The sequence below is a fragment of the Schistocerca americana genome, chromosome 2 (assembly GCF_021461395.2).
Source record: "Schistocerca americana isolate TAMUIC-IGC-003095 chromosome 2, iqSchAmer2.1, whole genome shotgun sequence".
Lineage (NCBI taxonomy): Eukaryota > Metazoa > Arthropoda > Insecta > Orthoptera > Acrididae > Schistocerca > Schistocerca americana.
Window position 1 is genome coordinate 409397428 of NC_060120.1, and position 508263 is coordinate 409905690.

Here is a 508263-nt window from a genome sequence, read left to right on the forward strand (position 1 = left end):
GACAGCAAAGGACTTGGAAGAGTAGTTGAACGGAATGGGAAGTGTCTTGAAAGGAGGGTATAAGATGAACATCAACAAAAGCAAAACGAGGGTAATGGAATTTAGTCGAATTAAGTAGGGTGATGCTGAGGGAATTAGATTAGGAAATGAAACACTTCAAGTAGTAAAGGAGTTTTGCTATTTGGGGAGCAAAATAACTGATGATGGTCGAAGTAGATAGGATATAAAATGTAGACTGGCAATGGAAAGGAAAGCGTTTCTGAAGAAGAGAAATTTGTTAACATCGAATATAGATTTAAGTGTCAGGAAGTCGTTTCTGAAAGTATTTGTATGGAGTGTAGCCACGTATGGAAGTGAAACGTGGACGCTAAATAAACTCCTGGAAATTGAAATAGGAACACCGTGAATTCATTGTCCCAGGAAGGGGAAACTTTATTGACACATTCCTGGAGTCAGATACATCACATGATCACACTGACAGAGCCACAGGCACATAGACACAGGCAACAGAGCATGCACAATGTCGGCACTAGTACAGTGTATATCCACCTTTCGCAGCAATGCAGGCTGCTATTCTCCCATGGAGACGATCGTAGAGATGCTGGATGTAGTCCTGTGGAACGGCTTGCCATGCCATTTCCACCTGGCGCCTCAGTTGGACCAGCGTTCGTGCTGGACGTGCAGACCGCGTGAGACGACGCTTCATTCAGTCCCAAACATGCTCAATGGGGGACAGATCCGGAGATCTTGCTGGCCAGGGTAGTTGACTTACACCTTCTAGAGCACGTTGGGTGGCACGGGATACATGGGGACGTGCATTGTCCTGTTGGAACAGCAAGTTCCCTTGCCGGTCTAGGAATGGTAGAACGATGGGTTCGATGACGGTTTGGATGTACCGTGCACTATTCAGTGTCCCCTCGACGATCACCAGTGGTGTACGGCCAGTGTAGGAGATCGCTCCCCACACCATGATGCCGGGTGTTGGCCCTGTGTGCCTCGGTCGTATGCAGTCCTGATTGTGGCGCTCACCTGCACGGCGCCAAACACGCATACGAACATCATTGGCACCAAGGCAGAAGCGACTCTCATCGCTGAAGACGACACGTCTCCATTCGTCCCTCCATTCACGCCTGTCGCGACACCACTGGAGGCGGGCTGCACGATGTTGGGGCGTGAGCGGAAGACGGCCTAACGGTGTGCGGGACCGTAGCCCAGCTTCATGGAGACGGTTGCGAATGGTCCTCTCCGATACCCCAGGAGCAACAGTGTCCCTAATTTGCTGGGAAGTGGCGGTGCGGTCCCCTACGGCACTGCGTAGGATCCTACGGTCTTGGCGTGCATGCGTGCGTCGCTGCGGTCCGGTCCCAGGTCGACGGGCACGTGCACCTTCCGCCGACCACTGGCGACAACATCGATGTACTGTGGAGACCTCACGACCCACGTGTTGAGCAATTCGGCGGTACGTCCACCCGGCCTCCCGCATGCCCACTATACGCCCTCGCTCAAAGTCCGTCAACTGCACATACGGTTCACGTCCACGCTGTTGCGGCATGCTACCAGTGTTAAAAGACTGCGATGGAGCTCCGTATGCCACGGCAAACTGGCTGACACTGACGGCGGCGGTGCACAAATGCTGCGCAGCTAGCGCCATTCGACGGCCAACACCGCGGTTCCTGGTGTGTCCGCTGTGCCGTGCGTGTGATCATTGCTTGTACAGCCCTCTCGCAGTGTCCGGAGCAAGTATGGTGGGTCTGACACACCGGTGTCAATGTGTTCTTTTTTCCATTTCCAGGAGTGTAGTTTAGACAAAAGGAGAATAGAAGCTTTCGAAATGTGGTGCTACAGAAGAATGCTGAAGATTAGATGGGTAGATCACATAACTAATGAGGAGGTATTGGATAGAATTGGAGAGAAGAGGAGCTTGTGGCACAGCTTGACTAGAAGAAGAGATCGGTTGGTAGGACATGTTCTGAGACATCGGGGGATCACCAATTTAGTATTGGAGTGCAAAAATCGTAGAGGGAGACCAAGAGATGAATACACTAACCAGATTCAGAAGGATGTAGGCTGCTGTAGGTACTGGGAGATGAAGGATCTTGCACAGGATAGAGTAGCATGGAGAGCTGCATCAAACCAGTCTCAGGACTGAAGACCACAACAACAGCAACAAGAAAAAGAACTGATGTGTTGAACAGACTTAAGCCATTTTCCATTAAAGAAATTACGCATTCATGTGCAATGAATGTGTTGTGTACACGAAAAATAAAACTGGAAACGGAAGAGATCAGAGTCAAAACCCGAAAACTGTCGGATATGGCGAAGAGAATCAAAAACGATGAAAGACAATTATTAAATAAAGCCTGACAAAGAATGGGAATCAAGCTGCACCATACTGATAGAAATTACAGTAAAATCCAGACCTTTGCAACTGCTTACAGGCGTTGATAAATATCAACGGGGACAGTTGAAAATGTGTGCCGCAACCCGGACTCGAAGCCGTGGTCTTCTGCTTACATGGCAGGTGCTCTAGCCGAAATTTTTTCTTTTTTAAATTATTATTATTATTTCTTTGTTAAAAGTATAGATCAGGGGGCAGAGTGGGCGGGGTCGTGCTTGGACGCCTGGCCATGGTGTCCCTATCTCGCGACAGGATAGGGGAGAGGCAGCGGGAAGGAAACATTGTACACATATGCAATTCTTTTTTGTTTTTATTATTGTTTTATTTATTTATTTAATTTTAATGTCCCAGAAAAAAATCAAACACGAAAAAGAAAGGAAAGAAATATAGGGCCGAAGTGACTTTCTCATCACTTCACTGGGAGTAATATCCTAATCCGTGAAACTACGTAAACCTGGGACTCCCCACCGCTTCGGGGGTCGTGAAACATGCTGCCTAGAAAGTTCACAAAGTGCGTTTTGTATTTAGATTGACGTCGGATGATCTCGTATTGCTCTAGTAGATAATGCGAATAGTCCATGCTCAATATCACGGTTCGCGAGAACACGTAGTGCGGTGCGGGTCCTGCAATCCAGTGGATTTCCGACGTTTTCTGTGAGGGGCAAAAGACAGCGTCTGGGAAAAATAAAGCGTCCGCTGTGATCGTGAAGTCGTCGGTGCGTCGGACGAGTGCCATGACGCATCACGTCAGCCTCCAAATATCCTTTGCCTCACCGTACTGCAGAGAATGTTCGTCGGTGTCCTGCATGCCACATATAGGGCAGAGCGGAGAATCTAACATGTGAATGTCGTACAATCGTTAGCGGTTGACTGTCTTGCGTTTGACTAATGTATACCAAGACGATCTCACTGCCGTGGTGAGGAGAGCCGTATGGATAGCTCCTCAAATCTGTCGCCAATTCCTCGCAGGGTATTTAAGTTCGATAACATTGCTGCCATGATGTCGCCTAAGGTATCGATATATCTCACGGGTAATGGGGATCCTTGTAGATGAATCGCGCGATGTGAGAAAAAGAAGAAGGCCATGTTGTGCCTACCGCCACCAGAGGTTCAAAGGACGGGGGAAAATGCACGTCCAGTATCGTCGACGTGATGGCGTGTTGCCGTTGGTTCCTAGTTCGTAGCGTCGCTCTGAGGTATAGAGCTAGAGCCTTGTTCCGCCCATTCGTGAGATTAAGTCCTGCAGAATGGTGTGGGAGAGTTAAAGTCTTGTATTTGGCCTTAAACAACGTCCCTTGGCTGACATCGTATCCAAAGGCCGCCATTAACCTGTAAGCAATTCCATGTGCCAGGTGCGGCAGATGAACATTAGTGTATTCCACCACTTGGAGCGGGTCGTGGGTTCAGAGTGAATTTTTGCGTATGTGCAGATGGACGTGCTGGAGCAGACGTCGGTAGCTCGCCGCCGCTGATTGTCGTAGCGATCGGGTCAACAATACTCCTAAGCATTGCAAGATGTCCACCGTCGTTAACGGTCTGTGCAGAGCGTCCAGACGTCTTCAGAAGTGCATAATCTTGGTTTATTCACGTTGACCCTGTTACCCGCCGCTACTCCGTACGTAGTAAGAAGGGTAACCACCTTACGTACTTCGTTCTTCGACAGGACGAGTATCATTAAGTCGTCGGCATACGCACGACACGTGAAGGAACTAACACGGAGTCGGGCGCCTTTTAACAAGATAATAATAAGTTGTCGTCTCTTCCTCTAAGAATAGATGATGAATGCAGCTAGCCGCTAACTTTGTGTAATGTCTTGTCTGTATAGACGTGTATCTGTTGCCTTTAAGATTCTTTCACCTTCACACATAAATCTATACAGTAATGCAAGGGGCTCCCATGTCTTTGCTGATCCGTGATAAGACAGGCGAAAAGTTAGACTAATGGAGGATTATTAGTATTATCTCTATTTTCATTCGCTCTCTCTATTTCTCTCCTTTATCTATGTACAGTTCTTAATATAATATTTCGTTGCGTGAAATCAGCCAAATAGAATCTTTGGTGGAGTCCTTCGTCTTGGTAATCTGCGGCTGGCTTGCTGTAAGAGATCTTTACATTTATTATTACTGTTAAACACTGTATTCAGTCGGGAGAATCAATCGTGTGGACAATTTGTTCCTTTTACGAATGATTGCGAATTCCAGATGTGTACGAAGCCTTTTTGGACGATTTAACACAGACCCAGTGATTGCAGGCTCTCTTCGACACAGCTGAAATTTCCCCACTAATTACAGGGCCAACGTGATCATCAAATGATTCAGAAAAACTCATTCGTTCATTCACTCCAGAACAAAAAGTCACAAACCTTATTTATGAAGGAAATTGTGTATTAAATCCATCTTCATTACATGTCCAGATCTCCGGTGATTCCACGTCTTAATTATTTTCCTTTTACTGTCTCTTTCTCTTCAAACAAACCGCTAGCGGCACAAATGTTCATTCGCTCGCTTTAGCGAGAAGAAAAAACAGAATATGTATCTCTCAGAAACTCGTCAATCCCTCAATCCATACTCCAGAAGCTGTCCTAGTTATCACTCTAACAACCATGGAGAATGCATATATGCATCTCTGTTATTTCAAAGAATAGACGTACTAGAAAATACTTTGGCGTCGACGAGTTGTCGCCACATATACTACGAGAAAATCAGATCAGATACTTTTCCAAAGTGAATGAATGTGGATGGTTTGATTGACAATGATTAATTGGTGCGTGGTAGAGGGTATTTTCTGTGGGGACATTACAGCCTGTAAAAGTCCGTCTAAGAGTCTGCATCAATGGTTCGAGCGCTATTACAAACAGTATCATAGACAAAAGTCATCCTTGTCTAACTGAGCTGCAAACAGGAATCGTTCCTATCTCTCTGCTGTTGACTCTCACCGTCGAAGGAGCGCCGCGAAGGAGGCACATGAGAACGGTAATAAAATTCTGAGGTATCGCCATGCGTCGCACGGTCGAGTCAAGGAAATCCTGTCAGAGTCACGCTCAAAATCCACTGCTACGAAAGCCAATGGCATGTGACAAACTTCCGTCAGGGAAATTACGTCACGGTATTTGCCTAGGATAGAATGGATGTTGCTCGGAACCCCTAGACAAGCCTGGTCTGGTGGTAATGTATTGGATATTACAATCTTGAGTCTTGCCGCCAAAATTCGTGCAGAGATCTTATAGTCAGTATTGAGCATTGTGAGTGGTGTAAATTAATGGACACTGACTCTCCCTGCAGATTTCGGTACTGGTATAAGCAGTCCCGCCATGAATTACAACGGAACGTCCGTGTCAGAGCTCAGTAACTGATTGTACATCAACAGCAATCGGGACATCATTAAATCATCAAATTCGAGTGTCAACCCGTCTGGCCCAGGGGATTTATTCACCGCACCCTTCGTGGGTGCCCTTTGTATGTCATCTTCCGTTAGAAATCATAAATGAATGAAAAAGATGAACGGTCGCCAGCGCAGTTAGGCACATTAATTTGGAAACATACAGGGTGTTACAAAAAGATACGGCCAAACTTTCAGGAAACATTCCTCACACACAAATAAAGAAAAGATGTTATGTGGACATGTGTCCGGAAACGCTTAATTTCCATGTTAGAGCTCATTTTAGTTTCGTCAGTATGTACTGTACTTCCTCGATTCAGCACCAGTTGGCCCAATTGAAGGAAGGTAATTTGACTTCGGTGCTTGTGTTGACATGCGCCTCATTGCTCTACAGTACTAGCATCAAGCACATCAGTACGTAGCATCAACAGGTTAGTGTTCATCACGAACGTGGTTTTGCAGTCAGTGCAATGTTTACAAATGCGGTGTTGGCAGGTGCCCATTTGATGTATGGATTAGCACGGGGCAATAGCCGTGGCGCGGTACGTTTGTATCGAGACAGATTTCCAGAACGAAGGTGTCCCGACAGGAAGACGTTCGAAGAAATTGATCGGCGTCTTAGGGTTCAAATGGTTCAAATGGCTCTGAGCACTATGGGACTTAACATCTATGGTCATCAGTCCCCTAGAACTTAGAACTACTTAAACCTAACTAACCTAAGGACAGCACACAACACCCAGTCATCACGAGGCAGAGAAGCGTCTTAGGGAGCACGGAACATTCCAGCCTATGACTCGCGACTGGGGAAGACCTAGAACGACGACACCTGCAATGGACGAGGCAATTCTTTGTGCAGTTGACGATAACCCTAATGTCAGCGTCAGAGAAGTTGCTGCTGTACAAGGTAACGTTGACCACGTCACTGTATGGAGAGTGCTACGGGAGAGCCGGTTGTTTCCGTACCATGTACAGCGTGTGCAGGCACTATCAGCAGCTGATTGGCCTCCACGGGTACACTTCTGCGAATGGTTCATCCAACAATGTGTCAATCCTCATTTCAGTGCAAGTGTTCTCTTTACGGATGAGGCTTCATTCCAACGTGATCAAATTGTAAATTTTCACAATCAACATGTGTGGGCTGACGAGAATCCGCGCACAACTGTGCAATCACGTCATGAACACAGATTTTCTGTGAACGTTTGGGCAGGCATCGTTGGTGATGTCTTGATTGGGCCCCATGATCTTCCACCTACGCTCAATGGAGCACGTTATCATGATTTCATACGGGACACTCTAACTGTGCTGCTAGAACACGTGCCTTTGCAAGTATGACACAACATGTGGTTCATGCACGATGGAGCTCCTGCACATTTCAGTCGAAGTGTTCGTACGCTTCTCAACAATAGATTCGGTGACCGATGGATTGATAGAGGCGGACCAATTCCATGGCTTCCACGCTCTCCTGACCTCAACCCTCTTGACTTTCATTTATGGGGGCACTTGAAAGCTCTTGTCTACGCAACCCCGGTACCAAATGTAGAGACTCTTCGTGCTCATATTGTGGACGGCTGTGATACAGTACGCCATTCTCCAGGGCTGCATCAGCGATTCCATGCGACGGAGGGTGGATGCATGTATCCTCACTAGCGGAGGACATTATGAATATTTTCTGTAACAAAGTGTTTGAAGTGACACTGGTACATTCTGTTGCTGTGTGTTTCCATTCCATGATTAATGTGATTTGAAGAGAAGTAATAAAATGAGCTCCAACATGGAAAGTAAGAGTTTCCGGACACATGTCCACATAACATAGTTTCATTCCTTGTGTGTTTCCTGAAAGTTTGGCCGTACCTTTTTGAACCACCCTATATATATATATATATATATATATATATATATATATATATATATATATATATAGGGTTGAATATATACATTACAAAACTCTAATTTTCTTGCCTTAGGTCGAGGAATTTAAACAACGAAGAATACATTGTTCAGAAATTGCAAATACACAGTTACATAAAATAAACCTACTCCTAATCGATATAAATGTTACAGCTGCTCGGGTGATGGGGCCCTGGGGGACAGGTCATGGAGCACCATGTAGTAATAATCAAGTGTATCTTGGAGCCATTTCGCTTTTTCCTTGCCATACGTTATGAGAGCTCTTCGTATCGCCGGTTTTGCACATTGCAGCCACCATGAAGCGCTAGACTCTTTCTCCCGTTTTTCGCGTTTATAAAAAATGAGCTGCCTTCTTTGAACTTTTTCGGTGTCCTCCGTCAATCCTATCTTGTAAGGATCCCATACAGCACAGCAATACTCTAGCAGACAACGAACATGCGTAGTGCAGGCAGTCTCTTTAGTAAACCTGTAGTCTGTGGTTTGCCTTCCCCACAATATCACCTATGAGCTCGTTCCAATTTGAGTTGTTCGTAATTGTAATTCCTAGATATTTAGTCGAACTGACAGCCTTTAAATTTGTGTAATATATCGTCTAACCGAAATTCAACGGATTTCTTTTTGAAATCGTGCGGGTGACCTCACACTTTTCCTTATTGAGAGACAATTGCCACTTTTCGCATCATACATGCAGCGCAGTTCGCGGCAGTACGATAATACTTTACAAATTTTAGGAGATGAGCTTATACATAACAACAACGAATCGAGAGGAATGAATATTGTACAGATAAAATCATAGTAAATATTGCCTTTGTTGAGGTTTCCATCCCACCGAAACTCTTCGATAACAAGTTCTATACGAGGCGTGATCTTGTCACTATGACTGTTATCAACGAAATGTGATCAGGACATAAATCTTGCGCTAAGGCTGGAAGAACGTCAATCTCATACGGATTAGTAGGATAAGATAACTCAGTGAATCTGTCTGACTCATTTCTAGATACTTCAGAGTCCACTAAGAATGTCGTGTACGTTGACCGAGAAACGTAACCGTACTAAGCCAGTAAGTAGAAGGACTGACCGATTTCAAACCATAGAGCGTTTATGAGTTATTCATGTCACACGTGTTCCACAAAACACGAACAAAATAAAGTACCTGACGTGAGTTATATGCAGAAATAAACAAGTCTTAAATGACGCGAAATTCTCAAATCATGTTGTTGTTGTTGCGGTCTTCATTCCAGAGACTGGTTTGATGCAGCTCTCCGTGCTACTCTATCCTGTACAAGCTTCTTCATCTCCCAGTACCTACTGCAACGTACAGCCTTCTGAATCTGTTTGTGTATTCATCTCTTAGTCTCCCTCTACGATTTTTACCCTCCACGCTTCCCTCCAATACTAAATTGGTGATCGCTTGATGTCTCAGAATATGCCCTACCAACCGATCCCTTCTGTTAGTCAAGTTGTGCCACAAACTCCTCTTCTCTCCAGTTCTGTTCTATACCTCCTCATTATTTATGTGATCTACCCATCTAATCTTCAGCATTCTTCTGTAACACCACATTTCAAAAGCTTCTATTTTCTTCTTGTCTAAACTATTTGTCGTCCACGTTTCACTTCCATACAAGGCTACACTCCACACAAATACTTTCAGAAACGACTTCCTGACACGTAAGTCTATTCTCGATGTTAACAAATTTCTCTTCTTCAGAAACGCTTTCCTTGCCATTGCCAGTCTACATTTTATATCCTCTCTATTTCGACCTTCATCAGTTATCTTGCTCCCCAAGTAGAAAAACTCATTTACTACTTTAAGCGTCTCATTTCCTAATCTACTTCCCGCATCATCACCCGATTTAATTCGACTACATTCTCTAATCATATTTAAAATGAAAAGTATGTGGAATAGTTACATCCATCTTCCACAGCTATTATTATGAAACTTAGGCAATGGGACGAGTGCAACAAAAGCTGTAGCTCTAGTACAGGCCGAGCAAAATAAAATTCGGTTGGAAAATATGTATAAGACTGACGCATAATCGACCCTTGTTAATAGAAGAATGGAACTGTTTTGTAGAAACGACCAGAAAGATCTGTAATGCAAAACACAGTGGTAAAGTGGTGCGAAACGGCCTCTGTAGCAAATAAAAACAGTAACTATCGTAAAAGAGTTCGAACACCTGCATACATTCCTGGAATATAATTGTAAATATATTAGGGGGCAGGTTTGTTTCTTCCGCCATATAGTAGTAGTAGTAGTAGTAGTAGTAGTATTAGTTGCAGAAGCCACCATTATTAAATGATATGTATGGCTCGAAGCTACCCATCAGTGCATATTGAACGGATTACTCTTTTAAGATACCGATTTGTTGTGGAAGATGTTGTCTAAGAAATTCTGCCTTTTGACGAAATAATTTATTAGAATTTTTTGTGTGTGTGAAATCTTATGGGACTTAACTGCTAAGGTCATCAGTCCCTAAGCTTACACACTACTTAACCTAAATTATCCTAAGGACAAACACACACACCCATGCCCGAGGGAGGACTCGAACCTCCGCCGGGACCAGCCGCACAATCCAGGACTGCAGCGCCTCAGACCGCTCGGCTAATCCCGCGCGGCTAATCCCGCGCGGCTAAGAATTTTGTCTTAGAGTATTACAATTACAAGCTGACTGTGAAACAGCATTGACATAAATTGTACTACTAGAAGATTAGCCAAAATTTATTGTCAAGTGGGAACCAATACACAAAAGGAAAATGAGAAATGAGAACAATGGACACTGGTGCTACACCATATGATAACCAGGACGAAAAATGCCTCTATCACAGTAGAATAAAGGCGAATAAGTCTTGGGCAGAGTTAAGGATGTAACATAAGGGAACGAGCTTTTCGGTATATCTGGCAGCTTCAAATATATTTCAAACAAACATTAAGATATATTTGCGCTTTTTTACCCTACTTCCCCGACGCAGTGACCTTTCATAGCAGCAAGGTGTTGGGACACATGCATCTTGCAATTTTTAGGCTAAAGCCGTCGATCCTGTGCCCAAGATCCTGAAGATTCGCCATCCATAGTAAACATCACATGATGGCATATGTTATGGTTCAAATGGCTCTGAGCACTATGGGACTCAACTGCTGAGGTCATTAGTCCCCTAGAACTTAGAACTAGTTAAACCTAACTAACCTAAGGACATCACAAACATCCATGCCCGAGGCAGGATTCGAACCTGCGACCGTAGCGGTCCTGCGGTTCCAGACTGCAGCGCCTTTAACCGCACGGCCACTTCGGCCGGCACATATGTTATGTTATACATGTCATCATGTATAATGTTCTTTTACTTGACACTATCCATAGTATTACATGACATGAGTACCAATACTAACAAGTAAATCCGAATGAACATAGATTTTTTCAAGTGAGTTTTCAGTTATATCTTAAGATTACATTTATTATTTGTTTGATTCCATTTCCATGCATTCACTTCACGTAAGAAAGAATTTTGCATACTACATTTAGCTCGACTTTAAACTACCGTATCTCGACAACGGCTGAAGATTATTGAATAAAAAATTTCGTTTTTACTTTATCCGTTTATCTATCTTCGTGCAAAGCTTCAACCGATTGGTACAATCTTAAAGTATAGAAGCGGAGTACTTTAAAAAGTTCCCAGAAAAATGTGTTTTTTGCACGTTAAATCCAACATTTTTTCAACTGGTTAAAATTTTCTTATATCAAGATCCCATACACCAGTGGATCAAATTTGAACCATCAGACTCGCTCGAGTCCGGTGTGATTTGAGAGTGAATGTATCTGCACATAAAATCCGAACGGTGCACATGCAAATGGTGCCATTAGCTGAGCATTAATTTGAACCCAATTAACATATTTTGCAAAGGAATTAATCAACTCGCACAATCTGCCTGGGCGCCAGCTCCGGATCGTCGTTCAAACCTTGCTCAGTATACTGTAACATAGCTACAGTACGGCAGATGTTGGAATAACTATACAAATGGCAGCTGGGCTGGGCTAAACCAAAAACTTTTTACCCTTTGTTCGTAGTTGACATAAGAACCGAGCAACAAGATGGCATACGATCAAAGAGCACATCATGTGGAATTTTAACAGAATGTACTGAGTTACCTTTCACCATACGTACGTATTTAACAGAATGTACCAAATGGCTGCCATACCTCCCATTACAACTATTACAGTATTGGCTCTCCTTTATTAGTATGTCTGGAAAAAGGAATATTTTTAAAATCATCTACAAGACAACACCATTAGGGGGACGGACTAGAGATCAAAGATATTGAATCACAACGCACAGCAATCTTCATTAACAACACTGCAAGACAACGGGCCAAGCATTACAAGAAATTTATTTGATAGCTTAGATCCCAATGACAGCATTCCATCAACGAACATCGGCCACATCAGCGTGCCATTGGAATACACTCGGCGATATTTCACGGAAATCAGTTACGTGCCAAACAGACCGCTAAAGATTAATACCAGCCAGATTTACAGCCTTATCGCCACTTCATGGACTGTCAGTCACGTCGCAGAGAAATAACCTCACCAGAAACTGGAAATAGGAAATACATATGGAATGATATTACCAATACTAGCGAGACTCTACTACGGTACGACGTAATAAATGAGGTAGTTCCCACATATGGAAATCTTTATAACATATACGTCAAGCCTGATCCCTAGTGTGAAAAGTGTCACCTCGTCGGCAGTCTGGCACACATATGCAGTGATCGCGATCACATATCGAAGTGTACTAGGAAAAAACTGGCAATCAGGCATCGGAGACACCGATCATAGTCGAAGACATTATGTTATAAAACCCGACTGGAAATTAAACGCTACTAAGAAGGATCACACTTACAGCTGGCTCGTTGGTGAATGCCTTTATTATTTGATGACGAGAGAAGACTAGTCACTACAAGAATATGTAATTTACATCTTGGATGGTCACCGTCCTATAGCTAAACAACCGAAATACCAAGAATGGGATGGGAGGTTTCTCTTTGTTGTGTTATCACAATAAGAAAAAAAATGGGTTTGGATTCTTTCCCTTCCATAGTAACTCAGTGAAGGACTTCGCTTCACAGGCTCACAAGAAACGTGTCAATTTTAGTTCTAATTTCTCTCCGTATCAAAACAGCAAGAAGCGTAATTTACGATATGCTTGGTTATGTAAATGCAGCTATATGGCCTTAAATAATGATACTAAAGGATAGGTTAGAAAGTACTCGTCGTTAATTCATTTAATATCCGTTTACAACAACGATATTTTAAATTGAAAAGGCACAATTAACTTATTTGATACAGAGAATGATGGCCAGCTTTAAGGAGGTGCCTTTGAAAAAAAATATATATATATATATACTTTTAATTTATTTTTGTTTATATATACTACTACGTGATCAGGCCCAGTGGACCGCACGTATATATATATATATATATATATATATATATATATATATATATATATATATATAGGGCGAGTCACCTAACGTTACCGCTGGATATATTTCGTAAACCACATCAAATACTGACGAACCGATTCCACAGACCGAACGTGAGGAGAGGGGCTAGTGTAATTGTTTAATACAAACCATACAAAAATGCTCAGAAGTATGTTTTTTGACACAAACCTACCTTTTTTTAAATGGAACCATGTTAGTTTTGTTAGCATATCTGAACATATAAACAAGTACGTAATCAGTGTCGTTTGTTGCATTGTAAAATGTTAATTACATCCGGAGATATTGTAACCTAAAGTTGACGCTTGAAACCTCCGACGTTAAGTTGCGTGTTGTAACAAACACGGGTCACGGTCGGCGAGCAGCATCTGCTGGGACATGTTTACGATGACGACCGTGTTTACGAGTGTGGCTGTAGTGCACTGTTGTGGTTTGGTCTAGCTGTCGCAGTGCCCGCATGTAGCGCTTGCTGCTATTGTTATTCTGCATTCGTCTCAGCACGCAGACCAACTGTAGTACACCGTGTTACCAGACGTCTGTGATAGTGTAGTGTTGTAGGAACTGTGACCATGGTGTATTCGAACTCTGAAAAGGCGGAGATAATACGCATCTATGGCGAGTGTCGACGAAATGCAGCTGAAGCCTGCAGGGTGTATGCAGAACGGTACCCGGACAGAGAGCATCCAACGTGCCGCACATTGCCAAACATCTACCGCCAACTGTATGCAACAGGTATGGTTGTAGCACGCAAACGGGTCCGTAACATGCCCGTCACAGGAGAAGCGGGTGCTGTTGGTGTGTTATATGCTGTTGCCATGAACCCACACAGTACACGGGACATTGCGAGAGCCGGTGGACTGAGTCATAGTAGTGTCATGCGCATGCTGCATCGTCACCGCCTTCACCCGTTTCATGTGTCGCTACATCAGCAATTACATGGTGATGACTTTAATCATCGAGTGCAATTCTGTCAATGGGCATTAACAGAGAACGCGTTGCAGTTCTACCTGTTTACCGATGAAGCGGGTTTCACAAACCAGGGGGCAGTGAATTTACGGAACATGCATTACTGGTCCGTGGACAATCCCCGCTGGCTCAGACAGGTAGAGCGACAGCGACCGTGGACTGTAAATGTATGGTGCGGAATCATTGGCGACCACCTCATTGGTCCTCACTTCATTGCAGGGGCCCAAACAGCTGCAACATACATCGCGTTTCTACAGAATGATCTGCCAACGTTGCTCGAAAATGTCCCACTGGAAACGCGTCGACGTATGTGGTATCAGCATGATGGCGCACCTGCACATTCCGCAATTAACACTAGGCTGACCCTTGACAGGATGTTCGACGGGCGTTTCATAGGACGTGGAGGACGCATAAATTTGGCCAGCCCGTTCTCCTGATCTTACACCTCTGGACTTCTTTCTGTGGAGTACGTTAAAGGAGAATGTGTACCGTGATGTGCCTACAACCCCAGAGGATATGAAACAACGTATTGTGGCAGCCTGCGGCGACATTACACCAGATGTACTGCGGCGTGTACGACATTCATTACGCCATAGATTGCAATTGTGTGCATCAAATGATGGCCACCACATTGAACATCTATTGGCCTGACATGTCAGGACACACTCTATTCCACTCCGTAATTGAAAACGGAAACCACGTGTGTACGTGTACCTCACCTCTCATGGTAATGTACATGAATGTTAGTGAAAAAGACCAATAAAAAGGTGTTAGCATGTGGACGTAATGTGCTGTTCCAGTCTCTTCTGTACCTAAGGTCCATCGCCGTTCCCTTTGGATCCCTACGTAATTCGGTGCTCTACGATACACTCGATTGAACAGCGGAGGAGTGGTACTCAAGCGTCAACTTTAGGTTACAATATCTCCGGATGTAATTAACATTTTACAATGCAACAAACGGCACTGATTACGTATTTGTTTATATGTTCAGATGTGCTAACAAAACTAACGGATCATGCTTCCGTGCATTTTTTTACGGTTTGTATTAAACAATTACACTAGCCCCTCTCCTCACGTTCGCTCTGTGGTATCGATTCGTCAGTATTTGATGTGGTTTACGAAATATATCCAGCGGTAATGTTAGTTGACACACCCTCTATATATATATACATATATATATATATAAATTAAAAGTAATCTTATAAATAGAAGATTAACAGTATCTTAAGAAGAAATAGTTTTGTTTTTAAAAAATAGCAAGGTTTAGTTAACTTTAAGAAAATGAATTTAGTTAATGAAGGAAAATACGAATTTGGCTGAAGGAAGATAGTCGATGAAGGGAATATCTGGCGAGCTTAAGGTCTGGATGTAGCGGTGGATGGAAAAAAATAAGAAAAAGAAAAAATAAAGAAAAAAAACAAGAAAAGTAGCTCACTGAGTAGACTGGTGGGACATCAAATCAACATCTACCATGGCGATATAGCTCGATTCCTCGGCAGTTTCATTTCTTTGTTTTTTAGAAGACCGTGGGAAAAAAAAGAAACAAAAAAGGAGTTGCATCTTTGATTAATAATCGAAACGTACTCCGTCCCGAGTTCCAAGCCCATTACGAATTCTTTCGACATAAAACTATCTCCGCCTAGGTTAGTGATTATCACTGCATCGGGGTCTTACAGCGATCATGACATCTTGCTTCCAGATACTTCAGTGGGAAATTCAGGTTATAGCTTCCATGATGAAAAAGTATTGATGTAACTGCTAAAGTAAGCAAATTTGTCTTCCAAGATTATTATTATTTTTTATTTTACTTACCCCCAATAAAGAATGGACCTTGCCGTTGATGGGGAGGCTTGCGCGCCTCAGACAAAAGTGTGGTTCCTGAAGAGGGGCAGCTGCCTTTTCAGTAGTTGCAGGAGCAACAGTCTGTATGATTGACTAATCTGGCCTTGTAACACAACCAAGACGGCCTTGCTGTGCTGGTATTGCGAACGGCTGAAATCAAGGGGAAACTACAGCCGTAATTTTTCTCGAGGGCATGCAGCTCTACTGTATGGTTTAATGTCGATGGTAAACTCTTGGGTAAAATATTACGGAGGTAAAATAGTCCCCCATTCGGATCTCCGGGCGGGAACTGCTCAGGAGGCCGTTATCAGGATAAACAAAACTGGCGTTCTACGGATCGGAGGGTGGAATGTCAGATCCATTAATCGGGCAGGTAGGTTGGAAAATTTAAAAAGGGAAATGGATAGGTTAAAGTTAGATATAGTGGGAATAAGTGAAGATCGGTAGCAGGAGGAACAGGACTCCTGGTCAGGTGAATACAGAGTTATAAATAAAAAATAAAATAGGGGTTATGCAGGAGTAGATTTAATAATAAGTAAAAAAATAGGAATGCGGATAAGCTATTATGAACAGCTTAGTGAACGCATTATTGTAACCAAGACAGACACGAAGCCCACACCCACCACAGTAGTACAAGCTTATATGACAACTAGTTCTGCAGAGGAGGAGGAGATTGAAGAAATGTATGATGAAATAAAAGAAATTATTCAGATAATTAAGGGAGCCGAAAATTTAATAGTCATGGGGGGTCGGAATTCGATAGTAGGAAAAGGAAGAGAAGGAAAGTTAGTAGGCGAATATGGACTGGGGGAAAGGAATGAAAGAGGAAGCCACCTGACAGAATTTTGCCCAGAGCATACTTTAATCATAGCTAACACTTAGTTTAAGAACCATGAGAGAAGGTTGTATACATGGAAGAGACTTGGAGACACCGGAATGTTACAGATTAATTATGTAATGATTAGACACATATTTAGGAACGTAATTTTAAATTGGAAGTCATTTCCAGCTGCAGACGTGGACTCTGACCACAATTTATTGGTTATGAACCGCAGATTAAAATTGAAGAAACTGTAAAAAACACAGGAATTTAAGGAGTTGGGACCTGGATAAACTGGATGAACCAGAGGTTGCAAAGGGTTTCAGAGGGAACATTAGGGGATAGTTGACAAGAACAGGGAAAAGGAATACAGTAGAAGAAGAATGGGTGGCTTTGTGGGAAGCAGTAGTGAAGGCATCATGCGATCAAGTAGGTAAAAACACCAGGGCTACTAAAAAACCTTGGGTAACACAAGAGATATTGAATTTCATCGATGAAAGGAGAAAATATTAAAAATGCAGTAAATAAAGCAGGAGAAAGGGTATACAAATATCGAAAAAATGAGACCGACAGGAAGCGCAAATTGGCTAAGCAGGAATGGTTAGAGGATGTAGCGGCATATATCACTAGGTCTAAGATAGATACTGCCTACAGGAAAATTAAAGAGACCTTTGCAAAAAAGAGAACCACCTGTATGAATATCAAGAGCTCAGATGGAAAACCAGTACTAAGCAAAGAAGGGAAAGCAGAAAGGTGGAAGGGGAGATTTATTTGAGGGCAATATTATGGAAAGGGCAGAAGACGTAGAGGAAAATGAGAAGGGAGATATTATACTAGGGGAAGAATTTGACAAATCACTGAAAGATCTAAGTCAAAAAAAGGCCCCGTGAGTAGACAACATTCCGTTAGAGCTACTGATAGCCTTGGGAGAACCAGCGAAGACAAAACTCTTCCGTCTGGTGAGCAAGATGTATGAGAAAGATGAAATACCCTCAGATTTCAAGAAGAACATAATAATCCAAATCCAAAGAAAGTAGCTGCTGACAGGTGTGAAAATTACCGAAGTATCAGTTTAGTAAGTCACGGCTGCAAAATACTAACACTAATCCTTCAATTAAGAATGGAGAAACTGTCAGAGGCCGACCTCGAGGAGGATCCGTCTGAGTTTCGGAGAAATGTAGGAACACCCGAGGTAATACTAACCCTACGACGTCTCATATAAGTTAGGTTGTGGAAAGACAAACCTACGTTTATAGCATTCGTAAACTTTAGAGAAAGCTTTTCACAAAGTTGACTGGAATACTCTCTTTCAAATTCTTAAGTTGGCAGGAATAAAATAAAGAGAGCGAAAGGCTATTTACAATTTTTACAGAAACCAGATGGCAGTTATATGGGTCGAAGAGTATGAAAGGGAAGCAGTGGTTGGGAAGGGAGTGAGACAGGGTTGTAGCCTATCTCCGATGTTATTCAATCCGTATATTGAGCAAGCAGTAAAGGAAACAAAAGAAAAGTTCGGAGTAGGTATTAAAATCCATGGAGAAGAAATAAAAACTTTGAGGTTCGCCGATGACATTGTAATTCTGTGAGAGACAGGAAAGGACTTGGAAGAGCAGTTGAACGGAATGGACAGTGTCTTGAAAGGAGGGTATACGATGATCATCAACCAAAGCAAAACGAAGATAATAGAATGTAGTTGAATTAAATCTGGTGATGCTGAGGGAATTAGATTAGAAAATGAGACACTTAAAGTAGTAAATGGGTTTTGCTATTTGGGAAGCAAAGTAACTGATGATGGTTGAAGTAGGGATGATATAAAACGCGGTCTGACAGTGGGAAGAAAAACATTTCTGAAGAACAGAAATTTGTTAACATCGAGTATAGATCTAAGTGTCAGGAAGTCCTTTCTGAAAGTATTTGTGTGCAATGTAGCCATGTATGGAAGTGAAGCATGGACAATAAACAGTTTAGACGAGAAGAGAATAGAAACTTTTGAAATGTGGTGCTACAGAAGAACGCTGAAGATTAGATGGATAGATCACGTAACTGAATAGAATTTCGGAGAAGAGAAATTTGTGGTGCAACGTGACTAAAAGAAGGGGTCGGTTGGTAGAACATATTCTGAGGTATCACCGGATCACCAATTTAGTACTGGTGGGAAGCGTAGGGGGTAAAAATTGTAGCGGGAGACCAAGAGATGAATATAGCAAGCAGATTCAGAGTGATGTAGGTTGCAGCAGTTACTCGAAGATGACGAGGCTAGGTTATAGGATAGAATAGCATGGAGGGCAGCATCAAACCAGTCTTTTGACTGAAGACCACAACGACAACTCCGAGTATTGTTTTCCGGACTTTTTTTTGCCATTGATTGACTGTCATACTATATACACTTAATGGACTATAATTTTTGGTGTTGTTCCGCAACCACTTAGCTTTTGGAGAAATCACCCATGACGGAGACGAACTGTGTGAGCCAGACACGGAATAAAAGTCGCTGAAACGATGGTACCGACTGCCCAATATCCCGAGAAGAGCCTGAATAATAAATTCCTTGTTTTATTTGCGCCATCTGCATGTTTGCTAGCTGTGTGGCCTTAGATTCAGTGTGAGTTGGGAATAAAGGAATAAGCTTAATGAACGAAAATAAAGGACCTGTTTTAAAGAAATGTAAAAACAAAACAATAACCAAAATAAAGACAATGTGTTCGAGACCACACATCTCTGTTATTGGATAACATTCAGTGTCGTTTTGCTCCACCCCACTCAGTTCATCGTATTTGGATTCTCGTTGGAATGCTGTCAATAAGGCGGTCGATACATTAAAGATCATCGGTGGCGGCCTTCTATCATTGTTTCAGATATCCTAAATGCAGCTGAAACCACTCACTGATGACCAGACCCCGTATAGCATCAGTTAACGGGGATGTTGACTGCTGCGTTTCACCAGCTGTTCCATATATTCTCAGAAATTTCCTGTGAGATTAAGGTCGGGTAATTTAGCGGACCAATTGTGGTGCATTAGGGTGCCTTAGTGTCCGTTAAACCGGTCTCGTTGCATGTACCATCGTGGTACCAAATCTCCGTAAGAGTTTCTTAGTTTAGCCTCGAGGCCATAGAAAGTGGTATACTTCATGTACGGTACAAACGGTCATTCCTTCTCACTTGACACTGAATAAATTAATGTGCGTAGTCTGCAATTTGCTGATGAAGGAACTGTGAAGCAGAGTAAACTAGAATCAGTGTTCCTTCATTTATTAACCTATTGTACGAGATTCGACGTTAGCCATCATTAGAGTCCTGGTTCAGATAAAACTCAGAGGATTACGTAGTTACATTGTTGACTTAGAACGAACGTGAGTCTGCAGAGTTTGCTCATGTTCGTTACAAATCAACCATGTAACTATGTAATTCTCTGCTTTGTTTCTGAACCAGGATTCTGATGAAGGCTAATGCAAAAATGCATAAAATGGATTAATACCTAAAGGAAAACTGGATTCTAGCTTTCTCTGCACTACAGGCCCTTCATGTGCGACCAGTTCAGCAAATTGCAGACTACGCAAATTATTCACCGTGGTCACCTCTCTCGTGGAGGCCTTTATGGCACACCTTTGTTGCGTAAGTTACGTTAACCGTTTCCTGGATTACCTTAATGAAGCGACGTTTGGGACTTTCTCCTATGTACGAATCTCTCACTGATGTTTTCTGTCAAACCAGTTTTTGTAACACATTGGGTTATTCAGAAAGTGCAAGCAAGTGACCTATGATTTGCGAAAGTATGGGTAGCTAATCTACTCGAAATAAGTGCCGGGGTGCAATTGCGGTGCAGTTCTTAGCGAACACCCTAAAACAGTTACAGTGAAATAGTCTGAAACAATCCATCTCAAAAAGTTAATGAAATTCGAGTACAAAGTGAAACCGTCTATCGCAGAAGAACAGACATGGTCGACCTGTCACCGAACGACTAGACTGGTGCACAGCCGAAATCTCTTTCATACTTCGTGAAACATCGTAGCTATCCATGCATCGTCGGGTGATTAACAACAGTCGTTTGGTTACTGTTATAAATGGTTTACTGCATAGTGATATTGTTGTATTAAATCTCTGATGACCTAGCGTCCTCTTAGTATTTGCTGTACCAAAAGTAGACTTTGGTAACCAATATTAAATAAAGAAAATCCGTGTCTAAATGCATGTGGTTGCTCTACATACAGATCGCCACACAAGATTCTTTCTCCCGACTCGTTTACTTCTCCTCGTTCCAAAAACCCTGCGCGTATGACCACTATTTTATCGATGCCCACGTCGAAAACAGTTTTTCACTCACTACTACTGTATTCTGGAGTGCCACTTAAGGGACCGAATTATTTCTGCTAGCTGCAGCATCCCAGTAAAATGTAAAATTGAGAAAATAAAGTACTGTCCAAAATAAGAGCAATCTCACACGGTGAATGCCGCTATTGGAAGGAGAGAGTGTCTACAGAAGAATCGTGAAGATGTAGAAGAAAGGCAACACTCGGTCATCGAGAATACTGAAGTAACATCCTGGTTCATATTCACGATAACGTGAATGGTACGAAAAACACAGAGAGGTCTCCGTTCCTCCACACACTGTCCCTTAAACGCGTTTGGTCGTCGGTGTACTGTAATTCCTGCATCATTTGAAAAGAGGCAAAATCTTGACTCACTGGTCCACTCTACACGCCTCCTGCTGACTACTGTCGAGTTTCTGTGTTGTTTGGCTCACTAAAGATGTGCAACTTTAAGTGTCTATGTGAACAGTGGCCTGTTGCGAGGTACTCGATAGAAAATTCCGTTGCGTGTTGTTGCTTTCGCAATCTTTGCTCGGAAATTGGATGAGATGGCCCTGTATTTCCTGACAGCATTATTTCCTACTGGTTTTGAAACCGACCGTCTTTGACAAGGCATGATAATCGTCTCGCGTCCCTGTCGGTTAGGAGTTTTTATGACTACTCTTCTTACGTCGTGTTATGTGGTTACGACTGGTACGGCATTCCTCGAAGACATGTCGAACAGTCTGCGCTGCTACACAAACGACTCCGGCGATTACATTCACAGTGAGATAATGGCCATGTTCAAACAAACACAGTAGCTTCTTCCTACCATTTGTCACGTCTCCAGGTCTATTCGCCTTACTGTGCTGTTTCGCTAGAAGCGACTGGCACACATACACCACTTCACTGCTATGACATACGTCAGCGGTGGAGGGTCAGATGATCGTTTGGTAGCATTTCTATACCACCTATAACGCTCCAAAGCGACCATTACGCTCTTTTAACTAGGTTCTTAATATTTTGTCCAGAGAGTTTGCATACAAGGTGACTGAAAATCCATTACGCACGGGACAAATAATGTGAACCAGAACACCACCGACGAACTGTGAGAGGTGGTAGTATGGATCAAAACTAGAAATAAACGTCCAGTAAACATGGGCTCTGAAGTTTATACCTTACGAGCTATGAGCATTTGTTCGTCGTTTCTACTGTGAAGGACATCTCATCTACTGAACAAGTGCTCATGGCTTTAAGGTATGCATTTTAGTTCCCATCTGTACTGGACCTTTTATCCTTGTTTTGACCCATACTACCACATCTAAAAATGTGAAAACCAAACAGACTGCAGCAGAAGAGATTTGTTTCACAGTGTCGAAGATGAAGTAGTGCTCACAGCTCTTAAGGTAGAATTACATTAATGATGATTAACAGCTGTGCCCAATTAGATCGAAATAAATTCGCTGAATGCGGAAACTTTGCGTCATCTGTGTTGGGTAGAGATGATGTACCTGTTTGTGACATACGAAAATTTGTGCGGGACAGGGACGCGAACCCGGGTTTCCCGCTTATCGCGAGCGGTCGCCTTACCATTTTTTTAATGACCCGAGAGAAGGGTCGAGGGCAAAGAGGGCAGTGGTCGTCTTCCGAGGCCTGGCCTCAATGTCCCGCTCTCCCAGAGCCAAGGATGGAAATGGGTCTGAGAGGATCACGAGAACTTTCTTTCATCAAATTTTATTTATTTATGAGTATATGGTGAGAAGATTGCAGCACTGCATTGATACCAATAGTCATCACTTCGAACACCTTCTGTAAATGGACGTTCACGCCACCTTTTTGACCTTCGTTGACCTTCAAAGACCCTACTGTTCGTCTCGATAGCCGCTACCAGAAATAAGTACCAAACTATAGCATCCCATTTAAAAAACAAAGCTAACCTTCACATCTCTGAAGCGACCAAACCTAGGTACAAAAAACTAGCGTCATATTATGGCCCCTTCTGTCCCATGCAACTTTTGTCCCACAAACTTTTCAGCTCCTATCATACTTTCGGAGCTATTCTTGGTGGCAATAGTTAGACTAACCCTATATATATATATATATATATATATATATATATATATATAGTGTGGTCCATTGATTGTGACCGGGCCAAGTGTCTCACGAAATAAGTGTCAAACGAAAAACCTACAAAGAACGAAACTTGTCTAGCTTGAAGGGGGAAACCAGATGGCGCTATGGTTGGCCCGCTAGATGGCTCTGCCATAGGTCAAACGGATATCAACTGCGTTTCTTTAAATAGGAACCTCCATTTTTTATTACATATTCGTGTAGTACGTAAAGAAATATGAATGTTTTATTTGGACGACTTTTTTCGCTTTGTGATAGATGGCACTGTAATAGTCGCAAACATATGGCTCACAATTTTAGACGAACAGTTGGTAACAGGTAGGTTTTTTTAAATTAAAATACAGAACGTAGGTACGCTTGAACATTTTATTTCGGAGGTTCCAATATGATACATGTACCTTTGTGAACTTATCATTTCTGAGAATGCATGCTATTACAGCGTGATAACCTGTAAATACCACATTAATGCAATAAATGATCAAAATGATGTCTGTCTACCTCAATGCATTTGGCAATACGTGTAACGACATTCCTCTAAACAGCGAGTAGTTCGCCTTCCGTAATGTTCGCACATGCATTGACAATGCGCTGGCGCATGTTGTCAGACGTTGTCGGCGGATCACGATAGGAAATATCCTTCAACTTTCCCCTTAGAAAGAAATCCGGGGACGTAAGATCCGGCGAATGTACGGGCCAATCCACCTGTCATGAAATATGCTATTCAATACCGCTTCAACCGCACGCGAGCTATGTGCCGGAGATCCATCACGCTGGAAGTACATCGCCATTCTGTCATGCAGTGAAACATTTTGTGGTAACATCGGTAGAAGATTACGTAGGAAATCAGCATACATTGCACCATTTAAATTGCCATCGATAAAATGGGGGCCAATTAGCCTTCCTCCCATAATGCCACACCATACATTAACCCCGCCAAGGGCACTGGTTCCAGTTGTCGCAGCCATCGTGGATTTTCCGTTACCCAATAGTGCATATTATGCCGGTTTATGTCACCGCTGTTGGTGAATGACGCTTCATCGCTAAATAGAACGAGTGCAAAAATCTGTCATCGTCCCGTAATTTCTCTTGTACCCAGTAGCAGAACTGTGCACGACGTTCAAAGTCGTCGCCAGGCAATTCCTGGTGCATAGAAACATGGTACGGGTGCAATCGATGTTGATGTAGCATTCTCAACACCGACGTTTTTGAGATTCCCGATTCTCGCCCAATTTGTCTGCTACTGATGTGCGGATTAGCCGCGACAGCAACTCAAACACGTACTTGGGCATCATCATCAGGTCGTGATTGACGTTTCACATGTGGCAGAACACTTCCTGTTTCCTTAAATAACGTAACTATCCGGTGAACAGGCCATACACTTGGATGATGTCATCCAGGATACCGAGCAGCATACATAGCACACACCCGTTGGGCATTTTGATCACAATAGCCATACGTAAATTCGATATCGACCTTTTCCGCAATTGGTAAACGGTCCATTTTAAGACGGGTAATGTATCACGAAGCAAATACCGTCCGCACTGGCGGAATGTTACGTGATACCACGTACTTATACGTTTGTGACTATTACAACGCCATCTATCACAAAGCGAAAAAAGTGGTCCAACTAAAACATTCATATTGCTTTACGTACTACATGAATATGTAATAAAAAATTGGGGTTCCTATTTTAAAAAAAAACGCAGTTGATACCCGTTTGACCTATGGCAGCGCCATCTAGCGGGCCAACCATAGCGCCATCTGGTTTCTCCCTTCAAGCTAGACGAGTTTCGTTCTTTGTAGTTTTTTCGTTTGATGCTTATTTCGTGAGATATTTGGTCCGATCACTATCAATGGACCATCCTGTATATTATTTAGGCGCATTATGCGAGGATCCTTCTGCCCATTGGGACGTTCCGAGTACTAGAATGCACTTGAAAATGATTCACGGCACACGATTGATCCTCTGGTAAAACGGTTTAGAGGGAGTCCTCCTTACGCGCGCGCGCGCACACACACACACACACGCACACACACACACACACACACACACACACACACACACACACACACACACACACATATATATATATATATATATATATATATATATATATATATATATATATTTTGTGTGTGTGCTTGCGTGTGTGTGTTTAAGGGCGACTCCCTCTAAACCGTTTTTCCAGAGGATGAATCGTGTGCCGTGAATCATTTTCAAGTGTGCCTTCTAGTACTCGGAGCGTCCCAATGGGCAGAAAGATCCTCGAATAATGCCCGTAAATAATTCGATAGTCGTATTCGGGACAATGCATGGTGGCGGAAAGCCTCATGAGTCGTCGTCAGGCTGACCCACAAGTCCAGAGCGCTTTCGGGCACGGTCTGCAAAATGTAACACAGCACCGAGCCCTTCAGCCAGTTGGCGGCGTCCGTTCTGTTAACGGGAAAGTAAACGGTATCTGGGTGTATGAGTTCGTCCGCCATAATAGACTCTGGCTGTCGTCAAAACAGGAGCGCCAGCATACGTTGTACAAGATCCCAGCAGCTGCCCGTCCCATCTCATGTCAAGCAGTGCCCGTCCGAATCGACAACTGCGCAGTGCGGGTACAAAGAGTCGTCAGTGAGATGGATGGAATGGAGGCGCCGGCGTGTGGCTAATTTTCCGTTCACCACCACATCACCACATACCACTAGGAAAGAGCGTACGTGGGCAGGTATGGGGTGTGGTTGGCTCGCCACATCCTGGTACAGAGGATGGTTGTGTGTTGTTGTTCGACGTTGTTACGGGGTTGTCGTGCCTGATAGATGCGGTAGTAGTCTACCGTGCTCGGCGCCCTCGTCGCCGGTAGATCCTCGGTCACGTAGCTCACTTCGACCAGGAAATCCTGCATGTTGGCAAGATGCGGAGCTATGTGGCCCACTTCGACCGGTGGACGAAGATCTCGCAGCGCGACGATCTGTAGTAGCGTCTCCGTCAAGCTGGTGTTGGCAGCGGTCCATGCGAGCCGCATCGTCCTGAGGTATGATGTCCTGACGCGTTTGTGGACGTGAGTCAACCACAGGCCCCCTGCCAGTAGAGGCCTTGTTAAAGTAGTGTAGCGAACTTCGAATATGTGACCTCCACTCAATAATTGTCCGTATGCCTCCTGGAAACTGTGGGCCATGGTGACTGTTAGCGGACTGTCTGATGGTAGTGACTGTTAGCGGAAGAATGTGCGCAAAATAATTAAGTTTGGGCGCTAGGTAAGTGTTGACGTAACGCGTTCAGAGAATCATATCCATATTGTGGAATCTGCTATCACAGAGCAGCACCCATGTCCTTTGTAGTAGCCGGCGATATGTGGCTGACGCAGTTCGGCGAACTGTACTGGAGAACTGCACCCCCAATGCGTTCAGTGTGGGAACCTTATGGTGGAGAAGGCCTCTACCAACATCCGCGTGCGGCGTCTGGCGCACGTTGACTACACTGCCTGATACCGCGCAGTAGCGACACAGCCACTGAAGCGTCGCTTGGAGTTCGTCGCCCGACCGCACCGAGAGCACCACGTCGTCGGCGAAGGCAGCACATCGGAAGGTGACGACTCGATTGTAGATATCTTCCAGTCGTTGGCGAAGGCCGTGCAGTGCAGGCTGAAGGGCCGCCGCGAATAAGGCTCATGATAAAGGACATCCCTGTCGCACCGACAGTCCAAGAGTGACGTGCTCAGTCTGGAGGCAGTTGACCATAATCCGGGAGAGCACCCCATGGATTAAACGTAAGATCACCCTTGCTGGAGCCTGGGAGAGGCGCATGTGTTCGAACCGTGGTCGATACGGTCAAAGGCTTGATCAACTTCGACGGCGGCAAGGGCGCCTCGGAGGCGGCAGGCCGCTGCCAGCGCCGTGACGTCGCGCTAAGCGCCAAGTGCCCTGTGGATGTTGTTGTCACGGCCTAAACATGTCTGGTCACGATGGCTCATGTGTCCGTTGGTGGTCTGAAGACGTGTGCGGAGGATACGGGAGAAAAGTTTATAATCCGCATTCAGGAGCGTAAGTGGACGATAGTCGTGACAACGGTGAGAACTGCTCGATTTGGGAACTGGTATCATGATGCCTTCGAGGAAATCTAAGGTGACGGTAAAATCGTTGCAGATGGGGTCCTGAAACATTTTAATCCACTGAGCGCTCATCAGGGGATAGAAGGCGCTGTAGAATTCGTTTGGTAAGTCATCTGGGCCCGGTGACTTGTTCGGAGCGCCGCGTGCCAAGGAAGCTGTTAAGTCTTCAGCAGCTGTAGGAGCCAGCAGGGCGTCGTCCTGGGCCACTACTCTGGGGTCAGACAAATCGCACAGAATGTCTTCATACTCGCTAACAGTCTGTGGGTCCTCGGCATAACACGTCCTGTAATGCTGGACAAATAAAAAACCGTGGAGATGGCACACTGCGAAACGACGCTTCCAAGCGTTGATGTTATAACGTGGCGCTTGCGATGGCATCTCTCTCTGATAAAGTGATATACGGAAGCCATTTCGGTGGGTATGGTATCCTGCACCCTCGCCCAGACTCGGGCTCCGTCAAGCTGTTCCGCGGTGAGACGGAGTGAGCGAGCTTTTAGACGATAGCATTAGGCTATCCGGGCACCCTTCCCGGACAGACCCAAATTTCCATGTATCATGCTTTCTACATCCCTATACTATAGTCTCTTACTTTCATTACTGAATATTCGGGTCCCTTCCGTCACAAGTTTTCACATGTCACCAACAGGTAGAACATCTGAACCTAATACAGCTGACTCAAAGTTAATTGCAGTCAGCGAATTTATTGCCATCAACTTAAGGTGTGCATTTTAGAGCCCATGTTTAATGGACATTTTTTTGTTATTTTCGTCCCACTATCATCTCTCAAAATTTTTCGATGAAGCTCTGGGTCACTCTGTTTATCCTATGGGACAATGATTTTTGAGTCACCCTGTGTATCAGAAGAATCGGATATATAGGACGAAAGTGGAACGTCGGTGCAATAAAAATTGCATTGAGTTAATCATTTATTTCTGGCAGACTAAACTGTATTAAAGTTCCTATGTTAAATAAAACACCCATTTGTAAAGAATGTTTACTCCATTTGTAGTACCTTATGCGCTGTTGTAATAAAGTAATACTTAATGAAATTTTTGTCATTTAATGATACCAGTGTCGTCACCCACAGTTTTCAGACAAACACTTATCAATGGACAGTAAACTTATATTTGGCTGCACTCTTGCATTTATTTACTAATTGCGAATGGCAACCGTAACGTCAGATGTGTAGCTTCTGCACGGCAGCTGCTACTGGGTAGACACCAGTGATAGTGATATAACTGGTAGTTGAAAGTTTCAAGCAAAAATATTTGTCCAGAAAGGCCGTCAAAGAAGTTAGCAATGTTCAACCGGAAGTCTACAGCATGCTTTCAACAGAACCTACTGGACGTGTGGTTTCAACCTCTCCAGACAAATTTCACTGCCTTACAGAACAAGTCAAGCACTCACAAAATATGTCAATGTAACTTCGTGCACGTGCATGCCATCATTGTGTATGTAAATGATTAGACTTCAATTCTCTGTGACAGGTAGAACAGCGCCCAGAGTGCATTAGTGTAGTTTATGTTTAGTGCTGTTACACAACGGGTAGATAATACACTGAAGAGCCAAAGAAACTGGTACACCTGCCTAATATCGTGTAGGGCCCCCGCGAGCATGCAGAAGTGTTTCAACACGACTTGGCGTGGACTCGACTAATGTTTGAAGTAGTGCTGGAGGGAACCGACACCATGAAACCTGCAGAGCTGTCCATAAATCCGTAAGAGTGCGAAGGGGCAGAGATCTCTTCTGAACAGCACGTTCAAGGTATCCCAGATATGCTCAATAATGTTCATGTCTGGGGAGTTTGGTGGCCAGCGGAAGTGTTTAAACTCATAAGAGTGTTTCTGGAGCCACTTGGTAGCAATTCTGGACGTGTGACGTGTCGCATTGTCCCGCTGGAATTGCCAAAGGTCGTCAGAATGCGCAGTGGACATGAATGGATATAGGTTATCAGACAGGATGCTTTTACGTATATGTCACCTGCCACAGTCGTATCTAGATGTATCAGGGGTCACATATCATTCCAGCTGCATACGGCCCATAACATTACAGAGCCTCCACTAGCTTGAACCGTCACCTGCTGACATGCGGCGTCCATGGATTCACGAGGTAGTCTCAATACCCGTGCACGTTTTTCCACTCGATAAAATTTGCAGCGAGGCTCGTCCGAGCAGGTAATACGTTTCCAGTCATCAACAGTCCAATGTCGCCGGCTGGTGTGGCCGAGCAGTTCTAAGCGCCTCAGTCCGGAACCGCGCGACCGCTACGGTCGCAGGTTCGAATCCTGCCTCGAGTGTGATGTCCTTAGGTTAGTTAGGTTTAAGTAGTTCTATGTTCTAGGGGACTGATGACCTCAGATGTTAAGTCCCATAGTGCTCGGAGCCATAAAAACATGTCCAATGTCGGTGTTGACGGGCCCAGGAGAGGCGTGAAACCTTGTGTCGTGCAGTTATCAATGGTACATTAGTGGGCCTTCGGCTCCGAAAGCCCATATCGATGACGTTTCTTTAAATGGTTCGCACGCAGACACTTGTTGATGGCCTGGCATTGAAATCTGCAGCAGTTTGCGGAAAATGCACTACTGTCACGTCGAACGATTCTCTTCAGTCGTCATTGGTCCTGTTCTTGCAGGATCTTTTTCCGGCAGCAGCGATGTTAAAGATTTGATGTTTTGCCGGATTCATGATATTCACGGTACACTCCTGAAATTGTCGTACGGGAAAATCCCCACTTCATCGCTACCTCGGATATGCTGTGTCCCATCACTCGTGCGCCGACTATAACAACACATTGAAACTCACTTAAATGTTGACAGCTTGCAATTGTAGCAGCAGTAACCGATCAAACAACTGCGCCAGACACTTGTTGTCTTACATAGGTGCTGCCGACCGCAGTGCCGTATTGTGCCTATTTACATATTTCTGTATTTGAATACGCATGCTTATACCAGTTTCTTTGGCTGTTCAGTGTATAAAGAGCTCGAACAGCGTCAGATCTTGAGAGATCATTCTTTCATTGTTTGAAGAGGCACAACGGTGTTACTCCTAGAGCCATGGTATGGGAGCCAATGACTACAGCTTGAGATCACGGATGGTAGTGCCTGCGGGAAGTCTGACGCCACAACGGCGCTTCACTGATACCCAAGTCCTCCTGTGTTACTCCGAGTGAGGTAGTGCAGTGGTTAGTACGACAGACTAGCAATCCTCGTCGGGCCAACCAGTTAGGCTTTCTCGCTGCCGGCGGGACGGTAGTCTTCCTATCTTTTCACGTGTTACCACTCATCCGACAGTACCGTAATACGATTTTCCAACAGTACAATACTCCTCATACACGGCAGGAGTCTCCCGAACTGTCAGCGTGGTGCTGAGGTACACCCGTTGCCAGCAAGATCCTCCGATCTGTCCACGATAGAACATGTGTGTGGGATCAGCTCGGACGTCAACGCCGTTCCAGTGCTGGTATGCAGGGCATCAAAGACCAGGTACAACAGCTGTGTTCCATATTGCCTCAGGAGAGGATACACTGACTTTATTACAACTTTCCCAACCGCATCGGTGCATATATCCAAGCCAGGGAGGGCGCAACATCGCGCTGATAAGTGGGCTCATATTGCCAAGTTCTATTAGAAACTGTGTGTGTTTGTTTTGAGGCGCGAAAATACCTGAATTTTATTCATCAAGCATTTGAAAATTAGAGAGCACTTGGCGGCTTACAACAAAACGAAATGAAATGAGCGTATGGCGTTGCTGGTCGGGAGGTCCCATCCGGGGAAGTTCGGCCACCGAGTGCAAGTCTTATTTCAGTGGACGCCACATTGGGCGACTTTCGTGCCGGTGATGAGGATGAAATGATAATGAGGACATCACAACACACAGGACACTAGAGGTGAAAATCTCCAACACGGCCGGGAATCGAACCCAGGCCCGCTTCACGGGAGGCAAGCACGTTACCGCCCAGCTAAGCAGGCGGACGACTTACAACACTTTCAGATATGTGTATGACATAACAAATTTTGCGCATACCTGAAACATCTAAGAAACTTTTTCTCTCCGAGACCGGCTGCAAAATAATGAAAGGGATACAGTTTATCGCTTACTGCATTTTCGCTGTCTGTGCAGTAAAACTTTAGCATCAGACAAGTCTTTTAATTCATTATTGCTTTACTCCCGATTCTATTCAAGACACAGTTTGCTGATACTATCCACATATACTAACGGATGTACATGCCAAATTATATCGTTTTACGATGCGTAGTTCAGGAGATATAACGTCATTGAAATTTAGATAAGTGAAAAACTAGCTTCTGCTCAAAATAGTGCGCGGAAAAACTTCAGATCAAGTATGACGTGGTAATTTATTGCTTCTGTACTACTTCTATTCGCAACACATTTTGCTGACACTGTCCGCATATACTACTGGAGGTATCTTCTAAATTACGTTAATATTCGACTATTAGTTCAGCAGAAATGTCACAAACACTGAGATGCTAGAAATACTTGTCCTCTGCTTAAAATGGATCGCAAATTATCCAGATTATATTCATCCAAAGTTTCATAACGAGAGCATCACTGACTTGCAACGAACCTTAAGCATAATTTCAATCCTTTTTTTAACCTTTTCCATGCTTACATGCGTAACGCCAAATAGTTGTTACACTAATTCACCTGTAAAGTAATCAGATGTCTGAAGCCTTTTTAAGCATGGCGATTCTTCAAAGAGTCGGGGGTTTATTGATGATTACTGATACGGTTGACGACAGTACATAGTATCAGTATGTTCTAAGCGCACGAAAACGTGATTTTTCAGGCAGTCTTCTCTCGGGATCTATTGATCACAGAGACAAAGGATCAAGTGTTTTGGATGTCCCTTGACCTGGCAACCATTTGTATATCTGTCGGAAGAATGGGCACTCTGTAGCTATTCTACAGTCAATATTTAAATATTACACCCACCTCCAGCCCAGGCGGATTGATCATATCGGTTGGTTCTTTTGCGTGTGGCCAAGGGTGGGACTTAGACGGTTAATATAAGCACCATTTGTTCATGGGCGGTTTCTGAGAAGACGCCGAACCATGATTTTTTTGGTGCCAAAAATACTGGTCATTTCATATAATTTCTATTCCTGGGAAGGCGTCGAAATTTTTAGCATATGTTCTTAAGACGATGTTCTCTTGGAACCTTGAAACCTTTTTTCGATATCATTAGCTGAGCTACAGAGATTCAAATTTCGTGTACTTACGCACATAAAATATGCTCATAACATCCGGTATGAGGCGTAAATGTAGTTTTGACTGACGTAGTAAACACATGGCAAGGGTACTGGGATCATCGCAAGGATTCTGAGGTCACCAAACTATGTTTTAGTTGCCAATTTTTCACGAATAAAAATTTACGGCGCACTGTCTCTACGTAAAGAGCAATTCCCGTCTATACAGTGTAAGAGATCCGAGTAGATGTAGTTTTGTGTAAGAGGTCCGAGCAGATGTAATACAGATGTAATTTGATGTAAGAGGTCCGAGCAGATGTAATTTCGATGTATTGCTCATGCGCTGCCTGCGATATGCAAGGTATAAGAGAATCGCTGACCAGAGAGCAGTGTTGACTGCAGTAGGTACTGTGTAGCTGTAGCAGTAAGTTGTTGCTAGTCTGCGCTAGTCTGGAGTCTGCTCTGGTCTGGTATGGTGTATCGTGTTTGCTGGGCCGGTCGCGGTGCAGCGATGCCGGAGCCTGAGTATTATTGTATAAGATAAAAAGCACCCTCGCGCATATCTAGTAATATTATCTGAACTCCGATGTAAATGTTTTAAAAATGTCCTAATAATAATCTTTGTCATATAAAGTAATTTTTTTACAAGCATTCATTTCAATTTAAAGAATTTACTAATTTCTCCAATCCATGATCATTCCGATTGTTGCAAAAGAAAAATCAGTTGCTTCTTTTCATAAATGACAAATCTATCTGCCAGCATTGCACAGAGCTGTGCCAGAAAAAGTTATTGTAAGAGCAGATATTTGGCGACTTTATTGAGGTAAGAATTTTTTGCTTTTTTACTCAGAATGATCTTACAGGGCCGGGACGCAGCACTGCTGTCGTCCAAAATTTACCAGGTTACTGAATTTATTTTTATTATGAGGTTTAAGAATTTTTCTGTTTCGAGCTTACATAAAATGAGAAAAGAATTTTGTGGGTACATTAAATGGGAAAGAAATTTTGTGTGGAGGTTAAATGTGAATGAATTTCTGTAGGGAGGTTACAAATGTGAAAGGAATGAATTTTGAGGGGACGTTACACTAAATTAGAATCATATTCATGTTATTTATTTATGTTAATTTTTGTGGGGAGGTAACACTTGGCGACAACCGGCCAGGATCGTATTTCTTTGTGAATCTCTGAGAAGTAGTCATATATCTGCTCTTATTTACTTAAATGTAGTTTGCATCTGGCGCAACGCATTTACTAATTTGTCACCTTTTCTTTCACAGATCATCGGCAATTTGTTGCTCTTTGTTGTAATTGTGTTTGTTCCATTTCGCTTTGTCTTTGTTTCATTTTATGGTTAATTTTGACTTGTGAAAAATGCCGCGAAAAACTGTTAATAGTACATCGCGATGTGCAATGAGTGAGAAAGCCGACTCGAATAATTTGACAGATAATACTTGCAACACTCAGTGTAATAGTGATAATCCTCTAATTACAGATAATCAGTACGTACTGACCACTAGTAATGATTTTAATGATCATGATGAGCAAACAAATTCAATTGCGTCCTTCGTCAATTTAACGACAATTGATGACGTGGCACGTTCCGTTACAATGAACGCTAATTTTGGCTGGGATCATGTTATGGCAGTATTGCTACAAATTAGTGAATCGCGTAAACAACTTAATGAAAATCTCAAACAACAAATTAATGAAAGTTTCAAACAGCAGAGTGAAATACTAGACAACTATTTCAAACAACGTAATGAAAATCTCAAACAGTGGAATGAAAAACTAAACAACAATTTCAAACAACTTAATGAAAAACACGACAACAATTTCAAACAACGTAATGAAAGTTTCAAACAGACGAATAAAAGACACGACAATCTTAATGAACAGAACAAACAACTTAGTGAACAGATCACAGCCGTTGCCGTGCAACGCCATGATACTAAAGAACAATTATGTGAGGAAATTAAGGCTTGTGCTAGTAACAGTAGTGAAGAAATTAGATCTGTTGCACAAGAATTAAGTAATACACATGCAGCCACAACAGAATCACTTAGAGATCAAAGTAGTGCAGTCACTGAACAATGTTCTGAAAAAGCAACACAGTTACGCGACGAGTTTAAATTAATGTCAGCAGAACTTTCACACACGCTGGATGCGGAAGTCGATAAGAGATTTGAACAACAGAACAGCCAAATTGACGAACGTTTTAAAGTGACAGAAATGAAAAATGTTTCAGCCTTTAACACGTCACAGCATACGCCGCTTTCCGAACATTTGTCAGACTCACACACCCAGTATAATTTAGGTAATTTACAGAGAGTACGTGACTTAGATTCCGAACAGTCACAGACAAACAGATTATCATACAATCCTGAAACTGTTCAGACATACAGAGACGATAATTTTGATTACAAGCACTTTCTATCCGCGAGAAAATTTAAAGTGGTTAATAATGACAGAACACAGAGTCACGTTTTTGACTGGATACGACAATTTATTTTTGTACTTTCACCAGCTTGGCCTGTAACGCAGAAACTAGAATTGGATTGGATACAACAACTTGCTTTTGAATTTTCACCGGCATTGCCTGTAATGCAGAAACTAGATTTGGATTGGATACCACAACTTGCTTTTGAATTTTCACAGGCATTGCCTGTAACGCAGAAACTAAAATTTATTTGCAGCGCGTAATTGACCTCATGGAATTCATTACATGCACTGCTGCCTTCTCTTCTACTATCCTTTATATCTATCAAAACAGCTCTTCAGCTATCGGTCTATCTAGGATTAAGAATGAGTAAAGAAATCTGATACGACAAGTTTTACCTGAAAGTGACAGTTATCATTATACGCTCCAGAAATGACAACCACCAGAACTTTAATAACAGACAAAATTTTAATTATCAGTATCGTCAAAATTATCAGCAACAGGAACCACATTTTGGTAACAATAGAAACTTTTTCCCAACAGCAGCAACAAAACCAACCGGTGCTAACCAACAATGCAGTCTGCAAGGCCAACCAAGCTTTAATGTTTCGCCGCCTACACGTATAGCGTCGGCTCCACCAAATAGTAACGCACAGCAACAAGGAAATGAGTACGTACAGAAAACACTCCATTTCAACTCATATCGCAATTCGCCGTATAGAAATGACTATTATGACAGACGTAAAAATAATGAGCACAATTTTCAGCGTACATTTAATAACAGATGGTCTTACCAGCGGCAGAATCATTCGCAACAGATTATCATGAATGAACCAGACAGTAGATATCATCCCGAACGTAATACGTCAGGAAGAAGTAACAGAACAGTACAAATAGTTGAAATGCCACAGTATCCTCCCGCAAATAATAGCACGTCAGATAGAATTTGACTAGATACAGTACAGGTTGCATCTTCCAGCAACGCAAGCAATACTTTTGACACAGAGAACCATGTTCACGAAAATGTTATTACTTTTGACGACATCCGAGACACTCTTTTGCAGGAAAAACCAGTTATTCAAAAAACCATTTCACACCCTGTCATAGAAGTAAAGATTGGATCATCCAAATTTTCAGCAGTAATCGATTCTGGATCACCTATGTCAGTTACAAATGAGGAAACTTTCAACGAATGTAACAAAGAGAATACCTATCCTACGTTACCATTAGGCAAAACTAAAGTAAAAGGAGCAGTATCTGGTAAAGGAGTAGATGTAAAATTACAGACACATTTATTATTTTGTATTGCAGATCATACATTTCACTCAAATTTTTGGATTGTTCCCTTATTGACAACAGACGTTATTTTAGGTACGAATTTTCTGGTACAACACGACGCAATTATTGACTTTCAAAACTCCTATTTAATGTTAAAGGATGAAAATGTACAACTGGCATTAGAATTTCAGCACTCTTTATCTGTTGAAGAACAAACAATTAATCATACAGAGGTCATTTACGCTTCACGTAACATAGACTGTCATTCCACATTGTTCACAGATACATACGTACACAACTATAATACTCCAGACGAAGCCGACTATGACGTTATACAGATGATTTCCGATAGAGTTAAACAGAGCAGTGCAAATACAGACGACGAACGCACGCAACTACGCAAAATTCTTTTACAGCAAGCTCCAGTTTTTGACAACATCCCTGGTGCTATGTCCAGTTTTATGTATGAATTTCAAGTTAAACAGCACGACACATTTAAAGCCAAACATTATCCCATTACGTATATTCACAGAGAACAAGTTAAGAAAGAATTGCAAGCTATGCTTGACCAAGGAATTATTGAACCGGCAGTTAGTCCGTACATAAACCCACTCCATATTGTTAAGAAAAAGGATGGTTCACTTCGCCTCGTACTTGATTCGCGCCACATCAATGACATTATTATTAATGAAACAGATCGCCCTCAAACACTAGAAGAACTTCTACAGAAATTTCATGGTACTGCTATTTATTCCACATTAGATTTGAAATCGGGATTTTGGCAAATTCAGCTCCATCCGAACTGCAGAAAGTACACAGCTTTTCTCTGTTTTGGTGACTGTTATCAATTTTGTAAATTACCGTTCGGTTTAACTATTTCTTCAGCAGCATTTATTCGCGGATTGAATACTATACTTCCGACAGAATTAAAAGACAGAATCACAACGTATGTAGACTACATTCTTATTGCAGAAGCTAATTGGTCTGAACACAATCTGATTCTTGAACAACTGTTACGAACTTTTCGTGCACAAGGACTCACAGTTAATCTCAGTAAATCGCACTTTGGCAAAACTTCTATAAAATTTCTTGGACATGTAATTTCAGCGGAAGGCATTGCGCCTGACCCGAAAAAACGTCAAGCTTTATGTGACATTACTGTTCCTACGACGAAGAAACAACTACGCAGCTTTTTGGGTTTAATTAACTTTTTTCGTAAATTTATTCATTACTCTGCTTTAGACACCCCTAGATTATGTCAATTGACGGGTAAAAACACTATTTGGTCCTGGGATAGCCAAGCACATTCTGAATTTGTCAATCTAAAACAAGCTTTGTTGAATGCACCACTTTTATCACATCCAGATCTTACTAGAAATTTTTCCGTTGCCACCGACAGTTCTAACACTGCTTTAGGCGCACACATTTTTCAGGAAATTGAAGAAGATGGTTCTACAGTAATTAAAAACATCGCCTTTGCGAGTCGCATTCTGTCACCTGCTGAACTCAATTATTCTGTCACAGAACTTGAAACATTATGTGTTGTATGGGCATTTACGAGATTTCGGCATTTTCTTTATGGAAGACATACGACCGTTTACACAGATCATAGAGCTATCCAGTTTTTACTTTCCACTAAATTTACACACGACAGATTAAGCAGATGGAAACTTTATTTACAGGAATTTAATTTTATAATTGTTCACATTCCCGGTACACAAAATATTGTAGCAGACGCATTATCCCGTTCTCTCAGCAAAAATCAGCAAGACATCGCAACCAACTTCTGCCAAGCAAATTTTAGCGTCATGTACATTCAACAAGTTGCATTTGAAAATTTCATTTCGGCGTCATTACGAGACATAGCACAAGAGCAGAGTAAAGACAACGTATGGAAAGAAATTAAACACCTTTGGCAAGATAGGAATAATGTTACCGTTAGAAACCATTACACTGTACGCAATAATATTCTGTTTCGCCGCTCTCACCCTGACAGCAACAATTGGTTATTATGCATTCCTGACGAACTGTTTAACAAATTAATTTGGTGTACTCATTTAAGTTACGCACATTACGTAGCCAGAAAATGTTTTCTTATACTGAGACAGAACTGTTAAATTGAGACACATGGCCGCTGTAGATATTTTTGGTCCGATTCCCAGAACTAATAGAGGTTCTTGCTACATCTTTGTCGCTGTTGAACTCACTTCAAAATTTGTTACCCTCTCTCCGTTACGCAAAGCTATTGCTAAATCTGTTTCGAATGCATTTGTAAAACATTTTCTATTTCATGTAGGACATGTATTGAAAGTAATTTCCGACAATGGACCACAGTTTAGATCTGCTATATGGACACGTATGTTACGAGCTAGAAACATTTCTCCGATCTATATATCCAAGTATCGTGCTTCTTCGAACCCTTGTGAACGACTAATGAAAGAAATTGGTAAACTATGTAGAATATACTGCCATAAAAAACATATTGATTGGGATACACACATACTGTCATTCAAGGATGTAATTCACTGGATACCAAATGAATCTACTATGCTATCTCCGACTGTTATAATGAAAAATGTTGAACCACCTAACACAATTAAAGAATTAGTATCCTTTGCTACATCTCGTCGACTACGACACCATGAAATAATTAACATTGCGCTGAACAACATCAAACGTGCCGCAGAGCGCCGGAGAAGACAGCAAAAACAGGTTTGTACACGCCGTGACTTTCACATTGGACAGAAGATATGAGTACGTAAACACTATTTATCCAACAGAGGAAAGAATAGATGCAGTAAATTTGACCTTCTATACGCAGGTCCATATCGAATTCGCAGCATTCCTCACCCCAATGTAGTACACGTCGAAACTCTGAGAACCAGAAAAAGTAAAGGCAATCACCATGTCTCCAATATTAAACCCTTTATTGAATGAACATATTTTATCATTTATCACACTGTAATGCCATTTCCTGATTTTTATACGACCAATGATGCAATTACATTTATGTGACCACTTACTGATGATTTTCATATTTTTTCTTGGCAAGTGCCCGGCAAGGTAAGGTTAGCTGGTCACTTTTCTTGTCGTTATATACTAGACCGTGCACATTTTCCATTTTTAGCGTATGTATGATTGTTTTCCCGTATGCACTATGAAATGTTTAAGATGTAACAAACACCAGTTGACTTTGACATTTTGCCTTATGATATCTCAACATCGTGACTATTTTACATTTTTTTTTTGCTACTACTTTATGATACTCTATATACATTTTTGCACTTGAACACTGTCTATGTTTTTGACATAATACGTTTTCTGTCATGCTATGCTGAATGCTTAATTATATCACTAGAAACCAGTTTTTATTTAATGGGTATATGATTTAAATGCAAGATATTAATCCTTATTCATCATTTTCAGAAAGCAATAACGTGTAAAAGAAATAAATTAAAGAAACCACAGTGGATTACTATGAAATGGGAATTTCAACTTCGGAATGAACGAAAGAAGATGCAATACCTCGTCACGAAGAGTAAAAGGATCAGAATTAACAAGCATTAACAAGAATATACTATACACATCATATGATAGCAGTCTTAACTAATTATTTTTCTTTCAGGATACGAGGCGATTGATGTAGGCTGTCAGACAGAACTACACATCTTAGTTTTAGTGATGAAATATGCTAGAAATAAGAAACTCTATACTATGAATAGTTGTATGAAGTAAATGGTAATATGAATACTGAAGTGTCTTTTTTGCAGATGATAATGAATGATGATGAATAGTGATGAAGAATATGGTAATATGAATAATGAAGTTTTTCTTTGCAGGTGATGATAGTAATGAAGTTATGGAAATATGAATAATGAAGTTTTTCTTTGCAGATGAGGATAATGATGAAGTTTATATATTTACTGTTAGTTAAGAAATGCTATGTAGTTATTTAAGTATTTGTTGCGGTTCGTTTTGACAGTATGTCTTATGTTGCATGGTATAATGACTGAATGTTTTGGAAAGGACAGCTAGAGTACATACATGTTAAGTACACGTTTCATTACCTGTTAATTCGAAGTTCACTACCTTTCAGCATAATATGCGTTTCTTCTTTCAGCTTAATAATCCATTTTGTATTTTTTCCAGGAGAAGCTATTCATGAAATTACTGTGGTATAAGCAGTTAGTCATTAAACCTGTTCTAATACTTGCATTTTTTGTACCCATTTGTGTGTGTCATTCATGAATGTGATCACATATACTCTACTTGTTTCATAACCTTGCTACAGCTGACTCATGACGAATGACGTTACTAATCGTCATTTATGGCAATAAGTCAAGAGCAAATATTTTTATGCCCCAGCAATTATCGATCCCAACGCAATGCATTGCTGGCACAAAAAAAAAAAATGTATTACCAGTCCCAAATAATGCTACCAGTTTAAGAGAGTTCTGAGTAATACTGAATGATGTTTTCTAACCACAGACCTTGAGTAATAGTTACAGTGTGTTACATTTTAAATATGTCCTATGTCACTTGAATGATGAGTTCTGAGTAATACTGAATGATGTTTTCTAACCACAGACCTTGAGTAATAGTTACAGTGTGTTACATTTTAAATATGTCCTATGTCACTTGAATGATGAGTTCTGAGTAATACTCAATGATGTTTTGTAACAATGTATAAATGCTATGCCAAAAATTTCTGTAAATAATATTTTTGTTATACTCTATAAATGCAATGCCAATAATTAACTCTCATTTTGAATGATGACTTCTGAATAATACTGAATGATGTTTTATAAAACTATATGAATACTTTGTAACTGGCCAATGAATGCCACTGTTTCTTATATTTTAAATTTGTCTTATGTCACGTACATGCTATTATATATGAATACCCATAGCTTGATGCTACACTCATTAGCTCCTGTTTTGAATGATGACTTCTGATGGTTTGTAACTGGCCAATGAGTGCCAATGATTACTACAACTAGATGAATTATGTTAATACTATGCCATTAATTAACTCTTGTTTTGAATGATGACTTCTGATGGTCTGTAACTGGCCAATGAGTGCCAATGATTACTATAACTAGATGAATTATGTTAATGCTATGCCATTAATTAACTCTTGTTTTGAATGATGACTTCTGAACAATGCATAAAAATGTTTAGTAACTCGCCAGTGAGTGCCAATGTTCACTGTAATCAGATGATTTATGAATAATATTCTGTAATACTTCATACATAGTACAGAAATGTTTAGTAACTAGATAATGAGTGCTAACAATTACTCAAATCGGTTGATAGACTAGTGTAATTCTCAATGATGACTAGCATAAGACTTAATGTCCTTCACATTCTGACCTAATTACCAGAAATTACTGCAATACCCGTTTGTCCTGTCCATCCTCATGATCATGAAGCACTATATTTGGATTTTGCACTAATTCTACGTTGGTGAAAAAGTATCAATTCTGCAGGAGTGTGGTGTTGACACATCATGCTGTCCACCACCTTGAACGATGGAGATGTTATTATGGTTCCACTGTTTGGTGTGCCTAATGTACTACCAAAATGATAACATTGAACATTAATACGACATTTCAGTGTCTTGGCTACACTGATTAATACTTCAGGGAAGAGAACTTCAGATAGTCTCACTGGGTGTTGTGCTTCTGTAAAAAGATATGGACTTTCAGTGCAGCTACGTGCAACCTACTGTGCTACAACCATGATGCAATCCTTCCCTTTCCTTTCCTAGTTCTTGTAAAATAGTAAAAAAAATACATACAGTGCGTGTGCACTTTATGTCATTTATTAATATGCTTTGTACTCATTGCGTATCCTAGTTCTTGTAAAATAATAAAAAATATATACAGTGTGTTTGCACTTTATGTCATTTATTAATATGTTTTGTACTCATGGTGTATACTAGTTCTTGTAAAATGGTAAAAATATATACAGTGCGTGTGCACTTTATGTCATTTGTTAATATGTTTTGTACTCATTGCGTATACATTTGGTCATTTCTTGATACGTTCTGTACTCAGTGCATGTGCACTCTATTTCATTTTATGTTCTGCACTTATGTGCAGAATGTGAATGTATATACTCTGTGACTGTAAACTTAGTTAATTAAGAAAAATTTGTTGCTCATGGCAAGTCCAATTGACTCACCATCGCTGCCAAATTTTTGCCCCCCCCCTCCCCCCCAATGGAGCGTTATTTAAGAGGTCCGAGCAGATGTAATTTTATGTAAGATGTCCGAGCAGATGTAATTTTATGTAAAAGGTCCGAGCAGATGTAATTTCGATGTATTGCTCATGCACTGCCTGCGATATGCAAGGTATAAGAGAATCGCTGACCAGAGAGCAGTGTTGACTGCAGTAGGTACTGTGTAGCTGTAGCAGTAAGTTGTTGCTAGTCTGCGCTAGACTGGAGTCTGCTCTGGTCTGGTATAGTGTACCGTGTTTGCTGGGCCGGTCGCGGTGCAGCGATGCCGGAGCCTGAGTATTATTGTATAAGGTAAAAAGCAGCCTCGCACATATCTAGTAATACTATCTGAACTCCGATGTAAATGTTTTAATAATGTCCTAATAATAATCTTTGTCATATAAAGTATTTTTTTTACAAGCATTCATTTCAATTTAAAGAATTTACTAAATTCTCCAATCCATGATCATTCCAATTGTTGCAAAAGAAAAATCGGTTGCTTCTTTTCATAAATGACAAATCTATCGGCCAGCATTGCACAGAGCTGTGCCAGAAAAAGTTATTGTAAGAGCAGATATTTGGCGACTTTATTGAGGTAAGAATTTTTTACTTTTCTATTCAGAATGATCTCACAGGGCCGAGACGCAGCACTGCTGTCGTCCAAAATTTACCAGGTTACTGAATTTATTTTTATTATGAGGTTTAAGAATTTTTCTGTTTCGAGCTTACATAAAATGAGAAAAGAATTTTGTGGGTACATTAAATGGGAAACAAATTTTGTATGGAGGTTATATGTGAATGAATTTGTGTAGGGAGGTTACAAATGTGAAAGGAATGAATTTTGAGCGGACGTTGCACTAACTTAAAATCACTATCCATATTCATATTATTTATTATTAATAAAATTTGTTTGTGGGGTTACAACAGGCTGTCTAGACCGGGAGATTATTCGGTAGCACCACCTACTGGCGTAACCACCTTACAAAATTTTTTTTGTCACACGAAATTCTTTGTACTTGCAAATCAGACATAGTATTTTTGGAGTACTGTAGGTTTGGCCTAAAAATGTTGTACATTGTTATGTGAAGTAATCTAAATTGAACTTGCGTTGAGTAGGAGGCGATTTGTGTTAACGATATGTTATGCATACTTTTTTGTTGTTTATGTTTGTTAATGTATGTAAATGCGCTGAAGTGCACTACTGGACATTAAAATTGCTACACCATGAAGAAGACGTGCTACAGACGCGAAATTTAACCGACAGGAAGAAGATGCTGTGATATGCAAATGATTCGCTTTTGAGAGCATTCACACAAGGCTGGCGCCTGTGACGACACCTACAACTTGGAGACATGAGGAAAGTTTCCAAGCGATTTCTCATACAAAAACAGCAGTTGACCGGCGTTACCTGGTGAAACGTAATTGTGATGCCTCGTGTAAGGAGGAGAAATTCTTACCATCATGTTTCCGACTTTGATAAAGGTCGGAATGTAGCCTATCGCGATTGCGGTTTGTCGTATCGTGACATTGCTGCTCGCGTTGGTCGAGATCCAATGACTGTTAGCAGAACATTGAATCGGTGGGTTCAGGAGGGTAATACGGAACGCCGTGCTGGATCCCAACGGTCTCGTATCACTAGCAGTCAAGATGACAGGCATCTTATCTGCACGGGTGTAATGGATCGTGCAGCCACGTCTCGATCCCTGAGTAAATAGATGGGGACGTTTGCAAGACAACAACCATCTGCACGAACAGTTCGACGACGTTTGCAGAAGCATGGGCTATCAGCTCGGAGACCATGGCTGCGGTTACCCTTGACGCTGCGTCACAGACAGGAGCGCCTGCGATGGTGTACTCAACGACGAATCTGGGTGCACGAATGGAAAAACGTCATTTTTTCGGATGAATCCAGGTTCTGTTTAGATCATCATGATGGTCGCATCCGTGTTTGACGACATCGAGGGGAACGCACATTGGAAGCGTGTATTTGTCATCGCCATACTGGCGTATCACCTGGCGTGATGGTATAGAGTGCCATTGGTTACTCGTCTCGGTCACCTCTTGTTCGCATTGACGGCACTTTGAACAGTGGACGTTACATTTCAGATGTGTTACGACATGTGGCTCTACCCTTCATTCGATCCCTGCGAAAGCCGACATTTCAGGTGGATAATGCACGACCGCATGTTGCAGGTCCTGTACGGGTCTTTCTGGATCCAGAAAATGTTCGACTGCTGCCCTGGCCAGCACATTCTCCAGATCTCTCACCAACTGAAAACGTCTGGTCAATGGTGGCCGAGCAACTGGCTCGTCACACTACACCAGTCACTACTCTTGATGAACTGTCGTATCGTGTTGAAGCTGCATGGGCAGCAGTACCTGTACACCCCATCCAAGCTCTGTTTGACTTAATGCCCATGCGTATCAAGGCCGTTATTACGGCCAGAGGTGGTTGTTCTGGGTACTGATTGCTCAGGATCTAGAAAACGAAATGTGGGTCAAGGTACGCAATTGTAAAAAAAAATCACCTAAGTGCTCCATTACATGCTCGATTGTTTGAGACTGGGTGGACTTCAGTGACAATGATCAGAAATCTGGAGTAGTTGAAAGTAAATGGCTTTCCGAAGGCGGAGAGAACATTAGAGTTTAACATCTCTTTGATACCGAAGTCATTCGAGCTGTGGTCCCAGATAGATAAGAATGAGCAAAGAAAAAAATCAACCTCACATTCAACTACAAAGGTCTGGAGAAACCTTGAAAAAGTTACAAGTCTTTATTGTACAAAAAATTTATTCACATCTTTCACACCGATGAGAATGCGAACAACAGTTGCAGCGCCGTACTGTGGGTAGCATTGCCAGATGACGCCTTTGTGCGGACAGTGGTTTATTAAAAATGGAGAACAGGGGCATCTTGACATAACTCTAGGGTTAAAACCGGTAGCAGTTGGATAAATGAAACACGATTGTGATTTAAGGTTATTAATTTAGCTGGTCCTGAATTTGGCTTCCACTTGTTTCGCATTCGGAACGGTAAGTGTCTTCCCATTGTCAGGCAGCTTGCCCCTGAGAGTTGTGAACATTCTGATACTGCGTCCAGACAAAGCTGAAGCTGTGCTCGGGTCATACAGGGTCATGCATTTGTCGCTATCAGCTCTGAGTTTTCATGTTTGTTGATTCTCTCGTCAACAATGAGGTCACTAAAGACGAAGAATTATCAATTCTTTTTGTAAACTCGAAGACAAGAGCTATTATGATCTACAATGGTTGTTCGAGAAATTTTAGTGACTATCACGGAAGACTTAGTAAGGCAATGGAAACAAAATTATAGTGCATCGTCTGACTACAGATGACATCAGGCTTCACTCAGGTATGACTATATGACCGTACCTGTTAACGAATAGAGCCACCTCGGCTGGTTCAGTGTCATCGGCGGCAACGATATTTCCGTCTGTATTTGCCATCCACAGATCAAAGAAATAATGTGCGGTCTCTGTGAAGGATGTAAGCTACACGAGCCAAGGACGAGACAAACAGTACACTCATGGTTATTTCTGGAAATCTCTGTGGTTAGACCGTGAGCACCATGTTGCACTACAGCGTTCACATGAGTGATGTGCTCGTAAAAAGGTAGAGGCGCGCGGCGGTAATAAACAGTGCATCGCTTGTCGGTCCAAACAGTGGCGTCATACTGCTGCTTTTGTTTGTGAATAGCGCTTCTGGGTGCGAGTACAACAATTAATGATCATTTCCACGTTTCAATAGGTATAGTGAGGCAGTTTAGCGTATGTAATGTCACTGTGTACAAGTACAGAATTAAGACATAATAGCGATGATTTTCCATGTACACAGTGCGCCCAGTTCCGTAGGGACTGTGGCTATGGAAAACAAAAGTCATGAATTATGTTCACAGACTCGCTGTATGTATTCAAAATAGTCTCAACCTGATTCAAAACACAGCTGAAATCGTTTTAAAAGTGTTTTGAAACGGTCACTGTAGTCCTTTTCTGGAGTTGCATTTAGTACTGCAGTACAGTTTTATTGGAAGCACTTAACTGCGCCACAGTGGTGTTATTCAATGGCAGCTTCAATTTTGGGAACAGCCAGAAGTCGACTGCCGCCAAATTTGGTCAATACGGTAAGTGGTCCAGGACTGTGATCCATCTGTCACCAAAAACTCATACGCAATCTCCCCTTTATGGGCTGGGGTGTCTTCATATACGAACAACCGTGAACCTGCTGCTCTGTATTCGAAATCGGAACGTTGGAAGACTCGAAATACTTGATGTTGTCCCGTTGCTCCACTGTCATTTTCCTCTGAGTGTCAGACACGTACTGTTACATTCGCGGCCAGGATGCCTGCTCATCAGTGCTAGTGCTTTGACTTTCTACACAGCTGTTTTTGAAACTTTAAGGATCGGAACGCTGCAACTGGTCACGAGACAGCATTGCAGTATGGAATTTCCAAGCAGTCCTAAATAGCACCACACTAACTTTTATCAACAAAAGTACGATTAAATTTGGCATAAAATTAAATTTATGACTAAATTGAGGACGCAGCATGTTACCTTCGCTGAAGAGACAGAATACTGGGGAGAAGTAGCTTTTCGTGTGCGGTACAGCAGTGTATTGGGACCCTTGTTGTTCATATCAGTTATTAAAGACCTGTCAGACAACATTAAAAGTAACTTATTTTAACTAAGTAAGACTGAAAAAAGCTGTACCAGTATTCAGTCAGACACTGATAAGATTTAAAAGTGGTTCAAAGGTTAGCAAATTGTTGGAAATTTTCATAAATGTAAAACTGTGTGCTTCACTAAAAGCAGAAAGGCAGTATCCTATGACAACAAAATTCATGAGTCACAGTTGATTTCAACGCAGTAAGGATATTGCTCAAGTGTGCGACCCCTGGACCAAACAGGACTAACAGTGGGTACTGAAAAAACAAAAAGAGTGACGTCATGAATGGTCAGAGTTTGCCCGAAATATTGGAAACCTTAATTGGCAGACCCATAATCAGTAGCCTCTGATACAGAGGACGAACGAACAATTGCATGCGTATCGATATTTACAACATAATAACATTTACTTATATACACATAACAGCAAACACGTAATACACTTACACATTATGTGCCTCTATGTCAAATGACGTGCATGTCTATTATAAATTCTCTATGATGTTGAAAAGGATGATGATCTATAAAATATAGAACTGCATGGATAATTAAGACCTAATTTTAACGATGTGTGTGTGATAGGTTCTAACCTGTCCTGTACACAGGCAGTCGTGCGTGTATACTACAGACGCCAAATGTTAAACGGCGATATTTCCTGGTCACATTGGCCAGTACTATCACAGAATATAAACATAGAACTGATAGTTAGGCCAAAGAGAATGTATTACAGATGTCTTTCTACTTCAATTTTGTTGGCTCTTAGAAGGAAACAATACAACCATTACAACCGCTTCACTTAGTGTCAACAACTAAAATTTAGGTACATAGCTAATATGTCCTTGTATTAAATTACAAATTCGTTGTTTGATACGTCAAGGCTTTGTATTGACTTCTTACAGATAACGTGCCATGAAACTGTTAATTTTTAGGTTGATCTCTGTTTTAATATTTGTTGGCAAGGGAATCTGCATTTTTTCGAAGTTTTCCCAGTTTATTTTGATGTGGAGCATATTTAGAACATACAAAATGGTATGGTTAAGATCTACGTCGTCTTCTGGATGTTCCTGTAGAAGTATGCAGGGAAATATGAGTACTCCAATCTTATTCTTGTAACAAACTTGACATACCTCCACGGAAGATTTTTCTGGCTGTATCACGGTCCAGTTGGTATAGTGCGCTGGACTGAAGCGTACGAAAAGTTCTTTTCCACTTTGATATTTACCACTGCTGTTCACACCGATGGAATGTCCCTTTTTCTTGATCCCTTCTTTGGTGCTGTCTTTTTCAAGACAACCAACTACTTCATTATGCCGAATACCTGAGTGCCTCTTTACCCACATTAAACGAACCGGCTAATTTTATTTGTTGGCTTTTATTATCAATTCCACCTCATCGGTCCGCAGCTCGTGGTCGTACGGTAGCGTTCTCGCTTCCCACGCCCGGGTTCCCGGGCTCGATTCCCGGCGGGGTCAGGGATTTTCTCTGCCTTGTGATGACTGGGTGTTGTGTGATGTCCTTAGCTTAGTTAGGTTTAGGTAGTTCTAAGTTCTAGGGGACTGATGACCATAGATGTTAAGTCCCATAGTGCTCAGAGCCATTTGAACCACCTCATCGTATACATATAGCTGTTATCAGACCTTCGATGCTCCAATTGCTTCAAAACACTTCTAGAGTCGATTAGAAACAATGTTTTGTTTCATTTTAGTTTCAAACATAATTGCTTCCTTAACTGAAATTACCACTTTCGGTGGTAACTGCTATGCCTGAAATAAAAGATACATCTGTGACGTGTACTCACATAAGTACTAAATACTGTGCTTGAACAATTAGTTTAAAATTGTAGAATATACAAAATATGTAAATGTAGCATGCATAAAAAGAGATAAAAACAGATGTTGAGTGTTACAAACAATAATCCAAAATTATTACATTATTAATATGTACTGCCTATAGAGCATGCATTCACACATAATGCAAAATCTGTTTCTACCATAAAACGAAGTTGCCATCTCGGGATTGGAGCTCATGGTGAATCAAAATATCACGTTAAATTCGTCATTTATTCATACATGAAATGGAGGGAAATCTGATCTAAACCTATTTGGTTAAAACATTGTTATCTTTCTGCATACACACCTTATTTTGCTCGTTAAGGATACTGTCAAGGTGACTCATCATGTGAGCTTAGATCTTAATTTCTTCTAGGATATGGAATAATCCAACTTTTTCTGCCTTGTGAAGAATTCAGTACCATGAAGTATTGTGTCCTAAAAGTATATCATCAAGTTAAGGCCTGTGTTCAATACCAGTATACTTCTCTTGGCCTGGAGTACCCTCTGTACCTCTGCTAGAGTGGTTTTTATGTCCTCCATGCTTCGTCCGTCATGGGTTATTTTGCTTCCAAAGTAGCAGAACTACCTAACTTCATCTACTTTGCGATCACCAGTTTTGGTGTTAAGCTTCTTGCTCTTATCGTTTCTGCTACTCCTTATAACTTTCATCTTCCTTCGGTATGCTCTCATTTCACATTCTGTCTCATTAGACCATTCGATTTAACACGTCGTGTAATTCCTCTTCACTTTCAGTGAGGATAGCAATATCATCAGCGCATCTTGTCACTGATATCCTTTCATCCTGAATTTTAACCCCACTCTTGAACCTTTCTTTTATTTCCTTCATTGCTTCTTCGATGTGTAGATTGAATAATAGGAGCGAGAGACGATATCCCTGTTTCACTCTCTTCTCCTGCTTCCAGTCTTATTGTTTCCTCCTGATTCTTGCACAGATTGTAATTATCCACCTTTCTATAAAGTTTACTCCTGTTTTTCTCGGAATTTCCAACATCTTGCAACATTTTACATTGTCGAACGCTTTTTCTAGGTTGACAAGTCCTATGAAATTTGTTTGGATTTTTCTGTAGTCTTGCTTCCATTATCAACCAAACTGTGAGAACTGCCTATCTGGGGTCTTTTCATTTCCTAAAGCCAAACTGATCGTCACCTAACATATTCTTAATTTTCTTTTTAATTCTTCTGTATATTATTCTCGTCAGAAATTTGGATACATGAGCTGTTATGCTGATTGTGCGATAATTCTTGCACTTGTCGGATCTTGCAATATGGGGAATTGTGTGGATGATGTTTTTCCGGAAGTCTTATGGTACTTCGCCAGTCTCATCGACTGTGCTCATCAATCTGAATATTCGTTTGGACGCCACTTCCCCCCAACGATTTTAGAAATCGTTTGGTGACCAGGGGAGTACGGTAAAATTATAATGATGTAAACTGCTGGCCATTAAAATTTCTACACCCAGAAGAAATGCACGTGATAAACGGGTATTCATTGGACAAATATATTATACTAGAACTGACATGTGATTACATTATCACGCAATTTGGGTGCATAGATCCTGAGAAATCAATACCCAGAACAACCACCTCTGGCCGTAATAACGGCCTTTATACACCTGGACATTGAGCAAAACAGAGCTTGGATGGCGTGTACACGTACAGCTTGGATGGCGTTTACACGTACAGCTGCCCATGCAGCTTCAACACGATACCACAGCTCATCAAGAGTGGTGACTGGGGTATTGTGACGAGCCAGCTGCTCGGCCACCATTGACCAGACGTTTTCAGTTTGTGAGAGATCTGGAGAATGTGCTGGCCAGGGCAGCAGTCGAACATTTTCTGTATCCAGAAAGGCCCGTACAGGACCTGTAACATGCGGTCGTGTATTATCCTGCTAAAATGTAGGATTTCGCAGGTATCGAATGAAGGATAGAGTAACACATCTGAAAGGTAACGTCCACTGTTCAAAGTACCGTCAATGCGAACAAGAGGTGACCGAGACGTGTAACCAATGGCACCCCATACAATCACGCCGGCTGATACGCCAGTATGGCGATGACGAATACACGCTTCCAATGTGCGTTCACCGCGATGTCGCCAAACACGGATGCGACCATCATGATGCTGTAAACAGAACCTGTATTCATCCGAAAAAAAATGACGTTTTGCCATTCGTGCACCCAGGCTCGTCGTTGAGTACACCATCGCAGGCGCTCCTGTCTGTGATGCAGCGTCAAGGGTAACCACAGCCATGGTCTCCGAGCAGATAATCCATGCTGCTGCAAACGTCGTTGAACTGTTCGTGCAGATGGTTGTTGTCTTGCAAACGTCCCCATCTGTTGACTCAGGGATCGAGACGTGGCTGCACGATCCGTTACAGCCATGCGGATAAGATGCCTGTCATCTCGACTGCTAGTGATACGAGGCCGTTGGGATCCAGCACGGCGTTCCGTATTACCCTCCTGAACCCAACGATTCCATATTCTACTAACAGTCATTGGATCTCGACCAACGCAAGCAGCAGTGTCGCGATAGACTACAATCCGACCTTTATCAAAGTCGGAAACGTGATGGTACGAATTTCTCCTCCTTACACGAGGCATCACAACAACGTTTCACCAGGCCACGCCGGTCAACTGCTGTTTGTGTATGAGAAATCGGTTGAAAACTTTCCTCATGTCAGCACGTTGTAGGTGTCGCCACCGGCGTCAGCCTTGTGTGACTGCTCTGAAAAGCGAATCATTTGCATATCACAGCATCTTCTTCCTGTCGGTTAAATTTCGCGTCTGTAGCACGTCATCTTCGTGGTGTAACAATTTTAATGGCCAGTAGTGTACTTCAAACCACGCACGTAGACTTCGAGTTGTGTTACATTGCATTGGTCTGCTGGTAGACGCTATCTTGGCCGACGAAGAAACAACAATATCTAGGGGTGGACATTGTGTCCGGAGATGTGGCAGCAGATGCATACTTGTGTTGATTCATTGTGGCTTCCAGAAAATGCCATGAGAACATTCTCCAGACCATAACGTTCCCTCCTACGGCCCGTCCATCCCGACGATTTGGAGGGGGGAGGGGGGCATTACACTAAAACTGCCATCTATCCGATGGAGCATAAAACGTGATTCTTCTGAAAAGACCATTTGTGGAATTACAGTCTCCAGACTGGCGTGTAAATTCCAGCTTTCGTCGCCTGTGAACCGTTGTCAACGCAGCAACTTTCGCTGAACCGTCGCTGAGAAGACACAGTTGATAGACCATTAGCTCATCTGGGCGGTCAGTTGCTCAACAGTTGCACGTCTATTCGCCCGTACACATCTGTGCAGCCGTCGTTAGCACATTTGCCTCGGTGTCGGCTTAGGATAGAACCATTTTGCCACGCGCGCTATACTTTAACCACTGCTGCACGCGAACAGTATGCAAACTTAGCGTTTGGGAAACGCTTCCACTCTTGGCTCGAAAGCCAGATCATGCCCTTTTCGACATCAGATAAATCGCTCCGTTTCCGAGTTACGACAATGATTGCACTGTTTTCCGCATCCCCCAACAGGCTTTAGAAACATCCACTGCTAGTGCTGAGACCTGCCATCTATGAGTAGTTAATGCACACTGATGTCGAAGACAGGTGTTGGTCACATCAATGTGACTGGACGGTGAATAAAGGAGTGGAATAAGAAGAGAGTAGTTTGATAAGGAAGCATTTCCATTTAATTCACTGAATGGTGATGACATCATCCGCAGAATATCGTGTCGTATCGCCTTGTGTCATCACTTGTGCCGGGAATGAAATTGGCATTTTTCGTGGCAAAGGATCTGGATATTTTTACCAACCAAATTCCCCTTGGTGGCTATTGTGTCAAGGAACAAGTGTTTCCTCAGCCTCGTACGATTGAAGATTATATACTTAGAAGTGGCATTCAGCATTCTTAGGCAGATGAATCATAAATTCTATTGTCTCTTGATTCCTTAGGTGGGGGGCATAAGCTAACTATCGGGTTTTCAATAATGACTTTGACTTTAAAGTGACTACCTATGTGCCGATCGCTATTCTGTTCTTGAAATTAGAATCCGTAACGTTTATTTGGACAGCTTGTTAACTGCATCACAGAATGAATGTAAGTAGACGGCACTGTCGTTCATAGTTTCAAATCAAAATATTTAATAAAGAAAGCACAAGTCTTTGTGTGACCAAAAATGGTTAATATATCAACTCAGTGTCGCAGCCAATGCACAATTCACTAATTTTGCCACAACACCTACTTTAAATTTCATAGTTCGCAACATACTGTGAAATGCTTAGTGATAACATCTAAATTTCACACTCGCTCAAAATGTATGAGTTCCTACTATGCGGCTGTACGCCGCCCAGAAATCATGAAGACAAACTCGTCTGATCTGTGTCTTAACAAGCAATCCTACTTCACGGTCTCCTGGCAATAAAGTCCACTTTTCCAGGGTCGAGCAATACTGCTGCCGTTGTTACTGTCTCCCTTTCACCATGTCGTCACTAATGACGTGTCTTAACATAAAACTCACCGCTTTCTAGCCTATTCGTCGGTTTATATAAATGACTTCATCCAAAGGGCGCTAAAAAGCACATTAATTCGATGTTGTACAGTGAATAAATAATCAGTTACATCTTATATATGTTAAAGTAATAGTTTAGAGCCGGCCAGTGTGGCCGAGCGGTTCTAGGCGCTTCAGTTTGGAACCGCGCGACTGCTACGGTCGCAGGTTCGAATCCTGCCTCGGGCATGGATGTGTGTGCTGTCCTTAGGTTAGTTATGTCTAAGTAGTTCTAAGTTCTAGTGGACTGATGACCTCAGATGTTGAGTCCCATAGTGCTCAGAGCCATTTGAACCAGCCAATAGTTTAGAACACCGCTGAGGTAGTCTTCTCTTAAATAGTAAGTAAATCACAAGAAATTAGATATGTAATTTATTACTAATATGAATTGTAGGTATAAAACTGTTTTATTTTCTTATTTTATACTCGAATTTATACAGCCTAAGCGCCTATCTACCATGGAACGCTACTCTCGTGAGCTTGAATGCCTCTAAAGAGCGACAAGTATTTACAATGCTACCATCAAACCCATTGCTATTTCGCTAAAATAATTCGCGTTAAACAAATGCTTCTACCTGCCTTATGGGTGACTACCTTCTCGTCTGCCTCTGCCTGTCACAGATGACTTAGTTTCGCACACTTATACACACATTCACATTTCATGAGACAGGTATATATATGAAATCACAATAATGTATATACAACTATTTGGATCGATATATTGCTCCTTGGAATTAGCTGAATGGTTGTTGTATTATAATAATAAAACATGGACAAATACACACATCAAAAACATTTTGCATCACTCCAGTTCCCAGAACTTCTGAAGATAGACGTTGACTGTGGATACTGTATCACAGACACAGTCGCTTTGACTGTTCAGAGATTTCGCTAAACCCGCCGAAAGATGTAAACAACCACGCATGAGCAGCGCATATTAGTCGGAGGAGGTCCGACAGCCGATCAGTTCCAGTCATTCCACCAGGAAGGAGGTACACAGCACATGTTTTCTGTAGTCTAACCATGCCTAGACGAAACTTCCTGGCAGATTAAAACTGTGTGCCGGACCGAGACTCGAACTCAGGACCTTTGTCTTTCGCGGGCAAGTGCTCTACCAACTGAGCTACCCAAGCAGGACTCACAACCCGTCCTCACTTCTGCCAGTATGTCGTCTTCTACCTTCCAAACTTCACAGAAGCTCTCCTGCGAACCTTGCAGAGCTAGCACTCCTAGAAGAAAAGATGTTGCCGAGACATGGCTTAGCCACAGCCTTGGGGATGTTTCCGGAAAGAGAATGTCTCGCAGGAGAGCTTCTGTGAAGTGCCAGGAAGGGCTCTCAACTAGGGAAGTGTCTAGGCGTCTCGGAGTGAACCAAGCCATGTTGTTCGGACATGGAGGAGATACAGAGAGACAGGAACTGTCGATGGCATGCCTCTCTCAGGCCGCCCAAGGGCTACTGCTGCAGTGGATGACCACTACCTACGGTTATGGCTCGGAGGAACCATGACAGAAAATCCACCATGTTGGTGGCTTTTCGTGCAGCCACAGGACGTCGTGTTACGACTCAAACTGTGCGCAGTAGGCTGCATGATAAGCAGCTTAAGTTCCGACGTCCATGGCGAGGTCCACCTTTGCAAGCACGACGCCATGCAGCGCGGTACAGATGGGCCCAACAACATGCCGATTGGACTGCTCAGGATTAGCATCACGTTCTCTTCACCTATGAGTGTCGCATATGCCTTCAACCAGACATTCGTCGGAGACGTGTTTGGAGGCAACCCGGTCAGGCTGAACGCCTTAGACATTCTGTCCAGCGTGTGCAGCAAGGGGGAGGTTCCCTGCTGTTTTAGAGTGGCATTATGTGGGGCCGACGTACGCCGCTGGTGATCATGGAAGGCGCCGTAACGGCTGTACGATACGTGAATGCCATCCTGAGACCGATAGTGTAACCATATCGGCAGCATATTGGCGAGGCATTCGTCTTCATGGCCGACAATTCGCCCCCCATCGTGCACATCTTATGAGTGACTTCCTTCAGGATAACGACATCGCTCTACTAGAGTGGCCAGTATGTTCTACAGACATGAGCCCTATCGAACATGTCTGGGGTAGATTGAAAAGGGCTGTTTATGGACGACGTGGCCCACCAACCACTTTGAGGGATCTACGCCGAATTGCCGTTGAGGAGTGGGACAATCTGGACTAACAGTGCCTTGATGAACTTGTAGATAGTATGCCACGACAAATACAGGCATGCATTAATGCAAGAGGACGTGCTACTATGCGTCAGAGGTACCGGTGTTTACAGCAATCTGGAACACCACCTCTGAAGGTCTCGCTGTATGGTGGTAAAACATGCGACGTGTGGTTTTTCATGAGCACTAGAAAGGGCGGAAACGATGTTTATGTTGATCTCTATTCCAGTTTTCTGTACAGGTTCCGGAACTCTCGGAATCGAGGTGATGCAAAACATTTTTATGTGTGTATATAATTAAAATGGAAAAGTGATAGGGTAGTACAATTGCATTATCATTAAATGTTCTGCGTGTACGAAATTGTGCTATTGCTCATTCACTTTACTTTGCGTTGTTTCTCTTTTTTTCTTCTTGTTGTAGGGAAGCAGTCTACTCACGCCAGATAAAATTCACATCAGTCTTTCCATTGTGTGCCAGCCTAGTTCGCTGCAACTAGCTCTGATATCAAAAGTGTTGCGCAATACTTTAAAAATCAAGTAAATAACCTGAAACGTTTCTAGCATGTCAGGAGTAATACTAAATCAATATGTGTTGAATGTCAGTTCAATAATTTTAACCATTTTCGAAATTTGGACGTTTTTCTGTAAAAATCATTGGCGCAACAGAAAAGAGCCAGAAACTTAAAAATTTGTATTTAGATTCCTTTTGCGTGATAATTTAGTAGAATCAGTATTCTGGATCTCAAAAATTTAAATTTTAGTTGAAATTCATGATTTTCTGGTTTTTGTCTTAGAAATTAAGGAAGCAAGATAGATTAAGGAGGCGAATAAATAAGGCTAGGATGTTTAAATTTAAGTAGAAGGGAGATCCGCTATAATCATAAAGATGTGAGAAGTTTCAACAGAACAACTATAAAACTATAGCTATAGCGTATCTCCAAAGGCCAAGTTCAGAGCTCATCTACTGCGTGTAGTGTAATTAAATTAATTCTCTCGCCCAAAACATCTGACTTAGCCACATCAGACTTTTATTATGATTACTTACCTGTGTGGTGAATGCACATTTAAATTGAGAGTTTCATCGGCCATCAGCAAAGGAAGCGATGATTTATTCAATAACTTAAAGTGGTGCATTACTAGCCCAGCGGCTAGTCGGGAGAGCCTAATTGATCAGGCGTTCCCTTAGCCGGCCGCACCGCGGCTTTATATATAAGAACGCTGCACGAGAGAAAAAGGCCCCAGTTTTCTCCAGACGCCGAATAGCACACCACCTGTGCCGGGAGTCACGTCGCGTCGATATCATTGCTATAAGCAGCCTCGGATGCCATAAGTTACTCGGGATACGCGTAACCATGAAATCGTTTTTGAGTGAAGTGTTAATTCTGGGATGACTTTAATGATCTATCTTCAGTTTGCGTATGTCGTATTTTCACGTGCCGTCGCGGAACAGACATTCTACCATTATTTAGCGTGGCGTTTGATGAACATTATCATCAAATTATGGTGAGCATTCACTTAAACATTTAATTTGAGCAGTTATAGTTGCATCAGCGCACTGGACTCTGAACTGCTCTGTTAGTTGGATTGTGTGGTTTCTTTTCGGTCTCTGAGTTTCAGAATACAGTGAACAATGGCTCTGAGCACTATGGGACTTAACATGTATGGTCATCAGTCCCCTAGAACTTAGAACTACTTAAACCTAACTAATCTAAGGACATCACACAACACCCAGTCATCATGAGGCAGAGAAAATCCCTGACCCCACCAGGAATCGAACCCGGGAACCCGGGCATGGGAAGCGAGAACGCTACCGCACGACCACGAGCTGCGGACTACAGTGAACATTTTTAAAGAATCGTTTTTTATTTTGAATCCCAGACAATCTCCTAATTCCTCAGAGCTATAAGCTGTAGCTATAAGTGTATTTCTGAGATTAGGAATTGTAATTACAGGCTTCACGTTTTGCTAATCATTTTCTGGTTGCCAAAATTGTAGTTAGTGAGCCAGTGTTGAGAACGGCAAAAGACTGCATAAATGATAGGAACATTTAAATAACAACATATATAATTCCACCTGCCGCCCCACATATGGTGAATCGGCCGGGAAATGCATCCTTTCTACATTACACTCTACATTTTAAATAACAATAAATTCCATGCGCTGCCCCACATTGTCCATCACTATATATATTTTAATTATATTTGTCACCTTCTGAAAGCTTCTCCTTCTTGTTAATCTTGCGAAAATATGACCATGGACTTCCTTTTCTACATTTCAATTGTAGATGCAGGCAGCTGACTCCAAGGAATACCAGGGACTCTCAAGATGATATGAAACATGAAGGAAATTCCTGCCAAATTGGCTCCACATCACTTCAATAAAAATACTTAATACTGTTATTAAGTCTTCTCTTATTCAGAATCAAGTATAATACAAAACACTCGTGGCACATCATTCTCCTAGCGATACACCTTAACCATCCTTCTACATGCCACACACTGAAACAAAAACTGTAGAAAAAACTGAATGATGTTTTTGTTCATTTATCTGCACCTTACTGCGTGTTCATAATTAGTATCTTTGCCAACCCCTTATGGTCGGCCTTTGATTCTGTCATTATCGCTGTTTCATTTTTTTTAGTAAATTTCAACTTTATCATACCGGGGGGGGGGTCTTTTACTATGAACCTACACATTGTCCACCTTTCTTGTGTAAAATTATAGATGCATAAATGGTTATGAATTATTAAGTTTATGGAGCAATCTGTATCGAAAAGAAAAGATCGGACTGAAAAGGTAACATTAACATTATTGCTGCAGTATAAGGAATCCTGTCGTTCAAATTCAGTTTCATTGACGTTTGTTGACATTGCCAATAACTACGATTTATGTAGTTTCATTACCTTTTTTTTATCTCCTCTGGTGAGGGTGGGCTGCATCTAAAGCGTAGTTCTTTTATTCTCTTGTGACTCCATTTATTTGGTTCTCCAATCTGGTAGCAGCAAATTCTTCATTAAATTCGTTAATACATATCTTCTGTTCCTGAAGAGAATGGTGTTTTATCCTGGTATTCGCCTTACGGGTAGAGTAAACCCCTCAAAAACCCCATCTGGGATAATCTGTCTTGTGCTCTGTTTTGATTAACATTATATTTATCTCGTGATATTTAGCTTAATTCTCTATTAGTGGATTATAGTACTTCGTATTTGTACTTTAGCTTTAAGTAAGTAAATGGCTGATGTTATTGGATGGTCCAAGTGGAATTGTTATTCCAATTTCTTCGTTAATTTCTCTGATGCATCGTGCTACGGTGTGTGACGGGTATTTATACTAATATCGTGGAAAGTTAGAGTGCGAAAATTTTTCTTTTAACATTTTGGTTATTACCGTGTCGGAGTGAAATCTATTGTATCGTTTATTGCTGACAGGCTCGGGGAGTCGACGCTGTTGTGGTAGTAGGTTAGCAGAGTCATAAATGTCGTGATTTGTAGTATATAGATTGATCTGGTGGCAATTCGGAGGATTCTCCTTTCTGTACTTAAAACTCTTTCTGTCTGATATTGACATGAGATCCAAACCGGTGCATTATATTCAAGGACTGGTCTTATAAACGTTTTATGCGTGTAGATTGGTGAGTTGTTGGGAGCTACTCTTATACGTCCCCTAATTAGCATTTGAAGGCTTAGTTTTCTCCTTACCTTTGCTGCGGTATTGTCTAGATGAGGCTTGGCTGTGGTAGAATTTATTCTCTCCAGAGTTTTAATTTTACATTGTCTGGTGTTTTTGATTCGTTGGTCACGAAATTTCTATTTCTGAATGTCAACAGTTTACTTTTCTGAGCATTGGTTTTAGTAGGCCAGGTGCTAAGCCATTCTTCTAATTTTGAAGGAAATTGTGCATTGGTATGATTCATGTTTTCTCTTGTTTTCTCATGACACCAATAAACTGTATCGTCTGCATAAAGGGCCAAGGCCTCGTTTCAGTGGGTGGGCCTTGAAATATCGGATGTATGTAAGCTATGTAGTAGAGGTGAAAGAACAGCACCCTACGGCACACCAGCTTCGGGAATGAAAGGGCTAGAAAATTTATCATTGACCGATATATACGTGAGTCTATTCTCAGTGATAGAGCTGAGAAGTGAAACGAAGTGAATTCGAACACCAATAGTAATAAGTTTGTAATATAATACTTGTCGCCACCCCCTATCGAACGCTCTTGCCATGTCCAGATAAAAGCTGACGCACAATTTGTATGATTTAATGCTTTGGTGATGCTACTACACATTCTTATGATAGGATCTATAGTTGAATGTTACTTTCTAAAGCCCGCTTGTATATCTGGTATTGGTTTTTGATCTTCTGCAAATTTATGCAGCTGTCTGTTTAATATGTACTCAAAGCACATTCCATTAGTTGATATTAATGTTATGGGTCGATAAGATATCGGATTATTTAAGGGTTTTAGTATCACGTTTAGTATCAAATGGATTGGTTCAAATGGCTCTTAGCACCATGGGACTTAACATCTTAGGTTATCAGTCCCCTAGAACTTAGAACTACTTAAACCTAACCAACCTAAGGACATCACACACATCCATGCCCGAGGGAGGATTCGAACCTGCGACCGTGGCAGTCCCGCGGTTCCGGACTGGAGCGCCTAGAACCGCACGGCCACCGCGGCCGACGCGTTTAGTATCGCTGTCTTCCGTTGTTGCGGTATTTGTTTTAATTTTAGTGTGTTGTTGTAGAGGAAATGTGATGCTCTAAGTATATCTTTCCTTGGAGCTGCTCTGGATATGATGTTCTAAGTATTTCTTTCCTTGGAGCTGCTCTGAGATGTAATCTACTAAGTCTATAAATTCCAAGTGTAGTGTTTTTACCAGTGTTGATTGCTGTTTCTATTTCGTCTTCTGAAATTCCTTGAAGAAGCGTTAACTGTCTTTCACTTAGTAAGTTTGGGACTGTTAGAGTCATTCACATCTCGTCTTCTGTATTTTGTTTATGTATGCTATTGTACAGGGGTTCCATAGATATTTTGTGGGTTTCTTCTTATACATCTCTGAAGATTTGCGTTTTTGTTTGACTTTCTGTTATTACATTCCCGTTACATTTCGCTAGAATATCTGCGGACTTACTCATTATTTCACTGTCAACTTTAAACTGTGAGAGAATAGATCTGACTACAAGCGAATTATTCAGCTGAATGCGAAGTTCAGTATTTTAGGATTTACCGCTATTATTATTCCGTATAGCTGCCTATATTTGTTACTGTTGTCCTTCTCTATTTAATATTTGTATGTCGTATTCTGTTTCGATGTAGAAAGGTACTGATACGACGAGAATACCGGCTCCCCTGAGAAGTACATTCTGCTGTGGCTGTCAATCACTAGAGGTTCAGATGTTCGGCGTCCAGGGGAAACGAGCTATCTTGTAATCGACAAATTAATTTACAAGATTTTATTAATTCCTACTGCTGCTCTGGTCTGTTGTCTTGCTAATTTCACTATCGTAACTTTTAAATTTTTTCAGCGACCACCCTTTGCTTTTATCTTCAGTTAAATTCTTGATATAATCGAAAGGAACACAGTAATTAGCTACATCATCACCAAAAGGCTCGTAAATTGGTTCGATATCAATAATTTCCACGGTAGATGTTTGGACCTGTTCTTCATTCTCCAGGATTTCAATGATAAAGGCATCTTCAAATTTCTTGAACAAACCAAAGATAGTGCTTGCAGTGTTTCTTTCCCCTTTATGTACTTCACGTGATGAAGATGATAAATCAGTCTGATGTAAAACCTCTAACACCTTGTTTTCGTCAATTTTCATTGAGCGCGGTATAAACACAAATACAAAATGTCCACTTATAGTTCACTCTGTCACTCACACTCATATACTATAGAGTCAGAATGTTCTTTACTTGCACTATCAAGGCACTATGCTGCTGCGCACGGGGCGTCTAGTAGATCGGTTATACCTACGCACGAAACATAAATTTAAGATAGCGAGAGACTTCGAAAAAGTAAGTTGTAAGTAAGTTCCATATTTGAACGTAAACATCATTGGCTACTCGTAACACACGGTGGCTGAACAAGGAAGTACGTGTGTCGTAACAAGTAGAAGATTGGAAAATGCTGTTTCAGGGCTTGCAAGGAAGTAAATGCCGCCAGAGGGCGTTGTTGATATGTACTGATCATAGTAGAAATCACTAAACGATTAACAAACTCTAGTCGTATAAGTAAGCTGGGTGCCTGGATAACATAAAACACCTCATGTTAAGTAAAAATTGTTTATGTTAGTATCAAGCAATGGCCTAAGTACATCGGAAGTGTTAGTATGGGTCGGCCGGTGTGGCCGAGCGGTTCTAGGCGCCTCAGTCTGGAACCGAGCGATCGCTACGGTCGCAGGCTCGAATCCTGCCTCGGGCATGGATGTGTGTGATGTCCTCAGGATAGTGAGGTTTAAGTAGTTCTAAGTTCTAGGGGACTGATGACCTCAGATGTTGATTCCCATAGTGCTCAGAGCCATTTCAAGCATTTTGTTAGTGACGTATAAAGTATGTACGTCATTGTTTGACAAACTATAGTAATAAACAACATTTCTTTAATAAATGGATTATGTTAAAAGGTATGTCCAATTAAAATCAGTTACAGTACATAAGTGCCACACTAGCGTATGAGTACATTAGAAGTGGCGTAATGTAGCTATTCGATGTTATCATTTGTCGAAATATAAATCACATCATCAAACTTACAGAAAATTACAGAAACATGTGAGTGTAAAAATCATCACTGTACCTATAGTAATTTGTTATATAGTAAGAGAATTCTAGAGGCCATTCGGAAACATTCTGTGGTTTTTACATCAGCAATCAAAGGAAGAGCGCGCAGAATAATCTGTACTAAGGAAAACTTTTATAATCACGAGAAAGTTACTGTTATTTAATAAGAAATAGAGACTGTAGGTAATGCGAGCCACACAGCAATCAGCTAGATACATATGCCTGTAGCATAGGATAAAAACGTATTTACGATGAAAAACATTTTTGTACATGACACATCTTAGAATACAAAAAAGTTAGAAGGTATTATATCACAGAGCCAATGCTCAAATAAGTAATAACTAGCCTCATGTTTCTTACATATAGTCTTTGTTAGGGAAAACACCGTATGCAAATCTCTAATTAGCAGGGAATAAAGCCATTACTGCACAAAGCAGTATGTATCACATCATGTGGCATGTAACATTACTGTATCATATCACTTTGTTAACAGAAGATAAAACTTATGATCTCATCCATGTTGCCAAGGCAAGAGGGAGGCCAGAGACGTGAGTAGTAGAGCAAGAGGAGTGCGGCTTCAATCTGAATTGTTGACAAATTTATTCAAGATAGCAACGCTGACGTCATCCAAGATGTCAGCATGTAGACTTGGCAACAGTGCATGACGTCATACAAGATGGCGGATTTTGGCGGAAAAATAGGCCAATTAGGCTACACCCACTAACCTAACCCTTCAAGAAAAACAGCGAGAAACAAGGCCAATTGCGCTACGTCCACTAACCTAACGTCCAGAAAAAATGGTGAGAATTTTGCATTTTGGCGGGAAAATAGATCAATTGGGCTATGTCCACTAACCTAACCTAACACCCGCCCCTCCATAAAATACGCACCAATTCCAGCAAAATAATGCATGCAACACCATACTTGTCTTTATTATCATTAATTATAATTTATTATCATTTATTATCATTTATCATTATTTATTATCATTTATTATTATTATTATTATTATTATTTATTATTTTTGCCCTATCTCCACTAGAAAATTCGCTCCGAATTCAAATTCCAGCAGGATAATGGCTGCAAAACCGTACTTCTCTTTATTATTATTGATTATTATTCATTATCATTCACCATTTATTGTTATTTATTATTATTACTGGCCTACCTCCACTAGAAAATTGCGCCAAATTCAAATTCCAATTCATCTGACACAGGCCAAAAACACGTAAACAACTCCTAATTTCACAATAGCAAACTGATCTTAAATAATGCAGTAAACAATATCCGCAGACGAGCTCTGTATGCTTAAACTCTCCAAATAAAGCACAGCACAGTGCACAGACATGCTCACAAAATAGTGCAACAGACGTGCCCAAACACCCCCAGCTGCCAAACCAACCAAAAGTCTCTGCTTGGCCTCCCCCAAACGTGACCTCAACACAGTCACATTCGCGCCTATAACCGGAGAAATTGATATTACCTACGCACCTTAGATTACACTTCAAGGCAGGCCACGTGCACTTATGGTCGGTGGGAGAGGGGGTTCCAGAGCCTCCAGCCAAGTTCAGCTTCAGCGTGCTCATGACAGCCGACCAGAAAGGGTGCTCTCCTCTGACACATGTGAAAGCTACAACCGGCCGTAATGTAGGGCGATGCGGCCGCGACCATACTTCTTGAAATAAAGACATAGGCTCTTTTTCCCCCACACAAAATCAAAGGATATGAATTAGGTTACTATAAGTGCACTTTATTATTTGACGCGTTTTTGATAGGTTACCAGTGAAAAAAGATTAGTGACGGTGATAGTTCGTACGTGCAATAGATTATGGTGTTGGAATTTGAACTTGTGACAGATTTTTTGCTATGGATGTAATGCAAATGGCTTTCTTCCCACCGAAATCAGACATCTTAAATAAATGATAAATGATAATAATAAATAGATGTACAGTTTTCCAGACATTATCGTGTTGGAATTTGAATTTGGCGCAATTTTCTAGTGGAGGTAGGCCAATAATAATAATAAATAATAATAGATGATGAATGCTAATGAATAATAATCAATAATAATACAGACAAGTAAGGTTTTGCACCCGTTATCCTGCTGGAATTTGAACTTGGAGCGAATTTTCTAGTGTAGGTAGGGAAATAATAATAATAATAATAAATAATAATAAATGATAATAAATAATAATAAATAATAATAAATCATAACAAATAACAATTAATGATATTAAATAACAATAAATGATAATAAATTATGTTAAATGATAATAAATTATAATAAATGATAATAAAGACAACTACAGTTTTGCGTACATTATCCTGTTGGAAGTTGAATTTGGCGCCTATTTTATGGAGGGACGGGGGTTAGGTTAGGTTAGTGGATGTAGCCCAATTGGTCTATTTTCCCACCAAAATTGAAAATTCCCGCCATTTTTTCTGGAGGTTACGTTAGTGGACGTAGCGCATTTGGCCTTGTTTCTTCGCCAAAAATCAAATTTCGTGCTTTTTTTCTGGACGGTTAGGTTAGTGGGCGTAGCCCAATTGGCCTATTTTTCCGCCAAAATCTGCCATCTTGGATGACGTCATGCACTGTTGCCAAATCTACATGCCGCCATCTTGGATGACGCCAGCGCCGCCACCTTGATTAAATTTGGCAGCAACACAGAGTGAAGCCACACCCCCTTGCTCTACTACTGATGTGTGCACTGGGTTGTCGGTTGGTGGCTGCTATTCCTGGCGTTTGACCCGCTGCATCCTGCTGCTGCAGTTGACAGTCAGGCCAGATGACCTGTGGCACCACCCATTCTGGGAGGGCGGGGGAGTGGGGTGGTGGTAGACTTAGCGCATTAAGCAGATACCCCACTGAGGACTCGAACCTCTATGTCGTCACCTCGTCTGGCGTAGCCACTGCTTATTGGTGGTAATGCTGGACTGTAAATGAATCTGCTAGAAAATCAATGGATGTTTATTCTAGATAGCAGCACACTTAAGGGCGGGACACATACGTCCGCGCCGTGTCAGGGCCAAGCGCCGGACGAGTGACGGCCGTGCTCCGGTCCGTTCCTGCAGGGGCCACACATGATCCAGTAACGTCTTTGTTGTTCCTTGTAGTGACTCGGACGCGGTGATCTGTGTTTCTGTTTGTGAAAGCTGTAAAACATGTTCACTAACTTTTGTAATAGTGAATTAGGACTTATAGCACTTCCTTTAGACGAAGAGGAAAAAGAACGGAGGCAAACAAGAAGAAGAAAATTATGGATCCACAGTGCCTGGAAAACCAGTACAGGGAGGGTTTCGAACATTATTTTCTCATCTCATAAATGATGAGACTAAGTTTTATGAATATTTTAGTCTGACGCAGTACACCTTCTGTGAACGTTTAAAGAAACTAGAACCAAGACTGAGAAAAAACGGCCGGCCGGTGAGGCCGAGCGGTTCTAGGCGCCACAGTCTGGAACCGCGCGAACGCTATGGTCGCAGGTTCGAATCCTGCCTGGGGTATGGATGTGTGTGATGTCCTTAGGTTAGTTAGGTTTAAGTAGTTCTAAGTTCTAGGGGACTGATGACCACAGCAGTTAAGTCCCATATTTCTCAAAGCCATTTTTTGAGAAAAAACGACACTTTCTGGAGAGTATCGGTTTCACCCAAAGAACGACTGGCTGTTTTTTAAGGTAGGTTAAAGAAAAGTACACAGAACACAAATTTAAGAAGTTTTAAGGACAGTATTTTTATTTTATTACTTTAGTAATTAAAAAATAAATACATAAGTTAGTAAATAATACAGTTAAATTTCTACTAACCTAAGAAAAACAAATGAGGACTATTCAGTGAATTAGTTTCTGAAGCTGATGAGGATGCAGGGGAACTTGGAGGATGATGGTTTTGGTTATTTATATACGAATTGTGGTAACCCCTTTGCAGATCCAAAAACTGCTATGTAGGTCCTGTTGACTCGTTTTCCACAGGTTAAGGATATGGTGTTGAAACAGATTTTGCTGAAGAATTGGAGGATGATGGGGTGAATTGATGGACTGATACGTCATTCATGAGTTGCTTCAGTTCAAAGTCTTGTACAATTGAAAAAATCCTACTTTTAGCTTGATGAAAAAGTAGTGGATGCAACGATTTTAGGGCTGGTGCTAACCAGCCAAAAAAGCATCAACTGGGTTCTGTACTTCTCTCTGTTTTTCAGATTTTTTTCTGCCAAAATGTAAGCCATGAGCTGGCTTGATGCAGATTCTTGTGGTTTAACCTCACGCTGAAATTTTCGTTTCAGTGGTGGTTTCATAAAAGTGTTCTTATTTGAAGTGACGGACGAATGAACTGAGGACGTCTGGGAATGCCGAGTGCGCTCTGTCAAATTCTCTGTTTCACTACCCTGGGTTTTAATGACCCCTTCTTCATCTGCAATGTCTTCTTGTGTAGACTCTTTTTCGTTTTCAACAATAGAGTGCTCCTCTTGGGAATCTGTATTTGATTCTTGATTATGCTCATTATTGTCTTGCGTGTAAGGAACATTGGAAAGTGTTTCTCGTTCTGCCATGTAAGGTAGCAGGAACTTTAAGAGATCTTCATACTTATATTTATGTTGATGAACAGCAGCTTGTCCTGAAACAGTTTTCCTTTTCTGCAGGGTCTTCCTTAGTTGGTCACGAACAGATGCCCATTTTTGTTTGCATTCCTCTATTCCACCTGTAGCAAAAATATTTAAATCGCGTATTGATATTACAAGGTTTAAAGCGCTACAAATATTTTATAGATTATACAGTATTTCTCATCGTATACAGTTCAATTTCTTTTTCAGGTTCCTTGCTACAGGAGATTCCTTTAAAACTATTTCCTTCAGCTACACGTTGGGAAAATCCACAGTTGGAGCTACTGTCCATGACACCTCTAGAGCAGTTATTGATTTATTGTTAGAAGAGGTGATGCCTGTGCCGAATGAAGAAAAATGGAATGCTATAGCTGAGGAGTTTGAGACAAAATGGCGGTTTCCAAACTGCACTGGATCTTTAGATGGAAAGCACGTTACAATACAGGCTCCAAACAACTGAGGAACTCTCTATTGGAATTACGAAAAAACATATTCCATTGTGCTTCTTGCTCTGGTTGACCCATGTTATAATTTTATTGCAATAGACGTGGGAGCGTACGGAAAAAACTCTGATATAGGCATTCTAGTAAATTCAAACCTTGGAAATTCATTGGGAAACAATACGCTTAGCGTCCCAAAGTGTAAAACTTTACCCGGAACTGATGTTGAACTTCCAATGGTAATTGTAGGCGATGAAGCTTTTCGTCTCAAAACATACTTGATGCGACCATATCCTGGCAGGAACTTAACAAATGACAAGGCTATATTTAATTATCGTTTGAGTCGGGCAAGAAGAATATCCGAAAATGCATTCGGTATATTGCAACAGAAATTTTAAATATTTAGAAGAATCCTTCAGGGAGATCCTAATAACCTTACAATGACTGTGACGGCTGCGTGTGTACTGTACAATTTTATTCGAAAAATGGAAGGTTATAGGGTGCCCGAACAGAGGATGGATCAAAAGGAAGCTGCAGAGGGATCCGGAAGATCATCAAATATTCGAAACCTACCTCAAATTCGTAGGAGATCAACAGATGCTGCATTTGCTGTACGAGAACAACTCAAAAAATTTCTGAACTCTCCGCAAAGTACTGTGGAATGGCAAGAACATGTCGCCTTGGCGATATAACGATGACATAAACCGAACATCTGTTTGTAAAATAAAAAATAGATAAATATATTTCGGGTATTAAAACTTGTATTGTTTTTATCTTACCTTTGGCTTGTAGATCTGTTGCAATTGTCTTCCAAACTCTATCTTTGTACTCGATATTCCTGTATTTTTCACTTCCCTGATCGTAAAGAACAGGAAACCTACGAACTTCTTCTATTAGTCGTTCCACATCCATGTTTTGTACACAGAACAGTCTTGCGGAGTTGCACAGCTCACAAGACAATTCTACCGTCAGGTCGTGTCCGTCACGTGAAAAATTAAACACGGCGAATCTCGCCCGGCCCGGCCTCGGCCCGTTGACGTTCCCCGTGCACGGCCCGGTCAAGTGGGGACCGCTACATTTGTTTTAATGATGTATTTCGTTCTCCGGGTGACGGCCGGTACTCGGACGTGTCTCGGCACGGACACGGTCCGGTCATGTGTGTCTCGACGTTTATTGTGATATATGCGCTACACCTGTTCACATACTCACCAACACAATCACAACTCCGATGATCCAGACGTTCCATTGCCTGTGCTGTGTATAGCTGGTGCACTGGCAAGTTACGCTGATTGAGGCTGGCCCATCTCACAATAATCTTATATGCTTCAATAAGCATTTTACCCAACCGTCGACCTGCCGCACTCACCGGTCACTTGTGGCTAATGCAATGTTCCACCTCCATCTCACAAATTTTGCTTTTAACCTTGTAGCGGCCCCACACGTTATATACTGAATGAGCCATTCGATATCCTCATACACTTTTGTATCTATTCATCGTTTGGTTGCCAATATAGTTGTCAACTTTGGTATGCTGTCGAGCCTGATCAGAATGACGTTATCACTGAACTGTTGACAGCAGTTTACTCTCTGCCCTACTTCCCTTTTCATAACGAGTCTTACTACAGTTATACCCTTTTCTCCTGTTGCTAATATTACTTTACATACGTCTGACCACACACCCTTATCTTCCTTCAATTTCACTTCAACGACCCCCATTATATTTAGAGTAAGCCTTTGCATCTCCATTTTCAGATTTTCAAGCATTCGTACTACGTTCAAACTTCTGACACTCCTTGCTCAGACTCGTAGAATCCATTGGTTGATTATTCCATCTTTTCCTTGTAGTCACCTCCTCCTTGACAGTCTCCTCTCAGAGATTCGAACGGGTGAATAATCCTAAGTCGTTTGACAGTACTGAGATCACCATAAAACATACACATTAAAAAAATGGCTCTGAGCACTATGGGACTCAACTGCTGAGGTCATTAGTCCCCTAGAACTTAAAACTAGTTAAACCTAACTAACCTAAGGACATCACAAACAGTCATGCCCGAGGCAGGATTCGAACCTGCGACCGTAGCGGTCTTGCGGTTCCAGACTGCAGCGCCTTTAACCGCACGGCCACTTCGGCCGGCCCATACACATTATGCGTCTTTTATGCAGTGATTTCCTTTTGGCCATTGATCACTGCTGATTCTTCAACCTCTTAGAGGCAGTTGCCCACAGCAATGGGAAGAGTCCGTCGTCCGCCTTCTTTAACAAGACAGTTGGTACAACGAGGGTGACGTGTTATGCCGGAAATCGTCGGCCACCATTGCTGCTAATTTTTATTCAAAATCTAAACACTGGCCGGGTTCGAACGTGGGAACCAGAATGTTCTGAATATTGGTCGAAGGCCCTACGCCTAGGCGTATCAGTTCAAATCGGGCTTACTAGCCTTGTAGCCAGCATGGGACATGTTGCAGAGCATATATTACCGTCTGTGGTGTTTGCACACCTTATTAAGAACCATATTGCACCTTTTATAATGTCCAGGGAACCATGACAAGTCGTGGTGACTTCAGTGTAATTGTAGTCTTTGAATAAAAATCTCATTTGTGTTCGTCTCATTGCGTTTTTCTTTCACTTATCTTCTGTCCTGTACTGTGTTATAGTAGTTATTTCTATGTACGGCCCAAGTTTCATCGACCTAGACTATGTGGCAGTGACACATCATGTGTTGATTACTTTCGACCCTACGTTTTGCACATCAATGTACACAGAGAAAAAATATATTTTATAAGATACAAGTTGCCATGAATTAACATGACATACAATTAGTGTTACTAAAATATCTGACGTTTATTGCCAGCGCACAATATCTTCGTTATAATCCCACTGACCATTTATTTCGTCTGTACCATTTCCTTAACCCAGAATTATGGTTAAACATTCCTGCAATAATTTTTTCCACATCTTACGTTTACTAATCGTAATGAGGTTCCTCATTTTGCGTGGCATGGCGAGTTTTCCTGTGTTATCCGGAGTATCTTGGCGGAATTTCCATCTCGTTGTCGGTAACTTGGAATCACAAATTTAGCTGTTTATGTAAATCCTCAATAAATGATTGTGTTGGTTTTTCATCTTCATTTTGGTCACGGTAACATACCTGAGGTGCCCTATGCTAAGTATTTTCTGCCTCAGCTCATTCCAATAGCCAGTTGCTGATAATTATTCTGGGATGTATGGCCGTGATACGCTCATACTACCCGCAACACTCATCAACAGCCATGACATCCGGTCGTGAAGGCCTTCATTGTACATTAGGCAGTGTTTTGTTGCCCGCTGCTGGATGTTCCTGTTTTGATTCAGACTCCAGTAACTTTTCCTAAGCATTTACTACATAGAAAGCGTTTTACTTAACACCATAAGCTGCTTATAGCTGGCTGAGCGTTCACAGCTGTCACTTGAGATAAAAATCTGTTTACAACCTGTCCTGCCGAAATTTTACAGGACGCTCAAACGACAACTCAGGTTTTCACTTTGGTAAATCCGCTCACAGGCCAAAATTTCAGAAGGCTACAACATTGTGCAGCACTAAAATTTCAAACTTTGAGAAATTTCATCTTACTTTACACAATGGCAGGCACAATACTGTTATGTCATAGTTATTACTCCAATGAAACGACAGTAGTATTATAAAAGTCTCCACCAGCTCGAAGCAGCTGTAAATGTAGATTACAGCAGATGGCGACTCATGAAATCAAGTCGTCGTTTTGTTTGTAATTAGTAGTATAACTCATTACGAAATGTTTGCTGCGTGCAGCACGAAGTATTATCCTCTGTATGAACTGTAAGGCTCAAAGCATGTGATGTTTTAGTATGATGGATGGAAATTTTACCTATTCCTTTCTTGTTAACAGTAAGAACGTACTGATGTACATTTTTTTTCTTTCTACTCTCTGCCCATATAAGGAATGGTTCGTCAGACCAAATAGTATAAAGAACTTCGTCGAGGTCCAGACTGTTAATGAAAGGTAACAAAAGAAAACGATACATTGAAAGCATTGCGCAATCGAATGTCGACAGCACACGCACTAAAAAATAGAGTATAATAGTGAACCGATATCACTCATTTGATTGTGATACCAGGAGAGTGGGCGTTACAATTGCCATCATTACTGCATCTGAAAGCAATGCTTACTTCAAAGTTTGCTAGCACCGATTCTATGAATTTCAAGCTGACGGTATCCTTACAGATTGGAAATGTAACTTCACATTTCAAACTGTGCTTTAGTTTGAAAACAGAAAATATTTTTCATTAAATAATAATGTGCTGGTTTTGCAAATCTTTGATGTAAATCAGAATTATCTTACTCTGTCACATACATTCTGTGCCTTCTGCCTCTCAGTACGGCACTGCTTTGACAAGTATGTTCTTTTTTACTCGCATCCATTTCCTCACATTGTCTTGTTGCGAATTTTTCACTATGGATTACTGCAAGAAAGACCTCAAATGACTTAATGAATTAGAGTATTGTTGAATCAAAGTTTATATTTGTGCGCTGTGTGCCATGCTATAAACCATTGCCCTAATTATTCACAACATCCAGATCCGTATTCCTATTTCCGTACCACAAGCTAACACTTGGCAGCGACAGTTGAGGGGCAGTCGCTGTAGTCAGCCGTCGACTACTGACACTATCTGCTCTCATTTAGCTCCCAGTACCCAAAAAAAGCGCGTCTAGTGCGAGATGGCTTCTCCTTTGGTTCCATGTGATAAATTTTAAACTTAACAGAGGAAACAGAACAAGTCCTGAGGTAGGAGTCGCGGAATTGCTCGTCAGCTTTGTTTTTCAGTTAGACAAGTTCCTGCGTCACGGCATGCAGCGACACGTGACTTCCCACTTCCTCATAACGCTTGTTAATAACCACAGTTAGATTTTTCCTTGTATCGGTCGTTTGATAGGTATGACCGTGGTTTTCCGTTGGTTGCGACATTGATGATCCACCCACTTGGCATCGGTAGACGTTGCTGTTAGATGAGAAGCAGAACCGTGACCTTACAGCTCTTAAAGTTCTGTGAATTAAATCCAATAGTCTTTTGGATTTATCAGTTTCTCGTTTGACGCTGTTTGCAACGTGCATATACACTGAAACGCCAAAGAAACTGGTATAGGCATGCGTATTCAAACACAGATGGTTCAAATGGCTCTGAGCACTATGGGACTTAACTTCTGAGGTCATCAGTCCCCTATAACTTAGAACTACTTAAACCTAACTAACCTAAGGACATCACACACATCCATACCCGAGGCAGGATTTGAACCTGCGACCGTAGCGGTCGCGCGGTTCCAGACTGTAGCGCCTAGAACCGCTCAGCCACTGCGGTCGGTTTGGACTGTTTTGATTGGACACATGTTGTCTGGTCCGACGAGTCTCGTTTCAAATTGTATCGAGCGGATGGACGTGTACGGGTACGGAGACCACCACACGAATTCATGGATCCTTCATGGCAGCAGGGGACTGTTCAAGCTGGAGGCCCTGTAATGGCGTGGAGCGTGTGCAGTTGGAGTGATATGGCACCCCTGTTACGTCTAGATACGACGTAAGCATCCAGTCCGATCACCTGCATCCATTCATGTCCATTGTGCATTCCGACGAACTGGGGCAATTCCAGCAGGACAATGCGACACCCCACACGTCCGCAGTTGCTACTGAGTGGCTCCAGGAGCACTCTTCTGAGTTTAAACACCTCCGCTGGCCACGAAACTGCCCAGAGATGAACATTATTGAGCATATCTGGGACGCCTTGCAACGTGCTGTTCAGAAGAGATCTCCACCGCCACGTACTCTTATGGATTTATGGACAGCCCTGCAGGATTCATGCTGTCAGTTTCCTCCAGTACTACTTCAGACATTAATCGAGTCCATGCCACGTCCTGTTGCGGCACTTCAGCGTGCTCACGGGGCACTAGACGATATTAGGCAGGTGTACCTAGCTTCTTTGCCTCTTAGTTGTATTTATTCTGATTTCAGACAGGGACGCGTATTGACTTTCTTACGTTACTGATCCATCTTGTAGTTTTCACACTACTATTATCAGTGCAAAGAGTTTCCTATTAGCCTAGTTTATAGAGTACATGGACCGAATAAGGAAAAAAAATACGTGTGACATTTGAAAGTATTTTCGACGGTTAGACGAATACTGTTACTGGTGATACGGCACACTATACAAAGAGAGCAGAAATTAGAAAAAATTATTAAAATTCGCACTGTCTCAGGTAAATTCAAGTCATGCCAGAGAGAGAGGTGGAAGCAGGAAGCGAGTCAGTATGTCGCAAGTGGGTCAGGTCGATGACACTGTCTGCTGAGTAAGGAATAAATATTCAGCAGAAAAGAGGACGGAAAACCAGAGGAAGCGAGACAAGAGTATTCGTTAGCTCGTATGGCAAGTCGCAAGAATCTGTATCTGTGTCATAAGAACACACTGTGAGGAACCGCCACAGCAGTTAACAGCCTAGTAAGTGAATGTAGCGAGATGAGAAGGGTGCACTGAATCATTAAGAACCAAGCTTTGCGTCATAACCTCAAGCTCGCTCCCTTTAAATACTCCAGCTCTCCATCTCTTGTCATGAGTTGATCATTGGGATCGATGGCATTCACAATAACAGCACTCGATTACATGATTACGATTCTGAGCTCCAGCACAGTCTGTGAAATACCCGAAGATGTACTCAAGGCGATGGCCTTCACCAGATGAACTTCATGCTGCTTGCCGCCTATCATCTACTGAAGGAGAAACTGATTGTCTCCCGACAGTACCACATCTCAAAGGGCTGCCAATACCGGATTTCCACGTGGAAGCCACGACAGGAGCTCTTGGGGCCCACTTTCATGTTCAACACTCAGGCGCCTTCGGCTGCTGAAACATATCAAGGGTAAGGAGGAGATCAACCGACAACACGACTACCGATACCAGGTACATCGCGGATGGGTCGTCAAAGGTCATCGTACAATTTGGAGTGGGACCGAGTACATCTCCCTGCCGGCGCGAGAACCAATTAGGCTACGGCCACACTTGAGTTTTTTGAAGCTGGACGATCAGCGTCTAAAGAAGCACCTTCAAAAGCCGCCTGGTGGTGGCCACATTCGACCGTATATATAGCTTCTTTCAGCGCAACGCGTTCTAGCGACCAAAGACGTGAATGTGGCCATATATGGCTCAGTAGCGCTTCAGACCTGCCTGTGTGACATTGCAGCATTGAGAAATGCAGTTTACAACCGATCCATTATGCAAATAGATTATTTTCAGCCACATTCCAGCAAGCTGGGAGTAGGGAAAAGGGATACCGAATCAAAATGTTTTGAAGCAGGTTTGACGTTCCGATATTTGTATTACAGTCAAGGGCAACCTCTCAGATACCTTGATCGGGACTGGAGGATTGTAGCTATTTATATTTGTTTCTGGGAGAATACGTCTACGTCAAAGTTAAGGAAATCTGATATATAGGGTGGTCTATTGATCGTGACCGGGCCAAATATCTCTCGAAATAAGCGTCAAACGAAAAAACTACAAAGAACGAAACTCGTCTAGCTTGAAGGGGGAAACCAGATGGCGCTATGGTTGGTCCGCTAGATGGTGCTGCCATAGGTCAAACGGATATCAACTGCGTTTTTTTAAATAGGAACCCCCATTTTTTATTACATATTCGTGCAGTTCGTAAAGAAATATGAATGTTTTAGTTGGACCACGTTTTTCGCTTTGTGATAGATGGCGCTGTAATAGTCACAAACATATGGCTCACAATTTTAGACAAACAGTAGGTAACAGGTAGGTTTTTTAAAGTAAAATACAGAACGTAGGTACGTTTGAACATTATATTTCGGTTGTTACAAGTTGATACGTGTACCTTTGTGAACTTATCATTTCTGAGAACACATGCTGTTACAGCGTGATTACATGTAAATACCACACTAATGCAATAAATGCTCAAAATGATGACCGTCAACCGCAATGCATTTGGCAATACGTGTAACGACATTCCTCTCAACAGCGAGTAGTTCGACTCCCGTAATGTTCGCACATGCAATGACAATGCGCTAACGCATGGTGTCAGGCGTTGTCGGTGGATCACGATAGCAAATATCCTTCAACTTTCCCCACAGAAAGAAATCCGGGGACGTCAGATCCGGTGAACGTGTTGGCCACGGTATGGTGCTTCGACGACCAATCGACCTGTCATGAAATATGGTATTCAATACCGCTTCAACCGCACGAGAGCTACGTGCCGGACATCCATCATGTTGGAAGTACATCGCCATTCTGTCATGCAGTGAAACATCGTGTAGTATCATCGTTAGAACATTACGTAGGAAATCAGCATACATTGCACCATTTAGATTGTCATAGATAAAATGGGGGCAAATTATCCTTCCTCCCATAGTGCCGCACCATACATTAAGCTGCCAAGGTCGATGATGTTCCACTTGTCGCAGCCATCGTGGATTTTCCGTTGCCCAAATAGTGCACAATATGCCGGTTTACGTTACCGCTGTTGATGAATGACACTTCGTCGCTAAATAGAACGCGTGCAAAAAATCTGTCATCGTCTCGTAATATATCTTGTGCCCAGTGGCAGAACTGTTCACGACGTTCAAAGTCGTCGCCATGCAATTCCTGGTGCATAGAAATATGATATGAGTTCAATCGATGTTGATGTAGCATTCTCAGCACCGACGTTTATGAGATTCCCGGTTCAAATGGCTCTGAGCACTACGGGACTTAACTACTGAGGTCATCAGTCCCCTAGAACTTAGAACTACTTAAACCTAACTAACCTAAGGACATCACACACATCCACGCCCGAGGCAGGAATCGAACCTGCGACCGTAGCGGTCACGCGGTTCCAAACTGACGTGCTTAGAACCGCACGGCCACACCGGCCGGCTTGAGATTCCCGATTCGCGCACAATTTGTCTGCTACTGATGTGTGGATTAACCGCGACAGCAGCTAAAACACCCACTTGGGCATCATCATTTTGTTGCAGGTCGTGGTTGACGTTTCACATGTGGCTGAACACGTCCTGTTTCCTTAAATAACGTAACTATCCGGCGAACGGTCTGGACACTTGGATGATGTCGTCCAGGATACCGATCAGCATACATAGCATACGCCCGCTGGGCATTTTGATCACAATAGCTATACATCAACACGATATCGACCTTTTCCGCAATTGGTGAACGGTCCATTTCAACACGGGTAATGTATCACGAAGCAAATACCGTCCGCGCTGGCGGAATGTTACGTGATACCACGTGCTTATGCGTTTGTGACTATTACAGCGCCATCTATCACAAAGCGAAAAAAGTGGTCCAACTAAAACATTCATATTTCTTTACGTACTACACGAATATGTAATAAAAAATGGGGGTTCCTATTTAAAAAACGCAGTTGATATCCGTTTGACCTATGGCAGCGCCATCTAGCGGGGCAACCACAGTTTTTTCGTTTGATGTTTATTTCGTGATATATTTGGCCCGGTCACTATCAATGGAGCACCCTTTATAGATGTTGGGGCCTTTGGACACGAGGGAGATTCAAACATCCTGAAAAGTACTAATTTTGGGAGAAACTCTATTCCAACAATTTACCATTACCACCACCAGTCACCTTACCAAACGATACATCTGGTCGATTACTGCCATATGTGTTTCTGGCAGATGAATCCTTTGCTCTGTGTGAAAACCTTCTGAGACCATACCCCGGTAAGGACATGACTAACATTAAAAGAATTTTTAACTACCGTTTATCGAGTGCCAGGCGGTGCGTGGAATGTGTATTCAATATTTTACACAATAAATGGCGTATATTTCACCGTCCGATTGACGTCAGTATCGATTTGGTTGACATCTTTGTTAAAGCCACTTGTGGACTGCAGAACTTTGTGAGGGAAAACGATGGGTACAACTTTGAAGATACGTCATTTGGACAGCATGCCGGCCCAGTGGACAAGAGGTACCGTGAAAGGAACACACACAATAAACCAGTTTGCAGAATATTTCTGTGCTAGCGCAGGTTCTGTACCCTGGCAAAACCGATACGCAAACATTGATGAGCGAAAAAGACTGCTGGCATAACAAGACACCTCTACAATAAAGCGCATATATTGTGACTTCTTGTATTTAATTAATTTAACAAATGTAATTCACCAGATGTCTTTCATAAAATTTAAATATTTTATTGTATTTTTGATCTTTTATACTTCCGAAATGTTTTTCCTACACTTACCTAAGGCTTCTTTTGTTTCTTTGTCCATGTTGTCTCAGCCTTCAACAACAACATTAGATGTCGCAGCTGGCCAACCGTCTCTTCTTTTTTGTCTGTTTTTATAATCCGCATTTTGAATGTCGTATACAAAAGGTCGAGCTTGAACTTCTAAAGTAATACCTTCGCTATCAAGTTCAATTTTTTCCATCTCACACATCGAAAAAAACTCGAATGAAACACTTGACTACACACACTACTTTGTGTTGACACCTGCAAAGTTACTACTGAGTTCACGTGAGAACGCAATGTGAGAAGCGTCTTTTGACGCAGGGAATGGGCCCCGACCCATCCGACTAGCGTCTCACCTTGAGGATGCGCCTTCCCGTCGGACCTTGGCAGAAAAAGACGCTGTGTGTGGCCACTACCGGCCTCCTCCAGCCTGGCTATAACTGTGGCGTCTTTTGACGCCGAGCGTCCAGCTTCAAAAAACCCAAGTGCGGCCGTAGCCTTAGCGCTGGGCAGCCGCCGTCCCGCTCGCAGCGGGCAGCCGCCGCGCCTCCAGGGTCGCTGACCGCCTACTGGGCGTACAGACGCTGAGCTGACTCGAAGGACGCCATCTAGAATTAGCAACAGTGGAACCTACTACAGAAGAACGACGACTTGTAAACATTGTGAACAAGTAACTGAACTCTAGTAATGATTTTGTCGTTGACACTTCATAGGTCCTCAACTGCTATCCAGACTACAGGCTGAGGTTGCAAGAACTCCACAAATGTCTCAGTTTAGCCGGTAAGTCCGTAGATGTTAGTATAAGGGCGTACAGTATAACGTGCTCGTTTTCCCATCCGAATTTTGCGATAGTTAAGCCAGTCAGTCCTTGAACAGACTTAGTGAGCCACCGCGTAGGGATTCTTCCTACCTGTTATGTGGAGAAGCTCTCCTAGTTTTGTGTGCCCTCGTAGAGCCGTACCAGCGCCGTCGGATTCTGAAAGTGGAACACTACGGTCTATGTTTTACGTAATGAAGTGGGAAGAAGATTTTTATGCAAATAATTTTACATGGCATGTCATTATGGTGCGTTTATCTAAGAAATACTATAAGATTAACTAGTTCACACTGATTATAAACCAATTATTTTCTACCGCATGACTAGATCGAAAGCCATACTATCGACGACTGCACGCTATGGCGCACAGTTTGTAACTTGAGCGTACAATCGGTACAGTTCGTATAAGATCGTACTTCTTTGGTTACGCCAAAGTTATTTATTTATCTATTAGTATCAACGTTTCCTGGCATTGTAAAATTACTGAAAGGTAGAATTTATGAGCCATAGACTCCTCCTAACGACTGAGTGGAAAAAGACAAGTTCTGTTGGCAAATATTTATTAATAACAATTACTTGATTCGCTCCTGAATAAATGTACTTCCCCTATGTATCTCTTTGCTGATGTCACGCGTGATTTTTGCATCGGCAACTCATCCCACTGGCTCTGAAAGCACGAGATGGCAAACAGCCTCTGCTAGCCAGCGAGGAAAAAGGTTAAAACACAAAAAGACGGAAAATGTAGTTTTTTTTGCCACTGACTTACACTTTTTCAGCTCTCCTATTTCGCACCATGCTGTAGCGTGATCACAGAGGGGTCGACGTTGATACAAGCGTGAATAAAACTACAAAGTGTCAGTGTGTCCGGGCCGTGTGTGTGTGTGTGTGTGTGTGTGATGTGTGTGTGTGTGTGTGTGTGTGTGTGTGTGTGTGTGTGTGTGTGTGCATGTAGGTACTCGATGTATGACTTTGTCCAGCTATGAAGGGCGACGTTGCTACACAGAAGAAGTATCCAACACTTTAGAAAGCAGATACCTAAAAAAACCCTCGGGCTGTATGGATGGGAGTTGGACTGTCAGTGGTACAAATATTCTGCTGTATAATGTACAACTATCGACACAATAGAATTAATACAATAGATTTCAAACTCTCAGCATCTGAGATTAGCCCTTCAGGATTGCTTTGTCTCCCTGTCGGGTGTACCATCTTTCCGAGTGGTGCCACTACCTTCATCAACTTCTTTGCTTTTTAAGAGAAGAATTTTCATCGTGAGAGATACCGCAACGTACATTTATAGAAATATTGATTTTCAGTTAGTATCAGCTGCATGTACACTTAATAATTGGCAAGCAATGCTGTACAATCGCAATAAAGTCATGAGATGCTCAACTGACTCTTTTATCCAATTGAACATCTCATGACTTTATTGCGACTGTACAGCATTGCTTGCCAATTATTAACATAAAAACGATCACAGGCCTCAGACAGGATTTTATGTCCTGTATATCATGCATGTACACTGTCTGATCAAAAGTATCTGGACACTTATTAGAGGGGATATTAATATGGAGTGTGTATACTTTCGCCTTTATGACTGCTTGAACTCTGCTAGGGACGCTTTCATTGCGACGCTTGAATATCTGTGGAGGAATCTCAGCTCATTTTTGCTCAGGAGCCGAAACTAGAGAAGGTAGTGATGCTGGACACGAATGTATGGAGTGCAACAGAGGTTCTAACTCATCCCAAAAGTCTTCGATTGGGTTTAGATCGAAACTCTGGGTGCGACAGGATGTTTCAGGAATATTATTGTCTGCAAAACCATTGCCTCACAGGTTCTGCGTTGTCATTCGGATACAAACTTTCATCATCTAAGAAGTGTTCCTTTACTTTGCCCTGTACACAATGTTGTAAAATCTGTTATTATGCTACCTCAGTTAGCGTTTTCTGTAGCACAATATGGGCAGCATACCCTAACCACGCCGTAAGCCATAATACCACGTTCTTCGCACTTGACTGTTAGACTTTACATGACGGTAGGTAATGTTCTCCAGGGTTTCGCCAAACCATTCCATCTCATTGCCACAGGGTATAGCACCATTCATCACTCCAAATGCACTCGCTGCCAGTCATCCGCAGTCCAGCGCCGTCGCGCTATGGATCACCTGTAGTATCGCGTAGCGCTGACTACAGACGGTGTGGTTTATGAGGAGCTGCTCGATCATTGCACCCCATTCAAAATGGTTCAAATGGCTCTGAGCACTATGGGACTTAACTACCGAGGTCATCAGTCCCCTAGAACTTAGAACTACTTAAACCTAACTAACCTAAGGACATCACACACATCCATGCCCGAGGCAGGATTCGAACCTGCGACCGTAGCGGTCACGCGGATCCAAACTGACGCGCTTAGAACCGCACGGCCACACCGGCCGGCGCACCCCATTCTTTTTAACTTCCTACACATAGTAATTGTGCTAGCTGGATTGCTGGTAGCATTTTGTAACTCGTGAATGATTTCCTCCTCTGATTTATCGTGATTTTTTATAATTCTTGACGGTACCTGTCCGTCGGTGCATGAGATCTGCTTGGTCTTGGTTTAACTATGGTTGTAGCTTCACGTTTGTCCTCCACAATCACATCGCCAACAGTCGACTCCTTTTACAATGGCGCATATGCCTCTCGTGACATCTAGTGGTCAATTCCAGGTTGCATAGGGGTGTCGAGATACCTTTGGTAAGATAGTGTGTTATAAAATGTGACTTGTCTCAGGCATTCATTAATCATCTTTAGTTCTGAAGACAGGCATACGATAAATATGTTTAACTACAAGGCGGGCAAAATAAAAATGGCCCAGACTAATTTCTGGGCCCAATCTTTCTATAAAGTACTTTTGTATTTATATATGCTGACCTGAAGCTGGTTATCGAATGTTAACAATTAGTCATTATTTACAGCATTTAAAACTGAGACTGATTCAGCATGGAACGTATTTCATGCACCTTAAGATAGGAAACCCATATTACATTGTCTACAGATGATGTAAGTTGGATTATCTGTCTTACGGTGCACACGTTTTTTTCCGGTCCAGTTTTACACTGCAAAACACAATCAAAGGAAAGCTTTTTCGAAACGCCGTAACTGTCTCCTATTGTGACGCAGAAGTTTGAAATTTGACTCAAAGGTGGCTACAACCTTCCTCTGTAATGGTGAAAAAGCGTGGCACATTGTGACGTCGCCCTTTGAATCGGCGACGCTTCAGACAGGAAGGTGTCGACACGTACGAAAAAATCGCCGTAGAAAACGACAGTTCGCAGTGTGTTGACAACTTTGTTGACAACCTCCGACACTGCTGACATACCCTGAATGGACGCTACAACCCGTATCTTAGGACGTTATGGGCTAGCAACCCTACAGAACGTGATGTTACTCCTTTGGAGTACAGTGCGACTGCAATTTTTGCTCTGCTGTACAGGTTGTAACTACTAGGGACCGTTTCGTGCTGTCCTGTGGCGTGATCACAGAGGGGTGCGACATTGATAGGTGCGTGAATAAAACCGCTAAGGGTTTTTCTGGGACCTCCCCCCCCCCCCCCCCTCCCACGTTTGGCATCACCTTTGGTGCCACCCTACTGCCTATGTTGACCACTTTAAAAATGTACCTGAAACCCCGTGTCCTAAGCCTCTGTAGAGAGGGGTAACATTTTCTACACTCCTCATATCCCGGATGGCGAACTAGTAGGCACAAGAGCATCATCTTAGCCTGCACACAGGTGCCTAGGACTCTCTTCATATGTTCTGTCCGCAACGGTAGATTTTTAAAATGATTAACAAAGGTGGGTGGTTGGCATCAGGAGCGTTACCGACTTGGGGGTTATTAAAACAATTCTTTGGCGTTTTATCACTCCCCTCTGTCAATATCACACCCCTCTACGATCACGCCATAGGAAAGAGCGAAACAGGAAATCTGAGAAAACATAAACACGCTTTGCTGCTTCGGATCACGTTCTAATTCCATAGAACGGTATTGAACGGTCACTAGTGGTTTGACGCTGTACAAAAGAGCAAAAATTGCGGCTTCACAGTGTTCCAAAGGGGTGCGATCAATTTCAGTAAGGGTGTTGGACCACAGTGTCCTTCGGCTACATCCCTGACTTACACCCTTCAATCCGAGCACTTCTTTCTTGGTCTTCCACTCTTATTGTCTTCCATTCTTATTCCGTCTTGGCTCTTGTGCGTGATGTATAGTACCCGTCTCTCCCTGTATCATACCCCTATTTTCCTCAGAATTTCGAACATTTTGCACCATTTGACACTGTCGAATGCTTTTTCCAGGTCGACAAATCCAATGAACTTGTCTTGATTTTTCTTTAGTCTTGCTTTCGTTATCAACGCAACGTCAGAACTACCTCTCTGGTGCCTTTACCTTTCCTAAAGCCAAACTGATCGTCAACTAACACATCCTCCATTTTCTTTTCCGTTCCTCTGCACATTATTCTTGTCAACCACTAAGACGTATGAGCTGTTACGCGTTAATTCTCGCATTTGTCAGCTCCTACAGCCTTCCGAATTGTGTGGATGATATTTTTCCGATAGTCAGATGGTATATCGTCAGACCCTTACATTCTACACACGAACGTTAATAGTCGTTTTGTTGCCATTTCCCCAAATATTTTAGAATTTCTGATGGACTGTTATATATCCTTTCTGCCTTATTTGATATTACGTCTTCCAAAGCTCTTTTCAGTTCTGATTCTAGTACTGAATCCCTTACTTCTTCTAAATCTACTCTTGTGTCTTCTTCTACCATATCAGACAAATATTCCCCTCAGAGCGGCCTTCAATGTACTGTTTCCACCTATCACCTCTCTCCTTTGCATTTAACACTGGAATTCACGTTGCACTCTTAATGTTACGCTTGCTTTTAGTTTCACCGAAGGATGTTTTGACTTTAGTATATGTTGAATCAATCTGACCGACCATCGTTTCTTTTCGATTTCTCCGCATTTTTCGTGCAACCATTTCGTCTTAACTTCCCTGTACTTTCTCTTCATTTATTCCTCTGCGACCTGTATTTCCGTATTCATGAACTTCCCCGAACATTTTTATGCTTCCTTCTTTCATCGATCAGCAAAAGTATTTCTTCTGATACCCATGGTTTCTTCGCAGTTACCTTCTTTGTACCTATGTTTTTCTGTCCCATTTCTGTGACTGCCCTTTTTAGAGATGTTCATTCGACTTCGGCTGTACTGCCTACTGAGCTATTTCTTATTGCTGCATATGTATAGCCTTACAGAACTTCAAGCGTGTCTCTTCATTCCTTAATATTTCCGTATTCCACTTTTTTTTGGGATTGATTCTTCCTGACTAAACTCTTAAACTTCAGCCCACTCTTCATCACTATTACATTGTGATCTGGGTATATATCTGTTCCTGGGTTCGCCTTACAACCCCGTATCTGATTTCGGAATCTCTGCCTGACCATGATGTAATCTAACTCCCTTTTCCAAGAATACTTCCCCTTCTTGTGATTCTTGAACGGAGTATTTGCTATTATTGCAGAACCCAATTAGTCTTTCTTCTCTCTCGTTTCTAATACCAAGTCCATGTTCTCCCGTAACCCTTTCTTCTACTCCTTTCCCTACAATGACATTCCAGTGTCCCATGATTATTAGATTTTCATCTCCCTCTATGCACTGAATTACCTGTCCAATATCCTCATACACTTTTTCTAGCTCTCCATGTTCAGCTTGGGACGTAGACGTGTATACCTGAACTATCCTTGTCGGTGTTGGTTTACTACTGATTCCGATGAAAACAACCCTGAACTGTTCACAGTAACTCACTCTCTGGCCTGCATTCCTGTTCATAAAGAATCTGTTTTCTGTTGCTAAGTCTTCTTTCCATTTCACTTCACTGTCCGCCACTATATCTAGATTGAGCTTTTGCATTTCCCTTTTCAGATTTTCTAGCTGTCCTACCACGTTCACACTTCTGAAATTCCACGCCCCGGCTCCTAGAGCGTTATCCTTTCGTTCGTTATTCAGACTTTCTCTCATGGTCACCTCCCCTTGGGAGTCCGTTCCCGAAGATCGGAATGGTGGACTATTCCAGAATATTTTGCGAATGGAGAGATCATCATGACACGGATGCACATTTTATGTCTTTAATGCAGTAGTTTCGCCGACCGCGGTGGTCGAGCGGTTCTAGGCGCTTCAGTCCGGAGCCACGCGGCTGCTACGGTCGCAGGTTCGAATCCTGCCTCGGGCATGGATTAGTGTGATGTTCTTAGGTTAGTTAGGTTTAGGTAGTTCTAAGTCTAGGGGACTGATGACCTCAGATGTTAAGTCCCATAGTGCTTAGAGCCATTTGAATTTGAATTTTGCAGTAGTTTCCATTGCCTTCTGCATCCTCATGGCGTTGGTCATTGCTGACTCTTCCGCCTTTAGGGATAGTGTCTCATTCCATGTACAAGAGTTTGCCCCGAACGTCTGTCCGCTTCTCCGCCCTCTTTGACAAAGGCGTTGGCAGAATTCGTGTGACTTCATGTGCCGGAAGTCTTCGGCCGCCAATGCTGATTTTTATTCAAAATTTAAGTGGCATCAGGGTTTGAATGCGGGACTGAGGACGTTTTCATTAGTAATAAAATACACTACCCCAAGACCACTATCCTGAATGTTTAAACTGCGTCCAAGCCTTAACAGTTTCTTGCGGCAGTACTGTATCCCTACTAATAACGGCAAATAATAGACAGTAATTAGTACCATACAGCAAAGAAATTCCCATACCTTTGCATCACTAATTCCACCTCGCCGATATACAGGGTGAGTCACCTAACGTTACCGCTGGATATATTTCGTAAACCACATCAAATACTGGCGAACCGATTCCACAGACCGAACGTGAGGAGAGGGGCTAGTGTAATTGTTTAATACAAACCATACAAAAATGCACGGAAGTATGTTTTTTAACACAAACCTACGTTTTTTTAAATGGAACCACGTTAGTTTTGTTAGCACACCTGAACATATAGACAAATACGTAATCAGTGCCTTTTGTTGCATTGTAAAATGTTAATTACATCCGGAGATATTGTAACCTAAAGTTGACGCTTGAAACCTCCGACGTTCAGTTGCGTGTTGTAACAAACACGGGCCACGGTCGGCGAGCAGCATCTGCAGGGACATGTTTACGATGACGACCGTATTTACGAGTGTGGCTGTAGTGCACTGTTGTGATTTGGTCTAGCTGTCGCAGTGTCCGCATGTAGCGCTGCTGCTATTGTTATTCTGCATTCGTCTCCGCACGCAGACCAACTGTAGTACACCGTGTTACCAGACGTCTGTGATAGTGTAGTGTTGTAGGAACTGTGACCATGGTGTATTCGAACTCTGAAAAGGCGGAGATAATACTCATCTATGGCGAGTGTCGACGAAATGCAGCTGAAGCCTGCAGGGTCTATGCAGAACGGTACCCGGACAGAGAGCATCCAACATGCCGCACATTGCAAAACATCTTCCGCCAAATGTATGCAACAGGTATGGTCGTAGCACGCAAACGGGTCCGTAACAGACCCGTCACAGGAGAAGTGTGTGCAGTTGGTGTGTTAGCTGCTGTTGTCATGAACCCACACATGAGTACATGGGACATTGCGAGAGCCGGTGGACTGAGTCAAAGTAGTGTCATGCGCATACTGCATCGTCACCGCTTTCACCCGTTTCATGTGTCGCTACATCAGCAATTACATGGTGATGACTTTAATCATCCAGTGCAATTCTGTCAACGGGCATTAACAGAGAATGCGTTGCAGTTCTACCTGTTTATCGATGAAGTGGGTTTCACAAACCACGGGGCAGTGAATCTACGGAACATGCATTACTGGTCCGTGGACAATCCTCGCTGGCTCAGACAGGTAGAGCGACAACGACCGTGGACTGTAAATGTATGGTGCGGAATCATTGGCGACCACCTCATTGGTCCTCACTTCATTGCAGGGGCCCAAACAACTGCAACATACATCGCGTTTCTACAGAATGATCTGCCAACGTTGCTCGAAAATGTCCCACTGGAAACGCGTCGACGCATGTGGTATCAGCATGATGGTGCACCTGCACATTCCCAATTAACACTAGGCTGACCCTTGACAGGATGTTCGACGGGCGTTTCATAGGGCGTGGAGGACACATAAATTGGCCAGCCCGTTCTCCTGATCTTACACCTCTGGACTTCTTTTTGTGGGGTACGTTAAAGGAGAATGTGTACCGTGATGTGCCTACAACCCCAGAGGATATGAAACAGCGTATTGTGGCAGCCTGCGGCGACATTACACCAGATGTACTGCGGCGTGTACAACATTCATTACGCCAGAGATTGCAATTGTGTACAGCAAATGATGGCCACCACATTGAACATCTATTGGCGTGACATTTCGGGACACACTCTATTCCACTCCGTAATTGAAAGCGGATACCACGTGTGTACGTGTACCTCACCCCTCATGGTAATGTACATGTGCGTCTGTGAAAAAGACCAATAAAAAGGTGTTAGCATGTGGACGTAATGTGGTGATCCAGTCTCTTCTGTGCCTAAGGTCCATCACCGTTCCCTTTGGATGCCTACGTAATTCGGTGCTCTCCGATACACACGATCGAACAGCGGAGGAGTGATACTCAAGCGTCAACTTTAGGTTACAATATCTCCGAATGTAATTAACATTTTACAATGCAACAAACGGCACTGATAACGTATATGTTTGTATGTTCAGATGTGCTAACAAAACTAACGGGGTTCCATTTAAAAAAAACGTAGGGTTGTGTTAAAAACATACTTCCGTGCATTTTTGTATGGTTTGTATTAAACAATTACACTAGCCCCTCTCCTCACGTTCGGTCTGTGGAATCGATTCGTCAGTATTTGATGTGGTTTACGAAATATATCCAGCGATAATGTTAGGTGACTCACGCTGTATACGGCATATATACTTTAAACAGGGTCGACGACATTCCGCAACTCTAAGTCCTTTCGATGTTTGGAATATCTTACTAGACTTGCTTCCTGCTTTAACTATAGCGTACGATTGGTGGTATATTGTCGAAATTAGAGATGACTGTTGTGCTTCGAACCTGTTTACTCCATCGCTTCCCATGTTGCATTGATGAGAACAGAATCGTACGCTCTTACAAAATCCCCAAATATCAGGTGTACCGTCTGACCCTTAGAGTATGCCTTGTCACTTATTCATCTAAGGCTAAAAGTATGATCCACGCTGTCGTATCGGCCGCCGCACAGCAGCCGTCAACTCGGCGCGGCGTGCTACAATACGCGCGGCACACAGCGAGTACCTCTGGCGTCCCACACGATGTCAACAACTGGCGCCAGTGAACGCGTCGTCGCGGTGTTAGCGGCAGCGTACACACCACTATCGATACGGATTACCCTGGCGGCGCTGACCTTGCCACCAGAGTGAGCAACCGTATAAGGGCGCCATCGACCAACACTCTGATTGGCCGTACCTGCGGATTTAAGCGAGCTCCCTGAGCCCGTTTAACCAGTTCATCTTCGCCGATGACTGTGTTACTACCCGGCTGCTGGATTCACGACGACCTAACCGTACTGTGGCCTCCCTCCCTGGAAACTTGAGACGCGTCGGTATCGACTGGTTCGCAGTGGTTTGGACTTGTATTTTCTACTAGTGACTCTGATTTCTCCTTGGCGCTACAGCCAGCGAAGTGTTATGTAGTCGAACTTAAGTTTCGTTTGAGTGACAGAAGGCCAAATAAATTTCGTTATCACGGAATATTTGTTGTGTCATAGTGCGGACATAACACAATACATACAGGATCGTCCAACCGTAAAACCTGCACATTCCTCTCGTGTCGTTCCTTCAATCTCATTCTCCAACCTGTTTTTCAGTATATCTCTAAAATGTCAGCTGATTGATGCCCTAACAATAATTCCCCTGTAATTATTTGGTTACTTTTTGTTTTCTTCTTATACATAGTAAATACGCGTGACACACACCATTCTCTTGATATTTCCTCTCCTTCCACAATCCAGGTGAACAATTTACATGTAAATCCCACCATTTAAGGAGGCATATATTTCCACACCTCCCCCCGTGAACAATGGACCTTGCCGTTGGTGGAGGGGCTTGCGTGCCTCAGCGATACAGATGGCAGTATCGTAGGTGCAACCACAACGGAGGGGTATCTGTTGAGAGTCCAGGCAAACGCGTGGTTCATGAAGAGGGCAGCAGCCTTTTCAGTAGTTGCAGGGGCAGCAGTCTGGATTATTGACTGATCTGGCCTTGTAACACTAACCAAAACGGCCTTGCTGTGCTGGTACTGCGAACGGCTGAAAGCAAGGGGAAACTACAGCCGTAATTTTTCCCGTGGTCATGCAGCTTTACTGTATGGTTAAATGATGATGACGTCCTCTTGGGTAAAATATTCCGGAGGTAAAATAGTCCCCCATTCGTATCTCCGGGAGGGGACTACTCAAGAGGACGTCGTTATCAGGAGAAAGTAAACTGGCGCTCTATGGATCGGAGCGTGGAATGTCAGATCCCTTAAACTGGCAGGTAGGTTAGAAAATTTAAAAAGGGAAATGGATAGGTTAAAGTTAGATATAGTGGGAATTAGTGAAGTTCGGTGGTCAGGCGAATACAGGATCATAAATACAAAATCAAATAGGGGTAATGCAGGAGTAGGTTTAATAATGAATAAGAAAATAGGAGTGCGGGTAAGCTACTACAAACAGCATAGTGAACGCATTATTGTGGCCAAGGTAGACACGAAGCCCACACCTACTACAGTAGTACAAGTTTATATGCCAACTAGCTCTGAGGATGACGAAGAAATTGAAGAAATGTATGATGAAATCAAAGAAATTATTCAAATAGCGAAGGGAGACGAAAATTTAATAGTGATGGGTGACTGGAATTCGGTAGTAGGAAAAGGGAGAGAAGGAAACGTAGTAGGTGAATATGGACTGGGGTTAAGAAATGAAAGAGGAAGCCGCTTGGTAGAATTTTACACAGAGCACAACTTAATCATAGCTAACACTTGGTTCAAGAATCATGAAAGAAGGTTGTATACATGGAAGAACCCTGGAGATACTGACAGGTTTCAGATAGATTATATAATGGTAAGACAGAGATTTAGGAACCAGGTATTAAATTGTAAGACATTTCCAGGGGCAGATGTGGACTCTGACCACAATCTATTGGTTATGAACTGTAGATTAAAACTGAAGAAACTGAGAAAAGGTGGGAATTTAAGGAAATGGGACCTGGATAAACTGACTAAACCAGAGGTTATACAGAGTTTCAGGGAGAGCATAAGGGAACAATTAACAGGAATGGGGGAAAAAATACAGTAGAAGAAGAATGGGTAGCTTTGAGGGATGAAATAGTGAAGGCAGCAGAGGATCAAGTAGGTAAAAAGACAAGGGCTAGTAGAACTCCTTGGGTAACACAAGAAATATTGAATTTAATTGAAGAAAGGAGAAAATATAAAAATGCAGTAAATTAACCAGGCAAAAAGGAATACAAACGTCTCATAAATGAGATCGACAGGCAGTGAAAAATGGCTAAGCAGGGATGGCTAGAGGACAAAAGTAAGGATGTAGAGGCTTATCTCACTAGGGGTAAGATAGATACTGCCTACAGGAAAATTAAAGAGACCTTTGGAGAAAAGAGAACCACTTGTATGAACATCAAGAGCTCAGATGGAAACCGTGGAAGGAGTATATAGAAGGGCGTTGTACTTGAGGACAATATTATGGAAATGGAAGAGGATGTAGATGAAGATGAAATGGGAGATACGATACTGCGTGAAGAGTTTGACAGAGCACTGAAATATCTGAGTCGAAACAAGGCCCCGGGAGTAGACAACATTCCATTAGAACTACTGACGGCCTTGGGAGAGCCAGTCCTGACGAAACTCTACCATCTGGTGAGGAAGATGTATGAGACAGGCGAAATACCCTCAGACTTCAAGAAGAATATAATGATCCCAATCCCAAAGAAAGCAGGTGTTGACAGATGTGAAAATTACCGAACAATCAATTTAATAAGCCACAGCTGCAAAATACTAACGCGAATTCTTTACAGACGAATGGAAAAACTAGTAGAATCCGACCTCGGGGAAGATAAGTTTGGATTCCGTAGAAATATTCGAACACGTGAGGCAATACTGACCCTACGACTTATCTTAGAAGCTAGATTAAGGAAAGGAAAATCTACGTTTCTAGCATTTGTAGACTTAGAGAAAGCTTTTGACAATGTTAACTGGAATACTCTCTTTCAAATTCTGAAGGTGGCAGGGGTAAAATACAGGGAGCGAAAGGCTATTTACAATTTGTATAGAAACCAGATGGCAGTTATAAGAGGCCGGCCGAAATGGCCGTGCGGTTAAAGGCGCTGCAGACTGGAACCGCAAGACCGCTCCGGTCGCAGGTTCGAATCCTACCTCGGGCATGGATGTTAGTGATGTCCTTAGGTTAGTTAGGTTTAACTAGTTCTAAGTTCTAGGGGACTAATGACCTCAGCAGTTGAGTCCCATAGTGCTCAGAGCCATTTGAACCATTTTTTTTTTTGCAGTTATAAGAGTCGAGGGACATGAAAGGGAAGCAGTGGTTGGGAAAGGAGTGAGACATGGTTGTAGCCTCTCCCCGATGTTATTCAATCTTTATATTGAGCAAGCAGTGAAGGAAACAAAAGAAAAATTCGGAGTAGGTATTAAAATCCATGGAGAAGTAATAAAAACTTTGAGGTTTGCCGATGACATTGTAATTCTGTCAGAGACAGCAAAGGACTTGGAAGAGTAGTTGAACGGAATGGATAGTGCTTTGAAAGGAGGATATAAGATGAACATCAACAAAAGCAAAACGGGAATAAAGGAATATAGTCGAATTAAGTCGTTGCGATGCTGAGGGAATTAGATTAGGAAATGAGACACTTAAAGTAGTAAAGGAGTTTTGCTATTTGGGGAGCAAAATAACTGAGGATTGTCGAAGTAGAGAGGATATAAGATGTAGACTGGCAATGGTAAGGAAAGCGTTTCTGAAGAAGAGAAATTCGTTAACATCGAATATAGATTTAAGTGTCAGTAAGTAATTTCTGAAAATATTTGTATGGAGTGTGGCCATGTATGGAAGTGAAACATGGACGATAAATAGTTTGGACAAGAAGAGAATAGAAGCTTTCGAAATGTGGTGCTACAGAAGAATGCTGAAGATTAGATGGGTAGATCACATAAGTGATGAGGAGGTATTAAATAGGATTGGGGAGAAGAGAAGTTTGTGGCACAACTTGACTAGAAGAAGGGATCGGTTGGTAGGACATGTTCTGAGGCATCAAGGGATCACCAATTTAGTATTGGAGGGCAGCGTGGAAGGTAAAAATCGTAGAGGGAGACCAAGAGATGAATTCACTAAGCAGATTCAAAAGGATGTAGGTTGCAGTAGGTACTGGAAGAAGAAGAAGCTTGCACAGGATAGAGTAGCATGGAGAGCTGCATCAAACCAGTCTCAGGACTGAAGACCACAACAAAATATTTCCACAGTAGAATTCTATTACGTGGTCTCCTCTTTTTTGTACCACAAATTCTTCAAAGAGCTCTTCCCACTGTCAGATCGATATAGGTCGCACTGTGGGTATGAGATTGCTTGCCATTTTTGTCCTTCACCTCTTTGCCGACCTCCTATGTCCAAACGATTGCTCTGTTTGCCTACATGCTTTTTCCCATGCCTGTTCCTAACAGTTTCTTGTTAATTTCTGAGCCCTCTTTTTATACACCTTGTATCTATCCCTATATTTTTCGCTCCCCGATCTTAAACATACGTAATATACGGTAGTTCCTTCTTTAGTTCGACCTCCTCCAATAACTCCGTGGTTATCCATTCAGTTCTTGCTCTTCTGTCTCCTTCCAAACGATTGCTCTGTTTGCCTACATGCTTTTTCCCATGCCTGTTCCTAACAGTTTCTTGTTAATTTCTGAGCCCTCTTTTTATATGCCTTGTATCTATCCCTATATTTTTCGCTGCCCGATCTTAAACATACGTAATATACGGTAGTTCCTTCTTTAGTTCGACCTCCTCCAATAACTCCGTGGTTATCCATTCAGTTCTTGCTCTTCTGTCTCCTTCCAAACTATTGCTCTGTTTGCCTACATGCTTTTTCCCATGCCTGTTCCTAACAGTTTCTTGTTAATTTCTGAGCCCTCTTTTTATATGCCTTGTATCTATCCCTATATTTTTCGCTCCCCGATCTTAAACATACGTAATATACGGTAGTTCCTTCTTTAGTTCGATCTCCTCCAATAACTCCGTGGTCATCCATTCAGTTCTTACTCTCCTGTCTCCTTCCCATCCTAAAACCTCCTCCACTGCTTCCTTAATTTCTTGTTTCAGGAAACGCTACAGCTCACTAGCACTCTAGTCCTCCTCCACTACACCCAATCTTAGGTTTAACCTTTGGTGATATAAAATTTTTACCTTTTCTTCTTCTAGCAGATGTATTCTATATTTTAGATCATCTATAATCCTACTTTCAGCATCGTCCTCTTTCTCCTCTGGCCTTACATTGATCTTAACCGGAAAACCAGTTTTTGAAGTAACTTTAAAATGACTGGAGTCACACTCTATTCCTCTATTTATCCTTACATAATACCTCTTAATTACCCGCTACCTGCGCACTACTACATAGTCTATAATTGATTTTAGGTTCCTTCACGGATTGGTCCAGGTGTACTTATGTATTTCCTTGGGGTGGAATTGGCTATTCACGACGGTACACTCCTGAACCCTAAGTTAATCAAAGGCCTTCCATTATCGTCTTATACATCCATTCCCCATGCTCCTACAACGTCATCATTTAATCTTTTTCAAGTTCGTCAAATTAAATCCCCCATTATTAACAATCCGCGTCCATCTGGACATTCATCAGCCACTTCTTGTAAGTGATCGAAGAAGCCCCTCTTCTTCTCGTCAGGTACATCTTAGTTAGGTTCATACACCTCAATTAATTCTAATTTTATTCCATGAATTTTTAATGTTACACTTATTATCCTTTCATTCTCTTCCTTCCAATTAATTAATCCTTGTTTCCATTTTCTTCTTCTAAGGACTGATACTCCTGGTTTTGCTCTTTCAGTATCTTCCACTCCATTCCAAAATAGAATATATTCTCCAATTACTTCTTGCCCACATCCTTTCTTTTTCGTTCTGTCATTATCAGGATATCCATTTTCAGTACTTCCATTTCTGTAATTATATTCTCAATTTTTACTGCTAACCCGTTTACATTCCATGTTCCCCAAATTAGAGTCCTTGTTCTTAACCGGACTCGCTGTCTTTTGATCCGTTCGGTTTTTTTATTTTATTTTGGAAAAGGCAGCAAAATCTATTTTTGCTGGGATGGGATGCCAAACTCCCACTGAACACACAGCCTGGTGGGCCGGGAATTTACCTCCGGGCTTAATTCCATAGGGAGGTTGTCTTCACCATGGCTAAGAGTTCAGCCAGCCTATGTGGTCCCATGTCAAGGAAGGAAAGCTCAGGATCGGATAAAGTAAAAGATGGGACGTTGTGAGACACAGTACGTCTGGCTCCTCTGCAAGAGGCATGATGAGAGATCCTGCCAGTAGCTTCACTACCGCAGGTGTAGCCCTCTGTTTCATCGAAACACGCAAACCCTCTCGCCCACACGGACAGCGCTACTTTTAGGGCGATGTCACTAGCAACTCTTTGTGCTGTTAGTTCCCTTGTCCTCTGTTGGGCGTATAACCTGTGTCAATCTGACAGATGTTTCTAGTTGAGATATATAACGGAATTTCTTGCTCTGTTGCTGCTATGGCGTTCGGACTAGTGATCAGCGATAGCGGTATGAAATTCGCCTGCAGTTTTAACAATTGTGTGTCTACATGTTTTTGCGTCACAATCAATAATCCATTAGATTTATGGCGTGCAATCTCAAATGGCACTGAGCACTATGGGACTTAACATCTTAGGTCATCAGCCCCCTAGAACTTAGAACTACTTAAACCTAACTAACCTAAGGACATCACACACATCCATGCCCGAGGCAGGATTTGAACCTGAGACCGTAGCAGTCCCGCGGTTCCGGACTGAAGCGCCTAGAACCGAACGGCCTAACGCGGCCGGCGTGCAATCTCAGAAACCTTGTTTTTTCCCCTGATGTTTCGACGGGTATCTTTGTCATCTTCCGAGTGAGCTGACGGATTAAAGCTGCAGCATTCGCACTGAAATCTAGTACATGTTTCAGAGATTGTTGACATTTCTGAATTACAGTACAGTCTCTAAATCATTACTAGTGGTGAAAAAATTTACAGACTCCAATATACAATCTCCATGCGCTGTAGAATGTGTCTGCTCTTACTGTACCTCACCTGGTGTATAAGGCTGCTGGTAGTTCGCAGCGTCATTTCTTAGACACTTCCAGATTCTTTACGAGCGGCTAATGCACTATCAATATTATTAAAGAAAAATAAACAGGCAACAAATCTGCCATTTGTATTTGCGACATAGAATCAATTTTTAACTGTTGTAATGAAGCTTTGCACAAAGAGAGTAGCTACTGTACGACGAGTGAAACTGTGATTTACGCTGTTGGTCAGTGTTCTTCTAGGCACAGGGAAAACGATAGTAACTAGGCTGGCTTCGACACTGAAAGGGCAGTGTAAGTGTAGGAGGAAACATCCTCACATCCTGCAGAGTCGCACCGGGAGCCTGCATGAATAAAGAGGCAGCAGCATTATTTCTCTCACAGTGCGTTCGTTTTGCTTTCGATATCATTATTTGTGGCGGTGCGAAACAAGGTAAAACTATACAAACTAAAATATAAGCCGATACGTTCATGATTTTAATAATAGTGTTGGCATTTACCTGATTTGCTTTGTGTCCTCGAAGGTTATTGTATCCTTTCTATAGACTTCAGGAGAATTTCAGGAAAAAAAGATTTACTAAAAAGAATGGGTATGACAGTGGAGCTCAAAATGAATTACAAAATGACTTGCAATAAGTGTGTTGAAGGAAGGCAGTGGAAATTAATTCTGATACTATTGCAGTAATGAATGAAGTCATTCAGCTATGATGAAAAGTACGAAATTGTTGGCACTGAAAGGAGTAAACAGTAGAATAAATATAGCTTCGAGTTCATTTGAGAAACTAAATACGTTTTATAAAATGCATTTTTAAATGCATGAACTTAAATCTGAAATATGAACTAAAAACTGTCCTAATCACATATATTTCCACCTGATTAATCAAGTAATCACGAGACCTTATTTTTCAGTACACGTTGTATTTGCTCCAAGTAGCATATCGCTGCAACTGTCGAAACTGATCTGCGATTTGTATTTTTCTTTAACGAAATATTGTTTTAGCATCAAATACTGTATGTTCCACAAATGCCTATGTCTAAAATCATAGCCGTGCGGTCTAGGGCGTCTTGTCATGGTCCGCGCGGCTCCCCCCGTCGGAGGTTCGAGTCCTTCCTCGGGCATGGGTGTCTGTGCCGTCCTTTGCGTAAGTTAGTTTAAGTTAGATTGTCCTTTGCGTAAGTTAGTTTAAGTTAGATTAAGTAGTGTGTAAGCTTAAGGACCGATGACATTAGCAGTTTGGTCCCATAGGAGCTTACCATAAGTTTCCAGAAATTTTCTAAAGTCATTTATTTGTTGATGGTGTTCATTGCTAGTTCTAACCTACGGATTAGAGTCACTTACGTTAAATGTACAGATCATACTAAAACTAATACTTCACATGCAATGGAATGAAGCAGTTTAGGAATGACGATAAGGGAAATGATGGAGAGTAAACTGGACCATTTGAAGAGGCAGTAAATAAATTCATTACTGGAATCACAACGATGTAAGAAGCTTGGAAAATGATGTATGGGGCATCTTGGCCATGACAGTAATTAACGTATATATACAGATACGTAAAGAGCAAAATGCTGATATGTGGTGAAGTCTATTACATGCCTTTATCTAAGAGAAGAAAAAGAAATGAAATCTAAAAAGAGAAAGAAAGTAATGAAAGTGACGATGACGAGTAGCAACACTTAGCATTCCTGTAAGCGTCATTGTTATCTTAATCACCACCATGGCATAAAGGCTTAACCCTTTAGCACGTTTCAAAGGTAATTCTTCGCCTGTAGAATGTCCCAAAAGAAATCTTCGAGAAAGGTTCGTTAAACTAATTGCTAAAACAACAGAATCCCGTTATATTATTTGTTTGCTAAAGAGCAGTGCTCGTTTCTCAGCGGACCTTGGCAAGCTGCTAGCGGTCGGCCTCGAATGTGAGACCAGACGTGATCAGCGAGGTGCTACCAAAGTCGCAAAAGAACAACTAAGTGCTTCCGTATTGCCAAGGGCTCCAAGACTACGTCTCGGCGCTGTCAGCATGCTGCGACAGCACGCTGCAAAGCGCAGTTACAGAACTAATAACAACTGTAGGAAGGTATATATATATATATATATATATATATGGGCATATTATCAGTACTCTGCCATTCACGAATACTTTATTGTGTTAGTGCGTTCTTCATGTCCACTGTGTGTCTAACCAAATTGTCGTAAGTGAACAATTGTGTCTGAATAATAGTTCAATAAACACCGTCTCTTGTCGATCAATCCAATATCGTCCTTGATTTAATAAAGATTACATATTTTGGAGCCATATTAGAACTGGGTTCCTCATCATACATATAAAAGAACGTGACACATCACTAATAACGAGAACAGCATCAGACCAGGTGTTTGAGAAAGTATTCGCTCAACACAATGCATGTTACTTTCTACTGGTATAACATTTCCTATCAAATTCATCTCATACTCGAAGTTCGTACACAGTGTGTGATTTTTGACAGCTAAAACTATAGGAACGTGTCAGGTGCTATCAATCAAAGATCTATAGTTCCAGCGATAACGTTTTACCTCAATTCTGTGATAATTCTTCTGGTAGAAGATTTTTCTAAAACTGTTAATATCTTAAAAATAGTCCAAATTGCTATTTATTTTAATTTTTGAACAGGTTTCAGCTATGCATCCTCAGACCAGTATCTACGATGAGATGGCAGTGCGGTCAGACCTTATAGTATGCATAATTCACTTGTGAAGAGCAACTAGTTTGCTGCATCACAACACTTGAACAGTTTACAGAAGAGAGACATAAAATTTGAGTGAAATAAGGGATGTCAAAATGACCGAAAAATGATCAGAAGACTGATCTTTCTGTGGTAAACTTTCACACCAGTAAGCAGCAGACAAAGGAACACAAGAACATAGGACACAAAGAGGACACATTTCCCTCTGCGGCACGTCGTTTTATCTCGTTTGGCCGAAGGAATGTTATCTATGCTTTCCTGCTTATTTGACCGCAAGTCTTTCAGAACTCTCTTAAACCCTGACTGCTTTTGCATCTCCTCCGTCTTCCGTATCAACCCTCCCGTATTCTTCTATCACATGAGACAGTTTCTCTCGATCATAGATGCCTTCAGTGTACTCTTTCCACCTATCTCCTGTATTCTCTGCATTTAATAGTAAAATTCCTGTTGCTCTCTTGATTCTGAGGATTTGCTTTTAAATTCACAGAAAAATGTTTTGACTTTTTTATATGTTGAATCTCTACTTTCGAAGACCAATCTTTTGTAATTTCTTCTCATTTTTCCTGCAGCCATTTCGCCTTAGCTCTCCTGTACTTTATGCTTATTTTATTCCTTAGTGACGTATTGCTGTGTTCCTGTCTTTTCGGCGAACATTTTTATACTACTTTCTTTCGACCATCAATATATTCCTTATATTACAACTTTAAACATAGCTGTGTGCAGCAACCGTGAAAATTTTTTTGTAGTAAAGACAGCCCACTGGTTGCATTGGATTTTATAGTCGAATTGACGATGTTTTCGACTCCTAAACTAAGGGAGTCTTCATCAGAATTTATATTACCTAAATAAGGGGGATACAAAGTTAGTCAGTAATAAGAAAAATAGAGGACAGTAATAATTAATATTCGTATATAAAGATGTACTTACATACGTAAAACGTTGAGCATTGCAGCTGTCGTCATACAATTTTAACACCAAAAAGGCCACGTCACATAATGAAACATCCTACGTAAAAGTTTTACTGTCATTTCTAGTTAAAAATTAAAGATTGCCGCTAACGGCTGCTTGTGTATACTGAAACAGGTGGCCTCAGACTGGGTGGCGCGTGCGCCGGCTATACTACGAAGTGGACATGAGGTGTCACGCCGTCTAGTGAAGAAAATTGGTAACATCTGCTTTACGTGATAGAGAGGTTACAGCAATTTGGATAGCAGATGTGTCTACAACTTTTAAACATTTTATAGTTTGAAGACATATTATAATTTAAAAGCAGTAAGAAATTAAGAAATTGTTTTTTCCAGTAATTTGTTACAGTAAAATACAGTAAGTGATTAAACTGCAGTAAGAGTATGGGGAGGAAAACAACATTTCAGAAAAAAAACATGAGGAAAAATTGATGTAGATGAAAAATATCTTTTAAGGAACCTTCAGTAAGGGTTTGAAGCCATTGAAAAAATTCTTGTTACTTAACTGTAACTGTTCGTTAAGAATAAGGTTATCATTGAGAGAGAAGTGTTTGAATATTTCCATTTCCTCAAGAACATCAAGTCTACGACCTTTTTTCTCTGTGTGCAGAATAATGATTTCATTAATTTCCTTATGTTTGTGACCTGTGATCAGCAAATGCTCAGCGAAAGAAGAATTATGAATGTTAGTGCCTTTTTTTCTCCAATAGATGCTCTTTATATCTGACTGAAACAGCTCGCCCTGTTTGTCGTGTATAATATGAAGGACATGTGTCGCAAATGATTTTATAGACGCCTGAATGTAACAAAGGGGAAACGTACTGATTTTAAATTATGAAGGAGACTGGTTTTCAGGTTATTGTTAGTGGAGAATGTAACATTGCAGTTATATCTGTTTTTAAGGAGGCGTTGGATTCTGTAAGAGATGGGACCTAAAAACAGAATGGAAAAATATTTCTTTTCTTGCTGTTCGGTATTGGAGGAACTGAGAGTAGTTGTCAGTTTTCTGCTTGAAGATATCATCTATTATAGTGGGTTCGTATCCATTATTAACTGCGATAGTTTTAATCAAATTTATCTCAGCATTGAGGTTTTAACAGATAAGGGCATAGAAACAGCTCTGTGTATGGAGGAATGAAAATTGTGAGATTGTGAGTGTGTAGAACTAGCTGGTACGATTTGATCTGTGCAAGTTTCTTTTTAGTAAATGTTGAAAGAAATTTTATTATCGAATAATGTTAGAGTTAAATCCAAATAATTTAACTGACGCTGATCATTTTATAGTTCAACCGTAAAACTGATTTTCTCTTGAAGTTCGTTGAAGATCTTAACTATATTTTCTTTACCGTTAATAGGTCCTTTGTAAAGAATCAAAATGTCATCGACGTATCGGGAACATGAAAGGATGCCTAAGGTTGCAGCTGAGAAATTTTTAAAAAAACATCTTCAATAACTCCTTAGAAGAATCCAAATTGATCTTCCCCGAGGTCGGTTTCTACGAGTTTTTCCATTCTTCTGTAAAGGATTCGTATTAGTATTTTGCAGCCATGACTTATTGAACAGATAGTTCGGTAATTTTCAGTCTGTCACCACCTGCTTTCTTAGGAATTGGGATTTTTATCTTCTTCTTGAAGTCTGAGGGAATTTCGGCTGTCTCATACATCTTGCTCACCAGATGGAAGAGTTTTGTCATGGCTGGCTCTCCTAACGGTATCAGCAGCTCTAACGGAATGTTGTCTACTCCCAGGGCATTGTTTCGACTTACGTCTTTCAGTGCTTTCTCCAATTCTTCACGCAGAATCATATCTCCCTTCTCATCTTCCCCTACACCCTCTTCCATTTCCATAATATTGCCCTCAAGTGCATCTCCATTCTATAGACCCTCTATATGCTCCTTCCACCTTTCTGCTTTCTCTTTTTTGCTTAGGACTGGTTTTCCAGCTGACCCCTTGATATTCATGCACATGGTTCTCTTTTGTCCAAAGGTCTCTTTAATTTTCCTGTAGGCATTATCTATCTTACCGCTAGTGATCTTCTGCGTCCTTACATTTGTCGTCTAGCTATTCCTGCTTAGCCATTTCGCACTTCTGGCGAATCTAATTTTTTAGACGTTTGTATTCCCTTTTGCCTGCTTTATTTATTGCATTTTTATATTTTCTCCTTTCATCGATTGGATTCAATATCTCTTATGTTACCAATAATTCCTATTAGCCCTCCTCTTTTTACCAACTTGATCCTCTGGTGTCTTCACTATTTCATCTCTCAAAGCTACTCATTCTTTTTCTATTGTATTCCTTTCCCCCGTTCTTGTTAACCGTACCATAATGCTCCATCTGAAACCCTCTTCATCCTCAGTTTATTCCGCTCCCATCTCCCTCTGCCTTTTTGCAGTTCCTTCAGTTTTACTCTGTAGTTCATAACCAATGAATAATTGTCAGAGTCCATATCTGCCTCTGGAAATGTCTTACAATTTAACGTTTGGTTCCTAAACCATTATACAGTCAATCTGAAATCTTCCGATGTCTATATGGCCTCTTCCACGTATACAACCTTCTCTTATGATTCTTAAACCGAGTTTTAGCTATGATTAAATTATGCTCTGTGCAATATTCTACTAAACAGCTTCCTCTTTCATTCCTTTCCCTCAGTCCATATTCATTTTCCGTCTCTTACTTTTCCTACTGTCGAATTCCAGTCCCCTATGACTATTAAATTTTCGTCTTCCTTAATTATCTGCATAATTTCCTTTATCTATCGTACATTTACTCAATCTCCTCCTTATCTGCAGAGCTAGTTGGCACATAAACTTGTACTACTGTGGTAGGTGTGCCCTTAGTGTCTATCTTGGCTACAATAATGCGTTCACCATGCTGTTCGTAGTAGCTCACCCGCATTCCACTTTTTTACTCATAATTAAACATACTCCTTCATTGCCCCTATTCGATTTTATGTTTATAGCCCTGTATTCACCTGACCAGATGTCCTGTTTCTCCTGCCACCGAACGTCACTTATTCCTACTATATCTAACTATAAGGTTTCCATTTACCTTTTAAAATTTTCTAACCTACCTGACCGATGAAGAGATCTGACCCACGATTCGGTTCGTAGAACGCGTTTTGTTTCTCCTGGTTACGACGTCCTCCTGAGTAGTCCCCGCACGGAGATCCGAATGGGTGACTATTTTACCTCCGGAATATTTTGTCAAAGCGGATACCATCATCACTTAACCACACAGTGGAGCTGCATGCCCTCGGGAAAAATTAAGGCAGTAATTTCCCCTTGCTTTCAGCGGTTCACAGTACCAGCACAGCAAGGCTGTTTTGTTTGATATCAGAAGGCCAGATCAGTCAATCATCCAGACTGCTGCCCCTGTAACTTCTGAAATGGCTGCTGCTACTCTTCAGGAACCCCAAGTTTGTCTGGTCTCTCAACAGATACCCCTCCGTTGTGGTTGCACCTATGGTACAGCTATCTGTATCGCCGAGGCACGCAAGTCTCTCCACCAACGGCAAGGTCCATGGTTAACGTAGGGGTTCATTTTTTTCTGTCTCACCATATTCTGCTTGTGAAGTCGGCAATGTTGACACGAATTATTGGTGTTGGCGTTGGCTTGCTGTCGTTTTCCATGAGAACAACTCTATCACGGTCCACAGCAATTCATTCTCTGTCCTACTTTCCAATTCATGTCGAATCCTGCTTCAGTTGAACCATTCTCATCTGCTGATGATGTCCCTCTGTATTAGTCTGAGCACACATCTTTACCTTCTTTCATTTCACTTTACTGAGCCCCACTATATCTAGACTGAGCCATTGCATGTACTTTTTCAGATTTTCAAGCTTACCTAGCACATTCAGACTTCTGACATTCCGCGCTCCGGCTCATACATTATTACTCTTCGTTGGTTATTCTTTTCCTCACGACCTCCCCCTTGGCAGTCCCCTACCTGAGATCCGAATGGAGACTGCTCTGAAATCTTTTGCCAATGAAGGGATGACCATGACACTTTTTCACTTACAGTCCACATGTTCCGTGGATAAATGTTACTTGTCTGTAATGGAGAGGTTTACACTGGCTTGTGCATCCTAATGCCGTTGATTATTGTGGATTCTTCTGACTTTTAGTAGCAGTTTCCCACCCCAAGGATAAGGAGGTGCCCAGAACATATGTCAGCACTTCGCGCTCCCTGGCCTTTAGAAGAATGTAGATAACTCCTTACACCGGAGGCGTTCGGCCCCCATCGGGATGACTTATTTTATAATTTATGCAGTGGCTGAGATCGAACCCGGGACCTACGTCGTTTTGGTTACTAGTTAAAGACGGCCTATTTCCTCCCTTTACAGCCCCTCATTATTCTCACCATTTGAGCTTTCATCGGTGCAGGCTAATACTGATTGTGTTAAGGTTTCCTCATGGAGTTGGTCCTACAACCACATCGGATTTCAGCAATGCTTAAGACAGGTCTTCCGGGAAATACTATCCTAAAGATAATAAGGGCAGATAAATAGGAGAACTATAATACAATCAATTTAAGGCTCATTAATGATGACCAGAATGATGTACCAGTACGTAGAGAGCCTCCAAATGAATAGATGGAACCTGACTGTTGTGCTTAGACAAAGATTAACGGGACTGTTACACTTTACTATTGACAATGGAATGTATTTAACTCTTGACGCATGCCGTAGGATGGTTTTTACGTCATATGACACTACAGTTTTAATAATGCTGTTATGAATAATATTAAGATACCTGAAGATTTATTTACCAGCAGCTCTTAGCAGCTGAAACTTGGCGTTTTTCAAAGCAAAGAAATTAAGGAGATGTAAGATGAGGAGTTGGCCGAAGGAAAGCTAAAGGCACCAGAAAGGCATTTCTGAAATTTCTATCTTCTGTAAAGGTGACCTGTGACCTGGGCAGAACAGTCTACCACCACGAAAAATGGACTGAGAGGAAACAAAAGGAAGGTGAAATTACACGCCACATTAATATCAAACATAACATTACATAGTAGACGTGTAGGAATTCCTCTACCTAGGGAGCAAGATAACGCTTGACAGTAGAAGCGTATAAGAAGCAGAAAGACATAACCAGAAAGATCATTCCTAGCCCAAATAAGTCTGTTGATATCAAACATGATTTTAGAGTTCTGAGAATGGTCGTCTGCGTTGTGTGGAACAAAATCATGGTGTGTGAGGAAACTGGAAAAAAGAGGGTCCAAGGATGTGGGATGTAGTGCTACAGATGGATGTTGAAGATTTAAGAGACTGATGAGATAACAAATGAGGTTCCCCACATAACTGAAGAGGAGTTCAGTATGTGTAAAATCGTAAATAAAAGAATGGACAAGATGACGGGACATGTCTTATGACATCAGAGAATAGCTTCTGCGATACTGCAGTGAATTTAGTGGGCAAAAATTGTTGGGAAAGACAGAGGTTAGGTTACGTACAACAAATCACTGACGACGTTTGTGTACGTACAGTTGAAGTTGACACAGCGTACGAAACCGTGGCGTGCTGTGTCAACTCAATCAAAAGACTGGTGAGTACATGTCTGGACATAAAATCACATTCCTCTACTTACTGCTAAACAATAAAATACAAATCATTTTAGTACATGCGGTCTTTTCTTTTTAGAATCTTACTTTAAATAGCACCGGGGAAGACGTCGCATTTCTGATCATCTCTAGTTATCAGCTGCTAGAGACTCTGGATGCTCATAAACAAGAAGACTTATTGAGTGACACTGTAGAGTCTGAAATCTTCATTCACTTCTACTTTCATTATGCCAGTGCTAAATTTCAACCACATAACCCCATTCGGATCTCCGGGCGGGGACTACTCAGGAGGACGTCGTTATCAGGAGAAAGAAAACTGGCGTTCTACGGATCGGAGCGTGGAATGTCAGATCTCTTAATCGGGCAGGTTGGTTAGAAATGGATAGGTTAAAGTTAGATATAGTGGGAATTAGTGAAGTTAGGTAGCAGGAGGAAAAAGACTTTTGGTCAGGCGAATACAGGGTTATAAATACGAAATCAAAACGGGGGAATGCAGGAGTAGGTTTAATAGTGAATAAAAAAATAGGAGTGCGGGTAAGCTACTACAAACAGCATAGTGAAAGCATTATTGTGGCCAAGATAGATACGAAGCCCACGCCTACCACAGTAGTACAAGTTTATATGCCAATTAGCTCTGCAGATGACGAAGAAATTGAAGAAATGTATGATGAAATAAAAGAAATTATTCAGATAGTGAAGGGAGACGAAAATTTAATAGTCATGGGTGACCGGAATTCGGTAGTAGGAAAAGGAAGAGAAGGAAACGTAGTAGGTGAATATGGATTGGGGGGAAGAAATGAAAGAGGAAGCCGTCTGGTAGAATTTTGCACAGAGCACAACTTAATGATAGCTAACACTTGGTTCAAGAATCATAAAAGAAGGTTGTATACATGGAAGAAGCCTGGAGATACTGACAGGTTTCAGATAGATTATATAATGGTAAGACAGAGATTTAGGAACCAGGTTTTAAATTGGAAGACGTTTCCAGGGGCAGATGTGGACTCTGACCACAATCTATTGGTTATGAACTGTATATTAAAACTGAAGAAATTGCAAAAAAGTGGGAATTTAAGGAGATGAGACCTGGAAAAACTGAAAGAACCAGAGGTTGTACAGAGTTTCAAGGAGAGCGTAAGGGAACAATTGACAGGAATGTGGGAAAGAAATACAGTAGAAGAAGAATGGGTAGCTTTGAGGGATGAAGTAGTGAAGGCAGCAGAGGATCAAGTAGGTAAAAAGACAAGGGCTAGTAGAAATCCTTGGGTAACAGAAGAAATATTGAACTTAATTGATCAAAGGAGAAAATATTAAAATGCAGTAAATGAAGCAGGCAAAAAGGAATACAAACGTCTCAAAAATGAGATCGATAGGAAGTGCAAAATGGCTAAGCGGGGATGGCTAGAGGACAAATGTAAGGATGTAGAGGCTTGTCTCACCAGGGGTAAGATAGATACTGCCTACAGGAAAATTAAAGAGACCTTTGGAGAAAAGAGAACCACTTGTATGGTTATCAAGAGCTCAAATGGAAACCCAGTTCTAAGCAAAGAAGGAAAGCAGAAAGGTGGAAGGACTATATAGAGGGTCTATACAAGGGCGATGTACTTGAGGACAATATTATGGAAAATGAAGAGGATGTAGATGAAGATGAAATGGGAGATATGATATTGCGTGAAGAGTTTGACAGAGCACTGAGAGACCTGAGTCGAAACAAGGCCCCGGGAGTAGACAACATTCCATTAGAACTACTGACAGCCTTGGGAGAGCCAGTCCTGACAAAACTCTACCATCTGGTGAGCAAGGTATATGAGACAGGCGAAATACCCTCAGACTTCAAGAAGAATATAATAATTCCAATCCCAAAGAAAGCAGGTGTTGACAGATGTGAAAATTACCCAACTATCAGTTTAATAAGTCACGGCTACAAAATACTAACACGAATTCTTTACAGACGAATGGAAAAACTAGTAGAAGCTGACCTCGGGGAAGATCAGTTTGGCTTCCGTAGAAATATAGGAACACGTGAGGCAATATTGACCCTACGACTTATCTTAGAAGCTAGATTAAGGAAAGGCAGACCTACGTTTCTAGCATTTGTGGACTTAGAGAAAGCTTTTGACAGTGTTGACTGGAATACTCTCTTTCAAATTCTAAAGGTGGCAGGGGTAAAACACAGGGATCGAAAGGCTATTTACAACTTGTACAGTAACCAGATGGCAGTTATAAGAGTCGAAGGACATGAAAGGGAAGCAGTGGTTGGGAAGGGAGTGAGACAGGGTTGTTGCCTGTCCCCGATGTTACTCAATCTGTATCTTGAGCAATCAGTAAAGGAAACAAAAGAAAAATTTAGATTAGGTATTAAAATCCAGGGAGAAGAAATAAAAACTTTGAGGTTCGCCGATGACATTAATTCTGTCAGAGACAGCAAAGGACTTGGAAGAGCAGTTGAACGGAATGGACAGTGTCTTGAAAGGAGGATATAAGATGAACATCAACAAAAGTAAAACGTGGATAATGGAATGTTAGTCGAATAAAGTCGGGTGATGCTGAGGGAATTAGATTAGGAAATGAGACACTTAAAGCAGTAAAGGGGTTTTGCTATTTGGGGAGCAAAATAACTGATGATGGTCGAAGTAAAGAGGATATAAAATGTAGACTGGCAATGGCAAGGAAAGCGTTTCTGAAGAAGAGAAATTTGTTAACATCGAGTATAGATTTAAATGTCAGGAAGTCGTTTCTGAAAGTATTTGTATGGAGTGTAGGCATGTATGGAAGTGAAACATGGACTATAAATAGTTTGGACAGGAAGTGAATAGAAGCTTTTGAAATGTGGTGCTACAGAAGAATGCTGAAGATTAGATGGGTAGATCACATAACTAATGAGGAGGTGTTGAATAGGATTGGGGAGAAGAGGAGTTTGTGGCACAACTTGACTAGCAGAAGGGATCGGTTGGTAGGACATGTTCTGAGGCATCAAGGGATCACCAATTTAGTATTGGAGGGCAGCGTGGAGGGTAAAAATCGTAGAGGGAGACCAAGAGATGAATACACTAAGCAGATTCAGAAGGATTTAAGTTGCAGTAGTTACTGGGAGATGAAGCAGCTTGCACAGGATAGAGTAGCATGGAGAGCTGCATCAAACCAGTCTCCGGACTGAAGACCACAACAACAACAACAGCAACACGTGAAAACATTTCAAAATGAACAAGATTTCCTCGATTCTCCGTTGTTAACGCCTGTTCCTGACACGCTCCTCACTTGACACACAAGTAATTAAGATGTGTGGGAGAGTCATTTGGTAGTTAGGCTCTCAGTTTCACTCTGTTACTAGTATCAGAGAAATGTGGACTTGGCCTAAACGGTTATACTACCCCAAGGACCACTCCAGCCTCTTTGATTCAATATCGAAGACACGACATGGAGTTCATCCTAGTTACGCAGAAATATATTTTTTAGCGGTATGTGTTGATTGTGTTGAACAGCTTCGATTCTCTTTTCAACACTAATAAATACCACATAAATATCACCTTCTTCCTGAGAAATCTTTCCATGTCACCAATATATTGACAATATCATTAGTTTCTCCAGGTACGTAGGTGATACTATTCCGCATATGTATTCAATTAATGAAAAGCCACTTGCGTCGTTAAAAGGCAGTTTATTAAATCCAGGGCCGCTTTCAGCCTCCAGAGTCGTGCCATTTGCAAGTAGATCTGAAGTTACCATTGTTAATACTTACTATGATGGTTATTTAAATATTTTACGTAACAGGAGTTGAAAAACGAAGTTCAAAGGTGTACAGTATAGGTACGTAAAGAGTGTATAACTTAAACTGTGCTTCTGACAAGCAAAGTCGAATGATTAAAATTTAAAACTCAGGCGGCTTTAGAAAGGCATGTGCGAATAATATGAGAAAAAGGGGCGTGTCATACAAAAACTGCACCATTCCATACCGGAAAAGTATTAACATACATTAGCATTAAAGGGAGTTATATTCTCACATGGTTGAACTTCCAGATAGTATGTTTGAGCAATAAAAAAGCTAAAAATAAACTTTTAGATACAATAAAAATCTAAAATAGCTGTAGTGTGAGTCGAGTACGCAGTTACGTCTTCTAGGCTGTGTGGGCCAAAGGTAAAGCACTTGGAACTCTACAGGGCGGTAGCATATTCTTTATGCAACTTCGATTGCTTACAAGGACATGTTTACGAACACTAGGTACAGCTACGATATTGCTGAGTATCCTTCGATAAAAATGACGAACAAACTGATGTGTAGTAGTGTGAAGTGTTCGTTGAGCGTGTAGTCCTTGCGTTCTTTCAGGTGAGTATAAATTTTTATTCCTTCATTTATGTCCATAAAGCATCTCTTCCTCATTGTATGAGATCTTAAGAACTTGTTGTCGATACTGTGCACCGTTTGACATCTCGTATAAGGTAACCTGCGAAGCTTACTTTGCTTGCTACGTTATTTTTCTTTTTAATTAGGTGTATTCTTTGTATCGCATTATTAAATTCCATCCAGTTTGACCGATGTAGCTAGTCTTGAAAGCAGAGCAGTAAATTTAGTATATGCCATCATTCTGGTGTAAAGCTTGCATTGTTTTAATATCGTGTAGCATGTAACGGAACTGTGAAGGTTGGGATTTACAAGCGACGTGTAAATTACGTTTTCAAAAAGATTACTGAGTGGCCATAGAAAGGAATCGATACAAACTTCTTTTTGTGTAGTTCCTCGTTTTGTGTCAGTTGATTCAGCAGGATGACAGCTGAGCTGTTTACCTTACTGCTAGGATGCTACAAGTCTGGTGACATACAGAGAAGGGAAGCTACTCATAACATCAAGCAAATATTACGGAAATGATAATGTAGCATCAACCGGAAACATCTTGTTGAATGATGAGCTACCCACTAAAGCATGAAAATGTGGGTACTACACCATACATGGATATACACTGAAGAGCCAAAGAAAGTGGTACATCTACCTAATATCGTACAAGGCTCCCGCGAGTACGCAGAAGTGCCGCAACACGAAGTGGCATGGACTCTACTAATCTCTGAAATAATGCTGGAGCGATCTGATATCACGAATCCTGCAGGGCTGTCCTTCTATCCTTAAGAGTACGAGGCTGTGGAGCTCTCTTATGAACAGCACGTTGAAAGGCATCCGAGATAGGCTCAATAACTTTCATGTCTGGGGAATTTGGTGGCCAGCGGAAATGTTTAAACACAGAAAAGTGTTCCTGCAGCCACTCTGCAGCAATTCTGGACGTGTGGGGTGGCGCATTGTGCTTCTGAAATTGTCCAAGCCCGTCGGAATGCACAATGGACATGAACGGATGCAGGTGATCAGACAGGATGTTTATGTACGTGTAAGAGTGGTATCTAGACGTATCAGGGGTCCCGTATCACTCCAACTGCACACCCCCCACACCATTACAGTGCCTCCACCAACTTGAACAGCTCCCTGCTGACATGCAGGGTCCATGGATTCCTGATGATGTCTCCATGCCCGTACACGCTCGATACAATTTTAAACGAGACTCGTCCGACCAGGCAACATGTTTCCAGTCATCAACAGTCCAGTGTCGGCGTTGACGGGTCCAGGCGAGTCGTAAAGCTTTGTGTCGTGCAGTCATCAAAGGTACGCGAGTCGGCCTTCGGCTCCCCGAAAGCCATGTCGATCATGTTTCGTTGAATGGTTCGCGCGCTGACACTTGCTGATGACCCAGCATTGAAATCTGCAGCAACTTGCAGTAGGGTTACACTTCTATCATGTTCAACGATTCTTTTCAGTCTTCGTTGGTCCCGTTCTTGCAAGATCTTTATCTAGCCGTAGCGATATCGGAGTTCTATGTTTTACCGGATACCTGATACTCGCGGTACTCTCGTGAAATAGTCGTACGGGAAAATCCCCACTTCATCACTAGCTCGGAGATTCTCTGCCCCATCTCTCGTGCACCGACTATAACACCAGGTTCAAACACACATAAATCTTGATAACCCGCTACTGTAGCAGCAGTAACCTTTATATACCTTTGTATTTGAAAACGCTTGACTATACGAGTTTCTTCGGCGCCTCAGCATATTAATGTGAGGTGGCATCATCTATGGTTAACCGAAACAAGAGGTCACAATAAGAATCGGGTTTATCGCTCTAAAGCATGAGTAGTTACTCCCTGAGATAAGCAAATGAACATTTATTAAATCGAAAAAGGGACTACACTTGTGAAACCTAATCTTGGCACATGTGGGTGAGCACAATAAAAGCATAATTATGGGAATAATTCGCAGACACTGCCAATGACACTAAGAGCGGTTACTGGACAAAAGAAGGAACACGGAAAAATAAGTATGAACACTAGTAAGACGACCAAAATGCGCGATGGAAGGAACCATCTGAGTGAAAAACGTTGAAGCTACGCAATTAGCTCCTCCTGGGAGATAACTAACATCGCACTCCTACCGAACTGGTGGTTGCAATGCCGGGCATTGTTACCACGCGCCGGCCGGAGTGGCCGTGCGGTTCTAGGCGCTGCAGTCTGGAGCCGGGCGACCGCTGCGGTCGCAGGTTCGAATCCTGCCTCGGGCATGGATGTGTGTGCTGTCCTTAGGTTAGTTAGGTTTAATTAGTTCTAAGTTCTAGGCGACTGATGACCTCAGAAGTTAAGTCGCATAGTGCTCAGAGCCATTTGAACCATTTTTTGTTACCATGCTCATACAGTGACAAGGTCGTAGTCACCAGCAATAACAGCTGGAGTTTCTGAGTCCAGCTCGACCTCTGTATTCAGTACTTAAATGGACATCGTTCTATAAGATCCCAAAATCTGTCTCATCCATCTCCCAGCATTAAGTTTTCACTATCTTAGTGCTCTGAAACTTGGTTGTTTCTGCGAGAGTAGGAATCACACTCACCTGCCAGTAGCAGCAGACATTGCGAGTTCCGTTCAGTAGTAATTCCGTAACGAGGTTAAACCTCAAATTTTGCTGTTATTAATCCGTGGTGCAGCGGTGTGAGGAGAAAGCCAAGAAACCTCTCCCACTCAATGGTAAGATTCTGAAGCTGACAAATAGCACGGCTTACACATAGATATGCATGAAAAAGCATGCATTCTAAAGTAACAAACACTATAAACCAATCGGAAGGCCTATTACAAACACTTGAAATGAACATTGTTCCGTCACGTGCCAGCAGAGGAAACGGCGGTACTCAGGCTTTTGTCTCTGATAGGCTGCATTGGGTTTGGATACTCTTCCCCATCTCTTGAACAATACTGCTTCTTGGCGGATGGCAGGCCCTCTGTATGCCTGGAGTGCGGGGGACGGCAAAGAAAATTCCAGTTTCGACTACCTGTACTGAAGTCAGCCCTTCGTCCTTCAGTGGCCCTTTTAAGCAATTTTCTATGTTGACCCAGCCAGCATGGAAGTTTCCAACTCCGTGGAAAAATAGTAACGCCCTCATAATAATGAAAGAAGGGAAGAGAAAAGCAGTTAGCTGGTCAGTCGCTGATAGTACTGAATACTGTCTTCAGTTATGATACAGCATAAGAAATCACCAACATTAACCAAAGGGTTAGCATACAATACCACAAAATGTGCTCTATGTCATAAAGTCATCTCCCAATTGCGAATAAATTGGATAATGATACAGTTGTGTTGAGATTTATCTGTAGCACAAGTTCATAATGGACATTCTAACTTGGTACAGATACTATTTTTGTTTTTTGTTTTTCGTGCAATGAGTCTTACCGATGGGTGAGATCGTTCAACCTGGAGCCAAGTTATACAAAATGAAAATACCCAAGGACTCTTATTTACGAGCTACCTCATATGCACTGGTGTAACAAGAGATTTATTTAAGGAAACACATAATACAGAAGGAAGAGAAACAACAGATGTTACAATATTACTCATACTAATTACTCCTACAAAGTTCACGAACGAAAGTAGTGCCTTGATAGACTCACACACACAAATATGGATTTTTGTCAAGATCCACACACACTCATATCAGTGTACAATTAATTAGTTCCTCCATTCACATTTCTTATATTACAACACTAAATCATTCACTCTGTTATAACCATTGTATTGTATGTTAACCGGGGACCTAGAAACGACGGAGAGGCTCCGTCCCCGACGCACTCGCAATGGTCCACAACCCCAAGACGACTACAGCAGTCCACTTCACCCATCCGCCGCCCCACACCGAACCCAGGGTTATTATGTGGTTCGGCCCCCCGCGGACCCCCCAGAGAACGTCTCACACCTGATCAGTATAACCCCTATGTTTGCGTGGTAGAGTAATGGTGGTGCACACGTACGTGGAGAACTTGTTTGCGCAGCAATCGCCGACATAGTGTAACTGAAGCGAAATAAGGGGAACCAGTCCGCATTCACCGAGGCGGATGGAAAACCGCCTAAAAACCATCCACAGACTGGCCGGTTCACCGGACCTCGACACAAATCCGACGGGCGGATTCGTGCCGGGGACCAGGCGCTCCTTCCCGCCCGGAAAGCCGTGCGTTAGACTGCACGGCCAACCGGGCGGGCTTGTTATAACCATAGTGTACTACATAGAATATTAGATCATAAAATAAGAATCACATAGAAGCACCTGTACAGCAAATCATATCAGACACCAAATACATAGAATATTGCAATGAACAGTGATAATGATATTTACAAAAAAACATGTACAGTGAATTATACTGAATAGCAAATGAATGGAAATTATAGAACAGCTTGTTCAAATCAAACAATACATAAGCAAAACAAAGCATATTTCACTCATGCAACTGTGTGGTTGTGGAGCAGCACAAAACTATAAATTCTCAGAGGCATGGATACAACCTGTTGAAAATACAAAAAACGAAGACAAAATCTATCGACGGCTTCTCATATGCAAACACTTGTACTGTTGTGTAAATAAGGTGATATCCCTATCGTTATATGAGCATTGTAATTTCAACTTCAGTTTAGACAGTAATAAACACTAAATGACAAATATCATAAGTTTTCATCATAAATACTATGCATTCAAAGTACTTGAAAACTGCGGCACAGTGATGCTATGAAGTAGAATTACTAGGTGAGTAGCAAATTGCAAACATCACGCAAAATTGCAAACAAATTAGGAGTACAGCTAATGGTATCCGTAAAAGTTAATGAATAAATGTTAGTCATGCCTACTGACCAGTCTTTATAATATGTCTCCTGAACGTAGAAAGAATATACTAAACGGAAAACAATAATCACTTTACTGTTCTTGGACTTTTTTTTACAAACGGTTGGACACTCGCGAACACAGGGAAATAAAAGACTTAGTGGTTGTATTTTCACTAGATCTCATAGAATCATGACATGACACACAAGTCCAAATTAGTAGCCTGTCCACGTGATACACCTTGATCATTATTAATGTGCTGACTTGCACAGAACTCATTTTTGTAGCCTGCTCCTTACAACTGTTAGTCCTTTCCCACATTCCAGCATAACAACGTTCGTCAGTTCCTTGCTGTAAGGTTTGACCAGTCTTCAGTTAGTTTGTGAGCAACAGTAAAAGTTTTCGTGACTAATAAATAATCTGATGATTTGGTGAGTGTCATTTCTTCCACACAGGTAAAGAGGAACTGCTGTACTCTGCATGTATATGGATTCCATGATCATGATTGACGTGGTTAATCAAGGCAAGGATTCATGTCCATTTACAGAGCATTGTATTTACAAGTTCACCATGACCCGGTGGGTGTCTCAATTTTCATGCGAAGTTCCTTACATAGATCTCCCACACAGGTTTATCATTGGTTCATGTTGACTAGTAGCCTGCCTGATAGTTTATGTTGTCGATGTGGGTTACATGATGTCAGCAGCGTCACCTCATGATCTGGAGGACATATGGTGTGTCATCTGCAGCAGTGACCCCATGGTACCTCTATTTCTTACATTATGATTTACCCCACCAAATCAAAGCAGCCATTGGTGGTATTTCTACTGCTGTAAGATCCCTTCAACAAAACAAGATTGACTTCCACTGGACAACAATCGCATCTCCTGCAAGTAGTACACACAAAATTCACAAATACATCCTGCATCATCGGCTGCTTAAACTCACATGCCTTTAAATGACGTGGTATGTTACTAAATTAACCTTCCCTGCCTAAACCAGTGCCTCTCTTCATCCCATTCCTAGTTTTTCTTCAGCTATTACCACCACTCAAAATGTCTCGTTTTGTAGTAATGTACTTCCTTCACTAGTCAAAATAATGCCTAGCATTTCAAAATTCTTTGTAACGAATCGCCCCGATTGCCCTTGAAATTTAATTTGAATTCTTTCCCATGTGAATCCTCTGGAGCATACCCCTGCTTTAAATACAACACCTTGTAAACCTCAAAAAAAGTCGAGGCCAAGAATTATCATTACAGTCAGGTTCCATACAATCATAAAGTTTGCACTAAGTGTGTGTGACTGACACAAAAAGTCGGTTCTACCTTGCTCCATAACTTCCGTGCATTTCTCGTGTATTGCGCCGCAACCCTCATCCCTTGCATCAATCATAGGTCACCTGTTTTTCTTATTGCTCCTATCATATACATTCTTTTCCAGTATAGAGACCTCACTGCCTGAATCTGAAATGCATGATAGTTACGTCTCCCTTTTTACATGCAATACCGGGTATGCGATGTCTTCTGTCCCGCTGCATAACTGGGTGACACCTTCTGTAGTTTTTTTACATCCTCATAATGGACAAGCAAGACTCTTAGTAGTTGAATTATGTCTAGTGGGGAAATTGGTGGCTCAGTCGCTAGTCAATCTCTCCTCATGCCCATTTCTTCTTCATTTCTTCACTGATTCCTCCGTAAATCTGGACTGTGTACTTCAACAATTTCTGCTCGGTCTCGTCTTTGATCGCCACGTCCTCTATGATCTCGCCAATAGTCTGCTCGATATGGCTGCACTCACGAACCACGATGATTCTCACTGTTCCACTGTTACCGTTTTTATGGGGTGGATGCCTCCGTCATCAATTCCCATTCAGTGGCCCATGCTGTGGCGATCTGTAGTGCGTTTATAGAAAGTGCACTGGTTCCCTTAATTTGGTTTCATGACTGTAACCAAGTTCGTCCAGCAAGTGCAAGAATGAGCTTCCTTCATACATACCACGAACTGCTAACGTAAAGCCCTTTTGAATTCGGTTAGGCAGTTTAGTTTGGCAAACTCATATGAGTTCCTTTACTTCAAAGGGTACGCCCACGAACTGGTTTCTCTTGACCATTTCTTTGAAGTATTGTCTCGGACTTCAAAACTGTGAAACCCCTTAAGGCTCCATCATTAAAATGCCTAGACTTACACGTTCCTGTTGTCCCTTCACCCAAAATTCGTGCAGAAACACCTCCTTAAACTCTTTCTCCTTTGGCACTTTGACGCGATCACGCGCATAGTTGCGGCTGTCACTTCTCGTAGATGTGCGCAATTAAAGTTGATTATGTAACCGGCGCACCAAGATCTCGGAACACTGTTCTGGAAATGTGCAGTCCAAATTTTGGGATGTAAACTGTTTGATCTGTCCGGAAACAGTGTGTAACTTTGAACGGAAAGAAAATGCTTTTTATTTCATTCTCGATACGTCCTGGTAGTTTATTGCTACTGACGCAGCTGACTGCACGTTCACAGGCGGGGATACGGGGCCATTAAGTACACGACAGAGTATACCTGTTAATTCATGTAACAGTCCCTTTTAGACTTCACAATATAATAGTGAAATTATCGATTTCATCTACTGAAATACTGTGAGAGCTTTTTCTACTTCATCAGCATGTAGTGGCATTTTAAGAGGCTGTTTGCTGCAGAAAAAAATGACATTTTATGTACCAAAAAACTAATTTGAAAGAGATATCAGGAAAGCTATAGAAAGTAGCTGCTTTTGTTCAGCGATTAAAAAGAAAAATGTAGCTATAAAATAGTGAATCCTAGAACACCATCTCTATGTCTACAGATTAAAATCACTAGAACAATACACCTACACCTGGGTGTTGTGTGCTGTCCTTAGGTTAGTTAGGTTTAAGTAGTTCTAAGTTCTAGGGGACTGATGACCATAGATGTTAAGTCCCATAGTGCTCAGAGGCATTTGAACCAATACACCTACACCAATAATTACCATTACAGATAAATCTAGCTATTTACTTTAGAAGAAAAATGAGGATAACCTCTAAGAAGTCGTTATACCTTTCAAACCAATTACCCTGTAAAAAAACAGATATGAACTTGCGAATGCTATTATACATATCCGGATCCCAGCTAATGAGAAGGTTACTTCTCTAGACACACAAACTAAACGAAAACACTGATTAAAAACAGTTTGCTAACCACAAGACATTTACCCCCCCCCCCCCCCCCCCCCAATGCAGTTATTGAAATTAAAATCAAATGTGTGTGAATTCCTAAGGGCCCAAAGTACTTAGGTCATCGGTCCCTAGACATACACACTACTTAAACTAACTTATGCTAAGAACAACACACACGCTCATGCCCGAGGGAGGACTCGAACCTCCGGCGGGAGGGGCCGCGCTTACTGAAATTATCGAGGTACTGGAAACAGTATTAAAGTACAATTGTTTTACTTTTAAAACATACTGTACCTTCAGGAAGATGGATTACCTATGGAATCTCCGTTGGTATGTACACTGGTAGATTTTTCGGTTCATTATTTGGAAAATAAACTCTTCAAAGACCACACTGAAATTAACATACGTGTAGTGTGAAACAAACGTTATATTGACGATGTTCTCGTTGTATTCAGTAGTTCACAACAGGATATGGACCAATTGCGAAATGTCTTAGTAAAATGCATCAGCAAGATAACAGTATTAATTTTTAGATGTTTCCATTGCCACTAATTAAAATAGAATATTCCGACCTCATTATTCCTGCCACATCATAGCATCCTGCCTTCTTTCGTTCTGCAAAAAATAGACTCTTAACCTGCCACTACATACTGATGGAGTAGAAAAGGCTATCACGCATGGTAGTTAGTGAAATATATAATTTCACGCCCGCATCTCGTGGTCGTGCGGTAGCGTTCTCGCTTCCCACGCCCGGGTTCCCGGGTTCGATTCCCGGCGGGGTCAGGGATTTTCTCTGCCTCGTGATGGCTGGGTGTTGTGTGCTGTCCTTAGGTTAGTTAGGTTTAAGTAGTTCTAAGTTCTAGGGGACTGATGGCCATAGATGTTAAGTCCCATAGTGCCCAGAGCCATTTGAACTATTTTTTATAATTTCACTAAGTTTAAAACGGATCAATGGGCACCAAACGTGTAACTACGTAGAAAACAGTATGTATCGATTGCTTTCTTTGGACGGGTCTCATATATATTCAGCAATCTTTAAAAAAAGATCACAATGTACACGTCACATATACAGGGTGATTCAAAAGTCAATGTACACACTTCATGGGTGCAATGTATGGGTCAAAATAAGAGCAAATTGTTCGGTAAAGTTTTATCTAAAACTACTTTGTTTGCGAGTTATGATGAGTAGTGCCATTTGTGGCAGGCATTACATCAGTGGCCAGTACAGGCTTTGGCGTGACGTGTTCGCCTGTATATCGACTGATGTTGCTTTGTCGGGCGTGGCGGCCGAGCGGTTCTAGGCGCTTCAGTCTGGAACAGCGCGACTCCTACAGTCGCAGGTTCGAATCCTGCCTCGGGTATGGATGTGAGTGATGTCCTTAGGTTAGTTAGGTTTAAGTAGTTCTAAGTTCTAGGGTACTGATGACCTCACATGTTAAGTCCCATAGTGCTCAGAGCCATTCGAACCAATTTGATTTTGCTTTGTCGATGGTGCCCCTGCGCATTTCACCCGGGAGGCAAGAGTGTGTCTCAGTGTTGCTTATCCCGATAAGTGGACAGGCAGCGCAGAACCAGCTGCTTGGTCCTCCAGATCCCCGTCTCTTAACCCCTGCACTTCTATCTTTGGGGCTGTCTCAATGAACTCGTGTACATTGTTGCAACTGGGAACGTAGCACAACTACAGTAGCGAACTGAAAATGGTTGTGCAGCTGTACAGAATGAAATGAACGGTGCCTGTGACATTTGGAGAGCTGCAATAAATCGAATACGTCACTGTCTTCGCCCACATGGGCATCTTTTTAACATTTCCTGGGGCAAAAGTACAATACGTAGCTGAGTTGAATTTTAGATCTCTTCGTGTCTATGGTCTCTGAGAAGAATTAATTTTGTGTCGTTTGTGTTGTATTTGTGACCCCTACCCTACTGCATAAGTCTGAAACATAGCAATGGCAGACAAAATTTTATTTAACATTTTATACTTATTTCGATACATACATTACACCCACGAAGTGTGTACAGTTACTTTTGAATCACCGCGTATAAGTTATCTAAACCTTGAGTGTTACATCCTTTGACATACGAAATGAACACAAGACTTATACCAAATTGTGGCATATACTAAATTTGGTGCTCTGATTATAAGGGTAGATACAGCGCACAATCGGAACAGAATTATGAAACAAAAACGTGGAAAGTAAAGCAACCTTCCCAGCGTATCTCGTACAAGGCAGTTACGCGGTACACAGTAACGAAAAAAAAAACTCATAATTATTCATACAATGAAGAAGGGACACTTTATGGATGTATGTCGAGAAACAGAAATTTACGCCCACCGGAATGAACCATAGAAGAGACGCACACTAAGAAACATGACACTAAGAAACTCCAGTTTCTTGTACATCTGACGCCCCGTTCTTGACTACTTCCGTTGAAGATACTCACCAAGTTCTTTTTAATCGACTACAATATTATTGCACTTGGGAATGAGGGCGTTCCGGTCGGCTTATCGTGAGATGTTTCACGAGGACACACTGAACCACTTGGTGGTATATACACAAGTGTCTTAACATCATTCACTGTGCCATGCGTTTTCCTTAGTCACCACTTTGACCGTACTGTAAAATCACCGCGTGGTTCCGACAACGACCGAGTGAGGCCAAGTGCAGTATTATCATGGTGGGGTAGTAGTTGTACGTTGTGTTAGTAAACATATTGTTGTAAGCAGTCCACGTTGCTTCCAAGACACGCTAGCGCTCCCTACAGTTCCCTGTGCTCTAACCTTTATCCGCCCTCGCCAATGGACGTAACTTTACACTCCACTCGGGACAGACGAACCGTCCATTATTTTGGATTTTAAGAACTAAAGCATGTTAATGCTTTTAACGTATTGGATTGCATAGTTTTTATAATTATGACACTCTCATTTTCTCACGATATCGCTGGGCACAGTACTTTTCAAATCCCCTGATTTTTGAGTTCTTTTTGTCATTTTACGTTGCTTCTCAACAGTACAACGCACTTATCCTGTACGTATGTAAGCTCCGTTTTTCATCTCCTGATGTATAAAATATTTATATAACCATTATGTTGTGCATTAACAATGGTAGTTTCGGATCCACTTGAACATGACATGGATGTGATGCCTGAAACAGATCGTGCTAAAGTGCTTATCAGCAACTGAAGTGACGTTTCAGTAATTTAGGGTAGTTGCACTTACCAGTTACATCGGAAGTATAATGTTCCACTTCTGTCGGCAAACCCGACATCTCGAGCGAGCCACAGTTTAAATGATGTGAGAGATAGTGGTCAAAGGATTATACGAACAGGAACTCCAAGAATTACCTCTTGTCCGCAGCTAGTGGTCGTGCGGTAGCGTTCTCGCTTCCCGCGCCCGGGTTCTCGGGTTCGATTCCCGGCGGGGTCAGGGATTTTCTCTGCCTCGTGATGACTTGGTGTTGTGTGATGTCGTTAGGTTTAAGTAGTTCTCAGTTCTAGGGGACTGATGACCATAGATGTTAAGTCCCATAGTGCTCAGAGCCATTTTTTTTAATTATTTCTTAGTATATCCAATTATTAAGACACTCCTATTACAGGCGGCTACCAAATAATGGAGATTTCTTTTTAATTCTTCTCGGTGCTGTAGAACATATAGTGAGAGAGACAGTAAACAGCTGACGTGCTTAGAGAGAATTTAGTAAGTACCTAAAGATTGTGGTTAATACCATTACCTCATAGTTGAAAAGGGGCACTTACATTTTATTATTGTGCTACATAGTTTTCGTAAACAACGACGCCGTTTCTCACTTCACATATGTGATTCAAAATTCTATTGAAACAAGACCTTATCTGAAATTGACATTGAGTCTAATGTCCTATCAAGTAAAGGACCGTTAATCTACTGGAGTACACAAAAGATTAGAATGTCGTTCGAAATGGCGGATGTTTCACAACAATCTTTCATTACAAAATTAAAAGAAAAGACTTTATTAATCATTCACATACGAGGCAATAATTTGTAGGGAACTCTCATTGTTCATTGTCCCTCGTAACTGGCTACCCACAGAGTTAATGGCTCTCATGCCCGGCTTGCCACAAACAATGAAATGCTTCCACGTAAGTTTCCGCAATTCTCAGTGAACTAAGCAAATCTCCTACGTGTGACCATCATTAGCATAGCTACAACGTTCTCATGCAAACTTTTGTCTTGTACCCTTCAGCTTGAGATTTAGCAACTATCGTCAAGGTGACGTCCTTCCTGGGATAAAAGGAAATATAATGATTTAATTTCCCAACGATCCAGTTGCATTATTGCTCCAATAGCAAAATGCTTTCGTTCGTAATCAGTGAGAACAGAAATATGACTTTTCTGCGGTGTGAAACAGAGTTCAAATGCCGATCCGGGAATTGATTTACTACTCTTCTATTGCCTCAGTCACTTCAAGCTGATTGCTGGATGATTCTTTTAACGACGTTAATTTTGAAGCATTGCGAAAAAAACGCTACAGCTACTTAAGATAAAACGTGTCTTTGTAGAACGAAGTGCTGTTGAGGACACAATTATTACAAAACATTAAAACAGGGTTTCAGGAAAAGTCTCCGCCACTAAAACTAGCGTTGAGAGAAGAAAGTGCTGAAGACTGAAAATAATTTACAAGAAGCGTCTGAACAAAAATTTAAATGAAGACTCAGAGGAAACAAAGAGAAGACAAATTCTAGAACGGTATTACTGTAACAGCCATAAGGGAAAACGAAGGGAAAATAGTGAAGCGCCTTGTCACGGTCAGCGAGGCTGCCTCCGTCGGAGGTTCGAGTGTGTGTTGTCCTTAGCGTAAGTTAGTTTAAGTTAGATTAAGTAGTGCGTAAGCGTAGGGACTGATGACCTCAGCAGTTTGGTCCCATAAGACCTTACCACAAAAAAAGAAAGAAAGATAGTGAATTACAGTCTCATTTTCAAAAGAAAAGAACGTTATTAGAGAGAATCACAAAACACTAATAGCGCTTAGTTTGTTGTGTGAACGACGAATTCGTAATTTTTCAACCGGAAACTCCTATTTTGACGGTAATAGTCTCAGCTCAGTGGGGTGTCGAAGTTTGAGAACGTAGTTGTGTCTGTGTTCGATAGCCTAACTACTTAGAGGTTAGCGCGTTTTTTGTGCTTGTAGCATTACATTGAACGCACAGTATACTGCATAGACCGGTTATTCGGTTTTCTAACTTTGTATTCCGTAAAGTTTGTGTAGAGGAACTGTATTTTATCCTTAGTCGTTTGCTTGGACAGAGTCCTATCCCAAGTGCTACGATAATTCCGAGTATCCAATTTTACTGAACTGAAAAGCAGATACCTTCTTTAAGAGAAGTTAATACACTTTATGGAGTTGTAAAGTACATATTTATTTAGTGAGCGTAAGTTCTGAAATACTCCACGTAATTTTCATAAAAGGATAGTTAAAGATCCGTCAGAGTACAATTACTAAGAGAAGATTTAAAGCACGCTGTTTAAAGATTCTTCTTACTGAAATAACAGTGTTTGTAATTTCATGTCTTATGTAGTTAAAAGTGTTTCTCAAATTATGTTGTGACTAAAGTGTTCAGTCTTGATCTCAGTCTACTGACAGATTAGATTCTGGGTCACGATGCCAATAGTTGAGCCAGATTTAAATTTCACGTAACAATAACAGTAACTAAGAAGAATAATTTTCACTCTGTAACATCTGCGTGCTATAATAAGCTGCTGAGTACAACTATTCAGACTATAACAGATTCAAGAACCACCTGCCCCATATGAGGCAGTGTATGTTCCTTGAGAATACAAATAATAATCGGTTCACAACATACAATTACTTGATAACTATTTAAAAAAAATGGTTCAAATGGCTCTGAGCACTATGCTTAACTGCTGTGGTCATCAGTCCCCTAGAACTTAGAACTACTTAAACCTAACTAACCTAAGGACATCACACACATCCATGCCCGAGGCAGGATTCGAACCTGCGGTTCCACACTGTAGCGCCTAGAACCGCTCTGCCACTCCGGCCGGCGATAACTATATCAGTGGTAGCGATTACCAATAATTAAATGACTAAAATACTCCTTGTCCAAGTTAGTGCTGCTCCACCATTAGTAATCATTCACCTATAATGATCATTAGCTTCCGTCCGCTCCGATAACTAGTGGTCAGCGTGACGGATTGCCGTCCTACGGGCCTGTGTTCGATTCCCGAATGGGTCGGGGATTTTCTCCGCTCATGGACTGGGTGTTGTGTTGTCTTCATCATCATTTCATCCCCATCCGGCGCGCAGGTCACCCAATGTGGCGTCGAATGTAATAAGACCTGCACCAAGACGGCCGAACTTACTTCGTAAAGGGCCTCCCGTCCAAAGACGCCAAACGCTCCTTTCCATTTCCATCATTAGCTTCCTACTATAATGTACATATATGTTATCGAGAGCCAGTTGTTGCCTAAACGTATCAATGCTCCTCCTGTGTAGTTCATGTCAAATCAATGGTACATTACTTTCTACATTGCGCTACTGTGTTGCATCTTACCGGAAAAAACAGAGTTTCAGTATCAAGTAAATTCAATCCCAATAGTTCCCCACACTAGTACTTGTTACAAATTTGCTTAACTGAGCAAATTTCCTTTCATGTAATTGCAGTTTACTTGATTACTAACAGAACCTTGGTTCGATTCAAGTTTGTTCTGCTGCTGCTTCATTTCTATAGCACTCGTTAAACAAACAAAAATAGTCCGATACCTTTCCTTTATTCACGATCACCGTCGAGTAAGTATCCTTTCACAGGAGTAACATTAGCGGTATATTGCTAACTCGATCGCAGCTGGTAGTGTTATAAGTAGACTAAATTTCACGAGAACTGTGCGGAAGAATAACTGTGGAATGAAGTCGAAGAGTGAAGTACAGAGGAATGACACGATGCGTTTGAAGTTTTCTAAGGTTACAGATACTGCGATAATGCGCAGCAGGCAGTTCAGTTGAAGTGGGACGAACGTCTGTTGATAGGGCAACTACAGGAGGTGACAGACAAATGTAGGTTCAGCGAAGCTAACTGTGAATAGAAATTGGGTAACAGAAGAAGTACTTCAATTGATTGACAGAAGAAGTAAGTATAGAATCTTCAGGAAAAGACAAAAATACCGTATTATACCCGTAAGTTACTTGGCAAATAAATAAAGGATAAATCTAAGAAATACAAGGCTACTTGCCCGCAAGAAAAAGGCGAAGAAATCGAAACAGAAATGGTAGTCAAAAGGGTTGAGTCAGCGTACAGAAAAGTCAAAACACCTTCCACGAAATTAAAAGCAAAGACGTGTGCGAGTGCGAGAGAAATTCGATTGTTACATGCAGGGGGGAGAGTTAATACGACCGATATATTTTTTTTCATGATCCGATATGTCTTGAAATGAAAAGGACAGAGAAAATAAAATATGTTTTATAAGGGGTGCTCAAAAAGAAACGAGTCGGAGGCATAATTACAGAAAGAAGTATTGACCCTGGCTGTTGAGACACTTGTCCGACTGTGTCACAAGGCGGTGAATCGCTGTCTCATAGAATTCCTGGGGCTGCGATGTGAACCAGTTCCGCATGCACATACAACTAAAAACAACAAGTGCACGTATAACATATTGACCTAGACTTAATCTATATTTTAATGATCAGTTTTAAGACTTACTACGAATTTTAATGAACTTCACGTATTATATCTAATAATCTTAGGCACGACTCATTTTGATAGCTCTCTGCCGTCTTCAGGTGTCGTTACATTATTGTTTCATTATTTTTCTGTAGGGTGTGGCAGTTAAGTGGTTAAATAACAAATGTAAAAAATAACTGTATCCCATGAGATAGATTATTTAATTTATGCTCTATAAAATACTTTATGAATGTGCAAACATATAACCCACTAACAACACACCAGTAAAGAACTAAAAAGGTCCTCTTAACAATGGCTTTTGGAAAAATGTTTGCACGGAATGGAGCATATAAAACAGTTAGATATTCTTTGTCATATTTTTCTTTGTAATGTACGGAGATAATATTATCGTAAAATACGACGTGTGTGAGGAAAGTAATAACGCTGACAACACTGTGAACGATCCGGCAATGCTGTGTTGTTTTACTCGCGCAGACCGGAATGTTCATCCCTTCCATATACTCAGTCCAAGTTTCAGCTCCGTGCAGGCATGACGTGATTTCTGAGAGCGCCACTGGGTTGCGAAAACGGAACAGGAGAATTTAGAGCAATGTCATGCCATCAGGTTTTCTGTTACACTTGGGGAATCCGCGAGTATGACCTTTGAAAAGTTGAAACAGGCCTATGGGGAACATTCCTCGTCAAGAGCATAAGTTTACAGCTGGCACGTATAATATTTGAAAGGCTGAGAACACGTTGAAAATGAACCTCGCTTAGGGAGATCTTCAACTTCAAAAACCGACGGAAATGTTGAACGCGTGCTTATTCTTGCGAGATCAGGCCGGTATTTAACAACAAGGATGAATTTAACTTAAACGCTTCCACTGTGCTTAAAATTTTGGCGAATTTTGCACGTGCGAAAGGTTTGTCACAAAATGGTGCCGAAAAAACGCACAGCAGAGCAGAAGGACAGTCGAAGAAACGTGTGCGTTGATTTTCTTGAGAGACTTGCCAGTGACCAAGAATGGTTTAGCCGTGTGAGCAAAGGTGATGAAAGCTGGATTTCTGAGTACGATCTTGAGACAAAGCGGTAGAGTGGCACACTGAGACATCTCCTCGACCGATAAAAAGCTCGAATGAGCAAATCAAAGATTGAAGCAATGGTAGCTTTTTTCTGACAGTATAAGTACTATGCATAAAAAAATAGTTCCTCCAGGACAAGCTGTCAACGAAATGTTTCACAAAGATTTCCTTGAGAGGCTCAGGAAAAGAATGAATCGAGTGAAACCGGACATTACAGACAAGTAGATACTGCACGGTGGCAAAGCCCTGTACCACACAGTCACATCCATCACGGAATTTTTGACCTCAAAAGATATTTCTCTTGTTCCATAGCCCCCCTTTTCAGCTAATCTGAGTCCCTGTGAAAATTATCTTAAAATGACATCGTTTTGAGACTCTGGAGAACATTCAAAACAATGTGTCCGAAATTTTAAAGGCCGTACCAGATGACACCTTTCAGACTTACTACCAAGATTTAGAACAACGAGTCCGCCGGTGCACAGTTACCGAAGAGAACCTCTTTGAAGGGAACATTAACGTTTTCTGAAAAAATAAAAACTTTGGTAGATAATAAAAATCAGTCTCATTACTTTTTCATACACCTCGTAGGAGATCAATTTGTCCCTGAATATAGTTCTGAATGTCTGTCACTAATGTTATTTGGAACACTGTCTTCTGATTCATCATCCGCACATTGCAGCATAATTTAAAGTTCAGACTGAGTGGTGCCTAGGTTTTCTGCTATCTTTCGCAACCGACCCAAAGCGCCTGAGTGTGGCGTCAGTGCTGCTGCAGTATGATCATTCGACAGCGTTTCCCTGCCCTTCTCTGTCTCCTGAGACATATACAGAGGTCCGAACATCGGAAGAGTTGCAAATGGTCTTCGAAATCTTGAATAATGGCAAAACAACTCGGGGTGTCGGTTTATTGCTCTTGCACACGCCAAAATTAAAATACAGACATAAAAAAATTTGCATCACTTTGGTTCCCAAAACTCCTGAAGATAGATGTTGACTGTGGATATTGTATCACAGACACAGTCCCTTTGAGTGTTCAGAGATGTCACTAAATCCGCCCAAAGATGTAAACAACCATGTATGAGCAGAGCCGATTAGACGGAGGGAGTCCGACAGCCGATCAGTTCCAGTCATTCACCCAGGAAGGAGGTACACGGCTCGTGTTGTCTGTAGTTCAACCATGCCTAGAAGTCAGTACCGCGGTTCGATCGCGTCCGCATTGTTACTTCGTGCCAGGAAGGGCTCTCAACAAGGGAAGTGTCCAGGCGTCTCAGAGCGAACCAAAGCGATGTTGTTCGGACATGCAGGAGATATAGAGAGACAGGAACAGTCGATGGCAGGCCTCGCTCAGGCCGCCCAAGGGCTACTATTGCAGTTGATGACCACTACCTACGATTTACGGCTCGGAGGAACCCTGCCAGCAACGCCACCATGTTGAATAATGCATTTCGTGCAGACATAGGACGTTGTGCTACGACTCAAACTGTGCGCAACAGGCTGCATGATGCACAACTTCACTCCCGACGTCCATGCCGAGGTAATTCGTTGCAACCACGACACCTTGCAGCGCGATACAGATAGCCCCAACATCATTCCCAATGGACCGCTCAGGACCTAAGCGGACCTAAGGACATCACGCACATCCATGCCCGAGACAGGATTCGAACCTGCGACCGTAGCAGCAACGCGGTTCCGGACTAAAGCGCCTAGAACCTCTCTGCCACATCGGCTGGCCAACCAGACAATCGTCGGAAGCGTGTTTGGAGACAACCTGGTCAGGCTGAACGCCTTAGACACACTGTCCAGCGAGTGCACCAAGGTGGAGGTTCTCTGCTACTTTGGGGTGGAATTATGTCAGGCCGACGTACGCCGCTGGTGGTCATGGAAGGCGCCGTAACGGCTGTACGATACGTGAATGCCATCCTCCGAGCGGTAGTGCAACCATATCCGCAGCATACTGGCGAGGAATTCGTCCTCATGGAAGACAAATCGCGCCCCCATCGTGCACATCTTATCTTCAGGATAACGTCATTGCTCGACTAGAGTGGCCAGCGTGTTCTCCAGACATGAATCCTATCGAACATGCCTAGAGTAGATGGCTGTTTATGGACGACGTGACCCACCAACCACTGTGAGGGATCCACGCAGAATCGCCATTGAGGAGTGGGACAATCTGGACTAAGTGCCTTGATGAACTTGTGGATGGTATGCCACGACGAATACAGGCAAGCATCAATGGAAGAGGACGTGCTACTGATTATCAGAGGTACCAGTGTGTACTGCAGTCTGGACCACCACCTCTGGAGATCTCGCTGTATGCTGGTACAACATGCAATGTATCGTTTCAAAGAGCAATAAAAAAGAGCGGAAATGATGTTTATGTTTATCTCAATTCCAATTTTCTGTACAGGTTCCGGAATTCTTGGGACCGAGGTGATGCAAAATTTTTTTTGATGTGTGTAAATTAACTAGTTAATTACTGTAATGTATCTCTAACTATGCACATAATCAAAAGACCTTCAAGTTTCGGAAAACTAACCTGTACTGCAGCTATAGACAATTCTAATGTCATAAATATAAGGTTGCATTTTACATTATGAAATTTGAAAACTGCTCCCAGAATGTTTATTTTAAGAGCATCACTTTTGAACGCTGTAGTATCGTGTCCATTAAGTTCTGATAAAAAATCAAAATTAAGAAAACAGACACAAAATTTCTGTTCCAGTGCTGCGGAATTCCTATGCAGAGTTATACTTCATTTACAGAGCAAAATGACGAAGTTGGGCCGTACTTTCTCTTGGTGTGCTTTTGCCTTTGCTAGGAAGATATTCGAAGAATAAACATAACACTCGTTATACAATGATATTTCGCTTGACTTTCAGTAGTTTCAATATTACAGAAGGTAATACACCTTGGAATAGCGCTCTTCTCTTACTCGGTAACTGCGCACCACCGGGAAAGAGCGTTTGTGCCGCAGTTCCTGCACTTCACGGTTTTTCTGCCCACACAGTCACACTAAGCCACGTAATTACACCGCTGTCAGCGAAAGAATTGTTAATCGTCGGATCCGAATAAACTCTCTGTACCGCTAAATTAGTGAAATAGTTTTTGATTGGAATCGTCAGTCTTTATTATCCCACATGATAAGCTAAATAAATGGCTGACTCAGCTCAGCACAGCCCTTTTGCATTTGGATTGCACTCAAGATAAATACAGAAGTCCAGTTACTGGACTGGAAACATGCAATGCTAACTATCTCGGTGAAACCTCAGTATCGCTCTTTGGGCTATCGGCCCTGCGGCCACAAAACAACGGACATTCTCGGCGATTCAGCGACATCCATAGCCACCTCAGTGGGATTAAGTATCTATATACCATCTGAAAGATGTAAAGTAAAAACAGAACTCTAGATTGAGTTCCACTTAACAAACCTTGACAAGTTTCTTTCTTCGACCAGCATTTCATAATCTATTACCTGCTTTATCCAACAAAAAACTGCCGCTGAATAACAACAACAGATTCACCTAAATCACAGCACAGGGCACACTGAAAATCATCACAAGTATAATCCTGTAGAAAAGTTTCTGATTTAAAATCACACTCGCCTGTCCTACAATGGTTAATTCAGGCTAAGTAACTCTGAACTACCGCTAACATTCTGCCTCCTGGCCTCTCTCACACCTGTCTGCATCTCTCCATCGTTGTTCACGACCGACTCCCAGATTTCATGATGTCCGAACAACTTCCCACATTTACTAAACATTTACACCTCTTACTTAATAAGGCCTGAGGCTTCAGAATGAAAAGATTGTTTCCCGACACGGGTATTCTCACTGATTCATCTTCCTCTACAGCTAAAAAAAAAGTCGTTGCAGATTGTAGCAGAAACACATACGTAACGGAATTTCGTATACGAACGACTGAAGAGTTTTACGTGTCGTCATCTGATTACTCTGTGTAGCGAAAACCATGAAACCTGTGCAGTGACAATACTGTTGAGTACAACATCGTGTTTGGATTTTTGGACTCTTTCTTTCCCCTTTCAAAATAGTAGTCGTATTAGCAGTATTACTATTAATAATAATAAATCCTACGATTGCCAACGAAGATAGTAATATTCTAGCTCATGCCCAGTCAAGAAGAGCTTTCGTAAATCCAGCCGACTCTCGCCTCATCTCGATTAAGCCAGCCAGCCCCGTCGCTATTAAAACATGTTGTAAGCGGGCTGCTTCTGTGTTGGCAGCGCTGTGTAGCGCTTTGCATTGGATCTCTGACTGCGCTTTCTTTGTAAGAGACTCTGGGGCTGGTTGGACTCATTGTTGTAAGGTAATCGCCAGTAGTGTTGGGCAGTTGGAAGTTAGTCGCCAGCAGTGATGGAACTACCGTTGGGCAGTTGGAGGTGAACGGCCAGCAGTGATGGATGTTAAATGTGAGGAGTTAGCGTTGTTGGAGGGTAGAGATCTGAAGTGTCAGCGTAGGCTAACGATCTGGAGATTGAAAATTATTCATGATTATATATCTTTGTACTGGATGTCAATGACGATTTATATTCGTGTCTGAACTGGATGTCACATTATGAAGGTAAAAAATACATTATTTGGTTTGCAACAAAATCTTTCCTTTGCGAACCACATGCCTATTAGTAGTTAGTAGCTTTAGTAGCTACAATCTTTTATTTAGCTGCCAGTATTGACGCTCGCTGTATTGCAGTAGTTCGCGTAATGAAGGTTTTTGTGAGTTACGTGCTTAATGAAATGTATTGGTTATTGTCAGGATTGCTTCTTATTCAGGGCCATTCTTTTGTATTAATCATCTGAAGTCAGGTTGTAATTTTTTTTGAGCAGTCAGATTGCGTTGCGCTAGAATATTGTGGGTCAGTGTTGACATGATAAGAAAAAATAAAGAGATCGCTCAGTACGTTCAGTTTTACTCAGCTGTTTCAGAATCAAATAACGTAGAAGTTTCATCTTCTCAGTCATTCAGCAATTTAAGTACAGGCATGCACATTTAAATAAAGAAGTTTCATCTGTCGACCCTTAGCCGAGGATGTTTCATGTGTCGACCCTTAGCCGGGGATACCACACTGGAATCTTCTGATTTTTCTGGTATTTTGAATAATTAGTGCATGATTAGAAATTATTGTTTCTGCTAGCGCGTAATTGTATAGAGAATTTCCTTTGTAGTTGTACGTCTTAATTGTTGTACAATATTGTAATGAGCAAAGCAGTTGTGGCATGCATGTGGATTTGTACTAAGTATATAGCAGTCGCTTTTGCAATTAATTAGATGTTTACTATTTTCGATGCTATTTGTGCTCTTCAGATTGTGTTTTTCTGTGTTATCGTGTGAAATTCTGTGATAATCATAGCGTGTGAAAAGCGCAACACTAGGCTACAAAGCAAACTGAGAAATGATAGTGACGATGAGCTTAGCGTGTCAGCACTACCTTCTAAGGGAATAACAAATGTCCAAAATAATTTGGCAATTGTGCATAGGGAAATGGACCACATAGTAAATAATGGTGTAGACAGTGAAGCAATTAGTGAACTGGGAAGTATTGTCGTGTCGATCGATCTGTCAGCAATAGCTCGCCTCAGGAATGCGAAATGACAGAACAAAATCTTGCAAATACGGTAGATTCAGGTTTTGCGTCCTTACCCTTTTCTCAATTAAATCAAGATTCACTCTCTGCATTTCAAAATGCAAATGTTGTCGGTGCAAATGCACTGTCGCAAAGCACAAAGGAACATGTTCCAGTCACTAATATATTGTTATTACAATTAATGCAACAAACAGAACAAAATCAGAAACAATCACAGCAACAAATGAAACAAAATCAGAAACAAATTAAAGAAAAACTTGAACAAACACGTGAAGGTTTAACCTCTGGGTTACTTAAAATCGAATCGAAATGTCCAAAAATTTCTGAACATGTAAAAACACAAATTTGTGAGCATTTTCTTTCCCGACATGAAAACGCGTTACAGTCATGAAGCAGCCATAAATGAATTGCAGACTACTGTTCACGAAAATCACGACACCTTGCAGGCTAAAATTGACTCAGATGCGTCTACCGATACGGTCACGCAACTTGTACAATATCAGAAAAACCTAAAGTGCACAGTAGATACGATTCCGACACAAATGGACATTTTGAAACTTGGTTCAGAAAAACACACGGAGGAAATCAGTACGTTATGGGAAAAAATAGTCGAACTTTCAGATCAGCTAACTAATTTATCTACGAAGGTAGAAGATGATCTGAATGACACAAGACCGGTAGCCTTTAATGACACAGAAGAGTACGAGCAAATTAGGGAATTCAAACAAAATATGAAACAAATCAATTCACAGTACAAAAGAGAAATGCGGGAAGAACAAGATCAGTTGGCTCACGTAATACAAGAATTACATATTTCAGAGGACACTCGCGCTCCGACACAGGAAGAGGGATTCAGAAATAAGGAAAAGTCACAAAGTAACAACACAGGGTATTTTGGAGTTTTTGAAATGAGTTGGCAACGTGCACCGAATCTTGAGACGGAACAGCCGACACGACGTAACAATGACCGATTTGCACCTGCCGACGCAATGATTTTCACTATAAGCTCTGCATCACTACATGTAAATTCAGAACATTCAAGAACTCTAGTAATGATACACATCCACAGTCTTGGCTTTGTCAATTTTCTTACTGCTTTCCTCATAACTGGCCATTAAAGTACAGACAAAAAAAAGAGAGGTTACACCACATTTCTAGTGTAAAACCCATTATTCAGAAACAATTTACTTTCTGACTTAGTCTTTGCCATTACACTTTTTCAATGCAGGTTACTATTACGCTATGTCACTTTTCACATGCAGCGATGTTTTGAAGATATCTATCTAATTAGGAACCTATGAAACATATTAATACAGTAATTTTACGAGTACACTTTTATAGGGAACAGACGACACAGTCTTATCGTGTGTACATCTTTGCTTGTTGATTGCACGATTACGTAACGACTACAAGGCTTACATACTTGGAGCATACACTGCTATCGAGATTTTACTGCAGTATATTGGTTTACTTGAAAAGGCACATTTTATTTAAAGTACTTTCTGAGAGATTACAGATGACAGAATACTGGGTTTGTTTGACAGCTACACGATTATGCTACGACGCTACTGATGAGTGACACAGTTTTTATTATTAGTTTTTCGCTGCATTTGTTTCATGTCTGCAAAGTTTTCTGCGTTCTTCTGGAAAGTAAAGCCGGCCGTTGTGGCCGAGCGGTTCTAGGCGCTTCAGTATGGAATCGCGCGACCGCTACGGTCGCAGGTTCGAATCCTGCCTCGGGCATGGATGTGTGTGATGTCCTTAGGTTAGTTAGGTTTAAGTAGCTCTAAGCTCTAGGGGACTGATGACTTCAGATGTTAAGTCCCATGGTGCTCAGAGCCATTTGAACCACTTTTTGGAAAGTTGGCTGGCTCTGAGCACTATGGGACTCAACTGCTGAGGTCATTAGTCCCCTAGAACTTAGAACTAGTTAAACCTAACTAACCTAAGGACATCACAAACATCCATGCCCGAGGCAGGATTCGAACCTGCGACCGTAGCGGTCTTGCAGTTCCAGACTGCAGCGCCTTTAACCGCACGGCCACTTCGGCCGGCTTTTGGAAAGTAAAATATATTTTGGTAATGAGCTTTGTGACAGCTACAATGAGATAGGTATTTTTCGTAACACAACAATACGTTACAGTACAGTACTTTCTTGGTCACATTGATGTACGTAATAACTACGACATCTATACGCATAGCATTTTTAATTTTGTATATGACATGGGCCATGAATCATGGACCTTGCCGTTGGTGGGGAGGCTTGCATGCCTCAGCGATACAGATAGCCGTACCGTAGGTGCAACCACAACGGAGGGGTATCTGTTGAGAGGCCAGACAAACGTGTGGTTCCTGAGGAGGGGCAGCAGCCTTTTCGTAGTTGCAGGGACAACAGTCTGGGTGATTGACTGATCTGGCCTTGTAACAATAACCAAAACGGCCTTGCTGTGCTGGTACTGCGAACGGTGGAAAGCAGGGGGAACCTACTGCCGTAATTTTTCCCAAGGGCATGCAGTTTTACTGTATGGTTAATGATGATGGCGTCCTCTTGGGTAAAATATTCCGGAGGTAAAATAGTCCTGTGGTGTCACCGCCAGACACCACACTTGCTAGGTGGTAGCTTTAAATCGGCCGCGGTCCATTAGTACATGTCGGACCCGCGTGTCGCCACTGTGTGATCGCAGACCGAGCGCCACCACAAGGCAGGTCTCGAGATACGGACTAGGACTCGCCCCAGTTGTACGGACGACTTTGCTAGCAACAACACGGACGGAGCATCGCTCATTAGCTGAGCAGATAGTTAGAATAGCCTTCAGGTAAGTCAAAGTCTACGACCTAGCAAGGCGCCATAGCAATTGATAGTTTGATAGTTGTCGTATGAAATGTCTCATCAAGAACGCTGTATACAAATGGTGGATTAAAGTTAAGTATTCCAGCAGCTACGTACTTTTCTTTATAGCATTTATGAAGTATCCTGTTTCAGACCATCAAGTCCGCCTGCTTGCTTAATGGCCGCCTCCCTTAAACAATGTGCGTAGTGTTGGCAATCTGTCAACACTACAAGTCCCCCATTCCGATCTCCGGGAGGGGATTACTCAAGAGGACGTCGTTATCCGGAGAAAGAAAACTGGCGTTCTACGGATCGGAGCGTGGAATGTCAGATCCCTTAATCGGGCAGGTAGGTTAGAAAATTTAAAAAGGGAAATGAATAGGTTAAAGTTAGATATAGTGGGAATTAGTGAAGTTAGGTGGCAGGAGGAACAAGACTTTTGGTCAGGCGAATACAGGGTTATAAATAAAAAGTCAAATAGGGGTAACTGCAGGAGTAGGTTTAATAATTAATAAAAAAATAGGAATGCGGGTAAGCTACTACAAACAGCATAGTGAACGCATTATTGTGGCCAAGGTAGACACGAAGCCCACGCCTACTACAGTAGTACAAGTTTATATGCCAATGACGAAGAAATTGAAGAAATGTATGATGAAATAAAAGAAATTATTCAGATAGTGAAGGGAGACGAAAATTTAATAGTGATGGGTGACTGGAATTCGGTAGTAGGAAAAGGGAGAGAAGGAAACGTAGTAGGTGAATATGGATTGGAGCTAAGAAACGAAAGAGGAAGCCGCCTGGTAGAATTTTGCACCATAGCTAACACTTGGTTCAAGAATCATAAAAGAAGGTTGTATACATGGAAGATGCCTGGAGATACTGACAGGTTTCAGATAGATTATATAATGGTAAGACAGAGATTTAGGAACCAGGTTTTAAATTGTAAGACATTTTCAGGGGCAGATGTGGACCTTGAGCACAATCTATTGGTTATGAACTGTAGATTAAAACGAAAGAAACTGCAAAAAGGTGGAAATTTAAGGAGATGGAACCTGGATAAACTGAAAGAACCAGAGGTTGTACAGAGTTTCAGGGAGAGCGTAAGGGAACAAATGGCAGGAATGGGGGAAAGAAATACAGTAGAAGAAGAATGAGTAGCTTTGAGGAATGAAGTAGTGAAGGCAACAGAGGATCAAGTAGGTAAAAAGACGATGGCTAGTAGAAATCCTTGATAACGGAAGAAATATTGAATTTAATTGATGAAAGGAGAAAATATAAAAATGCAGTAAATGAAGCAGGCAAAAAGGAATACAAACGTCTCAAAAATGAGATTGACAGGAAGTGCAAAATAGCTAAGCAGGCATGGCTAGAGGATAAAGGTAAGGATGTAGAGGCTTATCTCACTAGGGGTAAGATAGATACTGCCTACAGGAAAATTAAAGAGACTTTTGGAGAAAAGAGAACCACTTGTATGAATATCAAGAGCTCAGATGGAAACCCAGTTCTAAGCATAGATGGGAAAGCAGAAAGGTGGAAGGAGTATATGGAGGGTCTATACAAGGGCGATGTACTTGAGGACAATATTATGGAAATGGAAGAGGATGTAGATGAAGATGAAATGGGAGATATGATACTGCGTGAAGAGTTTGACAGAGCACTGACAGACCTGAGTCGAAACAAGGCCCCAGGAGTAGACAACATTCTATTAGAACTACTGACGGCCTTGGGAGAGCAGCCCTGACAAAACTCTACCATCTGGTGAGCAAGATGTATGAGACAGGCGAAATACCCTCAGACTTCAAGAAGAATATAATAATTCCAATCCCAAAGAAAGCAGGTGTTGACAGATGTGAAAATTACCGAACTATCAGTTTAATAAGTCACGGCTGCAAAATACTAACGCGAATTCTTTACAGACGAATGGAAAAACTAGTAGAAGCCGACCTGGCGAAGATCAGTTTGGATTCCGCAGAAATATTGGAACACGTGAAGCAATACTGACCCTACGACTTATCTTAGAAGAAAGATTAAGGAAAGGCAAACCTACGTTTCTAGCATTTGTAGACTTAGAGAAAGCTTTTGACAATGTTGACTGGAATACTCTCTTTCAAATTCTGAAGGTGGCAGCGGTAAAATATAGGGACCGAAAGGCTATTTTCATTTTGTATCGAAACCTAATGGCAGTTATAAGAGTTGAGGGGCATGAAAGGGAAGCAGTGGTTGAGAAGGGAGTGAGACAGGGTTGTAACCTCTCCCCAATGATATTCAATCTGTACATTGAGCAAGCAGTAAAGGAAACAAAGGAAAAATTTGGAGGAGGTGTTAAAATCCATGGAGAAGAAATAAAAACTTTGAGGTTTGCCGATGACATCGTAATTCTGTCAGAGACAGCAAAGGACTTGGAAGAGCAGTTGATCGGAATGGATAGTGTCTTGAAGGGAGGATATAAGATGAACATCAACAAAAGCAAAACGAGTCTAATGGAATGTAGTGGAATTAAGTCGGGTGATGTTGAGGGTATTAGATTAGGAAATGAGACACTTAAAGTAGTAAAGGAGTTTTGCTATTTGGGCAACAAAATAACTGATGATGGTCGAACTAGAGAGGATATAAAATGTAGACTGGCAATGGCGAGGAAAGCGTTTCTGAAGAAGGGAAATTTGTTAACATCGAGTATAGATTTAAGTGTCAGGGTTTCTGAAAGTATTTGTATGGAGTGTAGCCATGTATGGAAGTGAAACATGGACGATAAATAGTTTACACAAGAAGAGAATAGAAGCTTTCTAAATGTGGTGCTACAGAAGAATGCTGAAGATTAGATGGGTAGATCACATAACTAATGAGGAGGTGTTGAATAGGATTGGGGAGAAGAGGAGTTTGTGGAACAACTTGACTCGAAGAAGGGATCGATTGGTAGGACATGTTCTGAGGCATCAAGGCATCACCAATTTTGTATTGGAGGGCAGCGTGGAGGGTAAAAATCGTAGAGGGAGACCAAGAGATGAATACACTAAGCAGATTCAGAAGAATGTAGGTTGCAGTAGGTACTGGGAGATGAAGAAGCTTGCACAGGATAGAGTAGCGTGGAGAGCTGCATCAAACCAGTCTCAGGACTGAAGACCACAACAACAACTATGACAAGGTAAGTACATTGGCTATTGAGAACTTCGCTTATGAACGACGTTAACTACGACACTTGGCACATTTTTACCGTTAGCCAATGACAAAAGTTATCTTACAGCAAGGCGCACAGTTTAGCGCTAAATGACACGCATTTTAGTGATTATCTTTCGCACTTGGAATATTTTTAGAATTATTTTGGAACTGCTATGATACAGAGAAGATTTTCGTCGATACATTTCATTCAGTTGTTGTTATCTGTAACATCTGAGGGTATAATTACATTAAACCTCAGGAGGGGTACATGCTTTCTTTATGTACCATGCGTGTGGCAAGTGCAATGAGCCCTAGCTAATAAGGTATTTGCTTTTTTACACATCGGTACCATATTTCTCTAATACATAATTACACAGCTATCTGATCATTTAACTAAGAGAGACACAAACATTTTTTTTACTACGTCAGTGACATATTTATGTAATTACACAGTTAGATTACTTCACACTTATAAAACTGTACTTTGTCTGCATTTTGAGAACTTTTCACATTTACTTTAGGAACCACTGTGACACTACAAGAGATTTGAGTGACGTATCTTGTATGGGATCATCATTTTTGAAGTACCTTGCGATTTCGTTTCTATACACTTCCAACGTAAATTTTCAATCTGTGAAATTTTTTATTTTTATCAAACTCTCTTTGTAGCTCAAACTGCTGTCGTAAATATTTCGGTAAAGTATGTATCCAACCTTGAGATAATACTTTGCTGTGCGCAGGTGCGCGCTACCTGCTTTGAAAACGCCGCGCGGGATTAGCCGAGCGGTCTTAGGCGCTGCAGTCATGGACTGTGCGGCTGGTCCCGGCGGAGGTTCGAGTCCTCCCTCGGGCTTGAGTGTGTGTGTTTGTCCTTAGGATAATTTAGGTTAAGTAGCGTGTAAACTTAGGGACTGATGACATTAGCAGTTAAGTCCCATAAGATTTCACACACATTTGAACATTTTTTTGCTTTGAAATATACTAATTGTTGTGTGGACTTATAACTTTCCTTCTGCTGCTTTAGCCGCTTTGGAGCTACCCGCACTTTCTCAAGCGCTCGCATGGTTGTAGAAAAGAGAGGATGTTGACCTCGTTATTGACATTTCCTTGCTGAAAACATCAGAAACACGACACGCTATTGCTTGGAAACATGTGATTACGCTGTGGAGCTCGTGCTTTGTGCTATTTACTGAAATTATTATGAAGTGATGAGAAATATTTTTACGTCTACACACCTGATTATGACAAGTGTCTTTCTACGAGAAATGAGAGAACTTTTACTGACTTATGAAACGCTATATGGCTATTGAATGACATTTTCATGCTTTGCCTTGTACATATTTGTTTATTTTATTTCATATCTAGTTTCTAGTTGCGCTGTAGCATTGGTCTTATAAAATAAAATTGAATACATATACTAATGTACACACTTTCTGTCTACAGATCTATTAAATAATAATTTTATGATCTAATTCTTAAAAAAAGAAGCAGTAGGAAACGAAAGAAGCATATGAAGGAGGAATGATTGATAGTAGGAACTGTATACATGATTTCCTTTTCAAGGACTTGGTAACTTTTTGGTAGAATAGGTTGTTGTGGTGCATCACTTTAGTGTTAACGTGTGACATAGGCATTAAGATGTAAATAGACATTCCCTTACCTGCATTCCTATCTTTACTGTAATATTTTTTCTTCTTGTGCTTTGCCATGTTTAGGTATAAGTTATTGCATTTGCTGCTGCTCTTTGCCAGGCATTGTCCTACTCAATTTTACTTTGTACTACTCTTATAAGCCAGGTTTAAAACTGATTTATTTTTCTTGTTTGCTGCATATTGCCTTATATTAGTTATAATGTTGCATTTGATTTGCAAATTTAGATATACTGCTGCCTGCTTCGACAATTTGCATTTTTTTTTGTCATTGCTGTTAGTGTTAATTGTTTTGTGCTGCTGCGTTGCCTCGTTCTCCAGTTTATGTATCTGAGCTCAGAAGATTTATGTTAGTTTAAGAGGGGGTATGCTATAAAAGAAAATGAATTGCGATGAATTGCGAAAAAATGTATTGAGAAGCTATAAGAATAAAAAAGTTGGCCACAAGAGTATTGTATATTGAGGGATAGTTATTTTGAAAGAGGGAATGAACTGATAAGTAGAGTTTAGGGACAACAGGTTTAGATAGGATTTTCTTGGGAACAAATGGTGAGGTAAGATAATGGAAAAAAATGATGAGGTAAGAAATATGTGAAACTAAATACAGAAAGCATGCTTCGATAGGATTTTCCTTTCTAGGAACAAATGTTGAAATAAGAAGGAAAGATCTGTGGGAAAACGAAGTTTTGATTGGAAATGAAGTATCACAAGTACTGTAGTACCAAATGTTACACTGAAGACAAACCCTGTCCTTTCCTTTTGTGTTATTCTGCTAGGTGTTTATGTGTACCCTTGTGTATCTGTGTTCTTCCTGTCTCTGTGTGTTTACCTGATAAGATTAATCGAATTTTTCTCTTCTAGTGCTAGGCTGCGTTTACTATGGTGAGGAATACAGTTATCCTCAAATCTAAAATATTCTTTACTTTGGAAAGATGTTTAGACATTATTTATTCTGTTACGTTTTCTTTTAATGCTCATGTGTCTAGTTAATATTTCAGTGGATATTCTCATTTTTCATTTATTTTCTTATGTCCCAATTCCTGGAATGCTCATGTATCTGCTTATTTATATTCCTTTGTAAAGCCTGTATTACTACAAATGTTATCTATATTATCATGTTCTTTAATGATGTTTTCTGTACCTTTGTACTTGTATTCTTATGCGGTAAAAGTGTAAATTTTATAGACACAAGTTATTCAAATTAAATAAATAGTAGGGATTCATTTTACTGCACACATTTCTGTTGGTCATACTGTATGTGTAAAGTCTCAGAGGCTAAATGACTGTGTTAGTGTTTGGACGTGTGTTGATAATTCAGCAAGGGATTGGTTAACAGCATTGCTGGCTCTAAGGACATTGCAAAGAAAAAAAATTGTCACTGCACAAGTGGTGGTTTATGGACTTGCTTTATTATCCGCAAGACTCTTCAATTGTGATTGTGCACCCACACAGTCGCAATAGATGGCTGCTGGCCATCTGTACAAGGACTACAGTGGGTCTGCACCCTTGGTGGCCCACTACTACGATAATCTCTACGATAAATACTGTGGGTCTGCTCTGTGGTGACCTACTAATTCTACCAATATTCAAGACGTCAAATGACTCTGCTGTGCGTTTGCTCTGTTGCGGCCCATTACCAATATTCTTGTCAAGAGTCAGCACTGTGTTTCCCTTGGGAGGGCAAAACTTCTTCAAGACTGCATGGTGATCCACTACTTGCGTGTGCATTTTCTTGTACTGCTCAGACTTTGTGCATAAAACTGTCATAGACTACCACTCTGATAAATGATTAGGACTGTGTTTAGGGACTGTGAGGACAATATTTGCTTTTGACCAACAGTGCATTAATAATTGTGTGCATTTGATCTATCTGATATTTATAATATAGAAAATTTTAACAAATTGATCCTGGCCACTGCCCAAAATAACTAGTAAATTTTTTTTTGTGGGGAGCAGGGGGGCTATGTAAGTGGGCTGCTTCTTTATTGGCAGCGCTGTATAGCGCTTTGCATTGGATCTCTGACTGCGCATTCTTTGTAAGAGACCCTGGGGCTGGTTGGACTCGTTATTGGAAGTTAATTGTCAGTAGTGTTGGGCAGTTGGAAGTTAGTAGCCAGCAGTGATGAGAGTACTGTTTGGCAGATGGAGGTGAACAGCCAGCAGTGATGGATATTAAATGTGAGAAGTTAGCATTGATGGAGGGTAGAGATCTGAAGCGTTAGCGTAGGCTAACGATCTGGAAGTATCCGTCTTAGAGATAGAAAAATAATCCTGATTATATATCTTTGTACTGGATGTCAATGACGATTTATATGCGTGTTTGAACTGGATATCACATTATTAAGGTAAAAAATACACTATTTGGTTTGCAACAAAATCTTTCCTTTCCTAACCACATCAACAGCAACAGACTACATGTCTTAGGTTATTGTTAATGGCATTTTGAGAGAGGATCGACGAAAAACATGTCAGGAAGTTGTATGTGGATTCAGAATGTCGGCCACTTCAATTTGCAGATCCATAACTGGAAAGTTAAAGATGAAAAAAGTTGCTGCGAAATGGGTTTCGCAGAATGAGAGTGAAGAGCAGAAATCGGGCCGAAAAAGAATCGCCGAAGAACTGCTTCAACTTTTTCGAACAGAAGGCGAACAGTTTCTGAAAAGGATTGTTGCACTTGACGAAACTTGGATACGAGATTTCGAGCCAGAACTGAAGCCTCAGTCGTCATAGTTTTAAGTTCTGACTCTCCACGCCCGAATAAATTCCGCCGCCGAGAATCATAGGTGAAACTGATGATCTTTTTTCGTATGACGTAATGGATTCGTAGCTACAAATAGTGCTCTGGGTACGTCTATAACAGGCGTGTACTACAAAATGCTTTCGAAAAATGTTTTGCATCCGAGAATTCGTCAAACAAGGCCTGACATCCTCTTAGCTGGTGTTCTCATTTTGCAAGATGATACAAGACCGCATATTGCCGTAACAGTGAGAGACGCGCTCGGCAAATATGGATGGAAAATACTTTCCCACCCTCCATACAGTCCTCAATGAGCCCAGCAAAGTTCAGTTTGATTTCCACATTCAAGGAACAACTTCGTGAGAAACGTGTTGATACAACTGATGAAGCTTCCATTGAGATGAGCCGAGTAACCAGACATCTCAACAATGAAGGGTCCCTATCCGAAATACAGACACAGTATGCTGAACTTTGGAAATGATCACCGTATTTGTATTTCTATAGAAATTCTGTATACAGATATTCTCTTCTATGTAAGTTGTTCACCGGCAATATCTCTGAGAAGATCGTTCCAGTTCTCTCAGTGCTGCGCGTCAATGAATTGCACCATCACTTCAAATCTCTTCTCCAAGATCATAGCCCTTGCTTTCCCCTTGCCACCAGCAGAGCCGAGAACACCTGGAATACTTCGGAAAATTTTGATAAAAAGGAGAAAAGCATTTACCTATAGCTCTGTAACTACTAACAGGCGCTTATTCACGAGGAAATTTTCATTATCTGAGTTTTTCCCCATTGGCTGAGAACGGGATGAAGTTATAAAGTTATGGGATTATATATTTGTTTGTATACAGGTACCTTCTAATCCAGGTACATACTGAAATCATCGCGCCACAGTAACGTAGTAAACCGCCAATAAGTACCCAAAGCAAAATACCGCGCTTTTTACCAATCGGATTTGGGCTATGCAGTTTTGTATATTTATTACCTAATTTTTTTTACCTAAGCTTTTTTTATTAGTTAAAACTTTATGAGTACCTCACGTAAAGTTTCCATGCTAGTGTCATGGATTAAATCCGAAATCTCTCCTCAGTGCCTCGTAAAGTGAAGCCATGTGCCACTGTTTAAGATGATCCTTCTCTCAGGTTTGGAGAAGCCAACTGAATGCCATTGGGGCAGACTTTCTGTCTCCAGATCCATCTTCAAAACACTCACTATTGTCTACATGCAGCTCCTACGTTAAGAGGTATCAGAGGTATATTGACACACAACGCCGACTACCTGAAATGGAATGGTGCAGTCGATGTCGTGGAATACACCCTTTCTTCGTAGTTAGCCACCTGAATAACCTCTTGCCGGCCGAAGTGGCCGTGCGGTTCTAGGCGCTGCAGTCTGGAACCGCGAGACCGCTACGGTCGCAGGTTCGAATCCTGCCTCGGGCATGGATGTGTGTGATGTCCTTAGGTTAGTTAGGTTTAACTAGTTCTAAGTTCTAGGGGACTAATGACCTGAGAAGTTGAGTCCCATAGTGCTCAGAGCCAATAACCTCTTAGAGTCTCACAGCCAACAAAAACGTACCACGTTCTTTTTCCCATCAGGAACCCCAGCGACGATAAGCACAGTGTATGGTGACTGTGCATCACTACCATTGCAGACAGCGTGAATGTGAAAGATTAACGTATCGCCTTCGGGATTCATAACTTGAGTGACGTGGTTGTCAAACAGCTCTCACGAGGCCCCTTTCATTGCGTTAAACAGTGGATAAATTTTTATGACGGGCTTTTTAAGGATTTAGTGGACGATAAGTAACGTAAGATACTTCACGTGTTGCAGGGAATTCTTGCGCGTTCTGGAGGAAAGACATCGAAGTAGTGGATAATCCTGACGCCTCGTGCATTGTCACGCATGCCTGGCTTTCCTTGCGCTAATCTAATCTGAAGGTGTTTTCTTGGAAGTCTTTTGAAGACAAAAGCTTGCGTCAGCGTCGAGTTATCATTCCGCAGTTTAATTACAACTTCGTGCAACTTCATACGTCTACAGTCTTCACATGGAAGTTGTAAGAGGCTGAGATTGAATGTTTCGACGCTAGAGACGGTGTTCAAACTACTGTCTAATGTTTTAAATAAGTTTCTGGTTTTCTATGGACTTCTTTGTGTGTGTGTATGTATGTGTGTGTGTGTGTGTGTGTGTGTTGGCGGGAAGGGGGGGGGGGCGGTGCTGAAGCGTTTGATATTCGAGACACCGATACACATACACTTCCGAAGAGATGGTCGTCCGTTTGGCTGAAGCTGTAGCCATTATTCGCGAAACATCTGGTTGTGTTGAGTGTGTTAGCCTAGCATTAGCACGCAGGTTCCAGTTGTGCTTTAATATAACGAGACGACATTTCCAGGAACAGCTTTAAAATAATATTCATCACACGGACTGGAGACGAGTATCACAACTTCTAAATGACTTTCGATTTAGAGCTCGACAAGAAGTTGTAGCGCGTCTCAACCACTTTCAGAGCGAATATTGTGAGGGGACTGCCCACAATTTTTGGGTTTCTGTCTCAGAAAAGGCCACTGATCACAGCATCACATAGGTCTGCACTTTTAACTTTCACACCACACGGAAACTGGACGGTATCTGTCGGAAAGAGCGTAGTGTGGTCCGATGAACAGCGATTCCAGCCTTTCAAATGATGCAGAACGCCGATTGTACGGACGGACCAATGACGTGTTTAATGCGCAGTGTGTGGTCGACGCAGAGCTCAGTACGGAAAGGGTTCTGTAATTTTGGGGGAGATTGTGCTACCATGACTTGGGCCCATTCACTCAGTTTTATCATAAACGTGAACCAGGATCCACTCGCACATCAAGTGGCTCCATAAATCACTATCTCAGGCTCCTAGAAAATATCGAGGGCTATTTGAACAGCGTGCGAAATGCAGCAATTAGCATGCGCACAATTTGCTACCCTAAGTATCAATGAGGGGCTTCAGCTGGGTGTGCCATACGCGGACAAACTTGTAGCTCCTCTCCCTCACCTAAGTAAGATCATTATCAAGGCTAGATGCTGTTTTGTACGGACATTGCCTACCTGAGCGGCTAAACTTTTGCGCGGTGTGCCATCACAATGAGGATATTTATGTGAAAATTTATAATGTTCGAGAGAAATATACTAACAACATAGAACTAAGTTCTCATTCGCTTCTTTGCGTTGAGTTTTCAAATTCATTTTGACATCTGAAGCGTTGACAAATAAGTCTGCCTGGCGTAGTACTAACATAATACATTTTACGCGGCCGATGACGCACAACATTGAATTAGGTTCATTGTTAGAGGATACAAGATTATCAGAAGTGACGATAAAATTTTCTAGAATGTTAGGACGCGTCATGTTCATTTCCTTCTGCAGTATCGACGTTTCGACTCTTTTGCTGGGATGGTCTTCGGTATCCTCTGGTGTTCACGTTAGCTCACACTGTTTTAGTCACCTATAAAAAGGAGTTTTCCAGTGCTTATGTTGAAGTGGGGTTATTGCATGAAATTATTCTTGCTACTATTAGTGGGCCATCTTCATTAGATTCAAAACTAAATAGATAGAGCAACATAGGGAACAGTGAGGATGTTTATCAGAATACTATTTTCATGCCTAGAGTTGGCTTCCTGGTTGTTGTTTGTATTCCTCACGCACGGTCTCTGCGTATTTATTTGCTTGGTGGCTGGAAGTCTATACCCATCTTCTCTAATGAGGTTACATTCGTTCTTGGAAATCACAATCGCTTCTCGAACCGTCTTTCTATAAATGTTGGTTTTCTTGGTGAGCACAGGTACGTTACCGAAATAAATGACTTGGACGTAGCTCTTATAATGTTCCGCTACTACATGTTTCCAAGTTATTGTTGACACAATACGGAAGGCACGTGAAAGCAGAATGTTGAGTACTGCTTGCTTCTGTGTTGGATGGTTCGAAGTGGCACGCAAATACCTTTTTGCGCTTGTATGTTGTTCTAAATACACTAAATAGATTCAGAAGGATGTAGGTTGCAGTAGGTACTGGGAGATGAAGAAGCTTGCACAGGATAGAGTAGCATGGAGAGCTGCATCAAACCAGTCTCTGGACTGAAGACCACAACAACAACAACATGTTGTTCTATACTTCTGTGTCCCGTAGTGTTGTGCAGTCTACTATACACCATACAACCAGGAACGGTAGACCGTCCTGACCGTCTTTCTACACAGTGAACTTAATTTCGGGTTGTCTTGTGAATGTTGTAACTGAAAGCTACAACTAATTCAGCCCAAACATTCATGGTAGCAGGAAAGGGTTTCTGTACTATATTTCGTTGAAGGTGGCTGATTTGCACTCTTGCAGTTGAACACTTGTACGACAGAGTGGCACTGTAACAAAGATGTGGCAGCACAGTAAGAAATAAGAAGTAACGCTTATTAAGAATATGTTACAAAATGGTAATTAACTTTGGACGATGTGTAGCACTTTTTGTCCTAAACCTAAAAGAATGACATCTGAATGATTTTTGCTTCTTCTTGGCAGTGAATGATAATGTCATAATAACTGAATATGATGTTGCAGTGGTCCAAGTTCTTCGTAAAGCAACTGATAATTGGGAAGGTAGTGTGCAGAATATTGTACTCAGCTGGCTACAGACACTGAAGTGAAATGGCTAATTTTTGGTGCGGAACTGAGTGCTCATGGCGCATCGTGTTTTGTTCGTCGGTGGAAGGTATTCCAGGTCTGCCAGAAAACAGAAGCAGTGTATCTGCGGTTGACAACATTCCTTATTTGCTGCTGTCCACTCTATCGGCGGACGTTTACGAAGATTTGGAGGAGATGACCTGGAAGCAGCAAGAAGACTGGAGATGTGAATGTCAGCTGGACACAAACTGAGGGGTGCCAGGAGAGTGGTTGTGACCATGTGTTAATGACCCACACGGTATTTCTTGTGTACTTCTTGCTTGGTACACAACAGGATGAATCTCATTTAAGAAACTGTGAAATCTATGAAGTTCTTCTTTACTGTGGTAACCATTTGAGCCCCTGGAAGCACAAGAAGAGTACCTCATGTTATTTTAGTTTTGAGATATTTAATGTTTCATTGGAATTGTTATAGAGAAAACATTTGTGTACTTTTTGTGTTTTTTTACCTTATACGCCCTCCATAAACTTAAATGTAACTTAAAATAACATTTTTTTTGAAAATTTCCCAAGTTCTTGTCTTTGTACAAGTGTCTAAATGTAATTACACCACTTCTGTTGTAGCCAGGAAGACATTATTCATAACGAAAACATCCATGGCAGTACGACACACTGTATTGATAACATTACTTTCTACTCATAATCACTGCCTTCATTTGAGGTAGGTAGTGGGCCAAAGTCAACGGAATTCTCACTAGAAACAAGGTTCTCGTTTGTAGTGGCGATGAACTGGTTCAGATGTACAGCATAATGTCTGTCATGTCATTTTCCTTGTCCTTTGTGACGGGTCGCGGACCTGTGTAGAGTTTCTCTTGATCGATGTTACGAACGTTGACAGGTCGCCCTTTTCTAGATCCTGGCATTAAGTTTAACACACAAAAGGGAATTTCTGCTGTAAGAGTGTCCTTGAAAAGGACTGTGAATGGTTCACTCTTCTGGTACCGAATCCATTGTATCTTTAACCAGGACACAGGATATTCCTCACTGTCTTTGTTCCTCTTGGTGACTTTTTAGGAGCTTTTCAGCAGACAAAAACTCATTGTTGGACATAGCAGTGACATGAAAGGATTTTTTCCCTTGAGCTAGGAATGACCCTGTACCAGTCATTAGGAGTGAAAATCTGTGGCATTTTTTATTGAGGCAAAGTCACAGTCATTTGGAAGGTAGGAATGGTCACTTAGCATGAATGTTTGGTCAATGACATCAGTGTTGTTGTCTTCACTTTGAACAAGTCTCATTAATGGCAGCATTACAGTTCTCTTTCTGACTCATACACTATGCATCACCACATAGTTTACCGCTGAAGCTCTTGTTTCCATGCGTTTCATCAAATTGGCAGCAATTTCTTGTGAACCTCTAGATCCAGTCTCTTCGTCTCAACAATACATTGATCCTGTCTTTGGTGATAGCTCATGGCAAGTTAAACTGAATACGTAGAAATTACGTTTGTAGTAAGCTAGCTGACATACCAGTTTTGGAAGAGGTCCTCTTTAAGCATCCTTTTTTCTTCTTCTTCTGTTGTGTATTTGAGTGCATTGGCAAAAACATTACGATTGACACATCTTTGTCCAGAACATGGAAGTGCAAATGCAATTGGTGTTGAAAGCTCTACGACAAATTTGCTCTTGCGTGGGTCGATTTCCTTGTTTTACAACATGGTCTTTATAAGACTGTATAGCAGTCGTATCTTTAAATCTTCCGATAAGTACTTTGTGCTTGGATTATGGATTTTGTGCAGTGTGATTGCTAAGAGGGGAACAATGATCAGCGTTCCCTTACTGATACCATTGTTCCGTCACGGGTTTTACTTGCAGGAATTTCCTTGCATCGTATGTAGTCAGCTGGGACTTCCTTAGGGGCTCGGTTCATTCTAATGTCACATATTTTGTAAGTTTCTAAGAAGTACTTTCTACACACCAACAGTAAAATAAAATGTATTAGTAATACTTTTTTCCTTTTTGGGCGTTAGTTGTTGGTGGACGACATTGTGATGCATCTTGTTTTACCAGGTCATATATCAGTGCCTTTTGAGCAGAATAAGTCCCAGTTTTCCAAAAAAAAACTCAAGAACACTTCTTTGTGCTTGCTCTGAAATTGTTAAAAATATGTTTTTCTCCAGCAACAATCGAGATTACTGAATTCCTTTACCAGCAATAACTTCTTTTCTTGTAACGTAAGATTTCCCTGCGTTAAGTTTTCTCTTTCTTTCAACACATTTCCACAGATTTATTTTTCTTTTCCAATATCTCTTTCGCCGGCCCTCTACAGCCACTTTTCCTTCATGACATTCACTTTGATAGAATTTCTTATCCTCAGAAACAAAGAAACTGCCGTACGTCAATCTCGCAACATTACAGACCATTCAAATGGGTCATTGTAATGTTCATAAAGGTACACGCAATAGGCCTATAGGTTTTATTGTACGTTTTTGTTTACTTTTACTTAGTGTTATGGCCTCATAGGCATTCAGGTTTACAGTCTACGCTGCACACTCTAAGCGTAAATGTTGATAGGACTTGTAGCGTAACTCCATTTTTAGGTTCTGCACACATTTAATTTCTAACCATATAACACGTTTGGTTCTTAATTTATCTTAATATACAAAACCTTGATGTAATGAAAGATTGCAAACACATTAAACCTTTAATAGTTCAGAGTATTTAATAAAAAAAATAAAAGATATAAACAACTGTTACCTGCAGCACTGGATAGATCAAAGTCTGAAGGTACATATTCATCTTTGGTCTCATTATCTGCCAAAACACCAAAACAGTTGGCTCACCAATACTCTCTTTGTTATTCATGTCCATGGTAAACCAGACTGGACTTAATATAAACAATTAAACAAATGAAGTTCGTTAGTTTCACAAAAAAACGTAACAAATCTATTCAGTGAATCAACGCAACTGGTGTAGTTCCCAATTGCACCACCTCTACTGCCTGCTAAAAAATGCAGCTGTGACCATAAAGACTTGTGCTGCTACCTGTGCGGGTGGTAGATGAACGACAACTTACAACGTTTATGCAGTTAACAGAACGACTTTTTTCTTTACGCGTTACGTAACGCTTTTTGTTCAGAATGTTGCAGAAAACATCAGATGCTGCTGGTGACGAATGATAGCCCATTGCTACAACTTCAGATTATTCGTTCCCATCAGGGGGCAGACTGGAGGTTCTGTGATTGTTTCGTCCTGCTGTTGGGATCGCCTTCTTCTTGAGACAGGATCTGAAAGGAATCTGATGGAGCTACTGGCGTTTCTTCCTATGCGTTGGACATCTTTGTTAGTGTATATGGGTCTCAGTGTCTGAAGACACCTGAGGGTCCTGACTGTTTGGAACGAAATCTTCGGCTGGCACAAGAATGGAGGCGACTTCCATCCCTATCCCCTTCGTCACCCCACTGTCTTGGGATGGAGTAGCTGGGGTGGGGGAGCTCACTCGACTCTTCATTCCTTCTGCTTCTGTGTCGTCATGCTGCTGCTCCAGAGGCGATGATGATCCTGGTAAAGATGATGCTATGGTCGGTGGGTATTGGCCGACTTGAGGAACTGGGCATACGTCAATGGGAAAGTTGTTGGGGTAGACATCGCCAGTAGTTGGAAAAACCGATCCTACGCCACTTTTGAAATCAAACTGATGTGCAAAATAGTTAAATTGTGAAAGCTGATTGATTTATGTCCTTAATATATTGTTATGTTAAGTGGGTTATGAGCTCTGAGGGTTGATTTATGACTCCCTGGTGATAATCAGTCCTTCTGTGAATCCCCCCAGCCCTTCCTTCTATCCCTCTGAGAAAAGGAATGCCGATCCCAGCTCCTTTTGATATCAAATTAATTGAATAATTAATTCAGTTTATCAATTAATTAACCCATATCCCTCTGGGAAATCCCTAGCTCAACAGAGAGTCCCACTCTCCTCTCTACACCCCACCCCATTCTGGTGGGAAATTCACAAATCGGCGGGAAATTCAAAATATTGAGGTAAATTTGAATTTTGGTGGTAAATTCATGTGCTGATTACATTGTATTGAAGCGGTCATAATAACAATTAATAATAATGTCTTCTTTATTTATAGAAATTCCATTTTCATATCAGTGGTGCAGAAAGATGTAGAGTATTCCTTATTTTACCATCTTTGGAATAGTGACATCACAATCTAACATGCCCCACCGAAATACTGGTGGGGTTTATCTCCACTCCTCCTACTGGTGAGGAACTCAAAAATTGATGGGAAAGTACAACCATTTTCTCCTCTGGCTTTGAAGCATGGGAGTTGTGGAGGCCTAGTTGCTGTTGACAGTAGCTCTATCCTGTTTCATGAGTAGCTGCTGGATGTGGAGGGAATATTTTCCCTTTAGTCTAGCAATAGAAAGTTGCGCCATTCAGTCTAGCCAGTAGCTCTATTTGGGAAGGATGGTTAATGCAGGGGAGTAGCCTCCTGCCGATTTACAAGTAAACAGCTGCTGGGAAGGACATAAGGATGGGTAACAAGACTAGAACAGCTCACCACTGTTCCAGTGTGGCTTTTTTTGGTAGGTTTCTATACAGCATTACCAGTGTAGAGCGCTCTAACTGTCTTGATGTCGTAGTAATGTTTTTCAGTCTTACAGTGCCGGCATTGCAATAAGATCATTGTACTACACTCTGAAGGTGTGGCAGTGGGATTTGAAGTCCCATACCATTCCCCAACAGTGTAAGTTTAAGGCTGCTGATAAGATGTGATACATCTAGAGAGTTAGTTACACTGGTGGTCGCACCAAGGATAGTACAGAATGAGTGGCTGTATTGAAACATGTATTATTAGTGTCTGTACTACGTCTATCATTAGTCATAGTCTGAATCACAGTCCTCAAGGATGGTAAGAGGAACAGGGTGGTGGTGCCAGAGCCGGGGAGCTGTGGAGCCACTGTGTTGCAATCTATTGATCGTGTCGCTCAGGGTGTCCACTTTGTTGTAGAGACACCTTGCCTTCTCTCAAATGGACGTCTCCAGGGGGATCATAATTATCTCTTTGTGTAGGTTAACAATACTCATGATGGGAGGGGCATAAAGGCCTCACCAAAGCACCTTATTCTGCAGGTGCTGGGAGGTCTGCATCTGGGAGGTACTTATTGTCGCCCATGCAGAGGAGCCACAGTTGTGGGAAGGACAACCATCTGGTACAGTCAGAGCCCGGTGTCTAAATTCAGTTCCCTGCTGTTGCAGAGTGGATACAATGCTTTTATCAGTTTCTGCCCCTTTTGAGTGATGTATTCTGCTTGTCGATATCAGAGCAGTTCTTTATCCATCCAGACACCTAGGTATTTGGTATAAGGGGACCACTGGATATAGACACCTGCAATAGTGATGTTGTGGTGGAGGATGGGGCACCGATTAGTGAAACAGACTGCTGTAGTTTTGGCAGCTTTGTTGATAACCTTGTTTGAGCGACACCAGGTGACTGCTGCATCCACCTAACTCTGGAGACAAGCAGTGAGCTGGCCAGTGTTGTGGCCAGTCATATAGAGAGCCGTATCGTCGGTGTATTGCACCATGTGGCAGTGTAGAACGACTGGCATATTATTAACATAAATGTTAAGAAGGATGGGACACAATACAGAGCCCTGAGGGATACCAATCAATATTTGACGTATGCTCAAGTGTTTTCCTTGTCAACCAAGAAGGTTGTATCATGGGGTAAATCATCCATAATCCTATTATAAATTTCTGGGATGGTCGTCTGCATCAGCTCACGAGAATGTCCTGTCAGTTCCTGTTGTAAAACGTTTTGCAGGTCCAGCATAACCACTGGGATCGACATGACGGAGTTAAAGCACTTGCTGACATGTTCTGTGATCCTAAGAACTTGTAGTTCAGCTGAAAAGTGGGAAGCGAAATCGAACTGTTCGGGACAGATTGTCCCAGTCACTGCTAGAGCTGGGAAATGCTCTGCATGATTAAAGATTCTAGGACCTTTACTACAGCATTCAGAAGGCTATTGGGCCTGTTGTTCGTAGGGCACATGGTATCCTTTGAGATCTTGGGGCTGGCAATTAGTTTGGCCTGATTCCACTGTGTGTGTGTGTGTGTGTGTGTGTATGTGTGTGTGTGTGTGTGTGTGTATGTGTGTGTGTGTGGGAGGGGGGGGGGAAGCTATGAACATTGGAAGAAAGCTGGTGAACAGTAACTTTTATGGGAGCCCACTAAGGTGTTAACTTAAGATGGCATTTAATTTGGGAGCTGACTGCTAATGCGTCCACTGGACAATCTGTTGAACTTCTGTCAGGAACATACGCTGAGAGACAATAAGACAAGACCTGTTACAGAAAGCAGCAACAGCTGCCAGAACACATCACCCCAGTTCCAAGAACTCCTGAAGATAGAAGTCAGCTGTGGATATTGTATCATGGACACAGTCCCTTTGACTGTTCAGAGATGTCACCAAACCCGTCCAAAGGCGTAAACAACCATGCATGAACAGCGCCTATTAGACGGAGCGGGTCCGACAGAGGATCAGTTCCAGTCATTCCACCAGAAGGAGGTACACGTCTCGTGTTGTCCGTAGTTCAGCCATGCCTAGACGGTCAATACCGCGGTTCGATTGTGTCTGCATTGTTACTTTGTGCCAGGAAGTAATCTCAACAAGGGAAATGTCCAGGTCTCTTGGAGTGAACCAAAGCGATGTTGTTCGGACATCGACGAGATACAGAGAGGCAGGAACTGTCGATGACATGCCTCGCTCAGGACCTCAAAGGGCTACTAAAGCGGTGGATGACCGCTACCTACGGATTATGGCTCGGAGGAACCCTGCCAGCAACGCCACCATGTTGAATAACGCTCTTCGTGCAGCCGTAGGACGTCGTGTTGTAACTCAAACTGTGAGCAATAGGCTGCATGATGAGCTACTTCACTCCCTACGTCCGTGGCGAGGTTCATCTTTACAACCACGACACCATGCAGCGCGATACAGATAGGCCCAACAAAAAGCCGAATGGACTTCTCAGGATTGGCTTCACGTTCTCTTACTGATGAGTGTCGCATATGCCTTCAACCTGACAATTGTCGGAGACGTGTTTGGAGGCAACCCGGTCAGGCTGAACGCCTTAGACAAACTGTCCAGCGAGTGCAGCAAGTAGAGGTTCCGTGTTGTTTTGGGGTGGCATTATGTTGGGACGACATACGCTGCTGGTTGTCATGGAAGGCGCCGTAACGGTTGTATAATGCGTGAATGCCATCCTCCGACCGATAGTGCAACCACATAGGCAGAATATTGGCGAAGTATTCGTCTTCATGGAAAACAATTTGCGCCCCCATCGTGCACATCTTATGAATGAATTCCTTCAGGATAACGACATCTCTCGACAAGAGTGGCCAACATGTTCTCCAGACAAGAACCCTATCGAACATGCCTAGGGTAGGTGGCTGATTATGGACGACGTGATCCACCAACCATTCTGAGGGATCTACGCGGAATCGCCGTCGAGGAGTGGGACAATCGGGACCACAGTGCCTTGATGAACTTGTGGATAGTATGCCACGACGAATACAGGCATGCATCAGTGCGAGAGGATGTGATACTAGGTATTAGAGATACCGGTGTTTACAGCAGTCTGGACCAGCACCTCTGAAGGTCTCGCTGTATGGTGGTGCAACACGAACTGTGTGTTTTTCGTGAGCAATGAATAGGGCGGAAATGATGTTTATGTTGATCTCTGTTCCAGTTTTTTGTATAGGTTCCGGAACTCTCGGAGGTGATGCAAACTTTTTTTTATGTGTGAATTACGAGGTGCGACAATAAAGTAATGAGACTGATTTTCTTTGCAAGATGTGGCAACCCTCCAGGCTTGCGTAGGCACAATATCTTTGACCATGGTCTATAAGCTGCTTCTAGTCCAAGCGGCACATCGGTGCAACTGCTCAGTCGTGAGTTGTGCTGTAATAAGTTAACACATGTTTGTGTCTCTTGTCACGGAAATGGATCTGCATAATATTGCGCAACGGTATGCTATTTATTTTTGCGTTCAATTGGGTCAAAACGCGACAACAACTTACGGTAAGCTTCAGAAGGGTTTTGGAGAGGAGCTTATGTCAATGGTGCTCAAAGGGATCACCCAGACCAAAAAAAAGCTCGCATGTCAGTGTCAAAAGTGAATGCATGCTTGCGTGCTTCTTTGATTCCAAGGGAATTGTTCACAAAGAGAGGGTGCCTTCTGGACAAACAGTTAATCAATATTACTACAAAGAGATTTCAGGAAGACTTCATAAAAGAGTTCTTCGTGTCCGTGCCAACATTGCTGATAATTGGATTCTGTATCACGACAATGCGCCATCCCATACAGATCTGTCAGTATAACAATTTTTAACCTCAAAACAAATTTCAGTACTACTGCAGCCACCTTATTCACCAGATATCGCACCGTGCGACTTTTTTCTATTTCCAAGAGTCAAAACGGCAGTCAAGGGACACCATTTTAAAACAACACAAGATGTCCAAAAATCTGTGACGAGGGTCTTGGTGGATATTACAGAAAATTAGTTCCAGAAATGTTACCATCAATGGCAGAAGCGCAGTAGAAAGTGTGTGCAATCGGAAGGGACTACTTTGAAGGAGACAACACTAAACTTGACTAAAAGGGTAAACAACATTTTTTTCACATCAGTCTCATTACTTTACTGTCGCACCTCCTATGTAAGTTTAGCGCACGAAGACGGCTAAGGTACACAACAACACCGCTCGTAAACAAGGCGTCCGTGCCGCTTCCCTGCTGAAGGCAGACTGGCAATTAGGCTAACCGAGCATGACTCACGGGGGGACCCGAACTTCCATATGTCGTCTACCATACGTCTTCAACGTGCACTCGTACATTTATTATGTATATTTTCGTAAATGGGAGACATTTTAATTGAAAATCACTTGCCTAATGTTGCCGGATAAATACGATATTCCAGTGGCTGTATTGTTCAGAAGTACCACGCATTGTTCATTCGCATGTGCACGAGTATTCGAAGCAACATTGCATCGTACTTCCGAGCAACGCGGCGACTGCTGTATCGTGTCTAATATGCTGTCCAGCGTTTTCTGCTACAAACTGAAATCGAGATAAGGCATGTTCGACAAAAGATCAGAGTGTCTCCGGGATCTTTTCAGAATGCATTGGGCAACGCGTGCCTTCAGTTAAGCAATGTTCGTAATTGGAGCATTGAACACGACATCTTTCAGAGAGCCCTGCAACCAGAAATCACTCGGCCTAAGGTCAGGTGATCTTGCCGGCCAGGCTGTAGGGAAATTACGGCTAATAATTCTAACATTTCCGAAATGCCTCTCCAGCAGCCGCTTCACTGGCCGTGTTATGCGCGGAGAAGTGCCATCTTGCATGAAAGTGATCCTACGCACACATCAAATCTGTTGAACGGTTGGAATGACGTTGGTGCGCAAAAAACAGTTGCGCAGGGTGTCCGAAAAGTCTTTCCCTGATTACATAAATTGATAACTCAGGCTAGAAGTAAGATACAAATATGAAATTGGTGTCTAATTGTTTACAAACTATCAAAGTTTTTTCACACATCAGTAAACTTCCACATGAGAACCCTTGGTAGCACGTAGCACATCTAGGCGATATTTAGTTTCTGTCCACACATTAGCCAACATCACTGGAGGGATCGATTCAACGACTGTGGTTATCCGTTGTTGCAGGGTTCTAAGATCTGGTATATGTGTTCGGTAGACCTCGTCCTTGACATATCCCCACAAAAAGAAGTGTAATGGGGTATGTCAGGAGAGCGTGGAAGCCAAACCGTTGGCCCATCACGACTAATCCATCGCCCAGGAAAGGTCATATCGAGATAGGCACGCACGTCCAAACCCCAATAAGGCGGTGCACCGTCTTGCTGAAACAAGACATCGGGGTGATACTGAAGCAGCTGAGGAACAGCATACAGTTGCAACATGTCCAGATACACTGCAGATGTGATGGTAGCCTCAGCGAAGAAGAATGGCTCGATAATTCGATCGTGCATTAGCGCGCACCAAACATTCACCTTTGCACTGCCTCTGGTGCACTCCATGACCTCGTCAGGGGGTTGTGAACCCCAAATGCGCACATTGTGGCGATTCACTACTCCACTGACAAAAAAGGTCGCTTCGTCGGAAAAGGCAATTCGTCTGAGATAACCATCATCGTTCTCAATACGTGATTGCATTTCGACCGCAAAGTCATATCGACGTGTACTGTCATCCGGCAACAAGGCTGAACGATTAGCACTTTGTATGCACGAAACAATAAACGTTTGTGTAAAATGTCATGGAGAGAGCTTTTTGGCATCTCTAATTCACGTGAGGCCCTGCGCCCCGATTTCGTCGGACTTCGCAGAAAAGACTGCCTTACAGCTTCCACCCTGTCTACTGAGGTTCTTGGTCGACCAGACCTCGGAAGGTCAGCAAGCGATCCTGTGTTCTTGAACTTCTCATACCAGGCTTTAATGCTCTTGACATCAGGTGGATTCCTTCAAAATGTTGTCTGGAAGTGTCTCTGCACTGTGGTTGGTGATCGTGTCTCGTGGTACCACAGGACACACTGTGCCTTCTCCTTATTGGTTAACATGGCTTCTTGGACACTGCACCTCATCCACTACTTACGTACTGCGAACCTAAAACAGAAAAAAACTTTGATAGTTGTAAACAATTTGACACAAGTTTCATATTTGTGTCTTTCTTCTAGCCTGAGTTATCAATTTATGTAATCAGGGAAAGACTTTTCAGACACCCTGTAGTACCTACCAGTGGGGTGCAGGTAACGCGACCTCCAGGGCTCATCTCATCGAGGAAATACAGCTCAACGATAAACGATACTGCCAACGCACGCCGTACACCCACCTTTGCAGAATGAAATGGTACCGATTGATGTGAGTGTGGATTTTCCGTTACTCATACTCTGGATTTCTGCTAACTGACATGTCATTGGAGACTAAAATGGGCTTCATCTATCCTCAGAACTTTCCATGGCCATTCATTGTCCAGTTCCATGAGAGCAAGAAATTCTAGAGCTAACGTTTTTGTTGGTAGGTCAGTAGGAGGCACTCCTGAACATGAGTGATTTGGTAAGGACAGCAATGCAGGATGTTGCGCGGAATTTCATGCACTGTGCTCTCAGGCATGTCCAACGTTCGGATAGTTTCCCATGCACTGCGTGTTTGCACAATAACGCTTTACCCCTCCTACAGTGCTGTGGCCACATCTTCGAGAGACGTCGGATCAACTGGTTTCCTCCTTCTGCCACACTGCACTTCAAAATAACCTCTCTTTCCAAATTTCGTAATCATTCACTCTATACCCACAGGAGACAAATTCCTTTTTTCATGCCCTTCAATGATCAGATGATACGCAGAGCTACTGGCACACAGTCACCGTACTTGTAGAAGATCTTTTTCTCCATGCAGACAGCTGTGTAGGACGTCAGTGATGTAAACTGAGCAACAGTCGTGCGTTGCACGTCTGTTGGTGTGCATATTGGGTTTGGTTGTTTTGGGGGGAGGAGACCAGACAGCGAGGTCATCGGTCTCATCGGGTTCGGAAAGGACGGGGGAAGGAAGTCGGCCGTGGCCTTTCGAAGGAACCATCCCGGCATTTGCCTGGAGCGATTTAGGGAAATCACGGAAAACCTAAATCAGGATGGCCGGACACGGAATTGAACCGTCGTTCTCCCGAATGCGCCACCTCGCTCGGTGGTGTGCATATTTTGATGCTTACAGCGTTATCTAATGGTCAAATTTTCGTTAATTTTTTTTGTTACATGAAGTTTCACCTTGCGTCAATAACATGCTGTTCAGATTTGACGTCAGTGTAAGCAGTGGTTATGTTTGTATTGCGTTTTGAAACTGTAACTTTATACAGACCATGTTTTTCGGCCAGAAAAAAATAATAGATCTTCTCCGAAGCAAACGGACTCTCCTGATTGTCTGATTGTTTCAGCCCATCGGGAATCTATGAAATAACTTGTGGCTGTAGCAGAGTGTATACAGGCGAATGGGAAGGATCGTAAAATGAGGTGTTACAGAATACAGCGCTACACAGGACTGAAACAATCCGTAAAATCTGCGGTAGCGGAGAATCAGGAACAGTGCAGCCAAGTCACTGATTACAGCAATGCACTTGTGTTGGCCAAGGCAACCAACACCTCTTGAGGGAAAATACTTCAGTAAAAAAAGACGGGTATAAGCTTCCCGTTGTCAAGGATGTACGAATAAATATGCAGCCACGATGCTTGAGAAATACAGTCAACGGCCAGGTAGCCACCGCTCCTATATGACAATAATATTTTGGTAAACACTCCCCTTCTTGTACTCTGCCGGTTTAACTTTCTACCCAAGGACGATCGCCAACTGAAAGCGACCGTGATCCTTGTAGTGTTGAGGTAACAGTGAAACTCAGAAGATACTTAACAAGATCCTAGCAGAGGGGCGAAATATCGATCGTGTAGAAGAATTTTAAGAGAAACATGACGAGTCCTAACTGCCTAGAAGACTCTAGCTTAACTTCCACGAAAACCAGCAATCACTTAAGATCAGACGTGGCTGTCATTGTTTTCAAGTAGTGTACCTCATTATATAATCGAAGTCAATAATGAATTGTCGAACATTCCAGTCACATTCAGAAGAATGTAAAAGAATGGAGTGAGATAAAAATGCTTTTTTTCATATATGCCACTCGCTTTAGTTAGACAATATAGACAACTTGCTACATAACAAGAGCATGTGGTATCTAGTGTGTATCTCTTGTTTCGAGGTATCTGAAACCAACCACACCTGCTTTAAACAGACTACAGCTTTTTATAGCAGAATTTTACTTCGATGCTTCGTCTTTCCGTCAATACGTCACAATTTTAAAAAATATTAGCTACTTCAGCACGCACCAGTGAAGCTGAATACCAAGACGCGCCTTCCATTCAGCCAAGGTTCACTGAACGAGAAAGTTTTAACTGACAACCTAGCAGCAAGTCCATCGTCAAGGCAGATGTTCGCAGATGGGTCTAAAGAAAACGACGAGGCAGGAAGTGCATCCATAGATGGCAAGGCTAATCGAGGAGACAAATTCAAGCTCCCGGAAGTTGCGATCACACTCACTGCAAAACTCATAGCGACTGTAGAAGGTCTTAAATAAGCAAGAAGAAACAATCATAATTTTATCAGACACACGCTCACACTGATGCTGTTAATATGCCACAACGTCGAATGTACCAAAACTTATCTGGTATACCGCGTTATAGGGGCAGTTCGAGAGCTTTCCCATTTAAATAAGACGACCATCACGTTACGGGTGAAAGCAGACAGCTGAAAAAAGGAACTGAAAAGCTAGATACTCTGCCAAGGAAACTGGTTTACCGAAATACGATAAAGTGCCACGCGACGGTTCATACCGTAAGGACTACAGAATGGAAACCTACGGAGGTCTTCACCATGCTGCAGTGGTGCCTAATTCCCATTACGCCTTTGTACCAGAATTGCAGATACAGCAAGAACTTTATTGTGACAATGGCACAACTTCGCTTCAGTCACGGTTGATTCCGGCAACGTCTCTAGCGCCCCAACATGGTCACACCCTCTTCATGTGAATGCGGCAGTGAGGAAGACGTTAATCACACATTTCCTTCGGCTGCCACAGAAAATTTCAACAAACTGCGAAATTATTACTGCGCCTACAATTCTTTGCCTACAAACATTAAAACCATTTTAGCAACAGAAGACATAAAGGTGTGTAAGCTTCTATATAAGAATATAGAAGAGAGAACTTTCTTTTTATATTAGAATATTCTGTTTTAATAAGTTAATTTACTTAGATCGTTCACTTAAGTTCAGTTTAAGTGAATGTAAGAGATAATTGTTGGCTTTTACGATCTGAGACTGGCTGTTGGGCCGGCCGTGGTGGCCGAGCGGTTCTAGGCGCTACAGTCTGGAACCGCGTGACCGCTACGGTCGCAGGTTCGAATCCTGCCTCGGGCAAGGATGTGTGTGATGTCTTTAGGTTAGTTAGGTTTAAGTAGTTCTAAGTTCTAGGGGACTGATGACCTTAGAAGTTAAGTCCGACTGATGACCTTAGAAGTTAAGTCCCATAGTGCTCAGAGCCATTTCTGAACTGGCTGTCTGAATGATACCCAAAATCCATTATAAACTGCTTTGGTGCTGCCAACTACCTTTTGTTATTCTGTATTAACACGTAATATGCTCTGTAATCTGTTTTACACATTGCAATTTTTATTTGTGAGTACAACTTTTCCACTCTACTTTGCTTTGCAATTTTTCTTGCTGTCTTAATGTGTCCCACTATCCCTTCCTTCCTTTCATGAACAATTTTGCGTTGAAATATTTTCCAGTTTATTCTTTCTAGATTGCCGTAATTTACAACATTTCCTGACAGTTTATTTATTTCTTTTCAAGTACTGTATTTTAATTCCGAAAATTTCTTCTTTTTTTGACAATAATCTAAATTCTATTTCCATAATATACTATACGATCCACACTCGTAGTTTCAAATTATTTGTCACTAGTATAGCTCTCTTTTATGTCTTTCTCCGCCTGCCCCAAGCTGCTTCTAAATGCCTCGCTTCATTTAGCTACCTCGTGCAGTCATGCTTCAAAAATAACCGAACACGTTCTGAGGTTAATTTATTGTCGGCTTTCTAATCAATAAATCAACTATGTAACGGACTCTGTTTGGAAAAGGTACACTACCCTAATCCTTGTAATAATGAATGATGTCAGTAACAAAATTTACACACTGCGATTAAATTAACATTATTTGTAAAAGCACAAAAGTCTTACCTAGACCTTTGGGAATGCGATACACTTTCTAATGACTGTTAAACGATTCTTACAATATGTTAATGATGATTCAGCTGTGTCGAACAAAAAACTACACTGATAAACTGGGATCCTATAATGTTGATCATTGTTCGAATGGGTTTTAAGAATCTTCAGATTTGTACGTCGTAATAGCAGCTGGCTCGTTGGTGACCATGGAGCGTCACTTTTTCCACAACGAAGAGAGCGTGACGTAGCAAACCGTGCATGGCGATTTGTTCGTGTTCTAAAGCGTGTCTGAAGAATACGTACTGAGTGTGCCATACATTGTGTAGCTCTGAAATGTGTAAGTGACATCAACATATTAATACACTGTACAGAAAATATTTGCATGTTTCTTTACAATAATGCATCAAAAATATTAATTGCTCTTACAGAATATATAGAAGCTTTTGATAAGATATCTACATCTGCGTCGAGATGCTACCAACTGTGGAAATAGTAAAGGGTTCGACAATGAATAGGACAAGTTCTCAGAAATTCTGAGAAAAATGGTGGTAAAGTGCATAGGTAGACGAGTAATTGAAAAAAAAGCAGGTGTTTCAATAAAGTTAAAAGATAAAAGATGAAGAAAGGCATAATAAGAAGCATGCAAGATAGGTGATAACCTTCGCCACTCTTGTTTAGCTACGATGTCACAGAGGCAAAGAAGGAAAAGAAAATTTCATAAGAGTTATGGAACTAGGGGAAAATGGGGATTAGAGACGAGATGCTAGCGCTGAAATTAGAGCGACGCTATACTTGTCAAAGGAATACCAACTTAGAAAACATATTCAACTCAATATATGTAACACTTATCACATTGTACGACTACAAACAAAGCGAAAAAGGTAGTGAAGCAGAACGCACAGTTGGTCTTTAAGATTGTAACAATTAAGAAGGATAGTAGTTAAAGAAATGTCGCTTATTGTGCGTACTGTTTACTGATGAAATCGCACAAAATTTGAAATTTTATGGCACTGTAGACTATAGTAGGAGGAATACGTAATTAAATTTGTACGTGATTGGAGGTGCACAGGATGCAAAATTAAAAACACACAGCTACCACCGTTGAAACTTGGAAACAACTGGAGGCATTGAGTCAGAAACACTGACGGTGGGGAGACAGATGTAGATTTCCTACTGCAGCCACGAGTGCTTTAACACTGCTTTATAATGAGGCACTTTCCTAGTTGTGACAGATACTTATGAATGGAGACAAGGAGCTGTTCGTGGAAGGTTCTAAGCAGCCATCATACTGACTATATTTTCGCTCTGAAAGAATTAAGTCTTACACTAATTTTACTTGCAGAGTGTTATTTATGCGTGGCTTCATTCATGGAAGGATAGCTTACTTCAAGAGGTACATCGGAGTTTCTAATACGTTCAACTAAAATATGTCCACGCATTCATCGTTCGCTCAAGTAGATCTGTGAACTTTTTATGATCCAATCCACTTCTTTGGGGGTAACATTTGTTTGGAAAATGTGTCGGGAAGATCAAGCACCGTTGTATCATCACAAATAGTCCTACGTGAATGATTTTCGTGGCAGTGGAGACTTTCTAAAGTAGGGTGAAGGGATCTGTTTCGGAAGTAGATTACGTAGTCGGTGTAGGTGAAGAGATGCGAAATGTGCAAATGCAGTACTGCGATAAAGATGCAAATAACTCCCCGAAAGAATACTAGTGGCTACAGAACCTATTTCTAAAAAAGCTGTGGAACAGATGTATGAATAATTCATGCTTTTACACAATTTCTTAGAGGAGCTAGTAAGGCCCTCCCAACAAATCGTCTTTACGCACGAGACCGACATAACCGCTGTGCTCGTGCGGACACTGAAAGTCTGTCGTTAGTTGCAGAGGAAATGACGTCACGATTTACAGAAGATTAACGCCATTTTATACTGCGCACTTTATTTATTTCTTTATTTTGAACGCAACGAAAGCGGTATTTTACTACTATGTTCTACTTTTGGTAATGACATAATGCTAACAACAAAGTACGTTTCTCTATGGATTTAGTAATGAATCTATACAACTGTCACGATCTACAATAAAAATAATTTTTTTGGTAATGAACTCTTCCATCGCTCATTGATAGAATATTTGTTATTTCAAAAGGAAGCACACATCTGTGACTCTTCTAATTTTATTCCAGTACCATGAATTACTTCACCAGTTAGAAAGTCACTGGCACATAATGTCGGACGTCATCCAAGATGTAAAGTAGACATTAATGTAAAATTTCGTAATCAGGTGTGTCTTGTTTCAGAGTGCTTCCAAAAGAATCACCCAATTTTGCAAAACTATATCTTCTACATTAATGAATACAGAATTTCCGTAGAGCACTAAAAATTTTTTTGTTTTCAAGGAACCATTCCCTTTTACAAGGATGTATCTTTTACCTGCATGTATTTAAAAACCTCTCATACTTTCACAATTACATTAAGGATGAAATTTTCATTTGTCTTTCACATACGTTCACCGTTCCCTCTATCTGATGGGATGTTCGACAGACATCCAGACGATAATCATAACTTGCCCCATACTTTTTCTAGCATGTTTGCCCATCATACATGTAGGTGCAAGCGCGGTGATGCTAAATCCTGCTAAAATAAAATAGTTGCATGTTACGGAAATAGACAGATTTCAAACATATTCAGCTACAATGATTCCTTTCTGTAACCGAACGAGGGATATAGCTGCGTCACAGAGAACTCTGACGGAAAGGAGATGAACTAGCAAATAGTAGCTGCCACCAATCTACGTTTGATGCGTAAAACTTAAAATTCGTAATAAGTTTCCATCTCGATTCATGTAAAAGATATAGCATTTCACATTTGTATAAATCATTTCCAAACATATTTATTGATTGGTCTTAGAATAATCGTAATTTTTGTCGATGCATTACTTATCTGCACTAAAAAAATTATAGTTTATGAGATACATGTCCTTCACTTGTCTCAGGTAATATTTTCGGCCCTTGTGACTGTACTCTGTCCCAAGAGACTTAAGAAAAAAGTTAGTTGGATCACACTCTAGAACATGAGGAACGAGATTCTAATATGCCAATGGAAGCGCGTAAACGCAAATAATGTAATTTAATTAAGTGTCCATAAAGGAATTCTAGAGATTATAGCTATTTGCCATTGATAGGCATAACTAATTAGACAGTCGTTCATAAACAAATGACACTGTTAACATATTTCTAAGCTCCTTAATTTTTAGCTTGTTCCTCGTTCGTGTTATTTCAAGCATATATTTCAAAACGAGAACAGGTTTATTCCAAAAAAAAAATGCCATAATCTAACGCTCTGCTTCAAGTAAATAGGTAGTCGAAGAAACGTTCAGTTGTTATGTTCTCTCAGCATGTCTATAGAAATATGAGTGGCACTAGCTCTGAAACACAAAGGAAATAAGAAAAAAAAATTGTAGTGTAGTAAGCTTACAGAGCTTTGCTCGAATCTGAAACTCTAACTGAAATCAACAGGTCATATAAATATCCCATAACACTTACACTACTTACAGAGATATTCACTGAATACAAAGCTGAACCACACAAAGGGTATGAGGTAAATGATCTGTTATAACTGAAGAAATGTGAGCGCACAAGAGATACGAGGTAAATACTCTACTATATACAGAAGAAATGTTAAGTGATGTGTAAATGATTGTACATGATCGTGACAACATACTTGAGAATAGAAATATAAACCCAAAGTAATCTGATGGCACAAAATGAACAGGTGATTGTTTTCGCTATTATTTTCAAAATTGGTCCCCTTAGGAATCATTCGCCAAATGAAATTTCCATTTTTATAGTAATCTATAAACTTTTATATGTATATCTAATACAAATAAAAGTCTGTATTAGTTATAAATATAAGAATAAAATGATTACCCTGATAATATTTTGGTTAATTTTCTGTGTCAGCTGTCATATGTAAATATGAAACAATCAAATTTGAATAAGTGGCTTTTGCATTAGTTAAATAACCAAATTCATTGCTTATAAACTTGGTCAAAATGGTTATTACTAGCATTCCCATATTTGTTGCACGAAAATGATAAACATCACGAACAACATGTGAACTTTATTGAGAAACAAGATGTTTGTCCACACTGGTACACGAGACTTGTACCACAGAGCCGTATGGTCGGGATGCTACTTAATGTTGTTGAGGTTGACGCGATTTGATCAGCTTATCACAAACAGCTTGCACTTTACCATGTCATTTAGGCATCTACTTGTTTGCAAAACAGCCCGCTGCAGAGATAAAAACAGCGGCCTCTTAAGCATAGAGTTGAAAGAACATCTTAGGATACGTAAAATTATGAATAGCTTGGACTCTAGTGTGACGATAATCGCCAGCTGGAAATCTCTGTACACATCTGGGTGAGGGCTGTGAGTAAGCTGAAAACCATTGCTAGCAGCTTCGCCTGCTCAGTGATTGCAGAATTAGTGACTGATGGCACGATATCGAAAGTCATACTTTCATCAGCAGGCAAATCAGCTCAGGCAAACACTTCATCAGCTAACTGCTGTGCGATATACAGGATGATTCCGTGATGATGTTACAAACTTTCAGAGGTAATAGAGAAGGGTAAACGTATCAGTCTGAGGTAAGAGACCTAGATTCGGAAACGACCGAGTCTATCTCTGACAGCGGAATACTTGTACCGGTACTGTTGTTGCTATGACTGTAGGACAGGCACCTTTTAGCCGTGGTAGTACGGACCAATACAAGAAAAGCCTCTATAATATATACTTTAACAGCTACGAGCAATTCTACATCTTCGCTACTGTGAAACACATCTCTTCTGGACACTGAACAAGTGCTCATCTCTAAAGGTATGGATTTTAGAGCCCATGTTCAATGGACATTTTTTTCTTATTTTTGTCCATATTATCTCCTCCAAATTTACGGAGGCCAAAGAGTTTACAGTAGAAGAAATTTGTTTCACAGTATCGAAGATGAAGAAGTGCACATACCTCTCAAGGTATGCATTTTGGAGCCGATATTTACTTGAAATTTTTTTTCTTGTGTTAGTCCACTCTACCATACCGAAAGTTGCCTATACTAGAACGCTAGCATCAACAGTACCAATACATGTATTCTACTGTCAGAGGTATCAGAGCGTTTTTCGCTTATACGAGGGTTGGAACTTTAATAGTGGCAACTATTAATTTACAGCTCGTACAAAATAGATATGTGCTTCAAGTTTTACTGACCTTCAAAGTAGTCACCAGCATTGTGTATAACCCGTGGCCAGCGATGTGGAAGTTGTAGGATTCTCTTAGCAGTGCCAGTTGTGTTGACAGTTCGAGCGGCGCGGTCTATTGTCCGACGAATTGGTAGCAGTTCTGAAGCAAATGTCGTGAAGTTTTTCCCTTAGTTTAGAAACTTTGAATTTACGAGGGATTAAGTCAGGGGAGTGTAGTAGGTGGTATAGCACTTAGCAGCCCCATTAGTCAAACATATCAGTAACAGCTTGCACTGTACGTGCTTGAGCATTGTCCTGCAAAATGATGGTCAGGTCCTGCAGAAAGTGTCATCACTTCTGTCTCTATGCTGTTCATTTTTGAAACACAACCTACTACCAGCTTAGAGGTGATGACACTTTCTGCAGGACCTGACTATCATTTTGCAGGACAATGCTCAATCAAGTACAGTGCAAGCTGTTATTGATTTGTTCGGCTAATGGGGCTGCTAAGTGCTATACCAGCTGCTACACTCCCCTGACTTAAGCCCTCGTTAAGTTCAACTCTGTTTCTAAACTAAAGGAAACACTTCACGACATTCGCTTCAGAACTGCTACAAAATCGTCGGGTAATAGACCGCGCCGCTCGAACTGTTAACACAGCTGGCACTGCTAAGAGAATCTTCAAGTTCCACATCGCTGGCAACAGGTTATACACAATGCTGGTGACTACTTTGAAGGTCAGTAAAGATTTGAAACACGTGTCTATTTTGTACGAGCTGTAAACAAATAGTTGCCACTATTAAAGTTCCAACACTCGTAACTTTAGATTTCATCGTTTCTAGCTCGTGGTTCCTTGCCTTAAATTGATACATTTACCTACCTTTTGTTCATCACCCCCGAAAGTTAGTAACATTATCACACAATGACACTGAATAACCGAAGACAAAAGTAAGCAAGTCAATAAGGCCATTTCTGACGTGTAAATTCCTTTAAAACCTTATATTCCTTTCCTCCAATGCTTGCCTCAAACTTTTTTTGCCAGAGTTTACCGGATGCGTGGGCCTCTGGTGTGTTTTTCTCCACTTTCGGAGACGATATTTTTAAGAAGAAAGAACACTATAGATTATGTATATTGAGAAGCCAATTTCAAAATACCCAGTCTAATGAATAGGGGTCGAGCAGAGGTTCGCGAACTTACACCACTTATTGCCAGAACCGGCCACTTCTGAGCCAAAAATACCCTTTGAGAATGGGTAGAGTTGCCGCAAAACATAATATCATACATCAAAAGCAATGAAAACAAACAAATTAGATTACTTTTCATGTCGAACTACCATTTGCTTCCGATACTGCCCTAATGGCAGCATTAAGTCTCTGAACAAGATCCTGGGCATGGGCTTTCCACGACAGTTTATTATCTGCTTGAACACATAGACATGTGAACGGTTCAGTCTCACTAATCATATGCCCATTCTGTACAATTAAAATGTCAGCTTTTGTTGAAATGTGTGTTAGTAAACGTAAAAACTGAGTCTTACTGGGATTTAGCGTTAGTTTATTTCATACAGGCCGTGAACTTATGTCTTGAACTGCACTATTAGGAACAGTGCTAGTGTTGCACAGAACATCGTTTACTACCAAGCCAGTGTCATCAGCAGGCAGAAATATTTTAGAGTTGCTCGTAATACTAGAGGGCTTATCAATTACTTGCACATAAATAAGGGACACGAGTGGCCACAGCACCCCCATTTAACCGTGCCTCACTTGAACCGCACGTTATAACCATTGTCAGTACTGTCTGTTCTTAAGGAGGGAGATGAACCAGTTATGAGCTACTCTCCGTAGTCCATAACGGTCCAACTTTTGGAGATATATTTTGTGATCAACAAAATCAAACCACCTTAGTTAAAGCAAAAGCGATGTGTATCGTTCGAAACCTTTTGCTTACTCCATTCAGTACATCACATAGAAAATAGAATACATTATCCACATTATCCCTTTCTCCCATTTTGTAAAGTTTCTTGACTGCTGAGTATTTTAATCATTCAGAAAATGACCATTCCTAAAGGAAAAATTACAAATGTGGCTAAGTACAAGACTAACATGTGCAGCTTTAGTATGCTGCTAGATACTCCATCATATCCGTGACTGTCCTTAGCCTTCAGTGATTTAATTAGTGACTCAATCTGCCCCTTGTCAGAATCGCGGAGAAGTGTTTCAGATATCAGTCCCGGAAAGACATTTTCTAAAGCGTTAAATGATTCCCTGTAGAAATTAGGTTTTTATTTAATTCACTAGCTACGTTCAGAAGGTGGTTCTTAAATACTTAACATATATTTGAGGTACCACTGACAGAAACATTACTACTATGTGCTGACTCTATTTTCTTGACCTTGTGTTGCTGACCAGACACTTCCTTCACGACTGACCATATGGTTTTAATTTTGTGCTGTGAATTAGCTATTCTGTTTTCATACCACATACTCGTTGCCTTCCTAATAATATTTCTAAGCATCTTACAGTACTGTTTGTATTTGGCTACTGTAGCTCCACTGTGACTACTACTAACATTTTGATATAATTCCCACTTTACTGTACATAATTTCCGAATCCCACTAATCGGCCACCCAGCTTGCCTTTTGCTATTAGTACCCTGTTTAGAACGTTCTAACGGAAAGCAACTTTCAAAGAGCATGAAAAATATGTTAAGGAAAGCATTTTATTTGCCATCTGTGTTATCGGCGCTATTGACACCCTGCCTCTTTTGTTGCTTAATGAGGTTTAAAAAGTGTTTCTATTGCTTTTGGATTAGCTTTTCTAACATCTGCTTGAGTACAAATACCTTTAAGTGTCAAAATTTGTGTATCATAGTCTGAGAGGCCATTCACCATTTTACTAACAGAATGCGCATCTAGTAATGAAGAATGAATAAAAATACTATCTGTGGTTGTGCTTCTATTCCCCTGCACACTGGTCGGAAAAAATAGTCTACATCAGGTCTTATGAATTTAGGAGTTCTTCAAGTGTCTCTGCACAGAATTCAAATACCTGTTCAGTGCAATACTTTGACACATCTACCGGACTCAAATTGAGTTTCATTTACTACTTTGATTTTATGTAAGTGAGGGAGTAAAAATTTGTCAGTCTTCTACGTTTCTAAAGGAAATAATAGGAATAAGAAACAAAAAACCGGTTATTTCGAAAAAAGGTTAATTTGAGTGGTTTTAATACTCAGGTCAAACTGGCGTTGAAAGCAAACGGTGTAATCGAAAACTGGTTGTTTCACCGATAACCGCCACCCCTAGTGACATTGTGGTTTAGCCACGGGATCCTGTGTTGTGAATACGTCGATTCTGTGACTTTCTACATTTCTCGTAGTAGCCTGCTGAACTGTCAGATAAGGTATTCCAGCTACCTGATAGAGAGTTCTGATATTGCGAAATTCCGGGGTAAGTGGATAGCGAATTTAAGATCTAGATTTGGCTCCCTTTTGTAGGACAGATGTGTTGCTCACTTTTTCAAATACTGTTGCCGCATACTGCAGGCCTGCACACAGCAACATCTTGTACAGAAAGATTCCAAGGTCCGGTGCAGTTGATGTTGTTGGGTGTACCAGCGGGACGAGCTGTCACGGCCTGCTCGTTGTACTGGTCCTCAGATCATCAACTGTTAGCAAGAAGTTGGGCTCCTGTCATGAGTGACGCTTCGGTACTCGACCGTCCTTGACGATTTCACCGTTTGCAACGTGTTCCATACTCTAAGCCAGCATCCAGTACTCTACTGTCAAATGCCGTTCATTGATTGTATAAACACAAGTGAATAAGTTTCGAATACACATAAATCGTTGCAAGTGCTTTCTCCGATCATTCTTGATTAATAAAATTACGAATCATTGCAGATCCTATCAGAAAGATGTGAACAATTTCAGTCACTGAATTAACAGAAATCTTACTGTTTCACATGTATTTTGAGCGATTTTCCAGCAGATTTATCGTGTTGTACTCAGAGTTACGCTACATTTACTGGTTTCAATTAGTCGCTCCTTATCGGTTGTACTTAAGTTTTTGTAAAACTCAAACATACCTGGTCCTTGAATCAAATTAGTCTTTCATTTTAAAGCTTCAAAATTATGACACTTAACTGTCGACCCTGCTGGGTTATAGAATGTTTTAACTTCGCGATAACGGTGCTGATTTCATAGTATCAATAGTAAATTTATTAATTATGTGCGTGTTTTAAATGTGGAGATTCAGTTAATATCACGATGGCCATGTTGATTTCTTAGTATCACTCCTAAGGTTATTAATAATTGGCATTAAAATGAACTGTAATTAATTCTATAGTCATCGGCAGGAGGATGTCCTCCATAGCTTACAGTGGTAGATCACAATATGTGAAAAATAGATAACCAGATCTCTGAATACAGTTTCTGTTTCTATGGGCGTGTTCGTAGCGTACACACTATCGGAGCAAGGATCTAACAAATACAAAATCTAAAGAAGGCGCAGCACAACAACAAACCTATTTTGATGGAGTTCATATATTGTAGTTTTTGTGTCGCAGCATTATGCAAGCTTGGAGGAACAGTGCAGTGCACCAAACCTCAAAGCTTGTGGGAATAATTGTTGACGCTGTAACAGCAAATGTAGTAGAGGGTGAATGTTACGACTGCAAATACCAAAGAACAAAGCGAAAATCTTCGAAAACATATGAATACCAATTCCAATGAAGCGTCCAAGTTCAGAAGGTGTTGAGCCTGTAGTATATGAGGATTAGCATACAGGTGTTTCAACAACAAGGTTCAAACAGGCAATCCCACAGCCGGGCCAAATACTTAATGTATTTCCTATAGCGAGGAAATGGCCATCCCCATACGATGTGATTGCCATGAGCCCTTGACTCACAGCCACCCAAAGCAGAAATATGTCTACACCTCTCCATCAGCTACCTCTCTAGGTGTCAGTCTCTAAATCGCTGGAGTTACGGTGTTTTAGAAGAGCATGTTTTCATTATCCTTTGCAGCTATGTTACTGCTCGTAGTGTTGCATAAAAATATTCATTTCTAGTGTACCTTATGCTTGGATAGATGTTTCTCACACAACATTAGAGACGATAAACTTTTTGTCAAGTTCGCTAACAACAACCTTTATTCTCGATAACCGATTTCTGTAATCAGTTATCATATTCAGCTCAGGGAAGTATTTATAGTCTGCTCGTTGTACTGGTCCTCAGTTCATCAACTGTTAGCAAGAAGTTGGGCTCCTGTCATGAGTGACGCTTCGGTACTCGACCGTCCTTGACGATTTCACCGTTTGCAACGTTTTCCATACTCTAAGCCAGCATCCAGTACTCTACTGTCAAATGCCGTTCATTGATTGTATAAACACAAGCGAATAAGTTTCGAATACACATAAATCGTTGCAAGTGCTTTCTCCGATCATTCTTGATTAATAAAATTACGAATCATTGCAGATCCTATCAGAAAGATGTGAACAATTTCAGTCACTGAATTAACAGAAATCTTACTGTTTCACATGTATTTTGAGCGATTTTCCAGCAGATTTATCGTGTTGTACTCAGAGTTACGCTACATTTACTGGTTTCAATTAGTCGCTCCTTATCGGTTGTACTTAAGTTTTTGTAAAACTCAAACATACCTGGTCCTTGAATCAAATTAGTCTTTCATTTTAAAGCTTCAAAATTATGACACTTAACTGTCGACCCTGCTGGGTTATAGAATGTTTTAACTTCGCGATAACGGTGCTGATTTCATAGTATCAATAGTAAATTTATTAATTATGTGCGTGTTTTAAATGTGGAGATTCAGTTAATATCACGATGGCCATGTTGATTTCTTAGTATCACTCCTAAGGTTATTAATAATTGGCATTAAAATGAACTGTAATTAATTCTATAGTCATCGGCAGGAGGATGTCCTCCATAGCTTACAGTGGTAGATCACAATATGTGAAAAATAGATAACCAGATCTCTGAATACAGTTTCTGTTTCTATGGGCGTGTTCGTAGCGTACACACTATCGGAGCAAGGATCTAACAAATACAAAATCTAAAGAAGGCGCAGCACAACAACAAACCTATTTTGATGGAGTTCATATATTGTAGTTTTTGTGTCGCAGCATTATGCAAGCTTGGAGGAACAGTGCAGTGCACCAAACCTCAAAGCTTGTGGGAATAATTGTTGACGCTGTAACAGCAAATGTAGTAGAGGGTGAATGTTACGACTGCAAATACCAAAGAACAAAGCGAAAATCTTCGAAAACATATGAATCCCAATTCCAATGAAGCGTCCAAGTTCAGAAGGTGTTGAGCCTGTAGTATATGAGGATTAGCATACAGGTGTTTCAACAACAAGGTTCAAACAGGCAATCCCACAGCCGGGCCAAATACTTAATGTATTTCCTATAGCGAGGAAATGGCCATCCCCATACGATGTGATTGCCATGAGCCCTTGACTCACAGCCACCCAAAGCAGAAATATGTCTACACCTCTCCATCAGCTACCTCTCTAGGTGTCAGTCTCTAAATCGCTGGAGTTACGGTGTTTTAGAAGAGCATGTTTTCATTATCCTTTGCAGCTATGTTACTGCTCGTAGTGTTGCATAAAAATATTCATTTCTAGTGTACCTTATGCTTGGATAGATGTTTCTCACACAACATTAGAGACGATAAACTTTTTGTCAAGTTCGCTAACAACAACCTTTATTCTCGATAACCGATTTCTGTAATCAGTTATCATATTCAGCTCAGGGAAGTATTTATAGTCTGTAACTATATACAAAGCAATTGTAATATACAGTCTCAGGTACAGCATAAAAGAAAAACCAGAAATACAACACAGCTCGACCGGCAGGTTGTTCCACACTTTTTAAAATAGCTGTAGGAGTGCTCTTTATTATGAATTGGCAGGTATGTAACAGACTAGAAGACTGATGAATCGGAATGTCAGAATTAAAACAATCAATACATACAGTTTTTCAACACATACATCTGTCTTATGTCACTCACAACAGAGCACATCATTGCAGCCAGGGCGCCGCTAGACTGGCAGTAAAAGATAGGAGTTTACAGCTGGACGGACAGGTATCGCTATTGTAAGGACATTCGTGTGCACATCTGCATTCGTTTAAAGTTAAGGTTAGAGGAAGACCAGGAGTTTGTTTCAAATTTAATCACTACTGAAGAAACGTTGCTACACCATTTTCACCCGGAGGGCAAACAGCAAATCTCAGTGTGGGAATCTTCGTCACCAACCCCCAAAAAAGCTAAGTGGTAGCTTCTTCCGGGATTCATTTTTTAACTTCCTTGGATTGACTTATTGGTCTATTCTATCTGAATACGTATCCAATATCGCACAAAACTACAGGGATACACTGAAAACTCTGCTATTCCATATCAGCTGCAAAAGAGTTGACATCCCTGCATAGCAATGTGTGACACTGGGAATAGGAGACCGTCCTTGGTTCAGTTCTAAACTGCTAAAAGTTGATTTGAGAATGATTTCGAAAGTTTATGACGTTTATCTTGTCGAATGCTGGCCCTAGGTCACAATTTTTCCCGGAGAACCTCAAAAAACGAAAGTTTATGACGTTTATCTAGTTGAATGCTGGTCCTACGTCACAATTTTTCCCTGGAAACCTTAAAAAAATGTTGATTTTAGAACAAATTTTGTTCAGATTTCATAATGCCAGTAAACATTAAACAATATAAGGCATGAAATAAAGCCCCTAACAAGTTCCGATATGAAGCCTAATGTTGAATTACGGTGTATAAAAGAATCTTCACAATTTTTCTGATTTTTCTCTGAGTCAGATATTTCTTTTTTAGTATCAATGTATCTCTTATTGGTATATGAATAAAAATATTTTATTGTGAGTAACCTGTTGGGTTCTCTGGATTTAATGAAAGAAAGGACATAATTTCAGAACACTGAACGAAAAAGGTGCCATTCATACTCGTATTAATGGTACAGATTGATGTACTTTGTACAGACGAATGAAACTAATTGCAGTTTAAGTTTCGACGTAATCTAGATTAAACACATTGAGTAGATATCTGCCCAGGTTTTTGAGATACAAGGTGTTTTGTGTACTTACTAACAAGTTTAGTTCTTAGGACACGATACATTCTCGAACATAACTAATCAGTTACCTCAAAAATGGCAGTTTTAGAATCTTCCCCCTTCTGGCTAAATTTATTGGGACGCCGATGTCCCTTATCCTCCTTACACTCCGGATTTAGTTCCTTCTCACTTTTGCTATTCCTTAACGTCATGAAACACCTTTGTGGGAGGTGTTTTTTATTATCAGAAGCAACAGAGAAGGTTCTGAAGGTCCCTTTAAAAACTTATTTAAACCGTGCCTTGGCAGACTGGCAGAAACGCTGGGACAAGTGCATCGCACCCAAAAGAGATTATTTTGAGAAGGACCATCGAAATTATGAGGATGAGTAAAAGTATGATCTCAAAAGAAGTTATGATTATTCATTATTGAACAGACCTCATGGAGTAAGAATATTGACTTTGGGGTTACATGAAAAATAATTTGATGGTATTAGCTATACCTAAAACTTAGCTCAATTTCAGTGGTGATGACAAGCACGAATTATTTCTTGACTTACGGAGAAGATCAAAATTGAATTGTCATGCGCTGCTCTCACCGTGTGCGATTCTTAAAATTATTGGCTTCTGTATAATAACAGAAAACATAACTTACGAATTTTCACTTAAAATAATTATAAAGTTTCTAGAGTTACGTGATTCTTCGGATTCTGCCGGCGTATATGTTGATCGAACAGTCTGCGGGTTTATTGCCGTCTCGTAGTTTCCAACGGGCGCAATATTTCGGCTATCAAACATGTCGCCTCGTCAGGTGCGCACCGGCGTCGGCTATCACGGAGACGCTAGCTTCGGCGTCTGTGATGGCGTTAACGTAAGTTCTCGGTCCGCCCTGGTCTCCAGATCCTTTTGTTTGCTGAGAGTCTTCTTAATTAAACTCAGTGCTGGTTCCCAAGCCTTGCTAAGATTATAGCCGCAATCTCGGGTGATGAGATCGTCCCTGGTGAGAATTTCTATGGCCTCTCTAGCGATGTTGTTCCAGTGTTTGGAAGTCTGTGCAAGATCCTGGTACGTTGTCACTCCATAGCGTGATTCTCGGACAAACAGTGCTCTGCGACCGCTGGCTTGATGGGATGCATCAGTGGAATGTGGCTCTGGTGTTCTCGGCGGCGATCTTCAACGGTGCGCACTTCAAGGCTTTTAAAGCGAGTCAACAGCTGAGATCTAGCTCTGCAGTAAAGAAAGGAACGAACCGTGGGATGGTTACACCGAATAGAACGTGGAATATTTTCATTTCTACCCTAACCCTGTCCGAGCTTCTGCTCAAGATGTGAAAACGTAATTATTAGAGACTTATAAACATAAAGTCAGCGTATCGGTAAGGTACTAAATCCTCATTTTACAGAACGCAGAGTATGTTGTGTTGCTCTCTAAGCAAATAGAGGTGTATTATTTTGTTAGATCGTCGCATTTCGCCGTATTTTAATATGGTGGGAAGACCCGAGTTATTACGCCAAGGATCTGTGAACTGATGTTGTCTGTCGGCTTGAAGAATACCAGAAGCTCATGATATTCATAACTCATAGCTTGCTACAACATGCAAACGCATATGGGTTGTGAACAGCGGCTGTGTTTTACGGTCCACCCATATATCGATAGACTTCACCTATAACAGAAACGACTCTCATCACTGAATGCACTATCTTCCGACAGGTAAACTAGTTTTAAACTAGTTTCAAGGGTAAAGTTATATCAGTAGTGCCAGAATCTAGTCCCACTTACTGCAAATAATTGTTTAGTATTATTGTGGACACATAGGGCAAGTGGTTTCTATTTTCTCTGCGTCTTGTTTGTGAAGCCGTAAACAGGAACTTTGTTTACGCGTTGGTAAATATGTTTCGCATTATGACATGTTTATTGTTGGTGGACGAACGGTTTACAGGGTATGGTATGCCTGACGATTTTTAATTTGTGAAAAAATGGAACAATGAAATTTTAGCAAAAAGACCACAATGGAAGTGTTTAATTTCAGTTTTAGCAACTATATCATGAATGAAACATGCGCTTACAATTGGCACAAGTTTTACCTAGAGGACAATGAAAACGGTGAACATAATGAGCGCCCAAGATGCCGGAACACATCGACAACCGATGACAGTGCGGAAAAGTGAACTACATGAACACTGACAATCTTGGAATTTTTTCGAGATACGTTGCTGGTAATACCAACGTAGCGCAAGGATCGTGTAAAGCGCATTTTCGGATGTTTTGTGAACGAAACGTGTGGGCCGGCCGGAGTGGCTGAGCGGTTCTACGCGCTACAGTCTGGAACCGCGAGACCGCTACGGCCGCAGGTTCGAATCCTGCCTCGGGCATGGATGTGTTTGATGTCCTTAGGTTGGTTAGGTTTAAGTAGTTCTAATTTCTAGGGGACTGATGACCTCAGAAGTTGAGTCCCATAACGCACAGAGCCATTTGAGCCATTTGAAGCGTGTGGCACAGTTGCTACCTTTCGATCACAAGCACTAACTTTCGATCAAAAGCACTGCGTTTTGAAAGTTGATCGGTAGTTTCGTAACGAAGATCGCGGTGAACCGCTACTGCAATGGTTCGTAACTGTTGGTGAAACACGGGTGCGTTCTTAGACATACCAGAGCCTTCTGAAGATGCAGGAATGATAAAAGATCGTCATGTTACGCGGAACGCCTTATTCAACAGCGTAATGCACCGAGAGTGCTTTTCAGCAGACCTTACGGTCGATTCCAGGAAATTCTACGCTGTTTGCATGAAGCACGGAACACACTGACCATACGGGGACGCCTCGTGATGACTGGGTGTTGTGTGTGTGATGTCCTTAGGTTAGTTAGGTTTAAGTAGTTCTACGTTCTAGGGGACTGATGACCATAGAAGTTAAGTCCCATGGTGCTCAGAGCCATTTGAACCATACGGGGGCGCCCAGTCGCTCCAGGCAATGAGAGAGACGGACAGGCAGGCGCACCTGCCGCCCAGACGCACGTTACATGGGACGGCCGAAACTCAATCCTGAGTCGTGAACGAGACCATAAAAGCCGCTACATTTAGACCACCTAGTGTGACTGTCGGACCATAGCGGAAGGAGACGTGCTCCGTCCGTGTTTAGACTGGCTACAGCCATGCAGACATCAGCACAATAACAAAAGCCTCCCGAAGACAAAGCTGACTAAAGGACGCATCCGCAAGAAGTTTGCAGGTATTGGAGATAACGTATCCTCCATAACTAAGCAATTCCTACAGAGGAAATCTTTCTCATTAAGTGTGTGTGGTTTTCAACATGGAGAACGGGTAGCTTTACGCAGTGTAAAATGAGGTTAAGGGAGTGCAGTAGATGTGAGATAGGTAATGCAATGAGAATTAGAGCAGGAAATGAGACACTGAAAGTTGGAGAAGAGTTTAACTATTTGGTTAGCAACGTCACTTGGCTAAATTATAATTTCTTATGTAGACTGACAATGGCAAGAAAAGGGTTTCCACAAAAGAGGTATTCGTAACATCAAATATTAAGGTTTAGGCAATCTTTTCCGAAAGTATTTGTCTGGAATGTACCCCTGTACAAAAGTGAAATGTGGATGATAAACAACATAGACAAGAAGAGATTAAAAACTTGTAATGGTCAGTTTGGCATTTACTAATAATGTTTTAATTTCCAGTTGAGTGCAGTATTTGAATGCCAAGTAAAAATATTTTCAGAGTCATTACCACGTTTTTAATCGTGTTCGCTAAGAGACAAACGGCGCTGGCGGGTGGACTTTGATCGGAGTGAGTCATTTACCCAGTGATATTGGGACTGCTTGAGGCGCGACAGAATGGGCTCTGGAGTCGGGTGGCAGCATCCCTCGGTGGCGGCATGGAGGCGGCCGGCGATGTGTGTCCTTCGGTTGTGGCCAGAGATATGGTAGTCAGAAGCCAAGTCTCATGAAGGGCATCATCTATATCTGGAGTTTCCAGTTGGGGTCTCTAACACCGAGTCTCACCGGCATGTCAAGCGCCTCTTCGCGGTCTCGATGTCCGTCCGTGAGCGCGCAACGATCTCTCTCCTCGCGTTTTGCACATTTCTCTCCCTGCGAGGAGCCGTGCACCCGAGTGACCAGCTCGCATTCTTCTGACGAATAAGATTATTTTCTGGTATCTTCGTTAACTAATTTGCGCTACGCATGCACTGACGGCTCGAGGGGGGGGGGGGGCCATGAAAAGCTGACTAACGTTGGCAAAAAGGTCACTGATACCGAAGATAAAGCTACTAGTATCAAACACATACTTTAATTTGAACCAGGGTAGCGCAGCGATTAGCACAATGGACACGAATTCGGGAGGACGACGGTTCAAACCCCCGTCCGACCATCCCGATTCAAGTTTTCCGTGAATTCCCTAAATCGTTTAAGACAAATGCTGGAGTGGTTCCTTCGAAAGGGCACGGCCAAATTCCTTCTCCATCCTCCCACAATCAGAGCTTTCGCTCCAATGACTTCATTGATGACGGGGACGTTAAACACTAATCTCCTCCTCCAATAGACTTTAATTTGAGGAAGAAATTTCTGAGAATGTATGTTTGGCAGGACGGGTGGGAAAATCGGAACGGAAGGTAGTTCAAGCGTTTATGTTGTGGTGCTACCGAATAGTTTCAAAAATTATATGGACTACAAAGTAGGGAATAAGGAGGTTCTACGCAGACTCGGCGAGGAAAGAAGTATATGGAAAAAACTAACAAGAAGAAGGGATGGAATGAAACTTCCTGACAGATTAAAACTGTGCGCCAGAGATTAGAACTCGGAACATTTAACTTTCGTGGACAAGCGCCCTATTAACTTAGCTACGCTGCATAGTAGTAATTTCCTCCTGGAACGACGCCCAGGCTTTGGCTATGCCATGTCTCCGCAGTAAAATGGTTCAAACGGTTCTAAGCACTATGGGACTTAACATCTGAGGTCATCAGTCCCCTAGACTTAGAACTACTTAAACCTAACTAAGGACATCACACACATCCATGCCCGAGCAGGATTCGAACCTGTGACCGTAGCAGCCGCGTGGTTCCTGATTAAAGCGCCTAGAACCACTCGGCCACAGCAGCCGGCGCTCGGTAGTATCCTTCCTTACAGGAGTGCTAGTCTTACTTGTTTCGCGGGAGAGCTTCTGCGAAGTTTAGGAGGCTGGAGATGAGGTACTGGTGGAAGGAAGACTGTGAGGACGGGTCGTGAGTCGTGCTTCGGTAGCACAATTGGTAGAGCATTTGCCCGTGAAAGGCAAAGTTCCCGAGGTAGAAGCTCGGTCCGGCACACACTTCTAATATGCCAAGAAGTTTCATATTAACGTACACTTCGCTGGGGAGTCAAAATTTCACTAAGGAGCGTCTGTTAAGACATCAATGAATAATTTCCATGGTACTAGGGGGAGTTGTAGGTGATAGAAACTGTAGAGGGAGACAGTGATTGGAATACACCCAGCAAATAATTGAGGTCGTGCTACTCTGAGATGAGAAGACAACGGTTTTCGGCCCAGCTTGACAATATCCGTTTGACTCGGTGAACACTCCGATAACTGAAACTCGTGAAGAAGTCCTGAATCGAATCGGTGAGCGAAGAACGTCACGGCATAACTTGACTGAAGGAAGAAATTCTCTGATAGGACACATTGCGAGGCATCAGTGGTGGAGAAAGGGTAAAATTCATTCGTGTTGTGTCCAACTTCTTGGACACTGAGGTGGCTAGTAATACTACAGTTAATTAGAACATTCTGAATAAGTAATACTTTATCGATTACAAAGAAATTTATCTTTGCTCGCCAAGCTCGGCTGTAGCTGTGAAACTGCACACGAGGACTTGTGGTTCAGAACACACGAAATGAATCACGATTACTGAGTGGCGACTTGATACAAGTTCAAAATGCCCGTAATGTGGCTTTACGAAAGTCAGTAGCAAAAACGACACAGTTCTGATAGCGCTGGCGAGTAGGCACAATTCACAGGAGACGGAAGTCTCTTGACTCCCCGACGGCTGCCACGGGCTGTGCCATGGCGATTAGGCAGCAAAACGACGTTACTCCGGCAGGAACTTCCAGGAAGTGGGCGGGATCCGGCCCCGACCAGAACTACCCTCCTGGCCTCTAGCGACGCTCTTCCAGGGCAGAGGCGCGGCGAGAGGCGCCTCGGACCTACAGGAAGCACTACTTCTTCCTACGATCTCACTGGCGCCTCGTGATACCGCTTTGCTGGGCAGTATCTCTGCAGTTGTCGATGTTCATTGCACCGCTCTCGAAACTCGACGGCACAGCAAACCGGATGTAGGTTGCAGTATTAATGTAGATACGAAGAGCCTTGTATCGCTGCTACTATAAACCAGTCTTCTGAACAACAAAAGTATTGCTACTCAGGGCACATATTGGTTGAAAACACCGATGATGGCTGTTAATCAGTTGAAATCGATTTGCAAAAGTGAATAAATAAAACATGATTTTGCGACTGGTTGCTGCATATTTGGTAATTTGAAGTTAATAGTCACCTTTTACATACATCTTGAAAACAAAGGATTGTAACACAGTACATAGTATATTCAAATGCCTGTAGCTGGCGGATATAATTGCTTCATTTATTATTAATTTGCAAATGTTACACTTATATACAATTATTTTATGATTACTAAATGTAAGGTTAGCAAAAATTTCCAATTCTACAAGAAATTCAATGAAAACACGCGGATATTTGGTGAATAAAAACGTGGCAATTGTACCTGCCATACTTCACAATTTGTTCATGTATTCAGCCCCAAAACCAAACCGAGCGAGGTGGTGCATTGGTTAGCACACTGGACTCGCATTCGGGAGGACGACGGAACCCCGCATCCGGCCATCCTGATTTGGGTTTTCCGTGATTTTCCTAAATCGCTACAGGCAAATGCCGGTATGGTGCCTTTCAAAGAGCACGGCCGATTTCCTTCCTCTTCCTTCCCTAATTCGATGAGACCGATGACCTTGCTGTTTGGCCTCTTCCCCCAAACAATCCAATCCGTCCCAAAACCACCTCTCTCGTCTCCGAATTTTCCGGTTACGGCCCCCCCCTCCCCCCCCCCCCCCCCCTCCCTGACTTCTTTCTACTTCCAGTGTGTAATACTGCCGTGAAACGACAAAACGTGCGAGTACTGAAGAGATAAGGACATAACCGCTGTCAAACCTATATGGAATACCAAAAATTACCTCGGCCGATGTGGCCGAATGGTTCTAGGCGCTTCAGTCTGGAACCGCGCGACTGCTACGATCGCAGGTTCGAATCCTGCCTCGGGCATGGATGTGTGTGATGTCATTAGGTTAGTTAGGTTTAAGTAGTTCTAAGTGCTAGGGGACTGATGACCTCAGATGTTAAGTCCCATAGTGCTTAGAGCCATTAGAGCCATTTTTACCTCGTTAAGTGCGTATTACATGACGAACGAGCAAGTGAGCCATCACATACGTCACATATGCAGCAGTAAACCTCGTGTTTCATTCATCCGTACCTAAGTAACGATACCAACGCTTACCTGCATTTAGGAAAGCTCTGTAGCTTACTGGGCAAATGACCGATAGTGAATGCACAGTTCCGAGCAACTTGCTAACGAGCGGCTAATGAGCTGCCAGGGGAAAAGACTGCCAGGGGAAAAGAGCAATATTTCTCGTCAACGCGTACACATAAGAACGCAACAGTGCTACCTCTACTTAGCTTGAGCGTCTCAGTATGAGTGCCGGAAAAACCCCCGGCATATGGCTCGCGCCGAGCGGCTCACGAGGATATCGCAAGCAACGCACACACAAATTCTCATGAGCTGTTCGTATCGCCAATGTATACGCATCTTAAAATCCTACTAAAACTCGGTTACTCACTTGTAATGTTGGCGTAAGGTGAGGAGCAGCACCTCCAACAACACGACGCCTATAGTCGAGGCGGTGTGAGAAGATCGCTCATAGCTCGTACCGCTGTTGTCAGCTTTCAACTGCGAAGCGTTATCGGCTGCAGGAGAAAACAGTGGCCGTCCACAGAGCAGTGACTACACTGAAGTGTTTGCCATAGAGACGCTTACAAAATCGGGGTACGTTGTTGGTTGAGGTGGTCCGCTGAAGCTGCCGCGTGCAGCCCACTGCAACTGTCAGGGATTAACTTTATGCCGAGTCAACTACAGTGACGTTCGAACCAACCTTCCGACTGAGAAGAGTTCTACCGTAGGGAAGTAATGATGATCCATCATGAGTTGTCTATCTGCAACAAAAAACAGAAGTACTCACACAGTTTTAATTACCGCCTCGCAATGTGTACATTTAATTTTTTGTTTGTTTGCAGGTACATATGCAAACATGTATGCTGGTATACAAAGAAATCTCTGCGTCTCTGTATCGTAACATGCTACTACAGGAGCCAAAAGAAAATGGCTCAGTACACTGACAATTCTGAGTATCGTTCTGTAATTCGTTTTCTGCATTTAACACTGAACAACACTGCAACAGTCCATTCTTGAGTTGATGGAAGTATACGGCAACGATGCATCATCATACGACACAGTGATTATTTGGCACAGACGCTTCCAGTGCTGTTAAACAAGTCTGAATGGTGAAAGAACGAAGTGCCAGACCATCTGTAAATAACGGGAAATCGTAATAGAAAATAAATAGATAAATAAGAGAACTGGAGACCCTGGCGCCTGAAGATTCAAATAGTTCAAATGGCTCTAAGCACTATGGGACTTAACATCTGAGGCCATCAGTCCTCTAGACTTAGAACTATTTAAACTTAACTGACCTAAGGACATCACACACATCCATGCCTGAGGCAGGATTCGAACCTGCGACCGTAGCAGCCGCGTGGTTCCGGACTGAAGCGTCTAGAACCGCTCGATCACAGCGGCCGACCGGCGCCTGAAGATAGGCGTATCGTTATTGTGACAGTAATGGAAACAGTGAAAAATCAGTCATGGATCAGTGTGGGAGCATCTTCCACGACATTTTGATTATCACAAAGGTCGCTGTCCCCTAGGTTCCGCAATTACACGCATCCACCAAAAAAAAAAAAAAAAAGAAAAGTTCAAATGTGTGTGAAATCTTATGGGACTTAACTGCTAAGGTCATCAGTCCTTAAGCTTACACACTACTGAACGCCCGCATCTCGTGGTCGTGCGGTAGCGTTCTCGCTTCCCACGCCCGGGTTCCCGGGTTCGATTCCCGGCGGGGTCAGGCATTTTCTCTGCCTCGTGATGGCTGGGTGTTGTGTGCTGTCCTTAGGTTAGTTAGGTTTAAGTAGTTCTAAGTTCTAGGGGACTTATGACCACAGCAGTTGAGTCCCATAGTGCTCAGAGCCATTTGAACCATTTGAACACTACTGAACCTAAATTATTCTAAGGACAAACACACACACCCATGCCCGAGGGAGGAAGTGTGGACTCGAACCTCCGCCGGGACCAGCTGCACAGTCCATGGCTGCAGTGCCCTAGACCACTCGGCTAATCCCGCGCGGCCCACGAAGTTAGCAGCAGAAATTTTTCACTGTACAAGCTGAAATGCTCTTTTAGTCGCATTACCACCCTTGGTGCATCCTTGAGATCCCGGGATAAAAGAACAAAGCGATCAATTGGACCACGCGGCTTCACCACCGATGAGGAAAGTGAAGACCCATTTATCACCATGCAGGCGTTTTTTGGGACTGGCTTGATGTACTAACAGATTACGCTTTGTAAGAAGCAAACCGTCAAAGGAACATCCTAATGTAAACTTCTGGGGAATTATGGGAAGTATCGAGGGGAAGCTATCCAAGAGGGTGTTCTTGCTCCGCGAGAACGTCTCAGCCCATCCTCCATAGGACACATACAAACTGTTTCTTTTGGCTATCAAATTTTACCTCACCCCTGACATAGTACCCAGTGACTTCTTCTTCTTTCCTCAGATGCAGAAACCATTTTGTGGCTGGCGTTTTGAGAATGACGATATCCTGAGTTTCTTGGTGGAAAGTTTCTTGAACCTGTCGCTTTTCGATACTTTTCATGCGATACTTTTCATGCTATTAGGTTGGTATAGAAGTTCATAGCGTTTTTCCATAATTTTAATCAATATAACAGATGCGCATAAAAGAGACTTTAGTCATCGATAATATGTTCTCCGCCACTATTTAGATGGCGCAGTGGCTAGGACACTGGACTCGCATTCAGGAGGACGACGGTTCAATCCCGCGTCCGTGATTTCCCTAAATGGCTCCAGGCAAATGGCGGGATGGTTCCTTTGAAAGGGCACGGCCGACTTCCTTCCCCGTCTTTCCCTAATCCGATGAGACCTATGACCTTGCTGTCTGGTCTCCTCCCCCAACTAACCCAGTCCTCACTATTTAGAACAGCCTGCTAACGCTGTGGTAACTTTTCGATTCCGCGACTGTGGAAATCAAGTGGTTTCGAGGCGAAGAATCCGTCGAGCCATGTTCGGAGTGTATTTTCATCCGGAAAAAGAAGGTCCTTGAAGGTTCTTCGATAAGGAGCGAACAAGTTGAAAATCTGAGCACTGAATATTGGGTGAATAAGGGGGGTGCGATGTTACTTCTCAATCCAACTCCTATATAGCGTTTTTTGTCAGTGTACCAGAAAGCGGCCGTGCATTATTGTGCAGTAGCATCACTTCACGCAGCTTTTCTGGTCGTTGTTCTTGGTTTACGTCTGCAAGACGTCTCAGTTGTTGGCAATAAATGTCAGCGGTGATGGTTACACCTCGGGGAAGCAATTCGCAGTACACCACTTCGTCACTGTTCCACCAGATGCATAAGATTATCTTTTAAGGATTCATTCAAGTCTTTGTACGGGGAGTTACTGCTATGTTTGAGAACTGCTGTATTTGGGATCCACCATTCCTTTCTTTTCCTTAAGTTGTCATATAGACATCATTTATCGTCACCAGTAACGACAGAGAATAGCAATGGTCGATCTTGTTCACCAGCCAACTGATGATGGGGAAGATGTTACGAACGTATGGCCACCAGCTGACTTGTGTGATTTTGGGTTAGAGTATGCAGTACCCATAATCATGTTTTTTGAACATTCCCCATTGCATACAAATGTAGCAAGATGGTGGAATGATTACAGTTCATCACATTTGCCAGTTCTCGAGTACACTGACGTGGATGACTGTGGGTTGATGCGTTTAAAAGATCGTCATAATACCCTGAAGGTCTTCCTGAACGTGGAGAGTCACAAATGTTAAAACGATCCTCCTTAAAATGAGAAAATTATTTTCTTGCCGAGCACTGTCTAATAGCTTTATCCGTATACACGACGCAAATGCTTCTGGCTGCTCCTGCTGCTGTGAACCTCTCTATTGAACTTCGACAGGAGAATATGTCGGAAATGTTCCAATTTCTCCACTTGGCACTCCATTTACTAGTTTTCACAGCTCCACTCACTATCTCCAAATGACAAAATGACATATCTAAACTCAAACAGTAACAGTGAACCTCAAATAAAACGTGAGAATCGGTAGATAAACCCATAGTAACCGCAACAGCAACATACAATAAAAAATGTTAGTAACTTACACACCAACCTAATATTTTATTTTCCGAAAGTTAGCTGCGAAATTTGGACCTTGGTACACGTAAAAGTATAAACACTTACGCCAAAACGTTTTTTTCGGGAGGGTTGAGGGGGGGGGGGGCGGGGTGAGGGAGGAGGAGTATTTACGATTCGTACACCTACATCTACGTAGATACTCAGCAAGCACCTGTATGTTGGCAGCAGTAGAATCGTTCTCCAGTCAGCTTCAACTGCCGGTTCTCTAAATTTGCTCAATAGTGTTTCTCGAAAAGAACTTCGCCTTCCCTCCAAGGATTCCCTCTTGAGTTCCCGAAGCGTCTCCGTAACACATACGTGTTGTTCAGACCTACCGGTAACAAATCCAGCTGCCCGGCTCTGAATTACTTCGATGTCTTCCTACAATCCGATTTGGTACGGATCCCAAACTCTCGAGCAGTAGTCAAGTATAGGTCTCATACGCGATCTCCTTTACAGGTGAACCACTATTTCCTAAAATTTCTCCAGTAAACAGAAGTCGACCATTGGCCATCCCAAACACAGTTCTCACATGCTCGTTCGATCTTACATCGCTTTGCAGCGTTACGCCCAGATATTTAAACGACAAGACTGTGTGAAGCAGGACACTAATAATATTGTATCCGAACATTACATGTTTGATATTCCTAGTCATCCGCAAAACGCACATTTTTCCACATTTAGGACTAGCTGCCATTTCTCAGACCGAGTGAAAATTTTGTCTAAATCGTCCTGTATGTCCCTACGGTCACTCAATTTCGATGCAGTACCGTAAACCACAGCATCATCAGCAAAGAACCGCAAATTGCTTCCCGCTCTGCCCGCCACATCATTCATGTATATGGCGAATAATAGCGGCCCTGTCACACTTCCCTGGAACACCCCTGAGGATACTCTTGCCTCCCTCGCCCTCGAGGACAACATACTGGATTCTGCCACTTAATAAGTCTTCCATGCACACACAAATCTATGAAATTATTCGATATGCTCGTACCTCCGTTAACAGTCGGCAGTGCGGCATCGCGTCAAATACTTTCTGGAAATCTGAATTACTGGCCATTAAAATTGCTACACCAAGAAGAAATGCAGATGATAAACGGGTATTCTTTGGACAACTATACTATACCAGAACTGACATGTGATTACATTTTCACGCAATTTGGGTGCATAGATCCTGAGAAATCAGTACCCACAACAACATTCTCTGGCCGTAATAACGGCCTTGATACGCATGGGCATTGAGTCAAACAGAGCTTCGATGGTGTGTACAGGTACAGCTGCCCATGCAGCTTCAACACGATACCACAGTTCATCAAGAGTAGTGACTGGCGTATTGTGTCGAGCCAGTTGCTCAGCCACTATTGATCAGACGTTTTCAATTGGTGAGAGATCTGGAGAATGTGCTGGCCAGGGCAGCAGTCGAACATTTTCTGTATCCAGAAAGGCCCGTACAGGACCTGCAACATGCGGTCGTGCATTATCCTGCTGAAATGTAGGGTTTCGCAGGGATCGAATGAATGGTAGAGCCACGGGTCGTAACACATCTGAAATGTAATGTCCACTGTTCAAAGTGCCGTCAATGCTAACAAGAGGTGACCGAGACGTGTAAGCAATGGCACCCCACACCATCACGCCGGGTGATACGCCAGTATGGCGATGACGAATACACGCTTCCAATGTGCGTTCACTTCGATGTGGCCAAACACGGACGCGACCATTATGATGCTGTAAACAGAACCTGGATTCATCCGAAAAAATGACGTTTTGCCATTCGTGCACCCAGGTTCTTTGTTGAGTACACCATCGCTGGCGCTCCTGTCTGTGATGCAGCGTCAAGGGTTACCGCAGCCATGGTCTCCGAGGTGATAGTCCCTGCTGCTGTAAACGCCGTCGAACTGTTGGTGCAGATGGTTGTTGTCTTGCAAACGTCCCCATCTGTTGACTCAGGGATCGAGACGTGGCTGCATGATCCGTTACACAGATGCGGTTAAGATGCCTGTCATCTCGGCTGCTTGTGATACGAGGCCTTTGGGATCCAGCACGGCGTTCTGTATTACCCTCCTGAACCCACCGATTCCATATTCTGCTAACAGTTATTGGTTGTCGACCAACACGAGCAGCAATGTCGCGATACGATAAACCGCAATCGCGATAGGCTACAATCCGACCTTTATCAAAGTCGGAAACGTGATGGTACGCATTTCTCCTCCTTACAAGAGGCATCACAACAACGTTTCACCAGGCAATCGGTTGGAAACTTGCCTCATGTCAGCTCGTTGTAGGTGTCGCCACCGGCGCCTACCTTGTGTGAATTCTCTGGAAAGCTAATCATTTGCATCTCACAGAATCTTCTTTCTGTCGGTTAAATTTCGCGTCTGTAGCCAGTAGTGTAGGAGTATGGAAGTCGCATCAGCCCTATGCCCCCCAACCAACAACCCCAACGTACGCCACAGGATCCACTCCTGCACAGCTGCCCCTCATAGTGTTACTGTTTCTGAATCAAGTGCAGGAGCCACACGAAGTGGAACGGCCGTCTGTTGCGCCAGGGCCTCGGCGTGCTTGCGGCGAGTGCGCGTGCTTGCAGTTCCGGTGCGCGGCTCGCCCCACCCCGGCGCAGCGCAGACTTTCGCGCCGCCCTTGGTGGCCGGCGACGTCCGGCGCCGCACTGCGCCGCTCGGGTGGACTCAGTGGAGTGCCGCAGTCGCCCGCCGCCAGCCGCCCGGCCCACCGCTCTGACCACCGCAGCCGCACCGCCGCGGCACAGTACCCACGCAGGGACTGGCGCGCGACGCCGCGCCGCTACCCGGCCACGGTGAGTGCTCGTCCCTCGCGGGGCTCCTCACAGTCGCTGCTGGAGGCGGTAACGACAAAGCGCACTGGCACCCTAAAACACGTAGCGGTACAATGAAAATAAGTCCCAGCGAATGTACACCACCTTAAAATGGGAGAAACTGCTTTTAAATAGCCGGCCAGAGTGGCCTAGCGGTTCTAGGCGCTACAGTCTGGATCCGCGCGACTGCTACGGTCGCAGGTTCGAATCCTGCCTCGGGCATGGATGTGTGTGATGTCCTTAGGTTAGTTAGGTTTAAGTAGTTCTAAGTTCTAGGGCACTGATGACCTCAGAAATTAAGTCCCATAGTGTTCAGAGCCATTTTGCTTTTAAATAAACTTCACATACTAGAGAACGCTCCTTTTAAAAAACGTTTGAAATCATCACTCCTGCGAGTATTTGTAAAATCTGGCATCCTCAGTATTTTCGTTTCGTTCATCTCTTTTTACCCTTTCCTAATCTCTACACATCAACTGCAGGTAATGCCTTCGATAATCTATTTTGCATATTGTAATCTTTGTCCACTCTTGAATTATTTTATCTCCTCCTTCACGTCCTTTCATAGACTGCTTTAATTCACTATTACTTCCAGTACTTGGTTTCCTCAGGTTCTGAAACTTCCTGGCAGATTAAAACTGTGGCCCGGACCGAGACTGGAACTCGGGACATTTGCCTTTCGACAGCGAGTGCTCTACCAACTGAGCTACCCAAGCGCGACTCACGCCCCATCCTCACAGCCTTACTTCTGCCAGTATCTCGCCTCATACCTTCCAGACTTCACAGAAGCTCTCCTGCGAACCTTGCAGAACTAGCACTTCTGAAAGAAAGGATACTGCGGAGACATGGCTTAGCCACAGCCTGGGGGATGTTTCCAGAATGAGATTTCCACTCTGCAGCGGAGTGTGCGCTGATATGAAACTCAGGTTCTGGTTCTGCTTTTCGTCGTTTCGAATAGTTAACGAAAAGTAAGTGAAACTTCAGGTTGTTCTAGTGGTAAATCAGCTGATACGGAGATACTCTCTTTTGTGAGAGTTTCCTTAACGTTCCTTTAATTTATGACTGGCTGGCAGAATCAGTGCCATAGTACTTTCACTGTGTAAACAGCACCGTCAGGTACTGAAGACCTTCGCAGTAACGTTACCTGCTTTCCATCAGAGTCTGTAACGAATTTACTGCTAACTTGTGTTAACAGCCATATGTTAAACGTACCTATGCGTTGTAAATGGACATTCTTCTTCTTGTTTTACTTATCTTTAGTACCGTTTTAGTACCGCAGTCTGGCTTACCTGTCTCTCTCTCTCCCTCTCTCTCTCGTAAGCTACTGTGCTATGCGTTACGTTATACGAGCAATTCAATTCGTTGTAGATCGACATGTCATCAACATAACTCATCGATTCATTTGCATAAAGAATTGTTCGTAGGAAAGTGTATGGTGGAATGACGAGAAGGTCGGTACAAGGACTTACAGCAGTAGCATAAACAAATATAAAATGATAGGGGTAGAAAACAACTTTTTGTGGCAAACACAACGGTTTATTAGTGATGTTTGGTTTAATGTATGATACGTTGCATTGTATTGTATGGAACTGGGGACCGAGAACCGACGGAGAGGCTTCGTCCCCGCCGTAGTCCTCACTGGTACACAACCCCACAACAGGCTACAGCACTCCACTCACCGCATCCCCGCCCCACATCGAACCCAAGGTTATTTTGCAGTTCGGTCTCCAGTGGACGTATCACACCAGACCAGTGTATCGCCAACGTTCGCGAGGTAGAGTAATTATGGTGTACTCGTAGGCCTACGTGGAGAAAGTGTTCGCGCAGCAATCGCCGACACAGTGTAACTGAGGCAGAGTAAGGGGAACCAGCCCGCATTCGCCGAGGCAGATGGAAAAGCGCCGTACACCATCCACAGACGGACCGACACACTGGACCTCGACAGTAATCCGCCGGGCGAATACGTGTTAGGGACCGGCGCGCCTTCCCGCCCGAAAACAGTGTGTTAGACCGCACGGCTAACCGGGCGGGCTGTTTATACGTTACTTTATGACCAAGGACAAAGCGATAAGGGGAATACGACGGCAGAATTATGGGTTGTTTCCTTCCTGAAATAGTTGAATGTTTGACAGTACTGCAGTAGAAGCTGGCTTCTTAAGAACGTTTGTGAACGCTTGCATTGTGATAGTTCTAGCAGTATTGTATTCGAACATGTTGCTCTTCAGCAGTCTGTGACAAAAAATCGTTTATCGTTATTGGAGATACTGTATGTATCGGTATGCCAAAAAAGTTCGATGGATAGGCTTACAACAAAATCATTTTTGACCACATTTCTCGAGGAGAACAGCGTTTTGGCTAAAAATACTTTAAAAATGAACACACACAAAGTCTCGACTGCAGAAACATTTATTTTGATGTTAGCCAGTTTTAGTCAGTTTTTGACTTTTTGACCATCTTCAGACCCTCATACCACGATGGTAGACGGTGGCGATGAATGGAGCGGGTGTTGTAACTCCACGAATGTCAGCTGCTAAAGGTTCGTGGAGTTAAAATACCCGCTCCATTCACCGCCACCGTCTACCATCGTGGTATGAGGGTCTGAGGATGGTCAAAAACTGACCAAAACTCATGATATGAGTGTCTGAGAATGCCCAAAAAACGACCGAAACCGGTTACCATCAAAATAAATGTTTTTGCGGTCGAGGCTGTTTGTGTGTCCATTTTTAAAGTACTTTTATTCAAACCGCTGTTCTCCTCGAGAAATGTTGTCAAAAATTATTGTGAACTGCCTTATGTATGGTTTTCCATCTCTTCTAGTTGTACCCGTCGAACGTTTTTGGCGTACCGATACATACAGTATCTCCATTTTTAAAGCAGTTCACAATATTACCTACTTCCGACTGTTGAATGCACGAGGAAAACCTGTTTTGTATGCTTCAGGGTTCTGAAAATGATCTTCGGCGCGGGAAAACCTAGTGCCTACCGGAAAATTGCTCGAGGACATGCAAAATGTGAACGCGTTAAACTTTCATAACAGAACCACCAACAACCGCCGAAAGGAACGAAGGAAGGCAGTATGGTGTTAATTGTTCCATCTCTATGAGGTCATAAAGTCGGAAAACAGGATAGAAAAGGCAATCGGAGATGGACTCTCGAGGAGAAACGATCTGCCATTGCTCTTAGAAGAGTTAGGGTGATTTTAATTTAATTCCATCCGAATTCGAGATCATTTCGCTAACTAGTACGTCGCTCGGACATAAAAGAACCAAATGCGTTGGCTTATGGGAGGCAATGTAAGCGACTCTGTGAGAATTGTTCCTTTTTGTAAGGTGTCGTGGTAGTAAATGACTGACATATCACGTTTCTGCTACCGTACGATGATCTGGACGTAGGATGTGCTTTAGCGCCACTGATGACTTGTTTCCTCGAGTTTTTACAGAAGCTAGGCATTGTGACGATCCTGACCCGGGGTTGTTGGACCACCTGGTGCAGCTCAGTGCGTTTCGCGCCACTGCGGTGACCTGCGAGTCTGTGATGAAGATGAGATGAAATGAGTAGGCCAACACGAATACCTAAGCCCCAAGCGAAGAAATTCTCCGACGCGCCCGCGAATCGAATTCAGGACCGCGCCACATAAGGGCAGCAACGCTAGCCAACAGAACGTAACCTGTGGACATTAGACGTTGTAAAGCTTGCATGTTGAAGCGCACTCATATTACGTAGTCAGAATTGCCCAAGTGGCGATTAGCTAGTCGATATTATAGGCGTCTCTACGTCTGCATCTACTTCACAAGCCATTGTACATTGGGTGATGGAGTTTTGTCGCACGAATATTACCGATCTTCTGCCCTGTTTCATTCGCATTTGGAACATGGATAACTGACTATCTCTCGACGCACGCCATAATCTCTGTTTTACGATGGAAGCAATGTCGCACAGTACTCTTCGAATACCAATTACCGAAAATTATGCAGTAGGGTTTCATCAAAAAAACGCCGCCTCTTTTTAACGAAAATCCGAATTTTGTTCTGTTACTTTTCTATTGGCTATATCGAACTATAAACGTACTGTGAGTGTATGAATTCACTTGATGTTTGCTTTCGTGCATCCTTGATAAGATCTCTAAACGCTTGAACAATCGTCTAGAATTGGCCACAGTAGCTCCTTGTATACAGTTTTCTGTACAGATGCACTGTGACTAAGTGTTCCATTACTACTACGTACGACTGATTTGGCATGTTTGCGTCATTTGTGTCAGTGTACGTATTTACCACTAATCATATTTATAGACTATTCCTTCGGTACCTGGAGGAACATAGACATATTAAGTACTGAAATACACAGTATTCAAGTTCCACACGCTGGCCACTGTGGCCGAGAGGTTCTAGGCGCTTCAGTGCGGAACCGCGCCTCTGATGCGGTCGCAGGTTTGAATCCTGCTTCGGGCAGGGATGTGTGTGATGTCCTTAGGTTGGCTAGGTTTAAGTAGTTCTAAGTCTAGGGGACTGTATATGGCCTCAGCTGTTAAGTCTCATAGTGCTTAGACCCATCTGAACCATGTTCTACAAAAATATTTATTTTATAGTTCGGCTTTTTAAGGCACCCTCAGACAACTTAATAGTAAACAGATAGTTCACACAAAATAAGCGACATTTTATCCAGTAGTGGAAATCAGTATAAAGGCATGGACCCTGCGAAAGTAATATACAATGTCTGAAGCATACATGTATCGTATTTGTTATGAAAGTAGTAGATACGTATAAGACATCAACAATCACGACGGAATTATATAGCTTCCTTCATAACACGAGTAATAAAATAAGGCGTTTACATTTCCTGTGTGGAAATTAGTGTAAAGGCACTCACTGTCCTGTTGTGTTAGTTCTTTGTCCAACCTCAGTTCTTCCCAATTATGTCAGAAATTCTCTACGGCACTGATTTTCTTATCGTTTGTACTTCTCACAGTGAAATTGTCGCCCATTCTTTCCCTATCATTCTTTTTCAGTTCACATAGTCCTCAAATTGCCTTGCGTTGCGGTGCCTTGGAAGTATTCCCCAAAGGTTTTCCGCGGGTTTCAAATCCAGGCTAAGTGCAGACCAGCGCAAGACATTGATATCTTTCGAAAGCACTTTTTTGTTGTTGTGCAGAAACTTGCACGAATGTATTATCTTGTTGAAAAATTACACTGTCGTGCCCTAGGTCTTCATACATTGTAACCCATTCTGTCTCTAGCATCTCAGCGTACAAGCAATGCGTGATTTACATTTGGTGCAGAATGTTGCCCAAATCGTAACACTTCCACCACCAAAATATCTGCTAATTCTTGATTGCCACTCTGTTCTCAAATCATGCCAATCATACTGAAAATCATCCAGACCATCCAAATTAAACTTCTTCTTGTCACTGAGTCTCAATCTAGCCTATTATGTTTGGATGCTAGAGCAGGATCCTGTAGTCGTTTCTTGAATGCAAAATGCTTTCATTTGACAAAATTTCTCGTACACGTCTGGCAGTTACTGGCGACTGCAAATCAGCAACAGGTTGAGAAGGATAACGTTTTGTAGCCCTTGCTTTGCGCAGAAACGATTTCGATGGCTCAGTTAATTTTCAGCTTTATCCACACTTTCCGTCTGTCTATATCGTGCGCCGAATTTTACGAAATCATAAATCAATGTACTTGCAGGTTTCAACTTCTTGGCGTTTTGACGATTTTTGCTTTTTCAACATATGGTAAAAGTTTACCGCGTAGCTGCGTCACAATTGCGGCTTATGTACGCAATACGCACTATCCTACTTGCGGGAGGACTCGTACTCACACACCGCACAGAGCATTTACACCGAGTTCCAAAAAAATGGTTCAAATGGCTCTGAGCACTATGGGACTTAACATCTGAGGTCATCAGTCCCCTAGAACTTAGAACTACTTAAACCTACCTAACCTAAGGACATCACACATCCATGCCCGAGGCAGGATTCGAACGTGCTACCGTAGCGGTCGCGCAGCTCCAGACTGTAGCGCCTAGAACAGCTCGGCCACTCCGTCCGGCATACCGAGTTCCACCCTCTACCACCCGAGCAGTTGTGTCTTGTCATATACTGTGCAACTGACACAAATGCGATACCATTTGATTGCGTTTGTCAATATAGTGGATCTTACATTATTTGATATACACTGTGCGCAATATTCCAACTGGCAATGCTAATTTTCGTTCAAATATCCATGCCTTTATACTAATTTGTACTACTGTAGCTGTTTATAGCTATAGCTGTAGCTGATTAATTCTGCATACTTCATTTTTCATACCGAGTTCCACCATCTACCACCCGAGCAGTTGTGTCTTGTCATATACTGTGCAACTGACACAAATGCGATACCATTTGATTGCGTTTGTCAATATAGTGGATCTTACATTATTTGATATACACTGTGCGCAATATTCCAACTGGCAATGCTAATTTTCGTTCAAATATCCATGCCTTTATACTAATTTGTACTACTGTAGCTGTTTATAGCTATAGCTGTAGCTGATTAATTCTGCATACTTCATTTTTCAATACATAACGTTAATCTTGTAATAGGGCATTGTTGATTCTTTCTCTTTGACATTGCATTTACCCACAGTAAAAGAAACCAGCCATTCATTACACCAAGTGAAAATATTTTCTAAGTCGCTCTGCATTTCTTTAGGATCATATTGCTCCGACAGCGTTCTGTGAACAGTGTAATAAAGCTGTTGACCCTGTCTGATAATTCGTTTACATATACTGAGAACATCAGTTACCTTGGGTATTTTCGTTTCTGTTGAATTTTGCTGTCTAGTATAACGTACTTGATGCAATTGTTCACATTTTCTTCGACCTAATATCAAATTGGGAAGTTAGGCGCTCGTTGAACACGACAATGCGGCTTGAATCTGGCCGAACTGATCACATTATTCTGTGCGTTGTTCACACTACAATATTTGAAAACTGACGTTCCGCCTTTGCAGCCTTCCTATGCAGGCAATAGCCACGGACTTGTAGTCCTTCATTCAACACGCGATGATAGAAAAAAAGCACGCTCGTATTCATAGGTTTTCAAGTACTTCGATTCAAGAAACAGCCATTGGCAACAACGTGTTGATAACAGTGGTTGGCAACGACTGTCCCGGATTGTAATAGAAGATGTCAAATTTCAGTTCAGTAATGAAGATTGATAGCTACCAACACAAAACATCACTTCAACACAAACTGGGCTACCTCCTCTCGCCGCATGTCACGTGGCACAGAGGTTAGCTTGGGTGTACAAACACCTACGTGAGACACACTCAAGCATGTAAAAAAGGTCACGTCACCTCGTAGTTACGGTAAAATTTCGAACACTCCGAGGCAAGGCACGAGAATGTCGAGAAACACTTGAGCCAATAATCCTCGCTTTATATCATGGCATCGTTCATGCTGATTGTGAAGGTATTCTCTATTTAGGGCAAGGTCACATGCAGTGAAATAGGACCCCTGATATAATAACCACTACATTTCATTCGTGAACGGTACATGTATGTATTATCCAATCATATGACACCTAAACATTTCGCTGGCGACCTGTCCATTCATTTATACAATGAACCAACCTATCAGCACCGAAATGTATCAGAATCGGGAAACATATCACGAATATAAGGGCACTTGTATTGGGACCTCTGACCCCAGTTCTATTGCGGCCGCCCGGCACACCACTATCGAAATTAGGGCAGCTTATGGCTCTGAGCACCATGGGACATAACAGCTCAGGTCATCAGTCCCCTAGAACTTAGAACTACTTAAACCTAACTAACCTAAGGACATCACACACATCCATGCCCGAGGCATCACACACATCCATGCTCGGTCACTGTGGCCGGCTAGGGCAGCTTAGTCCTAGCTTCGAAAAACATCCGTCAGTAGTTGGCAGCTGAGTGATCAAAGATCAGGATGTTCTCTCCAGCACGCACATGTTCCACGCGGCCCGTGTCTTGGTTACGGTACATAAATACAACCCTCTAATTAAATTTCTCACGAGCGTAGGCTTCATCGTCTAGAGAAGCCTGCAAAGATAAGAAGCAGAACATTATAGCATTCATTTATACGGCTTATTCACAGTAACTGCACTCCCCATTTCGCAGGAATTACTGAATGTTTGCGGATTTCACTGAACGCTCTATCGTTGTAGCGTGACTGTAGCAGTTACGGTGGTTATTCTTAGCGGCATTCCGGCACTTTCCCTCCAGTGCATGGTTCCAGTAGAAATGTGGTACTCCCACGTACACTCTGAAATACACTTTTACTAATAGCCCATACCCTTGGCGCAACTGTTCCGCTTACTAAGTAAAAACATCGATTTCGCCAATGACTATTTTTTGTCCACCTTGGACATGCGAAAAGTTCATTTTGCCATGAGACCAGCATTGGATCTACATGGCACATTCTCGTCTTTATTATTGGTGTGCAGATCTGTATAAAGAGTGCCAGGGTAATGATATACTTCTGGCATCACCGTGTATCACAAACTAAAACATAAAACCTCTAAGACTAATTACAGTTTGCTATAAATTTTAAGAGCTGTCTTTAATTAATTTGTGTGTTCTATAAGTTATAATACTTATTGGTTGATTTTACTAACTCGTAAAGGATTTAAATAACGAGAGGAAAAAGTCCTCCCAGTAGATATTTACAGTGTACAAGACGTGGTTGTGTAGTGTCCTCGACAGTTTCGTACGAGATTCGTATTGGGCATTCGAAAGCTTGCCGTAGCTTATGGGGAGTTTCACATGCGGGAGAAGATGGTAGATCAGCGGGAAAAGGCTTAAAAAGGGAAGAAATCTGCTGAATTTAGACGGTGCACCAGATACCCGATCCACTCAGGTGTAAAAAAAGAGAAATCGAAAGCACGGCAGTGCCGTTTTTCTCAGTCCGGAGGCCGTCCGTAGTGGCATTGTCCTGTAATTACGCAAGTTTCTCTCCACCTCTCCGTACGAAAGCGTCTTGGAAAACCGCAGTGTGTTCGGTGGAAGTTACCATCGAATAAGCGAAAGCCAAATGTTTACTTTAATCGCACTGTTGTCAAAGTAGGCTGCGGAAATCCTGCGGTACTGAATGGTAGAAACCTGACACCTCCTGGTGAAACAGACAGTCGAGTGCTGACTTGCATTTCAGTTTAAGTTACAGAAATTTTATTATGCTACGTTGCTTACCCATGTGTAAGGCAATAGGGAATGAGATAATTTCTATTCTTTCGACGTTACCCGCGGTGGACAAATGACAGGGGATTCCTACAAGGAAGATGACAGCCATTTCCTTCGTGTTTCTCCCAGATCATTTGCTGCTTTCGGAAGCACTGCTGAACAAGGAAACGCGAACAGCACTTGTTAAAGTGTGTAAACGCTGTAAGCGCCTCGACACAGTTCTCAAGGAGTTAGATGCGTCAGCAACTAGACAACGATGCCGTATATTTTCTGCTGCAAAGCAGTAGGTGACGAGCCGGGAAAGACATGTGATGTGAGACCAAATGGGACTGTGACCACGTCGAGGTGTCAGAATCGGCAGCGAGTAAACGAATTACGAAAGACCAAACGCACGTGACTAGAATCGCCAACAGCCTCGAAGGAGGCTCAAATCCACACTAGACGAAATGGATACATATGACGTAGTTTTATTAATACTTCATGAATAATTATACTCTTAGTTTAGTGAGTGTATCGTTTTTTTCTATTTTTTAATGTAGTTGGGTTGGTTTGTTTGGGAGAGGAGATCAGACAGCGAGGTCATCGGTCTCATCGGGTTAGGGAAGGATGGGGAAGAATGTCGGCCGTGCCCTTTCAAAGGAACCATCCTGGCATTTGCCTGGAGCGATTTACGGAAATCACGGAAAACCTAAACCAGGATGGCCGGACGCGGGACTGAACCGTCGTCCTTCCGAATGTTTTAATGTAGTAGCAATACTGTTATTAGAGAGTTATATAAATGCTCGCAACTAGCCATCAAAACTGATGGTCGTTAATGTAAGTATAAACTATAGGTGAGTGTATGATGACAAAAACCAAGAGCCAATTGAAAAAAAGGAAATCAAACAATTATTTCACTTTAGAAGTATTGCTCACGATTTCTAATGGCAACTTCAGTTATTAAATCTAAATAACTGTATCGGTTCAGTTCTCTCAGACCTCTGTATAAATTTCTGACAGCGTAATAGTTTTTAAATACATGAAACGTGCACAGTATAATGCAGTCAGTCAGTACTACGTATGACACGAATAGTATACATGAATATTAATTACTATTAAAAACAGTCTTGCTCACAATTTATTTAACAAGGTGATCGGTTTCGACCACTACTGTGGTCATCTTCAGACCATTGAGTAGGAACCTCTTTCTGTTGGAGTGATTCTCCAACAGAAAGAGGTTCCTACTCAATGGTCTGAAGATGACCACAGTAGTGGTCGAAACCGGTCACCTTGTGATCAAGACTGTTTTTAATAGTAATTATTTATAAGACATTGATCACTGCTGTTCCCATAATGCATTCAAAAGTAATACATGAATATTAATTTTTGCGGAATGAAACAATGTTTAACCGTGAGAATGTTATCTTTATTTGTATAAGCACTAACTGAATGTGGATTAGCCGAGCGGTCTGAGGCGCTGCAATCATGGGCTGTGCGGCTGGTCCCGGCGGAGGTTCGAGTCCTCCCTCGGGCATGGGTGTGTGTTTGTCTTTAGGATAATTTAGATTAAGTAATGTGAAGCTTGGGGACTGATGACCTTTGTAGTTAAGTCCCATAAGATTTCACACACATTTGATTTTTTAACTGAATGTTTTTCTTTTTGTCTTCTTAGCTCGATTTTAATTTATTTAATTTCTTGGTCGAAGGTCGTCACTGAGAACATTTCGGCTCGCATTCTTTACCATATGATGACAGTATCCGTTCTTGACGTCACAGGCATATCACGCGCAATGGTGTGATGCACATAGATCTCTGCACCAGATGCCAGCGATGTTCAGAGTGCGTTCATTTTGCTTGGCTTGAATATATGAATCTTTACTCGACGAATGGAAAATGTTTGAGGGGTTTTTCACATCCCATATGGTACACCATTGTAGAAAGTTTCTTCCCAATCCCAGCGAACATGGGGTGGGTCTGTCGAACTTTCATATGTTCTTATTTACGAAGGGGGGTTGGTTGGGTTGTTTGGGGAAAGAGACCAAACAGCTAGGTCATCGGTCTCATTGGATTGGGGGAAGGACGGGGTAGGAAGTCGGCCGAGCCCTTTCAAAGGAACCATCCCAGCATTTACCTGGAGCGATTTAGGGAAATCACGGAAAACCTAAATCAGGATGGCCGGACGCAGGATTGAACCGTCGTCCTCCCGATGGCTGATGGCTCAGAGCACTATGGGACTTGACATCTTAGGTCATCAGTCCCCTAGAACTTAGAACTACTTGAACCTAACTAACCTAAGGACATCACACACATCCATGCCCGAGGCAGGATTCGAACCTGCGACCGTAGCAGCCCCGTGGTTCCGGACTGCAGCGCCTAGAACCGCACGGCCACCGCGGCCGGCCGTCCTCCCGAATCCGAGTCCAGCGTGCTAACCACTGCGCCACATCGCTCGTTACATTTACGAAGGAGTTACCGTTTTAGGTACTTATATTACAATTAAGGCAGTCTCCTGAAAAACTGGGTCAGCATTGGCGAAGTGGACCGATTTTGAATTTTTGTAACAATAGTGCCTACAGAGAAAAATAATCGAGGCTGTTGACCCGCTGGTTTGATAACCAGTCAGCTTTTAGTCCCCGATTCATTCCAGAATTTCCTTATCTTTTGACATTGATTTACAATGTGAAAAAACGTCAAATTTCACCGTGGCACGGAGTCATTGTTAACTGTACGCTGCACAACTGTTTTTGCGAGACAGTTCACAATTTCTAAGATGCTAAAGGTTGCCACCTAATGAGTGCATGGCTCATGTCGCTGGTGCAGTATCAGGATGCTAAGGAGCGAAATTTTCCCATCTAGGGTGCGATTGTAATAATATGATTTTAGATTTAAATTTTCGAGTAATCATAATTAATCATCACAAAATACAACTTCTTTGGTGTTAAGAGTACATTTACGTCAGTTAATAGAGTAAATTCGTTCCATGACCTCTAGCGAAGATTAATGACAATTCTTCGTTTAATATACCAGAACAGCGACTTACAACACGTACGACTAGCTCTTACTGCTTTTGAAAAGCAGTGATTCAAGGCAGTGGATACGACTTGTTTTTTTCGTCTACAGTTTCACAGCAAGTGTTAAACGACGCCGATAATTTCTGGAGGTATTTATAGCCGTGAATGTCGTTTTCCTACACGTGTTCCTTCCCTTTAGAATTCCAGTACATCATTAGTCAAATGCTGCTTGGCAAGGCAGAGTGCTGTTTTCTTGAGTATGAGCTGTTAGGCAGTCCCCTTTTCCTGTTAGAGCCACGATCAGAATTCTTATCCAAAAGTTTGCAAAGTTTTCGTGAAACAGCGTAAATCAAAATGCTGATGGACACCTTCCGAACACTTTTATTTTGATGGAATAAAAAGTTCACTGCAGTTGCCAGTAATTTCTTAATTTATTGCACGACCGGTTTAGAAGCATGCAGGTGCCGCCAAATAATTATAGGAATGTAAACGTGCGACGGTCGGACTAGTCAGTCATGGGAGGTCACACTCATGAGGGGTCACACCCACGTCAATCGCCGGCCGCTGTGGTCGAGCGGTTCTAGGCGCTTCAGTCTGGAACCGCGCGACCGCTACGGTCGCAGGTTCGAATTCTGCCTCGGACATGGATGTGTGTGATGTCCTTAGGTTAGTTAGGTTTAAGTAGTTCTAAGTTCTAGGGGACTGATGACCTCAGCTGTCAAGTCCCATAGTGCTCAGAGCGACGTCAAACACAGTCGTGCTCTCCAAGCCGGCGCTGTGGCTGTCAGTCCTTTGTTTGATGTGGATATCACCCCCACTGACTGATTTGCCCGACAGCCAGACATTCCTGTTCTGATAATTACTTGATGCCACCTGAAGATGAAGCTTTATGCTTCGAAACCGGTCGTGCAATAAATTAAAAAATTACTAGCAACTGGCGCGGACTTTTTAGTCTATAAATATGTTTCTCAGTTGCGGATGTTCAAGTGATGAAATACTGTTAATTTTGCATGGAGTTCGATGCTGAGAACATAGCGAAATATTTTGGAATTTTTCATGTTTGCAAAAAAAAAAAAAAAAAAAAAAAAAAGATTGGCCATTGCAGTAAGTACACAAATGTACACAGACTTCTGCAACTGCATCTACTACACCTCCGTAAGTCACCTTAGGGTGTGTGGCGGAGGGCATTTCTGATACCATCGCCTTTTCCCCCTTTCCTGTTCCATTTACGGATGACGCGATGGAAGAACAGGTTTTTCACTGCAGTTGCTGTGTGCAGTGATTTGTGCCTAGTAGTGTAGTCGAGCAATAGTGGATCTCTTCGCCTGCTTTCCGCAATAGTTTACATGTGTTTACGTTCAGGGTCATCTGTTAGTCAATCCAACAATCATCGATCCTCTGCAGCTCCTGCTGCATTTCGCTTAGGTCTCCTGACGTTGCGACATTCCTATAGAGAACAGCATCGTCCGCGAGCAGCGTCATGGTGTTTCCAACGTAATCCACTGGGTCAGTGGTCGTCAATCTGCGGCTCGTAGTTCTTAGCCGTGTTTTATAAACATATGCATCTGGGCACTAACAGCCGACTCCAAAAACGTCAACTAACTGTAAGAGATTCTTAAGAGTGAAGTTTTCCTGATCAGAAACAAACAAAAGTACACACAGAGAAATCAGTATTTTAAGATGTGCCTAATATTAATTTACTTTGCTCCATCCCGACATGAGCTAAGCGAAGATGGACGCTTACCACATGGGCAGAAGTTTAAGTAGCGTCGCTAGTGCAGGGTCAGAGGGTGTGAAAGGGGAATGTTTTTTTGTTTGTGTTCCGAGGCTGACAACTGATTGGCATATGTGTCTCGTACCAATCGGCTGCTTCAGACGGAAGTAACATGGATTCCTGCATGCGCATTGTAGAGACGACCGTCTTCAAATACGGCACATAATTGTAGCAAGGAATATGAAATGAAATTAAGACTGTTTTAACACAACGCAAGAAAAATGACATTCAAAATATTTAATAAACATTTTTGAAGTGTCTTACATAATGCACTTAAATATAAGTGCAATTACTGTAATGCACATACTGCCCGCAATTACCATCACTTGCAAGGACGTGAAAATTTCGGTAGACTGCCGATTCCGACACATGTACATTTTCTCCAGTGTCTGGATACGAAACCACGTATTTGGACAGGGTCAATCGGGTTTCGTTGCGTTACGAGGGACATGCAGTGTAACGGTAACACCGACCACTTTAAACGGCAATCGATACTAACGTTATACCTCTGCGAGCAATTTTTGAGAAGTTGTGACCGTGGTATAACCTTATGGAAACAGAGCAATCAAACTGGAATTCTTTTCCGAAACACTCCAACAGAGTATAACTAACAGTAATAAACAAGTGGATCAGGGAACAGACGTTCTCCAAGCACAAAAGCAAGTTGTAACATTACATATTAGTATCGGTCGTCAGCCTGATTAAGGCAATGTCAAGCACTATAATAAATCAGAAGGCAGTGCTGAGGCTAACCTAACCTTCCTTGACACACACCCTAAACTCTCTCTTTATATCTGTTCACACTACGACACAGTGACCTAACCTTGCAGATAAAGGTACTGCTAACTTGGAAGTCAGACAAACAAATAGCCAATGAGGTAGCAAACAGTAACATATGCCCCTCAACAACACATACCTCAAATTAACTAGATGCAGCAGTTTACAGAACCAACACACTTGAAACTAGAAGCAATACTAAACAGGAAAGAGCATGAAATGATTCTGATTTAAATCAGGGAATCTGTTAATGATCATCCTCTATAACTCCTTTGCTTAGTGCAGGGTCTCCCAGCCTGTGCATTAACCAACTGGCATTAGAATAGCTAACACGATATATTTCTTTCTTATCTCGGTTTAAAGCAATTAAACAGAATGAAAATCTAACTACACTGGCTCTGAAAGAGCCTTTGCATTGCTTCATTAACTAACTTGCCTAGTGTATGAGGACCCTTAAAATTTCATGGTTTGAAGAACCATGCTCATCAACAATACTACAACAGTACGTATGAGAAATGGTAAGTATTCTTATCATTAATACTTAATTAAATAAAGCTCAACAAACTATAACTCTCTAATAACAAATGTGCTTTGATTAGCAATCTTTTAACCTAGGAAAAGTATATTTGGCTATGCAAATGCCAATACAACATTAAATTCAAGTTCAACCACTTTCTTATGAAATGAACACTGATACAACTTCGTAATTCTGATCAAAATGCATAAATGAAACAATTAATAATCTTTTTCATTTCAGATTAACTTTAGCAATTTGAGGCAGTTTTTCAAGTAAGGCACATTATTTACAGAAATGACTGCAGGTTGGTCTATGCACTGAATGTGGAGTATTTCTTAAACTATAAAACTAAACTTTAAACACTATACTCCACACATTAGAAAGCAATCATAACTATTTTCACAGCTGCCGAATAAGTCTTTCCATAATAAATTAGGACACTCGGGATTAAATTCACTAGGATAGGAATCCTGTCCAGGTTAGTGATATGGGGCAACGGCCTTGGCGTAGTGGATACATCAGTTCCCGTGAGATCACCAAAGTTAAGCGCTGTCGGGCGTGGTCGGCACTTGGGTGGGTGACCATCCCGGCCACCGTGCGCTGTTGCCATTTTTGGGAGTGCACTCAGCCTCGTGATGCCAATTGAGGAGCTACTCAACCGAATAGTAGCGGGTTCAGTCAATAATGCCACCGTATCGGCCGGGAGAGCGGTGTGCTGACCCCACGCCCCTCCTATCCGCATCCTCCTCTGAGGATGTCACGGCGGTCGGATGGTCCCGGTAGGCCACTCGTGGCCTGAAGACGGAGTGCTTTTTGTGATATGGAATAGTGACAGGTGTAAGATAGAGTTTTATTATTAAAATCAACCAAATTTTACAAATACCTGGTCCATTTACAGAGCACCAAATATAAACAATTTAGTGGAAGTCTGCTGTCACTGGGTGCGTAATTTGCAGCTTGGCGGCGATTCAGTCATGTCAATACTGTTGGCCTCGCCCTATTTCTGATCTTCTTGGCGTCGGAATTATATTTTTATAGGGCCAAAAATCATCCAATGATAATATTATCACCTAATACAACATCCGAGGTCCATGAAAACTGCTCTTAAGCTCTTCTAGTCTCAAAATACCAAGAATATGAGCCACAATGATCCGCTACTGCTAGCATGTTGTTAACCATGGCGCTGATCAACCCAGACTCCTCGTCACGTGCACGCCAACCGCACCTTTTCCACTCCGCCAGCCTACTTCCGTAGATGGTTTCTTCAACTTTTCTTTGATTTATTATAGACAAAAAGGAATGGCTGTAAGAGAAGACACTACACACCCCGGTAGCCAGTGCAAAGTAGCAATGCCCGAAAAGCTTTCTTTCAAACGGTATCACACAAAAAATTACGCTGTGTGAAAACAAATGTAACAATACATAAATGTAATCCAGAAGACGAAATGTGAGGTCTTCATAAAAGGTTAGTATTGCATTTGAGTGTTGGCCTGTGCTTAATAAAAAGAAATAGTCAAAACCCATAAAAACGGCCGGCATTCTAAGGAATGGAAAGGTTTATGTGGCCATCATCCGGTCACAAAGACAATGCAAACAACACATCGCCGAGGGTAGCAGCAATCTGAAACTGAGATCGACACGAAGTGTTCCGAATGGAGCCAGCTTTTAACGATCAGCACGTGGGGACTGGCGGCCCATTAAATATTAGCTAGTCTGCTGGGGACTCAGAACATACTAATGTATGTAGGTTACCAATCAACAGTAAAATCAATACATATGCAGCCCAAGGTACCATTCCAAGATGTCAGCATTGACAATTGTGCAAAAACGTTTGACGTCCGCTGCATTAGATCATTAATACAAATTATAAATACTAGCGGCACTGTAACACTCCCTTGGAATACTCCCGAAATTACCTTTACATCTGTCGATTTTGATCAGCTAAAACGGATGTATTGAGTTCCATCTGCAAGGAAGTCCCGTAACCAATGACAAATCTTGTCACACACTCGGTGAGCGCGGGACGGTATGAAGAGGCTTCCTAAAGTCAAGGAATACGGCATCAGCCTGAACGTCTGTGTTACGGCGTTCTAGATCTTACGGACCAACACAGCCAGCTGAGTTTTGCTACATATCTCTTTTTCTGGCTCCATGTTGATTTTTATTAGATAAGATTTTAGTTTTCCAAAAACGTTATAATGTACGAGTACAAGATATGTCCTATGATTCTATAAAACATTCTACAGCGATGCTGTGACCATGCGCGTCTGCGCGATGACACTTCTAAAAACAAGAATGACCTACTTTATTTCCTAATCGTTAAGTACCCTTCGTTGATCCGGTTGCTTACGATAAACGACTTGGGAAGAGAATGTCCGTGTTTAACGATCGTTCCGAACCTGTTTGGAATTTGAAAAAAGCGTCATATTACCTACCTGAGCTGTTGGTAAATTCCTTTATTTACAACCTAGTTTCAGTCGTCTGACCAGCATCAAGTTCACAAAAGTGTTCACAGCATCATGTCAGGTGAAGTGTAAAACCATTAACGCCAGGTGATAAGACCATGAATTACACACATCATTTCGTAATGTAAATCACATTCTCAATCTATAAAAACTGTGTTAGGTAGTGTACTTATTCATGTTAAAATCATCATCGGCGTTAAACACTGTGAACAGATTCATATAAAACATAGGCGACTGAGTGCATATATTACCTAGCACAGTTTTTGTAGATTGGCGATGTAATTTAAATTAAGAGATGATATCAGTCGATAACGAATTGTTTCTTCACTTGGCGTTGATTGTTTTATACTTCACTTAACCTGAAGCTGTGAATACTTTTATGAACCTGATGATAGTCAGACGACTGAAACTTGTTATGTAAACAAAGGAATTTACCAGCAGCTCAAGGCGGTAATATGAGATTTTTTAAATATATAAGAACTGTGAAGCGCCACCTCCTGAAAATGTTTGGAATCATTTGGGGGAAACCCAGATAAATGTAAATCAGAACGACCAGGTCGGCATCAAACCTTACTCTCCGGGACACGAATCTATTATCGAACCACCACGCCACCCCACAAGGAAACATTTTCGTCAAGAGTCTGACACTAAGATGTTGCACAAAATCAGAACAGTGTGGCCACTGTCACACAAAACAGTTTCAGTCAGAGGTACAATAATATTGTGTGGGCAGTGTTAACTAGGAAGTGTCAGAATTATTAATGGTGCGGGACTGCTACGGTCGCAGGTTCGAATCCTGCCTCGGGCATGGGTGTGTGTGATGTCCTTAGGTTAGTTAGGTTTAAGTAGTTCTAAGTTCTAGGGGACTTATGACCTAAGATGTTGAGTCCCATAGTGCTCAGAGGCATTTGTACCATTTTATTAATGGTGGTTCAATTTCGACTGATAAAACTACATTAATGCAGACGCAGATGTATTGGAAATAAACATGCAAGGATCTAAGCACATATCCCTGAACAGAAGAGGATGTACAGTGCACCGAAGAGCGTTGTTCAAATCTCTGACCGGCCATCGTATTCAAGAGTTTCCGTAGCTTCCCTACAGAACACAATTGTCATTATGATAGCTTAAACATCACCACGGTCGATTTTTTGTCGCATCCTTGTCCAGTCCGATTTTGACGGTCATCTCATATGACCTCTCCGTTGTGGGAACTCTATACGTGCTTTCTTAGCAACCTTAGTGAAGTCAGAGACACACCTTCTTGCTTCATTTGCGACACGGAGCTGCTGTTTCCGCATTGCGGCCTTGTATTGCAACCGGTGCGGACCGCTCGTGCCACGATGTCCTTGTCCTGAGAGAGAAGGTGTTACGCTAATGATACCTTTGTCAAAGGAGAACATTTTAACAACACTGTGCTCACTCTCTTTCCTCCTTGGATCGATGCTTCAACGGATCTGGAACTAATCGGTAAATAAAATGACCTCGGTATCTGCTTTACCATCCTTTCCCTTCCACTAGCTAGGCTGTTATTTATACTGCATTTTTTTCTGACGCTATAAATTTTTCTGTTTCTCTGTGGTCACTAATGCCTAAATTACGAGTTAAATTCTAGATTTTAAAAATGCTTTGTTGACAGTATATGTACGTTATCCTTGGTACTTCTAGATACAATTGGCCATTAAAGGACTTCCTCCTTTCATGTTTTTCGGTGATCGTTCTTGTGACTGGTTTGATGCGAACCAGTACGGCGGCTTATCCTCTGCCAACCTTCTTTTCTAGTGTTCCCATAGTCCATGATTCACTTTCTACAATGCTGTGCTGTAAACACACGTTCCCAATTGGAAAGTTGTGGTAAGTTCCATGGGACCGAACTGCTAAGGTCATCGGTCCCTAGGCTGACACACTACTTAATCTAACTTAAACTAACTTACACTAAGGACAACACTCACACGCATGCCCAAGCGAGGACTCGAACCTCCGACGGGGGCAGCTGACACATTCTCAGAAATTTCTCCCTTAAGCTAAGGCCTTCACAATACTTGTAGACTTATTTTGCCAAAGAACGCTGTCATTCTACGTGCTATTAATTTTGCTCCAGAGGGAGCAGAATTCCTTCACTATGCCAATGTCCTGGTCCCCAGTTTTAATGTTAAGGTTATCGCTAATCTCGTTTCTGGTACTCCTTGTTACTGCCATGTTCCGTTTACTCGGAAACCATATTCTGTGCTCATTAGACTGTTCATTCCAGTCATGGTTCCTGTAATCCTTTCTCACTTCCACTTGGGATGATAATGTCATTCATAAATCTTTTCACTGATATCCTCTTACTCTGAATTATGATCCCACGCTTGAACCTTTCTCTTATTTCCGTCATTGCTTCTCCGCTGTACTGCTTCAACACAGTCAGAGAAAGACTGCCTCGCTGTGTCACACCTTTTTAATCCGAGAGTTTTACGTTTGGTCTTCCTTTCTCATTGTTTCCTCTTGGTCCAGTGGTATATTGCATATTACCCATTTTTCTCTATAATTTATTCTTTTTTCTCCAAGCACTTTAAACACTTCCTAATATTTTTACGTTGTCAAACGCTTTTCCTACCGTGATAACTACTATTAAGGTGTTGACTTTTTGAAGTCTTGTTCTCACTGTGAAGCGTTCCTTGCATATTATATAAAAATACTCTAAAAAGCACTTTGAATTATTAAGATAAAATCTGTTATTTAACAGACTGTGTATGAAATTAATCTTATCTTTTGGTTCATTAATGTCTCGGTTATTTTAATAAAAAAATTTACCATTAGCCTGCTTTAACCCTGTTCATCTTATCGAGAACAAGCAATAATCCGTTATCAAGGACGCAACGCGCATCTGGAAATTTCATGGGTCCCTTTATTGTAAACTTTACGTCTTTGTTCCAGGATTCAGATTTTATCAGTTACTTTGAAAAGTCCGGGTTGTGTGTCCGGTGCTCCTTGTTTCTGCCAGTTGTCATATCTAGAAACTGTATAAAAAAGAACTATCGACTGCTTACGTATTCCATTAATTAAATCACCTTTACTTGCATCGCAGTCCCAAAAAAATTTTTAAATGAAAGTATAACTATGTTGTTGTTGTCGTGGTCTTCAGTCCTGAGACTGGTTTGATGCAGCTCTCCATACTAATCTATCCTGTGCAAGCTCCTTCGTCTCCCGGTACCTACTGCAACCTACATCCTTCTGAATCTGCTTAGTGTGTTCATCTCTTGGTCTCCCTCTACGATTTTTACCCTCCACGCTGCCCTCCAATGCTAAATTTGTGATCCCTTGATGCCTCAGGACATGTCCTACCAACCGATCCCTTCTTCTAGTCAAGTTGTGCCACAAACTTCTCTTCTCCCCAATCCTATTCAATACCTCCTCATTAGTTACATGATCTACCCACCTAATTTTCAACATTCTTCTGTAGCACCACATTTCGAAAGCTTCTATTCTATTCTTGTCTAAACTATTTATTGTCCATGTTTCGCTTCCATACATGGCTACACTCCATACAAATATTTTTAGAAACGACTTCCTGACACTTAAATCTATACTCGATGTTAACAAATTTCTCTTCTTCAGAAACGATTTCCTTGCCATTGCCAGTCTACATTTTATATCTTCTCCGACCATTATCATTTATTTTACTCCCCAAATAGCAAAACTCCTTTACTGCTTTAAGTGTCTCATTTCCTTATCTAATTCCCTCAGCATCACACGACTTAATTCGACTACATTCCATTATCCTCGTTTTGCTTTTGTTGATGTTCATCTTATACCCTCCTTTCAAGACACTGTACGTCCCGTTTAACTGCTCTTCCAAGTCCTTTGCTGTCTCTGACAGAATTACAATGTCATCGGCGAACCTCAAAGTTTTTATTTCTTCTCCCTGGATTTTAATACCTATTCCAAATTTTTCTTTTGTTTCCTTTACTGCTTGCTCAATATACAGATTGAATAACATCGGCCGGCCGAAGTGGCCGTGCCGTTCTAGGCGCTACAGTCTGGAACCGGGCGACCGCTACGGTCGCAGGTTCGAATCCTGCGTCGGGCATGGATGTGTGTGATGTCCTTAGGTTAGTTAGGTTTAACTAGTTCTAAGTTCTAGGGGACTAATGACCTCAGCAGTTGAGTCCCATAGTGCTCAGAGCCATTTGAACCATCTAAGTCTACAAATGCTAGAAACGTATGTTGGCCTTTCCTTAATCTTTGTTCTAAGATAAGTCGTAAGGTCATTATTGCCTCACGTGTTCCAACATTTCTACGGAATCTAAACTGATCTTCCCCGAGGTCGGCTTCTACCAGTTTTCCATTCGTCTGTAAAGAATTCGTGTTAGTACTTTGCAGCTGTGACTTATTAAACTGATAGTTCGGTAATTTTCACATCTGTTAACACTTGCTTTCTTTGGGATTGGAAATATTATATTTTTCTTGAAGTCTGAGGGTATTTCGCCTGTCTCATACATCTTGCTCACCAGATGGTAGAGTTTTGTCAGGACTGGCTCTCCCAAGGCCGTCAGTAGCTCTAATGGAATGTTGTCTACTCCCGGGGCCTTGTTTCGACTCAGGTCTTTCAGTGCTCTGTCAAACTCTTCACACAGTATCGTATCTCCCATTTCATCTTCATCTATATCCTCTTCCATTTCCATAATATTGTCCTCAAGTACATCGCCCTTGTGTAGACCCTCTATATACTCCTTCCACCTTTCTGCTTTCCCCTCTTCGCTTAGAACTGGGTTTCCATCTGAGCTCTTGTTATTCATACAAGTGGCTCTCTATTCTCCAAAGGTCTCTTTAATTTTCCTGTAGGCTGTATCTATCTTACCCCTAGTGAGATAAGCCTCTATATTCTTACACTTGTCCTCTAGCCATGCCTGCTTAGCCATTTTGCACATCCTGTCGATCTCATTTTTGAGACGTTTGTATTCCTTTTTCCCTGCTTCATTTACTGCATTTTTATCTTTTCTCCTTTCATCAATTAAATTCAATATTTCTTCTGTTACCCAAGGATTTCTACTAGCCCTCGTCTTTTTACCTACTTGATCCTCTGCTGCCTTCACTACTTCATCCCTCAGAGCTACCCATTCTTCTTCTACTGTATTTCTTTCCCCCATTCCGGTCAATTGTTCCCTTATGCTGTCCCTGAAACTCTGTACAACCTCTGGTTTACTCAGTTTATCCAGGTCCCATCTCCTTATATTCCCACCTTTTTGCAATTTCTTCAGTTTTAATCTACAGTATAACTATAACAGAAGGAAAAAAGCAAATTGTGTTCACTTTTGGTTGGCTCTCTGTCGGAATCAGGAAACTTATTTATGGCCTTTCCTCGTGTGTGCTCCCAGACGTACCGTGTGGCGATAAACATTTCCGGTTCCAGGGTATTGCTAATGTTTTTAATGTATAAAAATTAGTCTTTTTCTAGCAAAATTTTACGTTGTGGAAATTCAGAGCAGGCTTAATGTCCCTCAGACGACATTCGGCATTTCTCAACAGTACTTTCTAATGAATTACTTAGTTTTTTACCATGAAATAGAAAAATTATTTGCCTCCAGTTTTTAATGTTCTTGAATTTATGAGAATGTTTCAGCAGATTCAGCTTGGGACCTCGTTCTATCGAGAAATCGAATGATTGTCGTAACCATGTTTTGCATGTTTTGACCTTCATTTAGGAAGATCGGACATTTAGGTTATTACTATTTTTCATTTGAATTTAATACATCTCATCGTCTTTCTTGCATTAATGCCCGGTTACATTTTATTTTTCACTTTGCAATAGGGTGAATGTTCGGACAGTGGTAGTTTTGTGTGTTGCCTTGGTTTTGCTCTCTGTTCATTCGCAAGAAGTGGCGTTCCATCTGAAGTAGGAATTCATGAATGCAGCGCATCACTAATAAAGTATTGACGAAAACAAATAGTATGACGATAGGGGAACCATGATTTTGACGATGTTTGTTAGAGATGTGTGTGTGTTTCGATTGTTAGCTAATGTGACGCTTTCCTAATCGTAGTCTGTGCAGTGTCTGCTAGCTCACCAAGAAGTTTTTCGAAGACAGAGATATGCGAAGAAGTTAGGCGCCTTACCGGCAGAAATTAATGAATACATAGAGCATAAAAGACGTTATTTACGACTGAAAAGAGGAATCTCTGCTCGGACAAAATCCTAGCGATAGAAGTACGTCAATATTAGCCCACCTGCCTAGCCGCGCGGTCCAACGCGCTGCTTCCCGAGTGGGAAGGAGTGCCCCAGCGGATTAGTGTCGAGGTGCGGTGTGTCGGCCAGCCTGTAGATGATTTTTAAGGCGGTTTTCCATCTACCTCGGCGAATGCGGGCTGGTTGCCCTTATTCCGCCTCAGTCACACTATGTCGGCGATTGCTGCGTAAACACTGTCTCCACGTACGCGTAGTACACCATAATTACTCTACCATGCCAACATTTGGGGTTACTCTCGTCTGGTATGAGACGTTCCCGGGGGGGGGGGGGGGGGGGGGAGGTCTAGTGGGGGCCCGAACCGCACATTAACCCTGGGTTCGGTGTGCGGTGTGGGGCGGCGGTGGAATGGGTGGACTGCTGTGGCCTGTTGTGAACCACTGAGGGCTATGGCGCGACGAAGTCTCTCCGTCGTTTCTAGGTCCCCAGTTTAATACACGATACACACACATCAATACGTAACTAATTTTCTAAACTGCTATGGCAACCATAGTGGTTGAACAGCACGACTTTGTTCCCTGGCTATGCTTTCAGATGAACAAAGTAGGGAAACAACTGAATACATTTGAATAGGAAGTGAACTAAATGAAAAACAAGAATGAAGTTAAAAATTAATAATAATTGGGATAACCGTCAGCTGTCCCTATCAACACGCTCTTGAACCGAGCTGTGGTGTGTAGCATTACGCAAAATGTTTCCCATTCTGACGGCTGGTTACAGCAAAACAAAGACCATGACGGAAAAAGTAAATGTAGGCGGAAACTGCCTAACAGGAAGTTATGGTCGTTGTGTGACAACCGCCCATTAAACCTTTACCTGACGGACAAATTATGTGTTTCTGATGCCCTTCAGGATAAACAGACGCACGTGATTTTCTGACTCAGATAGTTTCTGTATACAATGTCACGGTGACGGCCAGCACACGGGAGAGAAACTAAATCTTTAGTAAACGCTGTTGAATCCAGTCACTTCACTCCTCCAAATAATTTTAATGCGGAAGATATTGATTCTGATTCCTGGAAATGAAACCAGGACGGCTGCTGCTATGTCTGGTACAAATGCTCGAGTCTTTTCAGCCCGTGGTATAATTGCTTAGGTACAATCTCGTTAGAACAATAGTAAGAGGAGCCGTGCGCTATTGAATAGTAACGTGTCTTTGCTATACACTGTATTTACACAGAATTCTTTTCCCATGTAGCGCGATTTTATCTGTTTACTAATAACAACAGAAGTTCTGCAAGTAGACGGACAAAATATTTGAACGCCATATCACTGGGGTAGAGTGAAGCGAATATCACAACTGAATAACGCTAGTATAGATAAACCAGTACTTCAGTTACAATTTTGTTCTTTTCCATTCGTGATAGGAATGACGGATCAAAACAGTACGGAAATCAGTCAATACATTTTGATGCTTCTGTTACATATTAAAGTAACAGATAAGATTTCAAATTACGACTAGAACGTTGCTGTACTTAATAATGGACGTATCCTGAAACTAGCAGTGTAATACTGAAATGACTGTCACTGACTGACACTGAACAATCATGATTAAATGATTATCTAGATACAGTCCCGAATAAGAACACTCCAATATGGATGTTAATAAACTGGTCTCCCACACAGCTGAGCACGTAGTACGCTAGCTCAAGAGATAGAGCGCTGAGCCAAATCACGATCCTATCCAAGCGCGACGTTATCTCACTAGGTAAATTATATTACTAGGCAAATACCGGGCTGGTTCCCCGTACTCTTCTAAGAAATGCAACACACAGTCAATTAAGACATGAAAAAAGAGTTTACAGCATTCACAAACGTATGACTCACATGGCTTTCCTCAGTTAACTGACATTTGTAGGGTCACGACATTAATTCTCTCACAGAACTGAGTAAAAAATGGTTGTCAGATCATAGACTGACGACTTTCCGTCATTAGTGGAACCTATCACAGAAAGAACTAACGCTGGAAAGTAAGAAGCTCACTCATATTATAACTTTTTCTTCGCGAAGTATTTGTATTGGATTTAAAATGTAATGTTGCATGTAAATGCGTACGGCGGTGAGTGCGTATAAAATGTAAAGTCCAGTTCGCGTTGTTAGTGACGATGAGATGGCAGAAGGTGAACCCATCTGCTGGCGCGTAGTTTACTACTCTCTCAAAGGCCAAAGATATCATTTGGTTAACACCACCATCCGAGATTTGGAATTATCCCAGAACATTTGCGTACAATACGATAATCATTTCTGCTTTCCTTGCTGTCCAAACTCTGTAACGACACAATACCAGAATATCAATCAAGTACCCCTGAATCGGACGACACCGCATCATCAGGAGGCTGTAAGCATGACACCTTGCCTGGTTCTTAACACGGTTATTAATTGAAAATGTAGCTGTTCCCACACATTATAAAACTGACATAGAAGCACGGAGTTCACTTCTGCATCTCAGAACATTCTCCTACATAGCACATGTATGTCTTTCGGAATGTGACTGCGTCTTGCGGAGTTTACCTACTGCAGTCACCGGTTGGAAAGTTCTGAGTGCAAGTTCAAGGTCAACCGGCGGGCGACTGTTGCATCACTGTGGCTAGTAGACTGAGTAACACCGTGTGGATGTAAATCCACATTTACCGGTTTATTTGTGCCGACGATCATACCACTGCCTTTTCTTTTCTGACTAAGGTATCACAATTTCATTCATCCATTCCGCAGATGCTTCTGAGCTCTTCAGGGAAACAAGAACGGAATTTAGTGTACGATATCGGCCTGCTGAAGAATAACAGCCATATAGGAAGAAATCAGTATTTGTTTATTTACTTCCCAGTGAGTGACCGAAAAATTCAGTACTTTATTGATTTCCATCTACTATTCCGTAGAAGCATAGAGTAAGAACATGGCACCGCCGTTTGACAGACTGTGTTGAGACAAACTATACAGCAGTAGATGATTTGTTCTCAACACTTTTTGTCAAATGATGCAACCACGCTCCTTATTTATGTTCTATGGTTAGTGGACTGGAAAACAACAAGCATGATTCTGCCACAGGATAGTACCTGTCCGCCCCCCCACCCCCCGTCCCACCTATGTTCCCAAGGTTGTTTCAATGAAGCTGCAGACGTTTCGCTGGGAAGCCCTTGTACGTCTTCCATTCAGTTCCGATATTTCCCCATGTTACTTACATATTTTTGGAGCCTGAAAAAAGACTTTCTTGGCCATAGATTCACTTCGGAAGAAAAGATGCCCACCTGGGTACAATCATGGTTCCGAGGCAATCGCTAACAATTTCCCATGAAGGCATTGGCCACCTTCTCTCGGAGTGGGATAAATGTATTACGAGCTATGGCGATTACTTTTGAAATAATTAACAATTTACTGTACTTTTTTCCGATCTATTTCGTTTTCATTTTACTTCCCTTTGTAGTAGTTTCACATCCGGTAAGAAAAAAGAAAAGTAATAGTTCTACTTGTAAACACCCATGTATTCGAATAAATCACTAACAAACAACATATCGTGTAAGTACTGTGCATCACTCTCAGTTAAAGACAGATCAAAACAGGCATAGGTATAAGAGTAAAGCCGCATGGAAGAACAGTCCAGACTCACATCTCCCACGAGTACCGCCGTTTCAGGCTATACAAATGCCGAGCTCTAGAATGCCTCCATTCACCGTCTGCCACTGTGTGAATACCCGTGAAGGTCGGCCTTGTTCTGTGGCCTCTGCAGATTTTACTGCGGTGCCACCTAGCTCATACTTTCACCTCAAGGAGTGCTGCGCGGCAGTCCCACTGTGGCCTGTCCAGTGTTTGTGGTAAAAAGCTACTTAAGTCAGTATTCCATTCCCTGAAATCTCGCTATGTCAAATGGTTCAAATGGCTCTGAGCACTATGGGACTTAACTTTTGAGGTCATCAGTCCCCTAGAACTTAGAACTACTTAAACCTAACTAACCTAAGGACATCACACACAGCCATGTCCGAGGCAGGATTCGAACCTGCGACGGTATCGGTCACGCGGTTCCAGACTGTAGCGCCTAGAACCGCTCGGGCACCCCGGCCGGTCTCGCTATGTCATACTTAGTTAGTCGGTCCAATAAAGATCGTTTCATTTGACATCGTGACAAATCTTCAGGATCTGATGTTATAAAAGTTAGTTTACGGAGTACAAGATGATGTGATATTGAAAATGCTTAACTTATATTGATGTCATGTTCATAACTACATGGCACATGGGAGCGAGGCTCTGCAGCATTTGGTCACATTACTAGTACGGCACATGATGCCAAGTTCACAACTGAGCTGGAGAAGAAAGAAAAACTACCACTGTTATCTTTTTGGATGATTGCAAATGGAATGCGAGCTTCAATCATTAATTGACAGGATATTTACTCATCTCAATGTGCAGACGTTTTACCAGGCGCTTATCGATAGTGGAATAATAGAGAATTAGTGTGAATATGGTTCGATGAGCCTTCCACCAAGCACTTAAGTGTGACTTGCGCAGTAGCAATATTGATGTAAATGAACTGATGTGGGTTGGGTTTATAACCACATTGCCAAAAGCTTGGTACAAACATAAAATCGCACATATAAGGAAATCATAGTAGAAACAATTTTAACAAAAATTTAAAATTATTTAACGGTCTCAACATGGGTGCAATATTATAGATAAGCAAATTTGACGTGTCATCTGGTAAGCCTACCTCTTCTTTAAAAACTATACCTTTTGTTTTCATTTAAGAATATGAACCGGTTTTCGCCTTGAAATACACTATTGGCCATTAAAAATGCTACACCACGAAGATGACGTGCTACAGATGCGAAATTTAACCGACAGGAAGAAGATGCTGGGATATGCAATGATTAGCTTTTCAGAGCATTCACACAAGGTTGGTAGCCGCAACATTGCTGCTCGCGTTGGTCGAGATCCAATGACTGTTAGCAGAATATGGAATCGGTGGGTTCAGGAGGGTAATACGGAACGCCGTGCTGGATCCCAACGGCCTCGTATCATTAGCAGTCGAGATGACAGGCATCTTATCCGCATGGCTGTAACGGATCGTGCAGCCATGTCTCGATCCCTGAGTCAACAGATGGGGACATTTGCAAGGCAACAACCATCTGCACGAACAGTTGGACGACGTTTACAGCAGGATGGACTACCGGCTCGGAGGCCATGACTGCTGTTACCCTTGTCGCTGCATCACAGACAGCAGCGACTGCGATGGTGTACTCAACGACTAACTTGGGTGCTCGAATGGCAAAACGTCATTTTTTTCGGATAAATCCAAGTTCTGTTTACAGCATGATGATGGTCGCATACGTGTTTGGTGACATCGCGGTGAACGCACATTGGAAGTGTGTATTCGTCATCGCCATACTGGCGTATCACCCGGCGTGATGGTATGGGGTGCCATTGGTTACACGTCTCGGTCACCTCTTGTTAGCATTGACGGCACTTTGAACAGTGGACATTACATTTCAGATGTGTTACGACCCGTGGCTCTACCATTCATTCAATCCCTGAGAAACGTTACATTTCAGCAGGATAATGCACGACGCATGTTGCAGGTCCTGAACAGGCCTTTCTGGATACAGAAAATGTTCGACTGCTGCCCTGGCCAGCACATTCTCCAGATCTCTCACCAATTGAAAACGTCTGATCAATGGTGGCCGAGCAACTGGCTCGTCACAATACGCCAGTCACTACACTTGATGAACTGTGGTATCGTGTTGAAGCTGCATGGGCAGCTGTACCTGTACACGTCATCGAAGCTCTGTTTGACCCAATGCCCAGGCGTATCAAGGCCGTTATTATGGCCAGAGGTGGTTGTTCTGGGTATTGATTTCTCAGGATCAAGGCACTCAAAATGTAATCACATGTCAGTTCTAGTATAATATATTTGTCCAATTAATACCCATTTATCATCTGCATTTCTTCTTGATGTAGCAATTTTAAGGCCAGTAGTGTATATCTCCTGAGACTGAATATATCCCACTAACAATGCTATCTGACTTCGAAAATTTACCTCGAAGATGGCAAAGCTAACGCAAAGCACAACGAAAGATTGAGTATTGAACTACAATATTAACAGCAAACTTCATTCTATGCAGCCTCAAAGAGTAGTAAATCATGTTTTGCAGGCTCGATCTGCGTATGAACAAATGTTTTGTCGTCTGTTGTCTACACTATCTAATAACCAGAAAACAATGAGCTTGTGGTGGAAGCAATAATTTACTATTACGCCGTCTCTGTCGCCTTACGACTGAAAGAACTGCAGTTCCGATGTCCTACCTGTGTTGCTGAAAGGTTGTTCCCCTGTGTCTGTATTAGGATATAGGGAAATCGAAAACCCCATGTGGCGATGCATCTCGCTTTCAAAATCTTCGTGGTACAAGGATTCGTATTTTAGTGTAAGGAATGTTTACATGGAATGTAATGGGCTCCTGATACGACTGTTACCATCTCTCACAGGTAGCGACTCAAGAGACTACTGTTTGGACATGTGAACATGTTTGTTATCCTACAGAATCCCGTAGGCGATATTTACGTTCAGCAACACAAAGCTCTGTCTCGAACGGCGTTAGAATGGCTTCAGGAAGATCCCCCCCCACCCTCTCCGCAACCCCCAGACTATCTGATCTCAATGCTGCTGATGATAATTAAGGAGCCATCAAGTAAGATTAGCGAAACTTGGACGCAGATACCGCTAATCCCCGGAAGCCGTGGGTAGTGGTTGAGAAATCTTGAAACACATTCACAATACGATGTTTGCCGTCATCGCAATGGCGCAAGAAGTCGCCATACGCTGCTAGATACGCGTGTCATTTGCTAATGAGTCTACCTGATTACTTAAGCTTAATCTATTCATATCAACAATCACCTTAAAAACAGTATTAGACAGCAGTAAATGGCGGTTTCAGAAACGGTAATAGTAAACGAGACATAAACAGCATTCACCGTAAGCGCAAAGGTATTTCTCTACAGAAATAATTCCTGAACATTTAACACTAGTGACCAGAACAGCTCTGCACGAGTAAGCACTAAGTATGTACGACGAGACGACTTGTCCGGATATGGAGGAAAACTGTATCAAAATCTCAAGAGCAATTCCTGAAATTAGCCTTCAGCTTCGGAGAGAAAACGCTGTGGGAGACTTCATTTCGTCATCAGTAAACCTGCGTGAAATATTTATACGTTATTTACAAAAATATTCATCCTGATCAGTCTGTCTAGTAGTGAAAATCGATGCAAAATTCCAACATTAGTTCCTTGGATTAGGCTTCATATACAGTCAGAAAAACGCCGCAGAGGACTTTAATTTATAAAATGTATAGATTATAGTCAAAGTCTTAAGTAGATGAGGGTTATCATGTTTTCCAACCATCCAAGAGGATTAGGATTTAGGCAGGTACACAACCGTCCAAGAAGATTAAGATTTAGGCTGATATAGCTGCAGATGGTCTCATGTTATAATTATGCTGTTATTGGATTTCAATTGTTTTACATGTTGTGTGTGTGATTTTTATCATCCCACAATTTCATGACATTGGTTTCAATAGCTAAATATAATGAGTGGTACGAGAAACTAGCACTCTAGCAACGTACATAATAAAATGAAAAATCTTCAGGTGGTTGTTCACCTTCTATAAGTACATTCGTATCTGTCTACAAGCTCAAAGTCTTTTTATAACTACTTCAAGATTTTAAACGTGTCTGAAACAGCAGCTGTTGAAATTCTTCACGGTAAGTGATAACAGCCAAACAGTTGCAGGATAAAGATTTATTAAAGTCCTTGACCACGGTTTCGGTATATCTAAATATACTTTCATCAGAAGTAAAATACACTAAAATCACATCCTGCAGTGGAGATACATAAAACAATCGTGCCAATGGCGTCGTCAGTAGTTAAAACATAATCTCCATTTATACAACATAATTATGGACGGAGGGTCGATGCGAACACAGCATAGCATCAGTCCTTCGGAATTTGTTTTATGTATCTCCACTGCAGGATGTGATTTTAGTGTATTTTACTTCTGATGAAGGTATATTTAGATATACCAAAATCGTGGTCAAAGATTTTAATAAATCTTTATCCTGCAACTGTTTGGCTGTTATCACTTACCGTGAAGAATTTTTTATAACTACATAGTATTTGTACGAGTTAATTATGGTATTTAAATGCATTCACCCCTGTGTGTTTTAAATGTACTTGTACAGTTGTTATAATACCTCAATTGGATAATTTTCACTATCTAGCAAAATAATAATTCCAGTGTATCTCCTAAGATGCTTTATGCAAATGATAGAGCAATATGACGTCCTTCACTTGTTGTTGCTCAGAATGTATCGATGGCAAAAACCTTTGAAATATCAAGAGCCTGTAACATAAGGTCTTTGAGCAGTTGCAGCATTATCCAAGGCACTAGGGTTGTTCGATTATGTTGATAGCTTATGTTGGGACAAAAATACATTACTGTAATACCATGAGATATACTAAAACAGAGCACTTGAAGAATTCGATCAGTTATTGGAATTGTGATATGCACAGTTAAATAAGCCTTCTGTAGGTATATCCTTTGTATAATCAAGTGACACATAATGCAAGCATGCTCGATGTAAAATGTGTTATCATTCGATGGTGGTCAGAGAGTGAACAAAATCGATTATCATAATAAAATTAAGTACAGCTGTATAATGCATGATGAAGTTCCTAACCTTTATAAAAGCTGTTGAAGACCACCTATACAAAATAATTGGAATTATACAACTTCATATCGTCTCTGAAGTCAGCTTCCGTAGCTGAGCAGTAGGAGTACCTGACTTAAATGAAGGGCGCTTGGGTCAGTTCTGGCTACTGTCAGGGACTTTTCCTTGGGAGGAGTGCTGGAACTGAGTGCACCCAGCCTTGTGATGCCAGCTGAGGAGCAACTTGAGAGAGAGGTAGAGGCCGCAAGGCGTCTGAAGTTGAAAACGTCCGGGAGAGCCTTGTGCCGAACCGACACCATTCGAATGACGCCATTAGCAGAGGACGACACGGCGGTCACTCGGAATGCGAAGCTGGTACAAGACCCATGAGTATGAGAATTCTGTATGATAAGAAGTAACCACGTACTACAAACAGCCTATAAACGTGATATCCTATCAGAGCCGTTTCATATCTGTGTATGGTATCCATAGGTGGTTCACACTAGCAGCTGTCACTTTTGGACCATATTATAATATATTTTATTGTTGATGTTTTTCTCCAAGAACATTTGAATATAAGAAATGTACATAACTTTATGCAAAGCGTACATGAGTACGTTGTAGGTGTATTCTGAAGGTTTCCTGGCCTGCAAATGTTTCTTAGCCAACTGTTACTGACATTACACTTAGATTGTCTGCATGACAAAGCGTCGGTATATTCATTTGAATGAACTACATATATTTGCATTATCACCATTAACAAGATAATTTTTCTGCATTTATAAACAAACTACAAATGTAGCACTGTACGATCTAAGTGTTTTGGTGATTCAGGTTTGAACCGACAGTTTTTGCCCTATGCTGGGACATCATTTAAATGCTTGCGGCTGTTTTCGAACAGACCGATAGATGAGTTTTCTATGTATAATAACCGTTCCTATGACACAGCATATAGCGATTAAAACCTTGTATTTGAAAGAACATTTAATAATCGATGTAATGGCTCATTTACGCTACCTGTTGATCAAGCGCGTAGCCGCCCATCGACACTTCCGCTGCGCGCCCGCTCAGTCTTCCCGTTGCTATAACGGTTCCACTTACGAACTCTCCTCCACTCGGGGGGCACACTGTTGACGCTATAGATTTTTTATTTACTTTGTTTTATGTGTTTGCAAGCCATTGTGGCTCTCGTTATGTTTGTGCGATTCATGCACAGTAACATTATTTCCAGCATCTGTATGAAAGATATTATGATATCTAGTTTTTTTTATTATTTCCTACGTGTATACTGGTTGTACGGTTTGTACGGTTGTGTGGATCGTCATAGTAACGTTTTTACTGGATCCGAAGATGATAGCTAGACTCTGTCGAAACCGGACATTGTGGAAATTACAGCAAGCGATCTTGGCTGCCAAATATCTTTAATTAGGTACCATTGGGCCTTCAAGGTCTCTTCGGGCGGAGTTTAGTTTGATCAAGAATGATAGTTGGGAACATGACATACATGCTGCTGACGAGCCGTATTCCAGCCATGTGTGTTGGGCGACGTGGAAGGCTAATTTCCAGTTCTAGTGATTCCCCTCTGCCCTGACCCCATCTACCTGTCTTGTATTTTTCTCATCATATACAGGGTGTTACAAAAAGGTACGGCCAAACTTTCAGGAAACATTCCTCACACACAAATAAATAAAATATGTTATGTGGACATGTGTCCGGAAACGCTTAATTTCCATGTTAGAGCTCATTTTAGTTTCGTCAGTATGTACTGTACTTCCTCGATTCACCGCCAGTTGGCCCAATTGAAGGAAGGTAATGTCGACTTCGATGCTTGTGTTGACATGCGACTCATTGCTCTACAGTACTAGCATCAAGCACACCAGTACGTAGTATCAACAGGTTAGTGTTCATCACGGACGTGGTTTTGCAGTTAGCGCAATGTTTACAAAAGCGGAGTTGGCAAATGCCCATTTGATGTATGGATTAGCACAGGGCAATAGCCGTGGCGCGGTACGTTTGTACCGAGACAGATTTCCAGAGCGAAGGTGTCCCGACAGGAAGACGTTCGAAGCGATTGATCGGCCTCTTAGGGAGCACGGAACATTCCAGCCTATGACTCGCGACTGGGGAAGACCTAGAACGACGAGGACACCTGCAATGGACGAGGCAATTCTTCGTGCAGTTGACGATAACCCTAATGTCAGCGTCAGAGAAGTTGCTGCTGTACAAGGTAACGTTGACCACGTCACTGTATGGAGAGTGCTACGAGAGAACCAGTTGTTTCCGTGCCATGTACAGCGTGTGCAGGCACCATCAGCAGCTGATTGGCCTCCACGGGTACACTTCTGCGAATGGTTCATCCAACAATGTGTCAATCCTCATTTCACCGCAAATGTTCTCTTTACGGATGAAACTTCATTCCAAAGTGATCAAATTGTAAATTTTCACAATCAACATGTGTGGGCTGACGAGAATCCGCACGCAATTGTGCAATCACGTCATCAACACAGATTTTCTGTGAACGTTTGGGCAGGAATTGTTGGTGATGTCTCGATTGGGCCCCATGTTCTTCCACCTACGCTCAATGGAGCACGTTATCATGATTTCATACGGGATACTCTACCTGTACTGCTAGAACATGTGCCTTTACAAGTACGACACAACATGTGGTTCATGCACGATGGAGCTCCTGCACATTTCAGTCGAAGTGTTCGTACGCTTCTCAACAACAGATTTGGTGACCGATGGATTGGTAGAGGCGGACCAATTCCATGGCCTCCACGCTCTCCTGACCTAAAACCCTCTTGACTTTCATTTATGAGGGCATTTGAAAGCTCTTGTCTACGCAACCCCGGTACCAAATGTAGAGACTCTTCGTGCTCGTATTGTGGACGGCTATGATACAATACGCCATTCTCCAGGGCTGCAACAGCGCATCAGGGATTCCATGCGACGCAGGGTGGATGCATGTATCCTCGCTAACATTTCCTATAACAAAGCTGGTACGTTCTGTTGCTGTGTGTTTCCATTCCATGATTAATGTGATTTGAAAAGAAGTAATAAAATGAGCTCTAACATGGAAAGTAAGCGTTTCCGGACACATGTCCACATAACATATTTTCTTTCTTTGTGTGTGAGGAATGTTTCCTGAAAGTTTGGCCGTACCTTTTTGCAACACCCTGTATAGACAGGCATTGTCCTATGTAAATATAGCTTGCTGAGTCTCCTGAAAGGAGGACAGCATCTTCGGTTTGAAAGCATCCGTATTGTAGCGTTTTCTGTTCAGAGCGTTCTCAGTAGCAGCTCAAATCGCTGGTTGTTTCCACTGGCACCTCAAATCAAGCCTGTCCTTTGTCCAGTATGCTCATCTTCGAAGAAAGCTGTCTGATTGCAGCCCTTACGGTAGCGTGCAACAAGTATCAGACTATCATTGACCCTCTGGTTTCAGCTCTCCCATACAAGCGACGGCATTCTTGTGCCCATACCTATTTACACCATTTGGGACTTCTATACAGTTTAATCCGACGCAGTGGTGTGCACATTATCAGAGAAACTAGCAGGTGTCGGCGTAAAAATATTGACGCTTAGAGGGTCACACCAGTTGTCGCACTCCATCATCGAGGCGACGCGTTGGACGAAGCCGTGCGATCCGTTACGGCCATTTGGGTAAGAGGGCTGCGAAATCGCGTTGTGGTTGCATTACGTAGCTCACTACTACTACCGAGCTACGATATTATTGCAAGTACCTTGCCGTGGCCGTAATCGGAAACACGCCGTGACATTACAATAAACAACTACAGCGGTAACTAAGGGAAACGTATAGCACTGCGAATGATTTCAAGACACATGTACAAATAATATCAAGTGGTTCAGCGTAACTTTATGAAATATCACGATGGAAATTCACGATAAGCCGACTCGAAGCGCCCACAGTCCCAGGTGCAACAATACTACGGTCGACTAATGCCCTCTCGGCGCTGTATACGTCCCTTTGCAGCACACTGGGTCCGCAAGTGCACCAATGGCGAGCAGCATGTTACATAAGAGTCATAATGCCACGGTATCGCGAACACGTTTCCCGCAAACTAATAATTATATCGTATTCGAACCTAACACATACCAATATTACATCGTTGAATGGCGACTAATTATGCTGTCAATTGCTTTCATGTTCCAGTGATCATGGCTCTTCATTAGGTGATCTTGATGCAATACTGCAATCTTCTGTCACACAAGAGAAAAAAGAAGCATCTTGTTGATCACTTAGAAAAGCCAAAGACTGGACAATTAAGGCGCAAGATGGTCGTTCTGTAAGAACACATCGTTTAAGCGATTAAGGAACCCACGTAAAGCCGAAATCTGCATGACCGGAAAAAGGGTTTCTGAGAAATAGTAAAAGCAAATGACAGGTACAGCGTTCCACACTTCCTCCGAGTTATCCCATTTGCACCAGACTATATAAGTGTTGTAACAGCCACATAATTTAATGTTTTGCACTGCGGACATGAGCAAACCACCGGCACCAGATTATACGTCTTCCATTTCTTTCCTTCCACACCTATTCATTACAGGCAAGCTCTCACCAGAATCATTTACATTATTCAGATGTACCTGTGACGGGATAGACACGATAGTTCACCTGCATAGTAATCTTGCAAGAAAGGTGTGCCATTTTCTTATACTGCCTTGAAGCTTAAGAACGAGAATAGAACTATTATATTATTACACATCTCTGTCACTATATTCAGCGGAAAACTCTCACGGATTTGAGGAGCAAATGTGCAAACTTAAGCGCTTAAATAGTACGGATCTTCCTAAAGAGAACATGTACAAACATATACTGTATTCTCAACCACGCAATGAAAGTGTAACCCATTCTTGAGTACTACTCGAATGTTTGGGATCCTCAGAGGGTCGGATTAAAGGAAGACATAGAAGCAATGTAGAAGCGTGCTGCTACGCTTGTTACCGATAGGTTCGATTAATACGCTAGTAATACGGAGAAGCTTTGTCAATCCACACGCGAATCATTGAAGGGAAGACGACGTTCTTTTCGTGAAACACTACTGAAAAAATTTAGAGAACCGGCATTTGAATTTGAGTGTAGATCGTTTCTGCTGTGTAAATTTCACAGAAAGACCACGAAGGTAGAATAAGAGAAATTAGGGTTTCCGGAAAGGAAGTGACTAGTAGTGGTAGAAGGTACCCTCCGCCGTGCTCCATACGGTGGCTTGCGGGAGATGTATGTAGATGTATATTTAAAGTAGGCGTAGTTGTAGGTATTCATCAATGACTTCAAGTATTCCTATCTTTCACAGCCAAGTTTGGGATACGAAAACTACATGTGGTTTGCATCAACTTCTGACACACAACCACACAGACACACACGAGGACCGTAAATGTTAATTCTGCATAGACTTTTAGGAAAAGAGGTATAGCTGAAGTGAAATCGAATGATAGTGGAAATGGTTGATCGGTCCAAATGACTCCTCGTAAACGACAGAGCTGTATTGTAGGTTGAAATGCCGCGTGGTATCCATCTTTCATTTGCTGGGACACGTTCCATATCTCTTCCACCAATGTTTTCTTGGCTCTTGACATCAAGTAAGTAATCTGTATACGGAAATTTAAAACCAAGGATGATTCCTATAGATGCAGCTTGTTTCGCTAATACGCCTGCTTCCTCGTCATAGCGGATGCTAACTTTGTAATGCATCCACAGAAGATGGATTGTCTGCCATTCGGAATTTACTTGTGGCAAAATCAACTACAGTGGCAATATTTTCTGAAGGTTTGGGGGAAATTTCACCATTATTGTGGGCAGTAATTTCGCTTTAAATTTCTCAGTTAAAATGTGGAGCAATATTAGCGATAACCGACTCACTGATCCAGTCATTGATGAAAATATTTTTAATGGAACACAGTACCAGTTACCGTTGTTAGAAAACCTGCGGGATGTTTCTTTGGCCACAAGGGCCCTTCATATGTACGTGCAATAGGACGCAATCGCTCTACTTTCTGGGCCATTGGTGTTGAAGTACAGGAACGAGACTGCCCTAAGCGATGGATCGATCGCCGTATGTTCCTTCGTGGACACCAGGATTACCAGATCTATACTCAGTATACTACCGTAAGATTGGTTAATAATAGATCTGAGCAGGAAAACATTTGAAAGCTACGGTTATTTACACTCGTTCAGAGGAATACGAGCCATGATTTTTCCTCCCTCACACCATTCATGAATGGTATGGAACAGATAGTGCGTATAAAATCGCAATCACATGTACAGTGGTTTTCTAGTACATACATTACACAAAGATTTCGGTTCCTATCTTCAGAAAGGAGAAGAGAAACATAACGATCAAAGCAACATAGTGTTAATTGCTAAATTATTGTCTCTTCAAATGTTAAGCGCTGAGACGGTATGTTTGGGTTCTGGTTTGTGCCCATAATGTGTCACTATGAAGCATAAATGTAAATTTTATGACTAAATTTACCCACAATATTGACGCCTTTTCCTTTCGTCTTTAATTACTCAGAGTTTTGGTGACAAACTTCCACGAGTCAAGCCAAGCTGTGAGTTTGCGGCGTGTCTTTCGTTATGTGCGTCTAATCTGTTGCAGTACATACCGAACGCATCTCAAATAATTCAAGTGTATCACGCAGAATGGATTTCGTAGAAGAAATGGTGTTTCTCAGTACTTTAGGACGTTAGTTAGGTGAGTCATTTATTTGTACCGCGACTGATCATATGTAACGGTTGTAGTTGATGTCCCTCAAAGTCTACGACAATTCACAGGCTGTAACGTGCACAACCGTAAATTTTATTCATAGCTTTCTCATCAGAAACTTGACACTGTAGAAAGCTGTCACTGTATGTACGTGCCTGACTACTTAACACGCTTTTCCAGAGGTGCGGAGCTGTGAATATGCTATTTAAACAAGCTTAAGCTTCAGGCAGTCTGCGTGTAGGTGTTTCTCGTTAGAAGAGAAACGCTTAGGTCAGTCCTTTTTTTTTTTTTTGGTCATCAGTCTACTGACTGGTTTGATGCGGCCCGCCACGAATTCCTTTCCTGTGCTAACCTCTTCATCTCAGAGTAGCACTTGCAACCTACGTCCTCAATTATTTGCTTGACGTATTCCAATCTCTGTCTTCCTTTACAGTTTTTGCCCTCTACAGCTCCCTCTAGTACCATGGAAGCCATTCCCTCATGTCTTAGCAGATGTCCTATCATCCTGTCCCTTCTCCTTATCAGTGTTTTCCACATATTCCTTTCCGATTATGCGTAGAACCTCCTCATTCCTTACCTTGTCAGTCCACCTAATTTTCAACATTCGTCTGTAGCACCACATCTCAAATGCTTCGATTCTCTTCTCTTCCGGTTTTCCCACAGTCCATGTTTCACTACCATACAATGCTGTACTCCAGACGTACATCCTCAGAAATTTCTTCCTCAAATTAAGGCCGGTATTTGATATTAGTAGACTTCTCTTGGCCAGAAATGCCTTTTTTGCCATAGCGAGTCTGCTTTTGATGTCCTCCTTGCTCCGTCCGCCATTGGTTATTTTACTGCCTAGGTAGCAAAATTCCTTAACTTCATTGACTTCGTGACCATCAATCCTGATGTTAAGTTTCTCGCTGTTCTCATTTCTACTACTTCTCATTACCTTTGTCTTTCTCCGGTTTACTCTCAAACCATACTGTGTACTCATTAGACTGTTCATTCCGTTCAGCAGATCATTTAATTCTTCTTCACTTTCACTCAGGATAGCAATGTCATCAGTGAATCGTATCATTGATATCCTTTCACCTTGTATTTTAATTCCACTCCTGAACCTTTCTTTTATTTCCATCATTGCTTCCTCGATGTACAGATTGAAGAGTAGGGGCGAAAGGCTACAGCCTCGTTTTACACCCTTCTTAATACGAGAACTTCGTTCCTGATCGTCCACTCTTATTATTCTCTCTAGGTTGTTGTACATATTGTATATGACCCGTCTCTCCCTATAGCTTACCCCTACTTTTTTCAGAATCTCGAACAGCTTGCACCATTTTATATTGTCGAACGCTTTTTCCAGGTCGACAAATCCTATGAAAGTGTCTTGATTTTTCTTTAGCCTTGCTTCCATTATTAGCCGTAACATCAGAATTGCCTCTCTCGTCCCTTTACTTTTCCTAAAGACAAACTGATCGTCACCTAGCGCATTCTGAATTTTCTTTTCCATTCTTCTGTATATTATTCTTGTAAGCAGGTTCGATGCATGAGCTGTTAAGCTGATTGTGCGATAATTCTCGCACTTGTCACCTCTTGCCGTCTTCGGAATTGTGTGGATGATTATTTTCCGAAAGTCAGATGGTATGTCGCCAGACTCATATATTCTACACACTAACGTGAATAGTCGTTTTGTTGCCACTTCCCCCAATGATTTTAGAAATTCTGATGGAATGTTATATATCCCTTCTGCCTTATTTGACCGTAAGTCCCCCAAAGCTCTTTTATATTCCGATTCTAATACTGGATCCCCTATCTCTTCTAAATCGACTCCTGTTTCTTCTTCTATCACATCAGACAAATCATCACCCTCATAGAGGCTTTCAATGTATTCTTTCCACCTATCTGCTCTCTCCTCTGCATTTAACAGTGGAATTCCCGTTGCACTCTTAATGTTACCACCGTTGCTTTTAATGTCACCAAAGGTTGTTTTGACTTTCCTGTATGCTGAGTCTGTTTTTCCGACATCCATATCTTTTTCGATGTCTTCACATTTTTCCTGCAGCCATTTCGTCTTAGCTTCCCTGCACTTCCTATTTATTTCATTCCTCAGCGACTTGTATTTCTGTATTCCTGATTTTCCCGGAACATGTTTGCACCTCCTCCTTTCATTAATCAACTGACGTATTTCTCCTGTTACCCATGGTTTCTTCGCAGCTACCTTCTTTGTACCTATGTTTTCCTTCCCAACTTCTGTGATGGCCCTTTTTAGAGATGTCCATTCCTCTTCAACTGTACTGCCTACTGCGCTATTCCTTATTGCTGTATCTATAGCGTTAGAGAACTTCAAACGTACCTCGTCATTCCTTAGTACTTCCGTATCCCACTTCTTTGCGTATTGATTCTTCCTGACTAATGTCTTGAACTTCAGCCTACTCTTCATCACTACTATATTGTGATCTGAGTCTATATCTGCTCCTGGGTACGCCTTACAATCCAGTATCTGATTTCGGAATCTCTGTCTGACCATGATGTAATCTAATTGAAATCTTCCCGTATCTCCCGGGCTTTTCCAAGTATACCTCCTCCTCTTGTGATTCTTGAACAGGGTATTCGCTATTACTAGCTGAAACTTGTTACAGAACTCAATTAGTCTTTCTCCTCTTTCATTCCTTGTCCCAAGCCCATATTCTCCTGTAACCTTTTCTTCTACTTCTTCCCTACAACTGCATTCCAGTCGCCCATGACTATTAGATTTTCGTCCACCTTTACATACTGCATTACCCTTTCAATATCCTCATACACTTTCTCTATCTGTTCATCTTCAGCTTGCGATGTCGGCATGTATACCTGAACTATCGTTGTCGGTGTTGGTCTGCTGTCGATTCTGATTAGAACAACCCGTTCACTGAACTGTTCACAGTAACACACCCTCTGCCCTACCTTCCTATTCATAACGAATCCTACACCTGTTATACCATTTTCTGCTGCTGTTGATATTACCCGATATTCATCTGACCAGAAATCCTTGTCTTCCTTCCACTTCACTTCACTGACCCCTACTATATCTAGATTGAGCCTTTGCATTTTTCCCTTTTCAGATTTTCTAGTTTCCCTACCACGTTCAAGCTTCTGACATTCCACGCCCCGACTCGTAGAACGTTATCCTTTCGTTGATTATTCAACCTTTTTCTCGTGGTAACTTCCCCCTTGGCAGTCCCCTCCCGGAGGTCCGAATGGGGGACTATTCCGGAATCTTTTGCCAATGGAGAGATCATCATGACACTTCTTCAAATACAAGCCATATGTCCTGCGGATACACGTTACATGTCTTTAATGCAGTGGTTTCCATTGCCTTCTGCATCTTCATGTCGTTGATCATTGCTGATTTTTCCGCCTTTAGGGGCAATTTCCCACCCCTAGGACAAGAGAGTGCCCTGAACCTCTATCCGCTCCTCCGCCCTCTTTGACATGGCCGTTGGCAGAATGAGGCTGACTTCTTATGCCGGAAGTCTTCGGCCGCCAATGCTGATTATTTATCAAAATTTAGGCAGTGGCAGGGATCGAACCCGGGACCGAAGACGTTTTGATTATGAATCAAAGACGCTACCCCTAGACCACGGGTACCAATAGGTCAGTTCTCATAAGTGGAAAAAAACAGTGATTTGGATTTCTTTTATACCAAAATTTAGTCGGGATAAATATCATACTCTATTTTCTTCACTGGTGTAATGTCCAAACACCATAACTGTGCTAGATCTTCAGAAGTGCCTTCAACACTTTCATCCGTAATTTCCCAATAACTGTAAACTACCTGGGAAAGACTTCTTATGTTACCGTGTATTATGCTTTCTTTCTACTTCACTCACGGGTAATACCCGTGTGTAAGCTTTTATCATCCTCATTATAACTGCGATGACCTACGTTTGCGTTAAACAGGTAGCTGACAAGCATGCTTTTTATTTTTGTTTTATTTCTTGGTTTCAGGCATGGCCCATCTCACCGGAAGCAATTACGTCACATCGTGAAAGAAATTGAACACATGTCACACTTCATTACAAAAATAAAACAGAAATGTATTAGATAACCCAATTGTATAAATGTAAGCGAAGAACTGTGCAAGATCACTAGTGCTCAATCCGACGTCATATTTAGAATAAAAATTTTTAATTTAAACTCTAATTTTATATGCACATAGAATGTCCCAGGAGGAATGAACACTATTCAGGAATGTGACAGCAACGATTGTTCGAAGCAGAAAACTTTAATAAGCTTGCGGCTCTGCAATATATACCTTAAGAGCTATAAGCATTTTTCCATCTTCGCCACTGTCAAACACTTCTTCTAATGAACAAGTGCTCATTGCTCTTAAGGAGGAATGTAACGGAAAATGTAAACATTTATTTGAAAAAATCATTACAGCCATATTTATTAATGTACGAATCTAAAGTTTTGTATGTGTGAAGCAAAAGAGTTGTGTGTCAACGGAAAAATATAACAATATATGCAGGATTAATATTTTGCCAGAAATTTGAATTTTTAGTTTTTTGTACCGGTCGCGCGGTTCCAGACTGTAGCGCCTAGAACCGCTCGGCCACCACGGCCGGTGACACTTGTGAACCTTTGGTTGAATTGTCTGGCTGATGGCAAGTTTTAGAAATTGTGTGAACCATAAAAAGTTAATACAACATATAATAACAGTAATAATAATATCGGGAGCTAAATTAAAGACCCATAAATGACTTAGGCCACACACTTGCGATTTGTTTAGAATATTGTTTATTCAGAAAGCAAAATAATAGCGAAAGTGGTCGTATTTAGAGTTTCTGTTACACTCGAGCGCATATCCATTTGACGCAGTTCGATCACTCACAATCTCATTGCGAAATACAAGTCCAATACTACACCTCGCTGTCTACGTGAAAAGTTAGATTTCACACCAGGCGCGAGGCTGCTCACCGCTCAGAGACTAAGTCCCGCGATACCACACAACGCGAAATTTTCTAAGTCGTTTTGCTTCCTAGCTACCTAAAGACCGACTGTCCACATTCGTGTCTCAATTCGAACTGTCCCTTTGGTGTCTAGACCAGAACCGTCTCTCTGCCCGTCTTCGGTCGCGTCTCCCGCGTGCCGAACATCGTCGCTTGACTAACTAGTGCAGTTCCCTTCCCTAAAGCCGTCCATCTGATGGGCTACAACTTATTCTACATTATTTTACACTTTAACATATTAAAATAATCAAAGCATGACCACGTACACGTTCTAAAGAAAGTAACGATAATATCCATTACATAATAAACTTTAAATTCTTTTACATAAAACCAATACAGTTTCCTTATTAACTGTGAATGTGTTTTCTGATAAATAAATAAAGAACAAAAATAACTATTATGCACTAAACTTTACAACAAATATTCTATTACTCAACGAATCAATAAGGTGTCATGCTGTCATTATATAATGTGTTTTGTGTGGAGGAAATGATGATCTGATGCTTAACTGAAAATGCTGATAATTTAAATTTACTATATCTTTTAAACAAATAAAGTTACAGAGTTGACATTTGCCACATTTGTCATTTTAATGATGCGATTTTATATGAAATGTCGATCGTTAAGATCGACTAAAGCGTTCAGATTTTAGCATTCAGGTCTTTGTTACAAAACTTGTTAATTTCACTTTAACAGCAAGTCCTAAACTATTATAGGTATGATCAGTATTCAAGCTTTATTGAGATCACCATGAAAATTTAAGAAAGATGGTAGATCAAAATTACTGTGGCTTTTTTCCTGAATTACTACGGAATTAAATAGTTTTCATAAATGTTTCCCTTTATGGCCGATCTTCGGTCCGCCATATTTAGCACTGCTACTCCTCCCTAGGCACAAACAGTTCCTACGGGGTTTCCCTATGACGTAGGTTCTCGTCTGTCTGATTTGCACCCTACAGCTATTAGGCCTGATCAGCCCGGCCTCATTCAGCACAATAGATGCCTCTGAATTTCCCCATCACGTGGCGAATCTGCGCTCTTTGTGGCACACGGTCCTGGACGACAGGATATTTCCTGGAAGGCTTTCTCTTTCGGCTATATACTTAAATGTGAGCGAAATGCTCGTTAACTCACAATTCAATCTTTTGATTTGTCGAGAAGCTTCTAATCCGTGCACTATTCGCTGCAAATTGAAAGTTGCGTCGTCTGTTACTTCCTCACACATGACGATCCAGTATTAGCAGGTTGGTTTTCTACAGCTACTTTAGTATAAGTAATTCTTAACATTGCTCTTATGTACTTTAAAGATTTATGTCCGTGTTTGTTTCAAGCAGTCAGGTTTACTAAATAATCCATATTGTTGAAGTTCATGAAGTGTATATTTCTACTTGCCTTTGCATCGTATTTAATATCATTTGGGCTTATAACCTTAATTAGAATCAAGTTTGTCAAATAACATGAAGCAACGGAAATGGGAAATAAAAAATCAGTAACATAGAAGACACAGACACCGCAGTGCTACATGCCATCTTGTAGAAGGCACACTCGAAGATATGAGGGACACTGAAGAGTTACACAGGCTGCAGGAATGTATTCCCACACGTGGCTTTTACATACTAAACCCCCTTATTGGGGCATGAACTCTTGCATTTGCAGTCTCTCACCACCAGTGACACCCACATTGAGTGAATCGCGTACTGTTAAGGGAAGGATCGCCTTTGTGGCTCTAGCGCGTCCGATTCCCGTCCTTTCACGGCTGTTCGCTGGTTGCCTCTGTCTACTGTTCCGGGGACTGTTCACGTGTAAACTGCGGAATGTGCGCTTTTATCTTTTGTTGACGTCATGCAGTTTTCGTTATCACTCAAACGTCAGACAACTGGAGCGCGAAGGACGGCTACAAATGTGTCAAACACAAAGGTAACAAAATGACTTACATTGTTAGTTACGTCTGTCAGAGCCCAGTAATGTGGTACTTATCTGGCAGCGGGAATGGCGCTCCATTACACTTTCGTACCACCATTTCACGCATTCCCATACAAATTTTGCTAGTAATTACACAGTAAGTGTAATTAAGCTTTGCCGCATTTCACAACTGTTTTTTGGAACTTTCAAATTCTGTTGGAAAAAATACATTGATCCGCAAAGAAACTATGATGTTTTAGTATCACATTCAACGGAAACGTAATGATTATTATCTATGCAAAAAATTACTTTGGCATGTTGCTATGGTTCGTTTACTATAATGAAAGAGTTTATGCGAAAATACTTAAATCTTCAGTTCCCGAACGTATCGTAAAAATTAAAAGCTTATCCTAGGTGAACTAGCAGTACTAATGGGCTGATATAAATATTTCCTGAAAAATGGTAGTATTCGAGTACGACAATCTTCACTGGAGCCCTAAAATATGGATTTGACTTAATAATAGAAGGTTCAACTCACTGCGACAATCAAGTTCAGCCGCTCCGGGCTTCACTCATAAACGAGTATCGCAGCTTCACTCGCTGGAATTAAAAAACTGTGTGGGGTAAACTGATTCGAATTAGGACAAGCAAATTTGCGATACAATAACTTGTTAAAAGAAACAAATATCTGAAAAAAGTCAACTACATTCTTGCTAAAACTTATGGGCAGCAGACCTTGTATGAGTAAATTCCTGACTGACTATTGGTAGAATAGACCAACAGACGAAATCTGGTGCAGTGATAATCCGATCACTCCAGAAACACAAAAAAACAGCCACTGCCAGAAGAATTTTTTACCAGTCTTCATGTTTTGATCTCATAACAGCGAGTTGTAGACTTCGTGCTGTTGGGCCCAATGTTTCACGTCTCCACCGCTTTCGCTACTTCATCCGGGAACTTCTTTCCCCTGAGCTCGAAGCTGGATGGCGGCTTGGAGACTGTTAATAGATGAGAATATAAAAAGATTTTCATAAAATCCGTAAAAATTTGATGTATGCATATGTGTATACGTGTGTATGAATATTTCATATATTTTCCTAAGCCAACGAACCGATTTCAATCAAATCTGGTACACATGTAGAACAGTACAGCAAAAGGATCATGTGTGTGTGAATATTTCACATCTTCTTCTAAATCAGTGGACCGATTTCAATCAAACTTGGTACACACATAGAACAGAACAGCAAAAGGATCAGTTGTGTAGAAATATTTCACATCTGCTCCTAAACCAATGGACCGAATAACAGGCAAACTTGGTACACTTATAGAACAGAACAGTATAAGGATCACATGAGGCACGACGTTGTAATTTATTACTTCTTTACTACTAACAGTATTCGCAACCAATTTTGCAGACAGTTGCACATATAGCACGGAACGTAACTGCAAAATAATGTCATTGTACGACACATAGTTCAGAAGATAAGACGTCATAAACAATGAGATGTGTCTAAAACTGCCGCATTATGCATGATATTTAAATTTGTTAGTTCGCTGCTGCTAACTATGATTGCAACAACTTTTGCAGACCGTATCCACATATTTCGCTGAATGTACCTACAAATTACAACGTCATTGTACGACACGCAGTTCAGTAGACATGTCTGTCTAAACAGCGAGAGGCATGAAACAACTGCCGCATCGTGCATAACTTTTAAGTTATTACTTCGTTGCTATAGCTAGATTCGCAGCACTTTTTGCAGACGCTATACACGTCACCGAAAGTACCTACAAAACTATATCACCGGTTCATAAACATTAAGCACAAGGCCAGACGGTGCGTGGTACTGTAGTGGACAAACAGCCGTAAATAAATACCTGGGCAACGCCGGTTTTCTCTGCTAGAGATTAATAAAGATTTTCTTCCCACTTGCCGCTCTTTTCCCATCACTTAGCAAACATTTGTAACTCGTTATCCCGCCATACATTTAGAATTAATACGTAATTGGGGAATAAAGTAAACGGATGTAGCGGAACCGTCAGTAGCATCTCTTGTCAAATATCACGTTCCTGACCTGTTAAACTGTCTACTGAGTGTCAATAATCACGTTCCTGACCTGTTAAACTGTGTACCACATTTTACTTTCATTCACTATTATTAATTTTTCAGTAGAATGAATTCATCTGAGATTTCCTGTATTTTGTCTTTTTCCATAATCTTGCATTCCGAACGCTGCATACTCCTACGTCTTCAATTTTGTTATCTACATAATTTGCTTTCCCTCTCTACATGCTCCTCCTCTCATGCCAGATAAATTATTCCTGGACGTCCTCGCACTAACCCTTGCACTAATATAATCCTTTCTTCTAGTTACGAGATTTCCTTCTTTCATGGGCAATGAGGAGTTCAAACGTTGTTCATATTCTGACTAAAAGTGGAAACTTTGTCTCTTCTTGGATAGCTTGTGATGTATACATATAAACAGTTCTTGAGAGGGATATGTTTACTGATGGCACATTCGAGCAATTACAATTAGGGGAGGGGTGACGTTGCGCAGGTATTAAATTGTGAAATACCCTACCTTTCCCATCACACTCTGCTACATAACTCTCCAGGTATGTAGACGTATTGCTGGAGTTTTATTTCCCGAAATTTGTCAACAAATGTTCTGTGTAAAACATTTCATATTGACAGCTCCAGTGATCAGCTAACATCTAAAAAAATGGTTCAAATGGCTCTGAGCACTATGGGACTTAACTGCTGAGGTCATCAGTCCCCTAGAACTTAGAGCTACTTAAACCTAACTAACCTAAGGACATCACACACATCCATGCCCAAGGCAGGAGCTAACATCTAACTTCGCGCAACGGAGTAGTTGGTACCCGAAGCAACAAAGGTATCTTTCGCGTATCAGCTGCTGAATCGTTAAGGCACATCCCTGCCGGCAGTGTCACATGACATTTAATTATACTATTTATTACTGTTTCAGCTAGACTGGTCTACGCTGAAACAGAATGCATCCAGCAAATAAATGAGGACGTTGAATGTAAGTGCTACACTGTGATGAAGAGGTTGACGCAGAAGAATAATTCGTGGCGGGATGCAGCAATTAATAGTAAATACACTGTGAAGTTTGGAAGGTAGGAGACGAGATACTGGCAGAATTGAAGCTGTGATTCATTGGGAGAGTTCTTAGAAAATGTTGTCCATCAGCAAAGGAGGTGGCTTACAAAACACTCGTTCGACCTATACTTGAGTATTGCTCATCAGTGTGGGATCCGTACCAGATCGGGTTGACGGAGGAGATAGAGAAGATCCAAAGAAGAGCGGCGCGTTTCGTCGCAGGGTTATTTGGTAACCGTGATAGCGTTACGGGGATGTTTAACAAACTCAAGTGGCAGACTCTGCAAGAAAGGCGCTCTGCATCGCGGTGTAGCTTGCTCGCCAGGTTTCGAGAGGGTGCGTTTCTGGATGAGGTGTCGAATATATTGCTTCCCCCTACTTATACCTCCCGCGGAGATCACGAATGTAAAATTAGAGAGATTAGAGCGCGCACGGAGGCTTTCAGACAGTCGTTCTTCCCGCGAACCATACGCGACTGGAACAGGAAAAGGAGGTAATGACAGTGGCACGTAAAGTGCCCTCCGCCACACACCGTTGGGTGGCTTGCGGAGTATAAATGTAGATGTAGAAGTAGATGTGAGGACAGGTCGTGAGTCGTGCTTGGGTAGCTCAGATGGTAGAGCACTTGCCCGCGAAAGGCGAAGGTCCCGAGTTAGAGTCTCGGTCCGACACACAGTTTTAACCTGTCAGGAAGTTTCAGTAAATACACTGTTCAAACACCACATGAGTAGGGGCTATTCTCGTAATGGCCCAGAATACACAGGAGACCTGCTGGATTACATAATGATGAGACAGAGACACAGAAATCAAATTTGATATTGAAGCATTTACTAGTGCGGATTAGATGTTCAAATGGTTCAAATGGCTCTGAGCACTATGGGACTTAACTACTGTGGTCATCAGTCCCCTAGAACTTAGAACTACTTAAACCTAACTAACCTAAGGACATCACACACATCCATGCCCGAGGCAGGATTCGAACCTGCGACCGTAGCAGTCACGCGGTTCCGGACTGAGCGCCTTAACCGCGAGACCACCGCGGCCGGCGCGGATTAGATGTACATCATAATTTAATAATGAGTAGACTGAAATTTAAGAGAATATCCACTAAGAAGCAAAAAACAGGGAAGGGGAATAGCAAAGTATTGGTGAATGATATAGGTTTTACGGTGTCTCGCCATAAGATGCACAATACTAAGTAGCACAGTAGGGGAAGCGGATATTTTTAAAAATGGTGACCACGGACATTGAACAAATCAAAGTATAAAAAAAGTAACTGTGATTAAATCGTCTAACAAAAAATACCGCAGTTGATCGACGAAAGAAGCAAATGAAAAAAAAGTTTAGGACAGGAAAAGTGCACAACAATATATCACTTGAGAAGGAAATGCAAGTAAACCAATGTGAAATGACTGCAGTAAGAGTGTGAAGAACACGCAAAAGAAAAGGTATTCGGATAGATTTAGAGTGCAGATGAGCCACAATAAATTACGGAGAATTTAAAATTAAATATGTCAACATTAAAATTTCGAAAGAAATTCAAGTGTTGAAGGCAGAAGAGGTGCCAGATGAGGGGTAGAGAACAACGACAGCCTCTAGCCCCTACAAGGCAAAGCAAGTGTCTGCTGAAATGGTAGGATAATAAATGATGAAGTTGTGGAGGACATAAAAGGATGCAGATTTAACATCAAAGTTTTTTGAAGTTGCGACAATACGAGGCTCAGTAGAACACGCGTGAGTTACAGTAGAAAAGATGAACAAGTGCCCATATCTCTTAGGGGATGCACTTTCGAGCCCATGGTTAGTGGACGTTCTTTTCTTCTTATGGTTCATACTACCTCCTCTCAAAATATAGAAAGCAAAATGCCTGCCATAGAAGAAATTTCGTTTCACACTATCGAAGATGAAGAAGTGCTAGTAGCTATCAAGACGTGGATTTTAGAGATAAATTTTTTTGCTTCGAATGATTGTTACTGTCATATCCCTAAATACTGACCATTCCTCCTGGGACGCCGTGCAAGAATGGAGATGAAAGCTGAGGATTTGTTAGACGATGTTTGGCGGGGCAGGCTTTAGGAACAGCCTCGCATCAGAGAGGCAGTTTTGAAATTCTGCGTTGTAACCGAAGGAAGACTCGAGAGAAATGAAGACACTTTCACAGTATTTCCCTAAATCGCTTAACAAATATCAGGGAGGTTCCTCCGAAAGGGCACGGCGCCTTTCCTTCTCCATCCTTCCTTAATCTGAGCTTGTGCTCGGCATCTAATGACCTCGTTGTCGACGGTACGTTAACACTAATCCCACCACTTTCGCAATAATAATAAAAGAAATAAGCTACATTCCAATCAGCTGTCTTCATTACGATGTTCATATTTTATTACGTTATCGATTTAGGAGTTACCTATACAGGGTGGTCCATTGATCATGACTGGACCAAATATCTCACGAAATAAGCGTCAAACGAAAAAACTTCGAAAAACGGAACTTGTATAGCTTGAAGGGGGAAACCAGATGGCGCCATGGTTGGCCCGCTAGATGGCGCTGCCATACGTCTAATATCAACTGCGTTTTTTTAAATAGGAACACCCATTTTTTAATTACATATTCGTGTACTACGTAAAAAAATGTAAATGTTTTAGTTGGACCACTTTTTTCGCTTTTGAGATAGATGGCGCTGTAATAGTTACAAACATATGACTCACAATTTTAGGCGAACAGTTGGTAACAGTTAGGTTTTTTAAAATTAAAATACAGAACGTAGGTCAGTTTGAACATTATATTTCGGTTGTTCCAATGTGATACATGTACCTTTGTGAACTTATCATTTCTGAGAACGCATGCTGTTACAGCGTGATTACCTGTAAATACCACATTAATGCAATAAATGCTCAAAATGATGTCCGTCAACCTCAATGCATTTGGCAATACGTGTAACGACATTCCTCCCAACAGTGAGTAGTTCGCCTTCCGTAGTGTTCGCACATGCATTGACAGTGCGCTATCGCACGTTGTCAGGCGTTGTCGGTGGATCACGATAGCAAATATCCTTCAACATTCCCCACAGAAAGAAATCCGGGGACGTCAGATCCGGTGAACGTGCGGGCCATGGTATGGTGCTTCGACGACCAATCCACCTGTCATGAAATATGCTATTCAATACCGCTTCAACGTTACGCGAGCTATGTGCCGAACATCCATCATGTTAGAAGTACATCGCCATTCTGTTATGAAGTGAAACATCTTGTAGTAACATCGGTAGAACATTACGTAGGAAATCAGCATACATTGCACCATTTAGATTGCCATTTATAAAATGGGGACCAATTATCCTTCCTCCCATAATGCCGCACCCTACGTTAACCCGCCAAGGTCGCTGATTTCTCTTGTGCTCAGTGGCAGAACTGTATACGACGTTCAACGTCGTCGCCATGCAATTCCTGCTGCACAGAAATATGGTACGGGTGCAACCGAAGTTGATATAGCTTACTCAACACCGACGTTATTGAGATTCCCGATTCTCGCGCAGTTTGTCTGCTACTGATGTGCGGATTAGCCGCGACAGCAACTGAAACACCTACTTGGGCATCATCATTTGTTGCAGGTCGTAGTTGACGTTTCACATGTGGCTGAACACTTCCTGTTTCCTTAAATAACTTAACTATCCGGCGAACGGTCCGGACTCTTGGACGATGTCGTCGAGGGTACCGAGCAGCATACATAGCACACGCCCGTTGGGCATTTTGATCACAATAGCCATACATCAAAACGATATCGACCTTTTCTGTAATTGGTAAACGGTCCATTTTTAACATGGGTAATGTATCACGAAGCAAATACCGTCCGCACTGGCGGAATGTTACGTGATACCGCGTAATTATACGTTTGTGACTATTACAGAGCCATCTATCACAAAGCGAAAAAATTGGTCGAACTAAAACATTCATTTTTCTTTACGTACTACACGAATATGTAATTAAAATGGGGGTTCCTATTTTAAAAAACGCAGTTGATATTCGTTTGACCTATGGCAGCGCCATCTAGCAGGCCAACCATGGCGCCATCTAGTTTCCCCTTTCAAGCTAGACAAGTTTCGGCTTTGTAGTTTTTTCGTTTGACCCTTTTTTCTTGATATCACTATCAATGGACCACCCTGTATAATTCCATCCTGGTACGCCTATATATTTGTCCGTATTAAATGACTGCGGTTTTCATTTGTGTAGTGGCCTATTTACGAACGGCGGAAGCAGCTTGTCTGAAGCGGGAATCCGTCTTCAGTTTGCTTGTCTCTTTAGTTCTTTACCAGGACGACGAGCAACTTACTTGAACCGATGCAGACACTTCATGTCCAGTTTGCTGGGCAGTTCTTCGGAAGGGCATCTTCCTGCCGGTCCATAGTGCAAAATCTGTGAAACTGAATTAACTGTACGAACGTTGCGTGTAAGCCGTGTTTACAGATTCGGACTACGCTCAAAAGACTGCACTACTCTTCGAACAAAGAAAGCGAAGCAATCAGCTACTAGTGTACCTGTCGTTATGCGAGTTTTGGCCTAGAATGATATACGCAGGTCTATTGATTACATTCTATGCGACTCGAATTATCGGTAGAACAATACCAGCTCTCCGCAGATATCAAATATGCAGTTCAGGCTTGAAAAGGAATCACTTACCTGTTTCCATTTGGTGAAAAACAGGACCTCTTTATCGCCTACCAGACAGACAGGAAACGAATTTCTCTGGAAGTGCGTTGAGATGCCTTAGATGACGTCAATGGTTTCCGTGGGTATGTGACGGCGTAGGTCTGTAGAGATTAAAAACTTTATGCTCATTACGTCATTACGGCAAGTGCAATAAGGATTCCATAGTACGCTCGACATCAAAAGGTTCGAGCTGTGGACTAATATCTTCAACAGTATCCAGTTCAACGCTTGAAATAAGTCCTCTACTCCAGAGGGTATTTTTAATGATTTCCGAAAGCGTTTTACAGTCGTCGTGTCTTGTTCATTGCAGGTGAACAATCCAAGAAAAATATTCATTGTTGTGGAGGGCATCATGTTGTATTTCTTTAAGTAGTGTACCAAAGGATCACACTTGTTGCTAAAATATAATCGGATATAACTTCTTCATCTGAAAAAAATGTTGTCCTGTGTTGTCTGTGACTTGTCATGTTTCTTCACAGCTAAATTTAAAGACATTAGCCATACATTGTATGCATTTGAGAATTTTTCTTGCATTAATTTTTTTTATCAGAGTAAGGAATATGGGCTAATTTGATGAATGCCCTCGTTTATTTAACATTGTGAGTACACAGGCCTCCAGTTATATATTTCTATCAGACTACTGGACTGCTCAATCAGGTTCGAGTCCCGGTTGGCTAGATAGTTTTAATCTGTCACGGCGTTTCGTGTTTGTCTTTTCAGTAACATGTAACAGATGGCTGTGTGATATGTTCGTGAAGTATGTAACCTAAGAAGCCATTTGTATTGTAACAAGTGCATAGTAAATTAGACTGGAAATTTTCCACAATCTGACATTTTATACGTTGAAAATAGTCTGAATCGCTTACCAGCATCTTGGTCAACTAGACAAAATATTGTATGAGGAAACGGTAAGGCACAATGCGATCACTGGTAGTAAAAAAAGGGAGCAGAACCTGGACACATCATTTGAGGGTAATGTGACGATTAATACTGGATCTATACCATGCCTGAAAGAAATAACTTTTCTATTCTCGAGTCTGGCACAATTTTTTTTTTTTTTTTTTTTTTTTTTTTTTTTTTTTTTTTTTTTTTTGAGTCACCAGTACTCTGCCTGGTATGAAACGGCCCGCCACGAATTCGTTCGTGTACCAAACATAGTAGGATTTGCAACCTACATCCACAATTATATGCTGGACATATTTCGTTCTCTGTTTTTTCCTGCAGTTTTTACCCTGTACGGCTCTTTCTAGTACCTCTGAAGTTATTCCGTGATGTCCTAAAAGATGTCCTACTATCGTGTCCATTTTTCTGTCAATGTTTTCCGCACACTGCTTTCTTCGCCGATTTTGTGGTGAACCTCCTCACTCCTTACCATGTCAGGCACCTAATTTTCAACTTTCTTTTGTAGCACCACATCTCAAGTGCTTCGATTCTCTTCTGTTCCGGTTTTAAAACAGTCTATGTTTCACTACCATACAATTCTGTGCTCCAAAAAGTGTTTTATCGTTTGTTATCAGTGAGCTTATGAAAGCGAGCAGACCTTCAGATTGCTGTCAGCCCTCATGCCGAAGATTACTGTTAAAAAATGAAGACGTAAAGCCAAATTACTTACGATTTATATCGTCACGTATGTATCTTATCTACATTCTTACCATCAAGTCACAACTTGAAAGCAGTCAAGATAACATAAATATGCCTCTCTCGTTATAGAATATTTATAGACAACAATCAAATATTGTAGCCTTTTAGCTTCTGCCTATGTCCTGCTGCTCAAGTTCGTTAATAAAGAACAGTAGTCTGTCCATTACTTGACAATAGTTCTATTTCACATCTACCGGACGCCCTTTCTGTGGCTTCATGAGAGTCGAGAACGTAACACGTTTCGTGATTCGTGTTAACTTTGTATTTTAGCTTTAAAAGACGTTTCTTCTTTTTTTTCTCTCAGACTGAGAAATGTGTTCAGGTTTTTCTCTCCGTTTCTTACCACCAGGTTTCCTCATACAATGTTATGTTTAGTATATTACGCTTACATCGTGATATACACTACAGGGAATAGGATATCTGATGAAACAGTGTAATAGTTAGTGGTTAATGTTCTTTGAGTCATTGTGTCCTCGTTCTACAGAAATAAAGTTCTTTGTGTCATTATGCTACTCTCGTTCTAAAAAGATGATAGCTTAATGGTAGCATTGCATTCATTTATGTACACATGTATACTGTATGTAGACTACTCCTTCTTAGCTGTGGGTGGTACTTCCGGAAATTTAGGTGTGCTATACAGCTGTATGCCTGCGACCATGATTTTAGAGATATCATGTGCGAAAAGCGCAAGTTACGATTCATATAAGTAGGATTCTTGAGTATGTGGTGATTTTGATTAGGAGCTATGCTTCCTTGAGGTAAGTCAGTAGTATATCGAGTGAAATTACTGACACATATCACTAAGCGATATTAGTTCAATTTGTCGCCATTTCGTGTTTAATTTTTTTAGAGCGTACTGATCACATTTACTGGGAGGAAACTTTTGCGCTTTACACTCTGAGAAATGGTTCTTCCTGTGTCTTCGGTGGGCCCTCTTTGTAGGCAGGAGGCAGTCAGTAAATCTCATTAGGAAGGGTGAAGGTCCCCTGGGAGCTGGATGGTTTTCGAAGAAGTAAGTACTGTTATAGGAAGAGCCGGTACCTCTCCTAGCCCTGAGCATAAGGCATCATGCTGTCACTGCCATCCCCAGAGACTAAAATTTGGCAGGACGTGTCGTCTGTCGTGCTTGGGTAGCTCAGTTGGACAGTTTGGCTTCGGCGGTCTCCCGGAGAGGACGTGACGTACTTCCGGCTGTGGAGCGTGCAAGCTCGAGTTTGTTTACATTGCGACTTAGCTTGCACGCGGACTTTGCGAAATGCGATAATGGCAAATAAGTTCGGAAAATCAACATTACGTTCCAACATTCGTCCAGAATATGCACTACCGAAAGTCTTCGCTGTGGATTTTCTCCGCGAGGAGTCTGAGATTCCGCCATCGGAACTTCAAGGTATACCTCTCTTGATTCTCAGTAACATCCTTACGTTAGAATTATCAGACACTGGGTGCGAGCGCGTAAAAAACGTGATCAGGGACTCCGTTTGCACCACGCTGGCGGTAACATAGGCGTGGTCAAAGCCGAACATTTGGGACTGAACTTCTGATCGAGTACCTGCAGAGGACATCACAGGGGCCTTTTGGCCATACGGTCCTTCACATGATCGTAAGACAAAACGGAGGGTGCAGTTTCGCACATACCCTGTTTTAAAGGGATGAGTCAGATTCCAACTGATCTGCGCAGCCATGTTTCGTCTTATCTGACCATCAGCTGATGTTGGGGCGTAATCATGTACGACGGACAGAAGCGTACTTGTTCTGGATGTACAAAACAGGGCCTCACCAGGTATGAATGACTGCAGCGACTCGTAACGCTGTTACCGAATGGAGGAGTGATAATTCACCCGTCGTCTACGATGCTTCCGATCACACATGCGACGTCACTGAAGTCGCCACCCGCCGGAATCGCATGACCAGCTGATAGAATGTGGGATCCGGTTGTGGACAAGCTGCCTGACGATGTGACTTCAGCCATGTCCTCAGTTCCGGTGGTTGCTCCGGCTGCGCTCGTGGCCAATGTTGATGTCGAACGTGACTCCTCGGTCGACCCTCTCGTTTCCTGACGGCGGTCTTTCTGCCTGACTGGAGCGACTTCCTCCCGCTTTCCGACACGGAAGGACGATTGTGCAAACAACGCCCACCTAAAAGACGCAAAAAGATGTTCCATACGACGTCAGGACTTTTCTACCTGTCCTGACGATCACCACCTGTTGAGCAAACCAACGTTTCAGCGACTGAGTCAGTGGACGACAGCGTCGTCAGTTGGTCTGTGGAACGGCGGCCCTCAGTGATTCTCGCATCGACGGAACGGAATGTTCGTGCCTCTGAAGTCCCTACCGAAGAAGGAACGATGCCAGCCACTGTCGGTGTTGACAGGCGTTGAACATACGGATACGACCGCGACGGAGTCACCTTTGGCTTGGAGCGAGGATTCTGAAGGAACAACAAATCGCGACACAATGTCACCCCCCCCCCCCTCACACACACCCCCCCCCCCCCCCCGGTCAAGATCCATCTCCTGAAATAACTGATATCGACTTTCAAACTAGACATTGCACTGTTACAGGAGCGTTAACACAGATAGCAGGATACAATTTCTATGCCTCTCATGGCGATCACCTTAGCCGGCAGTGGCGGCATATGTACGCGAAGGCATCCTGATTGACGAATCACTTATTTTCCGTCTGCCAGGAGTATGGCGCTTACGTTTCACTCTATGTCTGTCCTTAATGTCTATGCGCATTCTGATATCGGGCGTCGGAGCCGCGCGGGATTAGCCGAGCGGTCTCAGGCGCTGCAGTCATGGACTGTGCGGCTGGCCCCGGTGGAGGTTCGAGTCCTCCCTCGGGCATGGGTGTGTGTGTGTTTCTCCTTAGGATAATTTAGGTTAAGTAGTGTGTAGGCTGATGACCTTAGCAGTTAAGTCCCATAAGATTTCATACACACACACACACACACACACACACACACACACACACCGGACGTCGGAGTGAAAGGGCGCGATTTTATGTGGATGAGATTGCCCATTGATCTTACGTCAACATGAATATCATCTCTTTGGAGGGGAGTCTGTGTACTCGGCCAGAAAGATCAATACCCGACTTTTACAACGTGACAGAAACTGTATCTCATTGTTCGCGATCCGGCCCAACGGAATAACTGGGAGGTACGGAGCGCAAAAGATCCAGGATTTACGTTTTACACGAGCCATTTGGCAAGTCTGTCGGACCTCATTTACATCTCCCGTGGGTTCGTTGATGCGATGCTCGATATAGAGCGCTGGTCTTTGGTGTTCTCTGATCACCGCGCACATGTGTACACTTCTCCTTCACCTGCAGAAAGAGCCGGGCACCATGGAAGTCAGCACTGAACACTTAGCATCTGCAGGTTCCTGATTGTTGCCAAAGTATCACTGAGACGTGGACATGTTGCGAAAGGCGTTTCTGATCCTATGCATCAGTGGTGGACTTGTGGTTAGAACGTGCCAAACCGACACCCCGTCGCCTGTTCCTCATTTAAGTTGGGAGGTGACCGCTTGATATAACTATACTAGAGACTTCAACTTCAACGCAGTCCGCAGCCTTCATGGCCAGCCGCCTTCCCCGGAAGTGCAAACTGAATATACTGTGGTTCATGACAAGCTGCTAGCGATTACTAGCTGGGAACTAAAGGGGACTGTGGTGAGTGCCCGCATAAATGGCGGGAGAATCCCTCCATGCATCATACTGTGCACGATCGCAGACACCACAAGCAAATCTTAGTCACTGAACTCGTCTATCACCGTACGCACCTGTCACCTGCCGAGCAGACATAGTCGATAGCTTCGTCGAACATTGCCGGCCGCTGTGGTCTAGCGGTTCTGGCGCTGCAGTCCGGAACCGCGGGACTGCTACGGTCGCAGGTTCGAATCCTGCCTCGGGCATGGGTGTGTGTGATGTCCTTAGGTTAGTTAGGCTTAAGTAGTTCTAAGTTCTATGGGACTTATGACCTAAGATGTTGAGTCCCATAGTGCTCAGAGCCATTTGAACCATTCGTCGAACATTATCGCTGAGTCTACCGTGCCGATGATGAGACCATCCGGAACGTACCACGCGCCCTCGCGGTTGAGGAGTTGATTAATGGAACCTTTCACGTCCGAGAAGGTTACTGCTGCTATCTTCATGGGTGTGCTGTGCATGTCGCCAGTCATCGATGGAATTTTATCGTCCGTTTTGTGGTCTCATGTCTACACGATGGAAGGAGATGTATAATGAACTGATCAAATTTGCAGCTACGATTTCGCAAGCTTTTATCGCGGGCATTATTGCTCCCGTCCATAAACCGACACCTGCAAATAGACGGCCCATTACCGCGTTATCACCATATTAACTACTGACTATAAGATTTTTGATCGGATAATGGTGGATCGCTGCAGACTCCAACGGTCGATCTGCCAAGGCTGCTCCCTTTCAATGTACCTTCATGAGGTGGCGCTGGAGCCGCTCATATGCCTGCTGACGGCACAGTTGTCTGGAGTCTCCTTACGCGGTTACACATTTCGATGTAGCGCATGCGCAGAAGACCTCCTGCTGCTGGTTCGTTCTCGGGAGTGGGTCGCACAGATTCTCGATACCATTGCGGCTCATGGCAGAGCGCCTGGAAGAGCGATGAATGTGCGCAAATCCTCGGCGCCGTCTATTGGTCGCGAGCTACTCCCTGGAAGATCTGGCGCACCAGCCCTGCATCCTGCGTCTGAGCTATTCTGGGATCACCTTTACGTCGTCAACGCGCCGTACAGCGGCGGTCAACTTCCGTCAGGTTATGAGAATTACCCGTATGATGATCAGTCACATCTTCTTCAGTCGGATAGATCCTTTGCAACATGTCATCAACCTGAATGCCTATGTCGCATCCAGAATGGCTCATATTGCGCAGTTTCTACCGCTGCCGATTACTGTAGGAAGTTGTTTTCAGGCGACATTCGGATATTTTCTGACCACCGGGTCCATCTGCAAAATCCCCTGTGACACAATCGTCCCCCGCTTGCTGGAGGACTTTGTCTTACGCGCGTACGCTACCTTTCGGCGGCACATGTTGACGATGTATAAGCAATGGCGCGGTGTGGAGGTCTCCACTGCGCGCCATTTACGTGCCGTTCCTGTGCCGCTAGTCCTGGTCGGTAGCATCGTGCCGGTGTTATCACACGTCGCGTCGTTCATTGCGGAAGTCTGTTACACTCGCACCGAACTCCCACTAATGCGCCGGCCGCTGGCAAAGGACTAATACGTTCTTTACCTGCGTAGCGTCGCCTGTAAAATAGTAGAATGGTGATTTGTACCATGATTTGGCGGCACATCCATCACAGTTTCCTTCCGACTCATGTCAGATCGACTTGTTACTATGCGTCCTGTGGATAGTATCCAACTTATCAGCGGTTCCCTCCCGTAAGGACTGGTGGACTCTTCTCTCTTCGCTGTCTGACGCAGTGTCAACGATGATCACCACGGCTGCAACTGTGTAGCCGTTGCTGATGTCTGGTTGTCAGGGCGCCAACTGGTCGCTTGTTTTCCGCGAGTGCCGCCGCATTTTATTGACCCAGAGTCCTTTCTTTATCCAGCAGTGCATTATTTTCCTGCCACAAAGTCTCGGGAGGTCCTCTGGATAAAGGGTAGGACCGTAGCATATCTTAAGGAGATGCTCATCAGTCGCGCTTCGATTTTTGATAGCACTTGCAGACTGCACGTGCGAAGATTGCACGCTGTTCCTATTATCGCACTATTTTGCCAATTATCTTAATACTGTTTTTACCACGCCCCAACTAAGTTTGTATGTTCAACGCGTGGTAGGCGCCTCCCCTATTCGGAACGAAACATTACGCTCCTACCTCTTGGACTCTCTCCACCTGCCATCATTTATCGCTTTGCGAGGTTTTCAGGATTCCGGATGTTTCCCCAATGTATATATGTGAAAAAAAGGAAAGGAGCCGTGTGAGGATGCAGCTCAGTAACGGGAAGGGAGAGCCATCATGGCCAGGTCCCGGGTTTTGACCGATCAAAAAGTTAAAAAGGCAAATGCTTTACTTGTTTCAAAACAGTGAGAAATTTTAAATAGTTTCTCACTTGAAGAACTCTATCAGACAAATAAAAAAAAAAGTAACACACATTCGCGTAGGCAACAAATTAAGATCACTGTACTTTCAAAGTTATAGTGACTCCATATGAAGATATTAATTTTATCTTGCAGTACAAAAGCTTTATCATCTCCCTATCGTAATGATAAATCTTGCTGCAACACACCGTGGAAACTGCTGGCAGGACTAAGTATTTTCCGTAATTTTATCCATCACAGTTTTTCTGAGAACTTTGTACAATTTACTAGCACTCGCTGTGGGGTGTCAGCTACTAGGTGTGTCAGCTACTTGGGGGAGAGGTCACTACTGAGGCCGGCCGATGTGGCCTTGCGGTTCTTTTTTTTTTGGTCATCAGTCTACTGACTGGTTTGATGCGGCCCGCCACGAATTCCTATCCTGTGCTAACCTCTTCATCTCAGAGTAGCACTTGCAACCTACGTCCTCAATTATTTGCTTAACGTATTCCAATCTCTGTCTTCCTCTACAGTTTTTGCCCTCTACAGCTCCCTCTAGTACCGTGGAAGTCATTCCCTCATGTCTTAGCAGATGTCCCTTCTCCTTATCAGTGTTTTCCACATATTCCTTTCTGATTCTGCGTAGAACCTCATCATTCCTTACCTTATCAGTCCACCTAATTTTCAACATTCGTCTATAGCACCACATCTCAAATGCTTCGATTCTCTTCTGTTCCGGTTTTCCCACAGTCCATGTTTCACTACCATACAATACCAGACGTACATCCTCAGAAATTTCTTCCTCCAATTAAGGCCGGTATTTGATATTAGTAGACTTCTCTTGGCCAGAAATGCCTTTTTTGCCATAGCGAGTCTGCTTTTGATGTCCTCCTTGATCCGTCCGTCATTGGTTATTTTACTGCCTAGGTAGCAAAATTCCTTAACTTCATTGACTTCGTGACCATCAATCCTGATGTTAAGTTTCTCGCTGTTCTCATTTCTACTACTTCTCATTACCTTTGTCTTTCTCCGGTTTACTCTCAAACCATACTGTGTACTCATTAGACTGTTCATTCCGTTCAGCAGATCATTTAATTCTTCTTCACTTTCACTCAGGATAACAATGTCATCAGCGAATCGTATCATTGATATCCTTTCACCTTGCATCTTAATTCCACTCCTGAACCTTTCTTTTATTTCCATCATTGCTTCCTCGATGTACAGATTGAAGAGTAGGGGCGAAAGGCTACAGCCTTGTCTTACAACCTTATTAATACGAGCACTTCGTTCTTGAGCGTCCACTCTTATTATTCCCTCTTGGTTGTTGTACATATTGTATATGACCCGTCTCTCCCTATAGCTTACCCCTACTTTTTTCAGAATCTCGAACAGCTTGCACCATTTTATATTGTCGAACGCTTTTTCCAGGTCGACAAATCCTATGAAAGTGTCTTGATTTTTCTTTAGCCTTGCTTCCATTATTAGCCGTAACATCAGAATTGCCTCTCTCGTCCCTTTACTCTTCCTAAAGACAAACTGATCGTCACCTAGCGCATTCTGAATTTTCTTTTCCATTCTTCTGTATATTATTCTTGTAAGCAGGTTCGATGCATGAGCTGTTAAGCTGATTGTGCGATAATTCTCGCACTTGTCAGCTCTTGCCGTCTTCGGAATTGTGTGGATGATTATTTTCCGAAAGTCAGATGGTATGTCGCCAGACTCATATATTCTACACACCAACGTGAATAGTCGTTTTGTTGCCACTTCCCCCAATGATTTTAGAAATTCTGATGGAATGTTATATATCCCTTCTGCCTTATTTGACCGTAAGTCCTCCAAAGCTCTTTTAAATTCCGATTCTAATACTGGATCCCCTATCTCTTCTAAATCGACTCCTGTTTCTTCTTCTATCACATCAGACAAATCATCACCCTCATAGATGCTTTCAATGTATTCTTTCCACCTATCTGCTCTCTCCTCTGCATTTAACAGTGGAATTCCCGTTGCACTCTTAATGTTACCACCGTTGCTTTTAATGTCACCAAAGGTTGTTTTGACTTTCCTGTATGCTGAGTCTGTCATTCCGACATCCATATCTTTTTCGATGTCTTCACTGTATCATCTGAATTGGGAGGTCGGTAAAAGGATCCAATTATTATTTTATTTCGGTTGCCAACAATAACCTCTGCCCATACTAACTTACAGGAAGCATCTACTTCAACTTCGCGACATGTTAAACTGCTTCTGACAGCAACAAACTTGCCACCCCCAACCATGTTTAGCCTAACCTTTCGGAACACCATTACGTTCTTCGCAAAAATTTCGACTGAGCTTATTTCCTGCTTTAGCGAGCTTTCAGTGCCTACAACGATTTGAGCATCAGTGCTTTCTATTAGGGCTTGGAGCTTTGGTAGTTTCCCAACACAACTGCGACAATTTATAACTGTTATACCAATGGTTCCTGTATCTACGTTTTTCCTGTGTTCAGCCTGCATCCTTTGTGACTGAAGCCCTTCTTATGTTTTACCGAGACCGTCTAACTTAAAAAACCGCCCAGTCCACGCCACACAGCCCCTGATACCCGTGGAGCCACCTCCTGCGTATAGTGGACACCTGACCTATTCAGCAAAGCCCGAAACCCAACCACCCTTTGGTTCAAGTCTATGAATCTGCAGCCCACTCGGTCGCAGAACCGTTTGAGCCTCTGATTCAGACCCTCCACTCGGCTCTGTACCAGAGGTCCGCAATCGGTAGTGTCGACTATGCTGCAAATGGTCAACTCTGCTTTCATCTTGCAAGACTGGCAACCTTTACGACTTAGCCGCTCGAAACCAGAGAGAATCTCTTCTGATCCAAAGTGACACACATCATTGGTACCGACGTGAGCCACCACCTGCAGTTAGCTGCACCCTGTGCTCTTCATGGCATCCGGGAGGACCCTTTCCACTTCTGGAATGACTCTACCCAGTATTCACACGGAGTGCACACTGGATTTCTTACCCTTCTTGTCAGCCAAGTCCCTAAGGGGCACCATAACGCGCCTAACGTTGGAGCTCCCAACTACCAATAATCCCAGCTTCTGCGATTGCCCAGATCTTGCAAACTGAGTGGTTTCCTCTGAAACAGGACAGGAGACAGCATCTGGCTCAGCGACAGTGTTAGCCACAGACAACACGTGGAACCTGTTTGTCAGACAAACCGGGGAGGCCTTACGTGCGGCCGCCTGGGAAGTCTTTCGACGCCTGCTTCACCCTGGGGCGACCTCCAACTCGACCACAGGTTTGGAGTCAGCCTCAGTGCGAGCAGTAACTGGGTTGGCGACCGGTGAGGACCGATCGGGGGACTCTGACGTGCTGGACGTCCGTTGGATCCCCACGTCCGGCCCACAACAGTGGTGCCCTTCCACTGCAGCCTCAAGCTGTGTAACCGAAGCCACCACAACTTGAAGCTGAGAGTGAAGTGTCAGCCACTTGGCTCACATCCGCACACGACAATCGCAGTCCGTGTCCATACTAAAGACCGTGGAAAACTAAACTATGCAGATAAACGGACTATCGGCACGTGCTGATCATCTCTACTGTAGAACCTGTCGAAAAAGCACAAACTCTGTCTATTAATACGCAGATATTCAAAAACCTAACTACCTTCGAAAGCGAAATAATGTCTCTAATGACATTTTTGTATGATTTCTTGAAGCCATCAGCTGCCATTGACAAGAAGAATTTTTCTGAAGACTAATTTAACAGCAAAAAAAAAAAAAAAAAACCATGCATACGTCTAAAAAATGACACAAAATTGAAACAATAAGTGTCATTCTATTCACCATATATTTATTATTCGTAACATTTTTTGTTCAGTGATGAAAAAATGTTTTATTCATGTATGTGAATACTGTTTCGGATAATACACATTATTCACAAATAACGAATTATAATTTTTATCTGTATTTATCTTTCACCCAGTTCTGGTGGCAAACGAAGTGCATCGCGCATGCACACATTGCAATTCGCAGCCTATGTGCAAGTGAATGCAAGCGTGTGACATACGTGGCCGTGAACAGGCGCTCATGTGGCTGCGCCATCCTCGTGGCAGCGTACAAGTGCTCGCTCGCCTGTCATTAAGGGAATCAGCATCGGTAATCTTCGGCAACTTCCGCCTAGGTATGCAAACTGTCCCGCACACCGCAGCCGCGTGAACGCCACATGGATCAGGCGTATGTTTGCAAACCGTCGAACGTGTACGTTTTTGTGGGATCGAATTGACGTTTAACAAAAAGGATGAGGAGTGATCTGTTAAGCTCTTTCGCCATACATCAAATTTTGACCAAGGATATGCACCTGCTAAAAGGTTGTTCCAAAATGGTGCTGAAACACTTCTCAACTGAGCAGAAGGACAACCGAGGAAACGTATGCGTTGATCTTATTGAGAGAATTGCCAATGGCCACGTATTGGTCAGTCGTGTGATCACAGGTAGCGAATTCTGGATTTTTGAATACCATTCTGAGACAAAGCGGGGAAATGAGAAGTGGCACTCTGCGACATCCCTTTGACCGGAGGAAGTTCGAATGAGCAAACCATAGATGCAAACAATGCTGATTGCTTTTTTGACAGTAGAAAGGTCGTGTGCAGACAATTGGTTTCTCCAGGACAAACTGTCAACCAATAGTTTTACAAATATATCCTTGAAAGACTCAGGAAGGCTGAATCGAGTGGGACATGATATTGCAGACAAATGGATGCTACATCATGACAGGGCCACCATATCACACGGCCACTTCCGTCACGGAATTTTGGCTCTCAAAAGGCGTTCCTGCTGTTCCACAGCCCATCTGTTCACCTAATCTGAGTCCTTGCGACTTTTCTCATTTCCTGAAGTTGAAACATTTCTTAACAGGGCGTCGTTTTGGGACTCTGAAGAACATTCAAAAGAATGTGACTTACATGTTAAAGGCTCTACCAGTTGAAGCCATTCAGCACTGCTACCAAGACTAGGAATAACGACTCCGCTGGTGTACGCCTCAATATTTTTATCAACACTTCGGAAATATTGTCTACCAAAATTACAAGAACGAAATGTGTGAATAATCTTGTAAACGACTGGGAGGCAAGAAGTATTGTAAACTGAGCAAATCACTGCTAGGTGACGTTCGAGGAAACTTATACTTGCTGCAGTAGAGTAGGAGACATTTACAGAGATCATGAACCTGTAGGTATTAATACTGGACTGAAACAGCCAAGAATTAAGATAAAGGTATATTCTTTCAGCTAGGATATGCAGTGTTGGTAGTAAGGACAAAATTAGACTATAGTTATACACAAAGCAAAAAAAGTATGTTGCCCACTACAGCAACACTTATTGATAGAAGACTGGGAAAGCACTAATGCCTTTTAGCTCCATTCGAACAGCCCTCGGAAAGCCAGGCGGCACCGACCGACCGCCGTGTCATCCTCATCGACTAACGTGATAAGATGTGGATACGGAGGGATATAGGGTATCTCACTCCTCGCCCGGATGTTGTCAGTTTTCGTAACTTGGAGCCGCTGTTACTCAGTCAAGTAGCTGCTCACTTGTCATCATGAGGATGAGTTCACCGCGGCAGGTAACAATCCATGGTGGCCCGGAAGGTAACCTATCGAAGGGCTAACCACGCCTGACGTTGTTTAACTTCGTTGATTTGATAGGAGCCGGTGTACCTACCGCGGCAAGGCCGTTGATGCTTATTATCTCTGACGGCAAAAATGCGTGAATGCTATAAAAAATAAAACAGTCTCGATTACCGCAGACTAATGCACGTGGGTCCACGAAGACATACATGACCAGTCACCACCACTTCACACACAACAGTACCTCACACCACCCATGCCCCAGCCAATATCTATTGCTCCACTATCCATTACTCCACTACACTCACGTTCCACGTTCTCTCTACATCTACTCACTGTGGGTGAACAAAAATATAGAAACACGAGAAACACGACAACTTACTGTGCCTAATACGGTGCAGGAAAACAGTGAAATTCAAAACAGCTTCTAGTCGTCCCAGAGTTTACAAATATGGATCCTGTATGGTTTGCAAGGAAATATTATACCCCTCATCCTGTGAAACAGTCCAATCACGTAACGCTAAGGAAGGTGGACTATTATCACGCACCCTTCTCTCCAAAGCAGACCACAACGGCTCAATAATTATGAGATCTGGTGACTGGTGTCCAGGGGAGATGCTACAACTCATCTCCATGATCACAAAACCAGTCCTGGATGATGTAAGCTGTTCAGCAGGGCTCTGTAGTCTTGGAACATAGCATCGCCATTGGGGAACAAATGTTGTATCATGGGATGGGCCTAATCAGCCAAAATGGTTACATATTTCTTGGTAGTAATACGACCTCGCAGAGTAACCATGGGGGTAATGGAATACCACGGTATGGCTGTCCAAGTGATCACCGAAATCCCTTCACATTTTTCTCTTGGGACTTAAACTCGTCCAGAAGTTGGAAACAGTGTGAAGCAACACATTCTTTCATTGCTGCGTAGTCCAGGCTTTATGGCTTCGGCATCACTGATGAGTGGCTTTGCAATTCCATTACGCTGCAACTCCCTGCTTATGGAGCTGCCTTCCTGTTGTTTTAGTGCTGATAGTGTTCGTGAGTGCAACATCCAGTTCTGCAGCGTACTCTGAAGGTGTCGTCCTCTTCAGTCCTCTTCAGTGACAGTCTGTCACGATGCATCAGTGCACAACATCGTCCATGATCTGACTTAGTGGATGTTTTCTCAGTATGCGATATAAATCAGCGAACAGTCTGACACTGCTGTTGATGCTGTTAAACTTTTTATGTAAATTGAGAACATCATAGGGTCCTTTACGCTTTCTAGGACCACGTCCTATAAGGTGTCTCTTGAAACTCTAAATGCTTCGGCTGCATTCGTTGCGGAAGCATGTACCGTATGAGAACCAAGAATTATACTACGTTCCGATTCACTTAGCTTCGACGTAACGCACTCACAACGTCGCAGGACACTGTTACAACCACGACTGATACTTGCTATTTATTGAGGACATCGTACACGTGTCGTTCGTGGTGAAATACAACAGCGCTTCTGCTTTTATGGACAAGTGCACATTTCTCGCAGTGTTTCCGTATTTTTGTTCAACCCCTGTATACGAGACGCAAGCCGCTGTACATTTCAAGGTACCATATTAGCTATTTTCTGTTCTGTTCGCTCTGTTCCATGCACATAAAGAGAGATGAAAACATGACCGCCTGTCTCCCTCTGTACGTACCCTTATCTCTCTTATCTTATTCTATTGATCCGTATGCGAGATAAGCGATGCTAGTAGGAGTATGGTCGCACATTCTTCATCGAATAACAGTTCCCTAAAATACTCAAAGGGGTTTCACAAGAACTTTTCGATATTATTCTGGATGTATAACCACCTAAGGATATGGACTACAAAATCTTCAGCGAACAGTCTGACAGTGCTGTTGATGCTGTTAAACCTTTTATGTAAATTTAGAACGTAGGAGGCTCCTTTACGCTTTCTAGGACCACGTCCCATATTGCTTTCGTTTCTCTTGAACACTAGCCTTCGACTGTGCAGTTTGCATTAGATAAAGATTAATCGGGTATCTGCAGTTGTATTCTTTGTGATCATATCTAGCTTTCTAGTGGATTATGTGGACCGGCCTTGAAGGCCTATCGGAAATGCAATAAAGTGGAATCTCCCTTTGAAAGATGTCGTGTATAGATAAAGCGACCTGTATTTTGTACCAGTGGGGTTTCTTGAATCGGTGCTGGAATTTGGAAACAAATTTACTTTCTTCGGGAACGTTATAATTTTTGAGTGTAGCATATGTTCTAGGATCCAGCAACAGCGTTATTGCGCTGTGATTCTGTGCATCCGTTCTTTTACCGTTTTTGTAAACAGGGGTGATTCGCATGCTTTTCCAGACGGGTGGTACTATTCGCTGTTGGCCGGCCGTTGTGGCCGAGCGGTTCTAGGCGCTGCAGACTGGAACCACGCGACCGCTACGGTCGCAGGTTCGAATCCTGCCTCGGGCATGGATGTGTGTGATGTCCTTAGGTTAGTTGGGTTTAAGTAGTTCTAAGTTCTAGGGGACTGATGACCTAAGATGTTGAGTCCCATAGCGCTCAGAGCCATTTGAACCATATTCGCTGGTCAAGAGATTCTCGGTAAATATGACCTAGGAAGTAGGATAATTCGGCAGCGTATTTAATGTAAAACATATTTGGAACTCCGTCAACATTTATTACTTTATTCGCTTTTATTTTTTCTGGTTGTTCATAATAACAGGCGTGCTAATATTGATATCTCCCATTTGGCAGGTTTTGCGACCGAATTAAATGTTTCTTTTTTCTAGTTCTTGTCTTCAGTTTTACCATCAGACTGTTCCACAAGATCAGCTGATTTCTCATTCGATCGAATCGTGTTCATGCAAAGGCATTATTCCCACAAGGTGATAAGCAAGCCCTCATACATCTTTACAGGATGATTCCGTGATGATGTTACAAAATTTCAGGGGTGGTGGAGAAGGGTAAATGTATGTCTGAACTAAGGAACTCTACTCCGAATAGAAAGGTATAAGCGAAAATCTATCAAGTTCCACCTTAGCCTCTCGCATTGATCCAATTAAAGGCCCCACCTTCGGAACCCTGATCATGCTGTACAGGATTCCCGCTGAATATTACCCAATACACTCAGATCATTTACCCTATCGACCGACGAGTAACGGCACACGCAGCTTAATGTCAGCGAGTGAAAAATTTCAAGTCTACGGTATATTAATAATGAAGTTCATTCACATGTACAAGCTTAACAAGCTGCTACATTTACTACAATTCTTCAAAAAGGTATCGCCCAGCGTCACTATAGGCATGGTACCGTCTTGCCCGTTCTGATATCCCAAGTGTCATTTAAACAGTGTGGCAGACAGCGAGAATTCTTCCCAGGAGATTCTTTTCAGTCTCGACTGGCGTCTCGTACACAAGAGTTTTCACATGGCTCCACATGAAGAAGGCAAGAGGAGTGAGATTAGGTGAACGTGCTGGCCACGAAATACAACCTTCTCTGCCTAACCACTTTTCAGGTAATGTCGCAGCCAGTTGTTCTCGAATCCATAGTTCAAAGTGAGGTGGGTCTCCATCATGTTGGAACCGCATCCGCTGACGAATAACAAGTGAGGTACGTTCCAGGAACCTGGGTAGTACGTCTCAGATAAACGCTTTCTACACTGGCAGATTTAAGCTTGGAGGAAGTACAAACGGGACTAGTACATAATGACTGACTATACCTGTCCACACGTAGACTGATAGCACTTGTGATGGCTTTTGACAACAGTAGCGTGGGGTTCTCATCGGCCCAAACATGACAGCTGCCACTGCTTAGCAGTCAGTCTCCTATGAAACAGGCTTCATCCATCATATGTACGCACGAAACTGAGGATCGACTGTAAGACAGTGAAAGAACCAGTTTACGAAAACGGCATGAGCTCCAAAGTCAACAGGAGTCAAAATACTCCCTTTCTGAGGACGAGAGGAGTGTAGCTGCGTTTCCAGTAACCTTCCATACAGTAGTCTCCTAAACATTCATTTTACGTACAACTGATCGAATGCTGATTGCAGGCGCCTCATTCGCACGGTCATGCACTGCATATGCTAAGTAGGCAGTCACTGTAGTTCGTCGTCTTCCTCTGTCGTTGTACTGTGGTACCAATTGCCCCGTTCCGCTTAATTGTTGGAACAATCTTCGGAACGTGGTGTAAGCTGGACGCCTTCCACACGGATATCTGCGTCTGTAAAAACTTTCCGCTTCTCCGATGCTTCCATCTGCCTGTCCACACACGAAAATCATGTCTGCAAGTTCCATCGCCGGGCACTATTCCATTTATTTAGGACTGATCGACGTTAAGAGTTCAAGTTGTAAAGACAGTCTACTACAGTTCAAATATTGAACGCGAGGATTAATCACGTCAGTACACAATAAGCCACCAGCAATGGATTGCTAGAGCTATTACTGCAACCTCTACACATAGGTCCTTGTCGGTATTGCCTATCCTACAATCTTTGCAGTAACAGTACCGATACATTCATTTCATTGCCAGAGGTATCAGAACGATTTTCATGTATAACTTTCGACAAGGGTCCCTTATTTCAAATTAATACATTTACTCTTCACCATCATCCCTGAAAGTTTTTAGTATCATCACGGAATCATCCTGTGTATGTACAGTGGCCCAATGGTTCTCTTCTTCGACCCAATAAAGACATTGTGAGGTCAGCTCAAAACAGTTGAGTTGCGAATCTAACAGTCCTGGAGCAGACCAGTGATGATGGCCAGATGTTCAGGACTGATGGAATGCGAAGTCTGGAACATTCTGTCATCGTGATTTGACTTGCGGAGGCTGCTGCAGAGTAGTGCACGTGACACTGACGATGGTCATAATGGATGACAGTGAAAAATAAGCCCTTGAGGACTGGTCATCACCGACAATGACAGCCATCTACGCCGGATGGCCGGCGCGCACACCGTGACAAATGCCAGCCTGCCAGTGCAGCGGCTCTGCGTGTTTTGCGCATAAACATATTCGCCAGTAGTCTGCTGAAAACGGGTTGCGAGACCTGTGAGCTTTTATCCAACGAAACTTTCAACTCCTGTGTCCGCCGTGAGGGAGGCAGCTTTTAAAATATGTCTTATGAACTTAGATGTTCCCAGATACCATTTGAAGCCCTGTCTTCTATAAAGAGTTCTTCCACCACTCAGCCATATGCCACCAACGTTCGAAATACGAGGATCGTTCACTAACTAAGACAAAACATTTTTTCTCTCGGCCAATTTCAGTTGGAAACATATGAGATTTGTTGTGGGACGTCTTAGAGTATTCCCGCATCAGACCCTATAGATCACAAAGTTCCGATAGATGGTTGCGTTATTAAGTAGTTTTCAAAGAAACGTCTGTAACTGGGGTTTGTTCCAAGCGAAGAGCCGGCACTGAGTTTCTTTTGGCGGAAAACCAGAGCATCGCAGATACTCACAGGCGCTTGCAGAATGTCTATAGAGACCCAACCGGAGCATTTTACGACTTCCATCTGTTTGGTCCAATGAAGAATGCACTCCGTGGGAGCAGTACGTGAATGATGGGGAGGTTACTTATGCAGCAAGACGGTGGCTCCGACGTCGGCCATTAGAGTGATACCATATGGGCGTAAAGGCCCTCCCAGTAAAGTTGTTGAAGGCTGAGACATTGAACGGAGATTATGTAGAAAAATATGGTTTTTAGCCAGAAGACTGTGGAATAATATGGTGTATCGTAATCCTGAAGAAAACCAACCCGCTTACAGAAAAAAAGTGTTGTTTTACTTATCGAACGCCCCTCGCAGATCCCTTACCCTGAAATGAAAGATGAAATACCTCAGTAATTTTGTAACTTAATACACGAAACTATGTTACGTAAACATGGACCCTTATTCTTTTCTTTCTAAGAGCCGCGTTAAACTGAGATATTTTTGTAAATGTGTGAAACCAAGGTGCCCTGCTTGTGAGATGCGCTGTCAGCATGCTCCTGCACTGGACTACAGTAGGGCAACATCGGTTTCTGGTCTTCGTAAGACATCCAGCAGTGTTCCACGATCGTCCTTTTCGGTTCTTCTGCCTTGAGAATATTTGGCAGCAGAAGTTGACAAATGCAGAGCACATTAATTGGGTAATGGAATGGGAAATGCTACAGCAACCCGTTAGGAAACGATAGCAGATCGAGATGCTCATCAGTAAATATAGTGGTTCAGGAATGCGTAAAAAGATAGGAAATTGCATTACGTAGGAAATTAAGGACTGCATCAGAGCCTGAAAAATACGGTTTACATAAATGCAATAGAGTGACCGTTTTATAATCGCGCTGTCTTTAGAGGAAATAGCTGTTTAATGTAACACCTAATTCTCGTAAATTATTTAGCACCATGACATGCCGCTGACAGATTCATTATTCCAGGTTGGTGAAGCACACACATCTCGAAAGAAGACTAAGACGAGAATGAGGGTCCCCACGAAGGGCTCAGATCTTGGACACCGTTCCGCTGACTTGGTGAGTCAAGATGTTCTTCGTTTTTAAGCTCCAAACAAACTGCTGTTTATGCTCACACGAAACACTATATATATCAACCTACTCTTTCTGATTCTAATAATATTAAATCTTCCCCTTTTTGTAAATGACACAGGGTAATAATATGGTAACTCTATTTATTTTTAAAGTTGTGAGAAAATTCATTTTCACTACAACAGACATATTTAAATTAATCACAAATCTCTTACTATTTTCATTTCTCCAAATTCCACAAAATATTCACTGGGGTGTGATTCGTGGCATGAATAAGTTTATTATTCAGCACACGCAAACGTTCCACACATTCCTAAGCGAAAATCAAAAACGAACGTCGTTATTTGCACTCACATCCAGACTGAAAAACTTAAATGAAAGTAGTTTCATTAATCAACTGAACTGAGATTGTCTAGATACTCATCACAACCAATCAGAAGACTTAACAGAAATCGTGTACTAAGGATTGTCACATCAGTGTCGCCAAATGGACAGGAATCTAGGTTGGCCTTATTAACAACGCACTAACTCTAAAACTACGAACTACATGGAAGGAAGGTCAGTGGGGCAGTGTTTAGCATTTCTTTGACAAAGAGGTAATTAGGTAGAGTGAGAGCACTAGCTCAAACTGGATAAGAATTTAGAGAGGAGTAGTATAAATGATCCATACCTGCATTCGCATGAGATGTAAATATGGACATATAAATGCGTTTCCTCCCAAACATGAATGCAGTGTCCACAATTGTGCCACTTCACCTGGTAATGAATAACTGTAATACGTATCAAATAATCCAAATGACAAATGAAAGTTCTTCACCTCTGTGTGACTGCCATTATCAATAGTGAAGACAAATTCTATTTTAAATCAGCTAGCAGCGTCGAATCATTTGGAGCAAGCTACAGCATTCTGTGGAGATAACAAATGTCAGCAGAGGAGATTACGAAGTATGACTCAGCACATTGCATTAAAATTATGAAGGATCGCAAAACAGATTTCGATACCAAACTCTCAACTTTCAATGATTCAAATTAGTTTCTTAAGGAGGCCGACTATAAACTCATATCGTAGTTTACTAGCAATGACAGTTATTTTGCATCTCTAACAGGAAACGGCCAGAAAAAATTAATAGAGCTGTGAAACAAACACAATTAAATGAAGAGTTTGTTTATCACAGCATTCGATTTAATGGTGAGTAAAATTAATAAACGATTATTGAGAATTAGCAGTTTAATAACTATCTGCCACACATCAAAACCGATAAGGATCAAGTGTTAGACCGAGGCAATTGATAACATAATCATGATTATAACACTGCATAGTAACTAATTTTTTCACAGAATATTTCGTTAGACTTGACAGAACATAGGCATATTACAAACCTAAACACACAGTATTTGTTTTATAGTTCGTTGTAAACCGGCTTTCTGCTTACTAGGCCATCCTCAGACAACTTAATACTAAACAGATAGTCCACACACCGCCAGCAAGAATTTATTGCTCTACAAAGATTGTTTTCCAAAGATATGTGACCTTTGAAGACTATATTTCTAAGAAGGGAGCAAAGGAAGACTGTGGGAGTGTGGAACAGCTGTACTATTTGCACATAGCATATTATCTTATGGCGAGAAATATTTTAACTGACTGATGCTACTTTAACAAGAGTGCATAATGGACCTGTATTTGATAATTAAGGATTAGGTCAGGATTCCGTGAACAGTGTTTATTGATAGCCAGAATTTCAAGTACCATTAGTTTCTGCCTCTATTTGCTCTATGGGAGACATCACACGCAGTATTATAAGAATGGCATTCATCGAAGCTTGTTCAGTAAAGACGGAACATTTCGTTTCGATTCGCTAACTCCTTTCATGTTCAATTTGTGTATGTAGTTACAGCTCTGTCTGACTAAATTACATTCACAGTCGCCACGCAAATTGCAAGGAGTTCTATAAATTCCATTCTATTCTTCTTTTCGTTCTCCTTCTTCTTTACTTCATGGATTAGGCATTCTTGCCTATTCGGCTTTGCAGTTGTCTCCAGCTTGTCTTCGATCATCTTCTTTCCCCTGGCATGTAATCAATCCAACGCTGCTTTCACAAGTCAGGTATTTTCCATTCTTTGTTTAGATTTTATTATGTGTGGATTCTGTATTTAATTCTTTCCTGATATATTCACTTCCTATCCTGTTCATCCTAGTGCATCCTTTAACACCCCTTAAAAAAAATCTCATATCTGCCGATTTTATTTTACTCAGCTGCTTTTGAGGAGTCAACTCATGCTTTGCTGCCATAATGCAATGATAGGTAATGCCATTACTTTATAAAGTTTCATTTTCCTTTCTTTACTAACTTAATTTTGAGTTCTTTGAATGGATCCACATAAAGCTTCACATTTTGTAACTTCTTGCTCAATTTCGTTATAAAAAGACTTACGTCACAATCAAGATATTCAAAATTCTATACTTGCTCTAAAAAGTTGTAACCTAGTACGATTTTCGATATGGCTGTATCATGTCCTCTTGCAGAAATAATTTTCATGTTGTTAAATAAAACTAAATTTAGGGTAGATTAGAATGTCAGTGGTGTTTATTGCAGGATTCAAGTGTGAATCGTATACGAGATACCGTATTTTGAAAAGTTTCCACAGACTCTCATCTGTGCCATTCACTCTGGGCAGTAGCTTGTGTGTTCCTTGAGTGCATTGCAACTTGCTAGTCAGTTAGTGTGTGACAGTCCAAGCAGTAGGTCGTAAGTGGACGATGCGAGTTATCAATGCAGGAAAAGCCGACAACCTCGTGGAGTGTGGAGGATGTAGGAAGAATGTATTTCGTTCTTGTGCAATGCCTGTGGTAGCACAAAATAATGAAGAACACAAGTGCATACACTAGTTACGTGAATTCTGACCAGTAACGAGACAGATGATCATCACAGGATCACAGGTTGTGTTCAAAATGACCACAGGCGCCGCGCGGAGTCGCCGCGCGGTTAAAGGCCCCATGTCACGGATTGCGCGGCCCCTCCCGCCGAAGGTTCGAGTCCTCCCTCGGGCATGGGTGTGTGTGTGTGTGTTCTTCTTAGCATAAGTTAGCTTAAGTCTAGGGACCAATGCAGTTTGGTCCCTTTATTTTTTTATTTTATTTATTTATTTTTTTTTTTTTTTTTTACCAACGTCAGTGGTAATACAGGCTTCCAGTCTGCTAATAGAAAGACTGCCGCACACGTGCTAGCATTTCAGCGGAGATTTCCGAGCAGGTTGCGGTAATACGTCATTGGATATAATCGGGTGTAGTTGGTGTGTCCGTGTAGACAGCGCCTTTCTACTTCCCCCACAGAAAAAAATCTACAGGCGTCAAATCCGGGCAACGGGCCATCCAGTGTACAGGTGCTCTGCATACAATCCACTTCCTGCACTATTGGCTGGACAGCCACCACGCTGATTCGTTGGCTTGCAGCGGATATGAAATGGTTCAATTGCAAGACATAGAGGAGGATTTTGCTAAATGGGGACAAATTGCAGGAAAATAGCCTCAGAGCGCAAAGAGAAAAAAGTCGAGTGGACATGTGGTCAGAAATGCATTCCAGGGGAGGCACACCCACTTGTTGGTGCGGATAAAAGATCTTTCACAACGAGCTCCGTACCAGCACCACACAGATGGCCCGCCAATATGGGATAAGCCAGACAACTGTGTGAACAAAAACTGAAAATTCTCCAAAGCAATTGCCACTATCTGTGTGCACGCCTTATTACCTACGGACTGGCCTCTGTGCTAGCAGTTTTTTCTCTGGTTTGTCGCACAGGCCACCACGGTGTTGAAATGTCTGTCATCCATTGTATTCATAGACGAGGCAAGCTTTATGAGGAGCGGTATCAACAACTTTCACAGCACTCAGCTGCGGGCTGTGGCGAATCTCCATCGTATGATGGCAGCAAACAATCAGCATCAGTTTAAATTCACTGTGTGGGTGCCGATAATTGGAGATCACCCTGTGGGACCAGTCATTTCACACATGAGGCATATCTGCATTTCCTGAGGGTGACTCTGTGTTGGAAGGTAATTGGCATTCTGACCATATCTCGGACTGCCTCAGGAGGAATCTAGAAACACCATACCTACCTACCTGTGACTCAGAAGCCTTGCCCATCAGTTACCTACTACGTATGAAGCCACACGCACCTAGTCTATAACATCATAAAGCAAGGTGGTGCTAAAACATGCCCTCTCTCCTCCAATCACAATGTTGTATTTCACCTTGAAACAGCCACTCACAGTGCAGTAATTTTCCAGTTATTGAAATGAAACAGGTCAAGCAGTATGTAGTCACCATGTTCAGATTTATATGGTAATTCCACATAAAAAGACACAATCTTTACCTAAGTTGTGAATAATGTGAAAAAGCTACAAAAGTTTCACATGAATTCCGTAATGAATTAAGCAAAAGGTAAAGGTAGCAGTTTTCCACAACTACAGTACATCAGTAATTCATGTGTCTGCAAACACACATACACATACACACATACACACACACACACACACACACACACACACACACACACACAGGCAGACAGATTGTTTACTGTAATACACAAGTACAGCAATGGATCTCTCAACATGAACAATAACTCGAATTTTGCACCAAATAGAAATTATCTTCTAAATGAATATATGTTAGATTTCAAGTACAAAACGCATACAGCACTGCCGTAATAACTGTGTTCTAAAATTAAAAAAATAAAAATAAAAATTGATAAGCCTTGTATATTGGCAAAACTAATAAAACTACTAGGACGATCGGTGATTATGAACGTCTACAGTTTGATTGTTGTACAATATTTGGCTGGTACAACGGACCTTTATATTAAATATTTCCACATTTAAATAGTTGGTATTACTAATAAAAAGACTTGTGTTTTGCTTATTAGCACTACTGGAATAAATTGGAGACTAGATGACAATCATAATCTGCTCTTCGTACCATGCATGAAATTCATTAAAACATATAAAAATTTATTCTATAAATTGCCAAATATAGTGGTGATGTACTGATGATCTAACTTAAATCATAAATTGCAGTTGTCGACCAGGTGTACGAAAGTAAACAATGTTATTTCAATGATGTTGGCACTCACAACAGCTAGTTCACCACTCACGTGTGCATCCTCCCATCCTTGGAATGCATTTAGCGTAGCAATATGGTGAGCTTGCTTAAACCAGCAAATGCATTTTGTTGATCCACACCAGTGACAAAGTCTCTGTAAGGGTGGAGCTATTGAAACTTTTTCCCCAAATAGTATAGGATACCAAACAACAGTAATATACATTCGAGTAGATAAAAATCGAGGACTGCTGTACTCATCAGGACAGTTACCTCATGCTAGGGTATTAACTTCGTATTACAATATAAAACGTTTGTCATCTTCTGCTGATAATACTAAATTATGCTGTTATACAGCGGTAACTACATGACATTTTGACAAAAAATCATACTGAACACATGTGTGTCTACCATTACCCCAATCATGTTGACTACCATTATCCCTAATGCACGTAGCATACTGCTGGGTTTAATAAGGGTCAGCTGACATGGTGACTGCCATTACCTCAGTCATGTCGACTAACATTTCCCTAACCACATGATGGCAGTGTATGTGCCATCATCTGACAGAAGGTGTCAGCTCTTGGATCTCCACTAGTCTTCCAACACCAGGAACTGACAGTGCATGCAGCATAGCCTGACAGCAAGTTCTGAATAGTTGTAACTAGTTACAACAAGTCACATCGTTAAGTTATACCAAAAGTGTATCAAACTGACCTACATTACAGCTAAACTGTACGAAATTGCCCTCCTATGTAAATATTTTCTAGTGTAACCGTTTTCCAAAGTAACAAATTTACAGTGTAGCTGACTTCTGGTGTAGCCGTTCTCCAGTGCATTACTGTTTCAGTGTGATCACGGATACTACTGGGTGGGGCAATAATGGTCAGTTGACATGTGAACCGTCATCACATAGCATGTGCATTTATCTTGACTTGTCGAAATATGATATGTCTGCAGGTTTGTCAATGTTCATACGCAGAGGTCAATTGAGCTAGTTGAGATTTGTTCCGGAAAGCTGCCACCATTTCCAAGAAGAAAAAATGAATAGTCTGCAAATTCAGAATACCTGACGCCAACAAGTGAAAAGATTGTCCCAACAACTAAAATACTTATAGTCATGAGATCAAGCGCATAGGGTAGGAGCCTATGATGTCGTACCCACACTTCCTCAGTATGACATCTTCATTATATCACATACAGGTTATTGACATTAACCGCATAACGTCACAACCCAAGATGGTAGAATCCATGGTACTGTGGTGGTGTTTCTCTTAAAGGTCATTAAGATACTAAACTGTGGTTGAATGTTTAGTCTTCATGACCAGTAGAACGCGAAGTCTCACTTGCTGACTATTTATTTTTGTTTGTTGGGCCAAGTTGTAGCTTGCTGGCACAAGTATCAGCTTGCTTACTGAGCGTCATGATTAGCCTTTGTGACTCTGATAAATGCAGAAGTGCAGCTAGGTATACTCTTTACATGATTTACTGCAAAATTCAAGTGAAACATACATAAATTTTATAACATTGCCCCATTTTACGCAATTCAAGTGAAGATTACATATTTTTTCAATAAGGAAATGATGCATATCTTTGAAGTTGGTGGCTATATTCTTCTTGACCCGTTTTATTTTAGTTGGCAGTAAATTACTGCAATGGAACCGGTTGTTTTGTTAAATTACTACTATATATCTGGAGTGGAGGATCGTGGGTTACTGCCATCTTGGTTTAAGACGTCATTCGTAAGGGGGGTGTAGCTTGTCACATGATCGATAAGGGGGGGGGCGTTGCATTTGACATCATGAGGACTATTGCTAGGAGGATTCTAGCCTCCTCCTGTAACAATCCAAGGAACGACCAGTGTGCATATTTGCTCCTGGATGCATATTGCCTTCCGAAGACCCTTCCTACTCTGCTGGAAGACCTGCCTTTGATGATAAGATATGGAAATGACCATGTGGTATTATTGTCTGGGTGAAGCTGTCTGGTGTTGACTCGCTGTATCCTTGTATTTGATGCCACTTTGGGAACTTGTGGGTCTTTGAGATGAAGATGGGATGAAAATGATTAGGACTACACAAACATCCAGTCACTGCATGAAGAAAATGGAATCGAACCCTGGACCCTTTGATTTGAGGTAGTGACGCTAATCACTAGACTATGAGCTGTGGACCAAAGTGGTGGTATGGAGGGTGATGTGGCTACTTCCTAATGGTGCTCCAGCTCACCGCCCTCTTGCATGTGTAGCTGAAACGGTAGTAGACACAGATCATTATCACTTGCCTGGTGTGTCCTTACCTGTGCTTTCAATCGCTGAAATCTTAACTGTCATCTTTTGTCTCCACCATCAAGTGCGTGTATGTACCTTAGATAACATTTCTGGCCATATGTCCATATGATCTTTTCTACTCCTTATCTTCTAATTGTTCGTTTCTCTCAGTCGGTGGATCTCCTTTAGCAAAATCATCGTTCATACAAGATAAGTATGACTGTATTATATCTGTACTTAGTTTACAGAACGCCCTTTCACACTGATAAAAACTACAAGCTTACGCATTAGTACACACAAGTTACGTCAAAACAGAGGCCTCATATAGGGTGTAGCATTGTGATCTTTTATTGCCAGTAACAATTAACACCAAAAATTTCCGAGTCGGACTGTATGTTTATCCCGCTAACCTTGGGAATAAGAGTCTGACACATGAAGAGATAATGTTCGGCTCATTGAATCTTAAGCTCTCCACTCACGTTTCTGACAAATTACACAAAGTCCACATGTGTCGGTCTTTGTCTTTGACGTTCTAGTCAACTGCTGAAATCTTGTCACAAGGTCACATACAATTTATATCTTGCAGGTATTCGTTTCAGGTGGATAGCATAAGATATGCTACCAGTGTTCTTTCCTTTGTAAATAATTGATGCTACTCTTTGTAATCACCAGAAAGTATTGTTAAAGACAATAGACAGTTTAAATTCTTTATGACCTGAACAATCACAACAGTTGGAAATATTTACATAGAACACAACAAGAAAATTACCATTTAAATATTAGGTTTTAAAACCGTATATTTACTAGGAAATGTAATGTGTTTTTCAGTGCTGTAACAATTTATAATCAAATACCTGCTGAAACTGAAATGAAATTACTAAACAGATAAAAATAATATGAAATCTCATTTTCTCAACAAATTTATCTATTGTAAGATTGTGAACATTGATATTAGTATGAGATTTTCTAAAAATTACGTGAAATTATTGACAGCAGAAAGTCCACGAGCTCAGAAACATGTCTGTCAAGGTGTGTAATTTCTTTACCTTAATTTGGCGCCATGGTAAGCTTAATTTATAGCACGTCTCCAAATTATTTCCAGTGATGCACCACTAGAAAGCCACAATATATCAGAGGCATGTATGTGTATCCAGTGATGCACCACTAGAAAGCCACAATATATCAGAGGCATGTACGTGTATCAGGTTTCTAAAACGTACTGGAAGTTCTCTTACGTTGTCCTACCTTGAACGAAATAGTCTTCTTGCTGACAGCGATCAAGAATACATTTTAGCCGTACACAATATTCTAAAAGCCAAGGCTGCATCCATCAAGAAGAACTTGCGTATTTTGAATGTCGAGGCAGTCGTCATCAATATTTGCTAATTTAAATAGCTTTCATTCAGATGAAATGTGTAACTCTTCTTGTGACTAGAATTATGTGCAGACATGAGCACACAAAGATACACCTTCAGCTACCATGGTGATATGTTAATGACTTGTATAATATTACATATTTTAGTTTACAGTATCTGTGTTTTACAACGCCTGTTTGTTATTATACAATGTCCTCCTGATATGCACGTTCGTAGGATGATCATTGTAGACTACAGGCATAATAAACTAAAATGTGTATTACATGCTTCGACGGCTGAAAACGACGATAACAACATCGACTCTTCCTGTTGCGGGAATCACATACCGTGTGAGCATTAGGGGATTTGGTGAGTGTGGCAGTGTCGATCAGTCCAGGGATCGTGCCAGTTAGCCCAAGTGTCTAAGGCGACAAGTGGGAAACCGGTTTCGAGTTCCGGTCCGACACGAATTTTCATGTGTCGCTAATAAACTGATTTCTCAGTTCGCGAATCAATCATGTGGCATGCTATAATATTAGTTGTAATCTAGTCCTTACAGCAAAATATGCTGTTTTCGATAGAGAGTCACTCGAAGATAACGTCCACTTGGGTTTGTTACCTAGCTCTAAATGTCCAGGAAGGCTGTACTCAGTTGGTAACCAGAGGCTGCACTCTAAATATGGCCAGTGAATCAATAATACCAAATACTGTTTGACAGGTCTACTCCTCTCGTATAGGTGAACGTTACATGATTTAACGGCTAAGGCTACGTTTGGCTACTAGATGTTTTACCATATTGTGACGTTAAATGTCAAACCGTCTTTTCAGTGTAGGAGGCTTGGATATCAGTCTCTACTTTTGTTTCTTCGCACAGCCGCTAAAAGCCGCAAACGGCACAGTTCAGTGCAGCACGAGTCTATTTTAGATTGTCCGCAACACAGCCGCTCGACTAGAAGAATTCTAAAAAGTCATTTTTTTGTCTTCGGTGTAAGGTGTGGTGGGAGACGCTTAAAACTCTGTGTATTTCTACGGGGTGTTCAAAAACTCTCTTCGCAGTGCCGTATGATTGTTAGGCGCGCGTTCCGTATGCCGCAGAGAATACGCAGAAATGAAACTCAGTGAAATACAAGTTATTAATTTATTGAATATTCATTTTTACTTATAAATTTTCACATTAAATGATAAAAGTGTCCCCTCTGTCGTTGAATACACAATTCAATTGGTCTAATCATGTTTCCAAACACAACCTGTAGCATTTCTTCTGTAACAGAAGCCGTGAAAGTGGATACTGCAGTTTTCAATTCGTCGATGGGTTTTGCACGGTTTTTATAGACAGTTGCTTTCGCTGCACCCCATAAGAAAAAAGTCAGGTGGTGTTAGGTCAGGCGATTGTGGATGCCAAAGTCCCTGTGAAATTATGCGATCACCAAAAACATTGAAACGCGAGCTGTATGCGCGGTTGCACCATCTTGTTTAAAATAACCGTTCAGTATTTCACTTAACACAAGTTCTCCTATGAATGGGTACAGAATATCACTGCAGTCTCGTTGTGCGTTTATTGTTTCGTTGAAAAATCCAGGCAGGCGAACAATCGTACGGCACGTGCGGCTAACAATCACACGGCACTGCGGAGAGACTTTTTGAACACTCCGTGTAAGATTTTGAGGTGCAGTTTCTGGAAAATGGATTTAAACGTAGATAAATGAGAAAGGTGTTGTGTATCTTCTAAGCACACTAACGTATGTGACCAGCTAATACGTTAACGACGACGCAAGGAGTCAGTTACATTACACAAATCCAATTAAGGATGATAAAAGGTATATAAACTGTATTTCCTACACAAATACAATCGCTGATAAAACAGGTATAATATGGTCAGACATCGAAAGACTGCTCTTTCTCGGCTGAATGATTTGTTCGTAATAGTACTTAACAGGTCTGGTTTACTTCTCCTCAGATGGTGAGAAGAACGCTAAGTGCAGAAATGGGAAGAACGCTATTGTCACTGCAACAAACAAACACACACATATCCACACTCACACAAACACAGACACACACACACGCACACACACACACACACACACACACACACACACACACACACATACACTTAGCGCTGAAAGCGCGTCAGAAATTAATCGGTGTACGTATAAATACAGGAACTACGGTTAAACTATGCATACACACAACATTACATATCGGGAATTTTATAATCAGTTTAATAATATGGCAGCAACCTGTCTTTAATGCTATTGAGCAAAATATCAACCTGAAGCTACAGCTGTGGAGCGTCTTTTCTCCCGACATTGGTACTCCTTCATAATATTACGTCACCTACATCGCCAGCTATATCTGAAATAAGTCACTACTCGTTTGCTTCAGGTAAGTGCAAGAAGATCTACAGTGAAGAGCCAAAAAAATTGGTACACCTGCGTAATATCGTGTGGGACCCCTACGAGCACGCAGAAGTTACCGCAACATGACGTGACACAGACTCGACTAAAGGTTGAAGTAGTGCTAGAGGGAATTGACACCAAGAAATCCTGCAGGGCTGGCCATAAATCCGTAAGAGTACAAGGAGACGAAGATCTCTTCTCAACAGCACGTTGCCGGTCATCCACGATATGCTCAATAATGTTCGTGTCTGGGGAGTTTGGTGGCCAGCGGAAGTGTTTAAACAGAAAAGAGTGTTTGTTCTTGGAGTCGCTCTGTAGCAATTCTGGACGTGTGGGGTGTTGCATTGTCCTGCTGGAATTGCACAAGTCCGTCGAAATGCACAATGGACATGAATGGTGCAAGTGGTCAGACAGGATGCTTACGTACGTGTCACCTGTCACAGTCGTATCTAGACATATCAGGGGTCTCATATTACTCCAACTGCACACGCCCCTCATCATTACAGAACCTCCACGAGTTTGAACAGTCCCCTGCGGACATGCAGGGTCCATGGATTCATGAGGTTGTCCCCATACCGGTACAAGTCCATCTGCTCGATACAGTTTGAAACGCGACTCGTCCGACCAGGTAACATGTTTCCATTCATCAACAGTCCAACGTCGGTGTTGACGGGCCAAGGCGAGGCGTAAAGCTTTGTGTCGTGCAGTCATCAAGGGGACACAAGCGGGCCTACGGCTCCGAAATCCCATATCAGTGAGGTTGCGTTGAATGCTTCACACGCTGATACTTGTTGATGGCCTAGCACTGAAATCTGCAGCAATTTGCGGAAGGGTTGCACTTCTGTTACGTTCAACGATTCTCTTCAGTCGTCGTTGGTCCCGTTCTTGCAGGAACTTTTTCCGGCCGTAGTGACGTCAGAGGGATTTAATGTCTTACCGGATTCCCGATATTCACTGTGCACTCGTGAAGTGGTCACGCGGTGAAATTCCCACTTCATTGATACCTCGGAGATGCTGTGTCCCATCGCTCCTGTGCCGACTATAACACCACGTTCAAACTCACTTAACCTGCCATTGTAGCAATAGTAACCGATCTAACAACTGCGCCAGACCCTTGTTGCCTTACGTAAGCGCTGCCGACCGCAGTGCCGTCTTCTGCCTGTTTACATCTCTCTGTATTTGAATACACATGTCTTTACTAGTTTCTTTGGCGCTTCAGTGTATAACGAGGCGTCTCAACGTTCATCTAGAACTCATTGTTTCCTCTGATATTTTAATTATCCGAAATAGCTGGACGGGAATTTCAGCAGCTGCATTCCCGAAGACCAGTCTAGTTTCTTTTTTTAATTATTGTTCCAACTTATGTAGGAAATTAAATAATGTAAATCTATCTTACAAGTTTCTGTTGAGTTACAAATGTTTCCTCTTGCGAATAGTAATCGCGTTCTGATGAATACAAATTTTACTGTTTCAGACTATGATCCTTGATGGCACAAAACATGTAAACGACGGTAATAATCCCATGGCAAGACTGACACTCTTCAGTAATCCCGTGCCGTGGATGAGTATGAAGCATGTGTTGTGGTCTCGGATTGCTTCCCGAAAGGACTCCACGTTGCGTGCGGTTGCTTCTCACTAACACAATTTCGTTTTGTTCTAGGCTGTCCTTTATCACTTGTCCCACCAGTAGCTTCGAGCATGATGGAGTCTTAACGTCTAAAATTTACACTATTGAGAGTAATCGCTGGCGATGAACTTCCGAACAGGCGTTTGACTTCCTCGATATGCAGCATGTTCTGTGTATTCTGCAAAAGTAGAGTTCGATTGTATGAATTCCTCGTCGCCTAGGCCTTCCAGTTATCTTTGTCTCACAGTCACAGGCCTCTGCTCGAATAATCATAATTCATTCGAAGTTGACTATCTATCAGCTTTTGATTAGGCTGTCAGTAAGTGTCAAAGCCTTTCTTCTGAGAGGCGAATACCTGTTTTCTTAAGCAGACGACTCAATGATCATTGACTCCAGAAGGATTAATTCATTTATCACTTCCACTTCTTTCCCAGCTGTTGATTACAACCTGACGCGGCATCTAGAAAGTACTGACCCTCCAAGAATTCGGTTTGAGATAGATTCTGCACTATCATGCACCTCATCTTCATGTAAGTAATAAGCGAAAGTCATGTAACTCACCCATCTGCAAGCAACTGAATGAGATACCTAGTAGCACGTAGAGCCTTCTTTTGTCCTGGTCTACGTAGCATAAACTCCACGAGATACTGGGGGAGCTGGAGAGTCAATCTGATCCTTGAATTATCAGCAGTTGTTCATAACTCCAGAACTCGTTTGGAGCTGCATTCGAGTTAAACTTATAGCGATTAATGGAATTCCAAATATGTTCAGCTGGGATGAATTTATGTGACCTGAGTAGCCTCATGAACACCCAGATAAGCTCGTAATCAACAGCTGGGAAAGAAGTGGAAGCGATAACTGAGTTAATTCTTCTGGATTTAGTGATCACTGCGGCATCAATAGCAGTTGCATCATGTACCAAAATGTTATGTACAGTGGGAGATAAAGGATTCCACTGATATAAATCACGATCCTGTGACGAAATGCGCCGCTCTTCGTTAGATCTTCCCTATCTCTTCTGTCAGTCCTACCTGGTAGGAATCCCAGACAGATGTACAATACTCAAGAAACGGTCGAACAAACGCCTTATAAGCCACTTCCTTCGTGGATGAGTTACATTCTTCCTATGACTCTGAGTCTGGAATCTGCTTTTCCTACTATTTGTTTTATGTGGTTCACTAATGGTCTCTCTGGATAGTTTCTCTTCTGTGTCCTACGGTAGATACTGTGTCCACCGGCAGCTATACAGTAGTGGATTTCTTTTCCTATGTATGCGCAATATGTTACATTTACTTACGTTCAGGGTCAACTGCCAGAGCCTGCACCATTCATCAATTCTCTGGAGGTCCAGTCGCAAATCTGCTCCGAAGTCGATAAGCTCGTATTTTTTTTCATTAACCATCAATGCTGGGCGGTGTCAGATGCCTTCCAAAAGTCAAGGAACACGGCATCAAGCTGAGCGCCATTGTCTATGGGACATTGGATCTCATGGCGGAAAAGAGCAAGCTGAGTTCAGCAGGATCTCTGTTTGCGAAATCCATGTTGATTTTTATAGAGGAGATTTTCCTTCTCCAAGAACGTCGTAATTCTTGAGCACGAAACATGTTCCATAATTATACAACAGATTGACGTCAAAGATATAGGTCTATAACTGTGTTCATCTGTCCTACAGCCTTTCTTGAAAACGGGAATGACCTGTGCTTTCTTCCAGTCACTATATACGCTTCGTTACTCATGCGATCTACGATAAATTACTGCTATAAGGGGAGCAAGTTATTTCGCATAATATTTGTAGAATTTTGTAAGTATATCCTGACGACTTTCCACCACTAAGCGATTGTAGTTTTGTCTATTTCGCAATCGGTTATCTTAACGTTTGCCATTTCGACGTTCGTACGACGATTGAAAGGAGGGACCATCATACAATCTTTCGCGGTGAAACAATTTCGGAAGGCCATATTCAGTATTTCGGCTTCTCTCTGTTATCTTCTGTTTCGGTGCCAGTATGGTCACTGTGTGAATCAATAGACCCAAAGAAAAAATAATCAGGGACCTGAAAGAGCAGGCGGTCTCAATGGTGATGCCATATCACCGAACCGTGAGAGTAATCTATGTGGAAAGTGGCGTCTCGCTGTACTCATTGAATTACGGACAGTATTGTCTGTAGCCTCCCCCCCCCCCCCCCAATACTAAGTGCATATTGTGTTTAGACAGTGATGTTCCTGCAGCAGTGGGAATAAGAAACTCTTTATTTTATGGCCGCATACCTTTAAGAACTGATACTACCGCCTGACCGTTGTCTTGGAAAGAAGAAATAAATACGGACCAAGTATTCCAGTGGGCTGTCCAGTAGCAAACGACGAACTTTGGCAACCGTGAGACTTTTCAGGAGTGAGCTGTGAGATTGCGTCCGAGAAACATCTAACGTTTTGTTTGTTGTCAAACCCATTCAGATAAAAGTTTGCGTCATCAGACATCACAAGACTGTCAGAAGTATGTCATCCAAGTCTATTCTGTCCAGTAATGTGCAGATATCGTTCCTACTCATTTTCTCTCCCGGATGTAACTGCTGCATGATTCACAATTTGTCAGCAAACTTTAAATCCCTCTGCAAAGAAGTGTAAGGGATTTGTAATGTTGTGAAATAGCGACAGACACATCACTGTTGGTTGCCTTGAGTAGCTGCATCAGCTCGTCGAATATTTTCTGCTGTTCAGACTTTCATTTCAGTTCCATTATATTTCACGCTGGTTGCGGAACATGTCTCACACATTGTTTCGCCCACCTGGATATTGCCTTTCTGCCTAGAAACGGAAATGGCGGCCCCTTCCACGGAGTATTGTGGACAGCCGCAACGCTGTACACACTAGAAAACTCCTCCGCTGCCTCACTACGCAGCTGCGTTGTACAACGTTCCATACTGAACTAAATGACTTACTACGTGCGTCCGATTACAAGCGATAGATGGCGTATTAGTTTACTGCGTGCGACCGGACATACGTCGTTTTCCACTTGGTGTTGTGGTGCATTTTCTGCTCCCGGTAGTATACACGAAGATCAATGAGTGTTTCTCGGGTTGAACTGTACAATAGTCATATGTGGAATGTCGGCTTGTGTTGCTACTCACTAATATTTAAAGGAATTCAACACAGTAACTTTCAACACGCACATTTATTCACAGCGTCCATCGCAGTCTCCGTTACAATTACATACACGCTCTACGGAGGGTAGCAGAGTCTGCAATTTTCTATACAGTACTAACCTCTATTCCCCAAAACCTTGCTCTGATACAAAAATTTCAGTGCACGCGTTCCCAGTGACTCGATAATACATAGCTTGGAAAAGGTATTTCACAAGACTGGGACAAAAAGAAGTTTAGAAAGTCAAGTGTTTCAACCGAGAATAAGCTGGACAAATTATGCGCGGTCTTAGAAAGAACTCCGAGAAAATAGTTGAGCAATTTAGCACTTCAAGCGGATTTGTCAGTAAAATCTAACAGAGCACACAAAGACAAACTGAAACTTTTGAAAGTACTGGTCAGTTGAAATGTAGTTGGTTGACATCAGTACTGCAACTCGCTATTGTAGTCCATGCTCGATGGAGAGTCTGATCTTAAAATGCTTCTTTTTCCTCATGACTGCATGACAGCTTCCTGGCCCCTCGAGGCGTGCACATGTGGGTTTTTCAGGATAGAGAAATCCCTCCACAGGCCCGATGAGATCCCTTCTGAGTCCAGGCAGAGTGATGTTCGTCACAGAAGATCGGAGAAAGAAAATATTAATACAGTATTAGTTAACTGCAAGCGAATCTATGGAAAGGTCCCGGAACTAATCTTCCTTATAAACGGTTCCAATAACAACAGAGTTATAGACAGAAAACAGATCCTAAATTTCGAATAAAATGTGTATGAAAAAGAAAGGGTGAACGCTGAAGCTAGAGGCGTCTTTTCAGCCATAACAAATACGATTTCGTCTAATGAGATAAGTTAAGATTCTGAATACGAAATAATTTGGGTGAGCACGAGAGTTAAAAGTGCATCAAACGTGCTCATCAGATGCTTTGATAGATCCTCTGCCTCAGCAGCAGCAGCAGCAGCAGCAGTGGCGCATCAGTTGAGGGCAAACTTGAAGAGTATTACGCGTAAATTTCCTGGGCATCTTATAACTTTAAGCAGAGATTTTAACTTACCAGCTATAGGCTGGAAGACTAAAGTGTTTAAGACGGGTGGTAGGGACAACTAATCATGTGAAACTGTTGAGCAGTTAATCAGAGAACCGAATTTTGAAGATAACATCTTATACCTGCTAGTGACAAACAGACCCTAACTTTTCGACTCAGTTCGTGTAGAACATGAAATCAGTGCTCACAAGGCCGTTACAGCATCAATGAATACGGCTTTGAAGATTAATGCAAAGAAAGGTAGGAAGGTCTTTCTGCTAAGTAAGAGTGACAAAAAACAAATGTCAGATTACCTGAGAGGTCAACACGAAAATTTCATCTCCAGCACTAACAACATTGCATATGAATGGAGAAAGTTCAAGTGCACTGGACGATATGATTTAGATAGGTACATGCCTAGCCAAAATTAGCGTAAGGACAGCCATGCTCAAGCGTTCAGCGAATTCGAAAGTAAAACACTGTCAACCGACTTGACAGAAAATCTTAAGAAGTTTTTGTTTATGTTAAATCAGTAAAAGGATCGAAGCCAACTATGCACACCCTCTGGGACCATAACGACGGTGAATGGAAGAATGACCCAGAAAAGGCCGAAATATTAAACGTCTTTTTTCGATCTGTTTCACAGAGAAAGAGGGCACTGTAGTGCTTCTTTTAAATCGTCGCACAAACAACAAAATGGCTGATATCGAAATAAGTGACCACGGAATAGAAAAGCAATTAAAACCGCACAACAAAGGGAAGGCCACTGGACCCGACGGGATACCAATACCATTCTACATAGAGTATGCGAAAGAACTTGCCCCTTTTCTAGCACCAGCGTACTGTAGGTCTTTGGTGGAGCATAATGATCTTGATGATCGGAAAGAAAGCAAAGGTCGATCCCGTTTTCAAGACAGGTCTCCGAACAGACGCAGAAGACCCTTAACTCTGACGTCGGTCAGTTGTTGAATTTTGGAACGTATTTTACGCTCCCGTATTATGATATTTCTGGAGGCCGAAAACATCCTCTGTAGGAACCAACAAGCGTTCCGAAAACAACGATCTTGTGAAACCCAGCTCGCCCTGTTCTTTCACGAGACCCACAAAGCAGTAGATATACACGCTCAAGTAGACGCGTGTTCGTTGACATTCGGAAGGCATTCGATATAGTTCCGCAGTCTCTCCTAATGAACAAAATAAAACTGTGTGATTGGATTGAAGAGTTTCTAAAAAACAGAACACAACACGTCATTCTTCTGCAGACGTAAAAATAACTTCGGGTGTTCCATAGGGGAGTGTCATAGGACTATTACCGTTCAGGATATATATTAACGACCTTCCATAAAATACCTATGATTATGCGTGAGAAGCGATTTGAAATGGAACGACCACATAAAAATTAATCACGAGGAAGGCAGATGCCAGACAGAGATTCACGGGAAGAATCCTGAGGAAATGCTGTCCATCAACAAAGAAAGTGGCTTACAAAACACTTGTGCCACCAATGCTTGAATATTCCTCGTCAGTCTGGGATCCGTACCAGATATCACTGACAGAGGAATGAGAGAAGATCCAAAGAAGAGCGGCGCGTTTCGTTACTGGTTCACATTTAGTAGGCACGACAACGTCACAGAGATGATCTATCAACTCCAGTGGTAGACGCTACAGAAGTGGCGTTGTGCATCATGATGTAGATTATTGTTAAAGTTCCGAGAGCGTACGATCCTACATGTACCTCGCGAAGGGGCCACGAAAATAAAATTACAGAGATTCGAGCTCACGCGGAAGCTTTCCAACGAACTATTCGCAACTGGAACAGGAAACGGGGTTCGGCAGTGGTACACAAAGTACTCTCCGCTACACACCATAAGTTGGCTTGCGAGGTATAGATGTAGATGTAGATTTATCAGGTTACATCAGCCTGCACAACAGTCCACGTTAAAATTTTCAAAGTCCTTATCATTTACATCAAGAAGGTTTGCATGATGTGGAAAACTAAGGAGTGCGGTGTTCAATTGGCGCAACTCTACTTGTTCGACCGATCTTCGAAACTATAATTTCTCGTATTTATATGAACCATATATTGCAACCTTTTACCAACAGCGAGGGGACCCACGGTTGTTTTATGCAGGACACTAAGCGCATACACCACCTACGTACAGCAGCGCTGGGTAGCCGCGCGGTCTGCGGCGTCTTGTCAGGGTCCGCGAGGCTGCCCCCGTCGGAGGTTCGAGTCCTCCCTCGGGCATTGGTGTGTGTTGTCCATAGCGTAAGTTAGTTTAAGTTAGATTAAGTAGTGTGTAACCTTAGAGACAGATGACCTCAGCAATTCGGTCCCACAACATCTTACCACAAATTTACCACCACCTACGTACGTACGACAGTATTCCGTGGAGCTGTTGATGATACGACAATGGACTGGCCCCTTCCTTCCACAAATCTAAATCCATATGATTCCTATAATAAAGCAATGTAAACCTACTTTAGCAGTTAGGAGGTAGGATTCGGCTTGTGACTCCAAGCATTTCGGCAGCTGAAATTCGACGATGGTTTGACAGTGTGACTGGACGCTTTGCGATAGTGAGGCATCATTTAGAGAACACGTGCTGTATATGAAGATAAAATTAACTGAGTCACAATGCGTTTTGTTTACATAGCATTGTGTATTGCGGCAGCTGCCGAAAAACCAGCCGGTGCACATCCAGTACCACCTGCGGGCATGTGCTAGTGTCGTACCTACTTGAAAACACCCTGTATTTGTCCATTGTTACGAGGAGGGGTCAAGACCTAAAGTTTCTAATAACTAGATTTGCGCTAATGTCCTGGATCAAGTTTCAAACCTCTCCACATGGTGTAAGACCCAAGACTGTTGATGGTCACATCTCATCCTTATACAACAAATTAACTGACACCATGTCATACCCTTATCCATTCTTGTCATCCTCACACAACAGGCACACTTGAGACGCAATTCCACACTCTGCGATGAAGGAAACTTCCGGATTAGACAGCTGCACCTACTGCTTGGTGTGTCCTAGCCAACAACGCCATACAATTTCTTCTGTTTTGTTCACTGTATCGCCGTGTAATATCATGACATATGCCTCTTGCCTCAGCCAGCTGCAATTTTCTCCCAAGGCACTCTTCTCTTGCACTGCACGCTTCCTTTTAGTCTCGTTTAAAAACAATCCGTACTGCTGCTCTCATCCACCATACGGCTGATTTATATAATTCTTTCTTTTAATTTCGTTTTCTTCCGCCAAAAAGGTAATACAAATAAAAGAAACAGTCTTAACAGATGAATATATCTTTATACAGACATATGAAACTTATGGTATTTCTACGTCCTACGTTAACCTGTATTTGCTCCTGTTATATCATTCGTTGAACCATTCCCAGATAGGAAGGAGGCTGCACAACAACGCCTCCAACAAACTTACACCAGAATACAGAAATGTAGCGTTTGAACGGCGGCAGTTTATCGTGATTCTTTTTACTTTAAAGGCGTCGCGAAAGTCCCGTTTGAAATCTAGTGACAATGAAAATTCTTGTAAGTCTTTAACATCAATAATAAATCTCATGAATTCTGGGGCAGTTTGTTTAAGAACTACAAATACTAACACATTTACAGTTGAAAATGTAGGTGAGTCTTTAATCCAAAGAAACTGCACGCTGTCACCGGCACGAACAGTATAAGGTCTGCAAAGTATCGCTTTCCTACGCCACAGTTCACAGCAGCACTGTTCCCGTTTAATCTCTCACTTCATCAGAGCACGCAGCACTGCGGCAGCAGAGGTTGAGAAGGTCATTGACCTCGGTTTCGTGTTTCTCTATCGAGTCAGCGGCCCTAAAAGATCTGTAATGTTTTCTTCTGTCCCCATGCGCCATGTGCCGTACTGTATACTCCTTCTCATAACACTGTGCAGCATACATCAAAATTTCCAAACCGTTGTCTGATCCTACGAATACCCTAAAAATCTGGCCTCTGTTGCTTCTGAAGTGTTGCTCTGCACTAGGAAGGCTGAAACAAACGTCAATTTTTTGCTCACATTGAATCTAGGATATCAATTTACACAGTATTAACAGGCTTGTAAATTCGCAATCCTGGCTTGGCTGTTACTTCTCAATTAGCATTAGCTAATTGTTTCTTCTTTCATTTTATTCGGTCATCCAGAAACCACTTTTCTTTCAAAGTCAACCATCTGATCTTAATTTAGAGTCGCATTAAAGATCACCATTCGCCTATAGACGACTACATCTGTTTTTTCATTATGTTTGATAAAAAATGACAAACTTCCCTGCTACCTACTACTAGTCACCAATCTTAAAAAGTACAAGAGGAAATTCAGCGTATTTCTGCATGTTTCTTTTATGTTTTCATCCGATATCAAGTTTTTGTCTTATGACAAACGATGACATGGCTGGAACAGTACACTGATCAAGAATATTCCGGTGTTTTATTGCTGCTTTAGTCCTCACATAAAATTTATGGGCTATAATATTGCATTATTAGTCACTGTAGCGTGAGATAACGTTTATCACAGAACGCTTCGTGCGGATCCATCGTAACTGCGGGGCCAGCTTCAGGGAAATGCACGAAAGGGAAAGTTGTTTACTGATACCATGGCATGCATCCACATAAAAATCCAAAACATAAAAGTCTTGCTCGGTAGTAACGCACCCTGCCTACGTCTAAAGACGGCAATTTATCTTGTCTGAATAACATACTGCGAGCACTCATATTATGAAATTAGTGACCAGCTTTAGCATTCAAAGCAGGCTGTATTCTTTTGAAGACGTGTATAAATCCTATAAATCCATAATGACGTCCGATCGAAGTTCATAGGATTCTTCGGAAAGAAACTCTTTCAACGTTGTGAGAGAAGATGTAGGAGGCCCAGTTCATTTTTTTTTTTCGCTACTGTATAAGGTACAAAGGCTCGCTTATTTTTGATTATATTAATATCTGGCGCACGTTAATTAAAGGTCTTGTACGTTTCCTATCCTGTGATGTGGTTCAGTACTATCATTTTCTGATGTGTAGTTTTCTGGTGGGAACACGACTACGTGACGGAATAAATATTTTCTCTTTGTAGCTGTACTACAGTCTGGACATGGCTAATTAGCTCTCTGGCAGTTGTACATCAACTGCAGTACCTGACATTTTTGGGAAAGTCAGATTAATCTCGTAACTCTGCTGATACGCACTAATGCACAAAAAAAAATTGGGATATACTCATTTGACGACACTGAACGCTTGGCAGTTGCTTCATCCTCACACCGCGTACTAGGGAAATGACAATGATAAGGAAATTAATAATATTAAACTCATAACAATTATTATTTAATAATTGTTATTTACTTTACAATAACTCACATTTACAAATGTGTTAACCTAAAACTTCCCAAAACCTAATTTTACTTAAGGCCTAATATGATATTTGGGAAAGCATGTCATACAGAGCGTGGAGTTACACTTCCCACGATATTTCTACGCTTTCCCAAACTGGCACCTCCTTACTTTTCACATATCTGAATGACGTGCGGTTTCTGGTCATATCGTATGTCTGGTACATTAGTCATGGGAGATAGTTTTGGTTGCCTTTCGTTAGTTGACTTGATTTCAAGACCTTTTTTCACGTATGTTCTGGCAATCCGTCTTGTGAATTCTTCCACTGAAACAGAAATGTCTGCATGGCACCTCTTGAAAACCAGATATGCATTTGCAACAGTCGTGTCTACCATCCTTGTAAAAAGGCACCAGTACCACTTTTTACCACCTACAGCAATTGAACGTTTCTCTATTAGACAATCGTGAAGATCGCCGCCTCCCATGAAATTCTTGAATGTCTCCAGTAAATGTGGTTCCGGAGTTTCCTTTCTGTCACGAATTCCAACTTTGGGTTTTGGTGGTAGGCAGCACTGTATCAAAATTAGTTGCTAGTGCAAGAAGCTTGTTATCTTACCATACTGTGACAAAATTTTTTTTGTCTTTATCAAATTTGAACTCAGACTATCAACTTCTTTTCTTTTTCATTACATTATGTCCTGATGCGGGGCACTTTCTTGTTCTCTTTTCTCCTATGGTTCCACTTGCACGGAATCCTAGCTCTTACAGTCGGGCGAGCAGGTCACGAGTAGTAAATTAGTGCTTTTAAATGCTTTGTAACTATTCGGCTAATCAATAATGGACATCATTTTCAAAACTTCTTTGGAACCCAGTAGCAGATTCGCATTGTCACCCTCCTGGTCCTTCGCACAATATAGTAAGAAGTTTTAAAAGTAGTCATCAGTACCACATAAGTTTGCAGATTATATCCAAAGCTGATGGGCTTGATCTGGTAAACTACTTTATATAATGATGTCCGTAGTATGCACAATCATTTCATCAACTGCTAGATATCCCTGAAATTCTCCCCATCTTTGATAATGTTGTATCAGAGCCTGTGTTAATGGTTTTATTTTGAAAGGTTTGTCAATTTTTTTGATTGGGCTTTCTGTTATCATTGAAATGTAGGCAAATGCAGAATTCATTTCCAAATAACTGTTATGACTCATTGAATCTATCACTATTTGGACATCGAGATGGTCATCCTTTGACCAATAATCTCTTTCACTGGACAATTTATGATAAGTAGTAAAGATCAAGAGCTCAACAAATAAACGAATTTTATCAGGTACAGCTGAAAATGTATTTTATTTTTACGCTTCCATGCATACCTTTCAGAAATCTGGAAAGACTGAAAAACATAGCATTTACCACGGAAGTGGCCAGTGTCCTCTAATGAAGACAGGAACACAAAATGCAATAAAGTATTTGACCTTCACTAATATCAAACTTACTACAGTATTACATTATGCAGCAGCCAGAAAATGACAGTGAACTTACCTTAGACACATCCATAGTAATAAAAATGGAAAAAAAAACCATCAGTGTCAGCAAAAATATTCAACTATTCTTAAAATTCTTGAAGTGAATAACTGCAGCAGAGAGATAACAACAATACCCATTGTTGAAGTAAACCTCACTTTATCACAACAAAAGCCCGTTGCTGCTTGAAGCAGCTTACATTGTAATAATAAACGAACAACCGACCGACCTCAATCGACGACAATGGGCGCTAACGGGTTAAGTATGAAATTCTATAAAGGCGCTCAATTACAGTCTCTTTCAAGTAGTTAATTATTTTCTGTATGCATTCAAGTTGGCTGGCGTTGCGTCCTTGGAGGTTCTGTTCGCAGTTAACATTGCCCCATTCGCCCAGAGCAGATTCCTCACCTATGTTTATCTCAATTGCTTACAAAAATCTTCACGTCACTATAGCGAGATATTAGCTCCGAACTCGTTGACTACCTTCACACAGGTATCAATAAACTGCTTCACACTAGTTGGAGATACATGTGGTTCAGTAATGAGTTGTGCTTTCACATATGATATCACCAGCTATTTCATAAGGGATGGGCCTCTGTCCAGTAGTATACATCAAATCGTAAACGTCAACTTCATCCACTGACCATGGCGGTCCGATCAATCGTCGTGTCATGCTCCGTCAATGGCGTCATTGGATGCGGCATGGAGCAACGTGGGGTCAGCACTCCTCTCTCACGCCCGAATTTTTACGTGATCTCTAGCCGCTGCCATCGGTCAAGAAGCTCCTCAGTGAGCATGAAGGGGCTGAGTGCCAGTCCTTCCACCAAGGTAAAAAACTGTCATAACCGGGAATCGAAACCAGCTCCTCCAAATGGCAGACAGCCGCACTGACCACTCAGTTACAGAAGTGGTCATAGACTACATCACTGGCCATTAAAATTGCAACAATCGTGAAAGTGTCCGAAAACAAACGTCAAATTGGCGTGACGTGTACTGTACGCTTGGATATGCAAATGACAAATCTTTCAGCACAACCACACCAAGACAAAACGCTGTCTACGTGCTGCATATAGGAAAGTATTAGGCGGCAGGCTTTATGTTTATTAAAGCATTTCAATGGTGATGTTTTGAGAGAAAATTGTTTTATGCCTCATACATGGAGGAGAAACATCTGCCAGCATGGACCGGAAATCGACAGCGGCTCGAGGCGTATCGAGACGGTGATTTATCAATCTGCACTATCGTTGCTGGCGTTGGACGGAATCACACGACTGTCGTGCGAATATGGAATCGACTTGCTCAGGAGCGTCACCCTAAGAGCCAAGCAGGATCGCACTGACAGGACGCAACTAGCACCCGAGAAAAGAGACATACTGTTTGCTCGGCTGTGCGGAACGGAACAGCCATGTCACGTACAGTTAATCTGGAATTAGGTTTGTTTGCAGCAAGGCAAGTCTCCACATGGACGGCTGGAGCACAAAGTTGAACATTTTTGCAGCTTCCCTTGACACAGCAGAAACATGCGCGGTACAGTGCAGCGACCAACGATAACCGTGTTCTAAAAGAGGGCATTACGCTGTCGTTTGACACCACAGTGATGTGTGTATTAAAACTGTATAAATAACACATTCTAGATATGCAGTATATCACGTGCAGTGCTATGTATCGGCCAGTGAAATAAAGTAAATAAAATAAATTGTATGTGAATGTACCCGCTTATCTAAAAGCCGCAGAAACTGTCTGCTTGTGATCACCAGTACTGCAGTACTGAATGATTATCTAATGCGAAAATGTCGCAAAGTGGCGCCTGGGTCTCTGAAAACGTTAAATGCAAAGCCACGTGCATACTGAAACGAACTTATTTGTCCCACGCACCTACATTATACTATGGAGAATAAGATAAACTTATTTCAAAATGTAAAAAGTCTTGTACTTGGGATGAGGTGTTGTGTCGTCAATGATTTTCAAATTAGAAAACGCTTACTCCCGGAAAAGATTTCAAACTCATATAATCAAGAAAACAGTGCATCAATAACTTGATGATGGATGCAAGAGGGGACTGGCGCAGTGTTGGTTATGTCGGCAGCGTGGACGCATCTATTAGCGTCTGTCCCGTCCATGTATGCACCACGACGCATAGCATGCATGAACACCGCAGCAAACCAGACACTCTTCAGGTAAAGATACATCGTCAGTCGGTATCTCACTGCTATCAATAACTGCTATATTAAGTGAATAAAAAATTACAGAAATTATGATGTAGACTATGTTATTTACGCAAACTCGTTGGACCCACGAGTAGCTCCTCCTTATATTTTCAGATGAATCCCGAATCTGTGTACGGTATGGCGATGGTCGTACCCCTGTGTGGAGGCTACGAAGAGAATGAACGTTGCGAGAACGCATTTGTAATAGTCTTGCAGGTCCATCACCCATCTTGATCGCATGGCGTGCCATTTGGTACGAAACACCTTCAACTATGATTTCCATAGCCGGTAATTTGGAAAGCAGACGTTACATTTCTCAAGTGCTTAGGCCAGTGATGACAGTCTCTTTGTCGTTATCTTCCATCAAGATAACAGAAGACCGTATTTTGCCCCTGCCGTCCTGACCTACCTCGATGCAGAGGGTGTGCCACTGTTACTCTGTCGAGTATGTTGTAGCTCAGACATTTTTCGGAGACGTTTATAGCATCCTCGCCGCTTACAAGGACACAGTTTAGACTGCTTGTGCAATTACGACTTCAATAGTAGGGGGCTACTAAATCAGTGAATTATAAAGCCAATCAATTTAATCTGATTATTTATACAATAAAAGTAATTTTTCCCTGGCAATTGAAATCACCGATAACTTACCTAAGCAGGGGACTATCAAACGGTGGGGGCAGAGTTCATGATCACCTATCATTTAATTCATAAAATACACAAGATGTAGAAAATCTGCAGAAGTTCCAGGGGCCGTTACTTTCAAATTCTATCCAAAGCAACTGCGGTGCGTAGAAACGCTGACTTCTGATGCGACCACAGGGCCACTAACACGCTTGCTGCGGAGGCCGAACTGCCATAGTAACCATCTGCAATGCCACCCCCAGTCAAGCTTGCTACAGGAACCTTTTTGTATCGGAGAAAGCACACAGAAGTTCCGCATCCGAGGAAACAAAACTACTGAGAGAAACTCTCTCAGCCCCAGTTCGTTGCATTCTTGGCATGGAACACTCCCTGTCTAACAGCAATTCGGCAGTTGTCGCCTATTGGTTTCCACCACACTGGAAGTAACCCTGCACTGCGACATACAGCTTTTCTCAAGGGATTCGCGATAGAATACTAGTAACAAAACCATCTATGCTTAAGGTGCAAATAGGCAAACTGAATCGCGAGAAATCAGCATTACAGAACCATCAATGTCGTAGAGGTAACCTTTTCGCACTGTCCCGCCTGCATGCTAAATTACTCCTGGCTCATTACTTTCGTTCATGATTCTAAATTTCTGAGATTCATCTTCGGTTTCGCGGTCATATTCTGTCTAGCGACTTGAAAAGTTATCATTATTTCTCATTTTCTTCTATGTAATTACATGTACGCTTGGCTTTACTCGTAGCACGACTGTCTCGCCTTACAGACCAAATTTGTGGACTGGATGTTTCCCACTTTTTGAAACGAGAATGTCTCATATACAGGGTGGTCCATTGATCGTGACCGGGCCAAATATCTTACGAAATAAGCGTCAAACGAAACAACTACAAAGAACGAAACTTGTCCCGCTTGAAAGGGAAAACCAGATGGCGCTATGGTTGCCCCGCTAGATGGCGCTGCCATAGGTCAGCCGGATATCAACTGCGTTTTTTTAAATAGGAACCCGCATTTTTTATTACATATTCGTGTAGTACGTAAAGAAATATGAATGTTTTAGTTGGACCACTTTTTTCGCTTTGGCGCTGTAATAGTCACAAACATATGGCTCACAATTTTAGACGAACAGTTACTAACAGGTAGGTTTTTTAAATTAAGATACAGAACGTAGGTGCGTTTAAACATTTTATTTCGGTTGTTCCAATGTGATACATGTACCTTTGAGAACTTATCATTTCTGAGAACGCATGCTGATACAGCGTGATTACCTGCGAATACCACATTAATGCAATAAAATGCATTTGGCAAGACGTGTAACGACATTCCTCCAACAGCGAGTAGTTCGCCTCTACATCTACATCTACATCCATACCCCGCAAGCCACCTGACGGTGTTTGGCGGAGGGTACCCTGAGTACCTCTATCGGTTCTCCCTTCTATTCCAGTCTCGTATTGTTCGTGGAAAGAAGTATTGTCGGTATACTTCTGTGTGGGCTCTAATCTCTCTGATTTAATCCTCATGGTCTCTTCGCGAGATATACGTAGGAGGGAGCAATATACTGCTTGACTCTTCGGTGAAGGTATGTTCTCGAAACTTTAACAGAAGCCCGTACCGAGCAACTGAGCGTCTCTCCTGCAGAGTCTTCCACTGGAGTTTATCTATCATCTCCGTAACGCTTTCGCGATTACTAAATGATCCTGTAACGAAGCGCGCTGCTCTCCGTTGGATCCTCTCTATCTCTTCTATCAACCCTATCTGGTACGGATCCCACACTGCTGAGCAGTATTCAAGCAGTGGGCGAACAAGCGTACTGTAACCTACTTCCTTTGTTTTCGGATTGCATTTCCTTAGGATTCTTCCAATGAATCTCAGTCTGGCATCTGCTTTACCGACGATCAACTTTATATGATCATTCCATTTTAAATCACTCCTAATGCGTACTCCCAGATAATTTATGGAATTAACTGCTTCCAGTTGCTGACCTGCTATTTTACAGCTAAATGATATGGGATCTATCTTTCTATGTATTCGCAGCACATTACACTTTTCTACATTGAGATTGAATTGCCATTCCCTGCACCATGCGTCAATTCGCTGCAGATCCTCCTGCATTTCAGTACAATTTTCCATTGTTACAACCTCTTGATACAACACAGCATCATCTGCAAAAAGCCTCAGTGAACTTCCGATGTCATCCACAAGGTCATTTACGTATATTGTGAATAGCAACGGTCCTATGACACTCTTCTCCGGCACACCTGAAATCACTCTTACTTCGGAATGACATGCTGCGTTCTGTTTTCTAGGAACTCTTCAATCCAATCACACAATTGGTCTGATAGTCCATATGCTCTTAGTTTTTTCATCAAACGACTGTGGGGAACTGTATCGAACGCCTTGCGGAAGTCAAGAAACACGGCATCTACCTGTGAACCCGTGTCTATGGCCCTCTGAGTCTCCTGGACGAATAGCGCGAGCTGGGTTTCACACGACCGTCTTTTTCGAAACCCATGCTGATTTCTACAGAGTAGATTCCTAGTCTCCAGAAAAGTCATTATACTCGAACATAATATGTGTTCCAAAATTCTACAACTGATCGACGTTAGAGATATAGGTCTATAGTTCTGCACATCCGTTCGACTTCCCTTCTTGAAAACGGGGATGACCTGTGCCCTTTTCCAATCCTTTGGAACGCTACGCTCTTCTAGAGACCTACGGTACACCGCTGCAAGAAGGGGGGGCAAGTTCCTTCGCGTGCTCTGTGTAAAATCGAACTGGTGTCCCATCAGGTCCAGCGGCCTTTCCTCTTTTGAGCGATTTTAATTGTTTCTCTATCCATCTGTCGTCTATTTCGATATCTACCATTTTGTCATCTGTACGACAATCTAGAGAAGGAACTACAGTGCAGTCTTCCTCTGTGAAACAGCTTTGGAAAAAGACATTTAGTATTTCGGCCTTTAGTCTGCCATCCTCTGTTTCAGTACCATTTTGGTCACAGAGTGTCTGGACATTTTGTTTTGGTCCCCCTACCGCTTTGACATTAGACCTTCCGTAATGTTCGCACATGCATTGACAATGCGCTGACAAATGTTGTCAGGCGTTGTCGGTGGATCACGATAGCATAAATCTTTTCCCACAGAAAGAAATCCGGGGACGTCAGATCCGGTGAACGTGCGGGCCATGATATGGTGCTTCGACGACCAATCCACCTGTCTTGAAATATGCTATTCAATACCGTTTCAACCTTACGCGAACTATGTGCCGGACATCCATCATGTTGGAAGTACATCGTGATTCTGTCATGCCGTGAAACATCTTGTAGTAACATCGGTAGAACATTACGTAGAAATTAGCATACACTGCACCATTTAGATTGCCATCGATAAAATGGGAGCCAATTATCCTTCTTCCCATAATGCCGCACCATACATTAAACCGCCAAGGTCGCTGATGTTCCACTTGTCGCAGCCATCGTGGATCTTCCGTTGCCCAATAGTGCATATTATGCCGGTTTACGTTGCCCCTGTTGGTGAATGACGCTTCGTCGCTAAATAGAACGCGTGCAAAAAATCTGTCATCGTCCCGTAATTTCTCTTGACCCCAATGGCAGAACTGCACACGACGTTCAAAGTCGTCGACATACAATTCCTGATGCATATAAATACGGTACGGGTGCAATCGATGTTGATGTAGAATTCTCAACACTGACGTTTTTGAGATTCCCTATTCTCGGGCAATTTTCTGCTACTAATGAGCGGATTAACCGCGACAGCAGCTAAAACACCTACTTGGGAATCACCATTTGTTGCAGGTCGTGGCTGACGTTTCACATGTGGCTGAACACTTCCTGTTTCCTTAAATAACCTAACTATCCGGCGAACGGTCCGGACACTTGGATCATGTTGTCCAGGATACCGAGCAGCATACATAGCACACGCCCGTTGGGCATTTTGATCACAATAGCCATACATCAACATGATATTGACCTTTTCCGCAATTGGTAAACGGCAATTTTAACACGGGTAATGTATCACGAAGCAAATACCGTCCGCACTGGTGGGATGTTACGTGATAACACGTACTTATACGTTTGTGTTCATTACAGCGCCATCTATCACAAAGCGAAAAAAGTGGCCCAACTACAACCTTCGTATTTCTTTACGTACTACACGAATATGTAATAAAATGGGGTTCCTATTAAAAAAAAAAAAAGCAGTTGATATTCGTTTGACCTATGGCAGCGCCATCTAGCGGGTAAACCATAGCGCCATCTGATTTCCCCCTTCAAGCTAGACGAGGTTCGTTCTTTGTAGTTTTTTCGTTTGATGCTTATTTCGTGAGATATTTGGCCCGATCACTATCAATGGACCACCCTGTATAACTGAATTTTTTCAATAATATAACTGTCTGTTACTGGTCTGTAATCTCTCCTTGTTACCTTCATTAATCAAGTTATTTATCTCAACAATCGAATTCCTTGCTGTACCAGAGGTTGTCTGGAGTCTCTTACAGTCCAGGGAGCAGAAGCTTCGCGGGTGAGGTATTTTAATACGACGGTAGAGAAAACGGTGACAGGCTGAGCTACTCTGCTCTGTCACTCGCCAGACACTACGACAGATGAATGCTGTCACAGAGTTGAAGGAGGATGGAATGACGTACCCGTATCTGCCATTCTAGTTCGGTTCGACTCGATTTCCAGCCACGTTTGAGCCGTTGTTGCTGACACAGATTGTAGACCTATGTTCCAAATTTCACACCCTCTATATCGAGGTTGTATGGGAGGTAGGCAGAAATTAGAGCAAAAACTTTCAGGGAAGTTAATCCAAAACTGTCAATAGTCAAAAAATTTAAAACACTCATGAAAATTTAAAAAAATAATGAAGGCTTTAAAATGAAGAAGAAGGCACTGGAATTTCAATATACAATAAATAATATATAAGAAAAAAACAGTACCGTTACTCTAAAAGGCAACTTCAATTAGTGACAGAAGCTGACTTACGGTGTGAAAGAAGAGTGTTATGCATACAAGTACAGAAAAGTAAATCTCCCGCAAGTTTTAAAAGGAATCTTAGCCTAAGTACCAAGTTGCAACAGGCTGCCCATAAAATGCTTTAACTAAGTAAGGACGAATAGGAAGAAAGTTGTGTCTTTAATCCATCTTCAGCAATTGTATTCGTATTTATTGAAACAATCGGCAACCAGCTGCAGAAAAAAAAAAATTGTTTCCTTATCAGGTTTCAAGCACCTGGTTGCCTTCCTCAAAAGATTATAACTGTCGCATTACTTGCGAATGTCAAAAACAAGACGCATGTAGCATATTGCTGTGGCCATGTGGTTCACTGTTATATTTGTTTATAGTTTCACATATACATTGAAATTTGCTGGTTTTCTTGTCTATGTATTTCTCTGTGATCAGACCTACTTTACTACTTAAATAACCGAAACTGGAAAGTTGTTCAAGTACCTTGCTTTCGATAACAATTTTAATCATCTAGGAATTTTCCTGCGTGGGCCACAACTCTGTTTTCGTAGCAGACATTTTTAGATGATAATTTTTCTTCCCAATTCTTTTATGCAGAGCATTTTAAGTCTACTTCTACCTTTTGTAATACATCATCTGCATGCAGCATAACATTTAGATGGTAATTACTTTTAGATGTATGCTTTCATGAACTTACTTCTTCCAATTTCTTATGAGGTATTCTATATAAATACTAAAATGAGTCGGTGACATGCTTCATCCCTGTCCGACACCTTCATCTATTACTATCTTACCTGGTTTAGATGTTCCTGTTTTTATAAAAGCTTTGTTCTATAAAACGAATGAGAGGCTGGAAACCAGAAGAGATGGATGACCTTCAGCTTCCTATTTTAACTAAAACTGCCGTGAAGAAGAAGAAGAATGTGACGATGATGATGATGAGGAATGATGAAGATGATGATGATGATGATAATGATGATGACGAATAGAACGTAGTCTAAAAACCTCACGAGGTTTATCTAGAGGCATCATTCGTATCACCTCGCAGGTGGATGTAAAGGACAGGCAACATGCAGAAATTGCGTATTGGCAACCACGCGCCAGAGGAACTACACGCACATTACGTTAAGCCTGTGATAATTGCTCGTGTAAACACTCACTTCGGAGCAGGAAATTGCGCGTCTTCCAGGAAAAAACTGAAAATCCAACAGCTTAAGGTGGCTACGCGTATATCACACGCCAAGGCGAAAAATATCAACACATCTCTCCAGTCTTCTATAATTGCATCTTTTGTAATCGCACTCAGGAAAAGGCTCACAAGGGACACAAAATATTGCCTCCATCCAGTCAGAGGTTGAAAACTAGATTGAAACTGCGATGAGACATCAAGAAATCAAAACATACAAGTCAGGAGACAGCTATTAAAGACACTATCATGTCTGTTGATGCCTGCTAAAATGACTCTCCTTGCAGTTCCTTCGATTTGGATTCTCCTATTTTTAGAAAGAAAGGGGAGAATACAAAATTCTTATTAATCAACGGCTCATGCGTTACCGTGGGACGTGAATTGGTTGCTCAACATCGAACTTAATATAAAAGATGTAGAAATGGCCAATAAAACGAAATTGAGGGACTAACAGAAAGATTAAAGATAACACATAGGATGTAATGCATGAAAACAGAAGATAGAAAACAAGAAACTCGCCAGAATCATAAACAGCATAAGCATACACATTGCAAACAGTTATAAGAGTCAACTGTATAATTTCCATGACAGAATCATCAACCTAACTAACGTAAATCTATGATTTTATCTTGTAACTCTTCCATTTGGTCCGTGTTTGCATAGAAAACAGTAATATCAGAAAAATTGAGTCCGCCTTAATACAAAATACCTTGTTATTCATTTATTTCTTTATTGTCCCAAACTAATTTCGGCCACAAATATCACCATCATCAGTGTTTTTTTTTTAAATCTAAAACATGCAGAAAATAGCATGGTTATACAAACACAGTAGCACGTTATTACATTTTTACTATTCGTTTTTTAAGGTATAATTTTATATGGACACTTTTATACTACCTTATTTATTGTATGTTACAGCACGTTTTAAGCAATTATTGTCGCTGTCTGCGACATATTTTCTGTGCGCTTTTTGTTTCTGTTGCCGTTTTTTACTTAATGAAGATCATGCCATCTGCAAACATGTGAGCGGCTGTTAGTAAACAAAATACTAAAAGGTGAACTTCGTACGTCAGCAGTATATACTTGGGGTTGTGGCAGTGTTGTGGAGAACGAGTTATTTGGTGTGTACTGAGCTGTTACTTGGCTATTCGTGTACTCACGTTCGTTGGATGGTATGTGTCTGCTTTTTTACACAGAAAAACCAAACTTTTGCACTCTGTTTCTGATCTAGAACATTACGCCATCTTGCTGTTCGCGAGTGTCGCAAGAGGTGTATCGCATGTGGCGAGAAAGGCTATGAAAAACTGGAGCGCGAATTACGACAACTTCTGTTCATTGTTTATGTCTCTGTGTGTGATGAGGAAGTGGAAAAAGAGAGAGATGGTACACACTAACATACAATAACAAAACATCGCATAGAATAGGAAACATCTTGAAAAAGCAAGGGATCCCAATAACAATTAGAACAAACAATACAGTTCAGAAAAGACTAAGACCAATCAGAAAAACATCAGACAAATTCAGCAATGCTGGAATATATCAACTAACTTGTAACTCCTGTCAGGCCCAATACATAGGACAAACAAGCAGAAATTTCCGAACGAGGTACACAGAGCACATGAGAGCTCTAAAGAGTGACAGCACACATTCAACTTTTGCAGAAGATCTAATGAACAAAAACCATAACCCGTCTAATATCGAAAACGATCTACACATTCTGAGAAATAGCAACAGCCTATACCGACAACTAATAATGAAGGGAAAAATGTAATAAAAGAAAACACAACACTTTGTGACAACACACTCTTTACTGCTGTGAGAGAACTGACCAACGACACAGAACAGAAAGCAAACACACACAAAAGAACGACTTCCTCATCACACACAGAGACATAAACAATGAACAGAAGTTGTCGTAATTCGCGCTCCAGTGTTTCATTGCCTTTCTCGCCACATGCGATACACCTCTCGTAACACTCGCGAACAGCAAGATGGCGTAATGTTCTGGATCAGAAACAGAGTGCGAAAGTTTGGTTTTCCTGTGTAAAAAAGCAGCCAAATACCATCCAACGAACGTGAGTACACGAATAGCCAAGTAACAGCTCAGTACACACCAAATAACTCGTTTTCCACAAGTCTACCATAACCCCAACTATATATAGCTGACATACGAAGTTCACCTTTTAGTATTTTGTTTACTAACAGCCGCTCACATGTTTGCAGATGGCATTTTGTTCATTAAGTAAAAAACGGCAACCGAAACAAAAAGCGCACAGGAAATATGTCGCAGACAGCGACAATAATTAATTGCTTAAAACATGCTGTAACATACAATAAATGAGGTGGTATAAAAGTGTCCATAGAAAACTATATTTTAAAAAACGAATAGTAAAAATGTAATAACGTGCTACTGTGTTTGTATAACCATGCTATTTTCTGCATGTTTTAGATTAAAACAAACCCACTGATGATGGTGATATTTGTCGCCGAAACTAGTTTGGGAGAATAAAGAAATAAGCGAATAACAAGGTGTTTTGCATTAAGGCGGACTCTATTTTCTGATATTACTGTTAACGTAAATCTCATCAACAAGGAAACTGTCTAAAGCACAACATTAACACACATATCACAGAAAACAATAGAAGACCTCATAAAAGAAAGAAGAAATACTCAGCACAACAAATTTTAATGAAAATCTGACAAGAGAATTAGAAAGTGCACAAATAACACAAAATCCACAATAACCTCCAATAGCAGAACATCTGAGGAAATCACGGCTAATAGCTGCAACAGAAGCCAAAACAATACAATCCCATAATACCGAAGGCAGACAAAGGCAGCATAATGGCTGTGATGAATGATGAGGAGTACATAGACTAGATTTTTTGAAGGATAACAGTATCCCCGAGATGACCAGTGATCTGACTGAAAGATACGAAAGAAACACTCAACATACAAGGAAAAACATTAAAAACGCTTTCACGAAAGGCCACATAAAAAGAATGAGACTGAAAAATCCAAAGGCACTTTCTATAAATCCCTTACCGAATTTGCACAGACTAAATATTCCTGTAACACCATTCATCAACTTTAGAAATGCTTCACCCTATCACATATCATAACACGGACACACACACACACACACGCACACACACACACACACACAAATATACACTTTTGAACAACGGCAGATACCTAGAAAATTACAACAAATTAACAGACAGGATCAAACACGCAGACGTTCCAGACATAGTAAGCCTTATATCATTTGATGTCACATCGAGGTGTACTTGCATTCCAGTTCACGAAAGAATCATTACCATGCATCAGGTGAATAGTTTTTTTTCTATCAGTCTTGACTAGGTAGATGTTGCCTGCCACGAATTCCTCTCCTCTGTCAACCTCTTCATCTCAGAGGAGCTCTGGCACCCAAGGTCCTCAGTTATTTTTGTATGTATTCCAGTCTCTGTCTTCTCCAACAGTTTTTATCCACTACAGTTCCGCATTCTGGAGGACGACGGTTCAAACCGCTTCCGGCGATTCTGATTTAGGTTTTCCGTGATTTCCCTAAATCGCTTCAGGCAAATGCCAGGATGGTTCCTTTGAAATACCACGGCCGACTTTCTTCCCCATCGTTCACCAGTCAGATGGGACCGATGACCTCGCTGTTTGGTACCCTCCCCCGAATCAGCCAACCAATCACTACAGTTCCCTCTAGTGCCATGAGGTTATGTCCTGGTGTGTCCTACCGTCCTGACCCTCCTGTTCCTTCTTCTCCTCACAGCTTTCTTTACGGACCTTTCTTCGTCGATTCTACAGAGAACTTGCTCATTTCTTGTCTTATCAGTCCACTTGTTTTTCAACACTCTTCTGTAGCACAACATCTGAATCTCTTCCATTTCCTTCCGATCTGGTTTTCCTGCCGTCCGAGATTCTCTACGATGCAATGCTGTGCTCAGGACGTACATTCCTCGAAATTTTTTCCACAAATTAGGGCCTAAGTTTGATATCAGAATACTTCTCTTCCCCAGGAATGCCCTCTGTCCCTCTTCTAGTCTGCTTTTATGTCCTCCTTCCTTCGTCCGTCACGAGGCAACAGAATCCCGTAACTTCATCTACTTCGTGACCCCCATTTTCGACTTCAAGTTTCTCGCTAGTCTCATTTCTGCTACTTCTATTACCTTTTTCTTTTTCCGATTTAGTCCCATTCCAAATTCTACACTCATTAGACTGTTCATTCAGTTCCATAGGTCCCGTAATTCTTCCTTACATTCACTGAAAGTAGTAATGTCATCCGCGAATCTTATCATTCATATCATTTCACCCTGAGTCCGCTCGCTCAGCTGAGTAGTAAGCGCATGTGACTGCCTTGCAGCCGGCCCAGGTTCCATTCCCGGCGGGTCGGAGGTTTTCTCTGCTTGGAGACTGGGTGTTGTGTTGTTCTCATTATCATTTCATCATCATCGACACGCAAGTCGCCCAACGAGGCGTCAACTGAAAATAATTGCAACTCCGCAGCCGAACTTCCCCACGAGGGTGTTCCCGGCCATCAGTGGCATACGATCATTTCATTTCACCCTGAATTTTAATCCCTCTCTTGAACCTTTCTTTTATCTCCATCATTGCTTCTTCGATGTGCAGAATGAACAGCAGGGGCGGTAGACTGAATGTCTTAACCCCTTGTAATTCGAGCACTTCGTTCTTGGTCTTGTAGTACATCAAATAAGGAGTCAAACAACAAGGCAACATCCTAGACACCTACACTGACGCAATAGCAATCGCACTCAAGCCTATAACATCACAAAATTTTGTTCAACAATGGATTTTATTCCCAACACAAAGTACTGACAATGTGTTCACAGTTAGTGGTCTCTTAGCCACTGTATTCATGAAAAATCTAGAATACAAGATCTTCAGACACGTAACAAATAAATAAAACAAAAAAAAGCGGACAGGTACGAGCGGGACTCACGCTCTCTGGATTCTGTAGGAACTTAATTACGCCTATAGATAATATTAATTTCGTGTGGTCAAAAGGCTGGTGCAAGTCTTTCTGTTGGACGCCACTTCGGCTATTTGAACCTGCTCCGGTTACACAACCGAGGAAAGAGGACCTACAGTTTTGCGAGGAATCTGAAACACATGCTGTTTATGGCGACTCCCTACATCTTTGAGAGATGTAGGCTGGGTTAAAATGAACATAGGAAAAGCCGTATCCCGACCGAGATTAGATCTGTCGAGCTCTCGGTTTACAGGCCGGCGTTTTACCGCCTACTTTCAAATTTAATTTAATTTTTTATTATTTTTTGGGCTATGTTAAGATAAAAACTGACAAATCGGTTGTACGATCGACAATCGATCCCGCGACCTCTCGGTTTCCAGGCACGCGTCTTACCGTCACGTTTTTATCTTTTTCTTTATTTTGTTCGTCACTGCTCTCATGATTTGCTCCGGGCGTACGTCACATAACACCCTTTCAAGTCCATCGTCGAATATTTTACTAAGCTTTTTTATTACAGAGGTCGGTCAGCCCACTGACCGAACACGCTGAGCTACCGTGCCCGCAAAGCTAGACCACCACGGCCTAAATGCATATAGGCTCTTCATGTACACGTTTTGATAAACGAGTTTTCATGTATCTAAACAGGAGACATATTTCGCCGTATCGTTTGATTACAGTAGCTTAGAATTTTAAATGTTCTATTCCGCCTAGGGATCACTGACCTCAGTATATGACATAAATTCCTCAGAGAAGGAGTCTTAACAGTCAGACAGACAGACGGACGACGAAGTGATGTCGTAAAGACGTCGTTTTTATCGACTAAGGTAGAGAACCCTAAAAATAAAGTTATTTATTGGTACCATTATGTCGAAGGCCTGATTTACCTGACTGATGAACCACATACATCCATAAAACAGGTACACCAGAAAATAAACGATTTTAAACCCAAAAATTCACTTCACATTTGAAAAAGAAACAAACAGCGCCAAATTTTGTAGGTCTCACGATACAAGCCATAACCACAAATACAACCACCACCATTCACGATCAGTCAACTCATCCATTGACAGACAAACAAGCAAGGTTCCTTATCATGCTCCACATGTTAAATAGAACACCAATAAACAAACAGAATTACACGCAGAAGTTGAAAACAATAAAACAAATAACAGGGGAGACTGGTTGTGATACGCGCATGAGAGAGAAAGTCAATAAAAAAGTATGTGAATGTCCAGGGGATGGCTGGCTCTGAGCACTATGGGACTTAACTTCTGAGGTCATCAGTCCCCTAGAACTTAGAACGACTTAAACCTACCTAACCTAAGGAAATCACACATATCCATGCCCGAGGTAGGATTCGAATATGCGACCGTAGCGGTCACGTTGTTCCAGACTGTAGCACCTATAACCGCTCGGCCACACCGGTCGGCGTACAGGGGATGAACAAGCCAAATGCACAGAAGACCTTGCGCAACTGCACCGGCAATACTACATACAGGGCACAGCAGAAGAAGAATCGGCACGAAAAATAAAACGGCGCAAGTTCACCTAATGGAATAAAATAGTTCACAAAATGGGCAACAATCTAAAGAAACAGCAAACGTCCACGGAGAAATTCAACAGAGCAAGTACATATGAACTTACGCTGATGAGTCTAAACATTATGACAGCCGCCCACCGTGGCACTGGATGCCGCCTGGTGGCGTTGCGGGCACATGACGCTCTGACAAAAGTGTACAAGCGCAGCAGACACGGACAGGGGATCACCCTAGCGAAGATATGGTCTGAAAATGAGGAAATTCAGTAAGATAAGCCACTTTGACAAAGGCAGATTATTATCACGCAGAGTCTGTGAACGAGTATCTCGAAAACGGCGAGGCTGCTCGAATGTTCACGTGCTACTGTCTTAAGCATCTACGGAAAGAGGCACGAGAGTGAAACTACCACTAGGTGCTAAATAGCTTGTTAAACTGGTTGTTATAACATTTGGCTCATCAGTGTACTTGCTACTCTTGTCAGTCAGTAAACGAAGGAAAAATATGCAAGAAGTTTAAAACAAGATGTTCAGAACGCCTCAAACCTATAAAAAGCACAGAATCTGGGGTTGGGAGGCTCGTCCGCTCTGTAAAGTAGGATAGATTGTGATCTGTGGCATCTCTGCCGAAAGAGCACAATGCTGGTGCACGCACAAGAGTTTCGAAGCACACTGTTCATCGTACTTTCTGGAACATGGAGTTCCGCAGCAGACCACCCCTACGTGTTCACATGTTAACCCAACAAGATCAACAATTACGATTGCAGTGGCACCGCACCATCGGGATTCGATCAATAGAAACGTGTTGACTCTTCCGGTGAATCACATTTTTGGTTCACTAGGTCGACGGTCGTCTACACAAACGACGTCAGCGAGGTGAACGTGCAGTGAACCACGGACGCAGGCTGATGGGAGCAGTATTCTGCTATGGGAGATATTCTCGTGCGCTTGATGGGACCTGTAGTAGTAATCGAAGACACACTGACAGCTGCGAACCACCTGCATCCCCTCACGCATGATGCCTTCCACGACGGCGGTGTCATCGTTTACCAGTACAACTGTAAGCATCTCGGAGCAAGAACAGTGCTACAGTGGTTTGAGAAGCATTATAGTGAACTCACGTTGATGTTTTGGCGACCAAATTCGCCTGACGTAAATCCTATGGTACCCATCTGGGTAGGTATGGGGCGGCGTCACCGCGTACGCAAATCAGGGGCCTGTTATTTACGCGATTTATATGACCTGTGCGTAGATATCTAATGCCACACACCTCCACAAAACTAGCAACAAACTGTCGGATCCCTGATACGCAGGGGGAATGGGGATGTATTTCATTCCGAGAACGGACAAACAGCTTGTTAAACTGGTTGTTATAATGTTTTTGCTCATCAGCGTATTTGCTACTTTTGTCAGTCAGTATACGAAGGAAAACATGCACGAAGTTTAAAACAAGATGTTCAGAACGCCTCAAAGCTCTAAAAAGTAGCATCTCAATAACATATTTGCTGGCCATAGTCCACAACCGTCACTCAACTAATTTAGGAAAAGATCTGATAATTCTATAATCCAGCAACGATAAGCTATATGCTTAAACTAGAAGAAGAATTCTATACAGAGAAAGCATCAAGAGAAAACAGATTATAAACGAGTACACTATGAATGGGAGACTATTTGACACATTAAAGGAGCTGGACAGAAAAGGCGACAAAGAAAAGGCACACAGAAGAATGAGATACGCACACAGAGGAAGAGCGAAAGTAAATGAAGTTAAAATTGGGGGGGCCAAACTGATGTTAAAAAAGCAGTCAACATCAACTGTAACTGGTCACAGAGCTGCAAAGTAACTGAGTTTGCTTAAGTGATGAAGTGTAGCTTGCGAATGCATTTTCGCCGTACCACGTATCGTGTTTGTGTGTGATTTTCATAACAGACGAGAAGGGTTACTTCAAAAATGTAAGTCATAGGAAAATATAATCACGAAACATTTTCACGGAACAAAATTACGTTTTATATGAGTAGATATAGTGAGCTGCTACCTGGTCAACCATTTAGTTGCGCATGACAAACTAGCACAGTACAGTAATGAAAGGTAGGGTCTGCAGAACCCAACAACGCAGAAAAATGTTAAGGAAATGACAACAAAGTACAAGAGCTGTTTTAGCCCTAGGTTCTATAGAATAATTATTACTTAAAAGTGTTTATATTTTACAGATCTAAATAGTAGTACCCACTGTTGATGTCACGAAGATACTGGCGTGTATTCAGGCAGTTATGAACAACAATTGTTTGCACAATAGAAGTGAAATCCAGTAAAATATGGAAAAACTTTAATCAAAATATCCGAACGGGAATCTGAAGTCTGCTTGTCCCGGAGAAGTGTCCACTGTGACATCAACTATTCTTCCTCACTTGATAATATACCAAATCCCAGTGAGAACAATTCAGTGTGAAAGTAAATAACGATTTCGTCAAACAAGTAGGAAGCTAACACCAGTAGTATACGCATTTAAGCTCATCGGACGAAATTTGATTCCCGCAGTAAAAAACATACTTTAATCAAAATATCCGAACGGGAATCTGATTGCTTGTCCCGGAGAAGTGTCCACTGTGACATCAACTATTCTTCCTCACTTGATAATATACCGAATCACAGTGAGAACAATTCAGTGTGAAAGTAAATAACGATTTCGTCAAACAAGTAGGAAGCTAACACCAGTAGTATACGCATTTAAGCTCATCGGACGAAATTTGATTCCCGCAGTAAAAAACATACACACACTGATCGTCTGAAGCTCTGTGGCTGGTGAAGAACAGGTACCAGACGTTCGTGTTAACTCTTCATCGCCAACATACGTCATGGAAGTGAAGTGGTGTGTAAGTACCAGTGTATGTATTGTACGGAATCATCACAGGAAGATAGATCGACGTGGGGATGCGACAAATGGGATCTCTCATGATTGGATATTCCCATGATCATAAAGTGAATGAAGTTGCCCGAATTGTTTGCATATGAACGCAGGCTGTCCAGTGTGTCTACAAGGAATGGTGTACCACTCTCAGTTACATAACAGCCGTAAGAATAGTGGTCTAAAAATATCCTAGCTAACAGCAAGCAGAGACGAGTAATACGAGCTTGTCAAAAACCCGACGGCAATCGCTGTTGTCGGTGAATACAAAAGTATCCCTCTAGCTCCTGAGCGAACAAAAACGCAGAACCAAGACCAATACCGAGGCTAGAGGTGGTTACGAGGTATTATCATGATGTCTCCGGAGGTGTCTAATTCTTGATCTGATGTGTCTATTGTTGGTTCAGTGTAACTCTTTGAACGGGACCGCTGGGAGTGAAGGAAGAGGTAGAACTCCTTACAGTCGCTCCCAGCAGGCCCCGCACCAAATGGCAAGCTGCATTGGGCTTATAGCTGTCAGGACTGATAGCACAAGGTCGCCCCCCATCCAGCTTTGCATCTTCCGCCACGGGCGTCAGTCGGCTCGCACTTTGAGACGCAGTCACCTGCCGCATGGACGGCACGATAAGGCGCCGCATAAAAGGCTTTCATCCGCGGATTAGGCTTCGTGAGTTGCCTGCCTTCCACCATGTCTCAAGCCAAAGACCAGGTAAGGTGGCCAACTCTGCTCTAGCCACACTTCGCACAAAACCTTTCCGTCTGTGGTCACCGTACACTTGGGCGTATTTGAGAGTAGTTTGTTTACTCCACAACTAGTTAGGTTTTTAAATGTTACAGATAAATCTGTCAATAAAACTTAAGGAAAATTACTACTGTTGATTCTACCAGGTCTCTGAAGAAATCCTGAAAGCGATTTTTTTTTGTTGACGTTTCTAGTGCTGAGAAATTAGATGGAGTGATCTGTTTTACTTGGTAAAAACTTTCTAAAGCCATATTCGGATAAATATTTCTTTATTTACAAACAATCGGTTTCGACAGACTTTGCTGTCATCTTCAGGTCTTCAAAAATTTATGTTGTAAAATGTGTTCATTTTGAGTTGGACCTCACGCCAAGCTGTCATGTAGATAAATGTAGCTCAAAATATAAAGGTTCGTCGTAAATAAAGCATTTAAAATCAAGAAATGTTTTAATTATGTCAAATCTTTATATTATGTGCTACATATTATCTAAATGATAACTTCGTGTGAGGTCAACAGAAGAGAATGACAGCAAAGTCTGTCGATACCGGTTGTATGTAAATAAAGAAATATTTACGCGATCTTGGCTTTAGAAAGTTTTCACCAAGGCTGTTTAGTGCTTTTTCTCTTCCACTTCCTTCACATTTGTAATCACTAATACTCTTTTTGTAGAATCAATGAAGTTGATATTCATAGATTGAGCTAATTCAAGACTGCAGTTGTATATTTGACTAATCGAATGGATTCACCATCCATCAGGAAGCCGACCAAGTACCCTCTTCGGCAAGTTCTGATTTCCCTTGTACTGTATTTACTACTAAAAATTTTCTAGTGATTCGCGACAGTTCAAGCTTCGCCAAAAGTTTTCGTTACTTCATCTTTATATTTGTTCGTGCCTTCTCAATGTACAACAAGTTCCTTTTTGTCGTTACTTGTCACGCCCAATGGCATTCTTAACGCATTCGGCTAGTCAGCCTTATTGCCTTGTTTGTTGGTGTCGGCTCTTCTCTTTCAACGGCAGTTGTCACCGTCAACGTAACGCTGAGGTCATACATCCCTGGAACCATTCAACCTGAAGTCTTCCTTGTCACTTTATTCAACATAATAATCAGTTTTCTTAGTATGTGTTCCAGCTTCAGTGTCCGAAAGCTTTTCTGCCATTATTATTTTCTGTGGCCCGTTACAACTGTTTAGACATTGCTTGAATTTTGTTATGTATCGTGCACCACAAACTTTTGAAAGGCGTTAAAAATGTTCCATTCAGACCCTCGATGGTTAAAGATTCTTTACATATACTGAAAACAGCATCTATTGCTCGAAATGTCGCACTGCCGGCGAACATAGTTCAAAAACGCTACTAACGCCTATTCGGGTAGAGATTTCAAGAAATGGTGAATTACATGCGTCATTCCTTTTCTGTGCTATGTGGACAAAAGACGGGAATTAAGAAATTTGTAGAAAACTTCATCTCATCGTGACGTTACTGTGTTACTGCAGTCTGCAAAAGCTAATTGTTGCGTTCTTCACTGGTCGTAATTAGCACCGACAATCCAGTTACAGTGACTCTTTGCTCACGAGACTCCATTATAATTATTGCAGTTCTATCGATCATATGATGACACTGTTGGTTGTGAAACGTCCCCTTAGAAAAATTATACATGACTGTGCTTAAACTGACACACAATATTTTTAGCGCAACGCAGTCTGACTTTCAAAAATCCCTACAAAAGAATGGCCCTGACTAACATTAACCTATATGTTTCACAAATCACTTACCTCACAAAAATCTTGGTTACTCGAACTACTGCAATACAGCGAACACCACTACTGCCAGCTAAATAAAAGTTTCAAACTACGGAAGGCACTAACTACTGATAGTCTTAGTTAGCAAATGAAAGATTTTAATAGAGAACAAACCTTAATAGTCATCAAAAGTCATAATATATATCCAGTCTTACAAATTTCAAAATTCTGCCATTTCTCTCCCCACATCCACCACTGCTGGCGGCTCACCTCCAACTCCGCAACGCTACGCGCTGTTAACAGCCAACTGCCCAACAGTACAATGGCCATCAACAATGCAAACCAGCCACAGACTGCACACAGCACAGCCAGTGATTTTCATACAGAGCGCTACGTGGTGTTACCAATATGAAAACCTAAATAGCCTACTTACAGTTATCGATAATAAGTATTTCATCTCCTTTCACATTTCCAGCTCACAGGTAACCTAAATAGGTTCAATGACGGTCACCGATGATGGAAATTAAGGCATTTTGTGAAAGCAACTCAGGTAGTGTTTTACATGTATCTTAAAATATTAACGTCTGCAGCACAATGTAAAACATGCATACAATTCTTTTGCAGAGTTACGATTAGAAACAGCAGAGACTACTACATCGGTTCGGTCTTCAGAATGGCCAATAGTAAGAAGAAACGAAACATATAGATCTGGCCAATAGCTGCTACAGATTTATTTGTACTATGAAACTAAAGTGCTGACTGGTGCAGAAATCATTGTGGTGATACTACCTACTACGAAATGTGCTAGCAGGAATCAGCCGTAATAGAAATTTCGTGTTCTTGTTATACAGGCTGAGGTGCGCAACTTTTTCGTCTAATATAACTTCTGAGTCTTTAAAGAGATTGCAAATCTCTCATCAATTAGACGATTACTGACCGAAGGTTAATAAGAGATCAACACGTTTTCGCACCTTAATCACACACATACCGGCCTCAACATATACAGGCATTAAGTGGAACTACGTCTTTTTTTGCACCACAAGGATAGAGCCGTTCATAGGTTTACCTCTTTTTTTGGGGATATGTGAATACTACCGACACCAGAAGACAGTTTTGACCCGTGACGTAATATTGTGTTGTGTGACGTCATACTCCGCCAACAGAGATACAACAGAACACTGACAAAATTTATTTTCTATATACAGGGTGTCCCAAAATAATGCTTACACTCTTCGAGACTGAACATCTCTTTCATGAAAGGGGCTAGAAATACAATTTTAGTGGTGCTAGGTGACTCATGGTCCGACTTAAGGTGTTAAATGTTCAAACTGGTGTCCGTCCATCGCAATACACCGTCGACAACAACTTATGACTGAGAGACATACCAACTTTATTGTTTCCAACTGAATAGCATCACAGGCTTGCTCAATTCGCGCTCTAAGATCATCCAGTGTGTGCGGTCTTGCAGCAAAAATTATGTTCTTGAGAGGACCTCACAGAAAGAAGTCTAGAGGAGTTAAATATGGAGATCGAGCGGGATACTCCACACTTCCTCCTCGTATTATCCATCTGGCAGGGAAAGTACGATTGAGAAATGCCATCAAATCCAGGTGAAAGTGATGTGTTGAAACTAATAATCTTCATTTACAAACACAGCGCTAAGACCAAGAGTTATCATTTCCGACATTTCCAAGGACGAGTCGCCCATGACAGCGTTGTCAAAGAACTACGGCCCGATTAACTCTCTAGAAGACAGATCGCACCAGTCTGTTACTCCTGGTGGATTAACATGTCTTTGTTCGGTTACGTATGGATTCTCCCTGGCCCAGTACACGCAATTATGGCGGTTAATTGTTCCATCGTTTAAACGTCGCTTCATCTGACCAAAGAATTCGATCTTGGAAACGTTGCTCTTCTTCACATCTGTTAATGAACCACTCACAAAATTCGCTTGGCCTATAAGGATTATCCTCGTTCAGAGCATGGAGAAGTCTTGGAATCTAAGGCTTTAAATTCTGAGACCGCAAAATCCTACGAACACTACTTTCGCAGATCCCAGTCTCACGAGAGCATTGCCTCACAGATTTCTTAGGGGATCGTGTGTATGCCTGGATTACTGCATCAACACTCTCATTGTCTGTTGAACTTCTCTTTCGTCCGCTATATCCCTTCTTCATATCGCGCACCTTTCCTTCGACTTCAAATTTATCTCTGATTCTTGTAATTGTTACTCTTGTCGGTGGTGGTGTTCCAAATTCAACTTTCCAACGTCGGCGTACCGCACTCACATTCTCTGTTTTCCAGTAACACTTTAGCACCCATTTCCGTTACTCAAACGATAACGCCATGTTTGCTGACAATCCTGAAACAAAATATTGTTATGTTTTTCACCGCCTTCTAAACTGGTACCCAAAAAAATTGTATTTCTGTCTCCTTTAATTAAAGAGATATTCTGTTTCAAAGAGTGTATACATTATTTTGGGACACCGAGAATATCACTTTTTGGATTGTAGGTGGTGGTGAAGCGTAGCCCGAGCTATAGGTTGGATTGAAAGGTGACAGTTTGGGTCCAGTGTTGGTGAAAACAAAGAATATGAATACGAAATGTTGGCTGTAAAGTATTTCCAATTCTTTGTACCAAACTCCGTATTTATATCTTTATTATCAAAAAATGAAGAATTTTTCAATGCCTACGTATCTGCTTGGTGTTAACAAGAAAAATATTATTCACAGCTGTTTTTATATACTACTGGGCACTCAATTTCAGTATCAGGAAGCACACAAGCAACGAAATTATACTTAATTAGTGCCTGAAATTTAGTAGGCATAATTCATAATTGAATTTATAGGTGATTTCGAAGTATGCAGGACGGAAAATTTTAGTACGCAGACCTGTCACTTCCGGTAGCAGAAACGGTTCTACCCTGACTGGGCGTCAAGTCGAGTGGATCTTGGATGACAGATACGAGTGCGTCGTTCCATGCTGTCTCATCACCACGACGGAGGTTAACAATCGTAGTGGACAGCCAGATGTCTGCAGTGGGTGAGAGATCTGGAAGACGTGGTGGCCTGGTTAACAATCAAACAGACCTGTGTATCCATTTACACTGATTATATCCAAAACACTAGTATCAACTAGTTAACAACGTGTGGAACACCTCTGGAACACAATACAGCACCCGCTGTACATGACATGGATTCTGAAAGTCCTCGATAGGTTTTCGGGGTATGTGGCACCAGGTATCTCCGCGTAGGTCACTTAGTTTCCGTGAAGTACTGGCTGGCGGATTTGGTCACGCGAGTGGTTCCTGGCAGCATCCCAGATGTGTTACTTGTACACTGGGTTCACATCATTCAAGTTTGGTGGCCAAGACATCAACATCAGTGGACTGCCAAGCTCCTCAAAAAGCTGTAGCACGGTCCTAGTCTTGTATCGCAGACAGTTGTCTTACTGAAAGATGCCATCACCGTTGATGGAGTCATCAAGCATAAAGTGATACAGGTGATCCGCAAAAACGTTTACGTAGTTCATGGCTGACACGGTGCCTTCAGTTCTACCATGAATCCCGCGGAAGCTCAGATGAACGTCCTCCTTATCATATCTCCGTCTCCGCCAGGTTACGTCAGTGGCGCCGTGCATTGTTTCGAGAAGCCGTTGGCCTGGATGACGGGGTGGGATACCCACCACCATCGGCTTAATGTAACTAGAAACATGATTACCCAGATAGGCGACCCAACTGATCCACTGTCCAGTCTTTATGATCCCGTACTCACAGCAGTCGTCACTGACTAACTCGTTGCGGTCAATATAGGAACAGGTTCTCTGCAGCGTAGCCCCATGTTTAACAATGTGCATTGAACGGTGTGCCTGCAAGCCCTTCTGCCTCCATCAGCATTGTGTTCTGTCGTCAGATCAGCAACAGGTCAATATGTAGACGTCCAATATTATATCACATTCTCGTAGTTTCACAGTCACTCAACCGCATTCCATAGATGCTCACAACAATGTCACGCTAACACCCGTGCATGCTTCGCTGTTTCCCTTATGCATGTCCCTAGGCGATGAACCACAACAATATGTTCTTTGTCAATGCCGCTTATGTCAGCGTATTTCCCTTTTAGCGGCATTATAATGTAAAGGATGATTCTCCATTCGTCTCTGCTGGGCTCATATACTCAGCCTGATGAACAAGTTGAAGCACACAGAAGACATGGTCCGATGCCAATGCAGTTTCGTACATGTACACGCCGCCGGCGGATATACAGGGTGTTACAAAAAGGTACGGCCAAACTTTCAGGAAACATTCCTCACACACAAATAAAGAAAAGGTGTTATGTGGACATGTGTCCGGAAACGCTTAATTTCCGTGTTAGAGCTCATTTTAGTTTCGTCAGTATGTACTGTACTTCCTCGATTCACCGCCATTATTTTATTCGGGATACTCTACCTGTGCTGCTAGAACATGTGCCTTTACAAGTACGACACAACATGTGGTTCATGCACGATGGAGCTCCTGCACATTTCAGTCGAAGTGTTCGTACGCTTCTCAACAACAGACTCGGTGACCGATGGATTGGTAGAGGCGGACCAATTCCATGGCCTCCACGCTCTCCTGACCTCAACCCTCTTGACTTTCGTTTATGGGGGCACTCGAAAGCTCTTGCCTACGCAACCCCGATACCAAATGTAGAGACTCTTCGTGCTCGTATTGTGGACGTCTGTGATACAATACGCCATTCTCCAGGGCTGCATCAGAGCATCAGGGATTCCATGCGACGGAGGGTGGATGCATGTATCCTCGCTAACGGAGGACATTTTGAACATTTCCTGTAACAAATTGTTTGAAGTCACGCTGGTACGTTCTGTTGCTGTGTGTTTCCATTCCATGATTAATGTGATTTGAAGAGAAGTAATAAAATGAGCTCTAACATGGAAAGTAAGCGTGTGTGAGGAATGTTTCCTGAAAGTTTGGCCGTACCTTTTTGTAACAGCCTGTATTACAGGCGGAACGGCCACCAGAGTGAATTAGTGTTGTTCGTGTTTAGTGTTGTTGCCAGCACTGGTAAGGTGTATAGCGGGCGTACACAAAGCTTGATACTGATTGATCACTTTTAGAGAAGTGTTCGTGTAATACAGTGTGATCAGAACCTGATAGTTTGAAAGGTGCCTCTTTGTTTGTCTCCATTTGGCTGGCTGCTCGAATCGTGCAACATCCAGGTTTGTGGGGCACTTGGATGTGACAGTAGCGCGACAGTGGACTACATTAGAACGTGAGAGGAGGGCTACTCGTCCTCAAGGTTTCGGTGAACTACGTGTGACCATCACAAGGTACCATGTAGTGCACCATGCATATCGTAATACTTTCACATCTGCGTCTACCATCTGAGAACAACTAAAGGGCTCCCGGCAACGTTTTGTGTCATCTCGCACCACAGGTCGGAGACTGTCAGCAGTCAATTAGTGAATTATCTTCCAATGAGCACGCTGCAGTAAACACCACAACAAAAACCGCTGCATTTGATGTGGTGCTTGAGCGGGAAGCATCAAATGCTGACGAATGGATTTACAATGTCTTCAGAGATGAATCGTGATTCAGCACTACCCTGGACGACCATCGTCGTCTAGTACGGCGGTGACGAGGGGACAGGTCGTATTCTTTCAATGTGTGGAGATGCACAGCGGTGTTACTTCTGGCGTCGTGGTATGTGGTATAACTTCAGGTCACGCCTGGTGGTGACTGAGGGAACTCTGACGACAAAGGTCACGTGACGGACATTCTGCGTCTTCATGTGTTACCTATTACGCGACAGTACGGTGGTGCCTTTCTTCAACAGGAGAATGCTCGTTCAGATATGGTAGTTATGAACTACCTGCGTTATGTTGAGGTACTTCCATCACCGTAAGATCCTCAGATCTTTCTCTGACAGAGCACACGTGGACCATCTTGGACGTTAACTCCATCCCAAAGGCGGTGTCCACCATATTAAGACAACAGTTATGGGCCAGCTTGCCTCAGGAGAGGCTACAATGACTTTGTGACCGTTCTGAACCAAATCAGTGCACGTATCCAGAGCGGAGGGGGGTGCAACGTCACACAGATAATTGATCTCATACTGCTCAGTTCTTTGTAAATTTGTTTCGATTTTGTAATCAGTGAATTAACATCGTATAGCCTCTCTTCATTGCCGCCTTCCTTTTTGGGTGCTTCATGTTGTTTGTCGGGCAGTGCACATCCCTTCCGCGTCACGTTACTGCAGCAGTATCAGACACCATTCAGCCTCCGGTGGCCAGCGGTCAAACTGTTTTGGTTCCTCAGTGTAGGTTAGTACAAGAGGTGAAACCTTCGGGCTTGTGATATGTTAATGAAAGATAACATCACGGTGGCTTCGAAGATAGCTACCTGCATTAACACTTGAGAAATGTAACGACTACTGTCCAATTTATCGGCTATGCGAACCAGAGATGATCGTGTTGTCAGATGCTGCGCCTGTATGGCGATGGTGGGTGCAATCTTGCAACGTTCGTTCTCCTGAGAGCCTACGCACACGTAGTGTTGTACGCAGGAACGGATCTCGCCGGAAGGGGCGACGTGCAGCCATGACAGTGTCGAGAACAGTTGTTGTTGGCCCCAAAACTTTCGGCAAGTCTCTCTCTGCTGCTCCGTCAAGGGAAGTCAAAACAATGGGCATCATGCCGACTGTCAGTAGTTGTCCAGACGTCCTCGCACTGTCTTACTGCAACAAGCACGGCTCCACAAGGTCCCCATAAACGTTCAAACATTTTATCAAACGGAACTATGCTTGGCAAATATTAGACCGTGCACGGAGCTGTTTGACGTGTTTGTCAAGCATAGATCGTCTTTGACGTGTTTGCGAGAAAGTTTGATCGACGGAAAGTTCGACAAGATAGCGGACATTGTTTTTGTCGATGTGTCGCCACGTATGTTTAGCGAAAAATGTTTTATTACAATTCATCTCACTGTATCGTGAGTTTCCACAACTGCTAAAGTACTATCAAGTATAAAAACAAAATTGCATTGATAATTACATACAGGTATCACATCTTTCCCAGCCATATATTACGCGTAAAGAGGTTATGAACAAAATCAATATTTTACGCGTACAGTAAGATACAAGCAGACTGGAATGAAATGAAAAACGATCGAAGTTCTCCGGTTTCTCCATGGATGATACGAGCTACATGTTGCCATGTTGTGGTATTTTAACGCACTATCATTAGAGGACCAAGTGGACGAGAATAAATTTTCGCGTAGTTTTTGTCTCCTTTTTCATTGTGAGAGCGAAGTAAGCTGAACAAGTTATTAAACGTTTCACTGTCCATCCGAAGAAAGTCACATAATCATCAGGTTCTGTGTGTAACATTTCCATTAACGGGTTTTCAGTTGTATACAGCTAATTTTAACCCGTTCCCTGGATCAATATCTTGTTTTCGTTTTCTTTAAACACAATGCCAATGGCAACGTTAGAAATGCTTTATCTGCATTTTTAGCCATTCCCACTACTGCCTAAATGCACCATACACGAAAAGCGTCTGCTTCAAAGGAAAGGTTAAACTGACGAGCTTTCTTGGTACGTGTACGGGCTTGTTTGACACAGCCGTGGCTAGATAAGAGCGAACTTGACAGGCAAAGTTGCTCTTTAACGAGGGCTTTAACAAGTTTTAAAAAGTTTTATTGTCCATGCGCAGAACGTTGTAACTCCAGGTTCTGAGAGTAATATGTCCTTCAGCAGATTTTCTTGGGTAAATCTGTCTTTTTAAGCTATTTCCCAGACCGGTGTCGTGATTTCTTCTTCTTCTTCTCTTCTTTAACCACAGTAACGAACTTAATGCTAGGACTGCTTTGTCTGCATTTGTGGCCGTTCTCACTACTGTCAAAATGCACACGAACACTAACAGCGTGTGCTTCAAGGGGAGGTTAAGCTGACAAACAGTGTGTGAACGTGTACGCGTTTGGTTGGCAAATCCGTAGCTAAATAAGAGCGATTTTGTCAAAAATGTTTGATCGCTTACGAGGGCATTTTCTCAAGGTACAGGACATAGCTGTAAGGTCCTGCACGGCCGAGCAAACAATGTGTTTGTCCACTATGGCGTTAGTCGCGTGGGGCTGCTGAGGTGCTGCATGGTATCGAGTATGGCCCTCCGGAATCCGCCGATTCCATATTTGGAAGTCGGTTGTGGGATCCTGACCAATATGAACAGAAACATCGCTGTCTCGACACGCCATGACTGTGCCGCAGTCAGCGCATGCCAGTAAACTATTTTACAGACGAGACATGGCACCATCTTCTCATAAAGAAACAACTTTCAAATGCAATTTTCGACAGAAAAACGCCCTGAGTGATCCTTACAGAAAAAAAAAATGGTTCAAATGGTTCTGAGTACTATGGGACTTAACATCTTAGGTCATCAGTCTCCTAGAACTTAGAACTACTTAAACTTAACTAACTTAAGGACATCACACACATCCATGCCCCAGGCAGGATTCGAACCTGCGACCGTAGCGGTCGCGCGGTTCCAGACTGAAGTGCCTAGAACCGGTCAGCCACACTGGCCGGCATTCTTACATATATAGAGAATGTGGACAGCGTTACTCGTACCTACACTACTGGCCATTAAATTGATACACCAAGAAGAGATGTAGATGATAAAAGGGTATTCATTGGACAAATATATTATACTAGAACTGACATGTGATTACATTTTCACGCAATTTGGGTGGATAGATCCTGAGAAATCAGTACCCAGAACAACCATCCCTGGTCGTAATAACGGCCTTGATACGCCTGGGCATTGAGTCAAACAGAACTTGGATGGCGTGTACAGGTACAGCTGTCCATGCAGCTTCAACACGGTAACACAGTTCATCAAGAGTAGTGACTGGCGTATTGTGACGAGCCGCTTTCTCGGCCACCATTGACCAGGCGTTTTCACTTGGTGAGAGATCTGGAGAATGTGCTGGCCAGGGTAGCAGTGGAACATTTTCTGTATCCAGAAAGGTCCGTAAAGGACCTGCAACATGTGGACGTGCATTATCCTGCTGAAATGTAGGGTTTCGCAGGGATCGAATGAAGGGTAGAGCCACTGGTCGTAACACATCTGAAATGTAACGCCCACCGTTCAATGTACCGTCAATGCGAACCAGAGGTGACCGAGATCTGTAACTAATGGCACTCCATTCCATCACGCCGGGTGATACGCCAGTATGGCGATGACGAATACACGCTTCCAATATGCGTTCACCGCGATGTCGCCAAACACGGATGCGACCATCATGATGCTGTAAACAGAACCTGGATTCATCCGAGAAAATGACGTTTTGCCATTCGTGCACCCATGTTCGTCGTTGAGTACACGATCGCAGGCGCTCCTGTCTGTGATGCAGCGTCAAGGGTAACCGCAGCCATGGTCTCCGAGCTGATAGTCCATGCTGCTGCAGTCGTCGAACTGTTCGTGCAGATGGTTGTTGTCTTGCAAACGTCCCCATCTGTCGACTCAGGGATAGAGATGCGGCTGCACGATCCGTTACAGCCATGCGGATAAGATGCCTGTCATCTCGACTGCTGGTGATACGAGGCCGTTGGGATCCAGCACGGCGTTCCGTATTACCCTCCTGAACCCACCGATTCTGTATTGTGCTAACAGTCATTGGATCTCGACCAACACGAGCTGCAATGTCGCGATACGATAAACCGCAATCGCGATAGGCTACAATCCGATCTTTATCAAAGTCGGAAACGTGATGGTACGCATTTCTCCTTCTTACACGAGGCATCACAACAATGTTTCACCAGGCAACGCTGGTCAACTGCTGTTTGTGTTTGAGAAATCGGTTGGAAACTGTCCTCATGTCAGCAGGTTGTAGGTGTCACCAACGGCGCCATCCTTGTGTGAATGATCTGAAAAGGTAACCATTTGCATATCGCAGCATCTTCTTCCTGTCGGTTAAATTTCGCGTCTGTGGCACGTCATCTTCGTGGTGTAGCAATTTTAATGGCCAGTAGTGTACATTGAGCGGTCGCGCAGAAATGCTTACCATCTGCATATCCAAGCACGTAGCGCACGTCATACCGTTTTTATGGTTTTCGCTTGCTATCGTTGTGATCTTGAAATTTTCAGGGCCAGCAGAGTACTATAGGTCACAAGCTGACAAACCCAGAATCGCCTGGGTATTGATTTTTCCAGTTTTCTATTAGAAACGAAAACAAAAATTTAACTCTGTAGCGGATTATCGAAAAAATTTCATGTCCACTGAAATATTCAAGCAATTGTACAAATAAATATGCATAACGCAAAGATGTGTAAGTACAGTATGGAAATTAAGAAACATGTACGCTAGCAGCAGTTGTTTCACATATCTACGAGACGATTTTGTAAACGTCTCTATGGCAACGCTTCTTCATAGCTTTATATACGGCTGTCGCTTTGTCGTATTGCCGTTTGCGCTTCGCAGTTGAAAGCTGTCAAAAGCACTACCAAAAGTCATGGATTTACTCAAGTAAACTCGACTGTAGGGATGTCTTAGTAGTAAAGGATAAATGTATTAAAACTTCATATATAATGCAACATTTTTTACGTAGCTCAATGTTTATGACGCGATACCTCTTGAACTATGTGTCGCACAACGATATATTTCTCTAGGTACATTCAGCTGCATTGCAGGTACTGGCAGCGATATGTGTTGCTAATGCAGTTAGTAGCAAAGAATCAATAAATTCAAATGTCATGCATGATGCGGCAGTTTTTCACGTATCTCACTATTCTTGACGTGTATCTCCTCATATTATGTCATATAATGATAATTAAAGTGGATACATTCAGGAACTATGTGGACATTGCCTGCAAAATGTATTGCGACTAGAATTAGTATAAAATAAGTAATCAAATTGAAGGTCATGTACAATGTAGCTACTTCTCACTCCTCACTTTTATGACACCACATCTCCTGAATTGTGACAGGTAGGTGGTTCCTACCCCCACTGCGATTGTTGCGTGACAGTAAGGAAAATGTATACCAAGTTTGGTTGAAAGCGTTCCAGTGGTTTAGGACAAGATGTGGAGCACACGAACACACACATACATGCATCCATGTTTATACTACTGATGGATGCAGGTCATTCCGCATTCACATTGTAATCTTTCTTCCTGTAATAGGTACATCTGTTCAGCATTACTGAAACATATATCTGAAGAAGAACTATCCTCCGTAAATGGTTACAGACACATAAATATAAAACCTTACTGTGGTAATACTGCGTTACTCTTCACTGTTTGTTCGTCACAATCGTAGAATATATGTTTCTTGAATATCGTACATGGACCAATGCGACAATGCTCTACCTAAAATGAAGTCGATTTATGGACATTTTTCAGTTTAGCAATATTAAATGTGGAGAAAATTCGAGGATATCTAGTCATATATTGTAACGGGGAATGTAAATATTCTTATTTGTTACACTGAATTTCTTATAACACGAAAAAAACATGTTTCACCACACAAGAGCTGCTCAGAATCGAGTCATCTATGCAGCTTGGACGTGTTTAGGCGAAAGTGCACTGGCTACAACCCAGTCACTTTTCTTGGTGCTTCTCAAGAGCGCGGAACAGGGTTGTTTTCTTTCTCTGCCACACGTAGAGTTAGAAAATAATGTAGTAGAACCTGCATTTGTACTTGCTGTGGGGCACTGACAAGGGTAAAAAATAACGCACAGAGCTGACGAACATTTACATGTACCACGCAAAGTAATGTGGTACTGCTACGATGTGATAGACGACCATAACAGTACATGTTGTCGCGTTTCTACAATTTTCACTTTGACACACACCTGGTAACACCAGAGAAAAAAATCAAGAGGAAACAGAATAATTATTGCAGTTAAGAGATTTCATTCGCTACTGTTATTTATTCTTGTCCCTTCTGTCCTCGTATCTCTCCGGTTTTCGTTACATATACCGCTATGAAATACAAAACCAAGATCCTAGGCCCTCCCTCGTTCCCTTTCTATTCCCTGGCAATTTCTTTTTTTTTTTTTTTTTTTTTTGAAGTATGAATTTCCTTTTTATTTCCAGTCCACTTGACCCACTTTAATAAATTGGGAATTCATGTTCTAAATTTAAGTTATTGTCAACTATTTCTTATTTCATAAGAATGTATTCGCCACATGAAAACAATGACACATCATAGTCTATAGCGTTTGCCAATGAAACAGCACGATTTTGTTTTATTGCATGTTCGATTATGCTGTTAGACCAAGTCCAAACGAAAGCCGTTTAGTTTCTTTTTAACGTTTCTATTATTTCTGCTTTACTTGCTTGCTCTTGTACGACTGTGGACAGTAATTCTAACCAGTTGCAGAATTAAATGTTTATCAGTTCTTTATCATGGTTTGGATAAATGTTAATTTGTCTTCTTCAGAAACGAATGGACCTATTGAACAAATTATTCCAACATAGTATCAAATGTCAACCAGAAAAGGAAACATAACCGGTAAACAATCAATTACAATTTTCTTTTTTAGAAGAGTATACTCACTCGCAGAATCACTTATTGACAAAAACTGATGCTGGAACCAAAAGACTCTTGTATAGTACAGTATGCATGTCAGTCACAAACATCAACAATTAAAATGCATAAGTGATGGTAGTAGCTCAGTGCAGTAGGGCTTTGTCGCACGAAGCCACAGTAAATGTCAGTTGGATCCAATGGCACTTGCGTTTTATTTTAAAAGTTTTACGACAGAGCCCTACACCATAACCTTCAATTATGCATTTTAGGTCTTGATGTTTATGGTTTACATGCATACTGTTCTAGGCAAGACCATTTAGGCCAAAACATCGGTTTTTGTCAATGTGATTCTACTAATGACTATGCTCTTCCAAAAAAACTATAATTTGTTGTTTACCAACTATGGTTTCTTTTCCGGTTGACATTTTCAACTATGTTGTAATAATTTGTTCAATGGTCCATTCCCTTCTGAAGACAAATTTATGCTTGTCGAAACCATGGTGAAAGGTTAGTAAACCTTTAATTCTTCATCTGGTTGGCTGTTGTTTTCGAATGCTATCAAAAATCTTCTGTGACTCTATGACGAAAGTATACTTTGCTTTGTATCAAGATTTCCTTCACAAGAGTACAATTTTAGTGTAACTCATTACCTGGTAACTGACGCAGCTTTTCGAACTGTTGCGATTTTACACCTTTCGGAGTACTGTGCTCTCTGGATACGGATTTATACTGAGTAGAAGCTCGTCCTGTCCATGCTATTAGTGCTGTTCATTCATTCACGCTACATTTTTCGCTAAATGTTTATTTTTAATTTTACAGGAACTAGGAACTTTAAACAAGGCGTACGTCATCGACGCCACAGATCCCGTTAACGAGAGTCCCAAATTGTCCGCAAGCTTATCAAATGGAAAAGATGCAAAGGTAAGAGGAACTCAAATCACTAGGTGGTTACATGTAAGAGCCATATTATACGACTGTGGCTTCTTGGTTTTTCCTAGTAGATTTACGGTAACACAATGCTTACTTTTATTGTTTTCGGGTAATAATGCCTCTTGCTCTATAAAGATGGCGTAAATAGGAGCAATAGAACAAATTTCATAACTATATTGTTTAACGAAGTGATAAGCAACCAGTTGCATAAAAGAAATTTAATTTCTTTATCGGTTCTGGCAATTTTTGCCGTTCTTCAGAAGGTTTTACCTATGGCATTATTTGCGAGTGTCAACAATAAGATGCATACAGAAAAATTCCCTGGTCATGTAGTGCATAGTGTCTGTACAAAATTAGTATAAAGAGGCGGAACAACAAATGCAGACATCATGCCAGAATAGGAACTAATCAGGTAATCCAACATGTTGCTTATTATTTCGTTATATACGACTGCAGTTGCTGAGGATGGATAAAGTGCTATAACTGTGTTGTTTAACTTGATGACCATTGCTGGTGCTATGAAGATAAGAGTTTTTCAATACGGCACTTTGATCTCGATGAAAAGTCGCAGAGAACGCGATAATCCTTCCTGACGTGTCAGCAAGCGGGTGAGTAACAGTTAGAAGTAAATTCGTGACATATTGAAATCATAATGAGGTATGTTGTGCATATTGACAACGTAGATTGTTTTGTGGAAGTGATACAGGGCGCTCTTTGAAGACAGTTGAAACATGAACAATAGAGCAACTCACACAGCTGTATTGTTAAACTTGATGATCCATAATGATATCATGAAAATAAGAGTTTGTCATAGGATCACTTTAACCGCGGATAAAAACAATAGGGAACGCCACTTTTTTCTGAGACGAGAGTTGGCTACCAGATTAATAACAAAAGTAAATTCGTTACATAAAGAATTTATAGTGAGGTATAATGTATGACAAGAACCATATGAAGAAAATTTCTCCTTTTTAACCTTTAGTTCTATCATTAAAAATCCTTCGCAATCAAAAGGAGGAATTCCGTTGAGGTAAATGAATTCTCCGAAGGGCCACATAGATACACGTATAATCCTGCTCTTATTTGCATGAATCTCCTTCGAATTAATGTTGTCAGGAATTAATTAATAACCTTATTTTCAATATTCAGACGACTGGTGAGTACCGCAAGTAGTGTTTGTCACTGGCTGCATCGAACAATCAGTATCAATGTACAAAAAGGCCACTGATATTCCAGTCCTCCGTAAGTGAAAGCATGTGAGACGATATTTAGCCATCCCATCACCTCCCCAGTTTTCACTTCTTTATCACCATAATTTGAGAAAAGTTATCAGATTTCATAAGAGGATCGTACGATAACTGTGACATGTTATTAAAACGCTACTAGTCAGAGACAATTCTGAAATTTACTTGTAAATCAATCGATGATTTTCAAGCTGGGTGTTTCATCGTCAGTAACAAAGTCTTTACGCAGTATAGTGTTCAGGTGTGTACTGATTTGTACAAGAGTGAAAGGGAAGGAGGATATCTTTGTTTTATTATTTGGTAGTTTTTGTACATCTTAGACCTATATAATTACAAACAAAGGTTAAGATAAATCTTGGCTAACCAAACTGTAGAACGCTCGCTTTTGTTTGCAAATGATGTAGTAGATAGCAAAAGCGACTGCCTAAAATACTGTCAATTCTCTAGTAAATATGTAAAACGAGAAATGCTGCATTACTCGGGAACATTTCCGATGATTAGTGCTTCGAGCGCCGGGTAAAAAATTTCTCTAAAGATACTGCAAACTAAATTCCTGTGTACTGTTTCAGCTTAACGTCACCAGTAAATCAGCAACATGCCTTCAACGCCTCGATGAGACCACCTAGCACGATATAAATTTGAAAAGTTAGAAATGACAACCTTTCTTGGTCAAGGAAAGGGCGAAATGTAATTCGTAGGGAGGAATATGTAGAGCAGAAACTTCTCTTCGAAGTCAGTTTGCTACAAGAAGTTTAACGCCAGGGAGTGGATCAGGCAGGACCAATAATTATGGTCCTAATTTCGCTTGTACGCTGGCGCTAACCGGCCCTTCACAATTACAATAACTGCAGCGATTTCGTTTTTGAGTATCGTAGTCAAAAATGATCGCAACATTACAGTAACAATATGGAATATTACTGGCTTGCAAACTTGAAAGTATTTATACGTTGTTAACCCGCTGAAAGTGTGTAAAAGAAGAGTGGAGACGAGCCACTGATAGTTGACGATATGGGATTTGGGCTCTAAACGTTGTTATCAGCCCTATTTCTCTTATACATAACTTGTGTAACACAACGGGCGAAGAAAAAAAGTTTACATTAAAGGGAAGACATCGATAGAGGAAAAGGGAAAACGCAACTACATCTCACGCTTCCGTGCACTCGTCTTCGATTATTGCCGTTTTATGGAGTCAGTTCTACGGTTATTTACAGATTTTTCTAGACTGGCATCATCAATTGTGTTATGCCTTAATATTAAACTTTATGTTCGCTGTATGCCTACAACGAAAAACCAGAATAAGAGGTATCTAGATACAGTTCTTGACAATGGAACTAGGATGGACATATGACCAAGACAGATCGCAGCAAAGTGGAAAGCGAGACAGTTTACTGTGTAGTCCGAAGTACCTACGAGAGTGCTCTACGTTCTCGACCTCGTCATCAGCCACAAAACTACGTGCGGGATTTTTGTTTCCAGCTGTTGGTACTTTCAAGAGGCTCTGAGTGAAACTGAAAGTAATTTCATCCGGGAAATGTGCAAACAACCACAGTGTGTGAATTATCGAAAATAGAGGAACCGAAATTGTGCCGTGACAAAGGTTTTAGTAAAAGAATATTTGACGTCAACTGGAATTCATTCAGATTTTTAAAAGTGTGTAGTGACTCTTTTCCGGTTTACATAGTGAGGAAATGGGCTGCCGAATTTAAACTAGGCCATGAAAGTATCCTAAATAATCCAAGTGAGGGACAGCTGTAAAGTGTAGCAACACAAGAAATGGGCCATTAAGTGCACGATTTGACCCTGCATACGAAAATGCGTGAAGTTGCCAAAACTGTAAGGATTTCAAAAGAGCGTGTTTTTTTTTCATTTTGCGTGAAAAGCTGCACATGAGAAAGATTTGTGAAAGATGGGCGCCGAGCCTGCTCACAAACGAACTCACTAGACAGTATCCTAACAGTGTTCCGAGCGTTTTCGTAAAACCAAAAGTGCTTTTAACTTCCGTGTGTGACCACGGATCGTACATTGATTTCCCCGCATAAACAAAGCAAACAATCGAAACCGTGAACAGAAAGCGCTTCTTTAGCTCCAAAGAAGGCGAAGACGATGTCATCAATGGGAAAGACTGTTGCATTGGTGGTTTGGGATGCGAAGGGTATTCTGTTAATTGATTGTCTTCAAAAAGATAAATCTATAAGAGTGGAATATTATTCTAATATTCTGACGGATGTAAACCTCAAAAATTTGAGAAAAGGTAGCTGGTTTGCAGAAGGAAAAGTCACCTATCATCAAGACAGTGTCCGCCCGCGGTAGCTGAGTGGTCAACGCGACAAAATGTCAATCCTAAGGGCCCAGGTTCGATTCCCGGCTGGGTCGGGGATTCTCTCCGCTCAGGGACTGGGTGTTGTGTTGTCCTAATCATCATCATTTCATCCCCATCGACGCGCAAGTCGCCGAAGTGGCGTCAAATCGAAAGACTTGCAACCGGCGAACGGTCTACCCGACGGGAGGCCCTAGTCACACGACATTTTTTTTATCAAGACAACTGCTGACAAAAGTCAATGGGAAAGTCGAAGAATGCACACTATTGTCCAAAGTTGGCTCCCTCAGACTTCTGCCTCTTCCTAAAACGCAGACTTTCTTGCTGGTCAGCGTTTTTCGTCCAACCAGGGAGTGAATACAGCTGTAGATGAAAATACGCTGTCATAGGAACAGTGCAGAAATGGCATAATGTGAACGGCACATTGCTGGATAAAACGTATTAATGACAAAGGAAATAATTTTGACAAAAATTGAAGGTTTTCTAATTCGGTTTTTAGGTAGCTGCTGTAAGCTTGTGGTGGGGTAGGCGCTGAAAGGAGCCTGCGACAGAGGTTACTAGGCGATCTTGTGAGTTGTTATTGGGCTGTGAATCTGCGCAGCGGTGACGCAGCCTTTGAACTGGAAGGGGACCGCAATTTCGTTGTACTGCAGGTGGCAGCTGAAGCCGAAGCGGATGGCACGCCGCAGCGCGCGCAGTGGGGGAACCAGCTGGAGTTCCTCATGTCGTGTATCGCCATGTCCGTCGGCCTGGGCAACGTGTGGCGCTTCCCGTTCACCGCCTACGAGAACGGCGGCGGCGCCTTCCTCATCCCCTACATCATCGTGCTGTTCGTCATAGGCAAACCGCTCTACTACATGGAGATGGCGCTCGGCCAGTTCACCAGCTACGGGCCAATCAAGGTCTGGTACATGGTGCCCGCGCTTAAGGGTGAGTCAAGCGGCGGTGTCCCACAGGGGCAACGCTCTGTGGTTGATTGTTTTTTTTTCTTTCTTTTTGTGTCATCAGTCTTCTGACTGGTTTGATACGGCCCCCACGAATTCATATACTGATGTGCCAACGTCTTCATATCAGAGTAGCACCTACAGCCTCCATCCTCAATTATTTGCTGAATGTATTCCAACCTCTGTCTTTTTCTACAGCTTTTAACCTCTAGATGTCCCTCTCGTACTATGCAAGTTACTCGTTGTGTCTTAACTGATGTCCTATCATCCTTTTTCCTTCTTGTTGGATGTGAGGTCCGCCAGTTATGCAAAACAACGTTTTTTCGCAGTACCCAAACATGTTTCGGCACCACTGTGCCATCATCAGTGGGTTTTCGTTTTTATTTATTCTGTAATGTGAACATTTTTGTTAAATGATTATAGAATTATGTGTGTGTTTAGTTCAAACAAAGAGAAACGATCTATTGTTTGAACTAAACATCCACATAATTTTATAATCATTTAACAAAAATGTTCACATTACAGAATAAATAAAAACGAAAACCCACTAATGATGGCACAGTGGTGCCGAAACATGTTTGGGTACTGAGAAAAAACGGTGTTTTGCATAACTGGCGGACCTCACATCCAACAATTTTAACTGCAAACACGGCCCACACAAGGAGCTGCAAATCAAAATGATGAATACTTTTTCCTTCTTCTTGTCAGTATTTCCCATATATTCCTTCCCTCGCCGATTCTGAGAAGAACCTCCTCGTTCCTTACCTTATCAGTCCACCTAATATTCAACGTTCTTCTTTAACACCACACCTCAAATGCTTCGATTCTATTCTGTGCCGTTTTCCCCACAGTCCATGTTTCGCTACCATACAATGCCGTACTTTAGACGTGCATTCTCAGAAATTTCTTCCTCAAATTAAGGCCTGTGTTTGATGCTGGCCAGGAATGCCCTCTTTGCCAGCGCTAGTCTGCTTTTTATGTCCTCCTTGCTCCGTCCGTCATTGGTTATGTTGCTGCCTTGCTAGCTGAATTTCTTAACTTCATCTGCTTCATGATCACGAATACATATGTTAAGTTTCTCGCTGTTCTCATTTCTGCTACTTCTCGTTATTTTCGTCTTTCTTCGATTTAATTTCAATCCATATTCTGTACTCGATCCATCCAACAGATCCTATAACTCTTCTTCACTATCTCTGAGGATAGCAGTGTCATCAGCGAATCTTATCATTAACATCCTTTCACCTTGAACATTTCTTCTATTTCCCTCATGGTTTCTTCGATGTATAGAATGAACAGTCGGGCGAAGGACTACATCCCTGTCTCACACCCTTTTTAATTCGAGGTCCACAGTAAGTGATTATTTCTTCATTAGTTCCTGTTTTTACATATGACCTGCAGTTTAGAATCAACTGCGGGCCGTATTTCCTTAGCACATTTATGAAATTGTATCTTTGTGTTACTGTCCACTTGGCCCCAATTGTAAAAAGGCAGAGCAGTTGATTGGGTAGAAACAACATTAATAGTTTTTAAAATTTATGAAGAGCAAAACTGCCCAAATATTTGGTCTCCTTAGAGTTATCCGGTACAGAGCGATCTTAATTTATCCTTTATTCCTCTTATCTGAAAAGAACAATCGTAAGACGCTTCAAAATGAAATTTCCTTCCTAAGAAAAATTTTGAAGACTATATTCCCGCCATACCGATCATGACAATAAAATTCACAGTTTAACACCTAAAATTCAGCTCATTATGCCAACTTTTAAATACTACTCTCCCCTTTGATAATTCAATTGCATTTTCCTTACGTGAACTAATAATTAACTGCCTTTTTCTACACTGATTCATGAGGCACAAGTATGCGTAGCAAAACAGAGGATAAAATGTTTAAGATTACAAAGAATACTACCTTAGTCCAAAGAAATACCAGACAACAGCTCTCACACCTGAAACAGCTCAGTATCAGAGACTGGAAGTAACAATAACTTCTAGAAGCAAAATTTCTCAAGCATAATTCAACACCAGTCAGATGACACAATGGCCACGACAAGGGGCCATATAGCAGCGTTACTAATAAAAGGCCTGACACAAGTGAGCTCAACTGGTTCTGTAAATAGTAACACCCCCATTTCACTATTTCCTATGGCACAACACGTAGTTAAGCAGCCATCTCAGTCTCTAAGTAAAAAGCTGCACAGTCAGCAGAAACGAGCCTTAACCACGAGGTTCAGTAGTATGATATCGACGTATCATACAGTGACATCCCAGCAAAATGATGGCACTATAACATTGCCGAGTGATAGTACCTGTTGCAGACCTTCCCATCAACACAACCGCTGCATACACATTTCGCATATCTGGTCTCCTGAGACAATTTATATCCACATTCGTCTACTTAGATTTTTATTTTATTTATTGTTATTTCATCCCCAAATCCCCATATGGACAGGCGGTGGGCTGTCAGCGCTACAATACTCTGCTCTTCAGCCAAGAGCATTCTTAAAGGTATAATAGAGTTCATAGAAAAAAACCTGGGAATTGATTTCCTTTTAAATTAAAAAGGTTAATCACGGACAGCTAAAACGACGAAATAGCCAAAATTTTAAAAACTCAGATGTGATGAGGTAATATTCTTCTACGAAGAAAGCACTGGAGCACTGCACTTTCACTTAACATCTGAAGGACCTGCACTGGGTGAGAAGTGTGAAGTATTATGGGAGGAGAGAATATCTTCCACAGAGGTTGCAGGGTGTGGGTAAGCAGATGGGAGTCCGTTGGTTGGGGAAACTATGGAGATGGTAGTTAGAAGGTGAAGCGGATAGAGGGAAATCAGATAGTGGGCAAAACAGAGGATGAGGTTACGTAGTGGCGTGTGGGGAGGGTAATTCCACAAGAGGAAAAGGTTAGGGGTGGATGGAGAAGAAAAAGGAGAGACAAGCCCTGATGTGGAGTTGGATAGGTGGGGAAGGTTAAAGTTGACAGGTCTACTTCGAGTCGTCATGCCTAAGAAGCCAACCTCGACCAGATAAAGAGCGGCGCTCTATCGTGGGGCCCTGCTTCCCACAACGACGGGACCGGTTCCTCCTGTCTCCATCCGTCGGCACCGACACTCTTTGTCAACATATTACGCTGATTTGCTTATTTTTCTCAATCACGCGCGTCCACGAGAAAAGCCACCTCCTTCTCAGAGGAGTTACAAATACCATGGACAGAGAAGTACCGCCAACCCAGCCCATCGTGCCGCACACGGCAAACTTGTTTTATAAAAAAGTTATCTGTAGAGTTCCAAAACCTAACACCACATTACACTACTAAACTAGGTAAAAAGAAAAAAAAAGAATAAATGAAGAGAAAGTGATGCAAAAATGAGGAAATATGGAAAGATAGAGGGAAAGGAGGTAAGGAAACTGAGAGTAACTAGTTAGTATCCAGTTACAAACAAACTTTAGAAATAATGAAAAGCGAATAGCAGTGATGGTAAGAAAAACCGTAATGAAGTTCGTAAGATAATGGTCATAATTTTCGTAAGGTTATTATTGTTTTATACGCACTTGATGAAGGGAAATCCACCAACCGCAGTCCATGACCCCGCATCCGGAGCGCTGGAGCACCCGCAGGACGGCGTCAGACTCGAGGAACGAGGCCTCCTCCATCCTTGTACATGGTGTTCATTTCTTGGCACGTGAAGTGTCGTCCATCGGATGTGATTGATGTTCTCTCTTCGACAGATACTGTAGGCCACCTTGACGTCTGCCATTCTGCCATTCCTCTGCCGGAGTTCGCACCAGGCCGCAACCGCTGGTTTCGTGAGGAACTCGGGATTTGTGACTTTTGGTACACCCTTGAAACATTATTGGCCCCATGCCAAATTCTGACGTCAGTTATCTTTCATTTTCAATGCCTCCTCTGAAGCTGGGTCTACAGTCAGAGCTGGTAGAAATCCCCGAGTTTCGAATTCTCATCCTCTATGAAGATAAAGACATTTTTGTAGCAGTGCTTTGGACAGGGCGTCTGATAGTCTCTTCAGAATAACACACACCTCTCTGTCACATTTAATGTCCCACAAACTTCGACCTCTTAAAACTTCTGCCTCTGATTTTCGTGAGGGCCTTTGGTCGAGGCCTTCTACATGTTCCCGTTTCTCCATAATTACATCTATCATTGCATCTTGTACTGAATATATGAAGATTATTTGAATAAGGTCAGAATATTAACAAGAAATTAAGCACACTTTGCTAAGTGTTCACTTATTATCGCTGTTGTAACACCACTCTAAACAATTATGCGCCAGTGACGTAAAAATGTTTACACTCCTTTTGCAAGTGAGAAATGTAACTCGATTAGGTCTTTGTGGTGGCTTGACATTGCTACTAACATCCTACCTTTTTCTCTGTTGCAGGTATCGGGTACGGACAAGCATTGGCAACTATTGCTACGCTAACATACTACTGTTCGTTGATGGCTATCACATCCTTGTACTTTGTATTGTCATTTAGTTCTGAACTTCCCTGGGCCAAATGCCTCCCTGAATGGGAAGGGTACTGCATTGACTCCACTGGCAGTGGAGGTAACTTTACAGCTAACAACACGGACCTGCAGAGTTCGTCCGAGCTGTTCTTCCTGTATGTACCATGTAAAACATGAGTTTAGTTTTCTTAGTTTTATTTTATTTATCTAAGATCTTACTGTAAGTCATGATAACCAATTGAACTGACATGCCTACTTCAGGAAACCAGTTAAGCCATGTACAAATTTTGAGGCATTACCTAACATATACAGGGGTGGTCAGAAGCAGGCTGAAAATCTTGTAAGATAGTTGCAGGTTAGGTTGTGCTGAAAAATAGTTGTAAAGAAAAAATTCGCTTGTTTGCGCAAATTCAAGCAGCCTGCCACAGTCAGTGTCGGCAAATGCATTCTTCGTTTGGTTTCCTCAAACCAAACAAACGTAGCGTTTGCTCACCTAGCTTAAATTTATCACTTCCGAAAAAGGCACATTTTAACTGGTAATGAACATTTGAACAAGTGGTAACTCACGGACCCACAGATGTCTGTGCATTACCGCATTCTAGGGCACGTAAATACTGGAATCTGCACGCGCAACGACCTGACTTGGTAACTCCCATTCTAATTAAATCAGAAAAGGTGCTACGACGCATCGAACTTTTTTTCTTAACAATCATTCCTTAGTTGAACCTACTCTGCAACACTCTCACTAGCTTTTCGGACTGTTTCTGGCCACTACGTGTTTTTTGGTTTACATTCATCTTTAGACGCATTCTTTATTAGATATGCAATGACTATTAACGTCGGATATGTTTATTCACGTCTTTGCTCTTTCTACGAGCTCAATTGCATTAGCTATCTCGGCTTCACAGGCGATCAGTGCTTTATTGTAACTGTAGTGTAATCGTTCTTAGTTTTGCCATAGTTCTGTCCAACATTTAGCATCTTCCTGTAGGTAAAACTAGGCCAACGGCCTTCCCTCAGCAGTAACAATGGTTATCATCCGCTCACCGAAGAAAGAACTCCCGGGCACGTTTAGCAATTGGATGGGTGACCGTCCAGGGCTGCCGAGCGCTGTTGGCAAGGGAGGTACATCCACTCAGTCCTTGCGAGGCCATCTGAGGAGCTACTGGACGGAGAAGTAGCGGCTTTGACCACGAAAACTCACAATGGCGGTGAAAGAGGCGGGTGCTAACCGCATGTCCCTCCATGTTCGCATCCAGTGATGCCTATCGGATGAGGATGACACGGCAGTCGGTCGGTACCTTTGGGCCTTGCAAGGGCTGTTCAGACGGAGCAACGGATAAAATTATTCTGTGAATATATCAATGTGTCTATCCGCCATGTCGTAAAATGAATTTTGTGAAGAACCTGTTTGAGCCAGTGGTTTATGAACGAATCTTCCGAAAGTAAATTATCGAGCCACTGACACAGTGGATAAATGCATTATTAAAAACATAACAGTCCGTATGACCACAACCCACCATTCACTTAGGAATACAGCAACAAAATATATTTCACAGCGAGTTCGTAAAAAGTTACTTGTTTTTCCAAGAAAAGTGACTTACATGTAAATTCAAGTGGTCGGTTCAACTGTAAAAAATAGCAACTGAAGGTAATATTATTGAAACATACTGTGAAATAAGTAACTGCTACATTTATAAGTGACTGGGTTTAGTCTTCCGCACCGTTACAGTCCATGTGAAGTTTAATAAGCTAAGTCAACGTTACGATTTATCCAGTATTTCTTTTTCTGATCCTCCTTGTCTCTAACTAATGTTATTTTGGATCCCTCTTCACCGTATAATTTTGTCTCCTCATTTTGCAATGCCTTGAATTTGTTCATTGTTTAGACTATATTAATTTACTTTTCTGAGACAGTAACGTCTATCTTTTATTTTTCCAAAGGATTAACAAATTTTCTTGTTAGCTTTCGACCCTAGTATCAAGATTTTCCCCCTATTTCATCCGTAATTTTCTGTACGTATTTAAGAGCTACGTTTTTGAATAGCTTCGGATAATACTCTTGTTACGTTGCGATACCTAATATTAAATTTTTGCATCCAGGAAATACGTGCTGAATGAGGTTGCCGATATTGCTGAGGGCATTGGAGTTCCAGACTGGCGCCTCACTATAGGTCTGGCAGTTACGTGGATTACCATCTTCTTTGTGGTTTGGAAAGGCGTGAAGAGCTCAGGAAAGGCATCCTACTTCTTGGCGCTGTTTCCCTACGTCATCATGATCGTGATCCTCATACGCGGCGCTACTCTCCCTGGGGCTGGGGACGGTATACTGTTCTTCATCACGCCGCAGTGGGATCGGCTCTTAACGATTGAGGTAAGTGTCATTTTACTACCGTTATCCCTTGGCGAATTCGCTACTAAAATCATAGAGGCGATTACTTTTTGTGGATTCCGCTCGGAACATAAGTACATTTGATCAATATAAACAAGACAGTGATACAATAGAGAACGTATTTCGATCGGTTTCGACAAAATTTATAGGGTGTGCAAGAAATTGAAACGTTATTTTGACTAAAAATAAAAATGAATGCCTCTTTAACTATGAATACGTATTTCAAATTGAGAAAATTTTGTTATCACTTAAATTCGGCAAGTGCAAATGAATAAGTAGCGTACCTTATATGTCGAAGTCCTTGCACGAAGAATAAGTATCTTCGTACGAATGTATGGTTTCACGGCATTATACACTGATACAATTCTTACAAGTCTGGTGCCGCAAAAAGTGGTTAGAAACATGTGCTCTAAAGGTGCTTTGACGTCATTGTTGTGAATTTTTTAAGCTCACTCTGACATCACACTGTTTTTTATATGTTAGAGAATATTTTAAGTGCGTGGACGGCGTCGCGTTGGGAAACCTATTAACTTGCGTTATATCCAGCCTATTTGTGGTGCACTTTAAGGGCATCGCTCTGAATACTTTGCTCCTGCAAAGCCTAGTTGCTATTAGCGCTGCATTGTCTGTCCTCTTGGCGTGGAAAGCTGGAAGAGTTCTTGGACTACATCAACAACTTCGAAGACCACATCAGGTGGAAGTTGAGACGGCCTGTGCCTTGCGATTACGTGACTTTCTTTCCAGTCCCGGAAAGCAAATGAGTATCTCAGCCCTATTGCTTACCGACAACATACCCAAACGAGCGGTTATCTGTACGCTACTAGCTATCACCACCCAACACAGAAACATTCTTTTCTGTGGACCTTGGTGCATCAAGCGGTAACGGTTTTAGACGCTGAAAATCTGCCGAAGGAGCAGACCTCGCAAACCATATACCTGAAGACTCGTAAGCAGGAAACCCTCAAGGAAAACACGAAAAAGCTTCCGTTTTTCCCCTCTGTGGCTCAGTAACAGGAAAGATTAGCCAGCTCCTGAAGAGGTGTTAAATCAGTTCTGTCGTCAGGTCTTCTGCAAAAATTCTACAACTCCTGAGGCCGGTGAAAGATGACGTAGGCCTCAAAACGCCAGGGATATACACAATGCAGTGTAGATGTAGACGGTTTTATGTCGGACACACAGCGCACTATCTGACAGCGCTATACAGAAAACTAAAAGTTTTCCCGCCTACGGTACCCCGAGAAATCAGTTAGCGGAACATGTAATGGAAAATGGACATCGATTTGCGTTCGACGAAACATCTATTTTTAAAAGGATTAATGGTTTCTGCAATAGCGTTATAAAAGAAGCAACAGAGACAAAAATTTCTGAAAATGCGTGGAATAAAGACGGTGCTCTGCAATTTAGCACAACTAGGGACACAGCTATTGGAAATTCGAAGTGGGCGCCGTGGTCTTGTTACCTTATTTGGCGCTGGACTTGGCATCAGCATAAGGACGGCACCAGCAACCACACAACGGTCCCCACTCGGTCGAAAGCTGATGGAAGCCCAAGAGACTTTGATCAGTAAGTACCTATAGTGGTCTGTATCTTCAGACTTTAAACTGAAAATAGATTTTCTATTCCATATCTTCTACCTATCAGTGTTAGAAAATTCTACTCTCACTGATTACGTTTGTCTGAAACTAAGTTGCGACAGAAAGAAGAATCGTAATGCATGGACGTATACAACGTGTTAATGGTGGTACCCTTCCCGCTAAACATAAAAAAGAAAGCTCTAAACTGAATAAAGGTTTTTCTGCTTAAGACACCTTTTTAAAAATCAAGAAACGAATTTTTGTGCTATACTCATCCTCTTAGTGAAACTAAATCCTTTGTTCATAAGTTCTCGAGGACTTGCGGCTGGACCCGGCGGAGGTTCGAGTCCTCCCTCGGGCATGGATGTGTGCGTTTGTCCTTAGGATAATTTAGGTTGTTTGTAAGCTTAGGAACTGATGACCGTAGCAGTTAAGTCCCATAAGATTTCACACACACAAGGACTTGTGAATAGCAGATGTGGACGCAAATTGACAAATTATTGAAAATGGTAGCTTTTCTATTTAATTTGCTTCCCCCAAGAAACTCGAAAGACGCTTCTGCAGCTAAGATGTATTTGGAACGGTTCCAGTTCTTGAGACGACTTCTATTAACATTTGTTGAACTTCTATTTTGAATTAAGTCTTAAGAAGAAAAAAGTTACCCGTCTCCTCCTCCCTTTCTCCAATTTTTAACGGCTGCAGAATCTGCAACTACTGAACATAAATAGTTTTTTGAAAGGTAAATTAGAGAACACAATTTTTTTGATGTTTCGGTTTTCTCAAAAGTAAACTTTGATTGAGGAGTTCTTTTATTACTGTGCTGAATGTGTGGCTTTCTGTTTCGGTATCACTGTACAGGTCGTCATGCAATATGAGCTTTCCTCGGCAGTGTGTGAGGTAAACAGGTACAACCCTTCCACACCCACCAGTTGGACGATTTGTATCGTTATACGTAAGAGACGTTCCATTTGTTTTTTGTCTCACAGACAGTTCTTTGATTAGTCTTTGTTCACAAACTTTATCTAAATGTTCTTAAGTTTTGTAGCACAACTCAAATCTTACCTTCAAATAATTGTGATTGACTTACGAACTTCAGTACTTTATTTTGCAGGTTTGGTATGCTGCCATTACACAGTCGTTCTTCTCACTTACCGTCTGTTTTGGGCCACTTATTATGTACTCATCATACAACGACTTCAATCACAATGTTCACAGGTATGAATATATAAACGTATCTTTAAATTGCTTCAAACACAACAGCTGAAATCTTTGTTAGATGTATCATATTCCACACACATTGCAACAATTTAACCATGTAATGAACTCTGACGTAGAGTGTGCTCACATCCAAACGATGACATACAGGTCTTTTCTTTCATAATGACCATACCTCATTATACGTTTTATATTAGCAGTATTTGTGTGTTTTGAATGATACAGAATCTCGGAAATTAGTAATTCGTTCACTATAAAGACCAAAAACGTATGATTCTGTTACTACTATAATTTGTATCGAAAAAAGATTACGTTTCTCCAACACATTTAAGGGCAGTAGATAGTCTTCTAGAATCATTTTTTAAATCATAATACACAAAAATGGACGAATATCTTTCATAGCCAAGGAACTTCGAAAACCATTGACATTTAGCACCATCCATTCTCAACTAAAGAGGGTATGGGGTATGTGATATGCAAGTACATACAGGCTTGAGAGAACTCAACATAGAGGTTAATCCTTTTATTCAGGTAGGAGATAACGTTGTTGTATTATGAAAAATTTATACGGAATTTGCGAGAAACAATATAATCTTTTGGCTGGAAATGTATGCAACTAGCTGAGAAGGACAGAACGATTTTTTGATAACCAGCATTCAACGTTTATATTTAAAATGCTATTGCAGAGGTCAAGACAAAATAAGAAGGTGAAATAAAACAACGTAACTACTGAAGGCGAGTATATTTTCAATTGAGTAGTAAATAGCAGAAAGGAACATCCTGTTAACCAGTGGTAGAATGGGGGTATAAATTAAAAATCCGTTTGAGATGTGTGCAAATTAGTGAGTTTTCATGAAATTGTATCTCCAAAGAAATTCATTGTGTTCACGTATCCAGTAGGAGAGAAAATGAACACCGACCTCTGTTGTAAAAGGCCCTAAAGACACCCACAGTGAGCAAACTAACAACGATTTATATTGTGTATGTTCTGTAGCAGATAATCGGAAATGCGCAGAGTGATTTCTGTTTTTAGTAACACATCTGCTGTCCTACATCTTAGAAAATGACGTACTTTGAGAGCTGTACTACGTTATTCTCATATTTCTTAATTTATCTGTTTGGAAGAATCTAATCTCGTATTGATGTATCGTCCATAATATTAATGAAACAGAAGTCTTTTTTCCTGCAGCTTCGGTTTTACCTCCGGTGCACAGATCTACAACTATTTCAATACAGCTAGTCTCATTTACAAGGAAAAAATATACAAAAACGTTCTTCAAAACGTTGTCAGAACAGGAATTGTTTGGCTCATCTTGAGGAGGAAAAAGGAAGTGGCACTGTATTTGCTTCAAAAAGCAGTGTCGAGTAGAGAATGACTGCCATCTTCGGCTATCGCAGTTTTTTGTCAAGAATTGCATCCACCTGCTAATGCTTGCTCCTGCACATTTGAAGGCTATAAAGAGAAAGGTTTTCCACGATGAATTATTTTTGTTGCTATTGAATCATTTCTCAAAATTAGCAGAAAAATATGTCGAACAATCTGTGGTGTCCTGCACAGTGCAGATTGTCACAACAAACAAAGGACTTGGTTGAGGGTTCTTTTATTTTGCTTGACAGTGTCATAAAGTCATAAAGTTACGTTCCATGCGAAACACGAGATAGCCATTGATTATAAAATCTTTCTCAAACTAAACACGGTGGTCTAGTATGGTGCACGCGGAATACCTTGACGGATAGCTGCACAATCGGTAGGGCACGCGTGGAGAGGGCAGTAGTGGTGTCGGTTGTGGGCAGGCGCTATAGGGGAAATAGCGAGCGTTGGAGGGGACGTGCCGTTCTAAACTGCAGCCTGCGCTCATATTATGTTGTAAATATTAAGTGGACCCCTATATTAAGTGGAGCCCCTCCACACCCACTCTTGCGTGGTGGCCATTCAAACGGATGTATTGCCACCTCTGCTTTAGTTACTATGTAAAAGGAATTCCGCTGAAAATGCGAAAACGCAGCGATTTATTTTCGCCTGACTTTGTAGCTTCTAAGGGGGTGTCATGAGTGGCGAGACTCTGCTCTTTGTGTGCTATCATTTGTTAAAATCTCATGTCGATATTGCAAACCGTTTATGTAATATGAGAAATGTTGTGGATACTTCACTGTGGCTTCAGTGCTGGCACGTGCGGTCGCAAATGAATGAATTATATCATATTAATTTTCTCGACATTAACGACATATAGGGATCTTCACCCAAGTCTAAAGAAAAATTCCGTATGTTGGATAAATTTGATACGCAGCAACACCAAAAGCTAATTCATAGCGACAACTTCCTTTTTCATTGCAAACTTTCTCTAATTTCGCGTAGTGTCTTACTGCCATTCAAATATCACAAAATCTAAGACCATGAACGAAATGATTGGTACATCATCACGAAGCTGATATATAAAGCTATACGTAAGACAAAAATGAAATGTTTTTACCCAATAGTTCCTATAAGATCGTTTGAGAAAGATCGCAGGGCTTGGGCCTGGATTCTGTCAACACCGACTGGCGGAAAGGGGCAAACATCGTCAGCTTCGCCTTCCGAAAAAACGAATGAACTAGCCCGCCCTTTGGACGAAACTTGCTCACTGCACCTCGGCCACCGTTTCCTGGGCGGACTCTATACCTCACAGTAAAATATTTTCTATCATACTGAAGCACTTACTAGTTTTAGGAATTATATTTATTATCCGTTATTTGATCTGATGGAGCAAACATCTCGCACATTCGAAGTATATGAATGTGATGTATCTACATCTACATTTATACTCCGCAAGCCACGCAACGGTGTGTAGCGGAGGGCACTTTACGTGCCACTGTCATTACCTCCCTTTCCTGTTCCAGTCACGTATGGTTCGCGGGAAGAACGACTGCCGGAAAGCCTCCGTGCGCACTCGAATCTCTCTAATTTTACACTCGTGATCTCCTCGGGAGGTATAAGTAGGGGGAAGCAATACATTCGATACCTCATCCAGAAACGCACCCTCTCGAAACCTGGACAGCAAGCTACACCGCGATGCAGAGCGCCTCTCTTGCAGAGTCTGCCACTTGACTTTGCTAAACATCTCCGTAACGCTATCACGCTTACCAAATAACCCTGTGACGAAACGCACCGCTCTTCTTTGGACCTTCTCTATCTCCTCTGTCAACCCGACCTCATACGGATCCCACACTGGTGAGCAATACCCAAGTATAGGCCGAATGAGTGTTTTGTAAGCCACCTCCTTTGTTGATGGACTATATTTTCTAGGGACTCTCCCAATGAATCTCAATCTAACACCCGCCTTCCCAACAATTAATTTTATACGATCATTCCACTTCAAATCGTTTCGTAAGCATACTCCCAGATATTTTACAGAAGTAACTGCTACCAGTGTTTGTTCTACTATCATATAATCATACAATAAAGGATCCTTCTTTCTATGTTTTCGCAGTACTTTACATTTATCTATTTTAAGTGTCAGTTGCCACTCCCTGCACCAAGTGCCTATCCGCTGCAGATCTTCCTGCATTTCGCTGCAATTTTCTAATACTGCACCTTCTCTGTGTGCTACAGCATCATGCGCGAAAAGCCGCATGGAACTTCCGACACTATTTACTAGGTCATTTATATATATTGTGCAAATAAATGGTCCCATAACACTCCCCTGTGGCACGTCAGAGGTTACTTTAACGTCTGTAGACGTCTCTCCATTGAGAACATCATGCTGTGTTCTGTTTGCTAAAAACTCTTCAATCCAGACACACAGCTGGTCTGATATTCCGTAGGCTCTTACCTTGTTTATCAGGCGACAGTGCGGAACTGTATCGAACGCCTTGCGGAAGTCAAGGAAAATTGCATCTACCTGGGAGCCTGTATCTAATATATTCTGGGTCTCATGAACAAATAAAGCGAGTTGGGCCTCACACGATCGCTGTTTTCGGAATCCATGTTGATTCCTACAGAGTAGGTTGTGGGTTTCCAGAAATGACATTTTACGCGAGCAAAAAACATACTCTAAAATTGTACAACAGATCGATGTCAGAGATATATGTCCATAGTTTTGCGCATCTGCTCGACGACCCTTCTTGAAAACTGGGACTACCTGTGCTCATTTCCAATCATTTGGAACCTTCCGTTCCTCTAGAGACTTGCGATACATGGCTGTTAGAAGGGGGGCAAGTTCCTTCGCGTACTCTGTGTAGAATCGAATTGGTATCCCGTGTGGCCCAGTGGACTTTCCTCTGTTGAGTGAAGTACTGACGGAGTACTGCACGGGATATAAACCAATGATATGCGTCGAAAGCTGGTTAACTTCTAATATTGTTGCTACTTATTGTTACCATTCTGAAGTTTCTCATTTTTTTCAGAGACGCGCTGATTGTGACTACGTTGGACACATGTACAAGTATCTTAGCAGGCTGCACTATATTCTCCATCCTTGGAAACCTCGCCTATGAAATGGGAATAGACGACATTTCTGCAGTAGTTAATAGTGGGACTGGACTAGCTTTTATCTCGTACCCTGATGCCATCGCGAAATTCGAATTCGTACCGCAGGTGAGAGAAGAAAAATATGTTAAGGAACTAGAGCCTGCATAAATGTTGAGATGACCGGCGCATCAGGACCTGTTTCCCTCCTGTTTTCAGTTGTTCGCGGTGCTCTTCTTCTTCATGCTCTTCGTGCTGGGCGTCGGCAGCGCCGTGGCGCTGGACAGCGCCGTCAATACTATCATCCGCGACGACTTCCCCAGCATCAAGCAGTGGATGGTCGCTGCCTTGACGTGCGTAGGCGGGTTCCTAACAGGACTGGTCTACATCACACCGGTGAGAAAAGCCATACTTTTCCCAGCTAACCTTGCGCAGGCGCCTATTATACCTCACACTGAACTGTAAGATATCAGCTATTCGATAGTACTGCTGAGAACATGCTAATAACACTGATGAATTTTAGTCGTTAATTACTGACAAGGGAACTTCCCCATCGCACTCTCCTCAGATTTAGTCATAAGTTGGCGCAGTGGATGGGGCTTGAAAATCTGAACACAGATCAATCGAGAAAACAACAAGAAGTTGTGTGGAACTATGAAAAAAATAAACAAAATATGCAAACTGAGTGGTCCATGCGCAAGATAGGCAACATCGAGGGTAGTGTGACCTCAGTGGTTAGCGTGAGCAGCTGTGGAAGGAGAGGTCCTTGTTTCAAGTGTACCCTCGAGTGAAAAGTTTACTTTCTTTATTTTCGCAAAGTTATGATCTGTCCGTTCGTTCATTGACGTCTCTGTTCGCTGTAATAAGTTTAGTGTCTGTGTTTTGCGACCGCACCGCAAAACCGTGCGATTGGTAGACGAAAGGACGTGCCTCTCCAATGGGAACCGAAAACATTTGATCACAAGGTCATAGGTCAACCGATTCCTCCACAGGAAAACACGTCTGATATATCCTATACGACACTGGTGACAGCATGTGCGTCAATTGACAGGAATATGTTGTTGACCCACCTAACTTGTACACTTGGCGGATGGGTAAAAAGATTCTTCTACCTCGCCCGATTTAGGTTTTCTTGTGGATGTGATAATTACTCCCAAGAAAAGTGATGAAAAAATAAGAGTTTGTCACATAACCTGAAAATAAAAAATTAAACTTTTCACTGGAGGGTACACTTGATCCAAGAACCTCTCTTTCCGCAGCTGCTCACGCTAACCACGAGACCACGGCGCTCCTGAACTAATAACCTTGACGTTGCATATCTTACGCATGGACTACTCAGTTTGCATATTTTGCTTACTTTTTTCATAGTTCCACACAACTTCTTCCAGTTTTCTCGATTGATCTGTGTTCAGTTTTTCAAGGCCTATCCCTTGTGCCAACTTATAACTAAATCTGAGGGCGGTGCGATGGGGAGGTTACCTTGTGAGTAGCGCCATTTAATTTAAATATTCCTTAATCAGAATAAATTTTATTTGCAACAGTGTAAACTGAGAGCACCGATCAATCGAAAAGGCAATTAACTCTTCTAGTGCTTCTGTCTGATATAGTATCGTATGATTTAGCCCTTTTCCGTCTAGTAAAAATGCATATGTCCTTTGCACTTATCTAAAATTTTTTCCTTTTTTTAGGCTGGTCAGTGGATATTAAATCTCGTCGACTATTACAATGTAACTTTGACATGCTTTGTGCTGGCTTCGATTGAAATGGCAGCTGTGGCGTGGATATACGGTAAATACTACATCATTTCATTTTTTCATATTAGTTACATGAATATAAATTACATATTCTAGCCACAGTCTACATAGCTTCTGTGAATTTTGAACCAAAGACTTCGGGAAAGACTACTTCGTAATATTAATAAGCCTACGTATCACGAAACATAATCACAATGCTATTTTTAACTAGTCATAAATATATAAAAATCGTAAGGACAACAAATTGTGCAATCCAAACTGTTACTAAAATAAGTATTTGATAATTACTTGACTGTTTTACAAATACCATTACAGTTATGATGATTTACGTTACAGCCGGCCGGAGGAGCCGAGCGGTTCTAGGCCCTACAGTCTGGAACCGCGCGACCGCTACGGTCGCAGGTTTCGAATCCTGCCTCGGGCATGGATGTATGTGGTGTCCTTAGGTTAGTTAGGTTTAAGTAGTTCTAAGTTCTAGGGGACTTATGATCTCAGCAGTTGAGTCCCATAGTGCTCAGAGTTATTTACGTAACAATTAACGTAATTTCCTTTTTAGTCTTGAAACTGTAGTCACTGTTACACATCATTGGATTCGTCTCGATAGCTGCTGTCAGAAAATAAGTACCATAAATACCAAACTATAGCATTCCATTAAAAAAAAAAAAACAAAGTTGGCCTTCATATCTCTGAAGCGGCCCCACCTAGCAACAAAAAACCAACGTCATATTATGGCCCCCGCTGTCCCATGCAACATTTGTCCCACAAACTTCTCAGCTCCTGTCGTACTTTCGGAGTTATTATTGGCGACAATAGTTAGTGACTCACCCCGTAAGCGCGCTAAGGAACGCTTGTTCGTGGATGCAGCAGGAACGTGCGATGCTTATAGATTCCTTTCGTGTAGTGTATCGGCATCTGGTAAACAATATCAGACGTACTTGACTCAACTAACACATGGTGTGTTCCGACGTCACAGCGTTTGTTAACCACTTATAGTTACAATTCGAATTTTGTAGTTCATCGTACGGCTATGACTCGAAGCACTTCATGCACCACGGCCTACAATATGAAAGTAAATTAATATATTTCTGTTTTAATTTGTCAATTCACGGTGGGCACTAATCAGTTTATGCTGTTCACACTGGATACCGTACGCTCACTAATCACGCGACTTGACGATTTGCACATCGTATTTTCAAGATTAGCGTTTGAAATGTAAGTGGTCACTACACGATGAGAAACACGTTCAGTTAGTAGCTTACTTGTCTGCGGTAAGTACCGAAAACATACGCACAGCACCAAATAAAACAATTTCGTAACAGCGGCCACGAACACAGCGCGACACGACAGTCCTTTCCTGCTCGCTCTGTGGACTCCTTCTATGGTTTTCACCTGTCGATCTCTAGATAAAATCCTCAGGCTCATCTTTCCCAGCACTACATGGAGTGCAATGTTTTACTATTTCACATGAAACCGCATTTTAATAACATCATTTTCGTGTAAATAAAAATGAATTAAGTATTATTTCAACAAATGTGCAAACACAGATCATCATAAATGTGTAAAATAACAATTTCACAAATAGCTACCACGTAACATACATAGAAACAAACTTACAAAATCTATACCGTAACAAATCTCTCAAATGTGTGAAGAAAATGCAAAGAAAGGAAAGAAGAGAAAAAAGGAAAAAAAGAAATAAAAGTAAATAAATTATATCGTACTGCAGTGGCACCTTCATACGGGCATGTAACTGTGGCTGGAATCTAGGTCTGATTTGTTGTTTCACAATAAACATCTCCGAAAACAATGTAAATCGGGTAAGGACCAAGAAGAACAGTTGAGAGGAGTGGATGGTGTCTTGAAAGGATATTATAAGATTATCAATAAAAGTAAGAGAAGAGTAATGAAAAGTAGTCAAAGTAAATCAGGCGATGCTGAAGGAAATAGAGCAGGAAACGAGACGCTAAAAGTAGTTGATGAGTGTTGCTATTTGGGCAGCGAAATAAATGATGCTGGTCGAAGTAGGGGAGATATAAAATATAAACCGGCAATAACAAGAGAATAATTTCTGAAGATGAAGAATTAGTGAACATTTGATTTAAATTTAATCGTTGGGAAGTCTTTTCTGAAGGTATTTGTCAGGAGCGGAGGCTTGTATGGAAGAGAAACGTGGAAGATAGGCAATTCAGACAAGAAGAAACGCTATACAGAAAAATAATGTAGATGAGTGGATGGGTAAATCGCATAACAAGTGAGGAGGCAGTGAATCTAACTGGGAAAAGAGAATTTTTTGGCGCAAATATACCATAAGAAGGGATCGGATGATGACACACAACTTGAGGTGTGAAGGAATCGTTAATCTAGTAATAGGAAGAAGCGTATTTATGCGGCGTGGAGGGGGTGTAACAAGTAACAATTGTAGAGCAAGACCAAGGCTTGAATACAGTAAGTAGATTCAAATAGACGCAGGTTGCGGTATTTACGCAGATATAAAGAGGCTTTCTGAATATAGTCTAGTATGGAGAACTGCATCAAACTAGTCTTCAGACTGAAGTCACAACAACAATAACGGAAACCCACAGTTCTCAGACCTCCATGAATCGATAACGTCACAAATAAAGGAAAATACGGTCTTCTCTAATGACTGCATCAGTTAGTAACGACGAGTGCGTGATATTGCTTGGTATGACTTTTTTCTTACACGTACCGCGCTTTTTTTATCTGGGTCAATTGTTTTTAATATGAAAAATATTATGTGTCACCATGGTTTGGTGACCAAGTCGAATTTTAGCCCCCCTCCACTCGGATAACTGAGTGGTTACGTCACTTGAAAGGTTGGAAGACGGACAGGCCGTATCGCCTTAGCAATGTCATGACCTGAGTGTCACTGCAGTGTTCAAACCGACTTTCGGGTTGTTCAGGCTTTCCCAGGAGGAGGAGTCGGTGTTCAGGTATACGACAGGAACGATCATTTAAAGCAGAAACTTCATATAGACATATGCCCTATGGTTTCCGAGATAGAACTTATTTGATTTAAAGTGTTATTTATGTTCTATATTATTCACTACATTGTCAGTTTTACTCATGTGCAGCAGTTAGTAAACGTTACAGCATGCGTTTTACAAAGTATCAATTGGACAATATGTACGTTTAACACTTTCGCGTCAAGAATTCGACGTACCGGAAAGCGCCGACAGTATTCTTCGACAGCAGTAAGGGTTCTACCACCGAAGAAGCTGGAAACGTAAGCCATATCTGTATATTCTTCATTAATGTAGATGTGTGGCATTTTAGCAAGTGCGTTTATAACACAGTTAACGGATGCTTGTCTCTAATACACACACAATCCCTGTCACTACTTCGCTCACAACACACCATCGACAACTGCGCACTTAAGGCAAGGTTCAACGGGCTAGTTTAAAGGAAAGAGATTGAGAGCCACGGGGTAGTTTGGGCTAGAATAAAACATCAAAGAGGCGTGGTGGGGAAGACAGTTACTTGCACTCCACTAACCCAAAAACAAATGTGTGTTACATGTGTTCTATCTCGGAAACAATACGGAATACGGCAGATGTCTACATGGAGATTTTTCCATCAAATGAGCATTCCTGTCATCCCTAAATATTGACCATTCCTGCTGAGACACACTGTATGCGTTTTAAAATCAAAATACCCAATGAGCCACCCTTTCGCTCTTAGTATTAACCCTTTACATCCTTGTATACGGCTGGTTCATGGCTCTTCCTGCGTCACCACGAGCAGGTGAATTTCCATCCGTTTAAGACCTTATTCTTACAGAAATTGTACAGTAGTACATAGCTCCATCATGGTGCAATAGCACAAAGGAGTACCCATGTCTATTGCTCTGTTCTTATCAGAGGTCCCCGATATAGTAGATATCTACTTCTTAGAAACCGTCAGTTGGTTGTGCCCAGTTTGTAATGAAAACTTATCTCCAACTTTTGATTTTTTTTTCAATGTTTACTAAGTAGACTAAAATATGATGTACTTTTCCAGGAATGGATAACTTCTGCCAGGATGTAGAATTCATGCTGGGACACAGAGTGGGAATGTACTGGAGGATCTGTTGGGGTTTCATTACGCCTGTCGTGCTCATATTGGTTTTGATATACTCTCTCGTTACATCTACTCCACTGACGTATACTGGAAAATACTACGACGACGCGTCATACGGTAAGTGATTTGCATTAAAATGAATATTTGTGTTCTTATTAAAATAACTGCACACTAAAGCAGGAACGCCGGCCGGGGGGCCGAGCGGTTCTAGGCGCTACAGTCTGGAACCGCGCGACCACTACGGTCGCAGGTTCGAATCCTGCCTTGGACATGGATGTGTGTCCTGCCCTTAGGTTAGTTAGGTTTAAGTAGTTCTAAGTTCTAGGAGACTGATGAACTTTGAAGTTAAGTCCCATAGTGCTCTGAGTCATTTCAACCATTTTGAACTAAAGCAGTTTTAATCACAAAGAACGAAGCGGACCGATGGTAATTGCTGTATGGAAGGTAAAAATATCTCAGGAAATTATGTATTACGTAAAAAAATTACTTCGTGGAAAGAAGGAGAAGAAGATGTTGTTTAAACTCTGATTAGGTATATGGTCGTATGGTACTATATCTCGGGTGGTTGGAATGAAATATCAATGACACATACAGATAGCTAAAATCATACTCTAAAATCCGTTAACAGGTCGTTAACAACATACAAAATAATAAATAAATACTTTTAGTGTGAATTATAGTATTCATATCACAAATCATACAAACTACAAGAGAAAAATGAAAAAAAAACGCATAAAAATGTGTGTATGATTATCAAAGTTTGTAAGTATAGAACGACCAAAAAGATACGGATACGAATTAGTTAAAATGCCCAGTGTTTGAGATTATCAAATAACATATGTGCTACACGGACACTATAAAACGTATGCGTAACAGTATGTAGGCCTAATTGTGAAGTGACTGGTAATAAAGTATTCCGATAAAGGCGTGTTTTACACAACAGTATGTGCAAGACAAATTTGTTGTGTCCTTGCCCATAAATATCGTTCCCATCTCCATCGACACTGAAAACATGTACATAAGCAAAAGGATGATGATTTCTCCTCTTCGCTGTCATAATGTAGAGACTTCCTCATAAAAAGGAGCGTTCATAAAACTTTAATCTGATCATAAAATTTATTTATATTTGTCCAAATCACGACAGAGAGATGAAACCAGCCTAAAAATGTTGTATATTTAAGTATGTTTAACGAAGATCAAGAAGGTGCATAAATCTTCCTCGTCGTCTACAGCCTTGGTGTCAGTACATTTAGCAGGTATTCAGTTGAAAGATATGTATTGGACATTTCGTGATTGATTGTAACAATGATTGGAAATATTTTTCCAGTACTGGATCTACAATTTCTACAGACAGCACCGAAGAAAAATGTGTAATGGGCTTATGTGAAGAGCGTGTGGCAACAAGTTCTAGGACCGCAGGTAACTGATCCATCGCCCAGGAAGAATCAAGTCAAGACAGACGCAGACGTCCTCCAACTAAACGGACCGTGCACTGTCTTAGTATACTCAAACAACTGAAGAATTCTGAACACCGAATAAGCGTTTCTTGCATGTTCCCTTCATCACTGATATAAAAAGACGCTGCTTGACATAAAGCAAATAGTCTGAAATGACTGTTATCATCCTAAAAATTGTGTAGCTTTAGCAACAGATTTTTTGTGGGGAAAAAAACGCCTAAATCACTATTAGAATGTTGTTTCGTTGTAACACCGTTTCGGCTACTGCCACCATAAGAAATCAAACAGCTTTTAAGTTACAGAACCAGATTCAGTGTCGGTATTAGTCGGTATTAAAAACAATGCCTAGCCTCCTCGAGGCGATTTGGCGTAGGTTTCAATACTGACATCGACTCTACTTCTGCAGTTTCTAAGCTTTTTGATATCTGATGTTGCCAATAGTCGAAACGGCGTAATAAGTGAAAGAAAATTTTAATGGCAGTTTAGACTATATTATTAACAAAATGTTCACAATGTACGCAAACTGATTCATTTTTTTAATAAATTCAGCAACCAGTGCTGAACAGTTTGCACTGCACACTCGCGAACCTATACACGTTTGTGTAAGGTTCACTTACCAAACATTTTGGTGTTATAATTTATGTGCGGTCGTACAAAGTGACTTCTTCAGATGTTTCGTGAAACTCTTCTCACTGGGTTTAGAAAAAAAGAACTAAAACTTTGGTTTAAAGTCCTTCAGACTGCAAGTTCAGGAAAGACGGCGCACATGCCAGGGTTAGGGAAAGATGGGGAATGGCGAAGAAAATCGGCCGTTTCCTTTTCAAACGAGACACCCAGGTATGTAGCTTAAATGATTTGGGAGACCATGGAAAACGTAAATCTAGATGGTCAGACTGGGATCTGAAACCCTGTCCTCCCAAAGGCGAGTCCACCCACTGCCTTAATCACTGCGTGGCCCCACTCAGAGCTAGGCATTGTAGCAGCTGACATCTACACCGCATATCGTGTTAGAAGATACCAAAACTTACGCAGAGGCACCATGTGAAATTATATAGATTTCTGGCTACTTCCTAAAATCTTTAAATACTCTAGAATGTGCTATTACTATGAGATTGCTTCCTCCAGGTTTTATTTCTTCTCACACTACTTCCTCTATTGCTTAAGTAAAACCTTCAGTTCACGTTGTAGCGCTTTTCCAGGCAAACTAAATTGCTTTTTTGTTTGCAGTGGCGGCCTGGACTGTGTTTGGATTTTCTGTTCTGCAGTGTCCGTTGTGGATACTATATATTCTTGCGAAGAACAGATCTGGTCGCACTTGGAAAGAGGTAAATCTTTATATTCATTACATTGTTTCTTTAATTTATATTACATACTTTCAAATTGAACGAAATTATTCAGTTCACAGTGGTGTAATTACACTGTAAGGGTTATAGAAATCATACAATGCAAGCTTACTAGACTGGTATTTATTGTCTTTGGTGGCATTTGATGTTGAGATTTAGGTCGAGAGTAAGGGCAAATTTTCTATCACACTATCCACCATAGGCTAAATAGATACGTTGTTACATTATCTACGTTTACACCTTTCATAACAAATACTTTATGTTGTGTCTAGACAAGACAGCCGAGACACAATGAGAGGAACCCGAAAGGCACGCGCTTAAACTCACGCAGGCTGGCGTAAGGTCTGAAACAGGATACGCAATGAATGCTATAAAGAAAAGTACGTAGCTTCTGGAATACTTAACTTTAATCCACATTTGTAGAACATCGCTCTTGATGATACATTAATAGAATCTCAATATCAATTGAATACGGCGCCTTGCTAGGTCGTAGCAAATGTAGCTGAAGGCTATGCTAACTATTGTCTCGGCAAATGAGAGCGTACTTGTCAGTGAACCGTTCCTATGAACGTCGGCTGTACAACTGGGGCGAGTGCTAGTAAGTCTCTCTAGACCTGCCGTGTGGTGGCACTCGGTCTGCGATCACTGACAGTGGCGACACGCGGGTCCGACGTATACTACCGGACCGCGGCCGATTTAAAAGCTACCACCTAGCAAGTGTGGTGTCTGGCGGTGACACCACACTTTAAATCTTTGAACATTATCTGCTAATGTCAGCAGAAGTGTACAGAAACCCTTGCATATGCGTTTATGATTGCACGAGACTTGGCTCAGTAAGGATATCAACAAATTTCGTCCGAACAGTAAAGTAAATCGACTTGCGCTAGGATCAGCGTAATACTCAATACAATTCTTCAGAACTAAAATATTATCTACATCTCATCGTATTTTGAATATAGGCAGAGATGGTACAGAAAACTAAAAAATATTATGAGAAGATAGCAGGTGTACTTCTGCAACTGTTTCGTGTAGGTAATTTTGTTGATTACGTCCATAACCCAGGACGTTGGAGAGAACGTGGCGACCACGAATTTTATGCACTTCTCTTTCGCTTTGGCCAAAATGCTATCTAGATTTGAATCGGAAACATCTGATTCGACCATCACTGTACACAAAAACGACCTCAGCTACGAGGCGTATTATCTTAGTAAGGCGCTCGACACGTACACATCTTGTCCAAACTATGGCGGAAGAAATTTTCACCGCAACTATTGACCGGTAAGCCAGTTATGTTCCTTAGACTCCTCTTACAGCCCTTTTCTTCTCCACCCAGCATTAAAGTTTATGCAACCGGTGTCGCTCGTAGTAAGATTATCGAGCAGCGGGTGCCAATATATTGGAACGCACATATTGTTACATACTCTACCAGCTGGAGCTACTAAATCATAGTTTCGAATCTAGAAAGTAGCCTGATAATTTACTTCGTCTATCAGTTGTTAGTCACAGCCATTGTAACTCATTTTTACTTTATTTGCAATTAAATGATCATGTTCTGAATTAAAAGCTCTTCTTGAACTACACTACCTGACAAAAAAGTGAAGCACCCGGAGAAGACAGGGTCGGGTGTTAATTTAACTTCGTACGCGTACGCACTGTGGGAGGTCATGTAAATGAGCGGAGATTCAGTTCTCTGTGACAGATACACTGAAGAGCCAAAGAAACTGGTACACCTACGTAATATCGGTAGGGCGTCCAAGAGGACGCAGAAGTGCAGCAACACGACGTGGCATGGACTCGAATAATGTCTGAAGTAGTGCTGGAGGGAACTGACACCATGAATCATGCAGGGCTGTCTATAAATTCGTAAGAGTACAAGGGGGTGGAGATATCTTCTGAACAGCACGTTGCAAGGCATCCCAGATGTACTCAACGTTCATGTCTGTGGAGTCTGGTAGCCATCGGAAGTGTTTAAAGTCAGATGAGTGTTCCTGGAGCCACTCTGTAGCAAATCTGGATGTGTGGGGCATCGCATTGCCCTGTTGGAATAACCCAAGTCCGTCAGAATGCACAATGGACATGAACGGATGCAGGTGACCAGAAAGGATGCTTACGGACGTGTCACCTGTCAGAGTTGTATCTAGTCGTATCAGGGGTCCCGTATCACTCCAACTGCACACGCCCCTCACCGTTGCAGAGCGTACACCAGCTTGAACAGTCCCCTGCTGATATGCCGGGTCCACGGCAGGAGGTTGCGTTCATACCTGTACACGTCCAACCGTTCGATATAATTGGAAACGAGACTCGTCGGGCTAGACATGTTTCCAGTCATCAATAGTCCAATGTCGGTGTTGACGGGCCCAGGCGAGGCGTAAAGGTTTGTGTCATGCGGTCATAAAGGTTACATAAGTGGGCCTTCGGCTCCGAAAGCCCATAGCGATGATGTTTCGTTGAATGGTTCACACGCTGACACTTGTTGATGGGCCAACACTGAAAGTTTGCAGTAATTTGCGGAAGGGTTCCACTTCTGTCGCTTTGAACGTATCTCTTCAGTCGTCGTTGGGCCCGTTCTTGCAGGATCCTTTGCCGGCCGCAGCGATGTCAGAGATTTGATGTTTTACCGGATTCCTGGTATTCGCGATACATTCTTGAAGAGGTCGTGTAGGAAAATCCCCACTTCATCGCTTCCTCGGAGATGTTCCGACTGTAGTACCAGTTTCAAACTAACTCAAATCTTGATAACCTGGCATTGTAGCAGCAGTACCCGATCTAACAATTGCGCCAGACACTTGTTGTCTTATATAGGCGTTGCAGTCCGCAGCGCCGTATTCTACCTGTTTACAAGTCTCTGTATTTGAATACGCATTCCTGTACCAGTTTCTTAGGCGCTTCAGTGTAGAAAGGCCGCCATTAATGCTGTTCGTGTTTCATGTTGTTGTAGGGTAGATATAGGGGAGAACAATGTCAGATCTACGTAATCACTGTGAAGAAAGCATAGATGCCGCGTATTCGTGTGTGACAGCATTATCAACACCTGACAGAGTCAGGAAGGGGCATCGCTGTGGGTCACCACTGGTCGACCAATCGAATCACACTATATGCAGATTTGTGGAACATTCGCACGTGCCTGTGGCCTATTGTTCCGGTCGACAACGTTTGACCACTATAAGAGAGAATTTCCGTATTGTGCACCAATCACGCTGCAGCCCATTCAGATATGGCCCTCCATCTATGAACGAATAATATACGACGGTCACCCCAAAAGAAATGCAAACTATTTTTTTTTAATCCATCTTTAATTCTACATGTTTGAAAGTTTCACAGTGTGCATATACATCCTTTAGGAACAATATTTTCATTTATCCACGTAATTTCCATCCCTCTCAACTGCCTTACTCTAACTTGGAACCAACGCCTGTATATCCGCACGGTAAAATTCTGGACCGACCTGTTGGAGCCACTGTTTGGCAGCGTGCACAAGGGAGTCATCATCTTCAAACCTTGTTCCACGAAGAGAGTCTTTCATTTTCCCAAAGAAATGATAGTCACATGGAGCCAGGTCAGGACTGTAAGGTGGGTGTTTCAGTGTTGTCCATCCGCGTTTTGTGATCGCTTCCATGGTTTTTTTGTCTACATGTGGCCGTGCATTGTCGTGCAACAGCAAATCATCCTGCTTATGCCGATGTGGTCGAACACGACGCAGCCGAGCTTGAAGTTTCTTCAGTGACGTCACGTACGCATCAGAATTTATGGTGGTTCCACTTCGCATGATGTCCACAAGCAAGAGTCCTTCGGAATCGAAAAACACCGTAGCCATAACTTTTCCAGCAGAAGGTGTGGTTTTGAATTTTTTGTTCTTGGGTGAATTTGCATGATGCCACTCCACTGATTGCCTCTTCGTCTCTGGTGAAAAATGATGGATCCATGTTTCATCACCTGTCACAATTCTGCCAAGAAATTCATCTCCACCATTCTCGTACTGTTCCAAAAGTTCGCTGCATACCGTTTTTCTCGTTTCTTGATGAGCCACTGTCAACATCCTGGGAACCCACCTGGCACAAACCCTTTTTAACGCCAACACTTTCAGCGTTCTGCAAACACTTCCTTCCCCTATCCCAACGTAGCGTGACAATTCGTTCACTGTGATGCATCTGTCAGCAGTCACCAATCCGTTAACACTCTGTACATCGTCTGGAGTGTGTGCAGTACGAGGCCTGCCGCTGTGAGGACAATCCTCAATATTGCCGTGCCCGCTTTCATCACGTAACTTCATAACTGTACCGACTAACTGTACTGCGATCGACAGCAGCATCTCCATACTCCTTTTTCAACCTCTTGTGGATGTTTCCCACTCTCTCGTTTTCGCAGCACAGGAATTCTATGACAGCACGTTGCTTCTGACGAACGTCAAGTGTTGCAGCCATCTTGAAGACATGGTGTGAAGGCGCCACTCGCGGGAACAGGTTGAACTAACTTTGAAAACAAGCGGGAAGGATTTATCTACACACTGTAAAACTTTAACACATGCAGAACGAAAACTGTATTTTTACAAAAATAGTGTGCATTTCATTTGGAGTGACCCTCGTAGTTTCTGTAAAATTGGTCGGAGACTAGCAGCAGCCACACTACCGAATTAACGTCCGATGCCGTTAGCAGCACAACACAAACGGCTGCGTTTGGAATGGGGCTGTGGCCGGAAAACACGGATTGCTGATGAATGGAGTCACACTGCGTTCAGCGTTGAATCCCGGTTCTGCACTACATCGATGACAATCGTTGCCAAGTATGCCGGCGATCTGGGAAGAGGTCCCATTCATCCAAAGTTTTAGGGAGGGTCAAAGCTGTTACTTCTGGCGTCATAGCGTTGGGAGCCACCAGGTGTGACTTCAGATAACGGCTTGAAGTGACTGAGGGAGCTTGACGGCACAACAGTACGACACGAACAACCTGCGTCCCCTTATGCTACCTTTCACGCAATGGTATACTGGTGTCATTTTTCAACACGACAATGCTCATCCACACGCATCGTGTTGCTCTGTGAAACGGCTGCGTGAGGCTGAGGTACTCCTGTGGCCAGCAAGATTCCGAGATCTTTCGCTGACAGAGCAGGTACGAGACCATCCCAGACGTCAAATCCGTCCCATTTCCGGTATCCAGGATATCAAAAGACCAGATACCACAGATGCGGGTCAACTTGCCTAAGAAGAGAACACAAGAGCTTTAAGACTACCTTTCCGACGGAATCTGTGCATGCACCCAGGCCACGGGGTTGCAATATCATATTGTGAAATGGGCTCATACCACCAAGTTCTTTGCAAATGTGGCTCGGTTTTGTAATTACTGCTATAACAACGTGGGTCCTCTCAACCCGCGAGATTTTAATTTCGTTTTCTCCTCCCTTTCTGGATTCTTCACTTTCTTTTGTCGGGCTGTGTATTTTCTGCTATGTTCGGTTCGTATTTTTGACGCTTCAACTCTATTTTGTATCCCGCACCTAACAGTAACTTCAGATATGTAACCCCGTCTTTCAGTAGGACCAAATACTATTTTGTCATAGTATTGTTACGAGTTTCCTCATAACAAGTCTTTTTACCTTTGGTACACAGCAATCTGAGGAGAAAGAAAGTAAGTTTTATAAATTATAGAGCACAGCAGTCAGTCGTCCTTGTTTTTTCAGGTTTTATTTGGCAAATTCGGATTTCTGCTAATGCCCAGCCATTATCAGTGCACTATTTTCTAGTCTCAGTGAATGTCAGTTCCCCGTTGTTCGGGCGTCAGTCACAGTTGTTTGAATGCTGATTATTCAAGGAACTGTCGCTGACGCCCGACATTATCATCCCTAAAAATGAAGTCTCCTGAAAAACACACACGGGGAAGGAGTCCCTGTGACAGTTACACTGATGGGTGATTGTAACGTGTTAAAAGATCTGGAAGTCAATTCGCCCGTGCAACATTATGCCTTCCCGATACCATAACACCTGTACCACCAAAACGACCTTGTTCAACAATGCTGAACGTCCTACGTATGGTGAGGAATGAGAACGCGCAGTGCACCCACGGACGTTTTCGAGCACGTTGGTATTGATGCTCAGGGTGTTACGGTCTGGAGAGGCCTAATACTGCATGGGGTACTGACCTCCAGATCTCTGAACACATTACACTCACAGGATAACGTTACTGTGACACTGTACTTCTTCCCCATATTTGTCTTTTCAAGGTGCATTCGGCCCTGATTACAATTTTGCGGTTGATAAGGCGCGATCACGTCGAATAGCGCAGGTGGAGGAGCTCTTGGAACTAGAGGATGTTCGGCGAGCAGACCGGTCTGCCCATTGCTCCGACATGCATCCAGTCGAGCACGTGTGGGAGTCACGGGGAGAAGTACTGCACCGTGCCCACCTCCACTAACTACCGTCCAGCAGGTGTCAACCGCGCTGGTGGAGAAAGGGAACGCCCTGCCGCATGAACTCTTTACCAACCTTGCGGCCACCATCGGAGCATTTTCTAGAGCATGTATTGCTGTCTGTGCCGATTACACATCCTGTTAAGAGCCGTATCCGTCGTCTGTAATGTCCAGGGGAACATTACGGAAATGGAAATGAGCGTTTGGCGTCATTGGCCGGGAGACCCCTTACGGGGCAGGTCCGGCCGCCTTGGTACTACATTCGACGCCACAATGGGCGACCTGCGCGCCGGATGGGGATGACATGATGATGAAGACAACACAACACCCAGTCCCTGAGCGGAGAAAATCCCCGACCCAGCCGGGAATCGAACCCGGGCCCGTAGGACGGCAAACCGTCGCACTGACCACCTTTTTTTTTTCGTTGTGTTTGGTCGTTGCGGACGTCACATGACATCCGTTCAAGTTCGTTTGTTGCTCCTTCCACTCAGTTTTTTTATTACTGAGGCCAACCGACTCTCTGACCGATCACGCTGAGCTGCCTTGCCGGCGTGTAACAAAATGCCTTTCCTTATCCACTCAGTTATCAGGGCGGACAGGGGAACATTATGAGTCGCAGTACCTTCAATGTAATGTCTTTTCAGAAAAGGTCCAGGACTATTCTCCTCTCCGCGTACTTGTTTGTTTACCTTCTGTACTATTCTGTAGCAATTCTCTCTATGTGTGGTCCAAGTTTTATCGACGTAATCATGTTATTTGGCAGTGACAAATCACGCGAAATTGCGTTCTTCATTAAGTTACGCATGTCAGTGCGCTCTTGACGAAACTGGAGAGGACTCATGAAATTTAGCCTTTTTCACTGGTAGAAGCTGGACTCATTCGTTGAAAATGAGTGTTTGCTAATTGTGTTGTGAACTCCCTGACAGGTAGCAAAAGGAAGACGAATCTCATGCATCTCTTGCCCGCCACACCATCCTTCGCCAGGACTGACTGAAGTAACCAAGGACATTCCTCCAATTAAATATCTTGAACAAGAAAGTAACTAAAATACTCACTAAAATCTATGGATGGAATGCGAATATCCTTACAATTTTACAGTAGTACAGAACAAGTAATAGGACCAATACCGTTAGCGACTTAATCGCAATATCTTTTCTTCTTTTTCGCATTCTTTTTATCTTGTCCATCATAATTTTAAGTGTTTATTGAAATGAGCGCTGGAATTACGAAACTTCCTGGTGTTTAATTATTTCTCCCAAGTAGACTGCTCGTATGATTCTAATTTTAAGATTTATCTTTTAACTTTAATTTTTTAAATATTTGTCTTAGTTATACTATTTTTATTGGGGTGAACTCAGCCCTAATGAGGCCATTTGTGGAGCTACTTGACTGAGCAGTAGTGACACCGGTCACGAAACCTGATAACGGCCGGGAGAGCGGTGTGCTGACCACATGCCCCTCTGTACGCGCATCTGGTGACGCCTAAGGGCTGAGGATGACACGTCCGCCGTTCAGTACCGTTGGGCCTTCAAGGCTTCTTCGGATGGTGTTTGTTTTATATTATTTTTGTACCTAATTAGCTTATAATTAGTACTTCCAATTCTTTATTACAAATAAGCGGATTATTGTCTACTGTGTCAACTGCTCAGTCTGCTTCTAGAATAGAAACTGTTCGAAATCTGTTTGTCTCGAAAATATTTACTTCCATAACGACACATTGTTTTCTATAGCTTATGTCGGATAAAATCTTATTTTCGTGCTATTTACATTTCGGATTACCATTTCTCTAATAAACGCTAACCTAACACCTAGAGTATGTAGAAGTGTGGTCTGTCAAAGGTATGATGTACGGAAATGTTTGGCAGTGCTGTCATTATGATTTTTCATTGAGCTAATTGGAAATTTTTTTTTATCTTGTTGCAGGCATTCCGACTGTCGTTCACGCCGTCGGCAAAGTGGGGTCCTAAAAACGATAAACGAAGAGGTGAATGGCTAGAATTCAAAGCCAATAAAAAAAGAGAAATTCAGCTTAAAGATCACGGAATATTTAAAACACTTATATTTCGATATTTAGGCTGCGGAAGACCTTGAAAAGACACTGAGAGAATTTATGTGTGTACAGATGATCCACAGTCCACGAGTTGCGGTGCACTGGCTTTCTTTGACATAAAAAAAGTTCAACTTGATATAATAAAGTATTCCACTGACATAAATGGTGAAGAATGAAAATGTGTCGAATCCTCTACATACTGGACTAACAATGCCGTATTACTTCCAAGCACGTTCCTTAGTTTGGACTGGCCACAGCAAAACAGTGCTTAAGAACAGCTGACGTTGTTGAAAAATAAATGGAAGAGCTTTGTAACTGCCCATGACGAAATTCATATGCAAATTTATGCCACGTTACTTTACTCCAGTTGAAAAGCGTTCCAGGGAACGTATCTGGGGTATACCATGCTCATTGTCAGACTAATATTAAGGCAGTTTGAGAATGACAGAATTGTGGATGAGTTCGCTGTTTTAATATATCTCTGTCTGTCGCAAGTTCTGCAATACTCAGGAGTAGACAAGCTGGCTGTGATGTGAATCCACTTGCTGTGTTAAGAATACACATGCGAAAGCTTACCTCTATTTCGTAAGGCTTAATTGTGATATTAGTGTAAGTGTAAAGAATGTACAAATTCTTTATTATGTATGTTTCAATTTGATCTGTACCGTGTACACTGATCACCTATTATACAGAGAGAATTTCTGACTGTGACATTACAGCAGAGACTCTACCAAATAAAAATAAGTTTTATGATATTACTGTTATCAGACTATCGGGCCTTAAATATTTTGTCATAAGAAATATCACTACAGTAGTTTATATAAAGCTGCGATGATATATATTTCTAAATATATTTAGTGAATTGTTTAAAAATTATTGCTTTGTTAGTTTATTGCGTTGACAATAAATAATTCTCGTAAAAATTGTAGCTTTTTATTTGTGACTGGCATTAATGTTGTACAACCTGTTGATTATTTTTCTTCCTTACTTCGGTTAACATATGCGAGGCATAGTCTGAAAACATCAAGAAGAAACGTAAAATTTGATAGAGCATGTGAATTTACTTTCTAAGTTCTCAATATTCAGACCACTGTGCAAAAAGGAAGTGATAAAAGACAGTTATTTTGTTTACCATAGTACAAGAAGTACACTTCTGTGTTTGGTAGTAGAAGAGGCTTCATAGCTTAGATGTTGAGGTTTAGTTAGAAAGTGTGACAATCTCGTTTTATTCTTTCCAGAACCTATGCGGCCCTGTATTTTCATGTACTTTAAGGTTTAATTATTTTCTGTGTAATGGACTTATGACATGCATTTTGTAACTATTACAGAAAAAAATAAATGAAAACTTCCAAGCAGCAATATTAAATATTATGGCTCTTAACCTGAAATACAAAATAATCATTCTTCACATATCCGTGTAAATACACTTTCTCTTGTTTAGAATCAGTAGCAATGCACCTTAATTACTGATACGATGAACAATGAATTAACCTTAACGAAGTCTCGAAGTGGGAAGAAACAGAAAAAAATAAATATATTATCATACAGTACAGGCTTTCACGGTCAGTACTGACTTCATTTGGAACTTCTGGGCTGGTAGGCCATAGTCAAGGTATAAAACTTTCTCCTAGCTTTTCATCTCCGACTGCTGGAGACATCCTCAATGGTAAAGTGGCGAACTGCAATCAGAACCAGAGAGAGCGCCGAATATATAGACAGTGTAGAGGGCACCACAGTCCATCATATGACGTTGACTACGGAACTATCTCTGGTAATGCCAACATTCTCAATTGAAAGTAAGAGCTTGTCATTCTTATGGTGAAACGTTGACATCCAGATTTTATCTGATTTAACTCTTCGTTCTTTTCTGTTAAAATTATTACGGTGTTTACAAATCTCAACAGCCACTCTATAAACGCGCGAATGATAATGCGATGTTTCCGATGTGACAGACGTCTCACTGAATGTTATTTCATGACCGCCCTCTTGGTAATCACGTTCCGCTTTGCCCCTTTTATCCTTGTATCTCAGGCGGCAGTGCCTCCTGTGTTCAAGCAGACGGGTGATAACACGTCTTTTCGTGGTACCAGTATAAACCAATCCACAACTATAACGAATGTTATATACTCACGGTGTAGCCAAACGTAGTTTATCTTTTGCCGATCTTAAACATTATCTTCTTAGTGTGTCTCAGTTCCCACGCCATACAAAGAGATTTGAAATCTTACTAATGAACGAAAGGAAAACTTTCCCTTTGGGCGGCTGTTGTTCCTCATTAATCCTGATTCTCTCCATAGGGCGAAGTGCCCTATTGATCTGCTTGCCTCAGTGTCGACCGTAGATGTTCGACATCGTCTTGTAAATAACTCAGTTCACAAATTTTGTACCCTTCATCTACCAATGTTTTAATCACACCTCATTTTTCTCTGGGGTGATGATTAGAATCTTTATGAAGGTAATGCTCAGTATGCGTGGCTTTTTATATTCCCTATGTGTCATCGTCCCGTCCTCTCGTTTGATAACAGACTCATCAAAAAAATTCAGTTGGTCATTATTCTCCATTCCATAGTAAACTGGATTTTCCAAATGACGTTGTTGATATGTATCAGGAAGGCATCCAACTCTTCTCCACCGTGTGTTCATACTACGAAAATGTCATCGATAAAGTCGTACCACATGGCTGGCCTTATACTAGCAGTCCGCAACGCCTGTTATTCAAAGGTCTCTATAAACCAACCGGCCACAGCCGAACTAAGAGGACTGCCAACAACCATCCCGTTAATCTGTTCATAAAAACCACTATTGTATTGAAAATAGGTTGTCGTGAGACAGTGTCTGAATAACTCCTCTCTAACTGCTGTAAAAATATACGTTATGTGTGAGATAACTACGTTCGCCGGTATCATGGTAAATAACGATACATCAGAACTAAGAAGAATATTACCTAGGACCACATGCATTTCCTTTAACGCGTCAGTGAAATGACACGAATTTTCAATAGGACTGTCAGTTCCACCAACATAACGTTGCAGCAATGAGGGAAGGTGTATAGCTAAATGGCAAGTGGATGACATTTTAGCTATCACAATGGGCCTCAAAGGATGCTGTGGTGTTTGCACTGTGGATGACCCACAGAGCCTAGGTGAGAACGTTTCTATTTTGCAGAGCAGCTTCTTATCGCAATAAGAGAAAGAAGACTCTTTCAGCAATCGATTGTTAACTTTCAAAATCTTCGTAGGCGGATCCTTCTGACGTTTTTTTTAATAATTGGTGGGATCCAAAATATTAGATCTTTTCATAATAGACCTCACTTTCATCAGGACCGTGGCATTAGCCTTGTTTGCGGTACGAACAATGTTATTATCTGCGTTGATGTCCCTCAGCGCCTTCCTTTGTGCTTGGGACAAATTACTGCTAGGTGCTTGCATTTACGTAAAATACCCAGTTGTTCCATCCTGATTACGTAAGTGGACTGCTGTACAAGCTGTCAGATCCCCACCTCATTATTTCCTATAATTTACTCTGTGGGTACTTTTCGAGTCGTCACAGCAAATTTGCCTCCTCTGGTTATTACAGAAATTTCAGCTTCTTTCAGAACCTGTAACAGGCAGGTTGATAATAGTAGGAAAATTATCCTCGATTGAAGCCAGTGACATGTTCTTCCGGAAACTAGCGAAATTCTTCTTCTGTCTATTGACTGATATCTGTGCGCTGATTTCCATAGTCCTGAACGTTAAATGGTCAATCTTATTCCAGTCACAACTCTGCATAGTATTACTAAAAAATAAGTGAGTTTTAATAGGTTACTGCTGATTTCCGTCAATCTTCGCGACGTCTGGTGAATCCTTTCTCGTAATACTGCTGATTACATTCGGTTTTAAATACGGCCAGGTTCGGCGAGCGAAACGTCCCCTACACCTTCAAAAATTTCGAAACCGTCGCTGTGTCCCTGCAGCGTAACGGGAAGCTGAGCATGAACATTTGTTCTGCTTTCTTCTTGCGTACTCCTCACATCGCCGAACCGATGCTGACATATTCTCCCCGTGGAGGCGTTTAAGCATACAATGTAGGCTCCTTCGCTGTGGGATTCCGGGTTAGACCCCAATTTGGATCTCTGGGAGGGGAGACGTGAGGAAAAGATCGAATAACTAACGAAAGGGAAACATACTATGAATCGGAGAAAGGAATGTCAGCAGTTTGGACGCTGTAGGGAGACTAGAAAAACTCAAAAAGGAAATCCAAAGTTTCAGTCTAGATATAATGGGTGTCAGTGAATTGAAATGGAAAGAAGATAAAGACTTCTGGTCAGACGAGTGTAGGGTAATATCAAAAGCAGCAGTAACTGGTATAACGAGAATAGGAGTACTTCTGAATAGGAAGAGAGAACAGACAGTGAGTTAATGAACAGTTGTTCTCTTTAAAATGGACAGCAAACCAAAACCAACAACAGTAGTTCAGGTATACGTACCAACATCACATACAGAGGATGAAGAGACAGAGAAAGTATATGAAGATAATTGAACGACTGACTCAATATGTAAAGGGACCTGATAAATGCAATCTTAGAAGACTGCAATGCGGTTGTAGGGGAAGGAGCAGACGGAAGAGCTAGAGAAGAATGTGGGGTTAGTAGTAGGAGTGAGAGAGAAGAAAGAATAATCGAGTTCTGATATAAATTTCAGCTAGTAATAGCGAATACTCTTTTCAAGAACCGGAAGAGGAGGCGGTATACTCGGAAGAGGCCAGGAAACACGGGAAGATTAGACGTGGATTACATCGTAGTCAGACAGAGACCCTTAAATCAGATACTGGGTTCTAAAGAATACTGAGGAACAAATGTGAAGTCAGGTAACAGTTTGGTAACGACGAAGAGTACGCAGAAGTGTAAGAAACTCGTCAGGAAGAATCAGTGAGCAATGCAGTGGATTACAGAAGTATCAAGGAATAAATAGGTTCGAAGTTCTCTAAGTCTATAGATATTGCGATAATGAATAGCTCGGTAGGCAGTCCAGTTGAAGAGGAATGGACGTCTCTAAAACGGGCAATCACAAAGCTGGAAAGAAAAACATAGATACAAAGAAGGTAGCTGCGAAGAAACCATGGGTAACACAAGAAATATTTCAACTGATCGACGAAAGAAGCAAGTACAGAAATGTTAAGGGAAATTCAGGAATATCAAAATACAAATCACTCAGGAATGAAATAAATAGGAAATGCGAGGAAGATAAGGCGAACTGGACACAAGAAAAATGCGAAGAAATCGAAAGGACTGACTCAGCATGTAGAAAAGTGAAAACAACCTTCGGTGAAATTAAAAGAAGGACGGCGGCATTAAGAGAGCAATGGGAATTCCACTGTTAAATGCAGAGGAGAGAGCGGATAGGTGGAAAGAGTGCATTGAAGGCCTATATCAGGGGAAAGAGTTGTATGATGCTATAGAAAAGAAACAGGAATCGATGTAGAAGAGATAGGGGATCCAGTATTAGAATCAGGATTTATAAGAGCCTTAAATGCCTTAAGATCAAATAAGGCAGAATGGATACATAGCATTCCATCGAAATTTCTAAAATCATTGGGGGAAATGTCTACCAAATACTCATGATGGTCTTGAAGAATCTATTGGACTGGCGACATACCGTCAGACTTTCGGAAAAATATCATCCACACAATTTAGAAGAAAGCAAGGACACGTAAATGCAACAACTAGTGCACAATAATCTTAACTGCTCATGCATCCAAGTTACTGACAAGAATAAGAAATAGATGAATGGAAAAGAAATTGAGGATACGGTAGATGACGATCAATTTGGATTTAGGAAAAGGTGAAAGCACCAGAGAGGCAGTCCTGACGTTGCGCTTGATATTCGAAGGAAAATCAAGACGTATTCATAAGATTTGTCAACATGCAAAAAGCGATCGACAATGTAAAATAGTGCAAGATGTTCGAAATACTGAGAAAAATAGGGGTATGCTGTGAGTAAAGACGGGTGAAATACAGTATGTATAAGAACCAAGAGGGAACAAAAAGATTGGAAGTCCAAGAACGAAATGCTCGAATTAAAAAGAGTGTAAGATTGGGATGCAGTATTTCACTCGTACTAATCCATCTATATATCGAAGAAATAATGACTGAATTAAAAGAAAGGTTCAAGATTGGGATTAAAATTCATGGTGAAAGAATACCAGTGATAAGATTCTCTGACGACCTTGCTGTCATCAATGAACCTGAATAAGAATTATACGATATGTTGAGTGGAATGAACAGTTTAATCAGTACATAATAAGGACTGAGAGTAAATCAAAGAAAGAGGAAAGTAATGAGAAGTATCAGAAAAGAGAATGGTGAGAAACTTAACATCAGAACTGGTGATCAAAGTAGATGAGATTAAGGAATTCTGCTACCTTGGAAGCAAAATAACCCATGACGGCAGAAGCAAGAACATCAAAAGCAGACAAGCAAAGGCAAAGGGGGCACTGCTGGACAAGAGGAGACTATTAGTGTCAAACATAGGCGTTAATTTGGGGAAGATATTTCTGGTAATGTACGTTTGGGGCACAGCACTGGATGATAGTGAAACACGGACTACGGGAAAACCGGAGAAGGAGAGAATCATTGCATTTGAGATGTTGTGCTACAGAAGAATGTTGAAAATTACGTGGACGGGTATGGTAAGGAAGGAGAAGGTTCTCTGGAGAATAGGCGAGGAAAGGAATGCATGGAAAACACTGACAAGAAGAAGTGATAGCGCATGGTGTTAAGACACCAGGAAATAATTTTGATGGTACTAGATGGAGCTGTAGAGGTTGAAAACTTTGAAAACTGTAGAGGAAGACATAGAGGAATGTTGTTGTTTTGATCTTCAGGCGGATGCAGTTCCCCATGCTATCGTATCCTGTATGAGCCTCTTCATCTTCGAATAACTGTTACAACCTCTATCCTTCTGAATCTGTTTACTTTATCCGACTATGAGTCTCCCTCTACGATTTTAGCCCCCACCCTTCCGCTCAATACTAAATTGGTGATCCCTTGATGTCTCAGAATGTGTTCTACCAACCGATCCCTTCTTTTGGTCAAGTTGTGCCACAAATTTCTTGTCCTCCTCATTAACGACATGATCTACTCATTTAATCTCCAACTTCTTCTATAGCACCACATTTCGAAGGCTTCTAGTTCTCTACTTGTCCAGACTGTTCATCGTCCACGTTTCACCTCCATACATGGATACACTCGAAACAAATACCTTCAGAAAAAAATTTCCTAGCACTTAAATCTATATTGGATGCTAACAAATTTCTCTTATTCAGAAAAGACTTCCTTGCTGTTCCAAGTCTACATTTTATATCCTCTCGGCTTTGGCCATCATCAGTTGTTTTGCTACCCAAATAGAAAAATTAATCTACTACTTTTAGTGCCTCGATTCCTAATCTAATTCCCTCTGCGTCACCTGATTTAATTCGTCCACATCCCATTACCGTTGTATTGCTTTTTTGATACTGATCTTATATCCTCCTTTCAAGTCATGATCCATTCCGTTCAACTGCTCTTCCAAGTTCTTTGTCACTCTGCTAAGGGCAAAACTCTGAGTGACTAGGCTGAAAGCAGGGTCGAAAGAGTGAAGAGCGCATCTGTTCTGCGGACGTTTCCTACGTCTCAAGCAGCAACTGCCCATCAGGGAAGTAAGTTACTTTTAGCATCCCACCAATGAAAACATTAAGCTGACGCTACTATACTCCACCAATGCAGGGAAAATGCGGCCATCCCAGTCAAGTGTAGTGATGTCCCACTTCGGAAAGTCGCGTCTAAAAAGTTTTGCGTCACGAATCTTCAGACAGTTTGGTTATCTTACTTTAGGTGCCTTTGGTGCGCTTTTTTCTGGCGTAGGAACGTAAAAAGAAGTAAACGTTTTTGGCTAGGCGCCGAACAAGTGTCCGAACTGAATAACCATTCTTTCCAGGGACCTCTTGTGTCTTGTAGAAAGCTTTCGAGATTCGTATCGCCCCTAGAAAGTACCTCGTAGGAATGGCTCAAAAACTGCCCACGCTGTTTAAAATCCTCCTTCCACCAGGGAAATATTTTGTGTACATGCATACCAATAAAAATTTAGGCAGAGGGCACCTCATGGACAATAACTCTCCAGTCAGAGGGCTCGCAAAAAGCATCTATCCCCCCTAGAAAGTTCCTCTTAAGAACGGTTCAGAAAATTATCCATCCTGTTTAAGAATCTTCCTTCCAGCAGATAAACATTTTGCGGACGACCACAATAGTAAACTTTTAGCAGAGGTTGCCTGACTGACAACGACTCTCTAGGAAGCCGGCGTCACACAACAAGCTTCTGGTGGTCCAACGCTAGTCCTTCATACCTGAGATCCAGCACCTGATACATGGCACTTTCCCTACCTTCTAAGACAGTGGGGGCTTAGGATGGTTCTTCAGTTAGAATTCCCTCTCTTCCCTGAGGATGACGCAGCTCACCGAAATCATCTTAACCCATACCTAGTACATATGCAACGTATATCTACAAGTGCAGATATGAAAGAAATCACCTCCGCAATCGCCAATATTGTGTTGCAATTGGAAACAAACATGCATTTCCGCAATCACCCTGGTTTCGATGGGATTTGATCGGAACGTAAGTAATTTGCATATCGAACTGTCTCTAATTTGCAAAGAGCGTACCACCGAATGAAAAGAGATGATGCGTAATGCTTTGACATTTGTCATCGCCTCTCGTTTGAATTTAAAAAAAATGTGCGGTCAGTGATACATTTTGTAAAACCTAGTTTCTTATCGACAAGACTTTTTTTGTTTTTAGTTGGTAATTACCTTGGTTGGCGGAACCGCTCACTTTACAAAGAGCTGAAAAATTGTAATAGGGAGGAAAGGTGCAACTTGCCAACTTATAGAGTACGAAACATAAAATAAACTACATCCTAACACGTTCATATCACTGGGCGCCACTATCCCACTCTTTTGTAACAGATCATTCTGCAGAAGGTGGTTGATCTTCTATTTAACATACAGAATTATTAATTAATGTCAAATACCTTCAAAAGTGAAAGAGAACAAAATCGAAATTCAGTTCACCTAGGCAAACTGAAAGATATATTCATATTTAAACTAAGGTAAGAGGACATATTTACATACAATTATTTGCTAACCACTCTTCCCGGAAATCATGGTGGCTCCCTTCATAACTAGTTTATAGCAAAGCAAAAAATAAAATCGATGACAGATCTACACATAAATGTACCATCTATATCAGAGCACACGCTGTTCGCAGTTCTCTGATTTTTCTGTTCACGAGAAAAGGAAAAATGTGGAAAGCTTAGTATCTACCGAGAAATAAGTTTTGGAGCATTTAAAATCTCCAGTGAACTTATAAATGCATGGATGCATATCAGTACATGATCATGACATTATATAATACATTCTCTGTACAGAAGAGAAAACATAATATTTATTTTACATGAAATCAAACAAAACATTTACAATAAACATAAATAAACAGCCAGCAATAACCTACCATTAATCAGATCTAAAGTGAGGAAAAAATAAATAAATAAATAAAATATAGCAAAATTCCGTATAGACCACAGCCTCTAGTAATTTACATGTGTGATTTGAGTGTATCTGTTTGCGATGTACACAGTGTATAGACAATAAAAAATCGACTCATTTAGTTAAAATGTGATGCCTGTACGGGTTCTTTTATGTTGTTCATGATCGCAGTGTCGGCGAACATACAAATAAGTAGCACATTAAACAAACAGGATGATAAACGTAATGAGAGAACGAATGTCTTGCTGAAATAAAGTAATATTAGAAATTATCGTAATAAAAGTTTCCCTAACGGTAAGAAATCCAAGTTTGCTTCACACATTAAACGTGATTTTTACAGCTGAAACGCACAAAAAATTTTATACGCACTTTTTTTTGCCAGAGTTCAGAGATATAGGCATGTGATTCAGTACATGTGGGCAAAGGTACACTGTTATTCATCGGCTGCAGTAGTAGATGGGCTGGGACATCGCTATGTGGCTTAAGCTGGTACGGGATTCATTGTTGCCGAGAGGTGTTCATACACTCCTGGAAATGGAAAAAAGAACACATTGACACCGGTGTGTCAGACCCACCATACTTGCTCCGGACACTGCGAGAGGGCTGTACAAGCAATGATCACACGCACGGCACAGCGGACACACCAGGAACCGCGGTGTTGGCCGTCGAATGGCGCTAGCTGCGCAGCATTTGTGCACCGCCGCCGTCAGTCTCAGCCAGTTTGCCGTGGCATACGGAGCTCCATCGCAGTCTTTAACACTGGTAGCATGCCGCGACAGCGTGGACGTGAACCGTATGTGCAGTTGACGGACTTTGAGCGAGGGCGTATAGTGGGCATGCGGGAGGCCGGGTGGACGTACCACCGAATTGCTCAACACGTGGGGCGTGAGGTCTCCACAGTACATCCATGTTATCGCCAGTGGTCGGCGGAAGGTGCACGTGCCCGTCGACCTTGGACCGGACCGCAGCGACGCACGGATGCACGCCAAGACCGTAGGATCCTACGCAGTGCCGTAGGGGACCGCACCGCCACTTCCCAGCAAATTAGGGACACTGTTGCTCCTGGGGTATCGGCGAGGACCATTCGCAACCGTCTCCATGAAGCTGGGCTACGGTCCCGCACACCGTTAGGCCGTCTTCCGCTCACGCCCCAACAATGTGCAGCCCGCCTCCAGTGGTGTCGCGACAGGCGTGAATGGAGGGACGAATGGAGACGTGTCGTCTTCAGCGATGAGAGTCGCTTCTGCCTTGGTGCCAATGATGGTCGTATGCGTGTTTGGCGCCGTGCAGGTGAGCGCCACAATCAGGACTGCATACGACCGAGGCACACAGGGCCAACACCCGGCATCATGGTGTGGGGAGCGATCTCCTACACTGGCCGTACACCACTGGTGATCGTCGAGGGGACACTGAATAGTGCACGGTACATCCAAACCGTCATCGAACCCATCGTTCTACCATTCCTAGACCGGCAAGGGAACTTGCTGTTCCAACAGGACAATGCACGTCCGCATGTATCCCGTGCCACCCAACGTGCTCTAGAAGGTGTAAGTCAACTACCCTGGCCAGCAAGATCTCCGGATCTGTCCCCCATTGAGCATGTTTGGGACTGGATGAAGCGTCGTCTCACGCGGTCTGCACGTCCAGCACGAACGCTGGTCCAACTGAGGCGCCAGGTGGAAATGGCATGGCAAGCCGTTCCACAGGACTACATCCAGCATCTCTACGATCGTCTCCATGGGAGAATAGCAGCCTGCATTGCTGCGAAAGGTGGATATACACTGTACTAGTGGCGACATTGTGCATGCTCTGTTGCCTGTGTCTATGTGCCTGTGGTTCTGTCAGTGTGATCATGTGATGTATCTGACCCCAGGAATGTGTCAATAAAGTTTCCCTTTCCTGGGACAATGAATTCACGGTGTTCTTATTTCAATTTCCAGGAGTGTATATGGAGTGACGCACACTGTTCTTCTTGCATTCGAGTTCTACTCCATATTATCCTCAGCCAGATAAATTTCTGGCCTGTTGGTCCTACTAAATGGGGTGGCTTTTGAAGCTACGTATGGTTCCATCGAAATATTGCTACTCAGTGTGCTGTTATTGGTGGTACGGGAAGAGCGTTTACCCGAAGTTTCCATTCCGCCATGTTTCCTGGAAAGTGTCACGAGGCGTGGCGGTGCAAGGACAGGTAAGTGATGACGCGTCACTCGATTCCGCCTTCATGGTGTAGCATGAAAGGTGTGGAAAGGAAAAATGTGACTAGTGTTCTGGATTAACTTTCTGTGCAGCTTAGCATGTGGCGCAACCTGCCCATATTGTCTCCTTCAGACCAGGTTCTGTATCAACTCTCGTTTTTGTTGGGTCCTTCAGTTCTTGCGTGCAGAGTCCCAAAAAGAAAAGTCCCTTCTCTGCCATGACAGGGTGTACGCACACCCGTGTCGCGCCGTCTTTGCTGTGGCGCGTGGCAGTCCTCGAGGTCAAGGTGACAGAGACATCCCGCCGGTTCGACTTCGTCCGTGTCACACAGTGCGGCCTGTGTAGCAACGTGACCCCTGGTCACAAATCCCACTGAGACGCTGCTGTTGTCGTCTGGCTCTGCGGCATTTTGCCGCCGCTCCTGTCAATGGTGATCGTAACTCAGGTCATCAGTCCCAACAGTTTCGCCTTTCTTGCCATGAACTAGCGTCCCCTTTTCGTTGCCGTCCACTACCTGCTGCTGCTCGCTCGTCCGTCCGTTTCCGCAACTAACTTGACAGTGGGCATAATTCCTACTTAACGGGATTTAGTTTTAACACATGAGAGTCTTGTCTTTTGCGTCAACGTACGGGGATTCCGTTATAAAAGAGGCGGCTGTCGTTAGAATGGACAGCAACAATTTTAACAGAGAGCAGGAGCACACACTCAGCATGATGTGGGAACTGGCTTTGGATGTCGAAAGGAGGCAACGACGAATGCTTGACGCTTGTAGGGAGGCGGGAGCGGCAGTTTCAAACGTGGCGCCGTCCCCTCACGTCACCTGACGTCACTCGGTCCAGCGGTGGGCCGGAGGTGCTATGGGCTGCCCGATCGCCTCTTGTACAGACATGTCGCCGCGAAAGACTCCGAGGACACACAACAGAAGGGGCATTGACTGATAATGGTACAGGGTATCTTCCACCATGCAGAGTGTGTTGGCTTGCAGAATGTATATTTTGACGCAGAATTAGATGTTATCTTGACGATCCCAGCGCTTAAAAATTGGTTCAAATGGCTCTGAGCACTATGGGACTTAACTGCTGAGGTCATCAGTCCCTTAGAACTTAGAACTACTTAAACCTAACTAACCTAAGGACAGCACACACATCCATGCCCGAGGCAGGATTCGAACCTGCGACCGTAGTGTAGCGTCTAGAACCGCTCGGTCACACCGGCCGGCTCCCAGCGCTTAGTGCAAGTATTCTGGGTAATGGAACACATCCACGTGCTGACGTTGATAGAGGACAAATGTAAACAGATGTAGATTGCACACCCGTCATTGTGATGATGTTGCGTTCGCTTTACTTACATTTTTCATATAATGGATGAATGCGTGGGAGTAGGTATGAGATTAGGGGCTGCAAATGACATACATTAAGAACTGAATAAAAATTATCAGCACCATTCTATTAATTGTTACACTTAGCGCATTTGAGCATGAAAAGTTGATGATCGCTGAAAGAAATATCCATGAAAATAAAAGTGTGAGATATGTAATTTAAATGCACATAGACCTACTATTGAAAAACCGAGAGTTCAGCAAAGTGTAAAAGAAAGAAACAATGGGAACAATGAGAAGGTATAGGCAGATGAATAAATGGGCAGACAAGAAATGACGAGTATGATGTGCTGTCGACTGTTAGGATTTTTAAATGAAGAAGGTGTCCCGTACATTCTCGCCAACAGCAAGAGGATAGAATAACGATGTGCTCTGTTTGTTTTTTCTTAATAAAAAATATTGAACCGTCGACCTAATAACCGGGTGATGGCACCAGGAAAGACGAAGTGTATTACACGTATATGATAACATTATAACAATATATTATTAGTCTAGTTTTTTGTAAGGCTACCTTCCTCGTTAAATTTGGGATAGTAATATTAGGAATATACGTGCTTAGAATCATCGCCACATCAGCCTAGATTTCTAAGGATTGGAAATATTTATTTAATGTCGCAAAAATGTGGAGTAACAAGGAATAAACGAACTGCATTCGCTGTGGAAAATCGTTATGTTTACTCCATGGACAGAGATTGCATCAGCTGCAGTGTTTATGTTGTTAATGTGGCCGGTGGTGGTCATGTCAGACACCTGAACAAAAGGAGGACGTCTTACGATCTGCACGTATGTGCAGGACACTCACTGATCCAACGGCACTTAGATTTTCCGAAAAGTTCGCTGCTGCAGTCGAAAATGCCAGGAGAAATGATAACTCTCCAGCTCGGACAGTGCGGAAATCAAGGTAACATCCAAATGCACCCTGACAGCTTCTCTTTAGTGTACAAAAATAATCACGACTAAATCATTTTCTTAATTACGTTGAATAGCTATCATTACATACTATTATTCACAGTATATGCAGTGTGGCAACAGAGTTAGGTACGAAGTATATCTCTCGTTTTCTGTGAATATTTGAGATCCATTTTTACACTGAAAAGAGAAAATTAAAGTGACACTCAGAGGTTACTTATGTTTATCCAAGAAGTTAGTTTGCAACACAGATGAGCAGTTTTGTTTCAGACTGGTTCCTATATCGCATATGTTATTGTAAAGCTTGGTGATAATACTCGTTAATGAGATAGAGCAGAAACATGTAGCAAAGATCATTCATCGGTAGTATGATCTCTCCCATTTAAATTCTTTCCAGTGAAGTGGAATTGTGAAAGCAAAGTCTTAACTGATGTCTAAACCACCTACATGTCAATAAAATACTTAGTCGTGTTTTTCCGACACGGTGAAGCAAATATCTACCTCAATTCACGTCGTAAATCAAATGTTATTACCGACGCAAAATGCTAAGGCAATATATAGTGCTGGGGGGAGGGGGAGACGTGACTGCTTGCCTGTAGATGAACAGAGTTAGTAGGTTCTTTTTGCTTACACATTCGTTTCAAACTGTAGTGCTGACGAGAATTGTAGGTGTGTAATGAGTCTTCGGTAGAACTGCATCAAGCAAGTGCAGCCCCTCTCTCACGAATCTCATGTAAGTGAAACATGTTGGCTATATCAGGTGTGATGACGTTCTTTTGCTGAAATGCTATTCGTATATACGACCATAGACGACATACAAATTATTAAAATTCGAAGTTTCTTTCTTTGCATCTAATGTTATTGATAAACCCGAGTATTTTCCCCGTATTAGTATTCTGCTGTATCTATCTCTTATGACTAATGTACATTCAGTTTCAGTGTAATTTCAGTATTCTTCTGCTTAGATGCACGTTATTGAAAGACAGTATCTGAGTCCCAGTGTTTACTGCAAAGTAAGCGTTTAACAATGTAAACAGCTTCCGATTACTTCAAAGGAGCATTAACTTTTTTCTCCTCAAGATAGGAGTTTAATGGAGACTGTCGCTGAAACGAGGTGTTATCTGTTGGCAAGATAAACGTTATGTCTTTTATGACGTTTCAGAGCGTTCCATTGTCTTCAAGTGCAACAATATGCAGAAATTTGTCTCTATCCCTCTGTAGTCATGAGCATTTCTACATCCCGTGGAGATCAATTACATGTAATGAAACCCGATTAACAGCTACCAGAGATAGCGGGAAATGAGTTGATTAATAATGTGAGCAGAGATTGAGGATAATGCTTGTTCAAATGACTTTCTGATGAGCTATGGAAAGGACAGGATATCACGGAAATGGCGATATCTGTCCAATTTTCGTGTACCGACGGCTTCAGTAACTGCACCCGTTAGTAGGAGAGGTTGATTTTATATTTGCGTAAATATCAAAATAAAAGAAGGTGAGAGGGTCTGTTCTTTCGCCGGTCGGAGTGGCCGTGCGGTTCTAGGCGTTACAGTCTGGAGCCGAGCGACCGTTACGGTCGCAGGTTCGAATCCTGCCTCGAGCATGGATGTGTGTGATATCCTTAGGTTAGTTAGGTTTAATTAGTTCTAAGTTCTAGACGACTGATGACCTCAGAAGTTAAGTCGCATAGTGCTCAGAGCCATTTGGTCTGTTCTTTCAAAAAGCTCCCAAGAAGCATCATTTAACGACCTCTATTCATGGATGGATCATTACCGACTGTCTATGCGTGAGGCATTGTGGAGTTGTTCGACACAGAATTTTATGGTATAGTGAAGTGATCGGGGGTTTCCTTCCCGGCGAAATTCTGGTGATGAATTTAAAACACTTGAGGCTCATCGCCTTCATATACGTCGTATTATTTTTACGTGAAATAGCCGCTGGCATCATCCTTCCGGACCCTGAAGCAAAGCCAGACCGCAATTGGTGTGAGGTCCACAGTGCAAGCGACACTTAGCGTAGCTTCGTTGAATGTGATGGTGTCTGCAGCACCACTTTTGTGTCAGCACAAACAGTTTTCGTGTCCTTTCTTTCTGCTCTATGGATGCATTACGATCTTCCTTTAAGTTTGAATCCCAAAGTACTGAAACGTTATATTTGAGCCGAGTAGAGTAGCTATAGTCACTCAGGACTCTTTTGATACATTAAGACAATAGGTGTCATCATAGAACCTTGACAGAAACATTAAGCCACTTGGATATTTATTTATATTCGACCATGTTGCATGGAATTGGTTCAGATTTGCGACTGTATTACGGAATTTGTTAGAACGGTGGTCTGATCATTTAATATTAAAAGACTACGACCAAGGTGTGGGCGGGGCCAAGGAATTGACATATCAGACGTGATTTAACACATAAATAATTTATTCATAACATACAATTCATAACACCAACTACGTAAATCCTGCTTCGATGGTTACAATTGCCCAAAATGGGAGGGCCACCACTTTCGAATTGGAAAGGATTTAATTTAAGAAACTAAAACGCCTGTTATAATTTTTTAAAATAATAATAACACAACACGTAAGTAAGCGCTAAGTGAACGCACTCTTAAATCTTTAATTATTGATCACAAAGCGTGGGTTTACCACATTTAAATTCTCATTGCAATATAAAACATAAATACATGACTTCACAACACAGCATGGCTTCAAAATTTCTACCTGGACAACCTATGGTCCTAAAACTATCGTATTACATTCCAGCCAATCACATTAATAACTTATAAACACGGTAGGTAAAATACAAACGTTTGCACTATAATCAATTTTAATAATCCACAATCACTCAAAAAACAACATCAGAAGTTCGATACGGAGCATGTAAGCCTGTTTATACAATCTTTCGGACCAAAATAGGCACGAGGGCCACCATAACAGAAGTGCGCTAGTTGCTTTTAGGATAGGCGCTCCCATTAGCTTAATCACTGAGCAGGTATTTACTTAAGCGACAGGTAAGATAGTTAATGCAAGTAGAAGGTATTTCTAAAGTTTTTTTTCTTCCTCCCTTTTAACAAGGGGGTTTTAGTAAGGTGGAAATTACACTTTGAGGAGACGCAATAGCAATCTAGCGGGCACGCCTTCACGAGAACGCCATGCCACTACACACGTACTAAACTAGCCGCGTATCCACTGTTCAAGCCAAACATTAACAACACAGTTCCTGACACCCATATAGTCGGGATCAAAACAAAACCAAAAATCCCAAGAGCGCAAGATCCAGCATAGCTTCAGCACAGATATTACTTCATGCGGTTGCCTTAACAAACACAGGTATCGAAATGAAAACAAGAAGGTGTAACAACATTCCCTAATCAGCACAATGTTCTTCTTTAGGTCCCGGTAGCGCCAGACAACGCTGACATGCCAATGTTAACAAACCTCTAAGGCAACACCCTCCAACTGACAAGCCGAAAGCAATATGACCCCTTATCAGCTCCGTGACAGGACTCGAACCCCCAACTACTGTCAGTGCAACTCACTTAGAATAAATACAGCGCAAATAGCATGGCGGACACATATACCCAGGGATTAACAGAACACGAGACTGAACTAGAATTAACCTTAATAATACAGCACTAGATCTTGGGAGACAAGGAACTAACTCCCCACCCGAAATCCAATATTACAAATTTACTCTTTCTGATGGACACACGTCCAGATCATCCGCTCTCAAAACTCCGCCATTTCACTCCCCACATCCACCACTGCTGGCGGCTCACCTCCAACTGCGCAACGCCATGCGCTGTTCATATCCAACTGCCCAACACTACAATAGCGACTATTCCAACAATGCCAACCAGCCACAGACTTCACACAGCACAGTCAGTGATTTTCATATAGAGCGCTACGTGGCGTTACCAACATAAAAATCTAAACAGCCTACTTACAATAGTATAGGCCAAAGAGTCTACTTCAGTAAACACGTGGGTCGGTCGTGTTACCAACCTACGGTTTCTAAGTACACCAAAGACAGAACTCGCAGTCGATAGTGGGTACACTACGGGCGGGAGTTCAAACGAAAGAGCTTCTTAAAGAGCAGCCCTGAACAACCGCGAAAAAAACGAAATAGAAGCGAAGCAATAAAAGACAGCAACGAGATGCTAGAGCCCGATCGCGCCCAAACACTGTCGAATACCAAAAGTATTGGCTCCACATGACGCACAGAAAACGAGCCGTTGAAAGACGGAAGTACACACGGCCCATTTGTAAAACAAACTTTTTCAGTATTAGTCATGTTTATTTCCCGATCTTATTGGCACGACGCGTTTCAGCGGCTTGCTGCAGTCATCGGTTGCTTAAGTATTGTTTCACATACAGATTCCCATAAAGAGCGAAAAGACATTTTGTTGAGTGTATTAGTGAGACTATGTTTCGAAATATTGTTGTCCCTGAACGTAAAGGTTTTTGTTGTTGTTGTCTTCATTCCAGAGACTGGTTCCATTCACCTCTCCATGCTACTCTATCCTGTGCAAGCTTCTTCATCACCCAGTAACTACTGCAACCAACCTCCTTCTGAATCTGCTTAGTGTATTCATCTCTTGACCTCCCTCTACGATTTTTACCCTCCACGCTGCCCTCCAATACTAAATTGGTGATCCCTTGATGCCTCAGAATATGTCCTACCAACCAATCCCTTCTTCTAGTCAAGTTGTGCCACAAATTTCTCTTCTCCCCAATTCTATTCAATACCTCCTCATTAGTTATGTGATTTACCCATCTAATCTTCAGCATTCTTCTGTAGCACCATATTTCGAAAGCTTCTATTCTCTTCTTGTCTAAACTATTTATCGTCCTCGTTTCACTTTCATACATGGCTACACTCCATACAAATATTTTCAGAAACGACTTTCTGACACTGAAATCTATACTCGATATTAACAAATTTCTCTTCTTCAGAAACGCTTTCCTTACCATTGCCAGTCTACATTTTATATCCTCTCTACTTCGACTATCATCAGTTATTTTGCTCCCCAAATAGCAAAACTCATTTACATCATTAAGTGTCTCATTTCCTAATCTAATTCCCCCAGCATCACCCGATTTAGTTCGACCACATTCCATTATCCTCGTTTTGCTTTTGTTGATGTTCATCTTATATCCTCCTTTCAAGACACTGTCCATTCCGTTCAGCTGCTCTTCCAGGTCCTTTGCTGTCTCTGAGAGAATTACAATATCATCGGCGAACTTTAAAGTTTTTATTTCTTCTCCATTGATTTTAATTCCTACTCCGAATTTTTCTTTTGTTTCCTTTACTGCTTGCTCAATATACGGATTGAATAACATCTGGGATAGGCTACAATCCTGTCTCACTCCCTTCCCAACCACTGCTTCCGTTTCATGCCCCTCGACTCTTATAACTGCCATCTGGTTTCTGTGCAAGTTGTGAATAGCCTTTCGCTTCCCATATTTTACCCCTGCCACCTTCAGAATTTGAAAGAAAGTAACCAGTCAACATTTTCAAAAGCTCTCTCTAAGTCTACAAATGCTAGAAACGTAGGTTTGCCTTTCCTTATTCTTTCTTCTAAGATAAGTCGTAGGGTCAGTATTACCTCACGTGTTCCACCTTTTCTACGGAATCCAAACTGATCATCCCCGAGGTCGGCTCCTACGAATTTTTGCATTCGTGTGTAAAGAATTGGTGTTAGTATTTTGCAGCCGTGGCTTGTTAAACTGATAGTTCGGTATCTTTCTTTCTCCTGACAACCAAGTCCTCTTTAGTAGCCCCCGCCCGGAGATCCGAATGGGGGACTATTTTATCTCAGGAATATGTTTACCCAAGAGGACGCCATCATAATTTAACCATAAGTAAAGCTGCATACCCTGGGGAAAAATTACGGCTGTAGTTTCCCCTTGCTGTCAGCCGTTCGTAGTACCAGCACAGAAAGGCCGCTTTGGTTAGTGTTACAAGGCCATATCAGTCACTCATCCAGACTGTTGCCCCTGTAGCTACTGAGAAGGCTGCTGCCCCTCTTCAGAAACCACACGTTAGTCTGGCATCTCAACAGATACCCCTCCATTGTGGTTGCACCTACGGCACGGCTATCTGTATCGCTGAGGTACGCAAGCCTCCCCACCAACGGCAAGGTCCATGGTTCATGGGGGGGACGTAAAGGTTAAAGTATGTTAATATGCAATAGTCTGCGTTGTTTATTTAAATAATCTCAAGGATATTTAAATATACAACACACAGAATTTTCACACTAAGATAAATTAATATTTCTGAATAGGGGCAGCTATTTCAGAACAAAGCCTCAATGGTACACGGAAAAAAAAAGTTTTTTTGGCACTTCGTAGGAATCTGTAAGTAACAAATCAACTAATTTAGAAGTAGCAGTTAGGCCCTGGTAACAGCAGTTTGCCGTCGAAATGCGTCATACCAATAAAAACTGGAAAATAAAAGTGACTGAAGCTGCAAAACTGTTGTTTCACTACAGGTGCTTATTATTTCAACGAAGACTTCAGCTTGTTTAACAATGTTAGATACTTCACTTGAAAGTATTATCAAACTTATGGAACTATTCTGATTATCACTGAATTAGTATTTGCACATGTATGTCATTTAGATGTGTCTGTCAATGTGTGACACTGCAGCAGCTTTGTCGCTATACCCAGTAAGAAGTGGATGCATGTAAATGTTAACTGCTTTCTCGAAATCACTCGTACTAACGTCCTCTTGCATTTTTAGAACATTTCCCCCATTCTTGTCCCCTGCTCACCGTTCCAGTGCGACAAGAGCCGCACCATAGACTATTTATATGTCAGATCTGGATGTTCTTACCAGGATGGGAACGAAAAATTTGATCTTTCAATTATAGTTGATGTATCTAACTCGTAGAAAATGTATTATACACTCATGTTGAGAAAGAAAAAAAAGAACACCTTGAACGACTAGAGACAGGATGTTTTTATTCACAGGACATGCACAATAGTATGTTCTGCAGAAATGATTAGCATTTGAACCACGTCGGCCCGCGGGTTCAAGATCAACATCGATATCGCGGCTCAACACCACCTACCAGTAAAATATACCTGAGGCTCTCGTTGTCGCTTTCAACCGAAGGTAATTAATGGATCAGCGTGACTTGAGAACGCGTGGATGCCTTGCAGATGTATGCGGGAACCGTGTTGTCAAATCAGTGAGATTGAAAGACGGCGCATTACTGGTATGAAAGAATGTGATGCATCCACCTGGGAAATTGCTGCTGGTGTGGGACGAAGTGTTTCGGCAGTGCAACGGGTGTATGCAGAACGGTTCACGGAAGGCCACAGAAAACGACGAGATGGGTCACGTCGCACCGCACAGACCACCCCCGAGAAGACGGATCTGCATTGCAGGACAGATCTGTGTCCCCTCGGCTCTGGCCCAACAGTGGAACACTTCGTACACTTTCTGGGGTGACAGTCCGTCGCAGTTTATTACGGCATGGATAACGGGCGTATCGTCCACTTCTCCGTCTACCTTTGACGAATGTGCAGAAATATGCTAGGCGGCAATTGTGTATGGGACGACGCCACTGGGTACTGGAATGACATAAGATAGTACTTTCACAAGGAATCCAGGTACTGTTTGTTTGAAAAAGATGGGAGCATTTTGGTTTGTCGCAGACAGGGGGAGCGGCATCATAGACTGCATTCGCACAAGACATACAGCGCCAACTTAAGGCCTTATGGTGTGTGGGTGCTATTGGGTAAAACCACAAATCACAGTTGGTGCGTGTCAAGGAAACTGTGACCTGTGTGACCTACCTGAATGACATCCTGCGCAACATCCCAGACGTCATTTTTCGGCAAGACAATGCACGACCACATGCTGCTGCGCGAACACTTGCCTTCTTGGTGTCACAGGATGTCAACCTTTCGCCCTGGCCCGCCAGATCACGAGACTTGTCGCCAACCAAAAATATGTGGGATACGGTGAAACGGCGGGTGCAGCGCTGTGGCCCAATGCCAACCACCACAGATGAACTTTGGAACCAGGTGAATGCACCATGGACGGCTACACCACAGGACGCCACTCGCGCGTTATACGCGTCGATGCCATCTCGCAAGGAACAAGTTATCAGATCCCATGGCTGACCCTTTGCCTACTAGGTAACAGTACATATGCTGTACCGACGTGACTGAAATGCTAATCGTTTCTGCAGAACATACTAATGTAATGTACATGTCCTGTGAATATGAACGTCCTGTCTATAGTCGTCCAACGTGTTCTGTTTTTTCTGAACATGAATGTATATGCATTTAGTCTTCTTTCGTTTATTTCTTCTGTATAAATTAACACAGGTATTGCTAACATGACTTATATATATAGTACTTATATTAATGATTGTGATTTAATTCTTTGCAAATTCTTTCAGTTGGTTTCGAGTTCTGGAAACGTTTATGTGCAGAACATGCTATTGGACCTGACGGTGTTCTCGAGTCGTTTGCCATGGATGGAACTGATCGGAAGGATGTATTCTTTTATCAGGTTAGCTTTGAGACTTAAGATACTCAAGAGAAGTAACTGTTTACATACGCAAGTACGTAATTAACGACTTGTTGTAGCCACTGTCTACCTTTTCGTTCAGGCCGACGACGAGCATTATATTCCACGAGCAATTCTCATGGACCTCGAGCCCCGTGTCATCCACGGCATTATGACTTCCAAGTACAACAAGGTAATAGTCAAAAGCGATGCAACGAAACTATAGGTTTTACGAGAAGAGTAAATGTGGTAAATATGTTGAGTAGCATCACTCTCTTCACATTCCATTAATAATTATTTTAATGGGTGAAGAAAGAAAATTTCTAAATTATTTGTAATATAATCGGGCTTATGAAGATTTTATAACTGTTCTTCTATGGATCCTTTGTTGGTAAGATAAAACATCTATGCTTCAAGGTAAACTAAATTAAATTGTACGAAAATGAGCACAGCTTTGTTGTATGGGAGAGAAAGCTGGGTGGATTCAGGTTACCTTATCAATAAGGTTGAGGTTACGGATATGAAAGTAGCTAGGATGATTGCAGGTACTAGTAGATGGGAACAATGGCAGGATGTGTCCACAATGAGGAAATCAAAGAAAAAATGGGAATGAACTCTATAGATGTAGCAGTCAGGGCGAACAGGCTTAGATGGTGGGGTCATGTTACACGCATGGGAGAAGCAAGGTTAGCCAAGAGACTCATGGGTTCATCACTGGAGGTTAGGAGGAGTCGGGGTAGACCAAGGAGAAGGTACCTGGATTCTGTTAAGAATGATTTTGAAGTAATAGGCTTATCATCAGAAGAGGCACCAATGTTAGCACTGACTAGGGGATCATGGAGGAATTTTATAAGGGGGACTATGCTCCAGACTGAACGCTGAAAGGCATAATCAGTCTTAAATGTTGTTGTTGTTGATGATGATGATGATGATGAAAATGATCACTAGTACAAGTATTTGAGAACTGCTGAAGGCCAGCAGCCTTTTGCCTGTGAGGTATAATTAAAGACATAGCAGTACATGTCTCGACATAATATATCCAACCGAGAATTCAGTCTCCACGACTTATCTTATAAGTGATAATCAAATTTCCTCTAATGACATTTCCGGCAGAAATAATTACTTCGAAGTTTATTTTGTTGAGAAATACCAAGAGTATTGAGCATAATAGTGAGTACAGAAAGAACAATTCGTTACTCTGTGAGCACTATCCAAGTCTTATCCAACAACGGCAGTTACAGACCGTCTCTAACTGTGAAATTGTTCTTCTTGTATACTCTGACCAACCTCAACTCAACCGTTCTTTTAAAATAAAACTATAAAGCATAGTAACTGGATTAAGAAGAGAATACTTATCTTTGAAAGAAACTCACCAAAAAAGTCAGTAATAATAAATAGAAAATAAATTAAGAGGAAGAGAAATTAAAGGTAATTACCAAATACGTTGAGGAAGCGACAATCTAGATTAGCGATCGTCAAACTGCGGCCCGCGGCCCGCGGACCGCATGCGGTCCGGGTCAAGTATTTCCGCTGCCCGCTTTTAAGTCTTATTTTATGGTAATGCAGGTATGCACCTAGCAACTAACAGTCGATCTCCAAATCGCCAATTGAAGTTAAGAGCTTCTTGAGAGCGTAGTTTTCCCCGTTAGTAACAACCAAATAAATTTTCAAGTATATTTTAAGACGGTGTTGAAATTGGCCGTGGGATAAGTAAGCTGCTCGCTTGCCTACCTTGAAATGTGAAGTAGCATGGCCACTGGGGGGCTTTGAGGATAAGAGGGGGGGGGGGGGGGGGGAGGGGATTTTGTCTACGTGCTCTTTGTACCTCCAAATCACCTAAAAATTTAATTATATAGTATTCTTGCCATAGCAGAGTACTGGGGGAGTGGACATGGGTTTGTTTGAAGCTAGGCGGTAGTTTGAGGTATTCTGATGAACACTCGCCAGGCGGCACGCAGACAGTGAAGTCAGACGGCTTTAAGAGTTAAGACAGTTCGACTGTCAAAATTTTATCAGTAAACTATCGAAGTATTCGTAGCAAAGTTGCCACTTAACTGCCCTCCAGGAAATTTCTCATGCTCAGACTATTCTTGGAACCGAGAGCAGGTTGAAACCCGAAGTAGAGAGCTCTGAGATACTTAGTGATTCACTGAACGTACATCGAGAAGACAGATTAGACGCTGTAGGAGGTGGAGTGTTCGTTATCTCTATTGAGGTCGTGTTCGAGTGTGACAGTCATAATATCTCAATGCCTATAACAGGTCTAGGTGCAATCAAGATCAGTTTTTCATGTTTTTATCGGCCACCCGATTTCGCTGTGATAGTTTTAGGGTCATTTACTGAAAGTCTACGGTCGGTAGCGTGGAAATACCCAGATCTTGAGATATTAATTGGAGGCGACTTTAACCTACCGAGTATAGACTGGGACGTCTTTATATTCATTACAGGGGTACAGATAGACAGTCTTGCGAAGTACTTTTGAACGCGTTTTCCGAAAACTCTCTTGAGCAGCTAGTTAGGCAGCCCGCACGTATTGGAAATATTTTAGACCTTGCAGCTACAAATAGGCCTCACGTTAACCACGGCGTCAGTACAGAGACAGGGATTAGCGACCATAATGTCAGCAGACGCCTATTGCTACTAAGGTTAATAGATCAATGAAGAAGGCTAGGAGAGTATTTGTGGTATAAAGGCAAATAGACACTTATTTGCATCCCACTTAGACAATGAACTGGCATCATTTATCTCCATTACTATGGAAGTAGAGGAATTATGGGCATAGTTTAAAAGGATTGCCTATCGCACTTTGAAGTAATATGTGTCGACTAAGTATATTAACGACGGAAAAGACCACATGCAGGACACGTGGATGACTCATTCTCGTGTACTCCTCGTGTGATTAGGATCCGCACCAGGTCGAATTATATTATGATGATGTTTGGTTTGTGGGGCGCTCAATTGCGCGGTTATCAGCGCCCATACAAATTCCAAAACTTTGCTCAGCCCAATCTCGCCACTTTCATGACCGAAGATGAAATGATGAATAAAACACAAACACGCGGTCATCTGAAGGTAGGCGAAAATCCCTGACTCCGCCGGGAATCGAACCCGTGACCCCGTGCTCGGGAAAAAGAGAACGCGACCGCGAGACCACGAGCTGCATACGTCGAATTAGAGGAAGACATTGAAGCAGTTCAGGGGCGCCTGCTGGAGTCGTTGCCGGTAGCTTCGAACAACACGCAAGTATTGCGAAGATGCTTCGGGAAGTCAAATCGGAATCCCTGGAGGGAAGGTGACGCTCTTTTCGAGAAACACTATTTAGAAAATTTGAAGCGGACAGCAGAACGATTCTACTGCCGCCAAGATATACTACGCTTAAGGACCATGAAGATAAGAGAAATTAGGGCTCATACGGAGGCATATAAAGGGAGTTTCCGTAAGAGAGTGCAACAATCAAACAGTACATAGAGAATGCTTCACTAAACAGTTTCAGATATGGAACCTGAGGTCGGAAAAGCCAGCTTAAGGAGATACGGAAGTAAACAAGTCTACCACTCTGTCTAACATTACTGTTTCTTAGCTTATTTATAAGGAACGTGCGTACAAGGTTGCGACTGCTGTGCTGTTTATTTGCACGTACATCCTTTATTTTCCGCCAGGAAACAAGGAGGACGAGCATGATTACCAGGAAGTCACGATGCAGGTTTTTTTTACTTTATTTGTCCATAAGGTGGCTCCGTTGTATCGAATTCACTTTGTCCCATAACAGAACGTGCTGTAAATCAACGACAGACCTACTCATTACTCAGTGGTTTTCAGGGACGTACAGTACAATACGATGGAGCAATATCGGGACAGAATTTCCTGATCGCTGGATTGGAAGGGGGTGTCGTACCCCATGGCGTGCGAGGTCACCTCACCTGAATCCCCTTGATTACTTTCTATGGTGATATCTAAAGTTACTTGTGTCTGAGACCCCAGTGGATACGGAGATGAAATTAGTTACCAGAACTGTAGCTGCCTGTAATGTCATTCGAAACACACTGGCGATGTTAGTCAGGGCTTATCAAAATCTTGTTCACCGATGTTATGCTTGCATTGACGTATTTGACCATCAGCTTCAGCACATTGTGAAACATGCAGCACCATTTGTACGTTCGTTGTGTCAGTGATGATATTTGCAGTTAACTAATGCAAATAAAAAAGTACACAGTAATGTGATTTCGTTCCTGTTATCTCCTTCTCCGACCCCGGGTTCCCTACCTCAATGGAGAATTCTCTACATCCTGTTAAATTTTTGCATGCTCTTACGGAAACACCCAGTAGACAATCATTTCTTCCTGCGTCTCTTTGAGAGTGGAGGAGGAAAGGAAGTAGCTAGTAATTGTGCAGGGTACCCTCCGCCATGTACCATATACTTGCTTACGGAGTATGTATGTAGATGTGAATGCACAGTATACCCACAGCAAGTAGACTTCCGTTATTTGGTATCCTTCCTGCCATTGGAACTTCAACGCTCAGCATTGTAGAAGTAAGATTTAAAATAAATGTAACTGGGTAGCAGTAGTGAAGGTTTCACGTCATTTGTAGTGACTTCCTTATATTTGTTTGCATCCTTAAAACCACGGCAGTTTGTACTGTCCACACTGTGTACTCCGCAGCTGTACAACTCGGAGAACATCTTCCTGTCGAAGAGGGGCGGCGGCGCGGGCAACAACTGGGCCTCCGGTTACAGCCAGGGGGAGCTGCTGCTCGACGACATCTTCGACATCGTCGACAGGGAGGCCGACGGCGCCGACCGCCTCGAGGTGACTCCCCCTCCTCTAGTGCTAAGTAGCAGGTCGCAGCTGTGATGGTTCCCGCCAGTAGCGTCACTAGATAGTGTTTGGTGCCAATGATGGCACCAGACATATCTTTACGTGCCTCTTCATTAGCTATCACCCAGTGACTCGCTCAGCTTAGCGTATTGGCTCTAGGTTACACCTGCAGTGAAATGAAATGCTAGGTTAACACACTGCTTTTCTTCCAATAGCAGGTACAACGTTTCTCGCCTCAACCATTCGAGTACTCGTTAGCAAGGCTGTTACTACATGGTGGCGTGAAATAGGAGTTAGAAAGTTTTTGCCTACTACGACATAACATGTGGTGACAGATTCTTGTTACCCTATTTATGATACAGCACACAACCAGAAATTTAACGCTGAAGGTTTTCAAAGTCCTTTCTTGCTGCGGCAATAAGTCTGTAGATCCTTGAACTGAATTGCGCGATGAATTTCTCAAGAATATAATTTTAGATTGCACGAATCTCCCTGGAAATTGCGATACCAACATCATGGAGTGTTTCAGGTGCATCGTTGAAGACTCTGTCCGCCAGATAACCTCTTAAGAAATAATCACACGTGTTGAGAGCAGAAGTATAAGGGAGCCATTCCACACCATGTCCAGAGAATGCTAAGGCGTTCAGGGCAGTGATCTGATTCTGAACGTCTTCCGAAAGGAGTCGAAGACACCTGCCCGCTCTCCATCCTGCGTGAACCAGTAGTTCCAGAGCATTCGGCCACATTGTGCAGCCGGTATAAATTAATGTTCTATCAGTCTCCATTTGTCCGCTGTGACAGATTCCTCAAGAACGGACCCTACAATGCACTGCGTACCGCTTGCGCACCCAACAATGGTTTTTTGGTGGTGTGGTGCAGCAGCAGGTTGAACGTGCGGATTCTCAGTGGACCAGTGGCACCGCTTCTGTTTGTTGACGTACTCATGGGGATGGAAGTTTGTCTCATCAATAAGCCAGATGTAATGTTCCATTTTCAAAGCCCTCAGTCATCCCATTACCCAAAGAATATCGTCGTTCCACATCTCTATTCGTCAAAGGTTAGCACAGCTGGACCTTGTTAGGGAAAATGTTAAGTTTCTCTTTCATTGTTACCTGGAGAGACCGTCGTGACATCCTGAGTTGCTGTACTGCATGTCTTCTTGATGTAGTGGACTCTTCATTCAGTACGGTTCCCACTCGTTCCACATTCGCTAGCATCGTAAGAGAGGCTGGTCGTCCTGGCTGGCCCTTCCTATTACCATGTAAGGATCTTGTTTTTTTCGGAACAATACATCATCATGTCAAAAACAGGGAAACAATCACACAAAATCTGTATGAGAGGATGCTTAAATTTTATCATCACATTCGTACCGTAATGTCTCCGAGAAATGGTCATTCCGGATGGAACTGTTCTTGGACGAAACGTGCTGTTGAATGTACATCTCATCCTTAAGATTCAACCGCAATTGGTGTAAAATGTATTTACGATCAACAAACGCTGTTCCATTGTTAGTACTTCCATTCTGAAATGTGAACTGAGACTTTGGTGAGTGAGCTACCGAATTTTTGGAGCTACAGTACAACAGGGTCACAAGGAGAACGAGCTACAATTAAACTACAGTTGGCAAATTTTATCTAACACCTGCTTTGTGCCACTCTCTATTAATGATGTGTACACGTGATCTTAGGGAATCAGAACCCCCTGTAGCTGTCCAGAGTTTCTGATTGCTACCAACTGACTCTCAGTATAAATAATTACAGTCCAAAGCGTTCAAGTGAATGGATAGACGCGATGCAGTTTGATTACATCGACGTTGAGCGACAACTAGAGTAAGACACAGTCGTCTAATATCTGCAGGTTTCGAGCCACAGCTTTTTATAACAGTAGAACCGTATCAGTTTAGTTTATGGAACATTAACGTACAGTTAGACGTCTTTTCTTTTATGTGTCATTGTTAATGTATAGCTATCGCTACAAGTTCTCAATTTCTTCATTAAATACGAAGTGACTAAGCGCTTTGGCGAGATTCGAGCATTTTCAGACATTTACCGCCGAAATACGTACTCACTGTAATCTTCTTAAAATACAAATCTTTCTCTATAAAATTTCCATGGTCTCAACTTCTATGCTTATGACCGCGAGAGTAGTCTTCAATACAGAAAACAAAAGTTGCAGTGGCAATATAGTGATATGAAAAAATTACATTTCTGTGAAATATTTATATTTACTATAGAAATTACCATCACCACAAATATTCACAGTCAGTTCACCCCAAGTACAAGAATGACTGACGCTGATTTGGTTCCGAATAGCAGTGAATCTGATAGGAGGTCAACGTTCACGGAAATGCTAAGTAAGATAGCAACTATCAGTCTGTATCCTTTGCCAAACATCCAGCAAAACATCTGTTTGCATTCTTAATTTGATACAAAATGTCACAATTAATTTCCTTTGTATCAAAATAAGTTAAATGAAGCTATTATCCTACGCTAAAGACTACACAGTTTCAATATGAAATCCGAGACAACACGATTGGGTTTTGGATCGTAGGTTAACCCAGTTTGATATTTGTCAGAGCTTAGAAAATGAATGCATTCTGATATTACAATTACGGTATATCACATTCCTCTACGTAATGCGAGTATCACCATGCTAAATTGTAATGTAATGTTACCATTTACATATTAAATCTTGTACGTTATTTCACTACAGAGATATCGCACAGGACTATCACTTTATATTTTTACCTTCACATTTATTTTCTTTCGTTGACGAATTGTAATTAGGGTCACTTGACAAAAGAAATTGTCTCCCCATGTGTTGACGTAAAACACTACTTTCGTTTTTATAACAGAAAATTTGTTACGAGTTTTTATTAGTTTGATTTATTTTGCACACGACGTATCTTGCGAAATAATTCTCACTGCCAGACGCATTTCTTTTGCTTCTTCATTGCATCTGACGGCTTCAAAGGGATTCTCACGTGAGCCACTGCAACAATTTGAAACAGCTCTAGGTAATTCAGTGAGCCACCATCAAGTATAATTTGCAATTTATTTGCCAAAAAAAAGCGAGAGAGAAAAAAACACACTTGACAATGGAAACTAATTCCTGGAACGCGCCGTGTGCAAATTAAATGAAACAAATTAAAAATATACATTGACAGTAGAAATGCTTTCTAATAAAATCTACATCAGTGTTTTACAATCGTACACTTCCGTAATTATTTTATAATTGAGAAAATAAAATGTACAACATGTACACAAACTTTGAAACTTCCTGAGTATCCCCGTAGCAAGGATGTACGAGGTGCATTCAAGTTCTAAGGCCTCCGATTTTTTTTCTAATTAACTACTCACCTGAAATCGATGAAACTGGCGTTACTTCTCGACGTAATCGCACTGCAGACGTACACATTTTTCACAACGCTGACGCCATGATTCCATGGCAGCGGCGAAGGCTTCTTTAGGAGTATGTTTTGACCACTGGAAAATCGCTGAGGCAATAGCAGCATGGCTGGTGAATGTGTGGCCACAGAGAGTGTCTTTCATTGTCGGAAAAAGCCAAAAGTCACTAGGAGCCAGGTCAGGTGAGTAGGAAGCATGAGGAATCACTTCAAAGTTATTATCACGAAGAGACTGTTGCGTAACGTTAGCTCGATGTGCGGGTGCGTTGTCTCGGTGAAACAGCACACGCGCAGCCCTTACCGGTCGTTTTTGTTGCAGTGAGGGAAGGAATTTATTCTTCAAAATATTTTCGTAGGATGCACCTGTTACCGTAGTGCCCTTTGGAACGCAATGGGTAAGGATTACGCCCTCGCTGTCCCAGAACATGGACACCATCATTTTTTCAGCACTGGCGGTTACCTGAAATTTTTTTGGTGGCGGTGGATCTGTGTGCTTCCATTGAGCTGACTGGCGCTTTGTTTCTGGATTGAAAAATGGCATCCACGTCTCATCCATTGTCACAACCGACGAAAAGAGAGTCCCATTCATGCTGTCGTTGCACGTCAACATTGCTTGGCAACATGCCACACGGGCAGCCATGTGGTCGTCAGTCACCATTCGTGGCTTCCACCTGGATGACACTTTTCGCATTTTCAGGTCGTCATGCAGGATTGTATGCACAGAACCCACAGAAATGCCAACTCTGGAGGCGATCTGTTCAACAGTCATTCGGCGATCGCCCAAAACAATTCTCTCCACTTTCTCGATCATGTCGTCAGACCGGCTTGTGCGAGCCCAAAGTTGTTTCGGTTTGTTGTCACACGATGTTCTGCCTTCATTAAACTGTCGCACCCACGAACGCACTTTCGACACATCCATAACTCCATCACCACATGCCTCCTTCAACTGTCGATGAATTTCAATTGGTTTCACACCACGCAAATTCAGAAAACGAATGATTGCACGCTATTCAAGTAAGGAAAACGGCGCCATTTTAAGTATTTAAAACAGTTCTCATTCTCGCCGCTGGCGGTAAAATTCCATATGCCGTACGGTGCTGCCATCTCTGGGACGTATTGACAATGAACGCGGCCTCATTTTAAAACAATGCGCATGTTTCTATCTCTTTCCAGTCCAGAGAAAAAAAATCGAAGGCCTTAGAACTTGAATGCACCTCGTACAAGGTTCTGGTTATAGGAATGCACACGGTAATATCATTTCTGTGACACAAGGTTGTGAAAGTCGACCACATACTGTGGATGAGACCACTGATGTGCCTCAGCACGGCAGTCAAGATGTGTGATACCTTTTACACGTTCCTCATGTCGCACAGTCAGAATGTGAGCCTGTCGAATTTTAAAACTTAGGACAAGTCTTCTTACCGCCTTGATTATGATGACCAGAAACCGACAAAACTTTGTTGCCCAGCAGCTCGTTGTAGCTGTTCTAATTCAAAAGTACAAATCATTTCAGTCATACAATGCGTTTTTTCATAATTAAAGCAACCGTGGTATTTGTCGTTTAACTTTCGCTCACAGTTCACGCACAGGATGGCAAGTATCCAGGTAGCACGTTTCAGTTCCTAAACCACCCACTACTGTGACCTCTTCGCCAACTGTAGTTAGACAACTTTGTTGGCATTAATAAGCGCGGATCCGTTACTTGGAGCTTTGCTGCAAATTTCTATGTGACATGGTTCCCTTCGCAGTCTTCATTCGAAAACGGACCGTAAGGGACTAGCATTGTCATCTTTCGACAGTTTCTAGCACTTAGAGTAGGGAATCATTGGCAGCAGCAATTACGCACGCCAATTGCGATGCCCTTCACCGACGACGGTATGCAGCGGTACACCAACGAAATGAGGCAATTACTTCACTGGATGACTTCTGAAAAGCCCACAGTATTAACGACCATGTCACAGGCCACTTAGAAGGAAGGCAGACATTGTGCTGTATAAAATCAGTGAACACTTTAATACTAGTCTACATTATTCATAAATCTGATCCACCTCAACTGACACATCAAGTGATTAATTACGTGTAATGATCTTGAGTTAAATAAATATTTGGTCCTCTGGAGTCACATTGTCCAATTAAGCAACAATATTGCGTATGTGAGTGAAGTGAAGCATAATTCTCTCGACAGGGTTTCATGGTGGTCCACGCCATTGCTGGCGGCACTGGGTCCGGCGTGGGATCTCTCATCATGGAACGCCTCTCTGATCGCTACCCCAAAAACATCGTCAACTCTTACAGCGTGTTCCCCAACCAGGATGAACTAAGGTACGTAGTCATTCGTAGCCGTTTTCGTTAAGCCTGAAGTGTATCCACAGAGGCGCCTTGTAGTAGTTCTGTAGCTTAAAAAAAAGTAGAGTGGTCAACCTTCCACTAAGAGCACTAGTTTCTGCTTGTAAGTCGACTGATCTGTAAGTAATTATGGATCTACTTTACTCGTGTAACATGGTGCTTGACCATGTTGCAGCACATGGTCAAATCGACTTACGACACTAAGTTACCTATTTACATATGCCGTAAATGATTTGTTCATTATGTCCTAATGCCGTCGAACGAATCAGTTATTCACTTTTATATCTAAATAGTTGCTACGTGGTTACAAGTAAGTATTTATAGCGACAATAGCAGTTTAATTACAGTGACAAGTAAGTTAGTCCTCCAAAATGGAGTTCCTGTAGGCCTCCAAATATAATTTTGCTACGTGAATACAAATATCTGATAATAAGTGAGCGTTTAGATGGGCGGCAACGAAGACGTCTATTGCCGCATGCAAACGATCATAAAACTGTCGAATGATACTTTGCGATAGAGCGTCCCAAGAATTTTTTTTATTTATTTTTATTTACACGTCAAGTTTCGTAGAACCAAATTGAGGAGCAAATCTCCAAGATCATGGAACGTGTCAGTACATGAGATTACAACATAAAAGTAATAACAGATAAAAATAAATGTTTATGAACCCGAAAAAAGTCACTCCATAAGTAAACGCAATCAACAATGCAATAAGAATCAGCTTAATTTTTCAAGGAACTCCTCGACAGAACAGAAGGAGTGACCCATGAGGAAATTTTTCAGTTTAGATTTGAAAGCGCATGGATTACTGCAAAGATTTTTGAATTCGAGTGGTAGCTTATTGAAAATGGATGCAGCAGTGTACTGCACGCCTTTTTGCACAAGAGTTAAGGAATTTCTTGATGCAATAATTTACCAACAACCGTATGTATTGTAGAAATTTATTTTATTTTATGAACTTCTGGTAGCACATAGAAGTTCATAAAATAAAATAAATCTCTACAATACATACGGCTGTTGGTAAATTATTACATCAAGAAGTTCATGCCAGCCGTCGTCCCACGATCCATAATGGATCAACGAAGAAGAGAGTTAAGGAAGTCCGATCCAAATGCAGGTTTGATTTCTGCCGAGTATTAACCGAGTCAAAGCTGCTTATTCTTGGGAATACGCGAATATTGTTAACGAGAAATGACAGCAAAGAATATATATATATATTGAGAGGACATTGTCAAAACAGGCAGACTCGTAAACAAGGGTCGACAACAGGTTCGTGAACTTAACCACTTATTGCCCGAACCGCCCGATTCTGAGCCAAATATATCCTTTTAGAATGGGAAGAATTACCCCAAAATATAAAACCATACGACATAAGAGAAAGAAAATAAGCAAAGTAGACTAATTTTCGTGTCGAACGATCACTCACTTCTGATACCGTTCGAATAGTAAAACCGTCGATTACCGTGAGAAATGAATCAGGGATAGTAAAAATCTTCCAACTTTTGTAAAAATTCACATATTGTACTTGCAGGCTCTCACTTCTCTGCCGCAAAAATCGCACAAGCACAGGAATCAACAGGCACTAGTTAGTTTACACTAAAGTAAGACCAAATATGTCTGCGAGTTGTAACTGATGGCCTCCTGTCTCATGAAGCCTGGGGTGGGACCGCGATGTCATGGGCGAAGGCACTCTGGAATAGACTGACCCCCAGGACTACGTCGTAGGCGTGTACGTACATTATTCGCATAGAGACAGAACCTGCCCTCATCACCGAAGACAACAGCGCGAGATTCCAGTCTCCAGTCTACTCTTCCAAGGCACCAAAGTAGCTGTGGTTGGCGGTGTCGTGGTGTCAGTGGTAGCCTGGCCAGACGCACACGTGATCATAGTCTTGCTGCAAGCAGGCGACTGCCAGTGGCGCTCGGTAGCACAGCAGATGCAGCATCTGCTGGGATTTCTTCATTGGACCGTGTTCGCTAGGCTACCGCTGCCGGCACGATGCGTCGACTTTGACGTGCGTCTGTGCTACGCTGATGTCCAGAACATAGTCTACGGGTGTGGGAATGTTCCACAGTCCACTGCCGAAAGAACTCCACTCCACCGATACATTGTGCCAAACGTGTGCAGCAGTCCGTCGATATGTCCATTCAGCAACACAAAGGGAACCCGTCCAAATAGCAACACCTGTTCAACAAGATCACGTACTCATCAATAGGTCATGGTTGTACCCTAGAATGAATGTTGCAAACTCTGTTCACCTCTCAGCACAGTTAATGCCTACAGGGTCGAAACAGAGGGCACACCTACAGGTCTCCTGAGCCGCCATCTGATCGTCGATTACTGTGACAAATGAATCACGAACATCACAAATCCACAGTATGCACATATTTCATCGTGGTGCCACTGAATACCGTTCTGGATGGTACTGAATTTCTTTTTAGTTATTGCTGAAGACATCTGTCATGATCTAAAGTTTACGATAGAGAACAAAAGCGGCCGTTACTGAGGTAGCATTAAACGTCGCTTTATTCAGAGCAAGCAAAGAAATTACAAAGTAAATAGGAACTGAAAAGTTGCGAAGGCCAATATCACAAGCGCTTTCTCAACACTGAAGCCATTCTGATACGAAGGAAAGAAATGGAGTTTCTCCTAATGCACTTAATGACGATCAGCAACCACGCCCGCTTCCTTAGGTAATTTAGTTATCATCTGAGTGTAGAACATGACTGACCGTAGAATACGATTTTTTTTTTTTGTAAAGAATGGAACATAGATAGAAAATAATTTACAATGCCCACATTTTCGTTACTGATTGACCAGTTTTTATTTTGTGAGCTGTAGTTGCAAGGGAGGCGATAAACTGATTGATAAACCCAAAATTATTTTGTCGAATACTCTGTTGCTAAGTCGAACTTTCTGTTGGGTACAGTTTTCAAATAATTTCATGTTGCAGGTTAGGCATTAGTTTAATGTGTTTCCAAAGTTATCGTCATAACTGTTAATGCATTTTCCCCGTGTTGACAAGGCAGTCAATGTCTTCATAGTACAATGGTTGCGGCTGTATACGGAGCCATGCTTTCACGGAGGCGTGCACCCCTCCGCCCGAAGCAAATCGACCGCCACGAATCTCTTCCTTGAGGGCTCCAAAAATATGGAAATCGCACGGGGAGAGATCAAGATTGTATCCAGGATGTGTAACAGCTTCGGATCGAAACTTCTTCAGCGTAGTGAAAACAAATGTGGCAGCATGTGGGCGGGCATTTTGTTTGCAAGTTGTTTCTATGACGCTGCCGAAGTTTCGCTGGGAAGCTCTCCCCATGCCATTTCCATATTTTTGGAGGCGTCTGTTTGCTTCGGCACGATAATGGTTCCGTAGGCAACCGCAAACATTTTTCCACGAATGCACTGAGCGTCCTGCCTCACAATGGAATGAATGTATTAACACTTATGTCGATTACTTTTGAAAAAATGAACAGCGTACTTACCTTTTACTCCATCGATCTTGTTTTCGTTTGATTCTCCTTATAGAAATAATATGTTGCTTTTTTTAACTGTTCAGAAACATTTCGTCATTACGCGTTACATAGTAAATGACATAGTACAATTAATTTTTGCGATATATTTTCTTTTAATTTTTAAGGTGTACATTGGGAAGAATGTGAACAGCTTATTAACGAGCATAACGAATTTTCAGTTTCTTAAAGACAAAATGAATGTAAACAGCAGAGTTGGTTAATGAGTGAAACAGATTTTTATATGTACTACTTGTGACACTAAACTTCAAATTTACCATTAAAAATCTAATTTGTACATTAAAATCAGACAAATAGAGACGTCGGAAACTATTTTCAAGATCGCAGTTTAGAGAGAATAAATACAATCCGTACAGCGCATAATACAGTACTCAACCTCAATAAAATTGAGGTAAGAAATGTGTCCCAGTGCGGTTTTCTGATCCAGGTATATACGGAAATAAGCATCGTAATTTATGAATGGACTGGATTTTCCAAATTTGCTTTCGGGTTTGTAATTTGCTCTTCAGAAAATCTTTAAACTCTGTGTGCTATATGATTTAATGTTTTTTTTTCTAATCAGTTTTACAGTTATGTTATAATTTAATTCTATCTATGAATTCAGATTTAGGTTTAGCGACCTTCTGAAATCAACATTGCTGGACTTTTTTCATATCATAGCAAGATGGCACAATTGTGTCGTGATATGGGTTATGTACTTACAGTATCACTGTTTTGTGTTCGCCGAGAACATCTCTACCTATAATTTTTGCCTCGTGGCTTCAAATAAAACAGAATAAACTTAACGGTTTCGTACAACACAGACTGTATTTTTACGCCCGCTCCTTTTAAATTAACAAATGTTTATGTCAATCTGTCTGTTATAGAATGTTCCATCGCCTAGGTCGGCCTCAACACTTGCCCACGAACACGCTGTCGAAGTACCATAACGCTTTCCGGCAGTCTGTATACGTGTTTTATCTCCCCGGCGGATGTTTCAGGACGCAGGTGTGCTGCAGCGACGTGGTGGTGCAGCCGTACAACTCCCTGCTGACGCTGAAGCGCCTGGTGCGCAACGCGGACTGCGTCGTCGTGTTGGACAACACGGCTCTCAACAGGATCGCGTGCGATCACCTGCAGATCGCAAACCCGTCCTTTGAGGACATCAACAGCCTCGTCTCTACTGTGATGTCTGCTGGAACCAGCACGCTCAGGTCAGTAGCCGGCGTCTCGTAGTACAAGTAATTTAATTCAAAAGTAGCTTAGAAATTCTTTCTCGTACCATAACATCAGTAATGTGAATGAAGGCAGTATTTTAATCCAAACAAGCTTATTTTTTTGCGAAAGGCAGGCAGTGGCATGTAGGGTACATTTATAATAAGAAGTAAGTAACTTATTAGAATCCCCACAGTTTCATCGAGCTAAGCAAGTTGTTTTCAAATTATCTTAACATCTGTGGCATTATATTCAAGTTTTGTCAGGCGGTTAGTTGCATCGTTTTTCATCTTCTATGCTGTGAAACAAATCCCTTCTGTGGCAGGCTCTGCTTTCCATATTCTGCGAGGTGTAGTATGGGCCAAAACAAGAACAATGTGTCCATCAGACACGAGCTCTAAATTGTGTACCTTAAGAATATGAACACTTGCTCTTCTTCGCTATTGTAAAAAGCATGTCTCTTCTACTGAAAAAGTGTTCATGGCTCTTAAGGTATGCATTTTAAAGCTCGTTTTTACTGGACATTGTTTTCTTTGTTTTGGTCCATACTAGCACCTCTGTAAACATGGAATGCAGAGAGCTTGCAGAACAAGAGATTTTTTCACATTATCGAAGATGAAGTAGTACTCATAGCTGTTAAGGGATGCAGTTCAGAGCTAATGTTTACTAGATCTCTTTGCTTCGAATGACCGCTAGTATCATATCCATGATTACTGACCATTCGTCGTGGACAAAATGCATGAAAATTGCCAAATCCATAAGTTTTCTGGAAGAGGAAACCAAAAGACAAAGTCAGAAAACGATTCAAACCGGTATTTCGAGGTGAATGTAGGAACACTGCTCTCAGCTTTGTCAAGGTCCTAAAGGTTGTCGTTTGCTGTTGCCAGCCTTAGTTCTGTCAGTGGATATCTGTATTGTATAGATGACTGTGACGAGTACTTACGGGGAGAAGTGTAGTGCCTTTGTCGTTGATATGTGAGTGGCGTTATAAGACCGCAGAGGGCAGTACCTGGCAATCACATAGCCTTCTCCTGTCGGAAAATACCAAGAAGGCCACAGAGCTTATCACCACTCGACTGATACTTCACCATCCACAACGTCACATATTCCATCACTATATTCCAAGACATTGACTGACATATTGGTGATCGTGTGCAGTTACAAGCTATTACTTTTGTCGTTAAAATTCATGGACTAGAAATTTCTTCTAAAACTGTCATGAAAAACTGTTACTACTGAATCGAGCCTTACTTGAGTTAATGACTTTGGCTGCGGAGATACGAAGATAGTGAGCAGCACATTCTAACATCTCTTTGATTTTTCTTTGTGAATCTAAATAACATATATATCTTTCGGAAATTCAACGGACCTGGTTTTGTGATACGAGATACCATATTTACATCTGGTTTTGATTATAAGGTACTTTAGATATTTGCTCTTCAAAATGATGTATAGGAAAAAAATCTATGATCATCACTGACATAGCCCACATCCTGCCCACCACCACAAAGACAGACGTATCATTTCACTATCAGTTCGAAGAAAGCCAGGACCTATAATGGATATTCACCTGTAGCAACTGCACCCAGAGGCATTTGTCTCTTCTAGCAATTGAAGATATCATGTCGCTCTGGGTTCTAAAAGCTTGCAGAAGCTTTGTACCTTCGATGATAATTTGCCCTGTGTTATTAGCCAATGTCAAAACTTCTAATCTTTAAATATAGAAAGTATTCGCATGTATATTAAGGTCACCTTTCTGACAGCTAGATATTCATCTCTGACGAACTATGCTCTGTCAGTAAATACCTTGTAGGTAGTAGATACATATTATAGAGTGGTAGGAATAGCAACTGATTATAATTACACGCATCTACTCACAGTGTGCGATGTAGTTATCATACGGCTGCATAACTTGGTAGATATGCTAACGCATTAATGCGGAACTGATTTAGGCTGAAAAAAAAATAGAGTTGCAATCTCAGAGCCTATGTTTACCAGACCTTTTTGCTTCCAATGATAGTTCCTATCCCTGAATACTGATCGTTCTTTCTGGTGCACCCTGGCCGACCGCTGTGGGCAAGCGGTACTAGGCGCTTCAGTCCGAAACCACGCAGCTGCTACGGTCGCAGGTTCGAACCCTGCCTCGGGCATGGATGTGTGTGATGTCCTTAGGTTCGTTAGGTTTAAGTAGTTCTAAGTTCTAGGAGACTGATGCCCTCAGATGTTAAGTCCTGTAGTGCTTAGATTCATTTGGACCAGGTACAACCTGTACACATTACTATGCTACTCCGACTTTCGCGTTTTCTTCCTGAAAGCGTGAGTGAAACAGTCATCATGTAATGGTGTGCTCCGAACTTTGTGATTGTCATCTTCATGTCCAGCGATTATCCTAACTACCTGTTCCGTTGTCAAAGATTATTGTTGAGCCCATCTCATTTTGGGCCTACCGAGGATTCTTCTTCCTCTCGAGCTGTATCTCAACCGTTGTTTCGCCACATCTTTCCTCAGGAATTCTTCTCACATGCCCTTTCCATCTGTTTCTTCATTTCTCTATTGTGTTATTTACCCCTTCAAGACTCAGTTCTTCTCTAATTTCTCCGTTCCTAATCCGGTAGGCCTATTGGATTGTGCAACCTTTCACTATTCTTAGAAATCTCATTTTAGCTGTTGTATTTTCCTTTTATTTCCATTTGTGAGCACCCAGATTTCACTCGCGTGCAGCAGACATGTCACGGCTATAGTTTTATAAAATGTCATCTTTGTTTCCTTTCCTACTTCGTTCTTTAAGATTGTATTAATTGCGCCACATATAAGCTGAACTCCGGCTTCGTAGTGGAATGATCAGCGCTACTGACTGTCCTGTGGAATACCAGATTTGTTTCCTAGTACTGCCAAGGATTTTTCCTTGTTGAGAGGACTGGAACGTAATGTCAGTTGAAGAGCTATTTTATCGAATGTTAGAGGCACCATGTCTGCTACCTTGACAACTGCTGGGAGTGCGGTGTGTTGATCCCCACTATCCCCACTCCAGCATTTCGCGTCCCCATGACGGCGTTGTCTGATGGATGACTTGGTCGCTCAGGACCGATCGGCCCCTCTGTGGTCAGAAAAGGTTCAAAAGGCTCTGAGTACTATGGGACTTAACTTCTGAGGTCATCAGTCCGCTAGAACTTAGAACTACTTAAACCTAACTAACCTAAGGACATCACAAACATCCATGCCCGAGGCAGGATTCGAACCTGCGACGGTAGCGGTCGCGCGGTTCCAGACTGTAGCGCCTAGTACCGCTCGACCACCCCGGCCGGCTGCGGTCAGAAAGACGGTGCTTGTTGTTATACGATTATATGCTGAAACTGATGAAGCTTTTTGTATATATCTCTATCATTCTCATGACCTATTTCATTTCCTGAGTTGTTAAACCTGTTACCTTGTTCAGTTATGGTGTTATTGACAACAATTTGTGTCGGATTGGCCCAGGCCCTTTAAATGACACTGCATTCGTGTTATTAACTGACATTTCAGTAGTGTATTATTTGTCCAGCAGGTTCAACTTGTGAATGGCATATTGTAATTTATATTCATCATCAAACAAAATAAACTTATCGCCTTCAAAAAGACAGGTATTTGTGATTCCATGCTGTGATATCTGTAACCCACGACATACTTCTTCTTTCCATCTTCTTAAAATTACATCATAGTGTATATTTTATAATGTCGGAACAAACTGCTCTCATGCCTAACATTCTGAATCAAAGGCATGATATATGAAATTCTTGCACCTGTTTTAATGATTATTTCAGTGTGTGTGTGTGTGTGTGTGTGTGTGTGTGTGTGTGTGCGCGTGTACACATTTTGAGACTCTTTATGATGTGTTTAGGATGACCTTCTTCCTCTTGTATGCTTCATAGTATTTGTCTACATATACGATTGAAGGTTTTATGTAATGTATAGAGACTATATGCTTTTCCACATTAAAGTCTCACTTTTTCTTTATTAATTGTTTTGTAGTGAATAAACTATCCGCGTACGATCTTCCCTTCCCCAAACATTCGGTTTTTCTAAACGGACTGTTTCACTTATATGTTCCGCACTTTAAATCCAAAATACTTTGGTCTGTAGATACAGCCGGTGTTGTGAGTGAAAGTTCTCTTTAATCGTCGGTAACTGCGAGATAATTCGTATAACCAACACAAAGAACCCAATGAATCATATTAAACTATTAGCTATACACAGCTGGAGTCGTGTACGTACCTAGCGGTAACTCTACGAGGCGATTTGAAATGGAATGAGGATGCGAAATCAATGACTGGCGAAATGTATAGGGAAAAAAGGTTTTTCGTATGTTTTTTGGAAGTGCCGTGCATTTTTTTAAGATAGAAGCTTACAAAACTGTTGTTAACCGATTCTAAAGTATTGTTTTAGAGTTTTAGATTGTTGTTAGTCTTATATGAAAGTGTAAAAGTGGTGTTCACGAAACGTAAATCAGAATCGTTCGAAATAATTACACAAATTAGCTATCATGAAACCCTAAAGTAAACTGATAGAAACAGAATTCCAAGTAGGCAAGAATACAAATTTAATACTTATATCGTACATCTCGACTAAGAATCATGAAGATAAAGTAAAACAGTTTAGAGCGCATATAGCTGTGTGCATTCATTTTTTTTCTAATTTCATTTACGACTTGAACAGGGATGTAAAAAGGTATTATTGGTTCAAAGTGCCCTCCAAGAATCATTATGCATTGAACTGCGAAGTATGTATATGTATAGATGTAAGTAGAGTTCAGAACATCGTTCTGTTAGTATAGCTCACATTAGCAAAATAACGAATATCACTGTTGGTATGAAGATGAGAAATTTATGTCTTTACTCAAGAGAAGCTGACTAGTTTCTTTACGCGGTGGATTAGTGTTTCCTAAGACACACCTCGATTCCCAGGCACCACAGATATTACATGCGTGTCTTGATATTTGTTAAATTATTTATTAAGATTTTTATAGCCGTATGTATTTACCAGAAACTTCGACAAAGATAGGTAAACATCATTCATGAAGAAAGAGAATGTCGTCAGCAAATCGAAGCAGAAGGATTTGTTCATTTATCGTGATATAATAGTGTGTCCTGAAGATTCTCTCTATAATCAACTGCAGTACTCGGATTCTGAAAGCTGTCCAGATAATCTGGCTAAGAAGTAAAATCGCATCGTCCAAAAAGCGAATCGCGTCATGTAGCAGAGAGCGCGTGTAAGCCAGAAAGATATTACAGGATAATGGATCACGCGCAGACCACACACGTAGATAAGGATGTAAGTGCTGAACACGCCTTTGCTTTTGCTGTGTTATTAAGCGAGCAGTCCGTCAGCACACGAGGGAAACCTACACGTGGAGCTGATACTCTAAACTACTACCAGCTGGGTAATGACTTGTAGCTTGAAATGTCACCAAACTAAACTTCGAGTGACGTGATGCGATGTTGTCGTTTTCATATACGAATTTAGGTTCTGATACGTAGTGCTGATGCAAGAATTACGATAGTCACATGCACCATCAAAGGACAGTTAGGTCTCGACAGACGTTTAATTTAACAAGCACTTTCATCTGGTGAGTGTAACTAAAGCACGAACGTACGGTGTATCAAACGAAAACCGTGCCTGGATTAAGGATTGCTTAGAAGTAAGTTGGTGGCATGTTAACTTGGACAGTGATTCATCAACAGATGAGGGAGTTATCTACACTGCCAACTGCTGAAATTGCAACACCGTGAAGATGACATGCAACGAACGTCAGGCTGACATGAAACGTAATTCATATAGGTTATGCAAATAGTTAGCATTTCAGTTGTGTGTGTGCACGAGGTAGGAACTAGTAGCGCTATGCACGCTCTGTATGTGAGGGAAGATCGTGCAGCACTTTCCTCACCCAAAAATAGTACTTCATTGTTGTTTGGTTGTGATAATATCGTGCTATACCTCGTGTAAGGAAGAGGTAGATGTACAGGCCCGTATCGGATTCGAAAGCAGCAGCATCGTGGCCAATATAGATAGCGGTTTAACATCGTTTCATAAGATTGGGGCTCACGTGGATCTGAACCTCAGTCTTGTCAAGTGTATAGTCAATCGATAGGTTCAGAAATTCTGCGTCACGCAAGGTCTCAGCAGCCCTGCGTGATTTTATAGCGTACAAGAGAACAGACATATTATTCTCTCGGCCACACAGGATCAAACGGCCACGTCAGGTACCGGATGGTTATAATTAAAATGAGGGTTGCCCAACTGCTGCAGTACGGACTGTATGTATTGCAGGACGCTGAACAATTGTAAGTACGTTCATTAACCAATGCGCTCTACCTCTACATTTATACTCCGCAAGCCACCCAACGGTGTGTCGCGGAGGGCACTTTACGTGCCACTGTCATTACCTCCCTTTCCTGTTCCAGTCGCGTATGGTTCGCGGAAAGAATGACTGCCGGAAAGCCTTCGTGCGCGCTCGAATCTCTCTAATTTTACATTCATGATCTCCTCGGGAGGTATAAGTAGGGGGAAGCAATATATTCGATACCTCATCCAGAAACGCACCCTCTCGAAACCTGGACAGCAAGCTACACCGCGATGCAGAGCGCCTTTCTTGCAGAGTCTGCCACTTGAGTTTGATAAACATCTCCGTAACGCTATCACGCTTACCAAATAACCCTGTGACGAAACGCGCCGCTCTTCTTTGGATCTCCTCTATCTCCTCCGTCAACCCGACCTGGTACGGATCCCACACTGATGAGCAATACTCAAGTATAGGTCGAACAAGTGTTTTGTAAGCCACCTCCTTTGTTGATGGACCACATTTTCTAAGGACTCTCCCAATGAATCTCAACCTGGTACCCACCTTACCAACAATTAATTTTCTTTATTTTTTATTTGTTTATTTATTTATTGTTCCGTGGGACCAAATTAAGGAGAAGTCTCCATGGTCATGGAACGAGTCAGTACATGAAATTATAACACGATATTAGAAACAGATAAAATGAAATATAAAAAAACATATTCAGGTGACAAGTCGTAAGTTTAAATGAAGAAAATCAACAATATAACACTGGAATTTGCTTAATTTTTAGCTCTTCCAGGAGCTCCTCGACAGAATAGAAGGAGTGAGCCATGAGGAAACTCTTCAGTTTAGACTTAAAAGACTTTGGGCTGCTGCTAAGATTTTTGAGTTCTTGTGGTAGCTTATTGAAAATGGATGCAGCAGAATACTGCACTCCTTTCTGCACAAGAGTCAAGTAAGTGCATTCTACATGCAGATTTGATTTCTGCCTAGTATTAACTGAGTGAAAGCTGCTAACTCTTGGGAATAGGCTAATATTGCTAACAACAAACGACATTAAAGAAAATATATACTGTGAGGGCAATGTCAGAATTCCCAGGTTTTTGAATAGGGGTCGACAAGACGTTCTCGAACTTACACCACATATAGCTCGAACAGCCCGTTTTTGAGCCAAAAATACCCTTTTTGAATCAGAAGAATTACCCCAAAAAATAATACCATACGACATAAGCGTATGAAAATATGCGAAGTAGACTACTTTTCATGTTGAAGTGTCACTTATTTCAGATACTGTTCTAATGGTAAATAAAGCAGCATGTAGCTTCTGAACAAGATCCTGGACATGGGCTTTCCACAACATCTTACTATCTATCCGAACGCCTAGGAACTTGAACTGTTCCGTCTCGCTTATAATATGCCTATTCTGTCCGATCAAAATATCGGTTCTTGTTGAATTGTGAGTTAGAAACTGTAAAAACTGAGTCTTACTGTGATTTAGCATCAAATTATTTTCCGCAAGCCACGAACTTATTTCATGAACTACATTATTTGTTACTGTTTCAATATTACACACAAGATCCTTCACTATCAAGCTGGTGTCATCAGCAAACAGAAATATTTTTCAATCACCTGTAATACTAGAACGCATATCATTTATATAAATAAGAAACAGCAGTGGCCCCAGCGCCGACCCTTGGGGAACGCCCCACTTAACAGTGCCCCATTGGGACTGAACATCACTACCACTCTCAATATTGCGGAGAATTACGCTCTGCTTTCTGTTCTTAAAGTAAGAGGCGAACCAATTGTAAGCTACTCCATTACTCCATAATGGTCCAACTTCTGCAGTAATATTTTGTGGTCAACACAGTCAAAAGCCTTCGTTAAATCAAAGAAAACACCTAGCGATCGCAACCTTTTATTTAATCCGTCCAAAACCTCACAGAGAAAAGAGAATATAGCATTTTCAGTTGTTAAACCATTTCTAAAACCAAACTGTACATTTGACAGCAAATTATGTGAATTTAAATGCTCCAGTAACCTTGTATGTACAACCCTCTCGATAACTTTAGCAAACACCGATGGCATAGAAATAAGTCTAAAATTGTCAACATTATCAATGTCTCCCTTTTTATAAAGTGGCTTCACTACCGAGTACTTTAATCGGTCAGGAAACCGACCACTCCTAAAGGAAAAGTTACAGATATGGCTGAGAACTGGGCTAACATACATTGAACAATACTTCGGTATTCTGCTAGACACCCCGTCATATCCATGAGAGTTCTTGGTCTTTAGTGATTTAATTATTAACTCAATCTCCCTCTTGTCAGTATTATGGAGGAGCATTTCAGGTAACAGTCTCGGAACACTTTTTCTAAGAGCGCTATATGATTCCCTGTTGGGACTAGGTTTCTATTTAATTCACCTGCTATATTCAGAAAGTGATTATTAAATACTGTACATATATGCGACTTATCAGTAACACGGACATTCCCACTACGCACTGGTTCTATATCCTCGACCTGTCTCTGCAGACCAGCAACTTCCCTTACGACTGACCATATGGTTTTAATTTTATCCTGAGACTTAGCTATTCTATCTGCATACCACATACTTTTTGTCTTCCTAATAACATTTTTAAGCACCTTACAATACTGTTTGTAATGGGCTGCTGCATTTAGATTTTGACTGTTTCTAACGTTTTGATATAATTGCCACTTTGTTCTACAAGATATTCTTATCCCTCTAGTCAGCCACCCAGGCTGCCTGTTTGTGCTAGTACCCTGTTTTAAACGTTCGAACGGAAAGCAACTTTCAAAGAGCACGAGAAAAGTCTTGAGAAAAGCATTATATTTATCGTCTACTGTATCAGCGCTATAAACATCTTGCCACTCTTGTTCCTTTATAAGGTTTACAAAGGTCTCTACAGCAACTGGATCAGCTTTCCTGAACAGCTGATGACTATATTTAACACGTGTTGCAGCACAAAAATCTTTTAAAGTTAAAATTTGTGCATCATGATCTGAAAGGCCATTCACCATTTTGCTAACAGAATGCCCTTCCAGTAATGAGGAATGAACAAAAATGTTGTCTATGGTTGTTCTACCGTTCCCTTGCACTCTCGTTGGAAAGAATACGGTTTGCATAAGATTATATGAATTAAAGAGGTCTACCAGCATCCTCTTCCTTGCACAATCACTTATACAATTAATATTGAAGTCACCACATATAACTAACTTTTTGTATTTCCTATAAAGTGATCCAAGAACCTCCTCTAGCTTTAACAAAAATGTTGTGAAATCGGAGTCTGGGGATCTATAAATAACAACAGTTAGAAGTTTAGCTCCGTTAAATTTAACCACACCTGCACAACATTCGAACACCTTTTCAGTGCAGTACTTTGAAACATCAATTGACTCAAATGGGATGCCGTTTTTCACATACATGGCTACTCCCCCACACCGCAAAGAGCTCCTCGAAAAGCTGCCAGCCAACCTGTATCCTGGTAAAGGAAGCCTCTGAGTTATCTCCTTATTTAAGAAGTGTTCAGATATACCAATAATTTCAGAGTCAACATCTATAAGCAGTTCACTAACTTTGTCTCTAATACCTTGTATATTTTGATGAAATATACTGATTCCTTCATTACTCGGATACCTAAGCTTTGTCAAAAGTGATTCCCTTGTTAGAGAAACTTCCCTTAAGCAGGAATACCTATCAGCTGACTTCAATCGAAAAAGGTGCAGCTCTAACACCCACTACTGCAGGAATTTTCCCATGAGTGATCCCACCAACCCCACCTATGCTGTCACCTATAAGCTTTGCCAACCTCCCTTCCCATACCTGTTGAGGTGCAGGCCATGTCTAGTGAAACCCGTCCTGCTGATAGACTCCACCGACACCACTGAAGTGTGACCCATCCTTTCTGTCATCAGCGCACCCCCAAGTCTCATGTTATTACACCTGACGGCTGTATTAATATGAGGCAGATCGTGACGCTGAAACAGTTCCACGAAATGCACATTCGTGTTTCCAGTCTGAGTGGCTATCTTTTCCAGGTCACCATCTATGTTATACTCCCCATCCCTACCAATTTATATGATCATTCCACTTCAAATCGTTCCGCACGCATACTCCCAGATATTTCACAGAAGTAACTGCTACCAATGTTTGTTCCGCTATCATATAATCATACAATAAAGGAGCCTTCTTTCTATGTATTCGCAATACATTACATTTGTCTATGTTAAGGGTCAGTTGCCACTCCCTGCACCAAGTGCCTATCCGCTGCAGATCTTCCTGCATTTCGCTGCAATTTTCTAATGCTGCAACTTCTCTGTATACTGCAGCATCATCCGCGAAAAGCCTCATGGAACTTCCGACACTATCTACTAGCTCATTTATATACATTGTGAAAATCAATGGTCCCATAACACTCCCCTGTGGCACGCCAGAGGTTACCTTAACGTCTGTAGACGTCTCTCCATTGAGAACAACATACTGTGTTCTGTTTGCTAAAAACTCTTCAATCCAGCCACACAGCTGGTCTGATATTCCGTAGGCTCTTACTTTGTTTGTCAGGCGACAGTGCGGAACTGTATCGTACGCCTTCCGGAAGTCAAGGAAAATAGAATCTACCTGGGAGCCTGTATCTAATATTTTCTGGGTCTCATGAACAAACAAAGCGAGTTGGGTCTCACACGATCGCTGTTTCCGGATTCCATGTTGATTTCTACAGAGTAGATTCTGAGTTTCCAGAAACGACATGATACGCGAGCAAAAAACATGTTCTAAAATTCTACAACAGATCGACGTCAGAGATATAGGTCTATAGTTTTGCGCTTCTGCTCGACGACCCTTCTTCAAGACTGGGACTACCTGTGCTCTTTTCCAATCATTTGGAACCTTCCGTTCCTCTAGAGACTTGCGGTACACGGCTGTTAGAAGGGGGGCAAGCTCTTTCGCGTACTCTGTGTAGAATCGAATGGGTATCCCGTCAGGTCCAGTGGACTTTCCTCTGTTGAGTGATTCCAGTTGCTTTTCTATTCCTTGGACACTTATTTCGATGTCAACCATTTTTTCGTTTGTGCGAGGATTTTGAGAAGGAACTGCAGTGCGGTCTTCCTCTATGAAACAGCTTTGGAAAAAGTTGTTTAGTATTTCAGCTTTACGCGTGTCATCCTCTGTTTCAATGCCATCATCATCCCGGAGTGTCTGGATATTCAGTTTCGAGCGACTTACTGTTTTAACGTAAGACCAGAACTTCCTAGGATTTTCTGTCAAGTCGGAACATAGAATTTTACTTTCGAATTCACTGAACGCTTCACGCATAGCCTTCCTTACGCTAACTTTGACATCGTTTAGCATCTGTTTGTCTGAGAGGTTTTGGCTGCGTTTAAACTTGCAGTGAAGCTCTCTTTGCTTTCGCAGTAGTTTCCTAACTTTGTTCTTGAGCCACAGTGGGTTTTTCCCGTCCCTCTCTGTTTTACTCGGCACGTATCTGTCTAAAACGCATTTTACGATTGCCTTGAAATTTTTCCATAAACACTCAACATTGTCAGTGTCGGAACAGAAATTTTCGTTTTGATCTGTTAGGTAGTCTGAAATCTGCCTTCTATTACTCTTCCTAAACAGATAAATCTTCCTCCCTTTTTTTATATTCCTGTTTACTTCCATATTCAGGGATGCTGCAACGGCCTTATGATCACTGATTTCCTGTTCTGCGCTTACAGAGTCGAAAAGTTTGGGTCTGTTTGTTATCAGTAGGTCCAAGATGTTACCTCCAAGAGTCGGTTCTCTGTTTAATTGCTCGAGACAATTTTCGGATAGTGCACTCAGTTTTATGTCACTCGATGCTCTGTCCCTACCACCCGTCCTAAACATCTGAGTGTCCCAGTCTATATCTGGTAAATTGAAATCTCCACCTAAGACTATAACATACTGAGAAAATTTATGTGAAATGTATTCCAGATTTTCTCTTAGTTGTTCTGCCACTAATGCTGCTGAGTCGGGAGGTCGGTAAAATGAGCCAATTATTAACCTAGATCGGTTGTTGAGTGTAACCTCCACCCATAATAATTCACAGGAACTATCCACTTCTATTTCACTACTGGATAAACTACTACTAACAGCGACAAACACGCCACCACCGGTTGCATGCAATCTATCCTTTCTAAGCATCGTCTGTGCCTTTGTAAAAATATCGGCAGAATTTATCTCTGGCTCAAGCCAGCTTTTCGTACCTATAACGATTTCAGCTTCGGTGCTTTCTATCAGCACTTGAAGTTCCGGTACTTTACCGATGCACCTCCGATTACAATACCGATTTCTGCTTGGTGCCCGCATGTCCTGACTTTGCCCCTCACCCTTTGAGGCTGTTGCCCTTTCTGTACTTGCCCAAGGCCATCAAACCTAAAAAACCGCCCAGTCCACGCCACACAACCCCAGCTACCCGTGTAGCCGCCTGCTGTGTGTAGTGGACTCCTGACCTATCCAGCGGAACCCGAAACCCCACCACCCTATGGCGCAAATCGAGGACTCTGCAGCCCACACGGTCGCAGAACAGTCTCAGCCTCTGATTCAGACCCTCCACTCGGCTCTGTACCAAAAGTCCGCAGTCAGTTCTGTCGACGATGCTGCAGATGGTGAGCTCTGCTTTCATCCCGCTAGCGAGACTGGCAGTCTTCACCAAATCAGATAGCCGCCGGAAGCCAGAGAGGATTTCCTCCGATCCATAGCGACACACATCATTGGTGCCGACATGAGCGACCACCTGCAGATGGGTGCACCCTGTACCCTTCATGGCATCCGGAAGGACCCTTTCCCCATCAGGAATGACTACCCCCGGTATGCAGACGGAGTGCACATTGATTTTCTTCCCCTCTCTTGCTGCCATATCCCTAAGGGGCCCCATTACGCGCCTGACGTTGGAGCTCCCAACTACCAGTAAGCCCACCCTCTGCGACCGCCCGGATCTTTCAGATTGAGGGGCAACCTCTGGAACAGGACACGCAGCCATGTCCGGCCGAAGATCAGTATCACGGAATATGCTGAAAAAAAAAGTAGTTCCACTTTCTACCACCAGCTGAAAATATGGCAATGAGAGCAGTCAGAATATGGCGTAGATGCTGGAAAATGGAGAAGCGATCAAAACATGATAACGGTAGTTTTGTCATGTTTATTAGGTACAGCATGTGTTCAGTATGGTCTGCCTACTCAGCAGCAAGCTGCACGCGTAATACGGCATGGCCGACAGCTGCTTGCAGTTTATCGGTGTCATCAGAGCGATATGTGGTCTATGCTACCCCTCAAATCGGGAAGAGTCCAGATACATCCCTGATAGATACGATCTTTCAGATATTACCACTTCCAGAAGTCACATGGATTTAGAGGGACGATTTAGAAGGCAACACATCTTGAAATCGCCTAGATATGGACCGGCCGAGGTGGCCGAGCAGTTCTAGGCCCTTCAGTCTGGAACCGCGCGACCGCTACGGTGGCAGGTTCGAATCCTGCCTCGGTCATGGATGTGTGTGATGTCCTCAAGTTAGTTGGGTTTAAGTGGTTCTAAGTTCTAGGGGACTGATGACCTCAGAAGTTAAGTCCCATAGTGCTCAGAGCCATTTGAACCAGTTGAACCAGCCTAGATATGATGAGGTCGTTAACAAAGGTTTCTCGAAGCAAATTTTTCGCATGGCAAGTGACTTGCGGTGTCCCCATCTTGCGTGAAAATGGTGGTGTGGAAACAGTTGCACATCTGGAATCATTTGTTGCACAAGACAAAGAATATTATCCGACATGTTATGCCTTTCCATGCGTGCCAAAGAATCTTGGGGGTTCATTTGGTGCCCTTTCTGAATCTTGTAGGGATAGCAGTGTAAATTGTTGTCCAAGGGAGAGACAATTCTCGTGACACAGCTCGAGCACTGGCTGCAGCATTTGAGGCAGGTGATGCGTGGTCGACTGTAGTTTCAGCAGTTTCAACTGCCTTGGAAATGGGACGCCTCCTTCTCATTGCTGAACCATCTAATTGATCTGTTTCTTCAGATTTATTGATCATATTCTTTAGCCCATTTATTGACATGGAGCTTCTTCGCAGCTGTTTCTGTCGGCGATATTCTCGGAATGCTGTTGCTGCCGTTCTAGTAAAACAACTTTATCAGCAGTGCACTGTCTTTCTTCTCAGTAACCACTGCATTTCGTACGAAAAACGTCAACCTTCTTGACGCTTTATACCAACAGTCACTCCCCTAAAAGAAAACAACTCGCATCACCAAGTGAGTAAACAGCTCACTGACATCAAAATAGGAAACATATCACATTCAGACTTCTTACAGCGTCATATTTTTACCAGGTGGCAGGAAACATGTCACTTTCAGACTTCTTACAGCGTCATGTTTTTACCAGGTGGCAGAAAGTGGAACTGTTATTTATTTCAGGCTACTGCGCGAGCGCACTGATTAATGAACCTGCCTACGATGTTTCAGTATCCTGGGACGTTTATAACCCGCACTGCTGTACACGGAACGCCGTCAGTTTAACTGTAACCACGCGGCACCTTGAGTCATAAAATGAGCTTGTTTACAACAAGACGAATATCCTCAAGGACAGTAGAACAAGACCTGAAGTGCCACAGACTCTCAGCTTGGCGACCGTTGTTGCTGCTTCTGTTGACGCACCAGCAGGGAAAACATCACCGACAGTATTGCGCACAACAACTCTGGACACAGGAGTGCCACCAAGCCGACATTTCAGACGAATCCTAGTTCTACGTACAGCACCACAGTAGTGCAGAGGCCCCTGGGAGAACTAGTGTTGCAGCTGGCCTGATTGTATCGGATGCCATTGGGTACACAACGCGATCACCTCTGATTTCTACAGTCGGTAGTTTGGGCAGCAACCGTTGCTGTTTTGACGTATTAATGCTGGTGGCTGTGCCGTATCTTCAGCATCTTCGTGCCGTTGTCTTTCAATAAGGTAAAGCCAGACCACATGCTGCACATTCTGTGTGACCGAACTCAACAGAGGATGTTCGAGTGTTGCTCATGCCAACGTGTTCTCCACATCCACCATTCACTGAAAACATCTCGTCACGAGTTACTGAGAGACTGGCGTGGCACCGCTCGCCATTCACTGTGACTAATGATCTGTGGCATGCAGTTGAAGCATCTTCGAATAACATATCCTTACCTATCTATGCGTATATTGACCGATGGCCAGTCAGTTTAGAGCCAATACTGATGCAGCGGATGTGGTAGCAATTTGTAGTCTATTTAGATCCTGCGCATCTGGAAATCACCCAAAATTTATTTACGTATTCTTCATGCAATACCGAATACAAGCAGAAAGTGAAATTTCATAAAACACAAACTTTCCCGTTGCTACAATTTTAGTGGCCTACAGTACATAATAATTACTGCATAAGAAGAACTTCACAAATATTCAGTCGGAGTTTCACAATATGTCAAAGTGGTGCAAACATTAGCAGCTAATTTTAAGTCTAAGGTCCGACTCTGTAGCTCAGTGGTCAATGTTTATGACTCCTGTGTGGAGAACCTGGGTTTGATTCCCTGTACTGCCAGCGATTTTTTTTCCTTGGTGGGAGGACTGGACTGGACTTTACTCAGCTTCGTGACGCAACTGAGGAGCTACTTCACTGAGAACAAATGGCTCTAATGGGAAACTGACAACAGGTGGGAGAACATAGCATTGACCCCATGCCTCTCCACACCGCACCCGAATGACGCCATTGGCAGAGGGTGACACGGCGGCCAATCGATACTGAATGGCTAGTGCGGCTCGGTACTGGTTTAAATGCACAGTAATATAAAACAGTGCATTTCTCTAAACAAAAAAAGTTATATCCTACGGCTGCACTATCAATGAGTGGTAAGTGGATGTGATGATGATGATGATGATAATGATATTTGATCTGGGGCCCTCAACAGCGCGGTCATCAGCGGTGTTATTGGTTTTGATCATGCGAAACTCGGTATTTCGGTAGGAGGATTGGGGGGGGGGGGGGGGGGATGCGGGGAGGAGGTGATACGATTTTTGTCCCCACAGACCAAGTTGATTATAATGTATTAAAATCCTATCAACTATAAAAACCACTTTTATGGTACACTAAACTATACTACGTAAAATAGATGAATTAAAAAACTAAACTGCATAGCTGAACTATTCACTCACAGCTCGTTGAACTCCTCTGACAGTTATCGGTCAACTTATATAAATACTTGACTGTAACAGTAATTATAAGACTTCGTTGTTATGTGATCTCTTACGGTAATCAGACGTACAGTAGTAGGTGGTAGACTTTCATTCATGGTAAGATATTGGGAAAATGCAAGAAATCAGTGCAACAACACTCGTCCAACACATCATAGAATATTACTTAATTGTGCTTAACATATGCGGAAAGAGCCAATAGGACATTTGGAATACACATACTTACACAGATTTGCTTGAGCCACGGGACATCGTCACGCAATTGCTGAAATAAATGGAATGTCAAACGTATCGAGATAGATACCAGCTATCCTTTGAAAGCCTAGTTACAAAATTTCAAGAACCAGTGTCAAGAGAAGAATCTAATAATGTACTAAAACCGCACATGTGTCGCAGACACACAGACCGCTAGGTTTAGAGTATTAACTTTTTGTTGCCTATACTATAAAAAACACATTAATTTCCTAGTGTTTCATGAATAACAGCAGTAAATAGTAACAAAACAACAGCGAACTTTTTGAGAATTTTAATTTTATTCTTTTTACCCTTTTACGAAGGTGGTACTTTTGAGTAACGTCTGACCTTCCAGTGGCTTACCGACCAACGGGTCTCAGTACAGCACTCTTCGTAAGTAAAGAATCCAAATGTGTTATGCAGAAAAGCTACAAATCAGTGAACATTAGGAAGGTAATTACACAGTTACCAAACTGATTTCAGCAAAAATATTTTTATTTTTGTTGCAGCAGACAAATACTCCAAGAAATAACCATTTTGAGTTTGGTCCATATTGAACCTTTCTTTCAGTACATACATTAATTATTCCACTGTTTACAGTAAAAGTGACAAAATTTGACTTTTCTTCCCTAATTTGACATCCTTTGGGACGAATTTCTTCCTTTTGATGCATTTATAGCCTTGTATCAAAAGCTGACTTGCAGCTCTGGGATTGATATGCTTTGAATTCATTTGTCCCAACAGTCCCTGAGCAACATTTTTCACAAACTCCAGAAGTGCAATCTTTTTATACATCTCACAGTACAATTCATAAGCAGTTACAAACACTTTCTGGGTCTTCTCCCCAGCGCATAATCAGATATAAGACTGTCAGTAAGGTTCAGAAATACTATATTACAACTGTAGTCTTTACAGCAGAAGAGCACTGAATGTTGATTTTAATGCCATCCTCCTGCTTTCTGGAGACAAATATCACTTCTGTTTCACGATAATTTTAAGCCAGATACACAGTTTTGTCGTCTTTCAACAAAGTGCCCTAATTCCAGAGGATGTCATCCTCTAATGAAAGTCACTTCTTTTCATTTCATCGGATGGTGAAAAGCCTGATGGGAAACTCACCCTATTTATCCTCATTACGTCACTAACGCCTTCAGCTTTCTAGCCATAAAACAGTACGTAAAAGGTTATCAAAGCTCATCCTGCTGTTTTTGCCCTAAAAATTCTTTTGAAAACTTAAACTACCCTAATGCACAATTTTCCAGTTCCCAGTCCAAACGTTCATTTCTCCCTTGATAAAAATCAAAGACAAGACTGTATCTTTTCACGTCTGCAATGCGCCATAGCTTTATACGGGTTTTACAAGGGTTGTACGATTCACCGAGTTTGTTCCTTTGAAAAAAGTTATTCAGTTATAATAGAGTTATCTACGTTTTCTCCATCTTCTGTCAATTTTAGTCTCAGTCACCTTTCTACTTTTGAGAGGGTTTTCATATAAGCAATCATTTATGCCTTGTTTTTCACATTTGTTTTCAATTTCAGGTAAACTAATTTCGAACTCGTTCTTTCAAAAACTGCATGGAAACCTAAAGCTTTTTCAAAAATCTCGTGAACCTGCAGGATAGAAGCATCATTTGCATCAATATCATTGTTTTTATCATCCCCTACTCTGGAACAACATCATAGTCTGGCAAATCTTTTAGAAGTGCTGTAACAGTTTCGTCGTCCGTTAGTATTGCCAGTGCCCAAAAAGCTGTGCTTCTCAGGGAATTAATATTTACAATAACGAGAATCGTGTTAACACCAAAAGAAGCCTTATCGTTATGCAACTAGATCGGCAAAACTAATAAAATACAGCGAAACATCTCAAAGAAAGCGACAAACCACGCTTGTGTTGCAGCTCACGAAAAATGCACATACGGCCAGACTGTACTCGAAAGTACATGTGGCTTTTAGCTTATTTTGTAAACACAAACTACAGATTTCACAAAGGAGTTGCAAAAATATGGCTCTGAGCACTATAGGACTTAACAGCTGAGGTCATCAGTCCCCTATAACTTAGAACTACTTAAACCTAACTAACCTAAAGACATCACACACATCCATGCCTGAGGCAGGATTCGAACCTGCGACCGTAGCGGTCGCGCGGTTCCAGACTAAAGCGCCTAGAACCGCTCGGCCACTCTGGCCGGCAAAGGAGTTGCACAAGAAGAAAATAGAAACTAAGCTCCATTTTATTTGTGCTAGTAAACACAAAAACAGCTAACAGTTGTGTGACAGTAAACAAAACAAATACGATCACTCCAAAGAAAACCTCCAGCTGTCACTAAAGCCTATACGAACATACTGTTTGACTAGCAAACGAGATCTGAAAGGCGGTGAGGTATTTCAAACTCAACATAAACATGCTCTTATGTGTCAACAGCCCAACACACCCCGACAAACCTTAACACATGGCGCAATGAACAGTATCCTCTACTACATATCTGACAGTCGTTTGCAGAGTGTAGATGTAAATTTACACGTAGATGCTTATATAGGTCATCAAGTCGGCTGTGAAATACAGACTTACTGTGTTCTGTTTAAGTATTGGACAAGATAAAGTTTTAAAATTCATTTTCAGACATAGTAAACACACGTATCTCGCACTGGCCGGAATGTTTTGCGAAGCATGAATGTCGTTTCTTGGATCAATTGATTTTCTGATTTATGACGTGATAGCTAGTACACATCTAACTTTACGTACATAATGCAGTAAACCGGCATAGTTAAATCGATGTGACTCTGTCTTACATTTAACCAGATATTCATCCTAAATCTTGTATAAAATATGTAAATAAACATTTGTTAACACAACTGACAAATATTGCAACTAGACTAAATATCATATTAATAGTGTTACAAAACTGTTACCAATAAAGGCAAAAGAAATGAACAACAATATTTTATTATTTGAGAGAACATGTGTTTATGCCGACGAATAGCGGTAATAACAGAGTAGTAAATAATGTTTTTCACGCTCTCTAATATACCATTAAACATTGATTTATTCATTATTTTTCGGTATATCAGATCACAAGGGAGAACATCCAGAGTGTAGAACAAATGAAAGTTTATATGAGAAAAAAATAAATCGGTGCACACATGAAGAATGAGGAAACAGCAGAGAAAACAGAATACAAGAATATACAACTGATGGCATTAGATTGAATACTTTAAAGTAATACACAGAAAGCGGAAAATGGAGGGGGAACAAAAAAATAACACCAATGAGACAGCAGAAAATTCTTCCTTCGGTATTATAGTGAAGGATTTTCCTTCATTATAATATAAATTGCTTCTATGATTTCACTCTTAAGTGTAGCATATCACTATATCACTTTTACTGACTTGAAATGATATTATATAATCCACAATAGCTAAGGATAATACTCGATAGACTGTACATTCTTACCAAATACAATGACACATTGTATCGAAAGTAACGGTGTCCCACTACTAATCGATACCAAGCTTGTTTGACTGGCGACATTTTCAGTATACATGAAAAATTAAATCATTTATTCAAACCGTGCCTGCAAATCGATCAGCATTTTTAGGTAGTTTTTGGAGTAAAAATCATGTGCAGGTATTTTTAATTTGTTCTGTCAGCATTGCACTATCATGTCACGCGATGTTTGTGGTACAGTTGTCAATAAGAGAACGATCACTGTGTCCAGGTACCCGTCTTACGCAAAGAACAACCTGGTGAGCATCGTTGCACCGCTGATTCCCACTCCAATCCTGCACTTCCTGATGACAGGCTACACTCCTCTAACTCCACCATCAGAGGTAAGTCATATTTGTGTCAAACTGAATTCTTCGTACTGTAAATCAGAGAAGTAATAAGTAACAGACAAAAAGAAACTTCATTTACCCAGCTTAATTCAATTTCCCAACTCACGTGGTGTAAACATTTGTGGTGTATCTGTCCATCTTCCCCAGTTACTGCTGTACTTCGATAGTGGTACAGTTCCTTATAGGTCTTCGTATATTTCTTCGAATTTTACTTAACTACAAGATGAAAATTTGTAGTAGACAGAATTTCATAGTTCTTTGGAGTTATAGATGAGATCTGCATTGAAATTTTCTGGCTGATCAAAGCTGGTTGCCGATTCAGGACTCGAACCTAAGGACTTCTCCCTTTCGCGGGCAAGTGCTCTAGCGGCAGAGCTATCCAGATACTCACAGCTCTACTTCCGCCATATGCGCAAGTCCTACCTTCCGAAGTGGCTCGCGATAGGCAAAGGTCCCGTGGTTCAAGTTCTGGGCCGGTACGCAATTTTAATCTTCCAGGCTGTTCCATATCAGCACACACTCTGCTGTAGAGTGAAACATTTATTCTGGAGATTTGTACTGGCTGACCCGCTAGAGCAATGGAAAATGGAAATGAGCTTTTGCCTTCACTGGCCGGGAGGCCTCTTGCGGGGCAGGTCCGGCCGCCTTGGTGCAGATCTTATTACATTCGGCGCCACATTGGGTGACCTGCGCGCCGGATGGGGATGAAATGATTATGAAGACAGCACGGCACCCAGTCTCTGAACGAAGAAAATCCATGACCCAGCCGGGAATCGAACCCGGGCCCGTAGGACGGCAATCCGTCATGCTGACCACTTTTTTTGTGTGTTTGGTCGTTGCGGACGTCACATGACATCCGTTCAAGTTCATTTGTTGACCCTTCCACTCTGTTTTTTTATTACAGAGGCCAACCAGCTCCCTGACCAAACACGCTGAACTACCGTGCCGGCGTCTGTTTCGACTCAGGCGAAAATTTTACTACGGATCATACAGAAAGCCTTGACAGCGAAGGAAATCAAATGGAAAATGAAAATTGTGATAGTGTGGAAGACACTCACTATTAAGAAACAGAGGTACTCCACATATATCTGCTAAGTTCGTTTTGAGTAAAGTCTGGAGCTCGCTAAAAAGATATAACAATCTTGTTCAACTCCACAGCACGACAGTAAGTCGTTCTTGTGTAATTTTTTTTTGTGAGGGGAACTCCTACTTGAGTTTTACACTACACTCTCCGCTAACTTTACTTGCTCTTTGGAATATCTGAGCTGAGATAGTTGTTTCTTTCGGCACATTAAGTATCAGCTGGAACGTGACAGAAACCTTTGATACTTCATTACGAAGACGGATTTTCACTCTAGGTGCTCGATATTTTTACGATTATTTTTGCGACGGTGAGTAACCCGTCGATTTCTCGGCAATGGTAAAGATTATAGATTTGACTGTAGAATACAAAGTGTGATAGCAAGGACATTGCGGAACAGGAACCAATGTAAAAGTTCAGTCTGACATGATTTGTTGTTTGCGTGGTTTCCCTAAATCATCCTGGAAATATACAAATCCTTCTGTCACACGACTTCATTTAAATTTGTGTTAATTAGCTGCTGTTCCACTATTAATATGCTGTATTCATTGTCTGGAAGCAGCTCAGTGTTTGGAATACGTAAGCTGAATAGTAGTCAGCGCAGCTGAACTGTCAGACTTTGTATCCTCCGACATGTAAAAGCTAGCCTTGAGCACCGTGTACCATTTTCAAAAATGGTTGTCCGAATATTCTTTCCTTCGGGTTCATGATGTATTCTGGTAGCTATACGTAAGTGTATATGCCACGCAATGATTTATACACTAATATTTTAACAACTTACGTACCGAAGAACATTACCCATTTTACTGGCCATCGGACGTCGTGTTACCATACGTTTTTACTGCGAGGTAAGTTAGTAAGATATCCTAGCTCAAGAAAACAACAATTACGGAAACATAATTTCCTTGCGTTAAATTTTTGTCAAAACAACGCGATTTTAATTATTTTTGAAGAGTGATTCTTGTTCTTAGTTTCGGTTATTGAAATTTGATGGATAGTGAAAGATGAAATTAAGCATTTACGCATAGCGTTTCCTCTTTCGTATTTAAGTCGCTGATATACTTGATATTGAGACATCTGACTTGAATAAACCAGCGTAACGTTTACTAGCAATAGTGATATCATATATTTTGTCGAAATTGATAACACTATCGGCTGTTCCGCTCAAAATATATTTTCTCACTAGGTAAAAGCTGTGCACTGTCCTTGTAATCACATGTTCTGCCATAACCAAAGCAAATATTTTGTCACCTACTTAGAAGGCAATATAGTGTCGTTGCTGGAAAATATTTTTAAAAGTTTTGTGACACTCATTCGCAGAGCCTCGGTTATAATGATCTCGAGCTCACCGGGGCGTTAACCTGTAACCTTACCTCTTTTTCCTCCTTTCCCCCTTGTACTTCACAGGAATAGTGAAACAGTCATTTGGAAAATAACTTGTTGTGTCTCCTCCTTAGTTGAGTGGTACCATGTGTAAGTGATGACGCAAATGCCGTTTCCATAGGGTTTTGTCAACGCAGAGATGCGACTACTCCACGGCGCCTCCTCCAAAGTGCTCAACAATGGACGTGTGAGCGGCCCCATCACCATCTCGCGATCTATCAGACAAGGGGGCGCGCTGTTGATGATACTTGAACGTCCTCGCTCTCGAGCCACTGCTCTGCGGGCTCCGGAATCGACTCCAAGGAATGACGATAAGGCACCACAAGTTTATCTGCGAAATACACGCGGATGTCCTAGTGTTTTTAGCACTGTCGGGCGACGAGACAAGAAAGTTTTGCATTCGACTAATTTGTATGGTATGGCTACGAGAAGGCGCACGAACATAGCGAAGTCGGGAGCTCTTGAGGCACCATTACAGCTGACAGACAAGATGATATACTTGGGAATTATCTTCACTACCGACTTTCGACGCACAGCCGCAGTAAGCTACAGACATCCTTTGCAAACCATTCGTACGAGTGTTCGAAGTCAGGGGTTTAAGGGCAGTAGAGATGATACAACGGATCACTTTTGCCAACACTTATCTAGCTTCTCGCATCCCTTAACTGGACCAAGGTCCTCCAATGTCGGTGGTGTTTTCGTGTCGAATCCTCGCGGTATTAGGATATTTTTTGATCACAGGGCTGCTTTTTAAAGTCGAGTATGAAACGCTCACCATCCCTAATGGTCGTGGAGTAATTGGGCTTGTGGCGATTTACGTAAGTACGATGATCAAGATGTGAACACGACAACAAAGACGTATGACGGCCACCTGGACAGAAGAACTGGCATCATCTTCTCGTTTGGCATCGGTGGCGGTGGCTCACATCCCATCACCACTTACCCACATATGGATCCTTTTCGTGCAACACAGTTACGTACATATGGAACTACCGAGTACCAGGACGGCAACAGCACTTGATACAAATCGTATCTTGACTCGTGGACGGTAAGTAATGGCGTAGAGAGGCGGCAACCAACAGTGACACGGTCAGTGGCGAGGGGTAAGTGAACCACGTACACCCTCATACAACGACGCGCGCACCGTGGTATCAGGTTATAAGTGGGAAATATGTGACACGTTCCAAGTTACATTCAGTTCACGTGACGGATACGTCGCTGTTGAAATGGCTCTGAGCACTATGGGACTTAACTTCTGAGCTCATCAGTCCCCTAGAACTTAGAACTACTTACACCTAACTAACCTAAGGACATCACTCACATCCATGCCCGAGGCAGGATTCGAACCTGCGACCGTAGCGGTCGCGCGGTTCCAGACTGAAGCCCCTAGAACCGCTCGGCCACCACGGCCGGCTACGTCGCTGTGTCCACAGTAGAATGTTATAGATGAAGATGAACATCGCCTGATAGGCGGACCTTCAGCGGCAGCGTGGTATTTGTTTCAAAAAATGGTCGCCTTCTTTCTCCGGATGGTGACGCAAGCAATAGAACCACAGCTACTACTTCTCCTATGTAAGACATATTTTCCCCAAAGGAAGACCATCGCAGTTACTTGGATTCGGGATCTAACTGTGCTTTTACCTCTTCCGGGAGGGCACTAAGAATGTGCTAGACTTTTGGGACTTACTACAAGAACGTCACTCACTGATTTTGCAAAATCCGATACATCGAACATATTACGCAATTTTTTAGAGATTGCTTCGTTTGATCCCCCACTCAGTTGAGGTGTACCGAGTAGGAGAATGTAAATACTACATGTGACTATTCCGAACAAGAAAGGGCCAGGACACTGGAGGCGATTCATCTTCATACGTGAAGACTTACCGGGCGCCAAGACGAGGGGAACGCACCCATGATGAGGAACGTCGTCTGTTATTGTTTTGTACTGAAAGAAGCAGTTTATGTTTATTGTCTGTTACACCATTTATGTGAAACAAAAAGTTGAAATAGTACACCTATTTGCGGTTTCCAGAAATATTTTGTTTTATAAACAACATCGTCTTATTTTCAAACAATAGCAATTTTTATTTCCTTTATCATTTTACCAGCAAAATTTTACTCATATATGAGGCATTTACTGTTGTAATTATTATTATTTTTTTGTTCTCTACAAGGAAGACTTTATTCCTTATTTCAAGAAGAGACCAATAAAAAGGAGGCAAAAAAGAAAAAGAAAACAGAAAAATGGTAAGATGACCGCTAGCGACAAGCGGAAAAAAGTGGTCAGCACGACAGACTACCATGCACCGGGTCCGGGTTCAATTCCCGGTCGGGTCGGGATTTTCTCCGATCGGGCACTAGGTGTTGTGTTGTCCTCATAACTGTTTCGTCATCTTCATCAAGAAGCAAGTCGCCCAATGTGGCGTTAAGTGAAAAACAGTTGCAACTCGACGACCGAACTTCCCCAGTTGGGAACTCCCGGCCGTCAATGTCAGACAATTGTTTTTTCGGTGAAATGAGTTGATCAGAGACTCCAGCGTGATTTGATCGCAACACGTAGTTCGCAGTTCACAACTTCGACACTACTAATTGGATTCAGAGAAATTTCAAGATCCAACCACTACAGTGAGAGCATTCAGAACTAATGTCACGAGGAATACTTTGATTAAAAAGAACTTTGTGATTAACTTTTCGGCTAGTTGAGTGGTACGGACCAGTCGCCATCCAATTGTAGATCTTTCTCGACCGCCAAGTGCTCGATGCGTTGCCTGTTCTGTAGGTACGTGCAGCGACCTGTGAAGCGTGGCTGGCTGCGCATTGCCAACACTGCCCCCCCCCCACCCCCACCCCCGCCTCTGCAGTCTGCCAGTGACAAAGTTATTTTATTCAACTTATAGTCAAATTAAAACTTACAACCAAAGTCGCGACTCGGTAAAGGACCTTCACAGAACGCCACTGTATCGTGGGACGGCGATATGGTACTAAAACTCTGAAATAAAAAGCACTCCGTCTTCAGGCCACGAGTGGCCTACCGGAACCATCCGACCGCCGTGTCATCCTCAGTGGAGGATGCGGATAGGAGGGACGTGGGATCGGCACACCGCTCTCCCGGCCGTTATGATGGTATTCTTGACCGAAGCCGCTACTGTTCGGTCGAGTAGCTCCTCAATTGACATCACGAGGCTGAGTGCACCCCGAAAACTGGCAACAGCGCATGGCAGCCCGGATGGCCACCCATCCGAGTGCCGACCACGCCCGACAGCGCTTAACTTCGGTGATCTCACGGGAAAAACTCTGAAATACCGAATACAAATTTCTGTGTTAGCCTATGGAATAGAAACTTCCACAACTTATTATCTTATAACTAGAGCGGTTTGACAACAAGTCAGACAGCAGCTATATTTCTTTTAATGAAAAATTGAGCTCGGCATGATACGATCGGTATAAATTGCTTAAAACCTCATTACTTGGATCACACCCGGTACAAACAAAAACTTTGATGTTATTTCTCTAAACGTTTCTAGCACCAGCCTCCTTATGAACCAAGAGGTATTCGATGAAATCCCTTCAGTATCTCATATTTCTAGAACTTCCTAAGCAAAGACCACCAACTGAAATATTTTTATAATTCTATGTGGGATGAGCCTTATGAATCTTATCGCTGTATCTTCCTTCCAGACCTATTCGACGCGCAGGACATCTGTAATGGACGTGATGCGGTGTCTCTTGCAGCCAAAAAACGCCATGGTGTCGACGCAACAGGACAGAACGCTGCCTCACTGCTACATCTCTCTTCTCAACATTATTCAAGTACGTTGATTACGTAAGTACCGACATTCAGTCTTGGCATACGGCTTGTCAAGACAGTCTCGTAACACATTTTGCTGAAATCTATTTCGCCTTATTAGCGAACCGAAAAGACATTCAAACAAACGGTGTTACTGTATATACAGCCCATCGTGTTTTTTAATCGTTGTACGCAACGAAACACCACGTCTTCTGACCATATTTGCAACTCATTAACACTAAAATTAGAGAAATGAGCAACATCCAGAAGCAATAAAATGAGTGTTACAACTAGGATAAGCTACATAATAATAAACAAGTTTATTAACATTCCAGAACTGAGTAAGTTCCATACGCGTTCGAAGAAATTTTCTGTTTTGATCTATAGGAATGACGTATTGTATCTCGGATTCACATATTAGCCTAGCCATGTTTATTCTGATTACAAAGTAGCTCGTCAATTAAGAGCTAAACTACCTCTACGTGTCAAAATGAATTTTGTTTTGACATGTGGAAGCCCTTTACTTCCTAACTGAAGAATTTCTCTGTAATCATTTGTTGTTGTTGTCGTCTTCAGTTCAGAGACTGGTTTGATGCAGCTCTCCATGCTACTCTATCCTGTGTAACGTTCTTCATCTCCCAGTACCCACTGCAACCTGCATCCTTCTGAATCTGTTTAGTGTTTCATATCTTGGTCTCCCTCTACGATTTTTACCCTCCACGCTGCCCTCCAGTACCAAATTGGTGATCCCTTGATGCTTCAGAACATGTCCTACCAATCGATCCCCTCTTCTAGTCAAGTTGTACCACAAACTCCTCTTCTCCCCAATTCTATTCAATACCCTCTCATTAGTTAGGTGATCTACCCATCTAATCTTCAGCATTCTTCTGTAGCACCACATTTCGAAAGCTTCTATTCTCTTCTTGTCTAAACTATTTATCGTCCATGTTTCACTTCCATACATGGCTACACTCCATACAAATATTTTCAGAAACGACTTCCTGACACTAAAATCTATCCTCGATGTTAACAAATTTCTCTTCTTCAGAAATGCTTTCCTTGCCATTGCCAGTCTACATTTTATATCCTCTTTACTTCGACCATCATCAGTTATTTTGCTCCCCAAATAGCAAACCTCCTTTACTACTTTAAGTGTCTCATTTCGTAATCTAAGTCCCTCAGCATCACCCGACTTAATTCGACTACATTCCATTATCCTCGTTTTGATTTTGTTGATGTTCATCTTATATCCTCCTTTCAAGACCATGTCCATTCCGTTCAGCTGCTCTTCCAGGTCCCTTACTGTCTCTGATAGAATTACAATGTCATCGGCGAACCTCAAAGTTTTTATTTCTTCTCCATGGATTTTAATTCCTACTCCAAATTTGTCTTTTGTTTCCTTTACTGCTTTCTCAGTATACAGATTGAATAACATCGGGGAGTGGCTACAACCCTGTCTCACTCCCTTCCCAATCACTGATTCCCTTTCATATCCCTCGACTCTTATAACTGCCACCTGGTTTCTGTACAAATTGTAAATAGCCTTTCGCTCCCTGTATTCTACCCCTGCCACCTTCAGAATTTGAAAGAGAGTATTCCAGTCAACATTGTCAAAAGCTTTCTCCAAATCTACAAATGCTAGAAATGTAGGTTTGCCTTTCCTTAACCTATTTTCTAAGGTAAGTCGTAGTGTCAGTATTGCCTCACGTGTTCCAACATTTCTACGGAATCCAAACTGATCTTCCTCGAGATCGGCTTTCTAACAGTTTTTCCATTCGTCTGTAAAGAATTCGTGTTAGTATTTTGCATCAGTGGCTTATTGAACTGATAGTTCGGTAATTTTCACATCTGTCAACACCTGCTTTCTTTTGGATTGGAATTATTACAGTCTTCTTGAAGTCTGAGGGTATTTCGCCTGTCACATACATCTCGTTCACCAGATGGTAGAGTTTTGTCAGGACTGGCTCTCTCAAGGCTGTCAGTAGTTTTAATAGAATGTTGTCTACTCCCGGGGCCTTTTTTCGACTCAGGTCTTTCAGTACTCTGTCAAACTCTTCACGCAGTATCATATCTCCCATTTCACCTTCATCTACATTCTCTTCCATTTCTACAATATTGTCCTCAAGAACATCGCCCTTGTAATCATAATAAACCTGAATTTTCATCGTGGGTGGATTCGAAACCGGTAGTTTCTGTAACGCTTATGGTGTGAGACAGTTAAGTAAACTGTTACTAACATGAAGTGGTATCGGTTCTCCTTTGACATAAGATGTATACAACTTCTGTCGGCCACTGCGCTAAAGATGACATCGCCTCCTTTATCTGTGAGGAATAACAGGTGCTTGCTGGAAATCACTGAGAGAAAAATTCTGATATATTGCAACCATGCTCTGCAAGAATGATAGCGCAATACGCCCACGGCTAATTTATGGTCCGCGGCCGTTAACATGTCGACCCCGCGCTGCGCTTGTAAACTCATGTGAGATTAGATAAGCAGTTTATACAGTGCAGCGGATTAAGAAGGGGGAGGGCGAGAACGGTGTTTTGCATCTTTGGATTGTGTAGAGGAAAGGAAAAAAGAATGGAAAACAGTGTAAAACGGTACCGCTTTGATCGATAGCTCTTTAGTGTATAGTTTAGCAGTAGCGTAAAAGTGTCTTCATTGCAGAAAGGCTGCAGTAAGATGGAATTGAAGGGATTAAAAAAACTTAATATGCGTTGCAACAATATATAGAGAGACGAGTCTGATATACAAGAGCTAATAGTCTCACCCAGAAACTTCTTCTTTCTATATACAAAATAGCCTGATGGTCAGTGTTTACAAATAGTAAATGGTGGTCCGTGGAGTGTTAAACTATTCCACTTACAGGAACGAACCAGTTTAATTCGGAGATTCGCGAAGATGATAACGTTCCATTAATTTTGTTCCCAATACAGAACTAAACGGTTCGGCTCATGTCCAACGCTAGCGGATGCCATGGAAGATATGATAGCTCACGTTCATGTAAATTACCCCAGTCTTGCATCCTTGCAGCATTGTCCGTTGAGGAATCATCTTTGAAAACGAAATTTCATGATGCAATTCTCAATTGCGCCGTTAAATTAACGTGCTCAGTAAAATAGTTTCACATGCAGATTTAATCTGTTATCATTACTTCCTGTGAAATTATAGGATTCACTAAGCAGCATGGTATAAATGACAACCCACTACACAATGTCCATCACGCTTCCATATTGAAGAAATACGTTCTAAACTGAATATTCACTTCTGTTATGTCAACAGCTGAGTGAGACTACGAAATTTTGAGTATAGCAGATAAGTACTGGCAGAGGTGGAGCTGTAAACAGGCCGTGAGTGGTGCCTGAACCGATCAGAGGGAGCACTGTCCAAGAAGGGCAAGAAAGTTACGAGTTCTAAATCTGGTCCAGCTCACGGTTTTATTACGTCAGAAAATTTCCATGTTCCATTGACACTGCAGAAGGACACGGGCTTTCTGAAATCTTCGGGAAATACTGGTATCAGAAGAACGAGCGCGAAGAGGAATGCAAGGGATACGGAAGACCAAAGAATAAGTAACGAGGTCTGAAATTCAAGATACCAGAGGCTCATTTATGGAGTGAACTTAGACCAAAACATTGAGGAGATTCACAGAAGATGAGCATTCGGCCGAATCAGATGAGTCGACACAGGTTGGAGATGAACTAATTTGCTGGCTTAGTAAGTTGCTTGTTGACTTGTACTGGCACCATACTTACTAGACTGCTGATGGAGTTGACTTGAACCCACTCTCCGAACTGATTTGTGTGTTGATGTATGCTGAAAATCGGAAGTTGCATGTGGTGCGAATCAGGTACTAATTCTGCGCTCAGCGAGCAAAGGGAGCTGCTGGCCATCGTTAGGAACTGCTCCACATCCATCAAATAGATGTACGTCGAGGACGCCAGGTAAGATTTCCGCCACACTGCAGTGCGAGTGACCCCGTTTTACCCGCCGTAATCTGCCCGCGCTACTCGGACGCTACTAGGCCGCTGTATTTATCACCACGCCGGAGGTGCTACCGACCCACGCGAACAACGTGATGAGATGCATGCATGTCGCTAGGTGCTAAGTAAATCGCTTCGTTACACGCACTGCCAAGATAATCAGCACCCCACTGAATCGATTATGGAGTATGAACAAACAACTTGTCTCTTACATATTCGATTTATTGTTTAGTTGTCCTCCTGGGATTAAGGTGGTATTGCATTTGCTTATTCTTACATATTACATTCACGCAAGAAACTGCTGATTCAAAATTAGTCTTAGAATTTTTGCATACAACACCTGGCGTACACAACTGAATAATAAAATTGAGCAATGCGTTGTGCTTGCCACCCAACATAATGCGAGTGTATTACATTCAATACGTTCAGTACCTTTCCGTGCTACAGCCGTGTGAAAACGTGTATGCAAGAGGGTGGTCATGGTTGGCTGATGCTTACGTCGGATCGTCCTATCACTCTTGACACGGTTCAAACTTCATTCACGCGCCTATGAGTGTTAGAGCAACATGGCTGAGCACACGTTTGTAGAGTACTCCGACATGATCCTTCTGGATGACGAAGCTCACAGTCATGGAAAGAGCTGCTCGTCGCCGTTATCATCATCGTTATCCACAACGTCCGACTCTATCGCATTCCCTTTTCACAACAGTTACGCAACGTCTTCGAGAAAGGGGTAACTTCGTCGTCAGCAGGCGTGACTGTTTTGCTTCGAAGAGACGTGATACACCCGAATCCGAAGAAGTCGCACTGTAAACAGCAGTGTTTGTGAAAACTGATTAAGTTTCCTTTTTGTTTCTTCGGTTATTAATGAGTGGAACCGTAGAACAAGTGATGTACTGGGTCACATCCAATAAGTTTCCTGTAAAAGTGGTCACGTTATCAACATGGTTTCAAATGGTTGTGACGTTTTTGGATATGGGTTCCAGTTCAAAATATTATCTACTCAGTTCCCTTTACAAGTCCTAAAAGTCTGTAACGGTTTATGCTGTTTCTCCTATTTCTAGATATAATCTCATTTTTAATTTGTTGCTAAAATAACTTTTAAATTTCACCAAATAAATATTACTATTATCTCTTCTGCATGAGATTCATTCTTGAATCGAAAATAATGTCTTTCCTTTATAGAGAGCGATTTTCTTTTAGATGATGCACAACATACGTAGTCCATCCAGGAGAGAAGTATAAAGCTTGTCATATAATCCTAAATGAAGAATTGCTGTCCTGATTAAATAAGCTGAAAATACAAAAATTCTGATGTTACTAATCTGATTCCCTTATGCAAATGTGTTTAACTGAGAAAAACTTTCGAATTCTCCAAACAAGAGTCTCTGTTCCTATGTAAGTTTGCAAAAAATCTATCTGCGCTGATTTCAATCAATCAACTGAAGAAAGAAAACTAATTTGAAAAGATAATATTCTCGTCCACTGCAGTGCTGGAAGAGAACACGTTTAAATTACTTCACTCCAATTTGCGCGTTTTTCGCGCAGTTGAAACAGTTTCAATTGTCCCGCGTAATGGCAGCGGCTGCAGCTAGCCAGCGGTGTTTCTTCTGATGCTGTCAGAGAGAGAATATGTAGAAAGGCTGTGGCACGTTATTCAGCGTTCCTTTCAGTACTAATAGCCGCCATGTTCCGGGAAGTCATTCTGTGGTTGTTTTGATGTTATGAAAGTCACAGTATTCGTGTATGATTATGTAAGCTACACTGTTGCTGAATTTCTTTCCGGAATCGCGCCTGGCATGTGCTCAGAGTATAAATGCACGCACTTATCTCGAAAAAAGATTGAATACTGATGTAAATATTTTTAAATACTTTCTGCAACTGTACTTTGTTTTCTGTACAGTGACGTATTTGTTAGCTTGTGTAAGAAAGCTTGTGTCGTTCAAGTTCTCCATGGCAGGTACCTTACACCATACCATATTCCAAGAATATTCAAAGCTTTTTGTGACTGTAGAGAAGCCTAACATACAGTTGCATAATTCTTTTTACATTTCCGAGATGTCAGGACCAACAATTGTTTTTATTGCTTTCTCAAAATTTTCAAAGAAGGGTGTTTTCCTATCAGAAAGTACAGATTACAGACAAAAAGGTCTGTTCCCTAATTTCCTGTTAGCAGACAGTTACCTGTTTCCAATAATGACATCAAACTGTAATAGGCACCCTTTATTTGCAAAGTAGAGAGGGCAAATAATTCTGTGAAACAATGTTGGTATGCTTTTATTCATAGACAATCATTTTCCAAATTTTAGATGTGCAACAGTTGGTTACTTATTTTAAATTATAGCTTCAGACTGTCTCTCATGAATAAAGTAAAATTTACAGAGTGTAAATAACTCTGTTACTGAATCCCTTAAATCTAAGCGTAGATGGGTAGTCATATGGCTAAAGTGTGATACTGGACTCCGCCCCTGAAATCTCTGTTGTGGTGTCAGACTGACCTGTAGCACAGCCTAATGTTAACATCTCCTCCTTATTTAACTCCATTTTTCCGTATCTAACGCACATTTCGTCATAAAAACTATAACTGTAAGGTAAATTCCAGGAATAGATATTAGATAATGAGCAAGTCGCCAGGTGTTTAGGTACATATTATTTACATATATCGTAAATAAACTACCAAAAATGCAAGGAGGCCACTAAGTAACTTTGCTCAAATTGGCTCTGTATATAAGCAGAGTAACTTGATTTATGAGAAAGACAAGGCAACGTAATGACTTGTATTGCAGTGTATTGGCTCGTATTTAAATAAACTCACGATCAGACAAAAATTTCATTGCATATTCGATTGTGTGAGTAGCTTAGATGGTGATATACCTGTTGTGTGGTGTGGTATTGCGCTGCTCAGTGTAATAATACAGTTTCTGCTTTTAATGTGAAGTGAGTGTTAGATACAATCGAAATTAACGTAACCTTTCAGCAGAACATTCGTCTGTGAAATCTTTGTCATTTCTGTAGAAAAGGGTATACTAAAACACACCAAGATGGATCCTAAACTAAATTTTACGGTCTGTATCTTTTATTTGTAAATACTCTAATACTGACTACAGTTAGAGTACTCAAATTAAAACTTGACCCTGTCAAGAGTGGACGTACATATGAGTGTTAGTGCACTATACTCAGTTGTAATATTGTTTCTAGCTATAACTGCCAAACACTAACAGCTACAATTTCGTAATTTCCTTACATACGTCACGTTCCACGCCCCTGCAGTATGCTTCATTCTAGCCACGGCGTTGTCGCTGTTGTGGTACTACCCAGTAGTTTAGGTAAAAGTATCAAATCTTTAGTGTAAGTGACTGAAAACAGTATTGAGGCCACCGCAGAATATTGCAGTAACAGCCCTGCTATGTCGACACGTAGGGCACAATACCAGATGAGCAAGTGAATTACGAGACGAGAAAAGCTGAGCGCAGTGTTAAACTGCCCCATGCAGCAAAAGAAGTTGCCACCACACTCGAACGAGTCTCTTTGTTATCGACGGTGTGACTAGACAAGGTTTTAGAGAAACAAATGGGCAGTTGCGGAGTATAAATAAGACTGAATTTGAGGACAGGACTTTATTCAATTCGGGGACTTGGTCTTCACTGAATGGCTGCAGTAAGCCGCTGGAGCACGATATGTCTGCATGATGTGTCTGCCGCTGCATTGGGTCCTTCACGGGACTTGGTGCCACAGCTCCACAGGCCTGTTGTCCGTGCCTCTGCCACCGCTGATGACGCCCAGGGAGGGACCCGGCGACACAACACCAGCCACCATCCGCCTCTTGTGCGATGGCCACAGGTTGAGACATGCGCGCAGCCGCGTCCGCCATCGCGGAACAAAGAGCGGAGCGGCCGCCACCTAGCATGTTGCCACCCCGCGAAGTGTCGATGTCGCAACCGACCATGGCCTTGCCTTTGACATCAGGCTGGAGTCCTTACCCATCATTGCCAGGTGCTGTCCTAGTAGCCGACACCAGTTGCTCTGTCCAGAGCTCACGAGGAGAGACTGGTTGGTTGTTCTGGGGGAAGAGACCAGACAGCGAGGTCATTGGTCTCATAGGATTAGGGAAGGACGGGGAAGGAAGTCGGCCGTGCCCTTTCAAAGGAACCATTTCGGCATTTGCCTGGAGCTGTTTAGGGAAATCACGGAAAACCTAAATCAGGATGGCCGGACGGGGGATTGAAACGTCGTCCTCCCGACACGAGGAGAGGCATGCCTGCCTCACGTAGAACTGAAAAAATAGTAAATTTATATTGTTAAATTGTCAACAGATTTTCCACAGTTGTCTCCCCCCTCCTCCCTACAGCATCACCAGACACGCGCCATTCCCTACAGAGGTGCCCCTACAGAATGATCCATACATCTCTCTATGGTACACTATCTCTTTGGTTGCTGTAATCGGAGCTAAATTCTGAAAAGGGGTGGTTTATTCGATATTCAATAATACCAATATGCATTAAATAAGTTCTACACTTATATTTAGTACATACTGGTACATTAAAATATTTGTCTTACACAGGGAAGGAGCGCCAGTCCCAGGCACGAATCCGCCCGGTGGATTTGTGTCGAAGTCCGGTAAGCCGGCCAGTCTGTGGATGGTTTTTAGGCGGTTTTCCATCTGCCTCGGCGAATGCGGACTGGTTCCCCTTATTCCGCCTCAGCTACACTATGTCGGCGATTGATGCGCAAACAAGTTCTCCACGTACGCGTACACCACCATTACTCTAAGACGCAAACATAGGGTTACACTCGTCTGGTGTGAGACGTCCACCGGGGGCTGAACCGCACAATAACTCTGGGTTCGGTGTGGGGCGGCGGATGGGTGAAGTGGACTACGGTAGTCGTCGTGAGGTTGCGGACCACTGCGGCTGCGGTGGGGACGGAGCCTCTCCGTCGTTTCTAGGTCCCCGGTTAACATAACATAACATAACGTAAGAAGTCTTACACAGATTTTGTTCTACAAGCAGTCTTTACTGACTACACATTCGACCGATCACAGAGGCAGCTACTAACAGAGAGAGTCAACTTTTTTAATGGCGCCCTTAATAATATGAATATCTCAGATAATAATTTTTTTTCTGTGATTAACATAAGAGTAGTGTATGTTTCATTCTTTGGTACATCATTTAGTAATGGTTATTATCATTTTGGTACAAAAGCGTTTCTCACATTACAAACGTCACATAATTTGAGTCACACATAATATACTGTACATCTTACGCTCGTCATAATTATTCTTGTTGGTGGTTTCTTGCAGAATTTCACACACCCTTCCGTGTGGGGACTCTACGTCAGCCCCTGACATGCTAGCATCGCACATTACAAACGTCTGTGACTAGCATGCCACACTAGTTTTTACATCACTTTGGTGTACTAGTCATTTTGATTTATAGTGTTCACGGTTAAGAAATGTTCTTTACTTAAATGTAAGTTACATGACGCCATAAATACATTCATGTCATTGTTACAAAGTTGGTGTCATATTGGCTTGAAGTTTGAGACTGTTTAGGATTTGCATTTATTTACAGCTTGTTCTTATTCTATAGCAGTTAAGGGGATAGTTTGTATTCATTACGTGACAGTTCCTTGGGACAAATTAACTTTTTGCTCTCCCGTTCTGGGTGTGGTCACAAGAAAACGCAAGGGAAAAAGTAGGACGGACCTTCAGACTGTCCCAGTTTACTTTTTACATGCTTCAAAAATATACAAATAAAATCATTATTGTATCGTGTAACATTACTTTACATTAACAAACCATGAATTACGATTTACATTAGTAGTCTTTATGGGAATTGCAGTATCATTTGCGTCACATGTTTTTAAAGGTTCGTTTAGTCTCTCATAAAGATTTCAGATAATTCATTTTTGTTCCTTTACAAGAAAAACTTCAATGTTTGGTTTTCTGCATACAGCATACTTTTGTTCATAAAGTACAATAATTCTTATTACGGTATATTGATAATTTTTACTTATGGACCGTCTGACAGCAACTGAATAAAACACAATTTTACTGTCATACGCGTTTCGCCTTTATTTTCTGCAAGGCTTCATCAGTGGCAGGTTGCGTGGACAATTTCTTACATATTACGCTCCTGTTGCATTTTTGGTGTTGTTCTTCTTCTTATGAACGCCAATTTGCGGTTTTTCCACATTCCACAGCACTATGCACTGAACGCTTGTTTTAATGCAATGTTTTGGTTTTAACACCTCTCATGGAATACATGTGAGAGAAACATTATGTCACAGTTAATACTGAAATATGTATATACATAAACAAATATAAAATTATAAATTACATAACTTTCATGAAAAAGAATTATTCGCGCCCCACGCTATTGGGCGACATTTTATACCTCCTCTCCTGTTTCTGGATATAACTTAATTTTTAATTTATTGTTTGAAAAATAATCTTCAAACTTGAATAAATTAAATATTACTATTATTTCCTCTGCATACGAGTCATTCTTGAAATGAAAATGTCTTTCATTTATAGAGAGAGATTTTCTTTTACGTCATGCACAATATACATATGTTGGACAGAACTACAAAGTTTGTCACATAATCGTGAATGAAGAATTGTTACCCTGGTTAAATAAACTGAAAATACTAGAAATACTGATGTTATTGATTAATGTGAGTTCCTTATGTAAATGTCTTTAACTGAGAAAAATTCTAGAAATCTCCAAACAAGATTCTATGTTCCTGCGTAAGTTCAGGCCAAAGTCTATCTGTGCATTTTTTTTTCAGTCAAATGAAAAAAATCTGAAAAGATAATATTCTCGTCGCTGCAGTGCTGGAAGAGCAAATGTTTAAATTACTTCACTACAAGTACCGCGTCGTTTGCGCATTTGAAATAATTCCAAATATCCCGCGTAATGGCGGCGACTGCAGCTAGCCAGCGATGTTCCTGTTGTTGCAGTAAAGAGACCTAAATCACAGTCTAATATAATAGTGGCGACACTCCATCTGGTTTCTGTTAGCGACAGCGACGGCAGCGCCCCAAGCGGTCAGCAAGCGACACTTCTGAATACAATATCGAATGAATTGAATACTATCGTTTATACTGGTTTGTAACATAGTTTTTACGATAATGAGTCTATGCAGTGCCATAAAAATTGACAATAACTATAAAATGACACCACATTTGTAATTATTTAGTTTCCTAAGTGCTCTGGAAGGTACGCAGCGGTACATTACGGGACCGTTCATTCTCTAGTAACGAACGGATATTCAACGAATAATGGCGTTTTTCTTTAATAATAAAAATTGTTAGTAAACGCCGAAAGAGCTAACTTTTTACATAAAGGCATTGCATGTGTACTCAACAAAGTGGAGTTTTGTTCGATAAAATTTCAGCCAAATCAATGATTTTGGAACGTAAGAAACGTATATAAAACGTAATACCTAAATTATTTGGTGCACGAAATAAGCCACAATAGCTGTAGCTCAGGAGAAAACGCCATAGAATTGATAATAAATTGTCAAAAGGAATAAAACTGTTTCCCAACACAGAAGAAACCAGTTCCACAACTGTTGCTCAATTTGAGTCGCAAACGGCAAGAATCTTCAACATATTCGCTTCTGAAGCCAAAGTAATTATATTTATAAAGTTATTCGTGTATTAGAACGCCAAGAGAAGTGTAAGAATGGGTGAATCATTAGACATCATACAAAAATATGGAAATCTCAAGGAGAGTGTCTATGATAATAACAGAAATATAGGCTTTGCATGCATGAAATTCATGTTGGTATTCTCTTGATTTCGGTGGAGTAAGCTGCAGATATACGCATATTCGAAAGTATTTCTTCATTAACAAGTTGTAGCTTATGTTACTTAATCAGTGTGAGTCGCCTGGTTTTACACGTATTTCACGATAATTCATGTCTTTTGGTAATTTACTAACGCATGGAACGCACAATTATAACAACTATTTGTTATGTAAGTAGAAAGTAATTAAACACGAACATTACGCATACAGCGCATGTGACAGTCTGCTTTCTTACCGCTTGGAGTGCTAGTGTCACACCAGTTGTCAAAGAGTAACAACTTTCACACCAAAGAAAATCGTGACTGTATCTATTAGATTGTGGTTAAATTCTGGAGAGGGGTGGATTAGTCGACATGGAGTGTTACCAATACACATTAAATAATTTCAACACGTATTTTAATATGTATATTAAAATATTTGTAACTTTTCCACATCTTTTGTTCTACAGGAGTCTTTACTATCTATAAATTCGTCCGATCACAAACGCAACTAAAAAAGAGAGCGAAATTTTTTAATGCCGCTCTTAACAATATGAACAGCATGAAGATCTTACATTATAACCTATTGTTCTTTCTGCGATTAACATTAACAGCACATGTTTTATTCTCTGGTACGTCATACAGTTATGATAATTATTATTTTGGTACAAAAGCTTCTCTCATATTACAAATGTCACGTAATTTACATCACACATAATATACTGCACATCATACACGATCGTAATGATTGTTGTTGATGGTTGTTTGTCCAATTTCACATGTCCTTGCGTGTGGGGACGCTACAAGTGTTAGAGCAACATAGCTGAGTACACGTTTGTAGAGTACACCGACATGATCCTTCTGAATGGCGAAGCTCACAATCATGGAAGAGATGCTCGTCGTTATCCACAACGTCCGATTCCATCACATGCCCATTTCGCCACAGTTACGGAACAGCTTTGAAAAAGGGGTAACTTCATCGTCGCAGGCGTGACTGTTTTGTTCTGAAGAGACGTGCTACACCCGAATTGGAAGAAGCCGTATTGTAAACAACACTGTTTGTGGAAACTGATTAAGTTTCCTTTTTGTTTCTTTGGTTATGAATGAATGGAACTGTTGAACAAGTTTTGTACTGTTCGCGCCTGATAAATTACTTGTAAAAGTGGTCGCGTTACCAATATGTTTTGAGATTTGTAGCACGAAATGATGCGTATCCAATTCAAAATTTTATCCACTCAGTCCCCTCTACAAGTCCTATAAGTTTGTAACGGGAATTTCGGTATAGCCTGTATGCTCAGTTGCAGATAAAGCATTCCTTGGTTGGACACTGGGATAGTACAGTTTGTCTATGGAAGAAGATGCTTTCATTACACTGGCACTGATCATATTGCAATTTGATCATGTGTGTGGGATGCTTGTCAAGTTACGTTAACAGATGACATCCGTTATGTGCTAAGGATAAATTGTTACAGACTTGGTCAGCGACGAGTGTAATAGTAATGCTAAACACGTTGAACCGGCACTTTATGCAATATTTTGTCTGTCTCGCGGAAGTTAGCGTAGAAAATCGAGCACAAACTTTATATTCTCCAGTCTTCTACATACCGATCGTGTAGTGACCGTGAACATAAAAGTTAGACGCTTTTAGTGATCTGCAAAGTAAATGTAGGAAACTGGCTTCGAAAGTGAGGTAATTATAACAGTTTGCCCGTAAATAATTTGTCTAGTCTCTGTTTTACTTACCCAGAAAAGAGAACGAACTCATGTCCTAGATGGCAACACCGTCATGTTTATGCTCGGGAACCGGCGAAGGAAAGTAACAGCGGACACCCCAATGTTCTTACAAGTGAAGTGCTGTCACACGGCGTACGACTACAAGAGAATGCCCTACATAGCACATCAATTAACGACTGACCAACACTTATCTCTGAGAACAGTTCTCGTATATCCTCGCTGTGACAGCATTTGTTTATTCTTGCGGAAAAAAATTCTTCCCGCAATCCCACATTGCGACCGCGTTTAAATGGCAGAAGCTATTCAATAGGAGTCGGTGGGGCATGGCTGTACACTACAGTGAATGTTGTTAATACTGTTAATTTCTAATCTTGGCACAGCTACTGCCAGCAGAGTCAACATAAACGGTGAACAGACAAACGTCCTAAGCGCCATCTGATCGTCGATGATCGCGACAAACGAATCACCTTCACTACAAACTGTCATCTGCATGTTTTCTACCCTGGTGCCACTGGATACATGCAAGAGAAAATTTAAGTGGCCATACATGGCCTAACTATGGGGCGATAATACGTACGGCAATAATATTCTTGAGTAGTATTAGTGATTAAAGTCATAAGTGATAATGAATGGAGCTATTAATTTCCTTATTATAAAAGTTTAGAGGGATGCTGCAGCAGTCTTATGGTAAATTGTCAGAAAGTTCAAAGAAGTATATTTTCCCACAATCAAACAGTTCATTCAACAACGATAGTGGTTTATTTTTAAAATGTGCGTAACTTCCCATCTACTAAAGGGAGGTTTACTAGTACTCCCTTAGCTGTGTCATGAAGAATTCTCTAACTATCGCCAATCAAATCATCTGAATGCTTGTTCTGCGTCAGATGTTGAGCGAAAAGTGATTTTATGGGAGACACACCTAATGTATTTTCCTTAAACCGCAAAGCAAAGTTGCTTCCTGTCTGTCCCACATATTGCTTGTCACAGTCTTGGTACGATAGGCCGCACGGGGTAGCCGTGCGATCTCAGGCGTCTTGTCACCAATCGCGCGGCTTCCTCCGTAGGAAGTTCGATTCCTCCCTCGGGTATGAGTGTGTGTGTAGTCCTTAGCGCAAGTTAGTTTAACAAGGGGAGGCCGCCAATTGCGAAATTCAGATTCGATTCATACTGCGCATAATAAAAGCTCATGGCCAGAGGTGTAATGTGGCAAAGCACCAAGATGCACTTCTCAGCCGTTGTCGAGAAAATCGACAGCTAAAAGAAACCGTTGCGGTGAAATACTCTCTACGATTAATGATTTTCTACAGCGTCATAGCGCAGCGGTACGCGCTGGGGTTCGTAATCCGAAGGTCGCCGGATGCAATATTTTTTTATTATTAGTTTTTTGCAATTAATATATATATATATATATATATATATATATATATATATATATATATATATAAACTATTAATTGCTTATGCATGTTGGTGAAGGCGGATCGCTCTCCAATTGTACCGCCTCCATTTTTCCGTTTGTTTAACAGGGTGTACCAAAGCTGTCCCGTCCGCACTGATTTTCGACGATGTTATAAGTTGCGCTAGGGACCACATCTACCTTCTTTCGAAGTTAGCAGGCAACTACGCTGTTATGCGGTAGCTCGTTTCGGCCCATTCAACATCTGTCCTTCAAGTGTAACGAGCGAGTAACGGAGTTCATATTTCATACCTGCCACAGCAAGTTTGTGTTCGTGGGGTCTCTATTCTAATTCGAACGTTTGACTTATGCTATACGTATTCGTTTCTACGTCTTCCGTTAACTATACGTGGTTAACATTATGAAGATAATTAATAACATTTGTAAAATACAACTTTGTTTGCGGAAAACATAATGATGTTCGAAGTCGCCAGATTTTCCACGACAAACGACTTTCAACAACTTATTATATGCATAATTGTTGCAACTGATTGCCGGGAATTGTATATATATATATATATATATATATATATATATATATATATAAATTACAAAAAACAAATACTAAAAAAAAGTTGCATGGAACGAGATTCGATACAGCGACTTTCGGATTACGAACCCGAGCGCTTACCGCTGCGCCACCACGCTGTAGAAAGTTACTAATCGTAGAGAGTATTTCACCGCAACGGTTTCTTTTAACTGTCGATTTTCTCGACAACGGCTGAGAAGTGCATCTTGGTGCTTTGCCACATTACACCTCTGGCCATGAGCTTTTATTATGCGCAGTATGAATCGAATCTGAATTTCACAATTGGCGGCCTCCCCTTGTAAGTTAGGTTAAGTAGTATGTAAGCCTAGGGACTGATGATCTCAGCGTTTGGTCCCAGAGTCCTTACTACAAATTTCCAATTTCTTAGTACGATATTTTATATACACCTGATTTTAAACACCCATCATTGCACTTGCCAATCGTGCCCCTCAGTTTAGTTTGTAGTAGACTGTTAGTAGTGAACGCAATGGTCATTTGAAGGTTTTTTAAATAATGTATTTATTCTGTCTGAAATAGTTCCCATATAAGTCATGTTAGTAAATTGTCTATTACGGAAATGGTCGTGGTGTACCTTCTTTCTCTGACAACAATGCCTTCTGATTTGAAGCCGACTGTCACTGAACAAGGCCTGACACTCGTCCCCGGTCTCTGCCAGTCAGTGTTTTTACGATCAATGATCTCTCACCGTGTTGCGTGTCTGCGAGTAGAACACCACTCCTTAAGAACGCGTCGTACAGTGCTCGTCGATACACCAGTAGGTCGGTCCACACCATTAAAAGTGCAGTCACGAGTAAGTCGAAACACGATAGGTTCTTTTCACTAATACGTCATGCCTCTACTAGCATACATCTTAAGGCCGTGATTGAATATAACCGAGTGGGACATACGCGTACATACTGGGTGGTTATCACTGAAGTGCGACTACTCACAAAGGTTCAATGTAAACTGTAACTATCGTACGGCACCGAAACTTAGTATATATTCTAATGCGATAAAACGGAACCGATTTAGGCTGAAAAAAAAATTCCATCGAGGCCACCTCTTGCAAATCTGGTGCTGCGAATGCAAGGAAGACGTATAGAAATGTTTCCATATGTAATGCAGAATATCTACCACGGCCATATAACCCGGAAGAATTATCAACAACAGTACCATTCGGTCGTGAAAGCCTTCATTGTATGAATATCTACTAAACTTTGATACCATATGATAATTACAGCACAGTCCGCTCCTGGTAGCTGAGTGGTCAGCGCGACAGACTCAATCCTAAGGGCCCGGGTTCGATTCCTGGTTGGGTCGGAGATTTTCTCCGCTCAGTGACTGGGTCTTGTGATCTCCTAATCATCATCATTTCATCCCCATCGACGCGCAAGTCGCCGAAGTGGCGTCAAATCGAAAGACTTGCACCAGGCGAGCGGTCTACCCGACGGGAGGCCCTAGTTCCACGCCATTATTATTATTATAGAACACACTGGACGCCTGAGTAGCTGCACTTTGATTATAACCACCTGGTCCAACTTCACTGCCATTTGTTAAATCTGTGGCGGAGGGTCGCATGACTTTCTGGTGCGAATTCTGCTCCATCTAAAGCTATCAAAACCAATTAGTGTGCTCTCTTAAGGTTGTAACTGGTATTTTGTATGATGAGCTTAGGCCAGTCACTCAGTTTGAATGTTGTTAACACCTCTGGGGCCGCACCTCCTGTTAAATGAGACGATTGGCGCTGGTATTACCACACTGCGACATGCCACTTTGCTCTGGCAGGGGGCGGACAACCCCAGCGAGGTGGAGAGGTCGCTGTCGCGCATCCGCGAGCGGCGGCTGGCGCGCTTCATCCCGTGGGGCCCCGCCAGCATCCAGGTGGTGCTGGCTAGGCGCTCCCCCTACCTGCCGCCGGCGTCGCGCGTCAGCGGGCTCATGCTCGCCAACCACACCAGCATCGCCAGCGTACGTACCCCTCTCTCTCTCACGCTCTCTATCTCTCGTAAAGGGCGCGCTTCATCTGGATGCTATCGAGACACGTTCTCATCACTGCGTTTAGAAACTCTGCCATTGATCTGTTTCACCGCGATTGTTGTTGATCCATTCTAAATTACAAATCGACTTGATGAAGTTGCAAAACAGGTTTCATGTTCTCAACCGTAATCTGATGTAGCAGTCTTTCCAGGTTGTGGACTACACAGGGTGTAAAAAATCTTCATATACAAATTTGTAGAGTTATTAGAAGAGATAAACGCTTCAGCTACGTCACTCAAATACATGTCCACCGTTTCCCCGCTAGGGCTCCTTGAAACGTTTAACGCTGGTAATCCCTTAGGCCAAAGTTCACCGTTTCTTTTTTATTCTTTTTCTTTTACTGCTTCGTTAGTTACTTACTTAGTTATACACTCCTGGAAATTGAAATAAGAACACCGTGAATTCATTGTCCCAGGAAGGGGAAACTTTATTGACACATTCCTAGGGTCAGATACATCACCTGATCACACTGACAGAACCACAGGCACACAGACACAGGCAACAGAGCATGCACAATGTCGGCACTAGTACAGTGTATATCCACCTTTCGCAGCAATGCAGGCTGCTATTCTCCCATGGAGACGATCGTAGAGATGCTGGATGTAGTCCTGTGGAACGGCTTGCCATGCCATTTCCACCTGGCGCCTCAGTTGGACCAGCGTTCGTGCTGGACGTGCAGACCGCGTGAGACAACGCTTCATCCAGTCCCAAACATGCTCAATGGGGGACAGATCCGGAGATCTTGCTGGCCAGGGTAGTTGACTTACACCTTCTAGAGCACGTTGGGTGGCACGGGATACATGCGGACGTGCATTGTCCTGTTGGAACAGCAAGTTCCCTTGCCGGTCTAGGAATGGTAGAACGATGGGTTCGATGACGGTTTGGATGTACCGTGCACTATTCAGTGTCCCCTCGACGATCACCAGTAGTGTACGCCCAGTGTAGGAGATCGCTCCCCACACCATGATGCCGGGTGTTGGCCCTGTGTGCCTCGGTCGTATGCAGTCCTGATTGTGGCGCTCACCTGCACGGCGCCAAACACGCATACGACCATCATTGGCACCAAGGCAGAAGCGACTCTCATCGCTGAAGACGACACGTCTCCATTCGTCCCTCCATTCACGCCTGTCGCGACACCACTGGAGGCGGGCTGCACGATGTTGGGGCGTGAGCGGAAGACGGCCTAACGGTGTGCGGGACCGTAGCCCAGCTTCATGGAGACGGTTGCGAATGGTCCTCGCCGATACCCCAGGAGCAACAGTGTCCCTAATTTGCTGGGAAGTGGCGGTGCGGTCCCCTACGGCACTGCGTAGGATCCTACGGTCTTGGCGTGCATCCGTGCGTCGCTGCGGTCCGGTCCCAGGTCGACGGGCACGTGCACCTTCCGCCGACCACTGGCGACAACATCGATGTACTGTGGAGACCTCACGCCCCACGTGTTGAGCAATTCGGCGGTACGTCCACCCGGCCTCCCGCATGCCCACTATACGCCGTCGCTCAAAGTCCGTCAGCTGCACATACGGTTCACGTCCACGCTGTCGCGGCATGCTACCAGTGTTAAAGACTGCGATGGAGCTCCGTATGCCACGGCAAACTGGCTGACACTGACGGCGGCGGTGCACAAATGCTACGCAGCTAGCGCCATTCGACGGCCAACACCGCGGTTCCTGGTGTGTCCGCTGAGCCGTGCGTGTGATCATTGCTTGTACAGCCCTCTCGCAGTGTCCGGAGCAAGTATGGTGGGTCTGACACACCGGTGTCAATGTGTTCTTTTTTCCATTTCCAGGAGTGTATGTTCCATAGATCATTTCAACGATTGTTTCATCGAAATGATGTGGAACGATTCAGTTGACACTCATGTATATCAGTTCAGTAATGAACATATTACTTTTTAGTCCTAATCATGCAGTTACACTTAAAAACTAGTATTTTTTACAGGCTGCCAATTTTTGAATAAATATTCGTCCATGGAATAAAAGCAGTTGTCCAGGATAAAAGTTTTAAGTTGCATTTAACACTTGGCTCACTACCTATCAAACTTTTATGGTAATGACCAAATGATCAAATATTTTGTTTCTGCTTAGTGAACTCCTTTCTGAGTCGCTGACAGCTTCAATAACAAGCAAGGGAGCTCATTTTCTCCTCTAGTGATGTAGGTATCAACATTATTATTATTCTCAAATTGTGATGGACTTTTTATGTCGAATTTTATTAGTGAATATCTGTATTGTGACGGCGCAGTTAGAATGCCTAACATCTTGAAGAGATACCTACACATTGTTCTTACTGCTCGCTTCTGTGCAAACATATTTTCTTCCTGAAAGGTGAGTTACCCCAGAAAATTATTCCATGAGACTATATTCAGTGGTCATAAGCGAAATATATCAGGAAACTGATTCGTTTGTTCCCAAGACTAGCAATTATATGAAATGTGACACTAGCTGAAGTTACTTGTTTGAAAAGCTTAATAATACGCTCCTTAATGTTTAAACTTTTATCAGTATCTATACCAAAATATCAGGAGCATTCTACCCTTTTTATTAAGTCCTGTTCGTGTGCAGCATCAGTAATTGGTATGCTTCTATTTGTAATATAAAACTGAATATAGTGCGTTTTCTCGTAACATAATCAGGGGGAGTTCATTTTTTAAGAGACGCTTAATAACCCTTTGGAAAACATCATTAACAGTCCCTTCTTTTGCTTTCTGTCCACTGTGTTTTATTATAACGCTAGTATCATCTGCAAGACGTACCAAATCTGTGTGATAAATGTTAATATAAGGTCATTCACATATAGAAGGAATGGAGTGTACCCAAAATTAAACCTTAAGTCACTCCGTTCGCGATATCTCCCCAGCCGCTAAAATTATCTCTTCTTTCAACATCTTTTGAATTAGACAGCACAATCCCTTGCATTCTGATTGTTAAGTATGATTCCAAACAGTTGTGCGGATACCATCAGCTCCTTAACATAATGTACACAAACAAACGCCTTGGAAACATACAAAACACACCAACTGGCGAGATTTTGTTATTAAAAGCTTGTGATATTTGGTGAGTGAATTTATAAATAACATTCTCAGTCGAGAAACTCTTCTGGAATCCAAACTGTGATAAGTAAATTGTTTCTATTTAAATGTGAAGCTATTATTGAGTACATTACCGTTTTGAATATTTTGTAAAAAGTGATCAGTAAGATAACTGGACGATAATTATTTAAGTCTTTCTTCTCACTTTTCTTATAAAGACCTTTAACAATTGCATATTTCAATTTGTTTTGAAAAATTCCTTGTGCTACTGCTGCGTTACATTCATCGCTAAGGAAACGACTTACTAAGTTTGAGCAAATTTTTCAGAATTGTGTTTGACATTTCATTAACATCAAATGTGCCTTTTTAAAGAATTTTGTAATTCTATTAATTCTTAATAAATTCTCTTGCTTCTTCAACTGAGCCATATGTTTCTATTTCTGCTTCTATGTTTAGAAAGCGACTGTTAAAAATACTTGCAACTAGTGGATTACCAGTCACAACATTGTCATTTAGTTTAATTGCTACTGTACCTTCTACGCTGACTGGACTGATTGTCTTGTCTCTTGTTTCACCATATTCCATATAATTTTACTCTTATTATCTGCATTACTAGCTTCTGATCGGACATCCATATTTTTCGATATTTTAAAGACTTCCCCTGAAATATTTTTATATTCTTTGTAGAATACAAGTCACGTCGGTTCTAGACGTTTCCTGGCCTCTATAGGACTTCCCCTTCCCCTCTTACAAGAAAGTTTCGTCCCATTAGTTATCCATGGCTTACTTATTTCTTATTAGATTTCCTTTATAACTTTCTGGGAAAGCTACTTTCAAGTATTGACACAGATTTACTGTGGAATATACTGAATTTCACATTAGATCATCTTTATATGTATACCTCACCTGTTACTATCTCTTTTAACTTATTTTTTTTTAAATTATACTTCGTTCTCTTTAATAAATGTCGCTGCTTTGTATGAATGTGCCTCAGAGCTGTAGGATTCTACATCGTTTATTTCCATATTTTGGGACTGGTGATCAGGGATCCATTAACAATTGGATACACATTCAGCCTGAGCACAGCCTATAAAAATATTAGCAATCAGTGTCCTGTTCTCGTGCTGCACGTAAGTTGGGAAAGGTAACATTTCAAACAGACTGAAACAGCCAATTAATGATTCCAGTTCATTTTTCCTGCCTGTATCTTTTAAGAAATCTACATTTAGATTTCCATAAACTACTACCTGTTTCTTCTTGTCTCTTAGGTAGCTCAATAATGTATCCACGTTTGTTATAAATAGCTCAAAGTTTCCTGAAGGGGATCTGTTGATTGTTACAATTACAAGAGAAGGATTCTGGAGTAACAACTCGCAAGCATATATTTCTAGGTTCTGATTTGAATAAAAATTGTTTAAATATTTCTGATTTTGTGCCGTACAACAACTCGCAAGCATATGTTTCTAGGTTCTGATTTGAATAAAAATTGTTTAAATATTTCTGATTTTGTGCCGTAATTTTATATATGTTGCAACACCTCCGTTTTCCATGTTAATTCTGCACTAAAAGAATGAGGTACAGAACGCCTACCACTTGAGGGTTTTCCACATCTGCAAGTCAAACAATAACATCATCTACCTTATTTTTGAGCCCGCTAATGTTGTGATGAATCGAAATAATTTTACTTCTCCAAAAACTGTTAAATATATCTGTTAAATATATTACGGTCCCATTGTGTTCTAATTTCTCTGAATGCTGTTTTTCTTTAGCCTGACTCTCACTTAAAAAAACGTGCCACTCTGACTCCAACAATGAAGAGGGTTTTGCCTTATGTGCTTCTGTCCCTCTTACACTTCCTGCAAGATTGTTCTGAAAATGTAACTTTATACCGGTCTAATCTGTCATTCGCCCTCTTATTCCTATTCAGATGCAGAGCATGATTTGTGTACCCCCACCCCCCATCTCCTAATTGCAGCAACAGATATAGCATGGATATAAGGTTTTGTTTCAATCAAAAGCAGTGGAATCAACGCTTTGTTAAAACAGTTGACGGCTATGTTAACCCAGGGCTGGCGATGGCGCTGCAAAAATTTCCACGAACCTTACACGAGTGTGTGCTGTTGTTGCGCCTTTTTTCTTCAAGTCATCTTTTACGCTCTTAAGTCGCTAGCCAGGATGTTTCCTACTCTTCCTACCATATTAGCAACGCATCGAAACTGGAATTTGCAACACAATTACATCTTACTGATAGGAAGGATAAGTTTTCCTTACTGCTAGCAATGTCCACGTTCCTGGATAAACAATTACGTTATTATCATTTATATTACGTTGTGTTTACATGAAAGTTTCTACTGATCTTTATACACTTTAATGGCCGATTAACACCCTAGCCGATTTATCTGACGTCCATATCTTTTATGACGAGTAGCAAGGCGCCTGTGTGCGTATCGTGCCACATTTAAAACATTTGATGAGCGTGGTTGTGAAGTACGGTCCATTAGAGCAGAGCCGGCCGGAGTGGCCGAGCGGTTCTAGGCGCTACAGTCTGGAACCCCGCGACCGCTAAGGGCGCAGATTCGAATCCTGCCTGGGACATGGATGTGTGTGATGTCCTTAGGTTAGTTAGGTTTAAGTAGTTCTAAGTTCTACGGGACTGATGACCACTGCAGTTAAGTCCCATAGTGCTCAGAGCCGTTTGAACCATTAGAGCAGACCGACGGGAAATTCGAAGACCGAACGGCGGGCGAACTGTTCAGTTTCAGGAATATTTGTTACAGCCAACTGAGAACCACCCCAGCACCAGCACACGATCCACAGCCAAGGAACTAAGTACCTCCAACGCCAATTCACGCAAGTCCTATACGAGGCGGCCATGTATCTATTCGAGTATCAGAAGGAACGAGTTCTGTCGGCTGATGACTTATCAGCGTGTGCAATTCTACCAATTCTACCAATGGTATCTACATCAAACTTTAAATGTTCCGGACTTCCAAACGTGAGTTTTGTTTACTGATGAGGTTGCCTTCACATGAGAAGAAATATTCAACAGGCTTTATAACCGTGTTTCGTAGTTATAGAATCCTAAGGCGATTCTTGTACCCTACCACCAGCAACTATTTGCCATAAATGTGTGGGTTGGTACTGTTGACGCCTATGTGATGGGGTCGTATCTTCTGTCTGACACACACTTTATGGAGGAAATTGCTGTGTTTCTCCTTGAAGTACTACTGGAAATAGAGAATGTCTCACCAGAAGGCAGGCAAAAGATTATGGCTCCAGCACGACGGGGCCCTGCCAGACTTTGCCGTTGATGTCAGAGGACATTTAGACGATGTTTTCCTCTGTTCTTCGTTTGGGAGCGGTGTTTTAGTATCGTGGCCACCACTATCTGGCGACCTCATTCCTACGGATTTCCTTTTATAGGAGAAATGAAGCGTTTTCCGTACAAGGCACCAACAGACACTTCAGAAGACCTGGTTACCCGTTTGACTAAGGCTACAGCCACTCTTCGTGAAGCATCTGGTTGTTTTGAGCGTGTTAGACAATAATTAGCTCGCAAATGCCAGTTGTGTGTTAGTGTAACCGTACTACATTTTCAGCGACATCTCTAAAACAATATTCATTACACTGGAGTTGAACGGCGTCTCTGAACATTATTTGTGTCAAAATCTTCTTAGGGACCTAGCGAGTGCCAAACGACGCCTCACTTGGTGTAAGGAGCGTAAACATTATACGACTGAACAGTGGAAAAACTTCTTGTGGAGTGTCGAATCACGGTACACTATGTGGCGATCCGACGGCAGGGTGTGGGTATAGCGAATGTCCGGTGAACGTCATCTGCCAGCGTGTGTAGCGCTAACAGTAAAATTTGTAAGCGGTGGTGTTATGGTGTGGTCGTGTTTTCTGTGGTGTCACCGCCAGACACCACACTTGCTAGGTGGTAGCCTTTAAATCGGCCGCGGTCCGGTAGTATACGTCGGACCCGCGTGTCGCCACTATCAGTGATTGCAGACCGAGCGCCGCCACACGGCAGGTCTAGAGATACTTCCTAGCACTCGTCCCAGTTGTACAGCCGACTTTGCTAGCGATGGTTCACTGACAAATTACGCTCTCAATTGCCGAGACGATAGTTAGCATAGCCTTCAGCTACGTCATTTGCTACGACCTAGCAAGGCGCCATTATCAATTGCTATTTATCTTGTGATGCATGTACCTTCAGACCGATGTTCACCAATTATGGATTAAAGTTAAGTATTTCAGAAGCTATGTACTATTTTTGCTACTATAAAGACCTTGTCCTGTTCCAGACCTCACGCCATCCTGCGTGAGCTTAAACGCGTGCCCTTCGGCCTCCCGTCCTTGTGGATTGGCTGTCTTGCCAGTACACAAAATTTTCAATGGAGGGGGCTTTTACCCCTTGTTGTTTTGCGTGACACTATCACAGCATAGGCCTATATTGATGTTTTAAGCACCTTCTTGCTTCCTACTGATGAAGAGCAATTCAGGAATGGTGATTGCATCTTTCAACACGATCGAGCACCTGTTCATAATGCACTGCCTGTGGCAGAGTGGTTACACAACAATAACATCCCTGTAATGGACTGGCCTGCACAGAGTCCTGACCTGCACCCCATAGAACACTTTTGGGACGTTTTGGAACGCCGCCTTCGTGCCAGGCCTCACCGACCGACATCCATACATCTCCTCAGTGCAGCACTCCGTGAAGAATGGGCTGCCATTCCCCAAGAAACCTTCCAGCAACTGGCTGAACGTATGCCTCCGAGAGTGGAAGCTGTCATCAGAGCTAAGAGTGAGCCAACACCATACAGAATTCCAGCATTACCGATGGAGGGACCCAAGAACTTGTAAGTCATTTCCAGCCACGTGTCCGGATACTTTTGATCACATAGTGCAGTTGTCAATAATTCCACTACCCAAACATTATCAACAACATCCATCCTCATTTCGCAATGCATGTACTACCAACACAGAGTCTCCACTAAGAATATCATGTCTGTACACTTCCCTATCCACTCGCTCAGTGCTAGTCCATCCAACCAATCTGTCGTCGAGGGTGAATAGCGCTGTCAGCGATATTGACACAGTCTATAGCGCTGCCAACATACAAACAGGCTACCTACATAGTGATTAAAATGTTGTTTCATTTTGGGCGAAGGTATTTTGAGAAGCTCTGAGCGTTCTCTGCATCATGTTCCCGATCCCCCAGTATCCGATGATCGGGAACAACTGGACATGCGCCCGTGGCTTAGGGTAGTTGTGTTTTTAGTATTTGTTCCATCATTCCAATTTTACAAGCTGAATTATAAGAGGTGGTGGTCTTTAGTATACGATCACAAAATTAAAATTCGATTGTTGAGATCGAGAGGTGCCTCTAGATGTTCTTCGGTTATGTTCTGTTTGGTCAGCAAGAGATGTTGTTCTTTTTTTCAATCAAGTACACCGGTAAGCCGGTGACGACTCCTCTAACCCCCTATCCGCCACCTGGGGTACACAACGTTGAAATCTTATCTCTTTGCCTGCTGTGACAGCATAACAGGTTTGTCACTTTTATTTCGAAGGGAATACATAATTTTCTTAATTTCAGTGGGACACGTCAGTCATACCTAAATATGATGGAACTTTATGACAGTTGCTTTTTCTTTATATTTCTGTGTTTTTTTCTCTTGGTCTGTTTGTTCCTATCTTTTCTGCTGTATTTAAGAAATTATTATTAATCACATCTGCTACCTGTGACTTATCATTTTATACGCTTCCATTTAAATCAATAGCAATTTTATCCAGTTCTTTGGCCGGCTGTCCTATCTCTCGTTTCACTACATTTCATATTGCCTTAAGTCGGAATGACTGATTTCTGACATAGCTTTAGGCAGCAATAAACTGAAAATAAATACGAACAAGACAAAAAATAATGGTGATAGATAAATCGAAGAGACAAGTAAGGGCTAACATTAAGATACGAAATACAGCACTAGTGCACTTACTTACTTTACTTGGTAAGTAACGTAGCTGATGACAGCAAATGTATAATGGATAGTAAATGAATAATTGCAATAACCAAACAAATCCTAAGAAACAGGGGTAATTTATTAATAATCAGCCACCTTAATATAGGAACAAGAAAGACGTTCATCGAGGTATATGTCTGGAGCATTTTAAGTTACCGTTGTGAGGAGTTGATTTTGGGCGAACGTGAAAAGAAACAATTAGAGGCTAGATATATGTGGATGTGGAGAAGAGCAGAAATACATCCTGGAGTCAAAGAAAATACCAAAAACAAATACTGAAAGAAACTGAAGACAAAAGAGCATGAATATGAACCAGAGAAGAAATCTAAATTAGCTGGATATCTAATTCGACATAACAATTTGATAAAAGTCTTAGGAGGAACATCTTAGAAGTAAAATGCTGGAGGAAAAAAAATCACAAAGTAGACCAAGAACATGTACTATTATAACAAAGAAGGATTATCATAGCAGTGAACTATGGTAACGACAACCATCTAGCAAAGATGACGACAAACAGAGAAGGACAGGCACATTAACAAGACATTGGCATTAGTGTCTGATAATGAATTGTCATTTTGTCTTAGAAGGAAGGTCAGAAGTTTTTTATTCGTTTAGTTCGATGATGCAAAATATTGTAGAGAGAGGTTATTTTCTTCGACTCTTGTTGAAGCTTTCTGGAATATCCAGAGACAGATTCAATCCTTTAGATTAGATATTGGTCTGATGATAGATAGTATTAGGGCCAGGATTGTAATGACAAGTCAGTTTCTTTTTCCTGAACTTTAAGGAGAACTTTACAGCAGTCATGAATCTAGGTATTTTAGCTCAGAAAAATGTATTTTTATTGTGCACTTAATGTCATATTTGCATCGTCTCTTCGTAAAAGTTTGTGAATTTCACTTCAACTATCTTTTAATGTTTTAAAGATAGATTAAATATACTTATAATCTATTTTAATATTAATAAGTAGCCTCAAGCAGATCACAAAGTAATGGATATCATGTTTCCATGACATTGTTATCAACTGATAACCAGTAATCAAATTTGTGTTTCTAATAGAACGAAGCTGCATTTTTACTGCAGAGTAGAACTGACCCAATAAAACTCTTTCGCAGCTCTGAAGCTGTGAACACACTGACGGCTTGTGGAACCTTGCCAGCTATTCGTCAAAGCCAATATCATGATGAATTAAAAGATATTTGTTGCAAGAAGTTTCACTTGCTCACTCTGTACAGTTATAAGAATGGAAAGATAGTAGGTAAATTACTGCACTGTTTCATACATCAAAGATAACTGATCTGTTCAATTGAGTCCAGCTGCTCATCGGTAAACATACATTGTATTACAGGAGTCCCCTGGAACACAACAGTATTGGCGATTTATTTTCAACTGACTTTTTAAACTTTTTTTAGAAGTGTCATCCGTGCCTCGGTAGGTGTGGGGTCAGCGCGGTGGATTTCTAAATGAAGAGGCCCAGGTTCGATTCCCGGTCAGGTTGGAGACTTTCTCTACTCGTTGTCTGGGTGTTGTGTTCCCCTTGTAGCGTCTCCTACGAAGATCGTGCCAACCGGCGATGTTGTGTATGGTGATGCAATGTCGTGTGTGTGGTCTGCGTTATCAAATGAGTCGCAGATGTCAAACAGCTTCCACGCCAACCACCAGGAGCGCTGTTTTTAAACACTTTTTACACTGTTCTGTACTGTTTATTCGACGACGTACGAAACTTTATATGATTCTGTTGATTGCATTCATTTTATATTCCTTGGGTAACAGACTCTTAGGGATACAGTGACTGTTTGGGCTCTTACTGAGCTACACGCACGGCCAGAACATTTCACCTGCGAATTGAACGTTCGGATTCTTACTCAGAGAGTAACCGCTTGTCCAATCTGTTCAATCCCGACACCTTTACCAAAATAAATTTTTTTTCTTGAAACCTCTAGACTCGGTTTTGTTTATCCCAAGCAACAGTCGGTTTGCTCAAGCAGTGCTAATCACGACAAGTGGCGACACCGAGATGAGATGGGCTGAAGAAGGAGACTGCGTAACTACTATAGAAATTAAATATCATGCAGAGACAGACGCGCTAACTAGTGGACCATTCACCTTCGTTTTGGCGGAACAACCAGACCTTACGATTTCCTCAAATTCAAAAAAGGTTCAAATGGCTCTGAGCATTATGGGACTTAATATCTGACGTCATCAATCCCCTAGAACTTAGAACTACTTAAACCTAACTAACCTAAGGACATCACACACATCCATGCCCGAGGCAGGATTCGAACCTGTGACCGTAGCGGTCGTGCGGTTCCAGACTGAAGCGTCTAGAACCGCTCGGCCACGCTGGCCGGCTTTCCTCAAGTCGAAGCCCGTTTAACTACAACGTAATTACGGCCAACCGTTGCTATGCTGCAGAGGTACGAGACGTGGTCACTTTGCCACCGCACAAAAATTCATACGAAAAGCTCAGATCGGAATTAATCCTGAGAGTCGCTGTGCCGCAAGAAAAGCGGATCAGACAGATGCTGACGCAGGAAGATATCGGTGATCGTAAGCCGTCGCAAAATCTGCGTCATCTGCGGAGCTAAGTCGATACAATTACCTTTGCTGACAACTTGCTACGCACATTGTAGAGCAGCCGATTACCTACGCACGGGAATGTCGTTAGACGCGTTGGCGGGGATGGCAGATCAGATTCAAGATGCCATCGCATCCGCACAAGTTAGGGCACTGATAGTGCGATGCAGTAGAGCGACAGCAGCACCAACAGTCGAGCGCACGGAATTCGACTCGCTGGGGACAAAAGTAGACAAGCTGTGTACACAGATCGGCGCGCTACTGTCTCAGTGCGGTGCCTGGAATGGTAGAAGACGTAATCGCTGGAGATCTAGAAGACTCTCATCAACCAATGTTGCGTCTTCGAACACGGAACTCCGTTTATGCTAGTACCACCGCAGCTTCGACGAACCGAACGAAGTGGCGCAGTGGTTAGCACACCGGACTCATAATCGAGAGGATGACGGTTCAAACTCGCCTCCAGCAATCCAGATTCAGGAGAGCTTCTGTTAAGTTTGGAAGGTAGGAGGCGAGGTACTGGAAGAAGTAAAGCTGTGAGGACGGGGCGTGAGTCGTGCTTGGGTAGCTCAGTTGGTAGAGCACTTGCCCGCGAAAGGCAAAGGTCCCGAGTTCGAGTCTCGGAGTTTTAATCTGCCAGGAAGTTTCATATCAGCGCACACTCCGCTGCAGAGTGAAAATCTCATTCTCAGATTCAGGTTTTCCGTGGTTACCCTAAATCGCTCCAGGCCAATGCCGGGATGGTTCCTCTGAAAGGGAACGGGTGATTTCCCTCCACATTCTTGACATAATCCGAGCTTGTGCTCCGTCTCTAATGACCTCGAGGTCGACGGGACGTTGAACCGGATATGCCTTCCTTCCTTCTTAGGGTCGATGAATATGTGCGGAAATGTACAGCACCATGTTTGCATCCAAATACCAGCGGCAGCCAGTAACAGGCGCAACCGACCGCCTAACAAAGTCGAGGCGCTTTTTTGTTAGCGCAAAGACATCCGGTCAGAAGCATTTAATAGACATTGGCCCAGACTTAAGCATCCTTCCAAGGACTTCAATCCACCACTGTAGACCGCCGACTGCATTCCGTTTATATGATGCAAGCAACTCATTCATCTCTACGTATGGAACTTAGTGGATACAGTTAGATAGAGTTAAAGTTGCTACTATGGCGTCCGTTTACGTGGTATTTTACCGTTGCCGCCTTTACGGGGTCTATTATAGGGGCTAATCTTGTGGCCCAGTACTACACTCCTGGAAATGGAAAAAAGAACACATTGACACCGGTGTGTCAGACCCACCATACTTGCTCCGGACACTGCGAGAGGGCTGTACAAGCAATGATCACACGCACGGCACAGCGGACACACCAGGAACCGCGGTGTTGGCCGTCGAATGGCGCTAGCTGCGCAGCATTTGTGCACCGCCGCCGTCAGTGTCAGCCAGTTTGCCGTGGCATACGGAGCTCCATCGCAGTCTTTAACACTGGTAGTATGCCGCGACAGCGTGGACGTGAACCGTATGTGCAGTTGACGGACTTTGAGCGAGGGCGTATAGTGGGCATGCGGGAGGCCGGGTGGACGTACCGCCGAATTGCTCAACACGTGGGGCGTGAGGTCTCCACAGTACATCGATGTTGTCGCCAGTGGTCGGCGGAAGGTGCACGTGCCCGTCGACCTGGGACCGGACCGCAGCGACGCACGGATGCACGCCAAGACCGTAGGATCCTACGCAGTGCCGTAGGGGACCGCACCGCCACTTCCCAGCAAATTAGGGACACTGTTGCTCCTGGGGTATCGGCGAGGACCATTCGCAACCGTCTCCATGAAGCTGGGCTACGGTCCCGCACACCGTTAGGCCGTCTTCCGCTCACGCCCCAACATCGTGCAGCCCGCCTCCAGTGGTGTCGCGACAGGCGTGAATGGAGGGACGAATGGAGACGTGTCGTCTTCAGCGATGAGAGTCGCTTCTGCCTTGGTGCCAATGATGGTCGTATGCGTGTTTGGCGCCGTGCAGGTGAGCGCCACAATCAGGACTGCATACGACCGAGGCACACAGGGCCAACACCCGGCATCATGGTGTGGGGAGCGATCTCCTACACTGGGCGTACACCACTGGTGATCGTCGAGGGGACACTGAATAGTGCACGGTACATCCAAACCGTCATCGAACCCATCGTTCTACCATTCCTAGACCGGCAAGGGAACTTGCTGTTCCAACAGGACAATGCACGTCCGCATGTATCCCGTGCCACCCAACGTGCTCTAGAAGGTGTAAGTCAACTACCCTGGCCAGCAAGATCTCCGGATCTGTCCCCCATTGAGCATGTTTGGGACTAGATGAAGCGTCGTTTCACGCGGTCTGCACGTCCAGCACGAACGCTGGTCCAACTGAGGCGCCAGGTGGAAATGGCATGGCAAGCCGTTCCACAGGACTACATCCAGCATCTCTACTATCGTCTCCATGGGAGAATAGCAGCCTGCATTGCTGCGGAAGGTGGATATACACTGTACTAGTGCCGACATTCTGCATGCTCTGTTGCCTGTGTCTATGTGCCTGTGGTTCTGTCAGTGTGATCATGTGATGTATCTGACCCCAGGAATTTGTCAATAATGTTTCCCCTTCCTGGGACAATGAATTCACGGTGTTCTTATTTCAATTTCCAGGAGTGTATCTTTTATCAACTGGTAGGCAGCGTTACCGGGCTGACTGCAGCGGGATTTCACCACGAGACATCGGTGCATAGTGCCAGGCTAATACCGATATTTGTCGAGGACTACGCTGCACTATTGGCGGAATATCCGATCTTGACTAAGCCACCAGGCGCGGCTACGCACTTGGCGCACAACATGGCATACCATATAGAAACTACAGATGGCCCACTGGAATTTTTTAGACCCAGGACACTGGCACCTGGTCGTTTGGCCATCGCTTAGGCGGAGTTCCATGTGATGTTTAAGGAGGGCATAATCTGGTCATCAAGTAATTCGTAGTCGTCTACGCTGCACCTTGTTACGAGGAGCTTAGCGCCCGTGCGGCGACTATCACGCACTCAACGCAAGAACCGCGCGTGGTCGATACCCCGCGCCTTTGTTGCGTGTACTTCGCAAAAATATTCAGTGTTCAGGACTGATCTAAGGCATATCGATAGATACGTGTGGCACAAGAGGACATTCCCAAGGCAGCGATAATCAATCTGTTTGGACTCTTTGAGAACGAACTTGTAACGTTTGGGTTACGAAATGCTGCACAAATCTAGCACAGGTTTATTCACTTTGTTCTACGAAGACTGCCGTTTTGCTTCGCATACCTGGGCGACATACTCGTGTTTTCTGCCACGAGGGAGCAACATCACCACCATCTACAAGAAGTGTTGAAGTGTCTAGAGCAATCTGGCGTGGTGTTGAATGCGGCCAAGTGTGTGTTTAGACGGCCTGAGGCGACGTCCCTGTGCCAAGGCATTTCATCTACAGGCTCCATACCACCAACTGAGAAGGTCGAACCAATCTTTCAGGTACCACCACCGATGACAATCAAGGAGTTACGCCGGTTTTTAGGCATGCTAAACTGTTACCGCTGACACTTAACCCGCTCGCCGGGACTGCAAGAGCCTTTGAATGCAGCACTTTCCGACCCCTGGGTTCGAGGCCGCACTCCAGTGCAGTGAACGGAAACAGAGTGCTCCTCTTTCGAGGATGCGAAAAACAGCATAGCAAACGGAACACTGCTCGCGCATTCTAAGCTGGACGCACCTTTGGCGTTAGTGGAAGTCGCGAGTGAAACGGGTGTCGGCGCGGTACTGCAACAATGGTCAGAAGATTCGTGGCATACTTTTGCCGTAAACTGTCGTCGCCTCGGTGTAAGTGAAGTGCACACGACCTGTAACTCCTGTCCATGTATGAGGCTGTTAAATACTTCCGTACACAAACAAAAGCGAGGACGTACACGATACACACGGATCACAAACCACTGATCTACAAATTCAAAAGGAATAGAATCAGCTGCTCTCCTCGCCAGTTCAACCATCTAGAGTTTACTTTGATAATATAGTAGCTGCCCACGCTAATTAAACAAACTTATACTAAGGACAACACACACACCAATGTCCGAGGTAGGACTCGAACCACCGGCGGGAGGGGCCACACAATCAGCAGACTGTCCCTCAGACGTCACCAATCTAGTGAGGCCTGGTGCGTGCTCAAAAGGACGACCCAGAGCTCCAAAGGTTCGTCGACGATGCAACGTCCGCATTGGAGCTACAACTCGTCGACGTTCCCGGGAAAGATGCCGGACTATAATGTAACGTCTCCCGAGGGAGACCTCGCCCTTTTTTCTCGTCCGCTTTCGGAAAAGAAGCCTTCGTCAGTGTCCACACTAAGTCCCCCTGGAGCCCGCCCCACCTTCCGGCTCGTGTCACAGCGCTTCGTTAGGCCAGATATGGTGAGCGACTACCGAGTGTGGACGCGGCCATGCCTTCAGTCCCATGCGTTGCAACGTGTCCTGCCACATGTACGCACCAGTGGGTGGTGGGTGATTTTCTAGACGCAACCTCTCGTTTCGCCCATGTACATCTTGCCGATTTGGGTCCGCTTTCTCCGTCGAACGGCCAGCGACATGTCCTTACAGCGCTAGCCGGGGACAACACCTGTGGACAACATTACTGCAGAAACCGTAGCCTCTGCCTTCACGTCAACTTGGCTAGTTAGGTTTGGCTGACGGCGTCACGTAACTACCGATCGAGGCAGGCAATTTAAGTGGGAACTGTTCTCCCAGCTGGATAGATGCCGCAGATATGCAAATCATAAAAGCACTAGCTACCAGTCCGGTAGTAACGGAATGGTCGCGAGATGGCACCGTTCCCAGAAGGCTGTGCTCAAATGCTAATGGCACATACTGATCTTCCGCCCTTCCGATCGTTCTCCCGGGCCTAAGAACGACATATAAGCAAGATTTTGAATCCTCAACTGCGGACTACGGTCAATCACTGCGTCTTCAAGCTACCTCCCTCCCCCCCCCCCACCCCCTCCAGCCTCCAGACACGGTTCGCCAACCATTTACGTGCCCAGCGACTAGGAATGCTGCACGCATATAATGTTTCGAACGGACTGTTAACCCACCGCTGCAACCGCCGTACACGAGGACGAATCATACCCTACGACGTACCACTTAGACATTGAATATTTTGGTAACCAGAAGACCTATGACTGTTGCTAAAAACGTGTTACGCCTGCATGCGTTTCCAGTGACTAGCCGCTGCGTCTACCACTAAGACTAACCTACACGCACGATCAGCACGTTTCACCTGCTCAATTTAGAGAGTAACCGCTTGTTCAATCTGTTCAGCAGACACTGATACCGAAATAGATAATTTTGTTCTGTGAGCCATGCAGACTAGGTATTTTGCTCAGGCCCAGCAAAGATCGGCTAGCTCAAATCGTACTAATCCCGATATCCTTATCGTCACTGAAGCCTAAGTTGCCTAAATATCGTCGCATAAAAGGACTCGCACGCCTGCAGTGGAATCACCACACTACAGAGAAACAGTACTTCTGCTGTGTGAAGTTTGTAAATTACACACATTAAAAAATGTTTTGCATCACCCCGGTTCCCAGAACTCCTGAAGATAGACGTTGACTGTGCTTATTGTATCACAGGCACAGTCACTTTTACATTTCAGAGACGTCACTAAAACCGCCCAAAGATTTAAACAACCATGCATGAGCAGCGCGTATAACACGGAGGGGGTCCGACAGCCGATCAGTTCCAGTCATTCCATCAGTAAGGAGTTATACGGCTTCTGTTCTCCGTAGTTCAACCATGCCCAGACGGTCAGTACTGCGGTTCGATCGCGTCGTCATTGTTACTTTGTGCCAGGAAGGGCTCTCAACAAGGGAAGTGGCCAGGCGTCTCGGAGTGAACCAAAGCGGTGTTGTTCGGACATGGAGGAGATACAGAGAGATAGGAACTGTCGATGACATGCCTCGCTAAAGCATCCCAAGGGCTACTACTGCAGTGGATAACCGCTACCTACTGATTATGGCTCGGAGGAACCCTGACCCCAACGCCACCATGTTGAATAATGCTTTTCGTGCACCCACAGGACGTCGTGTTACGACTCAAACTTTGCGCAATAGGCTGCATGATGAGGAACTTCACTTCCGACGCCCATGACGAGGTCCATCTTTGCAAACATGACACCATGCAGCGCGGTACAGATGGGCCCAACAACATGCCAAATGGACCGCTCAAGATTGGCATCACGTTCCTTTCACCGATGAGTGTCGCATATGCCTTCAACCAGACAGTCGTCGGAGACGTGTTTGGAGGCAATCCCGCCAGGCTGAACGCATTAGGCACACTGTCCATCGAGTGCAGCAAGGTGGAGATTTCCTGCTGTTTTGGGTTGGTATAATGCGGGGCCGACATACGCCGCTAGTGGTTATGGAAGGCGCCGTAACGGCTGTACGATACGTGAATACCATCCTCTGATTGATAGTGCAACCATATCGACAGCATGTAAGCGAGACATTCGTCTTCATGGACGACAATTCGTGTCCCCATCGTGCACATCTTGTAAATGTCTTCCTTCAGGATAACGACATTGCTCGACTAGAGTGGCCAGCATGTCCTCCAGACATGAACCCTATCGAACATGCCTGGGATAGATTGAGAAGGGCTGTTTATGGACAACATGTCCCACCAACCACTCTGTGGGATCTACGCCCGAATCGCCGTTGAGGAGCGGGACAATCTGGACCAACACTGCCTTGATGACCTTGTGGATAGTATGCCAGGACGAATACAGGCATACAGTAATGCAAGAGGACGTGCTAGTGGGTATTAGAGGTACCGGTGTGTACAACAATGTGGACCACCACCTCTGAAGGTCCCGCAGCATGGTGGTACAACATGTAACGTGCCGTTTTCATGAGCAATAAAAATGTCGGAAATGATGTTTATGTTGATCTCTATTCGAATTTTCTGTACAGGTTCCGGTACTCCCGGAACCGAGTTGATGCAAAAGTTTTCTTGATGTCTGTATTTACTTGAAATAAATTGGTTTCTTTGCAGATTGAGAGGAAAAGAGGCTGAAACTTTTCCGATAAAGAAATTCTTCAATTCGACCTTATATATGTCTCATTTGACTACCCTTTTATTGCGTATTTATTATTGTATATAATTTTTATTATTGTATACGTATTTATTATTTAGTTATGATGTTCTCCGTTCCGTGCAGCTATTCGAAAGGACAATTGACCAGTACAACAAGCTACGGAAACGGAAGGCTTTCCTGGACCAGTTCCGCAAGGAGAAGATCTTCAAAGAGAACCTGGACGAGCTGGACGACGCGCGTGCGGTGGTGGAGGACCTGGCCGCCGACTACCAGCAGGCGACGGCTGCCGGCTACCCCACGTGGCGGCAGCAGCGGGAGCTGAGCCGGCGCGCCGAGGCGGAGGCGCAGCAGGCGCAGCAGGCGCAGCGGAGCGCCGACGACGGTGCCGAGGCGTTCGAGTAGGCGAGACTGCCGCTCCTTCTGAGAGCGCGCGAAGAAATCGCAGCAGTCAGATGTTCAGACAAAATTCCTGTCCTAGCAGTGTTTGATTCGCTTTCGCGTAGTGTCGTATGCAGAACATCAGGGAGAGCAGATATGTGAATGTGTTAAATATGTGTTCAAAATTCTCATGCTAGCCCAATTCAATTGGTTACACTCTGGTGTGCGGTTTCAGTCTTATGACCATAATTCTGGATATGCTCTACTACAAATTACTAGCTTTCGTTATTAGTCAACAGAACATAAATAAGTGCCATCTGGAAAACATCGTACGAGAGACTTTCGCTCGCTTACGCAGCTTCAGACGACTGAAAAAAGTCACCGTATTCGAAATGCAACTTTTTTTCTGCCAACATTGAGATTAGAAATTTTTGTGTGATACAAAGTATTTATGAGTGTTATACTCAACATGAGTTTTTTACGTACACGTTAACATTAAATATTTTACACGCTTCACATTACCTAAATGAACAGATATGCATAGTGATTTTATTTTTCTGAATTACCATTAATTATGTTTGTTTTGTTCACATAGTTCACATACCAGTTAGGTAAAGTATTTCAAGTATCTTGCTTCGACTAGCATACTCTAACAGTTTGATACGGTATTTTTGTGGCGCTTTAGACACGAGGAAATAGTTTTTTATACTTATTTATTCCTTGTGTATCTCGCTCGACCAACTAAAGCGAATTCCTGCTGAGACAAAACTATATTTCCGAATTAAATTTTCGTACAACGAGGTATAACGCGAATATGTTGTATTGTCCCAGTCAGTCACAGCTCGGCGCACCAACCGGGTCCAAGCAGGAAGCTAAAATATTGAAAAAGCTCCGTTTATTCTTACTGTGTACGTATCTTTTATCAGTCAACTACTTTCCATAGTTTGCGGAAATCTGTAGACGCTATTCATCCTGAAATCTCTTTCACCGCAACGTTAACACGGTGCACTGCTGCCTTCTTTGGGACGATCACACTTCACTTGGTCACGCAAGACATACTTTTCTTTCTGTGTATGATGTACATTTCTTTCTTTCTCTGTATGACGATAAGTAGCAGAATATAATAACATAATAACAGCAACACTAGACTGCTGTTCTATTGAAAGAGCAAACTATGCGACAATGGTTAACTACATTAGACATGATTCAGTGTGTGTGTGTGTGTGTGTGTGTGTGTGTGTGTGTGTGTGTATTCTTCATCTCGGACACAGGGTACCTGCAACTGTTATTAGCAGTGTTATTAGCAGCTCCTGTCACATGAAACACATTTTCTATGTCATGACCAACTTCGACAGCTGCGTCATGTTAAACTGACAAGGAATTATTTAATCCATTATCTATCTTGCTGCGAATAATTTGAGTGCTCTGGACGCACTGTGTCACTGTGTCCAGTGCGCATCCCACGAAAACTAACTGACGATTCCCGGAAGGCAAAAGCACGCATCAGTAGCAAGAGGCGCTGTAACTCCTTACTGATGGAATGGCTGGAACTGATCGGCTGTCGGACCCCCTCCGTCTAATACGCGCTGCTCATGCATGGTTGTTTAAATCTTTGGGTGGTTTTAGTGACGTCTCTGAACAGTAAAAGTGACTGTGCCTGTGATACAATACGCACAGTTAACTGAGTATGCAGTCGAATACATAATTAAATTCGCACAGGACTAATAAACATCAGAACAACGAGAAGGTGACGATTAACTGTACTACATATGTCATCAACTATTACCTAAAATTTTCAACTAGTGTCACTAGCAAGTGATGCAACGAAAATCGCTCACCAAAGACGGAATAAGTCAGCGTCTGCGATGTGAAATAAATTCTCTTGGTAACCATTTGGGTGATTTTAAAAAATCAAAACATAAATTCTTGGGTTCTAAGGGCAGTTTGAGGGAACGGAGGAATGTCCTCAGATACTAAAGTTTGAACTCCAGTATAAAATGTGGAATTCTGCGAGTTCAATATACGTCAAAATAGGTCTTGATATAAATAAAAATGACATTCAGCCTTACTTACGGATGTGAAAATTATGTTCATACTGGAATGGCAGTGAGAGAAAAGGGAATAGGTGAACGAAATTTGAGCGTCACCTCGTGACCAAACCGAGTATAAAATATTGTTCAAAAAGATCAGTATCAATCATCTCACTGACACATTATTTTTTGTTTTAATAAAACTCCTAAAAACATGCGAGTTGCATTTATTTTAACTTTAATTAATGCTTGCCATTTTAAAAATAAGATTGGCCTAGATTGAAAACTAAAAATATGAAATTAAAGTTCAGTAAACGCTAAACTTTGTTCCGTTTTTTAGCCAATATCTGATACCGTTCAGGGGTAATGATCTCGGGAAATTGATAAACTGTTGGATTAATCGATATCTCATGTAGTATCTCGATAAGAAAATCATCTCCAACTCCATCTAAATCAACTACTACACAGCGCTTACAAATAGCAACTACTAATCAAATAATATCATTTAAAGTGTCGCACATATCGGGATAAAGGATTTAGTTTACAAGACCTTCGTCTATGAAATGTTTTAATGAGTGAGGTAGTGTAATGCTAAGACACTGGACTCACATTCGGTTAAACGGTGATTCAAATCCTGGCCATCCAGATCTAGGTTTTCTGTGATTTTCCTAAATCGGTTAAGGCAAATTCTGGGATGGTTCCTTTAAAAATGGCTCTGCCAGTTTCCTTCCCCAAAGCAAACTTGCTCTCAGTGTCTAATGTCGGTCTCGTCAGGATATTACATCCTATATTTCTTTTATTCTTCTATAAAATATTGCATGCTGTCTTCTTTTGGTGACTGCATGTAGTTGTGTAAGTGCCCATATTAAAATGCAAAAAGGTTGTAACAAGTCCGGGGAAAAAAAGAAAAAAAAACAGATGTGGATAGGTCTTCAATAATCGACCAAGCAAAAATACATTATTCTTGTGTCATACCATTATGTGGACGATAGTGGTTAATATTCATGGCGACCTCATTTACGGTATGGACCTACATTATATTTCGGATGTAAAATTATAAAATGCTTGCAAGGATTATTATGAAGTTATAACGCAAAGGAGTTCTTATTCAAGTCACAAAAATATCCATGAATAACATTTTACCTATCAGCGACCAAATAAATTAGGATAATCAACTTCGGACCTATTGACTTTATCTAACGAACTTCAAAGAGGATGTAACTGTCCACGTGATATTCGGAGAGTCTACACATAACAAGAGAAATATTGCACCAAAAATTGTAATGAATAATTATTCTACTTCTGATGTTGGTGTTGATTAAAGCTTCACATTTACATATTCATTTAGTGACACGTTTAGGATAGGAAATTAGTTTTAAAAAATATTTTGCATTCATGATTATTCTTTTATATATAAAATTGTCAATGAGAATACAAATTAAATAATTTTCGTGAGAATTGCTTGAGAGCATTAGCTTTACTGTTCACACTCTCCATATTCCAATTGCCCATCAGCTTATCACGTTCTTTTCGTGTTCTGTCCCTTGGGATCCACTTCATAGAGGGTTTTAACGATTTCAGTTAATGCTGAGCGATGTCCGATAACATTAAGACGCATGGCAAATCATAACCAATTCAGTAGATTTAATATATTATTAATTATACTTTTCTGAATGAAATATTTATTCTCCTGAAAATTCTTAATTCCATTCGCAAGGGAAACTGGGCAACATCAAACGCAAATACCAAACATCTACAGCAAAATAAATATATTAGAATAAAATTTGACTTAAGTAAATACATTTATAAATTTACATGAGACAGTTTACAGAAGAGTGAATTACACTGTGCAGTTAGTACATTACCACTGCCCTTTTCCAGTGAACAAGTATGTTTGAATCAATTCCAGGGACTTAACATTGTATGATACCCACGTAAAAGCGACCACGAATATAAAGAAGTCATTATCTCACTTTTCTCTCCGGAGAATGTGGAAAGCTGTCGATTACGACAAAATGCAGATTATGATGGTGTAATGCCTGCCATAGTAACTAATCGTACTATAGTAACATAGGGACTCTTAAGATATTCTCAAATTGTTGTCAACAGGATCTGCAGCTTTGGGATGAATGAAGGTGAAACAGGTAACCAGCTACAATACATTGGATAACCAAATCTTAGTCAAACATATGTGTCACTTGTTTTCTGATTGTGTAATACACGATCGGTAGGCATCCTCTGTACAAGGAAAAAGCGAAGTGCATTGTTGGAGGAAGTATCAGTATTCCAGAGCAAATAATCCAGCCTGCATGTGGTCTTGTTAAGCAACTAATGTCTTTAGTTATGGCTGTGTTGGACACGTGATGCCGGTCATTGGACAATGGAACAATGGAAAGAAAGTGGCTTGTAGTATGAATCATCTTTCTGTTCTGCATGGTGGACGGGTCCCATATCTACCTGGGGCACGTTCTTTGGGAGACGGAAATTCTTTACGTGTTGTAATGCTTATTTTACAGATTGTATAATTAAAATTTCATATTTTATTATATACGTAACAACATATGTGTTACTGTGTAATTTCCCTTTCTTTGAAGTTCTTAGATACTTTTGTTGTGTTCATGTTGCCAGGAATAACGCGTTGTTGATTCTAGACGCTGACTAAAGCTTCAGCAGCATACTTGTTAGGTATTTTAACTTTTGATATGTAGCAGATATGCGTGGTTCTGCTAAATATTTATTTGATGATAACTGAGACGTGTAATTAAGTGAAGTGTTCTAAGAGACGAGGAATTCAAGCAAACAGCTTGTAACATTGTACCACATTATTGTGGATAGCTTATGAAGTCATACAATGTCTTTGCAAGTTTGAAAAAGATACAGAAAAGAAAAACGACTGCAATTGACACGAGTGGAGTAGAAGAGAATCACGACTGAAGAAAAACTGCAAACTGAAGACATCTGGGCAACCTGGCGTTTTCCCATGAAGGTCACTTTGGAACGTGAGACAGTGTATGATATGGTAAGCGATATTTTAATCAACCCAGAGGCAAAAGCTGAAGGTTATTTTTCAAAATTAGCTACTAGGACGGAAGCAAATCCCAAAGCGAAAAAACGTCTTGTTTTGTCACTAGATACAAAACTGTTACTTCCAGTTGCCACATGTGAACCTGCACAAGATGTATGAGGGATGTCGCACCATGTTAATGACATAGAATCTACAAAAAATATCGTCTTGTTATGACGAAGTATTCATAATATCTAATGCGAATGGTCAGGTGGTATGCAAAGACATTAAGCAAAATTTGATGAAGTTCAAACAACGATATCCATTGCAAGTAATCCAACGGATAAAGCTGATTTGTGTGCACATTTACATCACAAACTGCCAAAAAGAATCTGATCACAATACTGTAACTCGGCTTGATCATGCATAAGTAAACAAAACAGACATGAAATGCAGAAAAGATGTCTGTGTTGTGAGTTGCAAATAAAGGAAGAAACGAAACAAATTTGGCAGGTGCTGTGTTCTCAAAATCTAAGGGTATTATATGAACTCGACCACAAAATAAAATAGTTAGTGCGTAACAATGACAAAATTCAAGCAAAAAGATGCAAAGAAGTGTTTTTGCTATGGTGAAAATGAACACATTTCAAAAGGCTGCAAAACAGGTTTAGTGCAAAGGTTTAAATGCAAAGATAAAGGTCCTAGTTATGGTGGTTCCGCAGTGTTATCAACTATGAAAATGTCATCAGAAGTAGGTCCAAGAAAGATATTATCAAAGATATCTGATTCTTCTGCTAATGTAGATACATCCATGTGATGAATGGTACACTAATAGTCGTACTATACATCATGTAACAAACCTTCGTACAATCCTTTTGATAGCACGAAGAAAATGGACAGCACTAAGTATAACGGCACATCGAAGCATTTGGAAGTGATCATACTGGTGTTGAAAAGTTTGGTGGAAGAAGGTGGATTAGACGATATTTTGAAGATGTGTGATATATCCAGACAGTACTTTTGATTTACCCTGTTAGAAAGGCTGGAGAAAAGTATTAGTCAAAGTAACAAAAACGATGGAAAAATCTGGTTATTTTACAGAGAAAACATACCAATTACTATTGCCCTATCTGAAAGGAAGAATGAACTTTACCATACCATGAATCCTTTCACAGTCGGTACTCAGTCCACAGTTTCTTCCGCCATCTCTCCTCACATGTAAACATACCCCGTTCCGCCATCTTTGCTCCCACGTCCTTGAAATTCTTTTAACGTGATATAATTTTTCAACCTCTATTAAAACTATAAAAATATAACACAGACAATGATGTATGTCCGTCTTATATCTTTCTGTCTGACACACAGCCCCTGTTTTGTCATCATCAACATTCTCAGTCCCACATATTCCATCCATTCGCAGGAGTGTACCAAGGATTGTTGTTTTCCCCTCTAGTCTTTTTCCTCTATACAGCAGATATGCTCCAGCCACCCGCTACTCCACTCCCCCCCCCCCCCCCCCCCGTCCCAAAAATAAAGTCCATGTGCTCCAGTATGGCGACGACATGGCCTTCCTTGTCCTCCACACCACATTGCAAGCTTCTCATAGTTTCCTCCAGATCCACCTCAGTGACTGCACCTGTTGTGTACATAGTTCCGCGTAGTCAGCGCGTACACAACCTTCCCACTAGAGCGCGCCCCGCTAAGCACGACAGCGCAGGCGCAGCGCTCGTCCATCTCCGCACTACGAGATGGCGCTGCCATAGAGACGGACCAAATTCTGCTTCCGCCGATCCGCGTATTAATATGTAACGCAGCCAATGAGATTGCTGCTAACATAGAACCTTTTCTCCTCGCGGATCACCCTCGCACAGTGGTACCTGAATGCATGAGGTATTATAACGAGTGTACAGACCTCCGATTAGCCAGTCTGCATTTGTCTGCGTCAGTCTGCATTAGTCGGCATTTGTCTGTACCAGTCTATAGTCAAGTTTCAGTCTGCGCCTAATAAGATTACCATATTCCTGTACATAGCCATGAAGATAAATGTACAGACACTTTAGTCAAGTATCAGAGATATATGTGAGAATAAGATTAACGTACCAATACCAAAGGAACTTCAGATTGTCAATTGTAAATAGCATCCAGAACCAAGTTAAGTAATTTTTATGCTTGTTATTATTTTAATAAATGTGTGTGAAAATCAAGTACTGTTTAAAGTTGGTCACCGTCAATCAGCTACTCTAATCGTGCAAGTGGCATTTCTATCGTCTGACCTAACAGCAGAAGATAAACACGCCATGATAAGATCACGAGACATATTGCTGACAATCGCCTACTTCGTTAGAGCGACAAGTCAAATAATCTGATGGTGTGTGTACTGAAGGTCTTACAGTACGCACACCACAGCACCTCCTGGTGTAGCCACTAGTATCTCAAAGTCAACCGCATCAAAACCCAGGCAATAGTCACAGGATGTACTTTCTGTCGCTTCCTTGACTTCCAAATTGCTATTCACAACCGTACCATTCATCTTATTGCAATAGTGAAATTCCTCCGACTAACGCTCGATTGCAAGTTAATACAGCACACCCATTTACTACCTACCTCATAAAAAGCCTACAATAGGGTAAAATTACTAACAGACCGTCTTCTACACCTACAAGAAGCCATACCCGACCGATCGCCATCTTCTCCAACGGAGCCTAGATCTCTGGCTCCCAAAAATTTCACCAGTCCTTTCAAGATCTAAAACGCCATTCACTCTACTTCGACATCCGTATATGTATTTCCACTCCTACTTGTATTCCCTATCAGTCGATAAAATTTCCCAACCCCCTCTCATCAAATTCTTCGATATTTTTGAAAATTCTCCACATCCCGTAAACTCGAAGACTTATCTCCATTGTCCCCCCAACCCTCTCCAGTCCTGCACTGCCTCCACACTTTATGTCGCACCTTCCCTCCTCCTCCTCACCTTTCATATCCTATCCCAAGGAAACGTACAGGCTCCCTTCCCCTGGCCTATGTTCCTAGCTACAGCCCTAGTTCCCACATCCTTTCCTTAGGTCAATACTACAATGCCTCTACCAGTCTCGTAAGTCACCCTCACTACCTCGTGTTGTAGCTTCTCAATTATGGAACCCACTTCTGAACTCTGTGTGATTCCCCCGGCTCCCAGGCAAAGCGATCCATTTGTCTATATTGTCCTATTGACTCTCATCCCTCCATACTTCTTTCCTAACGACGAATTCTTTACTAGGGCCTTATCTACCGTGTCTGTATTATGGCCATGATCAAAAGAAACTATTGTTATTACCAAAAATTTCCCCTTCCACCGTGGCAGGCTGCAACCGGTTCAAAAGTGTTTTGGAACAAAAATATTCTCGGTTGCGAAATTATTTGATGTCAATGACGTGTTTCGCAGTTTTGGGGCATCTTCAGATTGTGTAAGAGTAGCTGGATACGTGACCATTCAGTCATAAAACCACATGTAATGTAAAATGGTAGAAATAGCTGAATAATTGACCTATCAGTCATAAAACCACGTATAGTGTAAAATAACCATCAGCTACCTTTACTCAATCTGATGATGCCCCAAAAGAGTGAAACGTGTCATTGACATTAAATAATTTCTCAACCGAGTCTGTTTTTGTTCTGAAAAATATTCTTATTATATCTTACCCTATGATTTCAATTATTTTTAACTGATGAAAGCTACATACAGACTGAACAGAAATAATAGGGTAAGCTTGTAAGGGTGTTGCAGGTTAGGTTGTGCTGAGAAATAATTGTTAAGAAAAAAATTCGTTGCGCATTGCCGTTTCCGAGTTAATTAGCATTGAAGTTAGCCGATCAGGGCACTGCGCACGCATAATCAAGCGGCCCGCCAGATACAAATAGTCAGCCGTTCTCACAGCGTGGATGATAGCGCACGAGACTGCTCAGCCTTAGGCTCGGCTTCGACCCTTAGCGCCGTCCTATGTCCAGTTTTCGTATCGCTCTCTTATTCGGTTTTAGGGAACCAAACGGAGAATACTTTTGGTAACACCATCTCTGGCAGGTTGCTTCAATTTGCGCACGTAACGGCCTGACAGTGTAACTTCAATCCTAATTAACTTGTAAACAGTGCAACACATCGAACTTTTTGTTAACAACTATTTCCCAACTCAGTCTACACTACAGCACCCTTACAAACATTTTAGACTGTTCCTGACCATCCTATAAATATATTTTAGTATTATTCCGCTGAAGAGTAGCAAAATGACTGCTGCCAGCCTCCATTCCACAGGTTTGGGGCCAAAGAGATATCCAGTACAGAACAGGCCTGGCAGTACCTGCCGCATAACTGCAAGGGATGTCAGCAAGGCTATATTGAGTACTGGAACCGCCAGGATAACCAAAGGGGACGACAAATAAAGAAAATAATATTGAAGTGCAGTTATTCTAAATTATCTGGTAAGATAATACAAGGCCCCATGTTGTGTTACCATGACGACGGCCCAGGCCATTCCTCACTATTAAAAAAGAAAGGTAAAGAGGAAAAATGGCTCTGAGCACTATGGGACTCAACTGCTGAGGTCATTAGTCCTCTAGAACTTAGAACTAGTTAAACCTAACTAACCTAAGGACATCACAAACATCCATGCCCGAGGCAGGATTCGAACCTGCGACCGTAGTGGTCTTGCGGTTCCAGACTGCAGCGCCTTTAATCGCACGGCTACTTCGGCCGGCGGTAAAGAGGAAATACCAACAAAATGGTAACATTCACTTTCAGAACTAGTCTGAAATTATTATAACACACGTTTTTGTAAACGTTTGTGAATCAGGTGGAAACTGTAAGCGAAAACTTCTTTTTAAATCGTTTCTCGCCTACCTTCGCATGTCTGTCTAAATGTGAGGAAACGACTTTTTCGTTTGTCTATCCTACTCTGGCTTGAAGCGTTAGTATAAGATCTCATTTCTTGTGACATTTTCCTCCATAAAAGGTGGATCTCTGTCAAATGTGTTATTCGGATCTCTGGCTGCATTCAGATCTACGGTCTTTTGCTTATCAGCCAGTTTCTGGGACACAAATTTGAAACAGATCCACCACTCAGCCTAATCTTTGTAAATTGTTTCCTTTATCTTTCTTATGTTAAATTTGTCTGATTTCAGCAGAAGCAGCTATCGTCAAGTTGGCTGTCTTTTTTATTTTATTAAGGAGCCATAAAATATGTATCTGAAAGTGTAGCCAAGGGTTAGTTAATTTCTATCCAATATGGCAACAGAGAACCCAGCAGCGTGTCTCTGCTACACTCATAGCATGGGAGGTAGCAGTTCACGAAGTGTGCCGAGTTCTTTCACCCTTTGCTAATGGATTGAGAAAACATTTGCAGTTATGAGACAGCGAGGTTTGAAGTAGTACAAATCGACAACCTACGCATACCACGTGAAGCCACAGGCGGTGCCTGTTGGCAAGGTACCGTACGTGTGAGTGCTTCTAACCTACAAACGAGCAGCAGGAGAGAAATCTTTGCAATAAGGTAATGTGACAAAGAAAATTCTTTCATTGTGAGCTCAGATGTTGCACTGCACTGGTGTATGTTTTCAGAAAAACGACATTTACATGACGATATTCGGATATTGGCTTCTTGAGTTTGAAAAAGATGACAGCGTTTCTAATACGATTTACGATCCGGAGATTCTGTAACAGCTATATATTGATAACGAGAGAAAAAGTATAGTTTCCATCCCTCTTAAATCGTTTATTGATGTGGAGAAAGTCTTAAAAAAGGATCGACGATAGCATAAAAATGCATAGCTTTGGGTCTCAGAAGGTGATGTGAAGTTGGGAAGTGCCTTCACTTACAGAGAAACAGAAAGCGGGCTGTTTGACTGGTATTAGGTTCCAGGAATTCAGTGATAAGTACTCTGATTAAAGTGACGTCCTAGTCACTGGTGACGAGGCGTCGGTATACAGTGTGTCTGAAAATTGCCCGAATCGTCGTCGGAAGGCTTCCTTAACAGTTTTGCACAATTCTTCATCGGTCTTGTTCCGACACTGAGCCGTGTAAGACTTCACTACTCCTCACATTGAATAGTCTGACGTGGTAAGGTCCGGGCAGGTGTCATAATGACAACTTGGGCCATATAATAACATGCGGCAGGTTCCTTTCAAGTCTAGAATGTAACGGGAACTTGTCTGAGAACAGGAAACCACATTATTTCGTGTGACCTTCGATGTGTATAACATTAATCATAAAAAAAACAACGCTCTTGGGCGAGACTCGTGCTTGGAAATAGTGTCAACACGCCAACTTTGGCTCGCTGCTCCATTTCGTAGTCACGTAATCCATTCACAAATATCGGTCTAGGGCCAACATTTCTGAAAGCTTCTCTCATGTGATCGTGCATAGTTGATTACGACATTTGAAGTTCAGCTGCTCTTTTCGAACGTATTTTATTGGAAATTGCTCAATCGGCTGAACAAATGAGACACGCTATAACATTATAGGTCGGGATGGATCTATGAGGTCTTGAATATCTTAACTATATCTGTCAGTTGGTATGGAGAAATTGAGATTTGGGTTATTTCTTTATATAGTTTTGCGTGATTAAGTTCCGACGCTATGCAAAGCTGTCATTTAGTTACGTGCGAATTGCGATCTGTTATGTGTTAGTTTCCGATAGTAAATCATAATTTTTTCTGATTACCATTAAAATACAATGACGATAAATGTTTGAGATCATTTGGAATAATATTTTAATAACTATGTAGATGACGTGACGTCATTCGTTTGCTCTTAGAAAAAAAAGTGTGTTGATTGTGCGTTTATGGACGGTCAGTGTCGGGATCAGTGATTACGATTCCGGAAATAATTGATTTGACGAAGTTCAATTGCACATAATCGTGTAGGGCGACTTATGACCTTGAAATTGGTTGTAGATGTATGCAGGTCAATTTCGTGACACGCTAGTAAGCGTCGCGAGTGTGTCGCATTATCAAGACTGCTTTCGCGACGTCGATGGTTTGCTTTAAACTCGCAAAAATACAATTTACGCGAATTCCCGAGAGGGTAGAATAATTGATGAGCCATTGTGGAGGACATAAGTTTGGATAGAAAGATCATTGTCAAAATCCAATATAAATCCTGTTGATCGAAGTAGCCTAGCAACCCAAAAGCTCATACGTGGTTATCAAAAGAAACAGTGTACTATGCACACGTTTACACGCTACTTCGAGGTGTGGATGATTTGCGGGCGCGAAATAAACATTTTAAAGCATTTGATTAAATAAAAGGAAAAATATAAAGAAGTTTAGTCGTATATTTTGTTATTTCACGAACAGTGATATTTTCTTATAGTGGTGTAGAGCCTTACGTATTATTAATATTGTGACAGACTGATAATAAGTGCTTTCGTTACAAGTCGAGCTTTGGGCCTGGTTATTAAAGTCTCAAAGGTTAAGTGAAGAATAATATCATACTTAAATAACGTTGCATCGAAACCCACTATCTTTATACTATATTAAACTAGCTATTCCGGAATCAGGTGATATTGTGGCCGTGTAGTTTTGAGTTGTCGACAACAAATAGTTAAACACAAACAAACGTTTATCATGCTCTAATAACGACGAGGGAAAGAAGAGACGACAACGACGACATACACGTATACATATAGAAACGGTATATGTGGCGCCTTACAATACAACACAACGGACGTCACGGTATAACGCGTTTCCTTTCGTATCTTCTTGAGGGGTACGGAGAATTGTTCGACACGCTACAACGACAGTGAATAGAAAAGCACATGACAATACATTGAACAAGAACTGCTGATGGCAAGACAGTGGTTGCCTCGATGCGAAACGAAGCGACGCTGAGCTACGCTTGTGACACTCAAAAGTATACGGACACCTATTAAGACGCGCGGAGTGGCCGCACAATTTGAGACGCGATGTCACGGATTGCGCGGCCTCTCCCGCCGGAGGTTCCAGTTCTTCCTCTAGCATGGGTGTCTATTTATTGTTCTTAGCATAAGTTAGATTACGTTAGTTTAAGTAGTGTGTAAGTCTAGGGACCGATGACCTCAGCAGTTTGGTCCCATAGGAATTCACACACATTTGAACACTCATTAATGTGGGGTGCGTCCACCCTTCGCCTACATAACGGCTTGAACTCTACTGGGGACAACTTTAGTGAGGTGTGTTAATGTCTGTGTAGGAAAGGGCAGACCGCTCTTGGCCAAGAGTCGAAACTAAAAAAGCTGGTGATGATGGACGCTGGGATGTGGACTGAAGTCGACCTTGTAACTCATCGCAAGAGCGTACCACTGGGTTCAGGTCGGGACTCTGGGCAGGCCAGCTCATTTCAGAAATGCTGTTGTTCACAAACCACCGCCTCACAGATGCAGGGTGCACCGTCATGCAGATGCAAGCAATCATCGGCTCCGAATTGTTCCTCTCCTGCACACAGTACACAATACTGTGAAATGTGTTAATATCTTTTCTCATTTTGCGTTTTCTTAAGCGCATTAAGGGGACCACACCCCAACCACGAAAAACACCCCTCCATACTGTAACACCATCTCCTCTGTACTTTACTGTTGGCACTAGACGTGATGGCAAATCACGTTTTCCAGAAATTTGCGAACCGAAACCCTTACATCGGTTTGACTCAGACTCTAGCTCGATTTACTCCTCCAAACCATTCCAGTCATCCGCTGTCCAATGGCGTCTCTCTTTAAATCACTTCAATCGTCGCTTAACACTGACTACAGAAATGTGTGGCGTATGAGGAGCTTCTTGATTACTGTATCCTATTTTACTTAACGCCCTACACACACTTTGTCGTGGCTGGACTACTGATAGCTACTGTGAATTCCCGAGGGATTTCTTCCGCTGATTTCATACGAATGTTTAACAGCCGTCCTCCAAAATGCACGACGGTTCCTGTCCGTCACTACATGAGCTATACGCGGTCTTAGTTTAGCTGTAATTGTTCTTTCGCATTTCTGCTTTACAATCACAGCACTAACGGTGGACTTGGGCAGCTTTACAAGTAGTAACATGTTCGTGGTGGATTTGTTACTCACATACACTATTGGCCATTAAAATTGCTACACCACGAAGAAATGCAGATGATAAACGGGTATTCATTGGACAAATATATTATACTAGAACTGACATGTGATTACATTTGCACGCAATTAGGATGCATACATCCTGAGAAATCAGTACCTAGAACAACCACCTCTGGCCGTAATAACGGCCTTGGTACGCCTGCGCATTGAGTCAAACAGAGCTTGGATGGCGTGTACAGGTACAGCTGCCCATGCAGCTTCAACACGATACCACAGTTCATCAAGACCACCATTGACCAGACTTTTTCAATTGCTGAGAGATCTGGAGAATGTGCTAGCCAGGGCAGCAGTCGAACATTTTCTGTATCCAGAAAGGCCCGTAAAAGACCTGCAACATGCGGTCATGCATTATCCTGCTGAATTGTAGAGTTTCGCTGGGATCGAATGAAGGGTAGAGCTACAGGTCGTAACACATCTGAATTGTAACGTCCACTGTTCAAAGTGCCGTCAATGCGAACAAGAGGTGACCGAGACGTGTAACCAACGGCACCCCGTACCATCACGCCGGGTGATACGCCAGTATGGCGATGACGAATACACGCTTTCAAAGTGCGTTCACCGCGATGTCGCCAAACATGGATGCGACCATCATCATGCTGTAAACAGAACCTGGATTCATCCGAAAAAATGATGTTTTGCCATTCGTGCACCCAGGTTCGTCGTTGAGTACCCCATCGCAGGCGCTCCTGTCTGTGATGCAGCGTCAAGGGTAACCGCAGCCGCGGTCTCCGAGCTGATAGTCCATGCTGCTGCAAACGTCGTCGAACTGTTAGTGCAGATGGATGTTGTCTTGCAAACGTCCCCATCAGTTGACTCACGGATCGAGACGTGGCTGCACGATCCGTTACAGCCATGCGGATAAGATGCCTGTCATCTCGACTGCTAGTGATACGAGGCCGTTGGGATCCAGCACGGCGTTCCGTATTACCCTCCTGAACCCACAGATTCCGTATTCTGCTAACCGTCATTGGATCTCGACCAACGCGAGCAGCAATTTCGGGATACGATAAACCGCAATCGGGACAGGCTACAATCCGCCCTTTATCAAAGTCGGAAACGTGATGGTACGCATTTCTCCTCCTTACGCGAGGCATCACAACAACGTTTCACCAGGCAACGCCGGTCAACTGCTGTTTGTGTATGAGAAATCGTTTAGAAACTTTCCTCATGTCAGCACGTTGTAGGTGTCGCCACCGGCGCCACCCTTGTGTGAATGCGCTGAAAAGCTAATCATTTGCATATCACAGCATCTTCTTCCTGTCGGTTAAATTTCGCGTCTGTAGCACGTCATCTTCGTGGTGCAGCAGTTTTAATGGACAGTAGTGTAATATCCAATAACTAGTCCATGTTCGAAGTCATTGCGATCTCCTACACCGACTCTTTCTGATTTACTGCTTCTTTACTGATAACACAATAGTCCCTGCCTCTTTCTTATACTGGAGGGTACACCTCTCGTGAAACCTAGTGGCCAGAGGATGCTTTTCATCAGATAGTGTAAACATAAAGTGTCCAGGCGCAGAATTTCCGTGATTTCTCTACATTGCTTCAGATTAATGCCTGGATGATTCTTTCAGCAAGATCATAGCCGATTTACTTCTTCTGCCCTCGTACAATGACAGTTAGTGTTCTGTCTCTTGAAGATCACAACATCTAAGAGATGTTAAACTCTTAAACCAGTTTCCTCCATGAATATCGGTTATGTGACTGCTATATTTGTTGGTAGTAAATTAATGAGGCTACTGAATCTAATATGACACGCTGATTGCCTCTTCGAACGTAAAACGTCCTAAATATAAAAATGAAGACGTTTCCTCTCCTTTTGCACCATGACAAGCACTTTCGTTCTGTCAGTAATAGTTGTTCGAGCATTACGACGAGCGAACACGGGTCATCAGCACTGTTCTGTCAATAAATGTCGATCATTGTGGGCATATGCATAATGTCGTTGTGCACCCACTCTAATCTGTATGAGTAAATCGTTATGGACTGTTAACCATTGTATTTGTATGCGAGATTCGTTGAAAATACTGTCCGAAAATAAAATGATGACATCTTTTCTAACGGCACGAGTACGGTGCAAAATACCTTCGCTCATATCCTCTTTGAATTTTTCCCGCACATCGTTTGGTTTGGTTGGCGAACATACGGTGAAAATGATAGCGGATAATGTTCGCGTTTGAAGCGGATGTCAGCTGACAGAGGCGTCCATCAGTGTACGAGAGGCATTCAATAGGCAATGCAACACAATTTCAGGACGCCCAAACACAATATTATTCTCCACTGCTTATTTGTCAACATAATCCCCGTTTAGTGCGACGGCCTTACGCCACCTTACTGGGAGGGCCTTTATGCCTGTATGGTTCTGTATGCCTGCAGTCTACTGGTCGACGTCGAAGCCAACGTCTTGCTGCATCAATAATCTCCCCATCAACCATGTACTGCTTCCCGCCGGCTGCATCCTTTATTGAGCCAAACAGATGGAAGTCACGAGGTACGAGATCCGTGCTGTAGGGTGGATCCCAGCGGGCATACACCTTTCAGCACCACAATTGCTGGATTAGTGTGTCAGCACTACCAACAGAGATTTTCAGTTGAGCAGCGAGGTGTTTCATCATGATCTGTCGATCGCCTCGAATGAGATATCCGCACGTTCGAACACTGCGCTGCTCACAGCGGTTCCGTCACTGACAAACGGCTCGCTCAACGACTCACCTTGCTTTTGATCACTGCCAAGTCTCCGTAGACATTCACCAAGAGCGTATGAACATCTGCGATGCTCTGGTTTTTCGCCAAAATAAACTCAATGACAGCTCTCTGCTCGGAACACATCTCTGTTACAGACGCCATTTATAAGGCTGCATATCGTGTCTCCACCTATCACAACGTCATGAAACTATAGGGACTGAAGATGGATTACTCCACGATGTCCCACAACAAATTCCGAAGTTTTAAAGCGAAATTGGCCGAGAAAAAAAAGTGTTGGATTACTTATTAAACGCCCCTCATAATTTCTCAGTGTTCTACGTCTACATCTACGTGATTCCTCTGCTATTCACAGCCGGCCGGTGTGGCCGTGCGGTTCTAAGCGCGTCAGTTTGGAACCGCGTGACCGCTACGGTCGCAGGTTCGAATCCTGCCTCGGGCGTGGATGTGTGTGATGTCCTTAGGTTAGTTAGGCTTAAGTAGTTGTAAGTTCTAGGGGCCCGATGACCTCAGTAGTTAAGTCCCATAGTGCTCAGAGCCATTTTTTTGCTATTCACAATAAACTGCCTGGCAGAGGGGTCAATGAACCACCTTCATGCTGTCTCTCTATCGTTCCACTATCGAACGGCACGCGGGAAAAACGAGCACTTAAATTTTTCCTTGCGAGCCCTGATTTCTCTTATTTTATCGTGATGATCATTTCTCCCAATGTAGGTGAGTGCCAAAGGAATGTTTTCGCAATCGGAGGAGAAAACTGGTGATTGAAATTTCATGAGAAGATCCCGTCGCAACCAAAAACGCGTTTGTTTTAATGATTGCCACTCCAATTCACGTATCATGTCTATGACAATATCTCCCCTATTTCACGATAATACAAAACGAGCTGCCCTTTGTTGTACTTTCATGTTCATCGCTTTGGAAACAATTAAGTTCTTCGAAAGCTTCGCCGCATGTCTGACATTGCATGTCGTCGATCTCACATTTCCCAATACAGATGGTTCACATTAATCAGCAGCACTCTCAAATAGTAGCTTGTAATATGGAAATATACGGTCCAGCGCGTTATATATATATATATATATATATATATATATATATATATATATATATATATTTCGACAGCCTTCAACATTGTCGAAATTTTTTCGGCGTAGTGTACCATGTGTAATACTTCGGTACCTCTGCGTACATTCTTTGGCAAATCCATCATCTTGGCACAACGCAAAAAGTGTTGCCGGAGTTGTGTGCTCTGGTGCTGCAGCAAAATTTTGTGCATTCTCTGCCGTTAAATATATTCTTTGTGCGTTTTCAAGGTGAAGACTAACAAGGGGAGGCCGCCAATTGTGAAATTCAGATTCGATTCATACTGCGCATAATAAAAGGTCATGGCCAGGGGTGTAATGTGGCAAAGCACCAAGATGCACTTCTCAGCCGTTGTCGAGAAAATCGACAGTTAAAAAGAAACCGTTGCTGTGAAATACTCTCTACGGTTATTAACTTTCTACAGCGTCGTGGCGCAGCGGTAAGCGCTCGGGTTCGTAATCCGCAGGTCGCCGGATCAAATCCCGCGGATGCAAGTTTTTTTTTTGTCATTCATATATACATATATATATGAATTACAAAAAACTAATAATAAAAAAAAGTTGCATTCCGCGAATTAATGAATTGCTTATGCATGTTGGTGAAGGCGGATCGCTCTCCAATTGTACCGCCTCCATTTTTCCGTTTGTTTAACAGGGTGTACCAAAGCTCTCACGCCCGCACTGATTTTGGACGATGTTATAAGTTGCGCTAGGGACCGCATCTATCTTCTTTCGAAGTTAGCAGGCAACTACGCTGTTATGCGGCGGCTCGTTTCGGCCCATTCAACATCTGTCCTTCAAGTGTAACGGGCGAGTAACGGAGTTTATATTTCATACCTGCCACAGCAAATTTGTATTCGTGGGGTCTCTATTCTAATTTGAACGTTTGACTTACGCTATACGTATTCATTTCGGAATATCGTTTCTACGTCTTCCGTTAACTATACGTGGTAAACATTATGAAGACAATTAATGACATTTGTGAAATACAACTTTGTTTGCGGAAAACATAATGATGTTCGAAGTCGCCAGTTTTTCCACGACAAACGACTTTCAACAACTTATTATATGCATAATTGTTGCAACTGATGGCCGGGAATTATATATATATATATATATATATATATATATATATATATATATATATATATATATGTGTGTGTGTGTGTGTATACACATTTGAATTACAAAAAACAAATACTAAAAAAAAAAAAAAGTTGCATGGCGCGAGATTCGATCCGGCATCTTTCGGATTACAAACCCGAGCGTTTATCGCTGCGCCACATGGCTGTAGAAAATTGTAAATCATAGAGAGTATTTCACCGCAACTGTTTCTTTTTAACTGTCGGTTTTCTCGACAACGGCTGAGAAGTGCATCTTAGTGCTTTGCCACATTACACCTCTGGCCATGAGCTTTTATTATGCGCAGTATGAATCGAATCTGAATTTCACAATTGGCGGCCTCCCCTTGTAAGATGAACAACGTGGGGGTGCCGACTGTGAATTAGTAAACTCTAAATTCGTCACATTACCAAGTTGCAGCTGATTTATCGACCAGTTTGAATTGTATAATTTCATCTGTGTGCTCGTCGGCTTTATCTTGATTGTTCCATATCGTTGTCATGGTTCACGAACTTGCATATGTACTTTATTGATTTAACTGAATTTCAGTATTTCACTTTTATATGGCTTTAAATATTTTTGATAACATTTTGGAATATGGTACAATACAAGTGTTGTCTATTTCAGTATCGGAATTTCTCATTTTGACTGTAGGTGTGCGACCGCCACCAGTTACCTCGCGGCGCCGGTATTGAGCATAGCCGTTATCACCATTGCGAATTTCATGATTCAGTTCTCTTGGATATTTTTTCGTTCCTCTGTTATCTGCCGCGCGGCTGATTGTGGATTCATATGACATAGTCCATGCACCAATCTTTGGTGACAATATTGAACATCAATAGATCGTGTCCACGATCTGGTATTTCTACAGAAATAGTATAATCAATTTGAGCTGTATTTATTTTCATTTTGAGCCATATGAGAATGTGTGCATGAGGAAAACGTGTCTTTTGCCACTACACGGAAAATATACAGCACTTTCACCATAAACGTGAGTCTTTACAGTTAACTCCATGAAAATAGTGATATTTTGTTTGAAAACGCGTGCGGTCAATCATGTCGATCAGATGAAGCTTGACCAGGCAAACAGACATTCTTTTGTCTTGTAAATATGATGGCGTCTTCCGCAAATTCATGCATACGACGCGGAGTGCCAGTGAACTTCGATGCAAGTATCACCACTTTTACAATGCCTCTGATGTTTCCACCTTTTGCAGTCGCATCTTGTAAATGAATTTACCACTCTGAACACAGTGATTTTTTGATTTAATCGAATGAAGAGAAGACGTTGAGATTCAGTTTTCGCTCACATATCTACCATGTATTGATGAAACAGTTGACAGAACTGCAGAATCATTTATTCGTTTTGGTGTATCATTATGCGGTGTGAATATAGTTCGACTCAAATTACTTGATAGGTGACACTTCAGACGTTGGAGCTGGTCTCCTCCAATCAGAGCGCTCAACGCCAAGCCCGAATCGTTCGACGTTGCCACACTGTCTCAACAGTTGGTCAGTTCTGTTCCAGTTCCTTATCCGGCTTTCTTTCTTGGCGTATTCGGATCCAGAATCCTGGGTATGGCCCTTTTATTTCACTAAAAACAACACACACAAACACACACACACGCGATTGAGCGTCACATATACCTTTATTTCAATCACAGAGTCGGCTTCGAACAGATAAGCTTCGCACAACACTTCTTGAAGCTGAATTTTTGTAGGCTGCTGTTTATAGTTTCGACTGGGCCAACGACTGGGTCATATTAGCGGAGTGTACTGGAGGAGCGCAGTGGTTAGTACTCGTATATAAACCTCCTGCATAGAAGGCCATATGTTCGAATCTCACCAAAGGTGCCCAAATGTCTAGGTATATATTTAAAAGGCTTTCATTATCATTTTTGTTCAGTTAATTGTTTTGGATGTAATTTTTTTCTGTCTAATACTTCGCCACCTCTTTTTGATCATCGTACTAACTTTTTTATTTGCTCTTAATTTTGTCCTGTCATTATATTTTATTTGTTTGGAGTCTGCCTGTGTGGCCTGCAATCTGCAACCAAGTACCAGCCAGGACTGTTCAAAGCCTGCTGAAGCCGCAGCTCGTGTAGCCAGCGTGAGGATTCTTTCAGGTGACCAATGATAGCCACAAATTACAGTTTGCTTTCAGCGATGAAACTGAATTTTTTTTTTGTCTTGGCTTAACTCATATGGATTAGTTTTCATCGCCGTGAACAAAGTAATCGTGATTTTAGTTCTGCCTCATTCTGCTGATCGCCGTTTTCTCGGATACACTGCACATCACGAGGTTATGGTTAGGTTAGGACATGAGTTTAAATTCAGGGCAACAAAATGCGTCGTCTGCCGCATTTCAGCCACTGGTCACTTAAAATGAGCTGGCGACAGAGCGTCTCGCATTTCCGTTGCACCTCGCGACGGCGCTTCCATCATTGCTGTGCGTTACACATTAAAAGCATTTGTAGAGTGACCCGCCGTGTTTGTATGTCGCCTAACCAGTGATTGTTTATTTATTTATTTTTATTTACATGTCAAGTTCCGTAGGACCAAATTGAGGAGCAAATCTCCAAGGCCATGGAACGTGTCAGTACATGAACTTACAACATAAAAGTAATAACAGATAAAAATAAATGTTCATGAACCTGAAAGAAAATCAGTAGGCAAACCGTCTGGGCAATACTGTGGCGGCTAGTGACAGACCTAAACTGTCAACTTATTTTTAATGGGCTGTAGTAATTCGTTGCTGATACTTTTTTATTTAGCTCGTCACCTGTAAAAAGAACAAGAGAACAGAAGCGACTAGAAAAATGGAAATCAAATGTGCGAAATTAAGAAACGAAATTTTCTTGTTTTATATCATGATACGCGGGCAAGTTGTAAGTAGGCTGTTTAGGTTTTCTTATTGGTAACGCCACGTAGCGCTCTGTGTGAGAATCACTGGCTGTGCTGTGTGCAGTCTGTGGCTAGTTTGCATTGTTGTCTGCCATTGTAGTGTTGGGCAGTGGCGGCTGGATGTGAACAGCGCGTAGCGTTGCGCAGTTGGAGGTGAGCTGCCAGCAGTGGTGGATGTGGGGAGAGAGATGGCGGAGTTTTGTAATTTGTCATGAACTGATATATATACTATGACTATTAAGGTAAATACATTGTTTGTTCTCTATTAAAATCTTTCATTTGCTAACTATGCCTATCAGTAGTTAGTGCCTTCCATAGTTTGAATCTTTTATTTAGCTGGCAGTAGTGGCACTTGCTGTATTGCAGTAGTTCGAGTAACCAAGATTTTTGTGAGGTAAGCGATATGTGAAACGCATAGGTTAATGTTAATCAGGGCCATTTTTTTGTAGGGATTTTTTGAAAGTCAGATTGCGTTGCGCTAAAAAATATTGTGTGTCAGGTTAAGCACAGTCCTGTACAATTTTTCAAAGGGGACGTTTCAAAGTAATAATCAAAGCACATACCTCGGTCATTTTGAATAATATGGAAGTGATACCTGCCCTCCCCATCCCAAAAAATTGTGGGATACTGCGAGGCATCATATTATCGATGTTTTAGCGCCACATACGATTGTGTTATAACGTCGCTGTAGAATTACGTCACCTGCATCGCAATCTTCTCCATTTATAACAATCGTTACTTCATTGGTGGTCAGTGCGTTGCAAGCTCCTAGCATGCCGTGTAATTGGTGTTTTGTCAGCTCTTATATAGATTGTATGATTATCTGCTGACCTAAGTTCAGTTGCTGTTTTGAACAATTTTATTAGGACGTGGTGTTGGTGGAAAAAAGTTTTCAAAGTAGATAATATGATGTTTGGTGCCTCGAGTCGAATAGGATCACTGATCAACTTGCGTAACATAGTCGTCCACGAAGCAGATTTGTAGAAATTTATGCTCAGCGCCGGGAAACGGAAGAAGTGATCCTATGCGATGATGTATTTCGCCTTGAATTTAAAATTTGTCCTTCATTGGACTTTGAATACTCAATGGGCTCCAAACGATGTCGTACCAAATGCCGAACTGTATCTGGGAATATGTTGCAGAAAGTGCCTGTGATTGGCAGAGTCGCCTGAGCGAAATGACAACAGAGGTTCAGATGGTGTGCGAAAAGTCGGAAGTTCAACTTTGCCTTTTGCGCAGCACATTTCTGGTGTTTCAGTGTCGAACTTTTGTGTACAATAATGCTCACATACTTTATCTACGTGGCCGATGTCTACACTTGCAAACAAGTGAACAATGTTTCAACTCAGATGGATGAACTAATAATGATTTTGCTTCGTTATGAAAATTATTGTATAGGCTGCTCACGTTTGTTAAATAAACTGTAGCAGTAATTTACGCTTTATTTCAATGCAAAAAGTGTGTGAAATCTTATGGAACTTAACTGCTACGGTCATGAGTCCCTAAGCTTACACACTACTTAACCTAAATTATCCTAAGGACAAACACACACACTCTTGCCCTAGGACCAGCCGCACAATCCATGAGTGCAGCGTCTTAGACCATTCGGCTAATCCCGCACGGCATTTCAATGCAACAAGAGTTAGACAACATGCACTGTCCGTCGAGATCCAGTAGCACAGAAATGTTCTGCGTATACTCTGGCCGTTCGTTGACGTGCTGTTTCCAACGCTCGCTACATAGCGCCTCGTAAATGGTCAGCTAAATTTCTTGATGCGTTTTGCCCTTTTGTTTCCAAAGCATGCGATTGAGCAGCGCTTGTAAACTATTAGATACATTTCTTGTTCTGCGTCTTCCGAGTCTGATGCTCGTACTGAGCAACCCGTATGTGATCTGATACTCGCTTCCTTGAGAAGAACGTAATCATTTTCTTTTCCGTGCCTGGCTGGTGGATCTACCAACTGATGCATGTTTAAGAGGCATGAGTCTTTTCACGGAGAAAGCAACAAGTGAACAATATTTCAACCCAGTTGGATGAACTAACGATTTTGCTTACGTATAAAAATTACTGTATACGCTACTCACTTTTGTTACACAAACTGTTCCGCAGCACTACCAACATATGGGAGCTTAGAGAAATCGCACCGTATAGGAGGACTACCCAGAGAGTAGATTACGTTTTGGTATTTAAAAAAAAAATGTACGGGTTAGAAAAGAAATGATGTCTTATTCATTTGAAAGTGGGATTTTTTTAAAATTTAGACTCCACAAAACTTAAGCACTTATAATAGCGGCGAACAAGCTTTGAAATTCCATTTTCATGAAATTCTGCCGAATAAAGCTCAAACGATGTAGTTACGTCCTTCCGCAATTCCGCATCGTAGTCAAAGCGTTGCGTAGGAAACAGATAGTAGTCACTTGGTACAAGATCTGAACCGTACTGCGGATGAGGAAACACCTTACACTTCAAAGCATCGAATACTTCTCGAGAGCGAGTTGCCGTCTATGGTCGAGCGTTGACATGCAAGAACAAAATTAAGTTCAACTTACATCTACGGTTATTCTCTTTTTAACTTTTCAAAAGTCTGACAATACCTCGAAAGAATTGTTATTGATCCACGCTCAGCAAAATCGACAAGCAAGACAGCTTTTCCGTCCCAAAAGCAGCCACCATAAACTTTCATGCAGGCAAGGTTTGAAAGCACTTCTTTTTGGTTTGCCCCACTCTGTAGGTTGCAATTTGGTCTCATAGTTCACATGTTTGACCCACGACTCGTCTCCAGTTACGGTTCGATCAAATATTGAGTCACCATCTTTAAGCCTTCTGTCAAGATTTTTGGGACCAATCTTGACAAAAGTCGAGGTAGCCTAGCTGTAGAAAACTAAACAGCCGCTCCGTCATTGCGAATCGGCTGTTTCCTTTAATCTTCTCATCGACTTTTGCGATCAGTTCATCAGTCGTTATGCTTGGTCGTCCGCATCGCTCTTCAACGTGAACATTAGTTCGACTACTTTTAAAATTAATCCATCACTGATGCACTCCACCTTCAGTGATTGTTTCCGTTCACTTCGCCACTTCACACAGTTGCCGATAAGTTTCAATCTTTGTTTTTCCACGCTGTCATGGCTAGATACCGACTGACTGGAAAAACGCTCAGACAACGACATGACCGCGCTATCCCCGGCCATTGTTGCTGCAGGCGAAAACGTGAACTAGTTTCTGCATAGCCCTCGTAGAAGATGAAAAGTCTAGAATATTGCGTCGTCTTCCTAGCAGTCGGTTTTAACGGAAAACCGGTATATTGTTACTGGAAAAGTTATGTAGGTAAGTCTTTTCCAGAAAATGCCTACTATTTTGCGTAAAACCGCTCGGAAATAGAACCATTACATTTTGAGATCATATGTTCTGTAAACCCTCACATCTTCACACCTGTTCTCTTTAAGCATTCACTGATAATTTGCTTGATAACTTTTAGTAGCACCACTGTAACGTTCCATATTATGTTTTACGTGTAGCGAGGAGAGTGGTACCATTATCCGTTCTTGTCTACTACTGCTTTTTACACATTATTTCTTCCCAAAGGGTGTCAGTGTCTGAAAGCGGGAGAAGGGAGTTCTGAACAATGAATATTTGGGAGGAGACTTAATAACAGTTTGGATGTCGTAGTCGAAAACTGGAACTGAACGTATTTCATTTCGTTGTTAGCACTGCACTAGGCCAAACAAAAACATATTGGTGTAGTACAGGTTTGTACTTGTGTGTCCACCGAGTTTCTCTCCATATACTCCAATGTATGATTCGACAAGCTTCACCCAGCTGAAAGTAGGGACGCACTGTGAGATGAATGCACAGTAGGTGGAGCCTTCATTTTCAGATGCTGCTTAGTTGGAAAAAGATTATCACACGGACAATACTGGCTCTCTACAGAACTTTGCTTCGGAAGTCGCTATTTGCGTTGAATCACAATATTTGTTGGCTCATTACACGCCCACATGTGGTTTGCAATCGTATCAATCAAACAAGCTACTCAAGTTTCTGCAGGATTCTCGCAATAAAGCATTTATACATATCTGGAGTAAGAATTGGATTACATATCTACTGCATAAGCGTATTAAGCCACGCCAGCAATTTTTATTTTTTTATTTTTTATTTTTTTTTTACGCGTTGTAAGTTCAAAATGTGTGTGAAATCTTATGGGACTTAATTGCTAAGGTCATCAGTCCCTAAGCTTACACACAACTTAAACTAAATTATCCTAAGGATTAACCCTAGAAACACCAAGAACGGGCAAAAATTGCCCGTATATTTTTATTTTTTAAAAATTTCATGGCAAATATCCTTCTATGTTTTTGGGTCTTTTTCTATTTGTCTGTTACCTTATAATACACTATGCCCTACGTTTCTATGGTTAAAGTTTTATAATTGCAAGTAAAAAATAGGAATTTTACGCCCAAGGGCACATTTTGCCCTGGGTTGGTACTCCATGCGACCATAATTCTTATTATCTTCCCTACAACTACCAAGCATGGGCAAAATTTGTCCATACGTTTTCCTTTCTTTTATTCAGTTGGCAACCGTGAACATGAGTTTTACAGTGTTTTGTTGAGTGTCTAATTGTTGAGTTTCACTTTCATTGTTGATTTTAGACTTTCCATTATTACTGTTAGCAGTTTGTCACAGTAGAGCGACGCCTTTATTATAAAGTAGATTTTGTAAGATGAGTTATAGAGGCTTGAACGATGTGGAAGTTCTTGCAGAACTATTACTCGACGACGGATTATCAGATTTAAATGATTTTGAGTCAGATCATACAGAAGTAGAAAAGGATTCCAGTGAAGAAGTGGAGTACAATGAAGAAGAAACAAACTATGCAGGTAACGCCCCAAATAAATATGTTACAAGTTCTGGCAGAGTTTATCTTGCAGAAGCTCAGAGGCATAGTGAAAGGGATTTTGGTAACATAGTCCGTGAACGTCTAGGAATAACCAGTGCTGGGAAAGTAACAAGCATATGTGAATCATTTAAAAAAAAATTTCACTCCTGAATTAGTACGGAAAATACTTAACCATACAAAGGAAGAAGCTGAAAGAGAAAATGTACCTCCCATTAGCGATTCTGAAATACATGCATTGATGGGAATTTAATTCTAATGGGAGTTTACCAGGGCACCTAAAATTTCTTTATCTGATTTATGGTCAAATTTATTGGGAAGAGCGATTTATAGAGGAGCTATGGGTAAGACAAGAGCACATCAGCTATTGAAAATTCTTCGCTTTTATGATAAAGGCACGAGGTCAGAAAGACGCGTACGTGACAAATTTGCGGCGCTGCGTGAAGTATTCAATGGAATATTCCCACGTTACTTCAGAAGTGGACCTGACAATACAATTGATGAAATGTTGTGTCTTTTCAGAGGTCGTCGTCCTTTCAAAGTTTTCCTCAAAGACAAACCTGGAAAATATGGAATATTAGCCAGAATGCTTTGTAGTGCAACTGTACGATACATAATAAAAATGGAAGAGTATGCTCGAAAAGACAGTAGACCTGCCAGTGAACATGGTCCTCTTGAGATTGTGAAGAAACTGGTGGAGCCAATAAATAATACAGGCTACAATGTCACAACTGACCGCTTCTACACTTCTGTGGAGTTGGCAGACATTCTCTATCAAGACTACAAACTTAACATTGATTGGGACACTCAAATCAAACAGAAAAAATGTACAGCAGGAACTTAAGACGACAGCAGGCAGAGAGCTGTATTCCTCCAAATTCGCATTCACAGACCTATCTTCTAGGAAGCCGCCAGTAACAATTGTCTCTTACATCACAAAGGAAAAACCAAAGAAAAATCGGTTGATGTTGTCTACACAACATCGTAACGCAGGAGTAGAAGTTGATACACCAAAAAAGAAAACACACACAAACCTGTACTATAATTCCACTAAGGGAGGAGTGGATGCCGTAGATAAAATGGTTACGACATACTCTACAAAAAGGGGTACGAGAAGATGGCCACTGTCAATGTTCTACAACCTACTTGATATAGCTACAGTTAACTCGTACACACTGTTCAAGATGAATGCGCCTAAATGGAATGAAGGGAAACCAAACGCCAGAAAACTGTATCTCCATGAATTAGGCCACGAACTTTTGAAACCATACGTAGAAGAGCGAGCCATGGATTTGAAAGGACTACAGTTGCCTATTATTTGCGCGATGGGAGAGATCATAGGAAAGAAACTAGAGGTAAAAAATTGCTGCAAATGAAGAACCAACTAGGAAAGCAAGGTGCTACTTATGCTTGAAGAATGCAAGTAACCAGAAAGCAAGAGACAACATCACAAAAACCAAGTTAACATGTGGAAGCTGTGGGCGCCATCTGTGTAAGACTCATTCAGAATCAACCATTTTGTGTGCAGGAGTTAAATGTCATCTGTAAGTGAAACTATACTCTCGAAGTGAAAAGTGTTTACCGAGAGTTTTCAATGTACAATAACATGTATTTTAGTAAGTGTTTTCATTTCTGTTTTTGAAACTTTCTCTCAATGACAAAGCTGTATTATTCAGTTAATAGATCAAAGAGTGCATAGAAACTTTAGACAGCCTTTGTATTCAATTACAAACCTTCTTATCCTGTTTACACAAACTTTCATTGACCAAGATTTGACCATTCTTGGTTGTTACATTCACCCTCTGAATGTTAAAAAATTAAGCTTTCAATTGTGTTGTCACTATTTCCTGTTAAACTAATATCTCAATGGAAACAGAATTACATAAAATAAATACATATTACAACAAATTACAAGATTTACAACTTATTGTAACACGGGCAAAATTTGCCCTTGGTTGGTGCTCCATGTAACCTAAAATACCTTGGTGTTTCTAGGGTTAACGCACACACCCATGCCCGAGGGAGGACTCCAACCTCCGCCTTGAGGCCATATGTGATATCGCATAAGGTGATCGAAAAACGGTGCCCTACGACTTCACTTTAGTTTTATAGCTATAAGCTATAAAAAGCGAAGCAAAGGTTGAAGTTTTTCTGTACTGGTAAGCAATCACTGGCTCCGAAATAAAATACACGATTGCAGGATATTGGCCCCATTTTGCGATTAAATTAATGGCTTAACGGCAAACAGAGCACAAGGTGTGGTTCTTTATTTCACGAAGCGAGGCACATAGCAGTGCCGCTGATGAAAATGCTATGTGACAGTTAGTGCTCACTAGACGTAAAGCATCTAGTTGATAAGCAGTTTAACGTACCGAAATCATGTTTTTGGCAAAACAATGTTTAAGTATATAATTCAGGCTCATAACATTTTTACCTGATGTATTTGAGACGCCATCATATTTGTAAATAGAACAATACACTTTTTTCAAACGAATTTCAGAGATCGTACAAAGAGGAATAAAATGATACAGTGAATCTCATGCTCACAGCGATTTATTTCACAAAAAGTGCGTGAAAAAAAAGCATTGGCTACAAAATTTGTAGGGAAACTAGTGTCCCTAAGCGTTTCGCTGATTGGTTTACTTAGATGAGATACACACGTTTTGTGATACCCTTTTCTCTAAATTAGTCAGACAACCATACGAACATGGAACGGCGCAACGTTGTACGAAAATCATGTAAACGTTATCTGTAACTTTTCGAATGTGACCTAATGTCCGTTGAAACAAATGATTCTAGTTTCTTTAGCGGGAGATCTTGTCTCCCTCACTCTCTTTTCTGACTTTGCTTCCGATGTAGACGCACGTTTTGATAGAAGGTGTGGCATTTTAATGTCTACATATTTTATGTTAATATATCACTTAAACTCTGAAGTATTCTTATTTAAAGTGAATTGCTGCGTAAGCCTTGACCGCCATTTTAGCAGCCTATTTGCAGATTTGCGTGATCAGTTACGGAAACCGTCTTCATTGTCTTGTCATGAGTTGCGAAGTCCGACTGCAATTTGTTGTACGACTTTTTGTTGCCGATATATGGTCTACCAACACTCCATTAATGACTAACCACGAAAACCAGCTACTTCGATTTTAATTAAAGCTTTTATTCTTTTCGTTTTCCTGATCAGTTAGTAAACATTTTTAACTCTGAAGCGGAACAGAAATATTACAGTATGAAATTCATGATGTCGGATAAGCACGTATGGAATTCATGGAATAAAATAAACATTTAATAAGCACATAAAAAATACATGTTGCTATTCGTTTCGTGGACTACGTTAGTACTTCACTGACTTGGAACCTCCGTATCTTTGAGGTAAGGACAGTCAGATTACGTTTACAGACCTTGCGGATGTCATCTGTCTCATATGCTAAATTCTCTGAAAACGGCAATACTTATTGGAACTAGAATGAAAAGGAAGTAAGATAATAAAGTATCTTGTCAATATTTAGCATATGAGACATACAGATCAGGCCCAGTTGGAAAGCATTTGGAGGAAGGAATAGGCAGTGGTTTCATGAAAGCAACCATCCAGCACACATCCGAAATGATTCAGGCAAATCGCAGAAAGCATAAATATGGACAACTAGCCGAAGATTCGAGCAGCTTCTCATTGTAAACAGGTAACCGCTGCCCCACCTCATCCCGAGAAATGAACAGCGATAAGAGGTGTCAGGACAGTTGCGGAACTAGAAACGAACATCAGTGTCGTAACTTATTCATTTTTAATTATCTCAGTCATTAGCTTGAATCGTTTGGACAAGTATTGAGTGACTAGCAATCTATCATCTGCTCTTTTTCACGCACTTCGAGAACCTCCGCCTGGACATTATGAAATGTGCACGCCTTACAAAGAAAGAGCATCAAAAGGAACTTAGAATGTCTTCGGTTACAATGGGAACACTATTATTGATCCATTACAGCAAAAGGCAACCTACTGATCCATGACTTATTGTCTGCACAAAAAATTATATCCCTTTGGCCTAGCAGTCCACCGCTGCACGAGTCGAATATTGAAACTCATAGCAAAATCTGAACGCTGACAACCTCTTGATGTTTGTTCCTGTCGTGATTACAAGCCTTGTGGTTGCACTGGCTGTAACACTGCTTCGAAGCACAACCTACTTCCAAGGAAAATTGCACGACAGACTGGTTATCAGGTTCCATGGTACACGAAACAGATTGTTCTACTAGAGAGTACCACGTCGTTTTTCTGTCTTAAAGACCTTAGACTGGAAAGAACGGAATCTACACCTATGCCTGATCATCCCGGTTCAGTTAAATCAACTATAATGAAACTACGCTGATTCTCTAAAAATAGAACATTTTCTGATCTTCTATCACTCAAGAAATTCACCATTAATCTTTCTGCAGCAAACATTTTTAATTACTTTGGCGTTTCCTTATTCACTTATTGCTCCTGGTGCAAATTACAGGTATATTTGTAGCAATTTCCGATTTTTAGTGGTAATCACTTTATGTAGTTTCTTAGAAGACCTCTTTCTCCGCACCCAGTGCAGTTCCTTGCCATGAATTTTCCCTGTAGAAGATAACTCAATAATACCTGGTACACTGTAGAGCTGCAACATAGTAACAGATCTACTAAGGAGACTGCCTACACTACGCTTATCCGTCCTCTTTAAGGATACTGCTGCGCGGTGTGGGGTCCTTACCAGATAAGACTGACAGAGTACATCGAAAAAGTTCAAAGAAGGGCAGCACGTTTTATATTATCGTGAAATATTGGAGAGAGTGTTACTGATATGATGTAGGATTTAGACTGGACATCATTTTTTTTTTAAAAAAAGGCGTTTTTCGTCACGACGGAATCTTCTCGCGAAATTTCAATCAACTTTTTCCTCCGAATGCGAAAATATTTTGTTGACACCCACCTACATAGGGAGAAACGATCACCATAATAAAATAAGGGAAATCAGAGGTCGTACGGAAATATATAGGTGTTCGTTCTTTGCGCGAGCTATACGAGATTGGAATAATAGAGAATTGTGAAGGTGGTTCGATGAACCCTCTGTCAGGCACTTAATTGCGATTTGCAGAGTATCCATGCAGATATAGATGTAGATTGTTAGTGTCAATATTCAGGTAAATTAATAATAGCTGATACATTGTTAGTTTCAATATTTATACTGATACTACTTACTGAATGGTTATCATTATACTTTTATGTAGTGACCTCACAGTCACATAGTTTTCTTGTAAGTTACCAGAGACATATCATTTTTTAGTGAGGAAAACGGTTTTTAAATAGCAGACTACGCCGGATAATACCTACTTCTCACACAGTATATTTGGCATCGTGCAAAATGAAGTACAGTTTATTGTGCGATGATTTAGATGGGACGCATGCCGCAGCTATTTCGCAGACCTTGAACTCGGCTTTGTGAGCTGGCACGCAGCAGTGTGTTCAACGTCGGTGATAAGCTGGGCCCCTATCCCCCTTAATCCCGGCAGGATTATCGCGGGCGACTGGCGGATGGATCTTTGTCGGTCTGACAAGGTGAAGTCGCGTTGACTGCTAACGGTACTGTAGCTGTGACGTCATCAGTACCTGCTGCATCATGAGATGTCTAGCGTAGCCTGTCGGTGGCCGCCGGCTGTCACCTGCCTCCTCATGAGTACACTGCACACTGTACTCATTTCTGTACGTTCCTAGCCACTGATCTACGCATTCCTTTCTAATCAACATGAGTTTCTCTGGAGACCAAACGAGTAAATGCAGTGGTTAGGGCAAGGGGAAGAGAGGCAACGCTAGCTATTACATTCTCACCATGCTAAGCAAAATTGTGGGGTTTGTTGATTGTTTGTTTGTAACGATTTCTACATCTAAAGATTCGGAATTCGATACTTGGTTGACACTAGAATTTTCACGGAGGTTGATGAGCATCGTCAGTTCTTTGACTTCCTCCAATGTGATCTGATAGCACAGCTTCCATTAATTTCTTGCCGAACGCCCCCTCTCACTCATATTCCTAACGTTCATCATCCCTTGTTGATGTTGCTCTACTTTTCTGATCTTGAATAATGTGCATAAAGATCATACCTCTGTTCTTTTTCGGTATGCTTGCACTTTCTTCACTGAACATTTATTCCTATGTGACATTTTGCACTGTAGATAGACATGTATCTATAGTTTTTATGGTAACTGCTTGTCATCGTCTGTGAACGGTTAACCTGGCGTTTCCTTACTATTTCCACAACCTCTGGATTGATATGCTACAACAAATAATTGGGTGATTAAACACTTTTTTTCATATTCACACGGTGTTTCGCACACGCCATTTGTAATGGAGCGACGGCCGTTAGTGAACTGAGTTATTTTTGCACGCAACTATGTTTTGTAAATTGACAATGTAGTTGACATTCATGTTTATGCTAATTCAGACAAACCTCTAGGTAATAAATTGAAAAAGATGTACACTGCATGTGAAACATTTAATCAGGTAAGTGTATTACTCGTGTGTCATACCTGCACAAGTTATGAAAGCATTTTAGCAGACTAAGAAGTGAGCAGTTCTATTTGGTGATTTATGGTTAATGTTACAATTTCAGCTAGTATCGTTTCACTTGGTCTGTTTTGTGTTTTTTGTTAAATAATCTTGTAATTGTAGTTAGGTGGTTGTAAGCATAAGGACTAGGCAGTAATCGTCACGATGTAACTATAGGCTGTGTTCCAAATGCTCCGGAACCTCTCATGTGCAGTGCTGCCATGGGAGACCATACACACTCTGAAATGCACTGCGAATTTTCGCGAGAGTACCAACTTTAATTACTCTTGAAATGAAAATTAAAACACCTGCAGCCGTTACTTTTACATTAAATTTATTTACGCAAGCAGTTTCCGTGTTCCATTGCACGATCTTAAGGTCCCCTGACCAATGAAAAATGGGAGGAATCCAATCTCGTGTGCAGTCATAACAGGAGCCAATATTCCACAACCGGTGTCCGCAGATCTCTGATTTACACGAAATTATCCCTTCGTTCAACGACTGACGACCGTGAGGTATGAGTACGAATATGTACATGCTGTATTGTCGACGGTACTTGTACCAAATTGTCACATCCACTCCACTTCTAAGTTCTGACATTAATTCTTTGTTGGGATCTGCGTCTTGTATTTTTATTTATAATACATTACATATTCCACGCATGATATTTAGAAATCAATGTAACTGAATCTAAAGAGTGATGGCTGGTTACCTTGAAGAGTTAAAGAAACCAACGATTGGGGAATTATCGACAGTACTCAAAACCTGCATATTGCTGAAGCAGGTTTATAACATATTAAGGAAAGGCAATTTCGGTTTCCAATACATATTAGAAATGTGTTATTGTAAAAAACATCTTTGACTTGCAACTGAGAAAGTGCTAAACGAACCACCGACCTTCAGAAATTCTTTCTACAAGTCGTAACGTTGTTCTATACAATCGTAAACTGATACCGTTTCTTACAAAATACGTGGGTGCAATTTTATTTGGTGTCCCCCTTACGGACGTTACTCAGAACTGGTGAAGCTTCGTAGACATGGCTGATGCAAGAGTGAACAGATATTGCAGTACATTACAACAGCCTTTGGAATACGGATGACGCAATCATACTCTGTTCCGTCATTTGAAATAAAACTGTATCTAATCGCATACATTCTTTGTAGTCACTGATGCACGTACAGCCAGATTGGTCCATTTCTAACCTGACATTATATTTTTGATAGAGTACTGTATTTACATATTAATTTCGTGTATGGAATATACACTCCTGGAAATGGAAAAAAGAACACATTGGCACCGGTGTGTCAGACCCACCATACTTGCTCCGGACACTGCGAGAGGGCTGTACAAGCAATGATCAAACGCACGGCACAGCGGACACACCAGGAACCGCGGTGTTGGCCGTCGAATGGCGCTAGTTGCGCAGCATTTGTGCACCGCCGCCGTCAGTGTCAGCCAGTTTGCCGTGGCATACGGAGCTCCATCGCAGTCTTTAACACTGGTAGCATGCCGCGACAGCGTGGACGTGAACCGTATGTGCAGTTGACGGACTTTGAGCGAGGGCGTATAGTGGGCATGCGGGAGGCCGGGTGGACGTACCGCCGAATTGCTCAACACGTGGGGCGTGAGGTCTCCACAGTACATCGATGTTGTCGCCAGTGGTCGGCGGAAGGTGCACGTGCCCGTCGACCTGGGACCGGACCGCAGCGACGCACGGATGCACGCCAAGACCGTAGGATCCTACGCAGTGCCGTAGGGGACCGCACCGCCACTTCCCAGCAAATTAGGGACACTGTTGCTCCTGGGGTATCGGCGAGGACCATTCGCAACCGTCTCCATGAAGCTGGGCTACGGTCCCGCACACCGTTAGGCCGTCTTCCGCTCACGCCCCAACATCGTGCAGCCCGCCTCCAGTGGTGTGGCGACAGGCGTGAATGGAGGGACGAATGGAGACGTGTCGTCTTCAGCGATGAGAGTCGCTTCTGCCTTGGTGCCAATGATGGTCGTATGCGTGTTTGGCGCCGTGCAGGTGAGCGCCACAATCAGGACTGCATACGACCGAGGCACACAGGGCCAACACCCGGCATCATGGTGTGGGGAGCGATCTCCTAGACTGGCCGTACACCACTGGTGATCGTCGAGGGGACACTGAATAGTGCACGGTACATCCGAACCGTCATCGAACCCATCGTTCTACCATTCCTAGACCGGCAAGGGAACTTGCTGTTCCAACAGGACAATGCACGTCCGCATGTATCCCGTGCCACCCAACGTGCTCTAGAAGGTGTAAGTCAACTACCCTGGCCAGCAAGATCTCCGGATCTGTCCCCCATTGAGCATGTTTGGGACTGGATGAAGCGTCGTCTTACGCGGTCTGCACGTCCAGCACGAACGCTGGTCCAACTGAGGCGCCAGGTGGAAATGGCATGGCAAGCCGTTCCACAGGACTACATCCAGCATCTCTATGATCGTCTCCATGGGAGAATAGCAGCCTGCATTGCTGCGAAAGGTGGATATACACTGTACTAGTGCCGACATTGTGCATGCTCTGTTGCCTGTGTCTATGTGCCTGTGGTTCTGTCAGTGTGATCATGTGATGTATCTGACCCCAGGAATGTGTCAATAAAGTTTCCCCTTCCTGGGACAATGAATTCACGGTGTTCTTATTTCAATTTCCAGGAGTGTATATTCTCTTTTATACGTGTCCAATGGATTTTTCCTGGTTCCAGTTCCTCCATGACGGCCTCAGGTCCACTCAGCCTGCTATCAAGTGAGTTCTGGCGGTATTTCTCATGGGTAGAAGGCGATCAGAAAGATGGCTCCGCTCTCCCCCCCCCCCCCCCCCCTCCTCGTGCCGAGGCGAAGAAAGGCTGCACTCCACCTGCAGCCAGGCCAATAGCCTGGGCACGGGTATGTGGCTTAGTCTTTAACTTTTTCGTCATGTCCACCACTTACGTTTATACATGTTGAAACGCATAACACCTGCTGTGTCGACGTTTGTCCGTAATCCACTGTGTCGGCGATATTCGTTCCACAGTGGTATCATTTTCACTTTTAGAACAAGTTAAAGCAATTAAAATTAGCAAAATAAACCGTTTAGAAGAGCAATGACAGAGCACTCTTGAGTCATTCTCCATAATAGTTTAATTAGGAAATGTTTTATACTGCACCACGAGGGACAGCACATAACGAAAATTAAATTAAAATTTGCAGATGATCTGCGGTATCCACTGTGGGAAGTTTATTACACAGCGCTGCCAGCTCTGGCACAAACAACGTTGCTAACTGGCTAGGCATCGAGTCTGATACTGGATGACAGATACAGGTATGTACTCCATGCTGCCTTCAGTTCTGTGCCGAAGTTCACAAGTGGTAGCGGCAGATGAGCGGTGAAGTGCAGTTTGTCGGCAAGAACAGATGTATTCAGCAGGTCAAAGGTCAGGGTAATTTGCTGTCTAGTGCACGAGTCGAACAGCCCCTCTACTGAGAGAGGTCAGGACAAAAGGGACATTATTTGGTCTTAAGTTATCTTGTTGAAAGATAACGATATGGGCATCATCAAGATAGGGGACAACAATCAGTCTTAAAAAGTCAGCAGAGTAACACCTGTTGTCCAAATTAGCTGTTGTGTGAACCAGAGGTAATTATTTTCTGCACGCAGTGATAGTCCATATCAGGTGAGTTTCCAGATCTGTATGATGATGATGAATCCAATCTCGTAACGTTCGTTCCCACTGTTGCCGGAGCTCTTGAAGCACCTGCTACTAAATTGCTATCCCGTCTAGTGGAGAACATCGAAAACATCCAGAAGCTTATCAACAGACGTTCTTTCCACGTACCATTTGTGACTAGAACTGGAGAGGGAGGAGTGACAGTGGTATACAGAATACCCTCTACCATATACATAATGTGGCTCGTGAAGGGTAGATGTAGAGGTAGATGTATTCTTCGGAAAAAACTGATCATCATTAAGGAACCATGATTTTAGTGCCAGACCATGGAACTCTTAGATAAGAATCTGCACAATGGCACCGTTTTACAGTGTTAACAGTCTTCCACAGGGTTAAAAAACACCTTTTTATTCCCTGCAGAATACTATTGTTAAGACATTTAGTCATGTACTACACAGTTATGTATCATCCATTAACAAGTGGTTTGAAATATAAGAATAGTATACGATTCAGAATCCAATTAGAGCCTCTCAGAAAGAGTCATCTTGTACACTCCGTTCACTCAGTCGCAAATCGAGGCAGCAGCAGGATGTGTAACAAGGAAATGATCGGACTATAATACCACTGTAAGAGGTCCATAACTAAGGAATTTTTTGCTAGCGCACTCGAGCAGATGTAATTTCGATGGACTGCTCACGCGCTGCCTGCGATATGTAAGCTATAAGGGAATCTCAGACCAAAGAGCAGTGTTGGCTGCAGTAGGAACTGTGTGGCAGTAGGAGTAAGTAGTTGCTAGCAGTCTCGTGTATCCAGTTGGCTGGGCCGGTCGTGGGGAGCGATGGCGGTGCCTGAGCGATGTAGTATAAGGTAAAAGCAGCCTCGGGCATATGTACTATTGTTATATCAAGTCCCATGTAAACGTTTTTTAAATATCTTAATAATAATCTTTCGTATAAAAATTAACTTTTGGCAATAATTCATCTCAATTTAAAGAATTTACTAATTTCTCCAATACATGGTCATCCCGTTTATTGTAAAGATAAATCAGCTGTTTCTTTTTATACATGACAAATCTATCGGCCAGCATTGAACTGGGCTGTGCCAGAAAAGTTTCTTATAGGAGCAGATACATATGCGTTATCCGGCGACCTTATTGAGGTAAGAATTTTCAATTTATTCAGTATGATCTTTCAGGGCCATGATGCAGCACTGCTGACTTCCAAAATTTACTAGTTTAAATTCATAGTCAATTATTGAAAGGTTATAAGTGAGCCACAATTTTATTGAGAAATTAGTCACATTTTTATTATTGGTAGGTTACGGAATTTATCTGTTGGTACGTTATACTGAATGTGAATGATAATTATATTTTTTACTGTTGGGAGGTTACACTACACAACTATAATTTGTTGCCTACACCATATTCCAGAGCCTTTGCCGGCTGGTGTGGCCGAGCAGTTCTAGGCGCTTCAGTCTGGAACCGCAATACCGCTACGGTCGCAGGTTCGAATCCTGCCTCGGGCATGGATGTGTGTGATGTCCTTAGGTTAGTTAGGTTTAACTAGTTCTAGTTCTAGGAGACTGATGATCTCAGATGGAAAGAAATTGAACACCTTTGGCAAGATAGGAACAATATTTCCATTAGAAACCATTATACTGTACTCAACAACTTCTGTTTCGCCGCTCTCACCCTGACAGCGACAACTGGTTATTATGTGTTCCTGACGAACTTGTTAACAAATTAATTTGGTATAATCATTTAAGTTACGCACATTATGGAGCCAGAAAATGGTTTCTTATACTGAGACAGAACTGTTATTTTGCCAACATGGAGAAACGTATTCGACGAGTTTTAGCGTCATGTAAAATCTGCCAAAAAGCTAAATCAGACACGACTTCACATATTCCTCCGTTACATCCCATTGTACCGATTAAACCGAGACATATGGCCGCTGTAGACATTTTTGGTCCGATTTCCAGAACTAATAGAGGTTTTTGTTACATCTTTGTCGCTGTTGAACTCACTTTGAAATTTGTTACATTCACTCCATTACGCAAAGCTACAGCTAAAACTATTTCGAATGCATTTGTAAAACATTTTTTATTCCATGTAGGACTTGTATTGAAATTAATTTCTGACAATGGACCACAATTTCGATCTGTAATATGGAAACGTATGTTACGAGCTAGAAACATTTCTCCGATCTATATATCCAGGTATCACGCTTCTTCGAACCCTTCTGTACGACTGATGAAAGAAATTGGGAAACTATGTAGAATATACTGCCATAAAAGACATATTGATTGGGATACACACCTACTCTCATTCCAGGATCTAATTCATACCAAATGAGTCTGCTATGCTATCTCTGACTGTTATATCGAAAAATGTTGAACCACCCAACAAAATTAAAGAATTAGTATCTTTGGCTACATCTCGTCGACTACGCCACCATGATATAATTGACATTGCGCTCAACAACATGAAACGTGCCCTCAGAGCGCCGGAGAAGACACCAAAAACAGGTTTGTACACGCCGTGACTTTCACATTGGACAGAAGATATTAATACGCAAACATTATTTATCCAACAGAGGAAAGAGTAGATGCAGTAAATTTGAGCTTCTATACGCAGGTCCATATAGAGTTCGCAGCATTCCTCACCCCAATGTAGTACACGTCGAAACTTTGAGAACCAGAAAAAGCAAGGGCAATCACCATATTTCCAATATTAAACCCTTTATTCAATGAACATACTTTATGATTTATCACACTGTAATGCCATTTCCAGATATTTATATGACTATATGGGAGCCTTTATATTTTATGAAGTAACAGCTTTTTCATGAGATGAGAAAAGATTTTATTTTCCAAGCACAGATCAAAAACTAACAAGAATAAACAACTCGTACCCAAGCCGACTACGGCAAAGATAATATCTGTCAGCTGCAGCTTTCACCCGCTGTTTTTGGCGCAGTGGATAAATGACGTCGCCACATCAGCCCCCCTCCTTTTGAAACCGGGTGCACCAGGTATGTGGGGAAACTCGCACTTGATTTTTCTACCAGCTCTCGTGAAAACATCTGGTGCAGGCAATGGCTGCTCCTGTTCTGCACTTGCTGCTTCGTTGTCCTCTTCTGAAACAGAGGGCTCGGCGAGACTCTCTGCTGTTTCTTTGGCCTCCACGTTTGAGGGTGATTTTGCGGACCGAGGAAGGAGTGTACCCTCTTCGGTGTAAGCAGGTTTAAGCCGCTCAATTGAGACTGTCTCTTCTTTACCATCCTTATCGATTTTGAAGCTGTGGCTTCCTCTTGTGATTACCCTGTATGGTCCAGAGTAAGGCGAAACAAGCGGCGGGCGCACCGTATCATCCCTAAGCCACACGTGGGACGTTGCTTGCAGGTCTTTATGTACAAACACTCTCCGGTCTCCATGTCTGACAGGGTTAGTGGGTTTGATGTTTCTCATTCTAACGCTGAGTTGCCCCGCGAATTGCGTGCATAGCTCAGGGGCGAACGGCTGTGTAGATGCTGGAACGATAAATTCTCCAGGAACCCTTAATTGCTCGCCATAAACCAATTCTGCGGAAGAGCATTGTAAGTCCTCCTTCACGGCCGTTCTCAATCCGAGTAGGACCAGCGGTAGTGCTTCAGGCCATGAAGTGGAACTACACACTAATGCAGCTTTGAGCGTGCGGTGTAGTCGTTCCACCATTCCATTACTAGATGGATGATAGCTTGTGGTGCGTAGGTGGTTGCACCCGCACAGTAGTAAAAGTTCATTGAAAAGTTGGCTTTCAAACTGCCTTCCGCGATCTGTTGTTATGTTTTGCGGAAAGCCAAACCTGGAGAACCATGAATGCAACAGTGCTTTTGCAACCGACTCCGCAGAAATGTCTTGTATTACAACTACTTCTGGCCACCTGGTAAAACGATCAATGATTGTGAGCAAATAGCGTTGTTCTGAAGAGCATGATAGCGGGCCCACAATGTCCACATGTATATGTGAAAATCTTGCAGATGGCGTCGGGAAGTCAGCAATAGGTGCAAAGACATGTCTGCTGATTTTATTACGCTGGCATGCTAGGCATGCACGCGCCCATGCACGACAATCTTTTTGTATTCCAGGCCACACTACTTTGGAGGAAACTAACTTGGCTGTAGCTCGTACTCCTGGATGTGATAGGTTATGTAGTGCACTATAAATCTCGCGACGATATTGTTCTGGTGTGTAAGGTCGCTCCTTTCCTTTTGCTACATCACACCAAATTCCGTCTGGAACATTTGGACAGACACACGTCTGAGCTGCAGCGCAGTTCTCTGTACCTCTATTAGACGGCGCAAGAAAGGATCTTCTCGTTGTTTAGACGCTAACTCGGTCCAACGAATTGAATTTAAACTGGCACAATTCCTAGATAGGCAATCTGCGACCAGGTTGTCTTTTCCTGAAATGTGACGCACGTCATTTGTGAACTGTGCAATGTACTCGACTTGCCTGCACTGACGTGGTGAATTGAGCTCTGTGTCTCGTTGAAATATAGCTACTAACGGCTTGTGATCGGTAGAAATTGCAAAGTGCCTCCCTTCGACAGACGTGCGAAAATGATTTATGGCTATGTAAATAGCAAGCAACTCATGGTCAATAGCACTCCATTTTTGCTGCTGTCGAGTCAGGTTTTTAGAGAAAAATGCGAGCGGCTGCCATCTGCCATCAACTTCTTGCTGTAGCGCTGCATCCACTGCTGTTCGGCTCGCATCAACCATGAGCGCTAAAGGAGCGCTCAATCTTGGATGTCCCAGTAGTGTTGCCCGAGAAAGACATTTCTTTAAGTCACGGAAAGCTGCTTCAGCATCTGGACTCCATGGAATTTTACGATTTCCTGTTGTATTTTTACCTGCAAGTAACGTTGTGAGTGACTCTTGGGCGGCAGCTAATTTACGTAAGTGACGTCTGTAATAGTTGAGCGTGGCTAAAAATCTCCGAAGTCCTTTGTAAGTTGTGGGAAGGGGCATCTGTTGTACTTCTTCAATCCGCTCAGGCAAAGGTGACAGGCCTGCTGCTGAAACCAAATATCCCAGGAACTTCACCTCGCGTTTTCCAAACGTGCACTTTGTTTCGTTAATAATTATGCCATACTCTGTCAGACGGCGGAAAAGCTGCCGCAGATATTCGACATGCTGATATACAGAACCAGAGAATACTAAAATGTCGTCCATATAACAAAACACGAATGGTAATTCTCGAAGCACCTCATGCATGAATCTTTGCCATGTTTGGGCAGCGTTTCTGAGGCCAAATGGCATAAAATTGTACTCAAACAAACCGAATGGTATGATAACTGCTGTTTTTTTTAATGTCAGATGGAGCCATGGGAATCTGGGAAAACGCTTTGGCGCAATCAATTACACTAAATATTTTGGCATTCCTAATCGTACTGTTAAAATCAGTCACATTGGGTACTGGGTAGCGGTCGGGAATTGTGCGGGCATTGAGCGCCCTGTAGTCTCCACATACTCTCCATGAATTGTCTTTTTTACGGACCATGTGAATTGGAGATGTCCATGAACTATCAGACCTACTTACAATACCTGTTTTTAGAAGTCTGTCGAACTCAGCTCGCGCCGCGAGCAGCTTCTCTGGAGGCAGACGCCGCGGGCGGAAGCCAACGGGTTGACCTTGTGTCGTGCTGATGTGGTGTTGAGTATTGTGTCTGCATTTCCTGGTTGCGTTGACGGGTTCGGTAAGTGCTGGAAAGTCTTGAAGCAGTTTTCGAAAAATTGATTCCTCCGACAGTGCTCTGATATTGCCTACAGTATACGAATCGTTATGACTGGCGGGTGTCTTCTTGCGTGACGCACACGTGTGCGCCCCGCTTAGTTGCGGGTACGAAATCGTATCACAATATCCCGACGCGGATGACGCGGTAGAGGAGCCGGAAATCTTCGTGCGGAAAGACACGGGCACATCGCACTGCACTTGAACCGACGCGGAAGACGCAGTAGGCAATATCCCTTCTGTGGGAACTGTCACCAAACGACGGTTAACAAGGTCGGGCATAAGTCGGTAGTTCCGTAAAAAGTCCGCTCCAATTATAGGACTCGGCACATCAGCAACCACACAAGTCCATTTTGGATGGAAGTTGGAATTCAGATGTAGTGCCAACTGTTTCTCACCATAGGTAGATATTCTGGAATTGTTTGCCGCAGTCAGCACATGTTGCGTTGTTGTCGTGAGTATATCACCTCTCTTTCTTGGATAAACACTGACTTCTGAACCTGTGTCAATCAGAAACTTCTCACCTGAAGAGAGGTCCAACACGAACAATCGTTGTGATTGGTTGACTGCAGATACCGTGGCGTTTTCACCTCTTTGAATCACGCTATGACTCGGGCGCCTATGTTGTTGTTGACGAACGTTAGCGCCCTTTAACGCCCGCCTTTTAAGTTTGGGTAGCTGCAAGGCTGAATACATTGACGGGCAGTGTTACCGAAGCGTCTGTGGTACCAGCACCATTGATCTGTCAAATCCTGTTGGATAGCATTTCTTCGTCTTTTCCAACTGCGACTTCGTAGTCGCTGGTGGTGTGAAGTTACTTGCACGTTGAGTTTTGCCACTTGTGCTGCCAGTTGCTGTATGGTGGGTTCAGTCGATGAGCACTGCTGTTGGGAAGTACTATTGCATGTTCCTGGCTCACTGACGTCAGATTCCATCACACTACACGTTCTTGAGCCTCTATACTGGCTGTAGTTGAATTCGGAACACGCAGAAACTTCGGTTAAGGTGTTTGCGATGCTGTCTGCCTTCTTTGCTAAGACATGCAGTGGTAAGTCTGTTTCTGCTGCAATGACGGCACGGATGTTGGCAGGAAGTTTACGAAGCCATATTAGGTAGGATTTCCGGGCCGGCTAATGTACGTAAGGCTTTGAGTACTTGTGACGGAGTCTTGTCGCCCAAATCTTCGTATGCGAAAATTTTTTGTAGTCGCACATCTGGTGACAACGTATAATGCTGTATGAGAGCTTCCTTTAGCACAAAGTAATTCTGTTGCGACAAGGTTTCTTCTACTTGCTCTATCACTTCTAAATTTAGATGTGAAACCACTATATTAAATTTGTCAATGCTGTTAGACACCCCCCGCTGCCGAAATATGCATTCAGCCTGCGTAAACCAAAGCTGGGGGCGCGTCGGCCAGAACGCGGAAAGCTTAACATTTCCGTGTCGCGCGTAGGTACTTCCATCTTTTGCGTTAACATCTGTCGTTCCGTTTTGTGGCGAATCAAAGGGCGTGGACCGCGATCCTTGGTCGAACAGACTGTAGTCGTCAATCTTGATTCCACTGCCCCATGCTTTTGTCTCTGAATTCATTATTCTCGTCGGTGTATATATTTTCTTTATGCTTCTGCTACGATCTTTCGGGGTCACCACTATGGGAGCCTTTATATTTTATGAAGTAACAGCTTTTTCGTGAGATGAGAAAACATTTAATTTTCCAAGCACAGATCAAAAACTAACAAGAATAAACAACTCGTAACCAAGCCGACTACGGCAAAGATAAATATCTATCAGCTGCAGCTTTCACCCGCTGTTTTTGGCGCAGTGGATAAATGACGTCGCCACAACTACTTACTGATGATGATTATATTTCATCTTGGCAAGTGCCCGGCAAGTTAAGGTTAGCAGTTCGCTTTTCTTGTCGTTATATATCAGACCGTGCACATTTTCCCTTTTTATGTATATATGATGATTTTCCTATCGAAAGTAGAATTTTTCTCTGTATGAACTATGAAATCTTTAAGATATAACAAACACCAGTTGACTTTAACATTTTTGCCTTATGGTATCTCAATATATTCACTATTCTACATTTTTGGTACTACATTATGATATCGTGTGTACACTTTTGCACTTGAAAACTGTCTATGTTTTTGACCTAATACGTTTTCTGTGATTCTATGCTGTATGCTTAGTTATATCACTAGAAACAAGTTTTCATTTAATGGGTATATGATTTAAACGCAAAATATTAATCCTTATTCATCATTTTCAGAAAGCAATACCGTGTAAAAGATATAAATTAAACAGCCACAGTGGTTTACTATGAAATGGAAATTTCACCATCGGAATGAACGAAAGAAAGTGCAATACCTTGTCATGAAGAGTAAATGGACCAGAATTAACAAGCATTAACAAGAATATACTATACACATCTTATGATAGCAGTCTTGACTAATTATTTTTCTTTCAGAATACGAGGCGATTATTGCAGGCTGTCAGACAGAACTACACATGTTAATTTTAGTGATGAAATATGCTAGAAGTAAGAAACTCTGTAATATACGAAATAATGAATGATAATGAATAGTTGTATGAGGAGAATGGTAATATGAATATGAATAATGAAATGTCTATTTTTTGCAGATGATAATAAACGATGATGAATAGTTATATGAAGAATATGGTAATATGAATAATGAAGTTTTCCTTTGCAGATGATGACAGTGATGAAGTTTAAATATTTTCTATTAGTTAAGAAATGCTATGTAGTTATTTAAGTATTTGTTGCAGTTCCTTTTGACAGTATGTCTTATGTCGCATAGTATAATGACTGAATGTTTAGGGAAAGACAGCTAGAGTACATACATATTAAGTACACGTTTTATTACTTGTTAATTTGAAGTTTACTACTTTTAAGTATAATATACATTTTTTTCTTTCAGATCAATAATCCTTTTTGTATTTTTTTCAGGAGAAGCTTTTCATGATATTAGTATGCTATAAGCACTTAGTTATGAAACCTGTTCTTATATTTGCATTTTTTACCCAGCTGTGTGTAGCATTCATGATTGTGATCACATATGCTCTACTTGTTTCATAACCTTGCTACAGCTGACTCATGCCGAATGACGTTATTAATCCTTATTTCCAGCAATAAGTCAAAAGCAAATATTTTCATGCCCCAGCAATTAATTATCGATCCCAACGCAATGCATTGCTAGCACAAAAAAATAAAAATAAAAATTATTACCAGTCCCAGCTATAACCAGTATACAACTAATTAATGCTACCAGTATAAGATATATTTCTGGTCTTAAATATAATGCAAATTTCTCTAATGTATTGATTCCATTATGTCTATGTATTGTTGGACTAAACACCTTGAATACTAGTTCCAATGTCTTACATTTTAAACATGTCTTATGTCACTTGCATAATGTAATATATAAACACTAGCAGCTTGATGCTACACCCAATAACTCCCGTTTTGAATGATGACTTCTGAGTAATACTGAATGATGTTTTATAATACTGCATTAATGCTATGCCAATAATTACTGTAATGAGCTGACTTATGAATGATGTTTTTTAACACTGCATAAATACTATGCCAATAATTACTGTAATGAGATGACTTATGAATAAAGTTTTGTAGTACTACATAAATGTTTAGTAACTGGCCAATGAGTACCAATAATTACTGCAATGACGTGACTTCTTAATTATGTTTTGTTATACTCCATAAATGCTATGCCAATGTTTACTGTAATGAGATTACTTATGCATAAATGTTATGCCAATAATTACTGTAGCCGGCCGCGATGACCGAGCGGTTCTAGGCGCTTCAGTCCGGAACCGCGCGACTACTACGGTCGCAGGTTCGAATCCTGCCTCGGGCATGGATGTGTGTGATGTCCTTAGGCTAGTTAGGTTTAAGTAGTTCTAAGTTCTAGGAGACTGATGACCTCAGATGTTAAGTCCCATAGTGCTCAGAGGCATTTGAACCATTTTGAAACCAGAGCCTTTTACAAGTCCCATGTTAGTAACATTGCACTGATTTATAGATATACTATGAAAAAGTGGTACACAGAGAAACTGCTTGAGATTTGTCACTGAAGCTGTTGGACTTTAATATAAACACTACACATAAGAGGGAGATGATGCCATTTGTGTTTACTTTAATACAGGGCAGATAAAACATTTCAAGCTGTACATCAAGTTACATATTGCATGGATTGAGCAAATGATGTAAACACCAACTGTCAAATGAGAATGCGCTACAGTATACGAGGGGGCGTGACACCACAACACGAAAACTTTCGTCCTCTTGTGGAAAAACAAGAGAAACTAAAAATTTCCATGCGAGTTCGGATTTCTCTCATTCTATTAAAATGTCCATTTCTCCGTATGTTTTAGGACATGACTAAATATTTTCGCGTTGTTTTTCTGAGTATCCTCCCATGACACACTCTCCCCATACGTAGAGGTGCCATTTATACATGAGCAGGCTGTTTATCATAATACACGAGTACGATTACAGATCTCCGACCATGAACGAAGAATTCATTAGCTCTGATGCGAAAGTAAACATTGTTATTTCTACATCAAAATTTGACCGAGAATGGCGCCAGTCGGGAATGGTACAGGAGCTGGGGTTAAATTCTAGAGGTACCAGAAGTTCCGTCTTCGGAACAAATTGTAAGTTATAGGTTTCTTTATGAACTAACTTCTTTTCCCCTGCCATCATGACTCTCTTAGTAAAACAGAGACTACATAGCAATAGTAAATGCATTACCTACTTTTTAGATACATCAGTGTTACCCTCGTTTCTATTTTTAACAAATAGAATTATATCTGTTTTCATAAGTAGAGAAATCAGTGGCTGGTTGGCGATGTTCCATGAGTAATAAAGTAGAAGTGGTTTGGTTTTTACTTCTGGATATGAAAAGGAATTCTGTAGCACATGTTTTGAAAGGTAAAACTCAGTCGGAAACACGGATCTGTGACGCAAAATTTGACACAGCATACGTTTTGTGACGATTGCTCTGCCCAGAGGCATTTTTCCAGTCAGTCAATGATTCCAGTATATGAGACACACGTATGAGTGACAGTGGAACCCAATGCATGCGCCACTCCCATAACCGTTTAATTTTTAACTTTTGCGATGTGTGTGTTTTAGTAATCCTCACATGGTTTTAATATTACTATATCAGCACTAATTACACCTGAGTCATAAACACTATCCTATTAGATTTATTAGATTTGGTTTTGTTCAGCATTATCCGTCATTCTCTATGTATAGGCGTTCGTTTAGCCTTTTTCTCATCACTCTCCCCACAGTGTGTACTTCAGGTTTGTGGCGCTACGGTAGCGAATCTCATATGGCTGAGAATTGTGTATGTAGTTTTAGTGTTTTGTTTTTTCACAAAATGGCGCTCTACACAGTCAGGGGCAGGGCAGGGTCGAGATGGCTTTCTTTCCAATGGAATGGTACTGTCGTATCGTGACAGATTCCAGGAGAAACACTGAGAATATTACACTACACTTCCTCGACAGCAAAATGCTTAAAATGCACATAACGCCCTTTGTTATGCGGATGAGAAACCAGCCCGGGAATGACATATGTGGATGTCAGAAAGCACTCAAAACATTGCTCTCAGGCTAATCTGCGTACCAGACAAAGAGCTGCAAATCCCGTGTGAGTGAACAATGGATTTATTTCTAAAGTAACTATTTTTCTAATGCCACTCACGATTTTCTTTTCAAATACTGTATGCGTTTCGACGATAGACACACCACATATGAATGTCCACTAGTAGTGACCAGATACTATTGAGCAGACAGTTTATGCACAACGTACATCACACAGAATACTATGCACAACTAACAGGGCAGCACTTTTGTGCATGCCCACAGCCCAAGTGGCAGGAGGCATATGCTGTACCTAGCCAAAAACCGATATCAAAATCGTTGTGTCGACCATTCCATTCTCAAATAGCACATGGAAAAATGTATAATGAGTATATTAAACACCTAAATCTTACCATGCTTTTTGAAGTAGCTCTGCATTGTGTGCTGTTACCTTGTGGGATAATGCTATTGTACAAAGTAATGCTTGGCTGTGGATGTGGTACTAAGCAATGTACAGTTATTACTAACTTAATTTACTAGACAATATACTATTGACGGGAGGATGTACCCGTAATGGAAGCAAATACATTTATGTTGAGCATCTGATTGTATCTGATACCTCACTTCCGGTGCTGGCCAGTGGATTCAATAAAATTATAATTTTATTACAGTTGAAACTGTCTGTGTTTGTGCATAAAAAATGAGGTGAGACTGATGGCATGCGACCATCATTTGTAATATTTAAGCTTGTACGGCAACTGCTGTAGATCAAGCTGTGTTTAAACAAACTGCAGATATTTTACCCGTCCTCTGTGCAAGCGTGCTGTGGTAATAAAATGAGACTTGCAGAACAGCACAGTGCGACTGTCAGGAGCTGCTCCCTCCATACAATGAACGAGTCAGGACGCTGCCCAAAGCTGACAGCATGATAGCTCATGAACAGTAGCTGTTTGTGCATGTTTTACACACTCCATACGCTCAATATATGATCTAGCAGCACTCCAAACGTGAAGTGAGCCCCGAGCCTTAACGACTAATCGGAAAATTGAATTTTTAGAAACATTTTCTGAGTGAGAGAAACTCTATGATATTCTGTGTTTCTCTATGGCATGTGGGATACTGCCATTATATGTGGAGGCAAAAAATGCACCCCCTAGCATCGTACGTTGGGTGGGGTGAGGAGATAAGACAGGCCTGGCACTGACACGCAAATGCATGGTGCCGCAAGGAGCGATCAGGAGCACTGCGAAGGGTGGTCTGGCCGTCACCTCCATATGTGTGGTGTGAATGGTGAGCCGCATACTTCATGCCGTTATTCAGGTGCGATGCCGGCGTGCAAGGACTGCACAGGCTCAAAGAGGGTAGGTAACACCTTGGTTGTATGCAAGAGTGGCGATGAGCAGAATTACATGGCACACGCCGCAATAGGCCCCTCAGCAACGCGTTTCTTGCATATATGCTCATGCATGGGCGTGGCATATTTTTTGAGAGTGCATTTAGTGATTGGAAACTTTAAATAAAGCATCTGTATAACTCTACTAGTGCTGATAATATTGTCTGGTGTGCGCATGGGCGGTCTGTGAGTTTCTTACAGTGGCTAAGTTTTTGATGTGCATAAAAAGGTTCTATTTATGTTTAAATAACGCAATGATACGTCATTAATTCTTTTTAACAAGTAAACTATCTTGTTGCTTGTCTTCAATAATAATGGCTGCATTCCAAGTCTGATCTATGCACCACACTTTGCTCAAGACAAAACAGACAGAAAAGCAAAAAAGGCGGCTAGGAGTCCCTTGGTCACGTAGTCAATGTTCCCAGTAGTGGCAGCAGAGTCACCAGAGCTGCATCGTGCTCCTGTGTGATCTCGACGCCTGCTGCATCGCATCTGAGATGCCGCCAGCCAGTGGTCACCAGCAGCAACATAACTAAAGTCCCCCCCCCCACCCCCCCACGCATTCATGACGATAGTAAGCTTACAGAGGGTGTAACCATAGTACGACTTGTCGCTATTGCCTATGAGCTAGCATGCATGAGGGATGAAGACATGCGTACTGGATCTCGTAGATACACAGTCTTAAACGCACTCTTTCTTCACCTCTTAACCGTTGAGGATTTTTCCAGAAATAAGACGTCATTGGCAGTCAATCGCACTGACGCTG

General features: G+C 42.1%; 2 protein-coding genes across 2 annotated transcripts; both read left to right on the forward strand.

Moving 5' to 3' along the window:
* Positions 1 to 188411: 188411 nt before the first annotated feature.
* LOC124595137 (sodium-dependent nutrient amino acid transporter 1-like) lies at positions 188412 to 356987 on the forward strand. The gene is made up of 13 exons (XM_047133736.1): positions 188412 to 188509; positions 262291 to 262383; positions 320447 to 320548; positions 324772 to 325048; positions 329459 to 329681; positions 331630 to 331900; positions 334604 to 334707; positions 339091 to 339280; positions 339371 to 339547; positions 340840 to 340939; positions 344923 to 345099; positions 347667 to 347764; positions 356106 to 356987. Exons 2-13 carry the CDS (start codon positions 262333 to 262335, stop codon positions 356271 to 356273), a joined length of 1938 nt encoding a protein of 645 aa, XP_046989692.1. The 5' UTR covers positions 188412 to 188509; positions 262291 to 262332; the 3' UTR covers positions 356274 to 356987.
* A 13230-nt stretch (positions 356988 to 370217) lies between these two features.
* On the forward strand, positions 370218 to 457630 carry LOC124594056 (tubulin gamma-1 chain-like). Its single transcript, XM_047132405.1, has 10 exons — positions 370218 to 370266; positions 378693 to 378805; positions 378906 to 378995; positions 383464 to 383610; positions 389211 to 389347; positions 393904 to 394098; positions 414596 to 414707; positions 420856 to 420987; positions 438241 to 438423; positions 457352 to 457630. The coding sequence occupies exons 1-10, from the start codon at positions 370218 to 370220 to the stop codon at positions 457628 to 457630; spliced, it is 1437 nt and encodes a 478-aa protein (XP_046988361.1).
* Positions 457631 to 508263: the final 50633 nt, after the last annotated feature.

Bases quoted from the DNA above. Each gene is read 5' to 3' on its own strand.
- LOC124595137 (XM_047133736.1), top strand. From the start codon at position 262,333: ATGAGGGTCCCCACGAAGGGCTCAGATCTTGGACACCGTTCCGCTGAC. The intron at 331,901-334,603 runs GTAAGTGTCATT...TTTATTTTGCAG, and splicing joins ATCGGCTCTTAACGATTGAG to GTTTGGTATGCTGCCATTAC. The intron at 345,100-347,666 runs GTAAGTGATTTG...TTTTGTTTGCAG, and splicing joins CTACGACGACGCGTCATACG to TGGCGGCCTGGACTGTGTTT.
- LOC124594056 (XM_047132405.1), top strand. From the start codon at position 370,218: ATGCCAGGAGAAATGATAACTCTCCAGCTCGGACAGTGCGGAAATCAA. The intron at 378,996-383,463 runs GTAATAGTCAAA...TGTACTCCGCAG, and splicing joins TGACTTCCAAGTACAACAAG to CTGTACAACTCGGAGAACAT. The intron at 414,708-420,855 runs GTAAGTCATATT...TCTTCCTTCCAG, and splicing joins CTCTAACTCCACCATCAGAG to ACCTATTCGACGCGCAGGAC.